This window comes from Cucurbita pepo, chromosome 1 (genome assembly GCF_057944985.1).
Source record: "Cucurbita pepo subsp. pepo isolate OVF chromosome 1, ASM5794498v1, whole genome shotgun sequence".
NCBI lineage: Eukaryota > Viridiplantae > Streptophyta > Magnoliopsida > Cucurbitales > Cucurbitaceae > Cucurbita > Cucurbita pepo.
Genome location: NC_141798.1, coordinates 20,618,307 through 21,142,215, shown reverse-complemented (window position 1 = coordinate 21,142,215; position 523,909 = coordinate 20,618,307). Strand labels below are relative to the sequence as shown.

Sequence of the window (523,909 nt, the reverse complement as noted above, 5' to 3'; positions counted from 1 at the left end):
TGCCCTATCTCTAAGTAACTGAGCTTCGCGGCCAGAGCTGAAATTGAGCGCGGAATTTTGCCGGTGAGTTTATTGTGGGAAAGACTGAGAATCCTCAACTCCGGAAATGAGCCCCAAAAATCCGGAAGGGGACCGGCGAATCGATTTCGTTCGAGGCTGAGGAACGTCAGGCTTTTAAGCTGCTGGATTCCAATGGGTATGGAGCCAGTAAGAAGGTTGCTACCGAGTTTGAGCTGAGTCAAGCGAGTCAATTTGGAAATTGAACTCGGAATCGGACCAGTGAACCCGTTACCTTCAAGACTGAGTGCCTCGAGTTGGCTCATATTTCCGATAGCGGCTGGCAATTGGCCCGAAAGCTTGTTGTTTTCAATGTAGATGAAGAGGAGTTTGGGGAGTTTGAAGAGTGAAGGCGGAAAAGGACCTGAAATGTTTCGAAGGTTGATAAGGTAGATGGAATCCAAGTAAGGGAGGTTGGAGAGAGAGTTGGAGATGGTGCCGGAGAGGAAGGCGTTGGGGTGGTCGAGTTGGCCATAGAGGCTGAGACTGGTGACTCGGTTGGGGACCGAGCAAGTGACACCGGCCCAAGTGCAGCAGTCGACGGCGGACTTCCAAGAGCTTAAAAGGCCGGAGGGGTCGGCAGTAATGGCGGATTTGAAAGCAAGAAGGGCATTTCGGTCGCCGACATGGCAGGCGGAGGCGAGGTTGACGATGAAGGTGAAGATGAAGATGAAGAGGAGCGGAAAGGGTAGGCGGAAAAGAGAGGAGTTCATTGTTGGGTTTGGGGTTAATTAGGAGATGAAGCGGAAGGTGGGAATTGGGAAAATAAAGAGGCGCATTTCTTGAAGTTGAAGGTGGCGGACGTGGTGTGTCGGCCACTGTTTTTGACTCTTCGGAAGAATTTTAATAAATATTTTTCCAGAAAATTGAAGACGCCATAAATGCTTCAAAAAGACGGAAGGGAAGATTTGGAACTCACAGCTGCCATGCAATCCTTATGACTCGACACACGGACCACCTGCGAAAGTTCCAGAGTATCCTGCAGTCGCGCGCGCGCGCGCGTGTAAGTAAATGAATGTTGGAACTTCAAACTGGAGGAAATTAGGCTGTAATAACCCATTAAAAAATCAACATTTGAGATTTACTTGTCTCCTCAATTTTTAATAAAGTACACATTTGTTACAATGCCATCAAAGGAGAGTGAGTGCATTTTTTAGATGGGATCACTATCACCACAACACAAATAATACATTAGTGTCCAAAAATGGGTGCAAACAATAATGAAGGAAAACAAAATCTTAAGAAATGAATAGAGAAATGTAAGAAGAAATACATTGGTGAATTTCAAGGATACTTGGAGTCGGGGCAGGACCGATCTCTAGGAAGCCAAAGGAACTTTGATTTCTATGTACACGCCAGCCTTGTTTCCAAGTTGCAAAGGTAAATCTACCATTCTCCCTGATAGTGGACCAGTAGAAACGTATGAATATGAGAAGACTGGGTACCCAAACTCTGGTGTGCATTGGAGTCACCCGACAAAAAATACTGATGAAGATAAGAAAATGTCAAATAGTATAAACTCAGTCCAACTAATAGTATTTTGAACCCGAAGACGGCGGTGGGGCAGGGGGCATCCGGTTCGGAGTACGGCGACTGTTAGAGCTTGAACGTGAGTTCGAATCCCCATTTTGATCTGAATCGCTATAACGCCGACTATGACCATTGGATGAAGATCTATTATAGTTGGCAGGACCATTAGCTGCAGAATCGAAGGCAGATTTCCAATCTTCACCTGATGATGGAACACTCGTTCTCGGACTGCTTTCTGCAAAGACAAACATTTGTTTATTAAAAAACGGTAGCTCAATGGAAACTAAGCTATAAGTCAAGCTGAATGGAATCAGGTCTTTGTAAACTTTACAAAGGAAACGGCATGAATGAAAGTTTCTAATTGCATACCTGCGCCGTTGTCAGACCAGTTGGCTGCTGCAGCCGCTCGGTTGTCATGTACGCTGAGTTCACGTAGCAATTTAGAGAGAAGGGATGATTGTTTTTGGTAGACCTCTCTCTTATTCTTTACATTGTGATCCTCGAGAAGAAGCTCCTCAATCCTTGGTGTGCTTTGAGCACTACCGAAAAAGAACAAAAATTATTTTCTAAATCATTAACATGTTGGGTCTGATCATAGAACTGCCACAATCATACAAAAGATTAACAAATGTCGCAAACAATAAGCAGAAGTGGATTCAACCTGATCGAACTATACAACTGGTTTAGCATATCTTCCTTGGCTTTCTCAACTTGGCAGAGCACAACTGCCTGCTCAGTTCAATCAATCAACCAGCAAGGTGTAAAATTAAAACCCATTATATGGCATAAGAGGGGCGTACTGATCAACAGTGTAAGTGATTTTTCTGAAGCTTACTTTTGGGACATTGGCAGCCAAACTGTTCAAAACAGCTTCAACATAACCACGTACTTCTTGGGACATCCACCGTAGTTCTTCTTCAGGATCAACAGGTTTTCTAGCCATCATATCCTTAATCAAGTGAAATCAAGTTAATAAGTAATCGCTTGTTTTTCAAAATTAACAGTTACATGATGTATAATAAGAAAAAATGGATGATGTCAACTATAAACAAGATTTTGTGAAGCTAAAAATTGGTAGCATGATGGGTTCACAGAACACAGAAGAAGTCGTGATCATCCAAAAACTTGCTACAAAGAAACGAATGCAAGTTGGTAACTCACAAGAGAACCATCTGAAAAACTCTGCCGCATGGGAAGACCACTATCAGGACCCTTCATCTGTCCTCTGGAAGGTTGAATAACATTACCTATCTTATTCATCCATTCAACCTTGTCAGCCATACTTTCTGCCTTCAAGAGAACAGCATTGTGTGCTGAAACGAGAAAAACGAACCAGTTGTAACACAACAAGTTAACATAGACGTAATTGCAATGGATATTCTCCAAGGAAAGGCAGGCTCTTTGGGACAAAATTGCGATTAGTAAGCATGGATCAATACCCATTAGAGAGTTCTATAGGACGTTTCACCTTTCAACTTCCCCTCTTGTATTTCTCTCTTAGGGTGAAAAAGTATTTATCTAAATAGAACAAAATGTGGCATAACAAGATAGAAGGATCCGCTGCCCATTGCCAAACCACTGGAACAATTAACAGATAACAAACCTTTAAGAACAGTTTTATATGCAACCTTGCTCGTGATCTTGAACATAAGACCTTTTCCAGAATCTGGTCCATTAGATTTCTTATCCTTCGAACCCTTTGAAGGAGCTTCTTCCTCATCTGAAGTCTCTTCAACATTACATTCCTGCAAAATTATTTATAAGAGAGTCAACATGGCAACTCAACCATAATTTGGCAGCCTTGGCTAGAAAGAAATTATAGTTTTCAAGGACGTAGGAAAAGATTATAGGCATGGTCAAAGGGGACTTCCCTTTTTGTACATATAATTCGTTCTATGATAACTATAACAAGGAAGAACTTTTGTAACTTGGCTAGATTTGCCTTTGCTAATGAATTCCCGACTCTGCCCTGTTTGTTATGCTTTTTCATTTCATTAATAAAAGTTGAAATATATGTACACATTATGATGTCCTAAAAAATAATGTTATCAGAAAAGATACCATAGTTGTACACATTATGATGTCCTAAAAAATAATGTTATCAGAAAAGATACCATAGTTTGAATATTTTATTATAAAAGGTGATTTTCTAAGACAATTTTAGTAAAGACAACCACAACCATAACAAAAGAAAGGCATACAAATGAAAGAAAACGAAGGCATATAAAAAGCCAAACCCACAGAAGGTTTACAGAATAATAACAAAACAAATGTGTCACCAGCGCCCAAAGAGAAAGATAGAGGGACCACAAATCACTAGAGTCTCTCTCAAACTCTATATATATATATATATATATATATATATATATATATATATATATATATATATATATATATATATATATATATATATATATTCTTTTATTATTATTTTTTTTTTTCATATAAGTGAGTATTTGTTAGTAAAGTTTGTGTCATTTGAAAATTAACATAATCACAACTAGAAGAACTTGACAATCTCTATACCACTTCTTCATACCTCCAAAGTGATCACACCACGGAAATGCCTCTCCTCTTGCTTCTTTGTGTAACCAAGCTGAATAAGAAAGGACAAATTGTAAGAACTATTCTTCTAGCACAGGTTAGATGAAGAAAGGACAGAAAATCAAGCAATGGTTACACAAGGAAGTACACGGATTCCCTTTTGAAATTCAGCTTAGATTACAAATTAGACATGCTAATGCAGGAAGAGATCTAAAAACGTAGTATAGAATACATCTACAAGCATCAAGCACATCTTGAATATTCAACGCAATTCCGAAGTGGTAGAGTACCCACAAAATTTCTCAAACGTGAAGCAACAGAATGAGAGATACAAGTAGAAGATGAAGAACCTAATATAGTACTAGCACATCTTTATCAGAATATCAGGACATTCCTTTGCAGATAAATCAATTCTTTTTAAAACAAGAAACAAAGCTTTTAATTGAAGAAATGAAAATAGACATATTCAAAAGATCCAAACTCCTCCAAAGGATTGAAAAAAAAAACAGATTAAAAGAGGAAATGAAAGCATGTGCAGATTAATAAAATATTATCACCTAACTTGTTCAGCTACTGCGTAGTAAGCATAACGAGAGGGAAATTGTCATTGAAATTTATATTGATACGACTTGCCTAGTACTTGATGATAATATTCCATAAACTACTACTACACGCACATTTATTTATTTTTAATAATAATATATATACCCACATGTCCAACAGAATGATGAAAAAGAGAAATCCACCATGAACATTCTTTAGCCATCAGACTTTCACATAATAGCAAATGGAAATGATCGAACACAATGACACAATACCTTTCCCGTCTTTTCATTTAGAACAAACCATCTTCTACTCCATCCATTTGTTTTAGCGCTTTTCTTCAACAGAAAACCTAAAATATTTGAAAGTTCCAAAGTTAACTGGGGTAGTCTTAGTAACCAAAACAGACACCGTTACAAGAACCAGACTCCAATATTCTAGTCATCCAATAATGTAAACCTTCAACATCCAATCCAATTCTTAGATTTTGAATTCAAACTTACAATAAAAAGGATGAAAAGTTTATCTAGACAAAAGATTATCTGACAGACACTATTCAAATGAGAAGTAAACGATTATCTGACAGAGACTATTCCAACAAGAAGCTATATATTCAAAAGGAGCTTTTAAGGCTAACGGCCAACAAAATGTTCACCACAGGATAAGATGTGATGGATTAAGAAAATTACAAGTTAACGAGCATCAGTTGCACAAGAGAGCAAACAGAGAAGTCTACTTACAATTTGAAAAACTGCAGTACACAGATACATACCTGCTGTTATTTCCCCTTCTGGACCAGCAGTCTTCAAACTAGAAGTTTCCTGTACTTCTTTGTCCTCTTTGCCTGGTTTTTCCTTCATCGATTTCAGGCTTCCACTTGTTTGAGGACTAGTTGCCTGACCCAAAATAATATCAAAGAGAAAGAAAAAGGAAAAAGAAATAAGATGCTTATGGTAAGCACGGTGTGAAAAAGTGATAGGAAATCAAATTTTATATCAATTTTCTGTCACTTGAATCATACAAGAACAGATACCCTGTTTAATATTGCTTGCTCTGCCTCGTGACCTTTCTTTGATGATTTGTGTTTCACCTCCTCCTCTCGACGCTGCCTCTCCATCCTAACTCATGCAGAGTACACTTATAAAAATGTTATAAGGAAAATAAATGGCTATAAAATGAACTTTCAACGTTAAATTTGAACTATGTGAATTGAGGAAAAACTAGGGGAAGGTTGGTTAGTTATCCACTCTTTTAATCTTCAATAACATTACTGTTTACTAAGTGAAGAAATTAATAAACAAGCTAAATAACATATTAAAAGTACCTCCTTTGTACCAATCGAATAAAATGTTGTGGAGGCACAAAAGCTCTCTCCATGTCAACAAGTGCAACTACCATTTTCTTCGCTTCGTTCTTAAATCCATCTAATGCAGCACTCGCAATGGCCACAATCTTCAAGAAAGTTGATAAAATTTTAAATTTTTAGAGCCTCTAGGCCACAACGATTTGACACTGTCTTGATCATGCTACATGCATATACCATTTTCTCTTCTCGAGAAATAGGGAGTAATATGACATTAGAAACTAGAGAAATTTGTTAGTGATACCTCTCTTTTGAAAGGCGGGTATCTTCCCAGACCTGGTGTAGAATTTGCAGCAGCAGAAACTATATCCACTAGAACACGATGGACCTTTTTTTTATCAGCCAAGCAAGAATTCCATAAGTAGCAGATTAAATAAACTAAAAGATGAAGTACATAATGATGAGTAGGTGCCTTTTTACATATTTGGCAAGGTAAACGAAAACAAACTTGTACATTTGTTTTCAAGGAAAAAGACTGTTAATCTCAGGTGAGCAATTCAATCCCTATAAACAATGAAAGTGCAAAAAAGATGACAGTGATACAAACTTTAAACATGCAAATATCTAAAATTTTGCACTAGACATAAGAATTGAACTTCGTCTTTAGAGGGAAAAGGACCAACCAAATGAAGAAACAAAGCCCAGCAAGTTTTACCTCGTCAACACAGAGACGTGATGGTTCTTTTGCAAGCTCTAAAACACCTTTTATTAGAGATCGCAAACCCTTTTCAGGGGATATCAAATATGGTTGATAACCATCAGCTTCTAACACAATCTGTTTCAAAATAATCAAAAGACAATAAGTAAAAGTTGCAAAACATAGAGATAATCTGAACGCAAAACAAAAAATTCAACGTCACAAGAACAGAGTGGTGAGAAGAGGAGGCATAAAAAACGTACCCTTTTCACATTGTTAATGTCAAAATGTCTGTCGATTGGGAGCTGCTTGATTCTATTTGGAAAGTTTCCCTCAAAACTAGCAACAATTTTCCAACCAGCACCCTAAAATTGAAAAATTATCGTGAGCAACTGAAACCCACAAACCAAAGGACTTGTTGCACCACTTTGATGTATGAACCGGAATAATCATTCAGACTCCACCGTTACTTTATATTATAAGAATACGTTTATAGGTTATCAACCAGACTAAATGAAGGAAGAAACTGACAACTATATTGGACTAGAAATGACACTAAGCTTGGGATTTCCTTTTTCTCTTTCTTTAATTAACAAAATTTTTGGATGAAACACAGCCAAATGAAGCAAAAACAGAAAAGGAAAAGATTAATTATTGAGATATTTCTAAAATTAGAAATATTTTCCATGAATGCTTTTATACATAATACAAACTACTTTCAACAATTTCTATTAAGCATTTAATTTAATTTTAATTTTAATTCAAGAAGGTAAGGAGTATCTTACCAGCTTCTTACTGCATATAAAAAATTTATAAAAAAATGCACAGTTTAGCGTTCCGTTACTTAAGAGAGATAAGTACTAAACATAGAAATTTTAATTTTAATTTTAATTTCATGATTAAGTTCGGTAGTCTGTAAATGTTTTCATTAAATAAAGTTCGCTTTTATGCGTGAAGTTAAACTAATTACATCCTAGTTTCCAAGTTCATTCAGAACGGGAAGTCTGATGTTTTTCCACCTATTTTCTTGTCCGTTAACATGAGCCTTTAGGGACTAGGAAAATTCGCATCACATGGACACACAAAAAAAGGTTAATATTGCCAATTGTGTCAAGTTGGAGCTGCAACAAGAATGAAATTAACATGTATATTAATAAAATAGCCAGATATGGGTCTCCACCAGTGAAATTAAAGAGAACCAAGTATAAAACCATATTATCACTCACCTCACCAGTTGCAATATGCTGAAGAAACTTATCCTCAAATTCACGGCAGAGTTGCAAGGCTACAGCTCTTGTCCCTTCAGCACTTTCCGACGTTTGATCACCAAACTTTGATAATTCATCTTGAACAATCTGAGACTTTCCTTGTAACCTAGCATATAGTGATTAAGAAGTGAACAAAATCTAGGAAGCCAGTTAACAGAGAAGTACACAGAAATCCCATGGAGGAAGATCAGATACAAATTATATCATACATTTATTGATCTGTCGCTCACATTCTTCAACTTAATAACCCAAGACTACATTGTCAAATTTTAAACTAAATATTATTTGTCACAAAATTATTTTTTCAATATTATTTTTATTTTTATTGTTATTGTTATTGATATTTTGAAAAATACCCAACAAAGTTGAAACTTACAAAAGTCAATTACAAGCGAAGCCACCTTTAGACATGCAAACCTTACCAAGATCCAAAATTCCTTATAGCTTCAAAAGATTCTGAGTTGGATGTTCGTTCTTTAATATAAAAATAGAAAATCATTGACATAAAATAATAAATACAAAGTAATATGACCTAGTCATGCAACTGGAATTTGATCAAATTTAATGGGAAAATTTTGACATTACTTACATCGATATGATTGATTGCATATATAAGCAATTTAAAAGCTTGTGGTTAAAGAATACATTTGTAAGGTAGCACCTAAAAGAATTACCCTGATAATAGGTTGGGAAGTCTGAGTTTAATACGGTTCCGTATTTGATGAGCCAAAGCATCCACCAAAGCGATTCTTCCCAGTTTACTCTGTGGGGCTCCAGTCAGTATGGATTTCAGACTTTCGCCCTCGGCCCTCCAGGCAGTTTCCAAAGAATTTTCAGAGCCAACAGCTCCAGACTGTGCAGAAGCAATTGAAACAGATTGACCAATTAAAGCAATCCACGGTATATCTGAAGCCCTTGAAGGTCCTTGATTTAATAATAGAGCCTGAACAGCAGCCAGCGATTTCTGATCCGAAGCAGCTTGATCTATTTTACTAATTATCCCAATAGTTCTAGTCCCTGCAATCAACATGATATTCTTCATTTTAACAACAAAATAATTGACAACAAAGTTGGAGATATTTCATTCAGAGGTAGTTAAGACCCAACCACAAAAAAATGTTAGTTGACGTACAAATAAAAAGGAGAAAGAAAAATAGAGTCTGGAATGACAAAGGTGCATCCAGAACAACAGGTAGCTAACTCTCACATGCCTACATTCCAAACCAATAGTAAAATCAATAGTTACACATGCCTACATTCCAAACCAATAGTAAAATCAATAGTTACACGATTTATGACAACTACAGGCCTAAAGAAAATAAAATTATCTCCTCCCTGCCCTATAATGTATATGCAATCAAAACTACATATACGTTTTAATATGCCCTGGTAATGAAATTTACCTTCACTGTCATATTCCTTTGCCAGTCTGAGTGCACGAGTTGAAGCAATCTCAACTGCTTGAGAGGCAGGCACAATGACTAGCAAAATGGCATCATTGTGCTCAGCATATTCACTAATCTACAAAATAATAACTATCAATCACTCAAATTGCTTGATTAAACAGAAAAGTAACCAAAACCAATAGTGACCCAGGGGCATTTTGTTTCAGAATTGTTATATCACCAATCAAAATGTGTATTGCCTTCCAATGATCACACATGGTATATTGTAGGAGGTATTTCACCGATTTATCATTTTATGATATATCATTACTTAAAAATTAATAAATAACATTTTCAACACTAGTTGGGAGTAAGAAGAGCTCTCTGACTTACCTAATTTATTAACTTACATATATACTATTAGTTTACAAGTTACCCATTAGCTTTAAATGAGCCTCTGTCCAATAATTGCATTTCCTAGCCTTTGAGCTTAGCAAGACACTGTCCAAGCCCAACGATTTTTTTTTTTTTTTTTTTTTCTTTTTCACTTTGTTTCATTCTTTGGCAGTTTTCCCTCCAATAAATGACTCCCTCTTAAACAGAAAACTCAAGGAAGGAAAATCACCTTTATGCTATAACAAGTTCCCTAAGAATTTCTCATCCTCCAAGAACATTAGTGAATTATTTTTCATTTAATGATTCTACCTTTTTTCCTAAAAACAATAAACAAGTGAGGCATATGCTTAATAACTCTAATCATAAATAATGCAAATTGTTTTCTAATGCAATTTTTTAAAATCACAGGATCCAGGAAAATTCAATAATGAAGTCAACCAAAAAAAGAGAGAGAGAGAGAGAGAATATTGTTAAGATTGCAACATTTAAAAAAATGATCAAATTATATCCACTTTTTCTTATTCCATCAGAAATGGCAGAATCTTATTGAAAGGCTTTTCAGGACATTCCTCTGGAGAGGCAGCAAAGATGGTTCTGGTTTTCATCCTCTAAAATGGGTCACGAGTAAAAAGGAAATTATCAAAGGAGGCCTTAGGATCATCGATTTTCTCAGATAAGCAATCTAGTTTCAACTTGATTATGGAATTTACTACCTACTCAGCTCTTTTGTGGTGTAAATACAAGAATGCTGAACCACAGACCCATAATATAAAAAACTGCCCTTTATCTGCTGCTTTTTGGAACAAGGTGTTACAGACTTTGGGTGGTAATACAGCTTTTTTGGGGGAAATTCTCTCCTTTCTCTCCTAAATCCTCACATATCATCCTTTCAGGAACGATAAGAAGATTATTAGGGAAAATTTCATTGGAGAAGTTAGAAGGAGTGCAACGCTCGATTTTCTCAGATAAGCACTCTAGTTTCAACTTGATTATGGAATTGACTACCTACTCAGCTCATTAATACTCGAGATTGGCTACAATACCATGGTTCTATCTCTCCCCAAATTGCTGTCCTCTTTATTACAAGAATGCTGAATCACAGATCCTTATTATCAAAAATGCCCTTTAGCTGCTGCTTTTTGGAACATTTGATGTTAGAAACTTTGGGGAGGTAATACAGCTTTTCCAGGGGAAACTCTCTCCTTTCTCTCCTATGTCCTCACTTATCCTTTCAAGAATGATAAGAAGATTCTTTGGGAAAATTTCATTGGAGCATTTGGAAGGAGTGGAACGCTCGATTTTCTCAGATAAGCAAGCAGAAGAGTTTTTTGTAATTTTCCTTTATAGAACCTCATCTATTATTTTGTAATCATCACATCATTAATGAAACGTGTTCCTACTTGAATTACAGAAAACGAAGGATAATACTTGAGTTAACTTTATAATTAAATTTTCCACATTTGACATTCAGTGTAACTTTCTTTTAAAAGAAAACCATGGTTTATGTATTTGATTTTAAAGTTTTACCACTATCCCCCAGCCTTAGGGTTGCACCGTTGGAAATTAATAACAAAATTTATCAAAGAATCCATTCTATCGCTAAATGTACAAAGGAAGGAATAAGAAATAAAGAGGATCAATAAATGACTACTACTCAAATGGTAATTTGTGCTTACCATTGATTCACTCACGCTCCGCTGATCAAGCCCAGGTAAATCAATCAATTTCAATGGAGGTGCTGAGAGAACGAGTTGTAAACTCAATTAAATAATTTAAACTAAAGCATCAAAACATAGGGACTAAATGGAAACTATACTCAAGACATAGGGACTAAAAATGTATTTCTCCCACCATTCAAACTTTGTGGAAGTGAGAAGAATAACTGTTATACTGTGTTATACTATAATGCATACGCCAGTGTCCATCACTGATCTACCATATGTGGAAGTACTTCCTAACTACTGCTGATCTTATTTCTGGTCAGTACTTGTACACTGTTTATGTGATACTCTCTCACGAAGAGCACATGAAAATACAACCTTGTTAAATTAGAGAAATTGTCAGCCTCTAATCATGGACTCAGAGTTACCTGTACTAGTGCGAAGCTTCAAATAGATTTCATCCCGGCTCTTGCCAGAGGAACCTTTACTTAATCTGTCCTGTAGAGAGTGCCGCAAAGCACCTGCATAAATACAGGAAAAATGAGGAAGAAAACATAAGCAGAGAGATATGGATTAGTTGAACATGCTATACAAACAAAAAAAGAATTTGAATGCTGAAGAATTACCACCAATTACTATCAGTTTACAAAATGTTAAATGGTCATTTTCTAGAACATGAAAGAGGCAAAAGACAGGATGAAAGATATGTCACCAATTGACATTAATAACTTAAAGAGAAGCACTATTTTTTATTAAAACAAATTCAATTAGAAAATAATGTTTATAGAAAAGTAAGAAAGGGAATTAATATAACAGTTAAATTTTGTAGAAATACTTAACCATCCATCAAGCATCAGCACAAAGTTGTAACACCTGGATAAAAGTAAGGCGAGTATCCATTGAAGTCACTTACTTGCAGAAACTTGCTGAGACTTATTGTCAATCTGCAAGATAATTGATTTGCTGCTCAATGAGCTATCCCTCTGTAAATCAATGCTTATGGGAGCTCTAGTAGCACCATTTTCACCAGTTGGCTGGCCAAAAAAAAAAAAAGGATACAAACTCATAAAGTGACGGTCCTAATGTTGACAATTGCGTAGCAGTATATTTAGAAACTCAAATGTAGGTTATGAGAACATTTGAAATCCAACTTACCAAAACAGGATGTCCAATCAAACTATTTAAAACAGCAGATTTACCAGCACCCTGAAAAAAGAAAAAAAAATCAGGATCCATACTATTTCTTAGATGGTAAGGTGCTAGAGTTTTCATGATTGTGCATTAACACTTCGGTAGCAAAAAGCAATAAAAACCGTAGGCTTCTTGTTTTTCCGTCCCTTTCCAATTAATTATTCAGAAGTTCAGTTAAGAAGGTACTGGATTTCTCCTTCCAATGTTTAAAACGGCAGAAAATCACCATAAAATTTATTAATGTTGAGATTATAACACTATAACCATAGAATCATGATAAAGCGACCACAGTATAGGTCAATTCAGTTTCAAGTGATGGTTGAAACTCCATGCCAAATTTATTTCCATATTTATGTGAACTGCTTCAGCACTACCACTCATTCATCGACTGAATATTTGCTTTATTCTTCAGGATGTTTCTGACTCTACACTTATATGCCTTCGACCAGACAAAAAAACTTAGACATATAGAATGGTCCAGAAACAAGTACATCGCAAGTGACCTGATCTCTAAAGTATAACACTACCGAGCAACCTGGTAGACAATCAAAGTTTATCGAAGCAGAGGTAATTTCATCGCTTCTCAAAGTGGCCTGGCAAACTAGAAATGCTGGTGCCGTGAAACATATCAACGCGTTTTCAATAGCTACATGGTCGTTACAGAATAAGTAGATCGATGTATCAATCCATCATCCCAATCTCATGGAAACAGATACAAACGTCCAATGGCCTTGCAATAATGCAGGTGTTCCGATCACCAGGAAGTAGTACACCTCCTTCCAATTATAATCATACGTCAATCTCAATAACTGAAGCTGCACGTTTCTAAAAATTTAACGAGTTTCGGAATTTCTAAGATTCAATTCAGATATGATCTGACACTTCAAGTGAAATTTACGTGAATTCAATGAACAACGCATGGGAAAATGGTAAAGAGATGCCAAAACTAGAAAATGTAATTCGATAACGAATCCGACGGATGAGAAGTTACCACATTCCCCAAGGCCACGACGTTGAGGAAAGTGGAAGGCCTGCGAGAGGAAGCAGTGGAGGTGGAAGTTTCATCGACGTCCTCATCGGCAAGCAAAGCCGCAGCTTGCCGCATCGAGTCCGACAGCTGCGCCAAGTCCTCGATAGCCTCCATTGAATCCATTGTAGGATGAGAAATGAGAGACAGAAGGTGATAACACAGTTGGATCTAACTCAAAGGTGGATCGATTCAATTGGAATCCCGTGACAATATAGATCTCTGAGCACAATTCATCCAAAAAATCAGAAAAAAACGAGGATATTACTGTTGCTCCTTTCCCTTGGTACGAAAATCAGAGAAAATCGAAGAGAGTTCCCTCTCAACTTTCTCCACCATCTTATAATTCTAACAATAATTTGATCGCTTCTCAGTTTTCCCTCGTTATGATTGTCGTTTTTTATTTTATTTTTTTTCACCCTTTAATTAAATTTTATTTACGTATTTACCATGAGATTAGCATAACTCTTGGGATTCTTTTTTTTCTTTTCTTTTCTTTTCTTTTTCATTTTCCTTTTCCTTTTCCTTATCCTTTTCCGGACAAGATCTCTTCGGCTCTTCACAAATAAATTTTAATTTTAATTCTTAATTAATGTCTGGATTGTGTTTGTAAATCAACGGATCAAATAATTGTTTAATTTTAAAAATTATAATGAATTTATTTTTGTTCCTTCGGTTGGTGAAATGTGGAGGCCAAGAATACTACGGATTTCGATGTCCAAAACAGAGGCAATCCCTCCTTCCCTTTCCTATTTCACACTTAAATCTTCTTGTTTAAGCTTTCTAAGAGAATATCCTTTTTACTAAATATTATATAATTAATAAATAATGCCACATAATTAAAATTTACACCTTCATTATGTGGAGGTTATTTTATTATTATTTTTTCTTTTTGTTAGTCAACTTTACTCGATTATCATTTAGAATTGTTTTTTAAATTTTGAAGATTAAGTTGTTACTTTTTAAATTTAAATAACAAATTTACCCAATCAAATAAAATTAATTACTCCACTCATACTCTACTAATGATTATTGCTCGATTTTCAATTGTTGTTCTTTCTCATTTTCTTTTATATTTACATCTCTAGCCGCTCCAATGACACTCTCAATCGTACCTTTGCCAATTTCTTCGACTTCAGTCCCCTTCCTCTCTGATTTCAGCATCAATACCTCCTGCAACATTTGGTTTCGTCTCTACACTCCTAGATCTGAATCAATAACATCTAAATCTTGGTCGTTGATCATATTTGTTCAGGGCGGCAGCTTCGTATTCATGGCTTCCCATTCCAAGCTCTTTGACGATCTTTGTCGTAGGCTTGCTTGCTAGATCTCAACCATCAACATCTTTGTCAATTACCGTCTTATTCCTAAGCATCAATGGTTAGGTTATGGAGCCTATGTTTACTTATAACTGATATCAAAGCGTGGAGAAATTCAACAAGATATGTGAAGATGGAAAACTTAAAAATTGGAATCGAGAAGTTTGATGGAACCAGTTTTGATTTTTTGAAGATGCAGGTTGAAGATCTTTCTGGAACATATGATTCACCATCAGAGCTTGGAGAAATTCACCATCGTATGTACAAAAATATCTCCATGAACCATTGTTTGAGGTGAAGCCATATTCCATGTCCAAAGAGAAGTGGAAGCTCAATAATCATTAAGTTCTAAAGTTGATTTGGTTGACGTTGTCCAAAAACATGGTGCTCAATATTATCAGGGATAAGACAACATCGGATTTGTTGAAGGCACTGTCAAATATATATGAAAATCATTGGTTATGAACAAGGTATATTTGTGTTCAATCTACACACGTTTGATAGTAGATCTATTACAAATAATATCTATTACAAATAATATAATGATTGGTTGTAAATCAAGTTATGTGAAAATTAATTTCAAAGATGAAATTATAATATTGAGTTTAATATCATATTTATTCGAGTCTTGAAATACTGTTGTTGTCGGAATCAACCGTTCTTGTAGATATGGAAAATTGAAGTTTGATGAAATATGAGGTATAGTTGTTAGTGAATATATTACAAACGGGAAATTGAGAATTCATTTGACAACACTCTTAATGTTGAGAATTCATTTGACAACACTCTTAATGTTGATTTAAAGGGGAAGAAGTAAATAGAAGAGCCAAATAAATATGCCAATCAAAATAAAAGAATCAAACAACATTTATTAAATTATAAATAAATAATGAACTCAAACAACATTTATTAAATAAATAATGAACATAATTCAGTCTAACAATAAACTATTTAGATTAAACTAGAAGATTAATTGAAACTTTTATTAATTTATTTTTAAATATTTAAGTATTTTTAACTCAATTTCAATATATAATTTCTTTAAAAAAATTATAATTTATTTTAAAGAAAAAAGAAAAAGAAAAACCGACTCCTTTTTGCCGTAGAACAATTTGCTTTTTCTTCCCTCCAACGTGAGTCTCCAACTTGGTCGCACTTGTCGCCTTCACAAAGAACACCACATTCTTTTGAAATAAAGAATGAAGTATAGCTGAAGCTTCCAGTTTGATAACCTAATTAATTTCATATGGAAGTGAAACTATAGTATTTGAAGATTATTAATTTACACAAAATACCCAATTAATTGCCCAACTATAAAAAGGGAATAAGTGGACGCCGAGAGAGTAGAGTTTCAGAGGTTACGATAATATTAATCATACCTTCAGCATGTCTTCCACTGGCGACACTCAATCTCCTTCCTCATCTCCCAACCTTCCATCCAAGCGTAAGCTTGCCGATCTATTATCTTCCGTCCTTTTCCGACATGCTTTCCGATCAGATTTTACCGTCAACCGCGGTTTCCTCCGCCTACTCGACCGTAAAGTACCTCCTTCTTCCACCAATCGCGGCGTCGCCTCCTTCGACACCACACTCGATTCTTCATCCTCCGACCTCTGGCTTCGTGTTTATAATCCTCCCACGTGTTCCGAGTCCGATCGTGTGACTGTTATCATATACTTCCACGGTGGAGGCTTTGTATTCGGCTCCGCCGATTCTCAGCAGATCGACTCGTTCTCTCGCGATTTTGCTCGCGAAATCGGAGCCATTGTCGTCTCCGTCAACTACCGCCTCGCGCCGGAGCACCGATTTCCGAGCCCATACGACGACGGATTTCGCGTTCTGAAGGCAATCGACGAAGGATCGATCTCCAAAAGTCTTCCAGAAAATGCTGATATAAGCCGCTGTTTCATCGCCGGCGAAAGCGCCGGAGGAAACATCGTGCATCACGTAACGGTGAGAGCGGCGGAATATGAGTTCAAGAGGCTTAGGATCGCAGGTATGATTGCCATACAGCCATTTTTGGGAGGAGAAGAGCGGACAAAATCAGAGATTCGATTTGGGAGAGGCGGTGGACTGACTTTGGAAGTGACGGATTGGTATTGGAAGGCGTTTCTACCGATCGGTTCGAGCCGGGATCACCCGGCCGCTAACGTGGTTCGGTCCGGGTCCGATGTTTCGGGGCTGAAATTACCACCGGCGCTTGTTGTGAATGGGGGCTTGGATTTGTTAAGCGATCGGATCAAAGAGTACTGTGAGTGGCTGGAGAGATCGGGTAAAGAGGTTCGGGTCGTGGAGTATCCGAATGGGATTCATGGGTTTAGTTGGTTTTCAGATCTTCCGGAATATTCCATGCTGATGCAAGACGCCAGAGAATTCACCAGACAGAAGGGTCTCGTAAAATTAAATCCGAATTAGTTAAATGAAATAAAAAAAGAACCAAGAAACTTCCTGTTTTTCTTTTGTTCTTTTTTTTTTTTTTTTTTTCCTTCTTGTTTCATACACGTGGCGTACAAATTTCAGGGAAGGAAGTCTGTAGTACTTTCAGGAAGGCCAACAAAAGGGATGTTGTGGTAGTTTCTGAAACAATATTATAGTCACGTAACGTGATTAGAAGAATTATAAATTGCGTGATGCCTACCAGTATTTTGGGATTATAATACTCTTAAATAAAACACGGCTATCAACATACATAAACCGGATAGAAATCAAGAGATGAAAAACTCAATGAATGATGCGTTCAAAGTTTTGTTTTTCTATCTTTAAAGTTTTGATTTCTAGTATAATCTTGATGGAATCTCACTTTTGCTTACTAATATTTTTGGATAAAATTTATAGAATAATATTACTAAAAGAAACAAGCTAAAGAACTCAACTAGTCTTCAATAGTTATCTAATTGTCATTGTCATCGAGCTATTGTTATATAGTAATATAGTTTACTGACTATATTCTTTATGGTCATCTTTATAATTTTGTTTTCACCAAACATCTTGTACAAATTGGTTTTTGTTCTAAATAGATTCTAAAGAAAATAACCTTGTGAACAAACCAGCTTCACATCTTCTAATATCTTGAACAAAATCTGTAAATATAATACTAAGTAGATGCAAAGTTAATTTTAATGTTTGAGTAAGAGAGATAGCACACATCTAATTTCTTTCTATAATAAACAAGAGTTTGATATATATATATAGATAACGGATTCATCTGACCAATTTACTTATAATCTCATTATCATAGGTCCTTAAACTCCTACTTTTTCTTTTCCTATATCTTTTCCGGCCTAATACCTCCCTCTTTTTGGAACAAGACAAACAGGGAGTGCCATATTTTTACCCTCTTTCTAATACAATACAATGTAACACTTATAAAAGACGCATTAAAGTGTTGCACAATAAGACTATTTTAGCTTTATGTATTATTATCTTTTGGGCATTTGATACCTTAAAAGAGTAATTAAAGACGATCATATGACTAAGCTAAACTCTCTCTTTCAAAGACATAAGAGGAAGATGTGAAGATGTGAAAATGAATGAAAAGTAAAATGTTTTACAGAAAAATATGCAGAGATATGACACAATCCTATGACACCTCAAAAGAATAATGGAAGGTAATCATATTGCTTAACTTGAACCCTCTCCCCAAGGAACATTATTAGATGTGGAGATGGAGAAAAAGTGAAAAGTTTTTAATCAAATGGAATCATCTTTTATGTTAACTTAGATGGTGATAGTACAAATGCAAATAAGTATAATGTGTTTCATTAAAATGATATATAATTTAACAGGACTGTTGGGAATACCAAAAAAGTTGAGATGGCTGAGTTAGTCTAAGGTATCAGATTAAGGTTCTGGTCCGAACGGGCATGGGTTCAAATCTCACTCTCAACAAATTACTACTACTTTTTTTATGGATTTGTGTGACAATGCATCAATATTTTTTTCGTCTATTAAAAATAAATTAAATAAAAAAGAAATCAGAAACGTAGCACTTAAAGAATTCCTTTCTAATCTAAAAGCTAACCTGATGAAACTTCGTTGGGTGAATGATGAAAATGTACCTGATGAGACGAAAATCCTTTTGCTTCCAGATTTCTACACTCCCTTGGGTGAATGATGAAACTTCCTAAGCCAAGCGTCAAAATGTATCCTTCCTGTTAAATCACTGCCCAAAAGCTTATTACTCATTTAATCTATCACCAAAGTTCAATATTAATAATGAGATCGTTAATATTGCAGGATTTTAAGCTAAATCATCCTTGCTTCCAAAACTATGATAAACTAAAGCAGTTAATATATTCCCCATACATATTTACTATAATCCTGTCAAAATGATCCATCTCACAACATTGTATTAAAATAAAAAGATGGAAGGGACGAAAGAGAAGAAGAAAGGTTGATCATTGATGTGCATAATTTCACTTCACAGCTTTGGTATTTTGTATCAAATGAAATTAGAGAGAGATGAAAATAGAAGCAGACTATTTTTACGGCAAAATAAAACTGATAAGATAACTATACTTACAGGTGATTGCAACTAGGAATAAACGTAAACGCAGTAATAGACTGGAGAACATGTGCGGCGGTTTTGGCATCTGGCTCCCTGACTCGCAAGAAGAAGCGGGTGAGTCTTAGATATGCAGTTCATTTCTGGCAAATATGCGAGTACTGATGCAAATATGCCAGTAGGTACTTTGAAGGTAGGAATTTCAAGCAAATACCTTCCCCTAATATGCCTGGATCCACGGTTCCCTTAGCTGCACCATTCAATAGGCTCCCAAAGGCTGTCAACTAGGCTTACAAGAATTTGATACGTTGGTGTGCAATAGTGGAAGTGAGCTGTATTATCCATGGCAAGATACAGCAGCAGATACAGATTATGAATCACACATCGACTACAGATGGGCAGCAGAGAATGTCAGTTCGACAGTGACAAGGCTTGCTAAGTCGGAAGGTGGGAACAAGGATGACATTACGGAACATTTAGGTGTATAGAGTTCAAGGTGCTGCTCCTATAGGGTGAAACCAACTACCAATGTAAGAATCAAAATATGCTTTATTGTACTGACTCGAAAAAATGGAATTTGTGGCCTAGGACTGCATATATCTCACGAGCCTTACTCGATCATCCATTCTCAATCTGAACTGTGCAAAACTACTTATAAGCAGAACTATTTTGAAGAAAACCATTAGACATATTGTAGAGAATAGGGGGATAGGTGGTCAAGAACTACTTTCAACCGTATCAGCTGATGCTTCCGTTTCACTGGCTCGCTTAGCCGTTTCAAGTTTAACCTGAAATAAATTCTAATCAGTTATTTTGGAGTGACAGTAAGTAAGGGAATGTTCAATCTGCAAAAGAGACAATGAAAAAATGGTTTAACGATCAAAATATTTTCAGCCTCATCTTGTTATAAATAAATTGACAGGCCCAAGCACAATCTTTTAGCTCCAAATTACTTGTTTGGTGATTAAGGACTAAGCATAAAAAACGAACACTTCGACTATCTTCGCTCCAACAATTAGAGTGATGATTTACTAAGGGGTGGTTTTATTGACAAGATCGAGGCCCTAATATTTATCTCTCAAGATTGTTTGATTGATTCCCATTCAAAGCAAATACAATACCGACTAAGTACCAAAACCATGATATAAGTGAAAAGATCGTGATCAATGAAAAATATTATTGAAACGATTATCTAGAGCCAAACTAAGTATATGCCATTAAGAGCGTAACATAAGATGAAACTTGAGCATAAAATTTCTAATGGACTTCCATGATGACATTTGAAATTCACATATAGTGATCCAGAAAGTTTCTACTTAGAACCTGAGTAGGAAAAAACTTTCATATATGAGCTGTAGAATTTAAGCTACGCATACTCTAAATATCTAGTTTCTATATACAGATATTGGATTAAAGTCACGGTAAGAATCACTTGGATGCTTGTTTACTAAATCCCTTCAAATCCATGTACAAAATCTAGCAGTTACAGCTGTTGGAGCAGTCTATGGATAACCATGTAATCTCACGAGTGCAAAGAAACGGCCGCTGAAATAAACCATAATTACTAATATGATAAGAGAAGTAGTTGAGAGGCGGAATCCTACTTCTATGTGAATCATGTTAGCATTTACCCAATCCTATAACAAAGGTTGCTTAATAGACTAGATTTCAGAACAGGAATAGCGGATTCAGAATATTGAAATTGGACTGATGTCCTCAGCAACTTTGGTATAACAAGTACTATCATGGTTTATATCACTGTTAACACATCACGCACCACCGACAGAACCAGAAATTCCAAATTGCATAGTTCAATAACCTCTTCTCAATACTTTTGGCTCCTAACCTCTTCTCAATATTTTACTAAATGCATAAGGAAAAACGTTCGGATGCAGAAATAAGGAACTAGAAGACTATAAGTAGAGACTTGACCAGAAGTGAAATCTCCACAGTTTGAGTAGTACGAAATTACATATGCTCTTCGACAGAGTTCTTCAAAGCTTGATCCTCCACGTCTGAGTAAAGTTTGATACAGAATCAATCCAAATTAGTGTTACTAACCCACAAAATTAGTGTTACTAACCCACAGGAACATGAAAAAACATATTTCTGTAAGTTAAAACTTGGATTTAGTCCTCTGGAGATGGAGGAGTCGGTACGTACCGTTCATTTGTAAGCGCAAGATCTTCGTGTACTGCAAATACTCTTCCATCCTTGACAGTTCACGGAGCAAGAAGCTGTAACCTGTAATTTAGTTAAAGTTTCTGTTCAGTGCCGACACACATCAAGTGGTGAATGTGACTGAAAACGCAGAGCGGAAGCCAAGAAAGAGAGGCATGAGGCGCGCGCTACTCTCCAATAAGATCAATTTGGAGGGAAAAAGTTGTGACTTCACCGTTTGGTAATTGATATTTAATAACTCAGTTACATGCATAATAGGATCTCAACTTTTGCCTAATAACTTAATATACATATTAACCTTTTTAGAAAATTGAATATTTGACGTATTTATTAAACACAAGGTTAAAGTGGATGATATGAAATATAAATAAATTATGTATGTCTATATACTGATGCAAAAAATAATTTTTTTTTTCTAAAGCTATTTTTTAAAATTTGTTCTTATTTTTTAAATATAATACCAATAAACATTTTTTATTTTTTTATTTTTTTTTAAGTTTTTTTTTTAAGTAAAAAAAAAAAAATATATATATATTAAAAGTTTAACAATTTAAAACTATTTTTGAGATAAAAATGCCTACAATTTTGATTAATTTCGCTAAAATTAAATAAGAGTATCTATAAACCAGGGCGGTACGCAAATAACTGGTTGCCCCCCTAATCTGGTCGCCGGTGGTCCTCCGAAGATTTTTCGCTCTTCTCTGGACTTCCGAGAAGGGGAAGGAATCGTAGTGTCGAAAGAGAGGTTAATATTCTCTCATGATTGCTCGACCAAACATAGTTGAAGAGCAATCCATCACGAAAAAGAATTGACGTTTTTTTTCGCGTTAGATATATAGAGCTTTCCCAGAAATTTCTGTATTCGATTCGTTTTTCTGTTTCGATTGAGGCTCTGAGGCGAAACAAGGATTTCTGAATTTTTTTTTTTAATTTAGTCGAAGGCGAAGATGGCAACCGTAGGACATACCCGCCCGACCGGTTGGTTTAACCAGAAGATCGTTGATCCCCTCCTCCAAATCCTCCAGAGGTTCTTCCTCCACTGCGCATTTTAACTGTGAAATATTTTATTTCTCATTGAGCAGTGATTTTTTTATATGAATTCGAGGAATTCTGTTCTTCATTTGGTATAATTTGGCTTGGGAATTTCTGAGGATCTGTTATTGCGTGTCATTTTACAGTTCGTCTTTCTTTGGTAGCATATTTTGATTTCAAAATTTTGAATATTGAATGAGAAGCATATCTCTAGGAAGAAACATTAGAACTGCTGGTTTAATTGATTTCAAGATTGTTCCCCCATTTTTCTTTTCATGGATTCTTGGAGTTGTTTTTGCTAATTCTTTCTCAATGAGATAAAATTTCCAAAGTTCTTTTAATTCTCTGATGATAATCCTTGAATACATTACTAAAACTTCTTTTTATCTCTGCTCTTGGTTTTGTTGTTAAAGGGGCGCAGAGCCGAAGCAACTGGCGTTCTCTGCAGCTCTTGGCATAACCCTGGGATTGTTTCCCATATGCGGTATATACACATTTACAATACACAGACTAATCATTTTTGACTGTTTATGTGGATAGTTCTAACTTCCAAGTAAAATTATGTTGAAATAATTCGACATCTTATTTTATGTTTCATTAACACAGGGGTGACTGTTTTTCTATGCGGGCTTGCAATTGCATTTCTTGGATCTCTTTGTCATGCTCCCACAGTGATGCTTGCTAATTTTGTTGCTACTCCTCTAGAATTGAGGTACTTATCGTATGCCTTCCCTAATTTACATAACTAGAATTGCTCATTATTTGTATATGGATGCGTTTCTTGAGTCAGAGTTCTATTGATTTTAATTTTTGCTCTGAAGTCTGGTGGTGCCTTTCTTGCGTTTTGGTGAAGCCCTCTCCGGGAGACCTAGTTTCCCACTTACACCTGATGCCTTGAAGAAAGTTTTTAGTGGCCAAGCTTCACATGAAGTTCTATCGAGTATTGCTCATGTGGTAAAGTTTCTTCTACTTACTAATATCAGTGTTGAGTGTTGTTGGGAGTTCCACATTGACTAATTTGGAGAATGATCATGGGTTTAGTAGTAAGGAATACATCTCCATTGGTATGAGGCCTTTTGGGGAAACAAAAGCAAAACCATGAGAGCTTATACTCAAAGTGAACAATATCATACCATTCTGGAGGGTCGTGATTCCTAAAATGGTATTGGAGTCATGCCCTTATCTTAGCCATGTCAATAGAATTATCAAATGTCGAGTAAAGAATTTGTGAGCTTCGAAGGTGTAGTAAAAAATGACTCAAGTGTCGATCAAAGGGTATAGTTTGTTCAAGGACTCTAGAGAAGGACTCGAGCCTCGATTAAGGGAGGCCGAGGGCTCCATAAGAAGCCTCAAGGGAGGCTCTATAGTGTACTTTGTTTGGGGAGAGGATTGTTAGGAAGGAGTCCCAGGTTGGCTAATTTAGGGAATGATAGTGGGTTTAGAAGTAACCAATACTACGAGGCCTTTTGGAGAAGCCAAAAGTAAAGCCATGAGAGCTTATGCTCAATGTGGACAATATCATACTATTGTGGAGGGTTGTGATTCCTAACCTTTTGTACATTGTTGTTTTGTTGAGTTGCTTGATTCGGATTAGTAAACTGGATTTTTTTTTTTTAAATCAATATTGGCAGTTGTTGGGATGGGCTGTTGCTGCGCCCTTGATTCTGGGGATTGGATATTTGTTGTTTTTGCCATGCTTCAAGATTTTAGTTCGCAAGTTCAGCCCTGCAGCTTCACCTTCTGACGTCAAAATGAAGACGAGGGATGACTGATTTAATAAGAGTCCCAGAAATGGCGCATCTCCTCCTCTAAACACTACCCACTTGCTTTTAACATGGTAACCTTCTTTGTATATATGTATTACCATGGCCTTCAGTTGCTTCTTCGCTTTGTATGAACACAGTTTTGTGGATCAACGTTTGATCAAAATATCATAAAAGCTTGCAGGATGCAACTGTGATTGCAAGTCCCTTATTCATTGCGTTGTTGTTTTAGTGAACGTAAATTGTTGTAGCTTATGCCTTCGCCAAATAAAGCTTTGAAATTTCCAAATTCTGAAACCGAGGGGCCAACATGAAATAATTTCATCTTAACTTAAATGGACCACAACGTCTTAATGGTATTTGGTGGTATAATAAATAATATGTTCCCAAGATTTATAAGAAATGTAATTTTGATTCTTTTTAAAACCATTTTTCTTTTGGCTATCTTGATTCCTCATTTATGATGGCTTCCTTTAGAAAGTTCAACTCTTATCCCTATGAGCCTTATCTATCCCCGCATGTATGTATATATAGATGTATATATTGTTATTGTTATTCAGTTAAATGTCATAATAAAATTTGCTATTCAAAATATTATATCAAACTCATTATAGGGTGAACATGATTTCTCTAGGGAAATAGATATAATAATTAAATTGCATATTGTGTGTAAAAAAAGTGAATATGATAATTTTTATATAAAGAAAAAAAGGATATGATAATTACAGTTTCTTCAATTATAATAATTATAATAATTATAGTGATAAAAATCCAATAAATTTGAATATGATTGAGCTCATAGGAATGCATTCAAATTCAAAAGATTAAAATTAGAGTGTGAAATAATTGAGTATTCATTTTAAACTAAAAGCCACTTTGATCTTTATGCCCTCCTTACCGTCGAAGCAAAACAGGAATTCTTTCTTGGTTCTTACGTTGGCTCACACAAATTAAAACGCTACAAGCTCAACAAATATTGATTTTGCATAAATTCAGATTTCAGAAATGAGAACTAATTAAAAAAAAAAAAAAGAAAAAAAAAAAAAAGACAGAAAAGGCGTGCGTGTTTCCATATTCCCTCGAAAAGAAAAAGAAAAAGAAAGAAAATCCTCGCCGATTTTTTTCTTCAGCCCAAGTCCTCCAGCCAGCGGGGAAGTCAAAAATGAGAAAGCTACCGATTTGTCCAAATTGTAAACTTTCTCTTCGTAGTTTCCTCTCCGTATTTCCTGTTCATTATCTCTCAGATTCTGAATGATTCGGAGACCTATTTTGGTGGAGAGAAATTCGCGATCTCTCTCTCGGTGGTGGAAATTTGCTAGAGGTGATTTCTTTTTTTTTTTTTTTTTTTTTTTTTTTTTTTTTTTTTTTTTTTCCGCTTGTGGTGTACTGAATGTTTAGTTAGAATCTCTCAAGCAGTTCAGTTGCTAGAGTTATGGAATTTGACGGTCTGGTTGTTTATTTGTTCAGTCTTGAGCTGAACTTACTTGATCGTTGACTACTTACTGGCTTGATTTTTGTTTAGTTTGATTATTTGCTATTTGAGTCGGTCTCTGTTAACCTCTTTCCATTTTACTTTTGTATTATTTCTTATTTGGAACTCTTCGTGCATTAGAAGACGATCTGTATTATCGATTGTGCTCAACTTGTTTTCCGTGTCTTAATCTTCTAATGGCAGAATATTCAACTTAGGAGAGCAGGTTGTGTTCTTCTGAATTCATAGAAAGAAGTAAAACTCCATCGGCTCTTCTTCAATTGCTTTGGATCTGTTACCGGTAATTTACTTGCAATTTGTTCGGTTTCTGGAAGGATTAGCCAAAATTACTTGCTATCTTGTCGCTCGAAAAGCCAGACTGATGAATTTCAGATACTTCGAAAAGAAAGGTGGATAGTGAAAGGTGTTTGTTTAGCCTTGATTTCTAGGAGTTGCTTCGGTGCTGCCGAATTTGCTGGTAATCTTCCATTCTTCAAATGAATCCGGATCATAGCAAAATTTACTACTGTTCTGTTTCAAGGGGCGAACGTATGCTCTATGTGTATAGTAATGGTGACCAGGAGATTGAGAATTTGGCTGATTTATGCTTGAAAAGTGCCCCTCCCTTTCACAAGTGGTATTTTGAGACATTGGGTAAAAAAGCTTATGGGTTCTTGATGAAAGAAGGGTATATTTATTTTGCAATTGCTGATGAAGTTATTGGTAATCAGGCTCTTCTTCAGTTTCTAGAGCAGTTGAGAGATGAATTCATAAAGGTAGCAAGGAAGGGTTCACGAGGGAGTTTCTCAACTGTGAACTTCATTAGTCTGCAGGAACAGTTACTGCCTGCAATTCGTAAATTAATCACCTCTCTTGAGAATGTCTCCAATAGCGGTAAGGATTGGATGGCTGAAACCCCTTCCTCGAACAATGGCCTATCTCCATCTCCGAGTAATGTGAATGGCCAAGTTGACATTTTGGCTTCCACGAAAGCCCCTCTGTTGGGGAAGTTAAGCAAACCAGAGAAGAAAAAGGGAAAGGACCATGTGATTACAATGAGAGGTATTGAGATGGAGGAGCAAAGAAAGTCTACAGATAGAGGTTTGAAGGTTGATTCGGTTTCGTTGGAATCTGGTAATCAGGGTGGATCGGGGTCTTCAATTCCAGTGGAGAAAGACATCAATCCATTGAGGAGATCAAGCTCAAGCATCCGGAGAAGGTGGTGGCGTCACGTGAGGATCGCACTTGCTGTTGATGCTGCTGTGTGTCTGATATTGTTTGTCATTTGGTTGATTATCTGTAACGGAATTTCTTGTGTCCGCTGAGAGTTTATCCATTTGTACATGGACATGGAGCTTGAAAGATGGCAATTGGGGAGATTAGCAAGGGAGATATATTACCATTGGGTCAAGTGTCAGTGCTGTTAATGGTGGAGAAAGTGTTTCTGAAGGCCTTGACTGAGTTCACACTTCTGAAAAGGTTACAGCAGAATCAAAAGTTGTACGTATATGTATACGAATTGTTAATAGGTATGAGAATTCTTGATATACTTATTTTATTTTAGGATCTCACTTACGGATTTCTGCTGCTTACTAGTTACTTCTGCTGAGATATCTGTTTTGGGCTGGTAATAGATAATGATATTTCACTTGTTAAGGTGTACCTGCCTTGCTTTTACCTCACCTCAATTGTGTGTGGAAGGATATGATAAAAGTGATTTTTTGTTTTCCTGTCTCTTTTTTTCTCTTGAGTTCAACGCTTTCCGAACGAGAGCTTTGAGCTTTCGATTTTCTAGTCAAGAGTATATATTTTTGTGCTAGATTGACGATGTTTACCTTTAATAATATTGATCATTAGTAATTGTATCTACAAACATCCCAAATCTTTCTAGTTAGGTGGCTTTGATCATGTTCATTCCCATGCCATACTACTAATTTGGTATCTATCACTTTGGAGATTCAAGATGGTGAAGGGTCTTGATTTGATATTATTGTACTTCCCTCTTGGTTCATTTGATGTGGCTATGGGTTCTTCCTTTTGAACTTCCAACAAAAAAGGTCGGATGGACAGAGAAGCTTGAATCCATTGATATTATGTGGGAGTCTAGGAATGTTTTCTAGTCAAGTGGTCCTTTTCTCTTTCAATATATATTTTCTAGCGAAATTATTTGGCATTCCAGATAAATATTTTAATGAAAAAAACCTTTTATTTTGATAGTACATTGTTTAAATGTTTTAGTAAACAAGCAACTCATTCTATATTTTATTATTTATAGTGACAAAGTCTAAAGAAAAAAAAAATTGCCACTAAAATAAAAAAAAATACGAGGGTTTCCAATATAATTTAACCTGCTATTTCTAATGATGTGTGCACTAAGACAACATGGTAATACCCAATTATCCTTCCAAATTAAATAATGGAAACATTCACAAATTTTGTTTAATTAAAAGTCGCCAAAATGATTATGGATTATTTCAGAATTTGTAGGCCTCAAAGTTTGGACTTCCTTTTTAAACAATTTACATTTGGTATAGCAACATAGTAAATAGCTATAGAGGCAACTAATCATCCATATTATGAGTGATCTTTCATCAAACTATGATTGTATTGTTTTTTATATATATATATATCAATATAGACTTAGTTCATGATGATTTTTTTTGTTAAGTGTTTACTTTACTTTTTGAATGAATAAATTTGAATTCACATCATTTTTTATATTTTATTTAAAAATATAGTTTAGACATGTATATACTTGTAACACGAGTTATCTTCGGTTTAAAAGGCGTCCATGCAGAAATTAGATTAAAAAATTATTAATTATTTAAAATGCTACATGAATTTAATTATATTATTATCGGTTTGCAAATGAAATTAGAGGTATAAATTGACTATTCAATGGTAAGTAAGGAGTATACATAGATTTTGAAAAAAAAAAATCTAAACTGAGGAAAAAGGAAAAGAAGAAAAGGAAGATCGTTGGAAAGTAAATAGAAGGCAGAGGCCTTTCTCGCGGGTGCTGTGCTTGCTACGTTGTTGACGATACATGAAGATCAGCTGATTCTCTTTCTTCCAATCAAACCAACAGTATGCAAATTCAATCCTCCGGAGAAGAGAGACATTCCTCATTCTCTCCACAGTTTTGAAGAAATCACCGACATCCAGTTGTTTCGGTTGGTTTAGATTAATTTCGGAATTCTGAGGCGTAACTGAGGAATTGGACAACCAAGCGCCAAAGCGGCTCTGCCGGCTCCGGTCCTCGAACCCCTCTCTGATCTGCAAAACCCTTTGGTTTCTACCGGATCCTTCCATCTCTTCCATCTTCTCAAAACGTATGCGAGGTGTCGGGTCAGTGTGAATTTAGCTACTATTTTAAAGTTGAAATGCAATTCTGCACTTGTACTTAAATTGATGCGTACCCTTCTGTGATCTCGACGGACATTTTCTTATCTGGTGAATGATTAAGTGATCGCTAATTGTGAATGTTAGAAGCTCAGGCTTTGTATTTCCATGACCCCATTGGTTTGTGGTGAATCTAGATCGTGCTGGCGGACTGTCTGTTAAGCTTTCTTGGCCAATTCGGAAGGGATGGCCGATACTGCGATTGACCATGTGGTATGGTAAATTAATCTCCGTTCTAGTTTATCTTACGAACTTTCCGGATAATTATTCTCATTCAACCAAGTTAGTACATAAACTCGTAAAGTGAGGGTGTTGGTATCTGCTACAAGATCTTTCAAAAGTGAAGATTATGAATGTATCTACATTTAATCATGGATATTGAGCTGCGTTTATGTTAACTAAAAACAAGCTCGATTACAATTCAGTTTTGGACAGTGAATTTATTAAATATTTTGTTATGTTTCTTTACGTACTGCAGAGTCACTCTTATGACGAAGCCAACAAGGCCCAGAAGAATGTATTTGACTTGGAATCATTTGTTGGGGACTTGAATGTTGAGGAGGATGCTTGCAGGTATGTGCATACTCAAGTTTCTTATTCCTGTATGAAGCATACGCAATATTTTCTTCTTCAGCTATCCTAACAATGTTAATGGCCACAATTGTATGGTGGGCTAAGATTTTCGTTAGTTAAGAAGAATATCATGAGTTTATTTGGTTATTATATTTATTACCTTCTACTATTGAATCACCGAATTTGAGTGTGGTATCAATTTGTTCCGTTTTACAGTGATGACATTTCATTGGAAGGACTACAGCAAGAGCTTGAGGAATGTAAAGATGATGATGTAAGTTATTTCAATCTTTGGTGTACTTTTTTTAAAAAATTATTGAGAGGTTTATCTTTAAAATCGTAATCTCTTTAAAATCGTTATCAGTGCATTTTACATTGTGGTAGTGTCTTTTCCCCATTTAGCTTGTATTACTTGTCTAGAATCTTCCATTCGCCTTAATGAAAGCTTGAGTTTTCACTAAAATGAAAACAAATTTCAATTTTTTTTTCTGTAGGCATTAAATATATAACTGTGACTATGTGCTTAATCACTTGGTAGTATTGTACATTATTCATAGATGAAGAATCTTGAAACTGAGATGCTAATGGTTTCATCTCTTGCCAGAATATGACATATCTACTCTGAAATTTGAAATTATGACCACCCTCCTTGGTGCTTAAACCACTCTCTTGGGTTATTTGATATCTAGTTTTCTTGAGCATGACTTCAACTATTCTGGGAAGGTTATAGAATTTTAAAAAAAATAAATATACTCGTGTGCGTTCGATCTAGCTTATGCGATCTCAACTATTCTTAGGGAACAACTGCTTAACCCTATTACATTTGAATGTTCAAAACTTGAGGGATTTTGATATCTTAAGTAGGTGGGTAGGATAGGATTTTGAACCTATTCTCCTAAAGTCCTTTTACTTTTTCACTTTCCCTAATGACCATTAGACCAACTTGTACTGGTTGTTTATCTTTCATTAAGCATCAAGTGGTCTTTCAGACCATACGAAGTGCATTCCAATCCTTGGTTATCCTAAAACTTGGAATCCTTGAAATGTATTTGAATGTCTTGTTCTTTAAGCATCAAGAGATCTATGAGATCATATGAAATACATTCCAATTCTTAATCGTCTTAAAAACTCAGATGGACTTATTTTATTAGTTGTCACAATTTGCACTTGTCGTAAGATCAATAGTACATATCTAGAACTAGAAATTATTTCGTATGGTCCATTTGTAGGCAGGGTAATCTGATCAATTAGTCAAATATTAAAGATGCACACTCTCTGGTTTCAGTGTAATTGTCATTACGACTGTTTTGGATTTTTGCATTATGCTGTTATCTCCGTACTTTGAAGAGGTCTAAAGAAATTTTTTTTATAAAAAATTGAATTCTTTATTAATCAGGTAGTTGCAAACATACTTTCTAAAGGTGTAAAACTGAGGGAGTATACAAAGGGAGTTGAAAACAATTTGCGGCAGGTTGAGCTGGATTCTATACAGGTTTGTCATCGTTTCTTAATTTCTTTTGTTTCCAATTCTAGCTTTGAATATTTATAATCTTTTCTATCCCTTTCATTTTAAGAGTGAGTATATTATCTTGCCTTGTCTGTGAGTCCGTCCTTAAGCATGGTTATAGACATCTATTTATACAATGTTTAGCGCTGCAAGAGTACTTTGGCAAAAGAATCTGCTCAAAAGTAATGATTGGTACTATCAGAATTGGCTATTACTTACTTTTATTCACTAATATGTTTACTTTAAGACCCAACTTTAAACATGTAAGATGCCACACATCGGAGTAGTTGATGTGGTTAGTTAGAACAAACTGGATGCTAAGCTTGTGGGTTTTTGTTTGGTTTATAATTTCATGTTCTATGCTTGTTTTCATGCAAGACGGTATTGTTATCTATGTTATAGTAATTGTTCTCCTTTTATGATTAGCAGCAGTTGCTGATATCTATTTTAATATTCTTGGATCCTGCAAGTGGGGCATATTTTTATTTTCCTTTTTCTTAGTATGCTGTCTCTTGTCAATATATTGTTTCTTATCATGGAAAAGAAGCATCAAAATCTATCCAGTTGAATTAGATTGGTATTACGTATAAACCTATTTACACATATAACTGATAAGCATACACTTAACTTGCTTGTGTAAACATACAAATATGTACATGTATTTGTGGTCTATTAGTTCCAGTATTAAGGGCTCACTTTTATTGTTCAAACATTACAGGAATATATTAAAGAGAGTGATAACTTAGTTTCACTTCATGAACAAATTTGTGACTGCGATAACATTTTATCCCAGATGGAAACTCTTCTCAGTGGTTTCCAGGTATTTTGGCTGTTGTTCTGGTACTTAAGTAATATCGAATGTTTTAGTGGAATACAACAACCTGCTTGTATCAGTCTGTAGTATTGTTCTGTATCATTACGCCTTCTTTGAAGTCTGAACTTGTACGAATATGAGTATATTAACAGTAGTTTCCTTTTATGTCTGAAAAGATATTAGTTGCAAACCTTTTCACGCCTTTTACATAAAGCTCTTTTTTATGCATTACTAAATATCTACATTTATTGGTCCTTGTGTGCATATTTTTGGTTAAACTATTTTTCTAATGCATGGTAAATTATAACAAAGCCCTTAAAAAATTATATAATTACCGGGAATTAAGAAAGGGTTTGTGTTGCAATTTTTAGAAGCATCTTGTTTATTTTATGATATCCTACATCAATTTTTTTTTTTTCAATAATAGAAACTCCTGCATTGCTGTTTTCTGAAGCTTGTATCTGGTTTCTCGGTATGATTTTCAGTCCTCGTTAGATGAAATTCTATGGGGCTTTAGGTTAACTGTCTCAAATTTTAATTGTATATGGAGTTACATTGACCTTCTTGAGTTTAAGTCTACTTTTATTTGTATCTTCTTAAAGGAGTTAGGCACGACTGCCCCACCCAAAAAAAAAAAAAAAAAAAGAATCATGATTTCTTTTGTTTACTTCTGTTCATCCTAAAGATTCTCTTTCCGAGGAATTAATATAAATATATGTATTTTAAAATTTCAGGCTGAAATTGGTTCAATCAGTGCAGACATTAAGGTCCTGCAGGAGAAGTCAATGGATATGGGTCTGAAGCTCAAGAATCGCAAGGTATTCTCCATTGGATGAAGAAACTTCATTACATTGGTAATTTGAGAAAACTGAAAAGTTTAATTCTTTGGATCTCATTAGGTCATTACAACGGTTAACTTAGTTGCAATATCCACTGCTGTTTAATTTAGCAAAATATTGTCACATTCCTATTTTCCAGAAACTTTAAAGATATTTATGTGATTTAAAAGTATACCTATATAAAACAAATCATGTTCATGCTTTAACCATTTGCTACCCCCTCCCTCCTCGAAAAAAATGCTCTCTCCTCTCTCCTCTATCATCCTCCCTCCCTCATTGGTCTTAGGTGCGATGATCATTTTGTAGCAACATTTTTGACTTCTTTAACTATCGTATTTTGATAATATTGTTGGATGAGATTGATCAGTATTTGTTGGACTCGGACTAGATGGCGGAGCTTAGTTGGAGGAGGTGCTTTTGAATCCTCCCTTCAGGGAAGAAGGGAAAGTTTTGTGGCAAACTAGTTTCTTTGCAATTTTGTGGGACATTTGGCTTGAGAGGAACTATAGAATTTTTAGAGGGGTGAGAGATCGTGTGAGGAAGTTTGAGAGGTGACTAGGTTTAATGCCTCCTTGTCGACATCAATTACTAGTCCTTTTTGTAATTAAAGTTGGTCTTGTTCTTCTCGATTGTAGTTCTTTTTTTATATTGTTAGGGTTGGACTCCTTTTTTGTTGAGACTTGTTTTTTTTGCAAAAAAAAAAAAAAAAAAATAAAATAAATAAATAAATAAATAAAGTTCAATAAATACGTAATATGCATTTGACATTGATTTTGAGTAGCAGTTCAAGACTTCATGTGTTTTCTTTTTCTTTTTCCCCCAAAACAAAGCAACTTTGTATATTCATTAATAAGACTATTGATGTATTTCCATTTAGCGAGGAAAAATGCTTCTTTTATTCTCTATTGATTTTTCTACATGCTAATAAAAAAATGCTTCTTCAGATACTTACCACAGCACAACACTCTCCACAAAGTAACAGGAGATGCTTAAGTATTTTCTTTGTGATATCACGGTGTTCCTTATTAGTTTTTTTTTTTTAGGAATCCTTCTCATTCTAGGCGTTGCTTTTCAGGTGGGAACAAGCACATTCTTGTTTAAATAGCATGTGCTTTCTCATCTGTGTACTCTGGAAGTTGTTAAATAGGACTTTTTTGGGGCTTAGCTTTCCTCCCCTTTTGTAATTTCGTTTAGTCTGTGAAATGATAACTTTCCTATAGAAAAAGGTTGTTTATGGGACATGAAAGATTAGGGGCCCAGTAAATGCATTCATGGGGTCCCGAAAAGTTTCTTTTTTCTTTTTTCTTTCTCTTTAATACTTCTGTAAGTGAGAATCCATGTGAATTCATGCAGCAGTTGGTTTTTTTTTTTTTGAAAAGATGAATTGCATGTTCTCATTATTTTAACTCAGGTTACATACATCACTATTATGTGTTCCTACTCTATCATTTTTTCTCATGTACTACTGGCTTTATGTTCTTATTCAGGTGGCAGAATCAAAATTGGCGAAGTTTGTTGAAGAGATCATTGTCCCTCCAAGGATGATAGACATAATTGTTGATGGAGAGGTATTGTTGGTATCCGTACATTTCACTCCTTCCATTTGAAGCTTGATATTGTTTGTTATTCACTTTCTTTCTGTTCTTGCTCTAAATTTGTTTTCGGACACCTTTAATTTTTTGGTATCCCTCTTATATATCGTGTTATTGTCCTTATTAATTTAGTTTTCCTTTTTTCTTTAAATTAAAAAGGCATATATTTTGAGTAGTTATCAATAGCTCATTCTAATACAAGGGTGCTAATCACCCGTTCTTGAATTTGGTTTGTCTGCGCAAAATGTGTGGTGCATAAATTTGAATTTTTTTGTATTTCCTTCCCCTTTTTCATTAAATGCTTATGTTGGATGTTCCCATGGACCTTTGTTCCTTTATCCAGGTGAATGATGAATATTTGAGAACTCTTGAGATTCTAAGTAAGAAACTAATGGTCGTGGAAGTGGATCCCGTGATAAAAAATTCCAAAGCACTAAAGGATGTACAACCCGAGCTTGAAAAACTCCGTCAGAAAGCAGTATCTAAGGTTGTTTTTTGTTCACAGCAGCTATATTCCCTTGGAAATAAATGTTTGTCTGTGTTTTCTTGGTGATACTTGATGAATTAGTGTGTTATCTACTCCAGCCTCATTCACAGGGCTCAAGTAGTATAGCAGTAGTTAAAATATGTAGAGAAGCGATTAAATTTGAAATCATCTTCCAGTTTTTCTGTAACTCTTGACACCAGAGATGATGTTGGTAGTTTAGAAACAGCATACACTTTTTTCCCCTCTTTCTGTTATTGTAATTAGTTTAAGCATGATATGTGAGTGTTAACAATCACTTAGGTTAAATTAGGGATGTTACATAATTGACAAGTTAGGCATGTAACATTTGTCAAGATTGATAAGGTAAAGATATTTGCTTTCCGTTATTCTGGAAGTCTGTTAGGTCATGTATGCCCTTTGGATTTATGCATCAGTCCTTTTCTTTTTAATAGATACAAATTATACATCATTCCAATTGATGATGTTAAGATGAGGTTAATCTCTTAATTATTTCATATTAGAGATAAATGATGTGGTGACCATTGACTCAACATTGGATTATAAATTTTGAATTGGTGGTTTCGTAGAATTTTCACGAGTATGCTACTACTTACTTTTTTGGTTCTTTATCATGAACTTTAAAGGTGAAACACATTTTTTTTTTTGCAGAAAGCACTTAACTTTTTTTCAGTATCCTCTGGTCATTTGCCGTTGGTGCTAGCTAGAATTCCAATTTAAGTGCATATATATCCGCAATTGAATATTTGTTTCTTTTTGTTTGTACCACGGGCCGTTATTAAATAACTATACATTCTGTGTATTTTATCATTAGGTCTTTGACTTCATTGTCCAGAAACTCCACGCTCTGAGAAAACCAAAGACAAATATCCAGATCCTTCAACAGAGTGTTCTTTTGAAGTACAAGTAAGTTAAAAAAATTTCTCTTTCCATACTTGTCTTTTCATTGTAGTCTGATGGAAGACTACCAACTATAGAATAAACAGATACTCATTGTGCCAACAAATTTTCAACGAACTTATTTATATATATATTTTCAAGGCCAATTGATAAGATACAATGGTAAATTCTAAGATAATATATCACAAAACAGGGGAGGGTAAGGCATTCTTCACTGCCAAGAAGTCACGAAGAAGATTTTCAATTGACTTGTGTCAGAAAGCAGATATGATTATAAAATGGCTTAATCAAAATATTTTTTATAGAAGGAAACTGATTCTGCTAATAATGTATTCTTCATTGTCTAAAGGGAAAATGATTGCATCTACAATCTTTTCTCCATCAAGACAGATCTCCAAAAGAAGCTAGACTTGCCAAAGGATAGCACCAGCCACCATGAACTGTGAACTCTTGACCTTGTTTTTTAATCCATGCCCAACAAAAAGTTGTAGAGGAGCCACTCTTCAAGACCCTTAGGACTACACAACTTCCTGAGTTTAGAGACTGATCTAGAACTTCTGCCATGGCATCCCTTGTCATTCATGTATCTGGGGGAAGAAATAAATAAGGATTCTCGTTTGGATTCCATATACCATGTTTGTTTTGCATTAAGAGAGTCTAAAAGAAGAATCTGACAACTTTAGGAGCTTTTGTACTTCTACAAAAAAGTAGTAAAGTTGATCTGGCGAACCTTCAGGCTGATCTAGCAGAATTTAGGACATGGATTTATTCAACAAATTCCCTATTTTGTCAATATTCCATTTCTTCAATCATGGGAATCCTGCAGGTGTCAATACTTATGCTAAGAAAACACTTCTCTCCTCCCTCTCATAAAGGTTCCTGTTGAAGTTGAGTTTTCCAATTTTGCTCCAAATCATTCGACATGTCTATCAGTATCCTGTTGTGAGGGGTACATGTATAATTTTGTAAAAGAGATTTTGTGGACCTCCCTATGATTCCACAAATCATTGTAAAAGAAAATTTTATGGCGACCTTCCAGTCTGAGATAGAAATTAGGTTTTTGTTTTCCTTTTCTGCATGTAATTTAGAGAATTGATTGACAAAATATATTATTACTGCTGAATATTTTGATGTGTTTCTTTTTCTATTTGATGTTGGTTTTTCAATTGATTTTCTTTGTTTTTTTATGACCCATATACACAATGAAGTAATAATCAATGTCGACCTCAACAATAATTACTTGTTCCTTCCCCTGTTATTTTTATCTATGAAATTCAATATTACACCATGATCTGCGTCTTTTTTCTCTACCTGAGGTTTATCATTGATTACTTTCTTAGATTTTGCTACCTTAATGATAATGTAGGTATGTTATTTCTTTCCTCAAGGATCATAGCAAGGAAGTTTATAATGAGGTTCGGACAGCATATATTGATACAATGAACAAGGTAATTGTTGAAGAAATCATTTATTCTTTAATAGAATGCATGGTTTAATTGAACAAACCCTCGAGGAACAAGTCAAATCCTTGGACAAAATATTACTCAGAGAAATTGTAAGCGATTATTGTTTTGAGTTGTTTCCATGCGGGAGATTCATGGTTCTCTTGATTTTTTTTTCTTGACCTGGAAGTTTCAAATAATTGATGCTGGCATGATGTAAGTTGGCGGACTATGTTAACAATGTTTGGTTTTGAAAAGAAAATTGAAATCAAAGAGAGAAATGAAGGAGTATTCACGGAGAAGACACAAACTCATACTAGATTCTTCGACAATGTTGTTTACCATGCCATTTCGTAGTGTAAATTGTCTAATACTTTTTCTTCCTATAGTCATAATGGAAAGATCAATCTTCTAACGTGCTTCTTGTCTATGAATATTGTCGTGTCTTCCTTTGGAATTGATATGACATTACTTTGCCACTACTCAAAGGGGTATTAGATTCAAGATTAGAAGAAATGATTTGGAGTATTTTTGGATCCAAAAATAACTAGTTTATGGTATCTTCCTTATGATCAACGTGCATTATTTGGCCTATACATATGTTTCAGCAGGCCACATGATATATTTTCACAAATCAATAAAAAAAATTGTTTCGTTTTTTTTAAGGGAAAACATTTATATATGAGAATTGAGCTATTGATGTATTAAAACCAATACTCATGTTTTTCAGGTTTTGAGTGCACACTTCCGCGCTTACATACAGGCACTAGAGAAACTACAGTTAGACATAGCAACATCTAGTGATCTGATTGGGGTTGAAGCTAGAAGTTCAGGTCTTTTCTTGAGAGGAAGGGAACCACTGAAGAACCGCTCTGCTGTTTTTGCACTTGGTGATAGAATAAAGATATTGAAGGTTTTATTATTATCTTAATTCTTGTAACCTCCTTGATCACGCAATGGTTCTCTCACTCTTGTTTGAATTCTAATTTGTGACTTCTTTCATTCTCTTAATTATTCATTTCTTCTTTTCTTCATTCTTGTTCGAACTAGTAGCAGACTTGGTCCTTTTAGCTGATTTTACTGAAGTTTTGTATTTATTTTTTGTTCCTTAGTTCTTATATTGTACTTTCACTTTGATGCATTAAAAATAGTGATATGGTTACATTGACATTTTTAGATTGTACTTTCGTTTTGATGCATTAAAAATAGTGATATGGTTACATTCACATTTTAAATCACATGTAATAAATGTCATCTTGATATAAGTTTGCGTTTATACTAATTGCACTTGCTGCACATCTTGGTGTGAACTCCATTCAGGAAATTGATGAACCTGCGTTGATTCCACATATAGCTGAAGCCAGTTCAATCAAGTATCCTTACGAAGTTCTCTTTAGAAGCTTGCATAAGCTTCTAATGGACACTGCCACTTCTGAGTACTTCACAGTTTACCTTTGTTTATTACCTCCAGAATGTTATTTTTAGCTAGTTTTTAGGTTTTCTAATGAATTCTTTCTACTTCACAGGTATAAATTTTGTGATGTTTTCTTTGGGGAAGAATCTATGTTTCATGAGATCTTTGCGGGTAATTATGATAGAAGTCCTTGGCTTATTGTCAGTTAGCATATCTACACAGACACTAAGTTGCCAATATGAGTTAGAATCTTCCATTACGATTTTTCACTTTCATTAAACTTGTGCTGTAAATCTTATATTCCTATTTTCTTTCAAATTTATCATTCGTATATCTATGAATGCAAAATCATCATTTTGTACTTTAACCTTGCTAATTCCGACTTATCTTAATGAGAGTTGATTTATGTGGAAGCTGTGACCATGGATATTGCCAATTTCTGACTTTTCTTCTTAGGAAAAGATAATGAATGGAAGATACTTCATTTTCCGTTATTATAGTAATTCAGTGTGGTTAACATGATCCGACATTTTTTTTTCAAATAATCAGGTCCTTTTGCTGTCATTGATGAACACTTCAATTCAATTCTTCCAAATAGTTATGATGCAATTGGTCTAATGCTCATGATTCTGATAATTCATCTGCATCAGGTACATTATCTTAACTCTGAATCTGGTGCTAATTGTAGAAGTACAAAAAAAGTGCTAATTTTCTAGCTTCTTAATATACTGAAGAATTTCTGCCATGCTAGGCTTCTATTTTAATTCAATGAGGGACATATGCCCTAACTAGAAGATCGGGAGGAGGATATGTCAAAGTGGAGCTTACGATTTGAATAATTTCTGAAATTTCTAACTATTTAATATTATTTCATCAAGTCGACATCGTTTAAGAGCATGGCTTCATCTGATAAATATCTACCTTTATTTTTTACATTTTAAAGAATTACATGTTTATTTTTTAATTATATTTTTACAAAAAATACGTGAGATGACCCACAACCATTGAATAGATTTTGTTGCATAACTTGTCAGGATATGTCAGATACTTGTTCTAGAAAAGCTTAATTGTGCAACTTGGTTATGACATTTTTTCACTTGGGTTGCATTTTTTATTACCTATAATATATTCACTTGCTGATAATGCTCACTTGTCCAGCTCATCATGTCACGCCGGCGTATACCTTGCTTGGACTCATATTTAGACAAGGTCTGTGTTCCTTGACATGGTGATTATACTTCTACTTAGATTTCTAGATATCTGTTCCATTGATCTCAATGGTGTTAGTTGATGGCCCCCTAGGGTGTACGTGGCCTATGATTGAAAACCTCCTCTGTGTGTAAGCTTTTATGAACGACCAAAATAAATGTTGAACTGATTAGTAGCTCAATTGGAATTTGAAGGAAGAGAGAATTTTGTAAATGTCCGAATGTGAAATTTCTTTCATATCCAAAGTTTGATAATTGTATTGCTTACTCATGAACTTCCTGACCTGGTTGTTGGATTATTCGGAGCAGGTTAATATTGCTCTTTGGCCTCGTTTTAAGATGGTATTTGACATGCACCTCAGCAGTCTAAGGAATGCAAATGTGAAGACATTGTGGGAGGATGATGTCCATCCTCACTATGTCATGAGGCGATATGCTGAATTTACAGCTTCACTTATGCATCTGAATGTCGAATATGGAGAAGGACAGGTAGATAGGAGACCCAATAATGGGATGTCTTTACTTTTTTGTCAGATTTTCACTGCCTAATTAGTCGAATACTTATTATGCATACACAATGCCATTTTTGCAGCTTGATTTGAACTTGGAGCGGCTAAGAATGGCAATTGATGATTTGCTTATCAAGCTTGCCAAAACCTTTGCAAAATCAAAATCGCAGACAGTATTTCTCATAAACAACTACGATATGACAATTTCTGTTTTGAAGGTTAGGATCCGCTCTCACGGCTTCTCTTTTTCTAATGAAATCAATGGAGAATAAAGGCAGTAGGTAATGTCAATCCGTAATTTCACATAAAGCTAGAAAGACTATAACATGTGTGGCAACTTATCCTGATCCTGCCTTGCAGTATTTTTTCTTTTTCAGTCACTATATTTCTTTTCAAAAAAAGAACATTGCTTCACAGAGTTCAGTGGAAAAGAATGATCTTCACATAATTTTTATGCCCTCGTTGAGGAAATAGAACGAACTACTTGGTCAAGACTATTTTTTTTCAGTTTTTCCTTCGAGTCAGGCACCACATGAGTTTGTTAATAGCTCTATAAAGAGTGTCCTTCAATGAGAAATTTTATTGGTGTTACTTTCATTTCAGGAAGTTGGTCCGGAAGGTGGGAAAATTCTGGTGCACTTTGAGGATCTTCTGAAGAGCAACACAGCCTTGTTTGTGGCAAGTAACATGCTGATTGTGATGTCCTAGCATGGTTTTTTAATTACGTAATTGCATTGCTGATGTTGATATTTGATTGCATATAACTAATATTGCTTAGTGTCTTGTTATTGAATGAAAAAGATTGATCATAAAAAATTTTGTGAGATGAAGACTAGCTACCACAAATCTGTAAATATTATATAATTTTACATAGCCTGAAGTGGCTCGACCTGTCAAAAAAATATCCAATATACCTATGTGATCTGCACATGCCTTCTGCTTATAAACCGTTTCCCTCCCCCCGACAAATATATGTTCTTCTTTTTTTTTTTTTTTTTTTCTCTTTATTAGCGAGTCCTATAAAGATGCGAATACCTTCATGCAGGAAGAACTCTTGGCAGAGCATTTCAGTGAACTTATCAAGTTCGTGAAAACCCGCGGCTGTAAGTACTTGAACAATTTTATTTTGACTTTCTGTTACTTATTCAAGTAATGAAGTTATCAAATATTCTCTTTTTCAGCGGAGGACCTCAGTTCTAATCCTGACCGACCAATTACTGTGGCTGAAATACAGCCTCTTGTAAAGGGCTTCGCGAGCAGATGGAAAGCTGCAATTGAGCTGATGCACAAAGATGTCATCACTTCTTTCAGTAATTTCTTGTGTGGAATGGAGATTCTTAGGGCGGCTTTGACTCAGCTCCTTCTTTATTACACAAGACTCACGGATTGTATAAAGAGGATCGTCGGTGGCTCTGCTCTAAACAAGGACCTAGTGTCCATTTCTTCAATTATGTATGAAATTAGAAAATTTTCAAGAACTTTTTAAGGTTGAGGGAATCAGAACTAAGAGCAAGAAATGAAGATAGCATAATGTGTGTAAGCAAGCTGAAGCCAAAATCGGCACCTTTTCTCTGAGCTTCTTATTATGCATCACATTTTCCATTCACAAAATGTTAGTTGTTCACAATATTTCTTATTGCAGGTTGCAGCCCGTGTTTATGTTCGGTTGTGCACAACTTTGGTTCTTCGTAAAATCTCGGGTCGATGCTCGAGCTTGTGGCTTTACTCATCTATTACATTTCAGTGCGAAGATATTACATTCATTACCTGTGTCACTGTAAACAAACTTTTCCCATGGAACTCAATACAGCCCTTTCCCCTCCATCAAATTAGAAGAAACACGTTTTGTTGTAAGATTTCTGTTTCAAATTAGAAGAGAAATAGGAACAATGGCTTACATTAGAGTGAAATGTTTATAATTTGTTCTTCGAAGAGAGGTTTTGCCTTCAACTTGGAACAGACAGACAGACATTTGGACAGGGTTGGTGTTTTATGGTTTTTCCAAGATGTTTGATGTCACTCTCTCCTGTCTCTGAACTTTTAAACACTTATTTTATAGTTGATAAATTTGAATAAAACACCACTATTTTGCTTGCTCCTTAATCGTATATTACTTGGTCAAAGATATATCTTATCAATCGTAGATTTATTAATATGTTCAAAGCCATATTATCAATTTGTTAGAGACCAAAATAGTTGTATTTTTATAGTTTAGAGATCAAAAACATGAAAATAAAACCATTGTAGAGATAAAAAAGATGTAATAAAGTTCAAATTTTAAATTAAAATAGAATAATTCTGTAAAGTTCGGTATGAAATTAGGAATTAAACGAAAGTTTATCCCATTAAATTTTGTTAAATAACTTAAAAAATTAGAACGAAACTGAAAATATAATGGGCTGGGCATACATAAAGGACCAGACCATATATGTAGCCGAAACTCCACTATAAAGTTGGGCTACAGAGTTGTGAATTTTGGGAAGTCCAAACTCGGTTGGTTGTCAAAAGGAGGCGGAAGGGAACACTATCAGCCGATTTAGACCCGCAGCTTATTGATCCTTCCAGTCCAGTCTTTATGAGAAGAAGAAGCAGAAGCAGAAGCAGAAGCAGAAGCAGACCAGAGTTTCTCCTTCAGTGTTCACTTCAGCCGGCTTTAGGCATTCGAATCGACCCAATATTTTGAACCCACAATTCCAAACGCGACTTCGTTGCCGCCCCCCTTCAGACGCCCACAACCTGTTCGCAAAAATGCCTGCAAGTAAACCGGCAGATTCTCGCACCTCGGCGCGCAACAAGCATACCGGTACGTGATCAAATTTCTCTTATTCTACTTCTTCATTCAATTTGACCCTCGAGGAAAGGGAACAATCCAATTCCAGTATGCCTTCTTTTCGTGCTGTACAACTGCTTCTCGGGTCCTATTCCCTACGCAAGCGTCGATTTATTCTGCCGACTTCCTTCCTCTTCCAGGGAAGATGGTTTAGAGCGCCCATTTCATGTCGCGAAACGCCATCTGTTTTAAATTCCAGAAACTCTGAGTTATCCGAAAAGGCGTATGTTTTCCATAATCGTAGTTTTATCAGATCTTATTCTTCTGAAAAGAGCAGTGGCAATGGGTCTAGCGAGTGGACTGAGAATATAGAGTATCTAGATGAGTCTGGAAGTGTGATTTTCTCCGGTAAAGGCGTTCGGTCAGTTGAACCAGGTCTGGATGACCATGTAATGGTGGGCGGACTCAAAAAGCCTTTTCTGAATGCCTCGGCTGTTGCTAAGATAGTTGAGATCGTATGGAGGTGGAAATGGGGACCGGAGTTGGAATCCCAGCTTGAAAAACTCCAATTTGTTCCTAATATGACACACATCACTCAGGCATTGAAGGTTATCAATGATGCTGAGGCTTCTTTGAGTTTGTTTCGTTGGGCTAAGAGGCAGTCCTGGTATTCACCTAACGATGAATGCTATGGGTTGTTGTTTGATGGGTTGAATCAGAATAGAGATTTTGATGCCATTCAGTTGCTGTTTGATGAGATTGTTCGTGATTTAAGCAGTGATGGGACTGTGTCATTCAGTGCGTATAATCGTGTGATTCAGTATTTGGCTAAAGCTGAGAAATTGGAAGTGTCTTTCTGTTGTTTCAAGAAGATTCATGATTCAGGTTTCAAAGTTGATACCCAAACATACAATTCGCTTATAACCTTGTTCTTAAACAAGGGTCTGCCTTACAAGGCATTCGAGATATACGAGAGCATGGAAGGAGCAGGGTGTTCTTTGGATGCATCTACCTTTGAGTTGATGATACCAAGCTTGGCAAAATCAGGTCGTCTGGATGCTGCAATGAAGCTCTTTCAAGAGATGAAAGAGAGGAATTTTCGTCCTGGCCTAAATGTTTTTACAACCCTTGTGGATTCTATGGGGAAAGCTGGGAGGCTCGACACATCGATGAAGATTTACATGCAAATGCAGCTGCTAGAGCTCAGACCACCTGCATCGATGTTCGTTTCTTTAGTTGAGTCACATGTGAAGGCTGGGAAGTTGGATACTGCTCTCAAGCTTTGGGATGAGATGAAAAGGGCAGGTTTTAGGCCGAACTTTGGTTTGTACTCTATAGTCGTTGAGTCACATGCTAAATCAGGGAAACTCGACGCTGCTATGTCTATCTTCACCGAAATGGAGAAAGCTGGATTTCTTCCCACTCCATCTACTTACTGCTGTCTCTTGGAAATGCACGCAGCATCGAGACAAGTAGATCCTGCCATGAAACTCTACAACTCTATGACTAATGCAGGCTTGAGACTCGGGCTAAGTACATACACTGCTTTATTGACGCTCCTGGCTAATAATAAGCTAATTGACATTGCTGCCAAAGTTTTACTTGAAATGAAGGCCATGGGATTCTCTGTCGATGTGAGTGCAAGTGATGTATTGATGGTGTATATCAAGGAAGGCCATACCGATGCTGCTTTGAGGTGGCTTCAGTTCATGGGTTCGTCTGGAATAAGAACGAATAACTTCATTCTCAGGCAATTGTTTGAGTCATGTATGAAGAAAGGAATGTACGAGTCAGCTAAGCCTCTCTTAGAATCCTATGTAGACTCTGCTGCAAAAGTTGATCTCATACTTTACACATCCATCCTGGCCCATCTTGTAAGGTGTCAAGAAGAGCATAATGAGAGATATTTGATGTCCATCCTCAGTGCTACCAGACATAAGGCACACTCTTTCTTGAGTGGACTGTTCACTGGACCAGAACAAAGGAAACAACCAGTTTTATCTTTTGTGAGGGAGTTTTTTCAGAGCATCGACTATGAGCTGGAAGAGAGCAGTGCAAGATACTTTGTGAATGTCCTCCTCAACTATCTCATTCTAATGGGACAAATAAATCGAGCTCGATGCATTTGGAAGGTCGCTTATGAGAATAAGCTCTTTCCAAAGGCCATAGTCTTTGATCAACACATCGCCTGGTCACTCGATGTTAGGAACTTGTCAGTCGGAGCTGCCCTTATAGCAGTCGTGCACACACTCCATCGGTTCAGGAAGCGAATGTTGTATTATGGTATAGTTCCAAGGCGCATAAAATTGGTTACTGGACCTACTTTGAAGCTTGTGATCGCTCAAATGTTGAGCTCTGTGGAATCCCCATTTGAGGTTAGTAAGGTGGTTCTGAGGGCAACAGGAGATTCTGTGATGGAGTGGTTCAAAAAACCAATCGTTCAACAGTTCCTTCTGAATGAGATTCCATCAAGATCAGATATCCTAATGCACAAGTTGAATACTCTCTTTCCCAGTTCTGCACCTGAAATTAGATCTCTTTCCCCTATCAAACCCCTCATTCCCAGGAATTCAGCATAATTGTCAACCCATTTTCTTAAAATAGATAGATTCAGGGGCTCTGTTTTTCAAGAGGTAAAAGAATTTTGTCCTGTAATTTAACTCTGTTAGCATTTTACCTTTAGCAGAATTGCGATACAAAGAACTCTACTTGTTGCAATTCACATAATCTCATCCCTATACGCATAATTATAAACCCAGAGATTCCTTGGATATCTGTGATAAAGAAGACTTGCAATGTTTTCATTTGCTTCACAATATTGTGGACAGAGCAGAGACACGACAGTAAGACATTCTGGACTTCGTCATTTCTATTTCCACTCAAATGCTGTTTCGTTTCAACTCTATTGGCTTGCTTGCTATCGATAATTGTGAAAATACAAAACAAAATGGCTTAGTGGAATCTATATTTATAAAATAAAATATTCTATGAACATGTGAGAAATCCATCTTGTGTAATCAAATAGCCTTCTCCACCCACACTTCTTCTTACTGCCTGATAAAGCTCCACCCAGGAAGAGCAATGCAATTCCTCCGTTCCCCACAAGAACGTGGGATTGGGGCTAGCAGGGCACGCAGTAACCAAATCCAACACCGACGCAGCCGGTTTCAGTGACTGAGGGAAATTGAATGCTAAATTGTCCACTTTGTGTTCGTAAATTTTCCCATTTCGATCCACCTTAAACCGCGAGGTGCCCTGAAACTCACCTCTGGCCTCCCATGGAACCCTAGGAACGCCCTTCAAATTCCACCGAATCAAGATAACGTTTTCAGAAGGCTGCCAAATCCTGTACACCTCAATCCCGATCTCCCGGAACAGAATTCTACCATGAAATCTCAACGCCCAGAATATCAATTTGTACCTCTCAATCCCACTGAACGTGTTGAGAGGATCAATAAACGTTATGTCGTCCCTGAAAACGATCGAACCCCCAAAGTTAAGACGGGCGAAAGAGCAGAGGATCATAAATTAGCCTCAGAAATAGAGAGAAAAGTACCTGTAAATGTCGTAATTGAGGTCTCTGGCGAAGATGAGAGGAAGGTCCTCGCGAAGCGTCCTGACAGCGAGGCCGAGATTGACATAGAAGTCGTCTCTTCGGTCGTCGGAGCGGGAATCGGGGAAGGCAGAAGGAGAGGCGAGTTGAGGGCCCTGGAGAAGAGGCTGAGGGGAGTGGAGGCTGGTGAGGGAGAGAGAGGAAGAAGAAGGAGAAGAAGAAGAAGCCCTGATTTGAGAGAAGAGAAGAGGATTTTGTTTAGATTTGCAGAGAAGGGAGAGGGAAGGGAAGAGGTGGGGAAGAAGAAAAGCCATGGAAGTTTGAAGTTTGAAGTTTGAAGTTTGTCGGAAGGAGGAAGGCTCAGGTTTTGAAAGCCATGGAGGAATCAGCTTTGGTTTGGTAAGCGGGTTGTGTGGTTTTAAGCGTGGCCATCTCTCGCGGGTAATTTCCAATTTCCATGGCCTGCCCCTGCCTTACTCCCTTACTCCCTTACTCCCTTGCTAATCAAATTAATATATTACACTATATATTTTGCTTTTTCTTTTTGTCCCAGGAATAACTTTCAAACAATTTTCCACAACACCACCCACCATTCTTTTTTTTTTTTTTTTTTGCCCATATTTACTATTATCATATCATCCAAAATTATTTAATAATAGCGTGGCTTATGAAATTAAATTATTAATTATTAGTTTCTACTTGCATATTTTTATTTGTTTGACTTCTGATAGACTTTTCTATTTTATTTGAATAAGCTTAATTAGATTTAGTGGTTCAAGTTCTCAAAATACAATATATATATCAGAAGTCGAAGTCTTAGGGGGAAAAAGTGTTGTTTTTGTTGGTATTTAGGGCTGTCCATCTCTAAGGAGGATATTCCCCAAGAACGGGTATATATATATATATACTATGGCACATTCTTTGTACTACTTTTCCATCATTTATTCATCCATAATCCCACGCAGGCATACATGTCATTCTTTTCCCACAGTTGATTCTTTCCCTTTCTAGCTGATTATTTACTATATGTGTGTGTGTATATATATATATATTCAGTAACAGACGAGAGTTGGATTATCAAATTTTGTTGGTTTCAAATTGGTTGAATTTTGATTAGTTAATAAGATAGTTTTGGTCAAGCGGGCATTTTCATTTTCAAAAATCAGTTTGGACTAAAATATCAGCTAAACCCAATTTGTCAACTCGGCTGATTTTGACCAAAAATCAAGCTGCTGCTTAAAGTCTAACTAGATGCTTCGTTTACCAAAGTTTGAAACGTTATTGTTTAACATCATTGGGACGATTCTAAAGAGTGGTTTGGATGAATCTATGGAAACAGAGGAATTCTACAGTTTATGGCCTCAAATTGGATTGCCCAAATCCATATCCACTATCAATGTTACCTATTTTATTAAAGCATGTTGGATGAACATCTTTTAATCATCTCACCACATGGTTCTGCCTGCACAAATGAATGTTACAGTGAGCCCTTCTATTGCATATGGATTAGCTTGATTCCACAGTGTATCAGGAGAAAAGGAATAACACACTTTTCACCCTAGCAGAATAACAGTAAGGAGGTATGAATATTTCCAAGCATAAAATCATATTCTAACAAAGCCTAAGCTAGTTTTACCTGTATGTATTCATTCAGAGGGCGATTTACACTTGTTTTGTTGTTCGGCAAGTGAGTTTTTGTCATTGTTTTCTACAAACTTGGATAAAATAGTCGAATCATTTTGTCGGTCTCTTTCAACCAACCACTCTTCTCGAAATTGAACATCGACATCTCTGTTCGAAAATATGACCAAAAGCCATTAAAATGTAGTCAAGAAGTTAGCTACAATTCAAGGACATGCATAAGTTTGAGTGGGAAAATGAAGGCAAGGGAATTACCTTCTTAAGGCTAGAACTTTGTAGTTCGTCCGAAGGTAATCAGCATACTTTGTAAGTGCATCTTGTGCATATGGTTTGCCCACAGTTCTTATTGCAGCAGCACTGAGTAGATTCTCCAAAGAGCCATGTTTCTTTAAGAGCTTCATTGCAGTCTTTCGACCGAATCCAGGAGCAACGTGCTGGATTCCCGGAACGCCATCTACCTCGTCACCCATTATGCATCCTATGCGATAAATCATTATATCAAACTTCAATATTCATTTTATTTCCTTTTGGTCAATGATTGCACGTGCTGTGTACTTTATGATAAGAAAATGGTATAAATGTCTGAGCTTCTCTTTCTAAATGGTTTCTACATTCTATGTTTGCAGACAGTACTTACTAAGACTCAAGTCAGAGCACGGATCACAGTTATACTGAGCAAAGTAGTGCTTTAAGGTGTAAAAGGACCATCTGTTGAGCTCTGGCAAAGGCATCACGAGTTGGACATCTTCTGAAATCAACTGCTTGAAATCTTTATCAGGAGAGGCTATTACTGCCCGCAACCCTCTTTGCAAAACTTGTTCCACAAGTGTAGCGACAACGTCATCTGCTTCGTGACCTTTGATCTTTATAACCTGCAAGATATAGCTTCTTAGCATGAAAAAAATAAGTCTTAATGATTCAGAACATTCATCCCTTCGAAATTCAATACTCAAACAGCAACCACATTGGTCCTGAATAGTAGCAGCTTTCTGCAGTTTACATTAGCTACTCTGCAAATATGTCGCAAACTATGTAGACAAAATTCACTTACGGGCACATTACAGCTTCTGAGAGCATCTCTTATCACTTGATATGACCTTCCAGAATTTCCCTTTGTAAATCTTTGTGAAGATGATTGTCTAGTGAATTTTATCCGATGTGCTTTATATGAGGGTAGCAACAGCCTGCGATGCTCACTACCTCCTTCCCCATCAATAACCTGCGGAGCCAATACTAATTTGATGAGTTCGAGAAATATTGCATTCTACTGATTCCGATAACCTTTTCTATATTAAGAAAAATCTATTCAATGAAAACAAGTCTCACATGAAGACAGATCTCTAGCTATTTGACAGTACAAATAAGAGAATGATAATACCTTAGTTACAAAGCTAGCAGGGATGGGGTATGTAGAGTTAAGAGAAAGTTGATGCACAAATCAACATTGAAAAGTAAATCGAATTGCAGTTATATGTGGTTGTGTACATCCATCTCCCAAGTACCGAACTTAACTTTTTCCAACTATAAAGCAAAAAAATAATGCCAGAATCACTATACTCCAACATTTACACTTGAAATAGAAATGAAGATCTCCTTCTCAAAACTTCTGCAGTAAGCACTAGGCCCAAGAGGTGGCGGTGTGATCTTAACATTTGCTCACTGCACTAAGCATTGGGCCCAAAACGGCATGAAAGCAAGTGAAATCCAAATCTTTACCTCTCTTCCTGCACTAGAAACATTATTCAACTGGAGAGCAGGCAGGGAGTCATATTTAATTCTCAATTAGTTGATCTTGTGATTGCCACAAGCAGTTGCTTACGCAACAAATAGACCTCGCGGTCACTCGACATTCCAAATTTGAAAATGACATGGAAGCCTTAGAAAGCACTGCTTGAACAAAACCAAGTTTTAAGTCATTAAGAAATCAACTCATAAATTCTGGACAGAAATTCAAGACCCTCAATCATGGGACGTCCCTTAACAAGTCTCCTCGCCAACAGTACAATCATGTATAATTAAACGAAGAGAAAAGGTCCATGTTAAAAAAATAAATAGAGATATGCTCTTGTTTTCATCATCAAGAATTTGAGCAGATGTCTGTCAGTTCTAAAAACATTTGGGCTCAACTGCTGGCCTTTAACCATTTTTTCCATAAACCAATTTAAAAACAACTTCAATCACTGAGAGTTTAATTCCATCAAGTAAAAATTTCCAAGATCTTCAAAGTTGCGTCACTATAAATAATCAAGGCAATCAAATCACTGAACCCCGTATGCAATTCCCATTCCAGATATCAGTCAAATGAGATAATGTTTACTTCATCTCAATCGGTTAATTTGTAGATTGAAGTTGTCATGTATGATAGCACAAAAAATGGCAACACGCAATCAAACAGATAAACGAATTACAAGCAGACAGTCAGAGAGAAATTAATAAGTTCAGACATCGGCACCGGAATCCACGAGAATCTAAGCAGCGTGTATATATATATGTATAAAAGTGTAAAAAATCAGACAGCTTATGCGCTCGCCGTTATTGATAATAAACGCAATATAGATAAAATGGCACTTACGGCAATAACAGGATCACTATGGCTAACTTCCTCGAAGAAGATGGAAACCCAGCGACCAAAATTGTGCAAACTAGGTCTGCTGCCTTGATAACAGAGAGGATTTACGTCCAGGAAAAAGACCCTTCCCTTTCTTGGATTATCAGCTTCCATTCTTGGCGGCAATTTTCCATCTTCTGCTTGCTTAAAACCCGAAGAAGTAGAACGAGAAGATGCCGCGAAGACACTCAGCTTCAATGGCTTGGTTCTCCATGATTTGGCTTTGGTTGTTCTTACCGACTCGGCGGCTTTCAGAGTCCTCGACGGTAAGGAAGTAGGCGAAGCAGAGTTAAAAAATGGCGGAATATTAAGGCCTATGTTGGCGCTCGCCTCGGCCATTTCTAGAACGGGTCCTATCAGGAAACAAAAAACGATGCGGAAAATTGGAAATATGAACGAAAGTCGATAACTTCATTTAATCTGAAAATGGATTTTTCTTTTTTTTTTTTGGATTTTTAATTTTGCTAAATTAAAATAATTCACACTTCATAGCTTTCTTATGTGAGATGAAAAATAAAAAATAATAATATATTTATTATAAATATGATTTAATAGAATAAGAATATTTAGTAACGAAAATTTGTCTCGGAAGGCGTTTGGAAACGAGAATGAAGAAGAATAACGGTTGGGCACTTCCACGAAACCAAAAGAGAGATCTCATTCTTTGTATGTCACCTTCTCCTCTCTTTCTGATCCATCTCGCATTCTCCCGCTTTACGTTTCTCTCCCGCTTTCCCTTCCTTGATCTCCATTACTGTACAATCCAAACTTCTTTCTCATCATCTCGAACCCTCCGGCCATCTGTTTTTCCGATGATAGCGCTTCGAACCGCGTTCATTCCGATTTGCATCACGGATTTGATGGGGCTACATTGAGCTTGCATGGATCGTATGGAATGGAAGCTTTCGGATTTATGAGTTATTATCAACTGCTCGTCCAATTTCACCTATGGCGGTTAGTGGGCCGGCTTCGAGTTCAGAGAGCTCCTGGAGAGACTCCAACAAGGGTATGTCGAATGGTAACATCAAGGGTTTGATCTTAGCTTTGTCTTCCAGTTTCTTCATTGGTGCCAGCTTCATTGTCAAGAAGAAAGGCTTGAAGATAGCAGGGTCTTCTGGTGTAAGGGCAGGTAATCCGCTTTTTATCATCTCTTCTTTTCTGACATTGTATCTTGTTTCATGTGTGATAAAGACTGGCGGTTTTATGGAATATCAATTTATTTTGGATCCATGTCGGTTTGCCCTACTTATTCTCAACTTTTCCCTGCCAGGCGCTGGCGGTTATTCTTACTTGTATGAACCATTATGGTGGGTCGGCATGATAACCAGTACGTTTCTCCAATTTTCGTGGTTGCTGCTGTGTTTTTAATGTGTTACAGGGCTTTGGCTGATACGAAATTATTTAGGATGTCGTTCGAAAGATTTGCTAATAGAAACATTTTTCATTTGTCAGTGGTTATAGGTGAAATTGCTAATTTTGCAGCTTATGCATTTGCACCGGCTATCCTGGTAACTCCCCTCGGTGCACTGAGTATAATTATCAGGCAAGAGGACAACCTGTCATTATTGTTGTTGTTAACGCAATTTGACATTCACTGTGTTTTTACCATTTTGTGGCATGTTTTTCGCAGTGCTGCTCTTGCTCATGTTATATTAGGGGAGCGATTAAACATTTTTGGTATACTTGGTTGTGTGTTATGTGTTGTGGGTTCAACAACAATTGTTCTTCATGCACCTCAAGAGCGTGAGATAGAAACTGTCAAGGAAGTGTGGGATCTTGCGACAGAACCAGGTAGACAGACACTAAAGGACATTCTATTTCTATTACCATGTCTAATTTTTTTTTTAAAAAACTTTTGTGCGAATATCAAATACCTTGACGGCTTCTTTCCTTAATGTAACATATGCGTGTTTTCTGTAGCTTTCCTTTTGTATGTTGCTTTGATGGTAGCCACGACTCTCGTACTCATAACGCGCTTTGTGCCTCGTTATGGGCAGACATATGTGATAGTCTACATAGGGGTTTGTTCTATTGTGGGCTCACTTTCGGTATGTTTGTCCGTTTCAATTGTGTTTTTTTCTTCTAGTTCTTACACCGATCTATGTAAAGTTTCTGAAGCCGTTTTGACAGGTTATGAGTGTTAAGGCACTTGGAATTGCCCTGAAGTTGACATTTTCTGGAATGAATCAGTTAACATATCCTCAAACCTGGGCCTTCGCAATGGTTGTCATTATTTGTGTGATCATTCAAATGAATTATCTAAATAAGGTATCCATCTCTACCTCACTCGGAAGGGCCCATCTAAACAATATTTTTATTTGAAAGCATGAAATAAATTATATTAACCACTTTTGAGGGATAGCTTAACTAGTTGACAAGTTTAATTGTTCGGCAGTTGACACAATATAGTTGGGTAGTTATAGATATACATTGGTGATTGCTACTTCCAGCTTGCTATAAGGGTGGAAGTTGGCAGATCCTTCGCGAAGTTCTTTTGTACTTCTGTACAACATTGAAATGAATTCCTGAAACTTTTGTAATGGTCATTAGTCAGGCTAGTTTGTTATATCAGCTAATTGTTTATATAAATTTTCTATTCAGATGTATTGACTGAGGATGCAAACTATCAGGCTATAACCTGGAAGAGATGAAACAATTTACTTAATTTATATTTACCATCCTCATTAGGTTTTTAAAAAAGAAATTAAAATTTTCTGACGGTAGTTTATTATTGTAGGCTCTTGATACTTTCAACACAGCTGTCGTGTCCCCTACATACTACGTGATGTTTACATCATTGACCATTTTGGCTAGCATAATTATGTTTAAGGTAAAGACATAGCTCTTGTTTTTCCTTGGCTTCATAAAACATTATCAATTTCCTCCGTCGGATAAATATATAAGAGGGCAATGCACGTATGATGTTCAATCTTTTCACTTGCGAATTTGACAAATATTCGTATTTTTTTGTGCATGGATTTGTGTTTGTGTTGTAAATTCATGGGGAAATCAAAGTTGCTTTGGATGAGCAGCTTTTTTTTTTTCAAAATTTCGAATAGTGTTAACTGTTGTATACGGCCGTTATCTGAATTCATGCAATATTGGAGGCTAGTAGTAATTAAGTCAATTCTCCAGCCTGCTTATTATGTAATCTGTTCATATCTACATTGCTTTGTAGTTAGGCCGTTGTTTTTAGTTCCTGCATGCTCTTTTGATTCTTCATTTTTCTCAAATGAAAGCTAGCTTTTTCTCCCCCCCCCCCCCCCCCCCCCAAAAAAAAACCCTAACGGTCCAAAGAGCACGAAAATGAGGTAATTGCTTGCTGTTGGTTTTTGAGAACGTTGGAGACTGGCTCTGCCGGAATGCATGATTACTGGTTTCAATATGCAATGAATTGAGTACAAGGCCCTTAAAATACTTTGAAGTATAAAAGTAGCTACATGTGGATACTTGTGATCTGAAATAAATCCATAAGTATGTAATCCAGTTAAAACATTTTCTCCTGGTTTGCCATGCCTAATGCTCAAGGAAAAGAGAAGCTTCTGCATAATTGCAAAAGATTCTGAATTATAAGTAAAAGCAGTTTTCGTCTTTTTTTTTTTCAAGTTTGTGATAACTATCTTAATAGAACAGAGAAACTTCTACTGCCACAGTCACAGTGAAGCTCCAGTGTCCCTGAATCTCCAAAATAGCTTTTGATCCAAGTAAATCCTCCCTATCCTTTCCTGCCTTTTCATACACACTCATCATAACTAACCTGTTCCTTTAGGCCCACTACTAGCGCCTTTGTTCATGCAAAGAAGCACCAAACTATGCTTCCTCGTCTATCAATGCCGCCAGTTCCCTGCGTACTTTAATTCCCTCTCCTTACTGCCTTTTACTCTTCTAATGTAGGTATTATAATGCACAGGGGGTCTATCATTATATTTTATCTAGTTTCTAAGATTGAATTTTTAGAAAGTTTCTAGGATAGAATCTTACCTATTTTCCAATTTAGTTTTTTTTTTTTAATGGATTATCTTATCTATGACTACTAGAAGTCATCTATCAAATAAATCCCAGATGCCATGGAATTTTTCCAAATTTCGGTGTCTCTATGTGATATGGAGTCACCCCAAGGAAAAATAAGATTCGGATTATCTTATTGATCGAATATCTCAAGACAAAAAACCTTGTTTGAGATTCGAATCACTCTACAAACAATATTGATCAAGTCAAGCTTGAATAATTCTAAACATGTAATCTAAACTATAATGAGGAGAATTTTTTGGATTTACAGGATGAGTTTCCAAGTGGGAGAGTGGTTGAGTTGTGGAGCCTAATGTTTACAAGATAGAAATTTTTAGAAAGTTCTTCGTATAGAATTTTATCTAGTTTCTAGGATAGAATCTTATCTATTCTCTGATTTAGTTTTTTTCATGGATTATCTCATCTATAGCTACTGGAAGTTATCTATCAAATAAACCATAGCTGCCATGGAGTTTTTCCAATTTTTGGTGTCTCCACGTATATTTCTCCTTGTGTCTTCTCCCTTTTATTCCTCATGTTTGTGTTGTACTTGTGCAATCCTAACAGTAGCAACAACCATAAGAAATATCGAATTCCATCGAACACAAGGCAATGCAAATAGGTTCCAAGAAAATGACCCCAACAGATTCCATCGGAGTGTGGATGGAAAGAGGTACTTCTCTTGAGCTGTAACGGTTGTAGTTGAAAGAACTTAAGCCAGAAAGTTCCAACCCAATATTGAGTTCACTTTCTGCTATTCTGCAGCCGCTCCCCGTTCTAAAACGATGTTTCCCTAGATACTCCAACTCTTCTATAGCAAAAGACACTCCTTGAAGCTGGCATTAATTGGTGCTTCTAAAAACGATGAATAGGACACTCAGATGCCCATGTCCAATTTAGTCATTCCAATTCCCTGCGTAAAGAAGAATGCCTTCAGAACACCAACTTGTCTTATGTACTTCCCACTCTTGGATTTTGGTGATGACCCAATTTTAGGTCTAGCTTAGATGATATGATTGCTCCATGTAGCGTAGATGATATCGTATCAATAGCAAATAATGGAGAAATACGACTGAAGATTCACATTTCTTCCTACAACATGCCTCATTCCTTTCTAGAACAAATCAATAAGCCTTCAATTGTTACTGTGGAGTGGGGCACTTGATTTGCTCTGATACCGATTGTAACTATTCTAATCTGTTGGTAGGATAATATTGACGAATGACACATTGAATCCAAATCATCTTTTGCCTTATCATAGGAATCAATATAATAATTGTTTTTATGATTATGATCCTTGCTGTTTCGATTTTTTTCTTGCTTTCAAATCAAATAATTAAGTTTATATAATCAACTTTATCTATGATTCATTGGAACAAAAAAATTCAGGCGGTGGAAATAAAAAGAAAAGGACTTGATGAAATGATAGGGACTTTATTTTCATTATTTATAAATATATGTTTTCAATAGTATTTAGGGGACTATCATTTTTTTCGTTATTATACTTGTAAAAGGCATGCAAGTTGCACTTTTTAATTATATTTCATGTTTATTCTTAAAACTTTTTTGACACATCGGGACAAATTTTCATTGTTGACGCTGATTAACCTGTTCCTTGACTTCCCCTCAGGATTGGGATCGACAAGGAGCAATTCAAATTTTCACGCAGATGTGTGGTTTTGTGACGATTCTCGCGGGTACTTTTCTTCTTCACAGAACAAAGGATATGGTTGAGGGTGGGTCCTCAGTTCCTCCTTCCATTGTTTTAATATCATATCAGTTTCAAAACATCTCATATTTGAAGTTTTGTTTCATTACAGCTTCTTCAACGACACCATCTTTTTCGATGCGACATTCTAAACACGTAGAAGATGGTCGTGAGCTCGAAGCCATGCCACTTCAGCGTGAAACATCATTGTGATAAGATTAGCCAGTCATGACTAAACTTGCCGCCATTTATGAATTCACTCTTGTCATCATGTCACATTTTGTGCACAAATCTTGGGGAAAGGTACGGCAGCCACTGGCTTTGTGATCGTGAACATTGTTGATAGATTTGAAGGGGAATGCAAGCCTGGTTGGACTACAGACGGTAATCTCGTTTCTTAGAGGAAAATGATTTGGAAGTCCCATTTTTTCTGTTAGGAACCTCTTCGTGGGTTGCAATTTTTGACCCATTGTTCTATATATACTATATCATATCATTCATTCGTATTCACAAAGAAATAGACCTTCTGAGGGATGTGTGGCTCATAGAATGGCTTGGCATAGCAAGTTGGAAGGACCATTTACATACATACTGATTATACTTCACTCATGTACTCCCCCACTTTTTCTACACTTCTTTCTTGGTTTAATAGAAATTCGTTCTAGCATTGCCCAAATCATCATACCATGTCACATTTCTTGTGCGGGTGGACAGTTTGCAAAAACAGCAAATATGAGGAAGAAACAAATGAAATATTCATCAACAATGTCTACTGTTCTAATATTTTCACAAAATTTTCACAAATTGTGTGGGCGGTGATGGCGAGTGTGGTAGTGATAATGAAGGTGTTCAAAAAGCTTCTGTTTTTTCATAGCTTTCGCAGGATGCTCAAAGCTTGGACATGGGGATATATCCTCTTGTAACCTATTTGTTTTTGGAAATAGAAGAATATTTTTACTCTCCCAAAAGCTTCGTATATCATTAGCTCAACTCAAACTTGCAAAAGAAGCAAACAGTTTCGAATGAACAAATGAACTGACTGAACTCTGTATCAATCGGCTTGAAAGTATATAGAATTACACATTTATATTGTCACAGAAATGGTACAAATGAATTTAGAACAGCTTTCCCTCACCACCAAAAGAAGCAATGAATAGAAAGTAAAATTGGCATTACTGAAACACTAGACCACCTCCCTGCCATCCTCCATGGAGATGCTTAGTAGTAACTGCATCGTCCAACTCTGTTCAACAATTTGTTGGGATAAGATAGCTGAAAAATCCACAAATCTCAATTACAAAATTTGATGGAGTATATTGACTGGCAGGCAGAGAGTAGTCCATGACTGTCGGACCAGAGGGCGATATATGCATATATTCACTAAGCACTCAAGGAAGTGTATGGCCAAGCGAATTATGTCAAAACCAGCAACCTCAAAAATATATATAACACATTTACTCAGTTGCAGTTTTCTGAACAGTTCGCTTCTCATCCGACCTGTGACGAAACAATTTCGCTATTTTTCGTCTCTCGCAGTCCTACAAAAACAGGTTGAAGAAATTGTTAAATCAACAAGGTTCCATATTGAGCAATTTTTGGACAAGCCACATGTGGACACTTCGCTAATAAATTTGTACTGAAAATTGATTGCTCACCTTGAACATATTAAGATAAAAAGGTTTCCCAGGATTCATCCTTACTAATTTCTGGTATGTATATGCAAAACTAAGTTGATCTCGGGGAGTAAATTTGTCGACTTCATTGAACCATAGACAAGAGAACAGATTAGACATTGGAGTGTGGGCCCTAATGATGAAAGATCCTTCAGGCACATCTGCATTTGTCGGCAGAGAAAAAAAACTCACGTCAATGAAATGAGAATGGAGCAACAGGGATCACTAATTACGTGCAATCTACTCCCAAAAAAAAATTAAAAATAACGAGAGAGGAGGTTGTTAATAACATACTGCTGGGAAGAAGCTTGTTTGTGTCTGATGCATTAAACCTCTTCAATCCATCAGCCTGGTAAAATGCAAATTGTTCATCTATGATACTATGGTTGTACTTGTTTAATCTCTTATTCTGAGCCACCTCTTCCCATACACAATGTCTGTTGTAGTGATTTGAAATGGCAAATTCATTTCCTTTTCGCCATAAGAAGTATTCCAAGATGAGGAGAGGGTCATATTGAAGACGCAACTTACTATCCAACCAGATCGAATACCTGAGAAAAGTATGCAAAATATTAGATAGAAGTATTGAATCTTGACCACACAAACTAACCATTTATTTAGAGTAGAATTCAGCAGAGTTTATGGTAAGGATAATAGCACCAAGTCCAAACATCGTTGCATTTTCACCTTGCCGAAGGAAAAATTCGATGTGCCAATAATTTTGGTATTTTCCCAACTCTTCTCATATCAGTGTACGGTAAATTCTTTACCACAACAATCTTCCATAGGCCAATAAAACCCATTCTATCCACTGTTTGACCTTCTGATGAAAGAGTCTCCATGGTAACTTCATCCATAAACATAACAAAGCAGACATTTTTTCTTGAAAAACGAGTAACCTGAAACAGAGGCAAACTGGACTTTACTATAGAGTCTACCATTTCAAAAGAAACATATGGTCTGAGTAATATTAGATTATTAGGAGCACATAATCATAGATCCTTGACTAACACACATGCACAAGAAAATTCGGGAAAAGATGCTCACAAGGAAAGAAACGAAATCAACAGGGGAAGGAGAACACGGGAGATGCAATTGAAGAGAACACTGAGAGAATCATGATAAAGCTGGAATTTCATAAAGAATGAATACTCATCTCAAGATCTATCTTTAAAAAGTAGTTACCCAGTTTCCTTAAAAGCATGGCTTTCCAATTCTGTGATATACGACCAATGACATATAATATGAGACCATCATATGCATTGGACAATAGTTTGATCATGGATAAGCAGTTATTGGAGAAAAAGTAGATTGTACAATCAGGACCTATCATCTGTCGTTTTTCAAATTAACTCATTATATGCAAACTGCTACTTGAAATTCCTAACTAAAAAAATATATATATTATACCGATTTCCCAGTTGGTGATCTCAGGCGATCTGAATTCCCGAATATACAGGAGATTACGGCAATGTGGCATCTACTGATATAATTGGAATCATCTTCTGCCAGATCAAATCCCGTACTTGCAAAACTCTTAGGACCTTTCACAAAGCCACAACTTATGTTTTGATCCTGTGCATAGAATGCTGCCTGACGTTCTTGCAAAGTTTGATGCCCTGCAAATCTAGGCATCCATTTTTCTTCATTGCTAGGCTTTTCCTCTGTCTCGATGTATTGCAAAGTAAATCTAACAAATTTTTTACTTTCTAAAGGTTCAAGAATTTGTGCCGTAGAGTTTAAGAACTTCATCTCACATGACGAACCTGCCAGTTGGGGTTTCAAAATATCATTATACAGAACATTTTAGTTAGATCCTATAATACTAAAGCTACGTATAATACTAAAGCTAAGTTTAATGCATATCAACATTACTTGCCCATGATGCATATGGCTGAGTTAAATGGACTCCAAATCTAGAAAGAACCTGTTTTACAAACGATACATTAAACCCTCCAATTTATCAGAGAGCAGTACCTGAAAATTTTCGATGCTTTGGTTTCTTTCTCAGATACAATTTTGACCTCTTTGTATGCTGACCATTAGTGACACTAACATGTTTGGAATTTTTGTTAACCGCATCAGAATTTTTGGAATTTGACGTATAATCCTCGTCCAATGAATGGTTGGAAGCCTCAACATTTTTTTCCCCATCCTGCCAATTCTTGGTTTCTCCATTAAGCATATTGAGGGATTTCCTATGGTCATCATTGAGGGATTTTCCAGTCTCAACAACATCAAATGATTTCCCAGAGTCTTCCTTTGTCGAATGTGCTGCATCAGATTGGTCCTCTTTCTCGTGTTCTGTATCACCGTCTTCATCCATAGAAGGATTTTGATTATCACTTCCATTATCATACTCATCATCTGTGTCAATAATGTCATTCCAATTTTCCAAATCATCTTCATCAGCTACCTGGTCATCTTCATTTCCATGTTTTCCCAATTGACCTGAAGTCTTTATCGAAGCCTCATACTCAGCTTCATACTTCCTCAGCTCCTTTCGCCCAGCTTCATTGTATAGTCCATGAGAATGTTCAAGGAGTGATTCTCTGTGGCCCTCACTCACTTTTGCTGGAACATCACCCTTGCCAGTATCCTTGTTGGTAGTAGGCACATGTTCTACTGCATCCTCATTGTAATCTTGGTCCCTTCTTCGATCATCCCCATCCCAATACCTTGAGTCACGGCCATGTGCAACTAAACCTTTACCAAACCTGACTTTGGTTGTCTCTGTTCGAGTAACATTTGCAAGGAAATCAGGGTCGTTCTTGAAGTCATCATCCTCAGCGTTGGAATTGCTAATTTCTGCATCGATTTATTATCAATCAGTTAAAGGCTACCAAGATTTCATAAGGATTACTGTAACTAGAAAATTAACAGAAATCAACTATACAAACAAAACAATTGGAGCGGCAAAAAAACGTGGCTAAACAAACAGACCATTATTCAAAAGATTTAACATCTGGATTGCACATAAGTTCACTAAGCAATCCTCTGCAACAAACACATACTAAACTGGGTGGGATAGAAAATAGTCATTTCAAAGTGGCCATTAGGTATGGACGTCGGGGGGAGGGGGATGGGGTTGGGGAATAGAAAGTGTTGCCACGTGCGTGAGGACTAACTGATATCATTTCCAATTCCATACTGCAAGTTGCAAGCTCTTCTCCTACCTTCTTACAATGTTTTTTTCGCCGCATAGAAACTCAAAAACCAGAGAGGAGAAAGTAAAACAGACCTTTGGTGTCCCTCAATAAATAGTAATAAGCTAAAACGGTGAGGACAAGAACAAGCGAGAGAGCAAATATAATTGCCCCAACCGAGATCCCTCTGCCCTTATCGGAGCGAGATGCCCTACGAACCCTAGCCTGCTTATACGGCGTAGTACGAATTCCCACCGCAACGTGATCGGCAACGCCATTGTTAGTTGAATGGAGCGCATCATGAGCCCTTGGTCCATATCTATCCGTCCCCGACTGCCTGTGCTGAGCCATTCACATATTCAATCATCCAATCCCAGCAATCTAGCGCTCCTCTAACTCGAACAGGATAGAGTGGAGTTCATTCAATTTTGCACAATTCGGAGGGACAAAGAAGATCACAAGAAATAGGGGAAATGAAGTGTGAGGAGTAACTCGACAGATCTGAGATTTGAGAGTGGGATTTCCAGATTGCTGATTTAGTTAGTGGTGTGTTTATCCATGGCGGATGGGAGATGGAAGGAGGGAGATAACGGAAGTGGTTTGGTTTGAATTGAAATGCTTTCGAAGTCTCTCACCCAACTCTGCAATCGTTCATCGACAAATAACGCTAACCCATATGCCTTGGAAGTTTTAATAATTGAAAATCCAAAAAATTTACGACCATCAGCCTTAAAAATAAAAATAAAAATAAAGAATGATCCATAACACAGTTTGTGAATTTCATAGCTAAAAGTTCAATAAATTTACACAATTTATAGGGTTGTTGGGATCGTAGAGAAATATCATGCGTACATAAGTGAGAGTCATTGCCTCTATCGGTACAAGACATTTTTAAAAAATTAAAAGAAAAATCAAAGTCATAAAAACAAAATTGTTTTCCATGTTTGTACTGAGTTGCATTTGTAAGCGCAAAAGGGGCATAAAGTAACAGAGAGCTGACAACATATAATGATAATGATTATGCCAGAGATAATGTAGATGACAAGAAAACCACTTTTAATTATGTGTTTCTACTATGTGAAGAAGCTATGTCTTGGCCCTCCAAAAAAACTAACATGTAGTTACTTTGTCCACTACTAAAGCAGGGTTTGTGGCAACTCCCTCGTATTATTGTCAAGAGGTGTGGATGAGAAGAGTATTGATAAAGCTCGGTCATTTTCAAGACAAATGCATCACTATGTTACGCGATAACATTTTAACCACAAAGGTACCCAAGAATCTAATCATGCATATATGCAACAAACACATTAATATAAGATTTCATTTTTTTGAGTGATTTGATCCGAAATAGAGTTATTGAGCTGAAACATTATGTTATATAGGAACCATTTGTAGATATTATAGCAAAACTATTTAAGTTGGATCCATTCATAAAACTGGTGAGTTGGGTTGATTGAGAGCTGAGACAATGACCTAATATTGTGTGTTATGTGGCCATATTGGAAGTCTCCTCTTCTTCATTAATACCTACCTTTCCATACACATTTCAAATATACCTAAAATATTCTCTTTTCAATATCCCCACCCCAATATTCAGTTCACAGCAAATAAATAAATAAACCGCCGTGAGCCACCGCAAGAGAGGATATCTCTCCGCCGCAGAGTCCATCTCCGGGGCGAATTCTCGGAGCCGAGCCGAGCCTCGAGACTAGTGCAGTGTTAGCGGAAGGTAGGGAGAGAAAACCATGGCTTAACCACATGATGGATACGGATCTGCTCTGTCTCTTCCACTTGTTTTTTTTTTTCTTTTTTTTTTTTTTGGGACAATTCTCAATCTCAATGAAATCTTTTGACCTCCTTACTTGATGTTTATTATTATTATTATTTTAACGATAATAAATAATCAGTAATTGAAAAGCATTGTCTGGACCGCATACCAATGGGAAATTGACACGTGGGTTTTGGGTGAGTAGTTAAATTTGTCTCTCGTGATAATTACTCGTAGTTTCTTATAGTTTAATCGATGGTTAGAAATGTCAATAAAGAAAAAATAACTAATTATGAGATCCAAATCTTTTATTGGATGTATTATTTTGTTTGAAGTAACGAATTTAATGCTGTTGAATGGGATTATTTGATGCCTCACTGATTATTCTAATCACGAAATTTTAATCACTAATTATTATTATTATCTTTTTGTAATTAATAAAATGGAGTGAATTTGAATCTATAACAAAGATATATTGATACCAAATAAACTCAATTAAGATTAACTTAAAACATAAATCAGCGTTGACAAACAAATTAAAATGAAGCTTATTTTAGAAGGAAAAAAAAAACCCAATTAATAATAATAATAATTCAGGTATATATATATATATTACAAACAAATTTCTGAAGAAACTTGAAGTGGGTTTGTGTTTGTGTGCTCAAATTCTCAAATTTCCCCAATTCTCATACAGAGAATGTGAAGAATCGGAGAGAATTAGCGGCGATGTTTCAATCTTCTCGCCGGACTCGCTCTTTCTCTTCTTCTTCTTCTTCTTCTTCTTCTTCTTCCTCCTCCTCCTCCTCCTCTCGCGGTTCTTACTATTTTCCCGATGACTCTCCGCTCTCCGCCGCCACTCCGATCCGATCATTCTCCGGCAGCATTCCCTTTTCCTGGGAGTATTTACCCGGGATCCCCAAGAAACAGTCTCCAGCGAGGCTTCGACTAGATTCCGCCTCTCCTCTGACCTCCCTCCTCCCCTTGCCTCCCATTTCCACCACTCTGCCGTCCTCCAAGCGCTTCGGATTTCACGACTGGAGGAAATCAAACCGCCAAAATTCGCAGCGAGATCCTTTCTTCGACGCCTTCGTCGAGTGCTCCAAAGAACCTTCCGCCGCCACCGCTGCTGAGCAAGACCCGACTGCCGAGCTCTGGAACAGCGGCAGCAATGGCAAAGCGGTTTCAAGAAGCCTGAGCGACCGATTGGGATTCCTGAATCCGTACTCTTCTTGCAAACGAACCTGCGGCGTTTCGGAATCCATCGTGTATCGTCCGAGAAGGGGGAGGAGTTCGTTCGATCTGCTAAACCACCGCAACGGTGGGTAAAATGCGGCCATAGCCTCCGCCGCAGAGGGGCGTTATTGGATGGTTGAATTACACGTTTGTTTAGTTTAATTAATGTGTGTGTTTGTTGAAGTGATGGGTTAAATCGGAAATGGATAATGAAATGGGGTTTGTTTAATTGTTAAATTGGGTTAGAACGCTGGAATTGTTTGTGAATTACGTGAAATTAGGAGTTGAAATCAGTGTGTTGTTTGTTATGTGTATTATTTATTTCTCTTATAATTAATTGTTCGTTTACATGTGACGCCTTCCCACTATGTTTTTGTAATTTACGATATCATCAATTTCCAAATTTCTTCTCTCTCTCTCTCTCTGTCTTACACAGTGTGTGTGATTAGATGGCTTTAATAAGTTGGTCTTCCCATGAGAAGAGGTGACTTTAGGGTTGTTCAGCTACCACTCCACATCTACTTATAAATTAGTACCCAACAAATTTCTCTATTATTTATTATATTTACTTCCTAACTTCTACAACATTCTAGAGGTTAAATTATACATGTCTCATTTATTTATAAATGTTTTTTTAGCCGTATTATTTTAAGATTGTAATAGTTCAATCCTACTAATAGCAAATATTGTCGACTTTGATCTGTTACCTATCGTCATTAGTCACACAGTTTAAAAATGCATCTATTAGGAGAAGTTTCTATATTCTTATAAAAAAAATGTTTCATTCCCCTCTTTAACTGATGTGAAATCTCACAATTCACTCTTCTTAGGAGTCCAACGTCCTCATTAGCACACCACTTGATGTCTGACTCTAATATTATTGGTAACAGCTCAAGTCCACTACTAGTAGATAGTAAATTATGAGAACAAAATACTTTTTATAAAGGTGCGAAAATCTCTCCCTAACGAACATATTTTGTCAAAGTAATGTGGATAAATATTGTTTTTGGGTTGGATTTATGTTTTGTTTTGTTGTGTGTATCGTACTTTAGGGTGTGTTGGACCAATTATTTTCATTTACAATAAATATCTAAATAATGGAATTTCAAAAAAGCAGAGGACACGAAGTGAAAGCCAAAGGAGTCATGATGAACACCATCACCCACCATTTTTTGTATCCCAACTCTCCATTCCCTTTTTCTTTTATTATATATATATATATAATGAATTAATTTAGATTCCTCACTTCATAATTATTCTTAATTGATTTCACTTAAAATCATACTCAACATTATCAAAATGCCAATATTCTTTTCTTAAAATTTTACCTAAGTAACCAATAAAAGTAGTCATGTAATTCTTTTTCTTTTACTTCGAGAAATAAGTGAAAAAAAGGAATAAAGAAAATTGTTTATGTTAATTATGCATTAACAAATTAGAAGCTGAATTCTAACCAAAAAAAAAAAAAAAAAAATTAATTGATACAATTATTAATTTTATAAGTAAAAATAAAAGAATAAACAAGCTTTCTTTTTCTTTTTTTAATGCTTTTCTAATTTGATTTATGTTATATATCAATGAACTATCCTATAATCCAGATAGTGCGTGGCATATAGTGGGCGACAAAATCTCTGTGCTGATCGACAGCAATTATAGTTTTTTTTTTTTTTTTTTTTTTTTTTTTTTTTTCATTTCTTTTTGTAATAGAATAATTCAAATTTCACATAATTTATCGTAACTTTAAAAATTATATAAAAAATTAGATTCGCAAATTTAAATCTTAATAATTTATTAAACACTCTAATAAATATACATTTAACTTTATTTTTTCAAGTAAACCATACATAAAACTTGTAATTTGAAATTAGACGACCAAGTCTCCTACTCAACATAATAATAATATTACAAAATGAAATTTAAAACAGTTTTTTATTTAAAAAAAAGAAAAGAAAAGAAAAAAAATAAAAAATTTATTGGTTGAGGTAGTATATGACGTTGTCCGGTATTTTTTTGGTTAGTAATTATTATATAATTTATTTTAACTAACCAAAAAACATATTAAATGAACAAATTTAATTGCGATGGGGACTGATTGAAGGGAAGCACGTGCGAGACAGCTAAATGTGTGAGAGCGAATGCACCTTCATCTTCCATTTCTATTAAGCAATCGCCTTGGCAACAAGGGAGGTACGGCCATTTTAAGAAAAATAATATAATAATAATAATAATAAATTAGTACGGGGGGCCCTCTTCATATATATATATATATATATATATTTATATTTAATTTTCAGATTTCCAATATTCAGATCTGGCCGACGCTAAAAAAAAGTAAAAATTATTTTAATTCTTAATTACCATATTTTCTTTTTTTAATTCGAGAATTATTATTATTGTTATTATTACTTTATTGGATTATCCTCTTTATCATTATCAGACTTTTTTTCCGCATTGTTTCCGATTTGTGGTCGGAGCAGGCACATTCATTCTCGAGGGTGTATCTCTCAGCGAATCAAAGGAACGCAGATTTTCCTTCTGAGAGATGGAAGCTGATGTTTCCATTGATTTATCTAAACCCTCGTAGCTCTGTTCTCCGTTTCGATCTCTATCCTCTCCTTTTTCTCTCTCGCTGATTCGTGTTCTTGGATTCATGGCTTTGAGTGCTGCGAATTCAGGTCTTGCGTTTTTGTTTTTGCTTCTTTTGGTTGGTTGTTGCGGCTCCGCAGCTAATGTGGTATTGATTGGGACCAACCTTACTCTTTCGATCGACTCCATTGAAGCTGATTTTGGTTAGTTTTGTTTTTCCTCTCTGTTTCAACCTTTGCCCGCTCCATTCAACTTTAAAATTTTGATGTGTTAATTGTATTGTGTACTGGTGCGTGCTTTGATTGAATGTCTGTGCTCTCATAATCACTAGTCGCTGTGACTTGTGCCGCCTATAGGCAAGGATAAATAGATTCTGTCAAATAGTAAAAGGTGATTTAGGAAAGCTATTACGTTTTGAGAAGATGAAAAATATGTACTACAGGCTGCTTATGGGTTCTGGTTTTTCTGATTTCAGCTCCTACAATAGCAAGTTCTGGGGATCCTGGGGTGTTGTATCTAGCAAATCCTCTTGATGCATGCGCCACATTGGAAAATAATGTTCAGCTGCCTGTAACCAATAGTTCACCATTTGCGCTTATAATTAGAGGAGGATGTAGCTTCGAGGATAAAGTGAGGAGAGCCCAAGTGGCTGGATTTAAAGCTGCAATTGTATATGACAATAAGGATGGTGGTGGCCTCATTGCGAGTAATGACTTTCTACACTATTAACTTCATGCCCGTTCTCCATTTGTGGAAGTGAATGACTTCTTTTAACTATGTTTCTGTTGCTTTGCATGCTTCAGTAATTCGATTTACTTGTAGCGTAGATATTGAATTAAATTTAGTAGTGACAAATATTTTCTGGAAAATAGCCCTTTTCCTAAAGGATCTTGTCTAGAAGACTCCAAACAACAAAACCACTATGGGTTGGCTTAGTAGTCAAGAAGGGTCGGATCAAAAAGGTCTAGAGGGACTGAGTTTAAGCATGATGACCACCTATCTAAGATTTAATATCCCACGAGTTACCTTGATGACCAAATGTAGTAGTAGGGCCAAGTGACTGATGAAGATAGTTGAGTTGTGCAAAAGCTAGTCCTGACACTCGCGAATATGAAAAAAAAATCCAAACAACATGATCAAGTGTCTTTCCAAACTTGATTTATCAATCTAAACTTTGTGCACATACTTGGTTTTCAATTATAAGGTTTCTCTTGGTTTTCTACTCTGCTAATGGGTATGCAGTTATTTGGTTAACATTGTATTGCATGCATAAGAAGAAATGTTTTGAAAAGTGAGCTGCTTCATGCACGGTTCGACAAAGACACTGAGTTTTTTGTAAGCTTGAAGATTTTCTGGTCATAACTTTGAAGAGGTTTACAGTGGCAGGGAGCTCAGCTGGTATTAGAATACATGCTGTATTTGTTACTAAATCATCCGGTGAGACATTGAAGAAGTACGCAGGCTCCACTAACGTTGAGATATGGATAGCTCCAAGCTTTGAAAACTCTGCATGGTCCATCATGGCCATCTCCTTTATTTCTCTTCTTGCAATCTCTGCAATGCTTGCTACTTGTTTCTTCGCTCATAGGCATCGAATAAGACGAGGACATTCTCGATCTTCTCATGCTCGAGAGTTTCGGGGCATAAGCAGACGAGTAGTTAAAGCAATGCCAAGCCTCATATTTACTACTGCTTTAGAGGATAATTGTACGTCAGTAACATGTGCCATATGCCTTGAGGACTATACTCCTGGTGAAAAACTCAGAATTCTACAATGTCATCACAGTAAGTTCACTCCTTTTCTTCTAAAATTTATATTTTATTGTTATGTATATATATTGCATTTATAGGAATACTAGTTATACTCCTTGTTATGGTGTGTTTGGTCCTTGTTTCTTTTACTTTCTTTTTCATCTATAGCTCAGAGGCCCAACTTTTGCGAATTCAAGTTTATAATAAATGAGCTCTTAATCTTTACAAAAGGAGTATAACTAAGGCCTTAACCACATATCCACCGAGTTCTTGTTCCTACTTAAGGCCTGAGAAATGTTGCCTTTTGCATCTCTGGTCTCATGCCTTTCAAAATCATGTCTGAGAGGTTCTTTGTTTAGTGGGATGATTTAGATGTCAATATTTTTCATCTTATCTATCATTGAGATGAACTCCCAAGGCAATGTTCCATCCCCCATTGCTGCCCTCCACGTTTCCTTGACACAGGAGCCTCCTTATTTTGTGACACTACAAAAATCTAGGAAAACATCATTAGGGCTGAGAGCCTGAGACTAGAGCCAGGGTTTCAATCCATACCCTCAAAGCCTTTTATTATTCTTTTATCCCTTAATGGACCGTTATCTCCTGAAAAGTAGGTTATGTGCTCATTTTCAGTTTAATTATGTAAAGAGAGGCTTCAGCCTACAAGGGCAGTCCCATTATCTAAGGTCTGTGGTCTCTAAGTAGCACGTACATAGAGGTCGCATGTAGCGAGCTTAATATGAAAATCCCTTGTTATCTATGAAGAAACTAATAGAGTTAGATAGGGCAAACTAAATGTGATCCTTTGGGCGGAAATGGACTTCATACCCGGTTTAGGTTTAAAGATTAGAGAGTCGTGCTCCACCAATATATAAACACACACACACATGCAGAGGCTTCAAAAGGAGGTCGAAGCTTCATGATCGCTGACCATCTACTGATTGATGTTTTCATCTCAACGTGAGCAGTTAACCATGTTTCTTTTTCCACAAATACTTCTTACCACCTGATTCTGTGGCAACTATGATATATTCAACGGGAATCTCTAAGGTTATTTTGTCAACAAAGTCTCATTTCTTTTCATCAAATATCCAACCCCAGTTCACCCCATTCAGCCACTAACTAGCTAAGAATTCTAGTAGTTTCCTTCGACCCTGTGCTTACAGGATCAAGATTGCACAAGTAGTCGTTATGCATCTTTTTTCCTTCTCTTTTCTTTTGTCATGCTATACTTTGCTTACATGCATACCTGCATTTATTTCATATATAATGATCTAGCTAACCACCTGTGATTGGTACTGAAAATAGTTTAATTGTAAATGATTTCAGAATTTCATGCCTCCTGTGTGGACTCTTGGCTTACTGCTTGGAGAACTTTCTGCCCGGTCTGCAAGCGAGATGCAAGAACTAGCACCGGTGATCCACCACCTTCAGAATCCACTCCATTGCTTTCAAGCATTTCCAGCTCTTTCGCTTCCTCCTCAATATTATCTTCTGCGAGATCATTACCACCAAGCTCTGCCATACAAGTATCCCTGTCATCAAGATCACTTTCGGCATCTCGGAACCACTCTCTCTCTACCACCCCTTACCTTCAGCATTCTGTTAGATCCTCCTTCTGCCCATCTCCATCCCAGAGATCAGTCGAACTCAGAAATGCATCCTCCCAGAGATCTTATACTTCGCATTTGCTTTCACCATATTCCTCGTGTTACCCGTCCATATCACCTTTACACTCAAGATACATGATTCCGCTTATTCCGAGTCCAAGCAACACCTCACCAAGCATAATAGGCTCTTCCAGTCATCAACATAATCCCTTGCATATAAGCAGGTCAGCTGCAAGTTTTTCTCCATTTGCTTCAGCTCAGTCTCTTCCTGAATGCTGATACGGGCGCGTTGAGAATCCTTTGTTCAAAGATATTGCCTTCCTTTTTATGTAGAGGTTCTTCGGGTATGGTTGAATTATGGCATATCATCTTGTCTGTAAATCAATTCCTTGGTTCCTATATGGCCCGCATCATTGTATATTTTTTCATAGGATGGCTCCATTTCTTTTGGAGTTGTAAAGTGAAGCAGAGTGTATACTTCTGGGGTGGGTTTGAAATTCTTTTACGGATCATGGGATTAGATACACGGGGGACTTAGCTTAACAACTGATCAGGATGCAATATATTACCGCTTCTCTCTCCCTCTTCCTTCCTTGGAGGCCTGAAAGGATCGGTTTAACACAATTATTTGAAAAGGAGCTTCTGTTTTTTCCCCATGCATCAATCTTTGCTTATTTGTATCTTTTTTTTCATTGGCTTGTTATTTTCTTTGAATTGTAGTGGCTGAAGGGGGAGGGCTTTTCTCTACATCAGGGGAAAATGGACTGTGGTCTCCTTTAGAATGTGGAAGGATGGGTTTAGGTAGCTAACTTTTTACAAAAATATCAACAGTGATGAGATGTTTCCAACTAAAAGTGCCAACATGAACAACATCTATCTGCATAAGTCAATTCGATTGATCCAAGAAACCTAACTGTTACAAAGTAAAGCATAAAAAGCATACATCAAATATAAGTTCACTTTCGCAAGGGGTAAAGCGCTTGGGAACAGATCACCAAAAAACACATTTCATCAGTTATTTCATGGCTCCCAAGATACTTTTATGTCTGATTCTTGTCAATATCTGCTTCCCTAAGCCGTTCAAAGGTCATGCTAATAATTAATTCACCAAATTTCACATTCAATCTTCCTTGTCACCAGCCCTGTACTCAGTCCTTTCAACCTGTGAGGTAGAGCTGCCACTAATTTGGTCAACCTGATCCCGAGCAGGAGTATCGACTCTATGATATTCGTTATCATCTTTTGTGAGGTATTGGAAAAGCATTACTATTGCAACTATAAATACAATGATGTATACACTCCAGGTGCCTATCATTGAATTTATGAAGCCAATAAACGAAGGACCTGCAACTCTTCTTTCTTCAGTTCTCCCTTCCCTATATCCTTCAACAAATTGAGAGATTTCCGATGCATGGTCGTTCCCAATGATGCTTTCTGAACCAATAACCTGTCAAACACAAAAACAGAAAAACTACCTCAGTATGATATGTACATACATTCATGCATCTTTTATTTTATATTTGTGAGTGTTCGGGCCAGTTTATGCACACCTCAACTAATCTCAAAATCTTTCTACCCATTAAAGAAAACTTGTTCCTCAGACTCAGTACATGCATGAGTGATTGAATGTTATCATATATACATGTCCAGTTATACTCATAGTTGGGCATGCATGCATGTTTGTCGCTATTCCTAACTAAAAACAATAACATGCTCGAAGGTTTACTATTCAGGGTGAATTTTAAGACAAATATTCAAGAAACTTTGGTTTGTCACAAGTTTTATTACCCTACGGCAGTACAAAAATTGTGAACATATCCACTCAGACAAAGTCCTAGTAATGTGACATCGTAACAGAGAAAAATCTAAATGTAGATGATTGAATGACCATGCTATACAGTATCATTTGCCTTCATGAGGGACTTACCATTAAGTATTCCTCCTTCCCATCCCAAATGATCATTTTTGGTAATGTGGTCTTCTTGTCCCCAAATGAATCAGCAAATTCTCCCCACTGTTTAGCCCCGACATAAGCAAACACCAAGTCACGATTAGCAGATGCAGCAGCCTTTAATAAATTGATCAAATTCTTTGTCTGGTCATCATCCTCATCCTTCACTATTGTGAGTGCTATTTTCCTCTCATCGTCCTTTAGTAGCTTAAGTGTGTCGTAGTTTATGGGCAGAACAAGAGGGAACAAGCTTTGTTTTATGAACTCCTCCAAGAATTTATCTGCACAAGTAAAATAGGAAGGCTTAAACAATTTTATCTAGCATACATAACATATCGATGATGGAGAGACGAATCAACATTCAAGCACCTAAAGGGCATATACACAACTATATACAGAAGAAATGATATTGGGATATTCCTGGCAATGGATAAAAACTCAACCAGACATCTTGGTGTAAACAAGTAACAGATAAGAATTCAAGCAGTTGGGAACTTAGCCCCTTAAACAGTTTATACTAGGTATAGCATCCTGCATAACAAGGTTTTTACTCCGTCAATCCATTCTGACGACACGTGGATGTGAAACACATGCAAGGTAACTTGACAGTGGTAGTTGATAGACAAACCAACCTTCAAAGGGACCATAAAAAATGCTCCGTTCATTGTTGTAATTTGGATGGATAGAAACCAAGGCAGGAACTTTATCAAAATCATAAGATACCATGATATCCTCCGAGAATCCCTTGGCCACTGAAAACCAAGCTTTCTTCTTGTACTTGATAGCAAATTTAGAAATAATAGATTCATCTAAACCGAAACCCAAATAAATAGGGAAGTAAGGCCCAGAAGCTTCAACAAATTCATTAATCGATGAGTCTGACTCGAGAATTGAGACATCTGGGGCAACAAATTTCTTCAAATAACGGACAAGTAACTCTGCTTTCCTTGGTCCATAATAGTCTACTGGAACGCCATGCATGAAGATCTTGATTGTAGGATAGGCACTACAATTTTGGAAAAACGTTCGTGTAGTTAGAAGAGAATCATAGCTTGCCTTTCGAATATAATTCAAGAACTGGTATTCAGTAGCAAACTCCCCATTAAGAATGGAAATGGTGAGATTCCACTAAAACTATGCATCTAATCTAAGAGACACAACCAAACTCCAAGCCTATTGAAAATAAACTCACATTGTTTACTACATTGGAGATGTGAATAAAAGGAAATAACATACTCAACGTCATATTTTTTAGCAAGACGAGTAAACTTGTCAGCATTCAGTTTTGCAAGAACTATAGGCTCCTTCAATTTGGCAAGCTGAGGTGCAGCAGCGTCCAACTACACAATTAAAAAAGATAATTAACCAAAGGAAATAATACATATTTTGTGCATAATAGACTGCACTGCAGGGTGTGATATCTGTATTTTGGCCCGACGACAAGTTGCAAGAGACTGAAACAGCATTCAGCACATTAGAAAGAATATGGAAAATCACATGCAATAGAATGGCTGCAGAATAACAGCTGCAGTCCAAATAATGTACCGTGCTAAACGGAGCAAGAAACAAGAACCAAGAACCAAGAACCAAGAACACCTCCATCCAGGAAGAACTTTACAAGTAAACTATCAAACTGTTGACAATCGAAGAACATAGAGAGATTTTGAAACTTATTGGTAATAGTAACCCAAAGCCAAGCGTCAAAATCTACAAACTGTGAATCATTGATGCACGAACAAATTTATTAAAGAAACTTCTACTCTTTCGAAGAATCATCTCCCTCGATATGAAGTGAGAGCCAACTTTACAGGAAACTCCTCCAAATTTTATTTGAATATTATGAAAATTCCACAACGAATTTGAAAGTGGAACTCACACCACAAGACTGAAGAAACAAACAATCCAGATCAGAAATCTCTTTACAATTGAGATTATCCTGAAGATGAAATTAGGCCACTCAATTCGACCAGATGGAAGCCGACTTAGCACATCCATATATTCAAAATCTTCATCGCTACGAAGGCAGTTCAATCGGAAAACATATATGTCACAACCTCCATATTATTGACGAACTGATTCAATACACAAATAAGTACTTGAAGTCCTAATCGATTCTGTTTAGGCGGCTCTACACATCCATATTAAGGTTTTAATAAAAATTCCTTTGTTTCACCCATCTACGTATCCAAAGGGAGATCAAATGATAACAGAAAACAATGTAACTAAAAGTGCGAATCCGACGGATAGTCTAGAACAATGGAAGAGAAAATATGAGGGGACGAAGGTACCTCTGGAGAAAGACGCTTGCAGTGGCCGCACCAAGGGGCGTAAAAGTCGACCAATATGTAATCAAATGAAGAAATGGCGAGATCGAAATTGGATTCGTCGAGCTCCAACACCGTTCCATCCGCCGTGAGCGGCAACTCCGAGCTCGAAAAGGAAGAGGATGGCAGTGCTAAGATTGAAACGAGGACAATAACCACCGCTTGATACGATCTCTGCATCTTCAGAGTGTTCAATTTGATGAGGATCACGATCTCGATCGTTCTCCTGGTTTCGATTTATTTCTTCTTCTTCGTTTATCAGCTGCTCTTAGTACTGCCGAAGTTGTACGTTCAATTCATTTCTAAGCAGCAGATTTTGATTTGTGAGGTCTTCGAAATCACTTACGAAGTCAGAACTGCCTCCAAAACAATTTTGTTTTAATTCATTTCTTTTATTTTCTCTTTTCCAAAATGTTTTAGTTTTTATTTTTATTTTATCAAACTTAATAAAATGATAATAATAGTTTTTTTTTTTTTTTTTTTTAATTGAGTGGGTTTGTTAGCCTTTGAAAAATAAATATTTTAAAGTGAAAAGCCCTTTTGTTTAACCTAATATCATTTAATTGCATTATTTATATTTGGGATGAAAATAAAATTACTTTAATTTTAACTGGGAGTATATAGAAACAAAATTTTACTATATTAAATTAATGAACTAAGTTTGCGTACACTAAGAGCATTATAGGAAGGATTGATATTTACATTTTTTGCAAACCAGAGAACTTGGATACTAAAATGTGCCTAGCAGTGAACCTTATACCAGGATTTATATCTCCCTTTGTAGTCTATGCCTTAATATGGTGGCTGGAACATGTCTGAACCTTTCATGGCTCGGCGGGTTTGCGAGGTCGGGTGGTCCAGAGGGAACTGAGAACACGGAGACGATGGAAGTACTCGCCTAAAGCGAGCAAGCCTTGTGCTGCTTGTTTGGTGGTTAGGATGTGAGACACTCTCTTCAAAGTTTGTTGCCTGAGATGGTCTGCCTGTTCAAGAAAAGAGTAACACACGCTCGGCTGACCGAGTGACGACGGTTCACGGTTCAGGACCGAAGCAAAAACTATTGTCATACACTTATCATACTCAGAAAGGCAAATCAAGTCCATTTGATGTGAGAAAATGCAGTACATTACCTGGCTTACAAAGTTCTCCAATGCTTCTAGCCTCTCCATCCCATCACCCATCTGAGAAATATAGCTTCCAAGAGGATCATTGGCAATGCTGAGGGATAGATTCTGGTGTAATTTTTCCATTCCCTGTGTGAGCGCGTCTTCAGCTTGCCGAGACGACTGATGCAACTTGTGGATATCGGCTCTTTGTTGTTCGTTTAACGGCCCGAAGTATGGCTTCAGAACCTGTCAGCATATATGGGAGGTTTTTCACCATCTAAACCAGGATCCTGATCTGTTATTTGGCTATATAATGCAAAAGGAAAGGGAGAACGTGCACATATTGGCATAGTAAAGTTCAATTTTCATTACGAAGTCGAATAAAAAGTTGTTACGTTGAGCAGCTCGGATGGGCGAAATCCCCCAATCCAGAGGAAAAAACGCTCTGCTGATGATCTCCATACTCCAGACATTAAATAGAATACATCAGCCTTTGCAACATTTGCCTTCATGCAAAACAAGTTGTGGTAATGGTTTAAGCTGCTCTCCACCAAAATTTGGAGTTCCATATCGGTTACATGAACTTGCAACGCTTTTCTCAGTTCAGTGACCTGCCTCTGTTGCTCCTCAACCCAGTGATTATACTCCATCTCAAATGCAGCAATCCCTGAAAGTTAAATAGCAGAGATCTCAGATTGGAACCAGCGCTCGAGTTTTTTTCTTCTTTATCTAGATGAACATTACAACTCAGTTACACTTCTGTTTGTGTTTAAAGAGAAACAAAACCTGCTGTTGGATTGATGAAGAAAGAAGGTACATTAAAGGTCTGATGTAACCGTCCAAGCCTACCGCTAGTAAGTATTGTCCTCTTTTGGTTTCCCTTTCGGGCTTCTTCTCAAGGTTTTTAAAACATGTCTGCTAGGGAGAGGTTTTCACACCCTTATAAGGAATGCTTAGTTCCCCTTTCAAACCGATGTGGGATCTCACAATCTACCTCCCTTCGGGGCTTAGCATCTTCGCTGGTACACCGTTCGGTGTCCACCCCCCTTTGAGATTCAGCGCTCTCACTGGCACACCGCCCGGTGTTTGGCTCTTAAACCATTTGTAACAGCCCAAGCTCACCGCTAGCAGATATTGTGTTCTTTGGACTTTTCTTTTCGGGCTTTCCCTTAAGGTTTTCAAAACGTGTTTGTTAGGGAGAGGTTTTCACACCCTTATAAGGAATGCTTAGTTCCCCTCTCCCACGGATGAGGAATCTCACATATGAGGTCACTTAGTCAAACTATAAGGAAAATAAGGAAGCACCAATTAAGGTGAAATTGTGTGGAGGTAAGACATGAAATCACAAACCTGGGTTTACCAATCCGCCGAATCCCAAGTGGCTGGTATCTACCACACAGCTTGTATGTACACCCTGCAACACAGAGATATGCTTAATTGGGTACAGGATAGAAACTGTAAAAGAAAAGATGACCTCCTTCTTACCTTCAGCTTGGTTCTTTCTAGCTCTTGCTCCAATTGAGCCAGCTTCAAACGGCTAGTTTCCAACTGCTGCACATAAACCTACAAGACAAAGTTCAATAAGTCCTCCAATCATATATCAGATATCAACAAAAACTTGTGCAAATGATCGTCTTTCAGCACCTTTTTCCTCATACGGCTTTTACGAGCTGCTTCTCGATTTTGTGCTAAACGTCTTTGAACCTGCATATGTTTATTGGATGATGTAAACAGAAGGTGAAGAAAACAAAGGAAGAAAATGAAGAGTGCACGAGAGAGAGCTGGTTCGCAGTCTATTCACCTTATCATCAATTGGTTTGTTCATTTCTTGACTGCTCTCAGGATGATCCATCGATTCAAAAGGAATTAACTCGGGCTACAAAGTCAGAAAACAAAAATTACTAGAATCCAACAAGATGATAACCTAGGAACTCAGGTTTTCTAACAAGAACAAAGATAGTGTTCTCACTTTATTGTCTACACAGTCGTCCACTTTTATAATAGGCGATAAAAGTGGACGACTGTAGGCGTTTCCCCATGAGTTGATCTGGTAAAATGGCTCATAGATACCCATATTTGAAGCATAGAGTTGAGTGGATGAAGAGCTCATACTCTGTTGACTAATCATAAGAGTAAAATGGACTGAAAAGATGGAAAAGGGAAACAATTAAGAACTGAAAAAGACAATTCAGCCATCCTTCAATTTCGAAAAAAAGGTATGCCATACAGAATAATTGATAGAATTGAAGAACTCCAACAAAAAAAAACAGGGGAGAAAACAATTGGATTTAGAGAAGTTTTATCTAAGGAACTAATACAAAATATGGATCATTCTATAGAAACTATTACATTTCTAATAGCCTGCTTTCATTCAAAAACAAAAACAACAACTGGGTCTATGAGGAGAAAAGATCAAAAGAAGCAAACATGGATGAACACAGCTTCAAAGTCCCATCCCCTTACAATTATGGAAAGAAGCTTATAGCAAGAGACTCCCACATGTACTGCCAATCAATAACATATAAACACAAGAAGATGGGCAGCAAAGCAGGGGGAAGAAAGGGATAAATTCAATTCTGAAAAGAAATATTCAAACCAGTCTTGAAGCGGTAGCCAAAGCCAGAGAAGAAGAAGAAGAAGAAAAGGAAGAACAGAGGTTTTGTTTCATGATGAAACAATTCGAGATACCTGAATCTAAGTTAAATAACAGTAGAAAATGACCACAGAGAGGTCTGAAATAGTGGGCAGATCAAACCCGGTGTGGAAACGATGCCGCCTTCAAAAGATAATAAAATAAGAAATGAAGTTCCTCGCTCATCCACTTCCCTATGAGTTGGAAAGAAACACAAAGAAATGAGAAAGCAACTCAACAATGGAAAAAAAAGGATAGAGAACCATTCACATATATATACAAGTTTATTTTTAACTTTTTCTTCATCCCGCCCACTCGGCTCCCTCTTCTCTTCCACTTTTTTCCCTTTGTTTTTTAGCGCTAAATTCTACCGTCAATCAGTTGTTAACGTCGCTATGACCTCACTTTCCACCATTGGAGGGTTAAGGTTAAGCTACCTCGCCATCACAACTAAACGGATTCTCCAAAACACAAAAACCCCCAATAATTCTACGTTATTTCTTACCCTACGCCTCTCTTTCCGTCGATCTAACGTGCATTTTCCGCCGACGTTGCCATTTCTGTCTGCCCGCCATGAATCTGCAGTCCCGAGGTTGATTTCTATGGCCGAAACTGCAAGTAACTTTTTGGAATAAACTTCTAAAGCTGCCCGGGCCCTGACCGATTCGGCCATGAAATTTGGATCGTCCTTCCCATATTCGAATCAGCATCGTCAACTCTTCTACTGAGTTCTGCGAGATCACACGAACCATCCATTCCCGCCATAGATTCGAAGCTTTGAAGCTTCAAACACAAAATCCTCAATGCCCTAATAGCCCAATAATGCTTCTGTTTTTTTATTTTTAATCAAGACAAACCCAAGAACAAAATTTCTCCAAACTTTCAAACTAACTCTTGATTTAAGCTTCTAAGCATTATATAATAAGGGGGAGTTAAGAAATATATTATATTAATAATAAGCTATTAAATAAAGTAAATTACACTTTAGGATAGTTTTAATTAAACATTTGATGAGCAAGAAAAACACTAACAATTCAGATTGAAAATAAGAGGGAAATGAAGTTTCGAATCTTTGATCAACGCTGAAAAGTAATTGATTTTCATACATTGAAACAAATGTCGAATATATTCTTTTCTGAAAAATTATAATTTGTTGTAATAATGTATATTCATAAAATAATAAATAATATAAGGTTCGTCGATTTATATATATATATATATATATATATATATATATATATATATAATAATTTTTAAATTTTATTTCTAACTACGACATGAATTTATTTATTATTTTTAAATCAAAATTACAAACATTATTAGACAAAAGAAAAATAATAGGATTTAACTTTTATCTAATATCTCGACTTATTAAATATAAAATTATATTTAAGTTCTATTATGTGTATTTAAAGTCGAAGAATTTATTAAATAACCGATTAAAAGTTTTTTTTTAACATGTTTTAAATTTTAAATTTATTTGATATATATATATAATCAATTTGAAGGAGTTTTGATTTCTTTTATTTTTTTCCTATTTGAAGCAAAATATAAAAGAATATGCTAAAATAAAAAAATAAAATTAAAAAAGCTTCTTTGTGCACTTATTGGATGGAGGAGCATTACTCCATCTATATTTGAACTGACTCGTCCACCACCATCCTATCTTTTTTTTTTTCTTTTTCTTTTTCTTTTTCCCTTCTTTTTTTCCCTTATCTCCTTCCGTCTTTATTTCTTTTCAACTGCAAATTCAATTACTAAATAATTAAAAAGGAAAAAGAAAAAGAGCCCTTTGTTCAGGTGCCATAAATGTACACAAATTCACCACTTTTTTCAAAGTAAATATGCATAATTCTTTTATATATATTTATTTATATATAAAGGCAGCTTATTCGTTAAACAATTTTTTTTCTTCAATTAGCATTATATTATAAATTTATTTTATTTTTAATTAAAATTTTTAAAAGTCAAAATATTAGTATATATTTGTAAATTTTATCTACTTAGTTTATCCCGCTATATCATACTAATTAAATCAAATCTCATCCGATAAATATTCATTCATCACTAATATTAATAGTATACTATGTTTGTTTTTCTGGACATTAACGACTTTACTATAAATAAAAAATGTATAATTTTAATCTGCTAGAAATTATATATATATATATTTTTAAATTTTCGCTTTCGAAATAGTCTAATCAGTATTTTGTCTATAATAATAATATTTGAACGTATTTAATTTTATTCCAATTAAAATATATTTAAAGTGATTGAGCATTTAATTGGTAAAATAGAGATTGTGAAGTAAATAAATGAGTTAGTGAAAAGGGAAAAAAAAAGGAGAAAAAAAAGAAAAGAAAGGAAACAAGCTTCTTTTGCCTTTTATTTTCTTTTTGCGATATTTGTCATTTTCTTACGTCAATTAATAAATAATAATGCTTACAATGCAATGTCCAACACACTATCTCCTTTATAAAACACTTTCGATTTTATTATTAAATAGCTTAATAACTAACTCGCTTTAATCCCTCGCCTTTTATCTCTCTCTTGCCTCTCTTTTTTTATTTACATTTACATTTTCACCTTTTTTTTATATAGGAAAAAAACTAACGTGTACGGCTTTTGCCTTTTGACGTACGCATAAGCTTGCATTGTAATTTTTTTAAAAAAATACATAATAATTGATTTTTTATGGGATAAGAAAAATGCTATTTATAAATTATAATTTACAAAAATTTATAATATATTAAATTAATGACAAAATTTTAATTTATGCGAACTGAATCTTTATAATATACATTGTGACACGTTACAGGATTAAATTATTAGTTTGGAGAGCATAGAAGGGAAAAGTGTATTATATTCTTTACTATATATATTGGTGTTATGAACACTTGCATTATTAAACCAAGAAAACCCTACAGAATCTATCCCTCTCTCTCCTAATTTACAAACAGAATCTTTTCATATCCTTCATTGAATATAGAATATGGCACAGCTGACCCTGAATTTCACAAAATATCGTCACTTAATTAAATAATTATTAAATTCTTTGGGTCCCCTTTTTTAATTTTTTTTTTCACGTGAAATTAATAGATTAATTTATACAAAAATAATACCAATCCGAATAAAAACCTACATTATTTAGATTCTCAATATCTATTAAATTTATATTCTAAAACGGTTAATATAATTCTTTTACTCGTGGTAGATTTTTTTTTACTTATTTGAGAATAGTTACTTATGAATAATTTACCTATAACTGAGAAAAAAATTAATAAATTAGTGTGAATTATTAAATAATTAGAGACAGACAAAGAATTTAATCATTTATGTTATAATGGGATGTTCTGCTTCCTTAATTCTATACTTTTGTTGTTGGTTCTCTTAAATTCCTTGTATTAATAATAAAATAATTTATGCAATCATCCGTAATAAGATAGATGGTGCATTAACTAATTAATTAATAGTTAAAGGGAATGTTAAAATGCAGTCTATTATTGGAATGTAGTATTTGGTGGTGCAAGACAAGGAAACACTCTCAACCGTTGGAATTGCTTTCTCTTTTTTTTTTTTTCCCCCTTTTTTTTTAAATTATTTCTTCCTAATTTCTGTTGTCTCCACGTGGTCTCTATTAAGTGAAAAGTTTTTTTTTTCTTACCAAAAAAAAAAAAAAAAAGAAAAAAAAACCCATTTAGATTCTTAACTAAGGAAGAGCCTAATAATTGAGTAACCTAGAGGCATATGTTTTGTGTTTTTTATTTTTATTATTTATTTTTATAATTAAAATAAACCAAAATAATCTGAGAAAAAAAACGTTAATAGTTAATTTTAAATTATTAATATATATACACACTTTTCGCGTCTTTAAATACTTTTATTTTTTATTTTTTAAAATAATTTCGGAGAAAAAGAGGAGTCCTAATAAATCCATTGAATAAATATTTTAATTGAAGATATAATGTTTTTGTTAATTGAGATATTATAGTAATTGATATAAATGCATAAACTTGTAATACCATGTTATGTGCAAAGCATGTGGTATATTTTTAATATTTTAAATGATTTTTTTAAAAATAAAAACATTTGTTTTTGGATGGACAAGCACATCAATCACTTCCAACGACTATGGGCTACGCTCCATTACTTGAAACGAAAATATGGGCCTTCTCCGGCCCAAATGTTTGGAGTTTCTATTGGGCTTCACTTCAATCTCAAGGCCCACTTGTTTCTTATAATGGGCCGTCTCAGCTTCTATCATAGTCTAGAACTTGTGCTATAAACGCCGCACAGCTTTAAAAACAAATTTCCTCCACGGAAGCCTCATTTTCTCACTTTCCCGCTATTTTATCGCTCGTTTTCTTTCGCTGAGATTTTGCTGCTGCACTTCAGGTATGGAAGAGATGATTCTAGGTTCTTTCTATGTTCTTCTTCTTGTTTTTCCTTTTTCTGTTTCTTAGTAATTAGTTTTTTCAGACATGGATGAGATCAATGATGATTTCGATTTTGTCCGAGTGTTCGTTTTCTTCTTGTTTCTATGTTTCTCTCTTTGCAGGATGAGTTTTACTTGCTTGACTGTTTTATTTTACGATCTCATGGTTGCTTCGACTGGATTGCGAACAGATCTTACGGTGTAGGTTGTTTTCGTGTTCTCTTTGTTTGCAGGTTCTTTGGCCGTACAACAATGGAGACCGAAACTTCTTTCTTTCATCAGCGCTTGCCGCTAACGTGCGCCGGAGGCATTTTAGCCTCGCTGCTTGCTTAATCTTATGACCATGGCCGAGTTGCTTGCTTAATCTCATGTGAAGCTACCGCTCTTTGTTCTTTCAACTTCGTTGACAATCGTGTTTGGTACAGTGATTCTGTTTCCATAAATTTTCTTTTAATTCTGTTGTTATGATTTTTTTTTTATTATTATTTTTTTTTTTGCTTTCAAAATGTTAGAAACCTAAAATGATTTTAAATCACAATAATTCCTTGTGTTTTTTACTTGTTGAATTGTTTTTACAATAGGAAAAACGACATGTCGTGATTATTTTAATTATTATAATGCAAATGATTAGAAACTGAAATCATATCTCGTTTTCTTTAAATTCTAGTTTCTTCTACCCTGTCATTTCATGAAAGATGAGATGAGATTCAACATTCACCAGGTTTTTTGTCATAAAAAATTTAGATTATTTTTTTCTTTTCTTAAATGCTTTTGCAAACGTTTTTCTTTTCTCCATCTTCCTTTTCATCCTTCTTCACTTTCCCGCTCGTTTTCTTTCAGCCCTTCCTCAGAACTTCTCGCCCCGATCGCTGAGCTTTTGCTGCTGCACTTCAGGTATGGAAGAGATGATTCTAGGTTCTCTCTATGTTATTCTTCTTGTTCTTGTTCTTTTTTTTTTTTTTTCTGTCTTACTAGCTAGGTTGTCGGATCTGGAAGAAGAGGTGAATGACGATTCTAGGTTTTCGATTTTTCCTGAGTGTTCGTTTCCTTCTTGTTTCTTTGTTTTTCTCTTTGGAGAATGAGTTTTACGAGCTTGACCGTTTACTTTTTCGATCTCATGGTTACTTCGACTTGATTGCGAACAGATCGAACTGTGTAGGTTATTTTCGTGTCTCTTTGTATGCAGGTTCTTCGGAACGTCCAAAATGGAAACCGAAGCTTCTTCTGTTCATCAGCGCTCGTTGCATTTCAGGTGAAGCTAACACTCTTTGTTTTCGTGTCCATGGCCGAGTCGCTTGCTTCATCTCAGGTGAACCGTTCTTTCCTCTTTCTACTTCTTTAGGGATCATGTTTTTCACAGTGATTCTGTTTCCATAAAATTTCTTCTAATTCTTTTATGGACTTTCGAATTTAAAAAAAAAAAAACGTTGGAACCTAAAATGATTTTGAATCATAGTAACTCCTTTTGTCTTTTACATGTTGAATTGTTTTTATAATATGTAAAACGACATCTCGTGATTATTTTGTATTTTATAATGCTAATGATTGCAGTCGGAAATCATTTCTTGTCTTATTTAAATTCTAGTTTCTTCGATCCTGTCGTTTCACGAAAGATTGGATTCAACATTTACCAGATTTCCTTTTTGTCATCTGATATTTAGATTTTTTTTTTCATTTTTTAAATGCGTTTGCAAACGTTTTTCTTTCTTTCTAAATCTGAAAAGCTTTAAATTTATATATTATCTTATTTTTGGCTACTCATTTTGTGTCATTTTTCAATTGTCTATACAATAGGAGAAATAAATTATTATGTTTTTTTTTTTTTTTAAGTTGAATCATGCCAAAAATTCTTTATAAATTTAGCAACGTAAGAGTAAATAGTTCTAAATCTAACCTATTAATTGAAATGACGTTAAAATTATTTTTATGTAATTTTGTAATACTAAATATTTTTTACTGCATTTTAGGTAGCAATCGCCGGTAAAGTGTAGTAAGTTTTATTTATTAAACAAACATATCTACTTAATCAAATTAAAATATGAAGTATTTTCAACTAAGTTATTAAGTTCTATATATATATTGTATTGTATGGTTATTTTATCATAATTTTGATATAATATATATATAGTATTGTTATTTTGTCATTTAATGACGTATAAAGATGGGTAGGTCTTGATTGATAAAAAAAAAGTTAATCCTAAAAGATTACATTGATTTTTTAAATTAATAAAATTGATAAGTATCACAAACATTATAATATCTCTAACCTGCTGATCCCTCATTTATATATAACACATTATAGTTCTTGAATACAGTACTTTTTTAGAACCTATGTGAAACTTTTTTATAGATTTATTATCACAATGCATTCCTTTTTAATAACAACTTAAGTGAATCTAGGCATTACGTGAATCCCAATGTCATTTATATGCAACCTAATCAATAAATTCTAGTTAGTTAGCTTTCAACTTAAAACTAAAATGAGAATCTTTTGAATCTGTTCAATCATAATAGGAGCACACAAATTATCCTTGGAATATATATTGATTTTATTAAACGATCTTGATATTAGTGATGGTGTTGCTGTTTTTTTCTTTTTTTTTTTTCAATCTATAATTTGTGACTCAACACTTCATCCCTTTGCCAATCGAATCGCAAATAGGCATAATGCGCCGTTTCTGGAGTTTTATTTGTTTCTTACTTAATTTTTGTCAATTTCTTTTTTTTTTTTTTTTTTTTTTGTTCTTATCAAGAATTCAAAATTGGAATTTGAATTTTGGCCTTGTTTTTGTTTTTCTTCATTTTTTTTTTTCTCGGCTTACTTTTCACTTTTACTTTTACTGATTAATCCCGACATATTTTGTCTTTACTCATATACTTTTTTAGTAGATCATATTTTTAATAATGAAGATTAATCTCATGTTCCACCATATTTTGTCTTCACTCATATAGATCATATTTTTAATAATGAAGATTAATCTCATCTTCTACCATATTTTGTCTTCACTCATATACTCTTTTAGTAGATCATTTAACATAAAATTACTTCAAGCCAAACATTTAATTTTGACTAATTCAATTTGGGTTTAATATGTTTAGACCATTTTCTTCTTTTTTTTTTCAAGATTACTTTTAGCTCGTTTAAAATTTTAGAGTCAAGTTTAAAGTTTAAATTATTTATGTATATAGTTGGTTTAAAACTTTTGAGTTGTTTGCTTATCTAGTTTAAATTATCAAGAGTAAATTTGAATTATTTAATGTAAAATTAGGGAGTTTAAATTATTAAGAGTAAGTTTAAATTATTTTATGTAAAATTAGTTTGAGCTAGGTTAAATGATTAGGAGTAGGTTTAAATTATTTTATACAAAACTAGGTGAGTCAATTTACATAGTTCTAATTTATGATGATTGAATTCCTCATGTAGAATTAAATTTTAGAGGATAGTTTTAAATATCGTTAGCATCAAAAGGAGTTGTAGTAGCTTCAGCTTAGGCTAACCAAGTAAGTGGTACTTAACGCTAGCATCAAGAAGTTGTAGTAGCTTCGGCCTAGACCAACCAAGTGGCTTTACTATCGGTATGGTTAGAAATTGATGTATGATGACATGTGTCACACTAGCATCAAAGAGTTTTAGTAGCTTCGACTTAGGCCAACCAAGTTTCGGTATGGTTACAAATTGATGTTGCATGATGACATGTGCCCCATGATTATGAAATGTTTAGGAAATGATGAATACGATACGATATAACTGATATGTTTATGAAATGATATGACTATGATAGGTTTATGAAAATGATATGACTATGATAGGTTTATGAAAATGATATGACTATGATATGTTTATGAAATGATGTAATTATGAAATGTCCATGAAATGATATGACTGTGATATGTTTATGAAATAATATGACTGTGATATGTTTATGAAAATGATATAATTGTGATATGTTTATGAAAATGATACGACTGTGATATGTTTATGAAAATGATATGACTATGATATAATTATGAAATGTCCATAAAATAATATGACTATAATATGTTTATGAAATAATATGACTATAATATGTTTATGAAATAATATGACTATTATATGTTTATGAAATGATATGACTATTATATGTTTATGAAATGATATAATTATAAAATGTCTATGAAATGATATGACTATGATATGTTTATGAAATAATGACTGTAATATGCTTATGAAATGATGCCTATGATATGTTTTTATAAAATTATATGATTATGATATGATTATGAAATTATATGATTATGATATGATTATGAAAGGTTAGAATAATGATATGTTTGTGATATGATATATTAATGTTATAATGTGACGTGTTGATAATACGATATATATTATGGTGTAATACGTTTGGCGATATAATACATGTTGTGACGTGTTTTATGATATGCTATTTGCATAATATGATATGATATGTCAGACTGTAATATGCTGCTTATGAAATGATGACTATGATATGTTTTTATAAAATTATATGATTATGATATGATTATGAAATTATATGATTATGATATGCTTATGAAAGGTTAGAATAATGATATGTTTGTGATATGATATATTAATGTTATAATGTGACGTGTTGATAATACGATATATATTATGGTGTAATACGTTTGACGATATAACACATGTTGTGACGTGTTTTATGATATGCTATTTGCATAATATGATATGATATGTCAAAAGGTATGCATGATATGACATAAGATCATGTATGATATGAATGATACAATATTCAACTCCAATACATGTCTCAAAGGATATATTGTAAAATGACATGCTATGAGGAGAACATTAGAGGTTTTACCTGATAATGAATGAAAATGTTGAGACCTCATGCATCGAAAAATATCCTTTTTTACGATGATACAGATGCATACATTACTACAAAAGAAAAATGGTAAAAGATGATATCACCAAAGGAGGAAGAGATGATGGCAATGATGACCACCGTGGTGGAAGTGAGAACAGTGGCGATGGTGGTGGTGATAAAGATAAGGATGATGGTGGGAGTGATAAGAAGGATGAAGATAATAAAGATTATAAGTAATCGTGGAAGAAGATGGAGAGGAAGACACCTTTGAAGGACTGGAAGAAGAATAAACCTCTGCCCTTCCACTACCAAAAAAGACAGAAGTAAAAGAGTGATCAAGAAAATATGCTAATTTATCGAATAGTTGTTATCAATTAGTGTTTGTGTTCAGTAAAATCTAGTTATTAAGTGGAGGTACGATTCAAACCAATAAAATCATGAAAACATACGGGATGAGCAAATTTAAAGATTACTACAGATATTTGAAAGACGTCCCCACAGCCCCTCCATGTGCACCCATTTTAAAAACAAATAAAAAAAAAAGATCCGAAAATACTATTGGCTAATATGATGGAATAATAAAAGTTATCCTAAACCTAAACATGTTGAGGGATGTACACCTTTTGGAAGTCTTCATATTTACAGGTCGAAAGCTGATTGTGTATTGAGTAGTTCCAAATCCCCTTCTATTTCTCATGCTATCTCCATATACCTGATGTGATACAAAATATTACATGGACCATAAAGAGTTAAAGAAATAATAAAACAAAGGGCTTAGTGCTCCCAGCCTTGGACCTAATGCAAAAATACCATCTATTCCTTTTCCCTGTCTTTCTGTTTCACTTTGTTTTCTTTGTTGCAAAAGTGTTGATATTTTGAGATTTATTGTAAGTACAATGACAAAAATTTAAATATTTAGAAGTACATAAACTAAAATTGAATATTTGAAAGCATCTAAACTAAAATTAGGTCAGACTTAAAGTACAAAAACCAAACTGGTATTTTGATCTCAAAAGTGCAACATCAAGCAACATCGTATTTTGTATCCACGTTGAACTGCAAGGCTACTATAAACAAGACAATTCATATGGGTATTTTTCAAATCATAATCCAAAAAATAGAAACAGCATTGGACTAAGAAATTTGGAGCATGCTCATGAGAAAAACAAACAGCTTGAGATGGAGTTAAATTGGGTGTTTCTATTTAAATGAGTTGTAATAGCATCACTTACTGGTGGCAACTTTTAAAAATTAGAAAACAGTCTTAGTTTAGTTACCATTAAATTACTGTTTGGTGGCATCGGTGATCATTGCTCGAGTCCAATGCTCAATATTTTCAGATTGAGATGGTGGTGGAGGAAGCGTTGGATGCTCTACGAAGTCCCATTCCTCAATGGTGCAATCATTCTTTCCAGCATCAGAAAACTCGGTGGCATAAAGATAACTTGGAAGATTACTCTCACAATTGGTTTTCTGCATTAAGACACAAAAATTGAAATAACAAAACCAAGTCCTTCATACAGATATGAAAAAAAAAATAGTAGAATCGCTTGTTAAATACGTGCAGCATAGATAGTCCCCAGAGAACGAAAAATAAAGGGAAAGCAAAACCACTTTTTCAATTTATCCAGGTAATCTTCCCACTTCTACTTTGTATTATCAACTTTCTTTTTTATTTTTTTTCCAAAAAAGAAATTATTATAGGGAAAGCAAAACCATTTCATTGAACACATGGAATTACAAAGTACTTTTAGTTGGAAGTCGAATAATAAATATAGAATAGCTAACGAAAGCATATGAAGAGAGGGAACTCCAAGATGAAGCCACCAAACCTTTACAGTCCCAAATGTCTTATCTTACCACGACCTCTTAGCACGTAAATTTTTTCTGTTTCCCACCAGATCATCTAAAGAAGGGTCCTATTCTTTAAAGAATATTAACCTGCCTATTCCTATCAAGCGAACCCATCACCATTCTTTCCTTGCTTAACTTTTCCTCTGTTCATTACTTTTCTTCCAACCTCCCCCAATCCCCTTGCATTGATTCAAACTAATGTATCAACAATGCTACAAAAGGAAGAAAAAAAAAAAAAAAAAAAAAATCGGAGTTGCACTTCACCTACACTAAGGGTGTAAAATTTTCCTTGGATCTTTTACCCTTGTGCTTGTCTAAGGGTGCAAACTTTTCCACCAAGTTTGTTCATTCACTCTATTTTTTATTCATGGGTTTCGTTGATTTTGCATTTGGGAAAAGAATAAAGGAACAGAAATAAGGGTATGAATAACCAAGGATGACGAGACAAAGTAGATGACACAACAATATAGAAGAAATAACAATGAAGTCTTGGAGTGCGGGATAATTTTGTTATGCAACTCCAGTTAATCTGAGAAAGCTTTATTACCCTTTAACATGATGGATCAATTATGATGGTAACTAACAAAATTCAAAGAAAAATCAAATGGGTCATCTAAAAAGTAGGGAGACAATAATGGTAGTTTTCCATTTATTTAAAATTCCATAAATTCTTTAATAACAGATGGGGAAAAACCCAATAACTTATTGATGCAAGCAACACACTAAAACAACGTCAAGTTAAAAATTCATACCATTATTTGTGAATGTGCACTCTCGAACAGCATGCTGGATGAAATCGAATTAACAGTCCATGCAGACTTGTTCAGTTTCTGAACGTGCTTAGGGGGCCTTGAGTTTAGAAGATATAACCATGCGTATCAGTCAGGGTAAGCTGTGTGGCTAAAAATAATTATCTACATGACAACATTTTTCCATTTCTTGTTTAATAAACAGAACATGGTGAAGCAAGTTCAAATACCAGCAAGAACCTTAAAAGTGAAAAAGGGGACGGAAATACCTGGAAGAAGCCATTTTGAGGGAAAAAACAGAACGCACTTCCTTGGATGAAGAAAGAGTAGCCAATAATTTAGCAAATGCTTCAAAAGTAGAAGCTTCAGAAGGAACATCTAAAGAGAGAGAGTTATAGCAGTATGAGGTGACACATGCTACACTTTTCTTGAGGAGGGCAATCCCCTTCTGCAAATTCTTGTGCGTTTCTATAGAATGTGGAGGAGCGGACGGATAACTGAAGCTACTACTTTCTAGTGAACTTAAATGTGATTTCCTCTCCGATTCCAAGGAAGCAACACCGAAGCTGCTAGAGCATTTATCAGACCATGAATTTTCCCCACTTGTTGAACTATAGGTTTGACGTGGTATAAAAAGTGGATACTCATTGCTGTAAAATTCATCACCTTCAATCAAAAAGTTAAGAAATAAGATTTGGTGATCAGGTTGCAAATTCAACCAACTTACCTTCGGGAAGATGGACGAGCTTTCCAATATGAATCCCTTTGCCATATGCGTGAACAAGAACCCTGCAATATTAAGCATGGGTGAATGAAAACAAAAGGAGATGTGTCACAACTAACATACAAGAATGAAAACCAGAATATGATTAATTTAAATTTGAATGACATATAGATGAAACCATTTCTTCTCGTATAATGTAAGTTTACTAAACCCGTTATAGCTCCAGACACATAAAGAAGAGTTTTGTAGCCATCACTATCAGTTATCCTTACCCACAACTCCTATGTTCAATAAAACCATCATCAAAATTATCAATAAAAGTTTACCAACCTTAACCAACCCATGATTAAAAACACAAAGAAGTTGCAAAATAATTTCAGTGACTTTTGATAAGCCACAACTTTTTTTTTTTTTTTTTTTTTTGTCAAATATTTTGATAGAGCCATCATAGAGAGAAATCCAGCAAGATGTACGTACTGCAAAACCTGAGTGGTGAAGTGCAGGAGCAGCCAGATATTGAACGACAAGATTTAGAAGTTGCACCATGTATCTGCCAGTTAAGCCAAAGAGACTTCAATTAGATGGAAAAAAACATTCAATTATAATTGAAGGCAGAAAGAAGCCCTTAACAGTTGAGTGTTAGGACTTCAGAAGATGAGACAGCAAACCCCAATAGTAAGAATATAAGGTAGCATAATTATATTAAAACCTGTGTAGCAACGTAGAGATAAAACCATAACTATGCACAAGTTAACCGTGTGGCAACATAGAGATAAAACCATAAATATGCACAAGCCAACCATCATACAGAGAAGAAGTTACCCCAAAGAAACTGAAAGCTCGTGTGGCTCAACAGAATGCGGATCCAGTCCTCTTGGTAAGCTCACATAACAGATTTGGTCAAATTGCTCGCTTGGTCCCTCTTTGTTCTCTCCATGAACTAAAACCTATGATAATAGATTGAATGTAGACAAATTTGGGAGAACACCAAAGCATTCATCAGCAAACAAAAATTATTCTTGTCCTGATGAAAATATTTCTTAAATTAATGGACTGAGAAACTAAAAAAATGAATATTTTTTAGTTTGATCATGCATACTACTGCCCAAAATTTTTACCCCAATCTATTTTGTAATTTTATCAATAAATAGATGTGACTGATAATTATAAGGTCTTAGGCCATGGCTTAAACTAACTAAATTTCTAGCTTTAAATATGTGGCAGAGGGCTAAAGGAGACTATTATTTCATATGCAAGCAGAATATTTCAATCCCTTGTTATGCAGATCTTAGGAATTGTAGTTTTTCCTATAAGAATCCTCTCAGATTCCTTCGAAATGAAGCACTGCATTAATTCAAGGAATGGTGTATTAACATTTTCAACTCTACATACTCATAATAGAGGAAAAGTTAAACTTCCAAGGTGAAAAGAAAAGAAAAGCAGAAAAATTCGAGTATGCAGACCTGATAATTTCTGAATAATTTCAAAAATATTTCTTTTGATATTGAAATAATATATTAAAATATTTGGATAATTAGGTTTCTTTCGTACAACATATGATCGAGTTACAGAAAAAAGATGGTTCATTAGGAACCAACAGCAGTAGGTAGCATGTAATAAGCACTCAGAAATTGTACTTGCTGATAAGAGCGTACCCGACGTTGTGGATACAATTTGCACATTTGTTTTACAACCAAGGATTGTTTGTGAAGGCGTTCAGAGGTAATTGCCATCTGTCTCCATAAAACACTTTTGCATTAAGCATTAAGTCGTGCAAAAGAGGTCCAACTAAAGAATGAAAAGTACTTGGACAACATTGATCTCCAGTATAAAAGCATGGTTGAATGTGAAAAAAAACATAACACCGTGTTATGTACCAAGTATAGTTTCATAAGGTCATTTGTCATGTAGGCCTACATTTATATACGTTCAAACATGCATTTTTTTTTTTTAACCTAAACAGTTCGTGCAGACAAAGTGGCACATGTACACAAGTATATTATGCAAATATATATGAAAAGAATCAGCCAGCAAAAAACAGGCTGAAAAAGGATGTCCATATAAAAAAGGGAATATAGGTTATACATGTCCCAGATTCTTGGTGCTAATAAGGTCGGGATAGGCTTTCTCCAGTTGTTCAACTCGTTGTTTTTCCAACTGCAACAGAAATTCCAGAAAGAACCATGCTTATGGGATATTTAAATCGAAGGGAGAAAGGAAATACAACTAGTGTGAACTGAAAATAAATAAACGGAGTACCACAGAACGAGCTGATTCAAGCATCGCATATTTCAATTTGAGATCATAGGACGTCAACTCAATCTCCGTCTTTCCTGTGTTCATAAAATAATTTATTGGATTTGATAAGCACTTGCTCATTACATAATTTGGCAAACATCTGAGTGACTACGTTGCTTTTAAAAAGTTCTTATGGAAGTTCAGAAACCTTGCTCGAGTTTTTCTCTACTGCGCCGGAGTTTCTCCCTTAACCTAGTAAGTTTCTCATTCCGAGTAACTCTCCAATTTAATTGATCGTCTGCCTTCCCCTGAGAACAATAGTTCATATTAAATTTCTCGACAAAAGCAATTTGCTCCACAAGTACATTGTATAGATAAATAATACTATTCACTACAACAGCACAGAACCAGCAATAATCGAACAACATGAAGCCGAAGTAAATTCAAATGATCAAAATGCTTTGTAAAATAGGTGAAATAACAAAATAATTATTCGGTAAACAAAGGCATCGGTAATCTCGTCTTCAGTTTACAGCAATCGCAACTTCACCAAGGTGCTTTCGTCGGTTATTTGGCACATCAGTTTCAGAAAACAAATTTACGATAGTTGAACCTCAAACAAGAAGAAAAACAAAGAGAGCGACAAACAAGCAAGAACGGCATCAAACCTTTGCCACAAGTACGTCGCTCAACCTCGAATACAACAAATCGCGCCGAGCTTTCAATAGTTTTAACGCAGAGTTGTAGTCATTCAATCTGCCGGAAAATCGAAACCGAAAAGATGAATACAGAAAACGTCTCTTCCAGTCAAGCAGGGAGCTTAATTACAGTCTCAAAGAACGTCCGTACCTGTGATTGACGCAAACGGTGCAAATGGAAGCCTGACTAGAATTCTCACAGATAGCGCAATTGCAGAATTTCCGATTCATCGTCGATCAGTTGTAATCATGCTATTGAACCGGATGATGATCCTCCAGGTTTGGGAACGATAATTTCAAATTTGAAAGGAGAAGTCAAGCCAGAAGGAGGGAAGCTTAAACCGCGGGAGATGATCGTCTGGAAACTGGAATGTAGCTTCGAATACATAAATAATGGGTTAGATTAGAGGTTTTCCCCGCGGGTTTCCTTTTTTCTTTTTCTTTTTTTAATATTTTTTTTAATGTTATATTTCAAAGAAATAACATTTTCACCAATTTAATTATGCCAGGAGGTTAGCAAGATTATCTATTTAATTATTACATATATATATATATATATATATATATATATTTTAATCCTAACTTTATCGTAATTGTGTCGTGCAAGCTTTTAATTGACGAGGTCGTCCATCAAAATATTAAGTAATAAATATAATCCTACAAGTTCAAAGAAACACCCATATAATTCAATCTAAATAATTTCAGTTGCCATTTTAATTATTTTTACAAAATATCAAAATTAATTTTGATAAATATCTAAGAAAAACAGAGTTAGGCCTTCGGATCCACATTTATTTTAAATCCTAATATATTAATAAAATATAAAAGGAATTGAATCTTTTGAGTAACAATCACGAGATCATTTTTTTTTTTAATTATATAGATTAAGATGTCAAAGATTAAAAAAAATAAATAAATAAACAAATACCAAAGGTTTTATCTTTCATCAATTTTGAATATATAGTTTTGGAAATTATAAGAGATAATCCCAAAGAAAAGAAATGGTCGATAGAATTTAATTACGAATCTTTTACTCTTTGCTCAATTATAATTGGTTCTTGATATAATAGTCAATATAGCAACATTAATTCATAAAAACTCGGGCCCAATATGTTTCAATTAGATCTTTAATTTTCACTTATTTTAGTTTAGTTCTATATAAAATCAAAGTCAATCCATAAATTGATTTATAAATCATTAAAAATTATAGGTTTAATCTCTTAAATTTTTTAATTTTTTAAAATTCACAAATTTATTACAAAATTTAAGGTTATAAGTTTTCATTACACAGAAAATTTAAGATCAATAAAATAATTTTTTAAAAATTTCAAAATTTGCAGAATCTGATAGACATAAATTTACCTCACATAAATTTTTTTTCAACGAGATGTTTCAATTCCTCAAGTTTTACGATGACCTGTGAGTTCATAAGGTCTCTGGCTTCCTTTATGAGGGTGCCTTCCCGGCTGAAATGATAAGCATCCAGCACTGTCTTCATCCACGCGTGAAGCTTCTCTGGAGTCCTAAAAGTGTTTTAAGAAAAAAAAAGAAAAAAAAAAAAAAAAAACAATGGCAGGGAGTGTTAAATCACTGATAATAAATTTAAACTACATTTAGCACTTTTGTCACGTTCAAAATCAAATGGTTGGAACGCCTCCGTAGCCAACGAACTCAATGAATTACTTACAAACAAATCGTTTTCACTAAAATCACTGTTTTAATAGATAAGAAACTTTGAGTACAATAGATAAGAAAATAGCACTGTAAGGGTTGGAACATGGAAGCTTTGAACCCCCTAATCTGCTATCATATTGGGTTTACGCTCATAGATTATGGCATGCTAAATATTTCAATATATTCTTAACAATGAGGTGAGAAAGCATACGTGTATAAGCAGTCCACATCTTGTCCTTGAACTTCTTCGCCAGGGGTAAATGCATCCTTCAGGGCACTTAGCTTCTCCTCAGGATCCTCGATTGTAAGAAGATGCTTCAGAATCCTGATTTCTGTTGGCACTAATCTTTGAAGGTTACCGCTTGCAGTCACGTACAAGTGGTATAGTATGTCTTTCACCTGCGCCAATAAAAGTAACACCAACTCTTTCACCATTGAAAAGTAAATATGAACGACAGTCCATCGATTAAACGTGCCCTCATTTGCTAAATGCTCATATGACACGACTCATGGGACCATATTGGTATTTTTCTCTCTTTGGTGTCTTAAGCTATCGTCGTTTCATTCAAACAGAAAACACTATTTGAAAGCGTTATCGGTAGTTTCAGCAATTACGAACTTTGCAGTCATTGGAATTTCTGAAATGGTTGGAAAATAAGACCATGAAACCACATTTTTGCATCAAAGGCAAACAGCAACGGTAGCAAATGCATTACCTCGTCTTTCATCATGTTCGATTCCTTTGCAGCAGACCAAGCTTTTGTAATCATCAATACTAATGCAGAATCAAGCTGGTTTTTCTCCGCCAGACTGTCTATCTTTCTGCAAGCGGTATCTAAATTTGGAGAATTGATGATATCCTGGAATTTCAACTCTGCGGCATCTAGTGCTTCGATGTTTTCAGTTGCGGCATCATATGCTTGTACAGCAGCCAGGCAGGAGTTCCCAAGCTTCGCCAGAGCTTATCAATTGAAATATAAGCGAAAAAATATCACTTCAAGCATATCAATACCATATATTATAGGAAAAAAGAACGCATTTTGCAAACGAAAGAAGATGACATTCAAAAACTTAAAAATAAAGAGAAGATTCCAATAATTTTTTTAGGGAGAGGAACTAATTATAAATGTATAAAAACCTTAAACAATCAAGCTACGCTTAGGTTGCGGATCATTCCCTGAATTAGGCTTCCCCCAACCACTTAGGCAGCTATTTATTCACTACTATCAACAAGAAAAGTTCATAAGTATTTTGCAGACTAAAAAGTACGCAGTAATACCATCTTGCTCAGTCGGATCATCATAATAAGATTCAGTCACTGTGTGAAGATGAACAAAGAATTCTTTTGTAAAATCTTTACGACGCCTCGAAATAATTTCACCAAGTTCTGATGGTGCTGCTCCTCTGAGCACCTCAAGAAGTTCGTTGTGTCTCTGCACATCTTCATCAATCTGTGAAAATTTTTAAAGGGGAAAAAAAACATGATAAACAACTCACATACTGCAACTATGAGATCATAAAATAATCACGTACGAAACACTTCATTTTGATTATTCCCTGAGGAACACATCCTTTGTGGCTCTACACAAATAGAACTGAGGATTGACCTTGTTGGCATACGAAATGTTAGCTTACATACACTTTTTCTTATTTGCGGATTTTTTTTTACCCTTTTTCTAAGATCCCGAGACTGACCTCTTTCAGCTTTCTTCCTAGCCGGAGTAGCTTATGCTGCATCCCAGGATCATCCTCAGAGGCAGCTCGATCTCGGCACCTTCTAAAGAAATGGGGTCGGATACTGTCCCATTCCTTGCTGAAAGCAATTAACCGTCTCCAATCTGTTGGAGTTGGCTTGTCGACCAGAAAGACGTCAATGAGCTTGTCACACACTTTGGTCATTTTATGCTGATCCAAGCATTCCACGCCATCTTTTGCATTTGGAACATTTCCCACTGGTCCATTGCGAGTTGGAGTTGGATTCGAAGAATCAATAGTTTCTGGACTGCAATCACTAGGTACTGCACTCTCTCCTCTGACAACGGCAGAACAGGATGATTTCATCAGTCTAACTCGAGAAACCAATGAGCGGAACTCTGGTATTCAACAAAATTATTAATATTTCACTCTATGTTGATAAAAAAAACGTTGTTACAATTTAAACTAGCAAGAAATAAATTATTAATACTTCACCCGATCATATTTTCTAAGACAAGATAAACTAGCAAAGTAACAAATTACTACAATTTTAAACAATTCATACTACCTTCGCATTCACTTTGTGACTGCCAAGTCAATATGAAGCTTGATAAGATGTTGGTACACGAACTATGAGGAATCAATAATTTGAACAGATATTCGACATCTAAACCAATGCACAGCTACACACGCACGAGACAGACAAAACAAAATTTAAGGCCAAATTTCCAAATCCAATTTTGTGTTCGAGAAAATCTGAGAACAATTTTCTAAGTCGTGAATAATTCAACAATATAATGAACAAAGATAGCAATCTCATGGTCTTATCTTCGCAACTCGTCGGAAACTTTAACAAAGTTCAGAGTTCGTTACCTCTGGTGCTAGAACCCATAGAAAAATTTCGAGCTGGAATTCTTGAAAGCGAGGACGAAGAGGGAGAGCAGGCGACGGCAGCGGAGGCGTCTCCATGAGCAAGAATTCTATCTCTGATAGGGAAAGAGAATGATGTGTGGAGAAATGCGCAATGGAGCTCCATCATCGAATGTGGAAGCAGAAGCTAGAACTGAACCAAACACACACGACACACCTTCGCTTCCTCTCTGGCCCCGCATGGGATTTTCTTAGGGTTTAAAAGGCCAAATTGCCCGACTTGGTTAGAAATTATATATATATATATATATATATATATATATTGTTTATATATATAGAACAAAATATTAATCTTAATGCCTAATATTTAAATAATTCTTTAAAATTTTAAAATATTTTATTTAATATGTATATATTTAACAAATTAGATCATAGTTTTGATATTTGTATTTGTTAAATTTTTAAGAGATTATATTTTTTAATTTTATATTTAATAAGTTCATAAATTTTTATATTTGATTTAAACAAATTTAAAATTAATTTATCCATTCCATATAAATTTGAATTTTATATAACCCTACAAAAATTATTTTATATCAGTGAAAAATGTAACATTTTTGCTATTATTTAGTTTGTAATCTTTTTCTTATAATTGAGGGGTTTTTTTTCTTCGAAAATCAATACCACGTTATTTTGGGAGAAATTTTTTATTTATTCGAAATGATTTATTAAAATCCATTTCATAGTGTCATGTTAAAATTTCATTTTAAACTCAGTTTTTATATGATAATAATTAATTTTAAAATATTAACAGTAGGTTTTATATTAATTAAAATATAAAAAAAATGATTTTAACTATTTTAAAGTTATTCTCAAACATGACGACTAATTTAGTTAATGAAATGCTTTTATATTTTATTTAAGGAATATTATTAAGGAAAAGTAGAATTCTAGTTAGATTGATTACACAATAAATTAGATCCAAATATTAAACTATGGCTAAAGTTGGGAGACAATTTTAATTTGCTAGTTTTTAACTAATTTAAATGCTTATTTCTTTAAAATATAGCTTACGTGATACCAAATTTATTTTAATGTTTCTTCCTCTTTGGAGTTGGTATAAATATTTTAAAGTTAATTATGGAGGCAAACTTACACTTTAGCGCTAATTGCAACCTACCCTCTCAGGTTGGTTACATGGTCCATCAATATTAAAATCTTTATTTTGTATTTTTATCCATTTATAATATAGCACTCAATAAGATGACTAAAGTTAGATAAAAATATCACATATATATATAACTGTGTTATTGTCAATTTTAAACATAAAGTCTCATAGTTTTGCTGTGAGCTTCCTCAAAAGCTTCATACCAATGATATTAGTATTCCTCCCTTATAAACCTATGATATTCTACTAAATTAACCAACGTAGAACTCACTTCAATAATCCTCAACAAAAATTTCACCTAATAAAAATATTAAAATAAAAAATCAATATAATTTTAATTTAAAATATTTAAAAACTTGAGCAGATATAGTAATTACAAAAATGGAAAAATGAAGTATGAATTTAGCCCAAATACACTATATTAGTCAACACAATTAATAAAAATAAAATTGTTTATGTTTTATCCTTCAATTTTTAGTAATACATTTATTTGGTTTTTAAAGTTTGAAAACTTAAGTTTTTAGTCGGAATTAAATTAATAAAAAATATATTAGTTACCAAAAATTTTAAACCTATTTCTCAAATTACGATGATTAAACGGGTATGCTTATTTCTTAAAATTGAAAAACAAAAATAATACATTTTTTAAGTTGAGAGGCCAAAGGAAGCTATGCTGAAGGGCTGAACGGCAAACAACCTGAAAGCTGAAGGACCAAAAATGTAATTTTCTAAAAAAAATTATTAAAAAAATAAGACCTGTTTATTTCCATTTTTCTATTTTCAGCCCACGGACTTCCCGCTTCTATCCATTTTTCTCTTTTCTTTTTTGTTTGCGAACTCCTTACCGCGGTTTCTATTCGACTTCATATGTCTGAAGAAATTTTTATCAATTAATTCCTACTTGTAACCTCCAATCCTCTTCATTTTGATCCGTTTCTTCTTATTTCCTAATATGTTTCTGCAGTTTCTTCTTATTTTCTACTACGTTTCTGCAGTTTCTTCTCAAGTCAAACGCCTTTAGATCTTCGTCTTTCGAGGTTGTTCATCACTCCGTTCTCGTCAAGAAAGATCTCTTGCGGGATGCTGGATTCCTTTTTGTCATCCTAGACGGTATTGTAGTGTTCTGAATTTGCATCCTCATCGATCGCGTATGCAGTTTCCTCTTCTCTTTGTTTTCTTTTAGTTGCTGTTTGTTTGACTGTTTGGAAATCAACGATGGTTTTTTTAATATGATTGAATTCGGAGATGGAGATTTGAGGATATGGAAGTGGATGAGTTTGATATTTTGTTATGTGTGGAGAGTGATGATGCTAGTGAGAGAAACTCACTTTGACTTACTCGCGTTTTTATGCCAAGGCGTTGATGGCGCTGTTGTTTATGACGTTGAGAAGTTATGTTTCTGTAATTTGAATAGAATTGAAATTTAGGAATGCTCTTTGTTGCAGTTACACTGATTTCTTCTGCTAAATATCTGGTTGGATAACTTCTATGCTTCTTTTTTTATTTTGCATCCTGTCAAACGTTTTGCAGGCTCTTGAATGCTAAATCTGAAAGGTGCTGAGAGAGTACGGATACACTTTCTTTACTAGGTACGACTGAAACTGATAAGAACCGATGGCAACTTCACCGACTGCTAAAAGGGATGAGGAACATGGCCTTCCTAAACAGAAAGATGGAGGAGAGTCTACAGTTGAGATTGAACAGTCCTTGTCAGTTTGTGAGGATAGCACTACAAAAAATGGACTTGATGAAGTAGCAAAGGATAAGAACATCGATTTAAAATGTGAGGCTCAAGATGAAGTGGTGGAGAGGGAGAACGTTGAAGGTGATTTTCAACTCGAGGTGGAAGCCAAGTTAGATTTGCAGTCTAAATCTGTAGTTGAAAAGTCGGACCAGATTATTAGAAGCGATGACTCTAATGAAAAGCTAGAAGAGGATAAGAATGCAGAATCTAAATCGTCATCAGATGATTCAAACAATGATGGTGAAGGTTTAGATTCTAAGGCTCAAATGGGGGCAAACGAACCAAATGGAGAAGTTATTGACGAGGAGAAAGCTCCAGAGCCAGTCTTTGATGGGACTGAGGTTCCTGGGATCGAAGGTAGTGGTAGTTTGTCAAACCGTTCCATGGATAGTGATTCAGAGAGCCGAAGTGTTGTTGATAGGGCTTTGACACTGAAAAACTTTGTTAAGGAAAAGGGTGTAGTTGCAGTCTCTAGTGTTTTACGTCGTTTGTCAGGAAAAAAAGATGAAGAATGTTCGGATATTCCGAATGACGAGACTAAGGATGAGTCCATTTCCAGTAAAGAAAATGAAGTCAAGAAAATCCCTGAAAAACCTTCGGAAAGATCTGCTGCATGGAATCCCCTCAACTATATTAAGATGTCGCGTGATGCTGATGCACAAATCAAAACTGAGCAGTTGGAGGATGTTGGTGGTGAATCAAAATTAGATGCTGCAATGAAAGGCAGAATTCTTCTGTACACACGGTTAGGCTGTCGAGAATGCAAAGAGGCTCGACTGTTTTTGTTTTGGAAGAGACTTAGATACGTCGAGATCAATATCGATGTTTATCCGGGTAGAAAGTTGGAGCTAGAGAATATTGCTGGGTCTTCTGCCGTTCCGAAGGTATTTTTTAATTCAATCCTTATTGGAGGCTTGAACGAACTGAGAGAATTGGATGAGTCGGGCAAGCTTGATGAGAAAATTGATTATCTGAAAGCTGAAGCACCATCACTTGAAGCCCCTTTACCACCTCTTTCTGGTGAAGATGATGTCTCCAATAGTGGGACTGTTGATGAATCGGCTATGATTGTTCGAAAAATGAAAGAATCTATTGTTGTTAAGGACCGGTTCTACAAAATGCGACGATTCACCAACTGTTTCCTAGGCTCAGAAGCTGTGGACTTCTTGTCAGAGGATCAATATTTGGAAAGGGAAGAGGTGAGTTGGACTTTGTACCTTTGTTGTCTTTTTAGAAGATGAGACTTCTCTCTGAAATAACATGTTTCATAACTTCTCTCTCACTCTCAAGTGCACAATGCAGTCAGGTACTAAGGCATGGTAGTTTTTCGTACAGAAACTTAATCTTGTGTTGAATCACTTGAAATATTATTTCTATGAAGCTTAGTAGTTCTCCCAGATTCTTGGCGTTTAGGCACAGTCTTATTATTATCTGATACATTGGAGTTATCTATAATAAATGCCTTCACAACCAAGAAATACATACGGATCATTCATGTTCAAAATTTTCCAATTGTCGAAGAAAATTACCTTTTGATATGCGGAGACTTTCATTCCAATTTTCTTGTAAATTTATTCCTTACGAGAGAATGGGGCTTTAAAATACTAACCTTTTCCGTTTATTGAGCGAATAAATTAGCTAATGCGGATATTGTATATTTTTCTAGTAGCCATGATACTGTGTGTAAATCCGATTTTCTTTTTCCTGCAAAATAATGTGTTAATTAATTGCATAGCTTTGATCTTTTTCTAATCTGTAGCTCTGCTCTTTAATTGATCCTTGATGTGTCTTTGATATTTTTTTTCTTTTAAATTTATCATTTTGGTGCATTGATCAGGCTATTGAATTTGGACGAAAGCTCGCAAGTGAACTTTTCTTCCAACATGTTCTCGAGTAAGTTACTTTGACTTCTCCATTCAGTGCCGTGGCTGCTACTCATTTTATTTGTCATTAATAATCCTGTTTACAGGGAAAATCTATTTGAAGATGGTGGCCACTTATACCGGTTCTTGGAGGATGATCCCGTTGTTGCAAATCAGTGTCACAACGTTGCAAGAAGTATTATTGAGGTGAAGCCAAAGCCGATAACGGATATTGCATCAAGGTTGAGATTTTTATCCTATGCCATTTTTGAAGCCTATGTATCAGAGGATGGAAAGCATGTAGATTACATAAGTATTCATGGGAGCGAGGAATTTGCTAGGTTCGTTCGTTGAATAAATTGAGATAGAAACACATTCAAGTTATTTGCTGTATATATAGTTTTTTTTCTGCATGCAAGGATTTTGATTTAAAGGTAATATTTTGACAGGTATTTGAGAATTGTTCAGGAGCTCCAAAGAGTTGAACTACAAAATTTGTCTCGGGAGGAGAAGCTTGCATTCTTTATTAATCTCTACAATATGATGGCCATCCACGCAATATTGGTATGTGGTCATCCTGTTGGGGCGCTGGAAAGAAGGAAGCTGTTCGGAGACTTCAAATATGTTATTGGAGGGGCCACCTACTCCCTTTCAGCTATTCAAAATGGAATTTTGAGGGGCAATCAGAGACCGCCTTACAATCTCATGAAACCATTTGGTGCAAAAGATAAACGTTCTAAAGTGAGACCATCCCCCTTCTGATCTTTAATACTAATTTTATATTGAATGGAATTCTGACGTAAAAATATTCTTAGTATAATTTATGTCGTTTTATTATATGTGCCAATTATCCATGAAAGTCTGAAGCTCCGTGTGATGTGCTTGAATATTTTTTTGTTAAGATTTTGAGACCACGCCCTTTATTTGCAGACAAGTTGTAACTCAAGTACAGTCATCTGGTTCTTTTGTGATGGTTGATCATAATAGGCTCAAACTGGATAATTCGTATCAGTTTCTCTTCCTGTTTATCTTACAAGTGGGACAATTGTCGCTAGGAGCTTTAGGTCCCATATTGTTCTCTTCAGAAGAGTTTTTTATAGTCTGGCTTTATTGTTTCTATTTTTTTTTTTTTTTTTTTGTAGGTTTCTCTTCCGTATGTGGAGCCTTTAATTCATTTTGCACTAGTTTTTGGTACCCGATCTGGGCCTGCTCTTCGATGCTATTCTCCTGGGAACGTAGATCAAGAGTTGATGGAAGCAGCTCGAAGTTTCTTAAGAGACGGAGGACTTGTCCTCGATCTGAATAACAATGTTGCATCAGTTAATATGATTCTTAAATGGTAAGAAAGAAATAGTTCCTCAGAAACCACCTGTTTTCTTGCAAACATTTACTAATATTTTAGTTTCCATCATTGCGTTATAAAATTTGCGTTTAGCACCCCTACTTTAGATGGACTTGCTCCCTTCCCTTAGTTATACAGACAGTCATCATTTCATGGTGAAAATTTTGAAGGTATATATTATATATCAAGAACTCTCTTGGAGATTTATAGGAAACCCTGGTAGTACGTAGATCGTTGGGCGTTGAACAGTATTGTACCAAGGCCTTGGTTCAATCTTTTGGATGGAAATCTATATAAAACAACACTCTTTGACATCTCATGGAGGTTGCATTGGAGATGATACAACTTCCCATGAATCATACCCCCTAATATCATGGATAATTAAAATTGTGTTAGCCATATGTTTATGATAACTGGAGCTTTCCCAACTTTACTTGGCCTGGTCGTAATTCTTTTAAATACTGTTCAAAACGCAGTTTATTGTTTTCATGTAAGCCAGAGTTCAGGAATCAACCATACGTGTTGGTGGAATATATTTAAAACATTACATCCAAGACATTAGACAGTTTAGTGATGTTTTATTTTTTATTTTTTATTGTTATAATATTTTTCTTTGCTCAGGTTTAGCACCGACTTTGGAAAGAACGAGCAAGAAGTCTTGAAGCATGTAGCAAACTACTTGAAACCAGATGATTCACAAGCGCTGCTTGAATTGCTTGACAGTTCTCAGTTGAAGGTATTTTATCAAGCATACGATTGGGGTTTGAACTTTTAACACTGCTTTAGCATATCACACATTGCTGTCTCCAAATAAACGTAAACAACCAAACCTAAAGGTGTGATGTTGAGAAGAAAGTACTGTCTTTGGTGCTTTTGCACACAGCTCAGATACATCATGGCCAAGCAGAAGGCATGTGACGTGCAGGTGAGGCAATAAACTGTTTTGTCTACAAGGTAAAACCAACATTCTACAGTTTACTTCATTCGGAACTCCTTGAAAGCATCTGTTGGTGTTTTCCTTAGTACCATGTAATTGTGCATCTAATTGTAATGTGCATTTCTTTTTAGTTCAATACCATTTGGGAATAGAGAGACATTTGTACCTTTGACCTATTGCCCAAAAATGCATGTCAATTACTGCTATATTGTGCAAATTGTACTTGATTATAGATCTCAGTTTGTTCAACACATATTTTCTAAGTATAAGAATCTCATGATAATTAGTCGAGTTGGTTAGAGTAAATTGTGCACATTACCATTCAATTTTCTAAATATAAGATCTCATGATAATTAGTCAAGTTCGTTATAGTAGATTTTGTTCATTTCATTATTTGGATTTGATATCTTCTGTCAGTTTGATTGGATTTAGTTTTTTTATTTTATTTTATTTTATTTTATATATGTATATATAATTAAACCACAATTGGAATTAAGGACAATAATTATAAAAATAACTTCAAATGTAAATCCGGTGGTATTATTAGAGGCATGTAAATTTGTTAATCCATCAATATTTATTGTGATGGTCGTCTCAATCTACTAAAAACCAGGAAATTGTCGGAGCCATTTCCAAATACAGTCGGTGAGTTTTTCGAGGCTTTCAAACTCGGCTGTCCAACCTCATTTAACAGATTGCAGTCGGTAAGTTTTCTAAATCAAGAAATGCTTGATCGAGAACCTGAGCCTAAAACCGTATAATGTCAATGATTTATTCAAGGGATAGCAGAAACAAAAATTTATTATATAGAAGCCCAACCTTTTCAACACAAACAATTTAGAACTGAATTAAAGGGCAATCCACCGCCTTATTAATCATAATACACAATCGTAAATCCTTAACAGTGACAGCATTTTTTGGCTAAAGAGCCTGCAGAGATTGCTACCCCCAAACTATGACTGGACGATGAAAACAAAGCCGAGATAGCAACAGTGATACAACTCCATAGACCATCTTCAGCACGGTTTGAGTTGGCACAACAAGCAGGCAAGATTGAATCATCTTCATAATACCTCATTTCATTGCTCACACTGTTTTTTCAAGAACTACACACCAGTTTGATTTGTCATAAAATCGATCAACCACTACCGCATCGTCCATACCAGACACCAACCTACAAATGCACTCAAGATGATCAAGCAGTAACAGAACAAATTATTATGTAGAAATGTCTCTTAATCTTAGCCAAAAAGGCCAAGAAAGATGTATGTAGAAATGTTGTCGTGAAGTACATGATATATACCGTGTTCCCTATTTCTACATAGTCATGGTATCTCGAGTCAAAAGATGAAATGTTGCATTTTCACATTATCACACATTAATGGAACCAGAAGTAGTTGAAAGGTTACTGCTAATAGAGACACACTTCAACACATATAGATCTAGAACAGCCTAGTCACAACTAAATAACAGCCTAGTTCAAGTGACTCCCCCCCATACCCGATAAGCAAAAGAAACCATACAAGAGAAATGAGAGAGAGGAATACCTTTCAAGCTCGCCTTCACTGAAAACATGATAGTATCTGTTATACACAACAGCAGCTTTCTTATCATCCTTCTTTGCCAAACCACTAGCAAGGGCACTGGCAGACGACCCACTGACTTCTGCACGATGATAAGGTAAGTGCCATGGGACAAAATATTCTTGCTGGATCTTCAACAAGTTTTCATCATTACAATTCATAAAATCATTTCCACTCCGAGAGGGTAGAGGTTTATTTTCTGGCTTGCTTCCAGTGAAGTTTTCCTTGGAATCCTTTAGGGAAACACCTGCATGATTCTCATTCATTTCAGGAATGCTTTCAAGTGCCAACGACGATGGACTACGAACACGCGGACTACCTGGTCCAACCCACTCATCAACATACTTCTCTGAAAGTGGCATCCATTTCGTCAATAAAGATTTATCCTCTTGTTCAACAGCCCAGACTGTTATTAAAACTAGGCCACCTTTTTTGACAACACGTATTAATTCTTCGATTGCTTTCCTCCTCCTGTTTTCAGTACTTAGATGATGTAATACAGCTATAGAGATCGCTGCATCGCCAAAACCAGTTCTGTAAGGAAGATTTACTGCATCAGCCACCAAAACTTCATGCCCCCTCTCATCACAAATTTTGATAAGTTGGGCACTAATATCACATCCAATGAAAAAGCAGTTGGGATTAAAACCCAAGTACTTTCCATTACCACAGCCAGCATCCAGGACGAGGGACCCTAGAGGTAACGATGATAAAAAGGATGCAACTTTTGGCCACTTTGCAAATCGAGTTGAACTAAAATGGGGAGCAATGGCATCATAAACACGATGCACATATTTCTTTTCAATTTCAGGTGTGCACTGCACATTTGATGATGAACAGCTCTGGTTTGCAGAAGTCAATTGCTGTGCATGTGTTTCATCATTCAACAGATCAGGATCTGCATTAGAACCACTTCTGACTTTAATCTCTTTCATAGCACTGGAAAGTCTAGAATGATGCCCACTACCACTTACAACAGAGGATAAACCAAAGATTTTACTATTGTGACAGAAACGTTTGCTCACTCCTGTAGCACAGCCAAAAGCTCGAGCCAAGAAAATCAATTAGGCATACCCTGCAAGAAACCATGGCTCTCTAAGGACTAAATTTCTTGCAGTTCTTTCACTGTATAGAAGTCTATTATACAAAAACATGTACACAAAGACATATAAGAAACATGTACAAAGTGATATGCAGTTTGCAGGGCTGATAACAAGAGGATAGACTTTTCATTCATTCATTCATTCATTCATGCTAGAACACAGCAAAGATTCGAGCTCGTCTCAGTTCCTTAACAATTTCCCCAAACAGTTCCCTCTAAAATCAAAGGTCTATTTCTTCTTCCTTCGTAGTTTAGCCTTGTCCAGAAGGAAAGCCAATCTCATTTAGACAGGACTAGTCAACTACTACTTGTGGAAAATACTCACAAAGACAAATAGAAAACATCGGAGGATTGGGAAAAGGACAGCGCAATAATGGAGAGAGTTAACATTAATGTCGCTACTTGGCCGTATTATCATAGCAAATATCATTGTATTCATAATTGAATCTCCACAGATTTCCACGGGAGCGAAAAAATGAGAAACAAATCCATTATCCAAGAACAAGGTAACAACCAAACACATCCAAGCGATTGAAATGCAAGAAAGTAACACAGAAGCAACAGCAACAACTAGAGAAAACATCGTGCAAAAAACAAAATAGAAATCTTGATTTAAATAGATCCAGGAAAAGATGGAGAAACTCACGAAACTCATGTACGGCGTGTGTGCATGATTGTGGCGAAAGATTGGAGAAAAAACAGTGGAATCTAGTTCATGATTGGAAGAAAGAAAGAAAAAGAGAGGAAAGAAGAAGAGAAAATGAAGGCACCAATCTCGCAATGGCAGCTTCAAGTAGGCTGGTCGTCTTCGTCGTGGAGTGAAGGGGAAGAGTGCCCTAGCACACTGTAGATTGATTTGCAGAGTTGTCAGAATCAAAAACCACTAAATTATTTCATTAAAACAAAACAGTAAATAGTAATAATAACATAATTAATAAAAACCTCTTTATTAAATCCTGTAATTATATTTCAGTTTAAGCCTTGATTTAATTTCTTAATTTCTTAAACATATACTTATAACTTTGTTTGGGCAGTGTGTTTTAAACATATTAAATCAAATAAAAAAAATAAAATTAAAATTGGGTGGGGGTGGAAGGTAGTTTGATTAAGTTGTCGGTCGGTAATAAATTAAAAAAAATAAATTAATTTCATAAAGGAATGGACCAAAATGAAACATGTCAACCTTTGTAGACTAGTAAGTAGCAACTAACTATATACTATAATCCAATTTTATTATATCAATGTTTCTTGAATTGATTTATCATATGATCTGAGCTTCCCTTTTTATTTTTATTTTTATTTCTTTTAATTTTCATATATATATATATAGTAAAACTTATGAAAAAAAGAAAAGGAGAAAAAAAAAAAAAAAAAAAAAAAAGTGAAATGTAAGAGGGGAATAAAGGAGGCGCGGGAAGAAGAGGTGGCGCGCCCAAGTAGCGGCGCCAAATCCAGACCTCATTCATAATCGCAACGCAAAGCCCAAACAAATCAGTTCACACTGCCACTTCCACTTCCACTTCCTTCCCGCACCCGTGTGCGCACCAAACTCTAGCGGCGATCTTATCCGGTGAGGCACCCCCTGATACCACTTCCTGCCTCTTTGCTCACTATTTTCACAAACCCTTTTGTAATTCCCTCCTCTCTTCCATGGAGGAAGGCCTCCAACGCCCCAATTTCGCCCCCTTTTAGTCGCCTTCTCGCTTACTCACATTCCTTTTTTCAGGTATATTTCGTTTCTTCTTCTACCTTGTCTGTGCTGTTGAGCTCTGGAATTGTAGTTTCATGGGGGACATAATTTGCTTGTGATTCTTCTTACATTTTTCTTCTTGCTTTTAATCATATCTTTTCTCGTACTTTGTTTTGTTCCCTTTTCTTTAATCATTAGCTCATTACACAGATTAGGCTGCATTTTTCTACGTCGTTTCGGCAAAAAAATCCAAATCAATGGCTGGTACATTCAATCCACATATTTTGGTGGATAAGCTAGCCAGGCTCAACAACTCACAGGCGAGCATCGAGAGTATCCTTTTTTGAAATTTTTACTCTGTTTTGTCCAAGTTATGCTATATGATTACTCTTCTTTTGGCTAAATTACTTTTCTTTTTCCTTCTATCATGAATGTTGATAGGTTTAATACACTTGTTTTATTGATCAAAATTGGTTCCATCCTTAATGTGATTAAGCTTTGTCCCATTGGTGTATATTTCACATGAACAAAGCCAAGCAAGTTGTAGAAACATGGGATAAACAGTTTCATTGTTCTCCACACGACCAGAGATTGGCCTATCTGTATCTTGCAAATGACATTCTGCAGAACAGTAGGCGAAAGGGCTCGGAGTTTGTTGGTGAATTTTGGAAAGTCCTTCCTGATGCACTTCGTGATGTAATTGAGAATGGGGATGATTTTGGAAGAAACGCTGCCCTACGACTGGTACATCAATGCTTACTATGCATCCTTATCCTTTGTCAAAATTTCTTACTCATGCTTAAATTTTATCTTGTATATTACTGTCCCTAAGAAAATATTTAATTAGATACTTGGCATTCGAGATTCTTGAGTTATATGGGATCCCTACATGTATGACAAATGGCATGCTCGTCCAATCTTAGCGCTGTTTCTTAGATGTTTAAATTAATTTCCATATTTTATTTTCTACCCCTAGTCAAAGCCCCGATAAGCGCTTGTGGTGCAAAAATCTTTTGTGAGTTTTTTCGACATGAATTATGTTTTAGGGTGAAGATTGGTTGCATATGTGTGCTGAAAGAAGTCAAAAGTTATTAATTGTTATGAACCTAGAATTCTATAATTGAGCTGAGCCAAACTGGAATACAAAATCCTCAGAGTAGAATGCCTTCATCCCTTATTATGATTGTCGGTCGTTAAAAATTCTTCGGGCCTATTTGATCGAGCTTCTTTTTGACCCTCCTTTGTTTTTTATTATCAACAATTTTAATGTCTTCTTGTAGTTTTTCTATTGGAGCTCTTTGTTTGATTGCAGCCTTAAACTTTTTTAATTGTCATTCCTCTTAAACTTTTGTATTTAAAGATTCTTGATATGTTGAAGTGGAAGAAAATTTGGATTGTTTTTTTTCTAGACTCTGCTAGCATATGTGTATGTGTTTTATTTAGACCCATTTTAATATTACTCATAGATTGGCATTTGGGAGGAGAGAAAAGTTTTTGGATCTCGAGGGCAGAGTCTTAAAGAAGAGATAATGGGAAAGCATACGGAAACTGGTAACCGAAATGGGAAGCAAGTTAGCGCTAAACTGGTAAAAATATTGCTCTTCCGTCATGAATACCGAGTTATGTTCATAAATAGTCTGGCCGAGTAGTCACCTATTTCATTATTCTTTTCAACAGAAACAATCAGCCAGCGAGTCATTGGATAAAATAGTTTCTGGTTACCAAGTTGTTTTTGGAAGTGAGGTAGATGAAGATGTAGTACTAAGCAGATGCAGCAATTCTATTAGCTATCTTGAGAAACTGGACAAACAAATTGGCGCTGATGTCAATTCAGGTACTTTAGCTTGTACATTGTTGATTGTTTTAGCTTATTCGTTCTTAATTATTTTTACTGCATATTCTGTATTGTATGATTTCTCTCCTGTTATGTTGTAGAACTTTTTGATTGGGAAACAATTCGTTCCGAAGTTGAGGAACTAAATAACCTTTGGTGCAATGTTCTCATTTTTCCCCCTCCACCTCCACCTGACATCCGACCACCCGAGAATCAGATCGCCAAAAAAGAAAAAAGGTTTTTGGGAAAAAAAAAATGAAAATTTTGGTTTTTGAAGAACTAAGCACGGGAATTATCGGAAAAAGGTTTTGGTGCCTTCTTGTCACAGGGGCCTACAAATTGTTGAACATTCTTTTCTCTTATGTGGTTTTACTCCTTAGTTATGATGCAAATTTCGTGTGTTGTGTATTCCCAAGAGATCCTTGTTCTCAATTATGTTGAGACGTTTTCGGAGGAGCTTTATAGTTTTTTTTAACTACACAGGGCAATACCATGGAACTTCAATTGCAGAGGATCTGCGGGGACATCATACCATTTTGAGGGACTGCATTGAACAACTAAGAGCAATTGAAACATCAAGGGCGAGTCTCGTGTCTCATCTGAGAGAGGCTCTTCAAGAACAGGTATTTTGACATCTTGTTGGAGAAAAATCAAGGTCACAATTATTCGAAGTAAACCTTAAAACTCTATCTTTAAATATAAATTTCTTATATTCAGGAATTCAAATTGGAGCGAGTCAGAAATCAACTTCAGGTTTGCATTTCTGTTTCACAACTCCTTGGAGTATGGACTCGCTGATTCTTTTTTGTTTTGATGATTAATTGGTTTAGATTAACCCTATACGAAAACTCCGTTGTTTTGTGTGGTTGGTTCAATTTTTACATGAAACTAACTGTTCTTGTCGCCAGTTGAAACTCATCCCCAGTCATTCGTTTCCGTTTTAAAATTCACAAACCAAACCTTGATAATGCTAGGGAATGTGATCCCATGGCATGGGCTTTTCATATTTGTGTCGGACGAACCATATTCAATATGAGCGAGTTGATATAAATTATGTAGGGATTCCTTGTATCTACCTTCCCAAGATTGCATGAATTTATTTATGAAGCCTCTATTTTACTGCATTAGAGTTGATGAAGATCATGCTAATTAATTCATTCCCTGTGTTAATGGATTGGAGAGCAACTGTATAAGTGTTACAAAGAGCCTTATGCTTAGCTTAAAGAAGAAGAAAAATAAAAAGGAGAAGTTAGTTTCTCATAGGATGATAATGAGTCAAGAAATCTGTTAATATATTTATTTTAAAAAGAATTGAATTAGTTACCAAACAACTCTGTTTTTCAAAAACTAAGAAACCAAAGCTGAACGATTTATAATTCTGGTTTTTTGTTTTTAGCTTAAATAGTCGAGCTAACCCATGACGTGTCATTGGCTTAATGTATATTAATTGTTGGAAAATTTATATACATTAAGCCAATGAGAGCAACTTTCAGAAGTATTCGGACAACACAATTATTTTTTGCGTTAATGAGAACAAAATGTTGGGAAAGCTTTCTTGATCTTTCTTTAAAACCTTTTGGACTCGCTGTATGTCCGTCTAAATTATCTCTCGTTGTCCTAAACATGGACCAAGAGGATGTCTCGGCCGAGGCATACTCTTTGAGATGAAAGGGTGAGGTTGCAACAAATTAGAAATATTGCAAAGTTGAACCATATTCCTTCCCTCCAAATCAACTTTCTCCATTAGTTTCTCAGTGTTTGTCCAAAGCTATGTTGGTGCCTTTAGTTGAACATATCTGGGAAGGAAAATTGGAAAGAAGGTAACTTTATTTGGTTGGTAGGTTTCACATAGAAGCCCTGACATTCATGGAAAAGCTCAAAAGTTCGAAATGCTTAGTGTATGTGGCGTAAAAAAGAGAAAAGTGTTCGACCTTTGGTTCCTGCATTGTAATATTTCTGTTAGAGTTTGGTCCTTTCTGCTGGAAACTTTTAATATTGGATGGAAAGAAATCATGGGTTTTCCAAGATAAAGTTAAACCCATTGAATCCTTTTGTGAATTAGCACTGTATAGTGCCTTCACTTAGGGTGCGCTCCACAGTAAGTGTTTTGTAATCACGATTTCCTTCTTTAAAAAATGGATTGGAGTTCCTTTTTTAATAGTCTTTTCCCAGCAACTGGATCTTGTGATATTTGTGTTTCTGAGGAGGAAAATTCATTGACATATTGAGGATATAACCATGTCTAGATGGAATAGTTGTTTCTATGGATTGAACCAGTTTGCTGCTCTCGTGAGTTTGAGGAATATAATGAAGATGTACCCTAAAAAGCCTCTGAGTTTCGTTTCTGAACATGTTAGTTGAGTAGTTAAGAAGTCAGGCAAGCATGGGTTGGTTTTGGGTACCATAGCCCAAGTACCCTCGGTAACAGCCATAGCCTACCGCTAGTAGATATTGTCTTCTTTGGGCTTTCCCTTTCGAGCTTCCCCTTTAGGCTATTAGATATTGTCTTCTTTGGGCTTTCCCTTTCGAGCTTCCCCTTAAGGTTTTTAAAACGTGTTTGCTAGGGAGAGGTTTCTACACCCTTACAAAGAATGCTTCATTCTCTCCTCCAACCAATGAGATCTACTTTTGAAAATAGTCTAGTAAACAATTTCTTCTGTAGATGCCAACGTTCTTGATGACTTACCTTTCCCCCCCTCCGATCATCCTACAGTACAGCTGCCAAATTGATGCAGTTGAATCAGAGTTTTCGAACCGAAATAAAACATCCAATGCATCAAGGTTCAAAGTAGTTATTTTTATTATTTTTGGGTGGGGCGAGAAAAACTGAGTTTAAGTGAAGTAATGAAATGTACTCAAAAGGGAGAGGAAGCCTTCCAAATGCCATGGGAATTAGACAAAGCTCCACTGAATATCCTTTTTAGCTTGACTTTCTAGTTGGTAGGTCAACATCTCTGTTGCCAGCTGAAACCTAAGAATTAGTAGCATTGCCAGACATGTTTCAAGTCATCTCTTCTTACTTGTATGTATTTTGACAGGCTTCCCAGTCCCGGTCGGAACAAACTCAGAATCTCTGCCCTCAATTTCTAAATGGTGAAAATGTGCAACCTATGACTGAGGGGGCCTCAAAAGATGCTCAGTCCTCAATCGCACCACACGGCCTTGTACCGAGGGAGATAGAACAATCAGCGCCAGTAATGTATGCAGCCTCATTACCTTTTCCTGCAAAACCTGCACCTATTGAGGAAGATCCCCGCAAGTCTGCTGCTGCTGCCGTGGCAGCAAAGCTAACTGCATCGACATCCTCGGTTCAGATGCTCTCTTACGTCCTATCTTCCCTGGCATCGGAGGGTGTAATTGGAAATCCAAGTAAAGAGTTATCTTGTGACTATCCATCTGAGAAGAGGACCAAACTTGAAAATGACCAGTCACCCTACGTATTGCCTCCGAGTCCACAGCAGCCACCCGTCTCTTCCTTCCCAAACCCGGAGTCTCTCCAACGTAATGCCTCATCGACCAGTCAACAATACACTCCTCCTCCCCCATCATCATCTCCCCCGCCGATCCCTCCATTACCTCCTGTAGTGCAGTTCACACAGAATGTTGGGTCAGTAAGTAGCATGCCTTTCAGTTACAGTATGACACAATCATTGCCACCACTGGCGAAACCTGGCTATCCGAATGTAGGTGCCCCAGTGACTGGGGTGTCTCCTTTTACAATACCAACAAATTCTTACCAGAGTTTTCAGGGTTCAGATGCCAATTTCTATAATCAGTCTTCATCAATGCCGATGGCACCAGTTTCTAGGCCATAGAGCTGTGTAATACTAGTCTTACTTCACCTATTTGTGCTAACAAATCTTTAAGGAAGTGATGCTTCCCATTAAGGCCTATGAGGAAATCTTGCATCCTCGTGTGCTCCTTAAGTTCTGACGACATAACTAAATGGATTTTGCACATAGTAATAGTTTGTAATTTTACTTCATTTATTAATGTAATGCTTAGAGTCTGGAAAAGTAACTCATCTGGTTGAATCAAGTCTGATTGTTTATATTGTTATTGGTTGGATTTGTTCTGTATTAGACTGAACAAATGTGCTGGTGGATGAGGGACTTGATTGGTCAACAGGTATCTTGTTATAATAGGGTGCTCATCTCTGACTTGTTATGAACAGGTTAGCACTGTGGTAGAAGGTGGCGAATGGCACACTGTTGCTGATATAGTTTTATATGATTATAGGGTTTTGACATGACATAATAGGCTACCATCCACTTGGGTTGAGTGACTTTAGTTTTAGTTTCATTGGGTTGAGCTACGAGCTAGCTGGGTGTCAACTGGCTTTGGTCACATAGCCATACAACTCACTTAGGTGGACTCTTTTGGGCTAAACCCACCTAGGCTGGTTCACTTTTTGGTCTCACTTGATTAGGAAGGAGGTTTAATGATGCTGGTTCACTTAGGTGGACTGTTAGGTTAAGTAGCCTGTGTTTATATAGTAACGTTATATTTGGTAAATGTCTATTAGAGTAAACAGTTATGTGGAGTAAAAATGTCTATTAGAGTAAACTGTTATGTGGAGTAAAAAGTTATATTTGGTAAATGTATATTACAGTAAATGGAGTAAAAAGCTATAGGTAAAAAGTTATATTTGGTAAATGTATATTATAGTAAATGGAGTAAAAAGCTATAGGTAAAAAGTTATATTTGGTAAATGTATATTATAGTAAACAGTTTATAGTAAAAGCTATGGGTAAAAAGTTATATTTGGTAAATGTGTAGCTATAGGTAAAAAGTTATATCTGTTCTGGTCGATAGTTATATACAGTATATGGTTATATCTGTTAAAACTATATATATAATAAGAAAGCTAAAATGCTCTCAAATCATTAATACAGATCCTTGTCTCGCAATGAAGTCATTAATATAAATTCTTTAACCAATATTCTCATTGTATTTTTTTTTATGTGTTCTTTGTGTTCATCTAGATTGAGTGTGTGCGTTGTTGTGCAATTCTAACATTCTTCTAAAGAGATTTGCTCGTATTTTATGAACATATCTTTTTTATTTAATTTAGTTTTCATCCAAGATGGATCATTTTTCGACTAAGTTATCTCGAGTATTTTAAGACTCCATGATTGTAAACCTTATATTCATCTTATTGTGCAATCTTCAATCTCTATAGGAAAACATCTAGGGCGGTTTGACCTCTTCTTTATATATTAGATTTAAGTACCATCGTCTTGTGTAACACAATAATCCTTTGGTTTGCTTATCTCTTACGACATTATTTATCATATACTTCATTTTCTCGATTTGGTGGTCCATTTTTTCCAATGAGGATGTCTATCTCATTTTGAACCTCAATTCCATCGCCCTAAGGTAGCAGACAAATTTGAAAACAGAATTTGAAAACAGGGGGCATGACGCATGAGATGGAGACCCATCAAATTTAGTCAATCATTTCCTATATCAACCAATTTTTTTTATAACTACTTGCTTTCCTACTTGTTCTAATTTTTTTTTTTAATGCATCAAACAAAGATTTATAGCCACCCTTTTAAGAATTTGATACAAATATTTGAATTATAAAATAATCATATAAATTATATATTTGATTTACATAATCTACACTTCATTTCATATGTTTGGTCACCACTCACGCATCTTTTTTCTTTCCTTTTTTAAGAAAATTGAAAATTTATATATCATTCTTCAAAAAATGAAAAATTATTTCATTTTAGTTTGTTTGCTTTCAATTATTCTAATTTACTCTAAAATTAGTAATGTATTAAAAGCTTGCCTCTATAAAATATGTTCCCATTGTATTTTTGTCATGAAAGCTATCCTTATCTAACTAACTTCCATCAAAATTAATTAAAAAAAATTAATTAAAAAGCAAGAGAAGAGGTAAAAAAAAACTAAAACTTTTATCTTAAAAAATTTGAGTTACATATTTAGATGGATTAGCTGGAGATTAATTAGTTTTAATTTTTAAATATAAACCATTTTGTCATTTAAATTAAAAAAAATATATATTAAAAATAATTATGAGAATAGGTTGAATGAAAGTGAAACCCACTTAAAATATCTCAGACCATATTGCTGGAATTTAAAAGCAGTGTGGATTGGAAGTTAGACTTTGAAACCATAATCATATCTTTTACATGTAATGTTAATCCATTCCTTTTCAGAACTAAAACATGTTTTTATTTTAATGAAATTCGCATCCCAAAGTTTCTTTTCCCTTAAACAAAGATTATAACTCATCTTATAATAATAATAGTGTTAATCCATAAATGTGAAAAATGAAAAAAGAATTAGAATATATATATATATATATATTTTTTAAAAAAGGGGGGAAACAGTCAAAGATTTGGAGTGAAAAGTAAAAATTCCAATAAATAAATAAATAAATAAATAAATAAATAAATATAAAATTCTTTCCCACCTCATCTGTTGAACCCAATTTTTAATTGTCCAAAATTCCAAATCAATCTTCAAATCATCGCTGGTTTGGCGTCTGTTTCATATTCCATTTCCAAGTCAACGCTTTTCTGTATCATCATCACCATTTTCGTCGCTCTCTCTTCCCTTCCCACCATCTTATTTCCATAACACTCTTCCCGTTTCCACTCCCTTGGCCCCACATCTAACAGCCTGTCTAATGCCCTAATTTAAGGAATTGGCGGTAGAATCTTCATAAATACCCGAACCAATTGCCAGATCCACTATCTTCACGATCATCTCTTCCACTCTCAGATGGATCGGAACGGGAGAGAGAGAGGTTTCGAGGAGGAGGAGGCGGAGGAGAAGTACGGCGAGTTGGATCCGAACCAGAAGGCGAAGAGAGAGAGAGGTGATGAAGGATTAATGGCGGAGGAATTGATGTCGGTGGAGAAGATTTTCGAAGCGCAAGAAGTTCCGTCGTGGCGCAAACAGCTGACGGTGAGAGCGTTCGTTGTGAGCTTTGTACTCAGCGTCTTGTTCACTTTCATCGTCATGAAGCTTAACTTGACCACCGGTATTATTCCTTCGCTCAATGTCTCCGCCGGACTTCTCGGCTTCTTCTTCGTGAAGACATGGACCAAATTTCTGGAGAAATCCGGTTTCCTGAAGCAGCCTTTCACTCGCCAGGAGAACACCGTGATTCAGACTTGTGTTGTCGCTTCCTCCGGCATCGCCTTCAGCGGTATGTACCTTCGATCTTACCTCCACTTTTCTTTTTTCTATTCCTTAGGGTTTCGATTTGATCAACTTCTTCAACACAAATTGCGCGGCGGCTATGATTTTCTTTTTTTTTTTTTTTCTTTTTTTTTTTTCAGAAAAAATTTCATAGTTATCTATCTTCATTTTTTGCTTTTATGGAAATATTATTTAATATAACTTACTGTTTTAATTAATTTTTTAAAAATTATTCTAAGTGCTTAAACAGCCACTTGACTTTGACTATACAAATACAATTTTTTAAATAATAGTATTAAAAAAATATCAAATAAATTATTTTTTTAAGGGCTAACGGAATTCATATTGAAATATTTATACGATATTGACCTCCATTTTAATAATACCCATCCGGTAACTATAAAAAAGCTAAAAAAATATTAGCTTTAAAATTTAAATATTAAACCAAAAGAAATATTAAAAGAGGTCTTGAAATTAAAAAATTAAAAAATTGTTTCCTTAATGTTTTGAATATGTTCTTTTGTTAGAAAAATGCAAATTACCATGTATTTATATTATCTATTTTTTTAGTACATATATATATATCTATTATCAATTAATTTTGAAAAAATAGAAATTTTAATATTAAAAATAAAAGGAAATCACTCTTGAAAACAATTTTTACAGCCTCTGTATGGTTAAAGTTACACTTTAGATATTATTAGCTTTAGCTTATTACCAGGAGAGGTCACATCCTTGCTTCATTCCCTTTTTCAATCAGGGTGCAATCCATCCCACCACCTGATACCATTATTGTAATGATGGAAGCCCACTGCTAAGCAAATATTATCCTCTTTAATTTTTCTTTCAACCACTTCTCAAGATTTAAAACAAGTCTATACTGTCCTCTCCTTTTCAACATATGTGAGGTCTCTGAGACAGAAATGGTGTGAAAAATGAATTTAACGTTTTATTATTTATTTAGGGAACCATAAGGATGTAACTGAAAAAAAAATCCATGAATTATTTTTGGGAAAGCTGCCTACCTCGTTTTGCGAAAATTCTGCAAGTATTGCACGGTGTTGTTTATTTTTCTTTTTCCCTTGATATCTCGGGATTAGCTGAATACTTTTAACAGATAAAGTTGAAACCAGATAGATCAATGAACAGTTGGCTTGCTTTATATAAAATATTCTCTTTATAAAAGATTCTTTTTTTTTTTCCTGGAGGAATCTTGTAGTCATGGTGAGTAAGATATTGAAGAACCAGCCGCGAAAAAAGACTTCTAGAAAAAAAAAAAAAAAAAAGTTTTTCTTTTTCCTCTAAAGAAAATAGTCGAGTTGCCAAACATCACCCTATTCGGGTGGAACACATTTGCTGACCTCAGCGATACAAAAGGACGCAAATATTTAGGCCGTTTCTCTTGGCTTTACCTGTTACAACCAGGAAACTGAAATGTATAAGAAACATCTTGAATTTACAAAATCAATATTGATCTTTTTTTTAGTGCATTATTAAGCATTTGATATTAATGAATATTTCAAGAAGAATAGTGGAAACTATGAACCTATTTGAATAGAGAATCTCAACATTATTAAGCATTTGATGCGAGTGTTGATATGTATTTGATGTTGTTGGAAACTGAACAGGAGGCTTTGGGAGCTATCTATTTGGACTGAGTCAGCGCATCAGCAAACTAGCATCGGCGGATGTGAATGACTTCAAGAACCCTTCATTAGGATGGATTATTGGTTTCCTTTTCATCGTCAGCTTCATCGGCCTCTTCTCGGTGGTGCCTCTAAGAAAGGTATATTCAAATTTAAAAGAGAAGTTTTAGCATTCAGGGAGGACCCACATGGGCTTGCTTTCACTTTTGAATGTTTCAGATAATGATCATAGATTTCAAGTTGACCTATCCAAGTGGTACAGCCACATCACATCTCATCAACAGTTTCCACACTCCTCGAGGAGCAAAGTTGGCCAAGTGAGACTCTTTACACTACTTTTGAATACCCAAGTGACACTCTTTTTGAACCAATCTTTTGTATGGTTTATAGCTTTTGGTGCATTCTGTGCGTTGCAGGAAGCAAGTGAGAATGCTTGGAAAGTTCTTCTCCTTCAGCTTCTTGTGGGGCTTCTTCCAATGGTTCTTCACTGCGGGAGATGACTGTGGTTTTGTCAATTTCCCAACATTTGGCCTCAAAGCTTACCAATACAAGTAGTACACCACTTTTATACATACCCCCTCCTAGCTATCAATTCATACACCGTTCGACAGCTTTACTTAACATAATACACACATTTGTTGCTGCAGATTTTATTTCGATTTCTCTGCCACATATGTTGGAGTAGGAATGATTTGTCCGTACATCATTAACATATCTGTGTTGCTTGGAGGAATTCTTTCATGGGGATTAATGTGGCCTCTCATCGAGAAAAGAAAAGGAGATTGGTACAGTGCTGAGCTTTCCCCCTCCAGCTTTCATGGCCTTCAAGGCTACAAGGTAAAAAAAATGCTTCCAGCTGCCTTAGATTTCTGAAACCTCGTACCATTAATGTTCTTAGTAATTCTGTTTGTGGCTTTAGGTGTTTGTCTCCATTGCCTTGATTCTGGGTGATGGGTGTTACAACTTTGTAAAGGTGTTGGCAACAACTCTTATAGGGTTGCACCGCCAGTTGAAAAAGAAAGATGTAATCCCAGTCTCGGATGCTTCCGCTCCTTCGACCTCCGATGTTACGTTCGATGACAAACGGAGGACTCAACTCTTCCTCAAAGATCAGATTCCCTCCTGGTTTTCCGTTGGAGGATATGTTGTGATTGCAGCCGTATCCATAGCCACATTGCCACATATCTTTTCTCAGCTGAAATGGTATTACATACTTGTCATCTACGTGATTGCACCAGTGCTAGCTTTCTGCAATGCTTATGGTGCTGGGTTGACGGATTGGTCCCTTGCATCTACCTATGGAAAGCTTGCCATCTTCACGATCGGAGCATGGGCTGGTGCTTCGCATGGTGGAGTTGTTGCAGGCTTAGCAGCTTGCGGAGTAATGATGAACATTGTCTCTACAGCATCAGATCTGATGCAGGATTTCAAGACTGGATACATGACACTATCTTCACCACGGTCTATGTTCGTGAGCCAGGTAATAGGCACTGCCATGGGATGCGTCATATCTCCTTGTGTGTTTTGGCTGTTCTACAAGGCATTTGATGACCTTGGACGACCTGATAGTACTTATCCAGCGCCTTTCGCAACAGTCTACCGTAACATGGCTCTTCTTGCAGTCGAGGGCTTCTCTAGCCTCCCAAAGAACTGTCTCACCCTATGCTATGGGTTTTTTGCGGCGGCCGTCGTGATAAATTTGATAAGAGACTTGTCAGGGAAGAAGATCAGACAGTTTATCCCGATACCAATGGCAATGGCGATTCCGTTCTATATAGGCTCATATTTCGCCATTGACATGTGCCTTGGAAGCCTGATATTGTTCGTGTGGGAAAAGATAAACAAGGCCAAGGCCGAGGCTTTCGCACCTGCGGTGGCATCGGGTCTGATATGTGGAGATGGAATATGGACACTGCCCAGCTCCATCCTTGCTCTGGCTGGAGTTAAGCCTCCTATTTGCATGAAGTTTCTTTCAAGGACTACAAATGGTAAGGTTGACGCGTTCTTAGCACGCTGAAGCTTTGTTCACAGCTACAGTTGAAGGTTATTTTCTAAGTGTATTTAGTGTTTGTAGCTTCACGGTAGGGAACAACTCTCACATATGTTGCCAAAATATTTATTTACAGATAGTTCATTACTGGTCTAAAGAGGATCTTGTTGCTTATAAACTAAGGATAAAAGAAAAGTTAAAATCAATAATAAAAGCCTAATTAGAATTGTAATTTAACCAAAATTCAAATAACAAACAATCAGACACTGCACGACTGCAGATGTATCCAGTAATTTAATTTTGAAAAACAATGGAATAAAGAATATGTTACTTGAATTTTGTACATAAAATATGTAAAATTTCAAGGCTGGAAGTCCGCATGGTTAGAACAAACGAGCTGAGGTTTCTCCAAAGGGTGCAAAAGGGAGAAGTATAGTGGCTTGCTGATACGCCATGCCAGTCCAACATGAGTTTGAGCAATCTGAAGTGTCCACCAAAAATCAGAACTCAAATTTTGAACCTGAAAATGCAATTGAAGTTTAAAATTAAAATGGTGAATATTCTTGTTTGAAGTGTATAATATTTTCAGAAGTTTGAACTCTCATCCTATATGTTGAACTAAAAAGAAACATTTCTTAAACGTTTATTAATCTCAAGAGCTAACCCTTGTGATACCATGCCCATTAAATTTTTAACATTGACATTTAATTTAGTTCATAAAATTTGTTGAACTAGGAAAGTGATGTGGATTTTGCAACCAATTATTGAAACTGCAATATGACAAGTTTATTTTACAAGTACGATCATGAATGTGAATCGAGATATTGAATGTTAAAATCATGATTGAGAGAGTTGAAATCAATAGGCTGAAGACTTTGATGTACCTTAAGATAGGATGACAAGACTGAGATAGATAGATGCACATAGGAAGATAAATGATATCATTCCCCTGCAAAAATGATCATCAAATCAGGAGATAGATGAGTAGGGAACTATAAGCAATCTCCGAGGCATCTTGACATATTAATCTTTCATAATGATATGATCCAAAATAAAAAAAATACTATTATACTCAAAAAATACTTTTTTAGAAAATATCCCATTTCCCATCATTTCTTGTGCATATTTAGGTATCTAGGTCTGTGAATGTTATCCATAAAAGATTGAGATGTTACCAAATGACTCCCCATCCAATTCCATTACAAGGGCATGGACATAGTTCTGCAAACTTCTCAGCATCGCTCGAATTGACTCTTCGTGAAATCAAATCATCATAAATATCTGCATGGTTTACGATAAATCATGTGATTTTTAAGCACTGAAATTTTAGCTTTCTAGTAATGTTGTTATATTGATAGAGAGATTTTGATGTACCGTAAACCGAAAACAAACTGTTCATCACACCTACAAAACATCAATGTAAAAGTAAGCAGCCCTTCTTTATCCAGTAAGGAAAAGACATGTAACTTGATAAATGATAAATTATATTCATTCACAGAAATAAAACGGCTATCACAGGAAAGATATATACCAATGAAAAGAATGACATAACGAAGTATGCGAACTGTAGTCGTTTCTTGTAGAACCCAAACCACCGCAAGGAAAATAATAAACCCTGAGGTATTTAATTGGTGAATGTCAATATTGAGAGCAACGAAAGTGATCTAATTTAAACTTTAATTCCTACGTAAAGATCATTGGAACACTTACCAACGCATAGTCCTCTAAGCGTCCACTGTCAAAAGTACAGCAATGAAGTTAGAAATTGAAATTCACTAATAGAAATTGATAATGATAAATAATGTATGGCAAAATTATTTCTCAATCATTTTTTTTCCTTACATTTTTTGCAATGAAGAGTACAACAAGAAGGGCTAAACCCAAACAACCCGCTGCAATTCTTGCTGTGAGAAGATTGGTTGATGCGAGAATCATAGCCATGCCCCAAAATGATGATCCAAGATCTAGGTTGAAGTGAAAGAATAATAAAAAAATAAAAAAAAATTAGTGGTTCCACAAAAAATAAATTTTACACTGGAAAAAATAACGCCAACTATGGAAAAGCATATATGATAACACTTCCTAGTTCCCATAGTTGCAAATTAAAATTTTGATACGTCGTTACATGCTGAATTAATGGATGAATGCATGCACACTCAATTTTAAAACACGATCCGCTGATAATCATATTGCTTATCAGGGAATAGAAAAGAAGTAAAATAAGAGAATTACATCCTGCAGGCAAAATCAGCCAATATGCACCACCGCGTGTTTGAGTTAACCCTCCCTCATTTGCATGAACCTGGATTCCTTCCACCTGCATATAAACTGGTTATATCAACTTCCTCTGGGTGCATTAATCCCAAGCCATGGATATCTTTAAAGGGATAGCATAATGACTTCAAAAATTGAACTTAATAGCAGCAGATCACTATTTAAGGGTTTCATGAACTACCAAGATATCCACACGAGGGTAATTGATAGAATAGATAACTTTGGCATAGCAGTGAGCATAGAACACAACCTAGCAGTGAAGAGGCCTTGTATTTAAGGTAAGAAAATGACATCAAAGATCCTCAAACCCAAAAAATTACAGACGCAAGAAAAGACTGAAAAAGCAGATAAAAAAGATTGGAATGCACGGATATCCCAGTGGTCCTGATAACAGACTCATATCGTACATTTAGTGGCATCCGAAGAATCTTATTGATAAAGAACACCAGATACACATCTTTATGAGTCTTACCTTTAGCCTTCCATATAATGAAACTAAACACAATTCATAAAACAAGTTGGGAATAACTGACACACGAAGCACGTATAATGTTACAAAAGAGAGTAATGTCCGTTAATAAACTACTTTTAACAGATTGATTGATAAAGCCAACTCTCATGGATAGCTTATGGATCTTAGATCATTAACTTACCCAGTCTTACTATTAGAAAACATATATATATTCTTCAAGGAGGGGGGAGGGAAGATTGCAGGCTTGCAGCATAATTTTCACTTGAGATTACAGGGAAGACATCTAACAAATAAATCTAGGACTGGGTTTCGAAATGGTCCAGAAAAAGTTGTTTTAACATCAACCCTAATTTCAGCAGCCTTCGTAAGGAAGCTAAAAAAATAAACCACATCGGTAAACTCAATAAGAAATATGCAGAGAACATCGTGTTTTTTTCAATATGTCCTACAAGTATTACCGTAAAGGCGTACACAGTTGGAAAAACCTTCAATTGGAGTAGAAATATGATATTGCTTATAATAAAAGAAAATATAATAATGCAAAAGCAAGATGTTCTTTTCAATTACCACAGAAAATAGAAGTGAAGCAAAAACTTATACCTCACCACAGGTAAGCTTGCAAGCTATTGCATGGCTTGCTTCGTGCAGGAAAACAGTAATGAGCTTGAAAGGAGTGATTATAAATGTCCTCCATAGCTGTCACATTCAAAGGGGCAAAATCAATATTCGTTGAGCAAATAATAAAGGCAAAAGTAAAGCTTTCTCAGCTGATGCACAATAAGGATTCCACCTCAAGTATATTCAAGAAAACCTCTCTACTTTTTCTTATCAGAATCCAAAAGCGACTATTTTTAGACACAGCCTACACTCATGGGAAGCTCGATCAAGTTCCTATGCTCTTCAACTAAGTCAGATATCTAATTTCATTTAAAGAAGAAGAAGTTGAGAGGTAGGAATATGTCAAACAACGACTCTAGTAAAACATGAAGGAAATTGAGTTCTTCGGAAATTTAATCCCTGCATTGAGTTCAAGTCTATTGTTCCGATCTGTCCGCAGTTGGCTGGGAAGGCTGAGAATACAGATAGAGATATAATGAGAACCTAAGATCTCTCTCTTTCTCTGTCCATCCCCAATTTTAACTCTTCAAATACTTGACTACCTACATAATTGTACCATGCTAAGTTCAAATAGATTTTAGATCAGAGGAAAACGCAATTTCAAGGATCAGAGGAAAACGCAATTTCAAGGGCGATTAGATAACAGGGAAGAGGCATCATGAATTTCATAAATTACGAACTTAAAGACCTATCCTAATTCCAAGAATCATAGAAACCTAGAACTGAAAAACAAGCTGAAAGAAAAAAAAAAGATAGAACGCAACGAAGCTTACCGCGAGGATCACAACGGTGAACACCCCAAGCGTAACTAAGAACACAACCTGCTCATGCTGACAGCAATTCCTCAGCTCCCAATTCGGCGTGCTCATTCTATCGCTCAGCCTTTTGCTCGATCAAGCAGAAACTCTTCCACAGGACAAATGCTGGAGCTCCTCAGGCAAAGAAACGATTCAAAACTGTAGGAGGAGGAACGTTGGCGTCCACTTTGTTCAGGAAGATCGTTGAAACGTCAAAGAACCAATGGCGAGAGAATTGGGAATATATTTGGAAAGGATGAACAAAGTTTTGAAAATTGGAAGTTGCCTGGGCGACGAAGGAGACTCTGGTGATTGGTCAATTGAGTTTTTGGAGAATCCTTGTCCTTTTCTACTCTATAATCCCAAGTGGTTTAACCACCAAGACGCGGCCAATTCAAAAACTGAATTATTCTTTTCTTTTCTTTTTTTATTTTTTTATTATTTTTTTATTTTTTAAGAAAAATCAAAAACCTATTGGGCCTTCAGGCCCATTATATTTGGGCTTTATGTTTTTTAGGCCCACTAAATAAAAAAAATATTTAATTAAAAAGAAAATAGGAAGAGAGAGAGAGAGAGAGAGAGAGAGAGAGAGGGGGGGGAGAATGGAAGTTGTTTGAAGTTCACGCCTCCTCACCAATTTCTTTTTCCTTTGGTCCATTATTTGGCTTTAATTAAAAAAGATGTCTTTGGGGCCTTCATATCATTTCAATCTTTGCCTTCAAACCCTCCTCTGCCTTTCTTCTAAAGTCCCCAACATATCAATCTTACGCTTCCTTTTTAATTTGTTTTCAAATTATAACTTAATTAATTATTTAATTGTGACACCCAAATAAAAGATACTACATCCGAATGAGAGTGATCATAATAATAAAATGATACCAATAATGTTAAATAAATATCATATAAAAAAAATAAACTAATTTTATATTTTATAGTAATATCATATAAAAAATAAATATTTTTAATAATGTTAAATATAATGTGAATAATTATTTATAAAAATAAATCGGAGTAAATATGAAGGTGTACCGGAAATTTCTCCATTGCCCGAAATTGTGTTTTTTGTTGCCGACATAGCTGTCGCCATATGCTTTTTCCGACGGAATTTCTGATATTTCGTTTTCAATTTTTTCGTCGTATTCTTGTTTGGATTAGTAAGTTTTTTTTTTTCTTTTTTTTTTTTCTTTTTAAAAAAGAGCATATTTCATTATTTTATGGCCTACTTTAATTCAATATATTCTACAAATTCTGAAAGTAAAACAATTTTCGTTTTCAAACAAATAATCTTTTTTTTTTCTTTTATTATCTTTTAATAATGTATGAAAAGTCACAATTATTTTCAATTATTTTTTATTGTTTTGGTTTGAAAGGAAAATATGGTGTGAAATTAAAGGGGTGGCTTTGGGACAAAAAGTGGTAACATTAAAAAGAAAAAAAAAAAAAGAAAAAGGCCCTCGATGTTATATAGATATATATCAATTATTTGAGATTAGACTAAGAATCGACAAATACTTAAAAAGAAATGAAACTCACGACTTTCAAATTCAATTATATCACATTAATTTCAAACCACCAAGTTGGTATCTAACTGATTAGTTTGAAATTGACGAAAATAATTTAACTTTAATTTAAAATATATATATATGGTTGGATACTTTATTTTATATATTAATGTGATATGAATATTTTGAAACATATGATAGAGTAGTAAATATAATTGAATAGAGCATAATCCAACCCACTAATGCATTCATCAGAACATTATTATTATTCCATGATTTAACTCTATCAAGTGACTTCCGGGAAACCCTTTTATGAAAAAATACATCGCATCATGGACATAGGTCAACTTTAGATCTTATACTTATATTAAATTATTTATTTATTTATTTATTTATTTATTTATTTGAAAATGATATTTTCCATTTAATTTCTTGGTTGGAGAAATTCCTCCATGGCTGGTTCTTATTAAACTCCAATCATCTCTCTGAATCTCTTAATTTGGTCGGTTTTCAATGCTCTTCATCTTCTCTCCTCTTTCTCACGATCCATTTATTCTTCTTCTTCTTCTTCTTCTTCTTCTTCTTCTTCTTCTTCTTCACGCATTCTTCGTTTATGCTCCTTTCCCATTTCCATGGCGATCGAGGCCGTTTCTCCTGACATTCCCGCTGTCGCATTGAGCCCTAGAATTTCATTCTCTCATGATTTCATCCATGCCGAAGCCATTCCCGTTGAACAGCGCCCTAATTCTCGATCCAGTTCCTCTGCTTTCAATTCCAGTTTCGATTTCGATTTTTGCATTCGTGAATGCTCCCATCAGGAATCCTCCTCCGCGGATGAGATTTTCTCTCACGGAAAAATTTTGCCCCTCGAAATCAAGAAGAGGTTGGAAGAGCCACATCTGCGTGTCGATCAGTCTTCTTTCTCTAATCATTCTCCTCCATTGACGCGAGCGAAATCGCTCGATTCTAATGCGGAGAAATGTTTGAAGAAAGATCGCTCGCCCAAGGAAATCAAGGACGCCGTCAGTAGTGATTCTGAAGAGAAGCAAAGCTCGAATTTCAAATCATTTTGGGGTTTCAAGAGAAGCAGTAGCTGTGGCTCTGGTTACACTCGCAGCTTATGTCCATTACCGCTTCTATCACGAAGCAATTCCACCGGGTCTGCGCCGAATATTAAGCGAACGACATTATCAAAGGACGGTGTAACTCAAAAACAGAGCTCTCATAGAAACGCGCCAAAAAATTCACAACACTGTTCGTCTTCAATGGGATATCAGAAACCTCCATTGAAGAAGGTACATGGTTCGTACAGTAATGCAGTCCAAGTAAACCCTATTCTAAATGTTCATTCGGGGAATCTTTTCGGTTTGGGCTCAATATTCTCCTCTGGCAAGGATAGAAGCAAGAAAAAGTGAATGATTCCGTTTCATTTTTCCTTTTTTCTTCTCTGGATAACCATCTGATTGTCTGATTTGCAAAAAGCTTGTGGAATCTGTAATTCTCTGTCCCCTTTTGCCCCCCTCCCCTTTTCAATTTCGAATATGATTCTTAAAACATAAAATAAAAGTCGGAAGAGATGCTTTTCTGGTGTGATCCACGGATTGATTGACGTTAAACAGAAACTCTGTTGGTAATCGAACGAAGTCAAAGCAAAACCCATGTTGAAACACTAAAGAAATGGGGTGATGGAGTTGAATTATTTAGATAGGAAGAGGGATGAAGAAGATGAAGATGGATAATGTATGGTAGGAGAGGAGAGAGCGGTGGCATAATTGAAGGCACATGCAAGGCTTCGGAATAAGAAAGGACAGGTTAGGCATTGCTTTTCATTGTTTGTCCATTGCTCTTCACTTTCTGCTTTTGGTATTTTCTAACACTCAGACGCATAAATCTGAATTTGGGTTCTGTCATTTTTTTCTCTCTCTCTCGCATAGAAATCAGAAACAGTCTTCTTTTTGTGTCCGAAGTGTTTGTATTTTGGCTTTGAGGGAATATCAATGACTGTAGAGTGGATCCATTATTCCCATCTTTTTCATTTCTAATTTACTTTTATATATTACGTAAAAGATAGAAGTATGTTCAAACAATTACTGAAATTTTAACTTTTTTTTTCTTTTTTTGGTTAAAATCAAATCAATATAAATATAATAAGTGATTAATCAAAATAAAATTTAGGTTAAATAGTATTTTGGTAGTGGATGAATTCTCTAAGATTAAAAATGGTTCCTACAATTGGTTCTAAAGTTTTTTCTTATTTATTTATTGAAATTAGTTAAAGAATAATAATTTTCAGGTAAGAAAATACATAATGTCAAAATATTTAAAAAAATTATAAAATAAATGCTAATAGAATATTTTTTAAAAGGACTAATTTAAGCGTTATTGGAAGTATATGAATCAAAGTTTAAACTTTTAACATTTGAAACATTTGAAAGTCAATAACTAAAATGGACAGAAACCTTATGACAAATTTTTTAAATCATTTGAATTTTTTGCTTATTACAATATTTAGTCAATATATTGAGAAATTACAGTGAGATATGAGACTTTTTAAAATTTGTCAATGGGATATCTTTGAGAAACGACAAAAAAAAAAAAAAAAAAAAAAAAAAAGACCAATAATATAATTTAAAAAGTGACTAAAGGTATCATTTGGTCAAATTCATTGATATTTAACTCGCCACTAAAAAATTGAAAAATATTGACTGTAACTCAATTTTTTCACCGGGCTTCCCATCATCTGTTGTTGCATGTTTTAGGGTGCTATGGACATATATTTATGACTAAAAATTTTATAACGTACTTACCAATGGTGCTCCCACGAGAAACGATGAAAAGTTATTCATCTGGGGATTTCTTACTAGTTTTTTTATGTTAGATTTTTATATTTATGACTAAAAGTTTCAAATCATCCAGAATGAGAAAAGAGTTAACAAAAAAGTGGTCATAAGTGACATAAATGGGATGAAAATAGAATCTCCCAACTTACTTTAACAGGAAACATTTAATTGTCCTGTAATTATTTATGCATCATATTAAGGTAACACATAAACCCAACGACGCCGCGTTTACTGGAAATGGAATATACCTTCTTATTCTTTTTGTTGGGTTTGAGGTATTCAAAGCTTAAGAAAGGGTAAATTTATGAGAAGTGACCAAATCAATATGTTGTCGGTACCATTTTATTTCATCTTGTTTAGTTCGTCATTTCCTTTTGTCATTCTATCCATTGTGGTATGTCAAATCAAACCAACATTTTGTGAATTGAACATGTCAAGCTCATCACCATTTTAACAGAAAAAAGCTACCTAAAATCAGACTTAGATAGTTCAGAAAAGTACCTTTTGAGTCCCCCCCCGCCCTGTCATTCAAGTTCCATAGGCACTTGGCAGCTGCACTTCATCTACGGGTATACATTTTGTTTACATGTTTGCCTTCCTTTCCCATGGTTCCTTGGTGTCAAGCCTGGCGATGTATAAACATCAGAGAAATATATAGAAGACATACGAGACCACAGATAAAGTCATCTCTATTTTCCATCCCAATTCTCTCCTCTTTGAATAAGAAAAAAATAACAAAAATTCATTAGCAGCCAGTTCACAAATTGCATGGCCAAGAGGTGGGGAGATGGGACATATTTCCTACCAGATAGCTAAAGAAAATTTCCCCCGTAACAGCTCAAGCCCACCGCTAGCAGATATTGTCCTCTTTGGGCTTTCCTTCAAAAATTTTAAAACGCGTCTACTAGGAAGAAGTTTCTACACCCTTTTAAAACATGTTTTGTTCTCCTCCCCAACCAACTGTTGAGCTTGGTTCCCATCAGTTTGGATACTACAGACACACTCATATATGGGTATATATATTATATACTTAGATATTCAATAGCAAGCATGTTGATATTTATCATAATATCTCATACCCCCAATGTAACTTGTGTAGCTTTTTGGATGGAAGTGTAGTTTTTGTGTTATCTCGCTGAACATGGGAGCTCTTTTCCCCAAAATCGACATCAGAACTGGAAAGTCTCGAGTGTTCAACTTCGGTAACTTCATCAATGGTATTCAGATCCTTGATTTGAGATTTTCCAGTCAAACCTATTTTTCCAACAAGGACTTCAATATTAAAACATACGCTTACAACAAAAAACTACACTACAATGCAATAAATTAGAAAAACCTTTCGTATTCTTTCTTATCTTTGACCTTGATTTTATCTGAAGTCGCCTCCTGTGAAGCTCCTGTCGTATTAAATTGATAATATAAGGAGTAATGAATATGAATAGAGAGAGTATATTAAGGGGCAAGAACATATCAATAAAGAAAAACATTAACCAAAGAGAGCAGCCATTAAAACGTCACTGAGAAATTGACATTCATTTTTTACAGGGCCATTAAAAAATTGACAGAGAAAACTTTAACTGAATTCTGATTCCGGAACTCCAGTCAAGTGAAAACCTGCCGTTTCTATTCAACTAATAATCTAGCCTAATAATATTTACCATTGCTATTCCAACTACCATATGTATAGAAGTATCTTTCATAATTCCATTTCCAAGAAGCTTCTCTCCTCTTGGTAACAATTATTTATTTTTTGAAAAAAGGTAGTTTCAAAATTCTTTGGTGACAAAAGCCACTTAAAACAATGATCTTAACTCCTATCTTATATGCCTGATGGTACAAACCTAATTAAGTTCAGCTCCTCCCATAGAAATGGGGCCGAAAGCTAGAAAACTCAATTGCCAACAGAGATATTCAAAGAGGGTCGGAAGCACCAAGGAAATTGTCCCAAATAATTCAACTGCAAGAATAATGGATTAACAAAATAAGCAATGCCTTCAACCATCCATTTTACATAAACCACATCCTTGAATTAAGATGAAGAGAACACATCAGATCATGGCATTCTATCAACAGTTTGTAGGTTTCTAAGAAGAAAATACCAAATAGAAAATGAATGTTATTTAAGGAGATAATTCCAGAGAAATTACAACTTTCTATGGGAAGAGCGGTTTTCTAACCCTACCAATGCAACAACAAAATTTTTTAAATCAATGAATTTAAGAGCAAGACTTTAGATTGAAAACTAGAATATTCTCGTTAGTTGCACGCACAGAAAATCATCGGAAGCAAAAGAAGCGAAGTGAAGTATTGAAAACCAAAAGGCAGAAACTTAAGAAGGAAAACAATAGGAAAAGAACAATGAAGCCATAATCTGTAGGAAATCAAGGGGAAAAAACCTGAAATTTAGAGAGCTGCTCATGAGTGACTCCTTTAGGTTTAGGTTTGAAATTAGGTTGTAGCGACGGAGTTGACGCAATTTCTGGAGATCTCCGCTCGCCTTCCTCATCCGCCATTTTCACTCTACCTTCGCTTCTTCGAAATTATAATTTGATCGCAGTTCCGATTTTTGTTCTCTCTTCCGACGAGCGAAAACGGCCCGCGTTCTTTTCTTCCATGTCTTTTTCCCTTGTCTCATAAATAATTTTCTTTTATTATTTAGTCCCAAATCATTAGGAATTATTAAAATTACTTAAATTTTATATTTTATTATTAAAAAATTATTTTTTAATAATACATTTAAAGTTTCAAAAAATGAAACCATGATTTTAGATAGACAAAATGTAACACACGAATAAATAAAAGGTACATAAATGATCCAGGACGATGTTCGTGTTAGTCTATAGAAATAATTTTCTATTTAAAAGCGATGAATATATAACATGACAATGTTGCAAGGAATGTGAGAGGTGTCCGGGCCATCAAGTACCGATCCGTTATTAGGTTATTTATATATAAGTAAATCACACTAAAACTATTCATTTGGTTTGAGATAATGCATTTATAAAATTCCCAAAACAAAGCTTTTCCATTAATTCCATCATTGCTACCTTCATATAATATTTAACGGTAACGGTTTTCTTTTGATTTAATCGTTAAAATGTTTATCAACGTACTTGACGCAACGGCGCGCGTTGTCAAAATACGGCGCTACCGCTAATACTTGATTAATTACTTTCTTAGTCTTAATAATAACTTCTAATTGTAATTTATATCAATCGTATTTTTTATTTTTTATTTTTTATTTACATTGCTTCCCTTCTACTGCTCGACGCGGAATTTTTAGGAAAATTTTGTAATGAAAAATAAAAAAAGAAAAAATAATTGAGGCAAAAATATGGAATTTCTTCGTACAGATTTTACCAGCGAGGAGCATCTTCTACTCCGGAATCGCGACGAGCACAGGCCGCCAAGCTCGCCGGAGGAATCTGTATCGAAATGTAGTCGATATCGGTCTCAGGGACCGGCGAGTGGTGGAGGTCGTACCGATTCCGGCAGCGCTGGCGTTAATCGCCGTTAACAGTCCCTCCTGTTCTTCGATTCGCCTATCGGAAACCTTATCCTCGAGCGGCGGCGACGAGACGAACAAATCCTTGAGTTTCCGCCTGGCTCGTACCTCCTTATCGTTCTTTTCCGGAATCATATTCTGGTCGTCGTCATCGTCGTCGACATCTTGAGGATCGGCGGAGGTGTCTTGATAAGGAAATCGACGGCGATCGGTACGATTGAGGAGCATTCTTAGGGTTTTGCGGCGGCGGCGGCGAAGATGAATGACGGGGCTAGCGGTGGGACTTCGGGTAGGGCTACCAGTGACGGCACATTGGGAGGCTAAGAGCTTGAATTTATGCAAGGTAGCCATGGGAGATGGAGATTTAAGAGATTCGTTGCTTAATTTGTGCTCTGTGAAATTGGAAATCGGAAATCGGAATCAAATTCGGCAGAGATCTGAATTGGGGATGAGAAGTGAGGAGTTAGATGCGAATTGCCGAATGGATCCTTTACTCTTTGGAGTTTCAGAGAATAAAATTATTATTTTATTTTTATAAAATATTTATTATCTTATTTGGAGGGTTATGCTCAACACGTGGCGGGTCTTAGGAACTTGCTTACACATCCTTCCAAATTTTCTATTTAATTGATCTATTAAATTTTTATTTAATATGTCAAATTTGTCGAGCATATTTTTTAAATATAAAATAAAAAAAAATGTGAGACTTATTATATAGTTTCAAAGTCCAATGGCTAACTGATCACAGTATTTTAGTCAATTTTAACACATTTGTTTTCTTTAAACTGTTTTCTTTAAACTTTCAAAACTATGCATTTAAGTTTATGTGTGCTCGGAAGCTTTAAATGGGCATGAAATCGTCTAGTGTAGTCGCAAACGAGTGAAGCTTCAAGAATGAAGTAGACATCCTAGCTCATTTAAAACACAAAAGCCTTCGGCTATCTATATGGCTACATCTCTAATCTGTCGATATAGGGGTCGTTCGAGACGATATCGAGCTCATGAAGAGAATGAAAACGTTGAATTATCTTTTTCAAATTGTTCAATGTTATGTTTGGTATTGCATGGTTGTCTATTGAGTAATATAATTACATTTTGATGACTGAAGAGATCCTGATAAGGGTTACACGAAGTTTGGAGATGGCGTGAAATGGGTATGAGTAATGATCCATTGATAATGGATTTGGGTGGTCCATTTCTGTTCCAATTACAGTATTTACAAGTCAACAGCATAGAAAAGTAAAACATGGGTTCCCAAACTTTACAATTGCAATATAATTCACATAATGATTTCCAACCCATTAGCAATGGAGAGAGAGAGAGAGAGAGAGAGAGAGAGAGAGAGAGAGAGAGAGAGAGAGAGAGAGAGAGAGAGAGAGAGAGAGAGAGAGAGAGAGAGAGAGAGAGAGAGAGAGAGAGAGAGAGAGAGAGAGAGAGAGGGTTACAAATTTGGAGGTCCTCAATCCATTACCCACCTTTTGTAGAGAGAGAAAATATAAATTAGAGAGAGATACATAAATTTGTGGTGGATCCTTAATGAAATTGATGAGACCCCAACAGCAAAAGATAATTTAGAAAATGACAGATCAAAAGGCCAAACTGCTGGCTTTTACTTCACAATATCGTTCAACTTTCTCTCCAAAATTTCTGAGCAGATCTGACCCATCATATGGTAGAATGACATGAGATCAGACAATTGCTCTATTGTCATCTTCCCCATCACATTCTTTGCTGTTCTTTCTCTCTCTTCATTTACCTTCAGCTTCTCTATGTACGACCCTCCATTTCTCACTGTTGCACCCATTTGCTTCAGCCTGTTCTTTTGCTGCACGCTCAGAGCAGTGTTCGACTGCAAAAACAAATCAAAGCAAAACAAAACATAACAGTTCAAAACAGTTGGCTTTGTGATCTAATAATAAGGCTTCTGCATTTGAGGTTTGACACTTGATTCTGATTATACCTCTAGGAACTCTGCTCCTACTTCGAGCTCAGCCTCTCGCTCGAGCTGGGCGTCGCGGCCGGTCGTGTATAAGTTCTTGGCAAGGGAGAAGCTTCGGACTATGATCTTCCTTTTCTTCTCCATTTCGTTGTCCAGCTTTAAAGCCTTTTTGGGTGCTGATAATGTGCTGCTGTTTAACTTCTTTTGGTATGCAACCACTGCCTTCACAAATTGCTGCACCAAATCCCAAATGAACAACTTCAGCTAACCTCCAGTTACCATTATCAACATTCTCATAATATAAAATACTTGACATAAGAACGGACTTCATTTCTGTTTCAAAAGCTGTAGAAACATCATAACTTGATACGGTACCAATGCTTTGGTTCCTGTCTAAATCATAAGCGTTTCCTAAAATTAGATGCAAAAATTTGGGTCAATAAAACAGTTCTTACAGAAGGCTTTAGAACTTTTTAAACGGACGTAAGATTCATGTTAATTAAATAGTTCTTACAGAAGGCTTTAGGGGTCAAAGGAAAGAGGGTGGGCCTGGAGTCAGTTTTTAAACCGACGTAAGATTCATGTTAATTAAATAGTTCATGTACAGAAGCTAAGAAACCGATCTGAGATTTGGGTCAATAAAACAGTTCTTACAGAAGGCTTTAGAACTAAAAGAAACAACCTCTAATAGAACAACACAACTTGATAGATAAGACACCTGATGAACTTCATAAAGAACAAATATGAATCAAAATAACATTCAAACCTACATAATCAACACTTAAATCTCATCACTTAAAAAAGAATCGAATCTTATTTTAGTGTTTATTTTATTTTGATCCAGATAAAGTTATTCAAACCTTAATACTTAAACAAAAATATTAAGATCTTTTTATTTTGATTCTAAACTTCAAATCCTTATCTTTAGATACAGGACACTTTTAGATAAGCTCTGTTTGGTTGGATGAATATTTGAAACCACAGAAACAGAGTTGTAGTTGATTAAAAGGTGAGTGAAAAGGTACCTGATAAGCGGCAGGGCATCCAGGATAATCAAATTCGTCAGAATCAGGGCGTCTCATTCTTTCAGGATGAAATTGAAGTCCCATAATGAACTTTCCCTCTTCAGGATTATAGGCATCTGGATCATAAAACCCTTCAATCAATCCATCAGGAGCAAAAGCCATGGGCACAAATCTCTGAGCCAACACCTTAACTCCTTGATGATGATAACTGTTCACCATAATCTCCATCTTCTTTTCATCCAATGAATCTCTGAACCAATTATGCAATGGCGTATTCTCCACAACATTAACCCTATGCCTATGCCCATCGTAATTATCGTAATCCATATGAACCACTTTTTCCCCTCCCGGACACTTCTTCCGAATCTCACTATCAACGTCCTGATAAAGCGTACCTCCGCATGCGACATTAAGGACCTGCGATCCTCTGCAAATCCCTAGGTACGGAATGTTCCTCTCGAGGCAAAGCTTCGCCAATCGTAACTCGATTGTATCTTTCTCTCTATCAATGGCGGTGTCACTGGTGTGTAACCGCCTGATTTCATCGAGCTCCTCTTGAGAGAGGCCAGCGGTATCGGTCTCGTAAAGAGACGGATCGATGTCCTCGCCTTCGCAGAGGAGAACTCCATGGATCGGCTCGAAGCTTTCTAAAAGCATGTGAACGCCGGAGACTCTCGGGACTATCACCGGTACTGCGCCATATCCAACGATGAGATCGAGATGGTACTCCCCTGAAATGAAAAAAAAAAAAAAAAAAAAAAAAAAAAAAAAAAGATCAATCCATATTGATCAACAATCCGATCGTTTCATTGAAATGCATGATAATGAACGAAATCTAAAAACTGACCGACAAAATCGACGAATTTGTTCTTACGAACGCAGCGGCGGGAAACGACGAGAACGCGGGGGAGAATGACGGAGAGATCAGACGCGGCCATGAAAAAGGGAAGAGAAGAGTAATTTTGTTGTATTGGTTTGTGATTGTTGTGAAGAATGGTGGGAGGAAATCATCCTTTATAGAAAGAAGATTTTGATGGGTTTTGGATTTATGGAAATAGTTTGTTTAAGAAAAAATAGGAGAAGAAAGGAAATTGATTAACAGCTCATTAAAACCTACTAATTTTAATTAATTATATAAACGATAATAATAATAATAATAATAATAAATAATAATAATAAATAACAAAAATAGGTCTAAAAAGACGGATGAGAAAAATGGATAGAGCCACTGTGATCGTTGCGCCGCGTAGGCTTGGAAAGTTCTCCAGGTGGTTCGGTGGCACGCGTGGCGGCCGCTGCCCCTCTCTTTAACATTTGAAACGTTTTCTTATTTATTTATTTATTTCTTTATTTATTAAAACGTCATAAAATTTCAAATTTCAAATTTCAAATTTATGATTTCGTTTTTTTAAATAAAAAATATTTCTTTATTTCAACTATTTGCGATTTGGTAGAATCTTATAGTTATTTATTTAATTTTTTAAAATATCATATTTTTTTTTTATAAAAAAGGAGAAGAGTACACGTGGAAAATGGGAATAGGAAAGAAAGGAGGCGGCAGGGTGTGGTGTGGTGGAGTTCTTATCTAATATCTAATATTTATTTAAGCCCAATATATCTGGTGGAGGCTTCATTTATGTATTTATTCATTTTTCTTTTTATTTTATCGGTTTTTTATTATTCCAATTTTATTTATTTACTCTATTTTAATCCAAATTACCATATTTATTTATTTATTTATTCCATTTCAATCGCAATTATTTTTATGTTTGAAATTTTATTAAGATTCATTTGATTTTTTTTTTTTTTTTTTTTTTAAAAAGGTAGTTTTGAAAATTATTTCAAATAATTCCTCAATTGGTGGATCATATATTATTTAATTTTTTTTTCTTTTTTTTTTTGAAGGGGAGAAGAGGGTTTGACTTCATGCCAACCAAAAATCAAATAGAGATAGAAAAGGGTATTAATTAATTGGGACACTCAAAATCAGGAGTTAACTAAAGGGGAAAAGTTGGAATTGCACCATATGATATATTGTTTGTTTATAAAATTAAAGTATGAATATTTATAATAAAAAAAACCATATTATTTTTTATTACTTCAATCCAAATCAAAATTGGATTATTTAGTTATGTGGAACATTGTCAAGTCCTTATCCCTATTCCTCATCTGGAAATCTTATAATATGGTCAACTATACATATATCTTATCTTATCAACAAATATATAAAAACAATACCAAAAATAAAAAATAAACCGTTGTTGGATCCTATATAAGTTGACCTATTTCAGGTTGATGTTCACGTCAAATTCAATGCATACATTAGTTGATTCTTCTAAGAAAATATTGGATTATGTTTATTTTACAAATCAATGTAAGCAAGGTAGTTAGTGGTAATAACGTTGTTGTAGATCTCTTTTACGAGTCCAGTAGCTACAAATGATAGGTTTATGGACATTTTGTGTCACATGATCTGCAAGTTAGGTCTAAAATTATTGGTAAAGTAATATGATGTTAGTTTTGATGGTACGAAATGGTTGTTCTTAGATGATTGTGACATGTGAATTACTTTTGTTGGATTATTCATTTAAACTAATATCTAGACAGTTTGATATTAATATTATTATTAACATGCTGTTGTCATTTAATTATAAATATATTATTGTTGTTAATATTATTATTATTATTATTATCCGAAAACATAAGTCAATGCATAACGGAGTACTGAAAATTTTATGGATAAAATATTTAAAATATTTGACTTAATTTTGGAGATGTTGATAAGTCTGTTCTCACGTGGAATATGCTCATTACCTAAATGTTGATAAGTCTGTTATCACGTGGAATATGCTCATTACCTTACCATATAATATGGTCAATAAAATATATATAGAGGCATCTTATCCTACATAAATAAATTAATAGACAGTTAGATATTAATGTCCATATCACAACGTGTAATGGTTGAATATTAATGTCCATATCACACGTGTAAAATACCTCTAAATTATAAATTATAAACTAATATGAATGTTAAAAATTTGTGTGGATAATGTATAACATCAACAACTTGTAAAATTATGGCTCACATATCCACATGTCCAAGATACGAACAAAAAAAAAACTTTACAATGTCCAAAATTTGAACAAAAAAAACTTTACATGTCCAAAATTCGAACAAAACAACTTTACATCCTCGTTTTCAGGGTGAAAATTATCCTCACAGATAAGGTTTAGCAATTTGGTAAGTTTTATGAACAGCTGTGGAGTTAATTCTACTAGTAGTAAAAATTAAAATCAAAATCACCTGAAATAGACACGATGAGTCAAAAAAAAATATAGCTCAACATTTATTTGGAGTAAGAGATTAAAACCTATATATGATCTAAGTTCGAACTTACAAAAGAAACCAACCTTGAATTACACAGCTTTGTTTTGTTTTGTACATTGCAAACAACCAATCAACACCACAATCTATTAGTCTGAAATGATCAAAACTGAGGACTAAAAGGATAAAGTGATGGTGGTTGCTGTAGAATTGACAAAGCCAACATGGACCAGTGAGACACCCTTCGCTCTCACACTGGAAGCAAAGTCCATCATCCTTTCACTTTGAACTATTTTTGAAGAATATGCAAATGTTGGCCTACTCCTCCTTGATCTTCCTTAATCAAAATAAGTGCTGAGAGCACTGAAGTCCAAATAATTCATTTGAACTTTGATAAGCATCCATCCTTATCATTGATCAACTCTCATCCAATCTTTTGTATTCATTCAGTTTATAGGCAAGCTGTGCACAGTATCAGGACAGAACATGTAACAGAAGGATCATCAAGTTCACTATCAAGTCAAATGGGCAAAACTGAGAGTAAAACCACATCGAATTACTTGTCATCGTAAATTACTTGTTAGCATGAAGGCAATGACAATTATAAGTTTGATGATATTGGGTATAGCAAGGAGAAGAGCTGATTATAAGGTAATAAGGAGATCCTCACTTCTTAGGATAGTGTTGTTTCCTTCTTCCTTTCACTATTGAGATTAAGAAACAAAAGAGAGAGAAGGTAAAAAGAATAATTTAATGAAAGAATGTAACCTTATTAGACATGGTAATATCATTTCATGTAAGACAAAAAGGTTGTTCGCTATTGACTATACTAAGGAAAGGAAAATACGTGCCTGAATGGCGCCTGGTAGAAGTCTGTCCAATATCATAGGATCTGGGAATCGTCCTGACTTTTAACTTTGCCTCGGAGCATGTCTGTGAAACTTCCTCGCATAATTCGCCTGAACCTAGTGTCCTCAGCGGCTGGTGGTGGCGCAGGATTTGGTGGCTCAACTGGTTTGGTTGGAGATAGCTCCAAAGGTTCTTTCTTTCCCAGCCCACCATCACCACCAAAGAAACTGCTCACTGATGAAGCAATTCCAAGATGTGAACCCATCACCTTACTGATGGTTTCAAAAGTTCCTCCCGATCTCTCCCTCATTATGATTTCAAGAGCTTCCTTGTGTGCTGGATCCAAAGCATCTAAATCTTTTAAAAGGTTTTGCATGGTAGGAAGGAATAGCTCCCGTATGCTGGTTGCCGATAGGTCTAAGACAAGCAAGCATATAATTGTATATGATTAAATTGTAAAAGTTTCAATTGTAAGTGGTGAGTTAATAAAGTCATCAATAAAAGAAAGCTTGTGGGCATCCGATTTACAAGGCTCACAAAATGAGACAAACCTGTACCATCCAAAGCACGAATTGCCTCACAAAATGCATCGGCTCTCTCACGGCGACGCATCAATGCACTTGATGAAGGGGGTGCGGCTGAGAGTTGAAAGATCTTGGATAAAAGATGTAGCATGTTAAAGAAACAAACAGACTATATTATAGGCCTAATTTATAAAATCACCGGAGAAAGGTGAAACAGTCATAAATACTCATAGAAACATTCAGAAATCAGAACAATGGCCAAGGATATATTCTCTAAGTCTTTCTGTTGTATGAGGAACAGCCACCACCAATGCACGGACCACAGCTATTGTAGCCTCATGGGATCCATCTTCGAGAAAAGCATCCATTTGAACCCTTATCTTATCCACTATCTATGAGGTGAAAATATTTTTTAATCAGCTACGCCTCAGAAAGTGCTCTAGAAGGTCCAACTGTATAGACAATTTTAACTAAGCAAAGATACATACAATGTCATTCTTAAAATGTTGTGCAACAGCCCCAAACGCATCTATGCTTGCATACTTCACCTTGAAGTTCGGGTCTGATCCCAAAGTAACCAGAGCAGGCAAAATGTGAGCAGAAGCAACTTTTGAATCAGTGTAGGGTACCTTGCAATAAATTATAATTGATTTAGCTTTAAATATTGTGTGGAATTAAACAAATAACAAATAACAAATCCAGAACAGTTAAGCTTACAATAACTTTGAGCAACTTGGCTGCACTGATCTTCATATTTATGTGAGAGCTAACAACCATCTCCCACAGAATATTAAAAATCATACTATGGTGCCGTTCAAATGTACTGCACAATGGAAAGAAACCTCAGAAGAGAAACTACAAAATTTAAATATACATATGCATTTATTTAGGCACAAACCAAAAGAAGCGGACTGCATCAACAATCTCGTTATATCGATTTGCTGACGGATTCTCCTCCTTAGTGCCTTCGACTAATAGTTTCCTCAAAAACTGCACTAAATCTTCGTGTTTACTAGGAGCACCCAAAACACCAGCTAGAAGAAGTGGCAAAACACAAATTGTTGCAAGTCTCTCGCTCAAAATTGTTTTTGGTTTAAGACCTTCAATAAATAAACCACATTAAGACGGTTTAAGACCTATATGTGCAATACTTGGGATTTTTTTTTACTTTATTTTCAAGCCAAGCCAATTTTGACCTTAAACAAATTGAGCCCTAAGCTAAAGGGGGCTGAAACTAATGTCCTAAATAAAACCAAATTAAAAAACTGCCTATGAACTAACCAATAAATCACACAAAATTCAATAATAATAATAATAATAAAACCCAAAATCAAGTTATAAAAAATGTCCAAACCCAACTACAAAAGTAATCAAAACCTAACCACAAAATTAAGCCGCTAAAAAAAAACTCAAACTCAATGCCAAAACATTAAAACCGAGCAAGAAAGCACATCAACACAACCGCAAGAACCAATACGTACAATAACAGTCTCATCCATCTACTAAAATACCCATAAAAATTGGAACTCAAATTACGGAAAATACTACTTCCACCCCTTGTATAAATTTTGGTTCATTTGATAAAGTTAAGACCTTAGGTTAAATTTAACTCAGTCAGCTAGGCACCCAGGTAAATTGTTCCTCAATAACTGTATGATGAATTTGGCAATTTACCTTTAACTCTTGAATGAACAGTTGAAGGAAAAAATGCCAAATCTGCACTTTCCCCAACTGCTACCAAGAATACAGGCAGCATAATATGTGTCAAATAAGAATCACCAAAACGTTCAGATACAGCCAATAGAAACTGCATAGTCCAAACATGAAAATACAGTAAAGGAAAATGATGCACCAAAAAACAAAATTAAAGTTGAAAAATGTCGTAGAGAATGATGAGGCACCCTGGTAACTCGATTTCTTAGGCTGTCTTCTTTCTGAGGTAAAAAACAAGCCAGCTGAATTAGATCAGGAAAGCAGTCTACATGAATCCATTCAAATGCTGGCCATTCAATGCATCCCCTAGGCCAATAGTATCACAAGAGTCAAATTGATGTGAACATCTTTGAAATGTTAGTGGTAATGTTAGAGAAAGGATCATACAAATGTCTACAAAATGAAGAAAAAACAATTATGAGAAAAGAGCAGAATTTACCCTGCATACAGTTCAAGCACAGAAGTTGAAATCATTGTTCCTGTAGTTTGTGTTACGGAAGAAAATGGGCAAGTTTCTATTGCTTTATGGTGCACGAATGGAAGCAATTCTGCCAGCATTCTTAGTAAAACATCAACATTCCAGCGTTCCCGTTCACCGAAAAAACGAAGATGAGACTCAACTGATCCTTCAACACCGGAAAGAGGTGGGCACCGCTTCAATATTTAGCAGATAAGTTAGTGATGAATAAGAAAGTTCTAAACACTGACAGAAAAGATGGTGAAATACAAGCACACCTGAGCAGAGCTCAAAATATGAGATAATAATACTCTTAAGACATGGTCTAACTTGTTTCCCCACTTCACAACAGCAGGAACCAGATCCTTCATTGAAGTTTCCACAACCACACCAGCCGGATCACAGACCAACTGAAACATCATCTCCTCCACCTGTAAACAAACAAATTTAATAATTACGTAAATAAACCCTTGTGTCCTAATGCTTCTTTTTCCCTCTTGTGAGTCATCCTATCAATGGCAAGGGGAAACGGCTCCACTCCCCAGACCATGCGTTATCAACCTGTTCTAGAGCTTACACTGTAGCAAATTCTCTCAAGTCAGAATTCTTCTCCATGATTGCCTCGTAGCATGTTTAGTGAGGCTGACCTTGTAATATTTGTCAATGTTTGGAAAGAGGGGAAGCAGCATAGCAAGATTATGAACAGCAGCCTCCCGCACAACAGTTGCAGAATCTTCAATCAGTTGTTGCACAATAGACAGGATAAGAGAATCACGAATCTCCGGCCGGACAAATTCTGCTAGCTCCCCACATGATTGAGCAACCAGTAGTCTACGCTCCTCATACATGTGATTTATCTGAAATCAAATTGAAAACATAAATAAAAAATTTCTTCAAAAAAGTACACAAAGGTACAAATGATATCTCCTACGAAGTAGACTGCAAAACTCACTTGTTCCCAGCACTGAGGGAGTAACTCCGTTTCTGTTCTCATCTCTCCAACACTCTTAGCAAGGGAAACACATGCCTAAATAGTAGATGAAAACCTCAGTATGAATAAAACAAAAAAAGCAACCTACAAACACAGAGTTGAAAACAATAAGAAAAATCCCACATCCATGATGATACGTCTTTGCTGTTCATCTGGACGTTTGATTAAATTAAACAGAGTGTGAGTTAAGGAATCCCGGGTGTAACTATCCGGATGACGCTCAATTGCACACATTATAAGGGGAAGAAGCTCCTGAAAGTCAGAACAAAGATCAAATCAGTGTATGGAAATAAGAGAGTTTTTTAATATGACATAGAGAGACTGAAAAGAACCTCACGATGATTGATCAAAACATAAGGAACTATCTTTGGTAAGGCATCTGCAAGTATCTGAATGGTCCCCAAACCCTGTCAAACAGTTACCATAGTTCATATATCTAAGTTTAAAAGATGGATGTGGAGATTTAGCGAAGATGAACATAAAAGATTTTTGGATTGGCATTAGAGTTGCAGCCAGACCCAAGTAGAAAAAAGTAAATGCACCTTAATCCTGTACTAGTATCCTAAAAGCCCGATTCAAATGTGAACTGGGAAAGGAACTGATTAATTACCTTTTCAAGAACAGCTTCATCATATGGGTTGTTTGCTTTTACGGGTATCACATTGTCTTCTGCCAGTTGCTGACCCTTCTGGTTGGAGACACTTTCTTTATTTTCCATGCACTTAACACTATTTGATGAAAGTACTGAAAGCTCATGGATAAACTCCTCGGACTTGCTCATGTTGCTACCAGAAGTTTGCATAGCCACTGGCGGAGCATCTCCATTATCTACAGCTATATTCCCTGCATCTGACACATGAGCTAAAATGTTTTTATCTTCATGTATCTCAACAATTTTGTCTTCTGCCTTCTCAGACACTTCCTTGGAAACAATTGGTTCTACAGGATCTGAAGCATTCATATTTTTTGCTTTTAAATTCTCAATTTCAATTTGCAGTAACTTTATTTCCTCCTTGTAAGTTTCAGAGGACTGCAGTTGGCCAGGATCCACATCATTGGCAGCTGAGTACAAACTAGAACGAGATCCCTCAATGTGCATTTTTAGTGCAGCAATTTCAGCTCTACAGTCACTGAGTTCCTTTCTCTGGTGCTCCCAGGATTTCTTTAAATCTTGTACCTAAAGACAAGTGCATACATTTTAAGAATTAAGAGCAAAATTAGGAAGCACCTCCAAAGTGTAATGAGGGGAAAATACCAGGCTCTCTTTATCTTTAATTTCCTTCTGCATAGTTTCTAAAGACTTTGTTAATGCGCCTATCTGACTCTCGGCAAAATCTTTGTTTCTTAGAAAGCTTTCCTTTTCATGATTTAATTCCTTGTTTCCTTCAAGTAAAGACACGTTTTGTCGATTCATTGCATTTTTTCCCTGTAAAGCAGATGCATGGTATTTACACAAAATTGGAATTCAGAAAACAAGAAAATCCAAAATTAATTTAGCACTGCATGTTAGCCTCAAGTGACCAAAAACAGATCTTCCGTTTCTTTCTTTCTTTTTTCTAATAAATAAAACATATTTCATTAAGACTAATGAAGAATAAAAAAGATTGTAACCCAAAGCCCAACGAACATGGAAACTACAAAATATATATATATGTACAGAAAGGAGCCCCAGCTCTTGGTATCATACAAGGATGATAATTATTGAAAAGTTTAAAAGAGTGAACCCAATGAGAGACATTTAAATGTGCCTGACCCTAGCTGTTGGCTTCAAGAAAGCAGCAACAAATTGATGTTTCTCCTATTGAGTGCCAAGATGTTGAGGATAAAATTGTTTTCTTCTACAACGAGAGTGGTGTTCTTGAAAATTGGAGGTCCTCTTTAATACTTTCCAACAAGTCTTGGTTCAAACTAACAAATTATCCAAGACTTCTTTAACAAGGATTGAGATTGTAGAGAAGGAAGGGAAAATATAGGCATAAACTCTTGGTTGCAAATTATTTAGGCCTCTTTGTGGGAAGACACCAATAGGCAAGCAGCTTTTAAGAACCTATAATGGATTGGATTAAATTGTCCAGGAATGAAATTTCCAATGTCAAAAGGAGGTATATTAACTTTGGCACATGCAGTTTTATCTAAAACTCGAAACTACTGCTTTCTTTTTGAATCACAAGCTAAGGTTGCTCACAATATGAAAAGAACCTTGTGGAATCTCATCTGAAAAGGAGCGGTGAAGACAAAGGGTGCCATCTTGTCGATTGGAATTGGGTCTCTACCTCTCTCCCTTGGAGGAATTGGTTCAGCAATTTGAGAAGCTTAATTGGACCACCTTGATAGAAAAGATCAGTAGGAGAGCTGAGGCACATATGAAGTTGGTGTTGTCTGGAAGTTGGACAGCCAGGCACATTTTCTTATAAACCAGCACACTTCAAGTTGACAGCCAATACGCCTTTCCTCCCACAAAATTATTTGGTCTGTAAAGACTCCCCAGAAGGGTAAAAGAATTTTAAGGTTGATTACTAATAAGGGCTTCACACAGAAGACAGAGTTCGGAGAAAAAAAACTCTATAAAATTCCCCTTAGATGAACCATCTGTTTAAACTTTATCCTTAGCAAGTTGGCAGTGAAAAGATGGCCGTTTCTTTTCTGAAAATTTGGGATGGTCTATGGTGTCAAAAGAGGCATCATAGATGGGCTACAGGAGATCCTTTATGATTGGTAGTTAACAAATATTATCCTCTTTGGGCTTTCCCTTTCGAGCTTCCCTCAAGGTTTTTAAAACGTGTCTGTTAGGGAGAGGTTTCCACACCCTTATAAAGGGTGTTTCGTTCTCCTCCCCAACCAATGTGGGATATTATAATTTTAAAGTTGCGTGACTAAAGTGCCCTTATGGTATTTTTTTAGAATGATAATGAAGGTTTTTAGCGACTAACAAAAATCTTTTGATTCCTTTTCGAGACATTATACAAGTCACCAGCTCCAATTAGAGTGCAATCCACCAGCCTTATAGACTAGTTCATTGATAAACCTTGACTAGCGGTATTTTATATAGTACCTTTTAGGGCAGGTCTACTCCACCCCTGACCATTTGTTGTTAGTTTTCTTTAGTTGGAACGAAATGCTCATTTCTTTTCCATAAATTTTTTTTACCAAACCCCCCCCCCCCCCCCCCCAAAAAAAAAAAAAAAAAAAAAAAAGATCCAAACAACCAATAGGGAAAAAAAAAGCTTACTAAGACAATGGGGTATTAATATTTTTTGGTAGCGTCTAACTTCAATTATTTCTTTGATGGAGCAATATTAATATTTATCGGAACCGTCTTTAAAATGAACATGAGAGCAACTTGCACACACTTGTACCAGGAACTACCTCAGCAGCTTCCGTGGTGGAGGATAAATATTGATAATAGTAGTGACGCAGGGCATCTGATACAGATGCAGGTGAGTTAGGCCAAACATCAAGGTTTTGATCTGTAACCTGCATAGAAAAAGCTTAATATATAATTTAAAACGCCAATTGATGCCTATGTGCAGTCTGAAGCACATTACATGCAACCATAAACCTGCTCTTTAAGGCAGACTCAACATTTTCTTTTTTTTTTAAATCAAGTTAGGAAAAAGGAAAAAAACAAGTCCCCTAGAAGAAACGAAAATAAAGGTCAAGTACAGAAAACATACTAGAATATGACAAAAAATTATAATACCCATACATTAATGATTGATTATGATAAGCATCTCAATCAACATTCAAGTCACAAACCAAAGATTGCCGTAAAAAGTTGGAATAAACAAAAAAAAATTAATCAACTTAGTTGATTATTGATGAGTTTATTTTTAAATATATATGTATATACACACACACACTATTTTTGCAATTATTGACATGTTTGTGAATATTAAGAAAATGATGTGATCATCCAACGAAATTTTCCTATAATTGTGGTAGAAACATGAGTATTCCTTGCTTTCTACTCAAACCAGTTGTCTCTAACATTAAACAGCTTGAACCATCTTAGGAGTCATCTTCTCAAAGGTCATGAATTACCTATTAAGTCATTAAATTTAAGATCATCTTTTTTACAGATGGAAACCAAAGATTTAAGATAATCTTTTTTATAGATGGATACGAAATAAGGTTTCTAGCTCCTCTCTTCTAGGAAATTGGTGCATACTATACAACAACTAACTCAAAGAACAACACAACAACAAAAGGTCCATAATCTTCCATGGTGCATACCTCTTCATAAAATGTCATTGCAGTAAGTCGATAACCTGCTATAAGCAGATATTCCTTCACAGCACGATTAAGATCTTGACGTTCATTGCCTTTGAGTGGACCCAGATCAGAGAAGCCATCCCTCTTTTCTTCATAAGCCTCTTGCCGACCACTAATTGTAGAATCAGCCTTTGTATCTACTAAATCAATCGAGAGAAATAACTTCAGGAATCAGATAATAGAAGATAAGCATTGACCAATCAAATAATATCCACACATTGCAGACAAGAAATTATTCAAATATTATGCTTATTGTCATATGGCCTATAAACATTTTGGCACGAGTTCTTTTCATGTTTCTGAAGAATCTTACTTTCCTTGATTGAAATCATAAAGCAAGGATTTGAGGCATCCACAAGGATACCAATCACCCCAGTTGATAAAAAAGCCATGAGTGTGGAGTGAGAGCGACTAGAGTTTACTTCAGAAATAGAGATTTTTGATGTAGTTGCACATGTTTTTGCTCTTTTCATTGAGATTGGGTCAGTATTCAAAAACCTAATTCCTGTTGACACTGCAATTGTATCGAGCAAAGAAGGTGGGGCCATGACTGACTGCTGCACTAGCACTTTCTACCTTTACTTCCAAACCCACTAATCTTTTGGGAAGCAGACCTTCAATATCTGAAACGCTGAAAGTATTAGGATTCCAAAGATTATTTTAGATGGACACTGCAGTCTTTGCAACAATTTCCCCCATTGTTCAGCCGTTTTTCAGCCTTAGTTTTAATAGAAATAATCAAATGCAATCAGATTGATGCAAATGTATACATACATACATACATATATATATATATATGATATATTATAGATATATATATATTACCACTCAACACAACTGAACGGGCCTCCTTCTTTTTCTGCAATTCGATCTTCAACTTTGAAATGTCTTCTTGAGCTAAGCGCAGCTCATACTTGCTGATAGCTAACTTTTCTGCTATTGCTTCTTTCTCCTCCAACAAAGTTTGAGGCTCTGCAACTGCCCTCAAATAGGAAAGAGAGAAAAGGGACATTACATCCAGGAACACGATTAAACAACAATATCATGATTCTTACAAAAATTAGTCATAGAATGTAAAGAAAGCAGAAAAGTTTAATTTCTTCTACAAATTTCTTCTAAACCAAACATAGAGAAGAAAAATCGAAATTATATATATATGTGTGTGTGATATATATATAACTTCATTAAAGAAGCAAGACAACAAAAATATACTGGGAGACAAGGTCTCAACCCAAAAAGAAGTCGCAGGGATTACATAAAAATCCTCTAGTTGGCAATAAAGAAAAATAAGTAAAATTACCAAATGGTTTCTCAATTCTCAAACTCTTCTTTACGGTCATCCTTAAATATTACAAGATTAATTTCCAACTAAACCGCCCAAAACAAAGACTTGTCCGATGGGAGGAATGTGTTGATCTGCGACCGTTCTCCATTGGCATATGAATTGGATTTTGAGTTGTCTAAGGTCATAATCGAATTATTGTATATTTGAGCTTATTTTTTCTGCTTCTATCTATCTTGCTATATTTTTCCAACTTCTATCGCATTATCCAACATCCGTGGGTATTCAACTAGTTTTCTCAACCCTGATGTCTATCCACTAAGTTACATAGCAAGACAATTAGAACTCCTGTATCAAACCTTCAGCATAAGCTATAAGCGACACATGCGATCAAATTTAAGCAAGACAATGAAAAAAAAAAACTATTAACCACTAAAAAGACAGATAACTATATGCTCTTCTAGATAAAGGCCAATAGTTTGCTGATATTATTACGATTCATTTCCTCCATTTATTGAAAATAAAAATCATGATGTCAGGTTTAAGGATAATGTAGAATCTTGTAAAAGCCTATTGTTCAGGCCAAAAGCTGCAATTGAAAATTGGGAAGATCCCGGCCACAATTTGTATCGGTTAAACAAGTTATGGGAATTCAAAAAGCAAATAAAACCAATGTTTTACGTCAATGCAGGCTATGGAATTGAGATTGACGACACAGAAAGATTTGGAGCTGTGGAACTTAAGATTGAGAGCGAATTATAGAACCGCTCTACTTCAAGAAAATTTGAAAATAGTAGAAATCAAGTACAAACCACATTCCCCTAATTTCTGTTCCCGGACGGAAAAAATAGAAGCAGAATAAATGCATACAAGGAAAATTAGATATCAGGAAATCAACATGATAGAGGAGGGGAAAATAAGAACCTCGAGGAGAATTGAAGCGGGAGATTTGATCAGGAGGGAAGTGAACAGGATCGGAGAAGAAGGCCTTGAGGCGAATGGCCTGCGCATCCCGGCCATCGTCGAGAAGCTCGTGGAGGAGCTCAAATGCTGTCAACACATAGTTCTCCTCCAGCAAAAAGTTAACGACGCAATTGCACAACGACGATCTTTCCACGTCCATGGAAATGGTTTTGCAGAATCGGGTCACATACTATCTCAACTCAATGAGAAAACCATTGTTTATTCTGGAAGTCCATCTTCATTACGTCGAAAATGAAATGAAATGAAATGAAATGAAATGAAATGAAATGAATTGAATTGAAGAAGAGAGGAAAAAGCAGCGGCAAAGCTCTGCTGGATCTCAACTCTCCAGTCTGATTCAGTTTTTTGGATCTTCGTGGTTTCCCAAGAAATTAATATTTTCTCATGTGGAGACAAAACTGCACTTTTTTTTCTTTTATTTTTTTTTTTTTTTTAATTCACTTTTATCATTACCTTTAATTTAACATAATCTAAACTTTTACTACTTTAAATACATAATTAATTTTATATTTGGTTGACTTTTTCTTTAAATCGTCAACAACTTTAAATTTATAGCTATTTATTTTTATTTTTTATTTTTTTTTTGTACCATTCATTTTAGTCTTTACACTTTAAAAAAATTACTATTTTAATCCTGACTTTTTTAATAAATGGTTGATATTATTTTATATATAAATGTTGAAGACATTTAATAAATGAGATTAGGTGATAAAATAGTATATTTATATTTTCACAAATTGAGATATAGTCATTTCTATCACATTTAAAATCTCAATTATAACTTTTTTTCGACAAAATTATTTATTTGGTAAAAGATTGTTACTTTTTTTAAATACACATTGTTTTAAACTCAACGGTTAAGCATGGGAAGCTGCTTACCGTCGTACACTCATCCCAAGAATCAAAATCAAGTCGAGAATGCTAAAAGACCCTATTATATTTCACTGTTTCAGAATCACCTACACCAAAACTCCATACAAAGAAAGAGCAGAGAAATAACAAAATTTGGGATATGGAGGGAAATGAAGGGGAGATGTTTGAAATTGGTCCCATGCAAATCTGCTCATCTCTGATACAATGAAGAACAGATTGGAGAATGACCTTGTCCTTCGTGACCAGCTCCTTCCCTTTGCTCGAGCCAGCCCCAGTCTCACAGCCTCTCTTTATCCAAGCTCTCTGAACAATAACAAAGCCAAGTATCCGAGAGAGAGTGTGTGTGAGATCCTATATCGGTTGGAGACGAGAACGAAACCTTCTTTATAAGGGTGTGGAACACTCTCCCTAACAGACGTGTTTTAAAACCGTGAGGCTGACGGTGATACGTAATGAGCCAAAGCCGACAATATCTGCTAGCGATGGGCTTGGGCTGTTAACGAGAGAGAGAGGTTAGTGTAAATCCAAGGGAGATTTTTTTAGATATTTTGCTTTTACAAACTTTAGAAAGAGATGTAAGTGAGGAAATAATACCTGGTTTTCTGTTCTGGCTATGATCACCTTGTTCAAAATCAATATGCAGATTATTCTAATCAACTTCAGGAAGGAGATTCTTCCATTTCTTCAGAAGGACGTACTTTTAGAAGTTGATTGTTCTGATCTTCTTGTTTTCAGTGATTACATGGCCATTGCAGCACATAATGAAGGTGCCAACGTTGCTCTGTAAGTTCACAAGCCTGAACTTTACCCCACTTCTATAAAAAGAGCCCACCGGACTCATAAACGAGTTCATTTTTTCTTCACTTCTATAGCTATTTGGAAAAGGAAAACTGCAAAATGGGCTATCTCCTTTCTTGCTTATACATACGAAGGAGAGCTTCCGAGCTGCGCTTTTGGTTTTGACACTCATGGACTGGTAAAGCTTTCATACCATAGTCATCCATTCATTCTGCAGGAATTGAACATGAATAGATCTTAAAAATGAAGTAATGGGCTTGGCCAGTTATGCTTCAAGGATTCAAACTCTCCATAGATATTGAAATATTGAAAACTGATACATAATATCTTTTCTAATGTTGTCCAACTATTTTGATATTGAACGCTAAAACATGACATTTTTACGAATCTTTTAGGTATTTACCTTGAATTCAGTGCCTCAAACCAATGATGAGGTTGCAGCAGGGGCAGTTGGATGAAACTTTATATCTCCGGGGATCCCTTTGAATCTACAAGCCTTGAGAATGCAATATTTGCAATACCCTGCAACAATGTCTTCTATTATAAATGTTCGAGCTTACGAGTGCAATTTTGAAACATGAAACAATGGGTTCAATTCTCTTTACAGAAAATTCGCTCAGCCGAGTATCCGTTGGGCACAGTTACAACCTGAAAGATGTTCAGACAAGAAGAGTTATGAATGTAGAAACAGCATCAAGGTTTAGATTTTCAGTCAAGGAGGTTGGGGCTACACCATTTTTTCCATGCAAATATGTATACCCACTTCAGATTAACCAGGTAAGGATATCAGGAGAATCCACCTATAAAGCAATGGCAGCATGCAATTGCATAAGCCTGGCCTTCTCATAGAAACTAAGTTATATTCTTTAGCAGTAAAATTTCTCCTCAGAACCTTCTCCGTGACATTGAAATTTGAATTAGTAGCTATATAACAGACCAAAAAGTGATCATATAAGATAAGGTTTTGAAGTCAAAACTAATTGTTTTGACACACAGGTACAAGATGAAAACTCTACAAGCAGGCAGAAACGAGCAGATGTCCAGCCAAAAGTATCAAAAAATGATTTCCTGTCGATTCTTGGAGATATGGATAACAAGAAGTATCCCATCTTATTGACTGGTAAATACCAAGATGATTTAAGAAGCTCCCTAGTCCTTCCAAACCTACAATTGAACATTTTCTTAATGTCTTCAGGCCCTACGCTTTACACACTGCGTACAGCTCTAATTAAATTATTCAAGGAAATCCGAAGGAAAATGTGATATCCCATGTCTTCTCCTTGCCTTTGGTGGAACTGAAGAAACCATAAGCACACTGCTACCTCCATATGTTGCTAGTATTTAAGAACGTTAATTCTGAGCTCTTATGCTGGTTCATAAAGGCCCAACATATGACCGTCAATACATCGCATGGATGCAACCTGAAACAAGCAATTAAAGCTTTAAAAGTCTTAATCATTTATAATTCAAGAGAGTGGGGTGGCGAGTTTATACCTTTCCGTGTATTTCATACTTTATTGGACCATCTAGTTCAGCTCCCATTGCCATTAATTTGGTTACCGTGCTGTTAATATCTGTCACCGTGAATGATAGCAGCGAAGAATATCCCTTCTGTTGCACAATATGGTCACTGTGACCCCAAGTTAGCAGATAAAGCATCCAATCAAGGCCAAAGCATCTAAATATGTGAAATTAAAACCTCAAGTTTTTATATCAAACTAGGGGAACAAAATATTTATCTCAAAATACGGCTCAACTTGCTTGCTTTGATAATTCATATTAAGGACAAAGTAAGCCCATGCAGCGTTTTAAACACTCAATACCAGTGAGATCCCATATCGGTTGAAGAAGGGATCGAAACATTGCTTATAAAGGTGTTGAAACCTCTTCTTAGTAGACGCGTTTTAAAACCTTGAGGGGAAGCCCACAAGAGAAAGCCCAAAGAGGACAATGTCTATTAGCGGTGGGGTAGGCTGTTACAATACCTCTCAATCACGGCCAACTCTAAAGAGAAACAATTAAGAACTAGTACTTCATGAGAAATGCCTTCAACAAACACCAAATTTTCATGAAATGTCCATCAATCTACGTGCAAAGAACCGAGTTAACAATGTAAGTTGTACTCGTCATAAACTTCCGATATCCTCCCCGAACAATAGAACTTCCTACCGTTTCTCCGTGGTTCATTCTTTCCTACGAGTTAAGACCATATATCTTCTGTAATCAATTATATGAAATTGAACCATTTATATACGAAGCTCATTACCCATTGCCCCGATGAACCTCTATACGAATACAACCACTTACAAACGACGCTTGGCTAATAGTATTCGACCGTTTTTCATTCTTAATTTCTCGCAGGCACTACATCAAACACATACAAGACACCTAACTATGGCACAATCGTTTTGGTGTAAACAGATCAACAGAACACATAAAATGCAAGGATTAATGATTTCGTAGAGAATAAAAAAATAGCGCAATTACTTGGATTGCATGAGAGCGAGTTTGAGAGGCCCGGACTGAAGCTCCGCCCAACGAAGAGTGCAGACATGAACAGTAAAGTCCAAGCCCTCTGAGTAGAATCTTGCGGCTCTGGGAACGTCCTTGTGTAATTGAAGTATCCACTTAAAAGACGCTGCTGCCATAACTCTCTTTCGAGTTTTCAGGGCATCACTGGGTTAGCCAGCACGAGGAAGACAAAAAAAAAAAAAAAAACGTTACGCTTACGATTTGGAGCGGAGATTAACAAAAATAAGAACTGTACGTATGGTGGAACTTACAGTAACGAAATGGCGAAAACAGAAGAAGAAGAGCCCGCCAATGGACCGGCGACGGAGGCTGCGAATTTGATGAAATTAAGATGTGAACGCAATGAACAGTTGGGCGCGGGCGAGATCTACAAACAATTTAAGGGTAAATTACACGTGTCAACTGGCTTGAATTTTTTATTTTTTATTTTAAATATTGTTACATTTTAAGTATCTTCCCGTACGCTCCACCGATCTCAAAACCCAAATGGACCCACAGTCCCCGCCACAACCCGCCATCACCGCCGCCCCCACGAAGCTCCGTTTGATGTGCAGCTACGGCGGCCATATAACCCCACGCCCCCGCACCAAGTCCCTCTCCTATTTGGGCGGCGAAACCCGCATAATCTCCGTCGACCCAACCACCGTCAACACCCTCTCCTCCTTCATTTCTCATCTCCTCACAATTCTCCCCATTAAACCGCCCTTTTCCCTCAAGTATCAGCTCCCTCACTCCGCCCTCGACTCTCTTATCTCCCTCTCCTCCGATGACGATCTTCAGCTCATGCTCTGCCGGCACCTCCACCTCTCCTCTTCAACTTCCTCTCGCATTAGGCTCTTCATCTTGTTCCCCGAGCCGGAGAAGACCCGTAATGTTATTCATCATCCCAAGACTGAGGCCTGGTTCGTCGATGCGCTTAAGAGCGCGAAGATTTCGCAGAAGGGGCGCGATTTCTTGGTGGGGTTCGATGAGGATGCGTTGATCGGAGAGAATGAAGCTAAGGTTGTTGCAGATTTGGGCAATGGCGGTGTTTCTTTGGCCGAATCCATGCTCTTGGAAACCAGTTCTTCTTTTGAATCATCGTCTTCTTCGGATTTTGGACTCAGTTCTCTGGATAATACTGTTAAGCTGCCGACAACTTCTGATTCCGTCGCAACCCTCTCGAGGTACCATTGACTTCTGTTTTTGCTCATTTCAATTTACTTAAACATCATCTCTACAATTTTTGGATATAGAATCTAAACCTTAATTTCTCCAAAAATCATACAGATCAGTTTCAAGATCATATTATCCTTTTATCTTGAGCTCTGACATTGCAGTGTTCTAATTGCCAAAAGAATTTGTAATCTTTACAGCGAGAATCCAGTTCAGAGTAATTTCCATGGCTCTGGAGTTTATCCCCAGAACCCCATTGGCTTTTCAGGGTATGCACTAGCTTCCCGACCAAACTGTTTTCAGCAGCAGGCATTGCAGTTTGTTGAAGCAGCCACACTGGTAGATAGCTGCCAGCTTCCTGCCGTGTATCCAATGCCTTCTTACTATCCAGTCCAGCAGCCTCAGTTTGTGCATTACCAGCCAATGCCAAGCCATATATATCCTCTCTACTTTTTACCTGTCGGGCAGACACAGGTTTCAGCCCCTTCCAACCTGCCTGCGCAGTGGGACTTGCACAATGCTGCAACTGGGAGCTTAAGTCATTCTCTTCCTCAAGTAGCTTACAAGGAGGTGACGCCAGAGCCACGCACACAAATGTTTGGAGCAATGGCTATTAAGTCTGCTGATGAAGTTCAGCAGCAGCCAGTAAACATTTCTAATGATGCTGCACCCGCTGCATCTGAAGTTGCTTGTACTCATAATGAATGCAACGATGACGACGACGATGATGACGACAACGACGATCCAGAAAGAACCTTAATATACAAATCTCAGCCTCCTCCTCCTCCTCCCCTGGTTCCTTCTCAGTTGCAAAGTAAAGCTCAAGCCAGGACGAACATTCTGTCCGATGCGATGTCGCAGCTGCAGATGATCCAATCCAAACCATAAATCGCATAGTCGTCGTCAATTTGAGCATACTCAGTGGATCATACGTTAATTACTCGATCTGGTTGAACTTCTAGTCTATAATGAAACTATGAAAATTTGCCCCTACGTTTCCTTGTTTCAAATTAAAGTGCCTTGATATTTAGTCTACATCAAATGTATGCATGTAGAGATTGAGCTTGAATTGGACTAAATTTCAGTTGGTCGTTTCCTAAATTAAATATTGTGTCTTGTTCATGCACGGCTTGTTTTTTTGCTTTCACACTCACCTCTACAACAATCTATAATTAATTTAATTCCAAGTTGACATGTTTTTATAATAAAAAAGAAATGGTCGTGTTGGAAGAACATTAAATATCATATAAAGAAATGCTGTAAAGTGGTTTGATCGGATATAAATAATGCTATTGTAAATAAATAATATTTTTTTTGTTTTGTTTTAATTTTGATTCGTCAATTTATTTTTTTTAAGTAAAATTATATTGGAATTAGAGCCCTCCTAAAAATAAAATAACTAAAAAATTATTACTATACCAAGAAGGTGCACATTTTCTTCGGTGGCTCAATAACAGAAACTACGTGTGATCTTTTAAAAATTTTCATGACATGAAAGTGGGTGAGGATGAAACATGTTGAACTCGTGTTGGTATATAGAGATAGTCTTCACTTTTAAGAAACGAGGAAATAGGTAATGTGACCATATCACATGAGAATGTCGAGATCCTTAGATGCTGAATATGAATTCCAAATCCTAAACATGAATTGTTACATCGATATTCCATTTTATGTAATGGCTTGATTAAAAAATATGTATATATGATCTTTAGGTAATACAATAACGAGTATGTATTAAAAACATTGTGGATAACATACCTAACGTATTAGGGACAACATAGGACATCAATTTAACCAACTTCTAATTTGAACAATTTGTTTCTTTCTTGAAAAAGAGAAACCATAAAAAGTTAGGCACCTCGTGGGTGTCTCTATAATAATCGGGGAAAGCTGAACGTCCCATCGATTGAAACAGTTAAGGTAATTTTGTTAGATGGAGGAGGAGGAGGAGACGGGCCAGAAGAAGGCCACAAAGTATCTCTTCCCACCGGATCCAGTTCTTCAATCAAACGCTTCGCGAATGTGATCAACTTTTGGAACCCGTTAGTTTCTTCTTTTTTTTTTTTTTTTTTTTTTTCTTTTTTTTTTTGGGTTGAATCTTTTGCATAGTAAATTCGTCGTTTACTTTTCAGCCGGTTGTCGCCTTTCGAGGGGCCAGTGGCTTTCTTCTTCTTGCCTCTTTCCTCGTGGGTATTTTCAAAGCCTTGGGACTCTGATAAGAAAGGCGAGGCTTCTTCCTACGGTATATAAAATATTTACTTCTTTGCTTTGTTTTGATGTGTGAGATCTTGTAACCACCTCTCATTTTGGGATTTCCCCTGCTTATGATTTCGTTGATACAATGCCGTGGAGGAATGTTGGTGGATCTCTTTTTTGTTTTAAGATTTTCGGCGGCAGGTTTCAGGTTAGTGGGTTACCCAGTTGCTAAATTTCAAGGAAATTTTAATTGCTTTAACTCTGTGAATGATTGATCTGTCCAATGCGTTTTCATGTTGATTAGATTTGAAATTGAAATGTGTTCTTCTTTTTGGCATAGATTGAGATTTTTTCTTGAATTGTTTTGGGAAAAATGGTTTTTGTTCAGATGCTGACCAACTGTTTGAATAAATGTCTGTGAGAGCTTTAAGAGCTGCAGAAGCTTTGAATGTATGATACCATTCACTTGGTTGTTAAGCTTTTCTTTGTTTCAGATATAACGAAACGATGAAACGACAAAACGACGAATCGAAAGTAATGGGGTTTTGTTAGAGACTGGTTATGCTCTCTTTTGGGATTCTAGCAAGATAGCTTATAGTTGTAGATATTCTGGAGCTCTTAATAATACTTTTCCCCTGAAGGTTTTGTTGGGGTTATTTAGGTTGCATCACAAAGAAGCCCACAGCTTTCCTCCATAACTAGCGGGAGCATTCCACCCATTAATTTCCCATTGATAGATCACCATAATCAAGAGCAGCAAAAGGTATCATCTTTTATGCTTTGTTCTTCTCTCTCCCTTTTTCTTTTGTTTCTTTGCATTAGATTACTGATATCTCATTAGTGATTTGATTAATGCTGGTTCGAGAATATTCGCTCATGATTTTTCTTCTTTCCATAATCATATTTTACAATGGAATGCACTGCCATGCTACTTATAAGATCCCTCATTGGTTGGAGAGAGGATAGAAGCTTTCCTTTACAAGGGTGTGGAAACCTCTCTCTAGTAGACGCGTTTTAAAACCGTGAAGCTGACCGTGATACAGGCCAAAACGGGCAATATCTGCTAGTGGTGAGCGTAGGCTGTTACAAATGGTATCAAAGCTAGGCACCGGGCGGTGGATTGTGAGATCCCACATTAGTTGGAGAGGGGAATGAAACATTTCTTTATAAGGGTGTGGAAGCCTCTCCCTAGTAGACACATTTTCAAATTGTGAGACCGACGGCAATACGTAACAGCCAAAGTAGACAATATTTGCAGCAGTGAGCTTGAGCGGTTATATTTATTTTTTTGTTCTAGTTTCATTGTTTTTCTGTTTTTGTGCTTGCACAGAACAACAGAATGAGGGAAGTGCAGCTTGGTTCACACACGTTAAGGTCCGATGGAGTCACCATTGCGAGGATACACATGCACGATTGGTTTATATTTCTTCTTCTTGTGCTGATTGAGTTCATCCTAAATCTTTCCCATCCATTTTATCGCTATGTTGGGAAGGACATGATGACTGATCTCAAATTTCCCTTTAAAGATAATACTGTTCCTTTCTGGGCTGTACACGTAGGTTTGCTTGTGTTTTTCTTGTCTATGAAAACCTTTAGATATAAGCTGGAATGGACACTTATGTGAACGCATTTCCTTTTCTTTTCTACATGTGGATGGTTAGATCTATGCAGTTCTTCTGCCAATAGCAGTTTTTCTGTTCGTATATTGGCGTAGAAAGGATGTCTATGATCTTCATCACGCCATACTAGGTGAGATACGTTCCTCATTATTTCCTTTGTCCACATCGATTGGAGAGAGAAACGAGTGCCAGCAAGGACGCTGAGCTTTGAAGGGGGATGGATTGTGAGATCCCACATCGGTTGGAGAGGAGAACAAAACATTCTTTATAAGGGTGTAGAAATCTCTCCCTAGTAGACGCGTTTTAAAAACTTTGAGGGAAAGCTCGAAGAGGACAATATCTGTTAGCTGTGGGCTTGGGCTGTTACATAGCTGATGTAAACTAGCAAACCGTGCAGGTCTCTTATACTCTGTCTTAGTAACAGCAGTCATTACCGATGCGATAAAAATTGCGGTGGGACGACCTCGACCGAACTTCTTTTGGCGTTGTTTTCCCGACGGGAAAGATGTGTGTTTCCTAAACTTAACGTTTCTATACACATCTTGCTTGGCTTGATGTTGCATACTGATATCTTGTTTCTCAGGTTTATGATAAACTAGGCAATGTTGTATGTCATGGCGATGAGCATGTTATCAAGGAAGGGCATAAGAGCTTTCCAAGTGGGCATACTTCATGTAAGTTACAAAATGTTATTCTTTCCCTTCTAAGTTGAAAAGTAAGCCATCCCTAGCAAGATACAATAACGACACGATTTTCGATACCGGGAACGGTATCTTTCGACTCGATGCAGTGTCTTTTGCTGGTCTCGGTTTCCTGTCATTGTATTTATCAGGGAAAATAAAAGCATTCGACCAGCGAGGCCACATTGCAAAACTCTGCATTGTTTTTCTTCCCTTGCTTTTCGCAGCTCTCGTTGGCATATCTCGGGTGGACGACTACTGGCACCATTGGCAGGATGTATTTGCTGGAGGTCTGCTCGGTACGTACATTTTTCTTTGTCGTCTCGTCACATTCGCATCGTGTACATTACGATAAATAGTTATAAAGAGCTCTACTTTTGCAGGGCTGGTCATATCTACCTTCTGCTACTTGCAGTTCTTTCCTCCTCCGTACAACTCTCAAGGTATGGTTTTGACCCCAAAATCGTCGATGTGTGCGCGTTGCAGCTCGCTCGTCAGTCATATCTAAACCATGGAATGTTTTTACTGATTGTGGCTTGTAGGTTGGGGACCGTATGCATACTTTAGAGAGTTGGAGATGCTTGCTACTAATACCCAACCTCCAACGAATGGCACATTTGTGGTCAATCAAGAGGATGTCGAACGACAGACCGGGAACGAGGGGGACGACCGAAGCAACGGTAGATTTCTCCTCCTGTCCACCGATTCAAATTCTTGTTTGTCAATGCAGGAAATTGAAAGTGAAACTGAGGGGAAATAAGTGGCTTGCATATATGTATATTGTTGCTTTGGAGGCTTCCATGGCACAGCATTGCTTGTATGGGTGTGGTGCATAGGCTAATTAAACAATACGGATCGTTTGTATAGCACTGTCTTCTTTGTATACACACAAATACATGAAATTGAATCTCTTTCACCTTCAAACATTTTTTTTTTTTTTTTTTTTTTTTTTTTTTTACTTCTGAACTCTTAGTCAACCATATATGTCACCTAATGGTTTGTTAGGTAAATAATACATAGCTCTTTTGTCTATGATATGTGCGTAAATGTTTTTTACTTAACACACCCAAGTAGAGATGTAACGGTCTAACGGTCTAAGTTCACCGACAGATATTGTCTGTTTTGACCCGTTATATATCACTGTCAGCTTCACGATTTTCAAAACGCGTTTGCTAGAGAGAGGTTTCTATGTCCTTATAAGGAATGTTTTGTTTCTCTCTTCAACTGATGAGATCTCACAATTCACCCCTCCATTGAGGGTTAGCGTCCTTGCTGGCACATCACTCGGTGTGCGTGTGGGTTATGGGCCCATCTATGAGCCTACCACGCTTCTTTCTTTCCTCAACCAACCCCCCTAGGGTCCAACGTCCTCATAGGGTAGGGAGCTAACAAGGACATTGTGCTCCCAAAAGGGATGGATTGTGAGATCTTATCTAGATTGGAGAGGAGAACGAAACATTTGTTATAAGGATATGTAAATCTCTTCCTAGTATACCATTTTAAACCTCCAAAGAGCACAATATGGGCTGTTATAAACTTGCAAAACTCGAGTCTAAACGGGGCATAGAATCTCCATCTAAAGGAGGAATGGAGAAGGAGAAGAAAAAAATTTCTCGTTATTAGCTAAATGGGTTGGGGCCCGGGATTGAGAGAATATATATAAATAAATGAAAATGAGGAATAGAAGTACATTAGAATTGAAGAACATGCACCAACAACATATGAGGGCCATCCAAGTTAGTTAAAGTTGTGACAAATAAGCAAACCATTTGTCCCAACTTCGAAATGATTATCACTACACATCCAACCCTCTCTTCCTTTCCTTTCCTTTCCTTTCCTTTCCTTTCTTCATTTCAGATTTAGATATTGAAACCAAACGCCACAATCATCATTCACCATTTGCTTAATCAAACAAAAACCCTTACACATATTACCAATCTTCTGATTAACAACTCCCATCTTCTCCAACTTCTCACATGCTTCAACGCCACGCCAAAACACCAAAGCCCTTTTCCCTAACAACTCTCCCTTCACCATAATATATACATATACATATACATATACATATACATATACATATACATATACATACACACGTGTGTTGGGTTTGCTATATAAATCATGAACATTCTTGTCTAACCTCCATTGGGTTCCAATGGAAGACGACATGTGCCCGCCATTGCCCTCCACTCTTTCTTCAACCGCCGAAGCCTCTCCAAACTCGCCCCAACCGGAGAATCTCTGCAGCCTGCATTTCGTTTCAATGTACCACTCCATTTTCCCTCCATTGTTATCATCATCCTCTCTTTCATTCACGCCCTCGCCCTCGCCCTCCTCCTCCTCCTCCTCCTCCTCCTCCGCTGACGACGACTTCAACAACCCCTGCACCGCCGCTCCCACTTCCACGACCGACGATCTCCTTTTCCAGGCCCGGCTTATATTGGAGCACCGTGAGCTTTGTCAACGCCATGATCTCTGCCTCCGCCGCCTCCGTCAAGTCACCGACGATGTAGATTGTCTTCGACGGGAGAATGCGCAGCTCCAATTGGCCAACGCCGAGCTCATTAAGATTCTTTCGTCGAAGACGGCGGTTGATGATCTCGTTGCGATTCCGAATTCCCATCTCCGATCTCTGATTGGAGAAGGGCAAAACGGGGAGGAAGTTGGTTATGAAATTATAAGTCCGACGAGTGTTATAAGAAAATACAACAACCAGTTGGAGGGAAGGAACAATCGCCGCCGGACCTCTCTTCCCAAAAGCATCTCCGTCCGCTCTGCAGCAGCCTCCGCCGCCGCCGCCGCCGCTCCACTCAACATCCAATCGGTAGAATTTCTCAACTTTTATGTTTATTTGTTTGAAATTATGTATTATTTAAAAAACGTAATTAATAATAATAGTATCGGACAGCGGCGGGTGTGTGGTCCGGTGGAGTTGGAGGTGTACAAGCAGGGGATGGAGAAGACGGAGGTGTGCAAGAAATGGGAGGAGAGCGGGGGGTGCCCTTACGGGGAGCATTGCCGATTTGCCCACGGGGTTGAAGAGCTGCGGCCGGTCATAAGACACCCACGTTACAAGACACAGATTTGTCGGATGGTACTGAGCGGTGAGAAGTGTTGTTATGGTCACCGCTGCCATTTTCGCCACTCTCTCACCCACCAGTAGGGGGAAGCTGCTGCTAACTAATAAGAATCAACAAACCACCAATAATGAAGTTACAACAAATAAGGGCAAATTTATTACTTCGCTTTTTGCGTAGTATAGTGTACATAATAATGGCCTTATATATTTCCCTTCCTTCTATTATTATTATCATTATTATTTTGATTTATTTGTGGAATGATTTAATAATGTTTTTCTTTTTCCTCTTTCAAAATCATTATAATAATTGGAAAGGTATTCAAACCCGTCCTTCATTCCTCGATGTCTCTCTCTATATTTAACTACCCCGATCGAGCTTTGCAAAGATTTAAGAATTCCTAGATGGAATAGGATTATTTTTCTCGTCCTATCCAAATAACTATCATATCCCCCACTTCATGTATATATTGGTTCAAGTATGAAAAACTACGCTATAATATTAACATTTTATCTTTTTTTTAATAGATTTATATTAAAAGATGATTCTTTTTAAACAAAAATACTTTTTAAAAAAATATTAAAAATGAAAAAAGAAATTGGATAACCCGAGGTAGCACATCCTCGTCAGAAATCTCCGCTCCAATCCCTGCAAAAATAAAGTTGAGAAAGGAGATGGGGACATGGACGAGGTAGACTTCCCCATCCATGTCCCCCATGAACATCCATTCTCGAGTGGTTTTGGTTATTCAGAAGAAATTAGACAGTGTTGTTGTGAGTACATACTAATTTAGTTTATATATTAACGAAGAAAATGAACGTATAAAACGAAGTGAAGAAGATATAAACTAAAAGGTGTTCCAGGAATTGAAGGGAATGCAAGAAAACAGAGAAAAAGAAAGAGAAGGTGATGACAGAAGCATAGAGAGCACAAAGGAGTGAGATGCCATTAATTAATACCCAAATGCATTTCATCATCTGTGCTCTCTATCTTCTGTCAGCAACAACACATACCATACATACATACATATCACAAGCAAATCAATAAGCTCAGAAACAGATTATTACAACACCTTACTTTGTATACAGATGAATGACTCAATGAATGAATGAATGAAGGAATGAATGTCTCCATTTATAGGAAAGGCTATGGCTTTGGACTCACCCTTTTGCAGCCGTACCCAACACCCACTTTAAACACCACCATATATTCTGCTTACACACTTTTTTACCTCTTTTTTATGCCTTTTTCTACCAATTTTCGGTTAGTTTCAAATTTGTTAACACGTTCAAATTAGAAAACTTCTCCATTAAATTACAATTCTCGTCTTTACTTTTTTCTTTTTTGATGTTATAATCTTTCTCACTTTTTCTCTGTTCATCCTGACCTTTACTTTTATAGACGTATCGGTTCGATATTTCATTCTAATGAGGTGTAGGGACCCACATTTTCTATGCGGTGTGATGTTAGATATTAGTGATAGTATTCAATACAACAAAATACATTTAATCCTATACACAATCGTTCACATTTTCTTCCATGAAATCATTCAAACTTTTAACTTTTTTTTATTTAAAAAAAAAAAGTCTAACAAAATGGGTTAAGTTATGAAAAAAAAAAAAAAAAAAAAAAAAATCTAAACAATTATATATATATATAAAAAAAAAAAAAAAAGAGGTTGGATCTCAAATGATTTGAAATGTGGCTACAATGGAAAGGAATCAATCATGGAGACAGGGAAGAGAAGTTAGAAAATCCCCCACCACTAAAAGTTTATCCCATTCTTGATGACATTCAAAAAATGGGTGGGGGATGTTTGACTCATATTCCTTCCATTTCTCACTTCCCCTCCAGACGTTTTGTGTCATTGGGATATTGAGAATTGTTCCATTGTAGGAAAGACCACATAGAAATAGGCTAAACACTGTGAATTTAGATCTTAGAGCTTCCAACTTCATTGATATGAAGAACATAAGGATCAGCTTAGTTCATAAAAATTTCAAATTTAGGGTAAGGAAAGAAATGGGTTTAAGGGTAGAGTGATGAAGGACAAGAAGAAATGGAGGTTGTGTCATAGTCATGATGTGACCCCAAGTGGGTAGGGCAGGGTGTCCTTAGATATATCCCTTTTGGGTGTAGAATAACCTTTGGTTCAAAGTCAAAACTATTCCCCATTTGGGTAATGCCCTCTTTTTCCCATATCATATATTAATCAACGAATATTTGAATTCCGGGTCTCAGATAGTGTACTCAAGAAATAGTTTTTGTGAGATCTCACATCGGTTGGAAAAAGAACCGAAACATTTCTCATAAAATATCAGCTAGCGATGAACTTCTATAGTAACAAAATTTCACTAGCTCTACTCATAGCTCTCGAGTAATTTTTGAAGGTTTAAAAGTTGAAAAGGGCAGAGCATAGAAGGGAGAAGAATAGATGATAAGAATCATTGTGAGTGCTGATTGGGTGTTCCTTATCCTTACCCTTAACATATTTTTGTTCTCTTAAAGCAAAGACATCATCCATGGATTTGGACTTCTTTCTGGCTGCAATTTCAATAGTAACTGATTTCCCTCTTTAATAAGGGATCTGTCCTTTCCTATCCCTATGTCACCACCATCCATGAACAGCTCAAGTGCAACAGTATTACACATCAAAATGTAAGCATCATCTCATTCATATCAAACTTATATCACAATTACTTAATTGGCTTCCACCCAATCAAAGAATGTGATTCTCAATCTTTTCTCTTTTTTTGACCATTTTCTAAAAAAGCTTCCATTATTAAGATAATCTCGCATCTACCAAAAGAAAAGATCTAAAATTGATAAGTACTCCGTATGAAAACATATGTAATCATGATATCATTATCGTTGAACCTCTCGAAATTTTTTATCTCAAGTATAATCAAGTAGTAATGATAGGTAGAATTACCGAGAGTTTCTATCTTTTAAGGGATATTCATTCATTGTTCGTTCTTGAACTAATCTGGACATAAACTATTATTGAAACTAATCACTCTTAAACCAGTCCTCCTAAACGTAGTTTATGATTTAGATATTAGTTATTAGTCTACCCCACACAACTATAGAATAAAGAGTTTTAAATACTAGAAGAAGAAAAGTGACAGTTTGTTCCCGTTCTTAACCTTAAGGAGTGGTAGTAACACCATATTCTGACAAATCCTATAAGATTCGGAATGTCGCTTCTCTATAAAAGCATAATTCTTGTCTCCCTCATTGGAGATCGTCCATCCAAGATGAAGACCTTGATAGAGTACATACATGGAAAGAAACAACTGCACTAATCTTTCAATCAATTAACTTAAAGCTACTTAACCAATTTGAATATAGTTCAATTAGCTTGAATATTTAGTCTAAACTCACGGTAACCATAGCAAGTTTTCTAGTATATGGACGAACTTGGACAATGAGTTAATTAAAATGTAGATTCCAAATAAATGTCTTGGGAGTCCTACGTCTAAAATGAGAAGCAAAGACATTGTTGTAGTAAAGACCAATTTTGGAAGTCATGTGTGCTCATTCATGCTATTCCAAGATATTGTTTGTGGAAGATTTTGAACGATACAATTCCTACCAAAAGCAATGTTTACGAAAAAGGGGATGGATACTGAAGTTATGTGCTCTTTTTGCAGGAAAAAAGGGAGACTAGGAGCCATGTTATGTGGACTCGCAAGTTTGGTAAACAGGTCAGGCTTGTCCATTTTCCTAGCTTAACTGGCCTGTTTGACTTGTGCAGGGAAAAGCTGGAAGCCTATCCACTACTGGGAATGGTTTGCTGACTACTTGGAGGACACAAATCAACTAAGACATAACCATTCTTTGGAGAGCCTATGGGACAAACTGCAATCAACTAAATGTCACAAGGTGTATAGCACAGATCCAAATTAGAATCAGATTCACAGAACTACCATTTTACATCTGGAGAAAGGCGGATTCCTTGTCGTCAATGCAACACGGTTCCACATATGAACATACTCCTATCTCACAGTTCTTCATGTCTTTCACTCTCTTCTAACACCACAGTGATTCCCTCACCATCATTGCTTATCTGACTTAACTAATACACCAAAAGTTGTTTAGCTATCAAAAAAGGACTTCAAAATAATGAATTTGGACTGTCTTTGTACAAGTACAAACCATAGAAATACAAGTCAAACTGAGTTGAAGACACGTTGAACACTGCATTCCAACCATCATAAGCTCAAAAATATCTCAGCTTCTGGAGCTTAAAACCATCCAGAATCCAGCAATGATGATTTCTAAGAACAAGTGACGACCGTGACAGAAATTTCCATGATTTAGTTGGGATGGAAGTTCCTTCAACAAAGCTAAATCTAAGGAATTTGTTCGTCTGAAGGATGTTCAGGCGAAGCGGGTAGTTGATCGTCACCGTCAGTTTCAGCCAATACAGGATCGTTAGGAGGAGGTTCCTCTCCACTATCATTGGTCTCAGGGTAAAAATTAATGGGAAATTTTGTAACCCTGGGTTTATCAGATAGAATGTTTCTCTGAACCCTATCGATCAAGACTTTGGTTGGAGGTTCTTCTCTGAGCTGCTCGTCATCATAATCATTGTTTACATAGTAACCAACGCGGATAAACTCCTGACCCATATATGAGCAGGTCAACAGAAGTACAGTTACGCCAATGATATCTTCTTCAGGAATTTTGGATGGGTCCGGAGGGTCGGCCTGGGAATGATCCATATGGGAGGGGATAGCGAGGTTATCTCTATAAACAAGATGGTGTATTAACAAAATACAGAAATTGGTCAAGGAAATTTACCTGCAATACAAAACGATAATTGCCAACATTGACAGGACCCACAAGAACACACTCCAAGAGTTGATCATAAGTCTCAACCTCAGCAGACCCTACGTAAATTAGCTTCCATTCCAAATCTGAAGCAGAAAGAGAAAACAGTCGGGACAGAAAGATTCAGTCAAAAGGGTACTACTGCAAGTCCAATGATCACCAATATAATTGACTAGACTTCTAAAAAAATGCAATAGGTGTCACACGTAATATGATAAATTTTTACCCAAGTACAGAGTTCAATAATAAAACTAACTTTTTTTATAAACTAAAGTGCGTATCACACTTAAGAATAAACTAAATACTTACACTCAAATTTCCTTCTAAATAACAGAGTGAACGTTTCCAGTCATCAATTGGATATACTTTTCTCGAAGGTGTCATAGAAAAAAACTGCAAATTCACACATCTTAAAGAAATATCCACGTCTCATCATACAATAGAATCTAGTTGCTCTTGCTTAATCAAATTTTCCCTTTTTTAGGAAACAATTACATCCGATTGCAATAGGTCATGTGGTGCTTAAACATGTAGCGGGGGCTTTTTACTGTGAGGCATACAACACGATACAGTAGAAAAAGATATGGAATTATAAATAATACAATAATGAAAAAATAAAGCTAGAATTTTGTGTAGAGAAGCTTGTAGAGATCTTTGGCTGCTTCAGAAAGAAAGAAACTCAAAAATATTCCAAGGTTGGATTTGACACACCATCAACCCGTAACTAGAGTCTAGAAGGATTCATTTCAATTACAAACTTTTCTAAGAAATCCTGCAAAACTGATGTTGGTATTTATGTCATGGCTAACATGAGCTTGATTCAATGAAAATTTGGCCCTGTAATTCTATCTAAACTAGTCCCTATCTAGTTCCTGTTCTAATGGCCATGCTATAGAATTATACCTAGCCACAATCTTTCGAATGGTAACTTGTTAGCAAGGAAAACCATAAAATCCTGGATTGAAGCATGCATTGGGTGTTGACCAATCAAACATTGCCTGAACTTTATTTTTTGTTAGTCTGACATGATATGTCCCAAATATATTGGTTGTCTTTGCATAAATGCTCTCTCCATTTACTTAATATACTGTATACAACTTGTGTTTCTTAACAGGTTCCCTAAAAATAAAAGCAAATCTGAATTTCTGTAAGAACATCTTCAATAAATCATTCATTGAAGCCGTAAAAACAGTGTGTGGGTTGGTCAAAGCAAAAAATGTGATTGATTTCATTGACCTTCAGTCATTATTCCATATCATACCACATAGAGTGATTGTGATTCTGTTCCCTGCCTTCCCGTTAACACCTACCATCAAAGTTCTATGCTACAACCATCAAGAATTTTCTTCAACATATACCACGAGTACCTCAAAGAGCCTAATCAATTATAGACCTTGCTGCTGGAGTATAGACTAACCAAAGGACACAGTCTCTTCTGAGATATCTAAAGTTCAACATGAAGTAAAAAGTTGGAGGACTAAAATGGTGCCCTTTAAATATCCAATAACAAAACCATACCCACATCAAACAATTACTTTTTATGTTTCATCATAAACCTCTCAAAATAATTTTTTAAATTGAAACCAAGAAAGCAACTGCAGCATATCTAATTTTGCTAGCATCACAAAAGTTAATCATACTCCGGATATGCCAAAATTATTTGTTGGGTATGCTAATAAAAAATCCCATTGACCAAGATATATAAATAAACTCAGGTAAATATTCGGCTGACATCCATTACTCCGCTACAGATGCAATAAATTAAAATTTTGCAATATCCTATCCATCAACCTATATCGGGCTAACAACGTCAATTACCTATCTTCAATCTTACATGGAGTGGCACCGAAGGCAGAGGGAAAACATTAGGAATCTTGATATGATAATCAATGGAATACTGAATAATATACAATACAACATACAAAACAAGGGTCCTACACTTTCCAAATGTATTTCCAGGTACAGGTTCAGAAAGTATGCTGAGAATTTTGCAACCTTACAGGTACAAGTTAGTAAAAACTTGAACGGTGACGACAATAAGACACTCTCATCCAAAAGAAGGTCAACTAAGCTAAGTAGCCATTTTGCCGATATCAAGTATTCAGTCCCAGAACATTTATAGTTTGCACCAAATGTTATAAACTAGAGCTCCCATAAAGAGGTAACAAAAACTACAATACCCCAAACATCTTAGACAAATCGAATAGAGAGATTAAGAGAATGTTATTCATTGTCGATCTAAAAACCGAGGAACAATTTCATAACCCAAATTTTTTAACGCCACATTCTCTCATAAATGATCTCTTGAACTGCCTTCTCCAATCAAACCACATTTTTCATTCCATCAAGTAATTCGTCCGCTGTAAGTAGAAATTCCTTGGACACATGACGCAACATTGAAAAATTTATATTCATTTTAGCAACCACAAACTCGTTTGTAAGTTTAACCTTTTTACCAGCTTGCATTGCCAGTCAATTATACAAGAAGTTCGAAACAGATTTAAACCTAGAAAGTAAACCCTAATGGAAACTTAATAGAAATAGTATTGAAAGGGAAATAATGATTGAACACAGAGAAAATAAAAAGCGACAAAACGTAGATCGAGGGAATACCGTATTTGAGAGGAGACAAACACTCGTAGGAGATCTCAAACTGAAGAGGGGTAGAGAAGGGCGATGGATTGTCGAGAACTGCAACGTTAGTGATATTCACAGCGCTCATTGTCGTTGATTTCGATAGAAACAGACAGCTCGCATGGAATTAGCGGAGAAATGAAATAGCTCAAGACTCTACTCGTCCAATTCGATGCGTGAATCGAACTCCGAAAATGATGGAATCGGAAAGAGGTTGAAGAAGACGGAAGTCTGGAAGTAACCAACGAAAAGAGATCTTTGTTTACTGTTTTTAGTTCGCGAAAAAGAGTTTTGGGTCTGAGTTTTTGTTTGTTCGAGAAAAAGGGGAAGAATACCGGAAATGTGGAGCGGTCACCGGCGATAACCGGTAGCGGGATTTGGCGGGAGTCGATAGGGCACGAACATCATCGGTCAGCTGTGGTGGCGTTTGGCGAGCAGAGTTGACGTCGGATTTCAGGCAAATTTACGTTATCGTTCATTACAAATCTAACGGCTAAGAAGAGATAATGGATAAAATATGTTTAAGATGGAGAAAATTTTTTTTTTTTTTTTCTACTCATTTTTTATTATGAGACCAAGTCAATTAATTAATTAAAATATTTAATTATTTAACTCTCATTCATTCCCTCTAAATTTTATGTGTACTATTAAAAATTGGTTCAACTCCTATAATTACCGCTGATTCTTTGATAAACGACCTACTTACGACAAAATCATGAATTAACTCCTCTCGAATCACCGACTCCAAGTTCTTTTTAGGAAAGAAGCTGCTTCATTTTCTACGTGTAAGCTGCTCACAAGAGCCATGCGCAGTGTCATAGTCGTACATTTTTAACCGTGTAGCGTCATGACACGTTCATGACAACCCTTAAAGAAAATATTCCATCCGTCTTTGTAGCTTTGTCGGACCTTAAGTGAGATTTGTCTTCGTCAACCAAACACAACTCATGCATAATCTAAACTTGTTTGGCCACGCACGACGCCCATGCGTGTTTGATCTCTTCATAGTATGGTGGTGACATGCAGCTGCTGCCCCTCAACTCTCTCCCCTACACGGCCTCTCATGGCACTTCCCTTACAATATTAGGGTAGTTTTGATCATTTGAATTCAACCCAATTGAATGGTCCCTTGCATCTCGTACGACATGACCACGTTATTTACTTGACTTGAACTACTTTCTAGAAGTGAAGATTATCTCCAGAAACCAATACATATTCTTAATTCACGAACGAGACATATAATATAACCCAAAAGGTCGCGAATTTGAATGTACAATCGAATGAATTATGTGTATTAATGTTAGAACATAAATGGTTTACATATAAAAACAAAGAAACTTATAACATAGAGATCTCTCGTATAATATGATAGGAGAGTCTTGTAGTTTTTAACAACAAATTCATGATTGAAAAAGAAAAAAAAAAAAAGAAAAAAAAAAAAAAGAAAAAATATCATAATTATATAATAAAAAGAATTAAAAATATCGTGCTCAGCATCTCCATGCAGAAGCTGCAATAAGAGCCCTATCTTGCCACCCCAACAACAAGCAACCCTTGTCCTCTGTCAACCTGTAACCATCACATGAATATAAACCAAGCAATATTTTGGACTGTGTCACTGCATTGCTACTCAATGCCACCCCTTTGAACCCCTTTGTTTCCATTAATTTCCTCCATTTCGCCAGCCTCTCGTGTCGTTCGATTCGCTCCGCTCCTTCGCACGCCACTATGTTCCTTATCTCCGGTGCGAATATGTACTGCTCCACCTTCGCCCGCTGTGCCGACTCCGGTGGGAACGTTGCGTCGAGAGAGTCGAAAATGGCGGAGTAGTAGTGTAGAGCTTCTAGGAACCTCCCTAGGAAGTAAGGACCGTTATGGCTTGCTTCTTGTTCCACTAGGGTTACGATGTTCGGAGCCTGATCTCGGATCATAGCAAGTAAGTTCCCGAGGCTCTTCCCTGGGACACGGTGGAGACGGTTCACGATGTTGACCGCTAAAGCCTCTCCGACACGACGGTTGAACATATTGGGCTTTAGGGCTTCGAGTTGCTCTCCAATTGCATGGAATTCAAAAGGGACGTTTAGAGAATGAGCGAGCTCGGTTAAGCAGCGGCCGGTTTCTTGCACGGCGTCTATGACCGGGCCAACTCCGGTGATTCGGAGGAACGGGGAGCCACCAGGGCGAGCTGCTAGGGCTTGCATGAAAGCTGGCCATTGATAACCTTGGAGAATATCAAGGTCTATAACATGGACGCGCTCTTCAGCTTCAAAGGCTTCAAAAATGGCTTGATTGGCGGTGAAATGAGCGAACTTTACATAAGGGCAAGCTTGGTAAACGATTTGGTAAATCTTGAGGATTTCGAGGGAGTTTTTGGGAAATGGAGGGATTGGAGAAATGGGTTTTGCGGTGGTGAAAGTTGCAGCAAGACGAGCACTTAAGGCTTCGGTGAAACAAGAAGCAACTCTTTGCATGGAATCGCCAATTGGAGTGACAACTCTGTTGAGATGATGAAGGTATCTTCTTGCTAACATGTAATCCTCTTTGGCTACTGCTTCTGCACATGCAAGAAGGAGGTGCACCAGTTGAAGTCCACTATCTTGTTCCTACGTTTTTCAATGCCAAAACACATAATAATTACTTCCATGAATTTATACTAATTTTGAAAGCAAGTAATTGGGTTGTTTTAGAATACAAAAACAAGTAAAAGTTCAAATTTTTAGACCGACGTGTTTTAAAATCTTGAAGAGAAACTCGGAAGGGAAACCCCAAAGAGGGTAATATCTTATAGCGGTGGGTTTAGACTGTTACAAATGGTATAGAGTTGGCACTGGGCTGTGTGCCAACGAGAATCGCACATCAGTTGAAGAGGAGAACGAAACGTTCTTTATAAGCGTGTGGAAACTTCTTCTTAGCCTACGAGTTTTAAAACCTTGAGGAGAAACTCAATAGAAAAAACCTAAAAAGGACAATATCTATTAATAGTGGGTTTGGACGGTTACAAATGGTATCAGGGTCAGACACTGAGCGGTGTGCCATCGAGGATGCTGGGATCCCGAGAGGAATGGATTGTGAAATCCCACATCGTTTGAAGAGGAGAACGAAACATTCCTTATAAGGGTATGGAAGTCTTTCCCTAATAGACTTGTTTTAAAACCTTGAGAGAAAGCGAGAAGGAAAAATACAAAGAGAACAATATTTGTTAACGGTGGGTTTGGGGTTTATCTGTTAACGGTAGGTTTGGATGGACTGGATTGTAAAATCCCATGTCGGTTGAAGAGGAGAACGAAACATCCCTTCTAACGGTGTGAAAACCTCTACCAAGCAGACATGTTTTAAAACTTTAAGGAGAAGTTCTAAAAATGACAATATCTACTAGCGGTGGACTATTACTAATGGTTTACCTGCTCAGACCCAACAGGAGGAGGCACCATCAAGCTATGGTTGAGCTGATTTTGTGGCTGCTTTGGAGGTGGCAACGGCAAAGGCGACGGCGCAGGCGGTGGCAGTGGCGGTGGCTGGTGTTGTTGTTGATCTTGTTGTGGTGGCAAAGGGGCAGTTGTGATCGACCCCATTTGAGTATAGAATTCCCTATCCATAGTTGATGATTCGTTTGGCACAGCCAAGTCCTCAAAAACTGGTGGAAGAGAAGAAGTTGATATGTCATAGAATTGCAATGATTCTCCAATACCTGAAATCTTAGACAAATTTTGAAACGTTTCAAACCCCTCAGGCTCTTCATAATCATCCAACAATTCTCCAATAGTAGGAAGCGAAGAAGTGCCCTCAATTGCTTGCATATATTGATTACTAGGCGAGCTAAACACCTTATGAAGTGGGCTAAGCCCTTTCCCTTTATGAACACTGCTCGAAGCCCCAACTTGAGAGCAGCTCCTAGGCGGCGAACATTGCATTGCTTGCCCATAGTTATAGTAATTGAAACCCAAGTTGTGGGGCGACGGTAAGCTCCGCACAGGCGACGAGATCATGAAGTCGCAGTCGAGTTGGTCCGCAAACAAGGAATCCCAGACGGAGTTGTCCGGCGATTGAATCTCGATGTCGCCGTCGATTTCGAACTTGGGAGCAGGGAAGCTGAGGCTGGCGGGCGTGAGACTGTCGGAGGAGGAGACGGCGGCGGTCTTGGCGGAGACGGCTTCATTTGGGGAGGTGGGGGGCGGAGGCTTGGAGGAGGAGGAGGTTTCGGTGCTGTTGCTTGGGGCGATGCTTCCGCAGAGAGAATTGATCATTTTCGTGTTTTTTGTTGTGCGGAAATTGCGGAAACACCCAGAAGATAAAAACAGAAAGTTTATGAGAATCAAACAAGTTTTTTTTTTTAAGGAAATTTGGTATAAAAGAAGGAACTTGGAAAGAGATCAGTTCGATTGTTCTTATTGGGGTTACAAATTTGTCAGCTAGCAGAGGAAGGTGTTTCAATGTCCAGTGATGACAGCGTTGGCAAGCCTGTGCGTAGCAGCGAGAGACCCAATTCTATTACCCCTCCCTCACATATGGGGCCGGCTGATCACATAACACGCCACTTTTTTTTTTTTTTTTTCTCTAAATTATTATTATCAATATCAATTCTAAGCAAAATAATAATTAACTTGATTTTAAGGATTTGTGCTATAATAATTTATGTATTAGGACCACAATTAATTAACAATTATTATTTTCTTTTTTTTTTTTTTCTCTAAATTATTATTATCAATATCAATTCTAAGCAAAATAATAATTAACTTGATTTTAAGGATTTGTGCTATAATAATTTATGTATTAGGACCACAATTAATTAACAATTATTATTTTCTTTCACTTATGTCACAGATATTTAATGGTTGAAAAAAATCAATTCTTGATAGGAGGGATTTGAATTTAATAACAGTTTGATTAGTTTTGGATATAAAATCAAATTTCTAAAGACTCATATTTTAGAATTTTATTCTACGAATATGAATTAATTCTATAATGATATAACTAATCTATTATGTTGGTGTAATAATCTAAGTTTATTGTTAGTAGATATTGTTCCGTTTGTCCCATTACATATTGTTGTCCGTCCCACGATTTTAGAATGAAGTAGGAAGTGTTTGGATATTAAATTGGGAGTTATACAGGCATGATCCAACTGGAAGATTGTAAACTTCACAAGTTTGTGTTGTTTACAGCTGCAGCATTGCGAAGTTTATTTAATGTGGGTAATACTATGTTTAATTAGAAGGGATTGAAGTGAAGAGTAAGGAGAAGAAGAAGAAGAAGGAGGAGGGGAGATTTGATTGGGAAAAAGGACGAAATGAGAACATAGGCAAAATCGTCGGGCATGGCGTCGGTGGCGCCGTCTATCCCTTGGATTTGCCAAAGGAATTGAGTGTTTGTCTTCTTTTCTCTCGTTTCATCCTCAGGCGGCCAATTCCTTCCTCTGTTCTTGCTCTCTCTCAGCATCTTCCCCTTTTCAACATAATCACTATTCTCAATGCCATAGTTTAGCGTTTTTGCCCCTCCATGGCATGCATGCACCTACCCCCACATGTGAAACCTTCATCGTTCTTCCATATTTGCACCAGACATTTTGTGAGAGATCTCACGTGGGTGTGGTGTGAGAGCCCAGTAAACACGTTTGAAAATCGTGGACGGAAGGCGATATGTAACGAGCCATAATAGAACGGACAATATCTACTAACAGTGGACTTTGACTATTACAGATTTAGTATGACATCATCAAAGTAATAGAGAGAAAAACAAATAGGAATAGAATAGGAAAGCGAAAGAATGGAAATTTCCGAATAGAATTGATATGGGGTTGCAAAAGCCAAAAGGGGTTTGTAAAGACTAGGGAGAAAAACAAATAGGAAAGGATTAGTGGGACAAGAGGACAATTACAAGATTACAAGACTTAGTCTTCATGATCGATTTGTCCTCGAGGAAGAAGATATTTTTGAAGAGAGACACTAACTTGTTTTATTCTCTGTATTCTTACTCTTTGTGAGGTGAAGAACATTCATGGCGGATAATTTCTAATATTGTTGTAACAATTCAAATCCACCGCTAGCTTCCCCTCAAGATTTTTAAAACACGTTTGTTATGAACAAGTTTCCACACCCTTATAAAGAATGTTTGTATCACTCACATAATCATATTCCAACATTCAAACAACATAAGAACATAAGATTATTCCATTTTATCACTCACATAATCAATCAATCCTGTCTTCATTTCATAAGCTAAGTCATTAAATTGTAGTCTGAGGAGCAATCTTGAAGGAGGCCACTGATCCCAAAAGGTGTCAGGCCTGCCCACATTTGCTTAGACAACCAACACCTTCTTCAAGATAATCTTCCCTGCTGATCCAAAATTCAGGCGCATCCTGGATGTGTCAACAACAGTTAATCCCTTTTACTTCTTGAATCAAATGGTTTAGAATGTTATGGGTATGTATGTCATCTACCTTCATTATTCCTGCTAGGACTGCGCCCCCCAGATACACCATGTGCTTCCTTCTTGGCGGATCCTCTATCCGCAATCTCAGTTTCTAAGAATCACAGGCCATAAAACATACAAGTAAAAAGTGTTTTACTTTCCCAGGTTAAAGTCAAGAACTCAACAAAGATTTACATATTACCTTTAAACCATCTCTGTTTCCCTTCAAGACGACATCGAGATAGCGGTCGAGTATTTCTTTCTCCAAACTGAATATCATTACAATCAATCACCATTTTATCAACATTTCGATGGTGTTTCAACAATAATACATAAGTCGTGTCTAGCCATGTCCGAAGGACACGTAAAATAGCACATCGGACACGTGTTTGAGTGTGTCCAGACGTATCCATGTCTGACATGTGACTGACACGGAAACTCGGCCTATAGGTCGAGGGTAGAAGAATAATATAATCACAGACCAAGAAGAGCTACACATTACCGACTAGGTAATCCAGGATACATTGTGCTCCCGCCACTTAAAACAATATGCTGGTAAAGCTGCAAACCAATAATATTCATCAAAAGGGTACTTTCTTGAAAGCATATGAAAGATCTGATCATACCATCATCCGATTATCGATATCCATTTCTTGAATGCAGCGGAAAACCATATCTGCCATCCCATCCCCTTCAACATCTATCAGTTCCTGCATGAAACAGAGAATTTCATTGCTTTAATCAACATTATGTCCCATTCTTATAATAAGAAGTAAAAACTAATGTTCTTTATAACCCGTCCCCAATATTATGTTAACCCGTCCCATTCTTACTGGAGTGAAGAGCGCCTCAGGAGCTTGAAAACGTTCGGTGCCAACTTTGATTACCCTTCCATCTGGAAGCTGGCCAAGATAACTCATCCATTCTTGTCAAAGGTGGTTACCAATACGAGTATGATTAATATTAATTCTTAGCAGAATTCACAAGAGGTGACTTACAGTATAGTTCTTGACAAGAATGGTGGTTTCAAGCCCCATTTGATATTCCCTCTTGTAATCATAACTGCACATACATATATGTACCATCAAAATGTGGTAAATAAGCACATATCGCAAAGCATACGACGTCAAGCTGGTTAGTTCACCTTATATAGCAGAGCTTCTCCTTGATTTCCCTAACAGTCTCAAAATCAGCAGACCGATTCATCGCATACCTTCAAGAAGTCGCACGTGTTAGCTAAAGAAACAATCAATCGATTCATATCGACTGTGCTATGGAAAAAAACCCTCACCCTCTTCGTGAGAGTAAATCAACAAGATATGAAGTAATGTGTCGGCCAGCTACATTCATTCTTTTTGTAAGATGAGGAAATGAGTAGCCATCAACAACTGGAACCTGAAGAACAAATTGGTAAAAGGCTGTTAACCATCAAACTTAATCTGCACTCTCCACATAAACTTCATATCTCAAAAATGATTGACTCTTTAATGATAAACAAATGTACTATGCTCAATGAGTAGCAAATGGACGAGAAAAAAGTATGCACTGAAATTTACGAAACGATTTGGTAAATTATTTACCACGTGAGTGACACCGTCGCCAGAGTCGATGACTAACCCAGTCAGTAAACCTGTGAGAGTAAAATAATGAGTGAAGCATTACATGAAAAGCTAGAGTGAATTTGAGGATGTTTATCGTAGGGGCGTGCCTTTTCACCGTCGTAATGAAACGTACTTTTCGATTCAACAATTACAATATGCTAACCAAAAATCTAAGAAAAGGTGCGCCAATAGAGACAGAAAATAACTAAGCACAATTTTGACCTTCATTCATCCTTATAAGCACCTTGGGCATACAAAGTTAGAACAGCTTGGATTTGAATGAAGACCCCCGAAAAGTTGTACTTCTCAAACATCGTCTCAACCTGTAAGGTTATATCGACCCTAGTCGTTAAATCCAGCAAAAGAAAATTTGAAAGAAAATCGAAGGTCACAAACCATTTTTTCACGATTCTTCGAAGGATTGAGAGGTGGATCCGTGAGCAAAATCTTACATTCTTTTGGGTCTATCTATAGACAGAAAACACAAAAGCAATTAACATTATGATTTGTGCATGGGATGAATATAAACTGCTCATAATAGCTCAAACTTGCCTTCAGTTCGTTGAAAAATGCATGGTCCCACACATGACACATATCATCCCAGTTTTGTACAATACCATTATGGACTGGATAAGTTATATCAAGTTGATGACGCAAATCTGCACAGCTTTCTCCAACAACAATGTCCTATAGTAATTCAGAGAGAAGACTTGAGAACGAATAATCGATGTAACAGTCCAAGCCTACCACTAGCAGATATTGTCCGTTTTGGCTCGTTATGTAGCCTCACGGTTTTATATCGCGTCTACTAGGGAGAGGTTTCCACACCCTTATAAGGAATGTTTCATTCCCCTCTCCAACCTACGTGCAATCTAACAATCCACCCCCCTTGGGGGCCAGCGTCCTCACTGACACATTACCCGGTGTCTATCTCTGATACCATTTGGAACAACCCAAGCCCACCGCTACCAAATATAGTCTGCTTAGGCCCGTTACGTAAAGTCGTCAGCCTCACGACTTTAGAACGCGTCTACATCCTTGTAAGAAATGTTTCGTTTCCCTCTCCAACCGATGTGGGATCTAACAATCGAATACATAGCTACTAACCTCAGGATCCCTCTTTCCATAAACTGAGACATCTAGACTGAAAATATCTTGGATTCACTAAAATGCAATTCCTAAGCTAATAAAAGATAATCTCTACATGGGATATGAACATGTACACTCTATTTTCGAGCATCGAGAATATTAAAACAGCACTCGTGTAATCAGTTACGCTAATTAATCGAATAGAAATCACCCTTTAACCACTAACACAATGAGCATTCCCCCTTCTGCTCTGTGGAGTAGTAAATACAATTATCCCTAACAATCGGATTGAATGTTGGAAAGTTCTGTTCATAGACAAACTACCTTTCAGGATGAGATCACAAACAAAGATCATGACTACAGTTCATTGTCGAGCTAACGATAGAAATGAGAAATCAGTCATGATATTAAGAAAATCGAGGAGCACCACGAACATTTCAATTCTTCCATTAGCTCAAAATACAAAGGGAAATTGCAAACCTTAAGCTCCTGTTCTATGAGTGATTCTTCATAGCGAAGCAGTGGCCTTCCCACCACACAAGGAAACACAGAAGTGGGGAAATTCTCCCCGGCAAATCCACATTTCACGTACTGCAAATAATGAACAATCTAATCTTAAACAACCGAATCAAAGCAGGTTGAAGAAAAATGGAAACTCAATGATTTGGCAGATTTGGACAGGGGATTGTAAGATCAAGATGAAGGTGATCATGGGGAAACGAAACAGTAGATTGAAACAATGATTTAAAGAAGAAGGAGATACCCCAGTGCCATTGTCGCAGACGACGACTTTCCGATTATCCATGGCGCCGCGATGCGGTTCTGCAGAAGATGGTAGTGGCTACGACTTTCGAAGACGGATTTGGTGGAGATGGCTTGAAGTTAAGGGAAGTACGGAAGCGTCAATGAACAAGGAAGCTTTTCTATTTTCTTTTTGGAAGTATTACTAAGCCTAATACTTCAAATGGGCATCGTCTTGGACTTCAAAACTTGGACCCAGAATTGACACCAACTTAGGTAAAAAGAGGTTTGGGCTAGAAATTCAATATTTTTGTAAGAATATAATGAATGTGGCGAACACTAACATTGCTTTGGGATCAAGATATCTACTTACCAAACTGTGGGGCCATCCACGGTTTCTTGAAACAGGTAAAAACTCAGAAAATTAACCTCGATTTGTCAGTTTATTGCTCTGTTCTTGATTCGTTGATCATTGGCAAGAAGACCCATGATGCTTTTTTTTTGTTTTTAATGAGATTACTTCAGCTACTGACATTAATGGATACGCACCATGTAATTCGTTTTTGACTGCCCTTGCTTATGATGGGTATTTTGCGCATGCCCTGAAGGTGTTCGATGAAATGTCTCTTAAATGTATTCCTTCCACTTCAAGCTTCAGACTTTTGGCAGTCCAATACTTGTTCTGGAAAGTCTCCATGTCGAAGCAAACAGGATGCTCCTGAGGTATGCCGTTTCGGTAGGTTGTTCTTTAAGTTTTGCCTATTTTCTATTGTCTCGACTTTTGGAATTGACTTGACCCTTGAAGGTCCTACACAGCTTGTCTCACGTCTCCTTACAATCGAAACTTGTGTGTTTATATGAAAGGGTTGGGTTTGAAGAAATGCTGATTTAGTTACAAGTTTTGAACATGCTAGAGGTTCTGCTTGCTAAGTAACATGTTTTAGGTATCCATTTTTTAGCTGACAATTCACAAGGGTTGGTCTCTTCTTGCTCTGTTTCTTAGTAAAACATAAATGGACTTCTTCCAAGTCGTGGCTTAGATTGCACAAATGCCCTTCCTTTTAAGAGTAACTTTTTTTAATTTAGTCTTTGTAGATGTCAACACTCTTATAAGGCATGCTCCGTTCCCCTCTCCAACCAATGTGGGACCTCACAACGGAAGACTAAGTTAGACCATTTTCACCCTTCCATGAAAATGAATCGATGGTAACTGAGAAGCACATGACTGTGAAATACAACAATTAGAGCATATTCAGCATCCAATTCCATTGAGCCCAATAATTATAGCTTTACAGTCTTCTACAATTCTGTAGAAACAGCGTCTAATGTACACCATACACTACACTGGTTTGTACAGACATACATCCCAACCAACTTGCCTTTCAGTACAAGGTGGCTGGTTTCTTTTGGGTTTATTGGCTACAATATGAGAACATTGTAGCAAACCCTCACTTATAAGGGTGAAAGGAAAAGGATTCCTATAAATTTACACTGTCCCTTGAACTTGTCATGTATCTGTGCATCTTTTTCTACTTGTAAAGGAATATACACACAATGGGCAGAGCAGCTGCTTTCAAGAGTAGGATCTTATCAATTTGAAATTCTGAAAAGTTCTTGCTTTGAACAAGTTTCCCAAGAAGAATCCTGTCGTCGTCTCTTTCAGAGGCGTTTCGGAGAGCCATGAGTTGTGTTTCACCTGCAGCATGGCATCACCGATCTGTTTGCGAATGGACTCAACGGCCTTCACGTCGATGGCAGTTCCCGTCATGTCGGTGACATAGAAAACATCTTTGGCTTTTCCACGTTTGGTGACGATTTCTGCCCTCCTGATGCATAGGCTGTTCTCCCTAAATATTCTTGTGATGTCTGATAGAAGCCCAACTCTGTCTTCTGCATACAGTTCTAGCTTAAGCCCCTGCAAAGGAAAGCAGACAAGATAATGTATTATTGCCTATCCTTTACCTTCAAACAATAAGGATAAGAAACTCAACAATGGCCTCTCTTCTACCTCAGACTCCCTTCTTTCAATGGCTGCTTCAAGACAATGCAATACTCGGTCTCTTTCGGCTTCAGAGCTAATCGGCAGCCCGTCCTTATGTCTGATATAAAATTCCTGAAAAAGCAGTAACCGTTTTCCTTTAAATCATAACCGAACCTAAAAACTTAAATAGCTCAACTAGTTTCGACGAAAAATGGCCTTGGAATTACCAGATAAGCTTCCATGCTCCCAGTGTTTACCATTCCATGATAGACCACATACTCCATGTCTGTCAAAGTGCAAATAACATCATACATCAGCTTCGGCCGATCTCTAGATCTTGTAGTAATCACAGTATAATCCTTCTCGGCGCAATCCAAGACAGTAACATGGGGTCTCAAGTTCTTATCTTCAACCCCAAGCCTGGGTTTGCCAGCCCTTTCGTAATCTCGATCAGCCAGCATGATCTGATGCAGCCTTCTGTCTGTGCTGGTGACCCCAGGAGGAGAAAGGGTCATTTTCGCTTCCTTTAACTCGCCACTCCCTCTTAGAACATTGCATAGTAACTCCTTGATCGTTAAGAGCCGCTGTGTGTCTTCAATTGCTCGGCCAGTATCGTGATCAGTCACACGTACCACAGCTGCAGCTCTACTATTATGTGTCCAAACATCAGCATTTACAACATTGCAGTGAAGGTCCGCAAGAACAGCACAAACTTCAGACAATAAACCAGGCCTGTCAGTACCAGACAGCTCGATTGAAGTATGATCCTCCGAGGGCATCAAACCGACTGACTCTCTCAACGATGGCACGAAACTCGCATCCACTTCAAGCCTCTACATGGTGCAATTAACAAACACATTATAACACAACCCTCATAAAAGATGGAACATTCATTCATCTATCCCACTTGTTACAGTAAGTTTACCATTTGAATGGCGTTTATGGTTTCTTGATCTCTGATTTTGTCTCCATCATGAGTGATAACATTAAAAACTGGAAAGAAAGAACAAAAAGTAACCCATAAGTGGCTAAGCTTTTCAGATTCAAAATAACTTAAGAGTCAGAATCACTAACCATCCATGAACCAGCCTCCATCAGAGGAGATATAGGCTTTGGTAATGATTAAGTTCATATCCATGAGGACTTGAACAACTTTCAAGAGAATCCCATGTTTGTTCATGCTGTCAACCTGATAGGTAGAAGAAAAGGATTGGAGCAATCTTTAGCTCCTGATTGAATAAACAAAAGGAAGCAATAATTACAGAGCAAACTTAAAGATCAAGCACCTGGATCACTGTAGTGTCCTTACAAGCGTTGTTATCAATCACAACTCTGCAAGAACAGATTGAATATAACAAATAAGAATTCACAGAACAAACCGCTACTAAACTCATAAATCATAAGTTCATTCACATCAGCTCGAGTAAATAGATAGCAAAAAGAATCAAACCACTACTGCCTAAGTTATTGATATCACTCCCAGAAGTCAACCAACATTGAAACATCAAAATTCAACAAGAACAAGAAATCTGGAAAGAAGAAACATCAACTCGGAATTTCGAACACCATGACTCACAAAAACCCAGAAGCAAATTTCGGGAAGGAAATCAAAACCGTTTCCAATTAAGACGAAGAAAGAAGAAGAGTACCTGGGTGGGTTCAGCCTCCTGATAAGTTTATCATACTCGCTGTCCATGCTTGAAAAAGGGGGAAAAAAGAAAACCCACTTCAAATCTCCACCCAAAAACAGATTTAAAGAACAACCCACAAAAAATTTATACAAATACCTCAAGAACAAGAAGAAGAAGAAGAGGAAGAACAGAAGAAGAACAGGAAGAAGAGGACAAGAAGAGGGAGAGGGGAAGGCTTAAAAGTGAAGCAGAGAAAGGGGGAAAGGGAAATAAAGAAGAGGGGGAAGAAAAAGGGAGTGTTGGAATTAGGGTAGGCAATGGAAGCTTAGGTTCTTAGTTTGTTAATTTGTAGGATTTGACTATCCATGTCCATGGCGATGGGAGGGAGGATTGAATTGAATTGAAGTGAAGCTTTTTGAAGAGTTAAGATTTTGTGGATATTACTGATGGCGATACTGCCCCAGCTCTAAGGGACCACTCAGGGCGCTGCAAATCACGTGTCGTCTTAGCCGCGGGGGGTTGGTCGGAGAGTTGCCGCTCATCTCGCCGGCAATTTCAGCGTGAGCCACTGGTAATCTGCCCACGTTATTTTTATGCTTTCCTTTCTTAATTCATTAATAATTATATTTTAATTCTTTGTTAACTATTGGATTAAGGATACTAAACAAATCTCATTAACTATTGACTTTCCACCGCCACACACGCCGCCAACCAACTTTCCCAAACCCTAATGTTTTTTTTTTTTTTTTTTTTTTTTAATATTAAAAAGAAAATTAGGCTATCTCCAACTTATTATTAATTTAATTATGAAACTTCTCCCAATAATGGGATTTTTTTTTTAATTATTTAGTTATAATTTTTATTAAAAAGATATATATTATTTTTATCAGAATAAATTCTTTTTAGAAAAATTAAAAAAGCGAAATCAGACAACTTTACTATTAAAAGATAGAAAAAAAAAATAGCTATATTTTTTTATTAAAAAAAAATAATAAATTTGCAAAAATTAAGAGAAAATTTTATTTTTGTGAGAAAATAATAGATATATAAAAAGCGGATGTATTTGAAATTTGTAATTTTATTAAGAATATTGTGCGATTCTAGGTGAATCTACTTTTAAAAGTTAGTAAAGAATATATTTAAAAATAAATAAAATAATGCGTGAATAACGTTGTGTTTTAAAATATTCCCAAAAAAGAATATCGCATTTCTTAAATTTTATTTCTTAAATAAAATTTACATTTTTAATATAAAATTTGAAGGAACAATAATAATGGTTCAGACATGTTTGTATTTATTTTTTAAAAAATAAAACATGAAATAGAAAAAAAATAACTATCAACCAAATTTCTTTTTGATAAAAAATTATATGACAAAAAAAAAAAAAAAAAAAAACATCAGCTTAAAATTCCAACTTTATGGATAATAATATAAAATTTTTACGTTATTATTATTTTTTTTTTTAACTTCATCAACAACGAATAGATTCGAACTTCCACATCTTAATCCATAATATATATCAATTACCACTTGACTCGATATTTTAACTAATCAAATCATACTCAAGTTGACAATAAAAAATTATTAATAAATACAACGAAAAATAATTAAAATAAAAGTATTTACTGTGATATATTCATCCATTAATAAAAACCTGATAGAAATATGATTAATTTATAATTTGGTCCCTACCATTTAAAAATTTTAAAACTTGGTCTTTAATATTTTAAAAGTTAGAATTTTGTTCTTATCGTTTGATAAAATTTTACGATTAGTCTTTATAATTTAATAAAATTCTCATAAATAATTTAAATGGACTAATTCTAATATTTCAACGGAATAAATATTTAAATTTCGAGACGACGTGGAAAAGATAAGAAGATAAAAAGGAGATATTTGGAAATTGGAATGCATCCAATGAAATAAGGTGTGGGTGTGAAATGGAAATGCAAGATAAAGAAATCCTATGTGTGGGTAAGCGCCTTATCTTGTAACAAAACAAGGGTGCGTTTGGCGGCTGACGGTTACAGAGCTGAGTGATGAACAACCCATATACGTGGACTTTCGCTAACAACATAACTTGGATAACACAGATCAACATTCCTAATTACAATCCTTTTATCCAAATCCAAATGCTTCCTCACCCCATTTCTATATCAACCAATTGATATGGATACACGATAGAACATAATCTTATCATAATCTCGAGTTCATTTTCCACTAGATATGTAATTATGGGATCCCACATCCGTTAAGGTGGAAACCTCCCCCTAATAGATGTAAGTAACTGGTCAACAAATCATAGGATGTTGTCTACTTTTAAGCATAAATTCCAGTAGATTTGTTTTTTTATTTCTCTTAAAGATTTCATACCAATAAAATAGTTTTTTTTTATTTTATTATTATTAAGATGCTCCAAAATATTTTAAAAGATTTGAGTTTTAAGTAAATTTTTATGGATTTTGGGGGCGGAGAATCCAAAAGAAAAAGAAAAAATAAAAAAGAGTGGCAGTAATCCCCAGTGCATCAGCACACACAAGATGATAATGAGCCCATGATTCCCAGTTTGCCACGTGGTTCCAGATGATTGCAGATCTCCCAAGCCGACCTGTCTGGTGATGATGTGTACCAATTCGAACACCACTGCCACGGGTACGGTTTGGTGTAAAACCGGCATATTGTGGACCCCACTCATAGGGTGTGAGCTGGCTACTGTGACGATGACGTGAAAGAGACGGTTCGAACCCATTTACACCTTTTTGGAGGATATTTTTAATATTTATATTCTCAATTTGGTTAGACAGCGATCCTCCTAAAGATATTTTCCTTCTTCCCTTTTTTCTCTTTTAAATCTTTTAACTCCATTTTCATAATTTGGATAATTCATAAATTATCATCTCAAAGTTAATAGGAGAATATAAGTATAGGACTCATAACAATTGGAGCGTTTGTAAAAGTTAATATTAAATATTTAAAATTTTAAAATTAGTATTTAAAAATATAATTCTCAAAACACTTCCTTTCCATCCATAGGAATAGAATCAGCTGCTGGATTTGGAATATAGTTATAGAAGAATGTTAGGGTATGGGAATGTGGGCTACTTGCCAAACGGGTAAAGAATAAAAATGGAAATTGACTCGCTCTACACTTAAAAAACTTGTTCAAAGAGTACAATATCTACTAGCAGTGGGGTTGGACTATTACAAATGGTCTCAGAGCCAGCTATTGGGCAATGTGCTAGCGAAGAGGTTGAGCCTCGAAGGGAGTAGACACGAGGCGGTGTGCAAGCAAGGACGTTGGGCCCCAAAAGGTGGTGGATTGGGGGGTCCCACATCGATTGAAAAAAGGAACGAGTGCCGGCGAGAACGTTGGGCCTCAAAGGGAGTGGATTGTGAAATCCTGCATCGGTTGGGGAGGAGAGCCTGGAAAAGAAAGCCCAAATAAGACAATATTTGCTAGCAATAAGCTTGGACTGTTATAATCTCTCACCATCGTTTAATCTCTTCACCATCGTTGGGGCATGTAGCGACTCACAAAAGCAAGAAAAAAGCCCCATGCTGAAAATTTAAAGCAAAAGCAAAAGATTTCATCAGAATGAGAAGAATTCAGACAAAGAAGTAATGCAATGGCAATCTAATTGTGGAAGTCAAGAAGCCCATCATACTTCTGAATGAATCTTGTTGAAAGAGAAGAGAGTGAACAAAATTTTCAAAATCCAACAAAAGTTTGGCAAAGCATTTATGAACAGAAATGGAAGAATCAAGAACAAAGAACAAAGAACAAAGAACAAAGTAGCAAGTAGCAGCAGGAAATAATACTTCTTCCATTAGTAAAGAAAGTAATGGAAGCGTTCTTGAGCGAAATGTAAGGAGCAGAATGATATTGAGGATGGGATTGAAAAGTCCTTCATCCCCATCTTTTGGCTTGGAACCTTGTCCTTCCCCTACATACTTTTGTTACAAGTAAGGAGGGAAGATAGATAGCAGCAAAAATTGGTGATATGTGTGGAAAGGAAAGACCGCACAGCTCTATGAAATTAAAGGAGCCTAGCCTTAGCAATGTTTCTTATAATCATATTTCAGTAATATTGTATACTAGTTTTAAAATATTAATCCCAACTTGCGAACAAAAATGGACCATACCTCTCTTGAATTTGAAAGACAATGCCAACTCTCTCTCAGGGGTTAGCTGTTGAGAAGACTGACTCACATGGTTTGCCATCTTTATCATACTTTCGGACATAAATGGAACCTGAAGTTGGTTCGCTCAGACCTGCAAGAGAAGCTAAAGAAGAAAGGGAAGAAATATTAACGTACTTGTAAAGAACACATCAACAAATAAGTAAATAAAAAGAAAATGTGTGAGATCACACGTTAGTTGAAGAGGGGAACGAAACATTCCTTATAAGAGTGTGGAAACTTCGCCCTACTAGATGCATTTTAAAACTTTCAGGAGAATCCTAGAAGGGCTGCCCAAACAGGACAATATCTGCTAGCGGTGAGCTTGAGTTGTTACAAATGTTATCAGAGTCTATCACTGGACGATGCGAGGCATTGATCAGAGTAGAGCTAGAAATTCTCCATAGTAGACGCGTTTTAAAATCGTGAGGCTAATGGCGATATGTAACGGGCCAAAAAGGACAATAATTAACCTGCAAAGTTTTTCCACAAGTCATGGTCGGAGTAGGACTAGACTCTTTCCATAGTAGTAGATGCGTTTTAAAACCGTGAGGCTAACGGCAATATGTAATGGACAAAAGAGGACAAGAATTAACCAGCAAAGTTTTTTCACTTCCACTTGGTCCAAGAATTAACTCAAAACTCCAAAAATCAACAGACGAGGAAAGTAACGTGGGAAAGATAATTAAGTATATGTGTGTGCTATAAACTGAGAATAAATCTTAAGGAAGAAGTCCAGGTTAGAAATATGTTAACAAAATGGAGGATAGACAAGTCCTTCATAAGTGCCTTGATGGTTGATTGGGGTCAGTCAGGCTGAAATGCTTTGTGTAGTCTCCAGAAAATTTAGGGCTTATGTAAAGTCCCACGTCCGTTGAAGCTTCTCTTATAAGAGTGTGGAAACTTCTACCTAACAGACGCATTTTAAAATCGTAAGGTTGATAGTGATACATAACGGGCCAAAACATACAATATCTGCTAGCGGTGGTCTCAGGCTATTACAAATGGTATCAGAGTCGGACATTGGACAGTAAGCCAACGAAGACGTTGGGCCTCCAAGAGGGTGGACTATGAAGTCCCACATTGGTTGGAGAGGGGAACAAAACGTCCCTTATAAGAGTGTAAAAACTTCTCCTTAACAAACGTGTTCTAAAACCGTGAGGCTGACGGCAATACGTAATGGGCTAAAACAGACAATATCTACTAGCAGTGGCCTTGGGCTATGAAAATGTCTCTAATTACATTTCATCATTCTAAACAACACCCCTGAATTTTTTTTCTACATTCCCTGGCTATCGGACCAATCACAAACCCATAATACAACTCGACTCAAGATTGAAGAATGTCTACTACGAAGTATAGCACATTGCCTTCCTCTCACTATATATGGTCAGCACAATTAGTTAGATTAAAAAGATGGTAAGGGGTTGAAGTGATATGTTAAATCAAACCCTCCTCCCCTCAGATCCTAGTCAAAATTCATCCATGAAGCAATAAATTGTAACCAACCCTCCCCCCAAGTTGAAATTCACCCATGTTGCAGCCGAGCTTGCCGCTAGAAACCAAGCCATTAACAAGCAAAGCAGAAGAGTGAATCCTTTGTCATGCTATATTACACAAACATACACTGTACACTGTGTAACAGCCCAAACACACCCCACCACATAGTACATAGTGTCCTCTTTGGACTTTCCCCTTCAAGCTTTCCCTTAAGGTTTTTAAAACACATCGGCTAGAGAGAGGTTTCCACACATTTATAAAGAATGTTTCGTTTCCCTATCCAAACGATGTAGGATCTCACAATCCACCTCTTTAGAGCCCAGCGTCTTGCTAGCACTCGATATCAGAGCTTGAACCCCTAACCTTACAAGAGTCCGGAATAGACTTGGTAACCTAATCAAGTTTCACAGTAACATCCACATTCCACCAAATTGCACTACCACCGGATTCAATAAGATATAACCCATCAAAATAAACTCGATGAGGCGCAAGATTGAAAGAAGTTATAACGAAATGAAATAGGTCAATCTTGATTACGTCAACTAGAATAGAAAAGGCTATGGTAGAAACGTTAAATTAAGCTAAATTTAAAGAACAGCAACAGAGATAGCTGCTAAAATGGTAACAAATCCAGGCAAGGAAAGAGTTGAGAGACTGTAACTAATCAATGGCTTGAGTTCGGAAAAGAAGATAAGGAGAAATTGAAAGGAATCTGTAGTTCATTCTATACCTTAAGGAGTCGCGTGCAGCTACAACTTCGAACCACATACAAAGCTCGCCATGGCATCCAGACGACGAACCAACCTAATTGGGCTTAATCCCCTTCCCAAACATCAAATTATTTCAATAAAATAATTATATATAAAAAAAAAAATTCAAAAATATATTTATCATTAAATTTTAAATCAAAAGCGTTGAAATTTTATGATATTTTATGATTAATTAATTTTGTAACCTAGTAGATATTATTTACTTTCCACCTATTATTCATCTTCACGATTTTAAAAAACATCTACTAACAAGAGGTTTCCACGCCTTTACCAATAATGTTTTGTTCCCACTCTCTAATTCATAGGGGATCTCACAATCCACCCCTTGGGTCTCGCTAGCACACTATCCAGTGTCGGGCTCTAATATCATTTGTAAAAGCTAAAGCCCACTGCTAGGAGATATTGTCTGTTTTAACCTGTTACGTATCGTCGTCAATCTCACAGTTTAAAAACGTGTCTACAAAAGAGAGGTCTTCACACCCTTACAAGAAATGCTTTGTTCCCCTCTGACTTATAGGATCTCACAATCCACCCCTGGGTCTCATTGGCACACCACCCAGTGTCAGACTCTAATATCATTTGTAACACCTAAAGCCCACCACCAGCAGATATTGTCCGCTTTGACCTGTTACGTATCGTCGTTAGTTTCACAGTTTTAAAATGCATCGACAAAGGAGAGGTGAAATGTTTCTTTTCTCTCCAACCGACGCGAGATCTCACATATTTTTATTAATCCCACTTTTAAAAGACCAATCGTTCAACTATTGTGCGGAATGCAGAGGAAATGAATAGAGTTGTAAGAGGTAGAAGAAAGAAAGTCTTTTTGTTTGTTGAAAAAGAGCATAGATTCTCCAAACAACAAATATTAATCAAGAGATTACAGCTAATCTTTCATTTTGATACAATCATTATGCATTAATCTATATTCCATTAATGTAAAAACTGTAATTAACTCTATATTGGGTCTTTTAAAAGTATAAAAAAAACCAAGCTTTTCTTCCATATCTTACCAATCTAGCTTTTGAAGAACATTAATCTTTGAATATTATGCTTTAGATATTTGTTTTCTCCCTCGGTGGGTCTCCACCAGAATACAGTAAAAATTCTCTCATATCCATCTCCAATCTGTTCATGAGACAGATAACATTAAAATATCACATGATGGTTTGTATATAAATACCCCATTCCTCACTTGGAACACAAAATATCAAGAAAACAAACAATGGATTCAAGGTGTAGATCAGCAAGACCCCTTGTGCCCCATGGAGAAGCTATGGCGAGCAGCAGAAACACGAAGCCAACGGGGACATCGTTGAATGCATCGTCGTGTTCGTGTCATGTTTCGTTTATGGTTCATCACCAAGAGAGGGCGAAGATGGCTTCGTCGAACCAAAGGGTTGTTCATGAGGCCATGAACGTTCACGAGGCTAAGTTTTGGAACGGTTATGGCGTTGTTGTCGACGAACATATCGATCGGAAGGCTGCTATGTACATATCGTCTGTGCAAGAACGGTTTAGACTTGAGGGGTTGATCAGCTGAAGAAGCAACTTTGTTGCATGATATGGTGTAGAGGGTCAATAAAAGTATCTTTTTGGTTGCAAGCATTTGTAGATACTTATATAGGTTTGTAACTGTGTTTAAAAATGATCTATGTATAACCTTTAGTTGATCTTTATCTAAATATTAAATATGTATATATTAATTACTTCAAAATTTAGGCTCAATTATTGAAATTTTACTCAGATTCTATACTCTTTGTTTCTTATTATAAAATGTAATAATAAGGTGGATGTACGAGAGGAGAAGCTAAGAATGAGGAATCATTTTGATTAATATTATGAGCTTCGACTTGACCGCCATTTTGAATAATATTCTCTTAAGATATTTATATGTGCTCTTAAAGATTTATTTTTTATTTTTTAAAAGTTTTTTAAAAGTTAAGATGGACCAAACTTTGAAGAATTATTTTTGTAGCTTCGGTTCAGAGTATAAGCTTCATGAAAATGTAATTTTTCATTTCCAACAAATCAAATATCTATTATGGAATTCGATATTTATATGTATGGAATTATTAAGTACTTCTAAGTTAAGAAACTACACCTTTTTTTATACCTTAGTGATTAAGAAATTTAGTACAGTTGTTCACTCTTTTCCTTTTCCTTTATTCTTTTTTAAGAAACTTAGGTTATTTTCACAAAATTTTAGTTTTTTCAATATTCATTATTACTTTTTCATGACATATTCATGTTTTTATAATTTCTTATATGTTCAAATTATTAAATTTAAAGCTATTGATTTATTGTATTTATTAAAATTAACCCAATAAGTAATAAAGGAATAAGAGATTCAAATCTTATAGTAAATTTATGAAAAATAAATAAATTCATGTGTTTTCTGTTATCAGTACAAAAAACAAGAGAAATGCAAGGGTGCCGCTAAAAAGAAAATAAAAAGAGACAGAAAAGGAAAGAAAATAAATTTTGTAAGTTTGAACAAAGAGTTCGTTCAAAAAAACAATTTTGTGGTCCAATTCAACTGAAATTTTAACAATATGTTTACAATTCAATAGGTTTCAATCAAAATGCTAGAGATTTTCTTAGGACTAGTTCTTATTTTCATAAAAAAAAATGAAAAGAAAAAATATGTTCGAGAATAATTTTAAAATGACTAAAATCAACATGGTCATTACCTGATTTAATCACTTCTAAACTGGCTAAAACAAATGCTCGTTTCTTTATTTAATTGGTACCCCTCTTTAAAAGAGAGGAGTGATGATGATTGCCTGTAGAGGTGAAGAAAATAATAGACCAATTCGTTAGTAACAAATCTAAAAGGCAAAGCACAGATATTCTCTATATTACCCAACCAAAGTGTGTGCAGTCCAATCTGTCTGCTGAAATCATATTCATTCCTGCATCATGGTACAATGAATTCCACAAGCTTTAATCGTCTTTATGACAATCCTTCCAAAACCTTTGCTGTAAAGAAACAATTAAAACAACAAAGCATTCTCAATACTCTAAGCATTATAACCCGCCTTTACACTTCGCCCACACATCCATTTTCTTTAAACAAAACACCCTCCACCTTCCTCACACATCTCTAAAGCAAGAAATAAAGTGCAGTTCAATACAGATCCTTTTCTTTCCATCTTCATAAAGCAGATCCACTGCCTTCGACTCATCAACATGACTTTCCCTTGCTTATAAACCGTTTTCTCTTCTTTCTCCCCAAGTTTGGCATCCCCTAAGCTCCTTCTTTGCTAAGCAAATCAACAAGCTCGTTCACCCTTATAACCCCTCTTTTCTTTTCACCTACTTCTAACCTTCAATTCTCTCTAAAGAACTTGAAGAAGAACTCCACTACTTCAGAACACTCCTCCTCTTGTAGATTGAGATGAGTGCAGATTGGGGACCGGTCGTCGTGGCGGTGGCGCTGTTCATTGTCCTGTCGCCAGGGTTGCTTTTTCAGTTGCCGGCGAGAATCAGGGTGGTGGAGTTTGGGAATATGAATACCAGTGGGATTGCCATTTTGGTGCACGCTATCATTTTCTTCTGCATACTCACCATATTGGTCATCGCTATCGGTATTCACATACACGTTAACTGACTTTCAATCATCTGCTTTGGCTACCTTCAGCAGATGAATTGCTTCCTTTTGTTTTCTCTTTCTCTAGGACTTAGCATATTTCTCTCTGTTCTGCTCCATTTTCCTGTTCTCTTTTTCCCTTTGAACAACACCTTTCTATATTGTAATCTGCTAAATGTAAACTATAATTTCAATTCTTTTTGGGGGGTTGATAAAGAAGGTAAGCTTCTGTAAATACTCTCACGGTAATTCCTTGAATATCTTGAGCAAAATTCTTCCCTATTTCCTAACTAATCGATAATATCCTTTACTAGCCTGCTTTTACCATGGAACAAACCAAATTTGAACAAAATTTTAGCCAGACTGTCCGCACTAGGACGAATATCTTGTACTTGAGATGCGTTGAATTTATTAAATCGAAGAACAAAGAGAGACAAAAAAGAAGATTCTCCATGAGATAGAGCAGCTACAGAGACCAGCGTTCGATGCAATTAGATCTATACTAGCAATGGAAACCAAAGGCGTAAGTAAAACGAAATAAACATACAGAATGCCTTCTATCTCTTCCGAGTCTTCGACTACAGAAATCGCAAATACAAACAGATCAAACAAGATCCGCATCAAACAGAAATACAACAACACACAAGGCTCAAACACCACTAGAAATGCAGCAGCTTCAGTTCGTAAGAATCACGAATGAAAGCGGAAGAAGGACGAGAAGAAGAGGTTACCGGATCATCCAGAGTAGATGTGGACATGAAGAGCGAGAATGAAGACGGCGTAGAGGATGAAGAAGATGAGAGTATGAATGACTACAGCTTTACCGTTAGTCTTCATACTCCCGAACTCAAACTGCCGATTATTCCCCGGGAACTGGAACAGAAGCCCTGGCGAGAGAAGCACGAACAGAACAACTCCGATCACCACTGGCGCCCAATCCGACATCGTGTCAGAGATATCGTAATAATTTACTAAACCAAAAGAAAAAAAATCAAAAGAGGAACTCAAAGTAGCAGAGAGCTTTGGCGAAAAAAGCGAGAGAAAAAGTGGCTTTGCAGAAACGCGATGAAGATGATGAAGAAGAAGAGAAATGGAATTCAACAGAGTTTCACCTTTTCCTTTCCCTCTCTCTCTTCCCGCATCGAAACGAGAAATAACGCTTTGCTTCATGATTCGAAAATTATGGGAATCCGAGAAGTTGTTGTTAATTACGAGAATGACACTAGCTTAGTGGCAATGCTTACTGAACTAAGGAAGTTTATTGTCTGCAGGCGGTAGTAGCTAATTACTTTGTAATCGTTCATGAGAGCCCATAAGTTAAGTGCTAAATGGGCCCAGTGGGCCATGTTTGGATGACGACGTGGGCCAGACCATGGACGGGCTCGGCGGTCGAATAAGCGGGAAGGGAAAAAGGGGGAGGTCGGGAAACAGTGGTGGATTTACGTGCAATATGCTCTCGCTTTTTTTATTCCTTTTTTTTTTTTTTACCAATAATTGTATTAAAAAAAAAAAGAATTGAATTGAAAAATGGTTGATATAAATAATATAAAAACAAAATAATAACGGTCGAAAAATTAGCGATATTACCATTTATATCTTTTTTTCTAAATAGTACACAAATTTATTTCATTCATAATATGAGTTCATATTTATTTCTACTTGAGAACGGACCAATATGGATATAAATTCGAGTCTGTTTGGTTTCTCTAGAATTTTATGTAATGGGTTATTTTTCAGAAAAAATTAAAGAAATTTATTATTATTATTATTCTTATTTATTTATTTAATTCAAAGAGGTTCTTATTTATAAAACATTCATAATCTTAACTCTTTTTTATGACAAAGAAAGGGTTTGAAAAGATGGCTTAGTTTAATTTGGCCCTTAAATATTAGGTTATTTACTAAAGAACCATATATGATAATGCGCATTATATTAACGAAAGAAATAACGCCAAAAAAAAAAAAAAAAAAAAAAAAAAAAAAAAAAAAAGAAAAAAAGAAAAAAAGAGGAGAAATCGCCAAGAAGTGCTGTGCTGGTCGCATTTGGGCATAGCTTGGCGTTGTAGACTGGAGAGGAGAAACGTTCAGCCACACGACATTGTGAGATTCCATTCCGGTCCTCGATTTCGCAATTCTAGATCTATCTGTCCGACTCAGTTGCAGGGAGAGTCACCGATAAGCTGTAATCGATGATACTATTGCAGTCGCACTCCAGATTTCTGCTCCAGACTTTGTTAAATCGGGTGCAGAAGTATGTTTTTGTTCCTTTTTATCTGTTTCCGATCCAGACTTCGTCACTTTTCCATGTCCAGCCATGAACTCGGATACTTAATTATGTAATTTAGTTGTCCAAAATGCCTGATATTTTTTCTTGTTTATTTCAGTCTTGAGAAAGCCGTGGAAGTGGATTACAATTGGGTGGAATTTGATGATGTGCGCTACCATGTCCAGGTGATTTTTATTATTTTGTTTTCATAATTTTGAAGCAGATTGAATTTTGTTTTAATGTCTATGATTGATCTGTATTGTTTTGTAGGTCTCAATGAAGAACCCCCATCTCTTCCTGCTATCTGTGTCATTGCCCATCCCTTCTGCAGATACTGTTTTTTGTGGTGGCCTCCCATCTGGAGCCATAGAAGCAATTAAAGCTGCATATGGCGTGCTTGTACAGATTCTTGACCCTCCAAGAGATGGTTTTAATCTCACATTAAAGTTGAATCTTTCGAAACTTCCTCACGATGAAGGTTTATCGCGTTTTATTTTTAAGGTCATTATAAATTGTTGTGGACATTGCAGAAAAATGGGCTATTCATTTAGTTTTTTGAGTATTTCTTCTTGTTATCTGTATCATTCTTTACGTCTCCTAGCACATGGCTTTCACTACTGCCTTGCAGAGAATATACTTGTTTGGGAAGTTAATATTTCGGAATTTCCCCTGAGCTCCATTGAGAAAAATCGTAGGTTGGAATATGTTAAAGAGTATTAGCAGGGAAATATTGGAGGTGTTATTAGGATTTTAGTTGTAGGATCGTGCTAATTACCTAGGGTTAAATAGTATAAATAGAGGGGGTTAGAGAAAGGATTAGAAAATTTTGGAGAGGCCAAGCCTCTCGAAGTGCTTGGGTAGGAGTGTGTATACCTTTCAAAGTGCTTGGAGTTGGAGTATTGTAATTCTTCCTTTATTATTTCAATATGATTTTTGTCCATTTACGATAAGATCGAGTAACTGTCAGTACTATTTGTTAAAACTCATTTATGAACAATTTTGCAACCTAAGTAAGCTTAAATGTTTGTCGGTTTATGGAGCTAAACGGATGTAGGAGAGCATTAACTTTTGTGGAGTTTTCTACTTTTTATTTGTCTGTTAGTTATCAGGTTTTTGTGCTTGAGCTTTATAATTGATGCTTTTTTTACTAATTTCTTGCAGATAATAGGCACACTACTTTGGTAAAAGTTGCATCGATTAGGGAAGTGGTACTTGGTGCTCCATTAAGAGTAATTCTTAAACAACTCGGGTCGAGGATTATTGGTTCTGATGTCAATAGGCTTGTTGCACTTGTACATCGTCCAAAAGAGTCATTTTTTCTTGTACCTCAGGTAGTAGGATCTTTTTGCTCCTGCTTTGACTATTTAGGACAATATTTACTGCTGTTTTTAAAGCTTGAGGTGTAATAATCCTTGGGAGCTAAAACGTAAGATACAAAAAATAAGAGCAGGCTCTAGTGAGGCAAGGAGCAGAACCTAAAATAATGATACAAATTTAATTTATGAAAAGTTTAGTCTAATGAAGTATGAGACAAGGAAAAGTAATTGAAACAAGGCTTTATTTAAGACATTGTTGTTTTTGTGCATTCTTCTTATTTCCAATGTTGTCTTTATTTCTTACTTGCATTTGCTAGCAGTTAATCGGTAATTCGTTGTGCTGGATTGGTTTATACTGATGTAACATGAAACATTTGATACCTTGTAATCGTCCCTGCTCAGTTTATTTCATCATTTACTCGTATTGTGACTTAAATAGATTACTTCTTATTTGACAAGATTAAAATTTTGGTAATAACAGGCTGAAAAGGTAATTGTGGTGTATCCGATGAGATTTAAGGATTCTATAGACATTGCTCTTGCAACTTCTTTTCTCCAGGTAAGGTCATAATTTATTCGCCCATCAAGTGAATAGAATTTTGCAAATGACAACTTTAACTTTCTTTATGAAAAATTATGGTGCCATATATTTGTGTATAATCCTGACCAGGACTTCTTTAGTTCCTTAACAGGATATTCTAATGTTGTATTTCTAAAGATAGCACTCCTGAAGTTATGCTTCTGTCTGTTTAGGACATGTTTTCATTGACCAAGTTGTGAAATTCCACGTTATGTCTGTTCAGGAGTTTGTAGAAGCAAGACGAAGTTCTGGACTCAATAGTGCCCCTCCTTGTTCATGGTCTCCATCTCCTCCTCAAGAGTTGAAGGGAGCTCCTAATGATGCATTATCAGCCAATGCGGGATTTGTTACTTTTGGTAATGTCCGAAAGTGGTGCTAGTTTTACAAGTTTTCTTTTTTTATTCCAATTTCTAAACTGCAATGTCTTTATTGAATGCAGTAATTTTCCCTCGGCATGTAGAGGGGAAAAAGATCGACCGTGTAATTTGGAGCTTGTCAACATTTCATGCATATGTCAGTTATCATGTTAAGGTTTGTTTATTTACATTATACTAACCTAATCAATTTCTTTCATGACGTGGATTCTTTAAAAAGTTCACTTTGTTACTTGAAAATGCATGACTGAATGAAACATGATTACGATATGATACAATATCTGTCCTAGGCTTTCATGTAATGGTTATTTCTGCTAACAAATCCCAGAAATAATTTCGACTCTTTGGATAGTATAGTGAAAATAAAATGCTCTCTCCTGTCTCCTCTTTTCTACTACCTCTCAACCTTTCTTTCCTAGCCTCCATCCTATCTGTGTCTTATTGGATTTTGCTTTAGGGTTGAGCATCTTCTGACTTCATCTTCCTTGAAGTTATTTATTTCCTCTTTCTAGAAATATGGATTTAGAAAGTGTCGTGTCAACAATGTGTATTTTTGCTTTGGTTCGAAAGTGATAACTTTTTCATACAAGGCATTGACAAACAAGCTGGTAATTCCCCTTTCACTATCTCATTTGCATTGGTTTGGAAGTTCATTAGTGAATCTGCTTCAATATCTAGTGCATTTGCACTATTTCTAGCAAGATGGAGATGAGAATTGTACAACTCAGTTATTGAAGCAAAGGTCTTCTCTAGGATGGAGTATAGAATGTGTTGTATGACCATCTTCAAGAAGAAGGAAACCGCTTAAAATTCCTGCAGGAATTTCTAAACCAGGTTGGCTCATCTTCTGGGAAATGATAAAGGACTTTCTTAGGAAGTATGTGGAAAACTTGTACTGGTATAAGGATTTGGTTAAGCTCCCCTCTGTCATGGGAGATACCAATCACAAAAGCTATGTGGAGGCTGTGAAAGCAAACTTGAAGCTCATGGATTTTCCAGTGAAGAGTTCTAAATCCAACTTCTTTGAAGAATTCTGTAGCTTTAAATTCTGTTCAATCATATTGGGCAAGGAAGGATTGAGAAATGGTGAATATGGATTTTCGTGATGTAATGGTTTTAACAAGATTGTCTGCTCATGATAATTGGAAGGAAATAAAGAAGGCACTGAAGGATCATTTTGAGGCCAACTATTGTAGAAGCTAAAGGGAGGTAGTTCCCAAGCAAAGCCCCCAACTTCAAGGAGTAATGGAAAATTGTCAGAGAAATTACGTTTTGATACCCTTGAATTATTGATCGACATATCCCATTCCATTGATACAAGGAATCTATCAATCAACAAATGCAAAGAATCGTGATCCAACCTTGACGTTGTGAATTTACTGTTGGACAAAGGTATTTCCATAAGGCCTAGGTCTTCAATTAATTTATTAAACTTTCTTTTCCCTTTAGATTGCCTGGCTCCTATAGGAGATACCTAAAAGACTATTAGTCGCAAAAACTTTCTCGGTACATCAAGAGTAGGCATGAAGTCCCAAGATTAAATCTCACTCTCCATATCCAGTATTTGAAATTCTGACCCAGATCGATTCTCAATCTCTCTATCCATAGATGCCTTATCAAAGTTTGTCTTTAATCCCAAATCACGGTTATTCAAATGACCATAAATGGTTTTTTATAAGTCATGTTGTTGGTGACAACAGAAAACTGAAGTGAGATTGAGAGGAGGAGTGATTTGAGTGATGGGGAGGGAGGTCCTTTTATAGGGGGATTCCCGGAGTTGGTTGAGATTTGTGTGGATGAAATTGAATTCACCTCCTCCTTCTCTTCGGCAGTAACTCATTCAAACTCTATTATTAGCTTCAACACCCTCCCTTAAACTGAATTCTGCGGAAATCAGTTTAGGACTTCACTTCGTCATCTTGATATACATCTTGGATTCTGCACATCCCCATCTTTCTTCTAAGCTTCTCGAACAATGGTTGTTTCAAGGGCTTTGTGAATAGGTCTGCGATTTGTTCATCACTTCGGCAAAAGTTGAGTTCAATAATGCCTTCTTTACACAAATCACGCAAGAAATGAAATCGAACATCGATGTGCTTGCTCCTTCCATGCAACACAGGATTTTTAGACAACTTAATAGTTGACATATTATCACAATATATAACCGTCGTACCTGGTTGCTTCTGATTAAGAATTTCAAGCATTTTTCTTAACCAAATTGCTTGGCATGAGCATGCTGCTGCTGCCACAAATTCTGCTTCTGTAGTTGAGAGTGTTACAATAGGTTGCTTCTTTGAAGACCAGCAAATAGCTCCTGAACTCATCATGAAAATACTTCCTGAAGTACTTTTACGATCGTCTATATCACCTGCATAGTCGCTATCTGTATAGCCAACCATCTTCGGATCATCTCCTTTCTTGTAGAATACCCCCAAATCAAAGGTTCCCCTCACATAACGAGGTATCCTTCTTGCTGCATTGAGATGTTTTTCCGTTGGATGCTCCATGTAACGACTTATCATACTAACCGCATACATGATGTCTGGTCTTGTTGAAGTTAGGTACATCAAACTTCCCACAATTTGTTTGAAGTACCGATTATCAACCTCTCGCCCGTCAATATCCTTGTGCAACTTTAAACTCAATTCTGATGGAGTTCCAAATGTGCGCTCATCCAATTTAAACCTTTCAAGTAATTCTTGAGCATACTTCTTCTGACAGATAAAGTTACCTGCGGGAGTTTGAGTAACTTCTACTCCAAGAAAATATCTCATCAAGCCAAGATCTGTCATTTCAAATTCCTTCATCATGCTCTTCTTAAAAAATTCAAACATTTCTTCATTATTGCCAGTAAATATTAAATCATCAACGTATAAGCAAATAATGATAATGTTACCTCCCTTTTCAGTTTTCACATACAACGTATGTTCATACGGGCATTTAGTGAATCCCATCTTCTCAAAATGAGAATCAATGCGACTGTACCATGCGCTCGGAGCTTGCTTCAAACCGTACAAAGCTTTCTTCAACTTGTATACTTGTTCCTCTTTGCCTTTTTTAACAAAACCTTCTGGTTGCTCCACATATACCTCTTCTTGAAGCTCTCCATGTAAGAAGGCCGATTTCACATCAAGTTGATAAATAGGCCAAGATTTCTGTGCTGCAATAGAAATTATGAGCCTGATAGTGTCTTGACGTGCCACTGGTGCAAATGCCTCCTTATAATCAATTCCATACTTTTGCTTGTATCCTTTTGCAACAAGTCGCGCTTTGTACTTATCCACCTCACCGTTTTCATTCAACTTGGTTTTGAAAACCCATTTTACTCCGATTGTTTTCTGTCCTCTAGGAAGATCGGTGAGCTCCCAAGTCTTGTTCTTCTCTATGGATTTGATTTCACTGTCCATAGCTTCCTTCCATTTCTTCTCCTTTACCGCTTCTTCATAGACAATTGGATCACTATCCATAAAGAATGCAAAATAACCGCTATCACTTGATTCATAGTCCATCTCATAATCAATCATCCAATTTGGTCTCTTTCTTGTTCTTGGATTTCTTTGATTATGATCATGATCTTCTTCTACTGGTTCTTCTTGTTGAGCTTGTGATGAGCTCTCTCCATGCTCAAAGTGAGGCTGAATTGGGGCTTCAGTTTGTTCTTCTTCAAGATCTACAGGAATCTGCTGATTCACAGTGATCTTTTCTTCCCATGTCCAAGTCTTCCTTTCGTCAAAGACTACATCACGACTTATCACCACCTTCTTTGTCAAAGGATCATAGAGCTTGTACGCCTTAGAGGTCTCGCTTACCGCCTTAGAGGTCTCGCTTACTCCAAGGAACACACACTTCAAACTCTTGTCCTCAAGTTTCTTTCTCTTCTCATCAGGAACGTGTGCATATGCTATGCACCCAAAGATTCTAAAGTGGTCTACTGCAGGTTTTCTTCCGCTCCATGCTTCTTGTGGAGTCATATCTCTAACAGAAAAGGTAGGACTCCGGTTGAGAATGTGAACGGACCACACGACAGCTTCAGGCCAGAATTCCTTCGGGACTTCTCCTTTATTTAGTAAACTTCGAACCATGTTGAGAATGGTCCTGTTTTTCCTTTCGGCCACACCATTTTGTTGTGGTGTATATGCTGTTGTTAACTGCCTCCGTATGCCCTTCTCTTCACAAAATTTAGTAAACTCGTTCGAGCAGAACTCTCCACCTCTGTCAGTTCTTAAAGCCTTGATTCTTCTTCCAGTTTCCGTCTTCATAGTAGCACAAAATTTTTTGAAGCAATCAAAGGCTTCTGATTTGGCGTGCAAGAAATAAGTCCATGTTTTTCGACTAAAATCATCGATGAGGGTCATGAAATATTTCTTGTTACCATTTGATGCTGGAGAGATGGGACCACATATGTCTGAATGAATCAATTCCAAAATTGCTTGAGCTCTTCGTGATTTTCCGGATGGAAAAGAGTTTCTTTCATGTTTTGCTACCACACAACTCTCGCAAATTTCCGTTGGTGGAGTAATATCTGGCAACCCAGTTACCATCTTCTTTGAGGACAGCGTCTTTAATCCTTTAAAGTGTAGATGACCATACCTAAAATGCCAAAGCCAGGTGGTATCTTCCTTCTTCACCATCAAACTTTTGGCAACGATATTTAACGTCAACGGATATAGACGATTGGTGGTCATCTTCATCTTAGCAATCGATCCTCTTTTGGAGTCATAAATCTCACATTCATCATTTTGGAATGTGATCACATACCCCTTTTCTTGTAACTGACCGATACTAAGTAAGTTGGCCTTTAGATCAGGAATGTAGAATACATTAGAAATAGACTCTACAAAGCCATTTCTAGTCTTGATATCTACGGTTCCTTTCCCCGTCACTTGGAGAGTTGAATTGTTGCCGAGAGAAACCGTAGTATGAAAATTTTCATCCAGAGTTGAGAAGAATTCCTTACAACCTGTCATATGATTGCTGCATCCAGAGTCTACGACCCATACACCTTGATCTGCAACCTTCATAGCATGGAATGACATTAATAATGTTTCTTCTTCTCTTCTCTCCACAAAATTGGATTGATCTCTTTTCTCCTTTTGGAGCCTGGTATAACATTCATTTTTGTAATGTCCAAGGCGTCCACATCTGTAGCATTCCACCTTAGACTTGTCAAAGTGTCTCTTGCCTTTGTTTTCATAATCATTTCTGACTAGGTCTGCTGACCTGCCAACATCTCCACTTCTTTCTCGACTGCCTCTCCCACGACCTCTGCCTCTTCTTTGCCCTCTACCTCTAGGGCTTGAAGCTTCACCTGGTGTGGATATTTTTAAGGCTGTCATCTCCTCTATTGCACTTGTACGATTGAGCCTCTGCTCATGTACTAACAGGGAGCTTTGGAGTTCATCTATTTGCATCTCTTCGACATTGTTTGCTTCTTCGATAGAACATACAATGTAATCGAACTTTGGAGTTAGTGATCGCAAAATCTTTTCTACGACCGCAACCTCCGTGATTGAACCACCATGCATCCTCATTTTACTTGCAAGACTTATAACCTTGCCAATATAATCATTCACCGTTTCTCCCTTTTGCATTTGGAGAATTTCAAAGTCTCTTCTGACGGCTTGTAATTGAGCACGTTTTACTCTCGTTGAGCCTTGATACTTCCTCCTCATAGAATCCCAAATTTCCTTGGATGTCTTCTTCTGAAGCATTGTTTCCAAGATAGTCCTATCAATGGACTGAAATAAATAGTTCTTGACCTTTAGGTCCTTCAACTTCGATGCTGCCAACAGTTGCTGTTGACCAGCTGAGAGTACCTCGCCTTCATTTGGCTCTTCATAACCCGTCTCCACCATATCAAAGAACTCCTTTGATCTGAGAAAATTTTCCATCAACATCGCCCAATGATCATAGTGACCATCGAACCTCGGGATGGCGGGCTGAACGTAGCTCTCAACTTGTTTTTCTGCTGCCATTTTTTGCTGCTGCAAGATAGCTCTGATACCAGTTGTTGGTGACAACAGAAAACTGAAGTGAGATTGAGAGGAGGAGTTATTTGAGTGATGGGGAGGGAGGTCCTTTTATAGGGGGATTCCCGGAGTTGGTTGAGATTTGTGTGGATGAAATTGAATTCACCTCCTCCTTCTCTTCGGCAGTAACTCATTCAAACTCTATTATTAGCTTCAACAAGTCAAGCCTCCACTTTTTATATCTTTTCTCTATTCACACGTTCTTCCACCAAGAATGCATGGCTACGCACCAACACAAAGGAAGTTCGCCTCAAAAAGCTGATTGTAGGCTAGAATTATATCTGGGTTGGTAACTATGAAGTAGGAAAGCTAGGACCAGGATTCTCAATTATAGAAAACTTTAGGAAGTAACTGTTCTCCTTTTATCGTATTATGCGCATTGGAGAGTCTTCATTATTCGATTCTGAATAAATAATTTCATTATCTCTGGACAGTGTTCAGAAGGTTTTATGCACACACGGATGCGACGTCGCGTTGAATCTCTGATTCAGGTAGCATTCCATCTCTCATTTTGCAACTCTCGCCTTTTTTTAGTTCAATTGTGCGAGGGTGTTCACTTGAACATCCAACATTTTTTGGCAAAATATAATGCTTTGACTAGTTGAGTTATAGTAAAGTTGACTATTTGTTGCGTTCTTAATATTTGAGAAAACTGTTGTCGTGTAGGCACTTGATCGTGCCAAGCCAGATGTAATCGATACAAGTAAAAAAGCAAACAGCAGATCCTTCAAACGGCTGGATAGTGATGGGAATGCTGGGTGATGATGAATTGTGGAAATTTTGCAATACCAGTTGCTGGGTGAGAACCATTCAGTTTTCTCCATAATTGCTGGAAAGGTAATGTGGTTATTCTATTTTATTTCTTTCATTTATAGGGCCATCCTTGCTTCTTCTTTTTGGCTTCGACTGTGCTATATATAATTTATACATGTCAAATCGAAGTCGCAATATTTAATTTACCCTCCAATGATAACTTTATTACCTTTAATAAATTTACTTAGTTTAAGTTTATATTTGTGTTGATTAAAATGTTTAGGAGTGGAGGTTGAGATTATAATTGCTTCATATCATGCCTACTGATGGTAATAAGTTGGATCATAAAAGATTTGTTAGCATTTTGAGAATTTACTGGTATGGTAATAATATATAGCCAATGGCAACAATTCCTATTTCATGTAATTTTATTGCATTATTTTCAAATACTCCTTCCAAAGAACTTATCATTCTCCCGTTTTATTGTCTCTCCCTCCTATTTTGTATTTTCATTTTTATCCATTTTTTCAATTTTATAAGTTTACAAGTGACCATTTATAATTGTTTACTCATTGTTGCTAAACTTGGTGATTAAATTTTGCATCGGTCTCTCGATAGAAGAAAAATTCGGCATAGATCAATGTAGACCCTCAATTTGAAAATCGTCCCTGCTTCAATTCTCATACGTTGTGTTGGACTTTTTAAAAATTCTGAACTATATTTTCATGAAAATAGTCAATTATTTAGTCTAAATAAAATGACTCATTTATGAGATGGCAGGAGTTTAATTGATATAATCATAAGTTTCGACATCACATTTCAAACAGAAATGATAAGAGGGTTGAAATTGATATGCTTTTGGTTTAAATTCATACATTTAGAAGTTTAAGTTGAATAAATAGATAACTTATCTATCAACATGAGCATAGCTAACGTGTAATCCTCTATTAAAATGTCGTTTTGAATATCTGCTCTACATGTTGTCTTTTAAACAAAAAAAAAAAAAAAAAAAAAAAAAAAAAAACTCACAGAGAGTAAGAACATATGGCCCATGGAGTAACCTTTTTAAATGATATTATCTCAATACAATGCCTCCCAATAATTGCATTCAAATTTATGTCCTCGCCCTCTCTTAGTATTTTATTTTTTATTTTTAAATATCAAGTTGTGGGAATGAGAATATATAATTTTTATTTTTTAATCAATAGACAAGACAACGATCAATTATTTTTTTATTCAGCTCAAGTCGACTATAAAAGTTTATTATTTATTTTTTAATTTATTGGAGAGATGATAAATCAAAGATTTATTTATGATAACGTTGATAAATACGTATGATATGTGCTCCATTTAATATCACCATTGCAAAAAATGTGCGCTTCTCTTGCATTAAATAATTGCCTCTTTTATTAAAAAATATGTTATGATTTTCACGACCAAAATTTTGAACATTTTTATTTTAAAGATACAAAAAAAAACAAAACATGGTTTTGTTTGTGGTTGATCGAATAAAGAAAATTGATGAAATAAAGTGAATACCGACAACCTTCGGAAGTAGATGTGGATCAGCCTTTGTATGTGTCATCGTGGTTATCCACTCCCGAGGTTCAATTTGGCAATCAAAGGATAGAAAAGTTAAAATCTTTTTAATTTACTCAATTATTATAACCCTAAAATTTAATAAAAACTTTATGAACAGTCTTGATGATTGGATTTGAAAAGGCTGGAGGCTTTAAATTGGATCAGCATAATAAACAGCAAGTGTTTGAAAAGGTAAAAATTTCTGGCAGATTTTCAATTTTGCTCCGTTGTGTTGTTCTAATTTTGATGGAGGTAGCCATTGCCAGCTTCAAGTTTCTTGCGTATGGTGCTTGCATATCAGAACAGTTGTGTGAGCGCTATCATATTCATGGGGATGTTTGTATTTCTAATAAATAATCAAAATAACCCTTCTTTATTTTGCCACCCATTTCCATCGCTCGACCCCACGTTATCATTCCCCGTTTCTCACTGCCTGCGCTGTGTTTGTCCCACGCCTCTCTGCCAATTGACCTCCTCTTTTACACGTTCCTCTATTCCTTACCTCCATTCTCGCATCCAAGTTTCCCCCCGGGCGCTTAATCGGACAGAGCTGGGGTTGTGGGCATTCAATGGGTCGGGTGAATGAGAAGCTTGTGGCCTTTTTGAACAACCGATGGTTGGTTTTTGTAGCTGCAATATGGGTACAATCTTGCGCTGGAATTGGGTATCTTTTCGGAAGCATATCGCCGGTGATCAAGACGAATTTGAGTTATAATCAGAAGCAAATTGCGCGGCTCGGTGTCGCGAAGGATCTTGGCGATAGCGTTGGCATTTTGGCCGGAACCTTGTCGGAGATATTGCCGTTCTGGGGAACTTTATTAGTCGGTGCTCTCAATAACTTTATTGGGTATGGTTGGGTTTGGCTCATCGTCACTGGTCGAGCTCCTGTTTTGCCTCTCTGGGCTGTGAGTTTCAAATCTTTCCCTCTTTTTTTTTTTTTTTTGTCTTTTAATTCCTCTGTTTGAGTTTCTATTCGGATTCCATTTCCATTTCTTTGTGGGTTTGGATCTTCGTCTCTCGATAGTTCGAAACGGATATCCATTATCAGATCCTCATTGAGAACGGTTTCAAAATTTGCAAAGTGGTCAACGAGTTGATTACTCTCACAAGCGCATCTGGGTGTGGGGGGGATGATTTTTTCTTTAGATGGGTTGTCGAAAAATTCTGCGGGATGCAGCTTATCTGTTTGATAAAATGTTTCACTGAGATTACAGAAGCAATTTTGTTGAATATTCAATGATGGAAACACTGATTGCTATGAAAATACGTTACAAATAGATTTGCTGAATCTATATGTTGATTGAGGCTATTAAAAAGTTGTTTTGAAAGGTCCTGAATCAATCTTAGCTTGTGCGTTGGCTACTGAGCCACTCTAATCTGTTGAAGTTTAAGAACAATTTCTGGTTGGTTAAGTATGGATATCATTGTGCAGATGTGCGTTCTTGTGTTTGTGGGAACGAATGGGGAGACATACTTCAACACAGTTTCTCTGGTTTCTTGCGTACAAAACTTCCCGAAGAGTAGGGGTCCGGTGGTCGGGATCTTGAAAGGCTTTGCTGGTTTAAGTGGTGCAATTTTGACTCAAATATATGCAATCATGCATTTCCCTGATTCAGCCAATCTTATATTCATGATAGCAGTAGGTCCTGCACTTGTGGCTATTGGTATGATGTTCTTTATCCGACCCGTTGCTGGTCATCGACAAGTGAGGCCGTCCGATGGCATGAGCTTTAGTAGTGTTTATGGTGTCTGCCTCCTTTTGGCTGCATATCTAATGGGAGTCATGCTTGTTGAGGATCTTGTTGATTTGAGCCCCACTGTGATAGCCATTTTCACTGCTGTTATGTTTGTTATCCTTCTTACTCCCTTTTTGATTCCTGTGATATTGACTTTTAGCTCGGAAACAACGGCATATCCCGAGCAAGAGGCTCTCCTACAACAGTCACCTAAACATGAACCTGCTAGATCTGAACCAGATGGTCATGAAGTGATATTTAGTGAGGTCGAAGATGAGAAGTCGGAGGGAGAGGACTTACTTCCTGCGTCGGAGCGACAAAAACGCATTGCTCAGTTGCAAGCAAGACTGTTGCAAGCAGCTGCAGAAGGAGCAGTACGAGTCAAGAGGAGAAAGGGTCCTCGTAGAGGGGAGGACTTTACGTTGGGTCAAGCTTTGATCAAAGCAGACTTTTGGCTTATATTCTTCTCCCTTCTCCTTGGCTCTGGAACAGGGTTGACCGTGATCGATAACCTCGGACAGATGAGCCAGTCTTTAGGCTATGATAATACGCATATTTTTGTATCCCTGATCAGCATATGGAACTTTCTTGGCCGGGTTGGTGGCGGTTACTTCTCTGAGATCGTTGTGAGGTACGAAAATGATTTCAGTTGTCATGAAACTTTATACTTCTCTTAAAACTTTATGCTTTTGTTGAACAGAGATTATGCTTATCCAAGGCCCATTGCTATGGCAACTGCACAATTCCTTATGATATTTGGGCATATCTTCATCGGTATGGGATGGCCCGGGGCAATGTACATTGGCACACTCATCACGGGGCTCGGATACGGGGCTCACTGGGCAATTGTGCCTGCTACTGCCTCGGAATTGTTTGGGTTGAAAAAGTTTGGTGCTTTATACAACTTCCTGACTCTCTCAACTCCGATGGGATCTCTGATATTTTCGGGCCTAATCGCGAGCAGTATATATGATAGTGAAGCAGAGAAGCAAGCACATAATGGTCTCTCCCAGCTGCAGAGCTCCTCATCAGTTTGGTTCAGCAGACTTCATGTCGATGCACCGCTCAAGTGCGACGGTGCTATATGTTTCTTTCTAACTTGTATGATAATGGCTGGATTCTGTGCTATTGCAGGCATGTTAAGTTTGATTTTGGTGCACCGGACAAAAGGTGTGTACTACAACCTCTATGGAAAATCCCGAGCTTCGACGCTCTCCTAGACTGGTTTCATTCGTCGTGTTATTCTTTTTCATGTTTGTTATTTTGAGATCGAGTGAATTATTTGCTCGGATGGCATCGCAAGAACGACACGAGAACCCGAGAACCCGAAATGGATATTTGCTTCACTGTTACACTTAAGAATTCTTCACCCTTTGATGTAAAAGCTTTTTCCTGTGTGTTGCAGACTGCAGTCGGGTGGAAGAGAAGCAGTCATCTTCATGTGCCGCATTCCTCCCTTCCTCCCTTAAAAAAAAAATATATATATATATATAATTGTTGTGGAACATTTTATATTGAGGATTCACCATTATTGGTCGGTGAATTTTTAAAAAATGCTATTTATTTATTTATTTTGGTAATTTTTGTCGTCTTGTCTGTTTAGATAAAATATTATGTGGTAGTTTTTTTATTTATTATTATTTGTTGAAATGATTCGAAAGATAAATTCTTGTTTAATTAATATTATGAATGAACATAATTTTGGAGCAAATAATGTTGTTGTTGTTGTTGTTAATTAATGTCGTGTTGTTAATTAATGTGGTCTTTATTCAATTGTATGGAAGCCATTGTTAAAGCTCCATCAATCTCTCCCAATCAATTAAAGGCGCTGCAATCTCTCCTTATCTCTCCCGCCCTCCCCGTCTTAACCCCAACCCTCCCCAGCTTCCTCATCGCCGCCACGAACGCCGCATTGAACTCCCCTCCATTGTTCGCAAATTCCATCACCGTCGACTTCGACGCCGAGCTCGTGAACAGAATCTCGTCCGATTTGAATAGTCCTTTCCCGTCTATCAGATTCTGGTAATACACGTTGTCGAACGTGTTAGGAGTGGTCGGATCTAGCTGGACCACGACGTTTGGGTCAACATTTCGAGGACAGGCTTGCTTTAGCTGTTCGGCGTAGGCTCGGTTAAGCGAGGAATCAACGCCGGAGGAGGAGAAGAGGCGGTCGGCGAAGCGGTTGCAGTGGGAGGCGCCGATGGTGTGGGCGCCGGAGAGAGCAATCATGTCGGTTTGAGAGAGGCCGTTTTTGGCGAAGATTGAAGTCAGGGCGTTTAGGTCGAAATTTGGAGATGGTAAATTGCCGTCGACACGTGAGGCTTTGGAAATGAGGCCGTCACGCCGTCCTAACTCGACGTTGAAATTTGGGCCTCCGGCCTGTAAGTCATGAATCAATTGTGAGGTTTAATTGGTTTCAGAAGAGGAAGAACAAGGGCGGCGGTGACTTACGAGGACAACGACGTCTCGGGCGGCAAGAGCCAATATATCCGCGCATGACACTTTGCCCGGACATGCGGCTTCAACAGCCTGCTTAGCCTTGACGACGGTGTCGAAACCATCTCCGGCGAGGGAGAGGTTATCTTGAGCATCCTTCTCGGCGTCTCCGCTCGGCGATGCAATCATCACTGAAGCATCGCATCCCTGCCACAAAGGACAAAGAATAAGGTAAACAAGATTAGCTGCTTTAGGCGTTTAAACCGGAAAATAATTTTTTTTATTAAAAAATAAGTCAATAATTTTGTCACAAAAAATGAATTATATAAATTTAATATTATATTACTAATTTAGTCTCTAAACTTTATGATGTAATAATTTAATTTTATCATTTTAACGGTCTAAACGGTAAGTATCACATCTAAATCAAATTTAAAAATATAATTTATAAGTAAATACGGAGAATATACCTCAACAAAACAGTCGTGGAAGAAGAGACGGAGAGTAGCGGGAATGGTAATTAAAGTTTGAGAGAGCTTATTTTGAACAGCTTGCCTCACTATTTGTTCCACGTTCGGGCAGCTGGACCCGTAAAAATTTTGTACCAGCTGCCCCTCTCCTCTTCTAACAACGATCACCATTAGTAAAACCAGCCACACCATTATTTCTCCCTTCCAAAACCCCTTTAATTCCATTCTCTCTATTTTTTATGCTTTTTTTTTTTTTTTCTCTCTCGAACTCCCATTTTATTGGTGCGCCTTGTTTTCTTTTTATACCCACAATTTTATTGGCTTGTTTATTTATTTGTTGATGAAATATAGGTATGATCTGAGGAAGGTTAATGAAAGTCAAAATCAGTTCGATCATTATAGCCAGACGTGTCAATGGAGTTTTCGAGTCGTTTAGTTAATATAATAATATATGATATTCAACATAAGGATGATGAAGAAGTAATTATATAATAAGTGAGGTGCAAATGACAAAACCGCCCCTAAATGAAGCCAGGAGCTGAAAATGACGCATCAACAAATCTAGGACGACGTCGTTTGATTGTAACAAGCTCATCCATTCACATGTGCAGCCTAAATGACCTTGGCTTCAATGGAAAATGGTAGACGTGGGGTAACCGCAAGAGGAATAAACAATGTGTGATAGAATATTTGAACATCTGACCTCTTAATTGAATTTATGTTGTGTGAGTACCTACATCGATTGCAGATAGAACGAAACATTCTTTATAAGAATATGAAAATTTCTCCTTAATAGACGCGTTTTAATATTGTGAAGCTGACGATGATACATAACGGGGCAAAGCGGACAATATCTGCTAGTAGTATGCTTAGGCTGTTACATGTTGTATTGTAAACTCCAGTGTTCCAGCCTTACGTAGGTCATCTTGCTGTAGTAGAAGCTGAAGTCGAGGCTATCGGAGTTGGCTATGGTGCTACTGGAACACCATTGAACGACAACAAGTGGGGTTATTGGGTGAAAACTATGAGCCAAAAAAAATCTTGTCAAATTCACCCGTGATCACTCAATTAATACATTTGAGTTGATTTGATTTGAGATATTCATACAATTACCAATTTATAATAATAATAATAAATAAATAAATAAAATAATTACAGAATTTGAATCGGATATATTGCTGGATGGGTCTAACCCGGAGTGCGGCGGGTCGGATCCCGATCAGGAGATTTCGACGATTGAAATTTGAAGGTTGATTAGCGTCACACTTTGGCCTTCAGCGGTTCAATTTCAAACCAAATTGAAAGAATCTTCCTTCTTGCAACGGTACCATGGAAGTTGAAGCACAATCGGAGTTTCCGTACTGGAAGCCTTTCCAACGGAGGTTCGACCCTGATTCTCCCTTCTTCGCCTCTGGAAATGTCGAGCGCGAAATCTTAGCCAAACAGGTTTTTGTGGCTCTCTCCTGTATGCGTTTATTTGTTGCTGATTTTATACTGTATTCATGAAATCAACTCTTGTCATAGCATGATTATGAGTATGTTTGTTTGATTCATACTGTAGCTTGCTAGGTTTTGAGTTTTCTGTTTGTTGACTTGCGCGGTTTTCATTCTAATCCCTACTATTGACGCTCATGATATTCCGCTTCTTCTTGTTTTTCGTATAATTTTGAAGGTTGCCTTGGATTTAACCGAAGATGAAAAGCTCCAGCTTCATAATATGGTAGTTGATGTCGGCAGGTAAAGCTTTAGTTTGCTATCTGCGCATATATCATGACTTTAGATGTTAACAAGTCTCAAGAACTCTTTAGAAGTTCAAATTAATTGGATTGGTCACGAATTCCGAGAGGAAAATTCATAGCCAAGTTGGAACCAATGGTTTGTGTTGACTATTTCAGTATTTCGTTCTTTATTTTCAATGTATCATCAACAGTCCATTCTCGAGTTTCCAGTGTTTTATTATTGGAATTTGTCATTGTAATCTGTATAGGAAAATCTTTTGCCCAATAGTCGGTTGTGGTGCGCACTTGAAATCGCTGGATGACTTTGAAGATCACTACAATTCACGGCATACTGCCTCTTGTTCAGTTTGCCCAAGAGTATATCCAACATCACGACTGCTTAGTCTGCATGTGTCTGAGGCACACGACTCGTTCTTTCAAGCCAAAGTTGCTCGTGGCTATGACATGGTATATAACTCGAACTTGTTATCCTATATATTTCTGTTCTGCATCTGTACTGATCTGTAGATACAGGGAGTTACTTATGCTTCACATTGTCCTTTTTATCGAGTTGGGGCTTTGAGGTCTACGTTGAAGTTTCAATAGTTCATATATTGTTATTGCTCTGTATGTTTAGGACAACAGACTTGAGCATGAAGCTTTTGATCATTGTTAGTGGGGAGGGATCGGAGCTTTAGTTTTCTGGGGGACTGAGCTACTAGTATAATTGTAAACTTGATTTCTTTTCCAAATTCTTGGTCGAGAAGAACACTGAAACAGAATAAGAGTAGCATGTAGCAATAGAATGAAAGGATAAGTCATAAACCCCATCTCTTTTTTAGATTATATTATCATTTCACTTGAAATATGCTACTGATTGATGTAACTTGAAATAATTCACAGTATGAATGCCTGGTGGAAGGTTGTGGTTTGAAGTTCAAGAGCTACAAAAGCAGGCAGCAGCATCTAGTGGACAAGCATAAGTTTTCTGCTTCATTTGAATTCTTTAAGAAGGCTCCTCCTTCTAAGAAACAAAGACAGAAATTATATCGAAAACAAGTACTTCAACCAAGGGAAGAAACTTCCAAAATGGAAGTCGAGAATGAAACTATGGATGGCCTCATTTTGGGAGTATCTAAACTAAGTACTTCGGACTCAACTCCATCATCAGTCAGCTTTGGCCGAAGGCACACTCGAGGGTTAACGTTTGTTCCTCGAGCAGTTCAGCGTGAAAAGGTTTCAGACTCCTCAACAGCAGGATCAAACAAATAAAAGTTCTGCATCTAGACGAAGTAAGGGTATAGTACCTATCAGTTCTAGCTCATTTTGCTGTTTCTTCCTTAGTTCTTCTCAAGGGTATCTGGTGCTGCAACGTGGTTAGTTTTTTCTCATTTGATATAGATCCTTAACCTCATCAATGGGATGATTCGTAGTTATTTTGTAGTTGGGATGTAATTTGAGATAATATGTGAAATGATGGGAAGATCTTGCATCTCAAGATAGCAGAATTAGTTTTTATTTGACTTACAATTTACTATCTTAGTGAAAGAATCAGAATATATTGAAATGGATGAATGTTACAACGTTGATAGAAGAATTAGAGGATCAGTTGTTATTTGCCTATCCTAGTTATGAAGGAAATATTGTCGCTAGAAATGTTGAGTCTCGATTCTAATGAGATTAAAAGGAGATATTTCAATGCATTAATGTAAACCTAAGTTATTGCAAACAATATATTTGAATCAGCAGCGTTAAACATATTAACTCTTTGACCACTTTTGAATAATTGATGAGTTTGTTTAAGTTGACTAGGGAAACCATCAAAATCCATAGTTAGGATAAGTGAAAGTAGAGATTTAATTCGGGTGGGGTAAAGATTTTTATCCGCTAGATAAATGGGGTTAGAGACGGGATTATATTTTTCGTCCCCATCGTGTTAAAGAGAGAATTTCTAAATTTTATTCCAAGTTTTATTCACATGATTATCTCCGGAAACTCTTCATGGCCTGCTCCGATCTCCACAAAAATAAATGGAGGATTTCACAGAGATGAACAATGAAATAGGTGATGGAGATGAAGAATGAAATAAGTGGTGGAGATGAGGATTGAATAAGGCTTCCCATCCCCTCCCGTGGACATCTCTAAATGAAAGTATTCTTATTCTTTATAATTTCATTTTACATTATATGACTTTTCTAAATTACAAATCATCATTGGAAACTAGGAATGCAAATGATTTGTGATTAAAATGCAAGATGTGCAACTTGCTTGGCTTGGCTTGGCTTGGCTTGGCTTGGCTTGGCTTTGGAACATTAAATTTTAAGCTTGGCCATAGCGTCGTCGTTTCATTTTTGGCTCTGTTTTACAGTTTCTCTGTAGAATTGCGGCGGTTGTGATTCCAAGGATAAGGTTCGCATTCGCTCCCCGTCTTCAATCCTGTTTCGTCCCTTCCATTTGTTCATTCATTTTCTGCGCTTCAAAATTTGTTTCTGGTCATAGCGGAAATGCCTGTTACAGCCATGAGTTTAAACCTAGTTGGTGCATTCAGAGGCCTCTCTCTGGTCTCTTCCTCTTCTTCTTCCTTCTTCAAGGGCGATTTCGGCTCCATTCAACCCCCTCCCAACCTCTCCGTCTCCTTTCCTAACAGATTCCCTTTAACCATCGAAAGTGCACACAAGAAAGGTGCTGGAAGCACCAAGAATGGCCGCGATTCTAAAGGCCAGAGGCTTGGCGTCAAAATCTTTGGTGATCAAGTCGCCAAGCCCGGTTCCATTATCGTCCGCCAGCGCGGAACCAAGGTAATTCCTCCATCCGCACATTTTTTCACTTCAATTTTGAAGTGGATACCCGTTCCGCCCATTGTCTAGGGCATTTATGAGCATGGAAGGGGGTTAAAACGCAGACGTACATCAATTGTTTGTAATTGAGTTCTGTTGTTGTACCATTCGTTTCAGTTCCATGCCGGAAAGAATGTGGGGCTTGGCAAGGACCACACAATTTTCTCATTGATTGATGGGCTTGTAAAATTTGAAAAGTATGGACCTGACAAGAAGAAGGTTTCACTTCGAACCTAGACTTTTCAATATGTGGGTAGTGTAAGTTACATTGCAGGAATGTAAGTGTTATACTTATTTGATTGCAGGTGAGTGTGTACCCAAGAGAAGTGCAGCCTGAGAATCCCAACAGCTATAGAGCAAGGAAGAGGGAGTATTTCAGGCTGCAAAGAGAGCGCAAGAAAGCAAGGAAGGAAGGCGTTGTTGCTCAAGCTCAACTAATATTAGCTTCCACTGATGCACCAGAAACCAATCCAATTTGCTGATCTCCAGAGGCTGCTCTTCATTCTCTGCTTGTTGAAAAGCTCTGATGATCTGTTGCAGTAAGAAGGTCTGCTTCACTAGCTTCTGTTTTCTTTAGTTTGTGCACATATAATTTGCTGGATTCTTCGCAGGAACATGTTTCATAATTATTCTCAATTACCAATATTCCCTTGTTCTACTTCTTGCCCTTGAGATTTTCTGTCAAATTCATAGCCAATTTTGGAAATATCTCAGATGACAACTTTCGCTGCTTTTTGTTGGCTTAGCTGTGAGAATGGCATATAACAGATAATACTGAGTGATTTTGATGAATCTTCTGTTGAAATGGCATACAACAAATTATGTTTATTGGGAATTGATAACATAAGAAAGTTGAGGATATGGTGCATAAGATATTGAAAAGAAAGTAGTAACATATTCCTGGTATTCCTCTGTGGATAAAGACCATCAAATATGTTATCAAATGACTTCCCTTATGTGTTTCTCGACCCGAACCCCGAACTCTATCGAGCTAGATGATCATTGACATCAGGGGGCAAAATCAAGAACTTTTATGAGGAAATTATACATTAAATTCTACATATGTAATCTTTCAATTTTGAAAATTAGGGCTAATTAGAGGAAATTATTTAAATATTTGGATCTTATGTTCTTTAAAAAGAGGGTAATTATTTTCTGTCTCCACTCCTCCGTGCTCATTGAAACTTGAAGTTTGATTACAACTCTATAGGTATCACATACTCCACTGGTGCAATAGATAGAGGCTTTGCATATGAAATTGAAGGGCGTTGGTGAGTTTTATTAAAGAAAAGTGAACGCTGGTTCTTCCTGGATCTCGTCGGAAGATGAACAAGAAATTAGTCTCATTGTTGATGTGCTTTGGACGTCTACTTAATAACTAAATGTTTAGACTTTTATCTTTGAACTTTCAGAAGCCTTATCTCTGTGTCCCAGAGGATAGAACAGAGGATGGAATGGACACTTCAAGAAAGGGCAAACGCAAAATTAGTTTTTGAGAAAAGAGGACGGATTACAAACATACATTTCTCACGAGGAGCAAATGGCCTTTTAACAGGCTTCGTCTCTTGGAACAATAACGCGAGGAAGGAAAAAGATACAAATCATTTTGCATTGCTCTCCTCAAAATTCCCTGTTCTATAATATCCACAGTACATAGGGTGGGGGGTGGGGGGGGGGGGGGGGGGGGGGGGGGGGGGGGTTATCCATTCAAATATTAAATTTTTGAGGAACAGAATCGAAGTCATCATAATCGAATCTCTGCCTCTCTCTTCCAGCCTGAAAACAGCAAATTTTCATTTTATAGTTTTACCTATCTACAATTCAAAATCAGATTTTGATTTAGAGATGCTCACCTTTGCTAGATACAGAGGATCATATGATATACTTTCATCCATTGCAGTCAGCTTTTTTGCAAGTTTCATCATCCTGTAGCGAGTAGAGGAAGGAAAAGAGCACTGAAGTATGCTAAAAAACCTGAACCGAACATCCCACAATCAATCAATCACAAACATCATACCTCTGGATCGACGAGTCAATATGCTCAACCATCTTGCAGGATTTGTACTGTTCAGAATCCTCTAGAAAGCTGACCATTCCATCCTTTTGATTAATTGTTGCAAAAATCTCACCGTCCTGGATCTAAAATTGGAACAAAAACTGATATTACAAGAGATGGAGGTTGATTAATAGATTAATCCTGCAATTATGAAATTACCATTCGTAGCACATGCATTTCAGCTTCCTTAGGGCTGTTGAGTTTAACAGAATTGGCTATATCTTGAAGAGAGAGGGTCAAGTACGTCTGCGTCAATCTCTGAATGTTGCGTTTATACAGAGAAGATACAGCCTGCTTCACGAGTCCAAGATTGTTGTCCTGGTATAACACGACCAATAACTCATATCAAGAACCCAGAAGCATACAGATGATAGATCGACAAACCAAAGGTCTCTTCTCTGCTGCATGCACACACCATTTAATTGGACCAATCTGAAGTGATAACATAGTGAAATAGGAATTCTTACATTTTCAAATTTCTCCCTGTTTGTTTGAAAAACAGTGTCTAATTCGTCAACGTTTCCCGTGCTATAACTATTCGCCAGTTCAATGTAGGGCTGTAGAAGAGGAAAGAAAAACAAGTAGCATAGACACGTCACTTGGATCACATAAAAGGGAAGGGGGATACAAGCACACGGATAGCAACTGGATCTGATAATACATTTTTTCGTAACCCAAGTGCATAGTTTCCATCAGCACATTTGAAGCAAAAATATACCAAAGTAGACCAGCACTAAATCATTCACTCTAAGAGCAATTTATATCTATTATACCCACAATGCTGCTTTGATCAATCATAAATAAGATTGCGTTCCACCTATATACAATCTAGATGGCATCTACATCTAGAGCTTGATGGACAATTTTTCAGGATTGCAATAAAGAACTGCATCACTCATGGCAAAGAAAATTTCTAATTTCAAGCAAGTCTAGATCCATCGATCCATTGATGGATTTGATTTTCATTTCTAAAATTGATAACTAAATCCAAAAATGATCATTGATTCCTACAGTTTCAAAATGAGGTAACTTCACATTTTGTTGAAATCAAACATTGAAATAAATGTATCTAAGTATTTGTCCATGAACAAAGAGAAGCTTTTCAGTTCAAATTTACAGTACCTGACAGAAAATTTTCAAATTTCTCTGTGCTACTGAAGAAGTGTACTTCGGGAGACTAATCGAAAACTGCCATCAGATGCATGTAGACGCAAATTAGTCTCCTTAACATCATAGGAAATAAAAGCATACTAAGTGACTCAAAGCTAAAAGCAACAAGAACCCCGTTATGCTGCAAAGTGTTACTGTGTTTAAAATTCTATGAAACAAATATTCGAGATAGTTTGCTCAGCTAGTCAAAATCCAACGATGATCACACAATTTACATTCTTGTTGAGGAAATAATAATTACACATTACCCACCTCCTTGGTGGAACATCTCATTTTTTCGAGATTTTTTTCCGTAGGTCGAGGCTTATAGTTACCATCAGAAAGGTGACAAATATGGAGATAGTAGAGCCATAAAAAGCTAAAAAAACAGAGATATGAGAATATTTATTAACTCTAAGATCTGATTGACAATTGTACCAGTATTCAATATACGAAGCAAGAACAGAATTCATATTTTATACTCCTAACATAATGAAATCTAAAAAACAACCTCCAGATATTCCTTCCTCATTTCCAAATATTTGAGGCCTTAAAATCAATGATAAAAACTAACAATAAAGCAGATAGAAAGAATAGCATACTTGTCCATTGTAAATGAGGGAGAGCAAAATGTACTTTTTATATGCTTCAACAGCTATAGCATTCATTGATGACATTGGAGAAGTTACAGCCTGTAACAAAAATATGGGGAGTGGCTGTCAGATCATCCAAAAACACGTTAAAAAATTCAAATCAAAAGTATCAATGGAAAGAGTTCCATTAGATGGTGCACATTATGAAGAAGCTCAAGCGCTTTAGGAAATAGCTTTAGTCCTATGCAAATCATCCCCCTGTCACATAAGAAAATATCATCAGAAAATCCCTATTTATAGAGAAAGACAAAATTGAATCTCAGCATATGAATGATCTCATAGAATTAAATTATGTATCACATTTTTTTATAAGGACAATGTCATTCACAACTTACAACAAGCCTGCTTAAACATAGTTAGTTGCTTTCCTATTAAATAAATGTCTTTTATAAGACAGTTAAATGATTGAATAAATGAAGTTCGGAGAGGCCTGATTTTTCAAAAAATAAAAAATAAAAAAGAAACTTAAATGTGAAACCAAACTTTCATTAACAAGGAATGAAAGTCAGCTAACAAGCTAATTAACAAATAAAAGCCTGAAACAAAAGGAAGCCAAGAAAACAAAATAAACAATATACAAATATACTCCGGTTGTTAAAAATAAAAGATAAATGATCATTTCAAAATATAAGAATACATATAAAGGGCAGAGGGAAGCATAAAATGGGCCAAACCATTCCTCCACCTAATACTCCTTTACACCCTAAAAAAATCTCCTCCATCTCTTCACAACAAAAGCAACTCATGAAAAGCCTTTCGGTTGTCTTCACTGAAATTTCCAATTTAGGGCCAATGTCACACCCCCGAAATGTCCAGCCGTAGAAAATTGACATCTCCATGAGATATAATCTAAGTCCTCTAACATGCATTTACAAAAGACAAACTACTAAATATCCAAAACCAATAGACAACGACCCTTGAACAAAGATAGTGGTCTTAATGCTCATATAAGCTACTTATTAAAACTTGAGTTGATGGATTATGGTAAATTTAATTTTATATTAATATTTTAACACTCCTCACTTCTGGGCTTGAAAACTTGTAGAAGACCTAACAAGTGAAAAAAAAAAAGTAATTGGGGAGGAAAAGATATTACAGGGGTTCGATTATCGAATCTCCTGCTCTAATGTTGGGTGAAATCACCAATAAACCTGGAAGATTAAGTTGATAGGTTATGACAAATTTAGTTTTATATCAATACTTTATCACTACCAAACATGAAAAATTTTCAAGATTTCAGGACAACTTAACCTTGCAAAGCATAGGACAAGAAAGGTAATCTATGAAAAGGAAGAGCATTCAATGCGAAAAGATTGACAAGAAAGCACTCATTGGGACTTGGAGTCCAACCATGAAAGTCTTAGTACCTCGGGCAAAGATGGAAAATCATATAGAAGGAAAGCAGAGAGGATAACCCAAGCTTCTATATCAGGAAAAAAACCTCTTAAAGGTTATAGAGGTGGAAAAAGCAATAAAGAAGATCATCACCCTTCCAAAAATACACCTAGATCCCTCCCCAATGGAAAACTTGAATAATCTGTAAAAGCAAGAGAGACCCATAGAAATAGCCTTCCATCAGTTCCTGAAAGTGTCTTGAGTTACTATAGTCGTGTTCTGTTCCACTTTGCTAGATGTCACCTATTTTGCCTTACTAGCTATAACCACTTAGCCACAAGAGTAAAAAATTCCATATCTTCAACCTACCCTCTTCAATAGACTTTGAGATAAAATTTTCTCCACCCTTTTGAGGATACGGAGAGATCCTACTTTTAAAACAAATTGAACAAAAGTTAGTCTTCCTGTAAGGAGGCAGATTATTTTAATCATGGCAGGGATCCAAAATGTAATTGACCTAAGATTACACCATAATAAAAGATCCAAGTAGGAAATGTAAAAGCCTCATGCCTCGCAGGCGTAGGGAAAATGTAACAATTAATGCTAGAAACAAAAAACTTATCCCAATTGATCATAGCCTAGGAATATTTGAACCTTATTCCTTCCAACATATAACTTTCAACCAAGTACCTATCTATCTCTCTAGATGAGAACTTATTTAAGTATGTGAACCACTATGAGGAAAAGGAATGCTCACGAAGGTATTTTTTTTATAAGAAATGAAAAATTGTATTAGCGAAAAAAATATAAACAAGGAGGGGCGATGAGTTATTCCCATCACACCAAAGGTTTACAAAAAGGCCTCCCAATAGCAATGACAGAGGATTGCCCTACCTAATTCTCTTAGTTGAAAAGATTTTAATTTTGAGCTTGCTAACCACTAAGAGGCCCTCCATTAGAAGATAGTTTTAAATGGGATCTCCAACAAACCAGCCCAAATCCCTTTTTTTCACAAAACTGTCCAATAATCCCAATTAACATGATTATAATACTTCTCAAAATCAATCAATCTTAAAGACAACCCCTCCCTTTTTACAAATTTTACTCCCCATAATCTTTGATTGATTCGGTAGCAACAAAAGTTTCTTCAAGAACCCATCTCCCAACAAAAAAAGGCCCTAGAAACTGAAAATAGTGTGGAGAGCACTCCCCTCATCCAAGACTTTATTATTAATTTTATATTAGTTGGTTACCAATCTGATGGGCATGAAGTCTTCAAATATATCATGTATTATCCTTATTTAAAAAAAAAGAAAAAAAGAAAAAGAAAAAAAGATGTTGATCTCATCCATAGTCACATCAATAATAACACTATCGTAAAGCAAAACACACAGACGCCACTAGCTAGTTGAATGGACAAAGAAACAAACTATAGATCAGGTGCCTTGAGGTTATGGGTTTAAACTATAGTGTCACCTATTAAATGTCTTCGAAGTTTCAAGAAACCAATGTTGCAAGGTAAAAGGTAAAAGGTGTTCCACCAAAATTAGTCAAAGTTGCACCCAATTGTAACAAACCCTAACGAGCTACTACAATAAAAGGAAAAACAATACAACAAAAAGTAAATATGATCTACTCCTCCAAACAGCAGAGCTCAAAAAGAGATCAATAGAAATTTTTGACTAAATGGTAGCACACACATTAGCATAATATGAAATAAGTCAAAAAAACCTAGATTAACTACATAAGATGTTTCACATACACCATAAAATTTCTTAACGTTATAATTCTTGCTTAGCTAGAAAAGCAGCCGAACTCCATATGGAAGCACTATAAAAGCCTTTTCACCCTAAATCATTGACCACTAAACATATTTTAGATGCACCATAAAAGTCCTCAAAGATGACATAGAATGAAATCAACATCCAAGAGAAGGGGGATAATAAAGAAAGATAGAAAGAAAGAAAGAGGAGATATCATTTGCAAAAATTAAAAATATATATATATAAACTTTGAGAAATAACATATGAAGGAATAACCAAGTTGACAAAAAACATGAAGATAATCAAATGCATCTTTACTAATGAAGGAAAAATACATCAATTGAGAGTTCACGGTGAAGAAGAAAAGTAACTCACCCGTAATAACAATAAAGAAACAGGTCCCTTGGTTGATCAACCTCAAGAATATCATTATCCAATATAGATCTGCCAGTTTTGTAGCACTTGGCTAATAAGCAAAGAAGGAGAAACTCCGGATGTATAGTGGTTAAATGTTCTGAAGAGATCTGGAGTTTTCTAATAGCAGTAAGAAGCGGAGCCACCCCTCTAATTGGAGCTTCAAGTAGGACAACTTGATCTTTCAACCTCTTGCAAACTGAGACGACTGCGCAATCGGCAGAATCAAATTAAAGATAGTCGAAAATCCAGATAGCAGTAATCACACATGTTATTAATAATAACGATCAATTTTCAGGAATGACTTGCATTTTTCAGGTGCTAAACGAATCTGCTCCGGGTTGCAAGAAGAGAGAAATCTTGAAATAGTCAGAGCAGTTGAACTGTATTGCTCTTGTGAAATTGGAACGGATGTGTATGCCTCTCTGCAAATATATTTCAAGAAAACATTATAGGTCAGTCCCTCTGCATACATATTCAAAAATGAAAATGGTAAAAGGATTTAATCAGATGCATTTCCATGTCTGCTCCAACCACACACTCGTCAATACAAACCCGTCAAACGGCAATTCTTGGACTCCGTCGCTTCAAACTTATACCAAAAGAAATGATTGCTAAAAAAAAATCTCTCACCGATAGGAATGAATCCTTAATAGTACTATAGTAGTGTAACATACAAGAAAGGCAGGCCAGGCCCTAATTTGTCTAAACAACCAACATCCAGATAGAACAATTCAGAGAATAAAAACTTACAGAATGTAGAGATATCCTAAAGAATGTTTGGAAGCATCAAGTTGAGCCAATGCAGAAGGTAAACAAGCGGTGTCGGAGTGAAGCAGTTCTTCTGATTGCTTGAGAATAGTATGGAGACGTGAGATATCGCCGGCGGTGCTGGACAGCCCTTGGATTTGTGCCACGAGAACTTCAACCGTGCCCATGATCGGGTAATGCGAAGCTCTCAGTTGAAGCTTAACAGTGGCTCTATCACCTGCACAGGAGGAGTACCTTCGAGAGAGTCAATTGAAATGGAGCTTTCTACTGATCGATCACTCCTTTCTTTCTTCTCAAGTCGGAATCCGATGGGTGAATTACCAGATCGTTGGAAGAAGGGATTGAGCCCATGTCCTACGGCCTCAACTCTATCTTCTGGGCTCTGCGCTATGTCCGGCCCAATAAGCTTGGCCCAATAAGCTCAGCCCAATTCCTCTTTTAAGCAATAAAAATTTAAAATTAAGCATATAATTTATAAAGAAAATATTATTTTCCCTTTCGGCCCATTTGGTAGAATTGCCCTTCCATCTCCTGCAACAGTTCAATTTTCCCAGTAAGAATTGCTTGTATGGCGGGCTCTTCCATGGCGGTCGCCTTCCTGCAAAAGACCAAATGAATAGGTATTGGGTAATGCCTTATCGAACATGGGGGAGAGCTCATATGTCAGCAAGGGGAAATATTTTGCCGATGGTTCCACCGTTGCGCACGAAGTGGTGCGCCGTCTCCTCCCGGTTTCGATGTTTACAGGTTTCTTCTAATTCAGCTTCTACATGTAACTTTCTACCATTTCTTTTCTCTAGAAGATGGTTGAGTCAAAGTCAAAGAGTCCCATCCTCATTTTTGCTTCAAACCAGACCATTTCCTGATTATTCTCCTAAGAAGCCTACAATTAGAGATGCTGAACTTGTCCATAACATCACTGCTACAATTAAGTTGCGTCGTTTTGAGCCCCTCCGACGCACTCTAAAGCCTTATGAATCCAGCTTTAGGCATGATCATCTGATTTGGGTACTGATGAACATTAAGAATGACTATAATTTGGTTTTGGCTTTCTTTGATTGGTCACGGATTCGTAGAGATCCTTCTCTGGAAGCCCGTTGCATTGTTATTCACATTGCCGTGGCGTCAAATGATCTTAGAATGGCTCATGAGCTGGTTCGTGATCATTTCTTGAACTCAAATCTGGGGGTTAGTGTTACAATGGCTCAATTTACCAACCGGCTGATATACACATATAAGTACTGGGGGTTAAATCCCATTGCATTTGACATATTTTTTCAGGCCCTAGTTGAATTTGGTTCTTTTAGTGAAGCAAGAATACTGTTGGACAAATGGTTGAGCTATGGATTAGTTGTCACCGTTGATTCTTGTAATTTTTTTCTTAGTCGCATGGCTAACAATTCTGAAGAAATAGGGATGGCCATTAAGTTTTTTAGAGAATATGGTATTAGTTGGAATACTACATCTTATAACATCGTTATTTATGCTTTATGTAGATTGGGTAAAATAAAAGAAGCCCATCGGTTACTCATGCAGATGGATTATAGGAGTTCTACACCTGATGTTGTTAGCTATAGTACCGTGATTGATGGATATTGTCAGTTGGGAGAATTAAAGAAGGCATTGAAGCTTATAGATGACATGCAAATAAAAGGACTGAAACCAAATAGTTATACCTACAATAGCATAATATCACTTTTGTGTAAAATTGGCAAGCCATTTGAAGCAGAAAAAGTATTGAGAGAGATGATGTCTCAAAAGATTGTTCCTGATAAGGTAGTCTACACCACTCTCATACATGGTTTATACAAATCAGGACATGTTCAAACTGCAAATAAACTGTTTGACGAAATGTTGTCTAAGAAGATCGGTCTTGATTATATAACCTATACAACTCTTATCCAGGGATTTGGTCAAAGTGGAAAGGTGATAGAACCACAAAATTTGTTCCATGAAATGATTAGCAGAGGGTTCGAGCCTGATGGAGTTGCTTATACAATGCTAATCGATGTTTATTGCAAAGCAGGTGAGATGATGAAGGCGTTTTCTCTTCATAATGAGATGGTTCAAATGGGACTGACTCCAAATGTTGTTACTTACGGTGCCCTGATTGATGGGCTTTGTAAGCGTGGAGAACTGGATACAGCAAATGAGCTTTTGGATGAGATGCACAAAAAGGGCCTTCAACTAAATGTATGCACTTATAACTCGATTATTAACGGTAGTTGCAAAGCTGGAAATATTGCACAAGCAATAGGATTGATGGCAGAGATGGAGGTGGGTGGAATTAATCCTGACACTATCACTTATACCACTATCATTGATGCCTATTGTAAATTAGGAGATATTGGTAGGGCTCATAAACTTCTTCAGGAGATGTTAGCTAGAGGGCTTCAACCTACTGTTGTTACATTTAATGTTCTAATGAATGGATTTTGTATGTTGGGAATGCTTGAAGATGGTGATGTGCTGTTAGGGTGGATGCTAGAGAAGGGCATTGTGCCTAATGCAATAACATACAATACTCTCATGAAGCAGTATTGCATTAGAAATAATATGAATACTACGACTGAAATTTACAAGGGGATGCGTAATCAAGGAGTGATCCCTGATGGTAACACCTTCAATATTTTAATAAAAGGGCATTGTAAAGCACGGAATCTGAAGGAGGCGTGGTTTCTATATAAAGAAATGGTTGAGAAAGGATATGTTCCCTCTGTTACTTCATATAATGCACTCATAAAGGGGTTTTACAAGAAGAAGAAAATTTTGGAGGCAAGGGAACTCTTTGAAGAGATGAGAGGACATGGGTTGGTCGGTGATAGAGAAATATACAATATCTTTGTTGATATATTCTATGAAGAAGGAAATATGGAGATAACTCTTGATCTCTGTGATGAAGCAATCGAGAAATGTCTACTTGTTGAGAGATAAAAAGGAAAGAGCTTTTAGGTCAATACATTTCTCTGTGATGATCAAATTTCAGTTTCACAAGCTTCATCAGGCAAGCCAATACTCTATAGATTATTGATCTGAACTACCTGCACAGTGCCATGGGAGCTTCAAGATTATTGGTAGAATTTCTGGAATGATGGTGGAGGTGCTAGGATTGAATTTCAAGATGTTAAGTCTATGTAAGAGCTTGCCATTTGTTTCTTGTCAATGTCATCATAACATTTTGCTTTCTCCTCTAGCTGCTTTAGGACTATATAGTCCTACTAAACCATATAGTTCTGAAGCATCCAAGGATAAATGGTACTCAGCAAGCTAACAAGTTTTCATTTTTGTCCAGGTTCTCCCGCCCCTTGGAGGCATTTGGGAGAATGTTGTAACATACATGAAGATCATCTCATACTGCTGATTCATGACTCTTTCCTTTGATTATTACTTCAAAGCATATGCCTTTATTTCAAAGTTTGATTATAAACGCCGAACCAGTGGTCTACTCTCGAGAAACTGTGGGATGGTCAAAAGTGTAGAACTGTGGAGGGGGGAGGGAGGCATCTTGAGTCTTATCGTGAACCCGACAAGGTGGTACAACACTCGGCCTATTCTCTACTGTACTCGGCTTTTCTTTGCAGATGACAAGCAGCAGGTATGATAATTGTAAATTTGAGGATTTCTTACCCATATATCTCAATGCATTTCATCAATATTTTGGACAGCCAAAACGTGAGAACCGCCACCTCTCAACACCAAACCAGGCAGCACCTCCTCTGCTACAGCTGAAGGTCCTTGGAAAGCCAAAACCATTGCTCACTGATTCATGGAGCGCCAGTAAAGGATGCGTTTCGAGTTTTTTTAGTTCAACAACTTTATTTTATTAATTAGTTTTCAAAAGATGGTGTATGTTGTGTGTTGATATGACTCCCATTCAATACTATAGAGTTACTCAATACTTTCTTAGATCTTAAATCATGTTCAATAGTAAAATGAAAACAAGTTGAGTTATTGACAAAGGTTTATATTGAATGGGAATCATATTTCTCAAAGTCGGAAAGTAATTCCTACAAGTTGTGTAATCCTGAACAAAGAAATAAGCCGTATATATTTTGGTCCCTTCCAATCTAGCCAAACAAATAACAATACTCACACGTTCTTCAAAATAATGCAATTCAAAGTATCCTGAACTCAATGAAATTCAGTACCTGTTTTTTTCTAATATAATGTGACAGCTGACAGCTATAGACGTCTACTCAGCTTAACACAAACATTCTCTGAAAAGCAATTTCACAGACACTGAGAGAAAATAATATGATTTTTGACATCGGCCAAAGGGTGAGGGCTCGCAATGTTCTATCAAGTTAAGGAAAATCAAACTGTGTTGATAGTATCTGCAAGGGCACGGAGAATGCAGCCTAAGCCAGCCTTTTCTGTCAATTTTTCATGTATCCTGAGACACTGATCACATGTGGGGCGATCACCAGTTGACAACCCTCTGTACAAATACCTGTAAGTACTAGTATATCTATGTCAATCAATGCTCAAGTTCAAGAAACAAGAAAACAGCCAGAAAGACCAATAAAAGTTACCTATTATGGGTCAGAAAAAGAGAATACAACGAAATAGAAGATAGTTCATAGGCGCTTTCTTGCAAAGATATTGGGTAGAAGAAACCAGAAATATCATTAGGTTGGTAAAGGTAGAATAGTCATTAGCTAGGAGGTTTTTTAGGAGGGGAAGGAGATTGAAGTAGGTAATAGTTTAGTTGGTTTAAGCTTGAAAAAAAAAAGAACTCAAGAAGAAGGTTCAAAGTTCCTAAAACACTAGCCCTTTTTCATTTCTTCATTCTACATAATATCGATATAGTTATTTGGTTTGTATCACTCCCCAAAATTCTATGCCCTCATGCTGGAATTTTAACCCCAAAATAATCTCAAGAAACCCGACGGGGACTGTATAATTTTAACTTTGTAGTGCAATCAGGGTTGGCAAGGGCCCATACTTATTTCTTACCGGTGTTTAGGATGACTTCACTTCGAAAGTTACTCCAAACATGCCCTTAACAAAAGATTAGCAAAATTCTGTAAAACTTCAGAACTTAATGTGGGAGACAAATAAGGGGCAGACATCAGTGGAATCAAGTGCTGCTGTGTATTGAGAGAAAGGCTGGTTGTGACCTTCTAACTTAAGAAGATGTGACGAGGTATTTCTAGCTAAACGGTTATGAAGATCAGCCATCCAATCATCCAAGCACTAGGGACTAACACAATCCCTATCAACGTGGACATATCATTTTTTATCGACATGAACATATCTTAGCAGAGCTAGAAGTTCAAAATTTGTTAAAGATAAAAAAAAAAAAAAAAAAAAAAAAAAAAAAAAAAAAAGAATAACCAGCTTCATACGCATAAAGATAATCGAAGCAATAGGAATATAGACATCTTAGCAGTTAAATACCATAAGAACTCACTTCATTAGGATATCATAATACTCCGGATCCAACGAAGAAAACATCCCATCTACGTCCTTTATAGCCATAAGAGCCCTATGCACCACAATCCAATTTGCTGACTGCAGAAGTCCAAAAAATCACATCAGATTTATTCAATTCTCGCCCAATTCAGGCAGACCGACAACACGTAAACGTAAAATATAACACGTCCATCCATTTTGAGCAGCTGCAAGCAAATGGAGCAGACTACTTCCGAAAAATATATCAACTACCAGCAAGTTCTAATTGACCCCATCATCGAGATAATACAGGAAAAGCATTCAAAAAGATCACGATAATTGAAAATGACTATCATCCAATAGCAGAGAACCTACCGTAATTGCCTATAGACTTCCAAAGATCACCCACAAATTTAATAATAATGAACACAAAAACTTATTAGATCTTGCAAGGAAAAAAGAACACGATGTAGAAAAACAATAACGAAGCATGCAAGAGATCATAAATGAAAGAAAGGATACCTTGCAGCGCTCATCTCGTGTATTCGGAGGCGAACCTTCGAGGGCAGTTTTTAGAGCTTCGACTGTTTTAGACCTGAACGAGCAAACAAATTGCTAATCGAGGCATTTTCAATTATTAAAAATGGAAGTTAGGAGGAGCTAAACATATTTAAATCTTAGAAATCAAAGAGCAGATATAGAGATCATTACTGTTTAAGTAAGCTCTCGATCTTCCGAGATTTGTGCTCAATTCTAGTGATTATGGCTTCTGCATTATCTGCTTCCACAAATGCATCTGACATTTTCGCCTATCACCCAACCTCCAGTAGAATTTCCTCGAACTTAGCCTTTGTTAGGAAACCCTGGATTTAGAAGGCACTTCTGTTTGGTATGAATATTAAAAATAGAATTTGAAATCCAAAATGATATGAGATCTTGCTTTGATCCAAAAGTTTTCCATCCAAAATAAGTCGGGTTTGGCAGGATTTTAAACTAAAATTGGCCTAATCTCAATTTTACCCTATTTTGATGTCGATTGAATCCAAGAAAAAAAAAAAAAAAAAAAAAAAAAAAAAAAAAAAAGTTTCCGGACAGACTTCGATGGCAAAAATCGAAAGATGGAGAGGCTGCGATAGAAAACTGACCCATGGTGGCGTGAGGTTGCGGCAGGGAAGGATATAAGAAGAGAAGAAAAAAAACGTGGCGGTGGGGGCGTACCGACGACCGGCGACTAGCAACGGCAGCAGCAGAAACGAAGATAATGAGAAACGAAAGAAGACAGTTGGTGCGTGGGTGCAGCTGCGGCAGCCGGCAAATATTTATTTTGGAGAAAATTCTTAATTTTTTAGATATAAATATATAATAAAATTAAAATTACATGGGAGCGTAATGATAAAAATATTATTATTATTGTTGTTGTTGTAAAAATAGATGTTATTCTTCGAGCAAAAAGATGATCAAAAGAGTGTCCAAATAGTGTGCTGAATCCGAGCCAAACGCCTTTGGTTCCCCTTCTGTCTGATATGAACCATTCATCAAAAGATCATCATCTATTACAACACCAAGCACAGGCTGCTGCTGCTAACTTATGGAACTTACTGTACATCAAAACTAGCCTCACGCCCCTTCCACACCACCTAAAACTCATCACCTACTCTACTCTACATCAAAACTGGCCTCTGTGTCCCAGTTTCCCAATTTCCATACTAAGATGTCACCGTACGCACAATCTTGTCTCACATCCACGCAGTTTTTGGTTTTCAGTACCTGCACTACGCACCATATTTGTATATGAGACACCCCAATTATGCTTTACTTTTGCTAACAACAAACAAACAAGCAAACAAACATACCAATATCTCATAGAATACTTTAGCACTCTCTTTTCTCGTTTTCCTGCTAAGAAGCTGTCTCAAATTTGCAGCCTCTCCCACGGTTTGCACCCTTTGATTTCTAAAATTTTGGAGAAGACACCCACATACCATTCTGTACCATCATCACAGCTCTCACAAGTCAACACCAAGTGGGAATGAAATGTAAGAGCAGTTCACAAACTCGAATCCGATCCACCTTACCTTGTTCTCGCAGGGCTGCCCGGTTCCAGTGCATCCTCTTCACAAAACCTTAGCTGCTGAACAAACGACGAAAACTGGGATCAACAAAATATATTGAATACATTTCCCAAAAATTTAACAAGCCTTACTGCTTTTGAGTTAGGAACTTTAGGGCTATCTGGACTCCCAAATAATCTAGCTGATGTTGAGCACCGAACAGGTGTCCCTGGTGCTATTGCTATTTGCTCCAGTCTATCTGAAGTTTGAGGTTCTGATGTAGACAACTGTTCCAGGACAGAAGCTTCAGAAACTGAAGCTCTATCCACAGAAATGGTGGTTTGTTCAGATCTGTAGGTAGTGGGAGATCCAGAAATCTCTGGTTCATTTGAATGCTCTCCAGTTTTGGAAACTGTGACCGGGCTATCCATTTTCACTAACATGTCAAAAGCTGGAGAACTTGGATCATCCAAGTTTTCATGAGATTTCACCAATTCAGCAGATTCCGATATGTTCACTAACGTCTTAGAAAGAAGGGACTTAAGCTCGGGCGAAACACCTGTAGAAAAACATCATCAGAGGACAAATTAAAATTTAATACTTTTTTGCTTTTAGATCAAATATGATTTTCAAAGAACCCAGTCAAGAGCCTCATAGACTTACAGGACATCAAAGGCACCGAGAAGCCAAAGGAGAGAGTAGAAATTTGACTAGCTTTCCAGACAGCAAGACCACTACGAGGACATTTGCTTCTTTTTGAAACCAAGTTGCTGGCATCATATATGCTTCGCTTAAATTTTCTGATACAGTTTTAGCAACATGTTATCTCATTTGTGTGTCGAAAGAAGATAACAATTCACCAACAAAACTGATCTAAACAAAACTACGAGGGAACTTACTCGTTCGACAAAACAATAGGATCATCAACAATGCATTTTCTCTTCCTTGATGTCCTCGGTCTCTCCTTATTAGCTGGAGTCGAAATTGTTGTAAACTCAGGTGTCTTGGTACCTACATGAAAAAAAACAGATTAACACGTGATTTAAGTAGTCAAAATTACACAAAATTGTAGATAAATCATTTAAATGATGGAAGTTGGTTCAGAAATTTTACCCACCTGTAAAATCTGGAAATTTGGAATCAAACATTCCATCGAGTGAAATAGATAGTTGAAGACTGTTTCGAGTTCCATCATGGTCTTCCATTTCAGGTGATTGCATTTCAAGACAATTCAAAGTATCCCCTTCACTATCCGTTCCAATAAGTTTTGTAGGTTCATTTTGTGCACTCCAAGACATGTTGATATCCATGCTATCCACAAGAGTTGCAGAATTATCTCTAAGTTTCTCCATGCTTCTTTCCAAGATGCTGATGTTATCGCCTCCATTCATGAACTCAAGTTCATTTTCTGATCGAATTCCCACACTCTGATTATCTTCTTCAGATAATTTCAAATGCTCTGTTATAGAAACTTCCTTGACAATTACAGTTTCTTCATGAGAAAATCTATCAGTCAAAACCATTTCAGTGCTTGCTTCAGGAACTACATGTTCATATTGCAGCATTTTCTCCTTCTTCATCTCTTCTTCATCAGATCGATGATCTTCATTAAATTGTTCGATTGCTTTGATATGCGTATTCTCAATTCCAAATACCTCAATCTCACAATTTTCATCAGAGAATGCACTCACTTGAAAATTTTCTGACACAATATCGTGATGTAATGAGCTTGCCTGCATCTCACTGTCCTTGAGGTGAGGCGAAAAGACTCTGGAGCAATAAGAATATTAAAAAAATGATCACCCTGCATAGAATGAAAATCGAATATTGAAGTCAAGGAAGCAACAGTGGAGCTTGGCCTACATACTCTTTGAATAAGGTATCATCAGAATAGCAAATACTGTGCAGTGGAGTGAATTCCTCGCCATGGTTCTGCAACAGTGTAAGATAAAATTTCCAACTCTATACACGTTGATAAAGTTTGAACTTCTTAAGCTGAACTCTTAAATCGACTTTAACAACTATTTACAAACGCTCAATCAAATTAATTTAGTCTGACTCGTTTAAGCGCTAAACATGATGAAACACTTACCTCGTCAACTGACAGTGTGATGTCGTTTTTCCACATGCTATCTGTATAAATTATACGACATGCAGAATAGGATTGTTAGAAAAAAAGAAGTATTAGCAGAAGAATGTAAAATAAACACATACCTTTGAGGGTAATCTCTTCATGGCATACCATGTTGCTTCTAAAAAACGAAGGAACATCGAGTTAGAAATATTTATAATAAAAGATAAATAAGATAAGCCAAACAGAGAAATTAACTAAACTAGATAACCTACCCAGTAAGGTCCTCAATAATCCCCAGATCAAACGAGTCGAGTTCAAATCTTTTAGGAAGGGTAATAGCATAATAAGGTGTTTGCTTTTCCTTTCTAGCACTATTCTTTGTGGTGACCACAAATTCATTGATTTCGGTCAGCACTTTATTGCAGTCAACATACAGATATTCAACTTTTTTGGAATATATCCGGGCAATGCCGAGGAGGAGGTAGGCCATTACTCTATATGTCACAGCGTTCATTTCATCTTGCAAAATTTTATCTACAAACAGGCAACAAATACAGGACAGAGAGGAAAGAGCGATCAGAGCCCATACAAAATAGAAGTAACAGCAAGTAAATGAAGAGGAAATGTGTGCATATGCAATTTCAGTTTGAAAAGAAAGTATCAAAAAGCAGATCATTTTGAAGCATGCAGCATAACTGATTGTAGAAAAAACTGGGAATGAACTAGAAATTAGTACAGATTATGAATCACAGTAGAAAGGGCATAAGCCCTTTCAATTAATAATTAGAAAACTATACTGTACCTGTAAGCAACATTTAACTCGTCTAGTAAAATTTACAAACACACGGAAACATGAACAGGATAGAGGAACAATGGTGATCGAAACTGAGCGTAGAAAACGATAGTTACAAATAGAGCCCTTAACAGTCATTTGGTGTAACGGCCCAAGTCCACCGCTAGCAGATATTGTCCTCTCTGAGCTTTTCCTTTCGGGCTTCCCCTCAAGCCTTTAAAACGCATCTGCTAAGGAAAGGTTTCCATACCCTTATAAAGGGTGTTTCGTTCTCCTCCCCAACCAATGTGGGATTCTCACAATCCACCCCCTCGGGGCCTAGCGTCCTCGCTGGCACTTGTTCCTTTCTCCAATTGATGTGGGACCCCACCAAATCCACCCCCTTTCAAAGCCCAGCGTCCTTACTGGCACACCGTCTCATGTCTACCCCCTTTCGGGGAACTGCCTCCTCGTTGGCACATAGTCCAGTGTCTGACTCTGATACCAACTGTAACGACCCAAGCCCACCGCTAGCAAATATTATCCGCTTTAGGCTTTCCCTTTCGGTTTTCCCCTCAAGGCTTTAAAACGCGTCTGCTAGGGAAAAGTTTCAACACCCTTATAAAGGATGTTTCATTCTCCTCCCCAACCAACGTGGGATTCACACATTTGGGATAGGTATTCCATATATGGTTATCCCTGAGTTCTATACATATAGATAGATCCAATTACTCCTTTTGCTATCACTTTGAAATCACACATTCGTTCTAGCTAAGCTCTACAGATAACTCGACGGTTCTTAGACTACCAAACCTCTCAATAGTGGAATCACAAGAATATTTGACATTTGTGTTCTAAAAGTTGTTTACCCCATGTTTTGTTGTTGTGGAAGCTTTCTTTTCCAAATCAATAGAAGCTGTTCTTCTATTAAACTCTACGAGCTTTTGAAGGATTGCCATCTATCTAATCACTGTTTTCACAAATTTTAAAAAGTTTTATAAAAAAAACAAGCTGGAAAGCAACACATAAGACCTCCAAGTCCATGGCGGTCCACTTTTGGACATTTTCATATTCAAACGACATTACTCGTTCTTCTCCACAAAGTGCACACAGCCGCAATTATTTTCACGCATAAATTCCTAATCTTTTTTAAAAAAGAACAGTATTACCAAAAAAAAAACGAAATAGATTGTAAGAACATTCCAACCGGTCGTCTATTTACGTTTTAGGTTTTTCTAGGAAGAAGGTAACCTAGTGAATCGGATGATCTGTAAAAGCAGAAATCCAAACCAATTATAAAATTAAGTCTCAGAAACTCAATCAAACAGGTAATTCCCTCACTAAATGGACTCTTTTACGATAATGGATTTTATAAACAAACAACAAGAATCAAAATCACAAATGCACTACGAGTACGAGAAGGTTTCCAGGGTCCTACTTTCAAAAATTGGCAACAGAAAACTACATATATTCACAATATGTTAGGAAATATAATCATTTAAACGCTATGAAGCAACTCCATAAGCCCAAAACCAGGCGCAGTGGAATCACTTCAGTAAACATCTCGATAATGGGACACATTCCCGTTATCTCCAAATCCCAAATGCATATACGAAAAATGGGAATAAAATTTAAAGACTTGAAGAAAGAGGAAGGCGAACCAACAGAGGATGGAATATCAGTCTCTATAACCAGAGATTTCTTAAGCTTCTTGAAGAAGTAAGCAGCGACCCAAATGGCACCTGAAGGGCCTTTCCTCGAAAGAGTGCAGTGTGAGTGAAACATAGCTCTGACGAATTCTATTTTGCGCCGCAGAAAGCCAGAGGGTACGGAAGCTTTCGGCTCTGGAATTCAAATGCGCAGAGAGTGCAGAACTTTCATGCAAAATGGAAGAAGAAGAAGAAGAAGAAGAAGAAGAAGAAGAAGAAGAAGGTTTTAACCCAACCCGAGCCCGAAATGAATAAAGGAAGCTTGGGAGGTAAGAATCTGAAATGGAAAATGTGTCCGGAAAGGAAATTTTGAAAAATTTTGGGAATAAAAAGGAAATTTTGAAAAATTTTGGGAATAAAAAGGAAATTGGATAAATTGAGGGGTGGAACTCAACCGACGGCAAACGACGGTTTTTTATTTGGATGTGCTTCCGTAGCTCACAATCATATACGGATACGCCCACTTTTCTCTTTTTATTTCTAATATCCTCGTATTTATTCAATAAACATTTTAATCTTAATACAAAAAATAACATTTTTGTTTTTTTCAATGATTTAAAATTAGTCTTTCTATTTTTTATAAGGAAAAAAATAGTAAAATTAATTTAAATTTTATTTTAAATTTCAACTTGTCAAGAAAATAATTGTTTAGATACTTTACTAAAATTCAACTCCAACAAAACTCCCTCATCGACCTCTAAACAAATGAGAGGAAACTTGAACGGAAGCTAAAATTCCCTCATCGACCTCACGAGAAGTTTGTACCCATAACTCATCGATCCAATTGATCTTTAAAAATCGACAAATCAAAAGTAAATTCTTTTTAATCCCTAAATTTTGTTAGAAGAGAAATTAATTAAAGTAAAATTATTTTAAAAAATCATATCGGGACATGAATATTTTAAAATAAAAAGATTATGTTGAATAGAAACAAAATATAATTACTTTTTTTTTCTTTCTATTTTATCTGAATTAAAAAAAGAAAAAAAAAAAAGGGTTTTCTAAATCTCCATCGTTGGGTTTTACGAAAAACCCTAGCTAGAAAGCTTAGCAAGCATCGAGATGATCAAATAAGTCCGGGATTTCGATCCGTTCGAGCACGACGGTCTTCTTCAATGGCTATGTTTCTCAAACGTTCTTTTTCCTACAGGAATTTCCTTCTTCTCCGAAATTTTGCCAATCCAAGTCGTAACCTTTCCTTCTTCGTTAACGATCTCTGTAACTCATGGACCTCCGAGATGCCTGGAGCCTTTGCTCTTCCTCCTGCAGATTTCATCCGAGAAAGTCGTCGGGGCTTTGCTAAAGGCCGAAAATCAAGTAACCGTCTTTTCATCTCTTATTATGCTTGATCTTCAAATCATTATTTCTTATGAAATCGAAAATTTGTTGCACTGGCTTCAAATTTTCATTGCCGTTTCGACTTTTCTCTTAATCTTGTTGAGTATTTTGTTCATGTCCCTCCTGCTTCTTACAAGTTCCGGTTTTTAATTTTTGCATTGAGAAGACGAATCTTCTACAAGTATGGCTGAAGCATTACCTGATATTAGACCAACTATTAAAGCCAACGCTAGCTCACAGATGGAGGCTGCGATATCTGCATTATCAGGAGAATTGAGCAAACTTCGAACAGGAAGGGCATCATCTGGTATGTTTACCATCATATCATGTACCATTTACACTTCGAGGTTCCATTATGTTAGCTTGGCCTTTTGATTGCTCACACTTTCTTATATTTTGTATTTACAGGAATGCTTGACCACATTATAGTAGAAATTTCAGGTGTGAGGATGCCGCTGAATCAGATCGCAGCTGTTTCGGTCTTGGATTCAAAAACACTGTCAATAAATCCTTATGATCCTAATGTAATCAACTTGCAAAACCCTATTGTTCTTTAATTTATTGTGTTTTCTTCTTCATGGCATGTTAATTTCTTAGATTCATGATTATTTGTGATAAAGAGACTTAACAGAGTAAATCTTGAATATATATTCTTTTAAGTTATGTTTCATTAGATCGTTACCTTAATAAGATTCTTGTTTCTACTCTACCTAACATGAGAATTCATACTTGAAAAGGCTAATCTGAGTGGGCTACTTATGATAGTTACTGTTCTATGCAGACACTGAAGAACTTAGAGAGTGCTATAGTTTCATCTCCTCTAGGTTTAGCGCCAAGAGTAGATGGAGAGAGGTTAATTGCAGTCATTCCACCGTAAGCTTTAATTTGCTCTTCCACTCAAGTTAATATGACTGTTTAAATTTGGCTATAACAATTATCAGGACAAAATAGTTGTCTAGAAGCTGTTCTTTTACTAATAAAATTGTCCTTTTTGTTCTTGCTATACCAGATTGACCAAAGAGCATATCCAGGTAGTCCTCAAGTCTTTTTTCATCCTTCCTTGTTATCAACTTATCACCTTCCTTCTTTCTATAATGCCTTCATGGTGGATATTTTTCTAGGCTATGTGTAAGCTGGTCACCAAGTGTTGTGAAGATTCCAGACAAAGCATACGACGAGCTCGTCAAAAGGTATTTTTAGTTGTACCGTCCTGCTATAAATTTCCTTTTCAGAAATCTCTGTACTTAATCATCAAGGGGGCTGTTCTTATTGATACACGATGTACCTAGTGTGGTAAGCTCAATAGTTGTGGGAATGTCAGGATTTCTATAGTCATCTGGACAAATTCACCTCTGAATCGCAAATCTCCCCTCTTACTAAACCCTATTCTTTTTCCAATTGTGACTTATAATCAATTACAACTGATACTCTGCGCATTCCCAGTTTCAAAATCAATGCCCTGATTTTATGTATGACAAGTTGAATCAGCCTGCAAAAGCAATTTAAGCTCTTTATTTGATATTTGCATTATTTCAGAGTTATGAGTTGATTGGTGGTTGATTCGCAGGCAATGGATACAGTAAAAAAGATGAGCTCAAGCTACCCGAAGGATGACATGAAAAGATTGGAAAAGGAAGTGAGTTGTTGTAGACGTTGGTTGTTACCTAATCAAATCATAGTTAGAGTTTGAAACTTGCTTTTTTATTTATTAAAATCTTGTTACGTTTTTTCTTCTTCCAGGTAGATGAATTGACCAAGAAGTTTATCAAGTCAGCTGAAGACCTCTGCAAGGCTAAGGAGAAGGAGATCACTGGAGGTTGAATAATTGAAAAAGATTATCTCGTTCTCAATTTTGACAGATTAATTTAAATTCTATTATAGAGCTTTTCATAACCCATTTTGAGGGATGAAACAGAGGTGAAGAGATCTGTCATATTTGGAAACATAGACGCAATCCAAATGAAATTCTGTGGGTGTTATTTTCACCTGAATGGATTCACATGTGGCAACAAGTATTAGGGTTTGAATTCTTCCAACTCGAAAAGAGAGCTTCGAAAGTTACAACTTTTTTCTGTTTTTTCTACCATAAAAGTGGTTGTTTTGAAGTCCGAACCAAGTTTTCAAATTTTGAACTCATTGAAGGTAAAAAAAAAAGTTAATTTTGAAAGTTCTAAATTTAAAAGATGACTGATGGACCACTTGTCCAGAAGATGTTCAGACGACGTTGAAGGGGAAAGAGAAAATGCCTTAGAAGAGGTGAAACTCTATCCATTATAAGAGGCGATGGAGCATTTACAGCAACTGCTTACCTTGATTCAAAAAGGGAAAATAAGAATATATACTTCGAGATGAAGTACACCTTAAGAAACAACACCGCTTTATATACAACCAATCTTCATCGCCTCTTTAGTTACTAGCTTAATGCCTCTCACCCACAACTCCGCCATTTCACTTCCGCCTTCACATACAAAATGCACCTCCTTGTTCTTCACAGTCACTATCCTGAATAATCCTGGTTCACTACCATCTCCCTTCTTAAGCCTGTTCTTCATGAATCTCGGGCTCGATCCAACCTCGACATCTCGGCAGACAACATTTCGTCTGCTCGACTTCCCCCACCGTAACATTCCCATGCTTCCTATCATTCTCAACTCTTTCCCATGCGGGCTTCCTTTTCCTCCTCTGGTGTGTTTCTTTACATGAGCACCATGTAATGTCAGCCCACGTGCTAGCTCGTCTAGTATCACTTCTTCTGCTTCACTCTTCTTGTTTTTTCTTGCAAGAGAGAGTGCAGTTTCGCCTCTCGTACTTCGTATATCCGCATGGGCGCCATGAGATAACAGAAGTTTACACACTGATCCATGGCCACCCCTTGCAGCTAACATGAGTGGAGTGTAGCCATCACCGTCTACAACATTTACATCGAAGCTTTTATTCGTCAAAAACTTCACTGCGTCCAAGTCTCCACGTCTTGCAGCACAATGCAAGGCATAGAAACCGGCTGCATTACGGCTGCCCATGTCGAGGGCGAATTCAAGCATCACCTGCTCAAATTGGTCGTGATTTGGGTGCAACTGATACAAGGTGATTGCTGTTTCACCAGATTTATTGCTCAGCCTTACATCAGCACCAGCATAAACAAGCAGCCGGAAAGCTTCAGCATGACCATTTGAAGCCGCAACCATGGCTGCTGTAAAACCATGATCGTCCTGGTAATCTAGATCATATCCTCCCCAGCCAATCAAAACTTTCAAGGCTTCAGTATCACCACTTTGAGCCGCTAAGATAAGTGGACAGAAGACAGACATATTGCTGGAAATTGGTCTTTTTCCAGACTTTATCAAATCAGCCACCGTTCTTTGAAAACCAAGGGACCATTGATTTGAGCCAGCAATTGAACTCACGGAGTGACCAGCTACATTGACTAAGCCAAAGTCAGCACCAGCTGCACCCAATACTTTTAGACATTCTTCATACTTGTGTTTTGCGCATATCATAAGTGCCGTATCCCCTGAATCTGTCTTTGAGTTTAGATCACAGCCAGCATCAATGAGACATTTGATTACTGCTGACATCCCCAATCGAGCAGCCATGTGTAGCGGACGAAATTCTGTATTTCCGGTTGCTTTGACAGGGAATTCAACGTCAGCCCCGCATTTAGAAAGGACATCAACAGCTGCTGCATTGCCACAAAGAATAGCATGATGGATGAGAGTTCTTCCATAGTGAAGAACATTGGGTGACGTATGTTGAAGAAGCATGCGCAAGATGGCACCACTGCCTTCAAAATACTCCACTGCACACCAGGTAACATCATAAGGCTCTGCCAATCCTGCACCTACTCGGAACTCCTCTCCAGTATCCATATCCCAAGACCATGCTCCCAACCTTACGCTAATATCAATCCGAGCTCCAGCCTGTTTCCCATTGAAAACATCAGGGATTTGACATGCAGTGCAGAAGTGTTAAAATTAAGGAAAAGAGGGAGAAAAGACCCTTGCATGTGCCATCTTCATTTTTCCTCGAGGTTGAGAAAATCACCTGAAGAAGAAAACGAACAATCGAGATCTTTCGACTAACAACTGCAGCGACTAGTGCTGTACAGTTGACATTTGTATGGAGAGAAGGCTTAGAGGACTGGAGTAGCACTCTGGCGGTTGCATTTGCATCCACACCACACTGTCACCAGAAAAATGAAGTCAAGATTGCATCAGAACAGATATTGTAAAGAAAACCCATCTGAAACCCCAGACCAATTAATGAAGTTGTCCGGCCCACCATCAAATTAATTCTATCAGTGAAATAAGGAACTGTACTACCAGCAACACAGAGCATTATTGTCTAAAGATGGGGAAGAAACCCAAAACTCGACACTCTCACAACCAAACGAAGTTGTTGATGTTATTAATATTACTTATTAGCAAATGAATATGGAAGTACCTTTAAAAGTGTGTCCACCACATCAACAAAACCCCTGCAGCATGCAGTAACAAGGGCGTGAACTGCAATGTGGGGTCGAACCAAATCTGATCCCATGAGCAACTCTGCGGACCTTGCATGTCCATGGCAACTTGACTCCAAAAGAGCTTCCTCGCAAGCTGGCTGAGATGCCCCAGCCTTGAGCAAGATCTCGAGTATCTCAAGATGGCCCTCCCTCACTGCTGCTGTCGTCGCAAATCCCCTGAATAGTTTCTGGTTCACATCAGCTCCAACGCCCTGACATTCAAATTGAACTCAAGTCTTAGACGGAATCCAACGATAAGATTTTACAAGAAGGCGTTTGACATCGGCATTCTACGAACTCATTGCTATTAATTGTTGAATCATGATATGACCATTTTAGAAACTTCGCTTTTTCCCTAAAATTACAGAATGCGAATGACTATGCAGAAGAGATAGAAACAGAAGAATGTCCGATGTGATACGTAGGCATAACAGCGTGGAACTTTGATTAAGTAACAGTCATTACAGAAAAGCCAAAATAACAGCTGTATGATAATTGAATATGGCTTTTAAGACCGGTTACAAAAAATATACTTTAATAGAATATAAATTACATATCTGTCTAATTTTGTCACCGCAAATGCGCACACACACCCGTAATCATCAAATTCCACAATCTTTTGGACGACGGAAAATGCAAGTATACGATATACGGAATGAACATACAGCAATAGTAAAGTTGTAAAAATATCTGTAAAGAAAACCTGTCACTGTTGCAAATCGAAAATATTATAAAGAAATTAGAAAAGAAACCACGAAAACATGAAGTCTGAGAAAGTGATTGGTTCGGCAATTACTGAGAGAGTAATCGGCGACCTCGTGTGGAGGAAACGAGCAAACATTTCAGTTCAGCGCATAAAATCGATCTAAACACCGAAGTTCGAAACGAGAAAATCAATGTGATAGTACAAGAAGACTCAGGACAAGATTATCTGAAACTAGAAATCTCCGGATTTGAAAGTCAACAAGCACTTCTCGATGAAATGCATCGAAGATTCAAATCATTGAAATCGCGACACTGATGCTGAGGAAACTTAATGCCACCGAGTAAAAAAATACAAACAACTCAGAGATGCGAGAAAATCAACGATGAAAAACGTGCACATATTTTTTGAAAAAAACAAGTCATTAAATACTCAGGAACAGATGCAAATCTGTAGGAGCAAAACAATTCAAATCTCAGCGAAAGTAATCATCAACAGAATGCAAATTTAAAAAAAGACGCACCAGCAATTTCTTCACAAGAACCACATTTCCAGTGTGAACGGCGACGAACAATGCCGTGACATCAGTTTTGAACTCATCATACTCAACGCGAACTTGCGAGGCGGATTCATCACTAAGCACCAACTCAGTCTTCCTGTTCTTGAGATGCACAGCGCCAACGAAGTTAACGTCGACGCAAGGATTGGAAATGCAGTCGAGAGCCGATTTGAGATCTCCAGAGTGGGAAGCTTCAATGAGCCTCTGAGAGACCTCCGCCTCGAAGTTCAACGGAAAGACCTGTTTTCCGGAGAACACAGTCATGATTCTGGCGACGGAATCGTGAGTCCGGCAGTCCGACAGAATCGCCGGAACAAAAGGATTTCAGTTTGAGACTGAGTCTGAGAGTGAGAGTTTTTGAAATGAAAAGAGAGAGAGAGACAGAAAAGAGTGAAGAAACTTGAAAGAAGTGAGCGGCAGAGGCAGGAGACTCCAGCGAGCGTGCGAATTTATGGGGATGGTTTAAATTTATTTAACCCCATCCCCTTTTTTTTCTTTTTCGTGTTTTTTTTTTTTTCCTTTTTCTTTTGATTAAAAAATTATAAACAAATGTTTGACTCGGTCGCTAACGCCAAAATTTGAGATTTAAAGATGTGGGGTCCATTAACTGTTCAAATTATAAGCCGCCGAATAGCTGAGCAGCCTCGGCTCGGCTTGGGAAGACTCTATAATCACGGGGGCGATCCTTCTAAGACAGTAGCGGTAGGTTCCTACACTCTAAAATCATCACCAGCTGTAGCATGTATGAAATTTTATATGAATTAAATTGTCACAAATTTAAAATGAAATGCCCAAACCAATTCTTTTTTAACCAAATCTCTCTTTTGGAAATCTCTCTCTGCTCTAGTTTTCTAAAACTTTCTCTTAAATCGAGGTCAGAAGCTCGAACATACGTCGTTTGGTCGTAGGTGACGCAAGAACGAATTGGCGAGTGCCACACAATCGCAAGTCCACTGCTATTAAAAGTGCGATTGTGACAAGTGTAATCAAAGGGACAATGAATTTACAAATGATAATTGTAGAGGTCCGGCTGAACCAACAACAATTATCATCTTTAGATCTAGAAAGTAGTGAGCCTTCAGTGGTCAGACGTTCAAATGAATTAAAGAGGTCATCTACTCAGCAGTGACATCAACGTAGAAGGTCAAGAAGTTGCTAGGAACGTCCCAATATATAGGACAAATATTCGTTTATGTTTTAAATACATTGCATTTTTGGATTTAATCCCGTCCCCATAGCTTCCACCCATACCAACATCATTATTAAATACAAGATTAATAATGGGACATGGCGCTGAGACAAAATATGGCCGTACAGTTTATACAACCCCCAGTGCGCCTGTGGGGCACGTACGTACCGTATAACCCTAGGGCCACACACACAGACACGGCCACAGCCACAGGGATCCTGTTCCAGGCCCTGTTTGGATCTTCTTATCCTCTCCCATTCCGCTTTGCATTTTTCCACCATTTTTTATATTAATGGGTAAACTTTAGGTTAAAAAATTGTATTTATTTTATTTTATTTTATTTTATTTTATTTTATTTTAAGCCAAATGCGTACTCCTGAAGCAAAAGAAAGCAAAGTATTAGAATCCCTCGGTCAAAACGCACCGTATTCTAACATTTATTCTGCTTCCAATGCCTCTGCCATGTCCTTCTTTCTACGTGTAAAGTAAAGTATGAATGATGGAGATGAAGAAATCAGGGCCGCACATCACGGGGGTGGCCATGATCACGTGGCTTAGAGGAACAGCAGATGGTGAATTCAGTTTTTATTTTATGGTGGGAGTGGATGTACGGGATTGTGAAGATCCAAGAAAATCACCGGCTGCCCCACGGCCTGACGATAGCGCCCAATGAAACTCGTACGGCCAGTGCAGAGCGGAGCCGAGCCGCAGCCAATAGTGGACTCGGCGGGGCATGTGAGATCGCACGTGACGGAACGTGATGGACTTTTATTTTTCCTTTTCTGGCCAGTTCAGATCTCGGCCGGGTTTCTATATTAAAAAATGGCGCCGGGTTGCCGGCAGTTACACTCCTTAGGAAGCTTCACCGGCTGTACGAGGGGAATTCCTCAGCCAATCAGTAATGGACGCGTGTGGGCACTACAATGGCTTTTCTTATAATTTTTAATAAACATATGCCATTTATATTTTAAATTAAAAACATACCAAAAAAGCTAATTATAACTTTTAATAATCGTTGAATTATTCAACTATATGTGTTTTTTGGTTCATAATTGCATAAAATTTTAATAATTAATGGATGAAATATTAAATGTTAATATAAATGTCTACCATACCACATCTTAAGTTAATTATTTAAATCTTATTTTATTAATTATTATTTAAGAGTATGATATATAATATTTTTTTGAGTGAGTTAGTTAGTTTGAGTTCAAATATTAAAATAAAAAAAATAGCTAACAATCACGTTGAAATATTTGGCATGAATTTATTGTGTTGCGATATTTTATATTATTTATTTATATATAAAAATAAAATAAAATAACTAACCCCACATTTTGTCACGCCTACTCGGTAAGTGGCAACCGCCTGTCCCCATTACAATTCAAATTGAGGGGGGCGGCCCAACCAAAGCCTTCTCTTCAACTCAACATAAAAAAGTTTCAAACTTTTGTGGTCCATTAATCATCAAATCCTCCTTTTCTTTAATTACTATTTTCCAAATCATTATTATTATTATTATTTTTATAGATGTAATGAATGTTCGACTGCCACGTATAGAATATATATAGCAATTATCTTTTTTATTGGACGATGAAAGTCTCACATCCACTAATTTAGAGAATAATCATAAGTTTATAAACAAATAATACTTTATTCCAATGTTGAGCCCTTTTGGTATGTCCAAAAGTAAAGCCATGAGAACTTATATTCAAAGTGAACAATATCACTTCATTGTGGAGAGTCGTGACATAGCACCAAAATTTGATAATTTAAATTCTGTTTGAGCGTCTTTTTAATGATTAATCTCACGAATTGTGGCTAGATTTTGAATATTTTGCGATAAAGTTGTTAGTTTATAGAGAATTTTTTTTTAATATAGTTTCAAAAAGGTATTAATTTTGCTATTTTTTAAAAGATAAGTGTAACGTTAATTAAAAAAGAAAAAAAAAGGTTCTTTACTAATAAAATTGAATTTGAAATTAAAAAGAAAAAAAAAGGGATAGAAAATTAGAGCGAGGCAACGACATTCAAATAATAACGGAAAATTTAAGTTTGGTTAACAAAGTAGGGCCACTTTAATGATATATGTATATGATAAAACAAAAGAGTCCCATGTTTTGCTTCTGTCCCAATGTTGTCCCAAATGGATAAGCTTTTAAATACATTTTCTTACACAAAAATTTACATTAAATTTGTTGTTTTTATTTTATAAATCTATTATTTTTGTTTTCACTCGAACTAAAATCTTGTCGGATTAAAGATTCAGAGTGAGTTACGAATACCTAACCCGTTACGCTATAATTGATTGAGGTTGAACGGGACTGTGTGTTTATGGGATAAATTTCATTAAAAGTCTCGATTGCCTTTTACATATGATTATAGATTTTCTCGACTTCTAAAGACGGTGAAATACAAACAACTTTTTTTAAGTGGTATTTAAACGTTACCAAATTTTGCATTTTATATTAAATTTAAATACGTTGGAAATAAAATCCAACATAACGTGGGGTTTAAGGAGGGGGAAGAGGCAAGAGCAAGTAAACTAAACTAATGACATTCGGAAAAAACAAGGTGACGGCAAAACCAAGTGAGTAATGATACTGAATAATGTCCAAAGCTTAGGAAAAGAGTTCAACTATGTATAAAGCCTAAAATCATTGTTTCTTGTCGGATAATGAAATTTATATCATCTTTGTTTGGTTGAATGTTTCTTCAAGCATAATAAACCATAGGAAAATAAATATAATTAAGTGATAATTGACATTTACTCCTATTCGACTCATTTAACTGCTTAAATATTTTAAAAAATATAAAATATATAAATATTTATGTGATTTTAAAATAATTAAAATATAGTGAAATGTGTAATTTTGAAGCAAGAATTTAAATTTGTAGGATGAGTCAAACATGTTGGTAGGACATAAAAACTTAGATTGCTTGAAATTCGCTCAAACTAGTAAATATTGTCACCTCCCAATTATATTATATTGACTGTTATGATTTATGAAAACTAAAAATAAATTTAAAAAAAAAATAGGAGGAAAATGTATTTAGTTTTTACTTTTAACTGTTTTGTTTTGTTTTTTTTTTTTTGTTTTTTTTTTTTTTTTCGTCTAAATTTCTCTGTCTTTTGCTAAGGCTTCGGAAAATTCCCAAAACATCCGTGCAAGACGTAAGGTATGCTATAAGGCGTGCAAGGATGTTTTGGGAATTTTACGAAGTCTCTGAATATGGATCCACTATCCACGTGTAGGCCCATTATTTGTCGGCCTCAATGGCCCATTAAATATATTGGCCCATTCATAAGAAACTGGCGCCATTTTCTGTGGTTTGTGCATTTCTCTTTACTATTGTTTCCCAAGTCTCCCATGGAGGAGGATTCTAAAGAAGAACTTTGACAGAGCATCGGCATAACCAAGCTACACGGAAACGGCCTCGCCAACCGAACAAAACCAGCGAAGTGAAGTATCTCTATCTTTCTATCTCTCTGAACACATTCTCACTTGATTGCATTGATCATCGAGATACTAATATCTCTTCAATTATCGTCACTCTGTAATTGGATTGTACTACGAAGTCTGCATAATGTAACTATCGTAACTCTTGTTCTATACGAGTCTGCAGTAGTTTTGTTTATCTCCTCCTAATATCTTTAGCAAGTTCTGTAAATTCAGTGTTAGCACTTTCTGTAGCTATGTATATGATGGTTTCTTTTTTAGCTATATTTTGTTGGTGATTGCTTAATTATTTTTTAGCTATATTTTGATCGTATTTATGCTTATGAAGATTTAGTTTAGTTTAAGTTTATAATGTTGTCTACTTTTCTTTGATTGATTTGTTTTATATTAGTATTTTTCATTTATAATACAGTCTCTGGTTTCAAATTTAACTTTACTATGGCTTCAAATTCAAATTTAATTTCCTTCCCTCTGGCCTTGCTCATATCTAGGGAGAGAACTGAAGCACGAATAGAGAGAGATGAACATTCATTCAATGGATTATCCCGCACGGTCCTAAGTGTTGACATGGAAATTCAAAGCTAAAATCATTTAGAATTGTGAAACCAGATCGAGAAACCTTTGGTCATCTCTTCCTTCAGTGACCTTGTACTGTTGAAGGGTAGCTCTTTATTTTGAGTTCTTTAGGCTGAGCTCTTTGCTTACCAAAAAGCATTGACTGAGTGGTTGCTTGAAGCTCTCATAGATGGTGGTTCAAATACAAAGCTAGAATCCTTCTGAATTGAGCTTTATTACGATATATTTTGATAGAAATAAACCAAAGAGCTTTTAGAGATAGAGAGGTCTTGGGAGGAGATCGGAATATCAACGCGCCTAAGAGTTCCTGAAATCTCTCATGTGATTTCATTGTTGTGTTCTTTGTTAATAATATTCTCTTATAAAAGAATCAGTAGTTCGATCATTTCTTTGACCTGTGTAAATTCAGTATCCTCCAGGGAGGCTGAATTTGATATTGTATTTATTATGGTTAAGTGGGCTTGCCGCAGCCTACAAATTGAAATCGCATGGTTTCACCGTTTTGGTGCTTGAAGCTGATCCAAGAGCTGGAGGAAAGCTAAGAAGCGTCTCATACTATGGACATATCTGGGACTAAGGAGCCAATATGATGGCAAGCTTCCTTGACAATAATTTGACTTGCATTTTTCCTCACTTGGGCTTCGAGAGAAACAACAATTTGTAGTAGTCATTTATTTTTTTATGATGATCTTTCTTTCTTTCTTTCTTAATTGATTTTTCGTTTTTATTTTATTTTACTTACAGCTAGCTTCCTACACATTTGGAATCATTACAAAATGTTAAAAATTCTATGATGTGATGTGATGAGCGTATGCTTACTGTGTGTTGCTAATCCTAAATAACATGAACGATTGCATTTCTGGCAGCTGCTACATAGGTCCATGCTTTTTCGTTATTATTATTATGTTTTGACTTTCTCCAACAATAGTGCTAATAGGTCACGCACCTTTCACATGCATGTGAGAACATAATAAATCTTGCATACTTATAATAAATTGTGAGTTGTGGATGTTCTGCCTTATGAATCGAAAACCCAGGGCCTAGATATGTTTTATTTGTTTCTTATTTTTTATCTTTATATCCCTTTCCCCCTTTCCTGGCGTGCAGGGTATCTCAAACTGTTGGAGGATTCAGCATCCATCATCTGCCAAGTAACTTTGTAAGCATTCTTTATTAGTTGTATGACTCATAACATCAATTTATATGTCGGTGAAAATCCATCTACTGGACCGAAATGCTGTATTGTAATTCTCATATTCTGCATTGACCATGTTCTTTTTTTCTTTCCTTTTTTCCAATTTAAATATGAATCGATCATAAATGAAATAGGTAATGAAAAAAAAAAAAAAAAGAAGAAGAGATTAATATGTATTAGTCTTCCTTCTTTTAACTCCTTACGGAGTTTGTATGTTGAACATTTCAATCTATATTTGTCTTTCAACACAACCTATGAGACTACAAATATTGAACTTTTGAACTATGCTAACCACACGCTCTTCAATTTTTGTGGTATTTGAAGAGCATGTTCTTGATAGATGATACTACTGTAACGTGCTTGTTTAAGCAGTAGACAACCAACTACCCCTTTTTTTTTTTCAAAGAAGCAGTGTTTTATTGTTTCAAGTTGCTTTATATCAACATTGAAAAAAACCACGTTAAATGTGGATCCACCCTTCTGTCATTGAAGTACATGGAAACTCCATTCTTCTGTTTTTAATTATATTGAGCTGTCTCGAGGCCGCCTTGGGAGTTGGAAATTGGAATTTCTTATTCACTTTGCCACTTCGAAAACGTAAGCCTAACTATTTTTGGATGTCATGTAGGGCAAGTGTTAAAAGCTCAAACTCTCTCCAAACTCGAAGAACTCAAGTTAGCCTGTTTTGGAGGTCAAATGTAGACGCCCATCTTTATCAGGTAAAATAAGTTTCTTCTAAAGTAACATAATTTCTATCTGTCAAAGTGATCAGAATTTGCTCATTTAAATCCGCTCGTAATCTTTCTCTGCTGAGTGAAATCATTAGATCAATGGAAACTCTTTTGGCACAATAGAGATTGAAAAGTTACAAGGTTAGTAATTCAAAGTGCAGTAGTTCTGTTAGGTAAGGCAGTTCATAATAACCCATTACTTATACTTTTTAACTTTAGAAGAGTCAGGAATATATGTTTTTGGTCCCTAATATAAGACTTTTTTTCCCTTTCAAATTGCTCCTTAATTTTTTATAAGCTTCCATTTCATCCCTAATGCATTGATTTTTTAACGCAATTCTAAAAGGGGTTTAGGCCTTCCTTCTAATTTGATGGTTGTCGTAGTCAAAAGTTTGGTCAATTTTTGCATTTAAATCCTTGACTGATTCCCCCTCATTATTGTATTTGGGTTCTGACAATTACTTATTCGGTCATCACTGCCTCATATTGAAAGCTTTATCTTTTTATTTTATTGATATTTCTAAAACCAAACATCACAGTATCCTTTGTATTTATCTGTAGAAATATAATAAAATTATGTAAACAAAACTAATCCACTGAACTCCGTGGAATCAGATTCTCTTAAAATCCTTAATTTCATCTAATTAGGGTTTACAAACAAATGATAACATCAATTTTGGATTCTTATTTTTCTCTGAGCTAGTGATTTTTTGATATATTATTCAATTGTACTAACCTCTCTGCCTGTTATTCAATTTACTTAAAAGATTTTAGAAAACACAATCGACCTCATTTTTATTATTCACTTTTGCTGTGTAGTTTTCGAAAAATAAATTGAAGGAAAAAAATAAAAATTCTCAAGAATTGAAGATAAAGAAAGAAAAATATGGGATTTATCATGAAAATGAGAGCCCACTTTGTTTTTTAAACACACTTTTGTTACCAAATGGAGACCCAAGGAATCTCACTACTTTGATTTCTTAATTTCAGTTTCTCTAATCATTGTTTAACTAAATTTGGTATATTATAGTTATAATTACACAATCAGTCAACTGTCATTGGACTCTTTAGAAATGTTTTTCTTTCTTTTTTTTTCTTGTTTAGATTTGGTCTTCATGCCCTTTTAAATATAGGAAGACAATTTTTTACTACAAAAAAATGTGGAGTTTCAGTTTTATCATTTGTTTTAAAAAATTTAATAGTGACTAAAATAATTTCTTAGAGGTTGAACCTATACTTAAAAGGCAAAAAAAGAATAAAAATGAAAATTTAGTGGCATGAGAAAAATTGAAATGATGGGAAGGAGTCAAAAAGTTGAAAAGGCAATTCTTGTTGGGTTACAGAATTAATATTGTACATGAAAACTTTGGGTAAAATATATCCATAAAACCACAAAGCAAAACTGCTCTTTTTTCTTTAGAATATTTCTCAAGTCTAAAGAATAAATTGACCAGTCTGATGCCACATCAAAGTATAGTTTAAATTATACATAAAAAAAAAAGGACTGTACCAAAAATATTATTTTCTTAAAAAAAACAAAAAAAAAAAAAGCTGTTGAATAGACATGTGAAGCATAATTGAGGAATTATTGAATTGATGGCTGTTTGTTTTCTGCTTATTTCCTTTCTGAACATTTATAAAGAAGAAATTGACCTTTCTGAACTGCTTGTGTTGGCCTTGGGAACAGGCTGGCTGTCCAAAATAGGTCCCACATCATTTGATTGTCCTCTTTTGGAATATATCCTCTCACTAACTTTCCTACTAAAATTCATAAAAATACATATATAATACGTGCGGGAAAGGACTCGTGAGCCGTGACTGCAGCGGTTCATCTATAACGGTAATATATCAAATTAGTCAAAAAGAATATAAACGGGTAACTAAAGCTGAACACGTGATGGCAATATTGTAAATACCCGAAATCTGTAGGATAATCATGACAACAAGACAACAGGAGAAAAAAAAAAAAAAAAAAAAAAAAAGCAAAGAACAAAACAGAGTAAGCATGGCATTCATTTTTAGCTGGGATATAGAGCTCTCATCAGTGCACTCTACTTTGGTTCATTTGATTTTCTCGATCCCCACACTTGGTTCATTTGCTCCAAAGAGGACTTTTGACCTCTTTCATGTCAGAGGCGACCTCCTCGTTGTTGTAGTTAATGCTCTCTGTGTGAGTTCTGGTTTTAAGAGTACACTTTCAACTACCTCCACCAATTATTATCTCTTCTCCTCCTTAACTTGCCTTCTTCTTCTTCTTCCTCTTCTTCTTTAAGTGCTCTCTTTACTCTACTTTATCACTTTGTTTGTTTTCTTCTCTGTTTTTTAGAATTTGATCCTTCCAACACATTGTTTGTAATCATCAGCTTGAGTTTTTGTATATTGTCTTGTGAATTCTATTGCAGCCTTTTCATCTTTGAGCATCTGTTTGCTGCGGGAATTGTACTCTGTTTTGAAGATTCTCTTCCTTGCTCGTATTTACTCTGTTTTTTTTCCTTCTCTCGCTTGCTCTCTTTTGAGGGCTTAACTTCATTACCTTTGTATTTTCTTCTTGAGTGGAGGGTTAATTCCCGACTTGGAGAGTTCCCCAGGCAGTTCTCTTTTTCGAATTTCTGTCAGAAGTTTTCCAGGTCGATACTATGTGGCTCAGACTAAGAATTCTTGATTTAGTTCTTCGTCTTCGATCATCTTGTTGATTAACCTGCTAGTTTCAGAGGTTTCTCAAATGGGTTCTCTGCAACTTTACCTTATTGTCAGTCTTTCATGGGCTTTTTTCTTTCCCTATTCCCATCAGCTACAATCCTCTCAGACCCAAATCCTGTTGCAGATCAGGAAACATTTGGAGTACCCTTCTTCCTTGGAAGTTATGAACACTTTCGATGGTGACCTCTGTAATGTTTCCCCATCTCGAGAGATGACCATTGCGTGCCAGAACAATGTAGTGACTGAACTCAGAATTATGGGGGATAAGTTTGTCAAATTTAGAGGGTTCAATGGGGTTCCAATTCCAAATCAAACTCTATCTGAGAGATTTTCCATAGGTTCCTTCGTTACCACATTGTCAAGGTTAAGTAGCTTGCGGGTTCTTAGCTTAATTTCTTTGGGAATTTGGGGGCCACTTCCTGAAAAAATTCATCGCCTCTCCTCTCTTGAGTTCTTGGATTTGAGCTCAAATTTCATATTTGGTCAAATCCCACCTAAAATTTCTACCATGGTTCAACTCTATTCAATGGTTCTCGATGGTAATTACTTCAATGATACAGTCCCGGATTGGCTTGACTCCTTAACGAACCTTACCTTTTTGAGCTTGAAAAGAAATAGACTCACCGGTCAATTTCCCTCTTCATTATGCAGAATTAGAACACTAGCCGACGTTTCTCTGTCTCACAATGAAATTTCTGGGGAATTGCCCGACTTGAGTGCTTTGACCAATTTGAATGTGTTGGACATGAGAGACAATAAGTTAAACTCTGTTCTTCCAGTCATGCCAAAAGGACTAGTTACACTTCTACTTAGCAAGAATGCGTTATCTGGCGAAATTCCTAAGCACTTTGGTCGGATGGCTCAGCTTCAACATCTTGATCTATCATCCAATCAACTGACGAGGTCACCACCTCCTTTCTTGTTCAATTTGCCAAACATTACATACCTTAATTTAGCTTCAAATAAGATGAGTGGATCCCTTCCAAATCCTCTAAGGTGCAGTACAAAACTTGGGTATGTTGATATTTCAGACAACAAGTTAACTGGTGCTCTTCCCACTTGTTTGGGAAGTTCTTCAGACAAGAGAGTGGTTAAATTTGGTGGGAATTGTTTTTCTTCTGATTTGCAACATCAGCATGAAGCATCATTTTGTGCAGAATCCCTTACAGAGACCGGAAAATCTAGAAGAATAGAAAAACTGTTGATTGTTGCTGCCTTCGTCAGTGGAGCTATAATTCTTATCGTGCTTTTACCCTTTGGACTTATCTTTCTGTACCGAAGGCTCTGTAAAAGAACAGTACAAGAACTGTCGGTACCTCCAAAAGTTGTACAAGAAAATTCACCTGCTGCAGTTCCATCTGAGCTATTAGCAAGTGCCAGTAAGTTGTGTCTGTTTGTAGGCAGTAGGCTACATTTCATGTCTTAAGATTTGAGAGGAATTGTTCTTTTGCAGGGTTCATTTCTCAAGCTATGAAGCTAGGTGCCCAGACGGTTCCAATGTGTCGATCATTTTCTTTTCAAGAGCTAAAGGATGCTACAAAAGACTTTGATAAATCAATGCTCTTGGGAGAGGGTTCTATAGGAAAGGTATTCATAAAAACTTCAATTTTCATATAGAGGTTTTGATTCTATTAAAATTTTCAGTTTTTGGTAGTCTTAAATCTTTATTCACTAACTTTGATTCTTGGGAGTCATGTCAACCAAAAGTTTCTCTTACCTGTCTTTCATCTTTGAGCTCATATAGTTCATACAGTTCATTAAGGGATTTCAATTTTTCACTGTTTTCTTCTTCAGCTCTATAGAGGAAAACTGGAAAATGGGACTCTTGTTGCTGTAAGGTGCTTACCTTTATCCAAGAAATATTCAGTACAAAACCTTAAAGTTCGGCTGGATGTTCTTTCGAAGCTTCACCACCCCCATTTAGTTGGCCTCTTTGGTCACTGTATTGAGGGAGACGGACATGACTACTCAACTGTCAAGCAAGTTGTTCTTCTTGTATACGAATACGTGCCAACTGGGAATTACCGCACTCTTTTGACAGGTTAGTCAAGATTATTGATAGAAGTAGTCCAACGTTAACTAATCAAGAGGAAGAGGAAGATGGTGAGTTTATAAGTACGAAACACTATCTCCAGTAGTATAAGACCTTTGAAAAAATAAAAAACAAAGTCACGAGAGTTTATACTCAAAGTGTACATTATCATCCACCGAGTAGGTTTGTGGTTCCATCGTTGAAAATCAAAATTTGAAACAGTAACTTCTTTGGTTGTTGCAAGAAAATCTTTGTTGTGCAACATTTAGCACACTGTCACTTGGTTCTTATATCTAAACCAAATGCAGCCTTGAACATGTTTTAGGTTCTTTTAAGCTTTGCATTTATGGTGGAATGTTCATATTGCCATTTATCTGATATTTTAAACGCAGAAACTTATCCAGAGAAGGTCTTGAAGTGGTCAGATAGGTTGACAATTTTGATTGGAGTTGCCAAGGCCATTCACTTTCTGCATACAGGGGTCATTCCTGGTTCGTTCAATAATCGTTTGAAATCAAACAATATATTGCTTGATGAACACCGAATTCCAAAGCTTAGTGACTATGGCACATCGATTATCACCGAAGAAATTGAAAAACATGAGGTAAGTTAGCTTGTAGCCCTTGGAGTTTGGTCCAACATTTCCAGTGATATTGAGAGATTTCTACTGGCTTCTTTTGTTTTGTTAAGTGAACTTATACTCTATCCGTTCATTTTTTGTAGGCAAAGGGAGAAGGCACAAAATCAAGGTAAGAAAACCACTGAGCTAAGCACAAATATTATGCATTGTCTTCTGCTGTTATACGAATAATCTGTTGAGGATGGTTGGAAGAGCACATTGGAGATAGTCTCGTGTTGATCATGGATTTATAAGTAAGGAATACTATCTCCATTGGTATGAGGCATTTTGGAGAAACCAAAGGCAAAGACATGAGAGCTTACGCTCAAAGTGGATAATATCATACGTAGATTCGTGGATTCTAACAAAAAAAAAAAAATTGATCTTCCAGTTATTCCCTTCATTTCAATGGATGCTTGCCGATGCTTCCAGATAGTTAGCGTTTTAACTTTCATGGTGTTTGGTTGCTGCAACAGGAAAAACTTGGTGGAGGATGATGTTTACAATTTTGGATATATATTACTGGAATCACTTGTTGGGCCTATAGTAACTGGAAGAGAAGAAACATTTCTTCTAAATGACATGGTATATATATAACTTGTCTCTTTCCATTCAAGTTCATCAACTAAAAGAGCAGAAGAACTAGCTGATTCTGAATCCCTTATGTATGAAACAATAACAGGCATCCTTCGGCAGCACGGATGGGCGGAGACGAATTGTGGATCCAGTCGTGTTGACCACCTGCTCCCAAGAGTCCTTATCAAGAGTTATATCTATCACAAAGAAATGCATATCGACCGACGTATTGTCTCGGCCCTCGTTCGAGGATGTGCTGTGGAACTTGCAGTATGCTGCTCAAGTCCAGGCCTCTACTGATGCGGAGCAAAAGGCTGATTCCATATCTTAGTTGTACATATTACAAATTAGAGTCCCGCGCTTGCTAATTAAAAGAAAAATCTAGATATATAATATATAGAAAAAATCAAAAGTAAAGTCATGAAAATTTGTGCTCGAAGTGAACAATATTATGTCACTGTGAAGATCTGCTATTATTATCATTTATCTGACTAACTTATTTTTATAGTTCAACATCACGTGCATCAAGAAGATTCAAATTCATGAAGAATTGGTCGAGAATATGTATATATTATTTCATGTTTTTACAGAGACGAGGAAACTGTCAAAGCTGCCAGAACTTGCCATTTGCGAACCATTTTAGACAGAAATGTAAACGCAGACGAAAAGCGGAGGGCTTATGAAGACTTTTTTTTTTTTGGAACTTGCCAGATATGGGAAATAATTGATGTTTAAAAGGGGTAACATGGTAATTTCAATATTGTCAAAAGGTCCTATTAGTCTATAAAAATAGAAAACCATCCCAAATCTCTTGAATAATACCGTTTTTTTTTTTCTTTTCTTTTACGATTCTTCAAACAAAATTTTCTTGGCGGAATTAGGGATTTTCCCACGTTTTCCTCCCTTCTCCGTCAATCTTATACGCACAATTGTTTAATTCTTCAACAATCGCTGAAGAAGCCCACCTTCTTCAAATTCTAGAAATGGTCATCCACCTGCTCCACGAGTTGACGGCAACCACCATTTTCATTTCCCAACTTCTTCGCCGGTCAAACTGCGGTAACGTAACGCGCATTCCCTTTCATATAACTGTTTCCCCAATTCTCCATTCTCCATTCTCATTTCTCCTAATTCACTCTCGCTCTCCACGCATTCAGAACTATGGACAAAATCGCATTGTACGAGAAGGTGTTCAAGCAGGTTGACGGCGACGGTGACGGGAAGCTATCTCTCCCGGAGTTGCAGCGGTGCATGGCGGTCGTCGGGGGTAGCTTGACACTGGAGGAGGCGGAGAAAGTGGTGGAGAATTTGGATTCTGACGGCGATGGGTTGGTGAGCTGGGCTGAATTTGTTGCGTTTATGGAAGGAGTAGGAGAGGAAGAGAAAGTGAGTGATTTGATGGAGGCGTTCAGAATGTATGAAATGGATGGCTGTGGATTCATAACCACTAAGAGCTTGAAGAGGATGCTGAGTAGGCTTGGGGAATCCAGGAGCATCGAGGAATGCAAGAAAATGATAGCTAGATTTGATCTCAATTCTGATGGTGTTCTTAACTTTGATGAGTTTAAGTTCATGATGTCCTGATTTTCTTCCATTTTTATGTGTTCTCAACTTAGATTTTTGGTCAACAGTTATATATGATTTACTCTTTCTCCTTGTGTTCTTCAATGGTTTGCATTCTCTCTCATAAACTAAAAACTAAGTATAAAATGAACACTCATCAGCTTACCATAAATTACATAAGAACTGCAAGTGAAGGCTGAGTTGAATGAGGTTGTTTGTTTATGGATTTGTTTCAGAAGCCTGCAGCCCCTTCACAAGAGGCTTTGTGGAGCTTTCGCAGCTTACGCTCTGATCGCCTTCGGGCAATTCTTCGACCAATCTCGATAACCTGTCGAAAACTTCTGCTGCGCTCGGACGCAACGAATGGTCTTCCTCGACACAAGATCTGGCAAGTTTTGCCAATTTGAAAGCAGCATCAAGTGCATAGCTATCCCCCAATGCACTGTCCATCCATTCCCTCAGTTCATCTGCTGCATTATCAGATTCCATGATGGCCTTGATCTTCTCTGTTAGCCATACACTGCCTTCTCCTTTGGCATTTGGCTTTGTTATTGGTGTTTTACCAGACAAAACCTCCAACAGAACAACCCCATAAGCAAATATATCAATGGTTGGGGAAATTATACCTTGGTGAATGTACTCAGGAGCCAAATAACCCAAGCTCCAAGAGGCTGGATTGGAAGAACAGAATTTGGGGTCTTCAATCTCATTTTGAACACATCTTGCCATTCCAAAATTCCCAATCTTTGCATTGAAATCCTCATCTAAGAAAATGTTTCTGCTCTTTACGTTGCGGTGAACGTAAACCGGTTTCATAACGTGGTGCATATGCTGTAGCCCGGCTGCGACGTCCAGACAGATCCGCAGTCTCTGACTCCATGTTAAGAAGCAATAGCAAGAGGTGATGAACTGGTTTTTCATTGCCAATCCACCGTGAAGCCAGTCCTTCAACGATCCATTTTTTGCATACTCGAAAACCAGAAACGAATCAGGATCCTCGGTTAAACATATTCCCAAAAGCCTCAATATGCTAGGATGTTTGATATCATGTAAAAGGCTAAACTCAATCTTGGAGACGGTTTCGTTCTCCGTCCTCTTGATCGCCATGTTCTTCCCGTTGAGACGTCCTTGATACATCGATCCCTCTATCTGATTACTCGTATTGAAATTCTCGGTCGCTCTCCTGATCTCCTCAACTGTGTACATCGCAATGAGCATCTTGCTTGCATTTGATTCCAGGAGGTGACTATCAAAAGTGTCTTGAGATCCCTCAAAAGAGAATTTCTTGTCGCTTGCCGTTCTAATACTGAGACTAAGCTGTTGTAGCTCCATTTCACCTCTTTCATATGACTTCTGTGTCTTCTTCTGCTTGTTTTTCTTCAGCTTGATTACCAAAAAGCATGCCATTGCAGCAATGCTCACCCCAAGTATGACACCACCAAGTGCAATGTAAACACCAAAATGCACCATTTTTGCTGTATTCTTGCGTGAGTTGATTGAGGGGATGCTGGTGGAAGGAGAACGTAAATCGGGCCGATGCGGTTTCACCAAAGAACCGAGGATCGGCTCACCATTCACCGGAATCAGAAGGGTTGAAAACGGTTCAAGCCTTTCTGGTTTGAAGGTAGCTAAGGATCTGCTATTAGCAGATATAATAGATTCAGGAGTTGTATTGAAGTTTGTAGCTAAATTGGAAAGTGTGTCACCTTGTCTCACAGGGTAGGAAATCAAGAGCCTTGGCTTTGGACCACCACCTGCATAGGAAGATGGACAGCCACATCTCATTGGTATCAGTAACCGAGCGGAGTCACCGAGACCCCACGGCGACAACCCCATATTCTTCTCCTTTATTGCTCTGCAACTTGTTAACCCCTCCAGTGATTCAGCAATACTGTAAAAGCTCTCTCCTTTAATGGCAGTTTTTGTCAACCCAGCTTGGAAGAAGCTGCCATTGCACTTACACTCAATGGGTATCAGCAAAGGCTGGTTTAAAGGAAGCAACTCTGTGTCAGCAGAGAAGCCATTGATTTCAGCAATGGCAAATTGGTTGATCCCCAAGTAAAAGCTGAGGTTAAAGAGAGACGAAAACTGCGAGTTCGCGAAAAGAACTGCAAATGTTCCGCACTGCACCAGAGCCTCGTTTCCATTGCAATGGAAGCCGAAGGCATCAGGCGACGTGGAATCACAGCTCAACGATCTCTCTCCAAATGCAGAGGAAACCAACCAGATGAACAAGATAAGAGCTCTCAACAACAGCACGCTGATAACAATAGCCATTTCCAAGAAACAAAGCTTGCACAAAAGCACAAACCAGTTAAAAATTGAAGGGGATTTATCCCTCTCGGATCCAGAAGGGGGCATTTGAAAAGATGAGAAATTCTGTCATGGGTGTTGGAGGACAAGATCTTTTGGGGGACACGAACAAGAACTGCTTATACATTTAACCAATCAACTTTGATTCGATTCGATCCGATATGGGATGGTTATTAATCCAAGTTCTTTGCATTGTTTACTCATTGGGTGTGATCAAAACCGTAGCTTTATACCTGCTATATTTCTACACAAAACCTTGGATTTTTCGTTGTTCGCTACTAGATTGCTTCAAGATTGCGGTCCCATTTGATTCAACACAAAGTCAAAAGTTCATCGACTTATTAAACAAAATCTGCCTAAAATACCTAACAAAAATGGATCGAAGCCAAGTTAATGGTTGTTCTTCTAATCTCGAAGGAAATGCACACAAGAAATCAAAGAACTTCAATGTTGAATTGATCAATTTCTTGAGCAAAAGGCTACATAAAAAGTATATAAACAACCCATTCTTCAATAATTTAAGAGACATTTTGATGCAGCATAGATACCAACTCTATGGCTATAACATAACTTTTAAAATGGGACTACATGTTCAATCAATAATCCAGCCAAAGGAATTGTGAAGCCTCAGCCAACCCTACCTCCTTAGCCTTTTAATTTGATTCCTGCCCTTTTCTCTAAAAAGCTATGATGCTTAGGGGTTGCCTTATTTTTCATTCTTATTCAATCTCCATAATAATGAGGTATGATGTGAGGCCATTTCCATTGACGACCCTTCTCTCTTCTCTCCTTAATCATTACTTTTACCACTGGAAAATGACTCATGAATTTACTTCTTACCATCTTTATTTCGATCCTATTCTTAGTCTAACAATATGAGGATAGAGATTTGAACGTCTTATCTATAGAAAAAAAGTTGTATGGATCAAATAAGTTATACCCGTGTTGAGTCTAAACATTATTACTACACTCATATTGACGAATGTATTTAAAAAAGTTAACATTTTTCACTAGCAGGTACGGTCAATCGGAGATGCATAGTAGTAACCTATAAAGAAATAACAGGTTTTGGGAAGAAATGAAAGGATCATAGAAGTGTTTGTTTGTTTTGATTAAGACATAGGCCAAATGAAGTTATATGTAGACTAAGAATAAAGAGAGAAAGGAAAGATAAGAAAAGGCATTTGTTTCATGCATGCTAAAGCTGAGGCATGAAATGTTGGGGATGTCTTTTGGGTCAAATTCTCCATCACTACTCTAAGTTGACAAGCAGAACCAATAACCACACACACAGAATAATTATTAGCATACAGAACCTAGCAATCTTCTCAGTATGTGAGCTCGAGCTTGGATGAGCTCAACACGAACTATAACTAAGTTTAAATCTTATTTTGGTCTCGGAGAAGATAAGATTTTTGCGAGTATTGATCTTGTTCCACTTATCTATCTTGATCATAATATATCTGCATAAAATGATATTAGTGACATAATCAACTGGAAAGGTCGGCATAGCTTTACTGAGAAAAAAAGGTGAAATATGGACACAGCAAAAAGAAGATAATAATAGACAGAAAGTTGGTTCTCCATAAAGTGTGAGGAAGAGGATGTTTTGGTATTGGGGAGCATCAGTTGGATTCCCATTAAACCTAATCAACTGGGACAGGATTCACATTTCAATCATACTTCAATTTATATTATTACTTCATTTTTTTTTTTATAATAATAATTTAATAGAAGTTTTGCGATGCTCGAATAAATGAGAAAAGTACATGAATGAACTGAAATAACATCCGAATGAAAATGACTGTAAAGAGATATGATACTTAAGAAAAAGCTTAAAGGTAATAGAAAGTTTCAACCGTAGGAGCTTCAACGTAATTCTATGTTGGATGATCTCTTGAAACTTTTTTTAAGAAGCATATGAGTGAGGACAAAACATGTTGAAAAGATCATTATGGAGCGGAAAATGGAAAATGAGAAAAGAATATGATAAAGAAAAGAAGGAAGGAGAGAGATGGAAGCAGATGGGGCATGTGAGGGCATGTGCTATGTAAGGATCCCTAATCTGTCTCTGGATGTTAAAAATCTTGGAAAAACAAGAACAAGAATATCAATATCTGGGAATTGGAGTCAGAGAGACATACCATCGGCCGAGGAATGAAGGGGGCTCCTCCCTTCCCTTGGTCAAGAGATGAGACGCAACCTCCTTCGCTTTCATGCGCTCATTATTCCTTAGTTCTTGAGTGACCTGCTCAACGCCCACTCCAATGCCTTCTTATTTTCCTTCAACAACCACACCATTAATTTCTCAAATCTATACATAAACATAAACGCTTTAAAAATCATTCCAAACTTCCCTTAAATCAGGAACCCATACTCTTTTCTTAACTCTCTAATTTATTTCATAATCATCTTAATCCATAGAAGTTATACATAAAGTGTATAACAAGATCTATTAGTGATTTATTGGGGACTCACAAACCATCAATTCAACTTCAGTCAATCTAAAAATGTCCCATTTGGATTGAAAAAAGTGTATAACAAGATATATTCTTGAAGCTTGTAAAAAGATCAAGAGTTCAGCTGGGCCTCCTCAACACTTTTCCTCAGAACAGATATAACTTCGGAAGGCTCAGGAGCTCCAAACACCGAACTTCCTGCAACGATGCAGTTTGCCCCCGCCGAAGCTGCTGCATCTATGGTTGAAGGTCCCAACCCGCCATCCACCTGCCAATCAAAGAAAAAAATGACAGTGTCAACACCATCCCTCGTATAGCCATCTGTACATTGAATCGGAACTACAACGAGTATGCTACATTGAGTTTGCACGTTCCTGCTAGCTTACAGAGATTGCATCTTAAGTCTACTTGCTAGATAAATCTGGTTTTTTGAACAAATTGTTTTATCATAGGAAAAAATTATGAAGACTTAAAAGACAGAGAGAGAGAGAGAGAGAGAGAGACCTCAATGTCAAGAGATGGGTACTTCTGTCTTAACTTCCGAACCTGGATAAGTTAAAATCAGTAAGAAGATTCAACAAGAGACGCCAATCAAACAATGCTCAAGGAATACTGAATATGTCGAAGTAATCGAACCTTGTCCATCGTTTCTGGCATAAACTTTTGGCCACCAAAACCAGGTTCGACTGTCATAACAAGAACCATTTCCACTGGATTTTCACTTTCTACCTGAAAATTGAAGAAAGAACAAGCATCACTTAACAAGTATAAATTTTTTGATGCAGAAGCATTTGCACAAAACCATAAGCACTTTGCTGCGTTATATTAGATGAATCGGATCCTACAACATATCAATGAAAGATATGAAATTAGGAGAGAAGATGAGAGAATTAATTGCATACCAGAGCATAGACTTCTTCGATGGGTGTTCCAGGTTTTAGTGCTACTCCTGCCTTCATGCCCTTTGACTTAATTTCCTGGATCAATTGCTGCCAATTGTCTACCAGAGAAGAGGGAAATAAAACTTCAATTTCGAAGCAATAGAACTATAACGAATTGAGGTCCAAACACAATGTACCTTTGGATACTTCAACATGAAAGGTAAAGCCTGAAGCACCAGCTTTCGCCAAAGGTTCAACGTAATCAAGTGGATTTGTAACCATAAGGTGACAATCAAGATATGCCCTGCAACACAAGAAGTTTATTCCTCATTAAGTCAAGGTAATGCCATCTAACTCTAACAATTGGCCATTACAAAAAGTAATCCAAATTGCTGAAACTGATGAAGCAAGGAGGTTATGTTACTTCGTATGTTTTCTTAAACTCTCGATGACTGGGGCACCAATTGTCAGATTTGGGACAAAGTGCCTGTGGCAAATGCATAAACAACAAAATAGTCACTTAGCTAGCTAGACACAAGATATAAATCCAATGGAAACATGAAGAGTTAGAAAAGCAAGCCCAAATTGTGTGTGTAATCCAGATTATGCACAAAGCACACTATCGAGAAATGATGTACAGACCTGTTACAGGGTGAATTCAACCAAATGATAATGGTCAAATTTCATGGGGTCACCATGTCAATTTGTTAAAAGAAAAAACTTCGTGATTTTCTTAATTATTAGAAGTTTTCAGAGGAATGTTAGTTTCAAACTGAAGAAAGTAAAGAGGTAAAAAGGTAAAAAGGGTGGTAGCAGAAAGAATGTGGTGAAGGTAGATCAATGAACATAGAAAGCCAAATAATCAAATCATAACTCATCCACGATTATCAGGGATCTAAACATTAGAACGGAGGAGATGGACAAGAAGTCAAGGAAAAGTTGATGGAGGTGATGCCTAGGGACGAGGAAGGGTGCAAACGTAAGCGAAGAATGCCAAGCTTCTTCAATCAAGATTTATAATATACATATCACTGAATTGATGAAAAAGTTAAGATATGAACTCGATCCAATCGAAAATACACAAGATCAATGTTTTATTTAACTGGTATACTAGCATGCAATATCCTTCTTGGGCTTCAGCGCAAGGTGCAAGAAAAGGAAAAGATTCAACTAGATGAAGCGCTCGATAACTAAAAAATGCATGCATACAAATATCGACACGTATATTATAAAACAAAAACTACATTCTTCTCAAGTTTCTACAGCCAATATTTACAAATAATCAGACATTTGGCTAGAAAGTAGGTGCTACAAGTGATCGACACTACACAGGTGAAGGTCAAGTTATTTTCAGGGAAATTCAATCCTATACTAAACAAATGACCAAAGTATCAAACCCATTCACATGAAGCACATTGCAGTTCAACAGAAGCATGATATCAGCAAAGAATGATCCTACCCATCCTGCAAATAAACCAACAAGAGATATCAGATGTGATATCAGAAAATTTTATGTGCAAAGAAATTACAGTTTGTTCAACCACGCCAACTCTAGCACATCTCAAACTTTGCAACCATGTCATTATAGCATCACTAGTTGGATTATGCATTTCCTTGCGCTTTTCTCTACACTCTCATCAACCAATCAACAAGAAAGTGAAAAACGTTCTTTTAATAGGACTATAACAATTTTAGTATTCAGTTCAAAAGAAGTTGATCGTAAAAGTCTACTCGTGAAACAATCCATGGACTACCTTCCACTAGTTCTAGAGATAAAGTACTGAAACAGCATAGATATAATTTTGTCAAGACCCAGAAAAGCATGGACAAATCATATGATTCAAACAATTGAAGCCGAGTAGATTTTGAACCAATTATATTAGATTAGAGCTAAATGGTGGAAAATCAGTCTCAGAAGGCAAAAAACTAGGATCAAATTGTTGGGTTATGAAACTAAACCGAAGGGGATCAAGAATCGGAAGCAATTTCGTCCAATTATAACTGAAGAAAAGGGACAATTCAGGAAAACAGAAACAGAGAGCGTGTGGGTACCATAATATCCATATGAAGCCAATCCGCACCAAATTTAAGCATCCGTTCGGCCTCCGAAGCTAAATTAGCAAAATCTGAGGATAGCATTGACGGTGCGATTTTCGCAGCAACTCCCATTTTCGTCCACCTCTTGCTCGCTTAGCCGATCAAAAACTCGAGCGATTCGTCTGCGAGGATTTTGAAGATATAGAATTAATTCTCGAGAATGTAAAAAATGAACCCCCAATGCCAGATGCTTTTTCAACAAATGCGTCGCTTTTATAGATTATACACCAACCCCTGGCGGCTCGATTGATGAAGATCAACTTTAGTGGGCTCTTTTTAGACCATCTGAAAGTGGCATCCCTCCTTTGCTACACTTTTCTCAAAATTTGTCGCATCTTCACAAGGTTATTCACTTCTTGCATCCTTCCACGACTCGACTGATTCAAAATTTTCAGTTTCACAAGGATTCTCCAATCAATGTTTTTTCTTATTCTTTTTAAAAAAATTTGATTTAAATCTTGTGTTTCGAAATTCTTTGAAGAAAAAACCTTCTTGAGTTTTGAGTTTGAAGCCTCCTCCTGTAACACAAAAAATTGGCGGTTGGTGGAATTAGGGCGGGCTCGCCGACGTGTCGTAGATGTGGGAAGGGCAACGAATAAGAATCCGATAATTGTCTTGATTTTGGTTGCAGGGTATCCCAGCCACAGGAACTGCATCACTTGCATCGTGGGCTTGCTGGACCCAAAGAAATCTGGGTCTTCACAACTAAGAAAATGGGCTTCTCAAAAGCTCATTGGTCTGTTGCGTGGAAAGCCCAATCCAATGGGCTGGTCTCTTACGTGGAAAGCCCACTCCAATGGACTGGTCTCTTACATGGAAAGCCCAATCCAATGGGCCGGCCTCTTAAGTGGAAGCCCAAACCAATGGGTAGGTCTCTACGTGGAAAGCCCAATCCAATGGCTTAATCTACAAATATATAAGGATAATTAACGGTAAAATAACACTAAAATACTATATTCAAATACAAAATATAAATATAGTTTATGGATATCCAATTTAAAAAAAAAAAAAAAAAAAAAAAAAAACACTTAACCTAACTCTTTCATCTCCCTCTCATTCTTACGCGCGCCACGCCACGCTTCTTCTTCTTCTTCCTTCTTCTTCTTCTTCTTCTTCTTCTTCTTCTTCTTCCTCAAGCCGGCTCTTCCCCTGTTTCAGCAGCTGAGTGTCTCTGTCCTCCGCAGTCTTCTTTCGTACTTCCGCCGAAGCCTCCTCAGCGGTTTGCGCTGATTTTCTACTCTTTTGTTGTTACTGGTATTCTCTCAATCTCCGTCTCTGTCTTTCTTCTCACTCGGCTAGTACGATAAGCTCTAAGTCATCTTCATCAGATATCATTTTAGGTTCATTTGAAGTAGGACGGTTTCTACTTATCAAATATGGGTGTGAAAGGTACTTATATTTTTTTTTATTTTTGTAATTTATTCTGCTGATACCATTTGTTTGCTATTTGTTCTTGTTCATCCGTGTTTTTGAGTAACGAAACTCTTTATTGCCTTGATATCAGCCAAGAAACAGGATCTCAAGCTGAACCATGGGGATGAAGAAGAAGAAACTGGGAGGAATGCACTTCCAAAAACACAGGGGCAAGCCAAAGAGCATATTGAGCAGCTGCAAAGACTCCAACAAAAGGTATTTTGGTTTTGTATATAAGTTATTCTCTCTATTTCCAGAGAAAATGATTACAATGACAAATTTTTTCTGGCAAGTGGTAACTATAATACTTCCGGGTTAAGGCAAAGATATGGGCTATGATCTTATTTTAGTTCTTGGTCGATTTGTATGCCAATGTTATAGTGTTAGAGTTTTCATGGGTTGGATTGAGAAACTTGTTGGACCCATCGTCATATACTTTTAATGGTATATTCTTCTAGTGTTGTTTGTTTGGTGTACTCACAGTCGTAGCTTCTTAAAGTGAAGTCATTTTGGTGGGTTGAGTTTCCCTTTGAACATTGCACTATTAGTTGGAATGTAAATTTATCCAACTCAAATAAGTATAGTTCAATGATGAACCTAATGTAATCCAACTATGGAATATATTGGCTGATCGGATTAGTTTGGGTTATTTAGATAATTTATTAAAACTATGGAATAGAACCAATGATTTGTGTCTTAATAGAATCAAACTAAAAATTGCCTATCTACACTGTTTTTTTGTGCAATTGCTGTTTATATAATTGAAGAAGGAGCTAATGAATGTTGCAAAGAAAAAAAAAAAAAAAAGAGAATAAGGAGACAATGAGCATGTTAAATCTACTTTTCTTCATCTATGCATTTTCTCCACATTTCGATTGAAGTTGTTTTCTTACAGGATCCCGAGTTTTTTGAGTTTTTGAAAGAGCACGACAAGGAGCTTCTTGAATTTGATGATGAGGATGTGGATGTAAGTTCACTTAAATTATTTGGGCTGCCACTGTCCAATGCTTGTTGTCTCAATTCCTTTGATTTTTGGTGCAGGAGGATGCTGATGATGGTGAGGAAGATGCAGAGTTAAATGAAAATGATAAGAACTACGAACCTGAGGTTTCTGAGGAGGAAGAAAAACCATACAAAAAAGTTATAACTACGGAACTGGTTGATTCTTGGTGTCACTCAATAGAAGAAAATGGAAAATTGGCTGCTCTTCGTTCTCTTATGAAAGCTTTTAGGACTGCATGTCATTATGGTGATGACAACGGAGATGATTCTTCAATAAAATTTAGCACGATGTCCAGTAATGTTTTCAATAAAATTATGTTATTTGTATTAAGTAAAATGGATGGAATTCTTAGAAAGTTTCTAAAGCTTCCCAGCTCTGGTGGAAAGAAAGAGACCATACAAGAGCTGATGACCACAAAACAGTGGAAATCATTCAACCATATTGTGAAGTCATATCTTGGGAATGCCCTTCATATTCTCAACCAAATGACCGACACTGAGATGATATCATTCACATTGCGACGCCTCAAATATTCTTCTGTGTTTTTGGTAGCATTTCCTAGCCTTCAGAGAAAGTTCATAAAGGTATTCCCAACTTAATTCTTTTATGTTTAATTTTCAAGGTCCTTGTGATGTATATTCTAATTGTGCTACTTAGCCCAGTGGAGTTGCTAAGAATCGGTGGAATCATTATCTATTTCATTCACACAATATTGTTTCTTCATTATCAATTTTACAGAGAACATGATTTTATTATCTGAATTTTTCAGGTTGCCCTTCACTTTTGGGGTACTGGGGGTGGTGCTCTTCCTGTAACATCGTTCCTATTTTTGAGAGATTTGTGTATTCGACTTGGATCTGATTGTCTAGATGAATGCTACAAAGGGATGTATAAAGCTTATGTTTTGAACTGCCAATTTGTAAATGCAACTAAGTTACAGCACATTCAATTTCTTGGAAATTGTGTCATCGAACTTTTTCGTATCGATCTTTCGATTGCCTATCAACATGCTTTCATTTTCATCCGTCAATTAGCAATGATCCTTAGAGAGGCATTAAACACCAGAACTAAGGTATATCTCTTAACCATTCTTATTCTTTTGTTTGATATTTATGTCCTCCAGTGGAAGGCTGGAGATATTGTTCTTGTGGTCTCTACCTTTAGGATATTAATTGTTGGCAATGCTCTGTTTTCATTTAACGCAAAACTGACAAGATGATGGGGTGAAAAAATTGGACTTAACTTGGTCAGAGGGTTTTATCAGAATATCCTAGAATGGTTGGGTTATAATCAGTTCAGTCTTTGTCTTGAACCACTGGAATGTTTTCTTTTTTGTTCGTTTCTTTTTTCCCCATGTCCATGGCATATATTTTATCACTTCTCTACTTCTAGCTGATAGTATTTCTTGTCTAAATTCATTTCTTTAATTTGATGATTTTTACAGGAAGCCTTCCGAAAGGTTTATGAATGGAAGTACATAAACTGCCTTGAGCTTTGGACTGGTGCTGTGTGTGCTTATGGATCAGAAATTGATTTTAAGCCCCTTGCATATCCCCTGACTCAGATTATTTCTGGAGTTGCCCGTCTTGTTCCAACTGCTAGATATTTCCCTCTGAGGTTAAGGTGTATTAAGATGCTGAATCGAATAGCTGCTTCTATTGGGACTTTTATACCTGTTTCCATGCTTCTTTTGGACATGCTAGAAATGAAAGAATTAAACAGACCCCCAACAGGAGGTGTTGGCAAAGCAGTTGACTTGCGAACTGTATTGAAGGTATTTTTTCAACCCTCAAAATTTTTTTGTTTTGTATTGCAGATTTTATATTTTCTAAGTATTATTTGTTATCTTCCGTTTATATGATTATTCCACTTTCCAGGTAAGCAAGCCCACCCTAAAAACACGAGCTTTTCAGGAGGCATGTGTGTTTTCGGTTATTGAACAGCTTGCCGACCATTTATCTCAGTGGAGTTATTCTGCCTCTTTTTTTGAGTTATCCTTTATCCCTGTTGTGCGCCTGCGTAGTTTTGCCAAGTCGACCAAAGTTCAGAGGTTTCAAAAGGAAACAAGGCAGCTTATTCGTCAGGTATACTTCTTAGGTGTTAGGAAATTTCTAGTGCAGATGTTTTCTTTTTCTAAACTAAAACTACTTATAGTAGAAGATAATCAGGGGCAGGAGTCGTATACAATTGTTTGGGGACAGGAGTTGTATTTCATTGATTGTGTGAGATTTTACAAAGGAAGGAAAGCCTATACATCAGCCCAGAAAGATAACAAAAAAGGTTTTCCAATTGGCCAAAAGAACGTTGAGACTCTAATTGTTTGAGTGAGTGTAACATTTGCACCAAGATAGAGAAACAATAAGAGAATTATCCATAGGCTTCCCAGTGTTGTTAATTTAACCAGAAGGTTAATTTAAGTATTTTGTAAACTGCAAAGTTATTGTACATTGACTTTTCACTTCTTTCTTACATAGGTTGAGGCCAATTCAGAGTTTACAAATGAAAGGCGTAAATCAATTTGCTTTTTACCAAATGATCCTGCCGTATCATCCTTTCTTGAGGTTTGGACTTCTTTTGCCATTTGCATCTCTTTATGCTTCCAGAATGTTTATTTGTGCTCTAGGTTAACCATAGTTGATGTCAGTATTTCCTGAAAATGAACATGTTAATTTAGTAGTGATTGTATAAACCCTCGAGGATGGGATTGATGAATGCATGATGTGGATTGAAGTCTTTTTCTTGACACGATTATTAGTCTTCAGTCTAATTTTCTACTCCATCTTTCCATTGCTTTTAATTTTTTGGAAGCGTGTATGCCAGTTTCTTTCTGTAGTTCTTTTTAGCATTGGAATAGAACTATGCACTCCTATTGATATCTTTGTTTTATTAAAATTCTGTAATATATTCGAAAAACATAATCGATAAGTATTTGATTTTAGCACACCATTCCTTTTGTTTTAGGATGAAAAGAAGTCGGGGACCAGCCCACTGTCACAGTATGTCTCAACATTACGTCAAAGATCTCGGCAACTGACGGATTCTTTATCGGAATCTAGGTATATATTTCTCTGTATGGTTTAAACACCGTAGTGTAACCTATAGAATTCTGAAGATTTATTCTTACAGATTTAGTCATGTTATTATGTTAATCAATTTATTTATTCTAAACGAACGATTACAGTGTACTCGTGGGTGAACATGGATCTGTATTTGGGAAAAGTGGATCAGACAGTGAAGACGAGGATACCGGGGGAAGAGAAGGGACTTCTGTCTTTAGCTCCACCTGGTTGCCAGGAAGCGATTCCAAGTAAGTTACTACATGGTCAACATGGAACATTTTCATGCCTCTTCCACCATCATCTTGCTGGCTTTTCAACACAAAATGAACAATGATTGAACTTTATGATTGTTAGGACGAAGCATCCAGAAGAAAAGAAAAGTAAGAAAAAGAAAAGGAAGATGGAGCAACAAGATAAGGCAGCTCCTAGAGACGAAGACGTGGTGGAGGACTTGGTGCTCAGTTCCGATGAGGATGACGAACCTTTAAATAACAGTTCTGCTGAAAGTGAAGAAGATGAGGACGTGAAATCTGTTAGAAAGCAAGCTCAGAAGCTGAAAGCGCCATCACGGGGATCAAAGAAGAAGAAGAACCGTTCGCCTGCAAATAAGGCAAAGAAGAGGAAAACGTCTCGATAAAAATGGATACAATGAGAAGCTACAACATAGCCTTAGCATAAACTCAATGAAAGAAATAGGTAGTTCACCTTTGTTTTTGGTCTTCACAGGTTAGTTCAAGCCGAAGTTAAGCAGTGCAGCTGAATATTGGGAGGAAGAACATGATTCACGGCTCATTATTTATTTATTTATGCTTTTCTTTTTCCTTTTGGACAGGCATATTGTATATTTTAGAGTGAGTGATGACCAAGATTTATTTAATGTTGGGCAATGCCTAGAATTTTTGATCCATAAATGAATGGTTTTTTGAGGTTGAAATATGTACCAATGTTTTAGCCACTAATTGAAAATGCAATTTGGTTGCTTAAACAGAAAGACCCAATAATGGGTTGATGAGAGTGTTTGTAAGCTTCTAACCACTGATGAATCATGGTGACCATACACAAGACATAGCTTTGTTTCAACTCCAAGATTTCTCTTATCCCTTTAAGCCAACCACATTTCGCTTTGCGGCAAGTCCACACATTTCAACATCGATCAAAATATACATAATCATAGCATTTTTGGAAGTTTTGAAGACCAGAAAAGAAAGGGATCCTTCAAAATGGTGTGAATAAATGTGTATATAAAGAGGAGAAGGCATCAAAAACAGAGCAGGAGCAGCTAAGAAGATAGAGATGGAGGGATTAGGGAGAGGCTTGTTTGTTGTTATAGCTGCTGCAGCTTCAATGCTGGAAATGGGTTTGGCTGATCAAAGACATGTCGTTGGGGGAACCCAAGGTTGGCAACAATCCATTGATTTCGACTCGTGGGCAGAAGCTCAGACCTTCAAAGTTGGCGACCAACTCGGTACATATACATAATCTCTCTTCATCATCTTTTCAATTCCAAACCATATTTCATTGTATATTTCTCTTCATGTGTAACAAAATTTGGACAGTTTTCAACTACGCTTCGGGGCTGCATAGTGTGGTAGAGCTTCCGGACGAGAGTGCGTATGAGAACTGCGATATTGGGAGCGCCATCGAGTCGAAGAGCAGCGGGAAGGATGGCATCAAGTTGACGAAGCCGGGAACACGATACTTCGCGTGTGGCACCATGGGGCATTGCAGCCAAGGCATGAAGGTCAAGATCAAAATAGCCACAGGCACAGCTTCCTCTACTCCATCTCATCCTTCTTCTTCTTCATCTTCTTCGCATTATTCTCTTCTGGGTTGCTTCCTCATCATGGCTTTCTACGCCTTGAGTTTCATGTTATGATCAAATCCTTAACCACCTCTCCATTCTTTTAAACCAGTTTTTGGATTTTGTTGTCGGGTTGATTGGTTCTAACCCTCGTCCTGTTTTCATTATTTCTATAATATTTTTTTTATTATTGCTAATATATTATTTGGCATTTATTATATTTACGTGGATTATTAATATAAATGAGGCCAAGTTTTTCATTTCTTTTGAATTTTTGGTCGTGAACACTTACTGCATAGTTCGGTGTCAATTCTAATATCAACCGTAGCAACTTAAGGCCACCCCTCTAATACCATAACAGCCTGAAACCACCACTCTAATACCAACTGTAATAATCTCAGGCCACCAGTAGCAGATGTTATCAAGTTCACTAGCGAATATTGTACGCTTTGACCCATTATGTATCACCGTCAACCACACGATTTTAAAACACTCTTCTATGAAAAGGTTTCTACACTCTTAAAATGTTTCTTTCCTCTTTTCAACCGAGGCGAGATCTCAAATATTGATCTATAAAGATGATAATTTGCTACTTCATTCAAATTTTCATACTAAAGATTAAATTTGAAACTTACTAAAAGCTCATAAGACCATACTAGAATGAAAATAAGGTAAATTTTATTAATTAACCACAACTATATATTTCAAATACAGAAAAAAAGAATCAAAATTGAACGGACTATCCAGTTGTTTATTGTAAAATTTAATAAATGGAACACAAAATTTGGGGAAGAAAAGAAGAAGAAACTAACGGTGGAATGCAGCAGAAGGAGGTGTAATTTGCTTGTCATCTGAGAAAATGGCAAGCAAATTCAGGGCACTTAGTTCCCTTTGTGGTTGCTTTTGATTCTGGTCAGATGAGGAAATGCAGTCAGGATGTTATATGGCCTTAAATCCTGCCTCGTCAATATCCCAATTACTGGAGGAACCTGCACAATCAAAACAACCCTTTAATCAACCCTAATTCATTCAACACAGAGCTCTGTTTCAGGCCTGCAATGGATCCGTGTACAAAGGAAGAAGAAGAAGAAGAAGAAGAACCAGAGCTTACCCCAGCTGCTTCATATTTGGGCACAATCAGCAAATGCCGAAGCCCCACTTGCCGGAACAGAACCAGAGCTTTGGCCACCGACATGCTTTCAATCACTGTATACGGCGTTGTGTTCGTCAGAGGATGAAGATCAACGTACATTTCCATCTCCTCCTTCGTCACTGCAAGTTCCTCGATCTTCCCTTCCCTCTCCGCTAATTCAACCCATGTAAATTTCTCCCTCACTTCCCATTCCTCCGTCCTCCTCCTCTCTCTCAAGAACCATTTCTTCTTCAGCAACTGCAGCAAATGCTTTCTCAATACCACTCCGTGCAGCTCCGTCGCGCCCACCGCCATCCCCACCGGCGGCACCACCGCTTCCGCGTCCACTACAGGGAATCCATTGTGCGTCGTGTTCTTAAGAACCTCCACAATCCGAGACACCTTCTCCAATCCCCGCAGCGTTACCACCGCCGGTTTTGCGTCGGCGAGATCGCCGACCGTGATGTTCCTCATCCACGTCTCCGGATTTGCGTCCAGGAACGGAAGCCCCTTCAAGTGCAGAATAATCTCATAAATACTAGGGTTAAAACTGTCCCCGACGGTTTTCGATATCAGAAGGACAATCATCGTAATCGGAAGCAGGAGGAGATTATTCGTGAGCTCGAGGAATATAACACAGAGCGAAACCGTCATCCTCATCGAGCCGGACATTAACGAGGCAGCTCCGAGAACAGCCAAGAGTCCTTGATCGAGATTCGTGTAGGGTTTCATGAGAAGGCCGATGAGTCGGCCATAGCCAGAGCCCATCAAGATGATCGGAAGGAAGAGACCGGAGGGGACGGCAATGCCGAAGGTGATTAACCCTAAAACGCAGTAGAGAAGGAAGAAGATTACAAGGGAAAGGGGCTGGAACTCGGCCGGAGTGTTGACGGAGAAGATGTTTCGAACGGCGTCATCGTTGGTGGTGAGGAGAAGGGTAGCGAGGTCGTTGTAATGGCCTTTTGGACAGTTGAATTGCTTGAAATTGCCGGAGCGGCCATTGGTGGGGCAAACGGAATCTGGAAGAGAAGGGTTGCAGGGAGTGCATTGGACAAGGTAAGGGAGACTGTACTGGCAAATCGAAGTGAATAGCGAAACTCCTAAGCTTAGTAACAGCTTCTGCATTTTTCCCTTCCTGCAAATACCATTTGATTTCAATGAGATCCATTGATGAGGAAGAAGAAGAAAATTGAAAGCAAGATTGCTTACTGGTTTATGAGGTTGTACACTCTCAGAACTTTGTGCAAAAGATGGTTGTAAAGACTCCCAAGGAACCCACCAAGAAGGCCAATGATAGCAACTGGTATGATGTCCATAATACGGTAACTCACAGAAACGCCACTGACATCAAACATTATAAGCCCTCCTTCACCAAACAGCCCACAGTCACCAGCCTTGCATACTTCAATGAATGTTCTTAGCACCACCACAACAATGGCTGTGCTAAAAAATGTCCTCCACAGCAAGGCACTCCTCCACCAAGTAGCCACCTCTTCTAGAGCAAATAGAACACCCCCGACTGGAGCTCGGAAAGCTGCACAAACCCCCGACGACGCCCCACAAGTGATGAGATCTCGACGATCCCGATCGTTGTTGAAATAGCGTAGCCATGTCCATTTCACTCGATAATTATCTGTCCCGCCTTGCCCAAGTAAGGAGGCAATGCAGCTGCCAATGTGTACTAGAGGCCCTTCTTTCCCAAGATCTAGCCCTGCTGCCACTGCCCCAATGCTCCCAATTATCTACAATGAGCAACAGATCAGTCTCATTTACAGAATCTGTTTTGAATCTTAAGGCTATCCATGACATATACGCACCTTAACAATCAGCGTTGTGGCGCCAAACATATTAGGAGTATCTATGCCATTGAGATAGGCTTTGATTTCTGGTATGCCAGGCCCAGCTGCTGTGGGAGCAAACCATACACAGAGAACAGCAGCAACCAAAGTGAGAAGGAAATTGGCAGTGGTAAAGTAGGCGAACCCCATCAAGTATCTGAATCCAAATCAATACAAAATCAGAAATTTTGGGTTCATGAAGTTCCCTCGTTTTGCAGACGAACAAAACCATGTCCGGTTGGGGGGATGCACTAAATACTAACCTTTCTTCTTTTATGTATTCAACCACTTTCAAAAGCTTGTAACCAGCAATGTTTTCAATGGCGAGATTGATGAGAGTAGCAATGATTCCTGTAAGGAGTCCAACAAGACAAGCCAATGTCCATTTCGAGAATATGTACTGCAACACTTGAACTCTGGATCTGCTTCTCCAATCATGTTTAAACAGATCGTTCTCATTGATCCTGAATTCAAAACCAAATCCAATTCAGAAAATATGAGAATTCAATCCAAAAAGAAAACAAAAAACAGGGGATGTTCTGTTTGTGTTGTGTTGTGTTATATTACTCGTAATCCAAGCTCTCGATCAGAGAAACTTTGGTTCCAACAATGGCGAGAGGACTGGAAGAGAGAGTTCTGCTTCTCTTGAGAAGGGGTTGGTTTAATGGATTGCTTTCTGGGTCTCTGTCTTCTTCTTGAGGCTCTGCTTCCATGGCGGTTGTGAGCGTCGATTCTGAAACAAAGCTCAAATTTTCCTCCATTGAAATGGACACACAGAGAGAGGAGAAGCTTTGGGGAGGGTGGTTTGTGGATTGGAACACAGCGCAGAGCTTCTCCTCTTTTCTTGGACTTTTAATGGACCAAATTTATCTCAATCATATATCTGTCTTGTCGCATTCTCGCCTGTGGCCATTGGAACGAACCCTTGCTTCTTTTTTTTTACTATTTTTTCTTCTTTATTTCATTTCATGTTTCTGCCTTCTTCTTAAGCTTTCTACAACCCAACTTGGCACTCGTTCGATCATTTTGATGATTACTCAATTACATTAATAAATTTATATAATTTAATTAATTAATTAATTAATTAATTACATTGTGATTATCCGCTTACTTGTAAAGGGGCAAGTTTCATCCCATTTTAAATATTTAATTATTATTCATAGAATAGAAAGTGCTTTCAATAAAATTTATTAAAAAAACACGGAGACCGAAATAAAATAAGATAAGATAAGATATTTAATAGGCAGTTCTATAATATGAAAATTCCAAGTATAGTTTTTTCAGTTGAAAATTATACTACATGTATTCAACGAGATCTATGCGTCTTAACATGCATAATCACATGTGCCATGTGCTGTCATGTGCTACACTACGAGTGTAAGTAATAGTTTTAAAAATATACAATAGATTATAGTCGTGACATTTTAAAAAAAAAATTAAATATTATAAATATAACAAAATTTATTTCATCCTATTATCTCTCATTTTTTTCAAATATTATTTCTTATGAGGGCAAGCTGGACCCATGAGTTGGAAATGAGTATAAATTGCTAATGATTGGAACACGTGGTGTGATCTACACCGATGGATTAAGAAGCATGGACGGTGGATCATAAATGGATCTTCGGTGGTTACGTACAAGGTAGCCTATTTAAGTTTTACCATATGTGATTTCAATAATTTCGGCCAACAAAATTATAGCTTTATGTATATATTCTTATAGCTTCATTTGCGTGTCCACCTATCTATGTAGACCAACGTGGAGGTCATGGGTAGTTTTTTAAAGCTAAAATCAATTTATATCTTTAAATTTTTATTTAATAAAAATCCTTAATTCTGAATTTCTCTTTTTTAAAAAGTGGGTAAATGTGTAATTATATTTAAATTAATTAATTATTAGTTTAGGAATACAATTGATTATGGAATGTCGAAATAAGTACTTTTTTATTATTTTTTATTATTGTTGTTTTAAAGATATAATAATATTTAAATGAGAAATATGATTGTAAGCCCTCAAAATAGAAGAAAAGTACTTTTTTTTTTTTTAGGAAAAAAACATTTTCACGTACAAAAAATATGTATTCTGTTTTAAAAATATAATAAAAGTAGGGAAAATAATGAAGATCGAAATTAATGAGAGGACACGTCAGATCCACGTAGGATGAGATGTCATTGAAAAATGTGCGGATGGGTTGTGTGAGAGTCCCCATGAAAGGTCAGAAATTTAGATGAATCACAATTATTATAAAGCAATATAATTTAATCGAGCCCTTTTTTTCTATTTTTAAATTCCAACAAATGACCACGGATTGCACGAGGAAGAAGAAAAAGACACAAACTGTGTGGTGACTGGTGACACACGTAGCAACGTTGAAGATTGAAAACCGAAACCAAAACGGTGCGTTCTCGTGACGCCCCTTCCTTCACCCACTCCAATTTCACTTTATTTTATTTTATTATTTATTTATTTATTATTTTCTTGGTCTCAAATGAATTAAAGAATAATTATTTAATGATATTTCAATTTAAGTACACGAAAATTCATTGCAATGAGTGAATGTGTTTGAATAAGTTATAATAATGTTCATCACATGATTTTATATAACATAAATTATTTTTAAAAAATATATGTGGACTATACTTTTAATTCTATTGCTAATTAAGACCTTTTAAATTTGTTTGAAAATTTAAAGACAAAATAATGTGTGGCTCGAAATACTTGTAGGAAATAATCAAATTTTTACTAGCGTATATGGTTGATAATTATCCAAAATATTTTAAATATTTATTATGCAAAATTGAAATATTAAAATAAACTATTTCAAAGTTTATAAATTGAGATGAAAAAATATTAACATCAACCTGAGTAGCTCAACTGCTCAATGCACGTGTTATTTGGAACACAATTAATAGTAACTAAATCATGGTAGTTAGTGGGTTACTTTCAATCAAATAATTATTATTTATAATATGCGAATTAGTTATATTGATAATTATTGCTTACCCTACAAGTAAGGACCAATAATTTACTATATTTGTACTTTACTCGTGTCAATAAGTTACCGCTACGAATAAAATAGTAGGTTTATCATCCAATCTTATATTAAATTTAATTAACTGATACATAAAAAAAAAAAAATGATATTTTTATAATTATGATGAATTAGATATAAATGTTATTTATTCAAAAAGTATATATATATATATATTTTAGATAAACATCGTTAATTTTTCTCTTGTTATATGGTATAGACCTAGTGTTTTTTTGTGTTCTTAAGGAATGAATTAGGGCTCTCGAGGTCTCCTTGAGCCATGAGCAAGTGAAACACAGCCGAAGCTCATCGAGTGAGCATGGAGCTTTTAACCGAATTAGGACTCGGACTTTCTTTAATCCCAATAATTTAAAAAAAAAAAATTAAAATTTGAATTTAATCGTAATATATTGATTTTAAGATTAGATTCTAAAATTTTAGATCGTACATTAAAAAAAACTAGTTTAATATGAAATTATTTTTGTTTTTAAGTTAACCTGAATTGCGAGTTACGATGGATGAAAATCAGGTCAGACCAAGTTGAGACGAAATTTTGAAACCATCAATATATATATATATTCAATCAGGCCCGCGAGCCACGGTGCTAAAAACGAAAATGGCGGGAAAAGAGGAATTTCAGTCCAAGCAGAGCTCAACGCGCTCGTCTTCTCTATCCAAAGAACAAATCGGTGAATCCCAGCAGGAGGAGGCATGCTGGAGAAAACAAGTGGACCAGAATCTGAAGAGGCTTCAATCGCTCCTCTTCGGCGTCGATTTGGCCCTCGAAAAAGGCGATTACTCTGCGGCTCAACTTCTTGGTCTCCGTCTTCTTGGATTTCTCGACTCTCAGACTCGTACCGATGTTGATCAAGCTTTTATCCAGCCCATTAGGCGCGAAGTCGTTGAGAAAATTAATGTTGCTCGCCGATCCCTCATGCCGGAATCCGATCGGTATGAATGTTAAAAGCACGTACATTATCTCTTCCCCCCCTCTAGTGGAAGGAATGCAATTGAGCGCTAGGAAATGAATATGAACTATTCTTTATCTGAGTTGAAGCTCACTTGCCCTAATAACTTAATTGTTCAGAAAACTAAATCAGTGGACTGTAACTGGTCCATACTTTCGATAACTTCGAATCTTTGCTGGAATTGACACAGCTCAGTCGCCAGTTTAGAAGATAAAATCCTAGTTTTAAATTGGAGCAGAGAAGCACCTCATAGAGAGGAAAAATATATATGAATTTCCGATCCTTTGTTCAGGCCGTGTGGGTAATGATAGGAAATACGGCATTTAAGGTTTGAATGGAGCTGTTGAAGGTATCATAACCATGGACTGTTGATAAAATTGGCTGAGTGACTGACATTTTTAAATTTTTATGTAGCGAACGACAAACATCCACAATTCCAAGTGCATAAATTACAAGGGCTTTTTCCATTTTGATATCAACAATGTGGGGATAATATACACAATGAGTTAGTTGGCTATTAATTAGTAGATAACAACATTTTTCGGTTACTGTAAGATATCTCATCAAATATACTGATATTTCGATATTTGGAGACGTGAATGTTTCAGGCTGAGTACTACCCCGTACTAATTCCAATTTGGCTATTGCATCGTTTATATGTTGCTTTCAGACAAGTATTTGAACAAGCAAAGAAAGCTCCGGGATGCGTTTTTAGCATGAGCAAAGAAATGGATTTCAGCAAGATTAAGCAGTCGAAGTACTTTCAGGCCCTTCAGGGATCAAATAGAACAGTTGTAAATGAATTGGTAACTGACATTCATCGAAAAACTTTATTAATTTATTTTTCTTGGACTATTGAAGATTTTGTTATCAGATTATTCACATCAGAGTGTTTTGAGTGCTCATCATACTATGTCTTCTCAGGATTCGCTGGAGAGGGCGGATAAGTTGAGTACCAAGGCACCAAAAATCACTGCAGAAGCAAAGGGTACATCCGTGTATAGAAAAGATCAAAGCAGAACAAGTCCTAGTCTGTACAGGAGTTCTTTGAATGCAAGTAATGCCCTTGATGACTGTATTATTGTAGAAAAGAATCCTTCACTATATGATCATACAAAAGACCAAGGTACATCTTTAATGAAACTTGAAGAGGAAGGGCGGACTTATGGAAGTATGGTTGCTACAAGACGTGCTCGGATGGAAATAAGTAGTCCTAAGGTAGACAATGCCAACTCACCATTGAGTACCGAAGAAGCTAATGCTGATTCTTCTGGCAATGCATTTGTCACTGCAAGAACAAAACTGGTATATCTTTTTATCCGCAGTTAATGCCGGTGCATAGTTTTTATTAAAAAAAAGAAAAAGCTACTTCAGAATCAGAGAAAGTGAACTCGTTTTAAGAAGACTTAAGCCAGCCAATATCCCGACTGTAAAGTAACTTACCACTAAAAAGTTCTCGATTTAAAGAATCGTTTGTATAGTAGCTAAGTGATTCTTGCATTTTTTACCTAGCCTGAGCTAAGGGACTTTTGCGTTCTTCCCTTGGCTCTTTTCATTTGTTTATTAATTTACCAATAGTTTTTGAAGGCATTGTTTGTTCTTCACTGCTAGGAAATGGATGCAAGGCAAAGACGAGGACTTGCAGGATCACCAAATACTTCTGTCTCCCCTCAGAGTGATAATAATGTTTCCCATAAAGGATATGGAATGCGATCCTATGGCTCTTCACGCCGTGGAGTGCGTGGGAATTTTGTCCCTCCTATTAGGTCTAATGGGGGGAATGCCGGGAACATGATAAATTCACGTGTTGGTGGAAAAGGTGAAGATGCTCTGGATGACTCAACAAAGAGATGGTAAATAGTTTGGGCACAAGATCTAAATTCACTGACGAGAGTTCTCAACTTTGTTTAATATCTCGTTACTTCTCCAAACCATCTCTAAGTACTCGTCACCATGCTTTAGCAGTATCTAGACAAACTAATGGGTTCAAATGGTGTATTTCTGTTTAGCCTTTGGGGTCTGTTACTGTTCCATGTACTATGCCCTAAGGCCTGCCAATTGTTGCTATGCTTCATCCGGTTCTGCTTTTCATGTATGGTTTTTGGTAGTTGGCTTGTCTTCTTGGAATTGTTAATTCTTCTACACGATATAAGATAGTTACTATAACTTTTGTTATTGAACTTTTCAACGGTTTACAAAATGCATTCATGAAATTCTCTGGATGTGACTGAAGAATTATAAGTTGCTTCCTGTGACTATTCAGATTCTGACACGCTTCATGTTGTATTCTAGTTTGGATATGTTGTGCGGACCTGATGGTGAACTTCCTGAAAAATTAAGGAATTTGGAGCCTCGACTTATAGAACATATTAGCAATGAGATTATGGACAGGGATCCTAATGTTCGGTGGGACGACATAGGTAAAACAAGGTGTTTTGTTCTTTCATTGTTCAATACAGTTATGTTGGTTACAGAATTGTGCTGATTTGAACTCATTGCACGACAATATATAGCTGGTCTAGAACATGCAAAAAAGTGTGTAACTGAAATGGTAATATGGCCTTTATTACGTCCCGACATTTTCAAAGGTTGTCGTTCTCCTGGAAGAGGTCTCCTTCTTTTTGGTCCACCGGTAAGTTTATATCTCCATGAATATTCTATACGGAAATTCTGTTTTATAATGTACAATTTTCTTTCAGGGAACAGGCAAAACAATGATCGGAAAAGCAATTGCTGGAGAGGCAAAAGCAACTTTCTTTTATATATCTGCCAGCTCACTAACAAGCAAGTGGGTGAGTGCTAATGTGATTAGCATTATTTATATAAGAGTTATGAATATTCTGACTCGCGGGAAAATATTGATTGATCTTAATGTTTCAAAGATGGTTTTTAGTTAGCTTGTTGAAGCAATCATTGGATTTTAATTGAAACTAGGCTTCTCTTTGCCATTTCTGAACCATTCCTTTTAGGAATATTGAATTTTTTACTACTTTATCGTCTTACTACTTTTTCATAGATTGATGTAAAAAAAATTAGTAATGATAATACTTCCCAATAGTTTATAGGTTGTTTGAGAATTGGTCTGAAATTAATTTCTGCTTCTATAAGAACTATATTGGATAGTTGCAAAGATTAAGGTTATTGTGCATTTAAAACTACTATTTAGAGTCTATTAATGAAAACGAACTTTTGAAAACAATTCCCCAAGATCTATTTTTACCGAGTTTTTGCTCTAAAAAAATAGAGAACTATTTTGCAAAGCAACTTCCAAACAGCCAGTTAGTTTGCTTGAAAATATGTGAAATGCGTGTCAAATAGTAACTTTTTAATTGTAGATTGGCGAGGGTGAAAAGCTAGTGAGGGCCCTCTTTGGTGTTGCCAGTTGTCGTCAGCCGGCTGTCATCTTTGTTGATGAAATTGATTCGCTTCTGTCTCAGGTAGACTTCTTATAATCGTATACATGCTTGAATTTCTTCTCAGTTCGGATAACAATGCTGATTATTGAGTAAGTTTGTTAAGCAAAAGACTTGGCATGCTTGTGAAATTTTATTCCATTTGTAGCGAAAATCTGAAGGTGAACATGAATCAAGTAGACGACTCAAAACACAGTTCCTTATTGAAATGGAGGGCTTTGATAATGGCAGCGAGCAAATTCTTCTTATAGGTAATGTTTCTTCATTTTCTAAAAATTTCTTATGGTTCCATGTAAATAATTTTCCCATCGTTATTCGTCTCGTGAAAGAAAGTAGTTAGTATTATGACTAGATCGATAATGGTTTACAATACGAAGATACTTTATACTTCCTACTCTTCAGATTCCCTAGGAAATAGATTCGAGACTGAAAATGCTCGCATTAATTTCCTTTTGATTTAATTGATTGAAGTTGAGTTTTTTTCTTGAAAATTCTGGAAATGCCAAAAACAATGTACAATGAGTATGTCCGTGTACAAATATAGGTAACGATTAGTGCAATTTCCGAAACTATCAAAAGAGATGTTCTGAATCTTTTTATATTTTTTTTATTTTTTTTTTTACATTTTTTATGTACAAGCCTGAAAGTTGACACGATTTCTCTTCAATGTTTACCTTGTGGTACAATGTTCATCTTCAAATCCTTCTAGCTTGATAATGTCCTTATCACACAATTTGAAAGCAATTGTGCACATATTTAAAGATATTCAACTTATCCAGGAGCGACTAATCGACCACAAGAACTTGATGAAGCTGCAAGGAGACGACTGACCAAAAGACTTTACATTCCCCTCCCTTCTTCAGGTACAAGTCATGATTTTAGCCATGGTAACTAAATGCCTGATGCTCTTAGCTCATGGCTAACTTGTTATATTGGCAATATAGAAGCAAGAGCATGGATTGTGCGTAATCTCCTGGAGAAGGATGGGTTGTTCAAGCTTTCTAAAGAGGAAATTGATACGATATGTACTTTATCTGAAGGTAGTAGCAACCTCGCAAAGCTTAGAACTAAATTATTGCCTTCACTATGTTACATAGGACTGTATGCAAAATGTCTGCCTTTGATTTTCTCCATGATATATTGCTGGAAAATTTGCATTATCAGGATATTCGGGTTCAGACATGAAAAACCTTGTGAAAGACGCTTCAATGGGCCCTTTAAGGGAGGCTCTGAAACAAGGCACAGATATTACATTGCTTAAAAAGGAAGATATGCGGCCTGTAACCCTTAAGGTGGGATTTTAATAGTTCAAGTATAGTTATGTTTACTTCCTCCGATTTATTATCCTTTATTTCTTTCTGGCTTATTTTTGTAGGACTTTGAGAACGCAATGCAAGAGGTCAGGCCTTCTGTTTCTTTAAGCGAACTTGGTACATATGATGAATGGAACAAGCAATTTGGGAGCTTATCACTATGAAGTTTTTTACTAAACAATGACATAGAAGGTAAGCCAGTGGGCTGAGCGTGGACTAAATGACAAGCGGGTTTTAAAGCAATTGTCACTGTCTTCCATTTTGAGATCTGAAAGAATGCCTTACACCCCATGTGTGCAACATTTAGATATTTATTTCGTTTATGTGGAATTTTCAGGTATAAGGCAAGCGGGATTTAAAGCAACATTTAGATATTTTTTTCTTGTAATTCTTCTCAATGTTGAACTAGCACGTTAGACTATGTTCACCAAGCCTCTCTTTTTATCTATATATATCTCCAACAACGGTGTTCCTATGCAAGCGTGTAGAAAGATTAAAGCTGTCCTGTCTTGCGGCTGGGCCCTTATGCTACTAACTACTAAGGTATTCACCTGTGTTTTCTTTTGTAGGTTTGTTTCGAGTTTGAGTTGTACGATAGTGAAGTTATCTTGGATCCTCCTAAGATCTATTGTGGCAAGTTGATTTCTTCATTTTCATTTTCTGTGAGAAAGAAATCGAGTTTTCATTTGATTCCTTCACTATTTTGTGGAACATTTGACTTGATGGGAAAGATGTTGAAAAAAATTCCTACCGTGGAGGAGGCTTGAGATATTATGTACTTAAACACCTTTGTAGTTCATACCTCTAACCTTTTCTGTAGTTATTCTTTTTTATTCATTCCAATAGTGGGATTGCTATTTTGTTAACTTGTAATCTCTTTTGTGGATATTCTGTAAGAATTATGCCCAAGGACCTATTTACAAGATTATCTTTCACAAAGGTTAATATTCACGAGATTTACATATAACTCCATCCATACATTTGTGGCCTTGTATACTGTCTATTAGTTATGTGACTTTATCAGGGGGTTGTTATCTGTGGTCTCGTTAGAGGTCTCCAGAGGAAGCTCCAGGATCACTGCCCCCACTGCCTGCCTGCCTGCCGATAACAGATGAGCGACAACCATTTCATCATCAAAATACCCAATTCATCCACTGTTTTGATTGGACAGAACGTAATCAAACAAAATGAGCAACACAAGCAGAGCACAACCATCTGATGAAGCTGAAGAAATAGGAATCCAAAAGTTGGCAAAACGGAACTGAAATGCCATCGAATGCCTCGTTGGATGCTGTTCGAATAACCCATAAGAGACGAAGTAGGAACAAGGTCATCAAAAGTAGGTTTCATGCACAAAAATTTCTCGACTCCTGTGTTCTAAGTCCAAGAGTAGGTTTTTGTTTTGACTTTAAAAATAGTATGGGTTGAAGTGTAAATATTTCATGATACTTGTGTAAGGTCATGTTAGATATTCCAAACAGACTTACAAGCACACTTGAAGTATATTCTTCATCAATGTAAGCACATTCCATTTTCTTATTCGCATTTCAAATGGAAAATCAAAATCCAAGCAGAGTGGGGTTTGGCAAAAGGAAAAGTTTATGCTGCACAGCATTTTGTTCTTTCGGACAAAATGGGCAGATGATACAGTTTTTTGAGTTTTGGGGTAATATCCTTCATCTCTTCTATATATTCGAACGACCAACTCGAACTTGAACTCGATGCCAAGACGTGTTCAGTATACCTCTTAAGTTCCATACGTCTTCCACTTTTTCCGGTTGCACGTTAGCTGCTGAATCAACCTGCACAAGTTAGGAACTCAAATCAGCTCAAAAGCTTTGAATCTACTTCAGCAGTCTTCACAATCTAGTTACATATTTCCATGGATCAACAAAAATAGACTTACAGCTTTCGCAACAATTTCGGTGTTTTGCCGAACATCAACCGTGACCTCGAAGAACACCCATGCCCATTTGTGGCTGCTCGGACTATCAGCGACATAAGGGGCACCAATCTTCTGATATCTGGTGGCTTCAACAAAAGTTTTGCCCCCATCAACGGATACATCTACTCTCTCTATTCCACGTCCACCTCCGGACACTGCATAGCCACTGACTGTGACCTGACATACATTAGAAGATCACAGCCATATTTGCTTGTTTGAGTAGGTATCCCAACACCATTATACCAGCAGCGGACAAAATAAGAGAAGAAAGAAATGCAGATGATTATAAATATGCAGGTAGAACAGTATCTCCACAAACTTACAAATTAACCTGGAAGAAGAAATGCAGATGATTGGAGGCTCTTAGATCTATTATAGGTATCTTCTGCATAGATCATCATCTATATTTTATATCTTTCATTAAACATTAAACTTACGTAAATGAACTAACCTTTCCGGGCTTTATATGATCTACATCCTCCAAGGAACATATGACACACTGCAATTCACCAAGTTCGACAACATGAATTGAGACACGAAAATGGAGGAAACTAAGAACAGCTACAATAGCAACACAAAAATGGAGGAAAAAGAGTACAAAAACCTGAACAGGAAAATCCATTTGAGGCCTCCTCGTCGACCAATCAATGTTATCCCAATTTATGGAAGGAGGAAACATTTTGTAGTCTTTTTGCATAAAGAAACCCTGCAAGTCAATAACAAAGGAAGGTAGTTTTCATGAAAAAGAGAAAAAAAAAAAAAATTATATTTTTATATTTTGTACCTGGCATTCCTCTGCAATTATGCTTATAGAATCAAGCCATTTAACAGAGCGAGCACCAATAACACCAGGGACAACCACACGCAATGGATACCCATGATCCCTGTTAAGAGGCTTTTGTGAAAAAAAGTAGAGAATATTAAGTATAGCAGAGTAGCACAATAAGCACCGTAACATCATAACATTAAGAAGTTAAATTCCTCCCGCCCCTTCAACCCATATTATAATAACAATGCTGTAATTACTCAACATCAGAAAGAATATAGGCATCAAAAAAGGGAGAAACCCAGCATAAAGGCCTTAGGGATTGAGGCCCTTTCTTTTTTACCCTTAGATTTAGGCTTAGGGATCCTAAGGGTAAAAGAGAAAGGGCCTCAAATCTAGATTGATGTGATGCACAATTTATTGCAAAGATTGTGTAAAGCACTCAATGGAAACTGTAAAATGTAAAGTTCATTCATTGTTATGTAATCATATATTCAGTAAACAGTCTCTTTAGCCGGACACGTGAGAAGTTTTGTAACAACTCAAGCATACCGCTAGCAGATATTGTCCTCTTTGGGCTTTCCCTTCCGAGCTTCCCCTCAAGGTTTTAAAACGCGTTTGCTAGGGAGAGGTTTTCACACCCTTATAAAGAATGCTTCGTTCCCCTCTCCAACCGATGTGGGATCTCACAATCCACCACCATTCGGGGTCCAGCAACCTTGTTGGCACACCGCTTGGTGTCCACCCCACTTCGGAGTTCAGCCTCCTCGTTGGCACATTACCTGGTGTCTGGCTCTAATACCATTTGTAACAGCCTAAACCCACCGCTAGCAAACATTGTCCTCTTTGGGCTTTCCCTTCCGCCCCTCAAGGTTTTAAAACGTGTCTGCTAGGGAGAAGTTTCCACACCATTATAAAGAATCTTTTGTTCCCCTCTCCAACCGAGGTGGGATCTCACAAGTTTAATATGGCAAGTATTTCAGTATGCAAAAATGTACTTTTAACTTCTTTAATGCAACATTACTTACTTCTCCATTCATTTCGTAAGCAAGCAAAACATCTGCTTCAGGATTTGAAGCTTGGCCTAGTGGAATTGATGCCTTGTATGGACCTCCATTTTCTTCCTGTAGTTAAACATAGAAACCAAAATCATTCCTTTATATCTAACACAAAATTCCTTCGAACTTTAGGAAAGTCAAGAAAAAAAGATACTCTTGTTCCACAAATTGTTTGGAAATGAGCACCTAAATGGGACAACGTTGTACCTTGCACCTATCAATGCTCACAAACTCAACATGTTTTCCACCTTTTTGTGTACTGTAGCTGAACTTAGGTATACCAACAAGTTCAAGAACATCGGCCAATTTGGCACCACCCCAGACAGCTGTAAGGTTCGAACCACATTTTCAAAAGATGAATTCTATCAGCTGAAACATCTAAAACACTAGCCATGCATGTCACATACCATTTCCTAGAGCAGAAACATCCCAGCCAACTCCCTTCACTGTTCTGGTTTTGCTCATGGCTGTCCTTCGATTACCAGCACACTGTCCATGCAAGCCAAATAGTGTCAAATTCTCTAATCCACCACATAATGGAAACTACTATTAAACCTGTTTAGTTGGAGTCAGATATTTCAATACCAGGCAAAGAAGAAATGCTAACAACTTATGCCAACTATGAGAATACCTGTAAAGTGGCAGTGACATTATACTTCGGAAGCATCCTGTCACATTATTGAACGCATATTAATACAAAAACTTTCTCTACGCTGGTATCTTCATAAAGAAAAGGAAAGCTCATTTTGTAACCACCCAACCCCACTTCTAGCAGTGTTTTAAAACTGTGAGGCTGATAGCGACATGTAACGGGCCAAAACGGACGATATCTATTAGCGGTGGCTTAGACTGTTACATGTTTAGATCTAAAATACCATGGCTCACCTGATATCTTTCATAAACAGTTCCTTTGGGTTTTCTATTAGGCCATTTAAAGAGACAGAATATCTACAATGTAAAAGAAAAGGTATTAGTAATTGAAAGGAAAGAGATAAGAGCATTTACAATAAAAAGGAGGAAGAAGAAAACCTTTCGATATTATCCACTAATGGAATAGGACCATGATTTCTCTTGTAAAAGAAATCTACAGGGGTCACATAAGACGAAATCAGGACTGAACGCGGTGGCTCTGCATTGAAGGGCTCCTGTGCCAAACATAACATGGGGGAAAAGATTAGCACAAGAATTCATTACACATGGAGAAACAATATAGCCAATAAAAAAGTGCTTTTAGGAATCACGACCCTCCACAATGGTATGATATTATCCACTTTGAGCATAAACTCTTATGACTTTGCTTTTACTTTTGGTTTCCCCAAGAGGCCTCGTACCAATGAAGATGAATTCCTTACTTATAATTCCATGATCATCACCTTAACTAGCCGATGTGGGACTGCCCACCAACAATCCTCAACAAACACACCCTCCCGCTCAGTTTGAATCATACCATGTACTCTCATTTCAGCACCGATGGCGAACACACCCCTCCAAATAATTACTTTTTGGTACCATAATTCTTATAATTGAAGTATTAGACAACGTTTAAACACCTTAGTTCAAAGAGGATCTTAAATCGCAAGAACACATACAGCCAAACACCTGCTGGAGCTTCAACAAGTGCATCTAACCACTCGTATACAAGGAAAACAATAAGAAGGCACAATTTACATAGAAAACAACACGAAATCGGAGAACGGATCACTCGCAAGTAGTTGCTTCAACAAATTTAAAGAAAACGAAATGAATGATCAAGAAACAATCAAAATGACGATAAATCCGAGAATAAATCAGATATGGATACTATAAGAAAACGATCGAGATCCCGACGGAAAAGAAAAATGATCTGGGAAACAAAAAGGAAAAGAGAGATAAAGAAGAAAGCTTGCCTTGGCGTTGATTCGGAGACATGGGTGACGAGGTGGTTCTTGAGAGTAATCTGAAGGAGCAATTAATCCAGGCATTTTCTCACTCAATCAGGAGTTGTCTTCAGAAGATGGCCACCAATTTCTTCAGGACTCGCATCACAGTCGCAAAGGCGCAGTGGTTTTTTTCTTTGTTTCTTTTGATATGCACAAAGCTGCATCATTTTTTTAACTATATTCTCGCCTATCAAAATTATCAAAACGTCACAACCAATATTGGATACTGCTAAATATTTATTATTTTTGTGGCCTAATTATATATATATATATATAGATATATAACCCTCCAATTTATGCTCTATGATTTAATATCTAATTTCTTTAAAGATTAGTAATCTACCAAGAAATTTTTCTTGGAGAATTGAGCTCCTTCCCAATGGTGAATTATACCCCCTTTAAGAAACGATAAAATTGGCTAACAGTGCACATGTTAGATTCCGCACAATGTTGTATTTAGTTGGCGAAGAGAAACCTCACCTAAGGTCCAATAAAACCATAAAGTTGGTCGAACAACGTGAATGGGGCTTGAGTCCCCCTTAAGGCTTGTGGTGAGTGTGCCAAAATTACGACCCCATGGTTGAAAAGTATGACTGTGATAATTTGACTCCCCCTAGAGCCTATTAATTCAGGGAAGTAAGCTATGAGAGCTTATGCTCAAAGTAAACAATATCATATCATTGTGGAGGGTCGTTATTCTTAACCCATATGGCCTGAGCGAATGCGTCACATCATGGAGGAGCGTCATTTTAAAAATAATTTTTTTAACGAAAAAAAGACGTCAAATTGATTCAAGCCAAGGCAAAACGTTTAGATGTAGAACATTTAATCTTTATGTTACAGTTTGTACTGAGCGATGATTCCATCCATGGCTCCAAGCGGCTGTTGTTGGTTGCTTAGTGATATCCATAAATGCATACCCTTCTACCTCCTTCCATTACCCGCCTACAAAATCATTCACCATTAGTATCCATATTCTAAACTAAGTTGGAATAATTAAGAGTATGGAAACAAAAGGAAACTCATAAGAGCTTATGTTCAAAGTAGATAATATCAAATGATTGTGAAGGGTCACGAGTACCTGAAATTTTGGGTGTTAACTAATCTTGTTGGAGCGGAGGAGCTAGAGAGAGGGCGGCGTTGAGGTCTAGTTTCCATGCGATCCCTCCGCGGTCCATTCTCCACGCATCACAAGGCACCACCATGGCGGTAGTACCATCTTTGAAGTGCAGCTTTATTTGGCACGTGAATGATCTCCCCAAGTAACCCAATCTTGGCCTTGTTCTCAGCCTTACCTCTATTTCCTCACCTGCCTCACTGCTTCTCCGCCTTTGCCTCACCATTCTTTTCAACGCCTCGTTTACCCACTCTACTCTATCCACACCGTCCGATACGAACCCTGGACACGTGTCCTCTTCTAGCTTCTTCATCCTCTCCTCCTCCTCCTCTCCCTCGATGCACGCCTCCCTCGCGCATTCTACCGTCACCCACACCTCCTCCGCCGCCGCTCCACGCTTCAGATCTGATACCAACCCCACCTCCGGAGATCCGCTTCCGAAGATCTCCACGTGTCGTTCCGGGAGCAGTTGCAGCGTCGTCGCGGCGGCCTCGGTGGTGGTGGTGGTGGTGGTGGTGTTTGATCTTGTAGCTTTCTTCTTCCTATTATACCCCTGAACCCTAACGTACTTCCTCTTCCTCCTTCCTTTGAATATCGATGAGGTGTCGCCGGAAACAGAGGCTCCGGCGACAGGCTTCGGCGCGATGGGTCGGAATCTCATCATTATGGGATTGATAATCGGGTTACCATAATTAGATCCGACAAGCATCCGACGCGCCGCTTCACCAGCATCCATAACGAACACGAATAAAATAATAAATAAAATTTAAAACAAAAACTGCGCGTTTTCGAGAGTGACAGAGAGAGTCTTCATGATGATCATACACAGAGATAGAAAGACACAACAACAAAGACTGTCCGGTGAATTCAAAAATAAATAAATAAATAAATAAATGGTTCTTATTAGAGTGGGACCCAGAAATGTGTGGGGACCACCGTGGACCAATAGGAAATGAGGGAGTGTCAAACACTGCCGAAAGATAGGGCACACGTGGTTTGCCATGGGGGGCTCTCCATTTGTTATCCTCTCTTTTTTTCTTTCTCGGTAGGTTCGACTTTTAGAGATAGCCAACACGTGGTTCTTTCTTACACGCGAGTTTAAAGAGCGTGTCAAATACGCGGGTATCGGATATTTTGTCATCGATGCGCGCGTGGGGATCTCTTTTTTTCTTTTTTTTTCAATGATGTAATTTATGGTTGCAAAAAAGTATGGGTATATTCTATGTGCACAAATATATCTTCTAATAGTTGTGATCTAAGGTAAATCGTGTACCAGGTATGTAACTAACCCGAACCGGAGGTAGAACAACATGGAAAAACAAAATTTGTCAATGGTGCTACCAAAACTCGTGTATCATGTATACAAGTTCCATGCCCGACTCTTGTATATGGTTCAAGAGTTAGGTTTGAAGCTCGTGTTCTATGCACGAGAGTTAAAAGTCCCTAACAAAATTCTACCAATTTCTTTCTTCCCATCTCGATAGTCCCACCTCTTCATCACTACAACCTTTTTTATCTCACTTTTTGTAATAGCCCAAACTCAATGCTAGCAGATATTGTCCCATTTGGGCTTTTCCTCAAAGTTTTTGAAATGTTTCTACTACCGAAACGTTCTACACCCTTACACAAAAGGGTGTTTAGTTTTCCACCCCGATCGATGTGGGATTTCACATTTTCTATAATTTTTCTTGTTATTGCAATCGGAACAATACAAATCATATGTCGTTGCTTCTATATATTTGTCCTTTTGTTTCCTTTGTGTCGTGTTTCATGTTTAATCTATGTGGGTTTGTCATTACAACTATATTTTCAACAAGTCCAAGGTTGACAACAAATACGAGATGCTGAAGACGGGAGGGAAACATCGTAGAAGAGAGACATTAGTAAGTCAAATAACCATACAACTTGTTTGTTTAAGCTTGGGCATTGGCATGTAAATAGATTCTAAGAGGAAAATAGCTTATAATAATTATTGAAGGAACGCATACAATTATGAGATTAGCCTTGGCCATGCATGTTTAAGAGTAAAACTTGTAATCCTTGGCTTGCAATATAATTGTTCTCAATCCACCAATGGGTGCTACGATCATCAAAAGCACTCCAAGAATTATGGACACCTAAAGGAAAAAAAAAATAAAAATAAATAAATAATCATGAGATGTTGGGATGCTTTCTAAAAACCTTGAGGAAAGCATGAAAGAGAAAGTTTAAAGAAGACACTATCTGGTAGTTATGGCTTGAGCCGTTGGACTCTTTAAGAACATACCCAGTTAGCCCACCAAGAGAGGCTATATTTCCTTGGTTTGTAAATGGCGAGCCACATGATGCAAGGCAGCTGGAAATTGAAGGACAAGAAGAAGGATCAAAACACATGAAGTATGTGATTATTTGAAAAGGGTGGGGACAAGATTGTTGTAGCTTACGAAGTATGTGGTCGGGGCAAAAACAAAGCCACCAAAGAAGCCTAGCAGCCCACCAAAGAAGGGGAAGGTAATGGCTATGAACATCGTCAATCCTACCAACAAAAACAAATTTTGGTTGACACCCACATCAATATACGATGTATAAACCCAAATAGCGAAGACTCACCAACGTATATATTGCGGGAGACGAAGCGAAGAAGGAAAGAGGGCTTGAAGTTTAGTTTCTTGACTAACACGGTCTCGATCATGTCAAACACGGGCATCGCGTAAATCTGGTAACTCCCAATGACATGGACCACCACGAACATGTTGGCGGTGGCAATCAGCCAAGCGGGCCTCTCGAGGGAAAGAAGAATGTTGTCTTTGACAGCGTTGCCGAACATCCAATAGCCTATGAGGGCTACGGGGAAGTAGCAGAGGGCGACCACAATGTAGGCCACAACCACGCCTTTCCACATGGGGCCTTTGGAGGGCTTGTCAGGAGTGGAAGGGATTGTGGCTTGAATCTCAAGCACCACGTTGTGGCCTGCGTACGCGAAGGCTACGTCTCCCAGCGCTGTGAAGAAGTTGAACACTGTGCCCGAGGTTGAGTGGGCTTTGTAGCCGTATTGCACGTCGTCTTGCACCCCCTTGTGCACTGACGCCGCCCATGCTATGGTCGAGTAACTGCATACACACCCTCGCGACCATTAGAGTATAATATTATCCATTTTAAATATAAACTGACTTTGCACTTTTAAGTATAAGCTCGGACTTTGCACTCGACTTACTCAAAATCCATGATCATTTGCTAAATTAGTCAATGTGGGACTCCCAACAATCCTCAACGATCTTCCCCTCGAATAAAGTACATTATAGAGCCTTTGTTAGAAATCACGACTCTCCACAATGGTATGATATTGTCCACTTTGAGCATTAGCTCTCATGACTTTGCTTTGGACTTCCCCAGGACCTCGTACCAATGGAGATAGTATTCCTCGCTTATAAACCCATGATCATTCCCTAAATTAGCCAATGTGGACTCACTCCCAATAATCCTCTACAGCCTCCCCGAGGCTTATCAAGCCCTCAAACAATCTCCTATAGGCTTGACTCCATCTCTGGAGCCCTCGAACAAAGTACACATTTTGTTCGACACCTGAGTCGCTTTTGACTACACGGTCTTAACTTCTTTGTTCGATATTTGAGGATTCTATTGACATGACTAAATTAAAGACATAACTCTGCTACTATGTTAGAAATCACAAATCTACACAATGATACGATATTGTCAACTTTGAGTCTAAGCTATGGTGACTTTGTTTTTGAGTTTACCCAAAAGACCTGGCCATGACCATTTTCTAAATTAGTCAATGTCTGACTCCTTAGTGACGACAAGAGTGATTTAGATTACCTCAAGGACATGACGGCAGCGGCGAGAGAGACGGCAGAAATGGAGTTGAAATTGGGAAGGTGAGAGAGGACAAAGTGGGCAGAAGCAAAGATGATAATGAAATAAGTCTGTTTGATTTTGGTGCAAGAAGGGCAGACCGTGTCGTAGAATTTCTTCAAGGATTGGCCACCAGTGACCATATAAACGATGTTGACGCCCACCTCCACCACAAGCTGCTGCGGCACCACAATGTAAAGCCCCAGCTTCTCGCCGAACGCGTGCTGCCCCAGCTCGTGGTACCTGTCGAACCGCCTCCCTGGAACCATCTCGTGCATTTCCACCATTTGCCACAGCGTGTACAGAGTCACCACCCATGAGATGACCAGCACCGTCACGCCGGGGCCCCACCCAAGTGAAGCCATGGCGGAGGGGAGGCTGAGGACGCCGGCACCGACCATGGCGGTCACGTTGTGGAAGGCGGAGTACCACCATTTGGCGTTCCTCGACGATGTGATTGGAAGCCACTCCTCTATCGCCTTCTCTTTCTTCAGTTTCTCGTCCATCTAAGATTAAATTTAAAAATCGTATTTATTTTAATATTATCATAGAAATAATAAAATAAATTATTAGGAATTTGCTATATAGTCAATGCATTAGATAAGAACGGAAAAGACTTAAATTTTCTTAAAAAAAAAAAATAATAATAATAATACAAATAAAAAATAATTAGTGGTCGATTTTAACGATGAAGTACTTCAACCTTATTTATTTGGCGTCAAGTGTTCATTTTAAATTACGTAAATAATAAATAAATAAATAAATAAATAAATAAATAAAACAATGAATATTTTATTTTGTTTATTTAATTGGGGTTGAATTATGAATGAACATAAATTATTTAACCAAAATATAGAAAGCGACTTAATGCTACTTTTCTACTAAATAAGACAACGCTTTGTTTATTTATTTATTTATTTATTTATTTTATAAAAGTGACGTTTTAGGTCTTTTATTTTAATTTTAATTTATGTTTATATTTACAAGATTTTTATGATTTTAAATATTATATAAAATTACAATTTTAAACGGATTTCTAACTTTCAATATATATTAATTTTTTTTACTCAAATTTACGATTTAACCTTAATATTAAAAGATCTAGTAATTTTAAATAATGAAAAAAAATAATTAATATAACATAGAGAAACAAACAAACAATAAAGTAAAATTCTTTTTACCCTTTAGAAAAAAAGAAAAAAAAAAATTAAAATTTAGTCTCGATAATTTAACAAAATCTCACCAATAATCTCTGTAATTTGATAAAACTCTGGGAATTAATTCTAAAGAAGAAGAAGATATTGAGATAAGTTGATAGTGATACAGGAGGAGGAGGAGGAAGAAGAAGAACTTACAAGAGAAGCATGTTTAGAGTCCTGAGAGGGAGGTTGAAATTCAGGAGCTTCTTGAGTTCCCATCACTCTTTTCTCAACACACAAACCCACCAGTTCTTCTGCCAATTGATTCTCTCTTCTACCTTTCCATCTGAATCCAAAAATACAAATAAATAACCCATCTTTTTTGTTTGACTTCCTTTTTTTTTTTTTATATATATATATATATAAAAAATAAAAAATTCTTTGAGCCTAACACCCGTTGTCCATTTTAAATCACAGGCTTGTTTCCAATTCACCCAAGACCTATTAAAATATTATTGCCTACAAAACTTCTTGAATCTGTCAAAAATGAGATCATCACATATCAAAACAAACAAACACTCAAATTTTATAATCTTCACTCCTCTTCTTTAAGCTCATTAGTACAACAACGTCTATTGAATCTACCGTCAATTCTAACGTGTGGTCGAGCCTCAAGCCACGTTTCTAAAGAAAATGCGGTCCACGAAAATCATTGAGAACAAGTTGAAATTAAACAAAAACATGTGAGTAAGAGAGATAACAATACTTGGTCGGAAGTTTGATGACTACTTGGTCCCCTATCGTACATTTTGAGGCGATCCATATCTGATGACGTAATTTTGTCGAACAGTCATACAAATAAAAAATACGATAGTAAACAATATAACATTAACGTAAATAAAAGGTTTGACATGACGTGAATATGTGATCATAAACAACATGTTCTAGACAAGCATGATTAGTAACGTGACTATGAGACTAAGCTCGTCATTGTACACCTTCTCTCCCCTTTGTTATTTTAAGTCTAATCATACAATAAATGAGAAGGTCAAAATATACAAAATTGTTTATAAAGAGAAGGCCCTGAATCACATGTTTTCTGCAGCTGTGACTCGCATGTTACTTGAACAAGCCAACTCTCTCTCAATTATTGAAATCATATAATCCAAACCACTAGCTTATAATTGTACATCGCCCTTCATCTATTATCTTAACATCATCACAGCTCTCACAAACAAATCAAGCTTCCAAACTATAACATATTCACATGGCTACTTCAGTTAAAGTTTGTTCCAATTTACAGAAACATACCTCAGACAGCCTGCCACTGGCTAATCAGCTTACTCTTCTGCTACGTTATGTCGTTACGACGATGTTGCTCGTCGTCCCTCTTCTTCATGCCTACGACACTGAAACCACTGGAAGCTTGTAACTCTGACTCTGCTGCTGCTGCTTGCTAACTGTTGTTCTCCCAATTAGGCTTCCTGCACCAAAACAGAAATACTGGCTCCTCAACTTCCTATCGACCGAGCTTTGTTTCCCGAGATTATTCCGTGTTTTGCTGTCGATGGCTTGGTTTGAAGAAGAAGAAGGCCCTGCACCATCACTGTCAAAACAAATGCCTTTCTGTTTATCTGCTGAATTTGGTGAAGAAAGCGATGATTTTGAAAACGAGCTCGAGCGGGATCGATGGGGAGTGGCGGGAATGGCTATGTGTGGCATGCCCTGAGTGACACCACGCATTAGACCAGTGGCGTGTTTCTTCTTAGTAGATGGGCTTGATTGATTGCTCCTCACTGAAAGTGTCCGCTTGTTGTTGGGAAGAGCCAATGGCTTGGAGAACCTTTGCCTCAAAGGGGTTAGAGTTTCATCTGAACTGCTGTATTTCTTGTGTGATTCTTCAACGAACCCTTCATCAGTTTGCTTCTTAGCACTCTCTTTTTTCTTCTTATCTTTGATTCGAGGCCAATGAAACACACTTTTCAATCGCTGCGCTGCAGAGTTTACAGAACCAGATTTCTTAACAGTTGATGACGAGTTTTGATTCGACCAGTTTCGGTTCTCGTTGGTCGAATCGTATGGACTCAACTCGACCGAAGATGAGCTCATTCCTGCACTGCCATGATCAGGTATGATATCTGAAGCATGCTCAATGCCAGTATACAACAATATTTCATTGTCCGAAACTCGAAACGATGTCCCAGGACTGCTTCCAATTCCCTGCAGCTTCAATTGTGAGGCTATGGCCTTTCTGATATTGTAGTCATGACAACCAAAGATTCCTCCAGCGGAAATCAGCTGTCTTATTAACATGTCTGCTGATGCAGAATGTGTATTTTGCTTAAGATAATCAAGCGGCGTCATGCCATCGAAGTCTCGAACGTTCAAATCAATCGACCGAGCAGTCATCAAAAGCTGAACAAGATCAGAGTGGACATTCCCAATGGCAGCCATGTGAAGAGCAGTCCTTCCATCATTGTTTCTAGCATTGATAATGTCACCCATGTTAACAACTTTACCACAAATCACATTCTTCAGAAGATCGATTTGTCGGTCGAGTCGACGAAAAGCAGGAGTTTGGAATCCAGATATGGCTTTATGCAAGAAGGTTTCACCCGCGTTGTTTCTTAAAGGGATGGATGAGGGAGACGCAGCAATAAGAGCTTCAACTGCAGCCAGTTGTCCCCTAGAAGCAGCTATATGCAATGCTGTATTTCCCTGATGATCCACGGAATTGATGATAGGGAATGTTTGAACAAGGTATTCAACCACCTGCATTAATTAAAAACTCTCAGTCCTCACATTATCTTCGTTCATCTATTAACTAGTTGAGATATGATCCAAAGATAGATATTTAGCTATTCGTTCATCCATTAACTAGTTGAAATATGATCATATGATCAAATTGGTAAAGATTCAAGAACATAGGGAGCTAAACACCAAAATAGAACACATTAACTAGTTGAGATATGATCCTATGATCAAATTGGTAAAGATTCAAGAACATAGGGAGCTAAACACCAAAATGGAACATTGTGAGAATTACAGGGATCTAACACAATAATCACAAGAAACAAGGATTCATCCATGGATAGAAAACAAACATCAGACAGAGCATGAACAATGATTAAGAAAGCAAGAAAACGACAGCAATTATGATATAGAGTCACCTCAACTTGTCCTCTTCCAGCAGCTGCATGTAAAATGGTGGAACCTTGGGCATCTCTGCAAGCCAACACGTCGGAGCAATCCGCAAGAAGGTCCTTCAAAATCTTCAAGTTACTTCCTCTAGCAGCGGCATGAACACCCCTGTTCATCATTTCCCATTTGTAACCCGCTGGAATCTCTCTTATGTGCTCCTCCAAACCTCCTTCTCTCCTCGTCGAGAATCTCGGCGAGACAGCAAAATCATACAGAATTCGAAATACCTCAGAGTTCTTACTTCGGGCGGCGGCGTAGAGAATATCAGTGACCCCATATTCCCCTTCTCCGAAAACAAGCAAAGGATTTCTGGCGAGAAGTTCTTGAACGAACACCAAATCGCCAGCGGAAGCGGCAGTGTAAATCAGCCATCCGCCGTAACCAGCCCGGATTAAAGAGTTTTTCCCCTGTTTCGATTCGGACTCCATTAGTAGTTTTCGAGAAACATCAGAGCGGCATTTTGCGACATCGTGAAACTGTTCTTCGTCGTCCCAAACCATCTCGAGACGACGAATCCGACGGAGAGATGTAAGTTTGATGAGATGGTTACCATCGATTCGAAGAAGCTGCCGAACCAAATCGTAGTGGCCATTAGCAGCAGCCCAATCGATCGGAGAAGCGTACCACCACTGGTCGCCAGTGCTCTCCCAGCGGAGAGGGAAATACGTGGGAGGCATGAAGAAGCAAATAAACAGAAAAGGGAAAAGAAGCGAGAATTTGGAAATGGTAGTGAATAAAAACAAAATTACGATTAAATTATGAAGCAATCAGCAAAAGAGAAAGAGGAAAGAGGATAAAGAGTTGAGGAAGGTGAAGGAGAAGGCATGGGAGAAGGAAAGGGAGAAAGGGAGTGAAGCAGCCATTAATGGGAACAGGAAAAGCTCTGAATTCAGGAAAAAGGAATCAATCAGTCCTTGTTCTCTAAAGAATTGACATTAAGGTCGTCAGAGGTATCGAAGAAGCAAAACGAAGCATCGGTTCCTTCTTCTTTAACTGATTTTTGGAGTTTCCATGGCGGAGAATAACGCTGAATTCTTTTCTTTTTTTTTTTTTTTTTTTTTTTTTTTTTTTTTTGGTTCTTAGTTGAAGCCGACGCATTTTAAAATATTTATTTTGTTGAATAAATTTCAAGATAAGCTGTGATGTTAGCAGACTAAATTTTGGTCTCCCCATAATTAAGAGAATTGAAATATATAATATAAATATTGTGGTAAATGCATTTTTATTAAGAAGAAAATTGAGAGCCAACCAAGAACGGATGAAGATAATTAGGTTTTATACAAACAATAGAAGAAGACAGCCACATAATTCCAATCCCCACTCTCTTCTATCTCATTTGTTGTTTTTTTTTTCTTCTCACCATTTAATTTTATTTTCCATATTCATAATTTTTTTTTTTTTTTTTCGAATCATTAAAATCTTTAATATAATGAATATTTTGGATAGGATAAGATATCGAGCATTTAACGAAGATATGATAAGCACAAGATTGAGAGTATAAAAGAGTGATCATATATAATCCAATTAGTTAAAGATACGTAACTCAAAAGAATGGGACATGTTAGCAAGCAGCTTTGTAAGTTAGAAAGCATGGACCTTTTTAATCAAAGCCAATGGCCTCACCACCTGCCTACTTGCCTCCTTGTTTCCTTGCTTCCTTTAAAACCAATAATGCACCACCACATCTCTCTTTATTTGCTTTCATAGTTTAATTGCCCAATTCAAGTTGTGCCTCTAAATTTAGAAACTAATTCATTATTTAACTTTTTTTTAGTATTTGTTTTGTAATTAGTTTCTTAATAATGAAAAGAAACATAAGTATGGAATATTTTCACCAAGTCTCCATAATTAATGTACAAAATTTTGATTATTAATACCATGATATCAACTAATTAATTTATAGAAATTATTTTGAAATTATTGAAATAAATCTCTAAAGTATCGAGAGTTAAATTTGACTTCGACTCAAAAAAAAAACTTGATCCATGCTTGTATGGCATATAATGTGGTGGACACGTGCATTTTAAAACCAAACATGGAATGACACCTCAAGTACATTTTAAAATAATTGTGTGAGCTAACTATAGTTCAACCCCACTATTAAATTTAATAAAATATCTTTTTTATTTTTTGGTCTTCTATTTCTAAATAATAAAACTGCATACTAATCATTTTTAATTTTGTCTTTCTACTTGGAATTAGTCATTGTCTATTGAATTTTCTAGAATTAAAAATGGTTTTTAAATTATAGATTATAAAATAAAGAAATAGTTATTGAATGAGTTTATATACTAAGTCAAAGTTCGAATCTTCCAAATGAAAAAGGAGGTGTTAGCATAGTGGTTGGAAGGCAAAAAGGACCAACTTTAGAACCAATTGGTAGCATTGTGTTTGTATTGGGTATCAAATAATTGCAACTCATGATCTTTCCTTTCTTTGTTGCTGAAGTCAAACAGATAAAGATGCCAAGAAACATCAACTCAAATCCAACACCAAAACATTCATAAATATCCAAATCCCTTTTCCCCCCTTGTCATGGAATAGCACCAAATGCAACAAACTGATGAGATATGAATATATCATCAACATATATGGATGATGAATCCAAGAGGAAAGTGATACTCTATCAAATTTTGAGGCATATTAACAGAGCTATAAGGCACGAGAGGTATATTAACAGTCACAAGGCATGAGTATATTATTCTATCAAGTACATCGGCATGCTATCAGACATGAGCATCATTCTATCAAAATTTCATGACCATCATTAGTCACCTGATCGCTCTAAAATCCCCACTCGATTTTTTTTACTGCCAAGTATTGATCTGCAGCTACTAACCATTTAAACTTCACAGTTCACTTTTGACAAATATGTTCTAATTCCTCCCTAAACCATCCCAGAAATGTGACCATTTTCTGCCCATGAATAGTGTTAGGTAGTACGTGTGCTAGGGACTGAAACTTGAGTGTTCATTTACAACACAAATACAGTGCATCCTAGTTATTTTGTAGGCTCTATCAACTGATGGCTATTTGATGAACTATATAATGGCAAGCAGCTGCTTAACAATAAACTAGAATAAGAACAGAGACAGTCATAGAAAAAACAAACAGGGACTTTCACTGATTCAATTTGCAACATAACTAAGATGTCATTTCATGGACGTACAAGCTAAACTCTCCATATTTCATTATTTTTTTTGCAAATTTTTGCCGTTGTGATTCCATACATGAGTTATCCACTAGATCAGTCCCACCAATAATGAAACCACATTTTGACAGATCCAGAGAACAGTGGCAACATTGAATTGTAAAACTAAAAGAATGCCGAGTGACAAGTTCAACCATAGTTTCAAGAAGTGAAAACCATTCCATTCTAGAACAAAGCAACAACAGAAACATCGATTTATGACAACAACAAAAAAAAAAAAAAAAAAAAAAAAAGGTCAGGGAAGTTCATTACCAATTCGTTCAACGAGACGGGTTCAGAGCCAACATCATGTTCTGACCACCGGGCAGGTATGCCACATTTGGCGACTTGGCGAGGGTGGATGCGATCTCCCTTGATGCTTCAATTCTCCTGAGCTCAATCAAACCCATACCAGCGGCCGACGTAGCATCAGAAATCAACTTAGCTGACTCGCTCTCACCCTCAGCCCTGATAATCGCGGCCCTTCTTTCCTGTTCGGCTTTCGCTACAACAAATTTTGACCGCTCAGCCTCTTGCTGCGCTACCTGCTTTTGCTCCACCGCCTTAGAGAACTCCGGGCTATAGGACAGATGAGTGATGGCAACGTCATCCAGCACAATGTTGAAGTCCTTAGCCCGTCGAATCAAGCTCTCACGCACAAGAGCAGAAACGTGAGGCCGCTCCGTCAAAAGCTGATCGGCGTTGAATTGAGCGACGACGGCCTTCAGAACCTCATTTCCAATAGAAGGGAGGACCTTCTCGTCGTACTCTAGACCTAGGGTTTTGAAAATATCGGGAAGGCGAGAAATCTCAGGGCGAGAGAGAACACGTAGGGTCAGATTTACCATCTGAAGATCTTTGGTACCGGAAATAGACGAGAAAGTGTGAGGTCTGGTACGAATATCAAATACAAAGGGCTTTTGCAGCCATGGAATCAAGAAGTGTGTTCCTTCACCGACAGTGTCGTCGATTACACCCCGGAAGCGATCAAAGAGGACTGCCCTTTCACCACCGTCGACGGTGTAAAGCGAGGCACTGAGAGCCGATGCAGCAGCGCCGAGACCGAAAGCAGCACGAGCAATATTGGTGAGAAAAGACACGGCGGCTTGGCTGCTACCCATTGTGAAGAAATGGAAAGCTGAGAGGTGCAGAGAAAAAAGGGTTGAACTTCAAGGTAGAGGTTTAGGGTTTATGAGCTGTGGAGGAAAACTCATTTCTGCGCTGGACTTGACCAATATGAACGGGCTTGATGTTATGGTAGGCCCATATTGTTAAATGTACAACCAATAAAAGATTAAATTAAAATTAAATTTAAATAAATAAATAATTATTTTAAAAACAAGCACTTGTAACTAACCACTTATAACCAAAGAAAATGGGACAAAAATAGAAGAAACTATATAATTGACACGTTTCAGAGCTTTTGTTTACTTTATCAGACCAAATTATCACAACAGCCGAGCACACATGACTTGACTTGTGGCCAACCAAACCTAGTCTCAACCTCGGCCTCTTGCCAAGGTTAAGATCTATCTTCTTTTGTGCTTCAATACTTTTGTGTTAGCTCAATTTTGATACAAGTAAGTGTTCCCATGGCTTATCCTCCATTTTTTGCTTGCTTCGGTTGTGGTTTGTGGGTTTGAGTAATCTTATGATCCTAGTGGGCTGCCATTGTTATCATTGTTGTGTGCTCGTGAGAATAGGGAGCAGATTTAATATGAGATACCACAACACGCCAGCAAACTATGAAAGCAATTAACCGTTTGATAGGTAAGAAAAAAAGTACCAACTTATCATTTCAAGGGAAAAAGAAGAGGGTTTCAAATTCTTCTCCGAAATAAGATGGGAGAGGGTACAAAACACAAGGTTCCAACAAACGTGTCATCAAAACTCCTAGACCCCCAGTTATTCAAAATTAAAATTCCTCCCCTGTTCTGAATGACAGGGCCTAACAACTGAGAAAATCCAAAAATCCAAACGCTCCAACGCAGCATCTTTAGAGAAACTCCTTACTTCTGAGTGCTAATGTGACGGATCAGGTCAACAACACGTGAACTGCATAGGAAAGAAACACGGCGAACTCGTCATTTGTTCTGCAAATTCACCAGTCGACGACACATAAAGCAAAGAATCAGAGGTTTCTTACCTGTATCCCCATTCGTTATCATACCAAGTGACGAGTTTCACAAAGTTGTCGTTCAAGGCAATGCCAGCCTTGGCATCAAAAATGCTTGACCTGTGACACAACAATAGTAAATGATAAAAACCAAGTTCATATCTGCGTAAGCACGATCATACATTTTTGTTTACTCTACTGACCTGCTGTCACCAACAAAGTCTGTTGAAACAACATCATCTTCTGTGTACCCAAGAATTCCCTTCAGCTTGCCCTCGGATTCTTCCCTGATATACAAATGAAAAAAAAAATCCCTTTAAGCATGAATGAAGCAGACATTCTTCTTCATTGGAATATCCAAGTACAATGTGAAAACCTTGCATTCTATGGACATTCATGTTTGTTTGGACTATTTTTTAGGTTACTAGGGCAGGGTTACAGATTCGCTGATTCTTACTTGATGGCAGCCTTGATCTCGTCGTAAGTGGCCTTCTTCTCAAGCCTAACAGTAAGGTCGACAACTGAGACATCAACAGTGGGAACACGGAAAGCCATTCCTGTCAACTTTCCATTTAGAGCGGGCAGCACCTTACCAACGGCCTACACATTTGAATAAAAACCAATGATATTAGTCGAGTTATTGAATACATGAAAAAACACATCAGAATTAGTATATAATCAATGTTATCGCAACAACCCAAAGCCCATTAGTCATGACATCATTTGTTATTCTAATTAAATAGCAAGTGTATGTGTAAATCCAGAAAAAAAATACCTTAGCTGCACCAGTGCTGCTGGGAATGATGTTGAAGGAAGCGGCTCTTCCACCTCTCCAGTCCTTCATTGATGGTCCATCAACAGTCTTCTGGGTTGCTGCATGGGTGAAACGATAAGCAACTGCTGAACAACACAGTTTAACATTTAATAAGGATGTTTGGTACAGGAAAGGACATACCAGTGATGGAATGGACAGTCGTCATGAGACCCTCAACAATACCGAATCTATCATTGATCACCTAATACAGAAAGCTAGATTAACTCCTGCAAATGTCACCTTCTAATTTCCTTCTAAATGAATTAGACAGCCTCTATCTAAGGAAAATAATCTACCTTCGCCAATGGAGCAAGACAGTTGGTAGTACAGCTGGCATTGGATACAATGTCGAGCTCTGGCTTGTACTCCTTCTCATTAACACCAACAACAAACATCGGGGCGTCCTTGCTTGGTGCGGAGATGATAACCTTCTTTGCACCACCCTGTAAAAAGATCAGAGAACCGATTTAGGTTACAACTAACCAAAGGAAACCAAGTGAATTCAATTAAATAAAACTAGATAATAATTTAGTGTCCCTTATGAAAATAATGTATTAATGAACGAACATAGACTAAACAAGAATGTCCAAAATAAGTAGAGCTTACATCAACCAGTATTAAAGAAAACATTATAATGACATAAATGATCATGAATGTGTCTATTGGATATTTGTAACAAACCTTCAAATGAGCAGCAGCCTTGTCCTTGTCAGTGAAAACTCCAGTGGATTCAACAACATATTCAGCTTCAACCTTCCCCCATGGGATCTCCTCCGGGTTCCTAATGAACGAGCAAGTCAAATGATAAACTCAATTGTCCGATCAAAAATGATATAGTCAAAGAAAATTCTTTTTCAAAGACGAAGGAACATGAAAATACCTAGTACCGAAAACGGTGACCGCTTTCTCCCCAAAGAGAAGAGTATTGCTGTCTTTAACCTTGATATCATGGTGCTTCCACTGCCCGTGTACACTATCATACTTGAACATGTAGGTCTGTCGTAGACAACGGTAAAATTACATTTCGAAGACCATAAAGGCCCAACATTCTCAAACCCGCAACAATAAGTCAATCTAAATGATAAGAAAGCTAAATGAAACCAACACTCTCAAACCCGCGACAGTAAGTCGATCTAAATGATAAGAAAGCTAAATGAAACCAACATTCTCAAACCCGCAACAATAAGTCGATCTAAATGATAAGAAAGCTAAAGACAAAAGAAACGTAACCAAAACATCTACATCAACTAGAGACATTTTGTAAATCCGACGTCAAGAACTAACGAAAATGACTAATTACATCAGATCTAAACTATAAAAACATATACAGAGATGTAGAAGAACATATACATCAGAAGATCCGTAAGTACATCAGAAGATCCATAAGTTTACCATGTAATCAGTGGTAATGAACGGATCATTAACAGCAACGAGTTCGATATCATCACTCTGCAAGGCAACTCTAGCAACAAGACGACCGATTCTTCCAAATCCTTTGATTATAAGGAAACAGCAGTAAATATTAGATCGAGATCCAGAAAACTCAGAATCGGAAACCAAGAAAAAAAAAACATAAAATAGAATAGAAATGAATACCATTGATTCCAATCTTAACTTTGCCCATGATTCAGACTGGCGAAGGAGAAAAAAACAGATCAAAAAGTAAAGGAGATCGGAGAATGCAAAAGGCTGAAAGAGCAGTGTATGAGCTAAGTGTAAGGAAGAAAGGTTGTTTATATAGGGAGTGAAACAAAAAAAGAATATGGAAAAATGGAAATGGGGGCGGATTTTTCGATGAATTGGTGGTGGTCATTTATATATATATATATATATAATTTTAAGTTTTTATTACTAATATTTATTTTAAATTTAAATACTATTTTAGGTGCTTAAAATTTTAATCAATTTACTTTTAAAATATGTCTATTCTAATTTGCTACTAAAAGTGACACTTTTTTCTTTCTTTTTTTTTTTTTTAATGGATGAGTAACTTTATTTTGGGTTGAAATAAAATTCCAAATTTCTTATACATTTTAATTAAAAAAATTAAATTAAAAAAGAAATATGGAAACTTGGCAATCAAGGGCTTTCACAAAGGGAATTCAAGTACAAATTGTTGGCCGAACCTAAACCTGTGCTCGAGAGGTTTAAGACTAGTAGATATTATCTTGATTTTTAAAACACGTCTCTTCCTAAAGGCTTTTAAAATGTTTTCTAAACATTTGTAAGAAATTCCCTCTTCGATTCCCAAGCGAAACTCGTTCCTTCTCTAATCGATGTGGGACCCCTTATTCCACCCCTCCTTTGATCCCAACATCCTTGCTAGCACACTGTCTTATATCCACCCCTTCAGAGCCCAACCCCTTCAGAGCCCAGTCTCCGCACTTGACAAATCACCCCCCTTCAGAGTCCAGTCTCCGCACTGACAAATCACCCCCCTTCAGAGCCCAATCTCCGCACTGACAAATCACCCCCCTTCAGAGTCCAATCTCCCCACTGACAAATCACCCCCCTTCAGAGCCCAGTCTCCGCACTGACAAATCACCCCCCTTCAGAGCCCAGTCTCCGCACTGACAAATCACCCCCCCTGACAAATCACCCCCCTTCAGAGCCCAGTCTCCGCACTGACAAATCACCCCCCTTCAGAGCCCAGTCTCCGCACTGACAAATCACCCGATGTCTGGCTCTAATACCATTTGTAGCAACCCAAGCCCACCATTAGCAAATATTGTTCTTTTTAGGTTTTCCTTTTCAGGCTTCCCCTCAAGGTTTATAAAAAGGTTTTCCTTTTCAGGCTTCCCCTCAAGGTTTATAAAACACATCTCCTCAAAAGAGGTTTTCCCACCCTCCTAAGAAATGTTTCGTTCCCCTCTCCAACAGATGTAGAATCTCACAAAGAGCGACTTAAATCTTCGTTAGATTGATCCACACAAATATCTCGTAAGATTTAAAATATTTGTTTGTCTATATGAAACATTTGCAACATAAAAGCATAGAACCAAGAAGAAAAAAAAAAGAAAATGAAGGTTGAAGAGAATCTATGATCACCATTAAACATAAAAATAAGAGGGTACTAACAAGTTCAAACACAACGAACACAAAATCTAGTTTACTCATGAGCAGTTTTCACCACGCAGCAGCAGCAGCAGTCTTTACATTTTCAGCCACTTGGGTTTGACAGCTTTCTTATTAGTAGGCTTGGTTTCCTTGACAACAGGGTCAGAAACAGGGGGAGGGGGTGCTGTTTCAGGCTCCGCAACAGCCAATACAGGCTCGTCTTCTTCGCTCGCGATTTCGATACCTTTCAAAGACATGGCCTCCTCATTAAGGTAAGCCACTGAACCAACTGCCTCGCCTGTGTTCAACATAATAATTCTGAGAACCAGTTGCATTGCATCACAGTTCAAAGCAATCTCAAGTAAAAGATATTAGAACCAGAAATGCACATTTGACCTCATCATGATATCATTTCCGTATATAAAGAGTTGAGATAAGAAGACACTTGTCTGAAATCATAAGCTAAAAAGAAAATAAATGCATGATATGGATATCAACATTAGATCTCCATCATATAAGAAGCTCTATAAACACATATATATATATATCTAAGAAACTCTATATAGCAGGATGTCGCATATAGAAAACATGAAACAAATGAAGAATAAGTTAATACATATTCAAACTTAATTTGGAACAGGTATCTGAATTACATAGAACGTTTTCGTTTAAAAGTTTAGAATCATCCACTGGCCGTTTTCTCACATCCAGTAAAATGTGAGGGAAGATTCCTAACGAACTATAAAAAGTACAAGAAATAGACAGACTAAGAATTAGAATTCAATAATCCAAGATGATATAATATTGAATACCACAGTCGAGCCAAAATATGTTGAATACCATATGAATAAGTAAATCCAGTTTTGAAAACTAAAGCGCATACAGTACTTAGTCAAGCCACAAAAACTTCAAATAAGCAGGGTGAATTTTGTATTCCAAACCTTCAGGTTGATCGTACGAAAAGTAAACAATTGCACCAGGAACAAAGCCAGCAGAATAAAAATCCTGTGTCAAATCTTTTATCTGTTTCTTGGGAGGCGCGGTATCTGCAATGTTAGGTAATGATGAATCAACTCTTAAGAACTCTTCAAAGAAACAACAGAAAATAGGTGAATATCAGATTGATCTGAGTTCTTTAGACATACAAATATAAAATGGTAGTTCTGGCTGAGCAACTACTTTGGTAAGAAGATCAACCAAGGCCTGCATTGTTTCGGATGGATGGAAAGTTGCCTCTAATGTGTGATTGTCAGGAAAGCGAACCCGAACACTAACCTGCAGCAGGATGGTCAGGTTAGAAGTTGTAATCTGCTAAGCATACCAATGCTGTAAGAAAAAACAACAGGTTATCGAGGAGAAGTTTAGCTATAAAGTCTTGGTAGCACCTTTGTTATCCTCGACTTGCGAGCTGCCTCTTCTGCCTCTCTGATTTTCCGTGTTTTTAAATATTTCTCTGCCGGGATGGAAACATAGTGCGTTACTATTTCTATAAAGATATATGTGTTACCAGAAACAACGTGTCACCTACATGCATGTGTGTGCGCGCAGGCATGAAACTCCTAAAGGATGCCAACTTGTCAAGTATCCATATTCATTGAAACAACTCAAGCCCACCGCTAGTAGATATTGTTCTCTTTGGGCTTTCCCTTCAAGAGCTCCTCCTCAAGGTTTTAAAACACGTCTACTAGGGAGAGGTTTCTACACCCTTATAAGGAATGTTTCATTCTCCTCTCCAACCGATGTGAGATCTCACAATCCACCCCCCTTGTTGGCCCAACGTCTTCGCTGGCATACCACCCGATGTCTGGCTTTGATATCATTTGTAACAGCCCAAGCCCAAGCCCAAGCCCACCGCTAGTAGATATTATCCTCTTTGGGCTTTCCCTCAAGGTTTTAAAACACGTCTACTAGGGATAGGTTTCCAAACCCTTATAAGGAATGCTTTGTTCCCCTTTCCAACCGACGTGGGATCTCACATTCATACAATCTTCCCAAATAATCGTTGGGATTTTTGGAGTTAAAAGTGACATAAGATGCAGCTAGATTTCTGATAACGAAATAAGAATATAGATCAACTAAGAAATTGTTGAAGTAACATGTTTCAAATCGTCTATTACCTACCAAAAATGCTCCTCCTAAATGATAATGCCAGCAATATCAAGGGAAAAAGTGACAAGCATCAAAGCATTGTATGCAGCAAATCTTAGGAACCAAAAGAAAATTGTGCGCTTCAATTACTACTGCTGAAGTAATGAAAATAACCACAAATTACCATCCTTTCGGCTTGCTAATACTCGGTAGTAGTCTTCTGCTGTAAACTCATAAAAGTCATCTGTCTCTCCTCCTAAAAAGAATAAGGGCACATATAGAATTGAGTTATACTTGCAAGGATGATCTAAAATCCATTTGTCTGTAAACTATGTCCAGAGCCATCCAAGGATGCAAGCTTAAATTAATTTGTACCAGTGTTGGGCAATTCATCACTTGATGAAGACGGTGGCAATGTTTCAAACACTCGGATCTCTCGCCCAAATTTTTCTTTCGCACCCAGGAGCTTGGCCTAACGTCAAAAATCCCCGGTGGGGATAAAAAATAGTGAGCATTCTATACCAACAGCAGCAGATATCATTCAAATGGACCAAGTTTGCAGAACCATTACAGATTTACACCAGAGATCTCCATATATGAGAACAAAATTATAGCTTATTACCAGACAATGAGTGTGTACACCAAATAATCCAAGAAGGTTACCCATAAAACTCTCATCAATATAATTCGTTTAAGCACCACGAGCATGATCCTTCTCCTCACCCTCCATTTAAAAAAAGAATGGAAACCCAGTTTAAGAAAGGGGGAAAGGCCAGTATGTCCACAATCATAGAGTAAAAAGAAGGAAAAGAACAGAAAAACACGATGCTAGTAGAATAGAAAGACAAAAATACGAATCTAAAGAATACCCAGAATTCCCAATCAACAATATCAAATTACTGGATCAAGCATAGGGCTATTACAATCAGAGCGAAGTGTAAGCGACTGGAAGAGAGAGAGAGAAGAAAGAGGCAAGAAAGCGAATTGAGAAAGGTAATTTGTGGGTGTAGAGAAAGAATTGGAGAAAAGACCTTAGCTGATTCGTCAGCCATGGAGTTGATGTGGTTGTAGGTAAACCGCCTTCTCTTAAGTGCTAGAGAGTAAGAATCATCCCAAACCATGGGCAAAGAACACTAATTTGGAAAGGAAGAAGAAAGGCGAGTCTCATATAAATACTTCCCTTTTTCTTCAGGTTTCGCTCCCGTTTCTTGCTGGTTGATGCGGGCACTCTCGAGGGGAATCAGAATTCCTAGCTGGCCACCCCCTTCCGCAAGTTGCTTCACACGTGCCTACCACACCTTTGAATTCCAGCTTCTGAGCTGGGCCGGGATTGGGCTCCCTTATTAACACATACGGCCCAAAATACAATAATTAGATTTTTTTTTGTTTTTTCTCTCTCAATCTAGAATATATTATAATAATTAGTCAGATAATATATTTTAGAGAAATTAATATTTTTTTTATTTAATTAGCGGTATATTTTATTTTATTATCAAGATTTACTCATACTTTCTTTATTTTATTTTTAAGATTTAGTTATATTTTCCTTATTTTTATGTATTAATTGACTCTATTTAAACGTTTTTGAACATTAATGAAAACTTTATATCCCACTGGACTTTATTTGTTGCACTTTCAACCTCACTTCTATTTATCGGGTGGTTTTGCTTTTGATATTTCATGGCACAGAGATCCCACCTCGATTAAACGAGCATTGCTGAGAAGGACGTAAAAACCTCTCTCTAACAGACGCAACTGTAAAACTGACAACTATACATTACAAATCAAAACAGACCATCTCTATAAAAGTAAGTTTGAACCAGGCACATAAGTTTGAGTTGTTACAAATAGTATTAGAGTCAACGATATGAAGTATTCTTTATAAGGATATGAAAACCTCTCCCTAGCAGACGCGTTTAAAAAATTGTAGTACCTTCCTGTAAGCATACCCTTGGCAGAATCAGAGAGAAAAAACAAGAGAACAATAACTTCAATTACAGAAGAAGCAGGAAACTACAAAGGCCATCATCCAGATACTGATGAGCACAATTATGAAAAATTGAACTTTGTTCTTGCTTTTCACCCATTCAACAACAAAACAGGAATTTCCCAACCCTAACCCGGGACTCGGTCGACCCGAATCCTTCTCTACTAATCACATATACACAGAGAAAATGCATGAAAAATAGAAATTTCAGCTTCTTCAATGAAATGCATAGCAGCAGTGATGATCTCAACTTTTCTCCAATGCACCTCAAAGCCATCCAATCCAATTTGTTCAAAATGGGACCATGAATTTAGCTGCTGCAGCTGCTTTTAATCACATGGTGAGGTGATTAGATTACCTTTTATGCTCACATACCAATTGCAATATCAAATCTGCTGAACGCCCATGTCAACATCTCCTCTTAGCTACCCAGTTGCTGCTCGTAACCCTCCTTTGGTAGAGATGAGGACTGCTTCGTTACTCGCACCATTCGCCGCAGCAATCTCTTCTAAGCGTTTCCACTTGGCCTCACGCCTCGATTTCACATCCTTCTCCTGTGTCTCTTCTTGAAATTTGAGCAAACATTCCTCGAACAGCTCCGGGTCAGCATCCGAGAAGATCTTGCGGACGTTTTGTGTCAAGTTTTGTACAGCCTGGTTCCAGTGATTTCTTGAATTTCTCTCCAGCCCAGGAAATATAATCGGCAAAATGACTTTGCGGTTCTGTTTGATTAGGTTCTCAATTTGAGTATTGTTCCATAAAAATAGAGTCCTTTCAGCCACCTGAAAATGAACAACATAAACTTGGTACAGTCACATACAAAATCAAGAACACTAATTTAACCCACCAACCACTAGCAGAAGAATGATTCGTTTTCCTTTCTAACCGACGTGGGATCTTACAATCCACCCCCCTTCGAGGCCCAACGTCCTCGTTAACAATCGTTTCTCTCTCCAATCAACGTGGGATCTCACAATCCACTTCCCTTTGGAGCCCAACGTCCTTGCTGGCACTCGTTCCTCTCTCCAATAGATATGGGATCTCATAGTACTCGTGAGCCCACAAGGATATTTCACTAATCTAGCAAAGGTTACATCTCTAGATTCACAGGTTACCAAAACATTTGCCAACAATTGCACCTAAAGCGACTTGGCCCAGGTGCACACAAGGCACCTTTCTGCCTAAGCTCCAGCCTTTTAGGAGGAAAAAGAACTAAGCTCCAACGAGCTATTGTTCAAGCAAACAAACAAGGGTCGGGCAGGCACTTGACCTTTTTCATTAGTTTATATTAAATACGAAAGAACAATAATTAAAGTCGCATATATGAATTCAGAACTCAGAACCTAAAGTTACGAGCTCGCCATGATCTCACAGTTCAATTACCAAACTTAGAAATTAAAAGAAAAATACTAAATATGAAAGATCAATAGTTAAAGTTGTACAACCTATAGAATAGATCTTGTTCAAGTAAGATCTAGCTAAATCAGCCAACCTAAGATTACTATTGGAATAACAAAATCTAATATGAACTATTGGATACTATGAAATCCCACATTGATTGGAGAGAGAAACGAGCCCAGCGAGGACGTTGGGACCCGAAGGAGGGTGGATTGTGAGATCTCACATCGGTTGGAGAATGGAACGAAGCATTCTTTATAAGGGTGTGGAAACCTTTCCCCGCATTTTAAAAACTTTGAGGGGAAGCCCGAAAGAGAAAGGCCAAAAAGGACAATATTTGCTAGCGGTGAGCTTTGGCTGTTACAAATGGTATCATAGTCAGACAGGCAGTGTGCCAATAGGACGTTGGGCCCCGAAGGGGGTGGATTGTGAGATCCCACATCGATTGGAGATAAACAAGCGCTAGCGCGGATGCTGGGCCCTGAAGGGGGTGGATTGTGAGATCCCCCATCGATTAGAGAGGGGAATGAGTGCAAGCGGAGACGCTGGGCCCCAAAGGGGGTGGATTGTTAGATCCCACAATGGTTGGAGAGGGGAACGAAGCGTTTTTTATATGCGTTTTAAAAACCTTGAGGGGGAGCCCAAAAGGGAAAGCCCAAAGAGGACAATATCTGCTAGCGGTGGACTTGGGATGTACAAAGAGTGATCATTATAATTGTAGGAAAAACACTATCGAAGTTAACCTTAAACCAAACCTGCCATGGAATTATTGTTTCTTATCTCAAAAAATCAAACTTGCCATGGAACTAAGAATAAGTAGCATCAAATTTGGAGCACTTAATGCCTTTTCAATCTACTTACCAGTGTAGAAACGTGTTAATTCAGGAACCAATGTTAAGCTAAAAAAGAGGGAAAGCAAGGAAATTGAGCGAAAAGAAAACGAAAAAGAACTCAGTCATACAGTCTACCTGAAAATGTGAACTGCTCAAGCAACGTCCAATCTGTCGAAACAACGGTACCATGCAACGCTGAAACTCGGCAGGCTGAGTCGCTTCTAAAACTTCTTCAAGTTCACCTAAGAACATCACCTCCTTAGAGCTGTTTGTAATTGGCCAATATTTTAGTAAGCCCCTTATGATTGTATCAGCAAGCTTGCAATCTTTCTCTACAAATTGTGTTATACAGTACGATAACTGCTGATGATACATGGGTATGCATTTCGGTTTGTGAAGAGGAATAAGTGCTCGAACGAGAAAGAGTTTATGCTCTTCTTTTAGAGGAAGAGCAAATCCATTGATTATACTGCCCAAGATCTCTAAAAGCTCAGCAATCCCGTTATGCTTCTCGGTTTCGAAAATAAACCGATAGAAAATATTGTTGATTGATTTCCTGATGAATGGTCTATGAACCATAAATTTCCCATAGATGCGGTGCAGAACTGTTTTCAAATAATCCCTCTCTCTGGGGTCCTCAGAATCAAAAAGATCTAACAGTCTTAGAACAAAAGAGTGATCAATGTACCTCTTTGCCAACTTTGCATCTGTTTCAGGTGATGCCACAAACCTGAGTAGAAACTCATAAACAACTTGTAAGTGTGGCCAAGCAGGGTCCATTGAAGGCTCCTCTTCTTCGAGATCAAATGCTTCTAAAGCTTTGTTATCTCGTGATGGGATGGTAGGCGTTCGAAATAAATTCGACGACACCATCTTCACAATTTCTTGTATAACATTTTCTGACAGCTTTCCATTGACAGATGCAACATAATCAACAAGCTCTATTAGTGTCTGTCGTTTGATATCCTTTTCCTTGAGGTTCTTTGACGGGTCGGTGAAGTCAAACACCACACAACACATGTTCAGCTTCTTAATGAACAAACCCTGCTTCTCCGAATTCGGAACATCTTTGAAACCTGGTAGTGCCTCATAAGTAGCTTGGGAGTTACCATTTGACTTTGAATTGAGCCCTTGAGATGCCTTACTGCCATGATTTTGTCCAATACTCGAAGCAGAATTCGGGCCAGAAAAAGATCCAGTTCCAGCGTTGGTGTGGTTGTTGTTAGCTGCTAAATCATTGCTCCTCGAACTCGTAGAAGCATTAGAAGAAGAGATAATCGTCCCAGCTCCTTCACGATGCTCGGTTGACTTCGATGGTTTTCGTGGAAGCCTATTAAGTATTTGTTTAATCATGACTTCAATGGAAAAACAAAAGATTTTCCTTTTTCACTTCGAAAAACTCACTAATTCTCTAATTTCTTCCAAGCAAATACAGCTTCTTTTACATGGAACACAATGAACAACCTACAACAAAACAAGAACTTCCCAAATGTAGTCAGCAAAGGATCTAATACCATTTCAATAACAATCCCAGTAGCGTTTAGCCTGCAATCAAATGGGGGAAACCTCCTAATTAAGAAACTAAACCCATTTAGCACTTCAATTATGAAACCTTAGAAGAAGAAAACAATGGCTATTCTTCCACCAAGAACACAACAGCAGATTTGCTCATATGGGGTTATATCAACAAACCCAGATGGGCAGATGCAGAGAACAATCAAATTAAAAGAAGAACAAGATCATTAAAAGTAGAATCACAAGAACAAACGACTTCCATCTTCAACAACACAAAAAAAGAAAAGGGCAGTGAATAATGACCTCACTCTATTCGTCTCTCTCCCCCGCCTCTATTCCCCTTGAGTTCATTAAGGTCAACAAGATAAGCAAGTGGATCAAGAGAGAACAAGATCTGGGCATGATCTATTGACCCACATCAATCTCCAGCAAAAGCAGCCTGCAAAATTCCCAAAAGGCAACAGGATGAGAAAACTGAGTCGCATTCAAAATAGATTCGAAATCAAAATAGGAAGAGATGATGTAAGAACAGGGGGAAACAAAAAAAGAGGGAAGGCCGGAAGTAAAATAAAAAAGAGGTGGGGAATTGGAATTACAGAGGTATAGAAGAGATGGATGCGGATTCAAGGCGTGAAAGAAAGAGCAGAGAGACGTATAGATAGAAGGCGAGGGATAAAGAAGAGGGGAAGAGAAGGAGATTGAGACCCAACCCAGTGAGTAGCAAAAAGGTTAGGTTAGAGAACAGCAATCCATGGCTGCTGCTGTGTTTGGGATTTCAAGATCGTTGTTCCAATGCTTTGTTTAGCAAAACAACAGTTTTTGATAATACCCTTTCTTCCTCACTTTCCCTTCATACTATCCTTCCAATTTCAACCTCAAAAAATTTTCTCCTTTATTTTCTTTAATTTTTTTTACCTTTTCTTTTTCCTTTTCAAAATTATAGTTCATGGGTTTTCTTTTTCTGTCCATTTAAACAATATATTCTTAAAAATTTGGTCAAAAAACATAGATTATTTCTGCGACATGAACTGAAAGAGCCATATTTTTAACAATATTTTTCGAAATTGTGGTTTATTAAGACCTTAATGTTTGGGAAGCGCTTTGGATGCCTTGTTTGGCGGTGGCTGATTCACTCATGGAGGAGATTATGAATCTCTCCCTCTTTTAAATGTGCATCAATTTTCACCCCCACACCTTTTACTTAAAGTTGACTCCAACCAATAATCAACCTAAATCATCTTGTTTACATTTCTAAATTCTTTTTAAATCACTTTTTTTTTTGTTACAATATTTATTTATAACTATTATCCCGTAATTTTCCGTGAAATAATGCATGTTATGCTACATACTTATTTTATCAAAACATGTTGACTATGTATGAGATTCTAAGGACTAAATTCTACCTTCTTCTAAATCATAAAACTAAATTTGCAATTTAACCTAATTGTGTAATAGCCCAACCCCACCAAATGAGGTATTAGGGTCTATTAGGAAGAGGTTTCCATCCCTTCAATGTCACAATTTTAAAACTCATTTACTAGGGACACCCATTAGCCTCACACTATTAGGGAGAGGTTTCTAGTATAGTTAGGCATATACTAGGGAGGCGTTTCCACACACTTAGCCATTCCCCTAATAAACCGATATGGAATCTTACAAATTGTCACCTAACGTTTACTAGCACGAATGTTAATAGCTGAAGTACAAAAAAATATACAAAAGACATAAAAGGAGAAAGAATGGCTTTATCTATCAATCAATTATCACCCCTAACCAAAATACATTATTATATGATTCAAAAAAAAAAAAAAAAAAAAAAAAAAAAAAACACAAAAACACAAAAAAGGAAACCACTACACATGTTCAGATTAAAAGTCTATAAGACTCATAAAAATCCCTTGTGCTTCCTCTTCTTCCTGACCCTCCTCCTTCCTCGACTGGGCTCTTCTTGCCAAGGCAAAAGATGGGTTTTTGAATCGGTCAACGTGTCCAGCACCAGGTCCCTTACCCCAGTGTCATTGACCTCACAGAACCGGCTCGACCAGTCCTCTGGTTCTACTGCCTTAGTCCCCAGCCCTGGTGCCCTGTCCTTCGACCCCACGTTCTGCTGATCCTGCCAATCCGCCACATACGTCGCCACCCGCCTGTAAAACTTCTCCTTAAACACTTCCCAAACTTGGTACTTGTAATGGTTTATGACCATCTCACTCCGATCCAAATTCACATACTGAAACCCATCTCTCAAGTGGAAATGATGCACCACGTTGATCAATGTGTAGTTCAAAACCTCCGGGTTCACTATGCTCTTGTGCCGCTCCGGCACCGCTTTCCTGCACGTGTACCCAACCGTCACGCCCTGTGGCGGCATCCGTTTCAGCCCCGATGGCCCGAAGCTGTGGCAGGACACGCGAATCTCCCCAACCGTGGTGTTTTTGGCTTGGTTTGTGAGCACGTCCAGTAGAGACAAACCACTTGGCAAGTAGAAAAACTCGTCAACATCAATGAATCCGACCCAGTTGCAAGAATCACGAGCCCGTAAAGCACAATGTGCAAAACCAGATTCCTGGGTCTTAATCCAGGGCCAGATATATCGGGAAATATTGTGTTTGACACTGGAGATTGATGCAATTGCGTCTTCTATGTCGTCGTCGCTGTTGTTGTCGTAGATGAACCAGCGGCTGACGCCGAGATGGGCGTGGTAAATGATCCATTCTTTAAGAAACTGTGCTTGGTTTCGCAGCATTGTGCATATGCACATCTCGTGGGGCTTCCGGGGGGGTGGTGCGGAGGATTCTGATAAGGGCAATGGGCGGGCTACTGATTTCAAAATTCCGCCGCCTTTAATTCTAATGGAGACTTTAATTGCATCATGGATTCTATTGGGATTGCCGTGCAAACTAATTGGTGTTCTACAGCGCGCAACTTCTTGGGCAAGCGACATGACCTCGGACCTTAGCAGAAACTTGACCTTCCGAAAATCCCACCCAAAAACACACTCGAATTTCGACGCGTTGGTGAGTCGTTCAGGGCGTAGATTGAGGCCTTTGACAAAGACAATGGTGGTGTTGTCTCGGTCCATTAGTGCTTCATACGCAAGAGAGTCCCACCGGTGCGACTCCCCACCTCGGAGATGGGACTTGGATCTCACTCTAATTGAAACTCTAGACCCGCGAGGGGGGAGTGGGCACCGGACTATTTGCTTTTGAAGACTCTCCTCATTATCCAAGCCGATCGGCCGCCGCCGCCGCTTGTGGGGCACCGACGAGTTCCCGGAGAAATAAATGCAGGCGATATCCCTTATGGCAAATGGTCGAACAGTTCGTGGGTGGTTGATGAAAACGAGAGCTTGATCGGGTAGGGTCACCGTTTCTTGAACGGAATACCGTAAATTAACAGAGGAATCATCGGAAACGGCGCTATTCACCGGAGTATGCCGCGTGTGAACCAGCTCTGGTTGAAAGGTATCTGTTACACATTTTACATACATCGAAGGAAACCGAAAGAAAGAAAGAAAAAAAAAAAAAAAAAAAATCAGAGTTCCCAACAATGACAGATTCAAATTCCAATTAGATCAGGGAGAAATCTAAAAAAAGAAATTAGTTAGAGCAATGGGGGGATGAAAATGGAAATCAAAAAACATACCACCGGAGAAGAGACGAAAAGTGATGAAAAGGAGGAAGGGGAGAACGAGGAGGGTGCACCAGAAGATGGCGATCCAAGAAACGACATTGCGTTTCCTCCGATCTTTCATGGCGGAGGCGGGGTCATATATGGAATTAGCGAAGGAAAATGATTGTGCCGGCGAGTGGGTTCAGTCATTCATGCTATAGGGGGCAGAACAGAGGCGAGCAGGGCAGGGTCAGATCTCGTGGTCGGGCCCTGCGTTGGCTCTGGAATGGAAGGAAAGGAGAAGGAATAGAAGAAGGAAAATTGTGTTGTGTTGTGTTCTGTTAATGGTTTGATGGGAAAGAGAAAGGGCTGCCGCTTTTGGTGGCTTATCGGAGGGTGGTTACTGGTAAATCCTCATAAAACGAAGATTCCACCTCTTCGTCTTCTTCCCTTCCCTTCCACCCAAACAATGCCACCTCATCCAAAACTGCCTTTCCTTTTTTATAAACACTTTTTTTTTTCTTTTTTCTTTTTAATATTTATATACAAATATCTGTTTTTTTTTTTTTTTTTTTTTTAAACATAATTATATATAGTTATAAAATTGTTTTTTTTTTTAGAATTTCCTTATTGGTATTCAAACTTTTTAATATTTTGTTAAATTAAGTTTATTTTTAATTCGTGTACACAATTTTTTTCTTTATTTAGTATCTCAATTTTAAAAATATATTTATTATGTAAATATGCATTTATTTATGCATTACTATTTGTCACCGTAGTTATTTGTGCGTTATTTATTATAATCCGTGTACAATAACAAACTATACGAACGGAAGTCTCGGATGACATTCGATAGAAATGTTTTAGATAACGTGAGCAAGAAAATGTAACAAACTATACGAACGGGAGTATCGGATGACATTCGATAGAAATGTTTTAGATAACGTGAGCAAGAAAATATGAAAAAATTCAATGTTATAGACTAAACGCGAATAAACCATAAAACTTACCAACCAATATGGAAGAATTACTAAGAATTTTGATAAATGTATTGTAATTCATTAAATTTATTAGTAACGGTTGAAATTCTACCAATAAGATGGTAAATAAAACTTTATTGATTGGGATGGAATGACGTGGGAGGAGGAGATTAAGGGTACAAAAAGTTAACGGTGGTTTTGAATGTAGTGGATCGGTCCCACTTTCGACGATGTTTTTTTTTTTCCATTTTGGAGAGATAAAAGTAATAATAATACCTGGAATAAGTTGTAGAGGTAACAAGTACTTGCTAATAGGGGTTGGAATAATACATGGATGATTATGCAACAACAAAATTCTGCTCACTCACAAGCTCAGACACTACCTAACTACACCACGTCGGTTCATATAATTAAACCATATAAGCATCGGTTTCCCCTTGCCCCTGCTCCGACCACCCGGGCACCGCTCTGAATTTGCAAACAGGACATGTTCCCTGCTGCCCCAGCCACGGATCTATGCAGTTCGCATGGAACTACAACATTGAATTCATGTATCGAGATTAAAGTGAAGAGAGGCTCCGAATGCTAAAATGAAAGGAGACGAACAGCTAATGAGAACAACCAAGTCCATTTTGTAACGTCCCAAGCACATATTGTCCTCTTTGGAATTCTTTAAAACGCGTCTACTAGATAGAGGTTTCCACACCCTTATAAAGAATGTTTCGTTCTCCTCTCCAACCGACGTAGGATCTCACACATCTACTTCCAACATGAAATATCTACGATTATTTATTCAGAAGGATAGGTGTTGGATGATGAAAGTCCCACATCGGTTAATTTAGGGAATGAACATGGGTTTATAATCAAAGAATGCTCTCTCCATTGGTATGAGGCCTTTTAGGGAAGCCCAAAGTAAAGCCATGAGAGCTTATGTTCAAAGTGGACAATATCATACCATTGTGGAGAGTCGTGTTCGTCCAAGAGTAGGCAAAGAGAGAGACAGAGAGATAAACCTGATGCAAACATGGCAAACTGCGTATGAGTTCACCAACGTTTACTTGCTCTAAGCAAACACTGCATGTAAGTTCATCCTGTAAGGACTTGGTACCGCTAACTGCATTGACTGAATCTGGTCTCTTCTGCAAAAGAATAAAACGTACTTGAAAATTGATGATAAGAATCAAGAACACTACAAAGTTTAGGCCTTCTTTGTGTGTTCTGCATTACAAAACGAGTAATTTGGTGGATACCTCATTGGATTCTGAAGATGAAGCCTGTTGATTCGCAGCAGGGTCGCTGCCCATAATTTAAAGAAAACTTAATTTCAGTTTTTTGGGCATAAGCTAGAGTATAACAGATAAGATGCACTAATTAATTACGGATTACCTTTGAGGACCAGAAACCTTGTATTTATGGACAGGAAGAGCATTTATTTGTTCCTCGCTCATTGACGGTGTTGTTGGAACATTGTCAGAATCCAAAGCTCTCAAAGTTTCATAGTCTGAAGAAAAATGATATGTTAAGACAGTATCATAGACAAGAATATATAGGAAACTTTGCTTCCTTACTAATCAACACAATAGAAAAGAGTCTGAAAATCGATTGTAACAGCCCAAGCCCACCGCTAGCAAATATTGTCTTCTTTGGACTTTTCCTTTCGAGCTTCCCCTCAAGGTTTTAAAATGTGTCTACTAGGGAGAGGTTTTCACACTTTTTATAAGGAATGCTTTGTTCTCCTCTCCAACTGATATAGGATCTCACAATCCACCCACCTTGGGGCCCAACGTCCTTGCTGGTACACTACCCGGTGTTTGGCTCTGATACCATTTGTAACAGCCCAATCCCATCGCTAGCCAATATTGTCCTCTTTGGGCTTTCTCTTTCGGTCTTCCCCTCAAGGTTTTAAAACGCGTCTGCTAGTGAGAGGTTTCCACACTGTTTATAAGAAATATTTCGTTCCCCTCTCCAACCAACATGGGATCTCACCTCGGTACACTAGAAGAATATCAAAGAATAGTGGCCATGTTTGACTAATTCTAAGCTAAGAAACTGCATTGTATAGATTTGAACCACACCTAAATCATCAAATTCCCTATCAAGCAGAGCAAGTTGAAGCCTTAGCCCTTGTAAACGCCCTCTAGTTGCAAGTGCTATTGATGGTGGCATATGCAACCTCAATTCAGTGTGACCCAGAAGACCACTAGCTGCCATAGCTCTAGCTTGGGCTTGAGCCTGAAGTTGTTGACAACTCGCGTACATCCTTAATGTTGTAGCCATTAAAAACACACCAAGCACAAGCCAGAGCTAAATATGCATTTTCAGAAGAAGAAAATGTAAATATTTGCATCAAGGGTTAAAAACTACTAAACAATCACAGTGTGGGAACCGAAATTTACCAGAAAGTTTGGTGACATCTGGTGAGAGTTCAATATCATGAATAACAGAAGAACTGAAACAAAGTCAAGGAGTAAAACCAAAGCAATAGATCAAAATTATCACATGAAACAGAAATCAGTCATGAATATAGGTAAAATGGTACCTGTGACAAGAAAGGCAAGTGAGTTCGAGTTAACAGGACGTGCTGCATGAACACGCTGATTGGGAGCAGAAAGAAAATATATTTTAAACAAAAAGTTCTGAGCATTGGTATTGAAAACGTAAAGTCGTTCAAATATCGAGCATACCATTGCGCGCCGCTCAGGTATAAATCCAGGGAGACCATTTTCTATGTCTGGAACTCGTGTTCCACGGAAAACAAAACTCATGTCCGATGTAGTTGTGACAGCTAGTTCAAGTCAGAGAAATGTGAATCTACATAATGAAAAATCTAATGAACTCCTGACAATAATCTGCAGAACACATCAAGAAAAATGCTCCAGTATCTTAATAGAAAGAAACATAATGATTCCCGCAACTCCTTGAACAAATGACATAAGAACCGAAGCTTGAAGAATCAAAGAATCATAATAGCCTAAGCTTTGTCAATGTAAAGATGTAATGACAATGGCTAACCAATAAACCACTCATATGACAAACAAAATCATGAGTAATTTAAAAGAGTTCGAAGTTCTTCCAATACATATGCAGTTCAACAGGAAGAGCATAGCAATCCCAATTAATTGCTATCTTAGTTATCAAATTCAATCCATCAGCCACAATCATTACCTGGGCATCCCATTAACACCAAAAAGACTGTAAGATCACTGCATTCGAACTCAAACATACATCCATACATCTTATATCAAAAGATTGAGGTCTCTACTAATGCTCGAGTAAGAAATCAGAACTACCGGTCGATCGAACCAGATCAGTTTTGAACATTTTTCATCCAAATTCTCAATTCTCCACATTTCCATTAAACTCCCAGAGATAATTAAATGAGGCGAGAACATGAATCTATAAACAGAATCAGACAGACACGACAATTCTACAGCCCCATAAGCTTCGATGACAGTTAAACAAGTGAAATTAAAACAATAAGAAAAGAAAAATCGCTTAATTAAAGAATCCCGAGTAACAAAAAGGCATAAGAAACGAGCGATCATCAAATAATCGAACCAGATTAATCCTTGATGAGAGAAATCCGAGACCTACAGAACAGAATCGAGTAAATTGGGTTGATTTTGTTGGTCCAAAAACAACAAGGATGGCCTGGAATCGAAAAGTTACGATGATGGGGCATGCTAAAATTACGTGAAAAATGATCACCCGGCGGTAGCGACGGAGAAGATGGGGGAGCGAGTCGATGGCGGGAGGTGACTCGGACGTGTTGAGTTGCGTGTTGTGACCCGTCTCTTCTAAGGAAGGCTTTGGATAAAAGGAGTTCAGTTGAATACATTAAACGACGTCGTATTAGATTTGCTCAAACCGAAATCACCCCTCCATTCTGTGGGACCCAGTCTGTCCCCAACATAATAATTTAATATATAAGAATTTAATTATTATTTTTAATCTGCAATTAAATTAAATTAAATTAAATTATATTATATTATATTAAAGAGTTAAGCCAATTTTTCCCTGGGCATGGTTGAATTATAGTAAAACGTAGAACCAAAAATTAATTTTTATAATGTTATTTTTCAAACATAATTTAGACAAAGTCTTAGGTTATTGTGGGTTTAATGTAGTTTAAAATTTTTGGAGGCGTTGACCAAAATTGAATTGAAAATTTTAAAGGTCCAATCCGAGGCGTTGACCTGCTGAATCACACCTGGTCTCGACAAATCCCAGCCTTGATTTCGCCAGATCATATTCCATCCACAAGTTCTGTTGATGATGATTCCCAATCACAAACGCCGCTATTCCTAACAAATCCGAGTTCCCAAACGTCATGCAATACACCCAATCACCACCCTTCACCATTCCCGGCACTCGGTACAGCAGCAACTCCCCGCCGACAACCATCTCCGCCCCATTCAACATTAGACTCACCGCCGGCAGCGGCGGCAGCTTCCCCTGATTCGCCGGTACTCGGAAGCACGAGTCCATTGCTCCTTGGAACACGAAATTCGGATCACCCAGTGGAACCAAAACGCCCTTCGTTTGTACCAGAAACTCGTTCTTTAAAGCCGTGTACACCGGCCCCAGAAGAAACGTGAACTGGGTCCCTGAATCCACCATGGTCTGCCCGGCGCCGGTGTGGTCCGGAACCAGAATTGATTTCTCCAGCGCCAGGATTTTGTTCCCCACTTTAATTCCCTCCAGTTTGACTGTGTACGCGAACCGATCGTACGACGGCAATGGCGTCGACATTTGAACCAACGGCGTGTACGCCATATTCCCCACCCACGAATGATTACCTTCGCCTAAAATCAGAACGCCGGAGGAATCACGACCCGGTATGCAGTAAGAGAATTTCGACAGACCCAATTGAGTCACAAACGAAAGCGACCCCCGGTTCATCCCCATTAGCCCAGTGGTCTTCGCATCCTCCTGCGGATTCGAACTCGAACCCAAACCCATACACCCGAATAAAGTTCCGGGTTTATTCAACGACCCGATTCGAAACGTGTCGGATGCAAGATTGCCCTCGAGAGACGAGCCGTCAGCGTATGAGACAAAGACATCGCATAGTTTCTCTTCGTCGCATACAACCGGGTTGGGTAAGTCTCGGGTTTGCTTCTGGCAAATGGGGGAAATGCAGGGGATTCGCGAGTAAGAAGAGGAAGAAAGTGGGTTAAAAACAGAGGTCAAAGTTTGGGTTTTTTTTTTGCAGTTAAGCCATGGGAGTTCACTCCCTGTATCCAGCACCATCGTGACAGCTTGAGGCGGCGATCCGACAGTCAACTCAACGGTCAACGTGACATTATGGTGGAAACTGAGTTTGTTCGACGGCTGTGAATTCAATCCCGTCTCTGTTTTGAGTGGCAAAACCATCGCCTGAGTTGCAGAAAAACAGAGTCTCTGCTTGAAACAGAGGAAGAAGACGAGGAGTTGCAGAAGGTGGAAGAAGAAGTTCATGATTTCGCAATGGAATGGAATCGAATCTAATCCACGAGAAAGAATATGGGTTGATCGTGTTTTTGAATGGAATGCGATCGATTTGTTGGTTCGGATTGAAATATCCGAAGGAAGTAGAGCGTTTCTTGAGAGAAAAAGGGACTGTTCCAGAGTTTCATAAATAGTGCGTTTTGTGTACAAAAACGTGCGTTACGGGGTAGGCTGTAGGCAAAAATATTGTCCATTAATTTACCTTATTATAATTTTTGTATTTAAGGAATGTTTTCCTATACACACATTTAATTCAAAATAAAATTACAAAAAATGCTTCCAATTTTACCTTTTAAAAAAAATTAAATTAATTAAAATAATCTCCTAGATTTGAATATATCTAATACATCATTTTACCTTTTAAAAAAAATAAAATTAATTAAAATAATCTGACCTAATTAAGATATATATCGTGAATATACAATTAAATAAATTAAATATGATGTTATCGAATAATTTATGACCATTAATATATTACCTTTTTTATTATTTATTTTGTTTCAAAATCTCACTTTCAAATATTTTATCTTTTCTCTCAATTTTGCGTAAACAATTACTTTAGTTGTTGCCATTCAATTTCTTTATTAATTATTTGTTCACAAATATATTCTAAATTTAATGTTTAACCCATTGTTTATGCAATTTTCTAAAATATTGATAAGAGATAATAGTATCAAAAGGGCTTGATATTCCAATTATACTCAAAGTTTGTAAATTATAATATAACTTTTTTTTTTTCTTTTCTATTATATTAGTTTTAAACTATATATTTAATATCGTGTGACATATATCGTAGAACTCATATCTTCTTTTGATTATATATCGTAAAAATTGAAACAATTATCAAATGCGACCCTAATTTTTTGAACGGAGAGTAGAACTGGGATATATATACATCAGTGGTAGCTGAGAATTTTTTGTTTTGAGTCAAAAGAGAGAGAATTGTTGGTCATAGCTTTCGTAGGTATGGAATCAGATATTGTCTTTAGACAGTGAAATTAAAAACAAGATTGTGTAACTTAATTTCGAAATGATGTCTAGTACAGAGTTAGAATACATACGAGTCCTAATGTTACGAGAGAAACCAGAGGTGAAAATTAACGGAAGAAGCCCAATGCAAAACAAACATAATTTAAACCAACACAGAAGGATCAGACCATCGGATAAAGGAGAAGAGAAGAATTTGGGTTGGAGCCTAAATGGAACTCCTCGAAGAGACACACGTCATGTATGTCCTCGACTCATGGAAGCCTTAAAGAGTTATCATTCGAGTAAAGAAAAGATGCATTATCCTATCAAAATTTCACTATCAACAGGTAAAAAATTTATTTATATTTTTGAAAAAAATTAAATTTAAGATATTTTTAATTTATCAATAATAATCATACTACCTTTATTTAGCTCAACTACTCTATAATAGAATCAAGCTTGATTTAATTAATGTTGACTTTAGATTAATTATCTACTTTGTTTGATTGAAAAACAACAAATCACCCACTATTCTTAATCAATAATTTGTCACATTCTATGACCTAAACACGATGATTTAAGGGTCAATATTACGTAGAATTTGAATACATTTACTACTTTTCATAACTCGAGTTTCACGAGACTCTCAAAGTATTGAAGAATTGACTCCAAAGTTAATTCTCGGTCTTTTCTCTCTTCTTTTAAGGTCAGTGAGGTTCATAAAAACCCATTTGGTTATTTTTTCATGGGATTAGTTAAAATACGGACAAACCCATCGACTAATACCCTCGACAAGTTGGCCAAATAGGACTTGGACCTTTTTCTTGAGGGGTCGGCCTTTCTTGAGTTGTATCGAAGCTTTAAGTCGACCCTAATGTCATAGGAACAAATTCAAATTGGTTCTAAAACAGTGGAGGTTTGACAGCTCAAATCAAAGGGTATTTCATATAGGACTAGGAGGGCAAAATGTGATGACATATCGAGGAGCCTTACACATTTTAAGCCCTGTAGATTCATCATAAGCATAGCTATAAGCCATGGGGCATATGGCCTTAAACAAATGCCCAAAAATCGATGGCTTACAGATTTTGGGATCTGCATATTCCCCTCTGCAGCAATACTTATCCGATTTCGCAGCCAAACAAGCGCTTTTACACCCCACCACTTTCCCGTCTCTCTTCACCTCCAGCACCGACGGGCAGCACCGGTTCAGATCCGCCGCACACGCCGCAACCCCACACCCAACTTTCCCGCCGATCGGAGCCATCGCCACCGGAACATTGAATCCATCCACCAGACTCACATCGTAGTAATGCATCGACGACTTCGAAGTTCCCAACGTCATCTCCACCACCGTCGCCGGCGGTACGCCGCCGATTCCGCTACAATTGAGGAGTCCAGCGCAGTCGCCGGTCTGGCAGGAACCTCGACCGGTTTTTGGGTCGAAACAACAGCCCTGTCTTGGCCAAACTCTGCCGGACCATCTCTCCGGCAATTCAACCACCGTCTGTTCTCCAGTTGAGAGATGAAATCCACCATCTCTGGGAAGTGGGTTGCCGGCGTTTCCTAAAATACCCGGCCATATGCTCTCCTTACAGTTGTTCACTATAATCAACTGAACCCCATCTGTAAAACAGAACACCACATTCATAAGTAAAAGAAAGAACATTCCTTTGACTAAAAATCCAACGAAGAACACAAATTATGAACCTGCAAAAGAGAAGAACAAGAAGAGCAACAAGAAGAACAAGGAGAGATTAGACATTTGATTTAGATTAATTTTGAGAAGGAAACTGGAAGTGTTCTCTGTAATTGAACAAGGAGAAACTTGAAAACAGGTTCCTAATTTACAGGCACCATGATTTCGAGCTTCAGAAACTGTAATTTCTGAAACGGTTTTTGATCAACTGGAGACTTCGTTTCAATAGGATAAATTAGAAAAAAAAAAAATCAAATTAAAATTATATAAATAAATTATCACGTAATTATTTATAAATAAATAGAAAAAAAAATAAAATTTACGTTAATTTATGTTTAAGAAAGTTTTATATTAAAATGAAATTGTAATAGAAAAAAAAAAAACGAGAATTTATATAGTCCGGTCTAGTTTTCCAGAAGCCCATTTTGAAGAAATCCGGTTCGAGGAAAAGAAGCAGACGGCTAATAACCGGATCATTCGGTTGGCCAACCCTAAAACGAGTAAACTTAACCGGCTGTAGTTGCCCTAACCGGCCCATCCGGTACTGAGAACCAGCGCTTTTCTGCTCACGAAACTCAAAACTCAAACCCTAAACCCAACTCGGTTTCTTTTGATTTCATCAAGCCGAACCCTTCTTTGTCTTGCAAAGTATTCAACTCCGAGTAAGGTTCTATCTCCATCTGTATCTTTATACTTTTTCAATTTCGTAGATTGTTTGGCTTTCGATTATAACATTCATGCTTCTAATAATCGATGAGCCACCCTGAGATTGAAGGTCTTCATTTTGGAAATAATTCCGTTTTTTTCTCCATATTTTCTTGTTACGGAAATTTAATCAATCTCTGTGTGTGTGTGTGGGTGTTTTTTTTCTTCCTTTTTTCTGGGAAGGTATCTGTTGAGATTGCGGGAATGAGTTCCGGTTTGCAGCTAGTTCCTATCACGCCGCAAAAACACGACCCAGCATGGAAGCACTGTCAAATGTTTAAGAATGGGGATAGAGTGCAGCTCAAATGTTTGTACTGTCACAAACTGTTTAAAGGTGGAGGGATTCATAGAATAAAAGAACATCTTGCTGGTCACAAGGGTAATGCTTCTACTTGCCACAGTGTTCCTCCTGAGGTCCAGATTATAATGCAGGAGAGTTTGGATGGGGTGACGATGAAGAAGAAGAAGAGACAGAAGCTTGATGAAGAAATGACTAATGTGAATGCCATGACTGGTGAGGTAGATGCAATTTCAAATCATATGGATATGGATTCTAGTCTTCAATTGATTGAAGTTGCTGAGCCACTTGAAACCAGTTCAGCTTTGCTAATGAATCATGAGGAAGGAACAAGTAATAAACTGGGAAGGAAAAGGGGTAGTAAAGGGAAGAGTTCTTGCGTGGAAAGAGGTATGATTGTCATTCCGAATGGTGGTGGTATATTAGATTCTAATAAGGTCAATAATTCAGTGCATATGGCTGTTGGGCGATTTTTGTATGACATTGGGGCATCTCTAGAAGCAGTAAACTCTGCCTATTTCCAGCCAATGATAGAATCAATTGTTTCAGCCGCTACTGGGATCATACCGCCCTCGTACCATGATATTCGGGGTTGGATATTGAAGAATTCAGTGGAAGAAGTGAGGAGTGATTTTGACAGATGCAAAGCAACATGGGGAAAGACTGGTTGTTCTGTCATGGTTGATCAGTGGCGTACAGAAGCAGGTCGAACCATGCTGATTTTCTTGGTGTATTGCCCTGAGGGAACAGTGTTTTTGGAATCGGTGGATGCATCTGGAATTATGGATTCCCCAGATTTGCTTTACGAATTACTCAAAAAAGTCGTGGAACAAGTTGGGGTGAAACATGTACTGCAGGTGATTACTAGGTGTGAAGAGAATTATGCTATTGCTGGTAGAAAGCTTTCTGATACGTATCCGACCCTCTATTGGACTCCATGTGCTGCGAGTTGTGTGGATTTGATTCTTGGGGATTTTGGAAACATTGAGAGTGTAAATACTGTTATTGAGCAAGCTCGATCGATTACAAGATTTGTCTATAACAATAGTATGGTTTTAAACATGGTCAGACGGTATACCTATGGTAACGATATCTTAGAACCTTGCGCCACAAGATCGGCCACGAACTTTGCCACGTTGAATCGGATGGTTGAACTGAAACGATGTTTGCAGACCATGGTTACTTCTCAAGAGTGGATGGACAGCCCATATTCAAAGAGACCAGGGGGATTGGAAATGTTGGATTTAATCAGCAGTGAATCATTTTGGTCCTCATGCAATTCAATTATTCGTTTGACAAACCCTCTGTTGAGAGTTTTGAGAATAGTGGGTAGTGGGAAGCGACCTGCGATGGGATACGTTTATGCAGCAATGTATAATGCTAAGCTAGCAATTAAGACAGAACTTGTTGACAGAGAGCGTTACATGGTCTACTGGAACATTATAGATCAGAGATGGGGACAACAGTGGCATCATCCTCTTCATGCTGCTGGATTCTACTTGAACCCCAAGTTCTTTTATAGCATTGAAGGAGGTGAAATGCATGGTGAAATCGTATCAGGCATGTTCGATTGCATAGAAAGACTGGTTTCTGATACAAAAATTCAAGATAAAATAATAAAAGAAATAAACTCATACAAGAATGCTGTTGGAGATTTGGGAAGAAAGATGGCTATTAGAGCGAGAGAGACGCTGCTTCCAGGTTAGTATCTAATCTATTGCTATTCCTCAGCTTCCATTATGCACCATTGCACAATTTGCACTTCACCAGCTTGTTTATGACTTGCATTTCTGAAAAACGCTTGGAACCAGATACATGGCTGATTACGCGTTCTAGGATTATTCGTATAACTGGCATGCTAAGGACTTGGGAAGTACATATGTTTAGCACAATGATTTTTAGGAGATATTTTCTATCATACTGACCATTAAATTTCATTCTGCACGACTTTGGATAAACTGGAGCACCATCTGTTGCGTAGTTATCTTCCATGCATATCAAGAGCGACCCTTTTTCTTCATGTTTATCTTCTTTCTGGCTATTGGTTGAATGATCTTTTCATCTGTTTATGTTTCTTGTAGCTGAGTGGTGGTCAACATATGCATCAAGCTGCCCATGTTTATCTCGCTTGGCCATTCGAATTCTTAGTCAAACCTGCTCCTCAGTGGGGTTAAAGCAAAATCAAATCCTTTTTGATAAGTTACATGATACCAGGAATCACATCGAACACCAACGTCTTAGTGACCTTGTATTTGTGCGCTTCAACTTGCAACTCAAACAAATGTAAGTCAGTTGAAACATTTATTACACAATGAGTCTCCCTGTTTGAAATTTAGGGGCATTGCTGATTTTTTTTTTTTTTTTCCCAATGAATTTATTGGCAGGGCTGCTAAAGCCAATGAACAGTATCAAGTTGACCCCCTTTCCTTCGATGGGCTCGGTATTGTTGATGACTGGGTTTGGAGAAGGGATTTATGTGCAGAGGATTATGGGAATCTGGAATGGACAGTTCTTGACAACCCTCCCTCCGGTTCCACTAGGCTTTTACCCCTGCACAATGACTGCGATGACTTGGTAGCAGGTGATTAATTCATTATGGTTCGATTACCACAATGAGACTACAATCCATACTGAAATTCTCTGAAATGTACAGGGTTTGATGACTTGGAGGTTTTTAAAAGGCAGAGGGAGAGTGAAGACGACAATATTTCATAGCACGAAGCTACTAATGCCTTCAAGTAAGTCGCACCGATTCTGTTAATGGATGATCTTACTTGTGTCTAATTATCATGCATGGCGGAGTGATGCGATGGTATTATGTAGTCGAGCTCCTCAAGAGCAGATTGAATGTTGTATGTCTCAGTAGTAGAGTAGGTCACTAGTCCACTGTATCTTAGAATTGAGCAAGTCAAGTAGCTTTGTAGATTACAACGCGTTTAGGCCGACTTATGATTTAGATTGTTCAAATTAAAGCTGTATATGCAAACCATGGAAGGAGACACCCTTCAAATAAATTTAATGAAATCTTGGTTGAGCTTTCTGTGCGGAAAATTCTGTGCACATCCCTTCGTGATTGCTTATAATTCATAATTGCAACTTCCATTATCACTCCTAGCAGTTGGGTCGAAGTTCTCTGCATTAGGGTCTGTGCAGCCTTCAGGGACAGGAAAATTCACCTGCTGAGCGGCTTTGCCTGCAACAAACAGAACCAGCAGCTAAGGACAAGCTGCTTATGTTTTGTACAATTCTAACAATCTATAGAGGGTCAAGAGAGAGCTAACCGTAGAATGCTCCACTTTTTATAGAGTCTTCATTGGCATCACCAAGAGCAGCCTCGCTCAAGTACTTGTCAGCCAATTGGACTCTCTTCACATTCTCTTGCTCCTGAACGAGCATGTTCCCATACTCGAGAAGCTTCTCTAAGGTCATCTTTGGCTGCTCGAACGTCGGTGGTCCTTCCTTTGAGTTAACGAGCCTCTTAGAAATATTTTCAACTCCGACTGAAGCAGCCCACTTCCTCACTTCATCGTCATATACTCTTGCCCTCAGGGCACCAAAGAAATCTGTATGATCATGGTTTAGTTTATCAGGTTAGAATATAGAAGGGAAATGAATCATAGTACTTATGTATTTCATTCATGGTTTACACTCGGAACTTACCTATGGATTGGCCAGGGAAGGTATCAACAAGCTTGACAATTTCTTCTTTAGGAACATTGTCACTCCTAAAGATTCCTGTGCAGACACCAATTCGATCCTCCCGAGTAGGTGCCCAGTAGAATTTTTCCATACGACCATCACGGATGAGAGGAGCATACAGTGTTGAGAAGTCGTTACCCGTGACAATGATGGGAACACGAGGGTTGTCCTCTTTGTTGTACATACCAGGGAGCTGAACATTGGTTGGATTATCAGCTATGTTCATGAGGGTAGCGTTAACCATCTGGTTGTTCACAGTGTATTGAGTAGTGCCACCAAGACGACCAGCTCCTGCGTCGAGATCGTTGATAAAGAGAACACACATTTTCCCTTTCTTGATAATGTCTGCTGCTTCACGATATCTCTGTCGAATCAGTTTTGCAGGTTCCCCTGCATTTCCACTCTCCAATTCCCCTGCACTCATCATAATGGGGCTGAAACAATGAAACAAAACATTAACATGAAGCAGTTTGAAATCATCTGAAATGGCTAAAGCCAAGAGGATGGAGAGGATTGCAACTCACTTGATTCCCATCTTGGCCAAAACAAGTTCACATTGGAAGGATTTTCCTTGACCTTTGCCTCCCCAAACACCCAAAATCAGAGGAACCTAAGGCAGAACGATCCGATCGAGTAATTGGTAAAAGAAATAGCCAAACCCAGGAATGAAACTAATGAACAGTAAACCAGTTTTGTGGTGAACCTTGATATTGGGAAGTTTCATGAAGTTCTTAGAGATATGAACAACTAGTTTGTCCATAAAGGAAGGAGCAATGTAAAAGCCATCCACATTGTTGTCTAAATTGTACCTATAATATCATTGTCAAAACTATCAGATCCTTCATTATGAATCATAGATGAACGCACGCGCACACACACACAAAAGAATATGTAGGATTTTTATTGAACTTACTGACGAAGTCCAGCACTCAAATATTCATAAGAACTAAGAACAGGGTCATGAGTTCCTGCTCCAGTAGGAGCTTGGAAGAGTGAGTCAACCAGTCCCTTTCCTCTGGTGATATCTTGCTGATCATCAGAGATATCATAGGCAAGCCCCTTCCATCTATCCTTATCAGTTTGCTTCTTTTCATCAATTTCTTCGGCAACAGCTACTACCTTCAAGCTACTTCCCCAAGAGACCTTTGAATTGGGGTATCTTGAGTTCACTTTCTTCAAGCTGCTGCCTAAGAATGCAGAGCTCTGAACTGAAGCTCCGGAGATGGCGCCATTTAAACTCACCTGCAATAAACAAATCCCACGCTTTCACTTTCACTTTCACTACCCAATTAACCATTCTTCACCTCCTCTAATTTCACATCATTACGAACTCTTATTCGAGCTAGAAATTTTGAATTCTAAACATTAATGGCTGAAAAGATGTCAGTTACCGGAATTCTGTTGACAGCTCCGGCAGTGGAGAGAGCGGTGACCATCGGATTCGAGAGAAAGGAATGAAAGAAAGAAACCGAGTTGAAGGAGAGAAGTTTGGAGTGTTTAAGAGTTTCAAATTGAAGCAAATGGAAGAGGAAGACGATATTTTTGCAGTAAAAATGATAGAACTTTGGAGAGTTCAAAGTTCGGTGTGGGCAATGGTAGTGGCAGTGGATAGGCTTTTCAAGTTGTTAACGACCATACAATCTTGGTTGCTGGGACAACACGTGTCATCTGGGAGATGGACTGGAACTGTGTCGTTTTGAGGATACGTTATGTGTTTTTTGGTTATCCACTAAAATCAACATAATAGTAATCACCTCAAAATTTAGATTTCTACAAATTGCTTTGGTTATTAAAAATACATGGCAAGCAACAGTTAGTCTCTCGGTAAATGTTTGAATTATTATGTTAATGATAAGTAAGCGTGAACTATATAGTAATAGTTCAAACACATCACTAGTAGATATTATCTGTTTTGCTCGTTACGTATCGCTGTCAATCTTGCGAGTTTAAAACAAGTTTCTTACGTGGACGAAGAGACAAAACCCATTGGGTAAGAGAATCAAGAAATGATAATTTATGAGTGGAAGATTGAAAAAACTGTAAAATGGGTTGTTTGTGGAGTGGGAAACAAATCTCCACAAATCCAAAATTATGATCATATACCATTAATACGATGGAGGAAGTTGAGCCCAAAACACATCTTGAGAAATTTGGGTATTTGAAATCAAATTATGAACTGCCAAAGAAGCTCCTCCTGATGATTCTCCCATTGAATTTTTTCCATTACTATGATCTTCCATTTCCATTTCCTTGTTTCCATTCTCTTCCTCTTCGTCAATCTGTAATCTTTCATATATAGCGTTTGTAAACGAAGCTGCAATTACTATCACAGGGCCGGCGGCGATGAGGGGACCGGAAACCAGGCCGCCGACGACCCGTCCCTGGCCGCCAGCTAGACAGACGGTCAAGCTAGTAGCCCACTGGGGGGACGGTGCGGGAAGGAAAGCGCCAGAGAGTGACAAGATCTCGAAGCGTTCATGGAGAGTGATGACGCCGCCAGGGGCAGCGGGTTGGCGGAGAGTGACGTTGGCGACGAGGCCGGAGCTGCTGAGAATGGAGAGTCCGCAGTGGCGGCGGTGAGCGAAGGTGGAAATGGAATGGGCTATGTCGGTGGCGGGGGTGATTTGGAATACGTGGGTTTGGAAGGCGTTGGGAGCGTGGTTGGTTATGAGAATGGGTGGGCTTGGCTTGTTTCTTGAGCCCGGTGGGCGACCTCGACGGCGCCTGTGGATTTTAGCTCCATGCTGATCTTCAATTCCAATTCCACTCCACCATCTACTCGCCATATCCTTGGACTTCGAAAAAGAACTCTGTTTTAGAGCAAAAGGGAGAAGGGGGGGAGCCTCTGTTCTTGCTGCTTGGAAGCTTCAAAGCTCAAGCGAGTGACAGAGCTTCTGGAGAAACATTAAAGATTTTGCAGATAATAATAATAATATTAATATTAAGGTTTATGGGCAGGGAGCTAGTGTCTTCGATTCCATTGTCGCCTAGCCTGTTCTCTCTTCTACAAATTTTTTTTTTTTGAAATCTGGTCGGGTCTAGGGTGGGGATGAAGATCGAGAATATAATCCCTCCTCATCTCTGTTTAGCTAATGGAAAGAATTTCCCACCCAATTCAAGTTGGGTACACGACTGGAAATCTCTAATTCATAATATCAATAGCCTCAACAACAGTATAATCGAAAGACTCAAGCGTGTGTGGGTTGTGAGTGTCCTGAAAAAAAATGAAAAATTATTATATTATTAGTTTTTTTTTTAAGGTAGAGAGTGAAGATTCGAACATGGGCAACAAGCCTAATGAAATTCTAGTCATAGGTGTTGTGTCTTTAATTTGTTATCGCAAAGTTTACGTGTATTAGTTCGAAGAAACTCGTTAAAGAATATATGTGCAAGATGAATATTCAAAAGAGCTGATCGATATCGCTAGATCCCTCACTAAGGATACTCTGAAAAATTAGCCATGATTTTCAACATAAATCAGTAGCATTATGAAAAGAGACGTTCAAAACAATCTTTAGTGAAAGTATCTAAATATTTTGATTTGGTTTAGTTGGCGCTGAGCATCATGCTTGCACCACGTGGCAAAATATTAGTGGAGAAGGGAGCACGAGAAAGATCCGAGCACGGCCACATTATCCAATTCGAAAAGGAAAGCAAAGAAGAAAAGAAAAGAAAAGAAAAGAATTCTGGGAAGAACTGCAGCTTTGGAAATGGCTCTGCTCAACGCCTCATTATGTTCTTCCACTTGCAGAATCCCTTCCAGACCTCACCTTCCTCTTCCTCCCTCCATTTCCGCCCTTTCCAATCCTCAGGTAAACTTCACCTCTCAACTTCTTCTCTGCTTCTCTCATTTTGTACTGAAATGCTATGATTTCGACCAAAAAAATGAAGCCGATGAAGCACCAAGTGGAAGCTACTCGGAATTTTGTTCTTTCCGTTGGAGAATCCGCCTCTAAAGCCAGCTTCCTCGCTTTGATTTCCGCCTCCTTGTTCCTCGCTGATCCTGCGCTAGCTTTTAAGGTTAAATTGTTAAGCGTATATATCTTTCTTGTTCTGATTGTTTCGAATGAATGTCTGTTGTTATATCTCTGTATTTGAAGCCGCTTCAATCTGATCATTCACTGATTTTGGGTGAACGGATTCGATTTCGTAATTAGGGCGGAGGTCCTTACGGTGCTGGGGTCACAAGAGGTCAGGATCTCACTGGGAAAGATTTCAGTGGGAAGACCTTGATCAAGCAAGATTTCAAAACGGTTTCTCCCTTTTCAAACAAATTCAATTTTTCCTCATGTTGTGTTTCTGAAATAGCTTTGCGTTTATTTTCTCACCAGTCTATATTACGGCAAGCTAATTTTAAAGGTGCAAAGTTATTAGGTGCTAGCTTCTTCGATGCTGATTTAACAGGTTCGTTATTTCAGTGTTCATAAGTAATAGAACAAATTCCCATTAAAGCTGAGTTCAATTGTTTCTTTCTTTGCCTAATTGTTAGGAGCGGATCTTTCTGATGCTGATCTCCGAGGAGCAGACTTCTCTTTGGCCAATGTTACCAAGGTGATGTATGTTTATTCCTGTTAACAGTATCATCTTTAGTTGATTTCAATCTCATTCTATGCACAAAGTAGGTTATGTGATGCATTGAAATCTGCAGTTTCTATCTGAGATTTTCCATTCAAGTTTTGGTTCATGTCGTGCTTTGATCTTAGAAGCCAATGAAATTATAGTCTTTATCCTCGATGGTTTCTTTTTCTGCTTTCGGCAGGCAAATTTAAGCAATGCCAACTTAGAGGGAGCGCTTGCTACAGGAAACACTTCTTTTCGTGGATCAATAATAAATGGAGCTGGTATGTATGTAAAGCTAACATTTATGTAGCTTTTAGTATTTGAAGGGGGATCATCCTCTCTCCAAAATTTTCTTAGCTAATAAAATACATTAATATAGGTTGTTACTCCAACCCCACTATTTTTATCAAATTTGAAATTCTAAACTTATAGGTTTAGTGTAACAACCCAAGTCAATCGTTGGCAAAAATTGTCCGCTTTGGTCCGTATTGTCGTTTATCTCACGGTTTTAAAATGCGTTTATTAGGGAGAGTTTTCCACACCCTTATAATAAATGATTCATTTCCCTTTCCAACCAATGTGGGATCTCACAATCCCAAACGTGTCTTTGCGAGATCCTAGACACGATTTTACATGCGTCTACTAGGAAGACACCAAGCTATAAAGAGGGTGGATTGTGAGATCCTACATTGTGTAATGGGCCAAAGTGGACAATATTTGTTAGCGATGGACTTGAACCGTTACATTTAGTTACTCGTGTTAGGAGTGCAAACAAACTCTCACATTAGTTAAAAAAGGGAGTAATCTGAGGTAGATAAGCAAGGACGAATATCTCTATCAGGAAAATACTGATGGTTAATTCATCTCATGATGTCAGACTTCACAGACGTGCCTTTGCGAGAGGATCAGCGGGAGTACCTTTGCAAAGTTGCAGATGGGTAAACAATACTTTCCTCTGTTTTTTTGGGTCGACTGAAAACGGTTCAATAAAGATTAAAGAAAATATTTCAGATCCTTCAACTTTGATGAAAGTAACAATTTAGTCACTTTAACTTCAAATGTTACATGAAAGTAACATTTTGGATCCTTAAACTTCCATGAAAGTGGTTTTTACTGGTAAATAAACTAATGAAAGTGGTTTTTACTGGTAAATAAACTAATGAACTCAGTCCTTTCTGTTGACAGGGTGAATCCAACGACTGGAAATGCAACCCGGGAGACCTTGCTCTGCAACTGAGAGTCGAATAATATGGCGAGCTACTAAGGTACAAAGAATCATAAAGATTTACTTTAAAATGTAATGAATTTAATAACTATGTGAGTATCTAATCCAATGAGTTCAGTTTTGTCATTCTTCTGTTAATATCAACTCATACCCTGTTTTCGCTGTTTGTCCATATCATAAAGCTTATGAAAAGCAACACATTCGAAGAATCAGAACAAATTGGATGTCATTGCTATTGAATTCAACATCCAGTTGCTTTAGAACCATATCTAGAAACCAGTAGGAATTTCATCATTCCCCAGTTCATAGTTTTTACCTAACCCACTAAACGCACATAGTCTAACGATTGGCTATCACAGTCCTCTTTTTTAGTGTTCATTTCAATAATTCAGCTGATTTTTTGCCTTACCCACTCAGCTGATGTATATAAGAACATGGATTTAGCAGTCTCTGTTAAATATTCTGATATATTTCCTGTATGTATTCATATTAGAACTGTTACATTTACAATGGGGCAATCCGCCATCGTTATTATGTGGCCTAAAACTCAATTCAAATTAGATAAACATACTCCCGAAAATGAGAATCTACGTGGTAATTGTTTCACCCTTGCTGCATTTTCTAATCCTAATCCACATATTGTCATCGCTTCCCCGATCCATAATCTCGCAACACTGTCGTTGTGGTGCCTGTTCATCCAAACAAATAGAAAACTCAATGACATGCTGAAATGACAATGTTATAACAATTGTGTTAGACGAAGAGAGATGACCTTCATCCATAGCTGAGTGTCCATCTTCATTGAGGAGACAGTAACTTCCTTCACTGCCATGACCCGACCGTAATCCTGCCTATCACATACTTTCTCGTCCTTGGCCACGAACCTTTCGTAACTGGTTTTCGTACCCCTCGTGTCCACCTCTTGAACTCCCTTCAAAAAATAAACCACCGGCCCCCAGCACGGGTCAGCACTCACAGGTCGTGCATTGAAGCTGAAGGGTCCATTGCTCCAGCTCCTCCATGTCTTAAACGTCTGAAATGGAATCTCCAAATCCGTGGCTGTCACCAAGAAAGGATATATCTGAACAGTATAGCCCCAAGCAATGGAGACAGACCATTTCCTCCTCCGATCATAACACACACTTTGCTGAATAATTCGACTCGAGTCGACCCGGTATGCTTCCATTAGTAATTTCAATGAATCAATCCTTGTTTTGTTAGGAAACAATGGCTCCACGCTGTCTAGGTGATGCAGAGATACAAGTGGCGCCACTGGATGCGCTGCCAAAATCCCATAAGGTTGACCTCTTATATCAAACTGTACAAATTTGACCAGAATTTCAAAGCCATCAGCAAAACAAGTCAATGGCAATGTATATAAAAATAGGAACTTTAGGGTTTAAGATTGGATCAGCAAAATAGGAACTTCCATTGACCTTATCCAAAGTTGACATTTTTAACAATATTTATTTATTAGCCAGCATTCCCAATAAGTATTCCACCCTGGAAATGGAATATTCTAATTTTTATTTTAATATTCTAAACCCTAAACCCTAATTTCAAAATCTGTTCATCCACCGGCTTTTGTATGTACATTCATTAATTCTTGGCGTTTGAATATGAATGACAGTTTAGGAGACGCAGACATGGTGACCGACTTGACCGGTCTCTTTTTTCTTTTTCCACATAGGCGTGCCTAACAATCCCTCCATCATGACACGTGTCAAAAAAGACGATAGATCCCAATATTTTACATTATTTGGACCAATTGTAATCCGCCACGTCATTATTATAGTTATCGAGAAAAGAATTAACCTGGTGGAAGCCTCGTTCTCTGGTGAGTGGCACACCGAGCTCGCTTATACAGGCCCAAACCCTTTGATCAGAGCCGTAGAAAAAATGGTAGCGTTGAAGACACCCGTCCATCACGTTCACCAATTGGGCGGCGAGTGGGTAACTGATCGCAAATCCGCCGCCGCCGAACGCCATTTCATACGAGTGCATCTCGTCTTGCTCCACGCTCTCGGAGTTTCCGCCAATGTAATACATCTGATTGTGATCATATTTCGCTAAAACCGAAACTAAATTCTCAGTGAAAAACACCGTATCATCATCTCCCATCACGAACCACCTCACGTTTTTTAACCCCAATTTAAAACCCTCCACTACAATTCGAGCCATTCGAACCGCCGCCGACTTACACGAGTAATCCGGCCCGGAGCACTGCCCCGACACCCGATGCGGAACGAGTTGGGTTTTTCTCGGTTCCCTATCGAGCCAAGCGAACCCACGATTCCGATTCGGAACCCACCAGAGATGAGTGTAGAGACTGCGATCTTCCCACGTTTGAACCGAGGCGCCGATTCCGAATACGATGTGGGATATGTTGGTGGCGGCGTCTGAGATGTGGGCGTCCGGTTCAGAGACAGCGGTTCGGGTGCGGCGAGGAAGGATGAAGCGGTGGGGGTCAGAGATGAAGGCGGAGTGGATGGCGAGTAAGATGGAGGCGATGAGACAGAGGAGAAGGGCGGCTCTGGCTAAGAGAAGCAAAAAATTGGAGAGATTTAGGGGAAATACAAAGAATTTTTTGAAGGTGTTGATTAGAGGTTGAATCGATTTGGAAGCGGCTTGAAAGGTCTGCATGTTGAATCGGAGGAGGAGAAGAAGTAGAAGAGGTAGAAGAAGCAGAGAGACAAATACTATTTTTGAGTGAGGAAGGGAATGGTGTTTGGAAAAGGAGGGGACGCCAAAGTCGTTACCTTTTTCTTCCTTTTTATTATTAATATTAAGTGGTGTGGATTTTTAAATGCTTCCCTTTCCACTCTTGCCTTCCTTTCTTAACAAAACAAATACTATTTTTCTATTCAACAAATTCGTTTTCATGCTTTCTTATTATTATTATTATTATTATTATTTTTTTCTCGAAAAAAGGAAGGATGCAAGAGCAATATGGCTTATATAGTCACATCCACCTCACTTAAAAGGATTGAAAGTCACTGCTTATACCAATAAGGTGAACTTTCGTTTTTGATAACTCTTAATGGTTAAACATGTTTTGTTTGGAGTTATTTTATGCTAATGACTTCTTAAAAGTTCTTTTAACAAAACATGCTGAAAAGAAAGAATATGTGTTGGATAGAGATAGTCTTCACTCTTAAAACTGAGATTAATCTTTTGGAAAAAATATTTTGGAAAATAGGGAATTCTACAAAAAGGGACAACGTTCAAAGAAATACAAATATTGACTATATGGTGGAGCTTGTCGGATTCTTGGCATTTGATGTATCTTCTGAGAGAAAGAGAGTGATAACAAACTTGGACTTGTTTGCTTTTAGGCCTAATCCTGAGGTTGAAGTAGCTTGGTTTGATTAGAACAATTAATAGGCTACCCTCCTTTGTTTGGCGCCATTTCTTAAGGCAGTTCAATCATTCCGTCGCGTAGAAGATATAGGAGAATGTTGAAACCATTAAATGTCAAATCTAGATTTCAAATTATAATCGGAATCTTATGCCCTTTAGATTCAAATCAAAGAAGAAACTATAATGAATTTCGAAATTAAGAAAAAACTCGTTTGTTTCATATGAACCAAGAGACTGTGAGAGTGGTATATGGTAATGAACGTGAGACAAAGACAAAGACTACGACACCAACAAAGGTCATTGCACCGAGGAGACGAAAGAACCTAGAAGGATATGCCAACTCATATTGTCCCATCATAAAAAAAATAATTATATATAATTTGGTAAATCTTAAAAAAATTGTTTATTTAGTTAAATTTGGAACACAAGTCTCAAAAGATAATTGAATAATATTATGTTTTTCATTTTTTTTTTTTATTTCAATCATTGGATCATTTGCAAGCCAAATGTTTTTTGGAAATTCGAATATCGATTATGATGATGATTATTATTATTATTATTATTAATTGAGATGGAAATTAAATTAATTTGATTAACAGAAAGAAAAGAAATTAGCTAAGCTTCAAAATAAAAGAAAAAAGACATTTAATTAATTGAAGGGTCCTTTATTGTCATTTCAGTTAGCATAGGTGGGCCCCACCCACTGTCAGAGCCTTTATGGTTCTTGTATACGTGTACAGTGACAGGATATTCACAAAAGCTATCCTTTCCCATAAAACAGTGGGCCACAAAGGACTTTTCCGTAATTTCCTCATCCCTTCTCGGTGGATCGTCTTTTTGGGCTGTTCTTTTATTCTTATCCACGTTTTTTACCCTTCCCCTTCCTTTCCAAATACAAAATGTTTAAATTTTACTACGTCTTTCCTATTATGCCCCTCCTTTATGATTTTTATTTTTTATTTTATTTTTGTACATTCTATTCTTTCTTCCTTTATTTATTGCATTCTATTATTATAAAAATGACCGATGGTTAATTATTTATAATAAACGTTATTATTATTTTCTGTATGCCACAAAATTATACATAAATTTTGAAACGTATATAGATTAAAGCTAAATTTTAAACCATATTAATTAAATATTTTTAAAATATCCCTCCTACAACCAATTACGAAAAGCCACGTGTTGAAGAGTGCCAACGGAGAAGACACGGCACACTTTGGTACATCAATGATAGGTGAGTGATTTAAGTGATTTCCAAATAATTATTTATATGTGATATTTCAATTCTGATATAATTCACCAAATAAATTTCTACATTAATAAATTTCTACATTAATAAATAAATTTCTACATTAATAAATAAATTTCTACACAAATGTAGGCTTCAGTTGATAGACAAGTTGATTGTCTAGTCCTACGACAACTAAATTTTAGGCAGGCCTATCAAATATTAATTATTTAATTATTTTAAGAAAACGACTTTTCAAAATTGTTTTTAATTAGTTCTTATATATTTTTATTTTTATTATTCTTAGAATAGGTTAAATCAGACTAGTCAAACTATAACTCCTAGTTTGAATGAGGTTAAGGCATGACATAGACCGCCCTATTGATGAGGTTGAGGCATGACATAGACCGCCCTATTGATGAGGTTGAGGCATGACATAGACCGCCTGTTGATGAGATTGAATCACAATAACATTCCAAGCCCACAATTCAAATCAAGAAGCAGTTTCAAGTAACTTTGATTCCACATACTTTTTACTGTTGTTTATTTATTTACGTTAGATTCAACCATATTTAATACTCGGTAGAGAAGTTTTAACCCTATTTCATCTATTTTGTGAGATTTCACTGTTAATTGGAGAGAAGAATAAGTGTGGAGAGAGGAATAAGTGTTAGCAAAAATGCCTCTTGGGTGGATTGGAGATCCACAGTCCATTGAAGAGGGAAACAAAACATTTTTTTTTATAAGGATATGAAAATCTTCCCCAGTAGAACCCTTTTAACAATCTTGAGGTAAGCCTGAAAGAAAAAGCTAAAAAAAGACTATCTATTAATGGTGAGATTAAGCTATTACACATTTTCTAAGACTAACCCACGTCAAAATAATTCTTAGTGAATAATCCACCACATTCAAGCCCCTCACATTAATCAATCTCAAAAAAAAAAAAAAAAAAAAAAATCCATTTACCTAACAATATATTTTGTTCATTACATGAGGAAAGCAATCCCTAAAACAGGATTTTAACATCAAATTGAACTTATATTTAAGATGCGATTTAAATGTTCAGTCTCGGAATCTAGAACCGTTTGGAACTTACCTCATATGTAGCTCTACTGTGTCCCTCTCCAGAGTACGCTATATTGCCAACGAAACGAATCTGCATCCACTCTGCAATTGCATTGCAAGAGAGACAAATACACATATATATATAGAGAAGTTTCACGTCACCAGAACATAAAAGCATTTGTTGTGCCTCTATTCCACTTGGAGGCTTCCAAACAAACTCGACGTGAAATCCAACATCGGTTAGAGAGGGGAACGAAGCATTCCTTATAAGAGTGTAGAAATCTTTTCTTAAGAGATACATTTTAAAACTGTGAGATTAACAACGATACATAATGAGCCAAAGTAAACAATATTTACTAGCGGTGGGCTTGGGCAGTTACACTCTACTCTTCCACAATTTCCATTTCATTATCCAAATTCCTGACTCTAATACTCTGCATACGATAAGGAGTTCCAGATTTTCTACAATGTAAAGTAGTTATGGAAAGAAGTCACGTTCATTGGGACCAACAAGCCCACTACTTCATGTATCTAAGAATTACTAGAGAGAGTGTTACCTTCGCAACTTTACATGTCTAAGATTTTGTCTAACTTGAAGTCTAGAAGTTTAAATATGATTAACTTCAGTTTCCAACTCAGATGAATGAGTTTAGTAACATTAGATTTACATAATCTATGTCTAGTTAGAAGATTTGTGACATACAGAAATCAAAATGTATAATCATGAGGATGATAGTAAATAAACTTCACCTTCCAACTCCAAGTTATACAAGTTCAGTTTGTTGATCAACCAGTGAACTGTTCACAATTGAGTCACAAAATATTAATACAACAAAATTGGCTCTCATTTTGAAGCCAGTTTCAAAAATATATGACAGAAAAATTGAACTATATCAGCTATGAAATCGTCAGCTATAATGAAGGTATAATAGAGAGTACCTATGTGATTGATTACATGTTGGAATTGGTAAGCCAAGGGCATCCAGAAGTTTTCACGCTCGAGATGATCTCTAAGTAGACATCTTTTATTGCTTGTTAAGATGGTGGTAGCTAATCTGGCCTTAAATAGGGGGTTAGTAGTGTAGGGACTGAAAACATTTTTTCTTCCCTTTTATGCACTTAGGAGGAGCTTATTTGCCATCATGATCTTGTAACTTGCATGAGGGCCTTCTGACGTATCGTGCACATCCACTCGCCAACCCATGGCCTTCGCAATATGTTGAAGCTCATCTATGACTGCAACAGAGTCTCGGATGTATACTCGTCCACCCGGTCTCAGTATTCTATCCATCTCAAGCATTATGGTTGACATATTGCACCTGAAACACACGCAACAACAACTGAACAGTTGGTAGCCATCACAATGATTTCAAATTCGTTTCATTTTCTTCATTGGAATACATTATTTCGAATAAGGAGGTAGTGTAGAATAAAGTAATCTAAAGAAGTTCAAACAGAGAAATCTAATAAATTCGGGGTACCTTTTCCGTTCGACCGAGAACAAACCAGCTGCGTGCAATAAATCATATGTTCTTGGATATGTATCAAATGGTTCACACCTGACATGTTACAATATTACTTGCTCTGTTATCGATTTTCATCACTTCTTTTATATCTATGTAGTTTAAAGCATGCATTCAGAAGCTTAATGCCCAATCAAAGAGGAAAAGTTTCGTATGTTACCAATCGTGCATAACTCCAAGAAGTCCACGATCATAAATAACAGGCAAGGTGTTGAACCCACTAACCGGAACAACATTCAACACCCAGCAATCTAGTTTTAAATCGATCAAAGCCGCAGCAAATCTGTTAAAATTCAAGATCTTAACCATCCATATCAGGGAAAGAATGAAAAAAATGGAAGATCAGTGGAAGAGTGGTCAACATACATACCCTCCAAATCCTGCTTTCATATCCATAACGTTTCTTAGTCTAAATGTCTTCCAATGAAATGCACGAACGTAGCTTTCTATTATCTCATTCCAGTATTTAGATTCTGCCTTGAAGAGCTCATTTCTAGAAATGTAGGCATCGTGTTGTATTGTCTGAAGCCTACCAGGTGGTGTGTGTAACCGCGCAGGCCAAACAGTGATATTTGCCCCGTAACCGTCTTCTGGAAGACGAGAGATGCATGTCTTAAGATCTTCATTCCTGTCTCCAAAGAAGTAATCAAAGATTACACAAAATTATGTAGCAATGAGACTTAATATACAGGAAAATGAAAACATTCATACCATACTCTGTCTGGGTCGTCATTTTGGTCACAAAGTGGTGGTTTAGTTCCCGCCTCGCGATTAAGATAGCAAGTATTATTTAATGGCTTCCGCCAAATTGCTATATATCCATCTTTCTTCACAAACTCCCAACAAAGTCGGGTGGTAAGATTGAGCATCTCTGACAACCAAAAAGAAAAAAAGAACATACATATAAACCACACACAGAAGGTCAGAGATAACATCAGATCCGTTAAGATTCCACAGCAATCTTAAATGTCTGTACATATCATCTTAAAACCTGCGACAAACAATTTCTACTACTTACTAGAAGATAACAAAAAGAACTTGCAAGAGAAGAGAAGAAGGTTTGTGTTATAATAAGAAAGCAAATAGTAGGCGCAAGAAAGTAGACTGCAAATTTTCAAAGCTCTAACTTAGAAATGCATCCAAACAAAACTTCTAAGGCTAAAACACATCATCAACAGGATATCTCAAGAAAACTTTTGGTTACCTCCCCACTGTTCCTCCAAAACTTCTTCATGCTTATAAACTGGTTGAGCTGCCCATGCAAAGTATCCTCCAGCTCTGAGCATTCGGTTAACCTCAAGCAGCAAAATGCCATCTTCATATGACAAGTTGAAGATGAAAAATCAACATCCATAAGATAAATCTAAAATAAATATACTTCATGGATCAAAGCTTAACTGGGCAAATAGTTTAACTAGAGAATGCCTGCCACATTGGAAACATGAATTTCAGGGAAACCCATTTGACATTCACTAAGATTTTAATGAGCATTCAAAAAAGGGCAATTATGATTATTTTTGACAGCAATGATTTACGGTCCCGAGGGGAAAGCACAAGAAGTTCACACTTCACAAGTATTCGGGAGTTTACTCCATACTCCATAGTGCTAAGTTCCCAAAAAAAGAATATTAATTAATAAAATGGTGTTCATTTTCTCATCTAGACTGATATGAATTAAAGCTAATGAATGTCTAGAGTAGTTATGGCAAAGAAAAATGTCTTCCTTAAATTGACTACCAAAGAAAATTCCGCTCTTTACCCTGCTCATACTTATGTGACACAAATAACGGATGAGAGAAAAAAACGTACCATCACGAGTCCAGTTGATTCTGCATCGTGAACAATGTATTAAGTCAAAAGCTTGACTGGGATATAATAAGCGATGAGTTGCAAATGCAGCAACCATTGCAGGCACACCACGTTCAAGAGCAAATTGAATCTGATTCTCATGAACATCTTTTGGAGCAATGGACATTGTAACGACATCCCGTGACAACAAATAGGCGCCAAAACTTGCAACTCCACATCCAATATCCATGACAACGCGAGTATGATGACCAAACGCGATATCAGGGATCATCTAGTCAATATATAAAGAAAAAGGATCAGATGCCATGTTACCCAATGCTTAATTCCTATACTGAACTTTCAGAATTACAGTCTTGTTTACCTTTGAAATGTGATCCAAATATTCATCTGCTCCATGTATAAACTGTGTACCACCTCCAGGAAACCTAAACTTATCTTTGTCTCTGGTAATCCAGTTTTGGCCCCCTTTATCCTCAACTAGACGAGTATGCGGAACATTGCTGAACCAGACCTAAAACCAATGATATGCCCAATTTAAGAAATCTTCAAACATATTCAACTAAACGATAAATCTTCATCGGTTGTAGTGATTTTAAATCATTCAATTTCAGCAATTACTTATTATTGTAAGCGTGCAATACCTCGTCTCTGCTTTTTGGCCAAGGGATTGGGGCTCGATACCCCTTCGGCGGCGGAATCAAGCAATCGAAACCTCCATCGGCAACTGGGCAATGCCTCTCGAACTTTTCCCCTTTGTCCGTTGACTTGAGCTTTGCAATTGCCTCTTGATTATCCAAACAAGGTATATACTCACTCATGTTCTGAGGGCAGAGGCCAAACTTCTTAATCCGGAAGTTCCTAGAACTGCCCTCGCCATGGTCAACCTCAGTGGAATTCCCCCAATTCTCCACATATTCCGGATCCAAATCCCCGACCTCAAACTGATCCGACATTGTTCCATTCTCGTCCAGAATTCCAAATCTCTGAACCGAAGCGGACGGCGGAGGAGGAGGGTCGGTACGAAGCAACGGCGGTGGAGTTGGGTCGAGATTCAATGTCTTATCAGGAAGCACGTGCGTATCATTCTGATGAATCAGATTAGAGATATTGAAGTGCTTGTTATAGTTCGGCGAAAGTGACACCGAAGAAGCTTGAAGGGTGCCGGTGTAGAAGACAAGCTGCTGGTACCCATCGGACCAATGCTTCCCAAAGTAAAAGAAGGTAACAGAAGCAAGAAGGAAGATAGCGATCTTGAATAATGGAGAAGCTCGAAAGGATTCAGCATTCACCAAGGAATCCGACCTCATTGTTCGAGTTCCAGATCTCAGATCTTCTCTCCACTTCGCTCAAGCGCCAGCACTTTCTCTATACTGGAAGGAATCGGAATCGGAATCGGAATCGGAGGAGGAGAATTTGCGGAGATGTTGCAGAGCAGAATTTAGCGATAAATTATTGTAATTTTTCTTTACAACGTAGGGGTATGATATGGGAGAAGACAATGATGTGATAAAATACTTGCATTTACAATTTTGCAATTCTTACAACTGTCCCAAGGAATGGTCAGGTCACTGGAGTTCGCGTTGGTTCTTACCCCGAGGTGCACCGAATCTCCGAATAACCTCCCTCAAAAGACGCCACGTATTAAGACGTAGTTTATAAATGGAAGCCCGTTCGGTCCAGTTTCCATAACCAACATAAACCAGGTAACATACCGGTGAGTTTTATAAACGGCGTTGCCAAATAAATGAATATACGCGCGCTTCTCCGCAAAAAAAAAAAAGAAAAAAATATATATATACAAAATACAAAATAAAAAACTGAATTGGGCCTGCCCACAGCTAATTATGGCCCAGGCCCATATTGTACCAGCCCGTTCTGAATTTGGGCTTTCTATTGGGCTTTTCATATTATAATCACATTATTGTTTTTTTTAATTAAAAAAAAAAAAAGAAGTAATTTTAGTAATATTATAATCTAAGCTGATTAAATGTGGTTTTAAGCGTGTTTGGAGGCTTAACCTACGGCCGAATCTACGTTAATTTACTTTTGACTTTGTCAAACCAATTAATCCAATATTTATTTTGCTTCATAATTTATCAAAGCATCATGTAAAAGTCAAAACTGTCAAACTTTTTTTTTTTTTTATTATTTTTTGTTAAAGAAAAAAAAGAATATAAGCAAAGTTTGGTATGCAATCTGGAACTTGTTTTTCATAACGTGGCTTTGCTTGGGCAGTGAGTAATTTAATGCCTTTTTCCATTATATAAGCAAAATAAATTAGAAAATAAATGAAAATAAAAAGCATATTCCCTTTCGTAATCATACAATAACCATTTTAAATCCGCTACCGACACTTCGTTTTTATCCCTTTTTCATTCTCCAGATGTGAAGCATCATGACTGTGATGCTACCAGCGTCACGGCCAATCACATGTGCCCACGTGTTCCTCTTTTTCGTTCTCAAACAGGGGCTTGGCGGACGTGAACCACTTCCTTTGACCGCGAGAAAACAGAAACGTAATACGACCAATCAGAATTCTAATTAATTTATTAATTAATTGAAATCCGGGAGGGCGATGTTCGTTCGATGCGCATATTTATGGACACCGACAAGGCCTTTTTTTCCTCAGCAGAAGTCCTTTGTTTTAGATCAGAACCCGACGGAACCAACCGTTCAGGTCCTTCCGCGGGAAAACTCTGAACGAGCGCTCGCGGTTCGTTGCCTACTCGTAGCTCAGCTTCATTTCGGTTTCGGCTTGGGTTCTGATCCGCTGAGATCTTAGGTAATTTTGCCTTTCAATTCTCCTCCTCATTTTCGCTTCTTCGTTTCTGGCTAGATCCGTGGTTTCGTTGCGTGTTCTTTGACTTTTGAAACCGGGAAAGGATTTTCGAGTTTATGAAACGTTGAATTTCACAATGTGGCTGCGAGTTCATTGGAATTTGGAATCATGACTCCGTTTTTCGTGTTTGACTGTTCTGATTTGATTTATTTGTGCCAGGAACTTTTTAACTGGATCTTCTTCGTGGATGTTTTTTTTTTTTTTTTTTTGTTGAATGTTTTGGAATGAAGTAGCTCCACACTTTATGATGTCAGATCTGATAAGATTGCAGCTATTATACCAAGTTCACCTCACTGATTATACGTATTACAATGTTTTTTTTTTTTGTTTTGTTTTGTGTTTGCCTTCATTCGTTCCTTATTGCTTATAGATAGAATCTGTATGAGCTGGAAGAATGAATGATTCTGGTAAAGTTATCATCATTTTCTCGCATTAAGATATGGATCATTCTACGTTGTACTTTCGTTTGTGTTCTGTTCTTTAGTTAAATGATTCAAGTCAGGTGCTTCGAGACTAACCATATGTCTTTTATGATTCGTCTGCTCATCCACATAAGGGAATAAAGACTAGGGTAATTTGATGACGTACTGCATCCTTTCTTTAGTTTCCATGGAAAGATGAGCCAATGATGTTAAAATAATGTTGTCGGATAGAGAAGGAAATAAAAGAAATCATACTGTGCAGCATGCCAAAATATATTACGTATTTTTTTCTAAAGTATCTGTTGATCTCAATTCTGATGTATACTTCATTTTTATCCTTCCCGTGTAGAAGTAAGTCCTAAGAGATTGTTCCAAATACGGTTTTCAAAATGATTTCCTGTTTATGGTTACGATTTGTGTTCAATATTGTTGTGTATGCTAAAGGTTAAACATTTGCTGTCTTGAAAAAATAACAACTTCATTTGTTCTTAAAAAAACAGAGTGGAACGAGAGAACTTAAAAAAACAACCGGCTATGCAAACATTTTTCTTTCTTTCTGAAAAGCAATATTATTTTGAAAATAGTTCCAAACAAATTGTAGTCTTTTGTAAGATAGTTTTCTTCGGGTAAGGTTGGAGGGGGTACATTTGGACCATTTAAATCTTCAATGATGTAAGAGACCAGCCATCCATATGTTTAAACCTCTTTGGCTGTCTTGTATGATTTGTGGTTTTTTTTCAAAATTCTGTTGGTCTCTCTTCTCAATAGCTTTTCCCAAGTGCCTAGGAGTGTCTTTTCTCTCTTTCTCTCTCTCTCTCTCTCTCTCTGGCCTCTCAGTGGATGGTGCTGACTACCGAGTGTCATATGAGCGCATCTTTCTTAACTAAGATATATGAACATGCATGCGTACAAGGGATGGTAGATTTTTTTTTTACTTTCTTTTGTACTTTACATTGGATGTTCTCGTCCTCTTTAATGAGTCAAAGCTATTTTTGTTGCCGTTATCTACAGAGCAGAAATTACCACAAGGTCACGATGAAGGCACTTATTCTTGTTGGAGGATTTGGAACACGTTTGAGGCCATTGACCCTCAGTGTCCCCAAGCCACTTGTTGACTTTGCTAATAAACCCATGATCCTGCATCAGGTTTATTTATGTTATCTTTCCCCCCTTTACATGTAGTAACAAATCACTGACCACTTTCTTCAAGAAATTCTTTGTACATCCTTCTATAATATGACATTTTTAATCTTTTACTTTTAAAACATGATATTTTTAGTGGGAATCTTTAAATTTTTTCCTTTTAATTGCAAGAAATCTTGATATCTAATTAGTGATTTTCTGATTCTAGATGTAATATTGGATAGAGAACATTGAAAATTAACCGTTTTTAAGAAAATGATTTTGTTTAATCATGCTGCTAGTCTGAAAGCCGTTTTCTCCTGTTCAGATAGAAGCTCTTAAGGCTATCGGAGTGAAGGAAGTAGTTCTGGCAATCAATTATCAGCCAGAAGTAAGGAAATAAAACTCTTTTTTTTATTCTCCCTACTTCACGAAGTTCGCAGTGATAGATGCAATAAATCTTTATTCCTGCAGGTAATGTTGAATTTCTTGAAAGCATTTGAGGAGAAGCTTGGGATCAAGATCACTTGCTCTCAGGAGACAGAGCCACTTGGAACAGCTGGCCCTCTAGCCCTTGCAAGGGACAAACTAGTAGATGAGTCGGGCGAGCCATTTTTTGTCCTGAATAGTGATGTTATCAGTGAGTACCCACTTAAAGAAATGATCGAATTCCACAAGAGTCATGGAGGAGAGGCTTCAATCATGGTGACAAAGGTAAACCTCTTGAGTTCGGATATATTCTTCTTTGATAGGAAGTTCATCAAGATTCTATTCATTATCTAAAAGTTTCTTCCTTAAAGTCAGTGGTTGATATCTTTTCTTCTTCTAGGTTGATGAGCCTTCCAAATATGGTGTGGTGGTCATGGAAGAGTCCACCGGGAAAGTTGAGAAGTTTGTGGAGAAACCAAAACTATTTGTCGGCAACAAAATCAATGCAGGAATTTACCTGTTAAACCCCTCTGTTCTGGACAAAATTGAACTGAGGCCAACATCAATTGAGAAAGAAGTGTTTCCTAAAATTGCAGCAGAGCAAAAGCTTTATGCAATGGTTCTGCCAGGGTTCTGGATGGACATTGGACAACCAAAAGATTATATTACAGGACTAAGGCTCTATCTGAACTCCTTGAGGAAGAACTCGTCATCAAAGTTGGCCGTAGGGTCTCACATTGTAGGCAATGTTCTGGTGGACGAGACTGCTAAGATTGGTGAAGGATGTTTGATTGGGCCAGATGTTGCCATTGGTCCTGGTTGTGTTGTTGAGGCAGGAGTTAGGCTATCTCGATGCACTGTAATGCGCGGAGTGCGCATCAAGAAGCACGCTTGCATATCGAGCAGCATCATAGGTTGGCACTCCACAGTCGGGCAATGGGCACGTGTAGAGAATATGACAATACTGGGAGAAGACGTTCATGTGGGTGATGAAATTTACAGTAATGGTGGAGTTGTGTTGCCGCACAAAGAAATCAAATCTAGCATTTTGAAGCCTGAAATAGTCATGTAAAGGTGTGTGTGTATTTGCAACTTAGTGGAATCCTTTTTGAGAGCTGAAACGTAACGTTGTCGTGAGTGGACTTTACTAGTTTTATTTTTCTTTTTCTTCCTCTTCATGCGCCATAATGTCAGTGTCTGCTAGTTCAAGTTCTGTGAGTGAAGGGTCAATCTCCCTCTCCCCTCTCAAGGGCGTTTCTTCTCGTGGTCATACTATGTAATATTTTTGTGTACATAGGGAAATAATTTATCGATTAATGTTTCAATTTCTTTTTCTGAAAGATTGTTTCCTTCAGCTTCCCTTATAATTGTAACTCCTAGAATTTGCCCTGAAAATTTAAATTTCTATTATCCTAGGAGAATTCAAACTTCTGAATTTATCGAAAGCATGACTACTCCATAGAAAAGGTAGGTCGTAGGAGACATCTATATCAAAAACGGTAGAGATTCCTACACTCATTTACGTTTAGGGAGGGAAAGCCTTCCAAGAAAAAGAAGGCCAAGTCATGTTATTATACAGTGCCCAAGAGCCAAAATGTTACCAGCGAAGATATAGCAAGTAAGAACCATGAGACAAAAGCAAAAGCCACGGATATTTCAATCTTGCTACATGAAATACGAAGTGGTGATCTGCAGTAGTTCAAGTCCCTTGAATACAAAATCGCCACCCCAGCGGACGAGGATGCAGCGGCGAGCGAAAGCGTAGCTACAACCTGCATTTCATATGGATGAATTCATAAAGCAGCTATTATGCTAAAAGAAATTAATAAAAGCATGAATGTATACCAAGTACCAGAAGAAATGCAACAAAATGGATAACTTTTTCCTCGAGATCAATATTCAAACCTGGAGCTAACATTTATTTGGAATGTCCACAGTAGCTTTATAGGAGCATTGAGCTTCGGAATATTGATTACCGAGGGAGATTGTGAAAGTTTATTCAATTTCTTGGATCCAAATACCCCGTTGACAACGTCAAAAGATAGACAAAGCAGCCTGACATACCCTACGCTCATGGTTTCTTATAACCTCTCAAGCATCCACAACATCCAAAAACCTGAAAGCATGTGATTGGACTGAAGGAATTGCAGAGAACAATGGTGAGATTTCATATTGGTTGGAGAGGAGAACGAAATATTCTTTATAAGGGTGTGAAAACCTTTCCCTAGAGGACACGTTTTAAAATTTTTGAAGGAAGCCCAAAAGGAAAAACCCAACCAAGATAATATCTGATAGTGGTGGACTTGGACTTGTACAATCCAAGGGCAGGGATTAGGCTTACAGCAAACCTCATGGTGTCGCACTTTAAACTTTATGTAAACATCAGGAAGACCAAGTACTAATATTATACAACATTCAGAGGACAGCGTGTAGAATTGTAAAACAGTCAATTCAGCTTGAGGTCTCCAATTGGTCTAGCGTATCTTCACGAATTTGGGGGGAAACGCACCAGTGATAGGGAGCCTTGTATGATCTCTATTGGCTTATCTCGGATAGAGATGGAAACTGGCTATAATTAGTCAAAACTTTTATGGTCCCATACCAACTGAGACGTTGAAACTTAAGCAGGTAATTGGTCAACGACACTGGGAGCCTTAGATGGACTAAGTTACTTTTAGGGTCTCTTCCACGATCACATACAATCATTAGACTACTTGAATGACTCTAAGAGAAAGTTTTGGAACGAATTCTCTTGATGATTAAGATCAATAGTAAAGAAAACTTGTTTCTAAACTCGTAATTCGAATGACTCCATAAGATAGCTTGATCACGACTACTTGAATGACTCTAGCATGCAAATCGAAACATAAGAAATGCAAAGGAACAAGTCCATGGCTTAAGAGGCATAACATGCAACTTTCATTCTAATGTTCGAAATCTTCCTACTAAAGCAACAACATGAATGATTGTTTATAGCCTTGAAAATAAACTTATAGTAAGCTATGGTTAATTCAAAGGTTCTAACTTTCATGGTCATCAATACCATAATGGCCACTAGCTAACAGTAACTTGTAATCTTAAAGATAATTCTCTAAAACTTCAAAAATACAATAAAACCTCCTTAAATCCAAACATGTATAGATGTTGTCATCCACCATGAAATCTTTGTAGCATGATTAAGACACTTTATTCTGTAACATTTAGTCCGCAATATTGTGATAAAATTACATTCATGTACTTGCAAGTCAAAAGACAGTGATACTAACCCAATCTCCAATAGCAAATAGACACAATAAAACTGAATTCCGCAGGCTTTTCTTCATATGCAAAGCATGCAAATCAAGGCATGCTAATCCAAAGCTCCAAAGAATTTGAAGCCCCATGGAAGCAATTAGGTAACTGGTCGGAATAAATAGTGCCAAAATTAGACAAGAACCACAACTTTGCAATAGAACTGAAGATAGAATGGTCAAAACAGTCACATAAAACAATGAAAGTATAAAGAAAGAATCAGAGAATGTAGTGTACTTTAGAGTATTTAAAGCGGAAAGTTCAAAACTGCATTGGCAAATTTCAGCATCAGAAAAGTTTTCATATATTCACAACATTCATGGCAGGAACTGTGGTTTCCCCTATTCACGCTAAGTTGCACATGCACACATCCCCTATCCAAACTGTTAGTTCAATTCGTTGAAGGACCATTTTCAAAGAAAACAGTAACATTATGATCAAACGAATGGACAACCTAGACGCAAACAATTCATCGCCTAAAGAAACAAAGAATGGTGGCTAGGATGGACTCCAACACTAAGAACAATGACATTGCTCGCGGGGTCTGCCCAAAAAATAGCTCAGCATAAATTTTTAAAACGATTAGGCTCCAAAAAAAACATAATGTAGTTTGCAGTAAATTCGTCCTCCATCTTTTCTAACATTGGGTTCATCCTGTCACAAAAACTTTCTCAATATGGAAAACATAAGCCAACAGTTTCACCTTCAGATATATCTGAAAAGACAAGCTGATTGAACTGAAAACAACAATAATTCGAACGCTGAATCATAATGAAACCAGGGCACCTTGTAAGAACAATGAAAGTGCTGAAGTTCTCAATCATTTGAAAAGACCTCACTAACTACGATCATCTTTTACCAACAATCAATAATACTCCAAGAAAGGAATGACACAGGCAAACCATACAATATTTCGTTTCTTTCCCTACTGGATTGAACTTCGATTGTCAGAAACGCCCACACTACAACGGCTCCGGCCAAGATTGAACAGCTAATCCACATTTCACAGTAAAACAAAAGAAATGGTGAGCGGGAAATAGATTAGCATTATTACCAGAAGGCAGTGGAGTTGAAGAAGCCAGGCGCAGTAACCATAACCCCAATCGATGCAGCAGCGAAAAGCCATTGCGCACATCTCAGTGCAAAGCCGCTCATTCTTCCCGGACTCCCAAACATCTCTGCCTCCGTCAAATTCCGGACTCTACCAGCTCTCCTTCTGAATCGGGAGCTTCAAAAGTCGTAAACAAGAGAAGATTAAGAACAATGCGTTCAATGGTTTGGCAGTCAGCAACTTCGCTCAAGAGTTGAATCTGAAAGCTGAAGCCGAAAAATGGGTTTGTTAAGAAATGAAGAAAACTGGAATGGCGCCATTGGAAGATTGTTGACTCCCAAAAGGGGAATGTTCGTTTCCATTGACTGAAGCTGTCACCCTTTTTCTTTTCCCGGAACTTCTAAACGGTGCTTTACCGAATCTTAGTCACGTGGCACAACCGCATTGGTGGTGATATTCTGTCCGGTGAACCGACGTGCAGTCTTATCTCCGCTCACGCTTCACGGGTTCGGCCAAACTCCCTCTTTCTATAGGGCTTTCGACAAGAGCAGTCCGAATGGAAAGCGAAAGAAACTTTTAACACAAAATACCGAATTGGTCCTCTTTCCATTTCGCAAAATTACGAATATACCCTCACCTCTTTGCAGAGCAGAATCTCTTCTTTTTCTTTTTTCTTTTATTGTTTTTTTTTTACAGTGATATGATGGTCAATTTACCAATATACCCCTGAATTTTTATAGTCTAGTCTGTGAAAAACCCTTTCTTTCTTAAACCCTAAAACCTCTGTTCTTCCTTCACTTTGCCATCGCTCCTTTGAACAGAAAAAATGGCTATTGCGTCCATTATCAGAAAATCCGCCTCCTCTCTTTGCCCCTTAGCAGGTCGTCTCGTTCGCAGCCAACGAGTTTACAGTACTTCCATCTTCAATGCCTTGAACAATCACTCGAATTTCTATTGCCCGCCGCCGTTGGGTACCACGTTTAGCTCTTTCCGAGATTTTTCGTCATCAAAGCGCCCAAGTTCTGACGAGGCTCTCATACGAGTGATTGAGTCTGAGGTCAAATGCGCCTCGGAAACTGACGATCACGATCGGGTGAGTTTTGCTTTTTCTTCATCACCTAACCCAATTGGGTAATTATTGCTGAGATACATAGACAATTATACTTTCAATTAGTCTGAGAAAGAATCGCTCTGTTTACCAGTAGAATCAGTCGTAAAAATTACCTGCGATTACTCTGAAATATGAAGCTCCATGAGATATTACTGGCTTTTCATAGTGTCTGCACATTACTTGTCTGAGCACTGCTTCATCTGTAGTGGAAGTTGTATAATTTTCAACATGATTTAGAGGGGATTCCTTTCAGCGTGATTTATAAATGAGTCTGATAGGTCTGATTGTCAAACTGTAAGCATAAATCTATCGCTTCAGTAAATGGTGGTTATGATAATACATTCTTGATCTGATAGGTTGAGGAAGTGCCCAAAGGATTCCCATTTGAGATTCAAGATAACCCTGGCTTGCAAACTATTACTTTGAAGAGATCATATCAAGATGAAGTCATTAGTGTTGAAGTTCACATGCCTGATCTGGTTACTGGTCGAACTATTAACGCCAATGACGATGACGGTGACGATGATGGTGGTAATAAGGGAAATCAGTCTTGTATCCCATTGATGGTTAGTGTCTCAAAGAAGAATGGACCTTCCCTAGAGTTTAGTTGCAGCGCTTACCCTGATGACATTTCCATAGAGAGCTTGATAGTTAAACATCCAGAGCATTCTGAGGATCAAATTGCTTATGAAGGCCCTGATTTTCAGTAAGTATTTACATACATCTCAGTTCAGTTCTTCTAGCTTTGTTAGAATATGATGATCATATCTGCACTTTTTCTTTTCAGTGATCTGGACGAGAACCTTCAGAAGGCCTTCCACAAGTATCTGGAGATTAGAGGTATTAAACCGAGCACAACAATCTTCTTGCATGAGTACATGATCAACAAAGACAGCAAGGAGTTTCTGCTATGGCTGACGAAACTCAAGAACTTTGTTGAAGCATAAACTTCATTTTTCTTGTAACTTATCTACGTTTTATAGGAAAGCAAATTATTCTTATGGTACAACAAGACATTATAGACACAGAGTTGCATCTGTCTGCTTGAAATACCTTGGTTTAGCAGTTCTTATGAATAATGTTTTATATTCTCTACATTTTTCAAAGTAAAATTCCAATGGCTTTGTGTACCATTTCCTGAACTAAGCCGCCCATTTTTGACAGAATATCCCACTGAAAAACACTGCAAATATCTCTGGAATTCCAACACATCAACAAATAAATAAATAAACAAACTCCTGGTTTACTTAAAAGATTAAGAATTTGAATCATTTCAATATCAATATTCAAGAACCTTACAAAACTAGTTTTAAAAGATGACCACTAAAGTTGTTGTTTTTTGACTTGAGAACCTTACAGAAACCTATCAAAAACCCAAAACAAAAAGTACATTTGACTGTAAAATTTTTAAAAACTGTTATATATTGTTTTATAAACAGACAGTAAACTTGACTGGTTTATATGGATTTAGGAGTTGGAAAGTGCACTACAACCACTGATTTGTATGTGATTCCCGTTATTTTAGAAGCCAACCCAATTTCAATTGTCACAAACAACAAAACAATCCAAGCATAATGCACCACATCTACTCAAATGGTCATACTTCAAAGATTAACCTATAAGCTACGACTAACTAAACTCTGGATTTCTGTTCTTGAAGAAAGGTCCTAAGCTACTAAACAGCAATGGCCAATATTATAGGAAAATTGGCCGCTTCTGATGAAGTCTCTAATTAAACCATATTATTTCTCCAAGTATCAAACTGAAGCACGAGGGGAGAAGAATAACACTTATTTTATACATTTTCCACCAAACAAATTGCCAGCGTGAATTCTTGGGCTGGAAATCAATCGACCACATGAGAGTCAATCTTGATGTCCTTGTGTGTGTAGATAACACCTTTATCACCATTAACGACTTGCCCACTTCCCCTAAGAATCCTGCAAATAACAAATGCAAATTTAAGTACAGTTCTGATGATATAGTGGCCTGTCTATCCACATGTCACAATACATTATATGCTGTGTTCGTGAAATATTTGCAGACCTGTTCGTATATGTGTACAATATAGAATTACAAAGAAGACTATGATTTGTTCATACCATCTGGTCGTTAATAATCCTTCAACTCCTACAGGACCCCGTGCGTGGATTCGACTTGTGCTAATCCCAACCTGTTACGAACAATGGATGTGTAAAAAGCATGCAACAAACTAAACCGTACTGATATCCGACAATAATAGGAGCATATCATACCTCGGCACCAAGACCAAATCGGGCCCCATCACTAAATCTTGTGCTTGCATTATGGAAAACAGCAGCGCTACCATTAGAAACATAGCGAAAAGCGTTAATAAGCCATCAAAGTGAAAGCATCATTATTCAATACAATCTATCTCACACGCATGAAAAGATTATAAAAGAATGGAGGAAGCTGGAAGACTGCCAAATAAGGTTAATAGGTATTCTTACCTGTCAACTTGACGTAAGAAAATTTCAGCAACTTTATCATCTTCTGTAACAATACAATCGGTGTGTGCACTGCCAGTTTACAGAGAGTAATGAGCAACATATACAGTATGGATCAAAAGAAACAAAATGCATGCTCGCCTAACATATGTAAATGCAAATAATTAGCAATGTGAAATGCTCTTTCATCAAGAAATATCAGCAGCATGCCTTCCATGTTGATGTATATGATCGATGGCAGCAAAAACATCATCCACAATTTCAATAGTGCAAGTCAATGAATTGTATTCATGGTGAAACGTCCGCGCCTCAGGAATGTTCAACAGATTGCTCGCCTTTGGTCCACCATACAAAGTAACACCTGGCAAAGAGACAATTAACTACTCTTTTAATTTATAGACGTCATGTATTCCTAGAGTTGGATGTACACATCAAAGTAAAAATGATCAGTAGATCTTGAACTTATGCAATCAATTTTCATCATTAATACTCGTTTTTAGCCCATCTGTTCTTCAAACGATAAAGAAGGGTTATTTAGAATTGTGCTCCAATAACTGTAACAAATCCCTTGTGATGGAACTAGTGACCAAAAGCATAAAATAGTCTGCCATGCAGAAATTGCAGCAAGGCTAGACAATTATCCAATAATTATGATAATACATGCAATCTAAGGAAGGGGGCAAGTTAAACCTTCAATACGGAGATTTACAACAAGCTCATTCAGCATGCCAGTATGGACCAAGTCCTTGTGAACAAGAAGAGTTTCCTGCAGTCAAGAAACAAGAGAGTCGGAACAGAATCAAAATCATGAATAAGAAAGGAAAAAAAAAAAAAATCTTCAATTAGGTATAAGATAATCACCAAATGAAGTGGAGAAAGAATAAAATAAATTTAATTGATGAATGATATACCATAGCATTACAGGCTGCTGGATAATCTACTTTTGCATCCAGTACAATCCTCTTTGCCATTTCCAAATCAGCAGACTTGTCAACATAAACATGGCAGATTCCGTCTGTATAGCAGCAAAGAGCACATGTTTTTACGATTATTATGGTTTGTTTCATGAAAATAAAAAAGAATGGGAGATAAATATATTGAAAAAGAATGGTCGATTCAATCCATATTACCAGCGTGACCGAGAACAGGAATTTTGGTAGAATTCTTAATTTGAGAGACCAGTTTGTTGCTGCCTCTTGGGATCACCAAATCAATGACATCATCCAGCTGTCATTATTTTTGATAAACCACTTAAACTGAAGTATACTGTTATCGCATATCATTACCAATAATAACAGGGAAGAATTTTTTACAATTATGTTTCAAATTTCAGGACTTTACTTAAAAAATTAGTATCTTTATTTTTAATTCTATTCATTAAATGGACTTTCATACACAGTAATTTTTCATTATTTTTTTCAATAATAATACACAAAAGATCAATGTTTTACAATAATAAATGATGTGATAATGGAAAAATAAAAATTTATGAAATTAAAAAACATTATCATTACTAAATATGAAAACTCGTAGGATATTAAATATGTCTTCAGTCCTATAATTTTTTCATTGACTAATTTACCACTAAGCCTACAACCTGGGGTCAAAAGAAGTAGAAATTCAAGTAAGGTTTTCAACCCAATGTACCTTCAGTAGATCAGGTATTTCTTCCCTTGAAGTTACAAGTCCAATGAGGGTCCCACCAACACTATCTGGAATGGCTGCCGTGATAATCTACATAAAGCACGAAGAAAAGTGAACCGATGTATCAATGTCATTATAATTTGACCATGAAGGAAACATCATACCTTATGCAATATTGCATTTGATCGCCTTGCTTCTTTTCCCCCTTTTAAGAGAAGACCATTTCCACTCCGGATAGCCAATGAAGCTATCTATGAAAATCACAAATCCAAGGGTTAATATTAAAGGAAAAAATCAGGATTGTAAGCACCGAATGGGGACAACACTTTGATTCTCCACAAGCAATTTCTACTAACCTGTACCAGAGCATCTGGACGAGACTCAAACACAATCAATAGAACACCCAACGGAGACGATGTTTTCTCAAGAATTAGCCCATCTGAGACCTGAGTGCAAAAAACAATTGTCTCAAGTTGAGAAAAAATTGAGGGCCAGTATGAAATCCAGGCATTCTGAGTTATTTGAAAGGGTAATATCAGCCATTTCATTACAAGCTAGTCAAAAGAATATTTTTCACTACTTCGAATCACAAATACCATTGGAGCAGGCTCAATTTCAGTCCCTGAGAAGAATTATATTGTTGCTACATAATGTCCTTAATTTGTTACCTCAGTCTTCTTCAAAACACGACCAATTGGATCTTCCATGTTTGCAAGCGTACGGATGGAGTTGGCAAGGCTGGATATCTGTTCATAGACAATTAGTATCACTATTAACCTAGAAAAGATAGGCTTTGAGACTTTCAGGCAGTATCTGATGTTATATATTTGAGTAAATGTGTAACCAGTGCTAGGTGTATGCTGAAGCAAATAAGCAGTATGGAAAGTGCTATGAAACAAAGTCATATAATAAGCAGAATTAAAGAGATCCCAATCTTGCCTTTCCAGGTTTCATTGCCAATCGTGATACTAGGGCCCTTTCGTATCCAGTCTGTTGAGCTTCAGCAACATCAGCTTCATTTTCAGTACGGATCAGTTTTTCATTTGTTTCAAGAGCATCAGCTACATCCAGCAAAATTTTTCTCCTCTCTTGAGAAGAAATTGCCTATGGAATATGAACTACCGTATAAAAATCATGCTAACTTTGCATACAACGCAATGAGAAATTACCTGTAGCCTTCTCGAACTTTCCCTTGCAGCAACAGCCATATCACGAGCACCAACATCCTTTTGTGGGGCCCACAAATGAGCGTCTTGATGGAAGAGGGTACCAATACGATCTCCTTTGAGGACCTTAAGGATATTCTCGGGAGCATATCCACTTCAAATGGATATGGTAAAAAACAGTTTTAAATTGAATCAATATTCATATTAAATAAAAGAAAATGAATTCAAATGGAAAATCCATTCATGCTAGGTTACATACAGTTTCAAAGAAGCACAATTGGTAAACTAGGGGAAGCATTTCATCCTTTTCACAATTGCATGTCATATAGCATTTTTTATTTTTTATGCCACCTTCTGAAATAACCAGTGTCTTGCTTATATGAGATGGAAAACATGGGGTGGATTAAATTTTGCAGTTCCCCCTTATTTAGTGGCACAGTGCGGGGAATGATTGTTATTACAACTAGGGAAAGGGGAAAGGAGGTTCCTAAGGCACTCAGCAATGAAGCATACCTAGTGATAACAACAGGAATGCCAGCATATGCAGCACCAACAGCAGCTTTAACTTTAGCAGTCATACCACCTCTTCCCACCCTAGACTTATCCCCAAAGGTAATTTCACCTTGATGGCGTTCCTTAACGTATGTATGGATTAACTTTGAGTGAGGGTCACTTGGTGGCCCACTATACAGACCGTCTACATCACTTAACAAAACGAGGAGATCAGCTTTTAGCTCCAAAGCTAAAAGTGCTGCCAAACTGTCATTGTCCCAAAATATACCAGAAGAATCCTGAGAAGAGTGGTCAAGAACAAATAAATTAATAAATAGGCTTTCAATTATTTTGCGCAGATCACCAGAACAAGAGCAAGTATCACACCTCATAGGGAGCTTTCCTAGTGCTGACTGCATCATTCTCATTGAAGATAGGAATAACCTTAAGAGAGAGTAATGATTTCACTGTATCACTAAGTTGCCTTCTAAAATCTTTATCCCTAAAATCATTATCTGTGACCAGAAGTTGGGCAGATGAAACATCCAGCTGCCCAAAAAAAAAAAAAAAAAAAAAAAAAAACCATGTCAAACGAAAGTCCATTAATTGTCAAGTCTTAAAATAGCTAAGTAATAAAGAAGGTAAGTTCATATCAGAGTCTAAAAAATATTGACTGGCAAGGGGTGAAATGGAAGGGAAAAAAAGGACTGCAACTGGGGTAACACAGCAGCAACCCAACAGCTAAACAAATGAGCTAGAACCAGTTCTTGAGTTAAAAATTAAAATTAAAAAATAAAAAAAATAAAAAAACAAAAAAAAACAGAATAAGAGTGGTCGTCACCTGACTAAATAATGTGTCATAGAGAGCCATAAGACTATTTTGACCAACAGCTGCGCATGCTTTCCCATCAAGATCAACTTGTGGTTTTTGAAGGTCAGCAAAACTACATAATTCATAGTACGATCTTAGAATATCCCTTTTTTTATTTCAAGCAAAAGTTTCACGTAAGTATATCAAAACTTGAATTAATTTCAGGATTCCATCGAATTTCATTGCAATTTATCCCGCACAAAATAACCTGCTATTAACGAGCTTCCTGTATCGGAGCCTTTGACGACCAATGCCAACAGCACCGGATGAAACCAAAATAACCTCGTATTCTTGGGAGTTAAGTTCCTTGATCTGCATTCCAGATTGTAATCTTAATATTAAAAAATAAAAAAAATAAAAAAAATAAAGTCCTATCACTATCAAAAGATTGAACTTGTGCGTGCAAGGTAAATACCTGCTCACACAATGCTCCTAGTCTGCCTAAGGCTAATCTTCCATCACTTCGCGTTACCACCGCCGTCCCAACCTTCAATAAGAAAAGCCCAACATCCAATAACAGGTAAGTAAATTATATTATCAACGGTTTGATGATCCAAAATTGAGATAATCTGCACGTGGTTTTCCAGTAGGATGAACTGAGGAGAAGTTGCAACACACAGAGGGAATCCAAATCGGCAAACATTGATGAGAACGAAGAATATAAAGCTCAAACAGAATGAAAACCACAAAAAAAATAAAGGAATAAAAAAAGAACATCGGGAAACATGAAAATGTGGTTGAAATGAGAGGTACCTTGACAACCAGGCGCTTGACATCCCGAAGGAAAGCTCGAGAGCGATCCATGGAGTCCATTTCGAAGAGTGTAGCGAGTCAACTGGAGGGAGACAAAGAAACTCAAGAAAGCCAGCGAGGGTTTGGTTTGTAGTACAATACAAAACAAGTAATTTTCAATGGAGGCTGATATAAGCTTCAGAAATGTTAGGCGGACGCAGGATTGGGAATACTTGATTTTAATTGTTTCAACTTCATTCTCGGATTCGATTCCTACTCTGACCAACTCACCCGTACCATTTTTATTCTTTTACTTGCGGCTTCTTGTTTTTAATTTATTATTCTTTCTATTATAAATAAATAAATAAACATTTTAGTCCTTACATCAAATTTCTTTCTTTTTTTCTTTTTTTTTTTTACCGTGTATGAAATCATAATTATTATTTAACTATTTACGGTAGGACAATTTTAGCTTTTTTGAAAATACTAAATAAAACTCATTAAATGAACCCTAAATCAAATTATCAAAATGGTAATTTTACAAGATGTAAGAATTTAAATTGATCCTTATATATATTTTTTTTTTAAAAAAAAAAATTGTGAACTGAAAACTCCTAAACTCCAGTTAAAATCCGGCGGTTAACAGAATTTGGAAATAAAAAATAATTAAATAAAACAATAATAAAATAAAATCGTAATGACCAAATAAGGAAGGCAGTTAAATTTTGTTTCATTATTAATAATGCCCTGAAAATCAATCTAAGAGGAGCCTATAAAATATTGTGTTATAAATTGGCGTTTAAAATGGATCTTATTATGTAAGAAATTTGTTTAAATTTAAAAAAATGAAGTTTATAAACGTTGGTTTCATTTAATTCAACCAATCTAAACCAGGGAGATTGAGTGCGTTGGGATGAAGAAAAAACGGACCGCCTATTGAAAGGCGGGCGGAAATCGCCTTGTTATTGACTCTTAAAGCGGCGGCAATTGGGCTTTGACCGTAGAGGATCTCACGTCTCTCTCTCGGCATATGCCGGCTAAGAGCGGAGTGGAGGGTCACAAAAGAGAAATTAAATTAATAATTTCAGACAGAAAGGCAAATAATTCAATGGATGGCCAGTGGATAGCTGCCAAAGGACAACGCCCCCATATTCCAGGCGGCTAGCTCACAAGATTAAGAATGGAGGAGAACCAGTTGAGATTTCACTGTCCATTGGAGGAAAAAACAAACAAAGCATTCAATATAAACCTCTTCCTATTCTATATAATGCATTAGATGCGTTTTAAAAACTTTGAAAGTAAGTCCGAAAGGAAAGGTCCAAAGAAATTCATATCCGATCAAGTAAAAGGTCTCAAGGAAGAGGCAAGCAAAGAACCTATATTCAAACTCAATTACACCAAAGTACAATCTTTAACATCTATTTACAATGGCGTCTGTGTTTTAGTGGAATACAAGACGAAAATTTATAATCAAAGACAATGAAAGATTCCACTCCCCTCGGTCAATAATCATAAAGAGGGAAGCCCATCTGAGAATACTTACCGTGAACAAGTTAGATGCTGTTATCACGACAAAAGCATCACTTCCAATCATAAAAACTATGCTGTTGATGTTCTTTTTCTGACACTCCCATCACACAAATTCCAGGAACCGAGAACTTCCAAACCAACCAAGAGGAAATCATTCTTCAGTCTACGAGGTCAGCACTCAGAAACAAAGCAAACATAAGATGGTCAGAAGATAGCAAAAAGCTGAGTGAGCACGCTCAAGGAAAGAACCACACTTTGATGAAGATTGCCAAAGCCATTTGCAAGAAAAATGCAGCAACTACCATAACTGAAAGATTATTTCCCTCAATATAGGACCTCAGGTTCAAAGTAACAAAACTTGCTGAAGCAGCACCAGAAAGGAGTATAATGAACCAGCGCAGAAATTCAACCGGGATGAGCAACAGAAACTATGGAGAGAAAAAAGAAAAAAAAAAAAAAAAAAAAAAAAGATGTAAAAATCATGCAGTTACAATCGCCATTAGATAATGGATTTTTTCTGAATAAAACGCATGAAGGTCCTCCTAAAATAAAATGTCTAGTCTAGCCAAACAGTATTCTTTTAGCATTTTTTTTCTTTTCTCTCATATGCCCACTACAATATCCACTAAGCTATGAAACTAATAAATTCGAAAGTAAATGACAGTTATTCGCAAATGAAAAGAGACTGGAGTATCAAAATAAGGAAATTGTAAAGAGTACGGAAAAAGTCAAATTCTGCTAAGAAATGTATGGATAATGTCTAATGGGTAGAAGAAGAGAATAAAAGTGCAGAAGGGATTCCAGAAGCTTACAGATGCCAGAATAAAAATGAACAGAGAATAGCCCCACAAGCACCAAAATCTTATGAGGCTAGAATTTGATCCCAAGTACTGAAGTGAAAAGTAAAATGCCATGGGCACCAAGATCGCGTAACCATAAACAGACCCAGCGGCCACATTCACATAGCTGACATCAAAGCTCCATGCAGTACCATGATCACTTCGCTTTTGCATAAGGAAGGTCGCACAGTTTCCAAGTGCCGCAAGGACAAAGACCAATGTAGTGGTGATCCACACAAGCCCATATCTAAGTCATAGCAAAATCCAAAAAAAAAGAGTAAGATAATCCATTTAGTTTCAAGAACAAGATTAACATACAAATAAATTATTGAATGATCAGGTAAAGAGGCACAACAAATTGAAAGAAGAAAAGAAATCAAAAGGTTGGCATTTGAAAGTTCACAATAATCCTATACCATCAGAGAAACAGAGAGAAAAATGGTTGAGGTTAAAAGAGTATGAAAAACTCACAGGTCAGGGTTCGCATCAATCTTGCTAGAAAAATCTCCACCAAGGGGATACAAGGAACTAATCAATCTATTCAAGACAATGTCTGAATCCACATTGAAATATTGAGTGTAAGATGTTACACTAAATACCCCCTTCCAGTCATTTGATGTTTGCTGCTGAGAATCTGCACACAGTTAAATGGAATCAAACGTTTGGTTCACAATAAGAAATGAATCAACCGCAATATAATGTCAGTCTGTTCTTTTTGGAACAGGCTTTACATCGACAAAAATTTCCTAACTTTATCCTAGTTTTGCTGAGGGAACATTCAACGGGTCAGATTCAAGAGCCTTGTACCACAATAGCAAACCAATGTCAAAACATCTAGTGGTCATGAGACACAACATTTTCAACCTTCATAATTAATTGGTTGAAACAGGGAACAACACATCTCAATCCCATGTAAGTAAGTTCATGTTCTACATTTAATATGTCCAAATCTAGCCATTAGAAGAAATAAATTAATTAATTGAAACAAAGAACCACTTCTACACGGAAAAAAAAATGTCATATTAAATAGTTAAAAGATCTATAAAGTAAATACAAAACCCCTAGTTGAGAGAGACAAGGGAAAAAAAACTAAACTAACGATCTCTAATCATTATTTTCACCAACTGCACTACCTATCATAACAGACTATTCTATAGCCTTGCAAGTTTCTTGCAGATCTACTATATGAGAGATACTAATCTTATAGATGACGAGCATACCACTTGGACTTTCAAGAGTTTGATAGCCTCTCCCTCTGTCCCCTCCATTATGGGGGGGAAATGTCTCCATACTTGCTGCTGGGTCTGCATTTAATTAAGAAGCTATTCCTCAGAGAAGATTTACAAGTTTGTTCCGTGTGACAATGCAATAGCAAGGTAGAATTCTTAAGAGTGTGACTTATTATCGAACACAAAATAAAATAAGATTACTAAGAACAAGATACTGGAATTTGTCTTACTTTCATGGTCTGTACCATTCTTCTCATCAGTGATTACAGCCTATTGATAAAAAAAATGAAAAAAAGATGGATAAAAAATATTCAAGATAGAGGAGCTTTGGAAACGGAGAAGGGGAAAAAGAACATAAATTATAATCTAAGCTAAATGAACACAAATAACATTTAAGCACACATGGATTAAGGTACAACCAAAAAGGAACACAAAATATAAACACACACACACACATACACAGAAAGCTTGTATACTACTACAAGTAAATTTTGTATCCCTTGGTATTAGAGGATTGCTACTGTCAATTATAAAGCAAAATATAGGGGCAGATTCAACGTATGCATACTAAAACAACTGCTCCTCTCAATCACATTGTAAATTGGATCTTCCTTCTCACAAAAATGCATTTTAATCTTTCGAACCCAGCAAGAACAAAATCTAGCCAGCTCTATATTTGTTCAAGCTCATCAGAATTCCAACCCAGTAAACTGGTACACTAATCTAACTGTTCGTAGCAAAACAAGAAGAGGCAGAACCTAGCCTTCAAAATAAAGCCAAAACAAGTACAATCAAACACGTCAACGGCCAAATATACAGCAGAAAATGCGACTGGAAGTAGGGATTTAATTTCTCAGTCAAATGACACATCTATTGCTCTCATATTCAGCAATTATTCACTAGAAGACAAGGAGGGGGGAAAAATCCCAAAATCAACAAATGATTTCCTGATGTGACTACATACTAATTAGCAAAGGAAAATCTCAGTGGCATCAAAAGAATAGTCTTCCGATGAGTCCTCAAAAACAGCACAACAAACATAGAGACGAGAAGCTACCAAACTATAAAATTCACTATCTTAAAACAGCAAACAAAAAGGAAGGAAAAATCGCAACCGATCACATTATGAAGCAAATCGATTATCGCGAAGAATGACGCAGATATTCTAAACTTCCAGATACAAATAGTATGAATCAGAAGTCAATTTAACAAGTATAGAAATAAAAGAAGCGAAGAGTCTAAAAAAAGTGCGTACAGGGACTGAGCCAAGCAAATGGCTAGTAGGGAGATTAGTGTAAGTCTCGTCCATGGAGAAAGAAAGCGATCAAGCACCGAAGCCAGAAAAAGGCGAAACACCGAAAGGAAGAGGAAAACTGAAATTATTAGGCGGCCTCAGAAATTCATCCCAAGGTACGAGCCCTAATGTTGCAGTCATTGTTGGTCATTTCTTCGCGGGGAAGTACACGGTCACGGAGGTCACGATGATCCACGTGTCTTCATTTGGTGATTAGACGACGTTCCCAGGAAATTTGGGCTGGAAATGGGCCAAGCTCTGTCTTGGAAAAGCCCATTACCAAAATGTAATTGAAATCGAAGAAAAAATAATGTCTGAGCCCGGGTTCGAACCGGGGACCTCTAGTGTGTGAGACTAGCGTGATAACCAACTACACCACCCAGACAAGTTGATCAATTTCACTGAGTTGTTTATTAGAATAATTTTATAATAAAATTACGAAATAAAAAATGTCTGAGCCCGGGTTCGAACCGGGGACCTCTAGTGTGTGAGACTGGCGTGATAACCAACTACACCACCCAGACGAGATGTTGTTTACAGTCTAACATTTTAATTTTCATAAGATTCAACTATACAATCCAATGTGACAAACCTCTGTTAAAAATGGTAAATCTATAACGGTAACTCAAGGAAACAATCTCCCATAAACTATGCTCAACTTAACAATCTTCAATAACTAGTGAGCTTAATAGACATAATAACTAAACTCTGCCCTTTTCATCATTTAAGCCCGGGTTTTCTCGAACCACAAACAATTTACCAAGAAACTGGCTGTTAACAAATTAAGTGGTAATGTTATTGAAATATGAAACCTCACATTCTTGGTGCAAACTTGCAGCTGACTGGGGCTCAGTACGATTTAGACAAAGACTGATGACCAATTCCTTGTTACCCAGAGAGGTAACTTTGTATTGACAGAAAAGCCAAAATGTTAAGGAATTTACCATGAAGCCCCACCTAGTGTTTAGGTAGAAAAAATGGATATCAAAAGAAGCCTGCAACTCAGTCATCAAGATGATGTATTCACAAAATGGAAAAGAATTCTCATATGGACTCCATTTGGAGCTTCGCAGTTAAAAATAGTGTGGGATCCATGAAATAAACTAATATATCACTTAATGATATGTTAGATTACCGGTTAGTAAAGTTTCATATTTCGGAGGATGTGGACGAGGATGCATCCAAAAATCTCACAGAAATGCATCTACTATCTCTGTTAAATTATACACTCAGTGGTTATATATAGGCTAAGAAATACAATATTCATTTGATGAGAGCTGAAAATCATATTTCTGTACAGGTTCAAAGAAATGAAAACCATTCACCTGCGGATGGAAGCAACAAAATGGCCGATTACAACGCTGAAAGGAAGACAAGTCCGGATTGTAAGCCAATTTCACCCATTGAACTCCTAAGATCCAAGTAAATTTCGAAGCTGCTGGTTTTCTTTCCTTAGAGACTTCACCTCTTTTATCAGCTCTGCTTGATTTTTCAGCATGGAACTCGTCACACTTGACATTTCCATCTGTGCAGAGATTTCAAGATACGAATGAGTCGAAACATGAGCAAAGGAAGTGTAAATGACATGACACCGTTTTTGGTTTGGTAGTATCTGATATAAAGTACTACACTACCTCCTGCATATGAAACTGTCTCAGAATCTCTAAATGAAGGTTCCTCATGTCGTCATGAATGGATCTCTGAAAGGAGTCCAGAGTTTCTTCCAAAGTGCGTTGAAAAAGCTGAAGTGTAAATGAATTTCCTTGTTGGGCATCTGTCTGCAATGCCTTCTGTTGTTGCAACGGCCCTCCCTGCCACAAATAGTAAGATTAGAGACCAACATTTTCCCTATCAAATGGCAACATTTCATGCAAGTAACCCCCTAAAAATGTGCATAATTGAAAAGCACTAGAATCAAAAGTCCAAGTCACGGCACAGCATATAAAAGCATTAATTGGGAAGAGTATCCATACGTTCATTGCAGGAAGAATCCCTGATTCTGTGACAGATAATGTATCAAACTTTGATAGGTTATTCAAAACTTCTTCCCTAGTCTCAGAACCCATTTTCTTTGTTTTCGGTGAGCCTACGCCTACTGGAAGCCCATCACTGAAAGATGACGTAGTGCTTAACCTCTCTGCATATGTAGAAAATCTACGAGGCAGGGTCATAGTTGTGGTTCTAGGTGAATCTTGGTTGCTCAGTCCAATGGTTCCTCTGGTGCCAAGAGACAAAGATGCAGCAGTAGTAGAAAAGTGTTCAGGAATTGACAACGAAACTTCTTGTGAGATTACATCTTTTGTGCGCATATTTGGGTAGCTGAAATTCAAATTTGTCAAAGAAGTAATGCTGCTTTGGCTAATTGATGATGACGGATCTTGTAATCCAGAAATCATTGAACTTGATGTCTGACTACTTGAACTTGAAGCCAACATCCCAAAACGCGATGGTAAAGTCGCTGGCTGCCTCAGTTGGGCAAATTTATCAGATAATTTCTCGCCGCCCCAAGCTTCCGGAGGAGTAATAGATGAGTCTTCATTCTTAGAATTCAAGGTAGGAGCAGGAGTGGAACCCAATTGACCAGAAGAAGATCGAGAATCATCCTGCCAGAAAATCAAGTATTAGTGAGACTAAAATCACCATTCTTATGCTGTACAACGACCCGAAAGCTCCCGCCAGAATTCTTTGGTTCAATCAAAAGAACCTGAAAATCATGGCGTCAAATGTGAAGAAAAAAGTGCATACTTCTCAGTATGCCTAACAAGTGTCGTCGTATTCACTTTATACAACTAGTATCTAACACGTGTCTTTGGTGCTAAAGAGGGTTCGAGTGTCTTATACTAGTCAAACATAGGCAGGTTACCCAAAATAAAGTATCCAATCTTCTTAGAAAACTATTAACTATTAGATATCATCTATTATGCTGTGTAGGTTCTCATTTGAGCAATTATGACAGCAAAACATAAGGTTATAGCTCAACAATCAACACTATTTATATCTAGCTGTCATATATCTGGAGTATAAGGCAATAGAGATTGCAGAAAGGTGATCCTAGAATACTGAAAAACAACTTGCAGTGAAGAGATTAGCAATACCTGTTTGGAAGATGAAGATTTCCAATTAAATATTGGATGATCACTTGGCCCATCCTCAATAGAAGAGAACCTCCTACTTGATGAAGGAAACAACAAAGGTAGAGGTTTCTTGTCAAATGGATGGTCCTTCTTCAGTCCATTTTGATCATCCCACAGCTTATCCAGTGAAGGTGTGATTGGCTGAACATCCACAAGGGGAGAAAAAACCTCCATATCATCCTTGAAGTTGTAATTGGAGCGAGGAGCATGTAACCTGGTTAAGCTTCCCCCTGGCCGCAAATGGCTACGATGTGGTGTTTCCTCTGCAGTTGAGATTGTGCTGGAAGTTTCTTTTAGTGAAGCTTCAAAAGTTAGACCTGAATGGCCAGGATTTCGAGAACTGGATGTTGTTGTGGACAGAGCAACGGTGGATGTAGTCACAGACGGAAGTGGGTCAGGCATGAGAATTGAATCTTCAATAGCACCTCCCAAAAGAGCAACGTCAGCAGCGCAATTGCCTTCATTTACAATTACAGGTTTTAACCTCTGCCATGATATACTTGTAACTGCCTGGATTGTACTGCGCTAATTAGTAAACCTAGCATGCCATCAATACTGCTTACGAATAATACTGATAACAAACGAATGAAACGAGATTCAGGTAGAATGGTTTGAACTTCATAAGCACAAGAACAAACAAAAACCATTTCAATGGCTGTTTCCAATTTATCTTAACACCATATGTACTGTACAAAATTTAAAAAAAAAATTATAAACTGATGATGTTAAAAAAATGAAATTATGAACAAAACTTTTTATTCATGAACCTATAGCAAGCAATATAAGAAAATGGTAAAGAAAAACACAATTAAACGAAACAAAACAAAATAAAGCAAAGCCGATGATGGAAAAAAAATGAAATTATGGACAACATTTATGATTCATGAACATACAGCAAGCAATATAGCATAATGGTAAAGAAAAACACAAATTTAGAAAAGAAAAAAAAAAAAACAAAGCCGATGATGGAAAAAATGAAATTATGAACGAGATTCATGATTCATGAGCCTACAACAAGCGATATAACATAATGGTAAAGAAAATTCCAGCAAAGCGTACCAACTTAGGAGCAGACAAGGATTCTATGAACAATGGAGGAATACCTCTGAGCTACTATAAGCACGAAGAACAATGTAAGGCTCTGGTTTCCCACGAACATCATAGAAAACCACACGCCCATTGCTTGTTCCAGCAGCAAGTATCAAACCATCATCTCTGAACGCCATTGATGAGAAAGGTGCCTCATAAGCAATGAAAGAAGATGGTCTCCTTGATCCCGAGTCGTAAGTGTACAACTTCTTATCGAGCCCAACACTAGCAAGAGTCTGAAAACAGAAAAATAATTAATTTGAATGATTTTTACTCAAGTGGACAACCTCTCACTCTAGTTTTTTGCTTCCACTATTCTTAATCTAAAACATAATAAAGCAAGATATCACTGATCAATAACGAATAAGAAAGGGACCTTATCATTAGATGGTGAGAAGCTAATTCCAGCAGTTGGTGCAGAATGTTGTTTCTGCCAAGAAACCTACACATAAACAGAAGTACGGAACCACATTATTGCAACATAACTTATGAAATAAAGGCTACTGTGAAACATAGAAACCTAAAGAACAGAATGAAATATAAGGTTCATCACATAACATGTCAACACCAGAAAATAGTGAAAGACAATGAGGCAGGCCAAAGTAAATTAATGGCATGGATAATGGTTGGAACATTAAAGATCTCAAAATTCTGAGTAGTCATACATTAATAAACGTTGGCCAAAATCTGGTACTTTAGATGACAAATAGTCTTTCCACAGCCCAAACAAAGAAAAAAAGGGCAATGGAAATTTCATTTTTGTCCCCCAGATCCATCCAGGAATCGATCGGGTAGGTTTCTAAGATCCCCTGGAAAGACAATCCTAACTAAGGGAACATATCCGTCATTATTGAATGACTTGCAGCAGAAACAAAGGCATTGCAAATGTCTTAAAACAAGAAAGATGTGGGTACTATAAAGGCCACAAAAATATCGTCCGTAACAATTTTTTATATTTATATCGATAAGTAACAAGCCATGTTATTCCTACAACAAGAGAGTCGGCCAAACCTTAGGGTTACGGCCAGTTGTGTCCCATAGATGTACAGTTCCATCGTCACCTGCAGTCACCAAAAGGTGTCTGCTAATACGAGAATAGTCGAGCACCCTCAATACCTGGTCTTAACAGCCATCAGAAAGGACAATTAATTGAAAATCAGATCATCTGCTATAAATATTGAAAATTAACCAAGATGCAATAAACTTCAACAACCTGTTCATTAGGGTCTTTAAGTTCAGCAGCCCTTGCACCAGATGCAAGATTGTGAAGTAAAAGATCCCCACTAAGACTGATTGAAGCAAGGTGCTCATCTTTACAATTGTACATAGCTCCTGTTATAGTATTGGTATGTCCTCTCAACCATTTTATACATCGTTTTCTCTGCAAATCCCATATTCTTACAACATGACCACTCCCTCCAGTACACATATACCTGGAAACCTTGTTGCTGAAACTTATAGAAAATATGGATTCCTGTACAAAAAGTTCAGCCATGAATAAACTAAATAATTACTCATCACTTGCCAACATTCCCTTGAGCTCCTAATCTCGAAGTAAATAAGATGCTACTACTCCATTAAACAACCAACTGACCTCTATGTTATCTCCACCATCACTACCAGCAATTGGAATGGTTCCCATGCTCTGACCATTCTTCCGCCACAAGGAGATCTTCTTATCGTCGCCGGCACTGGCCACAACCAAATCTACAAAAATAAAATCCCAGTTGTATCAAGAGAAAACAGAACCACCACCTCAGAAGTAAACTAATGCATAGCTCAAGAAAAGTTAAGGCCAAATCTATGAACCAAGAAACTCCAAGACAAAAACCGATAAAGGGTGATTCAAGGGGGAGAAAATGAATCTAAGCGACTCACTTGTATGATTCCACTTCACTGAATTGACTTGGTAACCCGGCGAGGGAGTGTAGCTCAAAGTGCACGGATCGCCCAGATCGTTGGAATAAGCAGAAACATCAAATAGTTTTACAGTATCTCCAGCACTTGCAGCCAGTAATGCCATTGATGGATCACCCGAAGTCATGAGTTGTGTCTACAAAACGGAGGTTTAGGAAGAAAATCTAGAGGAGCCACCAAGCTTCCCAATTACCGAAGAATTTTACCGAGAATATAGAAGAAATCGGAAATTACTATTCTCGGAAGAAAGGGGGAAGACAATAACAATAAGAACGGATTAGAGAAACGGGAAGTGGATTTTCATGTTCTTTTTTTCCTTTCTAATTTTCTCCTTTTCTTTGGTATGTCTGTTCTTTTTTTCTTTTCTTTTCTTTTTCTTTTTTTTTTTTCTTTTTTTTTTTTTTTTTTGGCCCCTCTGGCAAAGGAGAAACCCTACCAGTAGAAGCCGGGAAGAGAAAGGGATGGAAATTTAAATTGATGAGTAATAGATGGGCGCCATTTTTAATACCCGGTTCTAAGGCCCATCTATTTATTTTGTCAATTTCTATTGGGCCCAGGCTCTTCAAAGGCCCATCTATTTATTTTGTCAATTTCTATTGGGCCCAGGCTCTTCAAAGGCCCATCTATTTATTTTGTCAATTTCTATTGGGCCCAGGCTCTTCAAAGGCCCATCTATTTATTTTGTCAATTTCTATTGGGCCCAGGCTCTTCAAAGGCCCATCTATTTATTTTGTCCATTCTATTGGGCCTGGGCTCTATTTCTTTTTTACACTTTTTATCTACAAAAATTAAATAAAAGCGTTGACGGGATGATTAGTAAAGACTTCGTCTCGAGTTGAAGGTTCAAAATTTTCAAAATAATAATAATAATAATAATAATAGTTTCAACAAAACTAAATCTAAAGAAAACAAGATTCCATTTCTAATATTGTGGAATCCATGGTAATGTCATTTATATATTCAAAAACTGTGATTTTTTTAATATAAGTTAAGTTTAAAATTTATTACCTGTTATTTAATAAATCTTTGACTTTAATGTTATTTTTAGATTAGATTTTAGACGTATAATTAAAAATTCATAATTTTATTGGACATTAAATTCAATTTTTATATCTGAAAAATTATTAGTACTGGAATAATTGAACCTAACTACACTTGTAATTTAACATCTAGTAAAGGCAAGCATTTCTACAACAATATGATATTGACTCAGTAAAGGCAAGCATATAATATGATATTGACTCGGTAAAGGCAAGCATATAATATGATATTGACTCAGTAGAGGCAAGCATATTAGAAATCACGACACTCTATAATAATATGATATTGTTTCAGTAAAGGCAAGTATATTAAGAACCACGACCGTCTATAATATGATATTGTTTCAATTAAGACAAATATATTAAGAACCACGACAGTCTATAATAACATGAAAATGTTCACTTCTCGTAACTTTATTTTTATTTTTTCCAACTCATGATTTTCTTCCCCTTGACTCATCTCTCAGCTATCCAACAAAGCTTCCATTAAAGAGCGAAGAAAGAATGGTATCAAATCCGAGAAAGAGAGACCAATAATTGAATTTGGCACCAACAACAATCTAAAGATCTCACTCAATAGAACAACAAAATCTCGGGCTTCTCTACGTTACTGTAATCTCAGGTTTCTAACATTTTTACCTCCTGCGATTACCAGGTATTGACTTGTCCTTCATCAATGGCCATTCTCTTGAAAGAAACAAAACTATTAGTTAAGAATTTATTTAAAAAAGAATGACAATAATAATCAAAATCATAATCATAACAATAATAATCGAAGAAGCTACATCCTGGATGAAAAATCTCCCATTTTCCACAGAAACAAAACAGAAGTTCCTATAGAAATTGAAGAAGCAGTCTGAGTTTTTTCCATCTATAAAAGAAAAAAAAAAAAAAAAAAAAAAATGAAAGGGTATCTCTCTCTATTCATGGTGCCTTTTACAACAACAAAAAGAAAAGGGGGAAAAAAAACTCTTCCTTTTAAGTTCCTACCACCAGCCCCCTTTGTTTTGTTTCCCTCAAACCATCATCATCATCATCATCACTAGATCAATTAGAGCAACAAGTTCTCTTGTTGTAATTGCCTGAGATATTAGCGACGTTGATGGTGGTGCCGTGAGGGATGCCGGGGGTGGAAGCGGCTTCCTGAGCGGCCAAAGCTTTCTTGCTAATGATGTGGTAAATGTCGAGCAAAATGGTCTGAAAAGCCTTCTCCACATTCAAGGCCTCCAAGGCTGAGGTCTCTAGAAATGACAGCCCTTCTTTCTCTGCCAATACCTGAGCATCTTCCGCGGAAACTGCCCGGAGATGGTTCAGATCAGCCTTGTTTCCGGCCATCATGATCACGATGTTGGAATCAGCATGGTCTCTCAGTTCGCGTAGCCATCTTTGGACATTGTCAAAGGTTTGTCTCTTGGTAATATCATATACCAGAAGTGCCCCCACTGCTCCCCTGTAATATGCACTCGTTATGGCTCGGTATCTCTCTTGCCCTGCTGTGTCCCATATTTGGGCCTTCACTGTCTTCCCCTCTACCTGTCTCAAACCAATTCTAAACATTCATTTACTTTAATCATACAGAATCAATTTATCAATCCAAAAAGATAAAGCAAATGTCATTCTCGATTGTTGATCATTGTTGACTTACTCCATAGTCTAATTCTAAACACTTTTGCCTCAAATCCGTTCATAAGCAATTGAAATGGACGAAAATGTGCATCATTATGTATTGTTCCGAGTCAGATTCACAATTGAAACAATTGAAATGGACGAAAAACACTTTGACTTACTCCACACAGTCTAATTCTAAACACTTGTGCTTCAAATCCGTTCATAAACAATTGAAATGGACGAAAAACACTTTGACTTACTCCACACAGTCTAATTCTAAACACTTGTGCTTCAAATCCGTTCATAAACAATTGAAATGGACGAAAAATGTGCATCAATATGCATTGTTCCGAGTCAGATTCATACTTGGGGGAAAGGAGGACAGGATTTCCAAACCAAGCCTATTTATACAATTATGATAGCGATCTTCTAATTTATTCGAGTTCGTCGTGATCGATCCAAAATCTCCTGATAAAAAATTCTCGAAAACTTCTATAATTGTTAATTAAGTAACGGAAATTTACGATCAACTATAGAAAGTAATTCATCGATCTTCATCGAGGTTAATACCTAATACGGATATGACTTCAAATTGAAGGAGGAAAAGGAACAAAAAAAGGAGGTAGCGTAGCCAACCTGCAAAGTCCGCGTAGCGAATTCAACTCCAATTGTGGATTTGGACTCCAAACAGAACTCGTTCCGCGTAAACCTGGAAAGAATGTTGGACTTTCCAACGCCAGAATCACCGATCAAAACGATCTTGAAGAGATAATCGTATTCGTGATCCACCTTGTAAGCCATTTGATCAAATTCCTAAACAAATTCCAAGCCTAACACCTGCCAGATCCAACGACATACGATTCAGAACAAAGAAACGCATTAGCAATCGCATTTTGCGTGCATAATAACAGCTTAAAGAAAAAAAAACACGATCGATGGAGGATTAAAAGAGAAGGAAGAACTAACCATAAAGAAAATGGTGAATGGATTGGGAAGAAGGGAGAGTGGAAATTGGATTAGGAATTTTTTGAAACTTCTTAGAAATTTAATTAGCGAGTTTTAAGGAAAGACGAGGGATTTTAGAGAACCAATGAAAAGAAAACGGAAAAACGGAGGGAAAGGCACTGAAGACGGCCTTTCATGTGGCACAGAACGCCGCATGGGCATAAATGGAAAATTATTTAAAATAATCGCCGTTTCTATTTTCTCCCCTTCATTTTCCATAAACAAACATTATTAATATGTAACCTTTTTTTCTTTTTTAATGCAAACTGCCAATAACTTCCCAATTACCTTTTTTTTTTTTTTTTTTTTTATAAAAGTCAAACTATATATTGACCAAAATTACCATTTAACCCTCAACGATGCACAAAATTACCATTATGCATCGGAACACAATTTTTTAACGACAAACACGATGTTTTTATTTATTTCTCAAGTGATGTAAGTCACTATAGGTTTACAATAAGCACAATACACATGATTTCTCCCCTAAACTTCCAACATAGTTGGAGCAGAGAATGCAGCTTCAAGGTAGTTCATAGCCTGCAAAATGTAAAGCAGATAGTAATTATAAATGTTTCGTTCTCCTCTCTAATCAACGTAGATATACAAACCTCCACAGTTGTAGCCAACGGGGCGTTCAGCAATGTTGCAACGTTTTGGAATGGTGATAGCAATTTCAGGCTTAGCTCCAACCATTGCAGCTGTGTTGGACAACATAACAGCACAGAGACAGCTGGTGCTTTGGCCTAATTTCCTGACTTGATCGCAGCATCTATGAGAAACTGGATAGTAAGGGTCTTTGGAAGCAGCTAAACACGGCATCATTTTGAAGGCCTCTCTTTCGGGATTAGACGGGGCACACTCGCCCCTTTGTTGACCATAATAATCACACCTTGCAGTAACCAGAAACAGCGCTAGAAACAGCAGGAGAGAAGTGTATTTGTTGAGAGACTCCATTCTCTGCTTGTTCTTCAATGCGATGAAGACATGGGTTCCCAAAGGCCAGTTTTATAGTCGAGGAATAGCAACTGTTCTTGGAGGAGTTGGGGTTTGTGTGTGAAATCCACAACTTTAAGTGGATATTGCACTAATTATGTAAATTTAAAAATAATATTATTAAAAAAAAGTTAATTTGTTACTAATATTCGTATTGTATTTTTTTTGTGGTTGTAGGTGAACCCACTTAATAAAGTGGTATCACTTGAGGAAATGACATTTGTTAATTTGGGCAGCACTATCTCCACTAAATCATTTGGCAATTTATTTTGGGCTTAAAGGACATTCCATTTACATTTACAAACCGACTTACCACTTTCCCATTGCTAAGTGGTTGATATGAATAGTCAATCCACACTCTTATAAATTGTGGTTTGTTCTCCTCCCTAGCCAATGTGGGGGGACGTCACATATTCACACATTCACGAATAGTGATATCCATTTTATCCAAAGAGAGATTCCCGTTTAGACTGAAAATGGAAAAGGGAATGTGAATTTTTTTACGTTAGACAAATAGGACGGGAGATGAGATTATTTTCTTTGTTCCCATCTCCACTCAAATCTCCACCTATCTCCCTTTGTACAGACTCTAATTGTAATATTTAAATTAGATTATATGGTAGATTTTTCTAGAAAATCAGGTTTATATGTGTTTCTTATAAAAATAAAAATATATTGAGTTATTATAACTTTTTAATATACTTAATATTGAAAATGAAACTACTATTTTTTAAAATAATAATAAATTGGAAAAAATTAAGAATTCTGATAAATTTTACAAAAACAAAGAATTATATAGGTGGTTGGAAAGGCTTCCGAGTCTCCGCCCATCAACACCTATTCACAAGTAATTTTGTAAAATATTTTTAATCTTCTTGATCAATCTAAACAGAAATATATATATATATATATATATATATATATATATATATATATATATATATATATCACAACCTAAAGTTTGGGTTAGAATAGTTTATATTATTTCGGTCATATGAACAAGTGAGGACATTTACAAAATGAGTTCATATTTCAACTTAGCTGGATGAAGATAAAGTAGTTAAGAAAATGATAATTAAGAAGCATTCCAATGAAGATGAACAAAATGAAGGAGCAAAGATGAACCGAGTTTCTCGTTCTGTCTATTTTCTTCCGAGTCCAAGCAAAGTGGACTGAATCAACACCTAAACGATAACGGTACAAATTTCCAGTCCGAAATAACCCAAGATCTGGACTCCATTCAATCTCGACCTGACGATTGATAACGATACCGAAACAGTATAACAAGAATTAAAAACACTACAGGTAAGGAGATCAAGAATCGTGGTATTTTCAGGAAATACGCAGCGATCTAATTGATAAAAGCGTAAGAAACAAGGCAGATGTAAATCACAAGGGCAAATGGAACCAAAATCACGAGCGGAACCACCGCCGCGTAAGTCTGAGAGCTACCGCAGCTCAGAGTACCAAGTTTGATCTGAACAACATTGATAAGCGCCATCATGAGGAATCCACAGCCGCAAACCGAGCCGATTCCGGAAACCAGCATCCCGATTCGGACGGCCGTTTTGTTGACGCGAACGAAGAACTCGGTGGGGTGATAGAAGGGGGTTTTGGAGATCCGGATGGCCTGCTTAAGGCCGAGGGCGATTAAGCTGGAGAAGAGGAAGGAGCTGAAGGAATAGACATGGAAGGCTACCAGATTCTCGGCGACGTTAGGGGCGGCCAAGCAATTAGGGCTTTCCACGAGATTGTTCGTCGGGTCGTTGGGGTTCCAGGCTAAGCCTAAGAAGACGGCCAGAGTGAACATGGAATTGACGTTTACGATGCCGTCTAGGGCGGACATGTGAATGTTGGTGCCGGTCGGCATTTTGCAGATGGCGGAGGAATGGCAGATCCCGGCGGGAGTGGAATGGAGAAGGGAATTGATTGAAACGCGTGGTTTACGCGATTGGTAAAGTGGGCGAAGAAATTGAGAAAGGTGAGAGAGGATAGGAAACAATCGTGCACTTCTTCCTGTCGGAAGGAAGTTTTGCTCTTTATTGGAACGACATGACGTTCTTGTTGAAAATAGACAAAGTAACGCACACTTCGCCTTCACGATATGGGATACTTGACGACAAGTCGTATTAAAACACTGGAAAAACGTAAAAACAATTTCGCCGTTGCCGGGGATCGAACCCGGGTCACCCGCGTGACAGGCGGGAATACTTACCACTATACTACAACGACTTGACGTTTGAAGCGGGAAACACTAAGAGCATAGACAAGTAACGCAGACTACGTGGGACGACAAGTCGTTTTGAAAAACGGTAAAAAAATACTCGCCGTTGCCGGGGATCGAACCCGGGTCACCCGCGTGACAGGCGGGAATACTCACCACTATACTACAACGACTTGAGGTTTGAACCGGGAAACAGTAGTTGATAGACAAAGTAACGCAGACTACGTGGGACGACAAGTCGTTTTGAAAAACTGTTAAAAAATACTCGCCGTTGCCGGGGATCGAACCCGGGTCACCCGCGTGACAGGCGGGAATACTTACCACTATACTACAACGACTTGACGTTTGAACCGGGAAACACTAAGAATATAGACAAGTAACACAGACTACGTGGGACGACAAGTCGTTTTGAAAAACGGTAAAAAAATACTCGCCGTTGCCGGGGATCGAACCCGGGTCACCCGCGTGACAGGCGGGAATACTCACCACTATACTACAACGACTTGAGGTTTGAACCGGGAAACAGTAGTTGATAGACAAAGTAACTCAGACTACGTGGGACGACAAATCGTTTTGAAAAACTGTAAAAAAAAACTCGCCGTTGCCGGGGGTCGAACCCGGGTCACCCGCGTGACAGACGAGAATACTCACCACTATACTACAACGACTTGACGCCTTTAGTAGAAAACAAGACAAAACATAAAGAAAGCAGCACAGACTTCGCCTTCACGATATAGGACATTGGACGACAAGTCGTATTGAAAACTAAAAAATATTCGCCGTTGCCGGGGATCGTGCGGATTGAATCGCTAAATATTTATAAGAAAAAAATTAAAATATTAACTAAATCAAAGATGGCAAATATTCCTCGTTAAAAAGTTGTGTTCAACATATCTACTAGACCATCGAGTGAGGCTCGGGGTGGGAAGGGATAGTTTTTGTGAGCGGAAAAAAACAAAATAAATAAATAAATAAAAAGTTGCTCAAGAACAATATAGCACAATACAACAATACAAGCAATTCTAGAAAAAACAGCTTTAGGTTCTAAAAAAGCAGAACTCAAGCATCATCAAATAAATACAAATAATTTCTCACAGAAAGAGTTTTTACAACAAATTGATTCTACTCTATTTCTGTATACTATGTTCTTCCTCTTTATCCTCCTCCATTGACTATTTGATCTTGTCAGCCAGCAATTTGCTGCAGCTCACCACACTTTGATCTGCAGAAGAACTGTTTCTCCGCTCTGAACTGCCATTCACAACAATGTTCTGAATTGAAGCAGCCCCTTCAATCGAATCTATGCACGTTTTCGCTTTCGTATCGACGCCAAGATAATTCGTCAACACTCTTTTCACTCCGAACCCGCGCCGAGGAGGCTTGCTTATGTTCTTGTTGTTCAGAAATGGCACTCTCTCCGTTTTGGCTGGACTAACCAATGGAGTTGTGGATGCGAGTTTATATGGAGTGCTCGAGAGATGCACCGAGTAAGCGCCCTTCTTATGACCAACTACATTAACCGTCCCGACCGATGTCAACCTATCCGAATGTTTAGTCAAGTCGTCGACGTGAAGCAAATCGTCAATTCGAGCAATGATGTTGAATGCAAAACTCTCTAACACCCTTGAGTAGCTCTCAAGAATGGACTTTCCAACATCCTGAAATGTGCATTACATGATATGAATATGAATATGAAATGAATGATAACAACAACAAAGTGGAAGAGTGAACATTGGTACCTTGTTGAATTGGATCTTGCTAGTGTCTAAAGTGGTTTGTGTTAGTGTAGGAAACCGTTGCTTCAATGAATTCAAGAGGCTCTCAGCTCTTTTAGCTAAGAACTCTCTCTTGTCACCATCAATCATTAGATCCTTCACCATCTCCCAAGATGATCTTGCAGTAGAACGAGCTGGATTGATCAATGGTTTTGAATGAGCTCGACGCCGCCAGACATAGATCGCAGCCTCGACACGATTGGCAACATCTAGAGCAACATGTTCGGAGGATAAGTCGAGGCAATCGAGCAAATTCTCAGAAGAAAAACGCTCCGACGTAATATACCGGTATATAACATCCCCTAAACAAGCTCTCCCATTCTGCAGCAAAGTTTCAAAATTCAAGCAGTTCTTCAAGGCATTATGTTTTACACAAAATTTAAAACCACTGCCATCCAAACCTTAGGAAGTGTCTCCAAGTATGATTCAGGCACCTCCATGTCAGCCAAGGCAACATTATTGATAGCCATTGCAGCCTTCAATATCTGGTTTGTGCAGTCTCTAGTATGATGCAATTGCTTTCTTGAATCTTCACTAAGACCGCCGGGCGGGACTCGAGGCACCGGTAGCCACCACTTTTCCTGTTGCCTTTGAACTATTTTTCGAAAAGACGACGATCCATCGCCGTCGGAAGCGATGATGCCTTGATCGACATACCAAAACTCGGTATCGACGAAGCTCTCTAGAATTTCCTATAAACAAGGCCAAGAATATCAGGAATTGAACAGTGTAATGAGCAACAAAAACAAGGGTAATCTTACAAGCAGCATGTTGTCCAATTTTCTGAGAGCTGGAAGATTCATGAAGATATCAGATCTTGGTCTGGAAGTCATAACCTCCAGCTTGCTTCCATCAGGGAATGTTTGGAAAGAGGGGATTAATTCAACTATATGGTCACTCACAGAAAGAAGCCACTCTATTTCTCTTCTCCACATTGATTTTTTGTCCTTGGGCAAGGGTTCGAGTCTCCATAGTTGCCCAAAAATGGTAGCTTCAAGATGAACAAAACAGAGTAAATATCCATTAAAGCAGAAAAGAAAGGAAGTTTCATAGATAAAAGCTTACCACAGAGATTGGTAATGGAGTTTGAAATGGCTAAAGCAGTGGAAACCCCTTTACCGGAGCCTGACATGTCTTCTCCAAGCAACAGTTTTGCAAATCTCTCCTTCATCATCTCCATCTCTGTTCATCAAAAAGTTCATCAGCTCCCCAAAATCAAAATGGGTTTTAAACAGAGAATGAAATCAAACTAACCTGAAACTTCAGGAACCGTTTTGTTGAGCTTTGAATCGTTGGAATTGGGGTTTTGCTCAACTTCACGAGCTTTGGAATTTGAACTTCTGCGAAGCTGAGCCTTGCGGATGGGCCAGCCGAGTTGAGGCGGTGAAGAACAGTCGGTGGTCTTTAAGTCTCCGGCGGAATTGTCGGAGCTCGACCTGCTTGAGCCGTTCTCCCCAGACACGGCACTTGAGTCAGTAAACGACTCGGTTCCAACAGCATTGGAACCAAAAGATTCACCGATTTTGTGAGCATTTTCGCTTCTTGTGACCGAAGCAGGTTCCATTTTTGGAAAAGAAGAGCAATTTCGAGACCCCAAAAGGGAAGGAAAAGAACGAGCACAGTGGGTTTAAAGAAGCTTGAATGGTTCACCAGGTTCAAACATGGCGGAAGGATTTCAAATTTCTCTCTCTCTCACTGTTTCTCTCCTTAAAGGTTACTGCGGAAGTGCGACAGAACAGGACAGGCCAACGTTTAAAAAAAAAACATTAAAAAAATAGAAAATTGGCTGCAATCCAACGGTGATGTCTTGAATTTTGAATCCGGTTTCAGCTGCCCCTCTCTCAATCAAATTCAAAGTACGATTCTTTTTCACCTATTTTTTTTTATGTATATTTTGATTTGAATGAGTTTAAATAATAATATCTGAGCCAATTGAAACCAATTATTTATTAACATTTATTTTTTAAAAATGTCTTAGAAATTAAAAGAAAATTACAAAAACAATAAATATATATATAGTTTTAATTTTTTTTTTTTTTTATTTATCCTTTCTAAACTTTTCCTTCATATAATTTTTTTTTGTCTCTCCCCAACTGTTTTTTTTTTCTCTCACGGTAGTTTTCTTTTTTTTTACTTTTACTTTTGTTCTCTCTCAAAAGTTTTTTTTTTTTTTTTTAATCTCTAAATCGTATTATTGTTTTATTTATAGGGTTTAATTTCAACCTTAAAAAAATAATAAAAGTAGCTTTATTTTGAAACGTGATTACATATTACACATATTATTATCTTTTTTGTAACATTGGATAAGGTATAAATTTGTAAAAAAGTGACTCTCAAATCTTTTTAATATCTATTTGAAACTTCACCGTCACGTTTATAACTCAACACCTTTAAGCATTTCTATAACGAACTATAGTATAACCTTTCACCTTTTACACCGATAGTCCTATTTCTATTAGAGTGAACTTCTAGCTTCAAAATAATAAATATACATTTTAATAGTTAAATGTGATTGCGTAATAATCTAATAAAAAAAATAGTATATATATAAGATATATATTGTACCTCTTTATTATTAACCAGGATAATTAGTATTTAACAGATAGAATTAAAGTAAATAAAATAAAAAGTCACTTTTTTGCACTTTTTAAATAAAAAGAAAAAAACTTTATAATACACGAAGTTATGCCGGGACCACATAAATAAATAATAATAATAATAATAATATTAAGAAAAAAAAAAAAAAAAAAAACAAACAAACAAAGAGAATGGATCCATATACTAACGGCTTGTTTGGACGTCCGGTATTAAATTAACGAGAATAAAGTTTTATGTACAAAATCCAAGAGGGAGACCACAATGGACGGAGACGCACGTTATTGAAGTAGCCGTTAGAGATGGTCCCACAAATACAAAGTGTTGAAATCCACGACTTTTGTGATTAAATATAAGGGTATGGTGACTTTATCCCAATTTCATGATGAAATTTACTTCCTTTTTCTCCCTCCCTTTACATTTAAACTTTTTGTTTATTAAATTTCAATTTTGAACTTTGAGCTTAGAATGTTCTTTCTAAAATACATAAACTTCTCCCTTTTTAAGGCTACACATAACTCTAACTCAAATTCACATTTAATTTAGTTTTATTTTTATAAAATTACAAATAAAATAAATAAATAATAATAAATCATAATGGCCAAAAATTAACCTTGAACATTTATTTTACTGCCTTCAAATGGATTAAATGTCTCAATTTTTTTTTTTAATTTTATAAATTATATATTTAGTTATATATATATATATATAGTTTTTGTTTGGTGAAAACTCTGTGGCCATAGATTCGACATTTAATAAAAGGGAAAAGGTTAGGGAGCAAGGAACCGAATCAAACGGTTCGGGTCAACATGAATTCGAGTCAGACCGAGTTCTGCTCGGTCCTCTGGTTGCCTTTGCCCGAACCGGCGCCTGAACTTCTACATTCGCGCGCCGTCTTCTACATTACCCCCCTAATGTTTTGCGCTGTCTTCGATTTGCCTTTGTTCGCCGTTCAATCTCACTCTCGCCTTCCCGTCGTTCGATCTCCTTATCTCTTTGCTTGTGCTCGTCTTCCCGCCTTCTGATCTCCCTCTCTGACGACTTTAAGGTTAGTTTTCTGGTCACCGGTGGTTTCTTGAATAATGGGTATGTCCTTTCGATTCGATTCCACTCTAGTACCGATTAGCTCAGCTTCATTTTAATTAATAAAGGAGGAATTTAAACAGTGGAAAATTGGATCAATCCATTCTCTTCCTATTATGTATTCTCTTCTCGGTCTTCGTTTGGTATTTTCAATTTTGTGTTTACTATTTTTGGACTGTTTTGAAACAATGGAGCATACTGTACTTCTGAAACAACTTGCTTATAAGTCGCTAATTGTGCAACAACATCCATTTTTTGTGGATCTGATATTTTTTCACATGTTTAGTATCAAGCCAATGAGAATTTTGTCATAAACTTTCCTCCACGATGCTTACCATTTTCTGGATCAGTTTACCCGCGATGTTTTAGTATCAATTACCATTTTCTGGATCATTTTACGGGGGATGTTTTAGTATCAAGCGAATGCAAATTTATCTGGACTAGCTGTTGATGATTTGTTGGGAGGGAGTCACATATTGGCTAATTAAGGGGATGATCATTAAGGAATACACTGGTATGAGGCTGGAAAACCAAAAGTAAAATCATGAGAGCTTTTGCATGCCCAAAGTGAACAATATCATACCATTATGGAGGTTGTGGTTTCTAACATGATATCAGATCCATGCCCTCAACTTAGCCTTCCTAATCGAATCCTCAAGTGTCAAACAAGGAAGTCAGGGGAGACTATTCGAGAGCTACATAGACTTCAGGGGAGACTCTATGGTGTTCTTTGTTCGAGGGGAGGATTATTGAGCATTGTTAGGAGGGAGTCCACTTTGACTAATTAAGGGGATGATCATGGGTTTATAAGTAAGGAATACATAGTAGGAGGCCTTTTGGAGAAACCAAAAGCAAAGCCATGAGAGATTATGCTCAGAGTGGAAATTATCATACTATTGTGGAGGTTGTGGTTTTTAACACTAGTCAAGAACTTTGATATTAACCCGTTGAAGATACTAGTATTACCATACTAATCACGGGCATTAGGTTACGGTATTTGAAAAAATTGTCCCCAACCATCACGAAGTTTTGAATATAGAGATATCTTTGAATTTCTGGAGATTTTGTTACTAGTTTGCTGTTTTGTCTGTCTAGTTTCTTTTTCTCTCTCTCTATCTTTTACAACTTGGATGCCATTAGTTTGTGTTAAACTAATGTTACTAATTTCTTAATCTGGATAGTTGGGTAGCAGCTAAAGAGTAAATTATTTGAAGAAATTAGATGCCATTTTGCTACTTTATATGTAAATGTCACCACCCAACGTTTTGCTGTACTTGTTTTGTTTGCTTGGATTGCTCTTCGTATTCTAGTTCTTATTGCTAGTACGTAACCATTTGTTAACCAATGGAGATTCTATTCCATCCCCACGAAGTTTATTCACTGGTTCATATGACATCCTCTTCCAAAGTCTCTGTTTCGAGCTCCCCAAACCATCATATTAGAAGGCAGAAGGTTGTAAGACTATTTTCACGTTGTTGTTCCTATTGTTCTGTTGATAATTTCAATAATGTCATCCTTGTAACTAGTGTTTTTATTTTGTTAATCCAATTACATGAACTATTTAAAGAACATGTCATACCTGTGTATGCATGTGAGTCAAAAGTTGCGTATTTAGTTCTGTCAACAATGGTTTAGGTTCTGGCTCCCACCTAAGAGAGAAGTGTTTTCTTTCTTAAAAAACCAATTACAGTAGCCTTTTACTCTAGGAACTCTACAAATTGAGTACTCTTGAGTTGGTTTGATTTTTGTCCCAGGACGAGTTCATCATTACAACAGAGACTTTTAAAAGTTATTCTAGTCAAACTCTTCGTTCAGTTGAAGGTGGCAATCCTAATCTAGGTGGTAGTCGTAAAGTAGGATTTTTAAAGAAAGGAAAACCTTCTAAACAAGCTTCAGATGCTTGGGAGCATTTTATTATAACAGAGGGATGTGATCCTGAATTTTATAGGGTTGCTTGTAAATATTGTTGGGCTACATACGCATGTGATTCTGAGAGCAACGGGATAACAAATTTGATAAGGAACTTAGATAAATGTAAGAAGTATACAAGTCAACGGATTATGTTGAAAGAAAGGGAGATTCTAAGTGTAAATTGATAACTACATCGTTCACGCAAGAGAATTGTAGAACATGCTTGCTTATATGGTCGTATTGGATGACTTGCCATTTAAGTTTGTAGAAAGTGAAGAATTTCATAAATTTTGCCAGGCATTAAATCATAAGCTTGTAGTTCTATCACGAGTCATTGTTTCAAAAGATTGTTCGTTGATAACAGTATAGGAGCCAACAGGGGGGGACTGATTTTCAAATTTAATTTGGAAGGAGAACAAGTTCAACATCCATTATCTACTGGCGAGTAAGTATAGTAACAACATGAACATTAATGTGGTGAAGGAAGAACATTAATCAAATTGTTTCAGTCGGATACCAAATTGGCATGAGTATTTATAAGTGTAGCTGGTGCCTGGTGGTTGAGCGTACTTATCCAGGATGGAGTCTTTCTACTAAGTTCTTTTGTAGACATCGTTTGTTTCTTATTTGTCTTTTGAAGTGCACGTTTTTTTCTCTTCCACTTTGTTGTAGATCAGATGTTTATGTTAATTACTCTCAAGTTTTTGCATTATAATAAAGTGGGTTTGTTATTCTGTTCATGCCCTATCTGAAGATTATTTCAATTGAATGAGCTTCGTAGGCAAGCTTGACTTATCACTAGACTCTCATGCCTCTTTATCCTTGGTTCCATCATTCTTTGCACAATTTCTTATCCTGTATAATCGAAATTCAGCAGATAATAACGTCATCAGTACAAAGGAGTCCCTAGATTCAGAACCCTCTGAAGTGTGTTTCCAGTAAGTTAGAGCTCAGGAAAATGGGTCTGTGGACGCTACTAGAGGGTTTTCTGCTTCTTGCCAACGCGCTAGCAATTCTAAATGAAGATCGCTTTCTTGCTCGTCGAGGATTGAGCTTCTCTGAATTCTCAGGAGGCAGAACAAAATCATTGAAGGGACAGCTTATTGGCCTTGTCTACGCAACACAATATTTAAGAGTTCCTCTCATAATGCTCAATGCACTGTGTATCTTTGTAAAGTTGGTATCTGGATGATGAGATGCCAACTTCAACTCTGTGAAAGTTTACATCTATCATATTATTCTTGATTTCTCTGTTGTAATGTAACAATGGGCTGCTTTAACTTCTGAATTTGTTGCAACATATGTTGCACCATTAGCGAACACTTCTGGGACTTGTCAAGGTAGGAGGGAAGTGACCATTTTTCCCTCTCTTGTTGAAGTAAGATATGGCTAGTTTGGTTTCATATTAGTGTTGCATCAAGATTGCAATTATTTTGATTGTTATGCTAGTTGGTTTGTGTGAGATTCCATATCAGTTAGAGAGGGGAACGCAACATTTTCTATAAGGGTGTGGAAACTTCTTCCTAGCATGTCATTTTCAAACTTTGAGGGGAAGTTTATAAGAGAAAACTAAAAAAGGACAATATTTTGGACCTATAATATTGTATTTAAAACAAAAATCATAAGAAAAAACTAAAAAATGACAATATTTTGGACCTATAATATTGTATTTAAAATAAAAACGCTTGTTGTATGTTGGGTAATATTAAAAGAAACGTAGTGGGTAATGTTAAAAGAAATGTAGTGCATTACCCAAGATGCGAAAGCAATAGTTTAGTCTTTAAATTTCGAATGGAATTATATTTATTTATTCTCTATATTTTATTTTAAAAAATATTGGGGCTGAAATTAGAGAAAAGTTAAGAGAATAATTGGGCGCTTAAAATTTCATATTCACACCCTCAAAAACGACAATTAGCAACAAGACAAGTTAATTTTAATGGGCTGGGCTATACCTGGTTTCGACATGTCGTTGACAATACGCGGTAGGCGGTACACCCACCCGACTGTGCCAGAAATTTTTAAGAACCCGCGAAATACGGAGCCAGTAATAATATCCTTCTTCAACAACCTTCTAGAATAGGATCTGCGCCTTTATACTTTTCCTATTTCAGCCGGAGTAGGTAACTACAGCCTGGTTTCTGCTCATCGCTCTCTGGTTCTGATCGGAAATTCAGAAGGTTCATTGGATTCCGATTTGCTTTTGTATATCGTTGCGGCATTTAATTCTGCCAGGTTTGTTCTTGTTCTGTTATTAGTAATATTTTAAGCCAAAGAGTTGTCAGTTTGTTTCTTTGTGCTTCAATAATATTTTACTTTCCTTCCGTTTCTCCAATCCTTTCGTTTACCTGTTTTTTTGTGCTTATTCCGATTTTCGTTCTTCCTAGTTGCCATTAACAAAGGATCGAAATAAATGCAACCATCGCCAAAATTTTCTCTCTCTTTCTCTCTCTCTTACCTATTTTCAGCTTCATTCTAACAACCACTCGGTTTGTTTCCCTAAGAATAAATGTTTTTCGATGATTGAAACTTATGGATTGTTTGTAATCTGTTCTTGGAATCTGAAATTTTGCCACTATTTGTTTTTATTATTATTTTGATTCTTATTATCCAAAGCGAAGAGATTGTTCTATTTCTGACCTCGAAGTCGTGGAAACGATGTTTACTGGATTGGGGAGGGCTCGGGCTAGATAAACGATTGATTGGACTTTCTTTTGTCTTGACTTATAGCCTTTATTATTTGATATTTTTGTTTGTAATAATTCATGGAGCAAGTCTTACTGTTTTTGTTTAGATTTTTGAGGTAGTAGAAATTTTAGTTTCAGATTAAAAGATGGAAAAACAAAATTGATAAAACATATCTTATGCAGAGTGTTGATAAAATTGAGCTATCTGACGCAAGCTTATAGACTTAAATGTTTATACCTTTTGTTGGAACTGTACATGTGATTGACGAAGCGTGTCCTCGAGTTTTGATGTACATGAACTTTCTCCTGGCATATTTTATAATTGATATCATTTGATAATATTCCTCAGTAGTATTCAGACACGGGATCTTACTTCCTGTTTGTCTTAAGGTAGCAGAAATCATGTTTCTGGAATTTGGTAGAATAACAAATATAATCTGTTGACTAACCCTCTTCAAAGCGGTGACTGCTTGCAGCTGAATTGGCTTCTCATGTGGCCATTCTATCTTCTGTTCAACAAGATTCTCAAGCTAGAGGAACCAAGAGAATTGGGTGGAGATGATTTGAGTTTAGTAGAAGTGTACCCATTTGACAAGTTTCTAAGTAAAATAAAACGTGATGCTCCAATTCTGCCCCGCTCCCAGTTCATTGAAGTAAGCTTGTTTGATTTCGTTTCTTGTATCCTAATATATTCTCCAAGCCAATAATCTATGCGATGATTCTGTCATAAACTAAAAAGTCAAAGTGTTGATGTACGGCAGTAAACTTGTTCTTTTTGCTTTGTTGAGTTTCTTGTTATCCTGCCAGGTACCACACATAAACCAGCTTCAACAATGGGATTGTGGCCTTGCTTGTGTTTTGATGATTCTGGACACTCTTGGTATACATGATTGCCATATTCAATCACTAGCAGATCTATGCGGCACAACAAGGTGTTTTATTTTTAAACATGATCCTTTTTTCATCACGTATGTCTAACATTCCTTACAGAGCTATTAAACATGATCCTTTTTTCATCACGAATGTCTAACATTCCTTACAGAGCTATTCTTTCTATACATATAAATATATTTATGCATAAGTGGAAGGGAGTTGAAATTGGCAATGTATTCTAAGAGGAACTTGAAATCTGTCCGAGTCCATTACGCATGTGATGCCATTTCTCCATGACTGTAAAAAACATGTCAGTTTTCCTTTTTGTTGAGGAATTTGCTGTCACTCACTCTACACAAGCTGAATCTTGTATTCATTTTCTCATAAACTGATTTCTATCATCGATTGATTATTATTTTTTTCTATTCCCATTGGAACTGATGTCCCAACATCTAAGTCAATAAAGCTAGCAGTTGGAAAACCACAAATGAGAACATATAGAGAAGTTTATCGAGTTTCAAGCTTTCTAGAGACTTTGTCTCTCTTCCAAAGTCTAATTTCCAGCCGTTCATAACTTCTCCCTTTCCCTCTCCAGCCGGTCAAAAATTACCTCCCTTTCTGACTTCCTGAACTCTCTTTCAGTTAACTATCATTTCAAGGTGACCATTCACTTAAGCTCCTTAACTGCTTTAGGTCTTTACTTCCTTAGTAACGCAAACAGGAACTTTTATGGGTTTCTACAATGAAAGTGAATGAGATGACAAGTTGAAATGTCTCGACTTTTATATATCAGTTTTTTTCTCCCTTTCATTATAAAATTCACTTTTTTTAGTATATAAAGTGGAAGCTGATAATTTCTGGTTGCAACTTTTTTTGGGCAGCATATGGACTGTCGATCTGGCATATTTGTTGCAGAGCTTTTCAGTCAGTTTTTCCTACTTCACGGTGACCTTTGGTGCTGACCCTAATTATTCTGTTGAATCATTTTACAAGGTGAATTTTTCAATGTTTTCTGCGCTGTTGGTTTCTTGCGCAGAAATTACTTGACTGCCTCTGTTGTGCCATTTACCACTGTGCCTATCCATAAAAAAATTTTGTTGATCATTTCTGTAATTGACTATGGAAGTCATACAAGGTTTGAGTTAAAAGCCGATTCTGTTGAGCAAGCCTCATTGCTTTATCGGGTGAATATTAAATACATTTTGTTAGGCAACAATGTTTTGGCATGGCTCTTTCTTTTTGCTTCCGCAGTGCTTCTTAACACAGCTTCTGCAGGAGGAACTAGCAAATGATCTGGTACGAGTCGATAAGCTATTTCAGAAGGCAGTGGATGCTGGAATCAAAATTGAGGTGTGGTCACTTACTACATCCAAGTATTTCTTTCTGTAAGATTAATGTATACCTATATATTACATATTTTTATTGCTGTAATAATATATGAAGGATATTTTTTTGTATACTTCTAATTTCATCGTATTCATTCTATGTTAATTCAAGAGGAGAATGTACTATTGGTTCCTCAATTTAACTTAGTTTATTTGGTCTTTGACATTTTTTTGTACTTAATATTTGAATTTAGTTTCTATTTGGTCCTTGAAGTTTGAAAAGTGACATGTTTGGTTTGGTTTGAATTTGATTTCTAATTAGTCCATGAAGCTTGAAATTGGTTTCTGAAGGACCGAAGTGTTTGCTTCGGAAATTTTGCAACCAATTAGAAATTAAGTTCAAATTTTAGAGACCAAAAGTGTATTTTTCCCTTAATTCAAACCATCTTATTTGAGAAAGATATGAATGATCACTTGGGGGTATGCTATGGTGCCTTTCAGAGCTTTCCAGCAGATGTAAATAAATAATCTATTTGTTGCTTAGACTTGCTCATTCTTTTTATAGTTGCCCTTGAAGGTTTGTCTGAAGGACTATTCACTTTGGTGTTGGTTGTGTTCAAAATTTATGGTTGGGAAAGTAATGTAATCTTTGGTTATTTTTGTTACTCTCCAACCTGATGCCGAGGAATGCTTGACCATTATGTTTTGTTTTGTTATATTGAAAATGCCTGGAAAAAGCTGCATATTCAAATAATCCACCAAAATTATGTATTTTTTTGGTCATATAGATCAATCTTGGGTAGACACATTTTTGGTCCTTCGGATTTTATCACAGTTTCTATTTGGCCAAGAGTTCTCAAAACTAAATGTTTTTTTTGTTGATATTTGAATTTAGTTATTTTTAGTCCTTGAGATTTCAAAATTGGCATGATTAGTCTTGAGATATGAGTTTGATTTCCAATTAGTCCCTGGAATTTGAAATTGATTTTTTGTTAGTCTCTTAGTAGAGTTGACTGTTAGTTGACGAACTCATGTTAATTTCTTCTGTTAGGATAACTAATGGTCAACTCAACTCAGAAACAAATTAGGAACCAATTTCAAACTTTAGGGACCAATTAGTAATCAAATTCAAATATCAAAGGACCAAACATGTCACTTCTTGAACTTGAAGAACTAAATTTAGATTTAGAAAACCAAAATAGTTTGTTTGAAAACTTAGGAGTCAAATAGAAACTAAGTTCAAATTTGGGTGACCAAAATGTATTTTACTCATAAATCTAACTTAAGCTACATATTCAAGGGGAAAAGCGTAAAATGGAAGATTTTTATTTAAGCCTTAACCATAAGAAAGATGCTAAAGTAAACCAATTGCAAAGATGGCTATGGGATGCCTAGTCATTGGGTATCTCTACCTTATTTAAGCCTTAACCATAAGAAAGATGCTAAATCAAAATTGTGAACATAACATAGATGCATGTTTCTGTTCTCTCAAGTTGTATTAGAAAAATTGGAGATTTTGGTTTGAAGGAATACGTTCAAGATACCTATACACAGTGTAGATTTGTGTCATTTTATCTATCTAAAATAGGAAGCTAATGGTCTTTTGATATTAAGTTAACTATCCTCGAATTAACAGTGCAGATCTATCAGCAAAGAAGAAATCTCTCTCTTAATGTTATCTGGGATATATGTTGCTATTGTGTTAGTTGATCAGCATAGATTGAGGTATGTACATTTATAATGTTTAAAATTCCCTACTGAATTTTCTCGAAGTAACTACTTTATTAGCATTTCATGTTGCAGCCATGTTAATCCAACTATGGTCTACACTTTTTCATCATAGATTGCCGCTTTTTAGATTTAATTCTAAAATATACCTGTCACAATTTTCTTATGACTGGAATGCTCTTGGGGATATTTGTCAGTCGGTCTTGGCTGGAAGATGTACTTGTGTCAGGCATATGTGATAGCAACTCCAGCTATACTGGTTAGTATGGCCACTTTCTCACTAGATACATTGCTTACCAATGCTTGTGATGTATAACTCTCTCTGGACCTTATATTGTAGTTTGAATTCTTTACTCATTACCAATGAATATATTTCTCAGGTCACTATATCGTGGTATGTGGCTATGATTCTGATGCGGATCAATTTGAAATCAGAGATCCTGCCAGCTCTAGGTTCTATCCTCCCCTTTAGTTTATAGTAAATTTATTCATTTTATTAAATAATCTCTGGCATTTTTTATTCAAGTGTTAAAAAGTCTGAGTAGATTACATCGCAAATGTTCAGATGATTGTATAATATGAGTATTGTCCATACGTCGCAAATATTTGAATTCTACAGAACTGAATAATTCGTAGTTTGGTCCAAGGAAATCGTGCCACAATCTAACCTCGTATCGTTTCCTTTGCATAATCCCAGATAAGTGCTCTTTAGATTAATTGAGATGAACCTCAAGATCAGACTAGCATGTTGATAGCTGTAAAGTTCTCAAGATCTCATGGCAATTAAACTACCAACTTCAACAAGATAATATGTTTTTTAAATCAACTCACAGAGGTGTCTTTTGTAATTGCAATCTTTCCCTAATTATTACAAATTTGGCTACCTCTTTTGTGGTTTTTAACATATCCGTAATATGTTTGATAATATTACAAGAAAAAATTGTATTCTCTAGACTTCGCTCTGATTTATGGGTGTTGATAAATTACTTTAGCTAGTTATAAAAAATTTAGAAGATAATTCAACAAGGTTTTGCAGCAAGCATGTGAGGATCTCATCGAAGTGTCTAGATGATGCACGCAAATGCTTCGGTACAGACGAAGATATCCTATTGGTACCTCTTCTACCAGCTTCACCTTGTTATCTGTTCCATGGCAATTTGAAAATAGAAAATAACATGCTCAGTTCCATCTTTTTCCTTGTCTGATTTTGCTTTGGCATAGACTTTTTGGGGGAGATGCTCCATAGCTTTGCTTGTCCATCTCAACTTATTGTGACTACTCACTAATCAATGAAATTTGAAAAATCCAAATGATTCTTTTGTATGATCTGCCACCACAATCTGAAATTAGCTATTCATTGTCACAATAGAATAGGGAGAAGTGAAATTAGCTATTCATTGTCACAATAGAATAGGGAGAAGCGAACAAGAACTAAACAACTGAAGTCCTGGATGAACTATTATACTTTCTTTTGAGTTTGATTGTCTTTATAGGTATCATTGGAGAAGAGCGGGAAGCTAAGGATCCCATCACCTCGTCTTTCTCCAAATGTCAACATCGACTGCTGAGTATATATCCGTCTCCATTCCAATGTCTCAATACCACGAGAGTATTGAAACTCTGTATTATTACACTGTATAGTTCGTTGATTTCTTCTTTTCCATTTTATATATTGTGAATATATATATTCATCCATATTTTTATTCTGTTTTTAGACTGGTGGTCATTGTAAACGATGGGCTCGTTTTTACTCATTTACAATCATTCTCTTCAGGGTGATTTTCATCAGTTCATTGACGACAATGTTCTGCTGTCCACTTCATGTTATAAGGTACGAGTTATGCTCCTCAATGCTCATTCTTTTTGCAGTCCCACGTAAATGCCCCACTTTTGCAGCCCCCACGCCACTACTCCTTTTTGTAGTTAATGGAAATAGATATATTTATTAAATAGATATAACAAAATTGGGCTACAAAGAACTCTAATTTAGGCTCTACCCATTCCCACTTTTGATGTTTGCCTAATCACTAATAAGTTAGGCTCTATTTAACAATGGTGTTGTTTTTATTAGAAAAACAAAGAAAAATGTCGGGAAATATGCAGAACTTTAAAAAAGAATTGGAAACCGAAAACATCATTAATAATTTAGAACCTCAAGACTATTCTCTTTTTGTTAAAAAAATAAAATCTATTGTTACATCACTAGTTTGTACAGATATATGGATGTTAGCTTTATTATTATTATTATTATTATTATTTTATATTAAATAATAATAAAGACATTATAAAATGATCAGAAACTAAAATGCGAGATAAATGTAGGACGATGGGATAAAGTACATGTGAAGATATTTTATGTAGACAAATATTAAAAAAAAAAACAAAGGAATCAGCCAACAAATGTCAATAATTATGTTCCTAGATTTAGTGTTGACATCTGTCATAGAAACGACTCTTAAATCGAAGCAAACACAAAAAAATAGAAATTAGGATTTTCTTTTCTTTTCGTAAAGTAGTAATCTTATTCCTAATTTTATGTTATGGGCACCCACCCCCCATAAAGATGAGTATATTAATAAGCAAGTACGGCCGTAGAAGTAAGTTTTACCATTTGATATGAGATAAATGGTTAGGTAATACTTCAATTTCCATAAAGATTGATAATCAAATAACGTTGGATTACAAGGATAAACTTTGATTGCCTTTTTAGGATGACATTTATTTAGTTATAGAATATTGATTGATACTCAAACTAGATATCTTAATCAAATTTCATTGATAAAACTACTTGATGTCTGATATTTGGATCAAGCTTCATAGTTAAGTTTAGGATTTTTTTTTCTTTTCTTTCTTTTCTTTCTTTTTTTTTATTTTATTTCCAGTAAGCGATTTAGTTGATATGGTAATTGTTGAAAGTGATACCTTTTAGTAACATATCTAGTATTTTCGACAACTCTCTCGTTTCTAAAAGGAAAACACACACATAAAAAAGAAAGAAGAAAAAGAAGTAATCTCGTCTGGAATATTTGAATAATATTGCCTTTAAAAAGGTAAAGCAATTGAAAAAAAGAAAAGAAAAGAAATGGATACAGTTGGAAATCTGTGGGATTCATCATTTATCATGGTGTGTGGGGATGCATAGATGTTGAGTCTGCCCTACGGCTACGGGTTGTCATATAATGAGGATGAATGGGACACGTGGAGGGATGAAAATAGTTGAACATGGTTATGATCATCTTCTCTAGGCAAAAAGAAAAAGAAATCATAAGACTTAACACATAATGTTTTGTCAAAGAAAAGAATGGGCCCAAAATTAATAATGGACAGCACTCACTCACTCACTCACTCACTCCACACCCACCCACCCTCAACCAGACAGTCCCATACTCCTAGTTGGAGGGTAGATTTGAAATTTGCATAGGTTTTGAAATGGTCTTTTAAGGCCCCTTTCATTTTAATAAAAGTCATGTACCTTAATTTCATAGTTTTAGCTCTGCTATTCCCCATATGAATATCTTAAAAGGGGAAACTCCTTCCCTTTTTGTTCTGTAATCATTTCATCTATAAGCCCCACCTTGTCTCCTTTAAATCTACCCTTCAATGTACCTTCAAGCCATTTCTTCCTCCCGTCCATTTGACATTTTGGGTTAAGTAGATATGTGACTGTCCTCTCTGAAAGAAATATGTGTTTTAAGGTATTTTTATCTTTTATTTTTTATTTCCTCCTTCAATGTTGAATGTTAAAAGGTAATAAGAAACATCTTGGTATTAAGATACTCCTGCATTTTATTGTCACTATACCAGAGCTTAAACACCAAGCTTGGGCAGGATTGCTTTGGTTTGTCTGCCATATCATGGATAAAGAAATGTAGGACGGAAAAGTATATTGCCTAGTGAAGATGAAGTTCAATTTTGGATTGGTGGTGAGGCCGAACACGTCAGCCCTACCATCCCTTAACAAATAAATGGAGACCGCAATTCTCCTTTTTAGTTTCTTCATTTGTCTAATGTGTTAAACTAGAGTTTAGGTAGAAAATAAAGAGATTGAATGTGCATTTGATATAGAGGAAGCCACGAGTTTATGATTATATTTGCATTCTTTTATAAGACCGAAAGGGATATGAGAGAGTGATGCTGATGTGAAGAACCATTGTTGTTGAACTATAAAAAGGAGACATTGTTGTTTAACCACTTGAGCTCTATCAAGTGATTGGTTGAGTTAAACAAGACCATTGAATTCATGGAGAATAGGTTAACTTAACTTAATCTTTGAGAAATTTATCAGTTTAATTCTTGTTTTTTCTTCTAGTAAATTCCTTAACAAAAAAAAGTCTTATTAATATATTTTGACATACTGATATATTTTGCGTTGGTTATTGGTTCATTCAGGCTCTTGATCGAGGTGTTGAGTTGACCTAGAAGATAGACATTCAAACTTGTGCGGTATTGTGTTCAACACTCCTTACTTAAGTTCATGCTTGTACCGAAAAAGTGTTAAGTTAGGTTAGAGTCGTGTTGCATACCTAATTTGACCATTAAGATTTTGTTTGTGGAGATAGGCCTATGTAGTCCCTTGGCATTCCAATAGTCTCTTCTTGATCTAGTAATCTTTTTTACCAGCGTCCTCTAGTATAGGGTTACGCGGATTATAGGTGCCTACATAGTTTGGTTGCCACATTGACCTCCATCCTACCTCAACCCCTAAAATTCAAGAACTTATAATATCAATATAAAAGAAAGAAAGATTGGAGGATAGGTTAGGTAAAGATTGATGTAGAAGTGTTAAGGCCGTTGTGTGTGAAATTCAAAAACAACAAGAAATGAAAGAGGCGGTAACTGTGAGTGACGTGTCCATTGGGTAGAATTTAGAATAGGGGATTTGTCTTCTCTCTTTGTTGGCGGGAGTTTCTTTTTTTCTTTTTTTCTTTCCGTTTTAATTTCTTTCTCCCTCGCTTATACCAGTCCTTGCACGCCAGCCGACCAGCTTTGGCCCCCACCACCATTTTCCTTCTCACGCGCTTTCGCAACCCTGACTTACACTGCCCATTTCACAACCATATTAATCTATACTAATCTTGCGCGTTCTCCCCACGCGCGCTTAGGTGTACGTAGTCGTTTGTTTTGATAAAATCCTTGATTTTGACTGGTCTTTCTACTTTTCTTTTCCCGCCAACAACCATACACACCTGTTCCCTGCTTGCCCATTCACTACTTTTTTTCCTCTTCTCACTCTCTAATAATTTTTAAATTTTGAAATAATTAGTTGGGTTGGATTTATATTACTTTATGTTGGTTTCCCATAAATTTTCTAATTTCATTTTTACGAGGATTCAATTTTAGACCTTTTAAAATTTAATGTTCCGCCTTGTAATATTCAATTGTATTTAATGTGGCAGAAAATTTATTCAAAGTAGACGAATAAATATTTATGAGAGTAACAACTATTGAAGTTTTAAAATTTATTTCATTTTAAAGCTTTTTGAAAATATTTATGTTACTAAAATATTTGAGTTTTTATCTGTCTTTTTTCTTTTTCTTTTTTTATAATTGTTTTTAAGTGGACTTGTATTTATTTACTAGTAGGATGATCGATTGTGACAAAAGAATTTTACATTATTGGCTGTTATTATCTAAAAGTCCAAAAATGAAAATAAATGTTTGTATAAGTTATGAAAGTGTTTTTGAATTTCCATCCTTTATTTTTTAAATGCTTATATATTTCAAAACTATTGAATTTTTTTTTTATATAATTTAGTCAAATATATATATATAAAAGCTGCCAAATTATCCATTAAATTAAATTGTTTGTCATGGTGAACTTTATAGGGATGTGTGTGAGTTTTAAAATGAGTACGGCAACATTCAATTTGGACAATGTCAATAGACCCTTCCAATCAAGTCAAGTCAAATCATTATTTCTTGCTACTTCCCTTGCTTTACTATTCTTTACATTTATTTATTTTTTACTATGGTCATTAACATTTTAAAATCAAATCTTCTCATTTTATTTAAATTCTTTATAATTCTCTTAAAGTTGGGTTAAATTATAGATTTGATTCTTAAATTTGGAAGAATATTAAAATTGATTCATTTAAAATTTTCTTCTTTAATTTAACATTGAGAGTTAACATCTTTGTTCATCGGCCTTTTATTTTGGTAAAAAAAAAAAAAAAAAAAAATCAACCTAACACTGATAGTTTTTGTTTAATAATGATTAAAAGAAAATTATAATACTTTTTTAAAAAATTAAATTTGTATAATTTTTTTTTTTTTTTTTTGAATAAAACATATTATTACTAGGGTTGTTGTCCATGTCTTAGTAGTTCAGTCAGTGTTATTTTCGGCAGGTAAACCTGTCAGTCCCCACCCTCCAAACTTGCCTCCATTCCATTTCAAATTTCTTTTTTAATTTTCTTTTTAATTTGTTGTCCGCCCCTTTTTTGGCGGGAATTTTATCAAATCCACCGGATAGCCTTTTGGGGTCCGCTACATTTATCCATTAAAAAAAAAAAAAAGAACGCGGTATGCATAAATGTCACATCCGTTAAAAGAGACGGCATCTATTGGCGGGCCCCACTGGTTAGATTGGCAGTTAAAGAGTGCTGAATCTCTACTGGTGCCACGTCACAGATTCAGATTCTAAGGTATTCTCTTTGGTTACCCGGGTAAGCACCAAACTTCTGTGCCTCCACCGTCACCCACAGATTTTATACCCCTCTCTCCCCATGTTCTAATTCTAATATTTACTTCAAAATTTTAAGTTAATTTTAATCTAAATAGGAAGATTTAATGTGAATATTTAGGAAAAGAAAAAGGGGGAGTGTGGGAAATGGATTAAAGGTGATTAATTGATAGGACAGATTAAGATATGGTAATGATTTATGTGAGAGACATTTAAAGGGATGATTAAAGTCGAAGCCTAAGAGTGAGATTAAGAACACAAAAAGTATAATTTGTCTCCTTAATTCTCTACTTAACCAATGTTACTTCCCTTCCTTGACACAGGTTCATGCTGTTGGAATGAAGCTGACGCAACGGCGGTGGTAAATATGGTAATAAAAGTAAGGCACACAGTTAAGAAAGGTCGCATTTGGTTAGGTTTGTAACATATGGCATAAGGGTTGCACTGAAGGACAAGTGTCTCCAGCTACTGCCGCCTCCCTTTCCAGTTGGCTTCACATCTTCGACAGTTTCATCTCTCTCTCTTGATTTTGAACTGTCTCCCAAATCCACAATAACCCTCGATAAAGCTCAAGCTTCTCCTTAACATTCCCCCCTCACCCTCCTCCTTCTCTTCCTTCCCACCCTTCACTCTGTCCCTTTTTCCTTTGTAGGGTCCCCCGTCAACCCCCACTCCCACCGGTCTCTCTTCCCCTCATTATTAATCTTCCTCTCCAACCCTCTTCGTTTCCTCAACTATCGCCTCCATTCCCTCTCTCTGTCTCTTCCTCTCGCTTCCTCTCGCATGGCTGAGTCTCTAGCTGCTTCTGATTTGTGGCTTCCCTCTGGGAAAGAGAGTCTGAGTAAGACAGCTTCCTTTGAACCTCCTTGTTTGAGCTTCCCCTCTGAGTTTCCTTACGAGTTTGACTCGTTTGGTTCTAACTCTGACCTCAACTCGCCAGTGGAATCGGTTGTGAGCTCTACGGACTCAACTGGCGGTAGTAGTGACGACGATGAGTTTTTTGTGGGGTTGGCTCAGCAATTTGCATGGACGTCTCTCTGTGAAACTGAGAAATCCACATTTCCCTGCTTTAATCCCAACAAAATTGAGGTACCCTTTCCACCTAATGTTCTTCTCTTCCATTTTTTAGGTGTTTGGTTTAGTTTCTGACATGGGTTTTGCTTGTTTTTTTTGGGGGGATTAGAAGAAGCATGTGAAAGCTGGTTCTCCTCAGTCGACTTTGAGTGGCATAGACGCCTGGTTTCGCCCTGAAGGTCCTTCGTCTCTGCTAAAATCGCCTCCCATGGCGGTTTTTGGGGCTGATAACGATGCTAGAGTCCTCATACATGCAGCTTCAAGGGAGGGTGCGAGGTTAAAGATGTACGGCCAAACGACCCCATATCATAACAATGGATTTATGGGCGCTCGATCTTCCATTCCGGTTAAATCCACGAGTAATGTGGAGTATGGGCTGTTCTCGACTCAGAACTGTGCTAGGAATCTGGCATTTTCCGCGCAGGTCAGTTATTTAAAATTTCCGAACTCTTAAGTTGAGTCTTTGAGAACAGAGTATTTTAGTAGTTAGGTTCTCAGTTATTCTTATGGCCTGCCTTACATATCGGAGATTATTGGGATTTCTGGTTCCACAGGTTCAGAAAGTGGGACAGGATCTAGTACTACAGGCTCTTCGTGCCTCTGCTTGGGAAAGACAAGCCAAAGTCGGTTGGTCAGCCCAGCCTCACCGGAAGCCGGAGATTCAAAACAGAGAGAGAAACATCGTTAATGTTACCAGCCGGTGCAGTGGAGGCACCGGCAGTTTGTACCACTCTGCATGGATTCCGCCGCATCAAAATCAGCATCCACCACCCAATGCCTCCGCCATGCGTTGTATTCATCCCGCTGGCGGATCTGCCATCAAAAGGGCTTCCTCTGGAACCGGCGTTTTCCTCCCTCGCAGACATGTAAACCCTTCCGACTGCCGCCATAAACAAGGTATTTTGACATAAAACCATCTCAAAACGTCCCTTTGTCTAAAAGACACAAGGATTATCTTTCTCTAACCTTCGTCGTTTATGATTAATTAGGTAGCCCAGCCATTAATTTTACAGAGGAAATGAAAAGCTCCATCCAAGCCCCATTTAACGGCTGGCTGTCATCCAGCTTCGGTAAGCAAGTTTCTCCAACAATTACCCCCTAATTTGTCATCGTTTTAAAGCAGTTCTTTAAATGGGAGTTTCACAAATTACAGATTCCAGAAAGAATCCCCTTCTGCCACAGCCAAGGACAATCAGAGCAGAGGGAGCCGTAAAACATGAACTTCACCTACCTCAAGAATGGACATACTGATGAAGAACGAAGCCAGAGAACACTGAATCCATTTGTATTTGCAGGTGTTGGATAAAGAATCCATTAAAGTAGCCAGAACAGAATTGATTTATGCAAAGGGTGTTCTTAGTTAGATTGAAAATGGCAGAGCATAGGTTTAGAATAAAGAAGGAAGGGTAGCAGTGGGTGAAGGAAGAAGAAGAAGATGAAGATGAAGAGGTTGAGTAGAAAAGGACAGTACAGAGATATGTTGTGTGTCCTACTAATAAATCTGTAATTTTGTGCCATAGTCATTTTAGATATATGTTTTTTTTGGGTGAGGGCAAAATTATAAAAAATCCCTCTCTGCCTTTTAATTTTGTTCAATTATTAATCATATGCTTTAATAAATAATAACATATATTTGATGTGTTTAATTTTCATTTTCAGTATGAAAAAAATTCAAAATTTATTTAAATTTAATAAACTTTATCGTAAATGCTGCAAATTTTCTTTTTTAAAATTTGTACAAAAATTAAAAAAATTAAAATCTAAGGGACAATGAAGTTAATCGCTTGAACCTGAAGTGTCTAAAGCTATTATATTTCTTTTTCCTTTTTTCATTTATTTATTTTAATATAAATTTAGCTTGAAGTCGAAGGGATTTAATATATATTTAAAAGATGTGGGGACAGAGAAGATTGTTTTAAAAAGTGGGCCCCACACGAAATGTGGGCCCGGTTCTTTTCCACTTCTTGATCTTGAAAGACCAAATTTCGGAACATCCTCGTTTCTCGCGATGTTTGTTTTATTTTGTTTTCTTTTTTTTGGACTTTCAATGCTTCTGTTGACTTAGTCAAACACCTTTTTTTTTTTTTAATTTATTTATTTTGTCTTTCGATTTTCGAATTTTGAAATGGCTGTGTATTTTGTCCTGACCTGCTGACTCCTCTCTGGCCACCCCCATCTTATGCTTTTAAATTTAAAATTAATTCCAAATATATATATACTCACAATGAAGGGGAGCCGCCAAAAAGCCCAAGTTCAAAGGGTTTGGGCTCAAAGTTCATAAAGCCCAAGTTATTAGTTGGGCCCAAAACCATTAAAGCCCAGGCCTACATACCTGGAAAAGTCTATAAATAGAGAGCTCTCTCTTTACATATATAATGTCATGGATTATGTACAAATTTCCAAAAATTTGAGTTTCAAAATTTAAATATATTTCTTCACGGCTCAGCCTCTTCATCTTCATCACTCTGATTACTGCCCTCCGATTCATCGACATCAATGGCCGCCACTCTCGACGAACAAATCTTCGAACCAGCAGTCGCCGCCGCCGCCGCCGCACATCTCATCGTCAACGGCAACTTTCCATTACTCGTTGCACCAACTCCTTCCTTCTCCTTCTTTAAATCGCTGGGAGGTAAAAAGAAGTCCATCGATAAACCCTGGATATTAAAATCAACCTCTTCGATCTCCCAAGTCTCTTCCATCTTCGTTTTCGAATGGCCTTCAGCGCTTTCGCCAAATCGAAAAAGCGAGACGGTTGTTTTTCCAGCGTGTGCAATGTTTACGCCGTCGATCGTTCTGTAGTCCTGAATTAGGGTTTCCATTGTCGTCTCCCAGAATATATCGTCGTTTCGTGATCCTCCGGCTTTGATTCGGAGGAGATGCGAATCTTCTAGCTCCACGAGGAGGCCGGTTCTTTGGCTGAAATATCCCCAAACTGTGTGGCGGATTATTTCGACGCTGCTACTGCTTCTTGCGCGTAGGACTGGCGATTCGGCTTCCAGTTTTAGAATGAAGCAATCTTCGTCGTTGATCGTTTTCTCGCCGATGCAGGTCGAGTTTGAGAACAAAGTCGCCGTCGATTTTGGATCCAGTCCCTGCCGTGTCAAACAAATCTTCTAGGTCAGAAAATTTGATGAGACGGAGAAAAGCCCTATCATATGTTTGGGCCATTTCGGTGACAGAGACATAGAAAAGCCCATCATATGTTTGGGCCATTTCGGAGACAGAAACAGAAAAGCCCATTATAGATTTGGGCCACTTCGGCCCAAGACAGGAAGTTGAAGGCAAGTTTCGGCCCATTCATAATTTTTGTATTTTCAGTTTATTATTATTATTATTATTATTATTATTATTTTTTTTTTTTTTGAAATTGTTAGGTTAAAAAGCAAAACTATGAAGAGTTGGTGGGGGGATGATTTTCAACCGTGGTAGCCAGCACGTTGAAGCGCTTTTCCACCAAATACGCTTATAATTTAGTAACTCCGAATAATATTATTTTTTATTTTTTATTTTAAAAAATATAAAAAATTAATTTACCTGCAAGAATCGTCGGAGCGGACGTGGAGGGCCACGAGAAGCATGAGAGTGATGCCAAGGAGTTTGTCTCCAAGCCACTTTCCCGTCGCTACCGGCGCTGATTTTACACCCCGACAGCATCAGTTCCAAACACCATAGCTCCGGCCGTTTCTGCCACACTACAAACCCACCCATTTCTCCGCCGCTGCCCACGCCACCGCCGCCTTTCCCGTTCTTCACCTTCGTCGCTTTACCATTCAAACACGCTTCGCCGGAAGAAAACTCCGACGCCACCATATTCACCTTCCCCATGGCATACATACTATCAATCGAATTCAAGGCATGCTCCCCTCCCACTGCGGCCACGTATTGTTGCACTATGTACTTCGCCATTGACGCCTCCTGTTAAATCCCAAAAAAAATAACAAAGAAACATTAATGGGTTTATTGAGATTTGAAAAGGGGTTTGAGAAAAAATGAATTTTATTTACAATGGGATTGTCTTTGATGTTGCAAGTAATGGGTTGGTGGTGAAAAATGATGGGGAGTGGGATTAAGGGAGCTCCGACGACGCCGAGGAGGAGCTGGATCTCGGCGTTGCGGCCGCCAAATAAGGAGGCGATTGAATTAACATGCGAGGATTTGTCGTGATGGTTGGATTTGACCCATGTTTTCATGGCTTGCCATGAGATAGCGTGGGCTTTGTTGGTGTTGCAAGAGAACATCTCCTCGGGGATGGGAACCTCAAGGACAGTGTCGAGGCCGTCTTCCCGGTCGAAGTTGGGACAAAGCTTCCTCATCGGAGAGAAAGAGAGAAAGAGAGGGAGAGAGAGGTTATTGAGGGAGTTTGAAGTGAAAGAAGAAGAGAAGAAAAGAAATGAAAAGGAAGGATGGCATTGCAACACCAACCGACCATGGCCCCTCATTCTAACGTGCTCCGCTTTGTACATGTCGTGTTTGCACGCTCTCTCTCTCTCTCTCCTCCCAAATTTAGTTAATCCTATTATTCTTATACTTTAATTACCAATTTAGTTCCATTATTTCAATTTAATCATACGAATAAACACATCAATTAAATTATCCTATTTTTAAAATCGACTTAAATTCTGTTCTATATATACAGTTTGAACTAAAAATTGTTGGATGATGGAAGTCCCACATCGACTAATTTAGGGAATGATCATGGGTTTATAAGTGAGGAATGCTAATTCCATTGGTATGAGGCCTTTTGGGGAAGCCCAAAGCAAAGCCATGAGAGCTTATGCTCAAAGTGGACAATATCATACCATTGTGGAGAGTCGTGTTCAATCTAACATACCAGAGCCATGCCCTAAACTTAGTCGTGCCAATAAATTGGTAAATCCTCAAATCCTCAAATATCGAACAAAGAACTCCTAAAGAAAAGGAGTCAAGCCCCTCCTCGAAGGCAGTCAAAAATGACTAAGACTCCAAAGGAGTCGAGCCTCGATTAAGGGGAGGCGCACTTTGTTCGAGGGGAGGTGTTGGATGATGGAAGTCCCACATCGACTAATTTAGGGAATGATCATGGGTTTATAAGTGAGGAATGCTAATTCCATTGGTATGAGGCCTTTTGGGGAAGCCCAAAGCAAAGCCATGAGAGCTTATGCTCAAAGTGGACAATATCATACCATTGTGGAGAGTCGTGTTCGTCTAACAAAAATCATTAAATAAAATAATAAATATTATTATTATATTAACTGAAATTAGTGTAAAATTTTTGATAATATGTTTATCATACATTTAATTAGTAGGAATTTGTACTAATTAATTCATTTTTGATAATGGACATCATGAACTGGCTTCCTCAACTACTATGTTGACCTTGTTTTTTCTTGCTTTCAAATTTCATTATTCTTCAATTTTGGGTGTTGAATTTTTAATACTTAACCTTCTTTAAACCATAATTTAATGTAGTTTGTTCTTGTCGTATTATCTTATGATTAACTATTCAGATAATTCTAAAATTTAATTTAAATATTTATATTTAATTGGATTTCTATTTTACTAATTTCCTTTTCTTAATTCAAGCTTAAATTTTTTTAAATTAATTGTTCAAAATCATACCCTGATTAAATGAATATCGCTAAGTCTTGCGTTGACTAGTAGTGTCGATGGTGCTCTCTCTCTCGCATGTGAACTTTGGCAAAAGTGTGTCCTTTCTTTTGATCGGTGGCTCGATGCCCTTCATATTAACTTAATTTTACTCCTTGGAAATGTATTTTTATTTTAATAAAAAGAAAAAGTGGATAGGATTTTAAGGAGAACATGTGTTTGAATCTTTAATAACCCCATCCGACATGTCGGCGACGGCGAGAGAAGCACACTCGACGCCCAGAAAGCGGCCGACATATAGATTTGAGTTTGGGCAAATGCTGGGTGGTTAGTGGTTAGTAGCACAACCGTAATCTAAAACTATCAAAAATTTGGAATTGATATTTATAATATATAGTTTTAATGTGTGGCTGGGTTATGAGACAAAAACTATGCTATAATATCAATACTATATACTATATATATAAATATTCGGATAATTCAAAAATCATAGCATATATTATTTAATGGGATCAATAATGGTGTGCACGTTCTGATGTATGGAAAATCTGATACGCAGGGCAGATGCTTTTTGGCCTATGCTTTATTATTATATTATTTATTTTTATTATAAGGTTTTTATTATAAGGTATGGTGTGAGGTGTCACATAGTCCTTGTTCCTGAGATGACTGTTATTTTTCTATCAAATTTATTAATCTAAAATTTGTTCTGAAATGAGTGACCAACCACTTACTAGGAAAGAGAAACAAAATCAACCAAATAAAATCTTAAAAAATAAAAAGAAAAATCTAAAACTATTAATTTATTTATAATAATTATGAAAAAAACAAAAACCTTAAAAAGAATAAGAAAATAGCAGGAAGGGCTGTCTGTAACAGATTAAGACATAACAGTATTAGCACAGTCACCACCAATCACGCCATGTTCTTTTATATAATTTAATTTCATTACTTAAAAAAAAAAAAAAAAAAAAAAACCCATTTCTTTTATTTTAATTTAATTATATTCACATTAAAACTAATCTTTACTCTTAAATAATCAAACTTTATACTTATTTTCTAATTAATGAATTTTGATGGAAATTTTTGGTATAAATGGTTTCTTAAAGAAAACTTTTATATGTTACATTGTCATTTTCTTTTTAGGTTAATCATTTTTCACTATAAATATAATATTTATTGTAAAAAAAAAAATTAAAAATGGTTTTGAGTTAGTGTTTTAGAAGGAACTACATGTCGGAATCTCAACAGAGGATTATCCACAACGAGACGACATGACAAAAAAACAGCATGAAGAACAGAAAATGGGCAATCCAGCTAGCTAGCTGAATCGTTACAGCATCTTTTCAAACATTAATCCAACTTGTCTGTTTTCAGTACGATGAAACAACACGAGGCCCCAATGATACAATACACAAACCAGTCTTCTTCCACAGTTCTCTAAAACTAATACATATTAACAGAAGATGAGTATACGAACCACGACACGGTCGTTGCAGACGATGAGGGATGAAGTTTTTGACGATCTTTTTGGTTTGATGCTCCCTTGTTTCCAATGTAGTTTTCATTATGAGGGTATTTTGAAGTGAAATAGCCATGATATGACGAAGGCGAAAACCATGCAAGCAAGCAAGAAATTCAGGAACCTGTGGCCCTGCCAGAAGTTTCGAGCCTCCGTAGGGTGTGGTGGCACCATGACAGCAGCTGCAGTGGTTGCTATCGTTCCATCGTTCGACTCGTTGCACTGCTCGGTCGAATCAGCTTCACAAGTACTAGTAACATTGTGTGCAATTGATCCACAGATTTCACAGGTGCTGCAACAAATTGCAGATGGGTAAGTGCAAGTAGAGACAAAAGGCACATATTAAGTTCCTTTTTCGTTATCTTCTAGAGAATGAAACGTTCAAATTACTTTTGGGCTTCCCTTTAACGTTTTTACATTCAAATTCCCAGCCAAACTACACATGGTTCTCTTTGGGCTTTTCCTTTCGAGCTTGCTCTCAAGGTTTTTAAACGCGTCTACTAAGAAGAGGTTTTCACACCCTTATAAAGAATGCTTCGTTCTCCTCTCCAACCGATGTGGGATCTCACAATCCATTTCTTAAGCTCATCGATTCTTTACGGTTTAATAAGAAAACAGAAAAATATTTCAAACTTCAGCAGAAGACACAAGGAAGATAGTACAAGGAATGAGAAAACAATCCTGTTCAAAGATGGTTAAACAGGAAAGAATCTCACTGATTGGACATTTTTGGAATAAACGTTGATTCCTTATACTTGTGTAGATACCAACATCATGCAATGAAGCAGTGAAGAAACATTCAAACATTTCAACTCAGCTAAGAAAAGGACTCTAATCAATTGTGCATCAGACTAAAGCAAGCAAAAGCATGTGTAGGCTATGAAATGAGCATGTTTTAGGAGATGGAAGGGTAAGTTCTTGTGCAAGAAACACCTCCAAGCCGAGCACGGTCGTCTCGTCAATCAAATGCGATCTCGGTCCCATTTTGATTTAGCTTTGTAAGAACAAAGGCTGATGGATTTAGGTAGAAGCAGGAGTCCAGATTACCACATACTCTCAAATGTGTAGCTACAAGTTTTGAGCTTCATGATTCTCGTACTATATTATTCAGTATATCCAATGCATGAAATGTAATTAAACACTAGATATGAACAAAACTCAGGAGATAAGAGAAATGAAACTTGAGGGCTTTGTTCTAATTTGGGGGGAACTTACATGTCACCCTTAACCTTGAACCAAGCCTCAGCACAGTGCTTATGAGCAGCAGCCAAATCATCCTTGCAAGAACAACCCAACTCAATGGGGATTCCAGATTCATGATTCGTAGCATCCAAGCTCAGATGACAAATACGGCAATCTCTCTCCATTTTCGCCAAATGTACCTTAATCTCACCTAACCCACATTCCAGATCCATCTCAACAGAGGACTCCGACACAGAGGATCCCCTTCTTTTCTCCACCACCGCCGCCGCCGCAGCCGCCGCCCCCACAATCTCAGCACTCGACTGGACCGAGCACCGCCGCACATCATCAGACGCCGGTGAAGCGGCAGTCCCAGCTGTAGAAACCCGGGAAGGCCGCTCTTCTTGCTCTTCTTCCATTGCCACAACGTGGGTGTTTTGGATTGTGGACATCGGAAGATTCAGACAGTGAATCCTCATGAAATGGGTGTGTGAGGCGAAAACCATGAAAACCCAGAGAGAGAAAGAGGTGCCATAAACAAAAATGATTAGATTTAGGGTGTGATTTTGATATGATAATCAGTAATGGAATGAGGAGTAGAAGTAAGTGTGGTGGGTGTCCCCTGTTTCAGCGGGTTTGTTGGGTGTCAGTGTCGATATGCAGCCTAAAACAGAGTTGCAGAGAGGAAAAAGACGGAGAAAGATTTAGGACACAATTTTTGCACTGCATTATGCAGAGTATCATTCAGCTTCTCTCTTTTTTCCCCTTTGTTTAATAACAAAAAACATCACTCCAAAGAAAAAAAAAAAGTAGAAACGTGATCACCCAAATCATTGTTCCACCGAAAACACCGTTCTTCAACACAAAAATTACATCACAAATTGTGTACAAAAGCAACAAAATTTCATCAACCCTTTTCCCAACTACACCTCAACTTCAACCGGTAACCCCTACCCAATTCTAATAAGAAATGTTTCGTTACATTCTCCAACCGATGTGGTATCTCACTCATCCATTCAACCCGATCCAAGAGAAGAAGAAGGAAGGAGTACCAATTTAATTAAGTTTTTGAGAGGTTGAGTGCAGCAAGCCAAGTACTGTGACCGAGAGAGGCAGAGGCTGTGGCTGAGGCTGAGGCTGAGGCGCCATCATGCCCCATTCTTGTCCCACATTTACACTCTTTTTACTTTGCTTTTCTCCATATTCCTTTCTTTTGGGGCCCTTCCCTTCTTTCCCTTTCTTCCCACTCCAAAAGTATTTAATAAACTTTTATGTCTTTAATTTTGTGTTTAATGATGCATAAATATAGATATAAGAGAGAAATAAAAAATAAAAAAATTATTGGGCCTGAAATGGGCTTGGAGTGAGTGTGAGGCCCAGTTTATTCTTTTGGGCCTCAAAAGCTCAGTAGCCCACCACTCGAATTGGGCTTCAAATAGGAGATCCATCTATATTTAACCCATTTTATAAGTTTCTTTTTTCTTTTAAAAAAATTTCATTTTATTTCTAATAATATTAAATTATAAATTATTGGAAAGACAAGAAAAGGAGAAGATGGTATTGTGGATTTATGGAAAAGGTACAAAATTAGGTATTGAAAAACATAGAAAGAAACCACAATTATTTCATATGCTTTCATGCTCCTCTCTTCACATTTCGAAGACGGGTAGATGGAGCCCCTCCACGTGCATGTTTTATGATGGAATAGGTATGCGTGGTTGATTTTCGTAGGGTTGAGATGCCCTAATATGATAGCGAAAAAATCCATCGATAAGATCGAGATGCCCTATCAAACATAGACTTAATCGAATAAACGTTGTTTTTTAGTCAGTTATGCTATCGATAGTAGCAAATTAGGTTGGGAGAATATTCCGAATATTAAAAATAAAAATAAGGGTAGTTATGATGTGGGGCAGAGGGAGTGTAGAGGAGGTAATTGAGGCCATGTGCCTAAGTTGAGAAAATTAAAAATTACGGAATGTGCCTAAGCCTAAGCTATTTATCACCATCTACCTCGTCCCCATTATCATGTCTGGTCCAGTGTTCTCATTGGCACACTGCTCGATGTTTGATTTTGATATCATTAATAACCGCCTAAGTTCATTGTTAGTAAATATTGTTAGCTTTACCCCGTTACGTATTGTTGTTAGCCTTACGATTTTAATAAAATGTTTCATCTGGGATCTCACATTCTACTCCTCTTGGGAGCCCAACATTTCTAGCTTTGATACCATTTGTAATAGCTCAAGCCCATCACTAGTAGATATTATCCATTTTAGCCGGTTACGTATTGTCATCAACCTTACGGTTTTAAAAACACGTCTTTTAAGAAGAAGTTTCAAGATCCTTATAAGGAATGTTTCGTTCCTCTCTCCAACCGATGTGGGATCTCACTATAAACATCAGACTTAAATATCTCTCGTCTCTCCTATCCGTTTTTCAGAAGGTTAACTAACCATGTTCTATGGATTTACTTTTCAAATTATACTCGAAAAGTCACACACCCGTGAACACTCACAAACGGTACCAATAATCTTTTTTTAGTCATTTACACCCTCAATAGCTCTCTCCTTAATCCGGGAAAAAAGCTAAAACTCCTTTAAGTATTTTTGAACGATCGTATATAAATGATAAACGAGATTTAAATTAAACGTTACCATATATAAACGATCACGAGAAAGATATTTCAACAATAACGGAAAGGAAACCGAAAGCGAAAAACGAAAAGAAAAGGCAATATAAATTTACTTGTTTTGTTTGATGACCCAAAAATTAGGGTTCAACTTATTATGGTAAGAAAGAAGAAAAAGATGTTAATTTTTGTCCATCTCATACTTGAATCTTGTGTCGGTAGCCGTGGTCCAAACCCATTACTCACTCCATAAAAGCCATAGCATCAACAAATACCCACAATTAATTCTTCAACACTAAAGTAGTTGCTTTCCTTTATAAGCCACAACATTTAAACTCTTACGACAATATTTGTTCCTATTCTTATAGCTCGTTCTCCTCCCACGTCGATTGGAGAGGAGAACGAGTGCCCGCGAGGACACTGGCCCCCCGAAGGAAGTGAATTGTGAGACCCTACATCTTATCGTTCTTTATAAGAGTGTAGAAGTCTCTCCTTAAAAAAGACAATATCTACTCGTGGTGATGATGTCTAATTCGATCTCGAAGATTTTAAAGTCAAATATGTTGGATGTCGTGGGGGGAACATACCCACTTCGAACGTATTGGAGAACGTACGAAAGCATTTAGAAGATTCTTTTGCTACACTTGATGGGCTACAAGGACTAAGAAGAGCTTCCATTTGGTTCCAATGTGAGGGACATTTTATGCATTTAACTTGACTTTCATATAAACTCTCATGAGAATATCATATTATAATTTTAATATATAGATTTTAATTATATGATGTAATATATACGAATTTTGTTGGTATGTTTTTTTTTTTTTTTAAATTTTAATGATACCCACTATGGAGTATAATAGCATGCATGAGCATGATGGAGAAGGAGAGGGCAAAAATCAAGTGTGGTGGGGTCTATCGAGCACCCAGAAAAAGGCTGCAATGTGGGCGCGTGATGGCCCATGTTTGCGACAATATTTTGCACCACATCATCATCCAACCCTCCCACTACTCAACACTATCGTGGTGCTGGTTGTTGACGATTTTTTTTCCTTATTTTAATTCATAATTTCTCACTAATAACTTCCCTAATTATCAATTAGTTGTATTAGTGTGAGTAGACTCCTTATGCTTTAAGTAACTTTAATAACAAATCCCCTTAATAAATGTTTTAATCCCGAGAATGATTCTAATTGATTCCGTTTCTTTTAGTGTTTTATTAAGTAATTTTATAGTTAAACGTGCTTTACTTTGAGCAATTTTATGTTTGGTGACCTCTTAAAAATTGAGTAAGTGACAAAATATGCTGGAATGACTTGTGTTAGTTTGTGGGGATCGTTTTCACTCTTATAAGCAACATGATCATGTCGCAGGGGATGCAGAAAAATATCGGGATACACGATAGTCAAACCCTAATCCGAATCTTAAGCCAACTAAGACCGTTAAATGTAAAGGGGGAAGATGCAATATTTATATGTCCCACTAGTGATATTAAATGCTACCTTTCATGTGTAGAATGTGGTGTGTTATAATTGCTATTAACTTCCCATTCTTTTAATATATATATATTTCATTATTTTAAAAAATTTAAATAACCAAATATTATAATATTTCTACAATTTTGAATTAAATTTGACCCAAAGAAATTTGGTCAAAGTTGCAGCATCTTTTATAGATATCACCATTGATGCGTTTCCCTCATAAAACCATATTCATCTCACAGAGTTAGAGAGAGAAAGGAGTTCTTGAAGTTCTTGTTGTTCTTCGAGTTGTTCATCTATGGCCGATTTAACTGCAACTTCAGGAAGCATCCAAAGGGATCGCATTGATCCCAGTTCGTAGCGTTTTCACTTTTTTACTTCCCATGGAATTTGGATCATGCCATCTCTTTGGATTTCTCCTGCAGTGCAGTCGCCGCCGCTGCTTGCCACGAACCGTTGTGTTTATATCAGTAAGTTTCTTGGTGAGTTATGGTTTCGGTCGAGAATCCGAACTGAACAGCTTTCTTTTGCTTCATTACAGAGATGTAATTCTTGATGGGGAAAATAATGAGGTTTTAGGTTAATTATGAACAGATCATTAAAGGGATTTGGAGGGTTAATGCTACTTTAATCTCTTGAAATTGTAAGATTAAGTTGGATATATATTCGAAATTTTGATGTGAGTTTTTTGTAGGATCAAGTGGAGCACGTGGTAAAATCTCACAAATTAGCAGACCCGTCCGGGAAAAACGAGATCAGATTTCTCTTCGATAATGGTTGATTTCTCTTCTCCATTTCTTTTCTCTGTTTTCTTCTTCTCATTTCTCCACCCCATTTCTTCATTCAACCTTCGAGCCCTCCCCAAAGAACCCAATTTCGATCCCCACATTGCCCTCATCGGAGACGCCGTTCTTGTCGACGGCGACGGTCACGGAGACTGCGGCGATTCTTTCGTCAAACTCACCCGCCCTGTCGCTTCCAGCTTTGGGCTTCTCTTGCACAACAAGCCCTTGAAGCTTCACGGTTCCACGTCGTTTAATACTCAATTCACCTTCGCTGTCTCGCCGGACAACGGGGATGGTCTCGTTCTTTCACTTTTTCGCGGTGGGGATTTTCCCCATAAAATCTCCCCGGAAAAATGGCTTCACAGAATCGAATTCGTTTCTGGGAATGGGAGTAATTTGAATGGTGGGATTTTGAAGATGGAGAAGGGGATTGTTGTTCCCAACAATGGGGGGAAATTGACATCGTGGGTCGATTACGATTCGAGCTTGAAAACGGTGGAAATTAGGTTGAGTAAATTTGGGGAATCGAGGCCGTACGATCCCTTATTAGCATACCCAATTGATCTGTCGAGCAAATGCGAAGGGAGGGGTGTTTTTGTGGGATTAAGCTCGGGGAATAGCAAGTCATCTGAGTGGAGCAGAGTATTTTCATGGCGGTTTGGTCTTAGAAATGTCCCCAAATGGATGCATTCGATGCCGGTTGATCCACGCCGGCCTTCCTTAAAACAAGATGAGGAGGGTTCGCAGAAGAATCATCTTCGGCCGCTTACAATCGTTGCGGGGCTGATCTTTGCAACTGGTTGCGGTGCGTTAATGGCGTTTTTGGTGCTGTTCGTGTGGGCAATTGCGGGCAATAGAAATGCCATTTTTGTTGCCGAACCTCAATCGGTGGATTTTCAGTACGAAAAGGTTAGTTTAGTTGTAGAGGTGGAGGGATCAAAAGATGATAGCGTAAGAGGATGAAGGTTTTGGAGATTGTTCTTCTTCAGTTCATAGGAAGTGCCTGCAGTTGTTGTAATGCATATCATGTTTGTCATTTGGATAGTTCTTCTCTGCCTGTTCTTGGGTTTTTCCTTTTGGTTTCCTTTTGGTTTCCTTTCTTCTTGTGATCAAGATGGTCCAACATACTTTCAAAGCTTGATCTGTACTTTTATGGTGTATAAGCCTTGTGGGCATTCTTCTGCTTAACTAAATGATCTGTGTATTCTTATTGAAACCATTTCATAATTGGGATGTGTTCTTCCATTTATTAAATGTTGATACATAGACTCAACCATGGTCGAGATCCCACATCGGTTGTAGAAGAAAACGAAACATTTCTTATAAGTTGTGAATACCTGTTCGTGTTATAAAAACCGTGAGGTTGACGACAATAGGCCAACCGTGAGGTTGACGACAATAGGCCAACCGTGAGGTTGATGACAATAGGCCAAAGCAGACAACATTTTCATGCGATAGGCTTGGACCATTACGCATTGAAAGATTGTTATTCTAACTATTTATTAATAATTCTAAATGTCAACATTTTATCTAATGCATTTGCAATATTTCGTAAGAGAAGATAGTGCCAACACGAAGTAAGAAGGGATTCATGGCTATATTTGTATGTAGTGAGCCAGGATAGCTTCACATTAGAGTCTTAAAAAAAAAAAAAAAAAAAAAAAAAGCTAAAAAGGCATTCATCACTCGACCCTTTTTCTATTATGCTTTGCTGCCTATTAAGATAATAGGTCTCATTGAAGCGGCCTGCCTTTATTCATCTCTACCAGCTGCCACACACGACCCAATAGAAACGATTTCAGCGCCTCTCTCTCCCTATCAGTCGAGCTATTTACCTAATTGTTCATAATGCTGCAAGTAAAGTCGATTTCTTACTTCAAATTTACTAAGAGGAGAAGAATTTTGACGTCCAAAAAGTCCCATGTCCGGACCAACAACCGATTTTGCAAAAATAATTTGATTCTCCTTGGTTTAGAAACCGAGAAATGAGGTTTAAAAAGGAAGGAAGAAAAACGATCACACAAATGGGGAAAAGACAATAGCATATCAACAAAGAATAGACAATGGAAAGAAGGCACAGCTATGAAAAATGCATGTTTCTAACTCTCAGATGTTATAGTTATCACATAGCAGCCAATTGTTTGTTACATTCAAACCAACAAAGGCCATACTAAATCAAGAACAATACACCGGAAATACTTTCTCAAAATGGAAGGAAGTGCAAACCTGCCTTTAACGGTAGTTATCATCCTGATACCAATTTGACAAAGATGCAGATGACATTGAGCATCATGAGAGGAACTCTTAAATATTGTGTTGCATAGATAAGCCCTATAAGCTGCCCCCTGAATGACTTGGTTCTGCCGCCTGAGAAGTCTGAGAAGCTCCATCCTCTAGGAGCAAGAAACCGATCTTCGTTTAGAATCGCTAGAGCATTGGCGAGTAGCAGGCAGCCTTCTAGAAGTGTCCACAATCCCATTTATTATCTGTGTTGCAAAGAACCTGCTCAACAAAAACATAACATACCAAATAATCTTAATACTTTTCAGTCACTCTACTCGAAATTACAAGATAGCAGATGATGCAAACAACAGAATGATGGATTAAGAAGCCTGCGCAACACAGGAATTGGATTCACTCATTTCCAAAGATGATGATAATATCTAATGATCTTAAAATGGAGGATGAACTGCAGTTTGATGATTATAGCCAAAATGCAGTGGCTATGTAACCATCTGATCACCAAATTTTCAAAAAAAAAACAAAGAGGGAGTAAACTCGCCTAATTTTCTTTCAAAAACTCAGGGAACAGTCCTCCAAAAGATACAGAATTCCATACTCTGAAATTAATTTCCACAAATTGTAACCATACAACCATGTAATTCGACATTATAAAAATTACATGTTGCTGCAATCGATTAAAGAAAATCAAATTCAAACAAGCAATCGTGCGCCCAATAATCGATGAAGCGATGAAGAAGCATAGATCTGAAACCTAAATCCCAAGGAGGCGAAAGAATCAAAATCTAAGATGCGTGAAGGAGAAACGTGACTAAGATTTATAAGGCTGCCGGTACCTGATCGGAGAGAGCGGAGGAGTTGGAAATGGCCGGTTGTGAAGCCGCTACAGATCGCAGAGTGAACCCGAGAATGACCCGTACAACCTGTTACAATTGCATCACAAAATGCTTTCTTTTTCTTTATTCAAATCTTAAAAATCAGATGATTCACACCATACACTCATTGGTTTTAATTATTTAAAGTATAGTAATAAATTATTTTACAAATAACACACGAAGACTCGAGTATTCCAAGCGAACCGAACCGAACCAAATCGGTTTTGCTCTATGTTAGTTACACATAATGGTTCGGTTTGTCCGTACAATATTTAAACCACGACAACCGAACCGTTATCCACTTTTCTAATAAACTCGAGCAGCTCCGTTTCAGAGTTCTTCCTCCTTTCTATTCCACGATCCGAGAGCAGCTGGATTTCCTTCCTCACTTCGCCCCAAGAATAAACTCTCGGATCGTGAATAAGCAATTTCATTTTTCAGTTTCCTATTGGACTTGAAATTCGCATTTCTTTTTCTACCATTTTGCCTCCGTCGATACCAACAATGTAAGTTCCAGTGATCCTTTGGCTAATACATGTTATTGATTCTGCGTTTCAGTTCAGTGGATCAATGTGGCAGAATTCGATGTTGGATTCTATTCAATGCTCTAGCATATCATTATGTTTCTACATTCTTTACGTAATCGCTTTTCTCTGAGTAAAATTTTGACGCCTTAGGGTTGAAAGGGAATTGATTTAGTGTTTTTTCTACTTCTATTTTGAATTTTGTCTGATGATCTTCCGTCTTCTGCTTTGTCTAGACTTTTGACTTCTAAGATTGATTCTAGAGAGATCTTCTGTGTAGGAAGATTGGGGATAAATAACCTATTTCCATTACGGCTTCGTGCATAATTGAGGTGGGCGCATAGTAAGGTGTTTAGTTTGTTCTTTCATTTGGCTGTTCTCACAAATGTCTTTTATATTCCGTAGTTCATTCAGTCATTTATGGTCGTTTAACTTGTTAATATGTTTTCAGCCTCGTTGAGAAGGGAATGGCGAAGTTCAGGGATAGGACTGAAGATTTTAAAGATGCTGTCCGGCATTGTGCTACTTCTTCAGGGTATAACGAGGTTTGTATGCTTTTCTTGCAGTATATAGTTGCTTGTTGATGGGAAATTTGGGCTGTATTTTTCGTGAAAGATGTGCTCGTTTTCTTTCTAGCAAGTGATCAGACTACACCAATTACGAATGGTTTAGTGTTTCTCCCGAAACATCCTTATGTTAAGTACCATGTCTTTGCAGCCCAAGTTGGCGGCTATTATGGCGTCATTCATCATTCAGAAACCTCGGCAAAGGTCACCTTTCATCAAAGCTGCCCTAAAAACGGTAGAATTATCAATATTGAAGTGTTTTGGTATTCTTTTTTTTTTTTTTTCCCCCTTTTCTTGAGAACTTAGTTACAGCTTAACTGGGCTTCTTTCAACGACATGTTTCATGAATCACAACTTCCAAATGTGTGAAAAGAGCAACTATCATGTTTGACTCCTTTACTTGTCTTGAATCAGCTTGAGAGCATTGGTGCTCTTGAAGAGTTTATGTTGAAGCATCAAAAGGACTATGTAGATATGTATCGCACAACAGATCAAGAGAGAGACAATATTGAACATGAGGTGAGCCATACAACTACTTGGGAGATCACTAAGAACAATAACAGAATAATAAGATTGCTTGATACAACTTCGGGCTCAAAGAACTTCTCGAAGTGAGAGTGATAGTTTATTTTAATCATGGCCATACGTTATTTTGTTGATATGCTAAGCCATAATTTATTTGGTCTGATATTCATGAAGTTGAATGCTTAACTATTTTCTCTTCCCGGTTTTTCTTCACACAGACACTTCTGCTATTATTGGTTAGCATTTTTTTTTTTTTATAAAAGATTTTTTTACGTGGCACATTGTGATCTCAAAGCTTAGTAGGAACTTTATTGAAGTTTTTTGGGATCTACTATTGCATGTATGTATTTTCATAATGTAATGCCAAATATGTATATTATAACTATATGCAGGTAACTGCATTCATCAAAGCATGCCAAGAACAAATCGATATCCTAAAAAACAACATTAATGAGGATGACGCACACTCAAAGAGCTGGCTTGGTGCTAGGACTGATGATGCTAATGCCGATACTATTGCACACAAACATGGGGTGGTGAGTGTTGTTTTTTTTTTTTTTTTTTTCTTTCTGTTCATATTTATCACTTGATTATTTTACATGTGCTAGCGTGCACACTTCTCCAAACTATTTTCCCTTCCCCGAGGAAGAAAAAGTGAGTCGTCGAATGTTGTTGCCCTGTCCGCAGTTCAAAACAATTCAAAACTGTTTACCCCATTACATCTTGACTGCTCCCATTCTTCTGCTTGATTGTTGGTCATATTGTCATCTCTTTATAAACATTGTCAATTTTCATCTTTCCCGGACAGTGAGACATTCTTCTAGTGAAATATTTTCCATACTTTTGTGTTTTAAAAGGTAATACGTTCTGTACTTTTTTATGTGAATCTCCTTCCCACAGTCCCACCAAAAGTAGTTGTTCCATTCTTGAATTTGAAGTTTTCTTCTAAGTGCAGGTTCTAATTTTGAGTGAGAAACTCCATTCAGTAACATCACAATTTGATAAGCTAAGAGCCATTCGGTTTCAAGATATAATAAACAAAGCAGTACCAAGAAGAAAACCCAACCAAGTAAATAAACCACGTTCTGCAAATGCCCCCAACTATAATAATATGGAGCTGAGGGAACCTGATACTTTTGAGCATCAACCTGTCCGAGCCCAACAGCAACTGCTGGATGATGAAACTCGTGCACTTCAGGTAATCAAAATATGGAGGGGGAAGCAAAATTTGATGAGAGTTCTATCATCTGTTAATTGAACCAAGCTTGATTCTTGATGGGTAAAATTTGAGAACTGATCAGTTGTTTTCTTCCAAATTTGTAGGTTGAGTTGACCAGTCTTCTTGATGCAGTCCAGGAAACAGAAACTAAGATGGTAGAGATGTCTGCTTTAAATCACCTAATGTCTACACATGTTTTGCAGCAAGCACAACAAATCGAATTTCTTTATGAACAGGTCAGTATTTCTACCTCGGTTTATTGTCTTTCACATTATCCCTCAAATCTCAACGGCTAATTGCACTTGCACCTTCCTTTTTAACATTTCCAGAATGAAATTCAGTTGAGCACTATTCTCGGTACTGTTAGGTACTGAACTTCCTATTTTCTTTCTTTTTAATGAACTACAAATTAGGCTGTTGAAGCTACAAAGAACGTCGAGCTTGGTAATAAAGAACTTGCACAAGCAATTCAGCGGAATAGCAGCAGTAGAACCTTCCTTCTGCTCTTTCTATTTGTGCTAACATTTTCAATTCTCTTTCTTGATTGGTATAGTTGACGGGATTGGCTTTTGTATCATAATTATATTGTACATTCACATAGAAGAAAGAAAAATAAGAAATCACCGATGAAAAATTGGATCGCATTCCTATTACTGTTAGTATTTGCTTGAATATCCAGACTCAAGTAGTTACCACTGTAAGTGGACTCCAAGGTAAAAAATGGGGGGGTAGTTACCACTGTATGAGATGTTCTTTAAACAGAAGCGATCTCATCTACTACAATTTCTCTAGTGCCCTGCATTCATTTGTAGCTGCTAAAGCATGCCTGTGACAAGTGAACCCAAACCATGGCCTTTCCCTGTATGTGACCATGAGATTTCAGCCTCGACATTCTTTCTTTGAGCTATGCTTCTTGCCATCAGACTTGCGGCAGATGCAACCTGGATAAGGATTGGCATAGAAGTTCTCCTCCAGTTTCGAGGACTTCCCAGGACATCTGGGATATGGTGACCCCATTCTCTCTTTATGTAATTCCATAACTTTGTAAGAATACTCTTCCCAGCTTAATGCTCCTGCGTCCAATCGGTCTATCAAATCCACTAAATTTGTCCTGAAAATAGATGATAAGCGTCCCTTAGATTGAGACAGAAACTCTTTTCTAATTCATTTTTCCATTTAGGATTTCAATCCTCCTACCATACCTGCATGGAAATAGCTTTACAGGTCTGACTAAGTATCAACTACTAGTACAGAGTAATTACTCAATGAACAACATTAAGTTATTTTAGGATTCTCGTTTATGAATTGAGTCTTTTTCTGCCATATGTTTTACTTTGTTAAGAAAAATTCCCAGCTATGGATTTGTTTATCTCTGCTCTATACCTGTCAGGGCTGATGGTTTTCCGAAACCCTTCAAATCTCCTGTGACCTTGGACAGCTTTAGCCATGTTCCCATCATAGGTGTAAACGAAAACATCACTCTCTACTGCTACAAGATAGTCTAAAGCAGCCAACTGGTTCTGATATTGTTTGAAAGGCTCCAATTCCTCTTCAGTTGCCAAAGAAGAATGTGTGAAGATGTTAGGATACATAGCTTTTAGCGGTTTAATCCCGCTTTCGCTGTAAATGTTGCCAGCAACAATGTAGATATTGGTATCAGAAGGATACCCCATTGCCTGAAGAAATATAGCTACCTCTCTTGGAGTCATGGGGCATTCCCCTAGTAGTCTTTGTTGGGTACTGTTTATGTCTTTTACCTTCCAGTGTCGTACGTTAAACCTTAGGGTCGTCAGCTCTTCATCCTCCGCTTCGGTAAGGCTGTGACTACAGCCCGTGAATGCCAGCATGTCTTTTTCATATCTGCAATCAAATATATTTGCTATCAGGAACATATCTAACTTTGGGAGAACCGGTCATCGTACTTATATGTAACAGCTTAAACCCACTGTTAGCAAATTCCACCTCGGTTGGAGAGGGGAACGAAACATTCCTTATAAGGGTGTGGAAACCTCTTTTTAGCTGACGTATTTTAAAAACTTTGATAGGAAGTTCGAAAGAGACAGCTCAAAGGAGACAATATCTGCTAGCGGTGAGCTTGGGTTTGGGCTGTTACATTACACGATGTTCTTTGACGGTGAAATGAAATGGTGTTCTTCTATTCTCAGGTAAGAATTGGTGTTTTGGTTTAGCATTCAATTTGAAAGTAGGCCTAGGAAAGTACTACTCTTGGCACTTTTTGCTTACCTTAAATGCAGAGCTAAATAAGGTTTTCCATCACTTCTTAGCCGAGCAACGAGCTTGTTTCCAAACTGTTCAATTTTGGTATTGAATGTCAAAGCTCTATACATTGCTCGACATCGAAGTTTCTGTGTCGATTCCGCAACACCATTGTTGGCTAATCGAGAGTCCGTGTGGGTTAAGTGAAGGATTTTGTGCTGCTTCAACAAAGACGCCATATGTACTCTATAGTAACGAGGCTGCATATATTTCCATTTAGAATGGGAGGGAAACAAAGTGAATGAATGAATGAATGTGCAGCGAATACCTTAGACCAAGAAACTGGTGCCGTTTCAAAGGGCTTGATATGTGAGAGTTCTAAGGGGAGAGATTCTATTACATGAACTTCATCCCTCAAAACTTGGATGAAATTTTTCCAGTTGAAGATGTCTTTGAATTCACTGCGAAAAAGGGATTCAATACTTCATTTAGTTTGAAATTAAACTCACAATAGAAGCTAGGAATAATGACCTTGTATCAGTCCAAAAGGATCTATGATCCAAAGAAGGAAGAACTAGAGTCGCATTCATGAGTTTTGCTATAGCAACCAGGTCACTTATCTGCGATAGTTATCATAAAATAAACAAACAACTAAATCAAAAACATTTCTATCGAAAAAAGAAAAAAAAAACTTATTCATTTCGATGAAAAGACCCCAGTTTTCATCTGGTTCAATCCGCCGTTAGCTCGAGCAAGAAGGTAGCCATTTGTTTCAATCTCAATCCCTGATATTAAACCATTATTAATTTATTTGAAACTAAGAACGATAACAATAATCTTACAGAAATTGTTTACATGATTCGTCGTTCTTTGTCACATTTATGCATTTGTAATAGGTTTGACTGTCGGGTTGCTCCCATGTCTCCAAAAACTAACCGCCATTTGGAAAAACAAAATTATTTAAAATATAATATAATAATTAAAAAGTAAATAAAAGATTTCGTATTAATTGAACCTTGGCCGGAACAGGGTTGTGGGGGTTGGTCTTAGCGGAAGAAGATTGGGCCAAAGCGGCGTTTGATTGGTAGATAAGTTTTTGGCGGGGAATGAAATTACCAGAAGGCCCCCCAGTTTTTTTGTCGTTGTGCATTAACCGCATTTCATCGAAAGAATTGAGCAACGTAAACTTAACGAACAGAGAGATGGTGGAAAACGCCAAAAGCAACAAGCAGCCGATCACGAAACATCCAGGGCGGCGCACGATGTCGGGAAAGTGGCGGTGGACATGGCGGCGGAAGGAGGCAACATGTTTGGCGTCGCCGTCGATGAAGATGCCAGCAGCGGCGAGTTTGGCGGCATCCTCATGGTCATATTCCAACAGCCTTCTTCTGGTCATGACGTTGAAGAGGAGGAGGAGGAGGAGGAGGAGGAGGAGGAGGAGGAGGAGGAGGAGGAGGAGGAGGCGTAAAGGGCAGTGGGCATGAATTTTGAATTTTTGTTTTGGTGGAGAGGTGGTGGAGGTGTTCAAAAAGAGGGGCCGAAATGGGTAGTAGTGGACGAGAAGGGATTTGACGGTTTATTTTGTGAATTTAACTTTTTCATGGCTATGGGGATATCATAGGAACCGAAATCTCTGTTCTAATTCTGATCTCTTCTAATTAAGGACATTTCAACATTTGGGGTCTGATCACCATCCGAATGAAGGAGAGATACATGAAAGTTAGTATCCATATAGTGTATTCGGATTTTGAATCTTGGTTATGGCTGTCACAATCGCAATCACACTTTTCTTTGCAATTGTCACTCCCAACATCGAGTCAGTCAAGCCAATTCGGATTCGGATCGCCTACAATCGAGCAATGTATGCTCAAGCCTCTAACGGATCGCCTACAATCGAGCAATGTATGCTCAAGCCTCTAACCCCATTTTGAGAAGAAAGTTTTAGAAAATAGGGTAGAGAGATCTCTGAAAAAAGAGTTTGAAAGTAAGATTAAAAGAAGGTTTTGGAAGGAATGTTATAGACCACAAGCAATATAGCGGCGTAGATAGCATAACTCCGATTAGTCGCATCCCACTATACATTTTATTGATGTGATCAACAATCATACAAAATCATTGACAACTAATTGCATACACCTGTCATTTTGAGACAATTCAAATATGACACGGCCTAAACATGATTGTGTTGAATAGCAATATGACACAAAATACAAATAGTAATACAATACAACATGAAATCAAATAAAGAATTTGGCACTTGGCAGTGACATGAGCATGCGACCATGAACAACACGTCTTGGAGAAAGGTTACTCCTATGATTCAATATCCAACCAAAACCTTAGTCTCAACCCAACATTGCTCAACAAATATCTTAATTGCTTAACTATGTTCTTGAAGTCTTTATAGGTGTGGTCGGGTTGAATCTTGTAAGCAATTGAGGTTGAATCTCGCATGTGTACACACATTTCTTCTTTCATTTAAATACCAAAAAACACAAACTCCCACTTGGAACATGTCCAGAATGTTGCCTATATTCATTATGGATTCATGATATTGTAGTTTGTGTGACCATACCCTACACACTCCTTGTCCTCATTACCACGTCGAGTGAATATCCCATCGCATTTTCTGATTCCCTCCCTCTCCTTCTTTTCCAAACTTCAGCTCCAAAATCTTGTCTCAGTGAGGTTAATAACTTGATACACATGACACATACCTTACTCTGTTCATCATCTGCAATACCTCCCCTCTTCTTCAATGGTATCATCCACCATCTCCTTCCCTTGTACCCACTTCTGTTTGTTTCCTGAGAAAATCCTTTATGGGTCATTGAGATCAAGCCAAAAAGGTCTCGATCCCCTGTTTCTTCAAGTGTTTGATTAGTTTCATATGCTGATTGTTCGGTGACTTTAAGGTTTTTGGGTGTTCCAGAGAGGAAGCAGGGATGGCGCCAAAAGCTGATATGTTCTTCTTCAACACAACATGTGTTTGCTGCATCATCGCTGTTCAAATCTCGAAGCAAAAGTGGGGTTAGAAAGTTGAGAACAGCAGGAAGTTGTGGCGGATCTGCAGAGATATGTGAAGGTCAACCGGCGCCATGGGTTTCCACATGGCCAACCAAACAGGTTAGAATTGAATTTAGAAGGCTTCCACGCCACTACACGCTTCTTAATGAATGAAAAAGCAGGGCCCTTTAAGTAAGGTCAAATGCACCAATTTTGCATATGCCTAATTCTTTGGAAATAAGTTTATAAAAACTCTGCCTTTCTCTCTCCATTTCTCTCCAAATCCCCGCTTTTCTGTTATGGAACCAACTCATTCTTCTCTACAACTCAATCCCCTTATTGTTTCTCTCTAATCGCTGCACATTTCCAATGCCCAGATCCTTGCTTTGCCCGACCCTTTTTGGTTCATGTCCGTCTCCTACCTCCCACGGCGCTCCACTTAACAAAACCCACCATTTCTTTGTTGAAATTACAGCTTTTTGATCAACACCCACCTCCCAAAATGAAGGGTATGAGTCGTTTCTTCACGATCGGCCTCGTTGCCGCCTGGTACTCTTCCAACATTGGGGTTCTCTTGCTCAACAAGTATTTGCTCACCAACTATGGTTTTAAGTACCCGATCTTCCTCACCATGTGCCACATGACCGCTTGTTCTTTGTTCAGCTACATTGCAATTGCTTGGTTTAAGGTGGTTCCTTTGCAGACCATTCGATCTCGCGTCCAATTCTTTAAGATCTCTGCTCTTAGCTTTATCTTCTGCATCTCCGTTGTGTTTGGCAACATTTCGCTTCGGTATTTGCCTGTCTCTTTCAACCAGGCTATTGGAGCGACGACGCCATTTTTCACGGCGGTTTTTGCTTATCTGATGACCTTGAAGAGGGAGGCTTGGCTTACTTATGCTACTCTCATTCCTGTCGTCACCGGAGTTGTCATTGCGAGCGGGGTATGTACTCTTCTTTTGTTTATTGCTTTGGCTGCCTAATTTGTTATCCCCCATTCAATATTTCTTGTAGGAATACTCCAAATTCTGTGCTTCTTTATGAGAAATTTAATGCGGTTATCTTCGTTTAAGTTGAAAATGTTTGTTTCAACGCTGAAACATTTCCTCAGCTCCTGTTTGTCGTGTTTTGTTTATTGTGTTCTATGGATAATACCGACATGGGAGCAAACATCTACTGTTTGAGCATGGGGATTTAGGATTTCATATATTTGGACTTGAGCTGTTACACATGATCTCAGATATCGTTCTTTGTAGGCCTTCTCGCTTCCCCTCAAGGTTTTAAAACACATCTACTAGGGAGAGTTTCCACACCTTTCTAAGGAATACTTTGTTCCCTCTCCTCTCCAACCGATGTGGGATCTCACAATCTACCCCCTTGGGGGCCAACATTCTCGTTGGCACACCACCTGGTGTTTGGCTCTCCAACTAATATGGGATCTCACAATCCACTCCCTTGGGGGCCAGCGTCCTCGTTGGCACACCACCTGGTGTTTGGTTCTCCAACCGATGTGGGATCTCACAATCCACCCCCTTAGGGGCCCAGCGTCCTCGTTGGCACACCACCCGATGTTTGGCTCTCCAACCGATGTGGTATCTCACAATCCACCCCCCTTGGCGGCCCAGCGTCCTCGTTGGCACACACCCGATATTTGGCTCTGTACCATTTGTAATAGTTCAAGCTCACCACTAGCTGATGTTGTAAGATCATGGGGGCGAATTGTAAGATCCCACATCGGTTGGAGTGGGGAACAAAGAATTACTTATAAGGGTATGGAAAACTCTCTTTAACAGACGCGTTTTAAAAACCTTAAGGGAAGCCCGAAAGGGAAAGCCCAAAGAAGACAATATCTACTAGCTATGGGTCTTCCCTTCAAGAACTTTCCCTCAAGGTTTAAAAACGCGTATAGGAGAGGTTTCCACACCCTTATATGAAATGCTTCGTTTCGTTTCCAAGGGATCTATAAGTTCAATTCAGGTTTCTGTTTGTGTTAGTCGTGCAAGCTTTTCGAGTCGTTCTCTAGTTTTGGGTATTGAAGGGTAGATATAATTATTGGATTTCACCATGTTTGTTCTGTGGGCTTATGTCTGTGTTTGCTCTAACAGTGTTGTTGTCTCATGTCTTGTATGAAAATAAAGTGGCCATAGAATTTGCCTCTCAAGTTTTTCTTTCATGGCAACAGAGCGAACCAAGTTTCCATCTATTTGGCTTTCTGATATGTGTTGCAGCTACCGCCGCAAGAGCTCTCAAATCAGTACTTCAAGGAATCTTGCTTTCTGCAGAAGGGTAATGCCTTCTATCTTATATCATTCTAGTTTTTGTTTAAACGATGAAATTTCAAGCATCTAATGGTCTCTCATACAGAGAGAAGCTGAATTCCATGAATCTCCTTTTATATATGGCTCCTATGGCTGTTGTTTTCTTGCTGCCTGCAACACTTTTTATGGAAGATAATGTGATTGGTATCACAATAGCTCTTGCTAGAGATGATGTCAAGATCATCTGGTACCTTCTTTTCAATTCGTCGCTAGCATATTTCGTAAATTTGACCAATTTTCTGGTCACGAAACACACCAGCGCGCTGACCCTTCAGGTATATTTTCATTCTTTGTTGTATACTCATGCATGTTACTAGTTCCAGTGCTCAACTTTATGTGTTCTTGGCTGATTGAGATCCTAATGTATGAACTCATAGGTTGTGATGAGTTTAATTGTTTGGTAGATTTGTAGTACTTTCTGTTATAGAGGAGCCAGAAATATGGTATATTCAAGTAATGAGCCAAAGCGCGGTGAGGTTGAATATTGAAGGCTATGTGTTTGGTTGCAGGAAGTTGGATGTTATCATTTCTTTTAATACCCAAGTCCTTTCAATGTCAAGTGTTTGAGGAAGTCGAAGGTTGTAAGAAATGTGGTTTGTTTTGTGTGTGTTCCAGGTACTAGGAAATGCAAAAGGGGCAGTAGCTGTAGTTGTTTCAATCTTGATCTTTAGAAATCCTGTGTCTGTTACTGGAATGTTTGGTTATACGCTCACAGTTATGGGAGTCATTCTCTACAGCGAAGCAAAGAAACGAGCAAATAAGAGTTGACACACCCAAACCTCCATCAATGGGAAATCCAGTTGCAGCCAAGTAGTAGTGGCTGCATGCTTGGGCATTGCTGCCATTAAATTTTTGGTCTTGTTTTGATCTTTTCTCTGCTTGTTTTTGTCTCAGAAGCATAGGAAACTGGCTTGTGTAACTCAGGTTAGGAATAGAAAGTTGAATAAATGACCCAACATCACTGTGTAACTCAGCTTGATTCTTTCTTGATCAAAAGAAGGCATTGTATAAGTGGGTGGCTTACACACTCTTACATTAATGACAACCATTCACATAGCTCTCTCCCTCTCTCCCAGCCCTTCCCTTGTTTGATTTATTTGCTTGGTGTGCTAACTAAGTGTTATTGCAAGTCTATTGCTAGCCATTACGGTCTTAAAATGCATCTACTAGAGAGATTTGATTTTCACACCCTTATAAATAATGTTTCATTGTCCTTTTAACCGATGTGGGATCTCACATTCCACACATTCCACTCCCTTGGGAGGTCAACGTCTTCGCTGGCACACTGCCTAATGTTTGGTTTTGATACACCATTTATAACAAACCAAGCTCACCACTAGCAGATCTAAGGTTTCCACACCCTTTATAAGGAATGTTTCGTTTTTAGGCAGGGAGAGAGAGATTTTCACACTCTTGTAAAAAAATATTACATTCCCATTAGAGATCCTCCCACGTCGGTTAGAGAGGAGAATGAAGCAATAGGTGCATTTTAAAATAAAACCATGAGACTAATGCGATACGTAACAAGTCAAAACGGACAATATATGCTAACTGTGGGCTTGGGCTGTTACAAATGGTATCAAAGGTAGACACCAAACGATGTGCCAGCGAGGACACGAGACCGACCCCCAATGCATTTTAAAACCTTGGGGAAAATCTAAAGAGGACAAGCGGTGGGCTTAGACTATTACCGGTAGATTTCTTTAAATAGGGATATTCTTTTTGTTTAAATAGGGAAAACCTAAGGCTTTTCTTCTGGATGAAGAAAGGCTTAAAGCAAGATCGAAAGAGAACACAACACATTATGTGATCAAATATGCAAATATGCAAGTCCTGGAAATCTTATATAAGGTTTGCACCTCAAATATGGATCAAATGCAACAATTTGCTCAAATAAACACACGAGCCGAAACAATGGTAAATACATAAAAAAAATTCCTTTTTTTCCTTTTCCTTTTTTCCCATCTCGAAACCAGAAAATTTAAAGTTAAACAGAGAGTTAGGTCCGAGATGATGATATGAGAATTCGAACTTTTAAGCTTCAGGAACCGAGGCAGCATTACGCTTCATGGATGCACACTTGATCAAGTGGTTGTAGCTTCCCTTTTCCTTGAAAAGCTGGGAAAAGTGATGCTTGCAATACAGAATACCCTCTAAGGCTGCATAATTTGATGGGGAAAGAGCACACCCTCCATGAGAGCACTTAAAACACGACTTATGATAGCACTGATTCTCCACTGTTACCTGCAAGTAATGTGAGTTTTAAGTGCTCTTTGTTGATAATAAATGGTTTGTGAGCTTCTCAGCAACTGCTTACCTTCTCCAGTGGATAAACAGTTTTAGCACAAGTAGCACATTTGTCTTGAGTACCAGAAAACATGCCAGCAGCTTTGCTAGATGACCTTGTCTGAAACCAGTGAAGTGCTTACAAGAATCAGCATTGTTTTATCTTCACAAGAACAAATTACAAGTGATTACGACAGGAAATTACCAGCTCTGGAGTCTTCTCAGCTGACTTTGCAGCTGTTGGAAATAAAACTCAAGAACAATTAAACATGTGAAACCAAAACTTTTGGGAAGTGAAACATAAAAGTTAAGTGAAAGAAGATAAGAACATACGTGATTGGAAGTTCTTGTTGAAGTTGCCTGTCTCTTTGAAGAGCTGCTCAAAATGAGGCTTACAATATAGAACACCTTCCATTGAACAATAATTGCTCAGCTGAAGGAAAACAGAGAACGAGGTTAAACTACAGTAGGTAAAGTTCCACTTTTCAAAACATAAAACATATCGCTACACAATAGGATATGTTAGCTAGTCCGAACCCACTGCTAGCAGATATTGTCCTCTTTGAAGTTTCCCTTTCAGGCTTCCCCTCAAAGCTACCACCCACTGCTAGCAGATATTGTCCTCTTTGAAGTTTCCCTTTCAGGCTTCCCCTCAAAGCTACCAGCCGATATGAGATCTTACAATCCACTCCCTTCAAGGCCCATCATCCTTACTAGTGTCCACCCCCTTTTGGGTTTACCCTCAAGGTTTTTAAAACCCTCTACTAGGAAGAGGTTTCCACACCATTATAAAGAATGTTACCGATGTGAGATCTCATAATTAGACACCATGCACTGAATTCTCATTATACTTTGGAACCCTTGATGTATCCCTTAAACCAGTTTGTGTTTACTTGTGATAGACATCATCAGATGGAAAACTTTAAGAGAACATATACACAACAGCTGTTGAGTTTAGTTCTCAATTATTGACATGCATCAGAGCTTATGAAATACATATAAAGGAACAAATATATCCTAACCCTTCGGTTTGTAGGCGCATTAGCAATGTTAAGGATCAGAATCCAGCTCAAAGAACACAGAGTAATACCTTTAGAGTTCCTTTGCAATGGCTGCATTTGAAGCAAGACTTATGGTAGGAAACTCCATCAGCAGAGAGCTGCTCCACAGGATAGACAGTCTTCTCACAGGCCTTACACTTTTGTTGTGTTCCAGTGAAAGACATAGCTAAGCGCTCGGAGTTAGATTAGATCTGAATCTTCTTCACCCAATCAAGATCACAAACAATCCACAACTCTCACAGCTAACGTCCCTTCTTCTCTGTTTCGTTAGATCAAAATCATAACTACGCTAATCGGAAAGAACACAGATACTCGATAGATTATAAAAATGTAACGAACAAACATAAATCCAATACGAGTAAACGCAGAAACACGACCGCTCAAGAACCAAAAAAGGCAACAAAGATCTTAAAAGTATATATTGATCATGATCTGGGAGTTGGGAGATGGAAAATGCGAACGAAATTGAGTTAAAATCACATACCTGAGATTAGAGATTGAAAAGCGGGTTGATCTGCAGAGAACCCAGAAGCGAAATCGTCAAGAGATATTCGAGAGGGAAGAAGGGACGAGGGGGAGAGGGATTGGATTGGATTGGATTGGATTGGAGCCCTTTTGGGGAAGCGTAGTGGAAGTTTTGTGTTCGAATTTGGGGTAAAGAATTGATCCAAAAGGGAATGGAAAAAAAAAAAAAAATGAAATGAAGATTTATTGTTTAATGAATCTGATTACAACGCATTTACAAATAATAATTAAAAGGAAAAAGAAAAGAAGGATGAGGTTGGCAGGAATTGTGTCCCACCATTAATTTGGCTCGTTTCAACGATTGAGTTGGCTTTTAAAACGCGCCTCCTCTAGGCGCCATTGCCATGGATGTTGCCCGTAACCCCACAAAAACAGGCGCCTCTGCGATGGATGTTGCCCGTAACTCCCCAAAAACGGGCGCCTCTGCGATGGACGTTGCCTGTAACTCCTCAAAAATAGGCGCCTTCCCCATGGCTTATTGGCCGTGGCCCGTAACTCCAAAAAAAGTCAACCGTTGACCCTAACGAACTGGACCCCGTCCATCCACATCTTACATGATACGTTCTAAGAAAAGAAAAAAAAAATAATGGATTGTGTTCTTCTTTTTTTTTTTTTTTTTTTTTTTTAATTATTTTAATTATTTTAATTATTTTCCCAGCTCTGAATCAGACATGTCTACCATACAAAGAAAATGGAAAATATTTATGTTTAGATGACATAATTGCTCTGTATGTTTGAATTTAGTGAGCTTTCATTGTATTTTTCGGTTTTGGTATAATATTTATAAGGTTGTAAATTACAACTCAGTTAATAGTCATTATGGTATTTATTAGTCTTGATTTCGATCAACAAGCTAATTAAGAAGAAGAATATGTGTTTATAAATACAAAAACATCTTCATTAGAACGAGACCTTTTGGACTATCAACTCCGCGATGAATAAGTCTGCCTGTGCGTGCTTTGGACATGAAAAATATGTAAAACATGGGAAGTTTCTCATTTTGAGGTGTTAAAAAGAGAGACAGAGACTTGGGACTTATATTAAAAACAAGAAAAAGTTGGGATTTGGCTTTCCATTTAAAGATGGAGAAGCTTAAAAAGAAAGTAATGTAAAAGATGATAGAGGTTGAGCCGTTCTCACGAGTTCTTTCTTTTTTTCTCAAACGTTCGCATTCATTCCAAGTATCGATCCCTTATAGATTGAGGATCCATGTTCAGTCGACTTTTTGTCCCTAACAAGTGGTATTACGGACCTTGCTTCAAACCAAAGTCATGTCCGTCTACTATACTCATGGCAAAACGAATGACCTGTTATGTATCGTCTTTCATCCCACACCTCTAGAACCTCCTAAGATAATCCTTAGTTTTTGTAAAGGATTTAGACAAAAGGGTGGCTGCCTAGAATGTGACAGGGAGAGGGAGCAGCTGGGATGTAAGTTTCAACGCGACATAAAATATGGTAAGCGTGTACAAAGCGTAACACATAAAAGAACAATTTCTAACTAAAATGGTGTGCCATTATCATTGTGTAACATGGAAGAAAAGTCGTGTTACCACCACTAGCTGATATTGTTCGCTTTGTTACATCTTATTGTCAGTCTTCTGCTTTGGCCCGTTACGTATCACTGTCAGTCTTACGGTTTTAAAACGTGTATGTTAGGAAGAGGTTTCCACCTTCGTTCCTCTCTCCAACCTATGTGGGATCTCACAATCTACCCTTTGGGAGCCAGCGTCCTCGCCGACACACTGTCTGATGTTTGGCTTTGATACCATTTGTAACCGCCCAAGGTCACCGATAGCAGATCATCATCGGCCTCACGGCCTTAAAGCGTGTTTGTTAGGGAGACGACTTCACACCCTTATAAGGAATACTTCGTTCTTCTCTCCAACCGGACATAGATCTCACGAAATCAAACCTGGTTGGATTATTTGTTTCACCTAACGTTTTAAAAAGATAAGACAGCAATGTTTCTTCTTGCTCTATAAAGTTCTTTCAACCCCATTGATCAAGAGCCACTCTAGACTGCAAAGAGAAACATGATGAGATACATTTTGATTACTCTTTTGGTAGCCTTCTTGGCAGGTGCTGCTGTGGTTGAATCTCTTGTTCGTCATTACAGTTTCTTAGTAAGTTTAATTCTTGTGAAGATGGGTTTGTCGGCTAAAACATTATCAGAAGATTATACTCATGAAATTCTGTGCAGGTTGTGTTGAAGAATGAAACGAAGATCTGTGGGAGCAAGTTTATTATGACTGTTAATGGGAAGTTTCCAGGACCAACTCTGTATGCCAGGGAGGACGACAGGGTGATTGTTCGAGTCACCAACCGAGCTAACCATAATCTCACTATCCACTGGTCTGAACTACCAACTAATAATAAGCTTATTCTTCGAATCCAAGATGAAATAACGCCAAGATTTTGTTCGATATTGATAGGCATGGGGTTCGACAGCTCCGAAGCGGGTGGGCTGATGGACCAGCATATATCACACAGTGCCCAATTCAACCGGGTCAGAACTATGTCTATAATTTCACTCTCCACGCCCAAAGAGGCACCCTTTTTTGGCATGCTCATATCTCTTGGATTAGAGCCACGGTTCATGGCGCCATTGTCATCTTACCCAAGCTTGGCGTTCCTTATCCTTTTACCAATCCTGATAAAGAGAAAATCATCATTTTAGGTAAGCAAAATATCGTTCAAAATCATTCTAACTGCCCAAGCCCACCGTTAAGTAGATATTATCCTCTTTGTGCTTTATTTTCCGGCTTCAGCTCATTGCCATCCTCTGCAGGTGAATGGTGGAAGGGCGATGTGGAGGATATGGTCAACAAGAGCGTAGTGTCGGGTCTGCCGCCGGCCGTATCGGACGTCCACACAATCAATGGCCACCCAGGCCCTGTTGATGGCTGCGCTACTAATGGTACCCAAATGGACAAAAACACAAAAAATCATCAAAAGATCATAACTTTGGAACATGATATGAATTGGGGAGATGCGTTTCGAGTTTTGAACTCAACGAAATAACTGGGAATGTCTTTTGATGAATGTGCAGGAGGCTTCACATTACACGTTGAAAGTGGAAAGACTTACCTTCTCCGAATCATAAACGCAGCACTCAACGAAGATTTCTTCTTCAAAATCGCAGGCCATCGTTTCTCCATTGTTGAAGTCGATGCTTCTTACACTAAGCCTTTCGAAACCGAAACCATTTTCATAAGCCCTGGCCAAACGACAAACGCCCTTCTTACAGCCGACAAACCTGTCGGGAAATACTTAATTACAGCCTCCCCTTTTATGGATGCCCCTGTTCCTATCGATAACTTAACTGCAACAGCCTTTCTTCGATACAAAGGAACTCCCAAGAATCCCACCATCGTATTAGCACAAGTTCCTGCTCAAAATTCAACCCTTTTAACAGATCGGTTCATCGATTCTCTACGAAGCCTCAATTCAGAGGAATACCCAGCAAAAGTCCCTCTGTTCATCGATCATACTCTGTTTTTCACCATTGGAGTTGGGATCAATCCTTGTGAGACTTGTGTCAATGGAGTTAGAATCGTGGCGGCGGTTAATAATGTAACGTTTTTGATGCCCGAAATTGCTCTTCTTCAATCGCATTACTACAAGATTCGAGGGGTTTTTACAGAGGATTTTCCGGGGAATCCGCCGTTTGTTTTCGATTATACTGGGAAACCACCTGCAAATATTCAGACAACAAATGGGACAAAGGTTTATAGGCTGCGTTATAACTCGAATGTTCAATTGGTGATTCAAGACACTGCTGTGATTGCCCCTGAAAGTCATCCTATACATTTACACGGCTTCAATGTGTTCGTGGTGGGAAAAGGATCGGGAAATTTCGATCCGATTGAGGATCCGAAAGGCTTTAATCTGGTTGACCCAGTTGAGAGGAACACTTTCGGAGTGCCAAATGGGGGCTGGACGGCGATAAGATTCAAAGCAGATAACCCAGGTGAACAGATATCTATTTCCCCTTATTCTTCTTCGTCTTTCTTTTTGGCTCTAAATTCGTTTTTTGTTTCATCATGTGGGCAGGGGTTTGGTTCTTGCATTGCCATTTGGAAGTACATACGACATGGGGATTAAAAATGGCGTTTTTAGTGGAAAATGGGGAAGGCCCCAATGAGTCTTTGCCGCCGCCGCCCCGTGATCTTCCTCGATGTTAGGATTCCCCTGTTTTCAAAAAGCTTATAAAAATCAGAGCTTAGAAACTGGTGAAGCCTGGAGGGGAGGGAATTGTGGAGTTTAAAAGAACAAACAAACGGATCCAGAGAGAGAGAGAGAGAGAGTGAGTGAACAGATCTGTGATTGTGTTGTGTGAGAAAATCAAAATAAGGATTCATATGCACCAAGTGAAGATTGAAGAATAAGCAATGGAGTCCTTTGTTTGATGAAGCTGGGATGATCTATGAACATTGAAGATCTTGTATTCTTTTTTTCTTTAAAGTTCAAACGATTTTCCAAGAAAATGGATGAATTTTGCTGCTTCTAATTACAAACCGTATCCTAAACACACTGTATATGAACACGTACGTTTTTAACCTAAAAAACGACCAAGACATACTAATAAGAGTAACCCAACACAGTAAGAAAACAGAGGGAATTGACGGAAAGAAAACATGAACTACATATACTACGGCAGGCAAACTATAGACATATCACCCCCCAAGACACAATGAACTCATCAACCTCTTTTGGTGAAGAGCGACGCTAATTGTAACTCGAAATACAAAAGCAATATATCTACACATTAGCAGACGGCAACAAAAGCGACCAAGTTCTGCAAAGAAGAAATGAATGTATGAAGATAAACTTTCTATCAGCCAGACTTCCTTCCCTCGCAATGAGATGGGGAAAGCTCATGCAAACAAGAGCTTTCTGAGTCACTGCTGTCATCTGGATGGCCATTCAAATCGTCAACATCACTTGCGGATTGCCCTGAGAGTGACACAATGCCCAGTGAAGCAATGCTGTTTGCAATTGCGTCGATGTCTCGAGCATTACTGTACAGACCACGGCTTCCAGTTAAAAATAAACTTTGATTTGCTTCTGTATCTGTTAGAACAACAGGGAGTACGTTCATCAATTGAGGGTTGCCCTGGCTTGAACCACTGATGAGCAGACGCAGTGTCTCTCTAGGATCCTTTTCAACATTATTAGCAGGTATCATTGGATTCACGAGTGTAGGATGCAGTGGCGGAATGGAGGCCGAAATTGTAGGGCCTGCACTCACAAGGTAGCCTTGACCCGAGGAGCAAACATCAATTACAGGAACGTGAACAATTGGATCGCAGAACAAAGGAGTGAAGGTCGGGATCTGCTGAGAGGTTTTCAAAGGCAGATGGACTAGTGGCTCTGGAAATAGAGAAGGGAAATCCACTAACGGATAATCAACTAGATTTAAAGGTGATATTGGAACCGACAAATTTGAAGGTGTAGAAACTGGTAACAGCGAAGGAAATGGTGGAAGGGAAGATGCACTGATGGATGGGATGGGGAGTTGAGAAGGTTCTTCCCTTTGCTGCAGAATTGATGGTGCACCAGGAGGACACCAGCAGTAGTAAGGAGTTAAGAGAGGTGAAACCACACAAGGAACATGAGATGAAACTTCAGGAGTTGGGGCAGCTAATTTTCCCAATGATTCCAAAAAACTCGATGCAGATAATGGGCTACTTGAATCAGCAGTTTGATTTATAGAATTAACACAAAATGCATCAGTGGAAATCGATGGAGCAACAATACGGTTATCTAAAGCCAAACTGTCTCCACGCCTCCTGAATTTTTCCCTAGCAGCATCTCTCAGAGAAAACAACGTCTTAGGAAGGCCTTCTTTAAAGGAATTCAACCTGGGGCTAAGACTACCCTGGAGTACAGAATTTGATTTAACTGCTGAACTACCAGAATTTCTTGATCGCACAGATTTGGATGATGCACACGATTGTCCAAAATAAGATGAATAGGATAGTTCTCTTGTGGAGTCTAATGAAGAGAACAAATCCGCAGAACTTACTGGATGTTGGTTAGGAACAGTTGACTCCATAAGATAGGCACGAAGGCATGTTGCAAAGCAACCAAGGCGCAATTCACTGATTCCAGTTAATTCAGCAATAGAGGGTCTTCTCTGCAGCAAGTCTTTCATCTGTGGTAAAGGAGAAGCGACATAAGGAAATATGCAACACCACTACACAAAATTGTTTTAAATATATATATCCAGTGGTAACGTCAGGAACCCATAAAATATATAATATCAAGTCATAACTACCACACCACACGAAGATATAATAAATCACATAAAAGCTTTACATGTTCCCAGACCAACATGGTCTTCTCATGAATGAACAACAATAGAAAAATTCTATTTTTGTAACTGTAATTCAAACAAAAGAACAACTACTCGTCATTAGACTCAATACGAAAAGTACAAATACCTTCGCAAGTAGTTCAGTTCCCAAGAGCTTTGACTTCTCTGAGCACCAAAAATAGATATTTTGATCATTTGCTTTAATAACAAATGAACGGCCAGAATTATCTGAAGGGATCTCATCAAGTGTAACGAAATCACTTGACAATCTGTTATTCAGAGCGAATAGTCTCTCTACAGATCCATTATCTCCAATGAATGAAAGTCGAAAGTCGGATGATGGTAGGACCATTAGTTTTAAGTTTCCCCTGTGATAATTAGTAAATGAAAGGATCTTTTAAAAGCATAAAAAATAATATAATAATTAACCATCATAATCCTAACACTAGAATCTAGATAGCAGATAGGTAAAAGAAGATGAGAAGACGACAGAAGTTTGTGGAATACAAAAAGATTCAGATAGTAGCCTTGTATCCTATATCTATCTCATTAATTTACGGCGAAATCCTCGACAATATTAGTAATTTCCTCACAACCTAGAATCAATTAACCAATTGCTTCTTCTGGTATACAACTGCATCCTCCATCATCCTTGGAAAATTTCCCATTGAAAACACTATGGAAAATTTGAAATAGCCCATAAAAAGCAACCGAACACCTAAAAAGATCTGTAGAAAGATACCAACAACACTCTAATATCTCGGACAAGGTTCAAACCTATAAGGTCAAGATATCCATGATTAAATTTTAAATGATGATTGATTCACTTCAAAATCAAAACCTCAACTTCAATGTAACTTTAACAATAAAAACAATCACAGCTTTCTACAATATTATTTCTTATAGAGTTCAAATGACAATATACTAAGTACAAACATATATCAGCATCCAATTATAAAAAATATAATTTTTTTCAAGAAAAACAAAATCATTACAATTTCTCATAACAAGCAGTTAGGCTTCTAACACTCTGATCAATAGAAAAGGATTCGCCATATATTGGAAAAATACAATAAGATAAATGGAATGGAAAAGTAACAAGTTGATCTGAAAAGTGAGGGAATTACAAAAGTTCAGAATTCATATCACTCACTCCAAATAATTTCATTTTAATTAAGCTGCAATCCTACACAACTGAGAAACAGGAGCAAGCTATTATTGGTATAAGAGCATGAAACTACCTTTACTTCCTCATATTTCAGAGATCATAATAGAAAACGGCCACTTTACCTACAAACCAAAAGATATGTTTATTTGGAAGAATGAACATCGTTACCATTAACAGGCTAACATGCGGAGTCCTAAATCTATAAATTATCACTAATTACAAGCTTTCAAGTAAAGTTATATGGTTACACCATAGAAGTAAAAGCACTACTGATTAAAACCATTGAACTGACAAATCCTACACACTACAAAAAATAAAGATGATGACGCCGAGTCTTTTAATATTTCAAGATATAATCCAAAAAATGAATTATAAATGGGCATTGGAAATTAGGGTATTCTGACTTATATTCTAGAAAAATGAAATACAATTGACCTTCAAATCAATCAAATGAATTAATGAATTATAATTGACCGTCAGAAAATACAGATAGAAACACATATTTCTCAGTTACTTAGGATCAGAGTGTCAAGAAACAAATGATCGAGCAAATAGCTACCTTGTATTCGTAGGGCAAAGGATTGTTCCTTGCTTGTCTATTTTCCCAACGCGAATAGAGACTAGAGGTATACAGAAACACCTCGCTAGAATGCCAACTTCACCCGGCTCGAAATGCTGAGTTACAAAAACAGAGACAGATCTGATCAGCGATAAGGAGCACGAAAGACACAGAACTAGAAACTGCAAAACCTCATAACAAACATCACTACAGCGTGTTGAGGACAGAATCTAAAACGACGGGGGAAGAACACCAAATTGAAGTGATGAAAATAAAATTGAAAGAAAAAACCATTCAATCGTTTTCACTCACGCCAAATACAGATTCCATGCCATCTCCATCGGCACCGGGAGTCCTATGTAGAATCGCACAACGAGCATGGAATATAAAGCAGTGAATTGTCATCGACAATTAAAAATCCACTACACATTATAAATTCACATACCGATCAATACATATTTAAACACAAACCTGACTCAATTGAGCAAGAAAGTGATCCTCCGCGATGCCGCTGGACGTAGTCATCTTCAACAACGGCTTCAACCTTTCGTCAGCCCGACAAGCACCCATGACTTGCATATCTAGCGCCTGAAGCCACCGAATAACCCAATCTTCCCGATCGCTCTGCTGTAGCAACAGATCGCCATCTCCTTCATCAACAAGCATATGAGTCAGCCGCTCCGTAAGGTTAATCTCCCTCGTTAAAGCATGCGGACCACCAGAAACCTCAACAACATTCGAAGAAACACCGCCAACTCGAGACGAGTCCCCGAATTCTTCAACGTTATCACGATCGGCGCCTTCTCTAACGTTGCTGGTAATCGAATCTTCCTTTCTAGGGCCTGACATGGAGAAACCTAAAAAACCTCCGTCCAATGAGAATATACAAAACAAAATTCAAGTTTATCGTAGATAGATTCAAAATCCTGAGGTCTTCCTCGCACCGAAATTCGCTTTCAAATCAATCCAAACGCCTCAAACACAACGAAACAAATCGAAAAAGAAGATTAAAGAGAACAAACTGAAATCCGAAAGAATTTCGTAATCAGAAAACGAATGAATTGTAAAGGAAAACAAAGAAGAGAAAGCATAGACTCTCCAATGACCGACGTATATGAAGGTATCAGATAACTGGTGGGTGCGATAGGTAAAACGGACCTGCCTCGAGGACTTCAAGGGTGATATAAAATTAAGAATATAAAGTTAGTTTAAGATCCGGGGTGTGTCGCATAAAGTCCACGTCAGCTGCGCGCCACTAAATTGTTACGGCCGTTCAAAATCCATCCAGCTTTTTTTTGGGGGGGGGCCCACCTGCCACGTCATTTTTTGTTTTTTGGAGATGCCACGAGTGCTGACGAGGCAACGACAAATTACACCCCCGTACGCCAATAATTGAGTTTTCAAATTATTTTAATATTTTTTTTTTTCCGAACTTTAAAAGGAAAAGGACGTAGGAAAATAAACAAAAGTTGGAAGGTATTATTAAACTGAGTCGAAAAGTCTTCGTCCAAAAATGGGATGTGGGTCCCATATCGAATATAATATAAGCAAAAATCAATGAACCGGGTGTAATGAGCCAAACCGTCCTACGCAGCCCGGCCTCCCCTTCTGATCAAGTGGGAACATAAAATAATAATAGTAATTTCATACTACAATATAGTTCCATTATTATTGACCTAAGTTTATAATTGTGTATAACTAAAATTACATAAATCTTTTTTAAATCTTTTTTTTTTTTTTTTTTTTGTTGGGTTAAGAAATATTATCTCCAGTTAATGTTTAAAGCAGATAATATCATACCATCGTCGAGGCCCTAGGCCCAAATATAATATAGCCCATTAGTAAAGGCCCAAATTCTATTTCAAAAGAAACCTTTGGGCGTTAGCCCAAAGTATCCAGCCCACTAGTGAAGGCCCAAATTCCTCTTGAAAGAAACCTTGGGGTTGGGGCCTTATGATTGCCATCATTTATTTGTTACGTGAAAGATAGGATTAATAGAAATATATATATATATATATATATAAACCGATCTTATCTCGTCAATTGACTTTAATGGTCTTATTCTTATCTAGTAATTTATTTGTGATTGATAATAATAATAATAGTAATGATCTTTATAGGGTCGTTTAGTTGAAGTTTTTGTATCTGAAAATGATGTTTGAGAATTGTGTTTAGTGTGGCATGTAAATATTATCAGTAAACAAAAAAAAAATAATAATAATAATAAAAATAAAAAACATAATGCTCCTAATCAACACGTGATAGATTCAAAATCGAATAAATAAAAAAAAAATTATAGATAAGAATGAGAACAAATCCTTTAAACAATTAGTGGAGGTAGAACTATGGATAAACTTTAAACATGATTTGATGTCTTAATGTTGTGTTATTGGAATTGGTTGGCCTGTTTATGAGCATATCATATCCTAAACCTACAAAAATATGCTTCATTTCTTATTTTGTTACCCATACAACCAAACAAACATTGGATCATACTATTATTTCATAATAATTCATCCACCACCATCATTATTATTATTATTATTATTATGTTATTTAATTATCAATTTTATTAATTAAAACATCATTTTGTAATTAATTTTATTTAAAATAAATATATTAAATACATTTAAAATTGGGAGAAATAAACATAAATTTTTTTTTTTTTTTTTTTTAATGAAGAGAAATTTAGAGCGTAGTGAGTAGGATAGGGGCAGTCGATGTAGACGTAGAAGGGCAGGCAGGGCAGGGGCAGAGGAGTATTAATTATGAAATTATGAAATTATATAATTATATAATTTAGGAAAAGCAAAGAAAAAGAAGAAAAAGAAGAAAAAGAAGAAAATAGGATGAGGGGAAAGCGACATGAAACGACAGCGTTGAAGTTGGTAAGGAGCATGGGGAGCAGAGTGGAATTGGAAAACCAAATTACCTAACTACCCTTAATTGGTTCTTTTCGAACCTACGTGCAGAACTCAATTGAATTCAAACTTATTGCTTTAACCACTCAAACACATCAACATTTGTTAAAAAAAATTGTTTAATTTCATAAATTATGTAAAAGTCAAATGTCTTTTGTCGGGAGACTATAATACCCACAATATGTTATGTAAAAATCAGATTCATGGATGAATGTAATTCAGATCTCAAATCGAGACGTTTCCCTTAGAAATCCGAGCATCATATTTGCCATTTATAAGTTTCAAGCAATTCTTATAGTAGAATTGCACCCGAGCCATTCAATCAAGCCTTGATCAAGTTAGATTGTGGAGTGACTCAATTTAGAACAAGGTTTCCAAATTTTGCTTCTAGATCTTCGATAGTAAGAGGTAATCTAATTCTAGCCTTATCTCTTGGTTGATCAGAATTTCGTTTCGTATAAGGAGGTGTTAATTATTTTGATTCAAGTGTTCTTGCTTCAACATAAGCTTGGATCGTTGTGCTGATGATTAGGGTTGCCTTATTATTTGGTAAGTTGAAGCTATAAAAAAGTGGGAATGGGCCCACACACCCTAATTCAAAGAACATATCACACAATATATCCCATCTCTAATTAATATATATATATATATATATATATATATATATATATATATATATATTATTCCTACCAACTAAGCTAGACCTAACTATTGGAGGGAGTGGTCTAATAATTTAATGGAATATGATGTATCTACGTTTATTCCATTCTTTTGTACAATGCTTTCTAGTTTGTATTTCCCGATATTATTTTGCAACATGGTCACATTATTTATTCATCAACTTTAGAGTAAACATTATCAATATGAGTCTTTAACATATTTTGACTTTTTAAGAAAATTTTAACGAGGTCATCCAACCTACAATTTCTCAAAACAAACCATGTTTAACTTTGGAGTGACCGAAAAAATGTACACTTTATTAATATAGATAATAACTTTCATTCCAGTAAGTTTTTCTTAGTCATTCTATTCTTAAATTTGCTTTCATTTAGATGTAGTTCATGTTGAGAATTATTGTGAGGAGTAGTCACACATTGAGTAATTAAGAGGAACATCACCTCCATTGATATGAGACATTTTGAGAAAACCAAAAATAAAGTCACGAGAGTTTAGCCTCCCGAGTGTCAAACCAAATATATAAATTTACAAAAAAAAAAAAAAAAAAAAAAAAAAAACATACACACAAATGTCCAAAATGTCATGTTTGAATGTCATGGGACAAACATATAACTACACATCCATAAAATTAAAAAAAAAAAAAAAAAAAAAAACATGTCGTATTATTTTGAGGACAAACCAAGAGTAGAGAGAGATATATATACATTTATAATAATAAGAATTAAAAGGTGGTTTGTCTTGTTCTTTTCTTTGTCTTTGTACAAGATTCATTGCTCTGCTTCCCGTCTTTGAGCTGCCAAACATCAACTCCCATGCCCCTAACTTTATCTTTCTTTTTATATATATATATATATATATATATATATATATATATATATATATATATATATATATATATATATATATATATTATCCATCTTATAAGTTTCTATATTTTTTTTTAGTCTAAAGTTTAATCCAAAAACAACTAGAAAGAGTTGTTAATTTAGATTCATCGGATGCATGCGCTATATCAAGATATTATGAGTCAATAGTCTCATACATTATATTATATAATAAAGATACTCGAAATGTCTCTATACTTATCTATGTTTTTAGGTTTATCTTATAATTCATCCAAAACAACTGCTACATCATTGAAAGAATCGTGATTTTGAAAAACTTAGACTAAATACATGCATTATAGAAAAAATTCAAATAACTTAGGTTATATTTTTGTTCTAAATTGACTTAATTTATGGTATGCATATATTTATATATTCACATAATATTATTTATTTTTAGTCAAATAAAATTTCTATCAAAATAGCGGGTACTATCTAATAAGTTGTTTTTGAATCGCTCAAATACATGCATTATGTCGATATTTAGTTATCTAAGCCGACACTCATTGTATATATTTGACCCTAATTAACAAACTAATATTTACAATAATACGTCTTAAATTAAGTGGGTTACTAGACTTCGCACTTTACAAATAATAATGATTTTTTAAATTCAAATCTAAATTGTTCTTCTCCTGATGTTAGCTTTTAAAAGGTGAATCATTGAAAATACAACCCTTTAACAGGTTTACGAAGAGCTCTCCAATAATATAGCCACGGATCATTGATTCTTTTAATTTATATGAATTCCTCGATTCAAACTACCTTATATTACATTTACAACCCCATCCAATGTGCCTTATTCTCTAAGTCAAACCCACATTAAAAACTATATATTATATTCCCCAACACATATGTCTTTTTTATAATCTAAATTAATACACATTGGCCGCCATTACAGGGATTAATATCATTCATATAATCAACCGACCATTTTATACACACTCCATTGATCATCTCCAACATCACCCATTATACATATATTAATCAGAATTAGCAAAATTGCTACTTGATCGATTGTTTAATTATTTAGAGCCGCCCCTCATCTGGGGATTTGGAGAGTGACAGCCAGCTTACAGAGGAGTATTAGTCGGCGGCACTTGTTAATTCTTGCATGCCAAAACTATATAATAATAATCATCATTAATTTAATTAAAACTATATTATAAAATTATTATAAGATTTGATTATATTAGAGAGATTTTAGTGTAAAGTCCAAGGTTGGGTTTATTGAGAGAGATACTCTCTGAGATTTGAAAATCTTTTTAGTATCCAAAATTTCTAACCCAATAATAAAAAAGATAAATAAATAAATATATGATAATGAAATCAGATATTTGAGTAAACTAAATAAATAAATAAATAAATAAATAAAACCGCAAGTTCATGAACCAAAAACCCGTCCGTATTTTCCCCCTTCGGCTATAAATACTCATCTCCGCTGCTCATTTCTCTACGGACTTCATATTCTCTCGTAAGAAAAAATTAAGAAGTGAAAAATGCCAATCCCAACTCCTTCTTCGCCAATTCTTCTCTCCAAATGCGTTGTGTTCCCCGATCAACCCTCCGCCGTGCCGGACCTGAAACTCTCCGTCTCCGATCTCCCTATGCTCTCATGTCACTACATCCAGAAAGGCTGCCTCTTCACTTCCCCTAATCTCGACGATATTTCCGTTCTCGATCTTCTCAAGCGCGGTCTCGCAAGAACGCTCTCGCGTTTTCCGCCGCTCGCTGGCCGTTTAATCACCGATCGCGACGGTTACGTCTACATTGAATGTAACGACGCAGGCGTGGATTTCATCCACGCCAATGCCGGTGAGTTTTTTGTTCGTGACCTTCTCGTTCCTGGCTATGTTCATGATTGCTTCAAGGAGTTTTTCGCTTTCGATCGAACGGTCAGTTTCTCCGGACATTTTAACTCAATCATGGCCGTCCAGATCACCTTCCTAGCTGACGGCATTTTCATCGGCTGCTCCGTTAACCACGCCGTCACCGACGGCACCTCCTTTTGGAACTTCTTCAACACCTTCGCCGAGGAATGTAAAGCCGCTAAATCGACAACGACGGTGAAAAGAATCGGCATAACTCCTTCGCCGAACTTCCGCCGCGACTCCGTTTTGGTATCTCCGGCCGTCCTCCGTCTTCCGGCTAGTGGTCCTAAGGTCACATTCTCCGGCGACGTACCGTTACGCGAGAGAATATTCACTTTCAGTAGAGAGGCAATTTTGAAACTCAAAGCTAAGACGAACCAAAAGAAATTAATGGATAACGGAGATTTAACGGTAACGGCGGTGGAGATAATGGGGAAGCAAAGTAATGATAAGTACTGTGAGATTAACGGAAAAGTGGGGTCCATTTTCGAGAGCATGTACAAAAACGACAGCGTTACGAACCAACACGCAAATTGCGAGGCGATCACAGTCGCAACAATATCGTCGTTTCAGTCTCTGTGCGCCTTATTATGGAGGTCAGTAACGCGAGCCAGAAAGCTCCCGCCGAATAAAATGACGACGTTTCGTATGGCGGTGAATTGCCGGCACCGGCTGGAGCCGAAGTTGGATCCGTACTATTTTGGCAACGCGATTCAGAGCGTTCCAACGTACGCCACCGCCGGAAACGTTCTTTTTCGGGATCTGCGGTGGTGCGCTGAGCAGTTGAATGAGAACGTGATGGCGCACGATAACGGAATGGTGCGGCGGTTTGTAGAGGATTGGGAGGGAAATCCGAGGCTGTTTCCGTTGGGGAACGCCGACGGGGCGTCAGTTACGATGGGTAGTTCACCGAGATTTCCGATGTACGAGAACGATTTCGGGTGGGGACGGCCGTTGGCGGTGAGGAGTGGGCGGGCGAATAAGTTCGACGGTAAAATATCGGCGTTTCCGAACAGAGAGGGTGGTGGAAGTGTTGATTTGGAGGTGGTTTTGGCGCCGGAAACAATGGCGGGAATTGAGTCTGATTGGGAATTCATGCAATACGTATCGTGGAAGTAGAAGGTAAAATTAATTAAATTTCGGACCCCATGGCTACATGGAAGTGTAGATGTGAAGTTAGTTTTATGTGAAATATTGAAATCTAATCTGATTTTCGATCAAGATTGTTCTTGTTCAATTGTCATCATCAATTCAGTTCTCAGAAATAAAATGTTTAGTTGAGAATGTTACCATGAAAAATAAAATAATTAACAATATGTATGTATATATCTTCAAAATCTTACCATAAAATAACATTATTTGTATTTATTTTTAATTATGTTTATAATGAGAGACAGTTTAAATTTAATATTACCAAACATTATGATGCTTCTTTCGCGGAGCTTATACATGCCCACTTCTTTTTTATAATAAAATTCATCTTTATACGTCAACTGTATTGTCTTATTTATTTAATTTAAATGTCTTTTAAAATACCTTAATCAATATTTCAACGTTTTTCTAAATTTTAAAATAAGATAGTTTGAGATTAAATTTTATTAAAATTGGTTCAATACTAATACTAATTTTATTGTAAAAGTATTTATTAATTTTAGAATAAAAAATCCCTAAAAAAATAGAAAAAAGAAAACGTATTCAAACAAATCCATTTCTAGTTGGGCTCACGGCCCATTTTAAAGTAGGCCTAACCCATAAACAAATCCATTTCCAGTTTCCGGTTCGGATATTGTAGGACCATGGAAAGTTCTTAGTAGCGTAGTGAAGCAAACGACGTCGTTTGTTCGATTCTGCACGATTTTGTCGTCTTTGCATTGATTTATTGGGCGGGGGTTCGGATCCAGGGGATCTCCTTGGAATCAGTGAGGAGTTAATTATTGATGCCGGAGGATAGGAAATCCTGTTCAGACTGGCTGTTCGAATCGGAATTTCATTATTTTCATAACTCAGCTTCAGGTAATTTCATTCCGTCTTCCTTTTTACCATTTGATTCTCTTGTTAATTGCATTTAGTGATCGTTTGAAATTGATTGTAGAAGCACGAACGAATTGCAATTCATACGAAACATCAATTTCAACCTAAATCATCGGATTCTCTTAGTTGAGGTTAATGTATGTAAAAACAAAATTGTTTCCTGGAAATAAATTTCAGAGAAATGTTCGTGATTCTGCTGGTGTTTTGGTCGTAATGGTTCGTGATTTACGCTTTAATTTCCAGGTTCTATGATACGTATAATCAATTGAAGGATGTTGGATTATCTACTAGTTTGGAAAGTGTTTTGACTGATGTGAAAATGGTATTAGTTAATCAAGAACGTTGGCTTTCTTGACTCTGCATTTTGAAATGCTTACTGTTGAAGATAGACAATAAAGATGGATTCAGTTTACTGAACAGAAGATGAGGAGGAGCTTCATTTTAGTAAAGAACCCTATTGCCATTGCTTTTATGGTTCTATCTCTTTGTAGCGTACTTATTGTACCGATCACAACACTCAGGCTTCCAGAGCTAACTGTAGGAGTAGAGGCAGTCAATCACCAAACTTCAATTATTAGAATGGTTCCTAAAGATAATAAGTTCGGCAAGTTTGGGGAAATGATGACCGAAATGATATTGGAGAGAGGAATGAAGCATTCCTTATAAGGGTGTGGGAAACCTCTCCTTAGTAGACCCGTTTTGAAACCTCGAGGGTAAGCTCAAAAGAGGAAGTCCAAAGAAGACAATATTTGCTAGCGGTGGGCTTGGGCTATTACACTGGACAACTGAGAATTTGGACGACACATATGCAGTGCTTTCACGTATATTAGGTTTCTCTGCTGCTCCTCGAACTATTTATTTGACTTCTGTTCAGTATATTTCTAAGGACAGAGATGGTATGCTGATAGTTAACCTTGTGAGGTCTGAAATGGTGGATATAAAGGAGGAGGAGGAGGTTTTTGTGCATATAATGGATGCTGGTTTGAGCAGTCAGTAAAACGTTCTTGTTACAGTGTGTGTATAGCAAAACTAGATTCATATCCTTTTCCATTTGGCTCTGCTGTAGAAATAGAATGGCATCTCAAACTCATCTCTGTTCCATTGACTCAACCCACAAATCAATTTCATCTTGATGTCATTGAGTTTTATATGTTCACTTTTGATCTCAAGTTTCTAGATTTCTGCTTATTCTCCCAGCTGTAAACACACTCCTTCTACCTTTTAGTTGAGAATGTTTTCAATGGTTTTAAGGCTTATATGATAAATGTTAGATCATCAGTGCACATAGAAGTGTAATATCATATATTTTCCTAGCAGTCCTTTTGCATGTAGAATAGAAGGATGGAAATTATAGTGAAGAATTGGAAAGGAAGATGTTGTAACAGTGAGATCCCACGATCTCACATTGGTTGGAGAAGAGAACGAAACACTCTTTACAAGGGTGGGAAACCTTTCTCTGCAAACGCGTTTTAAAGCTTTAAGGGGAAGCTCGAAAGGGAAAACCCAAAGAGAACAATATCTGCTAGAGGTGAGCTTGAACTGTTACGGTAACGGTTAGGTTTAACTCCTACTAGAAAAGGATCATATGGTTGAGCTAACCAATAAGATAAGCTTAACTCTCTTTCTTAATAAACTTGAAAACTATGTGAGCCTGAGGCAATATTGAAATGGGGAAAGACTTGAATTGAATTGAATTGAATAATAAGGGAAGCAAAACCAAGGAATGACCAAAATGGCTTTTATAATTCCCTTTTTATGAATTCCGAAGCATTGAATCCACACATTGGTTTCTCGTGATAAAAGCCCATTTGAATTTCCCAATTTCCAACATTCACTGATTAACAATAAATCCAACGCCACTCTCATTCATCATCTACGTGTTTCGAGCATGCACTTGAGAATGTCCAAACCCTTTTCCATTTCCCCTAAAAAGGGAAAAAACAATCCCCCCGTTCTCTGAGACAGCAAATTCAAACTAATTAAACCCCTAAGCAGCTGCTACACTACAGTCTTACCATATTTTTTTCAACAGCCATCGATTTCTACAGAAAGCTTAAACGAAGATCCAATGGCGGATGATCCATTTTGGTCCCTATTTTGTAGGTGAAAGCTGTTGCCTCCTCGTACTGTTTCCCATTTACTCTGAACTGATGATCATTATCTCCTTCTGTTTCGTCAATGGAGTTTAATGGAAAAAGTTGAAGCGTTTTCATCATTCTTTCTGGCTCCAACTCCATTGTACCACCCTTATTTGTTGTGGACCGATCATCTGCAAAACCTGCACAATCCCAGAACAAAAAACAGTGCCTTCAATCAAAAACACTCCAACATTGACATAAACTCATAACGACATGATACTTATCTAGAGGAAGGACAATTAGAAACTTTCCTGACCCATTCGTCATTTCTTAACAAACATGATACTCAATGAATAGCTACAAAATAAAGTTGGAAACTTATTCAAAATCTCTGTCTTCTGATATAGTCTTTTTTTGTTGTTATGTCAGACTCTGATTGACAAAAAATTGGAAACTTTTGTGTTATTTTAGAGACAGAAATTGATAAAAGGAAATGAGAAACAAGGAACATACAGTTAGAACAAGGTGGAAGAATGAAGTGTTGTTGTTGTTGTTGTTGTTGATGATGACGATGAGTGTGATCAAGAGAAATAGAAACTTTGCGACGTTTTTGTCTTTCCCGAGCTTTATGATTCTGAAACCAGTAGAACACATTTTTGCTCTCGATCTTGCCGTAAAAGCTGAGCTGATGAGATATTTTCTGAATCTGATCGCTACTCGGAGTTCTAAGCCCTGACCTGAACAACTCTGTCAGCACTTTTACTTGCTCTGCTGTTGGATTCCATCTCCCACATTTACTGCTCATACTCCCTTTTCCGGCCACTCCACCACCGTCTCCGCCGCCTCCTGCCGGTTTTACATAAAATCTTGAAGAAATCCCTTCGTCCATATTCATATTATTCTTCATTCAACACTGTGTGTGTTCTGATCTGTTAACAGAGATGATCAACTGAAACTTCTTCGCTCAGATAGAAAGCTTGTGCAAGTCAGAAAAGTACACCCTTCTCCATATTTATACATATATATATATATATAGAATATTTATATGAACACTAGCTAGTGAAAGTTCAAGGAAAAATCCCATATTCCAATAGCTTTTTTACTAATTATTTGCAATTCACATTAACAGTGTCAAAGAATGAGCAGCATGAAACATTAATTGGAACAAATTTTTAGTACTTTTGTATTATCTAACAATAGTGGACTCCATGTTATTTTTTAGTTATAAATATTGATTATCAGCATAAATGTCAATAGTTCGATCCCTTACCTTTGCAAAAGTATCATACTACCATTATATGGGAAATTTCCCCTCGCCAACATATCTCTAACTTACTTTCTTGAAAGATTAAGTAGATCAAGAAAATCAACAGAAGTTAGGCAAGCATAGGATTAGGGGTTTGTTCTTATATTATAACATTTTAAAGAAAACTCATTTTGAGTTCATAATGGTTACAGTACATACAGTATAAAGAAAGCAGAAAAGAGGGCTCCTTTTTGTTCAGTCCTAGGAGGCTATATATATATATGTATATGTATATATCTATGTTGAGATGATGGAAATAACTTATATGATGATAATGTTTTCTTTGATTTTAGGGAAAGAAAAGATTGGATAGAAGTCGAAGAGTGATTTGTTGTTAAAGAAATTGAGCCTGGTTTTTTGTGCAGAGAGAAAGGAAAACTAGGAATATGGAGGGACATGCGCAAAAGCTGCCACTGGCGAACATCTTCGGTCGCCGAGCAGACAAAGATGCAAGTTTCATTGATTCTCAAATATAATATATTCAGGTTCTGTCTCATGGATCAATGTTCTATTTTTCACATATTTGAATGCATTTTTTTTTATATGGGTTTCGTGTTTCTCAGTAAAGCATGCACTTACCTATGTCCAAAAAAAAAAAAAAAAAAAACACATTTTAATAATATCTTAACAATAACTATTTAGTTTTATTCTTCATTAAAAACATGGTAGAAACATTAATAGTTTCTTTTTAGGAATGGTAGGGGTATGAAGAAAGTTCGACAACTTGAATTTAAGGAAAGATTTGAAAGAATAGTCGAAGTTAGGGATATTGTGTGAATGTGTGTTGGAGGGTTGTGATTAAAAGAGAGTGAGAGAGAGATACTAAGTTGACCAAAGGGATTAAAATTGGATTTTAGTTTGTCTGAAGAGCCCCTCGTCTTATTAACTTCAAATTTGAAAATGAAAATGAAAATGAAAATGAAATAAAAAGAAGGAAGAGAAAGTGGATTCCAGGATGTGACCACACCACTTTCCTAAAACTCCCATTAAATGCCCCTATCTTCTACTTCTTGTCTACACTACACCATACAAAACCCAACAATAATTTTACTTTTTTTTTTATTATTATTTTTTTTTAGGGAAAAAAAAAAAAGAAAAAACAATTAGTGATTGAGTGGGGAGTGAAGAAGAAGTCATTATTTAAGAAACATGTTATTGTAATTTAAGGAGCAAAAAAAGAAAGTGCAATAAACCCAAACCCACTCTTAATTTCCAGTTTCATAGTCCACGTTCCCTTCCCTTCGTTATTGTATCAACCAATCATCAATATCCACGTGTCCACCAACTTTGATGGAACTTATAATATAACATTCATGACAAGTAGATAACTAATTACTATCGTTGTTTAAATTACAAATTTTATATTTTATATCACAACTGTATTCAAAGTTTTCAGAAGTTAACTTATCTACTACATGAATTACTCGTTTAATAGGATCCTAAGGTTTCAATATTGTATTTAATTTGTTCATCATTTTTATTTTTATTTTTATTTTTTTAAAAGGTAGGATTGAAGATTTCCTATTATCCGCTGAAATATAAAAGTAATTAATGGAAGCTGTAAATCGAGTAATAGCTTATTGACTTATAATCTAATTTCAAGGAACGCTTGTCGTGAATCAATGAAAATAAGAATAATAATACAAAAACAATCCATATTTTATTATATACATAATTTCAAAAGGGCTAGAAATGATAGGAATCAAAACCAAACAAAAGACAGTTCTATCCCTTACTGCTTTGTTTCTACCCCAGCCCAAACATGAAGAGAACTCATCTTCTAACCGAAGAGAACTTCAAAATTGAAAGTAAATCATATTGTTACCTTTCAACGAACAATAATATCTGGAGGTGAAAGATGAGAAAGACAGATTTATGGCGACACAGTATGAGTATGGGGGGGGAAATTGGGTGCCTGGACAATATTCTCTTGATGCTAATAATGGTAGTACAACCCTCATTTTTAAACTAGGCAACATATTCCACAAAGCAGCAGTATAAGATGACTTGACAGTGAACTCAATCAATCAAAAGGGGGTTTTCAAGAGGGAGGAAGGGGGATCGTTTTGCAGCAGAATTAAGTACACAAATTCTTGGATATTGGTCAATTACCAAATAAATGACACACAAAATCGTCGATGCAGGTTGAAGAAGTTACAGAATCTGAGCAGCCGTGTTCAACTTTTCAGCCAAGCTCAGTTGTGTCCTGGTGATACTTGACAAATACAGCAACAGCAAATGGTCCTGTGGGAAGCAGTGAAAATGGAGACAGGATAGTAAAACGGTTAGATGATTTCCATGTATAAAAGTTAACCTTATCTAAACCATTTACAAGACGCCAAGCTCAAACAATTTAATTCTTAACCAGCATACCAGATTTTATTTGGTAGGGGATCAAGATAGGTAAAGTATGATAAAATAATCTAACCTGCACGTTGTCATTCATCAGTTTATCAAAAGCAGATGGCGACAGTTTTGGAAGAGAGGCTACAGTCTCAGCAAGAAATCTCCCAATCGTGTTGTCTGGCTCAACATGACCTTCCTGAGAGAGTAGTAAAATAAGCAAACGAATATGATATATAGCAAAAGAGAAAACCCAAACGTCACTCACCACAACATTATCAACATATTTGTAAATATCATCAATTAAGGCAAGCAATCTCTCCATTGAAGCTTCCATTCCTTCCAAATCATTTGGCAGTTTATCAATAGAAGTTGTCTTCAGTATATCAACTGTCATTACAAATTTTGCATTAGACCAGGGGCTTTGCCAGAATATACAAAAATCCCTTGAAGCAAGTTTCCGATGGGAATGGACAGGATTAGGAAACAAACACAATCGAACTATTTCAGAAAATAATTAAGACGTATTCTCCATAGCAGTACATTAATTATTGGAACAGGGTTTAAGAAAAAAAAAAAATGTCACAAGCTATGTTCATATTTGGACAAAAATCAGGAAAGCTACAAAAGTAGAGATGCTAAAATATGTATCATACCCAGATACGTTATTCTAACATAAACGGGGGATATTCAAAAAGTCTAAGATCAAATATTTCCAACAGTTGTTTCAATAATGCAACATACTCGCCTAAAACTTCAAGTATGCATTTAGGTTAATAAAAAAATGGTGTGCCAATAAGTGTCTAGGATATAGTGACAGCAGCTTCAACATTTCAATAGCAAGAGTACAACAAGAGAAATGATTAAATTCTTACATCCAAGTCTCTCAGCTTCAACCATTCGAAGATCTAAAGGAATTTCTTGAAACTGAGCAGCAAGTTGTCTATCGCCCAGAGACAAATTGACAGAGATGTAGGCTTTTATTGTGCCTTCTCCATTTTTAAATCCAGTATCAACAGTCAGGTGAATAGGGTTTGAAACTTCTCTAGAATAAAATTCGTGTATCAATGCACTGCCACCCGTAACTCCCATACCAGTTGAGTACCTGTTTGTCACGGTGGATAACACATTATAAGAATATGTGTCTATCATATATGCCATTGGAGAATATTTCATATCACAAAAACTTTAGATGAACTATGCATCAACATTACAAGCAAATAATGAATTTCAAGTTTTCGACCAGGAGTAATCTTTCAATTGGTATGGCATCAAGCGAGCAAAAGTTACAAACCAAATTCTTTCTTATAAGAAACCAAATTCTTTCTAATAAGAAACCAATTTCATAGGGGAAAGTAAGAAATCTATAGAGGCCAATGTTTAAAACAGAAGGAGCAACAGACAAGAGTAACAAAAACAGACCGTGTTAGTGAACTAAAGCACTTTAACTATATCGTCTAAAACTCCTTTTTTCCTTGTAAACCTCTTACATTAAATCATTTTTGTCACTCTGCAATTTTCTGTTCCTCTATTATCTTAATGATATCCAGATTTTTATCCAAAAAAGAAAGGCACTTTTACCATTACTGATATACATAGTAAAGAAGGATCAATGGCTTTACCATCCAACGATAACTTCCTTTGGATTAACTTTTTGGTGGGAACTTAACATATTGTGATGATAATCAATATCCAGCGCAACCTGTTATGATATAAGGAATGAAGAGACGATATGAAAGAGTGAATATGCGAATTTATTGCAAAATGGTAGAACCAACAATAACCATCACTAGAAAGCCTCACAAATTATAACATTAAAATTCAATGAAACAAAAAGACGTATAAAATTCTTAAAGCCCATCCGCAACGATATTTCAAAATGTTCACAATTCGATCGTACAAGTAATTCTACAATGAGTAAAACGTACTCGAAGAATCCAAATTGGAAAAAGAAAATGGCAGAAAGAAGGCAGGGAACCTTAATTCTCCAAACGGAAGAGTGTACGAGATCAATTCGTCAAGGAAAACATAAAGAAACTAGGATTTTAATTATTACTCAAAACGCGATAAGAACACAAAAAATAAATAACTTCTCAAACAATCACATCGAGGAAACACTAGAAACGAGTTCAATGCAGAGTAAGGAAAACCTGATCGGAGAATTCATTATGAGGAACAGCATAAGAGTTGCGAATATCAACGGTTCCATCAGGTAAAACAGAGCCAAGAAGTGTACCGATCACTCGATCCGCCTGGTCCGGGCGCCTCACATAGCAATCACAAATGTTGAAGATAACCAGAGGATGAACCTTGGCAGACAAAGAGTTTGAAGACTGTGAAAATTGCAAAACCGTGCTCTCAGTCGTCGCCATTGGCCTGAAGTTCGAATTAACCTAGCTCCGTAAAAATGGATGCCGAGAGAGACGAGGAACGAGCGCAGAAGCGGAACTAGGGTTTCAGATCACGCTCCAAATTTTGGAAGAGGATATTAGGCCCATTTTATCATATTTATATTAAAATTAATTTTTCAAATAAATTAAAGGAAAATTTAAATTCTCTGATAATTGAAATCAAAAAGACTTTTTGTGTTCCAAAATTCCAATATTTTAGATTTAAAATTATTATTGATAATTAATTAATAAACTAATTGCTTTATTAATGTATTATAAAATAATTCTTTCATTTATTATAATTTAATTTAACGAGCATGAGAATTTAGTTTAATAAGCTGCGAATTTAATTTAATGAGCGTGAGAATTCGTACAAGATTTTACATTACTTTCTTTAAAAAAAAATAAATAATTAATTAAAATTGCTGTATTTTTCGTGTGGGGTCCAGACCTATATTTGTATGAATAAATTTCAGAACAAAAGTCAACCTTTTTCTGACCCAGTCAACCCGGGTCCTACGGTTTCATTCGGGTCATTCGATCCGATCTGAAGACACAGTGTATATCTCCGAGGAACGTCTTGGCAGCGTCCAAACTCGGAAAATAGGTGGATTCCAGAAATATCTGACTCAGTTTATCGTCCGAGTTCGAACTCACCACGACTCGGTTCCCCTTCGCCTCTAAGCTTCCAATCACCATAACCAAAACTTGCTTGTAGGCGAAGAAGAACTTCTTTATTGCCGATTCGATCGCTTGCAGAGATTGAAGTAAATGAATCTTCTCGATTTCTCGCTTCTCACTGTACAATTTCATCGCCGCCTCTTGAATCCTTGGTCCGCCCATTGGATCCACGTCTACATCCAAGATCAATGGCACCTTGTGCTTCAAATCCTTGCACTTCTTCGTAACCTCCACCAGCGTCGTCGATCGAAAGCAAAACGCCTCCGATTCCTGCAACGATTTGATCGCTAATTGATTTTTCAGCTTTAGGAAATCATCCGGATCCATCAAAAGGTGAAGATCTTCGATCTCTTGCAGAAGCTTCCAGATCCGCTCCATCAAGTAGCAATCGCTCGCGGCTCTCGCGAAATTCTTTTGCTCGATTCTATCCGCGATTCGTTTGAGAAGCTCATGCGCGGCGTAAATCCACGACTCCAGGATCTGGTGCGTTGTGTAAACCGTTTGATTTTCGTAATTTTCGATTTGATCGTAGGGACTATTTCTCAGAGAATGAAGCTCGTTTGGCCTGCAAATTAGGTCGTAATCGAGATTCGGTTTGCCGGCCAAATTCGGCTCCCCTAGCCCTAGCGTGTACGGACATCTCCTCATCTCGCACTCGATAGAATACTGAATCATCTGCGCGATGTCTTCAGAGCTCTGCCATGAAGCAAGCCGAGGAAGAAGACTCGCTTCACTCGTTCTGTTCACAACAGTAGCTTCTCCGCGAATCTTCCAGACCTCCGCCGAGCTTCCGTCGCGAGTAATCACGCCATTGGATGAACTCAGATCAACAATCGGAACTCTGCCGCGTGATTCGCCGTCCTCTTCATCGTCTTCACAAATCATCGTAATGAGTTGGATCTGACTCGTAGTAAGAGACTCGAGCTTCCGTTTCCACTCCCGCCGGTTCGCGTACGGTCGTGGATCGGACAAAACGGTCGAAATGAACCGAAAAGTAATCTCCAAAGCCTGCAATCCCGGCTTCAAAACCGACTCGTTTCTCCATTCAGGAAACTCCCTAGAACTCCATAGCTTCCTGAGATCGTTGAGGCGGAGATACTGCTCGTATGAAGAACAAGACGACGGCGAGGCAGTAGTGATCTCTGAAGAATGAAACGAAACTGGAAGAGACAAATTAAGCTTCGTGGTGGTTGAAATCAACTTTGGGGATTTAGTCGTCGTCTTTTCAGAGCCCATGTTGGCCTTCCAACCCATATCGATCATTTCTGATCCGAGACGGAAAGAAAAAGAGAAGGATTCCTAGAATTTTGAAATGAAAATTGCTGGATTTGATTTCGCAGAAGGAATGGAGGAATAAGATGAGTATTTATAGGAGGTAGCATAAATTTGAACGACAACAGATTTGAAAACATTTTTAAAATAATAATTGTTTAGGAAAAATGCAAATTACGGATGAAGTTGAAGCTTATCCATAATCCCATTAAACGGGGGAATTTTAGAAAAAAAGTAAATAAATAAATAAAGGAAATTTCCAGGTTGGATGGAAATCGTTGAACAAATTAGACTGCTTGGTTGGTGTTTGACTGTTTTTAGTTCAATTTCATTTCGGATTTTGTAGCCCCCACCATTCACGTCTCGCCACCTGTCACCCTTGCATTTTTTTAATTTTTAATTTTATTGACAGTTTATTCCCTCAAATATGCCTCCCTCCACAAGAAGTCCTTAGTTGACCATATCCTCCTAGATTTTAATTTTCAAATGTGTCTCTTTGTAGGCGGCCGCTCCTTTTTATTTCGTTCTCCAACTCCTTATCCCTTAATAAATGGAATCATAATTAAATCGCTTTCAAAATATTTCTAGTTTTTTTTTTTTTTTTTTTTTTTTTTTTTTTAAGGAAACCCCAAAAATAATATTAAAATATTTATAATCTTCTATTTTTCTTTTTAAATACCTATTTTAATTCAGGAAATAATTTTGGTTTATTGTATACCTAATGAAATTTTAGTATTTGAATGGGAAAATAACAATAGATGGTCTTGCTTTGGGTAAGTGAATTAATGTGCTATGATATGTATATTGGATATATAGTAATATACAATTATTAAAATAATTATTTTCCAAATATTAAGATAGTAATTGTAAGGGGGAAAAGGAAGTCCAGTGTTTATTAACATAAAATTAAAAGAAAATTTCACTTTTATTATTAAATTATAATTGCTTTCAAATTCAATTTTTATACATTTCTACGCTTCCATATATAAATAAAACACTGTGTATTTTTTATAGGATAATTTTAAAGTACTTTGGAGAAAACGGGAAAGAAATAAGAAGAGCATCCAAAGCAGCAACGTATATTAAAAAAAAAAATATTTTTTTCCTTTCAATTTTATCTATTTCAAATAAAAAATTGTTTCGATAGATAATGATATACAAATTAATTGTATCTTTACGGCTTATAATAAAATTAAAATTATTTGACGTAGATTAGAATGTCTCGGGTTTTGGAATTCTATATTGACAAGTTGGTGAGACCTTTTTCCCAATTTGCCCGAATACCTAATGCACATTCCAATAGCAATCTTTTTTTTTTTTTTTTTAATTGTCTTTTCAAAACATAAATCAAAGGCGTCCATTTTGAAATATATATGGATATGCATTATCATCAAAAGTCCTTGACTTTAATATTTTATAAATAATAAAAATTCAATTTTTTTATTTTTTATTTTTATATATACTAAAAAAAGTATTAATTTATTAAAAAAAATAAAATTTCCTTAAAACAAGAGTACATGTCTAGTTCTAAAAATGTTTTTTAAAAAATAAAAATACAGTTTCCATCACCCGCGTTTACCGCGGTTCCAATTATAAAAAATAACGCCACGTGTTAAGAAATTACTGGATAATAATACTGACTAGGATACGAGCCACTTTTTTAATTGGTGTCCGACTCGGATTGAGGATGGGCTCGTGTGTTCTTACCGGCCAACTAACTAATCACATTCGGATTTCAGAAATCATGCTGGTTAGGTTTCCGACACGTGGCATGGAGATCACGTGCTCCGTCCATATATAATGAAGTCCAGCTGTCGGGTCACACGCGGAAACATCAGACTTCAGCGGCGGTGCCTAACGGGTCACCCCGATCATTCCACGTGGCTGTACAGTTGGATGTTGAAATGATGTGTTGGCTTACACGTCTTGTAAAGGAACCAATCAAAATTAATATTAAACGAAAGCAGGCCTTCCTTGGCGGCTACTATTAATTATAAGCTTAATTTCTTTAATAGACTTTAAACCTCACCCACTTATCTCATGAATCATCCTTAATCAATATCAATTGTCTAATCACGGAGAATTAACGCCGTACACTTTTTTTAATTAATATTTGTTTTATTTTTTAATATGAAATACGTGTCAAATAATACAAGCAATTTAGATAAAATAAAATCAAATTTAAACCTATAATAAATTAAAAAATAATAATAATAAAATTTAGTCTAATTTAATCAAAATTGTCACCCAGCTGCGAGAACTAAGCTTGGCTTGGTTAATAGTGCCTGTCCCCTTGTCCTAGAGACTCGTTGACCTATGAATTATTTAGAGTGGGTCGGTAGCTCGGGCAGACGAGGACCAAGAAGTGCATTGACACGCCCCACTCTTCTCCTCCTTTTATGTAATTATGAACTCCTTCCCGATTCCAACGCAACTTATCCTCTTGGAGCTATCGTAACAAACTGTGTGGATATACCAGCCGCTTGTTCTAGAGCTTCCAATTCGAATCAAAGCATATAGATCCGTGAGTGGATATGTATTAACTCGTTGGCACAACAATTTTTTCTCAAACTATTTATTTATCTAATCCAAAATCCTAAACTAAAAAGGTATATCAAAATTAATTAGCCACGATGTAACTTTAAAAATAATATTTATTAAACGACTTTTTACGATAAAATTCAAACAAAATAAATTTATACAAATTAAAATTAAGTTTTTTTGTTTTTTTTTTTAAATATTTTTTATTAGAAAAAAAAAACAAAAAAAACATTAAGGGGATGTAGAACATGCGGCGTGTAGTTTTGTTGACTTATAGGCTGGCGCCGAAATTAGGCGACAAAGAAGAACACGTTGCGCCCGAAAATAAGACATTAAATTAAATCATTTAACTTTAATTTAAAAATGTTATCCTTTTATTTCATATTCCATTTTTTAAAATAATTTACCCATTATATAAATTTTAATATAGGTTTAATTAGGATAGTGAATTAAATATATATATATATATATATAATTAAAGATATGGGTACGAAATGAATTTGTAGAGTTATTATCACTATATTTCAATAAAAGTTACATTATGCGCCTCTGATGAGTATAAGGTGCAACAAAATTGAAATGAATAGAAAGTATTCATTGCACTTGGTAAGCAATCCACCCCGAGTGCAAATTGTTAGGGCGTTAGGTTACCAAAAAGCCAAAAGATGTTATAATGAAAATTGTTACTTCGTATTCATATTATAAAGCATTTCAAATTAATATTGGTAAGGGCATGAGTAATGAGCTGTAATTAAAATAGTAGGGACCACAATCAAATGTCTAGCATTATATAATTAAGTATCGAGGTCAAGATCGTCGTTTATATCTTGATAATAATTATGTTTCCTAAGTATTATATAATTACCCGTAATACCCTTCAAAATTTTATAAAGTTATTTTTAGTTTCACGATAAAAATTCTCATGAAATTTTAAAATTAGTATTAACACTCGTAACTGTTATAAATAAAGTTAAAATTTATTCTTATCGTTAATATATAAATGGAAATGAACTATTTATTTACATTTTAGAGGTCATTTAAAAAGACCTCTAAAAAAAAATTAAATGTATCAATTTCACTTTTGAAATAAAATATTAACGATTTTTATTCGAAATTATAATTTTGAACTTTTTTTAAGGAAAAAAATGCAAGGTTTTTGGTATTGTTTTAATATTAATTTAACCATAAAAATAATGTATCACAGCTTTCGTCACTGTTTAATTGGGCTTCGGGTAAACAAATCTTATGCCAAGGCCCAAATAAACGGCCCAATTCAATAAAGTACAAGTCCGATTGACCCATAGGTTATGTACATATATAAAGGATATATTATTGGATAATTTATAATTAATTAATTTGTTATTTTGAAATTAATATTATGTACTTTTTTTATATTTAAATTTGATTTGTATTTAGTGGGTCAATAAATATTGTAGGAGGAACAACAGAACATGAAATTATGAAGATGGCGATAATAGTTTCTTCTGCAACACTCAGTTGCTTTTTGTCTTCCCCAGTACGAACGGCGGCGTTTTGCTCGCCGGTCTGCCTTTGCTGGCGGCCTGCAGCGATTAATGTTGGTGGTGATACTTATGTTTGGCAGGTGGTGCCTTCAAATACGACTGGGAATTGCATCTAATAATGGCCTTTGCAATCATACTCTTTAAAGCTAGACATATTACACACGGAGGATATCGGAGATTGGTGCGAAACCCGCTTCAAATGGGCTCTTTAAAGCTACTGTTTATTGAATGTGCCACCGATACTACACTACGTAAGTACATGAAAAGAGCTCGCTTTCGACTTTCTACTTCGACGTTTTTTTGTGCAGAACCGGCGGGGCGTTCAACCTAGCCACTAGTGTGCTGTGATGTGTGGCTTTTGTTTCTTTGGGTTCGGTGTTGGTTATTCTACAAGCCAAACGTTTGGGCTGCATGGGCTTGATCAATCTCCTTGACAATGTCTTAGGTTGTTCATAGATTCGCTATGATTGTGTGCCACTTACTCTCGCTCTTGAATAAGTCAGCTAACGAAAATTCAAGTCGTCTTTAGTACCGATGATATGTTCAAATTTCTAGCTCTCTTCCTTATTTTAAAAAATTCCTTTAGAAATTAAATTCCTTATTTTAAAAAACTCATTTAGAAATTAAATTTTAGATGGTAACTTTTAAGCTAAAAATAAATAAAAACTTTAATTAATTATATTTATTTTTTTCCCTCTCAAGGGATGCATAGGCAAGGGGACAAAACAAATCCAATTAATAATTAAATAATGTATGCAATCATTAGTCCCATTAAATATATAAAATTATTAGATCGTAATCTAAGAAGTTAATGCTACCGAATCATACAAAATTCAAACAAAAGCTTCCAGTTGCTAAATTGAGAAATAGAAGTGGAATCGGAAGTGCAAGAAACATAGGTGAGATCGAAAGTCTGAGAAACATAGGTGGGTCTAGGTGGGTCCACCTATGTTCCTCATACTTTCAATTTCACACTTTTCTTGCCCTTTAACTTCTATTTCTCATTCTTAACATGGTATCAGAGCTTCTCTATATATAATTTTTGCATTTTTTTTAATTTTAATTTAATTTTCTTAACGTTTAAGATTCAAATCTGATATGCTATTATCAAACTATTTCGTAATAATATATCTCATGATTTTTATAACATTTAAAATTATATATGGTATTTAGGTTTTATTATTTTTTTTTTTTTTCAAAATTAGGCTTTTAGGCTAATTATGAAAAAATAGAGGGACTAAATAGACAATTAAATTGAGAAAAGGGAGTGAATAGCAAAGATGCCAATTCCAAATCATTGAAAAGGGTTGGATTCTATGAACAAACTTTTTGACCGTCAAAAGAGAGTTAGTTCACCAAATTCCTAAGGAATTAGGTGTTTTTGTCACGTCTTAATCAAACCCCTTCATTATATTTATAATATGGACCACCAAATTCGGAGTACAAATCAAGCTTCACTTTAGATTATAAACGAAAAATCATACCATAAATTCAAAGAATCAAACGTTCGATCAAACAAAATATTTTACAGCCAAAGAAGTGTATAGTATGTGTAACAGTATCAACTCACTGTTTATTTCAGATTTTTTCTCAGGGTTTTTTAAAAACGTTTTCTAGAGAGATGCCTCCATACCCTTTTAAAAAAATTGCTTCATTCCCTTCTGGACGTGGGTTCTCTTCTTAGTAGACACGTTTTCAGTATCAACTCACTGTTTATTTCAGACTTTCCTCAAAGTTTTTTAAAAACGTATTCTAGGGAGATGTCTCCATACCCTTTTAAAAAAAATGCTTCATTGCCTTCTCGACGTGGGTTCTCTTCCTAGTAGACACGTTTTAAAAACTTCGTGAGGAAGTCTAACGATAGGCATGAACCGTAGGAGAGACATTCCACATGGATTTAGGGTATGGAGAGAAAAGAAGGCATGAGGGAGCAAAATTCATGTCTCCTCTTTTGGAGGATTCAGTTCATTACACATCGCCATCTCCTTCAACTTTGTTTCTTTGCTACCACCAAAAAGCATCAAATAAATGAACACCAAATTTCACTCATCCTATTGGGGTTTTCCCTCAAACCTTTTCTCCCCCCTTTTGGGCTACCATTTGAATCATCAATAATTTCACATGATTCAGATCTGTGACCCTTTTTCTGGCAACTTAATTATGCCTTTCACTCCCTTTAAAACACACACCTCTTGACTCCAAGTTTCAGACAGACAAACCCAACAAAAACAGAGCACACACACACAGAAAGCTAGCAGATATCAGTAGAAACCCCAAAGATCCGAGGCACCTTCTCCTTCTTCTTCGTCGGAATGCCGCAAAATTAAGGCACACCCGGCGCTTCTGAAGCTATAAATTCACGGCGGCGTCTTCCTTCATTCTCGTTTGAAACAGGGAGCTACCTCTGTTTTAAAGTTCATCACGAAAACAGAGGACGCCATTGATTTCTCTTCATTTTCCTCTTTGGGTCCCCGAAAGTTTCTTTCTTTTTAGATTATTATCCTTCAAGGAAATGGATCAAACTGTGAATGAACAAAACGAGAGGGATCATCAAGAAGAGAAGCCAAATCAAGCTCCATTGAGCTTCAAAAGCCTCCTCTGGCATGGAGGCTCTGTTTATGATGCTTGGTTCAGCTGCGCATCAAATCAGGTCCTAAAACCTCAAATCTCACAAAACCCACAAAATCCCATTGTTTATAATGCTCTGTTTATGATAATAAAGTTATCTCCTTTTTGTTTTGGTGTTCTTAAAGGTTGCTCAAGTTCTGTTAACGCTGCCATACTCCTTTTCTCAACTGGGTATGCTCTCAGGCATCATATTTCAAGTATTTTACGGCATCATTGGAAGCTGGACAGCCTATTTGATTAGCATTCTTTACGTTGAGTATCGAACTCGTAAGGAAAAAGAGAATGTCAGCTTCAAAAACCATGTCATTCAGGTTAGATTAAAAACAGGACAACCCACCGCCATTTTCACAATCTCGAAGCTCTGTTTTTTAGCTTCTTTGAACATGTTCGTTTGTTCAGTGGTTTGAAGTGCTGGATGGGCTATTGGGGCCATACTGGAAGGCTGCTGGATTGGCTTTCAACTGCACTTTTCTCCTCTTTGGATCCGTGATTCAGCTAATAGCTTGTGCAAGGTTCATCACTTCTCCTCTGTTCTCCAAATGGATGGTGAAATTAGTACTGAAATGTGTTCATGATGGCAGCAATATATATTACATAAATGACAAGCTAGACAAGAGGACATGGACGTATATATTTGGAGCATGCTGCGCCACGACGGTGTTCATACCATCGTTTCATAACTATAGAATTTGGTCTTTTCTTGGGCTTGGAATGACCACTTACACGGCTTGGTACTTGACCATTGCAGCTGTTCTTCATGGCCAGGTCTCGCTGTTCATCGAATCATTTCAATTTCTAGTCAAATGTTCCTTTCTTTTTGGTGAGTTTTTGTTCTGCAACTTTGAAGGTTGAAGGGGTCCAACACTCGGGGCCAACCAAAATGGTGCTCTATTTCACTGGGGCAACCAATATACTGTACACCTTTGGTGGCCATGCCGTCACTGTGTGAGTCTCTTCTTTCTTTTTGGAACTTACCATTTGAATGAATTAAATTCTTCTTTCTTTTTGGAACTTATTAAATGATAAAAGTCTCACCTCTGTTAATTTAGAGAATGATCATGGGTTTATAAACTAAAAATACTCTCTATTGGTACGAGTCATTTTGGGAAAGCCCAAACCAAACCATGAGAATTTATGCTCAAAATGGACAATATCATACCATTGTGGAGAGTCGTGTTCGTCTAAACTGATATCCCAAAGTTGGGTCTTTTCTTTCTTTTTGTTGCCTACAAAATGGATTAGGCTAAGTTATTGATGAGCTTTATCCTTCTCTAATATTTAATGTTTAAATTGTTTTTTAGTTTTAATACTTAAATAATTAAATTAATAAAAATATTCTCTATATATTTGTTTTAAAAAATTGAATTTTTTTAAAGGGTTTCAAAAAATTTTATAAATATTCTTAAATTTTTAATTCTTTTAAATTTATTTACTGTCGATTTAAAAAATACTCATCAAAATAACATTAAAAAATTTGAATATAGTTTATGAGGTGTTAATAGATGATTTTAATGTTAAAAAAAAATTGAATGTCTTTTTATAATGTTATTTTTAAAATTTTATGTATATTTTTAAAAAAAAATAATATAAAGTTGATTTTTTATTATTATTAATTTATCAAATTAAAAAAAGGAAAAAAATGAAGAAATTTTTTGGCGCGGCAGGGAAATAATGGACGCTATGTGGAAGCCTCGAAAGTTCAAATTTATTTATTTGATCGCCACTCTATACGTCAGCACATTGACAATCCCGTCCGCCACCGCCGTCTACTGGGCTTTCGGCGACCAACTCCTTACTCACTCCAACGCTTTCTCTCTTCTTCCCACCAACGGATGGCGCACCACAGCGATCATTCTCATGCTCATTCACCAGGTCTACTCCATAAATCCCTAAATTCATTGCAATTTCCATGTTTTTTAACTTCCTTATTGCAGCATTTCATCGAACAGTTAGTGTGCAGTTCTGAACATTTGGGTTTGTTTGCATCCCGTTGTTTTTCGTGTGGTCGAGAGTGATAGGAACATGCATTGATAGTCCTTACCCTTTATTGCGAACTTTGATTTTTCTCACTGTTTTTGTGCTTATGCATTTGACCGAACGGTTGATGTGCAGTTCATAACATTTGGGTTTGCTTGTACGCCGTTGTATTTCGTGTGGGAGAAAGTGATTGGAATGCACGAAACAAAGAGCATGTGTCTGAGGGCGCTTGCCCGATTACCGGTTGTGATACCCATTTGGTTTTTGGCTATTATTTTCCCTTTTTTTGGACCCATCAACTCTGCGGTAGGGGCGCTTCTGGTTAGCTTCACCGTCTACATCATCCCATCTTTAGCCCATATGCTCACTTTCAGATCTGCCTCTGCCCGACAGGTAAATGCCTTTGCCTTTGCCTTTGATCTTTCCATTTCATTTCTTCAATCATATTTTACCTAATACGCGCTTATCCAACTGGCATTGTCGATTTCTCGTCCTGAATTGAGTATTGAATTCATTCAATCCAATCTGCCCTTACTTCCTGATCATATCATTGCTGGGTCATGGCTAGATTTGGTCTAATTTTTCTACTAATTTGGCATTCTAAGCTGCTAGCTGAATCATTGAAAATTTTAATGCAAACTTGGTTCAGAGTTCAGAACATTCCTTATTTAGTCTTGAGCTGTTTATATCTGTTTGTTACCCGTGATTCTTCCTTGGGATTTTCATAATTATATAACTTCCAATGCTTGTCCTTTGAATAGATGAAAACATCTATATGATATGAATCAGTCAATAAGATTGGCTATGCTGGAAACTTTATGTTAAGAATCTGACCGTCCTACCAGGTCTCAATATAGTGACACCAAGTACAGGTGATAACAGTGAGGGTTCCCTAAAGAGTTGGTCCTTTCAATTCTTATCATTTTGTGGATATGGTTCCAGCTGTATGATTTAAGTTGGAAATGAGTTCCAACAGATAGCCATTTTAGCCCCACTGATTATTATAATGACTAGCATTTGAAATTTCATGGAACATTTTATTATGGGAGTGGGTAGCATTTCCTTTTCATTCAGTTATCTGCTTTCGTCACAATTCTCCATGCTAGCCACATCTTCAACTAAGTTGGGCCAATCAAAGACACCCTTCCCTGTAGTGTGTTGTACCCTATTCACAATCCAAATATTGTGCCCTTTTTTCTTTGTACGGACGAAAGGATAGAACCAATGGTTGGCTAATTGAGCGATTTTTTAGGCTTTTTTGATTACTGGACGTGTCAAATCAAAGTATCTTGCTGTTGATGCTACTCTTGCCAACTAGTTTGCATCCTTTTTATCCTAATTGCTGTTGTAGTTAGGAGTGCAAAACTGAACTGAAAAACTGAAAAATAGTTGGTCAATTTAGTAGTTTGTATAATATGTTTAGTCGTTTTAAATCGATTTTGTTGGTTTCGGCCACTTTGAGATGATTATTGCTGTAGGTTTGGTTTTGATAAAAACAGGTTTCAATGTTGTTTTTGTTGTTATTTCTTTTTGAAACAATGTTCGTTTGCCATCGGCTCGAGCTGGCCTGTGCTTAGACTCTCACTTGTGGATTAATGCATATGATTTTGTCACTTGATAAGCCAACGGTCTTGTTCATTAAAATTTAGTGATGAATGCAGTTCTAGAATTCTAATGAGCTGAACCCAGAAGTTACAATAATGAAAACTCCTGTATATTTAGATGAATGAAGATGATTATGACATTACATATTGTGTTTGCAAGTATGACATGTCAAGAAAGTGTATGTTTCGGGTGCAGAATGCTGCAGAGAAACTTCCAATCTTCCTCCCTAGCTGGGCAGGCATGTATGTGGTGAACAGCTTTATAGTGGTGTGGGTCCTGGTCATTGGGTTTGGATTTGGAGGGTGGGCCAGCATGGCCAACTTCATCAAGCAAGTTGACACCTTTGGGCTTTTTGCAAAGTGCTACCAGTGTCCACCCCAGGGCTCAACAACAGCCCATCATTGAATTTTCTCTCTCAAGTCTCAATTATATAAGTATACAAAGGCATACACAGAGAGCATCAAGGTTCCCCTCATCCACCCTTCTGATATGCATATTAATCTCATCCAAATCTTGTCTGCTCATTTTCTTTATATATCTCTATGCGATGCGATGTTCGTTTTATTTATCTTTAGGAGAAACTGGATGGATCCCATTCTTAGATGGCTATGTATCATTTTCTCCCACTTTTCTACTCTTTTGTGATGTACTTGGAGGGACTTAATTCAAATTGCTATATCTGAAAGTATTAGAAGGATGTTTCTGCATTAGGAACAGAAATGAAACTGCAATGCTTTGTTCCCTTGCCTGAGTTAATTGGTTTCAAGATGAAGATCTTCATCCATTTAGCCAAGCCCTGCCCTTTTTTTAACCTTTTCTTTTTGAGTTGGCAATGGTTTCTATCTAATTAGAAATCAAGTTATGAGCGTGAGCTCTCGTGGTTTTGATTATAAACCCACGATCATTTCAATGGAGAGAGTATTTTTTGATTATAAATCCATGATCATTCCCTAAATTAGTCGATGTGGGACTCAACACCTCCCCTCGAACAAAGTACGCCTCCCCTTAATCGAGGCTCGACTCCTTTTTCTTTTGGAGTCCTTTGTTCGACATTTGAGAATTTACCAATCTATTGGCACGACTAAGTTTTAGGGCATGACTCTGATACCATGTTAGATGAACATGACTCTCTACAATGGTAACATGACTCTCTACAATGGTAACATGACTCTCTACAATGGTAACATGATTCTCTACAATGGTATGGTATTGTTCACTTTGAACATAACCTCTCATGGTTTTGCTTTAGGATTTCCTCAAAAGGTCTCCTTCCAACGGAGAGAGTATTATTTTATTATAAACCCATGATCATTCCCTAAATTAGGTGTAGGACTTTAATCATCCAACACAGTTGACCAAAGGGCTATAGATTTATAATGTAAGCTAGGTTTGTCCTTTTAAGAAATGAGTCATATCAGCCATTTTAGCATGCAATCAAGCACAAACATTGCATAATGTTGGTGTCTAGTGTCATGGTTATATTTGTCTTAGGCATGTTGTCTATGATCGCCAAAAAAGTAAGATTGTGACACCTGATTTCTGATGCTGCTAATAAGAATCCTTTCAACTATTTCGTTCTTACCATTTCGAATCCTTTCAACTATTTCGTTCTTATCATTTCAAATATTCAGTCGTTTCATTAACTAACTTAAAAATTAAAGCAAAAACATGTAACTTTTTTTACTTTATGGGGGTAATTAATGAATTTATCAAGTCAATTTCAGCAAATACAAACAATTTCAAAACGATAATAAAAAATAAAATCGAAAGAAAATATAAGAATTCAAACTTTAACGCTTATCAGAACTAAGAAAAAAAAAAAATATAAATATATACATAAATAGAAATAAATGAGAAGAAAAAGAAACACTCGATTATTGCGCCAAAATCGTTCGTCTTCTTCCTGCATGCTCTTTCGTCTTCGTACCAGAAACCGCAAAATTTTCGACTGACATTCCTCTTTCTCTCTTATTTCTGAACAAAATCTCTCCCCAATATCTCTTCATATTGATTCCCACTCCATCCAATTCTGCTCATCGAGATATGCTCCTTTTTCAAGCTTTCGATTCTCAGGTTTCTTCTAAACCCAATTTCCTCTTCCCTCATTCTTTTATGTACGTTTACAGCGGATTGTAGCGTTGTTGAGTGGGGTGTAGTGATTCTTACTTCCTCCTTCATTAAGTTTCTCGGTTACCCTAGCACCGGAAGTTTTTCTCAGTTGGAGCTTGTTCGACGTTTCTTTGTTGGGCTTCATAAATGGCTCCCAGGGAGCGAATTAAAAAGGTTCTGTTTCGTTTTTTTAACCTTGTTTGTCGTTGCGAAGAGATTTCTGCATTTCTTTTGAATACTAATACAAATTTTCTAATTATATCCTGTTTGGCTCTCTCTATTTTGAATTTCAGCGGGGTAACTTACGAATTGATGCTGCGCTGGATGCTATGAATCCTTTCGGATTTCATCCGAAGTTGGTTCGTGACACGGTCAAGGAGCTCCTCAGTGTGTGTTTTTCTAATTTCATCTCTGTTCTACATGATTCATGTTTTTGTTTCGTTTTTGTGTGTGTTTCTTCTGTGGGTCTCTCTGTTTTCCTGTCTTAAAGTTAAGAAAGTAAGCGGATAAAATGGTCTGATGGCCACTGCCCTGAATACTTGAAAGTATGTATTTGTTTTTAGATTCCCCCATTTCAAGGTCAATTATCTGAATGCAAGTGCTTAGAAATAGGGACTCAAGAAGCTGCTGCATTGCTAAAACGTTTTGGCTTTCTTCCAATCATCGCTATACTTTGTTCTATAATCTCATACAGTGTTTGGAGAATTTGGTTTAGGTGTATGGAGGAGACGAAGGATGGGTATTCATTGAAGAAGGCTCTTATACTCTCTTGATTGATACCCTTCTCGAGAAACGGAAAGATGGTGCAATAGAGAAGGTTAGTTTCCAACTATTTTTGTTGAATTTGATTCTTGATGTAAGCACGTTCTTCGCCTTTGTATAATGGTTTATGAATGTTTAACAATTCCAACGGAGAACCATTGATGTATGTTGCATACAAATAAGAATTGAAATGTTTAGCTCCAAAAGAAACTCCGGATCAAAAATTTCAAACTAGTTCTTATTCCCAGATTGGTGATTATGGGGTGTGCTATTTTGCTAGTCATTGTCAAATTGTTTGCAATGAGTACAACATTTGCTCGTGCATATATCGTTTTTGTTTAACTCGTACCGGGTTTACTTTTCTTATGTTGAAATAGTGTTAACTAATTATCAGAAAAATGCACACATTTTATTCTTTCAACTGTTTTATCTCTTCAGCATTGCCCCATATTTTAATGCTCATTGTTTGAAGGTTCATGAAGAGGATGGAAAAATTGCAGATCTTCAGGAGACCTCTGAAGCGGGCTGTTCCTCGAATGTTGTTAATGAAGCTTCCACATCTAATCCTGGGGCTGAGATTACCGTGAAACCGACTGAGGGTGTAATCTCATCGTACGTGGACAATGAACCTTTCAGGATCACAGCCACAGTACCTGCAAATGATTCAGGTAACTAGTTTGACATTTCAAACCAAACTTATGGATTTTCGCCGTTCTATAACTACCATTTTATCGGTTACTTTAATCGTAATTTCATGAGGTTATATTCGTAAAGGCCTTAAACTTGTAACCTTGTTTTAGATACATTCTCTTCTAGGCCGAACTAACACCTAACCAGCTAAACATTTAGATTATTACAAATGTGCAAAATAAACGGATTTAGGAGGTCAAGAAAGTCTATGCTCTAATGGATAACAGTAGCAGCTTTTTAAAGGCAATAATTGATTTCAATTGGTTACTTGGGAAAGAAACTATGAGTTGATCTTGTGTGTGATTTCACTGCCATTGTTGATTTATCATGGTGAAGGACCCTGAAGAATATTATTATGTGTGATGAATCTGCAGATGAAAGATACTGGAAGGAGGAGGATATAGGTTCTGGTGTTGCTGATAACCATTTTATAAGGAGTTCTATGAACCAGTCTTTACTGGCGGCACATACCCCGAAAATAAGGAGGCGAAAACCTTATCACGGGTGGATCTCCTCCAGTGGCGACGACAGGGAAGACTTGGTGCACTTGACACCAGCTCAATTGCCTGAGGAGTTTGCCAGGTTACTCATTCCTCATGCTCAAAGAAAAAGAAAGAATCGTTGGGATGTGAAGCCTTCAGAATCATGAGCTGCTTGTGATTAGTATAAACAGTATAAACAGTAAAACTAGAGTTTTAACTGTTGTTTGTATGTAGAACTAGGCTGTAAATAAATTGTGTAGTTTACTTCAGCTCTGTGATACTCTGTTTTTCTCTTTCTTTTCAGGAAACAATCCCATTTGCTTGCGGTGTAAGGAAAAGAAATTTCACCCTCTCTTGTTTGCTTGGGTAACTTTCGAATAAACGGTTAGGAATCACGACTTATAGTGGACTTTGTTCTGAAGGCTTTGGGTAACTTTGGAACACATATTTGGGTAACTTTGGAACACATATTTTGTTCGAGAGCTCTATAAGCCTCAAGGGAGGCTTATAGTGTACTTTCTTCGAGGGGAGGATTGTTGAGGATTATTGGGAGTGAGTCTCACATTTCCTAATTTAGGGAATGATGGTGTGTTTATAAGTGAGGAATACTGGGGGAAGCCCAAACGAAAGCCATGAGAGCTTATGCTGACAATATCATACCATTGTGGAGACTCGTTTCCTAACAGAAACTCCAAAGCTGAGGGTATTAGAACAATTTGGATTAATTTTTTGTTTTGGATTTTTATTTCTATTTAAAAAATATTTGAATTCCTTAACAAATTATATGTTAAAAAAAAAAATATATATATATATATATATGGTTTTTATTCTCATGTTCCCATAATTGGCCCCATAAAATAGATAATTGCAAATTAGCCCACAAGATTGTTTGTTTGTTTCTAAAAAGCCCTCAAATCTTTAATCCACTCCATATTAACACGTGCAAAGGAATAATTCGCAGTTCAGATTCGCTTTACTTCCGTTTCATCTATTCCTTAATTTCTCGATATCCATCAGCACCACGTCTAAAACCGAAACAGATAAGACTCGAACGCGAACGCGAACGCAGAATCTTCTTCCCTCCACTCGCTCATCGAATCAGTAATTTTCAGTCGAAAAGCTCTCAATCGCTTGGAGCTTCAATCTTTATCAATGGAGCTCTTTCATCTACTCGGTTAGATTCGGTAGTTTCTTCAATGGATTTTCCTGCAACTTTTCGCGGGAATTCCTTTCCCTTGTCTCATTACAGTTCTTGCTGCTACATTCGTTTGCATCCTAGTTTGATTTCGTTTGCTGGCTTGAAGGAGCAACGGATTTCTCATCGCGACCTTAAGCTTTATCAGTTTTCCAGGTAACTTGTTTAGTTTCGAATTGGGGGATCGTAATGCAGGGCTGTAAGCGTATTGAATTGGTTCTTTTTCTACTTTTTTTTTTTTTTTTTTTTTTTTTTTTTTTTTTGTCTTCTAACTGATAGCCGTGCAAAGCGAGGGGTTGCTTGTAGAGTTACTGAAACGCAGAATGAACCAGATGGCACTAACGATAAGGTATTTGTAATTCTGCAGTCGAATCCTTTTTCTTTTTTCTGTTGTGGTTGCTCGTTTAGTTTATTCAAGTTTTGCATAGATTCTCATTAGTTTTACAATCATAATTGCTTCGTAATCCACAATGCACTTTCCTGTTGGATTGGAGGCACTATAATCAATTTCTTTCTACCAATTTTCTATAATTTCACCTCAATGTGTAAGTTTTTTCTCCTCTTTCTGATTAGGTCCCATTTGATTCAACTTAGGGCACGTAATTTATGTTGTGGCATGAATCCTAGATTGCACAGTACTTGATGTCATGGTCAACGCTAGAACCTGGTGTCATCTTCTTAAAGTATATGCTTAATAAATCACTTACAAAATTGCGTTGGATGCTTGAAGGGGGTGTGTATTTACAATCAGAAATTGACGTTTTTCTTTTCGAGTTACACAATTACTTAATACTTCTCGCCATTCCTGTGAATGGTAACGAGTTAATGAAGCTATGCCTCCGTTTGTAGGAAAAAGATGGCTCTGAAGGTGATGATCAGCCATCTTCCTCCGACTCCCTCACAGAAGATAAAATTCAGCTCGATTCTCAGGCTGTTGATGAAGTCAACAATGCTGAAAATAAGGACCAAGGTGACATCCAGGTAAGTATTTTTGGCGACAAGTTTTATTCCTTCGTACATCAAGAAACTGGCTTGGAAATCAATTTTTGGTTAGAAAGTGTTCTTGGTAGCTTCAGCCTACTGAAATAAACTTTCATGCTTTCACCCGATGATTAGTTCTACATGATGTTGATTTTGAAAAACAATTTCACATTTTTTCTTTTCCAACTGGAGCCTGCAAGGCTTTATTAGCATGGGGTACTTCAGTGATATGAACTCTTATATACATTAGAATTGCCGACCCTGCGGCTGCATATAATCCAGTTGTAGTAATTAATATCATAGAAGGTTATATCATGATCTATGGAGAAGAATGCTTCTTCAAGTGTCATTTTTACTTGAAAATTTTCGTCTCTCCATTGTTTTTTGTTTTTTAAAATTCAACCCTGCATTGGGGGGGTGTTAAAAAATTAGTTTGTGTTCACAGTGTACTTGAAGAGTTTTTAAACTTCGAAACAGGATATTGACAATGTAGAAGTTGCTAGTGGGTCTCCACTTCCAGGACTAAAGGTACTTGTAGTGTATTGCTTTATTCTGTTTTTTTTTGGCAACAGAATGACAGGAAAATTTTCATGCTCCGTTCCTCATCTGTTATTTATTTGATAAAATTTCAAGCAGACACAACAATTGGATGAATCATTCAGGATTCCCCGAGAAACAATCGAAATTCTTAAGAATCAAGTGTTTGGATTTGATACTTTCTTTGTGACAAGCCAGGACCCATATGAGGTGAGTTGGTCATGAAAGTTCCTTTTTATTGATGGTTTGTTTTTTTTAATATATATATATATTATTATTATTTTATATATACTTTTCCTTGAGTTTTTATAATTAATATGAAAGTGGGGGTTGGGCTGTAATGGAGCAAGTTTGACTTAATTTGAAGATTAATTAATTACCTATCATTTGAATTATGTGCAGATGTCTTTATTTAAAACCTAATAATATATTTGTTGATATAATATCAATATATTTAGTCATTAGTGTTTTAAAGTGTATAATGATAATTAAGACCTATATTTATGTAAAAGTGATTCAAAACAATTTTAAAATTTCATGTTATCATTTTTTAAACAAAATAGTTATCTAAAAGAAATCATTAGTAAGCTATAGTAGGCAACATATTTTCCAGTGTGCCAATTATAGCATACCTAGCTTGAACATTTATGAAAGTTTTCTAAATAATGATATTAAAATAATTTTTTGCACGTGAAAATTCTATAAACAAACTTAACCTCTAGAAAAAGTTGTTGACAATATCCTGTGTGTCATTACATGTGAAAAACTAAAAGAAGGAATGTTTGAAACTACCTAATATAGAGAGTAGACAAAATGACCCGATGGCCGGATATGATTGTCCTTGCCTTTTGATATATAAACTTTGTTAATTGTTTTTTTGTTACTTCCACTAGGGTGGAGTGTTGTTTAAAGGAAATCTGCGAGGAGAGGCTGCTAAGAGCTATGAAAAGATAACAAAGAGAATGCAGGTATCTCTGTCTGCATTTGTTGTTTTTCGCTGATTTTTAAATGTTCCTAAGTAATGAATTGCTTACGTAATATTTTGGGAACTATACAGGATAACTTTGGGGATGTATATAAGCTTTTTCTTTTAATTAATCCAGAGGATGATAAACCTGTAGCTGTTGTTATTCCAAGAAAGACCTTACAACCAGAGACAACAGGTAAACATTTGGTTTGTGATTGATGCTATTTACCCTTGTGGAAGTTGAAAATTCGAGAGAATGATGATGTTTACATTAAAGTTAAAAATTGCAGCTGTCCCAGAATGGTTTGCTGCCGCCGCGTTTGGACTGGTTACTGTATTTACTCTACTTCTCCGAAATGTCCCCGCATTGCAATCCAACTTATTGTATGCGATTTTTCCTTTATGTCTTACGCATGAATTGATCTTCTCTCCCTTGGTCCAATGAACAATTGAACTTTCAGTATTGTTTTCTGTTAAATTAATGAAAATTTCAGTTCTTATAAATTTTTACCATTTCTTTTTTGTGAATATGCTCTGCTTCTATTGTACAATGTTTTTTCCTGTCTTTTAGAGAAAAATTATATCAACTTGTGAAGGACTTTGTTGCTGCTTCTTGACATATTGTTGCCAGTTAGCATTTGCTTTCATTTGTAAGGTACTCATTTGAATTTATTAATCTATTATTTTTTGTGGCAGATCGACTTTTGATAATCTTGACTTGCTTAAAGATGGACTATCTGGTGCCTTAGTAACTGCACTTGTGTTAGGAGTGCATGAACTCGGCCATATATTAGCTGCAGGAGATAGAGTTAAGTTTGGGATTCCATACTTTGTTCCTAGTTGGCAGGTAATATACGATTCACCAATATTTTGCTGTTTACGAAATGTTTTATCTAACCATACAGCAAATCAATCTTCCTGCATGAGGCAATCTTGTCATTGACTGGCATACGGATGGTTTTATTGTGCGACATGCTTTTTGTAGTATTTCTATTTTGCTTTTGCTTGAAAAATATGTGTTAAGGTAGAACTAAACTACTGGTTTTATTAGAATATTGCCTTGTGTCAATACCCTCGATTCAACTACGCTTTCCAACTTGTTACCAGCGGATTTCAGTTGTGTTCTCTCCGTTCAGTGCCTGCCAATTTGTGAAGAATTCTGTCCAAATATATCTTCGAATCTAATGAACTTTTTTTTGGTGGCAGATAGGCTCCTTTGGTGCAATCACACGGATCCTAAATATTGTACCCAAGCGTGAAGATCTGCTGAAGGTGGCAGTAGCAGGGCCATTAGCTGGATTTTCTGTGGGCTTCCTTCTTTACATTCTAGGTTTCATCTTGCCACCTAGTGATGGCATTGGAGTTATCGTTGATTCGTCTGTGTTTCATGAGTCATTTCTTGCCGGTGGCCTTGGTAATCATCTTTTCTTTTATACGTTGGATCTTTACTAGTGACATAACGCTTTCACATCTTCAAAGTCCAAAATGTCGGTGAAAATCTTGCTAAACTGATCATGTCGCTTCTCCAGTTCCCCTTTAACAAGTAACCGAATTGGCTGACCCTTTCAAAGGCATCATCCGCCTCAGCAATTTAGCAACTACTTGATTTTTTTTAATCTGCCCTCTGGCTTGTGTAGTAGACATTTAACATCTATGCTATAATTTCCATTTCTCAGCAAAGCTAGTTTTGGGCGATGCCCTCAAGGAAGGAACTCCTATATCCGTGAACCCTCTTGTGATATGGGCTTGGGCTGGACTTCTCATAAATGCCATCAACAGCATCCCTGCGGGAGAGCTCGATGGTGGAAGAATTGCCTTCTCAATATGGGGCAGAAAGGTTTGTTGTTTTAAGTTCACTTGCTGCATCTTCCTCTAATATGCTTAACACATCGATCACGGCCACCTGGAATCTAGTTCCCAAATAGTCTCCCTTAGAAATAGTAATGATGAACTATATAAAACAATTTCATCCCTCTAAAAAACGAATTTTTCTGATCAAATTCTCATTTAAAACAGGCATCAGCTCGAATTACAGGCGTCTCAATTGTTCTTCTAGGACTAGCCTCTCTGTTTAGTGATGTAGCATTTTATTGGGTGGCTTTGATATTCTTCCTACAAAGAGGTCCAATCGCTCCACTTTCTGATGAAATCACTGATCCTGATCAGAAGTATGTTGGTCTTGGCATTCTAGTTTTGCTTTTAGGGTTGCTGGTCTGCTTACCATTCCCCTTCCCCTTTGCCGAAGAAGCCATCTCAAATTTTTAATGCTACAGTCCCTTTTCATTTATAGCCTCAGTTGTGCATTGGTAGCAACCCAAAACTTGGTTTTCCCCAAATTCCATTTTAGTTTATTTCCATTATGATGCATGAAACTCAAAAAATACATCATGATTAGGATTCAATAGTCAATAAATTACTGCCCTCAATCCTCTGTATATAAAGTATAATATTGTAATAATGTTTTATTAAGTTGCCAAATAAAATAGAATCTCTAATATGTTAAAATGATTTAAGAAACCAATTAGGATAAATTAAAGTTTAGTTTTTTATTTAGTGTTAATTTTTTTTTTTTTTTTTTTTTTTTTTAAGATTTGTTGATTTATTATTGTAAATTTTTAATTTTATGATTAGTAAATTCATGAAATTAAAAATTTAAGAGTTTAGGAACTGAATTATTTAAAGTTTAATGTTTGATAAACTAAATTCATAAATTAAGACATGTTTCCATTAAGGCAACCACAAAGGGTATCATTGTTTTTTTAAAAAAAAAAAAACAAATAGAAAAGGTGTCTTTTCACGATCAATAAACAAATTATGCGCAATTATCTTTGTTTTTAAGCTATATTAAATAGTTAGGCATGTAGGTATCCATTTTTTTAATTATAAATTTTATAAAATTCTTTTAAAATCTTAATCATAACATAAAATTTAACAGTTACTTCTCTAAAATATATATTTATAAATATTGTAGATTTTTTTTTTCCATTCTCTGGGAGGATTCTGATCTTTGGGCCACTGCTCACTTCGCTGCTTCAACAAAACCTCGAAACGACGATGCCTTTCGGTCGCTAATTCCTTAACAGTTCACAGTCAGCGCCGCCCACCGCCGCCGGCAGTCAGCTTCATGGACTTCGCTTCTCAAAATGGTCTTAGCAGCGATGATGGGCTTAGCAGCGATGGCGGGGAGTAGCTGTAAGATTTGGGAGATGAAATGGATGGGAGTAGAAAATGATCCAAAAATAGAATGAGAAAATAATTTTAAAAATTGGGTGAATTTCAGAGATTAAATTTAAAAAATAATAATAATAATTTAGGAGTGAAAAAAAAAGGGAAGAGGAAAAGTTGATTGCATTTGCATTTAGCATCCACATGGCATTGGGTTAAGGGGAAGGGAAAGTGGTATTTATAGTTGGCGAGACATGGCCAAGCTTCTTCTGTGTGCATATTTCTTGTAACTGAGAACACAGGTAAAGTTCCATTTTGATTCTCTTTTTCTTCCATTTCGATTCTCTTTTTCTTCCATTTCTTTCTTGCTTCTCACTTCATTCTTCCTCCCCTTCTTCTTCTTCTTCTTCTTCTTCTTCTTCTTCTTCTTCTTCATCTCGAACTACTCTGTTTCTGATCTCCGATTTCTCCATTTTCGATTCTTTTTATGAGATTTCGTAGTCATGGGGAGGTTGTTCGTGGTGAGCCTCGAAGGAAGGATCTATAGCTGCAAGCACTGCCGGACCCATCTTGCTCTTTATGAGGACATCGTTTCCAAGGTTTTCATTCACAATAACTCTTCATTTCTGATTTCTGATTTCATTGTTTCCCTCAATTTTTCGTAAATTTTCCGATGCGATGAGAATATTGACTAACCCTTTAATATTGTAACAAAAATATGGTGTTGGACTGTTGAAACTGTTGTTGTTGTTGTTAGGGGCTGTTCTTAACTTGATGATCTCTAAATTTAATTAGAAATTTGATTGAGTATATATGTTGCCTCTATAGCTGCTCTTTGTTGGCTCTACCCTTTGAATGTTCATTTTCAGACTAAACGATTCTAGGAATGTCATTGGAGAAAAGCGTTCTGACTTTATTGTTTCCTGTGTTTGTTTCTATTATTCAGTCTTTCCAATGCAGACATGGGAAAGCTTACCTCTTCAATAAAGTGTAAGTTTTCGTGGATGATAGTGGTAATTTGGCCAAATGTTTCCATTAAAGATCCCCAATCCCCCTTTTTTTCTTTCCAATCACAGACTAAAAGAACAGGATAAAGCTCAAATCCTAACTTGTTCAATCTCCTCTTTTCATTACCTAACTGCTCCTTTTAAGATGTAGTTTTCCTCTTATCGTTCTGATTCATAACTTTTGTATACATTGCCGCTCTTCCTTCGCTATTGTTTTTGGTTTTTTGTATAATTCAAGTGAATGTGTTCGTCATTTTAGGAGTGAAGGTTCACCGTCTTTTATATGGTGATAAAATTGCTTATTTGTTCATGTTCTCTTTAAGAATTGAGTCCAAACTTGTTTTTTAAAACAGAGTGAATGTCACTGTTGGAGTAAAAGAAACGAGAATGATGATGACGGGGATGCATACCGTTGCTGATATCTTCTGCGTTGGCTGTGGATCAATTGTGGGATGGACATACGTAAGATATCATAAAGCAGAAAAGCTTAGAAGTTTGTATGCTGTTATGTTCTTCTTTTTTATGATCTTTGATCGTTCACTTCAGGAAACTGCCTTTGAAAAGAACCAGAAGTACAAAGAAGGGAAGTCAGTATTGGAGCGGTAAGTAATATTACAGTAACTTGCTTTGAATCATTACTTTTAAGACATGAACTTGCTCTGAAAAGACCATCTTTCTTGATCCTGCTTAGGAAAATGATATTATCTGCTTCTTTGAATCAGCTCCTCGTTAATCATTTTGGAAAAAAAATATTACATGAAGGAGCATGAATGACAATAGATTTGTTATCTCATTATGTTTATATCCCTTTTAACTGTCCAATAATCGAAAAGATACAAATATACCTATCGTGTCGGTGTAATTGGCCACACGTAAGGTGTCCAATCATTTCCTAGCTTATAATATCATTGCTGAAATTGTTCATGATGAACTGATTTGCAAGACTACTGAAAACGACCTCAGAATTTTAGATGTTAAATTATCGTAGCTTAAGCTACAACGATCAATTAAAAATCATATCTTGAATTATTGAGTCTAGATATATCCTTTTTTTCCCCTCGTTTTTTTGTTAGATCACTTCAAATTTCATTTTAACGTATAATAATTTCATCATCCCCACCCCCACCCAGGTCGTTTGTCGTGGTTGGCTTGTTTTTGTTTTCGTGCTATTTTATGGGGTCCTTTGGTAAGAAAGAGACATGGATTGAAGAGAACTTGGGGTTAGGTTGGGTTTATTAGATTTCATGCATCTCTCTAGGTTTCTGTTCATAAAGCTTTTTGTAATCACCCTTTAGGACTTATTTTGCTTGATTGGAGCCCTTTTTAGGCTCATTCGACGACTCCTATTGGGGGTGGTATTTCTGTATTCCCCTTGTATTCTTTCATTTGATCTCAATGAAAGCGACTTTTCATCAAAATAACCACAAATTATTCCATATTGCACAAGATCTCATTATCGAGTATAACCGTTCTCGAACGTTCTATTATCACATTGAATACTTACATATATATGTATATCTGAGAGGTCTGCAGAGTAGTAGTAAAGCTTAATATAGTAGTATGCCCATGCGGTTGAAAATTTGTGGAAGATAAGTTACAAGGGAAGGGGAAATAGAATTAGGGTTATAAGCATTTTTGTTGTTTGATGAACAGGTTCAAGGTGTCAGGCCCTGGTGGAACCAGTTATTGGGTCAGCCATGCTCGAAGTCATGAAGTAGCACATGGTGGAGGAAGTGATGCAGATGAAGCTTGATGATGATGATGATGATGATGATGATGATGATGATGCCTACTCCCCTCATTATTCCAAACTGTACATTCTGCTCTTCCAATGTTCATATTCTTCAACTCATTGTTCTTCATCAGTTCCTCATTTCAGCACAGCTACTAAACTTGCTTGCTGCTTTGTAACCGAACTGGACACATTTCATTGTGATTCTTCTTTAACTTGATGATATTCCTCAACTTTGCAACAGGATGGAATGTTTTTCATTGAAGTTTTGGTCTTCTTTTGCCTCTAATCTTTGTTATTTTGAATTTTGAGTTTATTAGTTTGCTTTATACCAGTGAATAAACTCATAAGTTTTGCTTTTATTTAGACACCTTAAAAAATTGATTGGAAACTTATTATTTAAAATATGAAATAAACTCAAAAGAAAAAAGAAAAAAATAATACAAATATATATGGTAGAAACTTGAATAGGAATTTATTCATCCACTAATGCACCCATGAACACTGTTGAACCCTGTTGAACAAAGCTTTTATATATTAGTTACAAAGGGATTTGATTTTTCATTAACAAATTAAAATTAATCCTTAATTTTTCCATAATATTCAATTAAATGGCAAAAAAAAAAAAAAAAAAAAAAAAAAAAGTTCTTGGGGATTATTTTAGGCATGACAACAGTAACACATTCCAAACTATCACAACTGCATCCTATCTTTTTATAACAGAAGCATGACTTCAGAAAGCAGTCCTCATTTGACAAGGAAAAATGAAAATGGAAGGCCTCACATGCTTAGTAGTCAGTAACGTAATTTCAAATGTAGTTGGCAGAGAAAATTATATAGACAATCAACAGAGAGAGCCCTGAAGGTAAACTCTGAGACAGCTTCAGGAATTGGAGTCTGCAGTGCTGCATTTACAGATCACCGAAGGGTATAAACTATCCTTTCCGAGAGCTCTTTACCAACCACTCTTTTGTATCTAAGCAACTGATTTTCCAAGTAACTTCTCCCAGAGGGGGGGATGGCTTGTCGTATGTCCTTTAAGTTAAGTAAGAAAGAGACAAAAAAAAAAAAAAAAAAAAAAAAAAAAAGCATTAAAAAACAGGAGAAATAAGAACATCAACAGTTTGAAACAGGGATTCTTAATTCAGATGGAATACATCCAACTATGCATTTTTTTTTTCTTTTTCTTTTTTTTACCAACATGAACTTGCAGGTGAAGGATTGAAGCACAGCACGAAATCTTAAGAACAAAATGATAGTATATACCTTATATCTCATACGGGAATCGTCTATGTCCATTAATATATTTGTGACATCTCCATCTTCCTTTTCAGAGGAGGCCAGACCACTGCTTTCTGGGTCCAAATCGTCATCAGAACTATAGGAGTATGCCTCGGTGATTTCATCATCCTCATCCTCATCTATAATAGAATCGTTTGGTTCTTCCAGGAAATCATCATCTTGTTTGAGTTGCATATCATTCGGCACCTCCTGAAGTGGTAATGATTCCTTATTTTGGAGTGAAAAATCTGATAAGACTACATAAGACTTTTGATCCAGCAATGGCTTCGCAGCATCAAATGGAACCCACCTGAGGAGATACAGAACTCATGGGTTAAATTTGAAGCGACTGGTCAATCTTATTGATAGAAACAAGTTTCTTATGATCGGATAAATTTCTAGTCCCTTGACGATTCCTAATTTCTAGTACCTTAGCTTCTATTACTCTCGGTTTTGCCTAATATCAATTGCGATGAAAATGGAAATCAAAGAATTTTTAAATAAAACCCCTAAACTGACTCAAGCTACCTGGGACAGACACTCATTTTATTCCCACACATTCAAGTAAAGAAATCAGCCTCAATAACTCCCCACCTGCAGAGAAACACTTACGTGTAACGAAGTGGACAAAGAAGCTCCGATGGGCAATATGTTGCTTTGTATCTCATCTTTCCACAGTTGTGAATATAGTAACCAAGATAATAATATTGAAGACTGGCACAATATGTTTGATTTTGTTTTACCCAGTTTATTTCTTGTAGGGCTGAATACTTGCCCAGAGAGAGGAAAGCATAGTCAGGATCCCAGAACAGATATTTACTCGATAAACATCTTGGAAGGATGTCTACAACACCAACTGCAACTAACTTTCCATCAATCAAATATTGCTGGTGAAAAGAACCAAAACCGCAGGGAGGAACTGTACCATCACCAGTTGAGGGAACAAAGTTGAGGGGGGTGTCAACTAAAAAATTCCTGTATGAGGCTTCTGATATACGTTCTGGAGTATCATTGTGCACATGAAGTTGATAACGTCTATACAAAGCGTATTCTACTGGATCAAAACTGGACCTTTTCAGGCGTATCTCTAACTTTCGTTTCTTCTGTGAAGAAAATTTAGAGTTCTTCTCCATATGGGAATCTTTACTTCTGGCTTTAGCAGTTTCTTGAGAAATGGTGGCCCTTTCAGCATCCTTAGGGGAGGAAAAGGAAGCTTCTCCTTTATCAGAATAAAAGTTAATATGTCCATTGCATGCTTTGATTGAGAAACCAGATAGCTCATCAATCTGGCTCAAGTAATTTACCAACTTTTCAGCTATTATTTTAGGAACAAACCCAGTTTCTGCTGTGTTACTCGCTGATGATGATAAGTTATCATCTTTCATCTCACCAACTTGGGCACGCCTTATGCTAGCAGACAATTGGAATGCAACATTGCAGGAGTATACAAGATCCTTTGATCCTTGAACCAGCAGTTTCTTCTTTACATGGGAAACCCTTTTGACAGACGCTCTTGAAAACTGTATGTTACGGGGAAGATCGCCTTTTTCGGAGCATAAGCTTATGGCGTCATCGACCTGATCAGACAGATGAAGTATAAAGCGGCCTTCCTCGTTTTCTTTATTTTTAAAGGACAGTGAGTTATTTTCTACTGAGTGAGAATCTCCATTAAGTGCATAGCTACAGTTCTTGGAAGCACTTGAAGCTTCTGTGTTCTCCACTGGATTATCTTGTTCCAACTCTCCATCTAAAAACCTAAAGACAGACAGAAACACATCAGATGTGAAACTGGTCGGCCTGCATCCAATTGTATTTCCTCCCAGGTCTGATTTTAAAATGACAAAGAAATGAAATGTTTACAGAAACAACTCCCATTGGACCAACTGAAATAAGGTAAAGAATTTGTTTTTTAAGGTCGATTTGAACAAAAAGTGTAGAACAAAGTTTCATTTCTATAACTAGAACCCACTAAAGGCATGTTTGTGAGTGATTTTAGATTGACCAAAATCACTTCATTCGTGCCCTTTTTAGTTTTTTGTTATTTTGGACATGACAAAAGTAATTTTGGTTATTCCAAAATCACTCGCAAACATGCTCTAACTCATCAAACTCCCCCATGATCAAATGTGGATAATGACAACATCTTTCACCTCAAGAAAATATGTTGAAAGCAAAGGTTGGATTGTCATGAACATAAATAGAAAATTAAACACCAAAATATTTTAAAACCATACCTTTGAAACCGTCTAAACACTCGTAATTGATCTTTAGATGGAACAAAGTTTGATGCCTTCAAACGAATTGTATAAGAAGGGCAACATGTCCTTTCCATCTCAGGTTTGTAGAGATAACAGCCAGATCTTCTCCAGCCACGATCAAGGAGATCTGTGAAACAAGTAAAAATATATAGCCTATATTACATAAAATTGCCAGAAACCGTTTCAGAAAATGATCAAGCATCCATACTATAGATCGATAAATATGCGAGCATGATGAAAGTTTTGTAGACAAAATTGAAAATGCAGCATGAACTGTGATTGCATAGAGAAAGGAAGTCCTGGAAAGACTGAAAGAAGAGCCAGGAAAACAAACCTTGGTAGTCATCAACAGTAAGATTATCTGCCCATAAACCTGCCATGAAAAAAAATAACCAAGATAATAAAAGCCAACATCAATGATGATCAGGAATGCTATAATCATTTTCAGCTTCTAAATTCTCAAATTGCAGCATAGAAATTTATAAGCATTGTCTAAAGGATCAAGCCAGGAATGACAGAAGAACGCATCAGCCAAGAAATATTTTGATTATTCATGTTTTAAATGCCTAATGTGGACATTTCCCTCAATTAAAAACTACAATTCATACGTATCATTCAGTCCTATCGAAAATCAATGGAAAAGATGAGAAAATAACAGGTAACCAATACAGAGTTCTTAACAACTATCACATGAACTTGAAATTCCATCACAGCTCTCAATACCAAAGAAAAAGGTGCAGATATGCATCAAAACAGAGTTCAGAACCATAAGAGAACAGAAAACATTTAGCAATTTGCATCAAAGAATTATCCAACATATCTCACAGGTGAAAATCCCAAACCAAATTGACAGAATCCAATTCACAGATAAAACAAATAATCAAAGCAGCTAGCGATGAAACGAAAGAGCTAGAAGAAGTAACAGAGAAACAGTTCGCGAAATTTAATAAAAATCAATCGGACCGTGAGTGACGCTGCCACGAGAACCCGATTTGCAGTAGCCACAAGAAGATTTTCGTCTTCCACAGTCATAAACAACGCTTTCCCCTCTCTCCGCACCACCAATTGTGCTACTGCTCGCGTCGCTCATCTTTCCGGCCATTTTCGATTTCCTTCACAACACCAATATCACCTATCGTCTCTATGCTTTCTGTATCAATCTAAAACCTGAAAATGGTAGACTTTCAAATAATCATACTCTGATTTTCTACAAGAATCGTCTTAAACCATTGAAACCAGAATTTTAAAGTAATAAACTGACTACTACACCCTGTTGGTCAATAAATAAAATAAATAAATAAATAAAATACTTGATTTAATAAAGAAAGAAACAAAAGTTAAAATCCAGTTATTATTATTATTATTATTATTTTTGTTAATATCTTTGCTTATATAAACTTTTTTTTTATATTATGTTTATAACAATCTCCCATTATACTAATAAATTAAAATAAAAAATAAATCTAATTTTATGATATATTTTTTCGAATAATTATTTTAATATGTGTCATCCAAATTGAGCATATAGTTCAGCTATATGTCCCAACAAATAGATAAAATGCTTGAATATTCTCTAACTCATTTATTAAATTAAAAAAACTATTTCAATTAATATGACTGCATATATTAATTTCATTAAAGACAACTCATGAAACTCTATAGTATTTGCTTATATATGTCACATCTACCTGTAATATAACATCAAATATACTATAATGATTTTTTTTTTCTTTCAATGGTGTAAAACTAAGGATAGCGATGTGAATATATGTCTTATTAATAGAATATAAAATGATTAATTTTGATTGATTCCAAATTATTGGTTTAAAAAAAGTTTATAAAGTCAAACAACAAAATAATATACCTTTATTTATTTTTTAATTCAATAATTACGAATATGTTATCATAAAAATTAAATTTAGTTAGAATTGTGGTGTAAATAAAATAATATAGTTGAATAGGTAAAATAATAAATATGTAAAAAGTATAAAGTCTATATTTGGAATGGTCAGAGATTACAATTTTATTTATGACTTCTTTCATTAATTTGTTGATTTTTTTTTTTTTTTTTTTTTTATAAGGAAAATAATTATGGAAATAAATAAAAGATATTTAAAATTAGAAAAAAATGAAAATAAATAAATAAATAAATAAATAAAAGGTGAGACTTAAAAAGGCGGTTAAGGGAGTAGGTCTAATTTAAAATCCTTCATTTTCAAAAGATGAGAGGTTAGGAGGAGTGATAAGCTAAAGGAATCATTACCCCACGACCCCAAAGAAAGCCCTATTCGAAAATATGAGGAAGAATGGAGGGGTATTTTTGTAAGACAACGGGGACCAAGGCCCTTGTGTGCAAGAAATGAAGGGGTAAAATCGTGATTATCCAGTAATATTGACCCACCTAAAAGGCCCAACACGAAAACGTAGACTTCAAGTGAGGGGAAACACAGCAACACAAGAGAAAGAAAGAGAAGCTTGGTGCATAAACTCACCGGTATTTTCCCCGTTTCGCACTCCATACGGCACCGTTCGACCTGTGAATGTCACCTCTTTCGATTTTCTGAGCTCGATCGGACAACAATGGCGGATTCTGCAACCAATTCCTTTTGATTGTTGCTCTCTAATTTTCTCTGCCTGCACTGAGTTCGACGCTCTGCTCTCTTTCTTTCTACAACTACTTTTTTTTTTTTTTTTTTTTTTTTTTTTTTTTTTTTGTGAAGTTTGTGGTGTTTGAGTTAGAGAGTCTTCTAGTGGGATAAGGAAGTTTAGTGCGGATTTCTCAACTATTAGGTTGTGTTTGCAAGTGTTGTGGCTGGGGAGGTTCATTGCAGATCTAATTGGTTTTGTATTTAGGTGTGGGACTGTCGACATGATGCTTTGGTATGGATATTGTTCTGGTAGCTGAGAGCGTAAACGAACTGCGTAGTTTTTCTTCTTTCTTTCTCTTTTTTCCTTTTTTTTTTTTTTTTTTTTTTTTTTTTTTTTTTTTGTTGTTTTGGCTTTGAAGTATTCTCGGCTACCTGTGGTTTTTGAAATTTTTTAACACGAAACTCGGGGGATTTAGACATGAATCGTAGTTTTAGGGCTTTGGAATCGCAAATACAAGCTCCGGCAAAGCCGCGGCAGCAGCAAGTTGGAGGACTGAGGGCGTCGGTTATGAAAGATAAGGAGGAGGAGCTTGCGTTGTTTTTAGAAATGAGAAAGCGTGAGAAAGAGAGGAATGATCTTCTCTCTAATAACGTGGAAGAGTTCGATGCGCCTTTAGGTATAGCCTCTCTTTCAAACCTTGGACTTCCACTTCAGCTGCACTGAATTTTATTTTATGGCCTTGTTCTGGAGCTTTCTAGAATCCTTTCTTAATCGAGAGTTAAAGTTTTGTAGCCCTTGTTCTTTTGTCCATCAGATGAATACTGATCCAGAAAGAAAAGGAGTAATCCACGTTGTCTTTGACGTCTATTTTTGCATACTCTTCTGTAACTACGTTTTATCGAATTCAATTTCTGTTTTGTGCAGGAACAAAACCAGGAACTTCTCCAATATTTAATATCTCATCAGCTACCCCAGTTCCTACTCGCAAGACTGGTGCCGATGATTTTCTTAATTCTGACAATGATAAAAATGATTATGATTGGTAAAGTTATCGCCTTACACTTCTCGTTTTTGTTTATTGAATGAATATTCCTATATATCGCTGTTTCTATCCTGGATTAACCGATCATTAATATTGTTGAGAATTACTCAATGTCTTGGTATTAGTAATTGACTTGGGAGGGTTCCCAAATGGCACGTCCTCAGGTTAGTATTGGGTAATAGACACATATACAAAAAAGGTAGATAGGAACCTTGAAATCAAAACAAGTTCTTATTCTATGCATCTGGACTAACATCTACATAGAAGATATAATGCCATAACTTGAATAAGCTTACATTTGACAGAATCTAAAATTAAGGCAAATTGTCATAATTAACAATAGTGTTTAATTAACAATCAATGGGACATAGTAGTTTTTTTTTTTTTTTTTTTTTTTTTTTTTTTTGACAAGTCCATTAAACCAAGTAAAGGCCGATCCAGTTGGTTGAATTTGACTTCGATGAAACAAGTCAAATCTTTTCCTTTGATATTTCGTTATTTATTGTGTGGGACATTTGCAATATGATGTAAAACGGTTTAAAGCACCTATCTGGTTTAATTTGTTTAGTTGGCCTTTTATGTTTGATTGAAATGGCACATATGGTTCGTAATTTGTGTGCATGTGTGCTAGTTTCATTAAGAACTAAAGACATGATTTAAGAGAAAGGTAAAAACAAGTACAGGGTACTTAAAACTATTTTTTTATAACAAGAAAAATTCCAAAGGGAGTGAGAAGAAAACAAAACATGCAAATAAAGAAAAAAAAAGGAGATGGAAAGAAAAGGTGGAATAGGTGGAGATGGAAAGAAAAGGAGGTTCTTCCATCTCCAATTTTGAATTCTAGTGACATCTCAAGTTTAATGAAAATGTCTCAATTTTTTAATGTGATACTGCATGACCTCAACCCTTGGTGCAGAAGTAGAATTCCTAAAATTTATCATTAATTTCACTTCTGGAACAGGCAACGTTGATTGGTGGTGGAAATCTCAATCTATGGATTTAAATGTTTTTGATGTCATAGGTTCTTGGTTACTAGTCTATGTAGGAAATTAAATAATATTTGAATTTCCTAAAATCAAATGTGGTAAGATTAGATAATTCCGTAGGATTAGTCAAGGAGTGTGAGCTTGTCTAGTCAACCACATCTATAATAAAAAGTCCTCTTAACAAAGACTATTATGCAGAAATGTTGATTTTGTGGTAAAAAAATATTGGACATGATAGAATAATATTTATGTTGATTACCCCTTGCCACAGATCATAGGTTATATCTATTGGAACTTTAGAATCATGGGGATCCCAAAGAGACTCTTCCCAGTACACTAGATTTGTTTGAAACGTTGTGTTAATTGCTGGGGAAAGAAATGGTTTTGGTGGGGAGTTGCAGCCAAGATTATCAAGAAGTACCTTTTGCTTACATCTGGACGTAGCTGTTTTCAATCACATGTCAATAGTGAAAAGTATCTTTTCCAAGAATGGAATGCTTATTACATTTATTTTTTGGGTTTAGAAATGGTTCATGCCTAGTTGCTTTATGATTGGATATGCCTTTTACTTCGTGCGAATTGAAGAACCAGTTAAATTAACCAGAGGTTGATCTGTTTTCAGGCTCCTAACTCCTCCTGGAACTCCTCTTTTTCCATCTTTGGAACCAGACTCAGAAAGGGTCTCAATGAGACATGCTACTCCAATGGGTCGATCCAATGTGCTGAAATCTAGAGTAAGTTCTCTCTCAAGTCTCAACTTCAATAAGTTGAAGAACATGGTGAGATTTGAGTATCTTTGGTTCTTAAAAACATAGATATAGTTATACTTGTTAAAGAGTTCTTTTTAACCTTCCACGTTGCGTTTCATTGTGGAAATTCATTTCTTGGGAAGTTCAGTAGGAAAAAGCTGGAATTCAGCACTTTGTCTCATCATGAAATTAAATCACTCAAGACAGGCAAAAGAGTTTATTTTCTTCCTTTGGTAGATGATTATATTAAGCTTGATGTTTTTGTTCCCAAGTATGTTTATGCCAGTGTCATAGTTTGTTCACTATCAGAGCAAGTCGGATCGATCTTTCGTTTATAGACAAGAGAAAATCTACCGGCCTACATTCTTGAATTGCTTGGAATTTTACGCTTAGAATGACACCTAACAATTTTTCAATCTTATGCTCGTATCTGATAATTTTGAATATTCCTCACACATTTCAATAGCAGTTATTTTTGTCGTGTTATTAATTTTCTCTGTTTTTTAATATGTTTCCTTTTGTGGTTTCAGCTCGGAAATCTCCAACAAGAACCTACTACTACGAGGAGCAACTTGGTCCCAAAACAAGCAACTTCTTCTCCAGGATTGAACTCCTCAAGTGTAGGCACACGTCGTCCTTCATCATCTGGAGGTCCTGGATCAAGACCTGCTACCCCAACTGGACGCCCTACATTAACCACAACATCTAGAACTTCCAGATCCTCGACGCCTACTTCCCGTTCAACTTTGCCTTCAAATAAACCAGTAGTTTCCTCGGCTAAGCTTGCAGCAACTTCTAATAAGCTGGCAGTTGCCTCAGCCAAGCCAACAGCTACCATGAGTAAGCCTACGGTTTCGTCTGCTAGGTCCTCAGTTCCTTCGAGATCTTCTACTCCAACAAGAACAGCAAGATCATCAACCCCGACTTCCAGACCTACTGTACCTCCAGCTAAGCCCACATCAAGGGCCTCAACTCCAACTCGTCGGCCATCCACACCATCTAGTGCACCAAGTGCACCTGTTTCCTTAGTCAAGTCTTCATCATCAATTTCAAGGCCATCCCCAACAGTGTCAAGGAATCAAGCACCATCAAGGGGAGCTTCCCCAACAGTAAAATCCAGACCATGGAATCCTTCAGAGATGCCTGGTTTCTCACTCGATGCTCCACCCAATTTAAGAACATCACTTCCTGAAAGGCCACTTTCAGCCACAAGGGGTCGGCCTGGAGCACCCAGTGCACGATCTTCTTCTGTAGAACCTGTTCCGAATGGTAGGCCAAGAAGACAATCTTGCTCTCCGTCTAGAGGACGTGCACCTAATGGAAGTATTCATCTCAGTGGAGGTTCTGTCCCTGCAATTAACCGTATGCATTCTAAAGCTAATGACAACATAAGCCCTGTATTAATAGGGACGAAAATGGTTGAAAGGGTTATAAGCATGCGCAAATTGGTCCCTCCCAAGCAAGATGACAAACATTCACCTCATGGGAATCTGTCTGGGAAGTCTTCATCACCAGATAGCACTGGCTTTGGGAGAACACTATCTAAGAAGTCTCTGGATATGGCAATAAGACACATGGTATGTATCTATTTTGTTCTCAAAGGATCTTTGTTGTGGAAGGGAATTTTTATTTTTCCTTTCTATCGTCATTCTTGGATAAACTTCACTGTCGGTAGAAAGTGAAAAGATCAATAGGCAATGTCAAACTCACACAGGGATTTCTTTTCAATGCATATTCTTGTTTAACGCTATGCACACTTTTCTTGAGCAGGATATAAGACGAAGCATTCCAGGTAATTTACGCCCATTGATGACAAATATTCCAGCTTCTTCAATGTATAGCGTACGGTCTGGGCCATCTCGAAGCAGAAATATCAGTGTTTCAGACTCCCCTCTTGCCACGAGCAGCAACGCTAGTTCTGAAATGAGTGTCAATAATAATGGACTCTGTCTAGATTCACATGAAATTGACGATGAAATTGGCAGCGAGAGAGGAGGTCGATCACCCCGCAGCTTGTGCGCTAGGTGAAGCTGATGGTTCATTTGGAATTAAACTGCCATTCTGATCAATCAAGTGTTTCATTTTGGATATCAACTTTCATGATGGTACAAAGATGATAATCATGGAAGTGATAACCAAATCATGTGTCTAGGACTGATGTAAAGTTTATTGAGTCGCTGATTGTTGTATTTATGTAACTCCAGAGCTTTGTATGGCTTAGAGGAACAAAGGAACATGTTATATGCTGAACTATGTTCTTACGCATTTTCGACACGGTTGACGTATTTTCTACTTAACTTTTGATTGTTAACTATCGACAATAGCAGATCCCACAACTAGCCTTCATGAACTGGAGGGAACCAGTACCAATAATGCTATGCTGTAGGCTAATCAATCACCAAGAATTAGAGAGTGCCCGTTTTCCATTTTCGGTGTAGCAGCTGCATGTTCTGCTCAAGTTCCTAGTCAAAGAATGAATATCAATGATGCTGTTGCCCAACTAGTGCAAAATCATGTCGTCGTGTTTTCTTGGTCAGTTTTACGTCGTCTTGCTCGAATTTAGGATTGTTTTTAAATAAATCAATGCATGGATATGTAGTACTATATGTTTGTACTCTTATTGCAAGGAAGACCGAACATTATCTAATGGGCTTGAAACGAGACTCTAATTAGAGTATTGATTGAATGAGTTGTCTTTCAAAAATTTTTAGTTGCATGATTGTGGCAGATTCAATCAATATCATCGACCATTCGATTTGCTTATATTAAATATTGTAAGTTGCGCATATATTAATATTTTTTAAATGAAATAATTTTTTAGCAAAATATTAGCAATCCACCAATATAATGTAACAAGTTGTTCCTAGTAATAAAAATAATAAATGGAGCGTAAAAATAATTACGTGTCAAGAGGTTAGCCGAACAAAATTAATTGCTCCGGTATAATTTTGCCACCAAAAAATTGTATTGATTATTGAGGGAAACCGGGAACTACCGAATTTCGTTCCTTCGCTGGGCGTCAAACGGTCAAGGTATGGTCGCGAGGTCCCTGTGGCGCGCCGGAGCGAAGGTCGCGATGGCGGCCACCGCAATAGGTGGTGGTGCCGCAGCGGCCTCCATAGCTGCCTCCGACGACCCCTCTATGGCTCTTAAGCTCTGCACCACCGTCCCGGTCCGCCTCGTTCGTCTTTCGTTCACCGTCGCTACCGTTGCCTTCGGTATGCATCCTACGTTTTGACTTGCTGTAATTTAGCGTTTAATGGCTTTTGCGAGAGTTGATGTTTCGGTTGAGTTGGTTGTAAGGTTTTCGCGATCTGGTTTATGTTTCTCTCTCCAAAGGGAAGTTTGAGGCTTAATTGTATGCTAAGAATAATTGCTGGTACTGGTAACCAGGGATCGGAAATTTGGAATTGAGCTTTTCATGCTTGTTTACCTGTGTTGGCTCGTATGTCTGTGAATTATAGGCATTGAGTAGTTTAGGGCTTGAGTAGTTTGTTCAATAGTTGAATAACATTATGTTCATGTATTTTACTCCGTTTCATCATTCCCATTTAATGTAGTTACCAGAGAGCATTAATTTTGCTATCCTCTTTTTTCTTTGTTCAAGATGTTAAATTTAGATTTATACGTTGACCAATCCTGAATCTGTTTTTTGAATTGGCATCACCCTTCTCTTTCTAGATTACGAATATTCACTGTGGAGATTAGCTGAAGGGAGTAGTGAGAGGGAAAAAGTTAAGCATGAAGTACACCTTAGATCTGCTCGCAGAATTCAAGAGTTATGCTTCAAAAATGGAGGAATATATATTAAGCTTGGTCAGCATATCAGTCAGTTGGTACACCTTCTATCCACATAGCAAGTGATGAAAAAAAGGATGGGCCTGCAGTCCTTAATTTACCTTACCTCGTCTCTCATGCAGGAGTATTTGGTGCCCCAAGAATATGTCCAGATAATGAGAGAATATATGTTGAACAGATGCCCAGTATCCCCATACGATCAAGTGTGTGAAGTGGTCAAGAGAGAGCTTGGTGAAACACCGGATAAGGTATATTTCATTGGTACATCTATTTGATATAATCAGGCTACGCAGTCATTCCGTTGAATGGAGATTATTCTTGAAATATGGTCTGGCAGAACTTGGTTAACATCGTTTGACTCCTGTTGTTTCGTATATCTTGTTTCTATTGCTATTGTATTAACACCTTTATTTTATTATAAATGATATTTTGGCCTCATGATGTAAACCTTCTCGTGTGTAGATCTTTTCTGAATTTAATCCTGATCCAATAGCTAGTGCTTCCCTTGCTCAAGTGCATGTTGCTCGCACCCACGATGGGCAGAAAGTTGCTGTGAAGGTCTTGTTGTATTCAATAATTTTGAACGTGAATTCACATTTAATTTGACTTTTGAGAGTTCCTTCTCAATCTTGTTTACCAGTAGCTCCCTTACATACAGGTGCAGCACACTCATATGACTGATACTGCGGCTGCAGATCATGCTAGTGTTGCATTAATTGTGAATACCATATATCGACTTTTTCCTTCTGTTGATTATAGGTAATGTTTTAGAACCTATGAACTTTTTAAGGGTGTGTAGATGAACTGCATCCTGTCCATAAAAAGCACATATAAATTATGTATCTATATACTCTATAATAAAGAAAACTTATGCATCTATCTTGAAGAATGTGCTGCAATAATGATATTGTTCCAGAGACTTTTGATGATATATGATCCCTTATGATGGTTTCTTTTTATTTTTTTTATTTTTTTGCTCTTATTTAGGTGGTTGGTTGATGAGATCAGTGAAAGTTTGCCAAAGGCAGGTTATCCTTTCTTTGTCTCGTACACTCCTTTTAGTTGTATGCCCATCTCCTACAGTCCTTTTGCATTGGTTATGCATACACTCTTCAATGTCATGAAAACTCTTTCCAGATATTCTTTATTTTTTCACGTGGATGCCTATAAATTTTCCCTATATGTTTTTTCAATTGTTTAATTGCCAAACTTTATAACAGTTAGCTTTATAATTAAGAAAATTTAGGATATTCAATATCTTTATTTGCTAGCTTCTAATTATGAATTTAAGCCCATGAAAATTCGATTGGTTCAGATTACTCTTACCATTATGATTTAATGCTTGAGGTTTGCATATCAGTCTTCTCATTCTTAAATCAGCCTGATTTCCTTCTTAACGATGCATTCTTGAGATCCTAGTTAACGTGTTTTTCCAAGATTTTTAGAAACTAATCTCCGATTTGCAAATTTTCTGGGCTTAAAATAATATGTAATTATATGCCTTCTTTGTTTTGTACAATATTGAATTTGATGTTCCTCTCCTCAATGCTCACGTTTTCAAGATTAATCTCAGGGTGAGGAACTTAAATGGATTTTTTTTTTCTTCTATTTCACTTGTAAGCTTTCTATCCAAATTGATCTCCTATGTTGTCATCAGAAATATCTTGAACTCGGATGAGAGTATAGAAACTTTCTGGATGCACTATGTTTTTGAATGAACAAAAATTACTTTGATTAAACGATGAGGGATGCTGCCCTAAATTTTATGGTATTTGAGTCACCGTTTACAGTGGCACATCATCAGTGAGTTTTCCATGGGTAAGATTTTGTGATAGTGGAATTACATTTTTTTCTTTTTCTAGACAACTAATTCATATGCCCAGTAACTCCCTGTATTTTGGGTTGGATTTTGATGTATGAATCTAGATAGGAAACTTTATTTTATAATCTTCCCCGAGTAGCAGTTATAACCTATGAATTTGGAACTCACTCCATATTTTTTTTTCCCTCTTTTGTTGCTTTCCATCTTTGATAGTACCGTTATTGACAAAGTTTTATCTCCTCCTCAGGAACTTGATTTCTTAGGTGAGGCCAGGAACAGTGAGAAATGTCTGGATAACTTTCGGAAGTTGTCTCCTCATATTGCGGACTATGTGTATGCTCCAAAGGTCTATTGGAACTTAAGTACCTCAAAGTTATTGACCATGGAGTTTATGGATGGTGCTCAAATAAATGATGTTCGGGCCATTCAGAGGCTTGGGATTCAACCATCAGAAGTTGCAAAATTAGTAAGATCATGCACTTCACAATTCTGTTTATAACATGTTAGGTTTTTTTTATGAGCATCATTTTTATTTTGCCTTCGTTCATCGAGTGTTCCTTTCTTTAGCCCCTTGATAGTCCTATGCCCAAGCGGCTTGTTAACTGCATATATTCTAACATGTTGCAGCTTAAGTATTTCAAGTTTGACAGTGCAAGATATGTTATCTACTGTCTGCGTGTCTGTTTAGTTGGATATGCAATTTGAATCAGAGTTGGTTTGTACTTTTTTTAACAGTTGTTGATTGACCAGCTAGAAGGTGCATTATGGTTCAGGAATTCAGACCATTCATTTATATGTTCTTTTAACTTATTATTTAAATGTTTGCTTGACCTTATCATGAATTAATGATACAGGTTTTACTTCACTTGCTGAAAAATTACGTTTCGAAACTATTTATATAGGTTAGTCATACATTTGCTGAGATGATATATAAGCATGGATTTGTGCACTGTGACCCTCATGCTGCAAACTTGCTTGTCCGTCCCTTGCCTTCTGGCAAAAGGAGCATATGTGGTGAGCTGTTACTAAATGATCAATTGATTTTTCTAACGATGTATTAGTTAAACCTGTATATTACTTCTTGGGATATCAATGTCGATTTGTCAATTCTCGTTCTGTCAACACACAGGCAAGAGGAAGCCACAGTTGGTACTTTTGGACCATGGGCTGTACAAAGTTCTCGACTCCAACATAAGATTTAACTATGCTGCCCTTTGGAAGGTATTTCCTTTACAATTCATCCAAGTGCCATCTCACTGTATTCCTGTTGCCAGCATGTCTCCGTCCTTGATTGTCATCTGATGTTATTTGTTTACCTTCGGTTAGGCTTTAATATTTTCTGATGCTGAGGCAATAAAGGAAAACAGCAAGAAATTGGGTGCTGGGGAAGATCTTTATGCATTGTTTGCTGGAATTCTTACCATGAAACCTTGGAATCGAGTTGTTGACCCAGCAGTTGACCATTTGGTCATTCAAGGAACTGACGATGAACGTTCAGAACTACAGGTAGTCTCTCTTAGATGGTACATACCACCCCCACTCCAAAAATGAGTATTCATGTTCTTGCACTTGAACCTTCCCCGTAATGAATTACTCCTGATGCTGCAGTCCCCTCTTCCTACAGTGGGGATATAAAACCGATCCTGAAACACTATATACTTATTTGATGATAAGCATTGTTCTAATGAAGTTCTTGAACTGTTTGAATTTTACTCAATTTTAGGTGCACCTTGAGAAAGTTGTAGAGATTGCAGTTACTAACTGGCTATCTGACGGCATTTGACCTTCCTTTCTTTTCAGATGTATGCTTCACAGTATTTTCCCCAAATCTCAGAGCTCCTTAGGAAATTACCACGTGTAATTTTGTTGATGCTGAAGACAAATGATTGTTTGAGGGCGGTTAACAATTCTCTGGTAATACACCATCCTCACTCCACTAACTATGATTTGATTAAAATAGTGCTTAATGTGACATTAACTTCAGCAATATTGTCAAAAGTATTCGGATAGTCTAGAACATTATTATTACAATGACTATTATTTTGAAACAGAGTCTAAAACATTATTATTGAAATGGTTTGTGAACAGTTGCAGGGATCTTCCCTGGAGACATTCCTCATCATTGGGAAGGTATCATCTGAAGCAGTTATCGAGGCAAAATTAGCAGAAAATAAGTCGTTTGCATGTTGGTTAAATGTTTGGTTAGATGAAGTAATGTTGGAAGCTCGAATCTTCACATTGCAGCTAGCTTTATGGCTTTTAAATCTCAAAAAAACTTTACTTTGGTGAAGGAAGGTGTGAAAACGCATCAATACGTAAGGATCAGTTTTGTCATCTTACTTTTAGAAGAGTCTTCATTCTTTCTCTGTGGTCGAATTCCCTTCTGTTCTTGCTGGGTTGTCGAACACAGATAGATTATACGGCGAAGAGTTGAAAACTAGTGTTTGCGAGACAGATTACTTTGTAAAACCCCATGAGACTATGAGATGATAGAAAATATGTATTCCATATTCATTTGTGTCAGCCAATAAATGGAGGATGTTGCAAGAGAAGCATCCCTTTTTGGATATGTTATGGATTTGGAGAGGTTACAATGGTAACTCATGACACTTTAGAGATGTAACAAGTTTCATGGTTTCATTTTGTACCCATGTCCTCTCTTATTTATGAGGTGTTGTGGAACGTGTATTTATAAAATATTTTAAGACCTGTTTTTATTTACGACTTAGTTGTCACTATATGATAGTATTTCGTATTTAATGCTGTAGGCACATGCGGGTAATGATATGATGTTAATGGGTGGAGATTGCATGTTGATGGTAATTGTACATTGGTTAATTCTTGAGTACTATCATAGTCACTTTTTGATGAATAATTAGCGGTGGTTGGACGTTGGTTATTCACAATCATCCCCACAAGTACTTTCATGAATGTCCCTCAGTTGTGCGATACTTGTTCATAATTATTACTATGGTACGAGCAGCTACAAATGTCCTCAATTTTATTTGATTAGTCATATAAATCAAATAATAGATTTCACTTTTTTTTTTTAATTATTTAAAACGCTTCCGCTTGAACCCTTCTAAGATTGGGCCGTTGTCAATGTTATCTATCTAATCCTTATCTATTAATTTATTCCGGGTGTACGATCTTTTACGCTACATCCGGCCACACCCAATTAAAACCTGTCTACAGATCGCTCTATAAAAATTTTGAGTTTCCCTCCAATTATAAGATTTTCCTCTTTCACTGAAAATTCGATTAAATCAATGTTGGGAAAGTCGGCGCCTCATTCTTCTTCCTCAACCTCGCTTCCTTGCTTCGTCTGCAAATTCCCAATTTTCATCTCTTCTTTCTCATCCCAAATCATCGCCAATTCTCAATCCAAGGTGCCGCTCTCCCCATCGTTTAAACTATTATTTATTCTGTGGTTTTTATTTTGTTCTTGAAAGTTCTTCTATTTCGTCTAATTTTCCCTTTTGTTTGCCAGTGCGTTATTTGGTGTAGTTTGAGCATCTCTGTATGTATTTATTCTCTGAAATTCGTATTATATTTCAACTTTCCATATTAGTGTCTGGATGCAAAAGCTGCTTACAGTTTTCTAGTCTTGCAATTATGTTGCGAATTTACTCGTTCATTGATTGGGGAAATGAAGTAAAACAAAGTGATTTCCTTTGTATTCCCACCGAGATGTAAATATAAGTTTGTAATTTGGAGGTGAGACGCTTGAGATAATTGAAGATCTCTGCATGATGTGTATTGAACTGTTCAGTTTTTTTTTGTACTTTACTGTCTAGTTTAACAATCTGTTTTTAATTTTTTAGTATCAGAGAAAACATTCTTGATTTCCTCAATAGTTTGACTGTGTTTTAACTGTGATTACATTTCTGGCAGTTCAGTAAACATTTTGCTGTAGAAGTAGGTGGTGCCAGTTGAAAATATATTGATATTGATGACATTGAACATTGGAGCAACCTATTGAAGACCCTAAGAAATGACAAATTATTATGATATTGATGACATTCTGGCGGAGGAAGAGGTCAATATCTTATTCTTTTACTTGATAAGACTTTATAAACTCGCAATCTCAGTATTGAATCTTGTTTTGTGCGCTTGACAGCTTGTCTCAGTTATGTTCCAAAAGGCAGTTAATGGAGTTGCCATCGATCCCAGTTCTGAAACAGATTCTGTGAGTTGGATTAGTAGGAGACAGGTTATGGAAGATGAATGACGAACTTACGTTTTCTTTTCTGGTGCAATTTCAGGTTGAATCTGGATCCAAAGTAGAGCTACCCTTCTGGCTTGCAAAAGAGATGCATCTTAGACAAGTGGCGGTTATGGGCTTGCCTGCTTGTTTTAACCAAAGGTAGCAATCGCCATTATACGCAGGCTTTGCATACGACCAAGAATTTCCCTGAACTTTTATTGTCTAGACTTTTGGGGAGCTTAAGAGAATGAGGATCTTCCTTACTACACCCCGACTTACTCTCTAAAAACTGACCTGCAAAGACACTGAATTCTGATTCTTTTTCTTCTAACTTTGTGGTTGCAGAATTCATGCTTGATTGACTTAATTTCTTTTCATCTGCTTATTGTTTTACGAGCAGAAAGTTCTGAATTGGAATCTTAAGAGCACAGGAATTAGTCAAATTTAATGAGATCATTTTAAAGTTGTTGGTGGTATTATTTTGAAAAGAACTTCCCTTCTAAGCGCTCATGAATTACTTCGGAGACAAGTGATGTTAATGGCATCGCCCTCCAGTTTCATCAATTAAAACAACTGTGCATGATCTATATGGCATGAAATTGTAGTATTCCAAAAACTTTTGAGATTTGGTTTATAGAATCTTGTTACTTGCTCCGTTGAAGCTGACCCACAAAGAAAATTATTTTTTTCCTTTGTGTAGTATTCTGAGCCTGTGTATGCTCAATCTTTTCATGTGCTAACTAATTAATTACCAGCAGAGATTTCCTACCCTAGAATTTCATGATCAAAGGAATCAGTGAGACTTTGAAGATGATATTTGTTCTTATATATATATATATAAAGATGATGATATTTGTAGTTGACTAGTGCTCTTTTTCTCTAAGCAGAACGCGACTTGAAATTCAGGCTGATGCTGCATTTGTTGATCTACGATCTAGAAGTCAATACTTCTATGAATTTGGATGCAAAATTGCACCATTGTGAGTATCTTGAGATCCAACTCTGTGTGCATCAAATTTTTTTTTTTTAAAAAAATTTAAATATCCATATGAATCCATACTTGAATTTCATAGGATATTGAATCTTAGATAGGTGGCACTATGAATTTATCATAATTATTTTATGAGGAGAAAATTGACATTATTTTAGCTTATTTCATAGGATATTGAATCATTGCTGTTTTTCCATTATTTTAGCTTAAGTCATACTTTATATCTACTGGATAGTTAAAGAATGTCAGTGCACTTTCATTTGACATACATTTGTACTAAAATAAGCATTGTTTGTTTTCACCTTTGACAGAACTACCATTCTGAAGGTATGCCATTTAACAGATCCTTCTTTTAACGTAATAATTAGGATATATAGTCACAAGGCTTCTTTTTTACTGCCGTCTAAATGACACATCAAACGATCAATTTAAGCTTGTATATTAAGCATGTCGATTGGACATCCTATCAATGACTAAGGATCTTAACTTTAGGCTTGAACTCTTGGGAGTATTTTATAATAATCTGTCTAGCATGTTGTCATCTCAAGTTCTGCATCTCGATGAATATTAATATCATTTTCATTCCATTGGTAGATGTAGACTGATAAATATGCATAAAGCTTTAAAACTGACTAGCTAGCCCACTCTACATATGAAGTATATCTTGTAAAAAAGTGCTTATTGCCTTGATCTCGTGCATTTCGGATGTCTACCATATCTCGCTGTTAGCAATATTTTTGAAGTGTACCTAAATGGACGAGAACGCAATAGATAGAGTGCTATTTCTCATTTTTGTTTCACAAACTTCAATGTCAGGGTTGGTGATAGAACAATCGGTTCTTGGCTTTTATCCACGTTCAAAAGTAGGTACAAGGAAGTTTTGACCAAGGCTCACACTGCAGTGTTTGCTGCAAGTTCAAAATACTTGACACTTCTATCAAAGGAAGAAACTAAAAGTGAGATTTTTGTTGCACGTTTTGTCTGTCCTCTGTTTTCATATTTGGTGCTTCTCTTCAAACTCACGTCTCAACATAATCATTGTATGCAGTGTATGAGGCAGCCCAGTCCTCTATGACAGCCTTTAAGAAATGGCGAATCGGTGGGCCTAGATTTCAGAAAGCATCCTTTCTTGGGAGGAAGAGGAAGTCTTCTGAGTAGGTACTAAGTCAAGCTTAAATGTATTCTATTTTCATCCCTTGGTTGCATAAGCATAGAAAACAGTGGAAAAGTAGTAATTTATTCATAATTTTTTTTTTTTAAATGTTTCATTATTGCCATTTCAACTTCTCATCTTTTTTCCTTCTCCCCTCCTACCTTATTCTATGATACCAAATGTGATATCCCACGTCAGTTGGAGAGAATAAAATATCCTTTATAAGGATGTTGAAACCTTTCCTTAATATATGCGTTTTAAAACCTTGAGAAAAATCTCGAAAGAGAAAGTCCAGAGACAATATCTGCTAGTGATGGACTTGGGCTTGGACTTGGACTCTTACACCAAAAGATGTAATCAGGTCTATCACATGTTGCTAAGGTGAATCTTGTATCAGGTAGCATACTCAAAATCATTCAAGAGGAAGAAATAAATGACTAATCTTGATAGTGAAGTCTTTGGAAAGTGAGATTCTAAAGTCGAAACTTTATATAATTAAATTATATGAGTAATACCCGTCAAATTTGAATGTTTCTAGAGTGGGTAAAATGTTTCTAGAGTGGGTAAGACATAAGGGAGCATTCATCAGAATAAAGTTATCTTCATATTGTATTGAAGCTCATCTCTCCACGTATTTTTCTTTCCCATCCTACCTAATATTCAAATTTATTGTCTAATTATTATTATTATTATTATTATTTTCCAATTGGAAAAGTAGTCACCGACCCATTGTTGAACCTACTGTAGATCTGCTTTAATGTATAAATAATTTTAAAGTTGTGGATATTGTAAGGTTTGGGAGAACGCGTTTAGGATTATTTTTTAAAAAAATTAACATCGACATCGTGGATGCCACTATGCTTAGTAACCATATTGTTAATTTAAAATTATGCATCTTACAATTAGTTGTACATTATTAATTTTAAGTTCAATTTTATCAAATTAGATATACTAGTAGCAGCTATTTTCAAAAAAATATAATAAAAATATGTTTCTAAGAACAAATTTTAAACACCTATTGATATGACTAAATTGAGATAAAATTTTAAAGTATAAAAATTAAAATAAAATTTTAAATATTTATGATAAAGTAATGATAAGTATGTGCAGTAAAAATCTATATGTTTAATTAATTAATTGAATATAGTTAAATAGTTAGAAAACCAACTCCATTGTCCCTTCACAATTGGCTCCATTATGAAGAAAAATATTATTATCAACCATTTTTTTAATTTGTTAATTGGATCATAATTAATGTAAGAATAAAAATAAAATAAAAGGATTTATTTATTTTATTTGATAAAGAAAGACGAACATTGGTGACTTTAGATATCGAATTGGCGGGAGTTGACAAAATATGGCAGAGAAAAACAAACCACGTGGCGCATGGCCAACGAAAACGACGCGCTCATGAAGCGTTTTGACGATAAAAGCGAGTACAAAATTGTATGATCATATTAATTTTGCATTTGTTCAGTTAAAAAAAAGTCGACGCGGTCGAGCGATTGAGCATTAAACTCTCCGAAAAACTTGGTTCCATTGCCATCGTTCCTCTCTGAATTCAACAATTTGGGCATGTGGGATCAGGTCTCCATTTCTCCATTTTTCTCCTCCAAGTTTTTCATAGTTTTTGGATTCAAATTAGTCGCAGAAGGGTTGTGAGAATTCCATTGTGTTCAAATCCTGATCCGACATGAAGGGGGGCTGCAACAGCTACAAGGTTTTCGGTTTCAGTCGGAAGTTCAAGTTATCTGAGGCCCAACCGCCGCAAGACGTCATAGATATCTTCGCTTCGTTTACCGATGGCGGGGAGTACATGTCCGCCGAACAAATGCTCCATTTCTTGGGGGATCAGCAAGAGATGGAATGTACCCTATCTGAAGCGGAGCAGATCATCGAGCAGATCTTGCAGAAGCGACGGGGCTCCGATAATCCCTCTGGAGATTCGAGTCAGGGTCTCAGCCTTGATGATTTCTTCCATTATCTCTTCATGCCTGAGTTCAATGGCCCCATTAAAACTCAGGTTTCGACCCTTTTTCTTGTGTTCCTTTCTTTTCCAACATATCCACCCATATCCCATTTCATAATTTATTGGGTTCTTGTTTTTAGCGCTTCTTTTTGTGTGAATTCATTAGCTGCTTATTGCAATAACCCAATCCGAATGAACTCAGTAATGCTTTTAATAACATTACTTTGGACAGGTACATCATGATATGAATGCTCCATTGTCCCATTATTTCATATATACAGGGCACAACTCTTACCTTACTGGGAATCAACTTAGTAGTGATTGTAGTGATGCTCCCATAATAAAGGCTTTGAATAGAGGGCTACGGGTAGTTGAGCTTGATTTATGGCCAAATTCAACAAAAGATGATGTTCATGTTCTTCATGGAAGGTATTAATTACCTCATCTTTCAATACCGTCCTCATCAAATCAAAATATAAACTGATATTAACTTTTAAAAGAGGAAATCACTGTACAGAACCATTCTCTGGATGACTGTAGGACTTTAACCAGCCCTGTGCCTCTCTTGAAGTGTTTGAAGTCTATAAACGAGCATGCTTTTGAGAAATCTCCATATCCTGTTATAATCACTCTTGAAGATCATCTTACTCCTGACCTTCAAGCTAAAGTTGCAGAGGTTTTCATTCTTACCCAAAGTAATTGTTTCTGTTTATCCTTATAGATTCTGGTTTAATGCTTTCTATTTTCCCTTGAAGATGGTAACCGGAATATTTGGAGATACACTGTTCTACCCTCAGGAAGATAGCTTATCAGAATTCCCTTCTCCAGAATCCTTAAAACATAGAATCATTATTTCAACAAAGCCACCGAAAGAGTACCTTACATCTAATAAAAAGGATAAGGTTTTAAGTGATGGAAAAGAGTCATCAGAAGAAGAGTCAACAGATCCTGTGACTGATTTCGATGCTGATGAACAGGTGGGTGAGAAATGAAAGCTGGGCATACTGTTTCTTATTTTGAAGTATAAATTATTGCTTGATTAGTCCTTTTGATTATGAACAGAGTGAAAGTGATCCAGATGAGGAAGAAAACAGTGGAGGCGAGTCGAAACCGCCCCAGCAAGGTGCACCGGAGTATAAACGTCTGATTACAATCCATGCAGGGAAACCAAAAGGGGGCTGCTTAAAGGATGCATTGAACGTACAAGGTGACAAGGTTAGGCGCCTTAGCTTGAGTGAGCAAGGACTTGAGAAGGCTGTGGTCTCTGATGGAACTGATGTTGTAAGGTAATTGTTCAACTTATAATGTGAATCAGTTGTGATCTTTAGCTGGTGATTGATTCTGATCATTATAGTTATGATCTTTAGGTTTACACAAAAGAATATTTTGAGAGTTTACCCGAAAGGAACCCGTGTCACGTCGTCGAATTTTCGGCCGAATATCGGGTGGACGCATGGAGCTCAGATGGTTGCTTTAAACATGCAGGTGCTGATTGGAACCTTCATCATGTCCGTGCCCTAATTTTCTTGTCTTTCCCCTTAGATTCTTGTGAATGAGTGGGTCAAATGTTGTGATATCACATTGGTTGGGGAAGAAAACGAAACACCCTTTATAACGGTGTGGAACCTTTCCCTAGCAAACGCGTTTTAAAGCTTTAAGGGGAACTCCGAAAGGAAAAGCCTAAAGAGGACAATATCTGCTAGCGGGTCCCACACTGATCGGAGAAAGGAACAAGTGCCAACGAGGACTTTGGGCCCTGAAGAAAGTGGAATGTGATATCTCACATTAGTTGGGGAGGAGTACGAAACACCCTTTATAAGGGTGTGGAAACTTTTCCCTAGTAGACGCGTTTTAAAGCCTTAAGGGAGCCCGAAAGGGAAAGCCCAAAGAAGACGATATGTGTTAGCGGTGGGCTTGGGCCGTTACAAATGTCGAACAAAGTTTCAAACGTCTTATAAATCTTGTTATGGTCGGTAAGGAATGATCCAAATGAAGTTCCTGTTTGTTTTTCTACGACAGGGCTATGGAAGATCACTATGGATGATGCATGGGATGTTTAGAGCCAATGGAGGGTGTGGGTACTTAAAAAAACCAGACTTTTTGTTACAAAAGAGCCCAGAAGATGAGATCTTTGATCCCAAGAAACCTCCGCCAGTGAAGGAAACATTAAAAGTAAGCCAATTGTGTTGGGTTGTTCTATCTTGGCATAAGTTATAACACCCATGTTCTTCAATAGGTAACAGTATACTTGGGGGATGGGTGGAGCTCGGACTTCAGCCAAACGCATTTTGATAACTATTCTCCGCCGGACTTCTACACAAAGGTTAGTGGTAGCCATTCTGTCCTCCCAGCTTAGCTCGTACTTGATGAATACTTAAAATCTTGGATGAATGGCAGATCCGAATTGTCGGGGTACCAGCTGATGCAGCGAAGAAGAAGACAAAGGTTATTGAGAACGACTGGGTGCCCATTTGGAACGAAGAGTTCAAGTTTCCTTTGACAGTGCCAGAGCTTGCTTTGCTGCAGATTGAAGTGCGAGACTTCGACAGGTCGGAGAAGGATGACTTTGGTGGGCAGACATGTCTGCCAATCTCAGAGCTCAGGCCTGGGATTCGAGCAGTCCCTCTTTATGACAAGAAGGGAGAGAAACTAACGTCTGTGAGGCTTCTAATGCGCTTCCTGTTTTTGTATGAATGATTCCATTGTTTCCTTTTTAACTTACGCTACTGCTTTTAGCTGCCTCTGCCCACCATGGCCTTCCTGCTTCCAAGCAAGCAGCCCTGTTTTGCTTATATTTAAGCCTGTTCTCAACTCTTTATTAACTGCTTCCTATACATTGTGAGCTATTAAAACCCAGACCAAATTCATAAGAGATTCACAAATTTTGTTGTAAACTAATAATCATGTTTCAAATTCATTATTTTATTTAAAGGTTGAATTATTTTTTATAGTTTAGTTTGAATCTTTTTTCTGTATTGGTAACGGTCTAAATTCATCGCTAGGCTGCTTCTCGTCAAGGTTTTAAAATGTGTCTCTTAGTAAGAGGCTTCCACACTCTAAGGAATGTTTCTTTCCTCCAACCGATGTAAGACTTCACAATTCACCCATTGGGTCCAATGTCCTCGTTGACACACCGCTTGGTGCCTGACTCATATACCATTTGTAACAGCCTAAGAGAATCATTAACAGATATTGTCCTTGTTAGGCTTTTCGTTTGAGGGTTTCCCGTCAATGTTTTAAAACGTGTAATCTAGGGAGATGTTTCCACACCCTAAGGAATGTATCATTACCCTCTCCGACCGACGTGGGATCTCACAATCTACCTTCTTTTAGGCTTAGCGTCCTCATTGGCACGTCTCTCCCTGACTTTGATACCATTTGTAACCGCTCAAACCTACCACTAGCAGATATTATCCTCTTTAAGCTTGCTAGCAGATATTATCTAAGAAATGTTTCGTTCACACAAGGATGTGTTTGCTTGTGAGTGGTGAGCTGTTCCAAGTCCAAAAGATAATCCAATAATGCTTTTATAACTGTGTTTGACTTTTTATGTTCATTGTTTTCAGAGTCAAAATCCGCCAAACAATAAAATAAATCCAATTTTGAAAAAAGAAAAAAAGACAGAGAACAGAAACATTTGTGTCTGGTCGCAGTCGTTGGTTCGAAGCAAAAGCACATGCACCATCTCCCTCCGCAGCTCACCTTTCAGCTTTTTGCTCCCCACTTAGCACGTGCGAAAACCATCCATTTTTGTTTTCAAATTCAACCTCAACTAACTGTTTAGGCCTAAGAACACTTCAACAAACTGTTCTTCAAAATTTATACGCAAACTTCTTTCACAAATTTACAAACAAGCTCCATGAACATACAACTACAAAAATGCAAAACCAGAAGCCAACTTCTTCTTCTCTTATTCCTTTCTTTAATTTAATTGATGGGTAATGAATATTTCTTCAAAAAAAAATTTACAAGAACGGCTATTCGTACGACTGCGAAAGCCACGGGTGTGCAAGGGCTTCCTTTGCAGTTGGCCGTCTTTCTGGATCGATCTCGAGTAAGTTAGAGAGAAAATCAATGAACCCGGAGTCGAAAACCTGCAGATGATCCTCCAAGGAGGTCTCTTCAGGGATGATGAGTTCCATTTGATCCGTTTCCTGAAATGGAAATTCTCAAATGTCATCAATGTTCTTTGGATGCAAAAATATTATGTTTTATCACCAACCTCATTCATATAATACAGATCATATTCTTCTGTGAAGTATTTGTGTGTCTCCTGTCCGTTTAGCAGCATCTCCGTGTTGATCGGACCGAACAACCCGATCATCCGGGCAAGGATCATTACAACTGCCTCATTTGGAAACAATACCTGAAAAAAGAACATAGCAGACCAGTAAATCAAACGTATAAAAGTCGATCGGTTTCACTCGAAGCGGAGTTTTGTATGGATATGAGAAAGAAAAGCTTACTTCTCCGGACCATAGCTCAGCCAAGATACAACCGAGAGACCACAAGTCGATCTTTGGATCGTATGAAAGGCCTAGCATTACTTCGGGAGCTCTATAGGATCGAGACTGCACGTATAGGCACAAGTTATCGGATTGAAAGCAACTGCTTCCAAGGTCGATAACCTTAATCTCGCATTGTTTGTAACTTTTCATAAGAATGTTTTCTGGCTTTAGATCACAGTGAATGATTCCCAAATGATGCAAGAACTCCAATGCCTCCAAACATTGACGCGCGATGAACTGTCGAGAGAAAATTGGTAAGCTTTTTCGAAGTTTTAAGAAAACATAGCCACGTCTAAGCGTACCTGAACATACCTGCAACCTACGAAACGTAAAATAAGCATCTCCACCAGATTCTTGATTGAATTTTTGAAACTCGTACAAGTTCGATCGAAGTAGTTCACAAACAATGAAGAGACGTTCCTGTCGAATTTGCATTACATGAAAGAGTGAGTGGAGCTAAAGAATGCTCGAAGTTCGTACTAATCCGACTTGAAAGTTCAAAGCGAGCTTGAGGGCAGCAGATAAAACAGACCTGATGATAAAAGTAGTCGTAAAGTCGTAAAATGTGGTGCTGATCTGCCGGGTCGTGTTTGTTGACAAGCTTTAAAAGTTTGATTTCGTCTAAGCTCTGATCGAAAAAATCTTTGTCGTTTTTTATGATCTTCAGGCAAACGTCAATTCCTGTCTGAAGATCGTGTGCTTGGACAACCTTACTAAAAGCGGCCGATCCTATGTACTCGGTTACGTAGTATCGGCCTGCAAGGACCGTATTTAGAACAATAGGCAAATCCTTGCTCTCTTCAAACCCAGTCCTGTAGATTGCATAATACATCAGAACAACTCATTGCAACATATCAACCTGCAACACACGAGCTTTAATAGATATTTCAACGTATGAGCATCGAGTGCCTAGTGGTTTAAGCATCGTTTCTAGACTACGATATAAGGGAAACTTCAGCAAAAGATAGCCAACCTGTTCTTTCTATGTATAATTCTCAGATCAAACACTTCGAATTCGTCGTCGCAGATATTATAAATCGGGAGCTCGTCAGCAGCAACACCATCTCCATCTGCAGCTGCTTCAGATTCATTGGCTTCATCCTCTGCTTCATGACTTCCATCTTTATAGCTACTGGTTGCATTAAGTACCGAGCTTTTCTCGATAACCTTATTTTGGGGATCATTGTGATCTTCGAACCCTTTCGAATAATCACGACAAGGAGCTGAATCACAGTTTGTGGCAATGTCTTTAACTGTTTCATTAAAACTCGGATTCAGATAACTACAATCAGCAGTCTTCTGGCTATAAAACTCTCCATTGGCAGCACAGTATTTGCAAAAAGGAATAGAATCCTCAGGCAACCCCTCGAAGCCTCCTTCGAGTTGCTTATATCTATCGACACAATAAGGATGATCGATGACCTCGAGCAAACTTTCATCACTAGATGGAGCTGCACAACAAAGAATCGACTTCTCCGGAGCTGACAAACTACTAAATTGTTCATCTCTCTCAGTAGTCATTATGAACTTATCCTCACTTGGGCAGCCAAACAAATCCTGACCCTCAAGGGAGGGTGTCCTGAAATTCACATCCTCTTGTTCATCATACCAAGGCAAATCGAATTCATGGTAATCGCGTGCCGTGTCGAACTGAGAGGCAATATCTGAAGAAGAATCTGATGGAATACCATAAGGATTGATGAACTCTGCAACAGTAAAGATATTCTGAGCAATCTAAACTAAAACAAAACACAAAAATCGATTGGGAGAAAGAACACTAAAGATCAATGGAAGCAAATAAAGAAAGAACACTAAAGAACAAAAGTAATCTCGTCCACTAATCACTTAAACCCCCATTTCTCAAGACATGGATCTAACAACAAATTAAAGCGAAGAAAGCATAGCATTCCATTTGAACTCACAACGATTAAGACAGCTCAAAGAGACCATTCCGCATTTCAGAAACAAACAAAGAATCTTATAATTAAGCTCACGATGATCAATCAGAACTTGAAATCTGATTCAATTCGTTTAAAATCATTACCAGAAGAGCAAACATCAGAAGTAGAAGACCTCAAGCTCACGAACTCGTCATCGGAGGAAACAGAGTTCGATCCAGAACGATCCTTGCCGTCGGCGTCGCCGTTGGAAAGAGCGGGAAATTTCCTGGAAACGGATGGAATTCTAAGGGGAGGTGGAGGAGGAACCATAGGAAAGAAGAATTTCTCAAAATCAAAAGAACCTAATCCGGATTTTTCGACCATATCCCTTTTGAGAGCGGACTCTGCCTCTGAGAACCCATTTTTCCTCAGAAATTGCAGTACTGCTTCAACGTCGGAAACCGCCATGGATGAAGGAAGAAGAAGCTCAAAATTTGAGAGATGATGGCGGGGTGCGAGAGAAACGAGTGAAAATGGTATTCGGAAGATTTGGATTAAAGGAAGTGGAAATTATTTTGGGAGGACTCGGAATTTGCATGCTGCACACACCTCTCTCTCTCTCTCTCTCTCTCTCTCTCTCTCTATCTTGCTCCTTCACGCACTCTCCCTCCTTCTCTCTCTGTTTTATGTACTTTTTTCCTTTTTTTTCTCTCTTTTTTCTTTTGAATCTTCTGTGAAACTGAAGCAATCGAAGGGCGCCCATGATTTCCAGATTACCAACTTTCAAAATGGATTAACCTGGGTTTAAGGGGTTTTCATTGGTGGGTCCCCCTTCATTATGGACGCTACGATTATCCACGTGGATTAATATACGCCCTATTTCAATTTTCTTTTTCTTTTTCTTTTTTTTCCTTTTTCCTGTTTCTTTTTTATTTCCTAGTCGTTGGGGACCGAATTCATTTCAACTTTTCTACTCCTTTTTTCTTCTTTATTTATATATATATATATATATATATATATATATATATATTTGGAACCCTAAAGTCCCACCTCAGCTAATTTAGAAAATGATCGCGAGTTTATAAACAAATAATAGTCTCTCTATTAGTATTAGGTCTTTTGGGGAAGTCCAGAGCAAAGCCCATGAGAGCTCATACTCAAAGTGGACAATATCATACCATCGTAGAGAGTTGTATTCCTCTAACATATATAATTTAATTGTTTCAACCTCTTTCAATTTTTTTATAATTTTGGTACACGTTTTTGTCCGAGGTATTTTTATATATTTTTTTTAGTTCAATAATAAATATTCAAATTTAAATTCATAATATACTATATTGAGTATAAAAAATTATTTAAGTGACTAATGATATTATATGGTTGGTTGCATGAGGAAAAAGAAAAATCATAGCTTATACCGCTTATTTAAGGTTTAGAGAATGATCGCATTAAACTTGAGTTATACTTGTACTATATATATACTAAAGAAATATAACTCAATAGTTTCTACTGTTTACAAAGTAATGTTAAATGCATTGAATATCGACGATGATGATATGGACATAAATTGATGTTACTAATGATTTTTAACCATACCCTTATTAATGAAAAGTGGTTATATTGAAAACGATGCGTTCAAATGCAATGATGAAATAGACATAAATTCAAAAGTATGAAAACGAAAGGTATAATTTAATCACATTTTGAATATTATAATTAAAAAAAGTATATTAAATTAGGTTTTAGTTAATCATATTTTGTTTTAAATTAAATTTGAATACTTTCGTTTGTAATTTATTGGAATTAAAAAATTGAAGAATTTAAATATGGTAGAGTGAATAAATAATAATAAATGAAAAAATAATAATTGAGAGGAGTTTTAGGGGGTGGCTGTGATGAAGCAATGCACCCACCGCAGGGCCATTATGGTTGGTTTTTTAAAATCACTCACACAAGCACCTTTTTTTTTTTTTCTTCTCACTTTTTTATTTCCCTTTGCATGTGACTGTACGTAGAGGATTATTATTTGGTTTTTTCCACTTTTTTTTTTTTTTTATTTATTTATTTATTATTTGTTAAATTAATCCTCGATTTATTCAAATTCTAAAATTGATTGCACTTTCATGTTTGGAATGAGAAATTGTGCTTTCGATCTTACTCTCGATTCTGGATCTGGTCATTTCTGCGAATGTAACGACCCAGATCCACCACTAGCAGAAATTGTTCTTTTCGCGCTTTCCCTTTCGGACTTCCTCTCAAAGCTTTAAAACGCAGGAAAGGTTTTTACACCTTTATAAATGGTGGTTTGTTCTCCTCCCCAACACATCGTAGCTGCGCTCTTGATTTTATAGAGTAGTTTTCTTTTATTGTTAAAGAGACTGGTGATTGATTGACTTGAAAAAAAAAAAAAATAATAGCAAGTTTGACTAAAATTTTGACCATAATTTTTTAATTTCACCAAATAGTCCACCATCTAGAGTTCTACAGGGACATCTGGACATTTAAATTTATTATATTTTATTTTAAATTTAAATACGTGTAGTTGTTACACTTTAGACAATTTAATGATTTGATTAACGAAAAAAATTCGAAAAATATTAATTTTTTTAATATAAAGTTTTGTCACAAATAATATGCTCTCTTTCAAACTAATATTAATATCCAACAAATGGATATTGACACTTGGATTGTTTATTAAATTTTTATTTAAAAAAATTGGAAAAATTAACAAAACCTGGAGGCATCCTTGAAGATTAGAAATTGAAAGGTGGATTATAAAATTAATTAGTAGTTAAGAAATTTGGTATATGATTAAACTAAAATATTTAGAGTAGGTGGTGACGTCTGCTGGGAGTACTTGAATACGTGGATACACAGCCGAATATTGGGCTTGAGACAGGCCCATATAAAGTTGGGCTGGGCTTACTTTTCTTGTAAAGCCCAAGTTCTTTCTTGGTCATCTTTTATTTTGTTGTGATTTTTTTAGAAAAAATATGAAAATCTCTGCAATATTGAATAGAATGTGGATATGCGAATTTAACGGGAGAACATGCATTTCAAGAATCGGAGGATTTTTCGATCGAAATTATTGTTTGATTCGTTTTTGCTTCACCTGGATTTATCTTCTTCTGATTTGTTGAACTGAATTGGCCAAAGTTTTGTAAAGAGAGGAAGAAATGGAGTACGAAGTGGAAGGGGAAGCGAAATTGTGTCCCAATCAAGGAAGGTAATGGCGTAAGAACCAGGTTCCCCACTAAGCACAAACTAATATCGCCTCTTCTTTCCTTTCCTTTCATTTTCAATTCTTTTTCCTTCCGCACAAATTTCAACATCTTTATAATTTATTCTTTACGTGCTTTTTCCACAGTCCAGGGATTTCCCTGCCGAGGAATAGGTATGCCCACATTCATAGTCAAACAATTCAAATTCCTGTTCCTTTTTCCAGGAGGATATTATTTAGTATTTTGCTGCACTTTTGTAGTGATTGAAGCATTATAAAGCATAAAGATGCTAGTGGACGGAGCTTCTTCCAATGCTGTTTCTACACATTCATTAGCCTAAGCTCTGGTGCGGTTAATCAACTCTGGAATATACTTTTTCTTCTTTTTGTTTCTCTTTTTTCTTTTATTTGGTTGAAATTATTTACAATAATAGTAACAATGGTTTAGGAAAAGAGGGGGTTGAGATCTATGCTATTGATTGAACTATCGACCTTTAAATATTTTGTTTTGGCGTTGGTCATTATTGGTTAGTGGGCTATGGTGTTCTTCATGAAATTTATAGTGGTTGGTGTCATATCATAAATAGAACGTCCATTTATAGCAACGATGGATTTTGCAACTATGACAACCTTGTTCCTAACGCATTATGAATCAGAACAATTACTACAAAATCAAACAAATTCCGCAAGTGTCAAAAAATATAAAGAGAAATGAAAGAGTGAAGTCATGTCCACCACCCTTTATGCGACAAGCACGTTGAATCATCGTGCCCAGATTCATACGGATTTTACTATATTTGTGCCTAGAAATTTATTTTTTAAGGTAGTGGATAGTAAATTTGGGTTCTGCAAGAGTTCTGGTTTTAGATCTTAAAGGCTAAACCATCTTGTTCGTTCATATTATCGGGACATCCCGAAGATCCATTCATTGGGCCTCTCGTGTCCATGCCGAGTATCAGTTATAGGAAATTAAGGATCATGGAGCAGTAAAAGTCGTGATAAGTAAGCACCAATAATTTGCCCAACCCATTTGCTAATGGTCCATTTACTACAAGAAATGCACCTTATATTGCTTTCTTTCTAGCTCAGTTTTTTTTTAGTTGACCAATGAGGCGTTTAGTAGTTGGCAGCCTGATTCAACAACATGACTAATAGGCAGTTGGCCACTTGGATTACTGGACCAAAATCAAATCCCATCACTCTTTATTGGAAAAAGCTTATTCAGTAATGATGCTTACTAGTTTTCAATTGCTGAAGTGAGAGGAAGGTTGAATATCTTCCCTAAATGTTCTAAACTTCTATTATCTTTTCCTTCTTTATTTAGTTTTTGAGTGGAAATTTGTTGAAAAGGAATTCTGCAGTGTTTCTGGTCCCCAAAAGAAACAACTAATCTCTCTTTTACTTGTAGGACTTTATTTTCCTCATTTGATTGTCCAGCTCTAAGAGTTTCTTGTAGAAAGTCTCATTTGTTCAAAGACAACAAGAACTGTTATTTGAGATAGGAAGGATTGTTTAAGATCTAGTTGACAGATCTTCTGCCATTTACCTTTCACTAACATATCAAAGAATGTAAACCCATTTTCTTTTAATATATATTTGTTTGTGTGTTTTTTTGGTTAAATTGCATATTCAGTCCGTATGGTTTCGAGAAAGTTAGAATTTCACCCCTATGATTTTTGGAACTCTCATAATGTGAGATCCCGCCTCGGTTGAAAAGGAGAAAAAAGTATTTCTTATAAGAGTGTGAAAACCTCTCTCTATTAGATGCGTTTTAAAACCATAAGCTGATGGCAATACATAACGAGTCGAAGTAGATAATATATGCTAGTAGTGGGCTTGGGCTGTTACAAATGGTATCAGAGCTAGACACTGAACGGTGTGTCAACGAGGATGCTGGGTGTCACGGTCATGCCTGTCCAGGGCCTGTTGCCCATGGCCGCATGCCCATGACAAGCCAAACCCTTGTCATGTCTTTTCATTCTAGTGTTTTTCCCTTTGTAATTCTAGAGCGTATGACACCTCAAGAAAATCACGTCTAGGCCTGCCAGAACTAAAATGGCCCAGAATGTACTATAGGGGGATATGACTAGTCGTCAACTTCTCCCTACCCAAGGTTATATATGCTAAGCCGTTGTTATCTTTCTCTTGCTTGCTTATATAACGTCTCTTTCTAAAATCTCTCTTTCAAAATCTCTCTCTCTCTCCTCGTTTTCTAAAACCTTCTTTTAAAACCGAGGCTAGAGGCTCGACCGTACGTCGCTTGGCCGTAGGCGACGCAAGAACAAATTGGCTTAACTCACTTGTCGCTGGAAAGTGAGTGCCGCACAATCGCTAGTCCGCTGCCTTCGAAAGTGCGATTGTGTCAAGTGGTATCAGAGCTTTGTTAGCTCCGTAACGTCATACAGACCGAAATCATGTCGACGACAAAGTCAACACCCAAAGCACAAGCCGATCGGCTTACGCTAATAGAGGAGGAAATGCTGTTCCTCAAAGAAGTCCCTGACACCCTCCGTTTCCTTGAAACACGGGTGA

General features: G+C 37.0%; 107 protein-coding genes, 6 long non-coding RNA genes, 6 other non-coding genes and 4 pseudogenes across 238 annotated transcripts in view; 50 read left to right on the top strand and 73 right to left on the bottom strand.

Annotated features, from left to right (window-relative positions):
• Positions 1-1,021, bottom strand: part of LOC111776870 (uncharacterized) — a 1,843-nt gene extending 822 nt beyond the window's left edge. The window contains exon 1 of the mRNA XM_023656268.2: positions 1-1,021. This exon is cut by the window's left edge and continues 822 nt beyond it. Coding sequence (XP_023512036.2) covers positions 1-770 — 770 coding nt within the window. The 5' untranslated portion in view covers positions 771-1,021.
• Positions 1,022-1,116: 95 nt separating this feature from the next.
• LOC111776863 (dynamin-2A) lies at positions 1,117-13,972 on the bottom strand. The gene is made up of 22 exons (XM_023656264.2): positions 13,567-13,972; positions 12,540-12,590; positions 12,298-12,418; positions 11,813-11,905; positions 11,400-11,461; positions 9,346-9,463; positions 8,617-8,959; positions 7,901-8,048; positions 6,938-7,039; positions 6,693-6,812; positions 6,282-6,365; positions 5,999-6,126; positions 5,708-5,792; positions 5,447-5,570; positions 4,950-5,026; positions 4,127-4,183; positions 3,191-3,332; positions 2,749-2,900; positions 2,423-2,536; positions 2,249-2,316; positions 1,957-2,126; positions 1,117-1,822 (listed from the first exon to the last, which is right to left on the bottom strand). Exons 1-22 carry the CDS (start codon positions 13,726-13,728, stop codon positions 1,587-1,589), a joined length of 2,757 nt encoding a protein of 918 aa, XP_023512032.1. The 5' UTR covers positions 13,729-13,972; the 3' UTR covers positions 1,117-1,586.
• A 2,224-nt stretch (positions 13,973-16,196) lies between these two features.
• LOC111807931 (putative carboxylesterase 18 pseudogene) lies at positions 16,197-17,564 on the top strand (annotated as a pseudogene).
• Positions 17,373-21,822, bottom strand: LOC111807947 (uncharacterized). Of its 2 annotated transcripts, none has more exons than XR_015411974.1 (6): positions 21,589-21,822; positions 21,398-21,440; positions 20,153-20,213; positions 19,640-19,930; positions 19,444-19,521; positions 17,373-19,083 (listed from the first exon to the last, which is right to left on the bottom strand). It is a non-coding gene; the product is annotated as an uncharacterized LOC111807947 (long non-coding RNA). The 2 variants fall into 2 exon arrangements; XR_015411975.1 differs by having other exon boundaries at positions 17,373-19,072.
• A 372-nt stretch (positions 21,823-22,194) lies between these two features.
• LOC111785523 (uncharacterized) lies at positions 22,195-24,616 on the top strand. The gene is made up of 6 exons (XM_023665951.2): positions 22,195-22,351; positions 22,542-22,633; positions 23,052-23,122; positions 23,245-23,350; positions 23,460-23,592; positions 24,270-24,616. Exons 2-6 carry the CDS (start codon positions 22,554-22,556, stop codon positions 24,408-24,410), a joined length of 531 nt encoding a protein of 176 aa, XP_023521719.1. The 5' UTR covers positions 22,195-22,351; positions 22,542-22,553; the 3' UTR covers positions 24,411-24,616.
• An 842-nt stretch (positions 24,617-25,458) lies between these two features.
• LOC111779551 (phytolongin Phyl1.1) lies at positions 25,459-27,606 on the top strand. The gene is made up of 2 exons (XM_023659615.2): positions 25,459-25,722; positions 26,077-27,606. Exon 2 carries the CDS (start codon positions 26,370-26,372, stop codon positions 27,195-27,197), a length of 828 nt encoding a protein of 275 aa, XP_023515383.1. The 5' UTR covers positions 25,459-25,722; positions 26,077-26,369; the 3' UTR covers positions 27,198-27,606.
• Positions 27,607-28,806: 1,200 nt separating this feature from the next.
• Positions 28,807-42,680, top strand: LOC111801863 (vacuolar protein sorting-associated protein 52 A). 3 transcript variants are annotated; one of them, XM_023686061.2, is made up of 22 exons: positions 28,808-29,220; positions 29,412-29,487; positions 29,753-29,847; positions 30,064-30,121; positions 31,244-31,339; positions 32,073-32,174; positions 32,903-32,986; positions 34,495-34,575; positions 34,943-35,086; positions 35,919-36,010; positions 37,371-37,452; positions 38,177-38,359; positions 38,767-38,882; positions 38,973-39,031; positions 39,410-39,510; positions 40,019-40,069; positions 40,378-40,557; positions 40,661-40,795; positions 41,181-41,255; positions 41,623-41,680; positions 41,759-42,113; positions 42,220-42,680. In XM_023686061.2, exons 2-21 carry the CDS (start codon positions 29,461-29,463, stop codon positions 42,061-42,063), a joined length of 2,124 nt encoding a protein of 707 aa, XP_023541829.2. In that variant the 5' UTR covers positions 28,808-29,220; positions 29,412-29,460; the 3' UTR covers positions 42,064-42,113; positions 42,220-42,680. The 3 variants fall into 3 exon arrangements, with proteins under 3 accessions (XP_086983417.1, XP_023541829.2, XP_023541836.2); XM_087127291.1 differs by lacking the exon at positions 42,220-42,680 and having other exon boundaries at positions 28,807-29,220; positions 41,181-41,259; positions 41,759-41,901; XM_023686068.2 differs by lacking the exon at positions 32,073-32,174.
• Positions 42,681-43,190: 510 nt separating this feature from the next.
• Positions 43,191-46,065, top strand: EMB2217 (Pentatricopeptide repeat (PPR) superfamily protein). The gene has a single exon (XM_023686527.2). The coding sequence runs from the start codon at positions 43,458-43,460 to the stop codon at positions 45,924-45,926; it is 2,469 nt and encodes an 822-aa protein (XP_023542295.2). The 5' UTR covers positions 43,191-43,457; the 3' UTR covers positions 45,927-46,065.
• A 125-nt stretch (positions 46,066-46,190) lies between these two features.
• LOC111802248 (uncharacterized) lies at positions 46,191-47,326 on the bottom strand. The gene is made up of 2 exons (XM_087118208.1): positions 46,904-47,326; positions 46,191-46,819 (listed from the first exon to the last, which is right to left on the bottom strand). The coding sequence occupies exons 1-2, from the start codon at positions 47,212-47,214 to the stop codon at positions 46,333-46,335; spliced, it is 798 nt and encodes a 265-aa protein (XP_086974334.1). The 5' UTR covers positions 47,215-47,326; the 3' UTR covers positions 46,191-46,332.
• A 97-nt stretch (positions 47,327-47,423) lies between these two features.
• LOC111802238 (5'-3' exonuclease family protein) lies at positions 47,424-51,546 on the bottom strand. 2 transcript variants are annotated; one of them, XM_087118192.1, is made up of 6 exons: positions 51,114-51,546; positions 49,593-49,760; positions 49,179-49,413; positions 48,797-49,019; positions 48,537-48,691; positions 47,424-48,458 (listed from the first exon to the last, which is right to left on the bottom strand). In XM_087118192.1, the coding sequence occupies exons 1-5, from the start codon at positions 51,486-51,488 to the stop codon at positions 48,547-48,549; spliced, it is 1,146 nt and encodes a 381-aa protein (XP_086974318.1). In that variant the 5' UTR covers positions 51,489-51,546; the 3' UTR covers positions 47,424-48,458; positions 48,537-48,546. The 2 variants fall into 2 exon arrangements, with proteins under 2 accessions (XP_086974318.1, XP_023542307.2); XM_023686539.2 differs by having other exon boundaries at positions 47,424-48,362; positions 51,114-51,545.
• A 177-nt stretch (positions 51,547-51,723) lies between these two features.
• On the top strand, positions 51,724-57,541 carry LOC111808624 (putative magnesium transporter NIPA4). 3 transcript variants are annotated; one of them, XM_087118199.1, is made up of 9 exons: positions 51,724-52,278; positions 52,420-52,476; positions 52,632-52,692; positions 52,780-52,940; positions 53,070-53,197; positions 53,280-53,417; positions 53,887-53,979; positions 56,788-56,893; positions 56,978-57,541. In XM_087118199.1, exons 1-9 carry the CDS (start codon positions 52,098-52,100, stop codon positions 57,076-57,078), a joined length of 1,026 nt encoding a protein of 341 aa, XP_086974325.1. In that variant the 5' UTR covers positions 51,724-52,097; the 3' UTR covers positions 57,079-57,541. The 3 variants fall into 3 exon arrangements, with proteins under 3 accessions (XP_086974325.1, XP_023550516.1, XP_023550502.1); XM_023694748.2 differs by having other exon boundaries at positions 52,602-52,692; positions 56,788-56,854; XM_023694734.2 differs by having other exon boundaries at positions 52,602-52,692.
• Positions 57,542-57,888: 347 nt separating this feature from the next.
• LOC111798426 (uncharacterized) lies at positions 57,889-62,365 on the bottom strand. The gene is made up of 7 exons (XM_023681560.2): positions 61,780-62,365; positions 60,516-61,346; positions 59,949-60,304; positions 59,226-59,437; positions 58,833-59,089; positions 58,521-58,699; positions 57,889-58,403 (listed from the first exon to the last, which is right to left on the bottom strand). The coding sequence occupies exons 1-7, from the start codon at positions 62,033-62,035 to the stop codon at positions 58,320-58,322; spliced, it is 2,175 nt and encodes a 724-aa protein (XP_023537328.2). The 5' UTR covers positions 62,036-62,365; the 3' UTR covers positions 57,889-58,319.
• A 1,701-nt stretch (positions 62,366-64,066) lies between these two features.
• On the top strand, positions 64,067-65,035 carry LOC111791129 (uncharacterized). The gene has a single exon (XM_023672352.2). It carries the CDS (start codon positions 64,179-64,181, stop codon positions 64,776-64,778), a length of 600 nt encoding a protein of 199 aa, XP_023528120.1. The 5' UTR covers positions 64,067-64,178; the 3' UTR covers positions 64,779-65,035.
• A 2,081-nt stretch (positions 65,036-67,116) lies between these two features.
• Positions 67,117-71,286, top strand: LOC111795495 (receptor homology region, transmembrane domain- and RING domain-containing protein 2). The gene is made up of 4 exons (XM_023677956.2): positions 67,117-67,474; positions 67,747-67,977; positions 68,652-69,056; positions 70,353-71,286. The coding sequence occupies exons 1-4, from the start codon at positions 67,336-67,338 to the stop codon at positions 70,910-70,912; spliced, it is 1,335 nt and encodes a 444-aa protein (XP_023533724.1). The 5' UTR covers positions 67,117-67,335; the 3' UTR covers positions 70,913-71,286.
• Positions 71,287-71,511: 225 nt separating this feature from the next.
• On the bottom strand, positions 71,512-75,247 carry LOC111795488 (protein disulfide-isomerase 5-2). Its single transcript, XM_023677944.2, has 5 exons — positions 74,873-75,247; positions 73,821-73,924; positions 73,217-73,590; positions 72,561-72,865; positions 71,512-72,080 (listed from the first exon to the last, which is right to left on the bottom strand). The coding sequence occupies exons 1-5, from the start codon at positions 75,086-75,088 to the stop codon at positions 71,754-71,756; spliced, it is 1,326 nt and encodes a 441-aa protein (XP_023533712.2). The 5' UTR covers positions 75,089-75,247; the 3' UTR covers positions 71,512-71,753.
• A 284-nt stretch (positions 75,248-75,531) lies between these two features.
• Positions 75,532-78,898, bottom strand: LOC111779987 (transcription factor TGA7). 4 transcript variants are annotated; one of them, XM_023660213.2, is made up of 9 exons: positions 78,703-78,895; positions 77,984-78,156; positions 77,816-77,890; positions 77,659-77,718; positions 77,500-77,577; positions 77,365-77,428; positions 76,410-76,681; positions 76,039-76,260; positions 75,532-75,921 (listed from the first exon to the last, which is right to left on the bottom strand). In XM_023660213.2, the coding sequence occupies exons 2-9, from the start codon at positions 78,140-78,142 to the stop codon at positions 75,733-75,735; spliced, it is 1,119 nt and encodes a 372-aa protein (XP_023515981.1). In that variant the 5' UTR covers positions 78,143-78,156; positions 78,703-78,895; the 3' UTR covers positions 75,532-75,732. The 4 variants fall into 4 exon arrangements, with proteins under 4 accessions (XP_023515981.1, XP_023515996.1, XP_086979918.1 ...); XM_023660228.2 differs by lacking the exon at positions 78,703-78,895 and adding an exon at positions 78,611-78,695; XM_087123792.1 differs by lacking the exon at positions 78,703-78,895 and adding an exon at positions 78,478-78,592.
• A 4,039-nt stretch (positions 78,899-82,937) lies between these two features.
• On the top strand, positions 82,938-84,642 carry LOC111782709 (uncharacterized). Its single transcript, XR_015411704.1, has 5 exons — positions 82,938-83,041; positions 83,315-83,500; positions 83,749-83,802; positions 83,922-83,975; positions 84,268-84,642. It is a non-coding gene; the product is annotated as an uncharacterized LOC111782709 (long non-coding RNA).
• A 3,219-nt stretch (positions 84,643-87,861) lies between these two features.
• LOC111782150 (uncharacterized) lies at positions 87,862-94,480 on the bottom strand. 5 transcript variants are annotated; one of them, XR_015422272.1, is made up of 13 exons: positions 94,340-94,480; positions 94,159-94,246; positions 93,699-93,798; positions 93,512-93,585; positions 93,338-93,409; positions 92,908-92,985; positions 92,075-92,199; positions 91,738-91,802; positions 90,798-91,317; positions 90,532-90,628; positions 89,203-89,398; positions 88,546-88,637; positions 87,862-88,230 (listed from the first exon to the last, which is right to left on the bottom strand). XR_015422272.1 is itself a non-coding variant. In XM_087126395.1 (13 exons), the coding sequence occupies exons 1-12, from the start codon at positions 94,417-94,419 to the stop codon at positions 89,210-89,212; spliced, it is 1,419 nt and encodes a 472-aa protein (XP_086982521.1). In that variant the 5' UTR covers positions 94,420-94,480; the 3' UTR covers positions 88,463-88,637; positions 89,203-89,209. The 5 variants fall into 5 exon arrangements, 3 of the variants coding, with proteins under 3 accessions (XP_086982521.1, XP_086982520.1, XP_086982526.1); XM_087126395.1 differs by lacking the exon at positions 87,862-88,230 and having other exon boundaries at positions 88,463-88,637; positions 90,798-91,178; positions 91,256-91,317; positions 91,730-91,802; XM_087126394.1 differs by lacking the exon at positions 87,862-88,230 and having other exon boundaries at positions 88,463-88,637.
• LOC111782496 (uncharacterized protein At4g37920) lies at positions 94,420-98,696 on the bottom strand. 3 transcript variants are annotated; one of them, XM_087126408.1, is made up of 7 exons: positions 98,431-98,696; positions 97,558-97,955; positions 97,142-97,313; positions 96,579-96,823; positions 96,074-96,261; positions 95,551-95,711; positions 94,420-94,553 (listed from the first exon to the last, which is right to left on the bottom strand). In XM_087126408.1, the coding sequence occupies exons 1-6, from the start codon at positions 98,594-98,596 to the stop codon at positions 95,552-95,554; spliced, it is 1,329 nt and encodes a 442-aa protein (XP_086982534.1). In that variant the 5' UTR covers positions 98,597-98,696; the 3' UTR covers positions 94,420-94,553; position 95,551. The 3 variants fall into 3 exon arrangements, with proteins under 3 accessions (XP_086982534.1, XP_086982531.1, XP_023519057.1); XM_087126405.1 differs by having other exon boundaries at positions 94,427-94,564; XM_023663289.2 differs by lacking the exon at positions 94,420-94,553 and having other exon boundaries at positions 95,497-95,711.
• A 1,678-nt stretch (positions 98,697-100,374) lies between these two features.
• LOC111782005 (uncharacterized) lies at positions 100,375-105,686 on the top strand. Of its 6 annotated transcripts, none has more exons than XM_087126039.1 (8): positions 100,375-100,498; positions 100,591-100,705; positions 101,126-102,538; positions 103,177-103,232; positions 103,309-103,542; positions 103,651-103,942; positions 104,344-104,540; positions 105,165-105,686. In XM_087126039.1, exons 3-8 carry the CDS (start codon positions 101,210-101,212, stop codon positions 105,316-105,318), a joined length of 2,262 nt encoding a protein of 753 aa, XP_086982165.1. In that variant the 5' UTR covers positions 100,375-100,498; positions 100,591-100,705; positions 101,126-101,209; the 3' UTR covers positions 105,319-105,686. The 6 variants fall into 6 exon arrangements, with proteins under 6 accessions (XP_086982165.1, XP_086982163.1, XP_086982172.1 ...); XM_087126037.1 differs by having other exon boundaries at positions 100,591-100,743; XM_087126046.1 differs by having other exon boundaries at positions 100,386-100,705; positions 101,185-102,538.
• A 577-nt stretch (positions 105,687-106,263) lies between these two features.
• Positions 106,264-109,084, bottom strand: LOC111781823 (tRNA (carboxymethyluridine(34)-5-O)-methyltransferase). Of its 2 annotated transcripts, none has more exons than XM_087126054.1 (3): positions 108,936-109,084; positions 107,028-108,138; positions 106,264-106,654 (listed from the first exon to the last, which is right to left on the bottom strand). In XM_087126054.1, the coding sequence occupies exons 2-3, from the start codon at positions 107,996-107,998 to the stop codon at positions 106,567-106,569; spliced, it is 1,059 nt and encodes a 352-aa protein (XP_086982180.1). In that variant the 5' UTR covers positions 107,999-108,138; positions 108,936-109,084; the 3' UTR covers positions 106,264-106,566. The 2 variants fall into 2 exon arrangements, with proteins under 2 accessions (XP_086982180.1, XP_086982174.1); XM_087126048.1 differs by having other exon boundaries at positions 108,812-109,046.
• A 453-nt stretch (positions 109,085-109,537) lies between these two features.
• Positions 109,538-115,727, top strand: LOC111786555 (uncharacterized). 3 transcript variants are annotated; one of them, XM_087122107.1, is made up of 8 exons: positions 109,538-109,891; positions 110,071-110,188; positions 110,352-110,599; positions 111,322-111,441; positions 111,533-111,689; positions 112,173-112,312; positions 112,407-112,442; positions 114,728-115,727. In XM_087122107.1, exons 2-8 carry the CDS (start codon positions 110,113-110,115, stop codon positions 115,502-115,504), a joined length of 1,554 nt encoding a protein of 517 aa, XP_086978233.1. In that variant the 5' UTR covers positions 109,538-109,891; positions 110,071-110,112; the 3' UTR covers positions 115,505-115,727. The 3 variants fall into 3 exon arrangements, with proteins under 3 accessions (XP_086978233.1, XP_086978229.1, XP_086978231.1); XM_087122103.1 differs by having other exon boundaries at positions 110,066-110,188; XM_087122105.1 differs by having other exon boundaries at positions 110,054-110,188.
• A 2,518-nt stretch (positions 115,728-118,245) lies between these two features.
• On the top strand, positions 118,246-122,664 carry LOC111781433 (putative metal-nicotianamine transporter YSL7). The gene is made up of 6 exons (XM_023662053.2): positions 118,246-118,878; positions 120,500-120,657; positions 120,737-120,834; positions 120,934-121,068; positions 121,165-121,354; positions 121,437-122,664. The coding sequence occupies exons 1-6, from the start codon at positions 118,449-118,451 to the stop codon at positions 122,532-122,534; spliced, it is 2,109 nt and encodes a 702-aa protein (XP_023517821.1). The 5' UTR covers positions 118,246-118,448; the 3' UTR covers positions 122,535-122,664.
• Positions 122,665-122,756: 92 nt separating this feature from the next.
• On the bottom strand, positions 122,757-127,043 carry LOC111781582 (peptidase M50B-like protein). Of its 2 annotated transcripts, none has more exons than XM_023662348.2 (10): positions 126,645-127,043; positions 125,854-125,949; positions 124,740-124,824; positions 124,350-124,471; positions 124,218-124,242; positions 124,039-124,122; positions 123,882-123,911; positions 123,683-123,788; positions 123,392-123,456; positions 122,757-122,988 (listed from the first exon to the last, which is right to left on the bottom strand). In XM_023662348.2, the coding sequence occupies exons 1-9, from the start codon at positions 126,738-126,740 to the stop codon at positions 123,393-123,395; spliced, it is 708 nt and encodes a 235-aa protein (XP_023518116.1). In that variant the 5' UTR covers positions 126,741-127,043; the 3' UTR covers positions 122,757-122,988; position 123,392. The 2 variants fall into 2 exon arrangements, with proteins under 2 accessions (XP_023518116.1, XP_023518063.1); XM_023662295.2 differs by having other exon boundaries at positions 122,757-123,027; positions 126,645-127,041.
• A 1,703-nt stretch (positions 127,044-128,746) lies between these two features.
• On the top strand, positions 128,747-130,196 carry LOC111781353 (uncharacterized). Its single transcript, XM_023661935.2, has one exon. It carries the CDS (start codon positions 128,803-128,805, stop codon positions 129,583-129,585), a length of 783 nt encoding a protein of 260 aa, XP_023517703.1. The 5' UTR covers positions 128,747-128,802; the 3' UTR covers positions 129,586-130,196.
• Positions 130,197-131,322: 1,126 nt separating this feature from the next.
• Positions 131,323-133,654, bottom strand: LOC111781219 (uncharacterized). 2 transcript variants are annotated; one of them, XR_015420066.1, is made up of 5 exons: positions 133,407-133,654; positions 132,347-132,407; positions 132,090-132,264; positions 131,816-132,001; positions 131,323-131,635 (listed from the first exon to the last, which is right to left on the bottom strand). XR_015420066.1 is itself a non-coding variant. In XM_087121782.1 (4 exons), exons 1-4 carry the CDS (start codon positions 133,521-133,523, stop codon positions 131,593-131,595), a joined length of 396 nt encoding a protein of 131 aa, XP_086977908.1. In that variant the 5' UTR covers positions 133,524-133,647; the 3' UTR covers positions 131,323-131,592. The 2 variants fall into 2 exon arrangements, 1 of the variants encoding a protein (XP_086977908.1); XM_087121782.1 differs by lacking the exon at positions 131,816-132,001 and having other exon boundaries at positions 133,407-133,647.
• Positions 133,655-133,969: 315 nt separating this feature from the next.
• Positions 133,970-134,943, bottom strand: LOC111805523 (uncharacterized). Its single transcript, XM_023690650.2, has one exon. The coding sequence runs from the start codon at positions 134,864-134,866 to the stop codon at positions 134,387-134,389; it is 480 nt and encodes a 159-aa protein (XP_023546418.2). The 5' UTR covers positions 134,867-134,943; the 3' UTR covers positions 133,970-134,386.
• Positions 134,944-135,749: 806 nt separating this feature from the next.
• On the bottom strand, positions 135,750-138,527 carry LOC111805432 (putative glutamine amidotransferase GAT1_2.1). The gene is made up of 4 exons (XM_087121513.1): positions 138,327-138,527; positions 137,480-138,210; positions 136,476-136,688; positions 135,750-136,364 (listed from the first exon to the last, which is right to left on the bottom strand). The coding sequence occupies exons 1-4, from the start codon at positions 138,415-138,417 to the stop codon at positions 136,125-136,127; spliced, it is 1,275 nt and encodes a 424-aa protein (XP_086977639.1). The 5' UTR covers positions 138,418-138,527; the 3' UTR covers positions 135,750-136,124.
• Positions 138,528-140,807: 2,280 nt separating this feature from the next.
• On the bottom strand, positions 140,808-152,231 carry LOC111806369 (uncharacterized). 8 transcript variants are annotated; one of them, XR_002816796.2, is made up of 22 exons: positions 151,820-152,231; positions 150,439-150,591; positions 149,575-149,753; positions 148,708-148,815; positions 146,597-146,767; positions 145,952-146,518; positions 145,674-145,748; positions 145,465-145,593; positions 145,303-145,377; positions 144,998-145,207; positions 144,629-144,781; positions 144,333-144,547; positions 144,082-144,199; positions 143,855-143,987; positions 143,079-143,280; positions 142,898-143,003; positions 142,669-142,809; positions 142,449-142,572; positions 142,208-142,324; positions 141,659-142,073; positions 141,385-141,511; positions 140,808-141,269 (listed from the first exon to the last, which is right to left on the bottom strand). XR_002816796.2 is itself a non-coding variant. In XM_023691660.2 (21 exons), the coding sequence occupies exons 1-20, from the start codon at positions 152,016-152,018 to the stop codon at positions 141,691-141,693; spliced, it is 3,558 nt and encodes a 1,185-aa protein (XP_023547428.2). In that variant the 5' UTR covers positions 152,019-152,231; the 3' UTR covers positions 140,808-141,511; positions 141,659-141,690. The 8 variants fall into 8 exon arrangements, 5 of the variants coding, with proteins under 5 accessions (XP_023547428.2, XP_023547443.2, XP_086984807.1 ...); XR_002816797.2 differs by having other exon boundaries at positions 141,478-141,511; XR_015422995.1 differs by having other exon boundaries at positions 141,385-142,073.
• A 567-nt stretch (positions 152,232-152,798) lies between these two features.
• On the bottom strand, positions 152,799-156,441 carry LOC111798215 (uncharacterized). Of its 3 annotated transcripts, XM_087117891.1 has the most exons (7): positions 156,334-156,441; positions 156,038-156,226; positions 155,045-155,180; positions 154,156-154,971; positions 153,954-154,072; positions 153,347-153,761; positions 152,799-153,245 (listed from the first exon to the last, which is right to left on the bottom strand). In XM_087117891.1, exons 2-4 carry the CDS (start codon positions 156,196-156,198, stop codon positions 154,915-154,917), a joined length of 354 nt encoding a protein of 117 aa, XP_086974017.1. In that variant the 5' UTR covers positions 156,199-156,226; positions 156,334-156,441; the 3' UTR covers positions 152,799-153,245; positions 153,347-153,761; positions 153,954-154,072; positions 154,156-154,914. The 3 variants fall into 3 exon arrangements, with proteins under 3 accessions (XP_086974017.1, XP_086974011.1, XP_023536997.1); XM_087117885.1 differs by having other exon boundaries at positions 153,954-154,971; XM_023681229.2 differs by having other exon boundaries at positions 152,799-153,055; positions 153,954-154,971.
• Positions 156,442-156,549: 108 nt separating this feature from the next.
• Positions 156,550-158,363, top strand: LOC111798160 (protein PAL OF QUIRKY). The gene is made up of 2 exons (XM_023681163.2): positions 156,550-157,248; positions 157,438-158,363. The coding sequence occupies exons 1-2, from the start codon at positions 156,569-156,571 to the stop codon at positions 158,123-158,125; spliced, it is 1,368 nt and encodes a 455-aa protein (XP_023536931.2). The 5' UTR covers positions 156,550-156,568; the 3' UTR covers positions 158,126-158,363.
• A 746-nt stretch (positions 158,364-159,109) lies between these two features.
• Positions 159,110-162,656, top strand: LOC111798169 (putative lipid phosphate phosphatase 3, chloroplastic). Of its 9 annotated transcripts, none has more exons than XM_087117265.1 (10): positions 159,110-159,259; positions 159,370-159,479; positions 160,075-160,196; positions 160,764-160,988; positions 161,095-161,182; positions 161,450-161,559; positions 161,636-161,726; positions 161,843-162,031; positions 162,116-162,175; positions 162,275-162,656. In XM_087117265.1, the coding sequence occupies exons 4-10, from the start codon at positions 160,773-160,775 to the stop codon at positions 162,490-162,492; spliced, it is 972 nt and encodes a 323-aa protein (XP_086973391.1). In that variant the 5' UTR covers positions 159,110-159,259; positions 159,370-159,479; positions 160,075-160,196; positions 160,764-160,772; the 3' UTR covers positions 162,493-162,656. The 9 variants fall into 9 exon arrangements, with proteins under 9 accessions (XP_086973391.1, XP_086973380.1, XP_086973390.1 ...); XM_087117254.1 differs by having other exon boundaries at positions 159,370-159,641; positions 160,095-160,196; XM_087117264.1 differs by having other exon boundaries at positions 159,121-159,279; positions 160,095-160,196.
• A 603-nt stretch (positions 162,657-163,259) lies between these two features.
• On the top strand, positions 163,260-166,368 carry LOC111810274 (zinc finger CCCH domain-containing protein 14). 2 transcript variants are annotated; one of them, XM_087123141.1, is made up of 2 exons: positions 163,260-164,556; positions 164,631-166,368. In XM_087123141.1, the coding sequence occupies exons 1-2, from the start codon at positions 163,888-163,890 to the stop codon at positions 164,769-164,771; spliced, it is 810 nt and encodes a 269-aa protein (XP_086979267.1). In that variant the 5' UTR covers positions 163,260-163,887; the 3' UTR covers positions 164,772-166,368. The 2 variants fall into 2 exon arrangements, with proteins under 2 accessions (XP_086979267.1, XP_023552705.2); XM_023696937.2 differs by having other exon boundaries at positions 163,267-164,556; positions 164,641-166,368.
• Positions 166,369-168,671: 2,303 nt separating this feature from the next.
• LOC111788566 (histone chaperone ASF1B) lies at positions 168,672-172,773 on the bottom strand. 2 transcript variants are annotated; one of them, XM_023668948.2, is made up of 4 exons: positions 172,615-172,773; positions 172,259-172,510; positions 169,616-169,731; positions 168,672-169,521 (listed from the first exon to the last, which is right to left on the bottom strand). In XM_023668948.2, exons 2-4 carry the CDS (start codon positions 172,365-172,367, stop codon positions 169,165-169,167), a joined length of 582 nt encoding a protein of 193 aa, XP_023524716.1. In that variant the 5' UTR covers positions 172,368-172,510; positions 172,615-172,773; the 3' UTR covers positions 168,672-169,164. The 2 variants fall into 2 exon arrangements, with proteins under 2 accessions (XP_023524716.1, XP_023524708.1); XM_023668940.2 differs by having other exon boundaries at positions 172,259-172,768.
• An 898-nt stretch (positions 172,774-173,671) lies between these two features.
• LOC111805356 (GRAS family protein RAM1-like) lies at positions 173,672-176,799 on the bottom strand. The gene is made up of 2 exons (XM_023690449.2): positions 175,681-176,799; positions 173,672-174,882 (listed from the first exon to the last, which is right to left on the bottom strand). The coding sequence occupies exons 1-2, from the start codon at positions 176,521-176,523 to the stop codon at positions 173,770-173,772; spliced, it is 1,956 nt and encodes a 651-aa protein (XP_023546217.2). The 5' UTR covers positions 176,524-176,799; the 3' UTR covers positions 173,672-173,769.
• Positions 176,800-178,374: 1,575 nt separating this feature from the next.
• Positions 178,375-182,326, bottom strand: LOC111804284 (actin-related protein 2). The gene is made up of 15 exons (XM_087127227.1): positions 182,144-182,326; positions 181,861-181,971; positions 180,840-180,978; positions 180,688-180,755; positions 180,536-180,614; positions 180,271-180,320; positions 179,982-180,085; positions 179,835-179,903; positions 179,689-179,752; positions 179,524-179,592; positions 179,317-179,400; positions 179,193-179,251; positions 178,893-178,959; positions 178,719-178,802; positions 178,375-178,637 (listed from the first exon to the last, which is right to left on the bottom strand). Exons 1-15 carry the CDS (start codon positions 182,183-182,185, stop codon positions 178,557-178,559), a joined length of 1,170 nt encoding a protein of 389 aa, XP_086983353.1. The 5' UTR covers positions 182,186-182,326; the 3' UTR covers positions 178,375-178,556.
• A 1,028-nt stretch (positions 182,327-183,354) lies between these two features.
• LOC111804272 (ACT domain-containing protein ACR6) lies at positions 183,355-186,303 on the bottom strand. 2 transcript variants are annotated; one of them, XM_023689026.2, is made up of 8 exons: positions 185,890-186,303; positions 185,752-185,799; positions 185,389-185,434; positions 185,177-185,291; positions 185,028-185,095; positions 184,330-184,935; positions 184,130-184,234; positions 183,355-184,036 (listed from the first exon to the last, which is right to left on the bottom strand). In XM_023689026.2, exons 2-8 carry the CDS (start codon positions 185,796-185,798, stop codon positions 183,695-183,697), a joined length of 1,329 nt encoding a protein of 442 aa, XP_023544794.1. In that variant the 5' UTR covers position 185,799; positions 185,890-186,303; the 3' UTR covers positions 183,355-183,694. The 2 variants fall into 2 exon arrangements, with proteins under 2 accessions (XP_023544794.1, XP_023544786.1); XM_023689018.2 differs by having other exon boundaries at positions 185,752-186,303.
• Positions 186,304-188,765: 2,462 nt separating this feature from the next.
• On the bottom strand, positions 188,766-192,251 carry LOC111809359 (uncharacterized). The gene is made up of 4 exons (XR_015423094.1): positions 192,143-192,251; positions 189,877-190,018; positions 189,224-189,291; positions 188,766-189,156 (listed from the first exon to the last, which is right to left on the bottom strand). It is a non-coding gene; the product is annotated as an uncharacterized LOC111809359 (long non-coding RNA).
• Positions 192,252-194,893: 2,642 nt separating this feature from the next.
• On the bottom strand, positions 194,894-197,015 carry LOC111803850 (uncharacterized). 3 transcript variants are annotated; one of them, XM_087128845.1, is made up of 3 exons: positions 196,884-197,015; positions 196,503-196,742; positions 194,894-195,094 (listed from the first exon to the last, which is right to left on the bottom strand). In XM_087128845.1, the coding sequence occupies exons 1-2, from the start codon at positions 196,939-196,941 to the stop codon at positions 196,507-196,509; spliced, it is 294 nt and encodes a 97-aa protein (XP_086984971.1). In that variant the 5' UTR covers positions 196,942-197,015; the 3' UTR covers positions 194,894-195,094; positions 196,503-196,506. The 3 variants fall into 3 exon arrangements, with proteins under 3 accessions (XP_086984971.1, XP_086984968.1, XP_086984966.1); XM_087128842.1 differs by lacking the exon at positions 194,894-195,094 and adding an exon at positions 196,145-196,349; XM_087128840.1 differs by lacking the exon at positions 194,894-195,094 and having other exon boundaries at positions 196,145-196,742.
• LOC111803828 (uncharacterized) lies at positions 195,284-195,968 on the top strand. Its single transcript, XM_023688412.2, has one exon. The coding sequence runs from the start codon at positions 195,580-195,582 to the stop codon at positions 195,790-195,792; it is 213 nt and encodes a 70-aa protein (XP_023544180.1). The 5' UTR covers positions 195,284-195,579; the 3' UTR covers positions 195,793-195,968.
• Positions 197,016-197,758: 743 nt separating the features above from the next.
• On the top strand, positions 197,759-207,347 carry DIS2 (Arp2/3 complex, 34 kD subunit p34-Arc). 2 transcript variants are annotated; one of them, XM_087121756.1, is made up of 9 exons: positions 197,761-198,022; positions 198,156-198,222; positions 198,308-198,515; positions 199,199-199,368; positions 199,835-199,912; positions 200,157-200,289; positions 200,373-200,464; positions 206,771-206,827; positions 207,003-207,347. In XM_087121756.1, exons 1-9 carry the CDS (start codon positions 197,961-197,963, stop codon positions 207,096-207,098), a joined length of 963 nt encoding a protein of 320 aa, XP_086977882.1. In that variant the 5' UTR covers positions 197,761-197,960; the 3' UTR covers positions 207,099-207,347. The 2 variants fall into 2 exon arrangements, with proteins under 2 accessions (XP_086977884.1, XP_086977882.1); XM_087121758.1 differs by lacking the exon at positions 206,771-206,827 and having other exon boundaries at positions 197,759-198,022.
• A 1,495-nt stretch (positions 207,348-208,842) lies between these two features.
• Positions 208,843-211,986, top strand: LOC111803738 (protein NUCLEAR FUSION DEFECTIVE 4). The gene is made up of 3 exons (XM_087121736.1): positions 208,843-209,575; positions 210,103-211,037; positions 211,107-211,986. The coding sequence occupies exons 1-3, from the start codon at positions 209,240-209,242 to the stop codon at positions 211,624-211,626; spliced, it is 1,791 nt and encodes a 596-aa protein (XP_086977862.1). The 5' UTR covers positions 208,843-209,239; the 3' UTR covers positions 211,627-211,986.
• Positions 211,987-212,105: 119 nt separating this feature from the next.
• LOC111805218 (peroxidase 55-like) lies at positions 212,106-213,617 on the bottom strand. Of its 2 annotated transcripts, XM_087121748.1 has the most exons (4): positions 213,313-213,617; positions 212,858-213,049; positions 212,313-212,785; positions 212,106-212,282 (listed from the first exon to the last, which is right to left on the bottom strand). In XM_087121748.1, the coding sequence occupies exons 1-4, from the start codon at positions 213,535-213,537 to the stop codon at positions 212,222-212,224; spliced, it is 951 nt and encodes a 316-aa protein (XP_086977874.1). In that variant the 5' UTR covers positions 213,538-213,617; the 3' UTR covers positions 212,106-212,221. The 2 variants fall into 2 exon arrangements, with proteins under 2 accessions (XP_086977874.1, XP_086977868.1); XM_087121742.1 differs by having other exon boundaries at positions 212,106-212,785.
• An 881-nt stretch (positions 213,618-214,498) lies between these two features.
• Positions 214,499-216,597, top strand: LOC111786579 (nucleic acid binding / zinc ion binding protein). Its single transcript, XM_023666814.2, has 4 exons — positions 214,499-214,758; positions 214,985-215,049; positions 215,300-215,498; positions 215,934-216,597. The coding sequence occupies exons 1-4, from the start codon at positions 214,642-214,644 to the stop codon at positions 216,300-216,302; spliced, it is 750 nt and encodes a 249-aa protein (XP_023522582.2). The 5' UTR covers positions 214,499-214,641; the 3' UTR covers positions 216,303-216,597.
• Positions 216,598-217,368: 771 nt separating this feature from the next.
• On the top strand, positions 217,369-218,525 carry LOC111786791 (large ribosomal subunit protein bL27c-like). 2 transcript variants are annotated; one of them, XM_023667015.2, is made up of 3 exons: positions 217,374-217,828; positions 217,985-218,086; positions 218,173-218,525. In XM_023667015.2, the coding sequence occupies exons 1-3, from the start codon at positions 217,535-217,537 to the stop codon at positions 218,347-218,349; spliced, it is 573 nt and encodes a 190-aa protein (XP_023522783.2). In that variant the 5' UTR covers positions 217,374-217,534; the 3' UTR covers positions 218,350-218,525. The 2 variants fall into 2 exon arrangements, with proteins under 2 accessions (XP_086977889.1, XP_023522783.2); XM_087121763.1 differs by lacking the exon at positions 217,985-218,086 and having other exon boundaries at positions 217,369-217,828.
• Positions 218,526-219,336: 811 nt separating this feature from the next.
• COP13 (Proteasome component (PCI) domain protein) lies at positions 219,337-226,316 on the bottom strand. Of its 2 annotated transcripts, XM_087121739.1 has the most exons (11): positions 225,991-226,316; positions 225,547-225,662; positions 225,199-225,445; positions 221,866-221,923; positions 221,675-221,764; positions 221,046-221,111; positions 220,391-220,480; positions 220,083-220,241; positions 219,885-220,006; positions 219,721-219,793; positions 219,337-219,643 (listed from the first exon to the last, which is right to left on the bottom strand). In XM_087121739.1, exons 1-11 carry the CDS (start codon positions 226,173-226,175, stop codon positions 219,575-219,577), a joined length of 1,275 nt encoding a protein of 424 aa, XP_086977865.1. In that variant the 5' UTR covers positions 226,176-226,316; the 3' UTR covers positions 219,337-219,574. The 2 variants fall into 2 exon arrangements, with proteins under 2 accessions (XP_086977865.1, XP_086977866.1); XM_087121740.1 differs by lacking the exon at positions 221,046-221,111.
• A 182-nt stretch (positions 226,317-226,498) lies between these two features.
• LOC111803834 (Pentatricopeptide repeat (PPR-like) superfamily protein) lies at positions 226,499-229,923 on the top strand. Of its 2 annotated transcripts, XM_087121721.1 has the most exons (4): positions 226,499-227,784; positions 227,914-229,142; positions 229,301-229,603; positions 229,674-229,923. In XM_087121721.1, the coding sequence occupies exons 1-2, from the start codon at positions 226,621-226,623 to the stop codon at positions 228,940-228,942; spliced, it is 2,193 nt and encodes a 730-aa protein (XP_086977847.1). In that variant the 5' UTR covers positions 226,499-226,620; the 3' UTR covers positions 228,943-229,142; positions 229,301-229,603; positions 229,674-229,923. The 2 variants fall into 2 exon arrangements, with proteins under 2 accessions (XP_086977847.1, XP_086977843.1); XM_087121717.1 differs by having other exon boundaries at positions 226,500-229,142.
• Positions 229,924-230,033: 110 nt separating this feature from the next.
• Positions 230,034-232,704, bottom strand: LOC111803787 (actin-related protein 2/3 complex subunit 5A). Of its 3 annotated transcripts, none has more exons than XM_023688334.2 (5): positions 232,548-232,704; positions 232,114-232,265; positions 231,925-231,997; positions 231,422-231,522; positions 230,034-230,467 (listed from the first exon to the last, which is right to left on the bottom strand). In XM_023688334.2, the coding sequence occupies exons 2-5, from the start codon at positions 232,203-232,205 to the stop codon at positions 230,323-230,325; spliced, it is 411 nt and encodes a 136-aa protein (XP_023544102.1). In that variant the 5' UTR covers positions 232,206-232,265; positions 232,548-232,704; the 3' UTR covers positions 230,034-230,322. The 3 variants fall into 3 exon arrangements, with proteins under 3 accessions (XP_023544102.1, XP_023544147.1, XP_023544112.1); XM_023688379.2 differs by having other exon boundaries at positions 230,034-230,458; positions 232,548-232,701; XM_023688344.2 differs by having other exon boundaries at positions 232,114-232,284; positions 232,548-232,682.
• An 88-nt stretch (positions 232,705-232,792) lies between these two features.
• On the bottom strand, positions 232,793-238,387 carry SYN2 (Rad21/Rec8-like family protein). Of its 4 annotated transcripts, none has more exons than XM_023688257.2 (12): positions 237,961-238,387; positions 235,800-236,061; positions 235,668-235,705; positions 235,546-235,586; positions 235,321-235,385; positions 234,571-235,223; positions 234,353-234,464; positions 234,117-234,253; positions 233,606-234,012; positions 233,478-233,533; positions 233,256-233,388; positions 232,793-233,174 (listed from the first exon to the last, which is right to left on the bottom strand). In XM_023688257.2, the coding sequence occupies exons 1-12, from the start codon at positions 238,082-238,084 to the stop codon at positions 233,163-233,165; spliced, it is 2,040 nt and encodes a 679-aa protein (XP_023544025.2). In that variant the 5' UTR covers positions 238,085-238,387; the 3' UTR covers positions 232,793-233,162. The 4 variants fall into 4 exon arrangements, with proteins under 4 accessions (XP_023544025.2, XP_023544017.2, XP_023544010.2 ...); XM_023688249.2 differs by having other exon boundaries at positions 232,793-233,169; positions 233,478-233,530; positions 237,961-238,385; XM_023688242.2 differs by having other exon boundaries at positions 232,793-233,169; positions 237,961-238,383.
• A 614-nt stretch (positions 238,388-239,001) lies between these two features.
• On the top strand, positions 239,002-241,345 carry LOC111803704 (Ribosome recycling factor). The gene is made up of 8 exons (XM_023688232.2): positions 239,002-239,325; positions 239,513-239,653; positions 239,755-239,870; positions 240,128-240,219; positions 240,356-240,377; positions 240,468-240,536; positions 240,914-240,982; positions 241,087-241,345. The coding sequence occupies exons 1-8, from the start codon at positions 239,124-239,126 to the stop codon at positions 241,165-241,167; spliced, it is 792 nt and encodes a 263-aa protein (XP_023544000.1). The 5' UTR covers positions 239,002-239,123; the 3' UTR covers positions 241,168-241,345.
• A 246-nt stretch (positions 241,346-241,591) lies between these two features.
• Positions 241,592-245,558, bottom strand: LOC111803693 (ankyrin). The gene is made up of 4 exons (XM_023688221.2): positions 245,077-245,558; positions 243,787-244,062; positions 243,388-243,525; positions 241,592-243,263 (listed from the first exon to the last, which is right to left on the bottom strand). Exons 1-4 carry the CDS (start codon positions 245,374-245,376, stop codon positions 241,725-241,727), a joined length of 2,253 nt encoding a protein of 750 aa, XP_023543989.2. The 5' UTR covers positions 245,377-245,558; the 3' UTR covers positions 241,592-241,724.
• An 8,698-nt stretch (positions 245,559-254,256) lies between these two features.
• Positions 254,257-258,704, top strand: LOC111803689 (putative inactive leucine-rich repeat receptor-like protein kinase At3g03770). Of its 2 annotated transcripts, none has more exons than XM_087127024.1 (7): positions 254,257-256,343; positions 256,418-256,551; positions 256,759-257,005; positions 257,389-257,600; positions 257,720-257,745; positions 258,086-258,200; positions 258,298-258,704. In XM_087127024.1, exons 1-7 carry the CDS (start codon positions 254,987-254,989, stop codon positions 258,520-258,522), a joined length of 2,316 nt encoding a protein of 771 aa, XP_086983150.1. In that variant the 5' UTR covers positions 254,257-254,986; the 3' UTR covers positions 258,523-258,704. The 2 variants fall into 2 exon arrangements, with proteins under 2 accessions (XP_086983150.1, XP_023543982.2); XM_023688214.2 differs by having other exon boundaries at positions 254,258-256,343; positions 258,092-258,200.
• A 320-nt stretch (positions 258,705-259,024) lies between these two features.
• Positions 259,025-259,853, top strand: LOC111803676 (Calcium-binding EF-hand family protein). Its single transcript, XM_023688192.2, has 2 exons — positions 259,025-259,250; positions 259,349-259,853. Exon 2 carries the CDS (start codon positions 259,353-259,355, stop codon positions 259,773-259,775), a length of 423 nt encoding a protein of 140 aa, XP_023543960.2. The 5' UTR covers positions 259,025-259,250; positions 259,349-259,352; the 3' UTR covers positions 259,776-259,853.
• Positions 259,854-259,973: 120 nt separating this feature from the next.
• LYK2 (Protein kinase superfamily protein) lies at positions 259,974-262,138 on the bottom strand. Its single transcript, XM_087127043.1, has one exon. The coding sequence runs from the start codon at positions 262,113-262,115 to the stop codon at positions 259,974-259,976; it is 2,142 nt and encodes a 713-aa protein (XP_086983169.1). The 5' UTR covers positions 262,116-262,138.
• Positions 262,139-264,446: 2,308 nt separating this feature from the next.
• LOC111803638 (ribulose-phosphate 3-epimerase, cytoplasmic isoform) lies at positions 264,447-267,730 on the bottom strand. 2 transcript variants are annotated; one of them, XM_023688163.2, is made up of 8 exons: positions 267,460-267,730; positions 266,805-266,871; positions 265,832-265,894; positions 265,605-265,711; positions 265,429-265,526; positions 265,163-265,255; positions 265,031-265,072; positions 264,447-264,794 (listed from the first exon to the last, which is right to left on the bottom strand). In XM_023688163.2, exons 2-8 carry the CDS (start codon positions 266,840-266,842, stop codon positions 264,639-264,641), a joined length of 597 nt encoding a protein of 198 aa, XP_023543931.1. In that variant the 5' UTR covers positions 266,843-266,871; positions 267,460-267,730; the 3' UTR covers positions 264,447-264,638. The 2 variants fall into 2 exon arrangements, with proteins under 2 accessions (XP_023543931.1, XP_023543915.1); XM_023688147.2 differs by having other exon boundaries at positions 266,867-266,871.
• Positions 267,731-267,756: 26 nt separating this feature from the next.
• LOC147794942 (uncharacterized) lies at positions 267,757-268,446 on the bottom strand. The gene is made up of 2 exons (XR_015422472.1): positions 267,993-268,446; positions 267,757-267,881 (listed from the first exon to the last, which is right to left on the bottom strand). It is a non-coding gene; the product is annotated as an uncharacterized LOC147794942 (long non-coding RNA).
• A 162-nt stretch (positions 268,447-268,608) lies between these two features.
• Positions 268,609-273,915, top strand: LOC111803597 (Noc2p family). Of its 2 annotated transcripts, none has more exons than XM_087127035.1 (12): positions 268,609-268,758; positions 268,833-268,893; positions 269,009-269,133; positions 269,813-269,884; positions 269,959-270,504; positions 270,690-270,992; positions 271,365-271,694; positions 271,798-272,004; positions 272,395-272,481; positions 272,882-272,976; positions 273,102-273,227; positions 273,334-273,915. In XM_087127035.1, exons 2-12 carry the CDS (start codon positions 268,881-268,883, stop codon positions 273,614-273,616), a joined length of 2,187 nt encoding a protein of 728 aa, XP_086983161.1. In that variant the 5' UTR covers positions 268,609-268,758; positions 268,833-268,880; the 3' UTR covers positions 273,617-273,915. The 2 variants fall into 2 exon arrangements, with proteins under 2 accessions (XP_086983161.1, XP_086983162.1); XM_087127036.1 differs by having other exon boundaries at positions 268,622-268,758; positions 268,845-268,893.
• Positions 273,916-274,178: 263 nt separating this feature from the next.
• LOC147794941 (Cupredoxin superfamily protein) lies at positions 274,179-275,043 on the top strand. The gene is made up of 2 exons (XM_087127060.1): positions 274,179-274,444; positions 274,536-275,043. Exons 1-2 carry the CDS (start codon positions 274,273-274,275, stop codon positions 274,853-274,855), a joined length of 492 nt encoding a protein of 163 aa, XP_086983186.1. The 5' UTR covers positions 274,179-274,272; the 3' UTR covers positions 274,856-275,043.
• Positions 275,044-275,436: 393 nt separating this feature from the next.
• LOC111803583 (chloride channel protein CLC-b) lies at positions 275,437-278,735 on the bottom strand. Its single transcript, XM_087127021.1, has 6 exons — positions 278,318-278,735; positions 278,014-278,214; positions 277,730-277,907; positions 277,122-277,654; positions 275,892-277,047; positions 275,437-275,769 (listed from the first exon to the last, which is right to left on the bottom strand). The coding sequence occupies exons 1-6, from the start codon at positions 278,509-278,511 to the stop codon at positions 275,662-275,664; spliced, it is 2,370 nt and encodes a 789-aa protein (XP_086983147.1). The 5' UTR covers positions 278,512-278,735; the 3' UTR covers positions 275,437-275,661.
• A 2,637-nt stretch (positions 278,736-281,372) lies between these two features.
• On the top strand, positions 281,373-287,448 carry LOC111803606 (P-loop containing nucleoside triphosphate hydrolases superfamily protein). Of its 3 annotated transcripts, none has more exons than XM_023688101.2 (14): positions 281,373-281,733; positions 282,421-282,556; positions 282,675-283,055; positions 283,362-283,603; positions 284,043-284,170; positions 284,264-284,382; positions 284,450-284,542; positions 285,086-285,187; positions 285,312-285,414; positions 285,943-286,026; positions 286,108-286,203; positions 286,328-286,455; positions 286,539-286,668; positions 287,046-287,448. In XM_023688101.2, exons 1-13 carry the CDS (start codon positions 281,399-281,401, stop codon positions 286,638-286,640), a joined length of 2,049 nt encoding a protein of 682 aa, XP_023543869.1. In that variant the 5' UTR covers positions 281,373-281,398; the 3' UTR covers positions 286,641-286,668; positions 287,046-287,448. The 3 variants fall into 3 exon arrangements, with proteins under 3 accessions (XP_023543869.1, XP_023543878.1, XP_086981558.1); XM_023688110.2 differs by having other exon boundaries at positions 286,814-287,448; XM_087125432.1 differs by having other exon boundaries at positions 286,539-287,448.
• Positions 287,449-287,981: 533 nt separating this feature from the next.
• Positions 287,982-292,347, bottom strand: LOC111803619 (sulfite oxidase). The gene is made up of 12 exons (XM_023688122.2): positions 292,132-292,347; positions 291,275-291,390; positions 291,131-291,193; positions 290,877-290,913; positions 290,653-290,734; positions 290,453-290,571; positions 290,216-290,311; positions 289,206-289,316; positions 289,026-289,127; positions 288,873-288,920; positions 288,383-288,598; positions 287,982-288,278 (listed from the first exon to the last, which is right to left on the bottom strand). Exons 1-12 carry the CDS (start codon positions 292,204-292,206, stop codon positions 288,162-288,164), a joined length of 1,182 nt encoding a protein of 393 aa, XP_023543890.2. The 5' UTR covers positions 292,207-292,347; the 3' UTR covers positions 287,982-288,161.
• Positions 292,348-292,950: 603 nt separating this feature from the next.
• On the bottom strand, positions 292,951-294,159 carry LOC111803631 (uncharacterized). The gene is made up of 2 exons (XM_087125444.1): positions 293,246-294,159; positions 292,951-293,109 (listed from the first exon to the last, which is right to left on the bottom strand). The coding sequence occupies exon 1, from the start codon at positions 294,015-294,017 to the stop codon at positions 293,265-293,267; it is 753 nt and encodes a 250-aa protein (XP_086981570.1). The 5' UTR covers positions 294,018-294,159; the 3' UTR covers positions 292,951-293,109; positions 293,246-293,264.
• Positions 294,160-295,144: 985 nt separating this feature from the next.
• Positions 295,145-299,151, bottom strand: LOC111807627 (lysine histidine transporter 1). Its single transcript, XM_087127488.1, has 7 exons — positions 299,039-299,151; positions 298,489-298,618; positions 297,098-297,639; positions 295,871-296,370; positions 295,705-295,796; positions 295,548-295,616; positions 295,145-295,398 (listed from the first exon to the last, which is right to left on the bottom strand). Exons 2-7 carry the CDS (start codon positions 298,549-298,551, stop codon positions 295,300-295,302), a joined length of 1,365 nt encoding a protein of 454 aa, XP_086983614.1. The 5' UTR covers positions 298,552-298,618; positions 299,039-299,151; the 3' UTR covers positions 295,145-295,299.
• A 240-nt stretch (positions 299,152-299,391) lies between these two features.
• Positions 299,392-302,506, bottom strand: LOC111805135 (uncharacterized). Its single transcript, XM_087127485.1, has 2 exons — positions 301,443-302,506; positions 299,392-301,044 (listed from the first exon to the last, which is right to left on the bottom strand). Exons 1-2 carry the CDS (start codon positions 302,148-302,150, stop codon positions 299,674-299,676), a joined length of 2,079 nt encoding a protein of 692 aa, XP_086983611.1. The 5' UTR covers positions 302,151-302,506; the 3' UTR covers positions 299,392-299,673.
• A 2,133-nt stretch (positions 302,507-304,639) lies between these two features.
• Positions 304,640-305,885, bottom strand: LOC111792894 (prohibitin-3, mitochondrial pseudogene; annotated as a pseudogene).
• A 549-nt stretch (positions 305,886-306,434) lies between these two features.
• Positions 306,435-309,381, bottom strand: LOC111811116 (glyceraldehyde-3-phosphate dehydrogenase 2, cytosolic). Its single transcript, XM_023697856.2, has 11 exons — positions 309,190-309,381; positions 308,986-309,086; positions 308,474-308,589; positions 308,275-308,374; positions 307,890-308,036; positions 307,735-307,795; positions 307,555-307,652; positions 307,237-307,379; positions 306,983-307,066; positions 306,810-306,899; positions 306,435-306,718 (listed from the first exon to the last, which is right to left on the bottom strand). The coding sequence occupies exons 1-11, from the start codon at positions 309,215-309,217 to the stop codon at positions 306,673-306,675; spliced, it is 1,014 nt and encodes a 337-aa protein (XP_023553624.1). The 5' UTR covers positions 309,218-309,381; the 3' UTR covers positions 306,435-306,672.
• A 1,132-nt stretch (positions 309,382-310,513) lies between these two features.
• Positions 310,514-313,988, bottom strand: PUX1 (plant UBX domain-containing protein 1). The gene is made up of 7 exons (XM_023657805.2): positions 313,770-313,988; positions 313,114-313,210; positions 312,923-312,994; positions 312,036-312,103; positions 311,796-311,925; positions 311,592-311,696; positions 310,514-310,948 (listed from the first exon to the last, which is right to left on the bottom strand). Exons 1-7 carry the CDS (start codon positions 313,857-313,859, stop codon positions 310,746-310,748), a joined length of 765 nt encoding a protein of 254 aa, XP_023513573.1. The 5' UTR covers positions 313,860-313,988; the 3' UTR covers positions 310,514-310,745.
• Positions 313,989-314,710: 722 nt separating this feature from the next.
• LOC111800012 (serine/threonine protein phosphatase 2A 57 kDa regulatory subunit B' theta isoform) lies at positions 314,711-319,339 on the bottom strand. 3 transcript variants are annotated; one of them, XM_087128162.1, is made up of 4 exons: positions 319,182-319,339; positions 318,775-318,910; positions 317,092-318,501; positions 314,711-315,507 (listed from the first exon to the last, which is right to left on the bottom strand). In XM_087128162.1, exons 3-4 carry the CDS (start codon positions 318,307-318,309, stop codon positions 315,151-315,153), a joined length of 1,575 nt encoding a protein of 524 aa, XP_086984288.1. In that variant the 5' UTR covers positions 318,310-318,501; positions 318,775-318,910; positions 319,182-319,339; the 3' UTR covers positions 314,711-315,150. The 3 variants fall into 3 exon arrangements, with proteins under 3 accessions (XP_086984288.1, XP_086984283.1, XP_023539357.2); XM_087128157.1 differs by having other exon boundaries at positions 319,068-319,324; XM_023683589.2 differs by having other exon boundaries at positions 317,092-318,420; positions 319,068-319,324.
• An 857-nt stretch (positions 319,340-320,196) lies between these two features.
• Positions 320,197-322,537, bottom strand: LOC111806445 (glycosyltransferase family 92 protein RCOM_0530710). The gene is made up of 2 exons (XM_023691763.2): positions 322,114-322,537; positions 320,197-321,936 (listed from the first exon to the last, which is right to left on the bottom strand). The coding sequence occupies exons 1-2, from the start codon at positions 322,220-322,222 to the stop codon at positions 320,357-320,359; spliced, it is 1,689 nt and encodes a 562-aa protein (XP_023547531.2). The 5' UTR covers positions 322,223-322,537; the 3' UTR covers positions 320,197-320,356.
• A 787-nt stretch (positions 322,538-323,324) lies between these two features.
• On the bottom strand, positions 323,325-326,904 carry LOC111800802 (E3 ubiquitin-protein ligase SDIR1). Of its 7 annotated transcripts, XM_087129325.1 has the most exons (9): positions 326,754-326,894; positions 326,619-326,650; positions 325,745-325,871; positions 325,600-325,654; positions 325,457-325,509; positions 325,136-325,364; positions 324,447-324,561; positions 324,311-324,356; positions 323,600-324,199 (listed from the first exon to the last, which is right to left on the bottom strand). In XM_087129325.1, exons 3-9 carry the CDS (start codon positions 325,823-325,825, stop codon positions 323,924-323,926), a joined length of 855 nt encoding a protein of 284 aa, XP_086985451.1. In that variant the 5' UTR covers positions 325,826-325,871; positions 326,619-326,650; positions 326,754-326,894; the 3' UTR covers positions 323,600-323,923. The 7 variants fall into 7 exon arrangements, with proteins under 7 accessions (XP_023540467.2, XP_086985451.1, XP_086985453.1 ...); XM_023684699.2 differs by adding an exon at positions 323,325-323,593 and having other exon boundaries at positions 324,074-324,199; positions 325,745-326,869; XM_087129327.1 differs by lacking the exon at positions 326,619-326,650 and having other exon boundaries at positions 326,769-326,904.
• A 201-nt stretch (positions 326,905-327,105) lies between these two features.
• Positions 327,106-328,772, bottom strand: LOC111800792 (aspartic proteinase PCS1 pseudogene; annotated as a pseudogene).
• Positions 328,773-330,394: 1,622 nt separating this feature from the next.
• Positions 330,395-331,511, bottom strand: LOC111806842 (thaumatin-like protein). Its single transcript, XM_023692341.2, has 2 exons — positions 331,230-331,511; positions 330,395-331,145 (listed from the first exon to the last, which is right to left on the bottom strand). Exons 1-2 carry the CDS (start codon positions 331,282-331,284, stop codon positions 330,463-330,465), a joined length of 738 nt encoding a protein of 245 aa, XP_023548109.2. The 5' UTR covers positions 331,285-331,511; the 3' UTR covers positions 330,395-330,462.
• Positions 331,512-331,726: 215 nt separating this feature from the next.
• On the top strand, positions 331,727-338,898 carry LOC111810055 (uncharacterized). 4 transcript variants are annotated; one of them, XM_023696625.2, is made up of 5 exons: positions 331,727-331,880; positions 332,107-333,922; positions 334,303-334,504; positions 334,606-334,802; positions 334,875-335,255. In XM_023696625.2, exons 2-5 carry the CDS (start codon positions 332,128-332,130, stop codon positions 334,934-334,936), a joined length of 2,256 nt encoding a protein of 751 aa, XP_023552393.2. In that variant the 5' UTR covers positions 331,727-331,880; positions 332,107-332,127; the 3' UTR covers positions 334,937-335,255. The 4 variants fall into 4 exon arrangements, with proteins under 4 accessions (XP_023552393.2, XP_023552402.2, XP_023552375.2 ...); XM_023696634.2 differs by having other exon boundaries at positions 331,732-331,885; XM_023696607.2 differs by lacking the exon at positions 331,727-331,880 and adding an exon at positions 338,253-338,898 and having other exon boundaries at positions 331,892-333,922; positions 334,875-334,959.
• LOC111810102 (ribulose bisphosphate carboxylase/oxygenase activase, chloroplastic) lies at positions 335,093-337,519 on the bottom strand. Its single transcript, XM_023696678.2, has 7 exons — positions 337,312-337,519; positions 336,834-337,162; positions 336,624-336,729; positions 336,445-336,530; positions 335,882-336,354; positions 335,503-335,784; positions 335,093-335,414 (listed from the first exon to the last, which is right to left on the bottom strand). Exons 1-7 carry the CDS (start codon positions 337,354-337,356, stop codon positions 335,299-335,301), a joined length of 1,437 nt encoding a protein of 478 aa, XP_023552446.2. The 5' UTR covers positions 337,357-337,519; the 3' UTR covers positions 335,093-335,298.
• On the bottom strand, positions 337,789-338,706 carry LOC111810111 (AT-hook motif nuclear-localized protein 20 pseudogene; annotated as a pseudogene).
• A 654-nt stretch (positions 338,899-339,552) lies between the features above and the next one.
• Positions 339,553-341,831, top strand: LOC111810119 (Tetratricopeptide repeat (TPR)-like superfamily protein). Of its 2 annotated transcripts, XM_023696703.2 has the most exons (8): positions 339,555-339,732; positions 339,812-339,940; positions 340,078-340,173; positions 340,252-340,324; positions 340,410-340,471; positions 340,680-340,761; positions 341,358-341,418; positions 341,666-341,831. In XM_023696703.2, the coding sequence occupies exons 1-8, from the start codon at positions 339,631-339,633 to the stop codon at positions 341,715-341,717; spliced, it is 657 nt and encodes a 218-aa protein (XP_023552471.2). In that variant the 5' UTR covers positions 339,555-339,630; the 3' UTR covers positions 341,718-341,831. The 2 variants fall into 2 exon arrangements, with proteins under 2 accessions (XP_086982905.1, XP_023552471.2); XM_087126779.1 differs by lacking the exon at positions 340,078-340,173 and having other exon boundaries at positions 339,553-339,732.
• Positions 341,832-342,154: 323 nt separating this feature from the next.
• On the bottom strand, positions 342,155-344,407 carry LOC111810092 (uncharacterized). The gene is made up of 3 exons (XM_023696668.2): positions 343,521-344,407; positions 342,478-343,023; positions 342,155-342,394 (listed from the first exon to the last, which is right to left on the bottom strand). The coding sequence occupies exons 1-3, from the start codon at positions 344,346-344,348 to the stop codon at positions 342,293-342,295; spliced, it is 1,476 nt and encodes a 491-aa protein (XP_023552436.2). The 5' UTR covers positions 344,349-344,407; the 3' UTR covers positions 342,155-342,292.
• Positions 344,408-348,091: 3,684 nt separating this feature from the next.
• On the bottom strand, positions 348,092-352,221 carry LOC111810084 (putative methyltransferase PMT11). Of its 2 annotated transcripts, XR_015422377.1 has the most exons (10): positions 351,335-352,221; positions 351,055-351,204; positions 350,694-350,964; positions 350,089-350,199; positions 349,596-349,755; positions 349,255-349,512; positions 349,045-349,167; positions 348,843-348,920; positions 348,301-348,680; positions 348,092-348,159 (listed from the first exon to the last, which is right to left on the bottom strand). XR_015422377.1 is itself a non-coding variant. In XM_023696656.2 (9 exons), exons 1-9 carry the CDS (start codon positions 351,998-352,000, stop codon positions 348,473-348,475), a joined length of 2,025 nt encoding a protein of 674 aa, XP_023552424.2. In that variant the 5' UTR covers positions 352,001-352,221; the 3' UTR covers positions 348,092-348,472. The 2 variants fall into 2 exon arrangements, 1 of the variants encoding a protein (XP_023552424.2); XM_023696656.2 differs by having other exon boundaries at positions 348,092-348,680.
• Positions 352,222-353,305: 1,084 nt separating this feature from the next.
• LOC111801665 (mannose-1-phosphate guanylyltransferase 1) lies at positions 353,306-356,845 on the top strand. 2 transcript variants are annotated; one of them, XM_023685757.2, is made up of 5 exons: positions 353,306-353,475; positions 354,971-355,100; positions 355,405-355,467; positions 355,551-355,790; positions 355,906-356,845. In XM_023685757.2, the coding sequence occupies exons 2-5, from the start codon at positions 354,990-354,992 to the stop codon at positions 356,575-356,577; spliced, it is 1,086 nt and encodes a 361-aa protein (XP_023541525.1). In that variant the 5' UTR covers positions 353,306-353,475; positions 354,971-354,989; the 3' UTR covers positions 356,578-356,845. The 2 variants fall into 2 exon arrangements, with proteins under 2 accessions (XP_023541525.1, XP_023541517.1); XM_023685749.2 differs by having other exon boundaries at positions 354,966-355,100.
• A 146-nt stretch (positions 356,846-356,991) lies between these two features.
• LOC111781784 (CASP-like protein 5B2) lies at positions 356,992-360,410 on the bottom strand. The gene is made up of 3 exons (XM_023662485.2): positions 359,851-360,410; positions 358,772-358,904; positions 356,992-357,277 (listed from the first exon to the last, which is right to left on the bottom strand). The coding sequence occupies exons 1-3, from the start codon at positions 359,970-359,972 to the stop codon at positions 357,077-357,079; spliced, it is 456 nt and encodes a 151-aa protein (XP_023518253.2). The 5' UTR covers positions 359,973-360,410; the 3' UTR covers positions 356,992-357,076.
• A 199-nt stretch (positions 360,411-360,609) lies between these two features.
• LOC111781769 (uncharacterized protein At2g39795, mitochondrial) lies at positions 360,610-362,100 on the top strand. Its single transcript, XM_023662465.2, has 3 exons — positions 360,610-360,940; positions 361,315-361,664; positions 361,746-362,100. Exons 1-3 carry the CDS (start codon positions 360,674-360,676, stop codon positions 361,903-361,905), a joined length of 777 nt encoding a protein of 258 aa, XP_023518233.1. The 5' UTR covers positions 360,610-360,673; the 3' UTR covers positions 361,906-362,100.
• Positions 362,101-362,524: 424 nt separating this feature from the next.
• On the bottom strand, positions 362,525-368,580 carry LOC111805552 (delta-1-pyrroline-5-carboxylate synthase). Its single transcript, XM_087117840.1, has 20 exons — positions 368,353-368,580; positions 368,015-368,086; positions 367,808-367,911; positions 367,570-367,672; positions 367,116-367,277; positions 366,750-367,027; positions 366,240-366,390; positions 366,010-366,174; positions 365,739-365,816; positions 365,427-365,516; positions 365,235-365,321; positions 365,074-365,160; positions 364,557-364,653; positions 364,338-364,441; positions 364,117-364,192; positions 363,637-363,787; positions 363,430-363,498; positions 363,214-363,280; positions 363,061-363,131; positions 362,525-362,898 (listed from the first exon to the last, which is right to left on the bottom strand). Exons 1-20 carry the CDS (start codon positions 368,410-368,412, stop codon positions 362,805-362,807), a joined length of 2,166 nt encoding a protein of 721 aa, XP_086973966.1. The 5' UTR covers positions 368,413-368,580; the 3' UTR covers positions 362,525-362,804.
• A 1,103-nt stretch (positions 368,581-369,683) lies between these two features.
• LOC111798246 (uncharacterized) lies at positions 369,684-373,375 on the bottom strand. Of its 2 annotated transcripts, XM_023681280.2 has the most exons (6): positions 373,185-373,375; positions 372,160-372,199; positions 371,921-372,004; positions 371,172-371,334; positions 370,674-370,947; positions 369,684-370,289 (listed from the first exon to the last, which is right to left on the bottom strand). In XM_023681280.2, the coding sequence occupies exons 1-6, from the start codon at positions 373,236-373,238 to the stop codon at positions 370,098-370,100; spliced, it is 807 nt and encodes a 268-aa protein (XP_023537048.2). In that variant the 5' UTR covers positions 373,239-373,375; the 3' UTR covers positions 369,684-370,097. The 2 variants fall into 2 exon arrangements, with proteins under 2 accessions (XP_023537048.2, XP_023537056.1); XM_023681288.2 differs by lacking the exon at positions 372,160-372,199 and having other exon boundaries at positions 373,185-373,362.
• A 159-nt stretch (positions 373,376-373,534) lies between these two features.
• On the bottom strand, positions 373,535-373,608 carry TRNAV-CAC (transfer RNA valine (anticodon CAC)). Its single transcript has one exon. It is a non-coding gene; the product is annotated as a tRNA-Val (tRNA).
• Positions 373,609-373,673: 65 nt separating this feature from the next.
• On the bottom strand, positions 373,674-373,747 carry TRNAV-CAC (transfer RNA valine (anticodon CAC)). The gene has a single exon. It is a non-coding gene; the product is annotated as a tRNA-Val (tRNA).
• A 652-nt stretch (positions 373,748-374,399) lies between these two features.
• Positions 374,400-379,745, bottom strand: NEDD1 (Transducin/WD40 repeat-like superfamily protein). Of its 2 annotated transcripts, none has more exons than XR_015422893.1 (10): positions 379,325-379,745; positions 379,041-379,153; positions 378,660-378,920; positions 378,458-378,562; positions 377,823-377,888; positions 377,461-377,682; positions 376,319-376,867; positions 375,197-375,826; positions 374,858-375,071; positions 374,400-374,748 (listed from the first exon to the last, which is right to left on the bottom strand). XR_015422893.1 is itself a non-coding variant. In XM_023681270.2 (10 exons), the coding sequence occupies exons 1-10, from the start codon at positions 379,488-379,490 to the stop codon at positions 374,635-374,637; spliced, it is 2,403 nt and encodes an 800-aa protein (XP_023537038.2). In that variant the 5' UTR covers positions 379,491-379,742; the 3' UTR covers positions 374,400-374,634. The 2 variants fall into 2 exon arrangements, 1 of the variants encoding a protein (XP_023537038.2); XM_023681270.2 differs by having other exon boundaries at positions 374,858-375,034; positions 379,325-379,742.
• Positions 379,746-381,283: 1,538 nt separating this feature from the next.
• LOC111790523 (ras-related protein Rab2BV) lies at positions 381,284-383,242 on the bottom strand. The gene is made up of 3 exons (XM_023671446.2): positions 382,978-383,242; positions 382,648-382,848; positions 381,284-381,936 (listed from the first exon to the last, which is right to left on the bottom strand). Exons 2-3 carry the CDS (start codon positions 382,810-382,812, stop codon positions 381,451-381,453), a joined length of 651 nt encoding a protein of 216 aa, XP_023527214.1. The 5' UTR covers positions 382,813-382,848; positions 382,978-383,242; the 3' UTR covers positions 381,284-381,450.
• Positions 383,243-383,409: 167 nt separating this feature from the next.
• Positions 383,410-384,011, bottom strand: LOC111779894 (Bifunctional inhibitor/lipid-transfer protein/seed storage 2S albumin superfamily protein). The gene is made up of 2 exons (XM_023660121.2): positions 383,628-384,011; positions 383,410-383,556 (listed from the first exon to the last, which is right to left on the bottom strand). Exons 1-2 carry the CDS (start codon positions 383,971-383,973, stop codon positions 383,540-383,542), a joined length of 363 nt encoding a protein of 120 aa, XP_023515889.2. The 5' UTR covers positions 383,974-384,011; the 3' UTR covers positions 383,410-383,539.
• A 1,107-nt stretch (positions 384,012-385,118) lies between these two features.
• On the bottom strand, positions 385,119-386,037 carry MEE60 (maternal effect embryo arrest 60). Its single transcript, XM_023660006.2, has one exon. It carries the CDS (start codon positions 385,880-385,882, stop codon positions 385,364-385,366), a length of 519 nt encoding a protein of 172 aa, XP_023515774.1. The 5' UTR covers positions 385,883-386,037; the 3' UTR covers positions 385,119-385,363.
• A 135-nt stretch (positions 386,038-386,172) lies between these two features.
• On the bottom strand, positions 386,173-386,244 carry TRNAD-GUC (transfer RNA aspartic acid (anticodon GUC)). Its single transcript has one exon. It is a non-coding gene; the product is annotated as a tRNA-Asp (tRNA).
• A 93-nt stretch (positions 386,245-386,337) lies between these two features.
• TRNAD-GUC (transfer RNA aspartic acid (anticodon GUC)) lies at positions 386,338-386,409 on the bottom strand. The gene has a single exon. It is a non-coding gene; the product is annotated as a tRNA-Asp (tRNA).
• A 93-nt stretch (positions 386,410-386,502) lies between these two features.
• Positions 386,503-386,574, bottom strand: TRNAD-GUC (transfer RNA aspartic acid (anticodon GUC)). Its single transcript has one exon. It is a non-coding gene; the product is annotated as a tRNA-Asp (tRNA).
• A 93-nt stretch (positions 386,575-386,667) lies between these two features.
• TRNAD-GUC (transfer RNA aspartic acid (anticodon GUC)) lies at positions 386,668-386,739 on the bottom strand. Its single transcript has one exon. It is a non-coding gene; the product is annotated as a tRNA-Asp (tRNA).
• Positions 386,740-387,204: 465 nt separating this feature from the next.
• Positions 387,205-389,735, bottom strand: ROPGEF5 (ROP guanine nucleotide exchange factor 5). Its single transcript, XM_023659473.2, has 6 exons — positions 389,266-389,735; positions 389,077-389,193; positions 388,773-389,002; positions 388,413-388,703; positions 387,976-388,332; positions 387,205-387,894 (listed from the first exon to the last, which is right to left on the bottom strand). The coding sequence occupies exons 1-6, from the start codon at positions 389,573-389,575 to the stop codon at positions 387,409-387,411; spliced, it is 1,791 nt and encodes a 596-aa protein (XP_023515241.2). The 5' UTR covers positions 389,576-389,735; the 3' UTR covers positions 387,205-387,408.
• Positions 389,736-391,517: 1,782 nt separating this feature from the next.
• Positions 391,518-395,003, top strand: LOC111779978 (uncharacterized). 2 transcript variants are annotated; one of them, XM_023660237.2, is made up of 2 exons: positions 391,518-391,654; positions 394,478-395,003. In XM_023660237.2, exon 2 carries the CDS (start codon positions 394,559-394,561, stop codon positions 394,790-394,792), a length of 234 nt encoding a protein of 77 aa, XP_023516005.1. In that variant the 5' UTR covers positions 391,518-391,654; positions 394,478-394,558; the 3' UTR covers positions 394,793-395,003. The 2 variants fall into 2 exon arrangements, with proteins under 2 accessions (XP_023516005.1, XP_086977157.1); XM_087121031.1 differs by having other exon boundaries at positions 394,475-395,003.
• A 657-nt stretch (positions 395,004-395,660) lies between these two features.
• Positions 395,661-407,359, top strand: LOC111779387 (guanylyl cyclase 1). Of its 19 annotated transcripts, XR_015421185.1 has the most exons (13): positions 395,661-395,835; positions 396,764-396,940; positions 397,095-397,219; positions 398,042-398,153; positions 398,436-398,510; positions 400,122-400,210; positions 400,411-400,472; positions 400,594-400,666; positions 401,250-401,325; positions 401,707-401,781; positions 401,988-402,044; positions 404,603-404,656; positions 407,219-407,359. XR_015421185.1 is itself a non-coding variant. In XM_087124197.1 (11 exons), the coding sequence occupies exons 2-10, from the start codon at positions 396,779-396,781 to the stop codon at positions 401,779-401,781; spliced, it is 849 nt and encodes a 282-aa protein (XP_086980323.1). In that variant the 5' UTR covers positions 395,661-395,835; positions 396,764-396,778; the 3' UTR covers positions 401,929-401,986. The 19 variants fall into 19 exon arrangements, 6 of the variants coding, with proteins under 6 accessions (XP_086980323.1, XP_086980336.1, XP_086980325.1 ...); XR_015421184.1 differs by lacking the exon at positions 407,219-407,359 and having other exon boundaries at positions 404,603-406,731; XR_015421179.1 differs by lacking the exon at positions 407,219-407,359 and having other exon boundaries at positions 401,707-401,848; positions 404,603-406,731.
• A 159-nt stretch (positions 407,360-407,518) lies between these two features.
• LOC147794938 (uncharacterized) lies at positions 407,519-409,615 on the top strand. Its single transcript, XM_087124189.1, has 5 exons — positions 407,519-407,984; positions 408,079-408,393; positions 408,524-408,866; positions 408,959-409,039; positions 409,123-409,615. Exons 1-5 carry the CDS (start codon positions 407,679-407,681, stop codon positions 409,218-409,220), a joined length of 1,143 nt encoding a protein of 380 aa, XP_086980315.1. The 5' UTR covers positions 407,519-407,678; the 3' UTR covers positions 409,221-409,615.
• A 544-nt stretch (positions 409,616-410,159) lies between these two features.
• Positions 410,160-412,536, bottom strand: LOC111811429 (uncharacterized). Its single transcript, XM_087122969.1, has 3 exons — positions 411,977-412,536; positions 411,507-411,887; positions 410,160-411,064 (listed from the first exon to the last, which is right to left on the bottom strand). Exons 1-3 carry the CDS (start codon positions 412,433-412,435, stop codon positions 410,405-410,407), a joined length of 1,500 nt encoding a protein of 499 aa, XP_086979095.1. The 5' UTR covers positions 412,436-412,536; the 3' UTR covers positions 410,160-410,404.
• Positions 412,537-414,854: 2,318 nt separating this feature from the next.
• Positions 414,855-417,507, bottom strand: LOC111788319 (uncharacterized). Its single transcript, XM_023668651.2, has 2 exons — positions 416,296-417,507; positions 414,855-415,372 (listed from the first exon to the last, which is right to left on the bottom strand). The coding sequence occupies exons 1-2, from the start codon at positions 416,766-416,768 to the stop codon at positions 415,126-415,128; spliced, it is 720 nt and encodes a 239-aa protein (XP_023524419.2). The 5' UTR covers positions 416,769-417,507; the 3' UTR covers positions 414,855-415,125.
• A 3,024-nt stretch (positions 417,508-420,531) lies between these two features.
• LOC111810901 (L-type lectin-domain containing receptor kinase S.4) lies at positions 420,532-422,430 on the top strand. 2 transcript variants are annotated; one of them, XM_023697748.2, is made up of 2 exons: positions 420,532-420,842; positions 421,067-422,430. In XM_023697748.2, exon 2 carries the CDS (start codon positions 421,146-421,148, stop codon positions 422,118-422,120), a length of 975 nt encoding a protein of 324 aa, XP_023553516.1. In that variant the 5' UTR covers positions 420,532-420,842; positions 421,067-421,145; the 3' UTR covers positions 422,121-422,430. The 2 variants fall into 2 exon arrangements, with proteins under 2 accessions (XP_023553516.1, XP_023553507.1); XM_023697739.2 differs by having other exon boundaries at positions 420,533-420,854.
• Positions 422,431-422,812: 382 nt separating this feature from the next.
• LOC111810916 (uncharacterized) lies at positions 422,813-424,393 on the bottom strand. 2 transcript variants are annotated; one of them, XM_023697770.2, is made up of 3 exons: positions 424,235-424,393; positions 423,388-423,659; positions 422,813-423,008 (listed from the first exon to the last, which is right to left on the bottom strand). In XM_023697770.2, exon 2 carries the CDS (start codon positions 423,634-423,636, stop codon positions 423,403-423,405), a length of 234 nt encoding a protein of 77 aa, XP_023553538.1. In that variant the 5' UTR covers positions 423,637-423,659; positions 424,235-424,393; the 3' UTR covers positions 422,813-423,008; positions 423,388-423,402. The 2 variants fall into 2 exon arrangements, with proteins under 2 accessions (XP_023553538.1, XP_086982449.1); XM_087126323.1 differs by lacking the exon at positions 422,813-423,008 and having other exon boundaries at positions 423,239-423,659.
• Positions 424,394-424,579: 186 nt separating this feature from the next.
• LOC111783975 (syntaxin-81) lies at positions 424,580-428,833 on the top strand. 8 transcript variants are annotated; one of them, XM_087126319.1, is made up of 9 exons: positions 424,580-424,779; positions 425,034-425,129; positions 425,249-425,342; positions 425,515-425,598; positions 425,778-425,882; positions 426,281-426,424; positions 426,844-427,086; positions 427,212-427,343; positions 428,498-428,833. In XM_087126319.1, the coding sequence occupies exons 3-9, from the start codon at positions 425,265-425,267 to the stop codon at positions 428,501-428,503; spliced, it is 792 nt and encodes a 263-aa protein (XP_086982445.1). In that variant the 5' UTR covers positions 424,580-424,779; positions 425,034-425,129; positions 425,249-425,264; the 3' UTR covers positions 428,504-428,833. The 8 variants fall into 8 exon arrangements, with proteins under 8 accessions (XP_086982445.1, XP_086982441.1, XP_086982431.1 ...); XM_087126315.1 differs by lacking the exon at positions 428,498-428,833 and adding an exon at positions 427,437-427,545; XM_087126305.1 differs by lacking the exon at positions 428,498-428,833 and adding an exon at positions 427,521-427,751 and having other exon boundaries at positions 424,581-424,779; positions 425,078-425,129.
• Positions 427,735-430,809, bottom strand: LOC111804966 (O-fucosyltransferase 19-like). Its single transcript, XM_087126289.1, has 8 exons — positions 430,340-430,809; positions 430,180-430,255; positions 430,039-430,109; positions 429,856-429,944; positions 429,653-429,785; positions 429,352-429,584; positions 428,491-428,967; positions 427,735-428,218 (listed from the first exon to the last, which is right to left on the bottom strand). The coding sequence occupies exons 1-8, from the start codon at positions 430,718-430,720 to the stop codon at positions 427,987-427,989; spliced, it is 1,692 nt and encodes a 563-aa protein (XP_086982415.1). The 5' UTR covers positions 430,721-430,809; the 3' UTR covers positions 427,735-427,986.
• Positions 430,810-431,945: 1,136 nt separating this feature from the next.
• LOC111776844 (putative sugar phosphate/phosphate translocator At3g11320) lies at positions 431,946-435,703 on the top strand. 3 transcript variants are annotated; one of them, XM_023656244.2, is made up of 6 exons: positions 431,946-432,085; positions 432,257-432,450; positions 432,806-433,273; positions 434,512-434,615; positions 434,694-434,922; positions 435,263-435,703. In XM_023656244.2, the coding sequence occupies exons 1-6, from the start codon at positions 432,031-432,033 to the stop codon at positions 435,413-435,415; spliced, it is 1,203 nt and encodes a 400-aa protein (XP_023512012.1). In that variant the 5' UTR covers positions 431,946-432,030; the 3' UTR covers positions 435,416-435,703. The 3 variants fall into 3 exon arrangements, with proteins under 3 accessions (XP_023512012.1, XP_023512004.1, XP_023512021.1); XM_023656236.2 differs by having other exon boundaries at positions 431,951-432,173; XM_023656253.2 differs by having other exon boundaries at positions 431,970-432,450; positions 432,708-433,273.
• A 728-nt stretch (positions 435,704-436,431) lies between these two features.
• On the bottom strand, positions 436,432-438,820 carry LOC111781409 (LIM domain-containing protein WLIM2b). Of its 3 annotated transcripts, none has more exons than XM_087116921.1 (6): positions 438,479-438,820; positions 438,024-438,283; positions 437,267-437,366; positions 437,139-437,170; positions 436,965-437,054; positions 436,432-436,891 (listed from the first exon to the last, which is right to left on the bottom strand). In XM_087116921.1, the coding sequence occupies exons 2-6, from the start codon at positions 438,156-438,158 to the stop codon at positions 436,682-436,684; spliced, it is 567 nt and encodes a 188-aa protein (XP_086973047.1). In that variant the 5' UTR covers positions 438,159-438,283; positions 438,479-438,820; the 3' UTR covers positions 436,432-436,681. The 3 variants fall into 3 exon arrangements, with proteins under 3 accessions (XP_086973047.1, XP_023517751.2, XP_023517743.2); XM_023661983.2 differs by having other exon boundaries at positions 438,024-438,278; positions 438,479-438,819; XM_023661975.2 differs by having other exon boundaries at positions 438,024-438,253; positions 438,479-438,818.
• A 1,731-nt stretch (positions 438,821-440,551) lies between these two features.
• LOC111794272 (laccase-4) lies at positions 440,552-442,838 on the top strand. Of its 2 annotated transcripts, XM_023676273.2 has the most exons (6): positions 440,552-440,645; positions 440,723-440,874; positions 440,955-441,199; positions 441,311-441,439; positions 441,572-442,492; positions 442,576-442,838. In XM_023676273.2, exons 1-6 carry the CDS (start codon positions 440,556-440,558, stop codon positions 442,704-442,706), a joined length of 1,668 nt encoding a protein of 555 aa, XP_023532041.2. In that variant the 5' UTR covers positions 440,552-440,555; the 3' UTR covers positions 442,707-442,838. The 2 variants fall into 2 exon arrangements, with proteins under 2 accessions (XP_023532041.2, XP_086974854.1); XM_087118728.1 differs by having other exon boundaries at positions 441,572-442,838.
• Positions 442,839-442,942: 104 nt separating this feature from the next.
• Positions 442,943-447,739, bottom strand: LOC111794236 (uncharacterized). 3 transcript variants are annotated; one of them, XM_023676272.2, is made up of 5 exons: positions 447,040-447,180; positions 446,881-446,923; positions 446,569-446,684; positions 444,969-445,209; positions 442,943-444,679 (listed from the first exon to the last, which is right to left on the bottom strand). In XM_023676272.2, exons 2-5 carry the CDS (start codon positions 446,896-446,898, stop codon positions 443,360-443,362), a joined length of 1,695 nt encoding a protein of 564 aa, XP_023532040.2. In that variant the 5' UTR covers positions 446,899-446,923; positions 447,040-447,180; the 3' UTR covers positions 442,943-443,359. The 3 variants fall into 3 exon arrangements, with proteins under 3 accessions (XP_023532040.2, XP_023532038.2, XP_023532039.2); XM_023676270.2 differs by lacking the exon at positions 446,881-446,923 and having other exon boundaries at positions 447,040-447,739; XM_023676271.2 differs by lacking the exon at positions 447,040-447,180 and having other exon boundaries at positions 446,881-447,033.
• A 4,773-nt stretch (positions 447,740-452,512) lies between these two features.
• Positions 452,513-454,141, top strand: LOC111804545 (BAHD acyltransferase DCR-like). The gene has a single exon (XM_023689395.2). The coding sequence runs from the start codon at positions 452,551-452,553 to the stop codon at positions 454,039-454,041; it is 1,491 nt and encodes a 496-aa protein (XP_023545163.2). The 5' UTR covers positions 452,513-452,550; the 3' UTR covers positions 454,042-454,141.
• Positions 454,142-454,727: 586 nt separating this feature from the next.
• LOC147794937 (uncharacterized) lies at positions 454,728-458,881 on the top strand. The gene is made up of 2 exons (XR_015419804.1): positions 454,728-454,935; positions 458,631-458,881. It is a non-coding gene; the product is annotated as an uncharacterized LOC147794937 (long non-coding RNA).
• LOC111804560 (WUSCHEL-related homeobox 5-like) lies at positions 456,737-458,025 on the bottom strand. Its single transcript, XM_023689417.2, has 2 exons — positions 457,545-458,025; positions 456,737-457,231 (listed from the first exon to the last, which is right to left on the bottom strand). The coding sequence occupies exons 1-2, from the start codon at positions 457,936-457,938 to the stop codon at positions 456,996-456,998; spliced, it is 630 nt and encodes a 209-aa protein (XP_023545185.2). The 5' UTR covers positions 457,939-458,025; the 3' UTR covers positions 456,737-456,995.
• A 1,091-nt stretch (positions 458,882-459,972) lies between the features above and the next one.
• Positions 459,973-463,170, bottom strand: LOC111804552 (eukaryotic translation initiation factor 3 subunit F-like). Its single transcript, XM_023689405.2, has 6 exons — positions 462,831-463,170; positions 462,303-462,382; positions 461,556-461,785; positions 460,949-461,070; positions 460,766-460,879; positions 459,973-460,581 (listed from the first exon to the last, which is right to left on the bottom strand). Exons 1-6 carry the CDS (start codon positions 463,050-463,052, stop codon positions 460,492-460,494), a joined length of 858 nt encoding a protein of 285 aa, XP_023545173.1. The 5' UTR covers positions 463,053-463,170; the 3' UTR covers positions 459,973-460,491.
• Positions 463,171-463,468: 298 nt separating this feature from the next.
• On the bottom strand, positions 463,469-465,058 carry LOC111781208 (nematode resistance protein-like HSPRO2). The gene has a single exon (XM_023661682.2). The coding sequence runs from the start codon at positions 465,012-465,014 to the stop codon at positions 463,587-463,589; it is 1,428 nt and encodes a 475-aa protein (XP_023517450.2). The 5' UTR covers positions 465,015-465,058; the 3' UTR covers positions 463,469-463,586.
• A 6,061-nt stretch (positions 465,059-471,119) lies between these two features.
• Positions 471,120-476,039, top strand: LOC111793550 (auxin transporter-like protein 1). 2 transcript variants are annotated; one of them, XM_087124456.1, is made up of 8 exons: positions 471,120-471,737; positions 471,841-472,026; positions 472,115-472,227; positions 472,297-472,480; positions 472,563-472,660; positions 473,380-473,587; positions 473,828-474,085; positions 475,457-476,039. In XM_087124456.1, the coding sequence occupies exons 1-8, from the start codon at positions 471,600-471,602 to the stop codon at positions 475,700-475,702; spliced, it is 1,431 nt and encodes a 476-aa protein (XP_086980582.1). In that variant the 5' UTR covers positions 471,120-471,599; the 3' UTR covers positions 475,703-476,039. The 2 variants fall into 2 exon arrangements, with proteins under 2 accessions (XP_086980582.1, XP_086980586.1); XM_087124460.1 differs by having other exon boundaries at positions 471,124-471,737; positions 475,493-476,039.
• A 1,119-nt stretch (positions 476,040-477,158) lies between these two features.
• Positions 477,159-480,068, top strand: LOC111793562 (Nucleolar histone methyltransferase-related protein). Of its 2 annotated transcripts, none has more exons than XM_087124463.1 (6): positions 477,159-477,376; positions 477,485-477,580; positions 477,700-477,795; positions 478,122-478,223; positions 478,641-478,836; positions 479,233-479,609. In XM_087124463.1, the coding sequence occupies exons 2-6, from the start codon at positions 477,554-477,556 to the stop codon at positions 479,505-479,507; spliced, it is 696 nt and encodes a 231-aa protein (XP_086980589.1). In that variant the 5' UTR covers positions 477,159-477,376; positions 477,485-477,553; the 3' UTR covers positions 479,508-479,609. The 2 variants fall into 2 exon arrangements, with proteins under 2 accessions (XP_086980589.1, XP_023522527.2); XM_023666759.2 differs by lacking the exon at positions 477,159-477,376 and adding an exon at positions 479,645-480,068 and having other exon boundaries at positions 477,383-477,580; positions 479,233-479,440.
• A 283-nt stretch (positions 480,069-480,351) lies between these two features.
• LOC111793536 (putative zinc metalloprotease EGY2, chloroplastic) lies at positions 480,352-485,446 on the top strand. Of its 2 annotated transcripts, none has more exons than XM_087124447.1 (12): positions 480,352-480,691; positions 480,815-480,884; positions 481,385-481,516; positions 481,994-482,044; positions 482,150-482,263; positions 482,947-483,021; positions 483,111-483,216; positions 483,311-483,404; positions 483,717-483,867; positions 484,227-484,434; positions 484,697-484,857; positions 485,037-485,446. In XM_087124447.1, the coding sequence occupies exons 1-12, from the start codon at positions 480,537-480,539 to the stop codon at positions 485,283-485,285; spliced, it is 1,566 nt and encodes a 521-aa protein (XP_086980573.1). In that variant the 5' UTR covers positions 480,352-480,536; the 3' UTR covers positions 485,286-485,446. The 2 variants fall into 2 exon arrangements, with proteins under 2 accessions (XP_086980573.1, XP_086980572.1); XM_087124446.1 differs by having other exon boundaries at positions 480,372-480,691; positions 482,153-482,263.
• A 529-nt stretch (positions 485,447-485,975) lies between these two features.
• On the top strand, positions 485,976-489,189 carry LOC111808577 (Yippee family putative zinc-binding protein). 3 transcript variants are annotated; one of them, XM_023694982.2, is made up of 6 exons: positions 485,976-486,487; positions 486,678-486,784; positions 487,132-487,175; positions 487,546-487,654; positions 487,739-487,794; positions 488,846-489,189. In XM_023694982.2, the coding sequence occupies exons 2-6, from the start codon at positions 486,689-486,691 to the stop codon at positions 488,943-488,945; spliced, it is 405 nt and encodes a 134-aa protein (XP_023550750.1). In that variant the 5' UTR covers positions 485,976-486,487; positions 486,678-486,688; the 3' UTR covers positions 488,946-489,189. The 3 variants fall into 3 exon arrangements, with proteins under 3 accessions (XP_023550750.1, XP_023550669.1, XP_023550465.1); XM_023694901.2 differs by having other exon boundaries at positions 485,980-486,487; positions 486,687-486,784; XM_023694697.2 differs by lacking the exon at positions 485,976-486,487 and having other exon boundaries at positions 486,528-486,784.
• A 426-nt stretch (positions 489,190-489,615) lies between these two features.
• Positions 489,616-493,716, bottom strand: LOC111786468 (arginyl-tRNA--protein transferase 2). Its single transcript, XM_087124443.1, has 6 exons — positions 493,427-493,716; positions 492,798-492,836; positions 492,440-492,590; positions 490,818-491,960; positions 490,191-490,515; positions 489,616-489,959 (listed from the first exon to the last, which is right to left on the bottom strand). Exons 1-6 carry the CDS (start codon positions 493,563-493,565, stop codon positions 489,843-489,845), a joined length of 1,914 nt encoding a protein of 637 aa, XP_086980569.1. The 5' UTR covers positions 493,566-493,716; the 3' UTR covers positions 489,616-489,842.
• Positions 493,717-494,879: 1,163 nt separating this feature from the next.
• On the top strand, positions 494,880-500,103 carry LOC111781062 (flocculation FLO11-like protein). The gene is made up of 5 exons (XM_023661471.2): positions 494,880-495,728; positions 495,977-496,094; positions 497,703-497,814; positions 498,360-499,406; positions 499,600-500,103. Exons 1-5 carry the CDS (start codon positions 495,530-495,532, stop codon positions 499,855-499,857), a joined length of 1,734 nt encoding a protein of 577 aa, XP_023517239.2. The 5' UTR covers positions 494,880-495,529; the 3' UTR covers positions 499,858-500,103.
• A 685-nt stretch (positions 500,104-500,788) lies between these two features.
• Positions 500,789-506,168, top strand: ATH9 (ABC2 homolog 9). The gene is made up of 12 exons (XM_023660308.2): positions 500,789-501,047; positions 501,511-501,665; positions 501,750-501,875; positions 502,090-502,185; positions 502,286-502,386; positions 502,615-502,651; positions 503,697-503,915; positions 504,352-504,463; positions 504,579-504,670; positions 504,776-504,955; positions 505,250-505,363; positions 505,538-506,168. Exons 1-12 carry the CDS (start codon positions 500,864-500,866, stop codon positions 505,736-505,738), a joined length of 1,617 nt encoding a protein of 538 aa, XP_023516076.2. The 5' UTR covers positions 500,789-500,863; the 3' UTR covers positions 505,739-506,168.
• Positions 506,169-506,687: 519 nt separating this feature from the next.
• LOC111808182 (uncharacterized) lies at positions 506,688-509,940 on the top strand. 2 transcript variants are annotated; one of them, XM_023694028.2, is made up of 7 exons: positions 506,688-506,838; positions 507,349-507,488; positions 507,570-507,638; positions 507,715-507,815; positions 508,544-508,636; positions 509,464-509,603; positions 509,696-509,940. In XM_023694028.2, the coding sequence occupies exons 2-7, from the start codon at positions 507,444-507,446 to the stop codon at positions 509,803-509,805; spliced, it is 558 nt and encodes a 185-aa protein (XP_023549796.2). In that variant the 5' UTR covers positions 506,688-506,838; positions 507,349-507,443; the 3' UTR covers positions 509,806-509,940. The 2 variants fall into 2 exon arrangements, with proteins under 2 accessions (XP_023549796.2, XP_023549787.2); XM_023694019.2 differs by having other exon boundaries at positions 507,344-507,488.
• A 1,320-nt stretch (positions 509,941-511,260) lies between these two features.
• Positions 511,261-514,724, top strand: LOC111790407 (Phosphoinositide-specific phospholipase C family protein). Its single transcript, XM_023671294.2, has 9 exons — positions 511,261-511,823; positions 512,002-512,198; positions 512,310-512,445; positions 512,525-512,746; positions 512,832-513,055; positions 513,137-513,254; positions 513,789-513,941; positions 514,006-514,092; positions 514,167-514,724. Exons 1-9 carry the CDS (start codon positions 511,494-511,496, stop codon positions 514,464-514,466), a joined length of 1,767 nt encoding a protein of 588 aa, XP_023527062.2. The 5' UTR covers positions 511,261-511,493; the 3' UTR covers positions 514,467-514,724.
• Positions 514,725-515,565: 841 nt separating this feature from the next.
• Positions 515,566-518,861, bottom strand: LOC111782258 (dual specificity protein kinase YAK1 homolog). Its single transcript, XM_023663100.2, has 7 exons — positions 518,322-518,861; positions 517,251-517,983; positions 516,810-517,089; positions 516,590-516,697; positions 516,236-516,514; positions 515,992-516,135; positions 515,566-515,923 (listed from the first exon to the last, which is right to left on the bottom strand). The coding sequence occupies exons 1-7, from the start codon at positions 518,623-518,625 to the stop codon at positions 515,747-515,749; spliced, it is 2,025 nt and encodes a 674-aa protein (XP_023518868.2). The 5' UTR covers positions 518,626-518,861; the 3' UTR covers positions 515,566-515,746.
• Positions 518,862-521,164: 2,303 nt separating this feature from the next.
• LOC111794403 (uncharacterized) lies at positions 521,165-521,878 on the top strand. Its single transcript, XR_002815080.2, has 3 exons — positions 521,165-521,383; positions 521,525-521,551; positions 521,639-521,878. It is a non-coding gene; the product is annotated as an uncharacterized LOC111794403 (long non-coding RNA).
• The last annotated feature ends 2,031 nt before the right edge of the window (positions 521,879-523,909 follow it).

Excerpts from the sequence above, each read along its gene's own strand:
- LOC111786555 (XM_087122107.1), top strand. The coding sequence starts at position 110,113 with ATGGCTGGTACATTCAATCCACATATTTTGGTGGATAAGCTAGCCAGG. Across the intron at positions 110,189-110,351 it reads CTCACAGGCGAGCATCGAGA|CTTTGTCCCATTGGTGTATA; the intron begins GTATCCTTTTTT and ends AATGTGATTAAG. Across the intron at positions 111,442-111,532 it reads AGCAAGTTAGCGCTAAACTG|AAACAATCAGCCAGCGAGTC; the intron begins GTAAAAATATTG and ends TCTTTTCAACAG.
- LOC111805135 (XM_087127485.1), bottom strand. The coding sequence starts at position 302,150 with ATGCCTCCCACGTATTTCCCTCTCCGCTGGGAGAGCACTGGCGACCAG. Across the intron at positions 301,045-301,442 it reads CTGGAAGAGGACAAGTTGAG|GTGGTTGAATACCTTGTTCA; the intron begins GTGACTCTATAT and ends TAATTAATGCAG.
- LOC111779987 (XM_023660213.2), bottom strand. The coding sequence starts at position 78,142 with ATGATTAGTCAACAGAGTATGAGCTCTTCATCCACTCAACTCTATGCT. Across the intron at positions 76,261-76,409 it reads GCCCATCCGAGCTGCTCAAC|GTTCTGAAGCCATACTTCGG; the intron begins GTAACAACTTTT and ends ATATGCTGACAG. Across the intron at positions 75,922-76,038 it reads TGGAGAACTTTGTAAGCCAG|CCGAGCGTGTGTTACTCTTT; the intron begins GTAATGTACTGC and ends TCACTCGGTCAG.
- LOC111803606 (XM_023688101.2), top strand. The coding sequence starts at position 281,399 with ATGGCGGGAAAAGAGGAATTTCAGTCCAAGCAGAGCTCAACGCGCTCG. Across the intron at positions 283,604-284,042 it reads GATGACTCAACAAAGAGATG|TTTGGATATGTTGTGCGGAC; the intron begins GTAAATAGTTTG and ends GTTGTATTCTAG. Across the intron at positions 286,456-286,538 it reads TGCGGCCTGTAACCCTTAAG|GACTTTGAGAACGCAATGCA; the intron begins GTGGGATTTTAA and ends TTATTTTTGTAG.
- LOC111803828 (XM_023688412.2), top strand. The coding sequence starts at position 195,580 with ATGAGTGCAGATTGGGGACCGGTCGTCGTGGCGGTGGCGCTGTTCATT.
- LOC111803638 (XM_023688147.2), bottom strand. The coding sequence starts at position 267,576 with ATGGGAGTTGCTGCGAAAATCGCACCGTCAATGCTATCCTCAGATTTT. Across the intron at positions 265,256-265,428 it reads TCGAAGAAGTCTATGCTCTG|GTAGAAAGTGAAAATCCAGT; the intron begins GTATGCAATTAA and ends TTCAATTTTCAG. Across the intron at positions 265,073-265,162 it reads TGCCAGAAACGATGGACAAG|GTTCGGAAGTTAAGACAGAA; the intron begins GTTCGATTACTT and ends TAACTTATCCAG.
- LOC111785523 (XM_023665951.2), top strand. The coding sequence starts at position 22,554 with ATGGCAACCGTAGGACATACCCGCCCGACCGGTTGGTTTAACCAGAAG. Across the intron at positions 22,634-23,051 it reads CTCCTCCAAATCCTCCAGAG|GGGCGCAGAGCCGAAGCAAC; the intron begins GTTCTTCCTCCA and ends TTGTTGTTAAAG. Across the intron at positions 23,123-23,244 it reads GGGATTGTTTCCCATATGCG|GGGTGACTGTTTTTCTATGC; the intron begins GTATATACACAT and ends TCATTAACACAG.
- LOC111786468 (XM_087124443.1), bottom strand. The coding sequence starts at position 493,565 with ATGGCCGGAAAGATGAGCGACGCGAGCAGTAGCACAATTGGTGGTGCG. Across the intron at positions 492,591-492,797 it reads TACTGTTGATGACTACCAAG|ATCTCCTTGATCGTGGCTGG; the intron begins GTTTGTTTTCCT and ends CTTGTTTCACAG. Across the intron at positions 489,960-490,190 it reads ATTCCCGTATGAGATATAAG|GACATACGACAAGCCATCCC; the intron begins GTATATACTATC and ends CTTAACTTAAAG.
- LOC111803738 (XM_087121736.1), top strand. The coding sequence starts at position 209,240 with ATGGGTCGGGTGAATGAGAAGCTTGTGGCCTTTTTGAACAACCGATGG. Across the intron at positions 209,576-210,102 it reads CTGTTTTGCCTCTCTGGGCT|ATGTGCGTTCTTGTGTTTGT; the intron begins GTGAGTTTCAAA and ends ATCATTGTGCAG. Across the intron at positions 211,038-211,106 it reads TTCTCTGAGATCGTTGTGAG|AGATTATGCTTATCCAAGGC; the intron begins GTACGAAAATGA and ends TTTGTTGAACAG.
- LOC111805523 (XM_023690650.2), bottom strand. The coding sequence starts at position 134,866 with ATGGCTACCTTGCATAAATTCAAGCTCTTAGCCTCCCAATGTGCCGTC.
- DIS2 (XM_087121756.1), top strand. The coding sequence starts at position 197,961 with ATGATACTATTGCAGTCGCACTCCAGATTTCTGCTCCAGACTTTGTTA. Across the intron at positions 198,023-198,155 it reads TTGTTAAATCGGGTGCAGAA|TCTTGAGAAAGCCGTGGAAG; the intron begins GTATGTTTTTGT and ends TGTTTATTTCAG. Across the intron at positions 198,516-199,198 it reads GAAACTTCCTCACGATGAAG|ATAATAGGCACACTACTTTG; the intron begins GTTTATCGCGTT and ends AATTTCTTGCAG.
- LOC111791129 (XM_023672352.2), top strand. The coding sequence starts at position 64,179 with ATGTTTCAATCTTCTCGCCGGACTCGCTCTTTCTCTTCTTCTTCTTCT.
- LOC111776863 (XM_023656264.2), bottom strand. The coding sequence starts at position 13,728 with ATGGATTCAATGGAGGCTATCGAGGACTTGGCGCAGCTGTCGGACTCG. Across the intron at positions 12,591-13,566 it reads TCGTGGCCTTGGGGAATGTG|GGTGCTGGTAAATCTGCTGT; the intron begins GTAACTTCTCAT and ends TTCTTTTTTCAG. Across the intron at positions 2,317-2,422 it reads TGGCTGCCAATGTCCCAAAA|GCAGTTGTGCTCTGCCAAGT; the intron begins GTAAGCTTCAGA and ends TGAACTGAGCAG.
- LOC147794941 (XM_087127060.1), top strand. The coding sequence starts at position 274,273 with ATGGAGGGATTAGGGAGAGGCTTGTTTGTTGTTATAGCTGCTGCAGCT. Across the intron at positions 274,445-274,535 it reads CAAAGTTGGCGACCAACTCG|TTTTCAACTACGCTTCGGGG; the intron begins GTACATATACAT and ends AAATTTGGACAG.
- LOC111782258 (XM_023663100.2), bottom strand. The coding sequence starts at position 518,625 with ATGGCGGTTTCCGACGTTGAAGCAGTACTGCAATTTCTGAGGAAAAAT. Across the intron at positions 516,515-516,589 it reads TTACGTTTCGTAGGTTGCAG|TTCATCGCGCGTCAATGTTT; the intron begins GTATGTTCAGGT and ends TTCTCTCGACAG. Across the intron at positions 515,924-515,991 it reads ATCTGTATTATATGAATGAG|GAAACGGATCAAATGGAACT; the intron begins GTTGGTGATAAA and ends TTTCCATTTCAG.
- LOC111803850 (XM_087128845.1), bottom strand. The coding sequence starts at position 196,941 with ATGAAGCAAAGCGTTATTTCTCGTTTCGATGCGGGAAGAGAGAGAGGG. Across the intron at positions 196,743-196,883 it reads AGAGAGAGGGAAAGGAAAAG|TAAATTATTACGATATCTCT; the intron begins GTGAAACTCTGT and ends CTTTTGGTTTAG.
- LOC111781784 (XM_023662485.2), bottom strand. The coding sequence starts at position 359,972 with ATGTTTGGGAGTCCGGGAAGAATGAGCGGCTTTGCACTGAGATGTGCG. Across the intron at positions 358,905-359,850 it reads TTCAACTCCACTGCCTTCTG|TTACCTAATTGCTTCCATGG; the intron begins GTAATAATGCTA and ends TATTCCGACCAG. Across the intron at positions 357,278-358,771 it reads TATTTGCTATTGGAGATTGG|GTTGTAGCTACGCTTTCGCT; the intron begins GTTAGTATCACT and ends TATGAAATGCAG.
- LOC111782005 (XM_087126039.1), top strand. The coding sequence starts at position 101,210 with ATGGCAACTTCACCGACTGCTAAAAGGGATGAGGAACATGGCCTTCCT. Across the intron at positions 102,539-103,176 it reads AATATTTGGAAAGGGAAGAG|GCTATTGAATTTGGACGAAA; the intron begins GTGAGTTGGACT and ends TGCATTGATCAG. Across the intron at positions 104,541-105,164 it reads GTTAATATGATTCTTAAATG|GTTTAGCACCGACTTTGGAA; the intron begins GTAAGAAAGAAA and ends TTCTTTGCTCAG.
- LOC111781062 (XM_023661471.2), top strand. The coding sequence starts at position 495,530 with ATGAATCGTAGTTTTAGGGCTTTGGAATCGCAAATACAAGCTCCGGCA. Across the intron at positions 495,729-495,976 it reads AGAGTTCGATGCGCCTTTAG|GAACAAAACCAGGAACTTCT; the intron begins GTATAGCCTCTC and ends TGTTTTGTGCAG. Across the intron at positions 499,407-499,599 it reads ATATGGCAATAAGACACATG|GATATAAGACGAAGCATTCC; the intron begins GTATGTATCTAT and ends TTTCTTGAGCAG.
- LOC111810916 (XM_023697770.2), bottom strand. The coding sequence starts at position 423,636 with ATGGGATTGTGGACACTTCTAGAAGGCTGCCTGCTACTCGCCAATGCT.
- LOC111788566 (XM_023668948.2), bottom strand. The coding sequence starts at position 172,367 with ATGAGCGCTGTGAATATCACTAACGTTGCAGTTCTCGACAATCCATCG. Across the intron at positions 169,732-172,258 it reads TTTGTCTCCTCTCAAATACG|ATTTGGAATGGAAGCTAATT; the intron begins GTATTCCCTCGA and ends TTTCTGCTTCAG. Across the intron at positions 169,522-169,615 it reads ATTATCGTTTTGTATTGCAG|GCCGACCCTCCGGACCCATC; the intron begins GTAAATTTCCTT and ends GATCATTCCCAG.
- LOC111804560 (XM_023689417.2), bottom strand. The coding sequence starts at position 457,938 with ATGAAGAATAATATGAATATGGACGAAGGGATTTCTTCAAGATTTTAT. Across the intron at positions 457,232-457,544 it reads TCTTCCACCTTGTTCTAACT|GTTTTGCAGATGATCGGTCC; the intron begins GTATGTTCCTTG and ends GGGATTGTGCAG.
- LOC111779551 (XM_023659615.2), top strand. The coding sequence starts at position 26,370 with ATGAATCCGGATCATAGCAAAATTTACTACTGTTCTGTTTCAAGGGGC.
- COP13 (XM_087121739.1), bottom strand. The coding sequence starts at position 226,175 with ATGGGCACGGTTGAAGTTCTCGTGGCACAAATCCAAGGGCTGTCCAGC. Across the intron at positions 221,112-221,674 it reads CCCTCATTTACAATGGACAA|TTTTCGATTAGTCTCCCGAA; the intron begins GTATGCTATTCT and ends ATCTGATGGCAG. Across the intron at positions 220,007-220,082 it reads AAATGCATGTGCTACGAATG|ATCCAGGACGGTGAGATTTT; the intron begins GTAATTTCATAA and ends TTCCAATTTTAG.
- LOC111804552 (XM_023689405.2), bottom strand. The coding sequence starts at position 463,052 with ATGGCGACGACTGAGAGCACGGTTTTGCAATTTTCACAGTCTTCAAAC. Across the intron at positions 461,786-462,302 it reads AAGGAAGTTATCGTTGGATG|GTACTCAACTGGTATGGGAG; the intron begins GTAAAGCCATTG and ends CGTGACAAACAG. Across the intron at positions 461,071-461,555 it reads TGAAGCTGAGAGACTTGGAT|TTGATATACTGAAGACAACT; the intron begins GTAAGAATTTAA and ends TTGTAATGACAG.
- LOC111781433 (XM_023662053.2), top strand. The coding sequence starts at position 118,449 with ATGGATCGGAACGGGAGAGAGAGAGGTTTCGAGGAGGAGGAGGCGGAG. Across the intron at positions 120,835-120,933 it reads CGAGGAGCAAAGTTGGCCAA|GAAGCAAGTGAGAATGCTTG; the intron begins GTGAGACTCTTT and ends TGTGCGTTGCAG. Across the intron at positions 121,069-121,164 it reads CTCAAAGCTTACCAATACAA|ATTTTATTTCGATTTCTCTG; the intron begins GTAGTACACCAC and ends TTGTTGCTGCAG.
- LOC111811429 (XM_087122969.1), bottom strand. The coding sequence starts at position 412,435 with ATGTACAAAGCGGAGCACGTTAGAATGAGGGGCCATGGTCGGTTGGTG. Across the intron at positions 411,888-411,976 it reads ACATCAAAGACAATCCCATT|GAGGCGTCAATGGCGAAGTA; the intron begins GTAAATAAAATT and ends GGGATTTAACAG. Across the intron at positions 411,065-411,506 it reads CGCTCCGACGATTCTTGCAG|GGACTGGATCCAAAATCGAC; the intron begins GTAAATTAATTT and ends TTGACACGGCAG.
- LOC111786579 (XM_023666814.2), top strand. The coding sequence starts at position 214,642 with ATGGAAGTTGAAGCACAATCGGAGTTTCCGTACTGGAAGCCTTTCCAA. Across the intron at positions 215,050-215,299 it reads ATGGTAGTTGATGTCGGCAG|GAAAATCTTTTGCCCAATAG; the intron begins GTAAAGCTTTAG and ends TAATCTGTATAG. Across the intron at positions 215,499-215,933 it reads TTGCTCGTGGCTATGACATG|TATGAATGCCTGGTGGAAGG; the intron begins GTATATAACTCG and ends AATAATTCACAG.
- LOC111801665 (XM_023685757.2), top strand. The coding sequence starts at position 354,990 with ATGAAGGCACTTATTCTTGTTGGAGGATTTGGAACACGTTTGAGGCCA. Across the intron at positions 355,468-355,550 it reads CAATCAATTATCAGCCAGAA|GTAATGTTGAATTTCTTGAA; the intron begins GTAAGGAAATAA and ends TTATTCCTGCAG. Across the intron at positions 355,791-355,905 it reads CTTCAATCATGGTGACAAAG|GTTGATGAGCCTTCCAAATA; the intron begins GTAAACCTCTTG and ends TTCTTCTTCTAG.
- LOC111803787 (XM_023688334.2), bottom strand. The coding sequence starts at position 232,205 with ATGTCAGATGCATTTGTGGAAGCAGATAATGCAGAAGCCATAATCACT. Across the intron at positions 231,523-231,924 it reads CACGAGATGAGCGCTGCAAG|TCAGCAAATTGGATTGTGGT; the intron begins GTATCCTTTCTT and ends GGACTTCTGCAG. Across the intron at positions 230,468-231,421 it reads TATTATGATATCCTAATGAA|TACTTACAGGTATTTGTACA; the intron begins GTGAGTTCTTAT and ends TAGATATACTAG.
- LOC111793562 (XM_087124463.1), top strand. The coding sequence starts at position 477,554 with ATGGCTCCCAGGGAGCGAATTAAAAAG. Across the intron at positions 477,581-477,699 it reads CCAGGGAGCGAATTAAAAAG|CGGGGTAACTTACGAATTGA; the intron begins GTTCTGTTTCGT and ends TTTGAATTTCAG. Across the intron at positions 478,224-478,640 it reads AAGATGGTGCAATAGAGAAG|GTTCATGAAGAGGATGGAAA; the intron begins GTTAGTTTCCAA and ends CATTGTTTGAAG.
- LOC111810274 (XM_023696937.2), top strand. The coding sequence starts at position 163,888 with ATGGAAGACGACATGTGCCCGCCATTGCCCTCCACTCTTTCTTCAACC. Across the intron at positions 164,557-164,640 it reads CTCCACTCAACATCCAATCG|CGGCGGGTGTGTGGTCCGGT; the intron begins GTAGAATTTCTC and ends AGTATCGGACAG.
- LOC111810119 (XM_023696703.2), top strand. The coding sequence starts at position 339,631 with ATGGCTCTGCTCAACGCCTCATTATGTTCTTCCACTTGCAGAATCCCT. Across the intron at positions 340,325-340,409 it reads CTTCGATGCTGATTTAACAG|GAGCGGATCTTTCTGATGCT; the intron begins GTTCGTTATTTC and ends CCTAATTGTTAG. Across the intron at positions 341,419-341,665 it reads CTTTGCAAAGTTGCAGATGG|GGTGAATCCAACGACTGGAA; the intron begins GTAAACAATACT and ends TTCTGTTGACAG.
- LOC111790407 (XM_023671294.2), top strand. The coding sequence starts at position 511,494 with ATGAAGGGGGGCTGCAACAGCTACAAGGTTTTCGGTTTCAGTCGGAAG. Across the intron at positions 513,255-513,788 it reads TGGTTGCTTTAAACATGCAG|GGCTATGGAAGATCACTATG; the intron begins GTGCTGATTGGA and ends TTTCTACGACAG. Across the intron at positions 513,942-514,005 it reads CAGTGAAGGAAACATTAAAA|GTAACAGTATACTTGGGGGA; the intron begins GTAAGCCAATTG and ends GTTCTTCAATAG.
- LOC111795495 (XM_023677956.2), top strand. The coding sequence starts at position 67,336 with ATGGCTTTGAGTGCTGCGAATTCAGGTCTTGCGTTTTTGTTTTTGCTT. Across the intron at positions 67,475-67,746 it reads CTCCATTGAAGCTGATTTTG|CTCCTACAATAGCAAGTTCT; the intron begins GTTAGTTTTGTT and ends TTCTGATTTCAG. Across the intron at positions 69,057-70,352 it reads AATTCTACAATGTCATCACA|AATTTCATGCCTCCTGTGTG; the intron begins GTAAGTTCACTC and ends AAATGATTTCAG.
- NEDD1 (XM_023681270.2), bottom strand. The coding sequence starts at position 379,490 with ATGACTTCGGGTGATCCATCAATGGCATTACTGGCTGCAAGTGCTGGA. Across the intron at positions 377,683-377,822 it reads TCTCACCATCTAATGATAAG|ACTCTTGCTAGTGTTGGGCT; the intron begins GTCCCTTTCTTA and ends TTCTGTTTTCAG. Across the intron at positions 375,035-375,196 it reads GGATTCTTCCTGCAATGAAC|GGAGGGCCGTTGCAACAACA; the intron begins GTATGGATACTC and ends TATTTGTGGCAG.
- LOC111805356 (XM_023690449.2), bottom strand. The coding sequence starts at position 176,523 with ATGATCAATTCTCTCTGCGGAAGCATCGCCCCAAGCAACAGCACCGAA. Across the intron at positions 174,883-175,680 it reads CTCCTGTTGGGTCTGAGCAG|GAACAAGATAGTGGACTTCA; the intron begins GTAAACCATTAG and ends TGAAAAACGTAG.
- LOC111811116 (XM_023697856.2), bottom strand. The coding sequence starts at position 309,217 with ATGGGCAAAGTTAAGATTGGAATCAATG. Across the intron at positions 306,900-306,982 it reads GACTTTGTTGGTGACAGCAG|GTCAAGCATTTTTGATGCCA; the intron begins GTCAGTAGAGTA and ends GTTGTGTCACAG. Across the intron at positions 306,719-306,809 it reads GATAACGAATGGGGATACAG|TTCACGTGTTGTTGACCTGA; the intron begins GTAAGAAACCTC and ends TTTCCTATGCAG.
- LOC111805432 (XM_087121513.1), bottom strand. The coding sequence starts at position 138,417 with ATGGCCGCGTCTGATCTCTCCGTCATTCTCCCCCGCGTTCTCGTCGTT. Across the intron at positions 138,211-138,326 it reads CAAATTCGTCGATTTTGTCG|GGGAGTACCATCTCGATCTC; the intron begins GTCAGTTTTTAG and ends TTTTCATTTCAG. Across the intron at positions 136,689-137,479 it reads GATGCCCTGCCGCTTATCAG|CAATTTGTGAAGGCAGTGGT; the intron begins GTACCTTTTCAC and ends GATTTGGTGCAG.
- LYK2 (XM_087127043.1), bottom strand. The coding sequence starts at position 262,115 with ATGCCCCCTTCTGGATCCGAGAGGGATAAATCCCCTTCAATTTTTAAC.
- LOC111801863 (XM_023686061.2), top strand. The coding sequence starts at position 29,461 with ATGGCCGATACTGCGATTGACCATGTG. Across the intron at positions 36,011-37,370 it reads AGTGTTCTTTTGAAGTACAA|GTATGTTATTTCTTTCCTCA; the intron begins GTAAGTTAAAAA and ends ATGATAATGTAG. Across the intron at positions 38,883-38,972 it reads ATGGACACTGCCACTTCTGA|GTATAAATTTTGTGATGTTT; the intron begins GTACTTCACAGT and ends TCTACTTCACAG.
- LOC111808624 (XM_023694734.2), top strand. The coding sequence starts at position 52,098 with ATGGCGGTTAGTGGGCCGGCTTCGAGTTCAGAGAGCTCCTGGAGAGAC. Across the intron at positions 52,477-52,601 it reads GTGGGTCGGCATGATAACCA|TGGTTATAGGTGAAATTGCT; the intron begins GTACGTTTCTCC and ends TTCATTTGTCAG. Across the intron at positions 52,941-53,069 it reads GGATCTTGCGACAGAACCAG|CTTTCCTTTTGTATGTTGCT; the intron begins GTAGACAGACAC and ends TGTTTTCTGTAG.
- LOC111781582 (XM_023662348.2), bottom strand. The coding sequence starts at position 126,740 with ATGAGCACGCCGAATTGGGAGCTGAGGAATTGCTGTCAGCATGAGCAG. Across the intron at positions 124,472-124,739 it reads GCTGATTTTGCCTGCAGGAT|ATCTTGGATCATCATTTTGG; the intron begins GTAATTCTCTTA and ends ACTTCAACCTAG. Across the intron at positions 124,243-124,349 it reads TACTCTTCATTGCAAAAAAT|TGGACGCTTAGAGGACTATG; the intron begins GTAAGGAAAAAA and ends TACTTTTGACAG.
- LOC111782496 (XM_087126408.1), bottom strand. The coding sequence starts at position 98,596 with ATGATGGAGCTCCATTGCGCATTTCTCCACACATCATTCTCTTTCCCT. Across the intron at positions 96,824-97,141 it reads TGATCCGACTGAGCAAGATG|CTCTGGCGAAGCTTGGGAAC; the intron begins GTATTACTGCGT and ends TCAATTGATAAG. Across the intron at positions 96,262-96,578 it reads CGAACATGATGAAAGACGAG|GTGAAAGACATACTATACCA; the intron begins GTAATGCATTTG and ends TTATTGGCGCAG.
- LOC111803583 (XM_087127021.1), bottom strand. The coding sequence starts at position 278,511 with ATGGAGGAAAATTTGAGCTTTGTTTCAGAATCGACGCTCACAACCGCC. Across the intron at positions 277,908-278,013 it reads GAATACATAAAAGAAGAAAG|ATACTTGATGGGGTTCGCCT; the intron begins GTTAGTATTTAG and ends ATTTGGATTCAG. Across the intron at positions 275,770-275,891 it reads CCAAATATGAAGCAGCTGGG|GTTCCTCCAGTAATTGGGAT; the intron begins GTAAGCTCTGGT and ends TTGATTGTGCAG.
- EMB2217 (XM_023686527.2), top strand. The coding sequence starts at position 43,458 with ATGCCTTCTTTTCGTGCTGTACAACTGCTTCTCGGGTCCTATTCCCTA.
- LOC111804966 (XM_087126289.1), bottom strand. The coding sequence starts at position 430,720 with ATGACCAGAAGAAGGCTGTTGGAATATGACCATGAGGATGCCGCCAAA. Across the intron at positions 430,110-430,179 it reads GACAAAGAACGACGAATCAT|GGATTGAGATTGAAACAAAT; the intron begins GTAAACAATTTC and ends GTTTAATATCAG. Across the intron at positions 429,786-429,855 it reads TCCTTTTGGACTGATACAAG|TGAATTCAAAGACATCTTCA; the intron begins GTCATTATTCCT and ends CCTTTTTCGCAG.
- LOC111803834 (XM_087121717.1), top strand. The coding sequence starts at position 226,621 with ATGAATAGGTATTGGGTAATGCCTTATCGAACATGGGGGAGAGCTCAT.
- LOC111783975 (XM_023664969.2), top strand. The coding sequence starts at position 425,265 with ATGGCGAAGTTCAGGGATAGGACTGAAGATTTTAAAGATGCTGTCCGG. Across the intron at positions 425,599-425,777 it reads TCAAAGCTGCCCTAAAAACG|CTTGAGAGCATTGGTGCTCT; the intron begins GTAGAATTATCA and ends GTCTTGAATCAG. Across the intron at positions 426,425-426,843 it reads TTGCACACAAACATGGGGTG|GTTCTAATTTTGAGTGAGAA; the intron begins GTGAGTGTTGTT and ends TTCTAAGTGCAG.
- LOC111807627 (XM_087127488.1), bottom strand. The coding sequence starts at position 298,551 with ATGGGAACTCAAGAAGCTCCTGAATTTCAACCTCCCTCTCAGGACTCT. Across the intron at positions 297,640-298,488 it reads ACTCTAAACATGCTTCTCTT|ATGGACGAGAAACTGAAGAA; the intron begins GTAAGTTCTTCT and ends ATTTAATCTTAG. Across the intron at positions 295,797-295,870 it reads CTCCCGCAATATATACGTTG|GATTGACGATGTTCATAGCC; the intron begins GTGAGTCTTCGC and ends TTTTGTTGGTAG.
- MEE60 (XM_023660006.2), bottom strand. The coding sequence starts at position 385,882 with ATGCCGACCGGCACCAACATTCACATGTCCGCCCTAGACGGCATCGTA.
- LOC111798426 (XM_023681560.2), bottom strand. The coding sequence starts at position 62,035 with ATGGCTCAGCACAGGCAGTCGGGGACGGATAGATATGGACCAAGGGCT. Across the intron at positions 59,438-59,948 it reads GATCACCAACTGGGAAATCG|GTTACTCGTTTTTCAAGAAA; the intron begins GTATAATATATA and ends CCTCTGTTTCAG. Across the intron at positions 58,404-58,520 it reads TTTATCTTAATATGTTCAAG|GACTGCGAGAGACGAAAAAT; the intron begins GTGAGCAATCAA and ends CTGTTTTTGTAG.
- LOC111803619 (XM_023688122.2), bottom strand. The coding sequence starts at position 292,206 with ATGCCTGGATTAATTGCTCCTTCAGATTACTCTCAAGAACCACCTCGT. Across the intron at positions 289,128-289,205 it reads TAATTGCAGAGGAATGCCAG|GGTTTCTTTATGCAAAAAGA; the intron begins GTACAAAATATA and ends ATTGACTTGCAG. Across the intron at positions 288,921-289,025 it reads AAATGGATTTTCCTGTTCAG|TGTGTCATATGTTCCTTGGA; the intron begins GTTTTTGTACTC and ends GGTGAATTGCAG.
- LOC111803693 (XM_023688221.2), bottom strand. The coding sequence starts at position 245,376 with ATGACTGTGTTCTCCGGAAAACAGGTCTTTCCGTTGAACTTCGAGGCG. Across the intron at positions 243,526-243,786 it reads TGGTGGACACACTTTTAAAG|TGTGGTGTGGATGCAAATGC; the intron begins GTACTTCCATAT and ends TTCTGGTGACAG. Across the intron at positions 243,264-243,387 it reads TTGTTCGTTTTCTTCTTCAG|GCTGGAGCTCGGATTGATAT; the intron begins GTGATTTTCTCA and ends AATGGGAAACAG.
- LOC111808577 (XM_023694982.2), top strand. The coding sequence starts at position 486,689 with ATGGGGAGGTTGTTCGTGGTGAGCCTCGAAGGAAGGATCTATAGCTGC. Across the intron at positions 486,785-487,131 it reads ATGAGGACATCGTTTCCAAG|TCTTTCCAATGCAGACATGG; the intron begins GTTTTCATTCAC and ends TCTATTATTCAG. Across the intron at positions 487,795-488,845 it reads GGGAAGTCAGTATTGGAGCG|GTTCAAGGTGTCAGGCCCTG; the intron begins GTAAGTAATATT and ends TTTGATGAACAG.
- LOC111793550 (XM_087124456.1), top strand. The coding sequence starts at position 471,600 with ATGGATCAAACTGTGAATGAACAAAACGAGAGGGATCATCAAGAAGAG. Across the intron at positions 471,738-471,840 it reads TCAGCTGCGCATCAAATCAG|GTTGCTCAAGTTCTGTTAAC; the intron begins GTCCTAAAACCT and ends GTGTTCTTAAAG. Across the intron at positions 473,588-473,827 it reads TTCTCATGCTCATTCACCAG|TTCATAACATTTGGGTTTGC; the intron begins GTCTACTCCATA and ends GTTGATGTGCAG.
- LOC111776844 (XM_023656236.2), top strand. The coding sequence starts at position 432,083 with ATGGTATCATCCACCATCTCCTTCCCTTGTACCCACTTCTGTTTGTTT. Across the intron at positions 432,451-432,805 it reads CCACATGGCCAACCAAACAG|CTTTTTGATCAACACCCACC; the intron begins GTTAGAATTGAA and ends TTGAAATTACAG. Across the intron at positions 433,274-434,511 it reads GAGTTGTCATTGCGAGCGGG|AGCGAACCAAGTTTCCATCT; the intron begins GTATGTACTCTT and ends TCATGGCAACAG.
- LOC111805552 (XM_087117840.1), bottom strand. The coding sequence starts at position 368,412 with ATGGACTCCATGGATCGCTCTCGAGCTTTCCTTCGGGATGTCAAGCGC. Across the intron at positions 368,087-368,352 it reads TCAAGCGCCTGGTTGTCAAG|GTTGGGACGGCGGTGGTAAC; the intron begins GTACCTCTCATT and ends TTCTTATTGAAG. Across the intron at positions 365,817-366,009 it reads TGGCAATGAAACCTGGAAAG|ATATCCAGCCTTGCCAACTC; the intron begins GCAAGATTGGGA and ends GTCTATGAACAG.
- ATH9 (XM_023660308.2), top strand. The coding sequence starts at position 500,864 with ATGGTCGCGAGGTCCCTGTGGCGCGCCGGAGCGAAGGTCGCGATGGCG. Across the intron at positions 501,048-501,510 it reads CGTCGCTACCGTTGCCTTCG|ATTACGAATATTCACTGTGG; the intron begins GTATGCATCCTA and ends TTCTCTTTCTAG. Across the intron at positions 504,464-504,578 it reads TGGCAAAAGGAGCATATGTG|GCAAGAGGAAGCCACAGTTG; the intron begins GTGAGCTGTTAC and ends GTCAACACACAG.
- LOC111804272 (XM_023689018.2), bottom strand. The coding sequence starts at position 185,798 with ATGGACAGCGAGTATGATAAACTTATCAGGAGGCTGAACCCACCCAG. Across the intron at positions 185,435-185,751 it reads AGGAGGCTGAACCCACCCAG|AGTTGTGATTGATAACAACG; the intron begins GTACTCTTCTTC and ends CTGTTCTTGCAG. Across the intron at positions 184,235-184,329 it reads GGAGCATGGAAGCTTATCTG|GAATTTTATATCAGACATAA; the intron begins GTAATTCCAAGG and ends CTGCTTTTTCAG.
- ROPGEF5 (XM_023659473.2), bottom strand. The coding sequence starts at position 389,575 with ATGGAACCTGCTTCGGTCACAAGAAGCGAAAATGCTCACAAAATCGGT. Across the intron at positions 388,333-388,412 it reads ACTTGGAGACACTTCCTAAG|AATGGGAGAGCTTGTTTAGG; the intron begins GTTTGGATGGCA and ends ACTTTGCTGCAG. Across the intron at positions 387,895-387,975 it reads GCAAGATCCAATTCAACAAG|GATGTTGGAAAGTCCATTCT; the intron begins GTACCAATGTTC and ends TGCACATTTCAG.
- LOC111781409 (XM_087116921.1), bottom strand. The coding sequence starts at position 438,158 with ATGTCTTTCACTGGAACACAACAAAAGTGTAAGGCCTGTGAGAAGACT. Across the intron at positions 437,171-437,266 it reads CAACAAGAACTTCCAATCAC|CTGCAAAGTCAGCTGAGAAG; the intron begins GTATGTTCTTAT and ends TATTTCCAACAG. Across the intron at positions 437,055-437,138 it reads CTGAGAAGACTCCAGAGCTG|ACAAGGTCATCTAGCAAAGC; the intron begins GTAATTTCCTGT and ends CACTGGTTTCAG.
- LOC111790523 (XM_023671446.2), bottom strand. The coding sequence starts at position 382,812 with ATGGCTTACAAGGTGGATCACGAATACGATTATCTCTTCAAGATCGTT. Across the intron at positions 381,937-382,647 it reads TCGCTACGCGGACTTTGCAG|GTAGAGGGGAAGACAGTGAA; the intron begins GTTGGCTACGCT and ends GGTTTGAGACAG.
- LOC111803597 (XM_087127035.1), top strand. Across the intron at positions 272,482-272,881 it reads CCGTATCATCCTTTCTTGAG|GATGAAAAGAAGTCGGGGAC; the intron begins GTTTGGACTTCT and ends CTTTTGTTTTAG. Across the intron at positions 273,228-273,333 it reads TTGCCAGGAAGCGATTCCAA|GACGAAGCATCCAGAAGAAA; the intron begins GTAAGTTACTAC and ends TATGATTGTTAG.
- LOC111794272 (XM_087118728.1), top strand. The coding sequence starts at position 440,556 with ATGATGAGATACATTTTGATTACTCTTTTGGTAGCCTTCTTGGCAGGT. Across the intron at positions 440,875-440,954 it reads CATAATCTCACTATCCACTG|GCATGGGGTTCGACAGCTCC; the intron begins GTCTGAACTACC and ends CGATATTGATAG. Across the intron at positions 441,440-441,571 it reads TGATGGCTGCGCTACTAATG|GAGGCTTCACATTACACGTT; the intron begins GTACCCAAATGG and ends ATGAATGTGCAG.
- LOC147794938 (XM_087124189.1), top strand. The coding sequence starts at position 407,679 with ATGGCTGAGTCTCTAGCTGCTTCTGATTTGTGGCTTCCCTCTGGGAAA. Across the intron at positions 408,394-408,523 it reads ATCTGGCATTTTCCGCGCAG|GTTCAGAAAGTGGGACAGGA; the intron begins GTCAGTTATTTA and ends CTGGTTCCACAG. Across the intron at positions 409,040-409,122 it reads CTGGCTGTCATCCAGCTTCG|ATTCCAGAAAGAATCCCCTT; the intron begins GTAAGCAAGTTT and ends CACAAATTACAG.
- LOC111782150 (XM_087126394.1), bottom strand. The coding sequence starts at position 94,419 with ATGAATCGGAAATTCTGCAATTGCGCTATCTGTGAGAATTCTAGTCAG. Across the intron at positions 92,200-92,907 it reads AATTGTATCCACAACGTCGG|GTTTTAGTTCATGGAGAGAA; the intron begins GTACGCTCTTAT and ends CTATTATCATAG. Across the intron at positions 89,399-90,531 it reads GTGCACATTCACAAATAATG|AAAACCAATTGTGAGAGTAA; the intron begins GTATGAATTTTT and ends GTCTTAATGCAG.
- LOC111779387 (XM_087124197.1), top strand. The coding sequence starts at position 396,779 with ATGTGGCCATTCTATCTTCTGTTCAACAAGATTCTCAAGCTAGAGGAA. Across the intron at positions 400,667-401,249 it reads AGAGATCCTGCCAGCTCTAG|CAAGCATGTGAGGATCTCAT; the intron begins GTTCTATCCTCC and ends AAGGTTTTGCAG. Across the intron at positions 401,326-401,706 it reads CAGACGAAGATATCCTATTG|GTATCATTGGAGAAGAGCGG; the intron begins GTACCTCTTCTA and ends TTGTCTTTATAG.
- LOC111798160 (XM_023681163.2), top strand. The coding sequence starts at position 156,569 with ATGGACCCACAGTCCCCGCCACAACCCGCCATCACCGCCGCCCCCACG. Across the intron at positions 157,249-157,437 it reads TCCGTCGCAACCCTCTCGAG|CGAGAATCCAGTTCAGAGTA; the intron begins GTACCATTGACT and ends TAATCTTTACAG.
- LOC111781823 (XM_087126054.1), bottom strand. The coding sequence starts at position 107,998 with ATGAAAGAGATTAAAGTCAGAAGTGGTTCTAATGCAGATCCTGATCTG. Across the intron at positions 106,655-107,027 it reads AGTGAAGGCGAGCTTGAAAG|GTTGGTGTCTGGTATGGACG; the intron begins GTATTCCTCTCT and ends GTGCATTTGTAG.
- LOC111800012 (XM_087128162.1), bottom strand. The coding sequence starts at position 318,309 with ATGATTAAACAAATACTTAATAGGCTTCCACGAAAACCATCGAAGTCA. Across the intron at positions 315,508-317,091 it reads TGAGCAGTTCACATTTTCAG|GTGGCTGAAAGGACTCTATT; the intron begins GTAGACTGTATG and ends GTTCATTTTCAG.
- LOC111810102 (XM_023696678.2), bottom strand. The coding sequence starts at position 337,356 with ATGGTCACCGCTCTCTCCACTGCCGGAGCTGTCAACAGAATTCCG. Across the intron at positions 337,163-337,311 it reads GAGCTGTCAACAGAATTCCG|GTGAGTTTAAATGGCGCCAT; the intron begins GTAACTGACATC and ends TGTTTATTGCAG. Across the intron at positions 335,785-335,881 it reads CTTCCCTGGCCAATCCATAG|ATTTCTTTGGTGCCCTGAGG; the intron begins GTAAGTTCCGAG and ends ATGATCATACAG.
- LOC111781219 (XM_087121782.1), bottom strand. The coding sequence starts at position 133,523 with ATGGCGGATGAGGAAGGCGAGCGGAGATCTCCAGAAATTGCGTCAACT. Across the intron at positions 132,408-133,406 it reads AGCAGCTCTCTAAATTTCAG|GAGCTTCACAGGAGGCGACT; the intron begins GTTTTTTCCCCT and ends TTAATACGACAG. Across the intron at positions 131,636-132,089 it reads CTACACAAGTTACATTGGGG|GCTTGACACCAAGGAACCAT; the intron begins GTATGAGATATT and ends ATACATCGCCAG.
- LOC111810092 (XM_023696668.2), bottom strand. The coding sequence starts at position 344,348 with ATGCAGACCTTTCAAGCCGCTTCCAAATCGATTCAACCTCTAATCAAC. Across the intron at positions 343,024-343,520 it reads GAGAACGAGGCTTCCACCAG|TTTGATATAAGAGGTCAACC; the intron begins GTTAATTCTTTT and ends AAATTTGTACAG. Across the intron at positions 342,395-342,477 it reads ACACTCAGCTATGGATGAAG|GCACCACAACGACAGTGTTG; the intron begins GTCATCTCTCTT and ends TTGGATGAACAG.
- LOC111800802 (XM_087129327.1), bottom strand. The coding sequence starts at position 325,825 with ATGAGTTTTGTTTTCCGTGGAACACGAGTTCCAGACATAGAAAATGGT. Across the intron at positions 325,655-325,744 it reads TACCTGAGCGGCGCGCAATG|CGTGTTCATGCAGCACGTCC; the intron begins GTATGCTCGATA and ends GCTCCCAATCAG. Across the intron at positions 324,200-324,310 it reads CATCTTCAGAATCCAATGAG|AAGAGACCAGATTCAGTCAA; the intron begins GTATCCACCAAA and ends ATTCTTTTGCAG.
- LOC111781769 (XM_023662465.2), top strand. The coding sequence starts at position 360,674 with ATGGCTATTGCGTCCATTATCAGAAAATCCGCCTCCTCTCTTTGCCCC. Across the intron at positions 360,941-361,314 it reads AAACTGACGATCACGATCGG|GTTGAGGAAGTGCCCAAAGG; the intron begins GTGAGTTTTGCT and ends TTGATCTGATAG. Across the intron at positions 361,665-361,745 it reads TATGAAGGCCCTGATTTTCA|TGATCTGGACGAGAACCTTC; the intron begins GTAAGTATTTAC and ends TTTTCTTTTCAG.
- LOC111803704 (XM_023688232.2), top strand. The coding sequence starts at position 239,124 with ATGGCTATGTTTCTCAAACGTTCTTTTTCCTACAGGAATTTCCTTCTT. Across the intron at positions 239,871-240,127 it reads TAAATCCTTATGATCCTAAT|ACACTGAAGAACTTAGAGAG; the intron begins GTAATCAACTTG and ends TGTTCTATGCAG. Across the intron at positions 240,220-240,355 it reads TTAATTGCAGTCATTCCACC|ATTGACCAAAGAGCATATCC; the intron begins GTAAGCTTTAAT and ends TTGCTATACCAG.
- LOC111781353 (XM_023661935.2), top strand. The coding sequence starts at position 128,803 with ATGGCGATCGAGGCCGTTTCTCCTGACATTCCCGCTGTCGCATTGAGC.
- LOC111802248 (XM_087118208.1), bottom strand. The coding sequence starts at position 47,214 with ATGGCTTTTCTTCTTCCCCACCTCTTCCCTTCCCTCTCCCTTCTCTGC. Across the intron at positions 46,820-46,903 it reads CTCAATTACGACATTTACAG|GGACGACATAACGTTTATTG; the intron begins GTACTTTTCTCT and ends GATCGTTTTCAG.
- LOC111806369 (XM_087128681.1), bottom strand. The coding sequence starts at position 152,018 with ATGGACGTGGAAAGATCGTCGTTGTGCAATTGCGTCGTTAACTTTTTG. Across the intron at positions 143,004-143,078 it reads GATGCAGTCCGCTTCTTTTG|TACATTTGAACGGCACCATA; the intron begins GTTTGTGCCTAA and ends TCCATTGTGCAG. Across the intron at positions 142,074-142,207 it reads TCGTGCTTTGGATGGTACAG|ACCTATCGGCAACCAGCATA; the intron begins GTTTGTCTCATT and ends TGCTTGTCTTAG.
- LOC111804545 (XM_023689395.2), top strand. The coding sequence starts at position 452,551 with ATGCCAATCCCAACTCCTTCTTCGCCAATTCTTCTCTCCAAATGCGTT.
- LOC111810084 (XM_023696656.2), bottom strand. The coding sequence starts at position 352,000 with ATGAGGTCGGATTCCTTGGTGAATGCTGAATCCTTTCGAGCTTCTCCA. Across the intron at positions 351,205-351,334 it reads GGCCAAAAAGCAGAGACGAG|GTCTGGTTCAGCAATGTTCC; the intron begins GTATTGCACGCT and ends CATTGGTTTTAG. Across the intron at positions 349,513-349,595 it reads GACGACCCAGACAGAGTATG|GAATGAAGATCTTAAGACAT; the intron begins GTATGAATGTTT and ends CTTTGGAGACAG.
- LOC111793536 (XM_087124447.1), top strand. The coding sequence starts at position 480,537 with ATGGATTTTCCTGCAACTTTTCGCGGGAATTCCTTTCCCTTGTCTCAT. Across the intron at positions 483,405-483,716 it reads GCATTGCAATCCAACTTATT|ATCGACTTTTGATAATCTTG; the intron begins GTATGCGATTTT and ends TTTTTGTGGCAG. Across the intron at positions 484,435-484,696 it reads ATTTCTTGCCGGTGGCCTTG|CAAAGCTAGTTTTGGGCGAT; the intron begins GTAATCATCTTT and ends TCCATTTCTCAG.
- LOC111798246 (XM_023681280.2), bottom strand. The coding sequence starts at position 373,238 with ATGGACGAGACTTACACTAATCTCCCTACTAGCCATTTGCTTGGCTCA. Across the intron at positions 372,200-373,184 it reads ATTTGCTTGGCTCAGTCCCT|GCTGTAATCACTGATGAGAA; the intron begins GTACGCACTTTT and ends TTTTATCAATAG. Across the intron at positions 370,290-370,673 it reads TCATTTTTATTCTGGCATCT|TTTCTGTTGCTCATCCCGGT; the intron begins GTAAGCTTCTGG and ends TTCTCTCCATAG.
- LOC111805218 (XM_087121742.1), bottom strand. The coding sequence starts at position 213,537 with ATGGAATTAAAGGGGTTTTGGAAGGGAGAAATAATGGTGTGGCTGGTT. Across the intron at positions 213,050-213,312 it reads TCCACGACTGTTTTGTTGAG|GGATGCGATGCTTCAGTGAT; the intron begins GTATATTCTCCG and ends CCTTTGTGGCAG. Across the intron at positions 212,786-212,857 it reads CCCGAGACGTCGTTGTCCTC|GCCGGAGGCCCAAATTTCAA; the intron begins GTAAGTCACCGC and ends CATGACTTACAG.
- SYN2 (XM_023688242.2), bottom strand. The coding sequence starts at position 238,084 with ATGTTTCACTCACACTGCACTCTTTCGAGGAAAGGCCCTTCAGGTGCC. Across the intron at positions 234,254-234,352 it reads CCTATTGTTTTGTCGAACGA|AAAATTTAAGCGAAGCATAT; the intron begins GTAAGTTCCCTC and ends AAACTGTATCAG. Across the intron at positions 234,013-234,116 it reads CTCGGTGCCTTTGATGTCCT|GTGTTTCGCCCGAGCTTAAG; the intron begins GTAAGTCTATGA and ends GTTTTTCTACAG.
- LOC111779978 (XM_023660237.2), top strand. The coding sequence starts at position 394,559 with ATGGGTCTGTGGACGCTACTAGAGGGTTTTCTGCTTCTTGCCAACGCG.
- LOC111806842 (XM_023692341.2), bottom strand. The coding sequence starts at position 331,284 with ATGTCTAATCTCTCCTTGTTCTTCTTGTTGCTCTTCTTGTTCTTCTCT. Across the intron at positions 331,146-331,229 it reads CTTGTTCTTCTCTTTTGCAG|ATGGGGTTCAGTTGATTATA; the intron begins GTTCATAATTTG and ends TCTGTTTTACAG.
- LOC111781208 (XM_023661682.2), bottom strand. The coding sequence starts at position 465,014 with ATGATCGATATGGGTTGGAAGGCCAACATGGGCTCTGAAAAGACGACG.
- LOC111794236 (XM_023676270.2), bottom strand. The coding sequence starts at position 447,417 with ATGTCAGGCCCTAGAAAGGAAGATTCGATTACCAGCAACGTTAGAGAA. Across the intron at positions 445,210-446,568 it reads CTTTGCCCTACGAATACAAG|GGGAAACTTAAAACTAATGG; the intron begins GTAGCTATTTGC and ends TAATTATCACAG. Across the intron at positions 444,680-444,968 it reads GAACTGAACTACTTGCGAAG|ATGAAAGACTTGCTGCAGAG; the intron begins GTATTTGTACTT and ends CCTTTACCACAG.
- LOC111798215 (XM_087117885.1), bottom strand. The coding sequence starts at position 156,198 with ATGGCAGCAGCGTCTTTTAAGTGGATACTTCAATTACACAAGGACGTT. Across the intron at positions 155,181-156,037 it reads CTCGCTCTCATGCAATCCAA|TGACCATATTGTGCAACAGA; the intron begins GTAATTGCGCTA and ends TTGGGGTCACAG. Across the intron at positions 154,972-155,044 it reads AGTATGAAATACACGGAAAG|GTTGCATCCATGCGATGTAT; the intron begins GTATAAACTCGC and ends TGCTTGTTTCAG.
- LOC111806445 (XM_023691763.2), bottom strand. The coding sequence starts at position 322,222 with ATGAAAGATCGGAGGAAACGCAATGTCGTTTCTTGGATCGCCATCTTC. Across the intron at positions 321,937-322,113 it reads TTTTCGTCTCTTCTCCGGTG|ATACCTTTCAACCAGAGCTG; the intron begins GTATGTTTTTTG and ends AATGTGTAACAG.
- LOC111795488 (XM_023677944.2), bottom strand. The coding sequence starts at position 75,088 with ATGCAGAGATCGTATCAAGCGGTGGTTATTGTCCTCGTTTCAATCTTA. Across the intron at positions 73,591-73,820 it reads GCTAAAAAATATGACGTTGA|TGCCTATCCTACAATCAAGA; the intron begins GTATGTTATTTC and ends CCAAAATTGTAG. Across the intron at positions 72,081-72,560 it reads GGAAGGAGGAATACTTAATG|GTTATTGGTTCAGAAAGCAT; the intron begins GTAAGTCCCTCA and ends TGTGTTTGACAG.
- LOC111803631 (XM_087125444.1), bottom strand. The coding sequence starts at position 294,017 with ATGGATGCTGGTGAAGCGGCGCGTCGGATGCTTGTCGGATCTAATTAT.
- LOC111810901 (XM_023697748.2), top strand. The coding sequence starts at position 421,146 with ATGGTTGATTTCTCTTCTCCATTTCTTTTCTCTGTTTTCTTCTTCTCA.
- LOC111803689 (XM_087127024.1), top strand. The coding sequence starts at position 254,987 with ATGGGTTCTCTGCAACTTTACCTTATTGTCAGTCTTTCATGGGCTTTT. Across the intron at positions 256,552-256,758 it reads GAGAGGGTTCTATAGGAAAG|CTCTATAGAGGAAAACTGGA; the intron begins GTATTCATAAAA and ends TTTCTTCTTCAG. Across the intron at positions 257,746-258,085 it reads GGAGAAGGCACAAAATCAAG|CAACAGGAAAAACTTGGTGG; the intron begins GTAAGAAAACCA and ends GTTTGGTTGCTG.
- LOC111803676 (XM_023688192.2), top strand. The coding sequence starts at position 259,353 with ATGGACAAAATCGCATTGTACGAGAAGGTGTTCAAGCAGGTTGACGGC.
- LOC111804284 (XM_087127227.1), bottom strand. The coding sequence starts at position 182,185 with ATGGATAATCGGAAAGTCGTCGTCTGCGACAATGGCACTGGG. Across the intron at positions 179,593-179,688 it reads TTCTTGTCAAGAACTATACT|CTTCCAGATGGAAGGGTAAT; the intron begins GTAAGTCACCTC and ends TATCTTGGCCAG. Across the intron at positions 178,638-178,718 it reads TCCTAGCAGGAATAATGAAG|GATGCGCCTGAATTTTGGAT; the intron begins GTAGATGACATA and ends TGACACATCCAG.
- LOC111802238 (XM_087118192.1), bottom strand. The coding sequence starts at position 51,488 with ATGGCCGAGGCGAGCGCCAACATAGGCCTTAATATTCCGCCATTTTTT. Across the intron at positions 49,761-51,113 it reads ATAGTGATCCTGTTATTGCC|GTTATTGATGGGGAAGGAGG; the intron begins GTAAGTGCCATT and ends TTGGCTCCGCAG. Across the intron at positions 49,020-49,178 it reads GTGCTCTGACTTGAGTCTTA|GATGCATAATGGGTGACGAG; the intron begins GTAAGTACTGTC and ends TTTATCGCATAG.
- LOC111798169 (XM_087117254.1), top strand. The coding sequence starts at position 159,579 with ATGCCGTGGAGGAATGTTGGTGGATCTCTTTTTTGTTTTAAGATTTTC. Across the intron at positions 161,727-161,842 it reads TCCAAGTGGGCATACTTCAT|TGTCTTTTGCTGGTCTCGGT; the intron begins GTAAGTTACAAA and ends GACTCGATGCAG. Across the intron at positions 162,176-162,274 it reads TCCTCCGTACAACTCTCAAG|GTTGGGGACCGTATGCATAC; the intron begins GTATGGTTTTGA and ends TGTGGCTTGTAG.
- LOC111786791 (XM_023667015.2), top strand. The coding sequence starts at position 217,535 with ATGCCTGTTACAGCCATGAGTTTAAACCTAGTTGGTGCATTCAGAGGC. Across the intron at positions 217,829-217,984 it reads TCCGCCAGCGCGGAACCAAG|TTCCATGCCGGAAAGAATGT; the intron begins GTAATTCCTCCA and ends CATTCGTTTCAG. Across the intron at positions 218,087-218,172 it reads ATGGACCTGACAAGAAGAAG|GTGAGTGTGTACCCAAGAGA; the intron begins GTTTCACTTCGA and ends ATTTGATTGCAG.
- LOC111788319 (XM_023668651.2), bottom strand. The coding sequence starts at position 416,768 with ATGGTTTTCGCCTCACACACCCATTTCATGAGGATTCACTGTCTGAAT. Across the intron at positions 415,373-416,295 it reads TTCAAGGTTAAGGGTGACAT|CACCTGTGAAATCTGTGGAT; the intron begins GTAAGTTCCCCC and ends AATTTGTTGCAG.
- LOC111779894 (XM_023660121.2), bottom strand. The coding sequence starts at position 383,973 with ATGGAGTCTCTCAACAAATACACTTCTCTCCTGCTGTTTCTAGCGCTG.
- LOC111810055 (XM_023696607.2), top strand. The coding sequence starts at position 331,972 with ATGAGCCACCCTGAGATTGAAGGTCTTCATTTTGGAAATAATTCCGTT. Across the intron at positions 333,923-334,302 it reads GAGAGAGACGCTGCTTCCAG|CTGAGTGGTGGTCAACATAT; the intron begins GTTAGTATCTAA and ends TGTTTCTTGTAG. Across the intron at positions 334,505-334,605 it reads AACTTGCAACTCAAACAAAT|GGCTGCTAAAGCCAATGAAC; the intron begins GTAAGTCAGTTG and ends ATTTATTGGCAG.
- LOC111808182 (XM_023694028.2), top strand. The coding sequence starts at position 507,444 with ATGACAAATTATTATGATATTGATGACATTCTGGCGGAGGAAGAG. Across the intron at positions 507,489-507,569 it reads ACATTCTGGCGGAGGAAGAG|CTTGTCTCAGTTATGTTCCA; the intron begins GTCAATATCTTA and ends TGCGCTTGACAG. Across the intron at positions 507,816-508,543 it reads CCTGCTTGTTTTAACCAAAG|AACGCGACTTGAAATTCAGG; the intron begins GTAGCAATCGCC and ends TTCTCTAAGCAG.
- PUX1 (XM_023657805.2), bottom strand. The coding sequence starts at position 313,859 with ATGGTTTGGGATGATTCTTACTCTCTAGCACTTAAGAGAAGGCGGTTT. Across the intron at positions 312,995-313,113 it reads TGATGAATTGCCCAACACTG|GAGGAGAGACAGATGACTTT; the intron begins GTACAAATTAAT and ends TATTCTTTTTAG. Across the intron at positions 311,697-311,795 it reads AGAACTACCATTTTATATTT|ATACCGCGCCTCCCAAGAAA; the intron begins GTATGTCTAAAG and ends CTAACATTGCAG.